Source organism: Ochotona princeps, chromosome 5, assembly GCF_030435755.1.
Source record: "Ochotona princeps isolate mOchPri1 chromosome 5, mOchPri1.hap1, whole genome shotgun sequence".
Taxonomy (NCBI): domain Eukaryota; kingdom Metazoa; phylum Chordata; class Mammalia; order Lagomorpha; family Ochotonidae; genus Ochotona; species Ochotona princeps.
Window position 1 is genome coordinate 97465386 of NC_080836.1, and position 576716 is coordinate 98042101.

Genomic DNA, 576716 nt, shown 5'->3' on the forward strand with positions numbered 1-576716 from the left:
GAATACTTATGTAAATTATAAATATACACAATGATTTAAGTATTATAAAGTAAAATTGCCATTGAATGAATGGTTGCCTTTGGGGAAAGATGAGAAATGGAATTGGGAGAAGTTAGAAAGAAAAAATAAAAACTCTAATAAGGTATGGAATTAACAAGAATTGTTTTATCATTAAAAATGTAAAAATGTTTATATTCAGAAAGATTTCAGCCTCTGTTGTTATAGATGAGTTTTGAATGTTAAGAATGAAAGCTGAACATTTTCATCAGTAGAGCTACATTTGTTTTCATTTATCTGTGTAGTTAGTGATTCACTAATTAACTAACATATGTCCCACATTCCTTTCCATTGTATTTACTCATAAAATTCAAGAAGGAAGAAAAATGTACAAAATAGCTGAAGGAAATTAGAGCATAAAGATAATAGAATGTGCATTTACCCAACAGTGCTTTCAGAACACAGAAATGCAATCATGGGTTTCACAGCGTCTACCAATCACTGATGTCTTACCCACTGAAAACTTCATGCATTTTAGTTAACTATTTAGCTCTCCCAAACTTCTGTGCATTTCTGCTATTAGTTTGAAAAATTATACTTTCTGAGAAACAATCAAGGGTTACCTATGGGATTCAAGAATTAGGCCAATTAGAAAGTCAACCTGACTTTTGACCTGCCTATGAGGCAGCAGTGGGTGGGCCTGGATTGAGCCAGAGTCCTTGGGCCTGCCGGTGTAGTTGGTGCTGGGTCTGTGAGTCCTGACGGGCAGGGGGACTGGCAGGACCCATGTCGCCTAGCCCAGGTCCTTGGACTCACCTATGCAGTAGGTGCCAATTCTGTGAGCCCTGAGCATGGGGGACTCTGGCGGGGCCTGGGTCAGGTGACCCGGGGCAACAGTGATATCAGGGGAAACTCACTGGCCACTAGTGGAATGCCTGCGGGGACTTGTGTGAGGGCTGGCAGGGGTTCTAGGGGATGGCACAGGTGGGGTGTGCAGGAACCTAGGGTCTCCTGTTCAGGATCGGTGGTCTGAACATGCAGTGCATGTGTCAGAACTGGATCTCCTCAATGCAAAAGATGGAGCAGTGTACGGCAGGCTCAGATACACAGGTAGGATATGGAAGCCCATTGGAGCCTGTAGAAGACATCTCGTACTATAGCAGACTAAGGAAGACAAAACAAATTGGACAACTACTTCAGCGAAACAATGACAGCAAATATCTGGACGAATGGTGACTCTAAGGTGGATTATGTCAGCCAATGGATTTGGAAGGGTTTCCGCATCCTTGGATCAGCAACATCGAAAGCATTTCAAAACTATCAAAACCACTCGGGCTGAAGCCTTAAAGCATGCACCACGTTAGGAACCCTGCGCCGATATTAGGTGTTCAGTCCCCGCTCTTGGGCACTGGGGCAGTTGGGAGGCTGCGAGTATGGTTTCTCCCCTTGCTTCCCTCCTCCCCCGAGACACAGCAAGAAGAAATAGAAAATTCATAAATAAAAAGAAAACAAAAAACAAAAAAACCAACCTGAGAATTTTCGGAGTATCTGCTCCCTGATGCAGTTCTAGTACAAGGAAACAAGAGACTTGGAGGAGCTGACACTTGTCCTCGCTTCCAAGTGCTGATTGTTGTCTGTAGCCAATGTTGTGAACCCCTTTTCTACACCCACCTCTGTCCTCTGTTTCCTGCTAAAGGTGACATGGGACACAGTGAATGCTTCAATTACTTGAGTCCCTGCAATCCACCTGGAATATTTAGATTCAGGTTTAGTTTCCCAGTATTTGAGGAACGAAGCAAATGGTGCAAGCTCTGTCTCTTTGCTCCTCAAATTATATATATATATATATATATATATATATATATATATATATATAAAATTATATATATATATATATACATACACATACACTATACATATATAGGTTTATCTCTTTGTTTATAGAAACGGAGAGAGAGAGTAGGAGAGAGATAGTATCTGCTAGCTCACTCATCAAATGGCTGCAAAGTCTGGGGTTGTGCTTGAGCAAAGCCAGAAACATGAAGCTTCTTCACATGTGTACAAGGACTCAAGTACTTGGTTCCTCTATTGCATTCCCAGGTGCATTACCATGGAGCTGGATCAGACGTGGAGCAACTGAGGCTCATATTAGACACCCGTATCAGATGCTGACACATAGCTGTCAGCTTCACCCGCTCTGCTGCAGTGCTGGCCTTTGGTTCTTCATTTTCAAAAATACGTATTTGTTGGAGCCAGTGTTGTGGTACAGGCAAGTCAAGCTGCCTCCTGCAATGCCAGGGTTGCATATTAGCGACCATGTGATTCCAATCCAGTTCCAACCCAGCTCCCTGATAAGGTGCCTGGGAATGCAACGGAAGATGGCCAGGTGCATCCACATGGGAGATGTGGAAAGAAGCTCCTAGCTCCAGAACAGCCCAGCTATGCTGATTGAGGTCTTTTGGGAATGAACCAGCAGGCGGCTGGAAGAATCTCTCTCTCTCTCTCTCTTTCTGTAACTCTGTCTTTCAAATGAACAATTACGTCTTAATAAATGAAGATTCTGTGTGACAAACTTGGCAATCCCTTCAACTAGCTGCTTAATACCATTAATATAAGGACTAATGTCTTTGAGTAAGAGGTAGGTATAACAAAGCACTGATTTTGAGCATGTTTCAACAATGCAAATCATGCTGGATTCATTGTATCTTTTCTTTCACAGCAGTGTGAGGTGTCCACTCTTCTTACCTTTTCCTTGTCCCTGTCACATTATCATGCTTTGTGCTCCCTTTCTAATAGAGTCAGAAACTTACAGGGTTCAACAGCTTTACTCATTGTTTGTCTTTGCTGAGAGTGAAGAAATGAAATATTATCTACTCAGGAAAAAGTAAGGAGACACAGAGAATACAGTAATTTCAGTTATTTGTTTCTTATGAGAATCATGAGTAGTTTCCTCATAAAGTGTATTCTCCTTGATAGCATTATTAATTTTGAAAAATATAAATGTAACTAACATAAAAACAATGAAATATAAAAGAGAAAAAGTAATTACTGTAGGCAAAAGAGTGAAACAATACAGAAAACATCCAAATGCAGTGTATTTGGAATCAAAAGTAAGAATTGAGTAGTAGATAGGGCCTGGTACGATAGCATAGTGGTTAAAGTCCTTGCCTTGCAAGTGCTAGGATCTCATATGGTCACCTATTCTAATCCTGGCGGCCCTGCTTCCCATCCAGCTCCCTGCCTGTGGCCTGGGAAAGCAGTCGAGGACGGCCTAAAACCTTGGGATCCTGCACCCATGTGGGAGACCCGGAAGGGCTCCTGGCTCCTGGCTTCAGATTGGCTCAGCTCCAGCCATTGCGGCCGCTTGGGAAGTGAACCATTGGATGGAAGATCTTCCTCTCTGTCTCTGCTCCTCTCTGTATATCCGCCTTTTCAATAAAAATAAATAAATCTTAAAAAAAAGAATTGAGTAGTAGATAAAAGTTAAAAACAGATAAAAGCTACTGAAACAAAAATAAGCATTAGAAAAGGAAAGATAAATAACTGATACTAAGACCAAGAAACTGGACTGCTGATGACATTCTTTGTTTATTGGGCCGTAAAGCATGCAGTCTGAGGGAAATGGACCAATCACAGACACTGAGACTGGGGTACGGAGGGGAGTGCGTTTAGGAAGAGTTAAGAACAGGACTGAGGGACTTGTCAGATGATTAGCAGGGGGCATTCTTGATGATGTAGAGTCAAGAAGCAATATAAGGTTTCCATCTCGTCATTGTTGGTCCTGTCTGTTAGTGAGTGAGGCTGCTTCCTGATGTGTTGGTAGTGGATGGATCAGAGTCCAGTGAAAAATGAGAAATACACACTCAAAGTCAAAGTACACAGAGATGAATAAACTGGCTAATCATCTAAATGTGAAGTCTTTGGCCAAAACTGGGAAGACAGAATCCCTGGGCAACCTAGGGAAGACAGGATATCCTTTTGTTTTGTTTAGAGTTTGAATGCATTAGAAATCACTTTCATCACCCAATTGAATCTCCTACTTAGGGTCAAATTTACATTTGTTTTCCTAGCTTTTATCTTTAACTGTTCTCTAAAGCATAAATATAATCATGTTTACCAGGAAAATGCGCATAATTTTTCCCGGCAACATAATTTACAAAATGGTAAGTCTAGCAAAATTGTAAGGATATATGCTGAAAGCGCGTCTTCTGTCTTATCTCTTGACTGTCTTTTCTATGCAATGGTGTGATGCATCCTGTAAGAGTGCCGTCGTCTGCACCCGCGATGTCAGGATACACTTCAACAGCAGATTGAAGGACTATCCTATTGTAATAATATAGGGGAGGGGTGAGGACATTCTGAGAGCCTATGGAGTTGTATAAAATAAAATAAAATAAAAATTAAATTCTTCAACTCGACTGTATTTGTAGAAAATAGGAAATGGGATATGGTAAGTACCATATTGAAGTAATGAAGAAATATAAGAAATAAAGAGATGAAAAAAGAAAAAGAAGCAGGGAGAGCAGCATGGCCTGCATGGCAGTAGTTCAGGAAGGAGATGTTTGCAGATGGCACTATGCTGAGGAACACCTTCACGTTCCTTCAAAGCACCTTCTATAGCTTTCGGCAGCTGTTGAACTCCATAAACTGCTTAAATTATGAAAGTCACGGACATTGCAACTGCTTTAATTTCTCAAAATTTGCTGCAAGTAGTTTTAAAAATAGCTTAAAAGCTTTTAGAAAAAGAAGAGTGAAATATAAAAGATTGAGAGGACCTGTTCCAGACAAGAACGGAATATCATTGCTGAGAGAGAAAGAAATTGGATGCAGATTCATCTCAAAAATCTGACACAGGGAGAGTTACCCTGGTCTTGATTTTGGGCAAATGATAGGAAGAATTCTAACTTGCTTTTAAAGACTATAGAGTACTTTTGTTTCTGGCTGAGGGGCAAGAGAAAAGACTCTTAGATGGTTTAATGAGGTCTTAGGATGGCTATCCAATGTAATGTTTCAAGAATCTCTACAGTTACTAAAAATCAGTACTGACAAGCAATTCTCTAGAGGTCCACTGTGTGAACTGAAAATGAATGGAAAGAGACATTTCTATAATAACTAAGAGCTGGGTCCTAAGATTCAATGGTAAAATTCTGTTGGGATGTAGGTCAGCAGGTCGTTGTCAGAATCCATATTTCCTTGTAACTTAAAATAAATTTCAAACAAATCTTAAATAATCAAAACCAACCTATCTAAATGGCTTTATATTTTGTTCATCAAAAACCATAGAATTAAGTTCCCCCAACTGCACATTAACCTTATAGCCCTACAGAGAGAATATTTGAAAACAGCACTATGTAATAAAATATATAGGCTGTAATCTGACAGTTACAGACACCACTTATAATTTGCTTATTACTTTCAGAAAAACAATTAGATGAAGATGTGATTACCCATATAGGAATAATAACGTGGTCTGGAAAATTGTAATGCTATTATCTCATTATACAATCTATGTCAGGCCATCTGGTGATCATATAAGCTTAGGATCACCCATGTTCCATTTATAACACCTGTCAAATAAAATTTGAGGAACACATTTGGTCCTGCCAGTCAAAGCCTTTAGAGGTAAGACACTCCCATGTTCGACTACAATGCATCTACTATATATCCTTGTGCATGAGAGTGCACATGTGGTCCCGATTCAAACGAACCATGTGACAATAGGAATAACACATCCAAAAAACACTTCCGAATGCCATTTCATCATCAGCCATCATTAATGCGTCATTTAGTAAATATGAAATGATACCCTGGTAATGTATTTGTATTCACCAAATTCTGCCTGTAAAATAACCTTTGTTTTGTACCAAAGAACCACTATCTTTCTCTTGTGGTCCGTGTTACAATCTGTTTAGTTTTCATTTTTGCTTGGCTAGGTTTATTTAAAAAAAGAACAAAAGCTGGCAACAAGTCATTTCACCACCATCCAGTGTTACGATACAAAACAACAACAAACAATCAAACAGCTAAGAAAATAGACAAATATTAAATCTGGTGTGGTAGCCTCGTGGCCAAAGTTCTCACCTTGCATGCACCAGGATCCCATGTGGGCGCCAGTTCGTACCCCAGCTGCTTCATTTCCCTTCCAGCTCCCTGCTTATGGACTGGGAAAGCAGTCCAGGATGGCCCAAAGCCCTGGAGCCCTGCACCCATATGTAAGAGACCCAGAAGAAGCTCCTGGCTCCTGGCTTTGGATTGGCTGAGCTTTGGCCATTGTGACCATTTGGGGAGTGAACCAGCAGACAGATCTTTCTCTCTGCCTCTTCTTCTCTGTGTAAATACAATTTTCCATTAAAATATATTTTTTAAATTTAAGAAGATAAATATTAACCCTGAGTTAAATTTCTCAGCAATACATGGAAAATCTAGATTTCTATACAGTCTGATTTATGATAAAATAAAATTGTCAAGGAACAAGCCATGACTACTGGAAAGAGTCCAAACTTCTTTAATCACAGTTGTTTTCCCTGAAAAAAAAAAAAAACGTGATATTTATCTGGCAATGACAATGGACATTTTAAGCAAAATTGAAAAATCACACACATATAAATTTTACGCATCTATACATATTTTAAAAGCAAAACTTGAATATTTCATAATCACTTTTGGCATGTTCTCTGTACCATTCCCCTTTGAGTTTTGGAAAATGCAAGTTTTAGACTATTGTTAAAATCTCTATCTTACTGTTTTGTTATTTGTCATTTAATATTCTTAATATATCTTAATGATTGCGATCACCAGGGTCATAATTTATTAAATGTTTTATACACATTTTAACACTAGCACCTTAGGAGTGTTCATTCAAGCAAGACAAGCAAACAGGCGACACAGCATTGGAAGCCATTAATCTCTCTCTATGCAACCCGTCTTCCTAATCTACTTTGCTCTAGGTTGAGATGAGATGTGCTTAGCAGTACTTCTTCAAATTTAATGGAATTTTTAAAAAAGCTCTACTGCTAAAATACAGTTAATAAATCTGAGGGGAGCCTAAGAATCTGAATTTTTTTGTTACTGGTTCCCAGGGTTACAGGTGTGCTGGCTTGCGGAACACATGTTGAGAAGTAAGACATCACATGATGCTGAAACTAGTGAAAGTAGCTTATTTCTGTTCCAATATTTCAAGTGTATGCCAAGACATGCCTAGTGATCTCTTACTTAACGTATCCTTAAGCAATCTGTTTGTAAGAAATACCATACACTGAAGGGGGGATCAGGTCTGCCATTTTTTCCAAGGGTCTTTCTCATTTGATTTCTCTGCGCTTATTAAATCACGAATCATCATCATCATCAACACCATGATCATTATCATTATCTATATATGGTTTATTGGGTGCTTGTTACAATTTCTGAACCAGAGCTCTTGCTTCAAATTACTTTTGTCATCTAATTCTCACAATAATTCCATGAAATAAATTAAAGTATTGCAAAGCCTAAGTCTATAATTCTAAACAATTTTGCTAATTAAAAAAATTCCATCTGCCTGAGATAAGTAGAATGTACTGATAGAAGGACTATTGTCAGGTTTTCAAACTCAGCTAAACTGGAGAAAATCCACGTGAATTCCTACTCACAAACCATATTATTTTGCTTACTTTGGACCATTATATATATTCTTTGAGCCTGATTTATGTAGAAGGGAAAATGTATATATCCTACCTTACGTTTGTAAGAACTGGACTCTACAGTTCATATTCAATATTTCATGCAAGGAGTATAATATTTTGCCTGGTGAAGAATCAAATGATAGTTACTTAGCGTTAGATTGCTGGGAGAATTAAAATATGTTCATTTCCTCTGATCATTTTCTCAAGAACATGAACAATCAATAAGAAACGTGGTTCTTTGCCAATTTCTCTCTCTCCAAGTTCTATGCTTTTGACTTTCAGGAATCGAAAGTTCTATCTTGCATGAGTTCTGACTTTGAGATGTTGAAAAGCAACACTGACATGTTGTCTTGGAACTTTCATGGGTTATGAGTATAATTTGTTTCTAAACCATTCCACTTTCAAGCTATTTTTTAAATATTCAATTAGAATTAGAATAAAAGAAATACAGTCACTACAGGTATTAAAGTGAATTAAGTGTGAAGTTACATTTTTAGGAACAAATTATGGTACTTGGATAAATGCATCAATGACTTTGAATATTAAAGTGACCCACTTGTTTAAATGTGTAATACACATCATTAACACATAGTTAAAACCTTGCTTTTTAAAATTGAAAATAGCATATTTGCACACTGGTTCCTGATGAACTTCAATGAGAAAAATGACAAAATATTATTATGGTTAAAAAATGCAACAGCTGTTTCTTCCAATTCTTAGCTCATTCATCCCAGTGTCTGAGTAGCTATGTCAAGCCAGGTCCCTTCCACAGGTATGGAAGAGAAAGATCTTGTCAAAGACATTGAGGAGTCCCTTCTTTAGTCTGACTAACAGATGTGTTTGAGGAAAATTAGAGTACAATTTTTATATTAAGACAGGTCATGTTGCACTGACAAGTAGGTTGGTTGGGAACACTAGCACTCGTTGTCATCAGCAGTATAAAATACAAGAAACTGATTTGTTGTTTTTATAAATGAAGTTCCAAGATTAGCCACCTTGCCTGACTCTTCCGTTCTTGCCTCTCAAATGAATTGCTGAATGGCTCTACAGACATGTTGAGATTGCTGGAGAGGTCTTCTCAATGCCACAGAAAGTTCATACAATGGCCTACCTGAAGGCTTGGAAGATGAGTTAATTTCTAAAGTGAAGGTCAAAAGGAGCTTCCCAGGCAGAGAACTGCATTTTACAGCAAAGTGTTGGAAGACTGTCAACACCACCTATGACGTTCATAAGCCTAGGCAAGTTCTCGGCTTTGGAAACAGGAGACACAGCTGCTAGGATGCTCCCAACGTGTGTGGATCACATATTTGAACAATTGAGTGCATTCAACAAAGGTTAATTTTTTATATTCTTACTTGTTTGATAAGAGGTAGAAGAATGGTATGTGTAAACCTATGTGGGTTAGAAAGGAAATGGTATACTAGGAGAATGGCAGGAAAAACTGGGCTACCAGATAGCCAAGGACATGTGGAGGTGGTGAGGCTAAGCCAGGAAAGATGATGCTTCCAATGGCCTCCTGATATTGCTATCAAAGTCTCAAAAAACCTTTCAGGCCACAAGTCAAAGTTTTTAATCTGTCTCTTATATGCATAAAAATAGAGGTAGTGGGATTAAAAAAAGATTTATTTGCTTCTATTTGAAAGGGAGAGTTGCACACAGAGAAGGAGAGACAGAAAGATTTCCCATCCAGTAGTTCACTCCTCAAATGGCTGCAGAGGATGGACTGAGCTGATCCAAAGGCAGAAACAAGAGATCTGCTCTCCCAGGTGAGTCTCCCAGGTCGACTACAGGGCCCAAGGACTTGGGCCCTTCTTCACTGCCTCCCCTGGCCATAATCAGGAAGCCGGGTTGGAAGTGAAGCCCATAGCAGATGCTGGTGCTGCATGTCGAGGCTTAGCACGCTGTGCCATGGTATCGTCCCTAGCAATTTTGATTGCAGATTTTTCTAAACAAAACAATGAGTGCACTTTCCCCCTATTCATCATTTAGTCATTTATGATTCAAGTTCATCATTACTTCATGTTCTTAGAATGCTTACTTGAAAGTCTCTGTTGCCCTAAAACAGACATTCATTGGTATGTCTTCTGGAGTTCATTATTCATGCTCTATCTTTAGGTAGAAACAACATGAATTTTGATGGAAATTATCTGTCCCTAGTTACAGAGAATACACTCCAATACAGAGACTTCATCCTTGGCACCAGAGAAATTGGAGAAAAGCAGGCATGCTCACAAAACCAAAACACAGCCACCACAGTGGGTGCGGAAGAAGTTTCAGAAGTACAGGATCTAAGTTAGTCAACTAGAATGACTGTCTGCCCCCACACATAACCTGCCCAAGGAGACTTGCTTGGCTACTTGACTTATGCTTGGGATAATGTTGGCATAAATATAAAAAGGGTCCAACTTGACTAGGACTTGAGGATGAGGCCAATAAATGCAACAATTTGAAACCTTGGTGATATCATCATTTGAGTTCTGAAATCCAACCACTCCTCCAAACTACCTCCAGAGCATTAGAGTCTTATGATGCAGTGAGTTGATTAATTTCCTTGTTTTGGTATTTGTGATGGCTTCTTTGGCTTTTAAAACAGAGAATAATGACATCCATTCACATGCAAATACTCCTCTCTTATTCTTTAGAGTCCAAAGTAGAGAACAGAGTTAAAATAATTTAGAGAAATGCTAGATGGAATACAGTGTTTCCAAATATTTCACAAATTAGTCATATGTGATACTTAGCCAATTCAGTCCTCAATGGTAAGATTCTGATTTAGTTGGTTTGGGGCAGGCTCTGGCTATAGGTTCCTATAAAATCCTCTGGGTAATTCCACAGTGAAGTCAGTTTCAGCACAATTGATTTAAAGAGTTGGCTAAAGAATAAGCAATGGTTAGAGATAAGGAATACGTAGTGCTTACTCACTGCATTCAAGAGGCCACAGGAGGCATGCAGGACATTCATAAATCCACAACAAATATTTTCCTAATGGCCTATTGTGTTTCACTGCAGTTCGTGGCACAAAGAACATGCAGCAGGCAGTATTAACAGGAGGGGGAGCCAGAGTCCAAAGGTCAAACCCGATAATCCACAGGATAAATTGGCTTGCTCTGTTCGACCTTTCACAGGGGCATGTAACATAACAGCTCCACGCTGCTAGAAGAAATTTTGGGGAATCAGCTGAAACCTTTTATGACTTCTAAATACTCAGCACTTTTATTCAAAGTGCTAATCGATAAATTCTTCCAATTCTCAAGCGAGGGCTCTGGAAACATAGACTTTGGTAACTACTGGAAAAGTGCTTAGAAATGAACTTTTAAGGAAATGTTATTGTTTAGAATGCATATGCCTTTTAATGTGATGTGAAAAACAGAATGGTTTCCTGGATCCAAGTAAGGCTCTTCTGTGATGCACACTTAATCACTATATGTATAAATGCCCAGAGGAAAAATAAGTTGTAGATTAGCATAATATATAAAAACAAATAACTGTTACCTTGCTCTCAGCTATTTGAATGTGCAGCAGTTACAGAAGGAAATTTTCTTACCCAGAACAATTTTGAAAAATTTGCCTTTCTAAAATGTCAGGTCTAAGTAACATAACATGTAACTTTCTGTGCTATATTTCCTCAATGGGGTCAACTAAGTTACATGTTACTATAAATATGTTGGGTAATTGTGCTACAATTATAGTGCCAGTTACAGGAAAAATGTAGGTACAAATTAGAGTCAGCATTTCTGTGATTTTAGCTTTTTGTAATTCACCAAGACACACAATGATGTTCAAATCAGAAATTCAGTCACTATGCAAAAAGGCAATACACGTGTCTGCGTGGAGGTAAATTTAGTCCATGTTTGATTTAAAGAGCAGAAGGTATTATTTCTATTTAATATTTTTGAGATTTTATTTTTATTTGAAAGGCAATTATATAAAGAAGAAGAAGAAGAAGGAGGAGGAGGAGGAGGAGGAGGAGGAAGAATCTTCCATCTACTAGTTCACTGCCATAATAGCCACCATGGCTGAAACTGAGCAGATTGGAAATCAGGAGCCAGGAGTTTCTCCCAGGTCTCCTGCATGGGTGTAGGCGCGCCAGCACCTGGACCATCCTCTGCTGCTTTCCCAGGCCATGGACAAGGAGCTGCATCAGAAGTGGAGCAACTGAGACATAAACTAGTCCAGTGCTACATCACCAGCCCCTCATCTCTCCCTTTCTCTCTTTCTCTCTCAAACAATATCTTTCCACATGAAAACCAAACTAAGGTAGTTAGAGATTTCCTGGTTTACCGTTTTCACACTTCAGGATAGTCATGCTTTGGATACGGTGAATTCTAATACTGTTTTTGGCTTTTTTTTCCCCACTGAAGCCAGGTATTATAGTAGCTCTTCATCAGTAGAAATCTGTCTCTTACAGAGCTTGCTGTTTCAATCATATAATAATACCCATACTAGCCATTTTTTAGTATTTATGGTTAGCAACAGGGCAGTATGTTTCCTCCTATTTCTTTTCTTTCTGACAAGTTCTTATTCTTTCCTGGCATAATGGTTAATCTCCAATTATTACCATACGATATGTATTTAGTCTTTAGAACTTCATTAAATGCCTTTATTTATTGAATCATCTAGCATTTATTTATATTCCTGATTCTTCAATCTTATGATACTTAGATTTTATGATTATATATGGCTGTAAAATCTCTTGCTGTTTCATGTGATTTCCTATTAGACAAGTGAATTTTTTTCTTAAAAGTGGAGAATTTTCCCAATGAAACTGTTGAACATGTGTAGACAATGGGACCCTGGACTATCTGACATTGTCTGTACCAAGAATGTCGGGGTACACTTAAATAAGAGACTGAGAGAATTATGATTCTTTATGGAGAGCTATACCAGTGTAGTAAATGGGGAAAATGTGTTGGGGGGGTGGGAGTTTTGGGGGAATCCCAGCCTATACAAAATTGTACTACATAATTCAAAATTCAAAATAAAGATATATTTTTGAAAAAGTAGAGATTTTACGTTTATTAACCATAAGTTATGAAATTCCTCAACTTTGTAGGTCCTTAATCATAATTTCGTTGAGTAACTGGACTTGTAATCATATGAGCAAAAAAGAAACTGTGAAAGTTTTCACATCCACTGAATATATTGCTAAATATGTGAATCTCACTGGAGAAATATATGGTTTTATTGATTTGTTTTATTATAAGAATTCATTCATTCAGTCATAACTCAATCCAAATGATTTCCATTTTTCAAATACAATCTTCTGTATAAAAATTGGGTGGGTGACTTTTGTGGTGTAGCTGGCGAAGTTGCTGCCACCAATACTGACATACCATGTGGGTGCTAGTTCATGTAATAGCTACTTTACTTTCCAACCAGTTTCCTGCTAATGGCCTGGGAAAGCCACAGAAAATGGATTCCTGCCACCCGTATGGGAAACCCAGAAGAAGGTCCTGTGTCCTGGCTTCAATTCGGCCCAATTTACTGCAGTCATCTAGGCATTAAACTGGATGATGTAAGATCTGTCTCTTCTTTCTCTCTGACTCCTCCTTCTGTGTGTCATTCTTTCAAATAAGTAAATAAAACCATCTGTAAAAACATTGGCCTGCTGTGATAGGCTATGAAGATTCTTTAGGTATGAAAGCTGGAAAACAAGCTAGTCTGTTGCAAGTGGATTGACTACTATATTAATAATACAGTGTTAATTCATTAATTATAAATGCAGAGCCATTTGCTGGTGAAAACAAAACAGGACATTAAGGGCAAATAAAGAAGTCATTGATGATGCAATGTCTTGGACAGAAACTGTATTTGCCTAATGCTGTAACTGTAATAGCACCCAGCATTTGGTGATGAGTTGTGGTTCCAGGCAATGAGTGGATTGCTTTATCTTTGTTTGCTTTACAACTGAAGTATGTTTGCAATATTAAAAGGCACATACACACAGTACAACAAAAACTTTGCCTCCAGGATACCATCTGGCAGGGGCCTTGTACCTGACAGCCAAACAAAGCCCACAGCTACAGACTCAGTGTTGGGCTTTGGCTGAGAATTTGAGCTGACGTCAGTTTTACTTTTGAGCCAGGATTGAATTCAATGAGAGCTTCTCAGCTGGCACTTTAGAAGAGTGAATTAAACTAAGCCCTAGTTCCCTCATCACGGAGTGCACCCGCCAAATTATTTTGTGAATGCTCTTGACATTTTAATTGGAGGAGCTAAGTGGGCTTTTTTAAAACTTCAGGACAGGTAAACAAAACACATATTGTTTCCTTGGTAAGACATGGAGTGGCTTAACAGTTTGCCAAAAGAGCAGTGGGGTGGCAAAGAAAGCCAATGATAAAATAGTTCAATAAGAAAATAGTGTTAATCATTTAGAATTGTAGACATCATGGTTGCCATTTGTGTTTATTTTTAGATGGATTCAAAGTTATGTTAGGAACCAAAGGAGAATTTTCGTTACCAAATTTAGAATAGTGACAGGTTTATAGACTTTTCACAAATGGCACTGAATAAAATATCATAATAAATTATTTTCAACAGGCTATCTTCATAGATTTATAAATCATTTTAATTAAGTTCTGCTTTTTGTTCATTTGAGAAAAAGAAAGATGGAAAGAAAGAGAGAACTGTCATCTGTGATGTTCACAACGGACGAGTCTGGCTTAAGCAGGAGATGAGAACTTAAACCAGGCCTCACTGGGGCGAAGAGGCGGGGGCCAAATTACTTGAGCTATAATCTTCTACCTCCGAGGGTGTGCAGTAGCTGAAAGCCAAATTTGGGTTTGTTGGTGGGACCCAAATCCAAATATTCCAATATGGGTGCAGCCTTCAAATTGGTGCCAACTGCTAGGACGGACATCTCCATAAATCGCTTTCAGGTGCATGGGTAAGTGATCAATAATTTTTTCAGATGTTTTATACTAACAGATGTGTTGGGCCTGGCCTGGTAGACTAGCGTCTACCTCTTGCCTTGCATGCGCCGGGATCCCAGATGCGTGCCAGTTTGTATCCTGGCACCCTGCTTCCCATCCACTTCCCTGCTTGTGGCCTGGGAAAACAGTCAGGGATGGCCCAAAGTTCTGGCACCCTGCACCTGCACAGGAGACCTGGGGGATTCTCCTGGCTTCTGGTTTCAGATTAGCTTAGCTCTGGCCATTGAGGTCGCTTGGGGAGTGAATCAGCAGATGGATGATCTTCCTCACTGTCCCTTCTCTCTGTGTATCTGACTTTCCAATAAAAATAAATAAATCTTTAAGAAAATATATACCTTTAAGTTAAGGAAAGAAAGATAAGCATGTATATTTGACATTTTTTATGATTCTTAAAAACATTAAATTTCATTAAAATATTTACTTATTAACCACCCTAATTGCTCTCATTTCTAATATTTATTTTACTGTTCTCCAGGTAAGTTTACATCTATCTTTAAAATTCCTGTTGTGAAAGAAAATTAGATTTTTTGAAAAACTATGTGCTGAAAATACACATTTTTAACATAAAAAGTATAGTCAATATACGTTTTTATGTATTGAAATTAAATGAGAACCATAAAATTACATGCGCCATTAAAACACTTCTTTGGTTTAAAATTCATTCGACATCATGTAGTCCTTTCTTAAAATTTAACCAGCGTTTTTAGAACAGACTTGCCTACAAAGGTATTCTCTGTGAAAACTTCATATTGTATTATGGCTAAGAGGAGTTTTGGGACTGGAAATATGTTAAAGAGAGTGAAAGATGACACTAAAATTTGTGAGATGACATTTGCTACTCATACAGTTTGTCAAGTTTGAATGTTTTCCCCTAAAAAGAGCATTATTGTCATAATATGAGAGAAAATTCTTGGCTGTTAGCAGTGGTTTTTGTTTATTTCACAGGTATACCTCCTTCCTGGAACACGCTCTTAATGTTTTAAAGAAGTATTTGTTTTTCACTCAGTTTGGAAGATACTACTCACACTCACACATACACAACACAAGATGGAGAGACAGAGACTGAAATTGTCCCCCTGTTGGTTCAGTCCTTCAATAACTTCAACAGCCAGGTCTGCTCTATGAGGAAGCCATGTGTAGGGATTTTACTCCAGATTTCTCAGCACTAGCAGGGACTCAAGTACTTGTTGCCTCCTGGAGTGTGAGTGTGGACAAGCTGAAATTAGAAGTAGACTCAGGGGGCCTGGCATGATGGCTCAGTGACTAAATCCTATCCTTGCACAAGTGCCAGGATCAGCTATGGGCCCAGTTGGTGTCAGAGCTGCTCTAATTCTCTTCTAGCTCCCCGCCTGTGGACTAGGAAAGCAGTGGAGCATTTCCCAAAGCCTTGGGGCCCTCTACCCATGTGGGGGAGCCAGAAAGACCTCATGGTTTTTGACTTTGGATCAGCTTAGCTCTGGACGTTAAAACCATTTGGGGGAGTGAACAATCAGATGGAGGATCTTTCTGCCTGTCTCTCTTTAATTTTGCTTTTCCAATAAAAATAAGTAAAGCTTCAGGAGGAAAAAAAAAACAGGCCCCCTTTTCATGGTTTTCCTGTTAGCTTTGCTACTGAAAAAGAAGTAAGATTGGCTAATGCTATGGCCTTGACCTGTAGCCTTGGAATCTCATATAGGCATTGGTTCAAGCCCTCTGAACCAGCAGGATGAAAGTGTCTTTCTCTGTGTCTTTGTAAGTCTGCCTTTCAAATAAATATGTCAATAAATCTTTTTTTAAATAAAGAATTTTTAAAAAGAAGGATAATTGGTATCTTGTATTCTTGGGTTGTGGGTTGGATATGAGAACCATTAGCTCCATAGGCTAGTTAGACTTTCACTAAATTAAATTAAGTGGAAATTGAGCACTTGGAATTGGTTAGACCAAACAAGACACATTTTTAATTCAGCAGTTCATATAGTGAACACATTCATCTTCTTAAAAAGTTATATCTGAAATTGTTAAATAGTTTAGGGTCATCCTATCGTCCACTTAAAACTCAAAACATGCTTGCCCTATATATTTTTATCTTAAATTTCTTAGTAGAGGAGTATAAAATATTACTTCTGGTTAAGTAGTAAGCTCAGCGATACTTAAAGATGGACTAGGTTAATGTAAAATCTCATAGAAGATTAAGATACAATATCTGTGTAGATATACAATTATGTGACTCTACTGATTCAAGCAAATATGAACATGGACTGTTATAGTTCTGTAGCAAAAACATAGCACATTCATTTCAGAGTTTTAAAAAATAACATTTTGTCATGCAAATAGTTTTTCAATTTCTTGATCATGAACTGTTATCAACATGAATAGGACATAGAGTGCTCAAATATTTCGTAAAACACTATTCTGAACATGTCTCAAATTGTGTTTCTGGATGACAGTAACATTTGTCTCAAGAACTCAGTAAATCTGAGTTTCCTTCGAATGTGTCTGGACTGAGTCCAGTCATTGAAGGCCAGAAGAAATAGAGAAATGTTAGTTACAAATGATTCTCTCCCTGTGTAACTGTCCTTGACCTGGGACACATCGTTGGCCTTTGGTCTCTAATTCAGTCTGGAAGTGTTACATTTAATGTCTTAGTTTCCCGTCTTGTCAAATGCAGACCTTGATTTTTATCAGCTTCCATATGGGCATGAGTCAGCACCTCAAAATGAGTCTCGCTGGCTCCGTCTGTTGGTTCTGCCTCTCTGAAGAGGCAGATTTCAGTACTGAGAGTGATACAAGAGGAATAAGACCTGAGGATGTTAGCTGAGATATCTGTAGATATTCTTGGAAGAAATTGATATTATATCCAGAGCTAGAAACTGCACTGGTAGTCTAAAATGTGGCCTGGAAGCTGAGATATGTAAAATATCTATATTGGATACTTCTAACAACTTACTTCTAAGAAGAAGCAGGGTAGCTACATATAAGCCTTTAGAACATATTTTTAATAAAAGTGGATGAATATGTGAGAACAAGAGGTTAACCTGATGCTGCTGGACAAAGGTAAAAGCAAGGGCAGAAAAAAAGACGTGCTCCAAAATTTAGAATTTCCATCTCAAATACTGTGAAAGTATCTGTATATCACCAAGGAGGTCATTATCTCCACTAGCTGCAGGGTTGAGACTGCTGAAGATGAAAGAGAGAATATCATTCCAAAAGTGGTCCAGTTACAGTCTAAGTTGAATTCTCAGCTTTGCAGGGTGTAAAAAAAACATGGTGGTAACAGAGGACATTGTTTTGAAAAGAATGGATATCTGAAAGCTGGAACTGGGACTTTTGGAAAAACACTGATGGAAATGGGAGTCATGAGCTCATCAAGTGTGATGATCTTTGCTAGTAGAAACAACTTCATCATCCACCTTGGATAGTGACCTCTTCTTCACAGTTTAATATGCTCTTCTAGGAGGACTAATCTTAATGCTATCTGTGGAAGTGTAATGGCTTCTGTTGAGACAGCTTAAATTACATGAGACCGTGCTACACAACCCACGCTTCCAACTCACACTCTCAGTCATTGGCTTCTGCTCTTCTACGAGACGCATGCGTCAGCAGAGCCCTGAAAGGTAAAGGAAGGCATGACCCATAAGATGTTCTACACTTGGAAATAACTGCTTGAGATTTTAATTTTTGCAGAGTGGAACCTGTGAAATGGGTTTTGGAAAACACAGAGTATGAGGTAAATGGTGAAGGAATATGAGCTAAAGGCTGAATTTCTTGATCTGTACTCATAAAGCATAAAATCTGTAATTAACATTTTCAGTTTAGGAACGTTAGAAAGGATTCTAAAAATGTATTTAGTACGATGGCTGAAGCATGGACCAAAAGATGGCTCCGAGTCATAAAGTCAGGAATGCCAGTTCTGACTCAGTAGAGTTTAGAGGCAGAGATTGGAAAGGGTCAAGATACTGGAGTCTACATTGAGTTTATCATGTAAGAACCAGCCATGCCCTCTGGAGGGGTACAGAAGATGTACAAATACTTTGTCTAGAAGAAGAAAATTTGTGAAAGCAACTGTGATCTCTCTTCTCTAGGCCACACCTTACAGTGGGAACAGCAGTTACTGAATTGAGAAATCTAAACGAATGAGAATTCTTGGCTCCTGACAGGTCAAGCAATAAAAGATGACATTCAGTCACCAAAGGCAAATGGGACTGGATACTGGCATGAGCAAATACAAAAGCTTCAGATGCAGTACTCACCAAGTCTTTCTCAGGTCTGCATATGATGTTGAACAGTTGATCATGGCATTCCTACAAATGAAATCATTAGGATCTGGCAGAACAACCCAAATATCCCATGTGTGTGGCAGGTTCCCAAACAATTGAGCCATTACTCTAACCTCCTTAGATGTGTTTTCGAAGGAAGCCAGAATCAGAAAGTGGAGGGAGGAATTAAATCCAGGCAGTGTCATGTGGGATGCAGGTTTTCACTGGTAAACTCATCACCTGCTCCAGAGAACTGAATTATGGCTTGAGACTTAAAGTTGATACGCCTGGGCATGGTGTGAGAGCCCAGCGGTAGTGGCTAAATCATTGTCTTGCATGCACTGGGATCCCATATGGGTGCTGGTTCATGTCTCTGCTGCTCCACTTCCCATCCAGCTCCATGCTTGCGGCCTGGAAAGCAGTAGAGGATGGCCCAAGGCCATGGGACCGAGAAACACATGGGAGACCCAGAAGAAGCTCCTGCCTTTGGATCGACTCAGATCTGACTGTTGCAACCATTTGGGGAGTGAAACAGACTATGGAAGATCTTTTTCTTTGCCACTTCTCTCTGTATATCTACCTTTCCAAGAAAAACACATAAAATTTAAAACAAAAGTGGATATGCCTAACATGGAACAGAAAAGATGCATTATCTGACCTGCCAGCAGAAAGAATACTATTTCTAACACATCTTACTGACAAGCCTGAAGAAAAAAGGCATTTGATGGTCAATAGCTTCATACCACATACCCAAAATACTGTGTTAATTTGCTCAAGCAATACAACATCTATTACAGCAATTGCAGTTGGGGTCTCCACTTGATTAAATGTATGCCAATCCACTGCTACAGGGTGAATGCTGTGCCATCTGCCAGTTCATATGCTGAAAACCTAACACTGATTGTGATGATAGTTAATATTTTGAAAGGAAAGTATCTTTTCAAAATGTGAAGAGGCTAGTAACTGCCATTATAGGACTCATGCTGTTATTAAAAGGAAAAAGAAGAGACTGAAGATCTTTCTCTCTGCATTCACACACCAAGGAAAGGTTGTGCAAACAAGAGGGACTTTTCTAAGAACCCAACTCCAATATCAGGCTGATCTTGGACTTTCAGTTCGGGGACCTCTGATGGGGCAGGTGTTCGGCCTAACAATCATCATTAGGGATTTCCATATTCCACATTAAGTGTTAGAGTGCTGCATTCAAGCTTCCAGATCAGCTCCCCATTCCAGACCTGAATAACATACCTAATGAGTACTCCTGGTGCGAGTTATCTGATTCAGGCTTAAACTGACATGGTAGGTTTTACTGTTTCTCAGGCTCTCAGAACTGGACCAAGGCTTACATCATTGGCTGTCCTAGGTCTCCAGCTTTGAGAATACAGACTTTGAGAGATCTGAATCCCATCCATATGAGCCAAGTTCAAAGGATAAGTCTTTGTATCAATGTATATGTCTTGGGTATATGTATATGTGTGTAATCTGTTGTAGATACATAGATAGTAGATTATATGTACACACAGAATATACAATTGAGTATATGACAGAATATATGAAAACACATCTCAAGATCAGGGAAAAAACACTGTGAACACAAAATGTGTTTACATTCCAAACCATAGTTTTTATTGCTTAAAAGAATTATACTGGGCCTCCACGGTGGCCCAGTGGCTAAAGTCCTCACTTTGAATGAGCCGGAATCCCATATGGGTGCCAGTTCTAATCCTGGCAGCCCTGCTTCTCATCCAACTCCTTGCTGGTGGCCTGAAAAAGCCCTCAAGGATGTCCCAAAGCCTTGGCAACCTGCACCTGCACGGGAGACCTGGAGGAAGTTCCTGGCTCTTGGCTTCAGATCGGCACAGCACCGGCCGTTGTGGTCACTTGAGGAGTCAGTCACTGGTCAGAAGAGCTTTCTCTCTGTCTCCCCTCTATATCTGACTTTCCATTAAAAATAAAATAAATCTTAAAAAAGAATTGAACTATAAAAACATGTTTAATATTCCATAATTATTAATTATTTAAATGTAACTGTTATTAAGGGTTAAAGGACAATAGTGCTCCAGTTCATGAGTTTCTCACATTGTCCAGCGATGAGCAGCAGGAAGCTAATTTAGGCAAACTCAAGGCTCACAAATAGACCAGGAAACTGCCAAGGCCACCAGTCTACACAGATTTTCTCTTTAATGTCTCTCATTTGTATGCTGCATCAACTGAAAAATGGCTATTGCATAAAAGCATCTAATGACTTATGATTACTGATTGTATAAAATGTACTCTCCAGTATTTCTGCATAGAGAAGGTCTGATATAATAGTATAATCATTCTCTTAATAGTATCTGTGGAAGTTAACTAATAACCAGAATTCTATGAGTTCAGCTTTGCTTTAATTTTTTTTTACTCATTTTATACATCACTAGCACATAAAAATCAGATATGTGGAAAACATCAGAATCCTAGGGTTATGAAAACATATTTTTGCATTACTTCATTTGTTGTTAACTATAACATTTATCTTGCCTCACTTGTCTAGAATGAGATAGAGATTTTTCAGGCATGTGTGTGACTTATTAAATAAAGTAGCTGTATATTAACCATTCAGAGTATATATTCATATTTCAATCTTAATATTATCTGTTGATCTCAAAAAGAGCAAGACCTCGAAAAGTGTCTTTAAAAATAACAATGATGAATTCTGCATCAGATTTTATTACTACTTGGTAGTTGCTAATTAGTTCTTATGGGTTTATGTAAATCTCATTAAATTTACAATTATATAGTCAGACATGCACAAAATGTACAATTACATAATCAGAAATGCACAAATGATTGAATATATATTTAATAATTCTATATGTATTATGGCATCATGGTAGCTTATATTATACTAACATTTTAATGAGATTTAACATGAAATTGCAGACTCCAATTTCCTGTGTTACTAGAGATAAAGCTATGCATCTCCATTGATCTAACTACTTATTAAAAGAAGCCTAATCAGAATTTTTTATGACTCAATATGTCTTTATTTTTTTATGTTATCTTCCACTCAGTGTTTCCATTAAAACTGTTGTGTACCTTATGCATGGGAGACAGAGTTGAGAAGCAGAGCAGAAATGCAGATTGTTGCAAGTAAGGAAGATATCTGCACATTTTCAAGGTCAGTGATGTAAGTTGGTAGTATCTATCAACCAAGTCTCCAGGGTGCGGCCAGTGGGACTTGATACATATCTGGTATTCACGATATGTCTATCACAGATGATTTCTAGTGATAAACACTGCATCACCAAGTGAAAGGTTAGGAAGAAAAAGAGACAACTGGTGTTCTCAAACCAGGATTATCCCCTTATCCACAGCTTCAATATGAAATTTTAGTGGTTTTCTTTAGATTTCATGACAAACTTTGCAAATAAAGAAATCATGTAAGTATTTTAAACATTGCATAGCTTGTTTGAAAGATACATACTTTCTAAGAAACTGATAAGTAAGAGACACGGATTTGACAACATTTATCCTGGAGAAATAAACGTAATGATGGCTAAGCATGTGTGCATTAAATCCTTCAGTGAACTGCTGCTTAAAGTGACAAACATGGACATATTCCGACTCTTCAATAAAGGTAGGTAGGACATATTTTTTAAAATCAATCAATCAGGGTCCAGCACGGTAACCTAGTGGCTAAAGTCCTTGCCTTGCACATTCCAAGATCAACATGGGCACTGGTTCTAATCCCGGCATCCCTGCTTCCCATCCAGCTCCATGCTTGTGGCCTGGGAAAGCAGTTACAGACTGCCTAAAACCTTTGTACACTGTACCCACGTGGGAGATCCAGACGAATCACCTATAACATCACCAGTAAAATGATAATAATAAACAAATCTTTAAGAATCAATCAATCAATCAACCAATCAAGGTTGGCATTTTGGTGCTGCAGGTTAAGGCACTGCCTGTGCTGCCAGCATCGCATGTGAGTGCCAGTTCATGCTCCAGCTGTCCTATTTCTTTGCTAATGTACTTAGGAAAACAACAGAAAATGATTAAAACAATTGAGCCTCTCTAAGACCTGGGTGTAACTCCTGTCTTTAACTGGTTCCAGCCTTGGCTTTTGCAGCCATCTGTGGAATAAACCGGTGATGGAACCTCTTTCTCTCCGTAAATCCACTATTCAGTTAAATAAATAAATAAACAAATATGGTTAAAAACAATCCATTAATCATTAGAACAGCAGAAAAACTGAGCAGGAGATAAGACTTTCGGGCCCACTAACATCCTGAGAAGCCGTTCTCCCTGGGCCACCATCTCACCCTCCACGCTTGCACATATTGGCAAACAGCATACTGTTTACATCCTGAGAAGTCTGACACTTCTGTGAGCAGCCAATTTCAGCTTGTTGTGAAATTTACCATTTGTCGGTTGTCCATTTGTCTCTCATTAGGTGGCCAGGAAAATTATGCCTTCAAATGAGCAACTCAGGAATTGCCAAACGTTTCTTAGTTAGAGACCACCAATGGGGAAGATCTGCAGCAGGCTCCTGCCCAGACAAGAAGGAATCAGAGCCCTTACGAATCAAGAAACACTTCTGAAACCCCAGTGTCTCTCCTTTTTATTTCAGGAGACACCTCATCTTCTGGATGTCTCCTGGAAATGCTTTCCCCTTTCTTCTTTTCATGCTCACTTCTTAAGTTCACACAAAAAAGGTGATTCTGTGCCTCCAACCATATTCTGACTTCTTAATGTTACATTAAGCTGAGGAAAGGAAGGACCAGACTTGGTCAGTAACAATAGACGGTTTAAACTGAGATGGTCTTAAGCTGGCAGCTAGAACTGGGTCAAGGTTATGAAATTGGAAGCCACACCTTCCCAGCTATGTAATCCTTTCTGCCCACGTCAAGTGACACCTATTAACAAACTGGGTACTGAGTGGTGTCCTATACCACTCTGCTTTCAAGCTTCTTAAGAAGCCCATGTTGAGGAGGGGCTTACCGTCTTTGTCACATGCCTCAATGTGTATGTGTGTGCTTCAGTATTCTTTGTCTCTCGCTCCTGCTCTTAGCTGGTGGTATACTTGTTTGCTCTCTTGCTCTATGTGGATGGATCCCGAGGACAAAAAATAGCAATCTGTCTGCCTTACTCTGTCCCTTCTTGAATCACTCTCCAGGAATGAAGCCCATGTATGCTTAATTTCGTTACTTTTTGAATAACCTTACCATTTTTCTTAAGCTTTTGAAGTAAGAAGGAAGAAGCTAGAAAATAAACATTCAGCCCAAATCTAAACCACAACACAATGACCGCAATGACGAAGGCTGTTGTGAAACTAAAGATAGGTGTCAGGAACACAATTGAGAGCACCAGTGTAAGTTACAGGAATTTAATTGCTGGGCACTCATTTCTGTCTCCCTGGACCTGTGTTAGGAGGCTGAAATTAAAAAAGGAAGTAATGTGATAAACATGGGTATTTCCAATACAAGATGGACGTATCATGGATGGATTTTTAACTGCTATGCTGTCCACCCATGATTGTTTATTCAGAAAAAAAGAGTTATGTCTTAGCTTTTCTTTTGTAGACAGAAATTATGTGTCATTAAGTAAGAAAAGCAAGCTTTTAAAAAAATACTTTGTGAATAATATCTTCTAGCCAAAAAAGGTGACCTAAAAAATAAATGGTGGAGCAAGGACACAGCCAGGCATTCTAGCTCCTCAGCCATTAAATCTTCCAGACTGTAAACAGCCAATTATTTCTGGGACTCTTGTCTGCATTTCAAAAGAACAGTCTAACTCATGCCTTGTGTTATTCCCCACCCCTCTGCCTGCATTTCATTCCAACAACCAACACCCCAGAGAGGAAAAACTCTCCAAGTTGAACTGTCCATGAAAACCTACCTCAGATCTGTCCACACTTCCAACCCCTACTAACTCTCCCAGAGCACTAAGCTATCCAAGACCCAGTCAGGTGAATGGTGGGCCATTGCTGCCTCTTCTCTCTGTCTGCATACCAGCAGTTGGCCCACCTTCTGCAAATTTATATTCCTTAGCAAAATTGTTTCGGAAGTGAATTCCTACCCTGTCTCCTCTCTGTTCTGTGCTTTTTAAAAAAAAAATACAAAGTAAATTAGTTCTTTCAACTATTTTTCACTTAACTGACATACCAATTTGATCTACACTTTCCTTTACATCTAATAGGCAAAATTCATATGATTGTTCCCTGAAAGTTGATTTTTATCTATATAGTTCTTTTCTTGCCATTAAACAGTTTTATTTGTTGCCACACTCTTTTATGTCACTTGCTTTTGTTTCTATGGTTATTAAATTTAATGAAATGCCATATAAATTGCTTATAAACAAATATGATAAAGAAATTGGCTTTTATTGCTTCCAGGGAAGGTAAATTAAAAATGTTGGGAAGAAAGCAGATGCAATGTCTAAAAATAAGCATTTATACTCAGCAAAACAATTAGAAAAGAGCTAGGAAGAAGTTACTGTCGCGAGTTGATCAAGTCTATTGCAAAAAATGAGTTGGAAGTAGACTCTTAGAATCTCTGGAGTGTTGATTCACTTGCTAGCACCCACTGGTACACTGTCCTATTCCACTGCATGTGGAAGAGGTAGCAGCCCTGACCAGCCATGGTCAGGGTTTTTTAAATAACAGTCATTCAATCAACTGAGAGAACATTGGAATACGGTAAGAATCATGCAATCAACTACAATGGTGCAGATCACCAATACCTAATCAGTTTAAACATCATGCCATGCACTCTGAACTATCCAATCAGTAAGAGCTGCACTGCACCTATTAGCAACCAAGTAATAGTCGCATCCCACATGGTTGGAAAAGCAGGACCAAGCAAACAGACCCTTCCAATTCTATTTACAAAAAGCAGTTTGGTCAATCAGCTCACTGCTTACTGACTGAGCTGTAAAAGAAAAGATCTCATCCTGGAATGAGATAAGCACTCTCATTTCTACATCACCTCCCAAGGACCTAAGGTTATGGCAAAGGTCAGGTTGTGCTAACGTCCCAGGAGTATCCTGGAAGACCTAGCCTTACTGTTACCTACTGTCTGGACTGTCACAACTACAAAAACATCAAATTGCTTAAGAAACAACTTCAAAATGTCCATTCTCTTTAAATAATCCCTAATAGAAAGTTTTGATGTGATTTATATTGTAACATCAGCTTGCTCATCTACGAAAGAAAACAAATATTTTAATTCATATGATTTAATTCATAATATATTCAAATTATGTTTGTATTAGGCTTATGCACTTCATTTATCAAGCAGTTGCCAATTCTGGTTAATAAGGTAACCTTTGGTCATGCGTTTTTGTTCTACGTGTATTCAAAATACCCATAAAAGAATGAATGTATGTCAGCTACACCAATCAGTTAACACTGGGGTCTGTTGTTGGGAAACAAAGAAAAAGAAAGGGTGAGATACAATGCTAATGCTACTGATACTGTAAATGATGTGTGCCTAGTTTGGAAAATTCAGGAACTTCTCAAGGAAAGATGATTTGGAATGGCAGATTTTAACCCAGGTACCAAAGGAGCTCCCATACAATTGATGCTGAATCCTATTGTTAAGAGGTCTCCACCTGGTTGACATCCTGCGTTTCCTCCTAGGTGCTGGATGAAGCCTCATCAGAAAACAAAATAAAACAAAACACACACACACACACACACACACACACACACACACACACACACACACAATGACTGCATAATGCTCAGTTGAAAAGATTCATTGTATATCATGCACCTCACCCTGAAACTATCCCTCTATCTTTTGAAGCCCCCTTTCACTGGCTTGATGGGAAAGAAAGAATTTTGGACTAAGAAATATCTCGTTTTTCAAAGGTGCCAGCTTTTGAAATAAGCTCTTTTCTCATTTAAAAATAAGTTTTAGATATGGTAGACCCCAGTATTCCATCACTATACATTTCCATAAATGAGAAGCCATGAAACAAGGTCAACAACTGGTATGAATTAGAACGATAGCCACAACAACAACAGCAACAACAACAACAACAGATCAAACATAGCAATGCATATTTCAACATGTTTTTACATCTTGGTATGCTAGTCTGCATTATATAATTCATCTATGAGAATATATGTATATGCTTCTTAACCTATATATCTATTTGTTCTTTTATTTTGCATAACTGTTGCCTTACATCAGAGACAATATATGATGTTTGTAATTTTGGGACTTGTTAGTTTTACTGAGCGTAATGGTTTCCAGTTGGGATTATTTCGTTGCAAATAGTACACTTTCATTCTTTTTAACGTCTGTGTAATAGTAAATGGAGTAGATGTACCACGGTTTCTTTATTCACTCCTGTTTCAATTGTTGTTTCCGTGTTTTCACCATTGTGCATTGTGCTGCTGTAAACATTGGGCTGCATGTGGCTTTCTCACTTCATTTGAATATATTCCCAGAAGTGGGACAATTGGATCATGTCTGGTGACTGATCACTTTTCATTTGTCCAAGCACTCTTCCTACTCTTCCTTCTATGGTGGTATATTATACTTTACTCCCACCTGCAGTGACGTACAGTACCTTACCACATGCACAACAGCAGGTGTCAGATTTCTGAATGTAGGACTATCTCACTGGAGTTAGGCATAACCCCATTGTGGTTATTATTGGCATTTCCCTAATAACTAGTGAGCCTGAGAAGTTGTTCATATTCTATTAATCATTTGAATTTATTCTGAAAAAGGCCTGCTCATTTCCTTCACCGATTTATTCACAGGGTGTTTTGTTTGAGTTTCTGAAGCTCTTTGTAGATCCTGGCCATTAAATTGCTTTTCTTTTTTTTATAGCGTGAAAAGGTTTGTTCTCATTTTGTTGGTTGCCTCTTTGTTGTGTTGATCATTTCCTTTGCTGTACACAGCTTCTTAGTTTGATGGAGTCCTAATTTTTTATTTTGGATTTGACTGCCCGTGCCTTTGGTGACTTTTCTAAGAAGTGTTTACCAAGGGCTATAACTTGTGGAGTGCTTTCTATGTTTTCCTCTAATTGTTTGATGTTATCTATGTGCAGATTTGGGTCCTTGAATGACTTAGAGTTGATATTTGTATAAGGTGAGAGGCAGAGATACTGTTCCTTACTTTAGTAATGATATCCAATTGTCCCAACAGCATTTGTTAAAGAGACCATCACTTATCCTTGGCTTATTTTCAGCTCTCTTGACAAAGATTAGTTGACTCTACATGTGTGGGCTCACTTTTGGGGTTTCTATTCTTTTCCACAGATATTCTCTGTTTCTCTACCAGTGCCAGACTATTTTAATTACCACTACCCTGAAGCATGTCTGGAAATCTGGAATTGTGATTCATCCTATCTATTTTCATTCTTTAAGATAGGTTTGGCTACTCATGGTCTCGTGTATTTCACAAGAATTTTTGCATATTTTTTTTAAACTCTGAGAATGACGTTGGCACTTTTGATTAGGACTGCATTGAACTGGTGTATTATTTTTGGTATTATAAATATTTTGATGATGTTGATTCCACTGATTCCAGAAGAATGGCAGCTTTTCATCATCTTTTAATAGCTTCTATTTCTTTTTTAAAACTGTTTTGTAATTTTCATATTAGAGGTTTCTCACTTCTTTTATTTGGTTTATTGCAAAGAATTTAATCTTCTTTTCCACTATTTTGAACCAGATTTTTCTTACCAGTTTGTTTTCGACCATGGAGTTGTTTGTGTATGCAGTGGCAATTGATTTATCTTCACTGATTTTGTGTTTGCTACCTTGCCACTCTGAGTTCCAAGAGTCTCTTTATTGAGTCTTTTGGCTCTCACATGTATATAATCATGTCATCTGTCATGTATTGTTGGAATCTGTTGGCTAGTATTTTGTTGGGGAGTTTTGTGTTTTGACTAGGTTGTGGATGGTTAGTTGTCAGTTTTAATCCATATTGGTCTCAGAAGATACATAATATGATTTCAGTGGTTTTTTAAAAATTTTCTGATGCTTGTTTTGTAGTCTACAGTGTGATCAATCCTGGAGAAGGTTCTGTGTGCATAGGATGAAAGGTTCTATAGTTGTCAAATAAGTCCATTTGTTCTACTAACTGTGTCAACTCTGTTGCTACCTTGTTGAGTTTCTGTATCATAGATCAGTCCATTGAACTACGAGGGTTATTATAATCCCCCATTATTATTGTACTGGAGTCTGTACCTCTCTTTAAATTCGCTAATATGTGTTTTATGTAGCTAGGTGCACTGGCTTTTGCTGGGTGTTCATTTATCATTGTTGCTTCTTCTTATTGATAGAATCCCTTAATCATTATGTGGTGTCTTCTTCATCTGTTCTAATGCTTTTCATGTTGAAGTCTATATTATCTGATATTAGAATGGCTACATCAGCTCATTTTTCCTTTTCATTAGCTTGGAATATCCTTTCCATCCTTTCACTTTCAGTTTCTGTATGTCTTTGTCAGAGGGATGTGTTTCTTGTAGATGGCATATAAATAGTTCTTATTTATTGAATCATTGCTCCTGTTTATTGATTTTCACATGAGGTGTCTTCTAGTTCTGAAGTTTGCTTCTGACTCACTCATTCTACTATTGAAATTTTCATTGCATTTTATTTTCTTTATTGTATTCTTCATTATAAATAATTCAGTTTGATTCTGTTTCAGTGCACCTATTTCCTGTGTGATGTCTTCCTTTGGAAATTAGCATATCCTTTGATCCTTGGTATTGGAGGCATTGCAAACATTTTTTGTGGTGTCTGTGTCTTTTCTTTTGCCCTTGGACATTGCAATTCAGATCAGCAGATTTTTCTCCTTAGCACCAGTTTTTAAGCTTTGTCATCCACAAGGCCACAGATGCACTTTTCTGATCCTGCTCAGGGCCTGGTTCTTCTGTGTCACACACACCCTCTAGTGAGTTTCAGTCTTCAGCCCACATGCTGCAGTCTTGCCATAGGGCCCACAGTTGGCGCACCTGGGTTTTCTCTCTCTCTCATGTGATCCCATGTCATGGCTGCACCACTGTTTGCTTAGCCTTTCTTTTGCTCATAGCTCCAGCAGCACCCAGGAAAGGAAAGGCACTTACTGTGCCTTTAAAATGAATCAAAGGGCTGTCAGTGGTTCCTTTTCCCACTGGTGGCACGAGGATTCTTTTTTTTTTTTCTTTTCTCTTCTTGCTGGAACTTGTTAGTCTATATGTCTGGGGGCAATCCAAGCATATTTGGGATGGACTCATGGCATGTCAAGTCGATATTATTTTCTTGACTGGACTAGTGAAATGTGTTGTGCTTGAAGTGGATTCTCCCCAGGCTCAGTATATATTCCTCTCCATTATTCCCGTGTACTTTTATTCCCCAGGCATCTTGCCACAGTCCAAAATGTCACTTGTGGCACTGTTGGGGACTAAGATATGAACCCCATCCCCAAACTGCTAGGTCTTTATTTTGACTCATGATTTGATTTAAAAACAGTGGGACCCACAATTCTATGGCTTTGTTGACCTGCTGTGTTCCTGGATCTGCCTCATCCACCAATACCCATATGGGATGCCAGTGTATGCAAGGCCATGTTAGCCGCTAGGAAAGCACGATGGGCCCAGTATTCATAATTCCTATTGCTTTGCCATAATGCTGTGAAGGTTTTTAGATAACAAACTTGTCACCAATGAACCATCACTATCGTTATTGAAACTTTCAAAAATCCTGACTAAGATCAAGAAAAACACGCTGATGAAATAAGGCCTTGTGAAATACGTTGATATTGCTGGTAGTACAGATTGTACATTTTATGGTAGTTGTTGAAGTTTTAGGCAGCTCGGATACGAAGAATTGGGGTTTTAAAATTGACACTCTGACAAAATATTTTTTGTGCAAATATAAAAATTCAGCAAATTATCTCAACCAATGAACCAGAAAGTCTGATCTCAGAAAGAATGTATCAGAGTGATGATTAAGAAAGAGTAATCTGGGAAATCTGCTGTTGACTTGAAGAGGTGAACTATGAAACCATGGAGGTGCTCAGCTTGGAGACATACAATAAGCCAAAGGAAAATCTATTCAAGCTCTATCCTTGGAAAATGATATGTAAACATAAGATTATGTGAATATTCACCATGGAAGGAAAAAGATCAATAAACCTTAGTGATTGGATGGATGTAGGAAATAAAGGAAAATGGTAAGATGACAGTGGCATCTTGAGGCCAGGAAACTGAGAAAAGGAAACCACTGGCTGCAAACAAAATACCGTGATTACAATGGGATGGTATTTTGATGATGGGATTATATTCAGAGTTGAGTTTCAGAATCATTTTAAAAAATGCAAGTGAACATGAATGATCAGCATTTTAAATGCTGGCACTAATTTAATAGGTGTGGTTTGGAGGCAAAGATGTGAAATATGCAATACACATGCTACAACAGAGTCACTGAAGGAGGGAGCAGCTCACATGAAGAGATGTGGATAAGGTTAGCATGAAGTCATGACTTTGTTCATAGGCAAGGAAGTGAACTGTGGGCCAGGAAAGGAATAAGAAATATTTTCGTTGTTTTCATTTGGGAATCAATACAGAGCAGAGTGTTGTGCAGTAGCAGCCTAAGGTGTTTCTTGGGATGCCCAATTTCCACTTCGGAGTGTGGTTTGTGTCCTGGCTACTCATTTCCCATTGAATTTCCTGCTAATGCATCTTGGGAGACAGCAGAGAGCTGCTCCAATGGCTGGGTCCTTGCCACCCACATGAAAGACCCAGATTGAATTGCTGGATCTTGATTATAGCCTGGTTCAGTCCTGGCTGTCATAGGCATTTAGGGAATAAAGCAGAGAGGGCAAATCTCTGAGTTTTTCTCTTTCTCTTTATCTCTTTCTCCCCTCTCTGTGTTTCTGTTATTATGCCGTTCATGCGAATGGAAATAATTTTAAAAAATGAGTTTCAACTTTTAGATCATAAATGAAAGATTAACATTTTCAAATATTATGAATTCCTGCTTGTTTCAGCCTGAAGATAAGCCTTAGGATCACAGACAGGGCTGTATTGAATCACACATGGAGGCCTAGACTGGGGTACCACCTGGTCCACCCAGTTTTATCTATTGACTTCCTCAGCTACATCAATTAGCTAGTTGGCCTTGTGATTGATATTGAATACAGAATTTCTTTCAGACTGGGGATAACCAGAACTTCAAATGAAGTTAAAGAAAAAAAAACTAAATATTGCTTCTCTTGGAATTTACATAAGAACCAATGTAACTTCAGATAAAAATCCAGAGTCTAGGAAACAAAGAATATGATTTAATTTTTATATTGTCAGTGGTGCTTGCTAAACAGCCACATGTAGCACAATATGTTTATTTCTTCTTATTCTGGCCCTTTTTTCCCTACAGAAATTTTATTATGTTTTTACATATGCCTTTTTACAACCTACATTTTTGGTCATTTTGGGAAAGATGAAAGCAAAATCATGAAACACATGCAATTTCTAGGACATACTCAGCTAAAGAATCATACAACACATTTTAAAATATCCTTTATATACTTCTAATGGACTGAAAGAAAGATGAATTGTTCAGCAGTGGTGCTTTGGAAACAATTCATCTGTTCTCTCTATGTCTAATTCATGTGTAAAAGCTCAGTAAGAGAGCTGTTTGGGAAAACGATGAAGGAGGAAGGAAAATCACAATATTCCACATGCACAGGCTAGAGTTCAAGTACAACAAAGAAGTGCTTCTTCAGGCAGAGCGGTATGGGAACAACCCTATGTTTCATTTGCAATTTGAGTAATTGAATGCAGCTGGCTAATTTAAAAGGTTGTGTCTCATTAAATAAAGTGTACTAAGTATTAACTGAATCAGATTCCTGAAAAAGTCAGCTTGCAAAGCCCTTTCTCTTTTAGGGTGACTAAGTCAAATGCATAAATTGGATTTTGTAACTAATCGAATACCATCAATGGAAATAATGCAAGGATGCTGATCATTCCCATTATTTGAAAAAGAGGTCACAGAAAGTAATTCATTTATTATCATTCTTAATAAGATATAATCAACGTGTGATAGGATTCGCCAATGCTTGGCAGCATGTTCACAGAGTTGCACTGATTTTAAAGCACTCTTTAAAACCTGTGACTGTGCACCCGCCTGCAAAAATACTACACACACAAACAGCAAATATTCTCCACATAAAGTCTTCAAATTTCATCTTGGTGTTCACTCTTGAAAAGCACACACAAAATGAAAGAAAGCAAGATAGATCCTTAAATGTGCTCTGAACTGAAGTGCATGTGTCAATATTGAATATGTGATTATGCCTTTTATTCCAAGATTTTCTTTCATTGTGATCTCCCCAGAATTGTTGACTTTTCTAAACAAGTTGCTGTATTAGTTGATGACATCACGGATGACGCAAAACTTCGGCACCTTTGTAGTATCCCACAGCACAGGTTCCCAAGAAAGCTTACTGCCTGCCTCACAGTACATCCCTGAAAACCCAGGCTGGGAGATGTGCAAACCGTTTTACTTTGTAGATGCCATGGGGATCAAAGGAGAGTAGAAGGCAAACTTTTTTTTTTTTCCTTTGAGGTCAGTTTTCAGTTTTCAGTTTTCAGCTGCTGTAAATTTGTCATGGATCACGATAGGAAAAGGAAAGAAGAAAATACGCATGCAATGAGGAAAATAGGCAAAGCCCATTCATCTACTTATTACTAATCTTTCCTGGGTCATATGTTTTAGGTAACAAGAGAAATCTGTGGAAAGCGTTGATGTGTTAATATAAGTGAATCTGGACTTCTACTCAAAATCAAAACAGACATTCAAACAAAGCTTGTTTTGTGCCTAGCTCTTGAAAATTGTTATCTCCTTTACAGTGCGTGATCACTTTGCTCCTTGGTGTAATTCTGCATAAGAATAATTAAGGCCTGGCTAAGCACTATAATTACCCAAAAAAGATGAACCAATAATATGTCTGCAAATTGCATAAGACAGATGACTAATGGAACTTAACAGATAAGAAGTAATAATCCCTCCTTATTCTTATTACTGCTCTTGCCTGGACAGAAATCCACTTCATTTGCATGCTCTACTCTCTTGGAATTATCAGCAGTGGTTGAAAGTCAGCTTCACATAAACCTTGTTGCTTAGATTTCTTTTCAACTAAAGCAACACTGTGCATTTAATTTGCACAGTAGCTTAATTTTTGAGATCTGGGATTCGAATATGGATACGTAAAACTCAAAATGAATAACATACAATATAGAATAAGCATATGAATTTCATGTTTTTTACTCCTTTTTTTAAAAAGAAATAAACTATCCCTCCAATTTCTTCAGCACAGTTTTAAGGGAAAACTCCAAGCCAATGTCCTTATGCAGAAATTGAACATTTCCAGTTACTTGGATAAACATTCGAGGTTTCATCTTTATAGACTTGAATTAACTTTGACAGAATGAACCAGTGAATGCATAATCTCAACACTAACCCTAAGAATGAAGTAACCAGTACAACATTAACAATTCCAAGTCAACCCAGTACCTGTACAACATATTCCATCACAATTTCATTTTCACAATTCTGTCATCAGTTATTTCTAATTATCTGGTTACCCAATGTCACCCTTTCCTGATAGACCTGTGACAATGCCAATGTTCAATTCACAGCGGCCAAGTCCAGTCCTCATGGAAAGTAAACGTTTTTGAAGAAGCGATCCTTGTCCAGGGTGTGCTCATTACCTAAATCGTTCTGAATGATCAATAAATGTTGACAGGAGCAGGTTGTAAGCCTCAGGGAAATGGTGAACACCTGTCAGGAAAATGGATGGTGGTCGTATATGTAATCAGTTTACATTACACGTGGTTTAACTGAAGATCCATTTTTTCATTGAACAAACGTACATGCATAATTTAGTATATGCACGGCGTAGTGCTTGGCAATATTATTTCAAAGTCTTGTTCACTAATTTTTAGGCTTTTTGTTCTTGAGTAAAGTAATCAGACACGTTTTCACAAATAGTGGTTAATGTCTCAATCCTTTTTTAAAATATTCTTTAAGGTCAACAAGTCATTTTCAGACCATATGCATTTAGACAGCTGCTGTTATAAAAACAAGAAAATCATACTCTGGCTTTAACTTTAATTAATGGAAACATTGCTCATCATTAGCTCTAATATGCCAATTTTTTTTTATTCTAAGACAGGAAAGTTTAGACATGTTTTCTTTCTTAGAAAAAAGATTTGTTTTACTCTTTTAGTTGAAGGATAGAATCACAGAGAAAAGGACAGACACAGAGCTATATCCTGCCTCCGCTGGTTCACTTCCCAAATGACTGCTAACAGTCTGAGCCAATGCAATCTGAAGCCAGATGCCAGGAGCTTTCTCCAGTTTCCCATGCAGGTGCAGGGACCCAATCATGAGACACATCTTCTTTGCTTTCCCAGACCAAAAGCAGGGAACTGGATTGGTATCAGAGCTTCAAACTTATTGTTTCTGCAGTGTGAAAGCATTCAAAATCCTTAATTTTTTTTTACAATTCAGACCATACAATACATTATTATTGTCTATGACAATGAAAGTGATTTCAGAGTCTTGAGAAAGAGAGAAAGAAAAAATGAAGAAAGTGGGTTAGGGCTGGCACGGTGGTTCAACTGGCAAATCCTCTGCCTGCTAGTCCTTGTAGCCTATATTGTAGCCCATTCATATCCTAAGTAGCAGAGGATGGCTCAACGTTCTGGGCCCTTGTACTCATGTAGAAGACCTGGAGGAGACTCCTGATACCTGACTTTGGATCAGCTCAGCTGCATCCATTGCGGCTATTTGGTGAGTGAACAGGTGGGTGGGACATTTCCTCTCTCTCTCTGTTTCTCGTTCTCTCTGTAAATATGCCACTCAAATAAAAATGAGTAAATCTTAAAATATAAAAAGAGTATAATTAATAGGCACTAAAATACAGTGGGTGGGGGTGAGAGGTCCTATGATCTATTCAGTGGGGTCTTTTTAGACATTTCTTTGCTACTCATAAAGCCAATCAGATCTTAACTTTCTTACTAGTTGTAAAATCACTAACTTTTCAAATGGGTTTTAATCATGCATGGGGAAAAAACTCTGCGTTTTAAGCTAACTAATAGAGTCATATTCCTAACTCTGTTCTCAAGAAACCAAAAGTATTAAAAAATAAAAAAGGAGCATGTTGCTATTCCACTGCTTCTAAAATTCTGACTCAGTCTCTCAGTCTAGAGCCAGCAATAAAACGGAAGGGTAACTTGTTCCAATTCTTCTTAATTCGGCTATATTCAGCTCTCAGTTTTGCCTTTTGGTATTTGGGGCTTTTACATCGTCTCTCTTCAATTTGTAATTATTTAAAAATACCACCTGATTTTGATATTATTATAGCAACACTTAGACTTTTTGTTTAACATCATTACTAACGGTCTGAAAGAAACATGCCAATTGAAATTTCTATTGATGCAACGTTGGGTGGGTTTGAATTCACAAATGAGAGTGAAAAGCAAACATGAAACGATCTTAAGAGGTTGCAACAGGGAGAAAAAGCCTCCTACTGGAAGCAGGCACACAAATACTTGTGGGAAAATCGAGCAAAAGCACAGTTGTGTGTGTAAAGATGGAGAATAATTTTCTGACTCAAAAAACTACCATTTACTTTAAAGACAGAGTTACAGACAGGAAGAGAGAGAGGGGAGGAAAAGGAGAGGAGGAGGAGGAGGAGGAGAGAGAGAGAGAGAGAGAGAGAGAGAGAGAGAGAGAGAGAGAGAGAGTATTCCTGCTGGGTCACTCCCCTGATATTCACAACTGCCAGACGGGGCAGACTGAGATGAATCTGCGTCTCCCACATGGATGCAAGTGACCAAGCATGTGAGCCATCCTCCACTGCTTTGCCAGCCCAAGAGCAGGAAGCTGGATCAGAAGTGGATTCAAACTGGCTCTTCAGTGTGATACTGATAGCACAGGCAGCAGCTTACTCTACAACGCAGCACTGGCCCTGTGACTATGTGAGGTGCTGTGTCTCTGTATCAAGACATTAATTTCTGCAATGTAGTAATTTTTCTGTTGATGTGGAAATTTTCATAGAACATACAATAGATTCTAGGATATGTTAGTGTCTGAAGTCAGTAGAGAAAAAATGAGATGAACCCTGGTTTATATACCGGAAAAAGTTTTCATTTAAAGAATTATACAATTTTCACAAGGGCACTGGAAGAGCTATCAATAGTTAATCTGAACAGATAATTACTAAGGTTAAGTATACCCACAGATTGAAATTGCACATTTGCTTGTTTTACTTCTCCATTTACCCAACAGTCTATTTAGATAAAAGCAGTTTTGTTTTTTTAAAGATCTAATTAAAATCCACCATCACTGTAGATGAATCTTCCTCTTCCAACTTGCTTCTGAGCTTTCCTAAATTGTAAATTAGTTCACGTTGATTTGAAGTCTAGGGAACAGAAAGGAATTTTGTGAGGTATTTATACTATAAGATACATTATGTCTTTTTTCAAAAAACACACCCTTTACTTTGTGCCAGAAAGCAATCCTCTGTCACTTACCATTGAAGGCTTTTGGACTGCTTGAAATGCTCCAATAAGAAGGTGGCAGAAAGAGATGTAGAACTGCTTTAATCCACACTTACACACTCACATACATTTATCATGCAAACATAGCGGGCACTGAGTGGGTGCAGACTGCCTCTGGGAGAACCTATGGAAGTGCACCTTTAGGCTGGGCCAGCAAAAGTAATATGTGAACACTGTCCATGAGCAAACCAAGGCAGGGAAGAGAGAAGGGCTCAGCTACGAACACACTTCAAAACAGGAAGGACTGGATTCTTCCCTATGAGGAAGAGATAAACAACAAACAGTTTTCAGATGTCTCGAAGCTGAGAAGACATGGAAGAAACATGAATTAAGCCAATACAGTGGGTCGTGCAAGAAGCTGAGATCTTCACATCGCACTGAGTGGGAGGGCTGGAGTGGGAATGAGAGAACACAGTAACTGGATATTCAGTTTGTAGGTTATCCAGCAGCAAAATAGCTCATGTGTCATAGAGCAGGAAGACAGTTGTTAAATGAAGTAGGAAACAAGAGCTTTGTATCTGCAAAGTTTCTTTTTCCTTATCTCCCAGGTTATAGCACGTCACCATTTTGCCATTGTTTTAAATTATATGGCTTTTTAAAATCTTTTTTATTATCATTTTTATTGGAAAGGCAGATCTGCAGAGAGACGGAGAGACAGACCGATCTTCTGTCTGCTGGTTCACTCCCAAAATGTATGCAAGGACAGGAGCTGAGCAGAACCAATCTGAAGCCAGGAGCCAGGAGCTTCTTATGGGTCTCCCACGCGAGTGCAGGGCCCCAAGGCTTTGGGTCATCCTGTACTGGTTTCCAAGGCCACAAGCAGGAAGCTGGATGGGAAGTGATGTGGCTAGGACACAAACCAGCACACATATGTGATCTTGGTATGTGCAAGGCGAGGACTTCTGCCACTGGGCTATCACCGGGCCCTCTGACAGAGTGATCAAAGATGTGAATACTGGGATATGAGGCTGAATTAAATGACTTTCCAGGTGTTCATTCTGGTTGCCAATTCAGTTACAGAACATTATGTAACTATCCTTTCACGATAGAGCATGAACAACGCTGGGGAAGGCATGGGGAAGTCTCCCCAAACTCACCCTATAATCCTGTCCTTGCTTTTCACTCCTTCACACATCCAAAGAGGGAGCTGTCACTGCACACTAGCAATCAATGGACAATGGCATATTTGGAGCAGAAATTGTCCAGTGTTGACTATGTTTTTTCTTTTAATTTTTCCCATTTTTTCCCTTTCTTTCAGGAGTAAATCATAGAATGAAAGATAACTACTGTGAAACATCGAGTACAGGCCTCTTTGTCTCCTATTAGTTTTTATTTTAAAGATTTATTGTATTTGTATTTGAAAGGCAGATATACAGAGAGGAGAGACAGAGAAGAAGATTTTCCATTGGTTGATTTACTCCCCAAACAGCCGCAACAGCGGAGCTGAGCCGATCCAAAGCCAGGAACTTATGCTAGGTCTCCCACGGGGAAGCAGGATTCCAAGGCTTTAGGCCATCCTTGACTGCTTTTTTAGGCAACAAGCAGGGTGCTGGATGGGAAACGGGGCCACCAGTATTAGAACTGGTGCCCATATAGGATTCTGGTGGCATGCTCAAGGCGAGGAATTTAGCCACTAGGCTACCATGCACGGCTTGTATCCTAAGAATTAGACCATTTATTCAGTCATTCAACATTTGCCACTTGCCAAGTACCAGACACTGTCATGGATCCTAGAAATACAAGCTCAACTCTAAAACCAGAACTTTAGGATAAAAGAAAATTACTAAAGTGAACGATTTTTTTAAGGGGGACGCATAATATGAGAGCACTTGGTTGATGTCTGAAAGTAAGACACTCTAAACAGATACAAGAGCAACAATCAAAAGTAGAATGAGATTCAAAACATTGAAGACCAGTGTTGTTATAACACATATGTCGTGGGAAGCAATTGACAGTCTATAATGGTGTCTTCCAATATATTCCAGATCTTACAGTAAAACACCAAAACATCTTAAAATATGTCTTGGCTCCTTTTTTTCCTACAAAGCTAATTGATCATATGCCTAGCTAACATACCATAGAAAGTATTAACCTAATAACAGTACACATGATTTCATAATATATTCCTTAAGGAGAGTATTTAGACCCTGATTATACTTTATGTTTTAAATAGCACCAAGATCTTTTCAGATGCTGCTTTCAATTAAGCCTTTACTTTTACTTTCTCTTGAAGTTTGGTGGTATATTTATAATAGCTATTTTCAGGAGCTGTTAACAATTTTCACTTTGTGGGTTTAAAGGAAATCTAAACTTTACTAATAAAATAAAAGATTTTTGCAAACATCACCTAACCAAACTCCTTCTTACGTCTTACAGCAGAGATGGCAAATCATTGAGTTTGTTAATTCTGTGTGTATCTCTAGATTTTTAGTAACATAAGCTCCCAGGAGATTGATGGTTTGATAGTAATAATATTTCACCGGAAGAAAGAAAGGTTTTGGTATGGCTTTTTAAATATTTATTATTTTCATTGGAAAGGCAGATTTCAGAGAGAAAGAAAGACAGAGAAAGATCTTTCATCCTTTGGTTCACTGCCCCAAATGGCCACAATGGCCCAAGCTGAGCTAATCTGAAGCTACAAGCCACCAGCTTCTTCCTGGTCTCCCATATGGGTGTAGGGTTCCAAAGCCATTCTCCATTGCTTTTCCAGGCTACAAGCAGGAGGGGGAAGCAGCTGGGATTTGAACTGGTCACCTTATTGCATACTAACAGTTGGAGGTGGAGGATTAGCCAATTGAGCCATTGCATCAACACCCCTAATATAAAAATCTTAACTTACTTGTGACTGTACGGCTTTCTTCCAAATATAACATAAGAAAAAAATCACTCATCTGAATATAGTTTGAAATGGTATCCCAATAGAAATCTTTGTAACAGCCTTCATTAAATTAAGCCTCCACCTGCATTAGTGCATACATTCCATATGGGCACCATTTCATGTCCCATTGCTCCATTTCTTTTCCAACTCTTTCCTAATGCACATAAGAGAGTGTAGGACGGCCTGAGTGCTTAGGTACCTGTAAGCATGAGGTAGACCCAGGTGCATCATGGATTCCTCTGCTGAAACTTCAGTCTGGTCCTGCCCTGGAAATCTCGCTCCCTATCCCTTAACTGGCTTTTCAGTAAATAAGTAAATCTTGAGAGAGAGAAAGAATCTGATAGGAAGACCACTCGGCTAAGTTAATTCTTCCACACAGGTTTGTCATATGTGGTGGATAGAAAACTACTATTAAACAATGGATACATATTCTAAAATACTTGGCAGTTATATAAATGGAGAAACAAGTGTCAGAGTGTTGATTTATCATGGTCACCTAGTCAGTAAGAGGTTCAGATTACCATTAGTCACAACTGAGGTTCCATATCCTGTACTCCTAGAATAGAATCCTTTTTCTAATCTAGCTGTTCTTTTTTAAAATTTTAGAATGAGAAAAAAAATGTAAGTTGATTTATTTAAAAACTGGAGTATGGACAAGGTAAGTTAAAGGATCTATTGAAGAAAGAATTCATGGCATTGACTTCTTGAGGTTAGACTTTGAGAAACTAGAAGTCTTGCCAGCTCTAAAGGATTTTTCTTTGCCTATTCATCTCCTCTCCTCTGCCTTTCTTTCATGCAGTTCTAGCAAAAGCAGATGACAGTGGCTTGCATAGCCTCTTCATTGTGCTGTCCTTCACAAAGACATTTATTTTCATTCTTCTCTTCAAACAATAAAAGGTTTTACATCTCTTTACAGAATTCAGATGAGCTAGAACCAATAGGATAGCTACTTTTGAGGCATTTTTTTTAATCTTTACAATTCTGGCATGTTGGTTAATAGCTTATCATAATGAACCTTTATATAATAACTTTAAGAGCATTCTCCACATCAATTAATTCTGTCATAATTATTTAGCTTTACTTTTTAAAATATTAAAGCATGGGGTAAGAAAATATTTTAAACAAACAGATCAAAAACGCTTTAAAGTCACATGTCATATCTGAGAAATAGTATTGATTTTCAGATTTGCTAATACATTTATTGAATATTCACTAGTTATTATATAGTATGAGACAAATTATATTATATGAGACAAGTTACTTTTGTTTTCTGGGGTCATGATTCTCAGAAACATGTCACCAAACAACCATAATTGCTATGCAATATTAATGGTGATATTATATCAGATTGCTAATGTATGCATATCCATGGTTTTGTGCATTTAGGCTTTCTAAATATTGTGCTTTGACAGAAAAATTATCAACAGGGCTTTATTGGAGATCTTAGAACTTTGTTATTTTAGGGCACAAGAATCAACTATTTCTCCAATTTCCAGGTAGACTTAATTAAAGATTTTATCATCATTAGGGCAGAGCTAAAAAGGCTAAAAAGGCTAAAATAGGAAGACTGCTGTCTTATTAAATGTGGGTGAGAAAAGCACAGAGAGAAACACACTGAAATTGTTATACAAATATCAGTAAGGGCTAAATCTTTGCTGACAGGACTGGTATTGAAAATACACTAATTTTAATGTGCCACACTGATTAGAGGAATCATTTGTCCTAGGAATATGAAAAGTGCTAAATTCATAACATTTCACAAAATTCACTTTACAGTGGAAAACCTCCTTCAAGAACATCCCATCTAATCTCTTCATTTTTTTTTTTAAATCAGAGAAGTGATCTGCAGTGAATAAAAATGGATTGCTTATGATAATACAGACACTTGGGGACAAATCCAGAAATACAACCTGTTCACCCTCAGCCCAATATTCTCTAAACTACAAACATTGCATCATTTATAGCCTGTCAAGGGCAATTCTGAATTCTTCGCAGAAGTTTTGAATCTCTGGATTCATTGTCAGAGTCTAAAATAATGTGTGAAATCAAAGTTGAGCCAAATATTCCATAATAAAGCAACTGAAATTATTTTGGAATGCCATTCAGTGAAGCCAAGTTTGAAAGGGGTTTTAAGACTGTCTCATTCCAAGATATTTTTAGATTGGAATAAAATCCTGAAACAACTTGTTCTTGTTAAAGCAAATGATACTAATCTTCCAAGAAAGCAATTTAGATAGTTAAGTTGATTCTGCAAGAACGTGTGACAAGCCCCGATTGTGCCTTTCTTCTTGACCCATGGAATTACCTTTACTCTCTCCTCCTCCCTTAGAAATACTAGCTTGGTGCCTTGTCTTCGTCAGTATAGATGTGGCATTTTGGCTGCTTCCAAGTTTTTGCAATTATTGATTGTGCTGCTGTGAACATAGGGGTGCATGTTGGTTTCTCGTGTAACAGGTGTTTTGGATATATTCCTAGGAGTGCTATTGCTGGATCGTATGGTATGCTGATTTCCAGTTGTTTGAGTGTTCTCCATACTGATTGCCATAGAGACTGCACCAGCCTGCATTTTCACCAGCAGTGGAGAAGGGTTCCCTTTCATAATCTACATCACTCCTTTGTATAATTTGCATGATTTTATCCAACACTTATATTTTCAGTATAATTATTTTTTATGTCCTTGGGTATAATTTAAATATACTATTTACATTTCTGGAGTAGTGCTTTATTTGACAGAAGCATAATTTTTAAAGTCAATGATTTCTTTTTCTTTGATATTCACAGTATTTCTTACGAGAAATTTTGATGAAATAAAGATCAGCCCCAAGGAACATTTACTGTAAGGTGTTAATGTAGTGTTAATATAGTTAATCGTTAAAAGCATTGGTGTTAAATTCTTTAATACTAGACATTTAGTAACTCAATGAAACAAAACATAAACAAATTAAGCCCTTTTGCAAAGAAACTGTAAGAGTTGAAGAAGACACCACATTTGCCCAACACCAAAGTACTAGTAAACCACAGAATCTGAATTTAAAATGCCAAGATCAAATAATCTTGTTTCTGTTTGTATAATACTGTGCGTATGGACTGGAAAAGCAGTGGAGAATGGCATAAATCTTTGGGAATTCTGAACCCATGTTGGAGACACAGAACAAGCTCCTGGCTCCAGGCTTCAGATTGGCTCGGTTTCCAGCTGTTATGGTCATTTGGGAAGTAAATCAGCAGATGGGAAATATTTCTCTCTCTCTGTCTTTCTCTCTGTCTCCTTCCATGTGTAAATCTGCCTTTAAATAAATAAAGCTTTTTAAAAAACAATTTAGTTCTCTGCTTTAAAGACTCTTCTTGGATTTTTCTTTTTTGTTTATTTGTTGTTTTGGATTCTAGATGCTGATCAATTTCTGCCTAGATGCCAAATCCATCCTTTGTGTGTTTTTCACATTAAAAATGTTTATTTGAAAGAGGGAGAAAGCAGGGAGAAACAGCAAGAGTGCTCCAGTCACTAATTCACTACTGGAAAACTTACAAGGACCAGCACCAGACAGAAACCTGAGCAGGATGCTTGGAACTCATTCAGATCTTCCAAGAGATGTGTCAGGAGTCCAGTGACTTGAGACATCATCTGCCTCCTAGCACGTACATGAGCAGGAACCTGGCTCAAAAACAGAGTAGCCAGAACAGACACCAAAATCTAATATGGATACTGATGTCCCCAAATGGCTACTGCACTGCTTTGTCAAATGCCTGCATGGCGTTTAAAAGCTTTAAATGCCAAAGTACTAATTACACAGTCACCAGAATTTTGAAATTCATAAAATTGTTCCTAAAACTGGGCTATATACTGTTAAAATCCAAGATAAAGCAGTAGGAAATAATTTGCCTATTTCAGCTAGTGTTTGTAAGAGTTTATTTACTCATAAACAATGCCCCCAGACTGAGGGAAATTGGATTTTCCTAATTTCCTCTTTGTTTCTTTCTTTCAATGTGAAAATTACACGAGTTGATTTTGTTGTCAAATTTTAACTTCTATTTTTTTAATATACTGGATAAAATGGGTCAAGAAGAAAACAAATTGCTTTCTTGATGAGTGCTAATATGTGAATAAATCCTTCAGTGTGGTGTCTGTGTCCTGTGTCCCTCTTGAGGTTACTGACACTGGTCTAGCATTCAGGAAGAACAGGCTTAGTTTGGGCATGGGAACTTTCACTCCAGGGTCACCTGCAGTCACATTCTATGGTAATGGAATGAAAATGTAGGCAAAATTCCTAATATGGCAGCAAGGGAATGCCACTACTCAGCAGAACGCCACCTCAGGTCAGCCAGATAGCATCTCACTCCACTATGACTGTCACCAAGCACATACAAGGTAAGTGTTGGCAGAGTTGAGTGAAAGGAGACCCCCGTACACTGTGGATGGGAAAGCAAATCAGCAAAACCCTAACAAGAAACAAAGTGGCAGTCTCTCTCAAAACTAAAAATAAAGCTGATATAGGATCCAGCAACGCGACTCCTGGTTCCTGAACGCATCCTGTCCAAGTAATGGCTATTGGAGCCATCTAGGGAGTAAAGAAGCAGATGGAAGTTTTCTGTCTTCATATTCTCTCCGTAAGTCTATATTGCAAGTAAATAAAAACAATTTAAAGGTAAAAATTGGATCTCAATAAGAAGTTGAACCTGGTGATTCTCTAAACAAAGTCACTTCTTAGCTTTGTACCATTTTCAAAGCTATAATCATTTTAAATTGCACTGACCTTTGCATTACAACATAGCACCTATATTTAGATGAATGTAACATTCTAGAAAAAATAGACTGCTTTCTGTTACACACACATATGTGCACATGCACACACATACACAATAATACCTTTATCACTTAGCTTGATTGAGGCTCCTATTTTTGGCATGCATAAATGTTAATAACATACCACAGTCATGGTTAGTGTAAAGTATTATCAACTTTTTAGCTAGGCTTAATTGACTCCATTAAAGAACACGAGTGAATACTACATGAAATGTTACATGTTCTCCAGTTTTGATAAAATTACATAATACACAGGAAAGAGAGAAGAGAAGAATTTTCAGTTCTGCTGTACCATCGGGAGTGCCACACTTACACTGCTGGAACACTGTCCTAGCAAAGCAGGCTAGGAGACTCACACATAGGCTTGGGTGTCAGATGGTTAAGTGCGTAGGGCCTCAGGCCAGCACGCAGGCATGGCCTGGGAACTTGCACAAGTGCTTGGGTCCTAGGAGGTTGGAGGGGTAGTGTCCAAGACCAAGATGCTGGTGTGATGCTACTGCACTGTAGCTCCCACTGGTGATTACAGGAGTGAGGGCTGGGTATGAGCCAGGCTAGGAAAGGCTGTCTCACTTGTCATCAGGTGTGTGGGTTGGCTTGTAGGTGTGAGGGACAGGGATGGGGGCAGGCTGGGCAGGACTAGGTTGCCGCACCCACCAGTGAGAATTGGGACTAGGGGTGTGCTGTGTAGACCACACTACAGTAACCAATGGGAAAGAAGAAAATCTGGGATAGGCCATGCCAGGCTGGATTGGAGCAACCACTGGCATGCACAAGATCTGAGACAGGAAGCAGGCCTGGTAGGGGAGTTAAGGAAACGCTCCTCCTGGGCTGCAGTTTCTGGCTGGGATTGAGAGTGACCCTGGCTAAACATGGCTGCTGCATCCCTTGGCGTGTGTGGGGGGGGTGGATCTTGGGATATGTCAGATTGGGTTAGGCTCTAGCCCCCACTCACTCTTACAGAGAGGGTGTAGAACAGTCTGGGCTAGGTTGTAGCCCCCACTGGTCCACATGAGAACTTGGTTGGAGGTGGCCCAGGCAGGGGTGAGCTGTTTTATCCACCAGTGAGAGCAGGGACACAGGTGGGCTGGTCTGGGAGGGGCACAGTGCCAGATAGTGAATATCAAGTCTGAGGGTAGACCAAGTCAGGCTAAGCCCAACACACCCACTGGTGTGCATGAGAATCGTGAGTGGAATCTGGTCTGATATGGGAACCTGGGGAACTTCTCTGTTAAGATGAAGCCCCAGGTGGTAAGCACAAGAACCAAGTCTCTGGGTAGTATAAGCCGGGTTGGGCTACAGTATCTGTCAGCATATGTGTGGGTCAGGTCTGAGCACAGGCTGTGCTGAGCAAGTATGTAACACATGCTGGCAGGTGAGAGAGCCAGGATAGGGTACAAGCCAGGTTGGGTATGAAATGCAATATCCACCCGTTCACATTATGGCCTGGATTGGTGGCCAGACAGGCTGGGTCAGGCTGTAGTAGGAACGGGATCGGTCCCAGTAGGGAAACTGAACACTCCTCTCTTGTGCTACAGCTCCTGCTGGTGAGCATAAGGACCAGAGTTGAGGCTGGAATAAATTAGACAAGGCAGCAGCAACCTTTGGCATACATGTGGGCTAATTCATGGGGTGGGTTGGGCTGAGCTAAGCTGCAACACCCATAGGTGTACACAAGAGCCCAATTAGAAAATGGCATGGACTGGGCTAGTCTGCTGCATGTATTGGCATTCACAAGAATGGGGCTGTGGGCATGCCTGGTGAGGGATTTGGGGGATTACCACAGCTAGGCTGCAGTTCCACTGGTGTGTAATAGCCAGATCTGTGTCATGCTGGGTTGGGCTGGGCTGCAGAACTCATATGTTTGCATAGGACATGGAGCTGGGGACAGAACTGATCAGGCAACTAAATTACCAGTGTGTGCATAGCTCTGTGTAGTTGATGAACTAAGCTGGACCCTGGACTTGCTGGCATATGCAAAAATCAGCTCTGAGGTCATCGCAGATGAGGTTTCAGGGGATCTCCCCAACAGGACAACTGAACTCAAAACTTTGGCCGCAGGGAGAATCGTAAGATCTGTGGTGCAACCTTGAACTGCACATGTTGGTTCGGGGCCTCCTTGATTGTTCATGGCTGCTCAGTGGACAGTTTACCAAGGTGCATATAGAGGATGTGAAAGCCAGCTCATCTGGACCTGCACAGGATGGTGAGTGCCTTGTCCGAAGGTGGAGAACAGATCAAGTTGGACAACTATCCTGGCTGAGCTTTGGCAGTGAGTGTCTGGGTAAGTGGATGCACTAGAGTGAGCTCTGCCAGAAAATGGACCTTAGAAGGATTTCTTTCAAGCTTGGAGTAACAAAACTATAGCAGTGTCTCAGAATTATCAAAGTCACTCAATCAATATCCTTGGAATATTCTTCTCTACTTTGGGGTTTATAAGATATCATCAAGTAGACTTCCCCCTTCTCCATGTACTGATGTAGTTTAGCAACTAGGAGCAATCCCCTTCCTTTCCCTCCCTCTCTCCTTCCTTAAATACAGGAGAAAAGGAAAGAAAAGAAAAATTGGAATTATTTGTCCCAACCCCCTTACCCCACACACCAACCCTTCCAACCCTTTTCAGTGGGCCACATGGGCGTGCATCCTTGTCAGTGATGTAAATATCATCAAACATTTTCAAAAAATAATTTTCATTATTGCATTTTTCTTTCAGAGAGGAAAATTTGATCAATTCTTTTGCTGTGAACTCCATAGTGGATAGTCAATACACATAGCAAAGCAGAGAGTCACAAAGAAGCAGTATTGGAGCCCTGACACATGCGCCTGAGTCTACACTAGTGTTATTATAAGACTGCAGGGAGCCATGAGGCATCTGTAAAGTGATTGTTCATTGAAGCCAGGAGGTTAGTCCCGACAGAAGGTATGAAATCCCTGAGTAAGTGACAAAGGGTGACTCTACCCATAAAGCATGATGTTAGAATATTACTACTTGTCCTGGCTCACTATGGCCCTAATTCCCATGGGAAAATACATATTGGGTCATATATTACCTACTCTGATGGTGACTTGTGTTACAGGATAAAAAAATAAAATAGATCTTAGAAAAATAAAATCTTCACAGTGGAAAGTAAGCATGTCTCTTTTTTCTGGTGTTATATTTATCTTATATGAGTAGGGACTTTTTTTCTGCCAAGAGCCATTTGGGTATTCGTAATGGCACTTACAGGCCATGCAAAATTATCATCGTAAAAATTAGTTTGGTATAAATGATTGGATTTTTAAGATACATTTTCAATCATTACTGAATTGTTGAATTTTTCAGTCCCACTTAGAGTCGCCTGGTGGGTGCAACTGAAATGATTTTGTGGGCCTTGCAATCCTCCCTCCCCTGACTGGCCATTTAACAAGTCTACTCTTTACTTCAGAGGATGATGGTTTCTGTTGTCTTCAAACACTGCCCAACATGCAAGCGTGTTTGAATACGAGCAGGAAGAGAAGGATGTAGGCGTTCCACCCATACTGTGTACAGAGATTCAGGAGATCCACAGGGGATTGTCTTCCAACATGATGTGATGAGTCCCAGGGTTGTTTAAGCTAATTAAGTTTTATATATTTTGCTGCTGGCAATAGGAAATCATTTGCACTGTTACACTCAGGAGTAAGTCATATAACTCAGCATTGTGGGTATGCTGTACTCTCAAATGCTTAGTTCAGATTTGTAATCCTGCATCTTACTCTGTAAAACAGAAAGACTTATCTGTATATGTTACTCTTGAAGAGAAAAAGCAAATGTTTTCTTGTCCTATGAAAGCAGTCATCAATGTATCTTATCCACCAACCTTACATTGGCTGATGGCTACAGTATAGCATTTATCTTTTCAAATCAACTTTAGGGACATGGAGAAAAAGTGGAAAGAAGGGTCTTTTTCCTCATTCCTCGACGGTGTCTCTTTAAACTTCAGAGACTAAGGATCAGTGATGAAAATGAAACATTCAAGAGAGAATGAGAGATTCATGTTTTTTTAATTTAATTACTGAAATAAGAGTTTGTCTCCTAACCAAAAAGTTGGTAATCTGTAAAAGTGCTTATATTCATGAAGTTGCCTCTTCAGACTGCTTTTTCTTTTAAATGATCTGATATAGACGTCTTATAGTTCTGTAAGAAATGAACCAAAACTTTGAACATTCTAATTATTGCATAAATATCAAATTGCAAACATAGATTTTCAAGAGATCATAGTTATAAATCAGTGTCAAATGATTTTTTTAATTCGTACAAAGTCAGTGTTATTCTTACAAATTAGGACCGTGACAGAAACTGGAACAGTAGGCCTGCTCAGGTCTCAGCCAGGCCCCAGTGGAAGCAGGTGTTGGGGTGGCTCCTGTCTGGGCCAGGGAGAGGCCGTGGGGGTGGCGGGAGTAGGGAGGTTCTCACTGCAGCCGATTCCTGAGTCAGAAAACCCTGTGCTCAACAGGGCGAGGGCAAGGGCGGTGCAGCCCCCAGCCTCCGTCCACCCAGGATTGGCCAAGGCCCCAGGGCCCTAGCCCAGCGGGACCTTGCTCTTCTCTGACCCTGGTTGTAGCCATGGTCTGCCCTGCCCTGGAGCCTTGACGGGTAAGCTCATGAGTCCGTGCAGGGGTGCACGGGAGGGAGGCTGCCAGAAAAGGGGGCTGCCGTGGAACTGGTCCTAGGGGCAGCTGAGGGGCAGCCGAGGCCCAAGCAAGGGCCTCTCCCAGTGATGACCTCGAGAAGGCACGGGCAGGGGCAGCTGCTGGGCGCCCTGGGAAGAAAAGCAGCCCACTCCCCCATCTGCAGGTGTCACAGCTGGGTCATCGAGCCTCGGAGGCCTGGGCATGGCCCTCTGGGGGTCCCCTGGGTATCCTTGTCTGCAGCGTGGGGCTCAGAGGGACGGCCAGTGCAGCACCTGATCCAGCTCATACTTCTCACAGAAGCGGCTGGTGAAGGCAGGCAGGTGAGGTGCTCAATCCAGGGCCAGTGGATGGGGTAGATGTAGAGCCACAGGACCAGCGAAGAGAAGAGGCCGGCAAAGACCAGCAGCGACACCAGGATGAGCTCCGCTTGCGGTACTTGTCGCTCGTGCCGAAGGTGATGTAGGGCAGGAAGGCGAAGGCCAGCAGCAGGCCGCTGAGGAAGCCGAAGATGTGCGCGATGTTGTCCACCCAGGGCAGAGACCACACATGAACAGGAACAGCACGATGGCCGAGAGGTTGAGGAAGGCCTTCCATGGCCGCTCCAGCAGCTGCCAGCTTTGGAAGAGCTTCACGAAGAGGCAGGCCAGCAGGCCAAACTGCGAGCCGGCAGGGCCCACCTCTGCCCGCCGGGAGGAAGATGGCACTGGTGAGGTTGCCCGTGATGCCACTGAGGATGAAGATGATGGAGATGCGTGCCAGCCAGCCAACTTCTCCAGGTCACGCAGGATGGTCATTTGGAAGACCACAGACACCAGGCAGTGCACCACGCCAGCATGCAGGAACAGTGAGAGCCAGAGACAGTAGAGCTGTTCAGGGACCTCGGGGTTCAGGAAGGGCAGCAGCCCGCACACCTTGTCCAGGGAGTGCACCTGGGAGCGGAGTGTCGACTCCTCGTGGAAGTAGCCGTGCATGAACTCCCAGTATTCCCGGGTGGTGATCTCACAGCTGCCCTTGGTGCCGATGCAGCAGGGGCGGCCCTTGATCTCACAGTCCATGTGCGGGAAGCTGCTGTGGTTGCTCCGGGTCTGCTCTGTGCAGATCGGCCACTTGGTGATGTCATCAGGCCAGATGTGGGCACCACTGGAGGCTGGTTCCTCACAGGTCCTGGAGTCCTGCTGGCACACAGCGCCCGATGTCTGCTTCTGGCCCGGGTCAGACTCTTCCAGGGCGGACCCTGCATCTTCTGGCCACTTGATACAAGTGGCTAAGGTCTCCGAGCAGTCCTTCCGCAGGGTCTGGATGCAGCTGGAGTGGTCATTCTGGACACAGCAGCCGGAGTCTTGCTCCAGGTCGCGCTCTCGCCGCACCAGCTGCTCGATCTGCTGGTCCTTCCCGATGCAGGGCGAGAACTTGGCGCCCAGGTGGATGAGGTCAATTGAGATGGGGCCGATCCAGAAATTCTCCCGCTCTCGTACACACCCTTGTTCCGCAGCACCAACTGGGTGGTGGCATGCTGGGCGAAGCCCACGGGCGCAATGCTGTACGTGCAGATCACCAGCAGCGTGATGATGATGTGGACGAAGGCCAGCCAGTAGGTGAAGTAGGGCCGGTGGCTGTCGAAGCTCTCCAGTTGCCGTTGCACTGTGCTGCTGATGCTGCGGCCGTAGCTGCGATTCAGCCAGTTGTCCACCACGCCCAGCCCATAGTGCCGCTTCTTGGCGGTCGAATGCAAAGTGTTTCACCGTGGAGGCGATACCCCGGCCACGCTTGGTCCCGGGAGCTGAGGTTCGGCAGGAGTCCCTCAGTGGGATCTGCACCCTCTCTGGGGACACTGGTGAGACCGAGTGTGGGATGGCGCGGAAGTAGTTGGCAGAGAGTGGTGGAGATTTGAAGACATCATCAGGCATGGAGTTCATTTCTTCCTTACTAAAAAACGAGGGATCAAAGGTGTCTGCCCCATCCACGGCGTCCTCCTCCAGGGAGCTGGGGTATGCAAAGCTGTGCTTGACCACCCGGCACCGCTGGCCGGCAGCTTCCGGCACCGAGGGCCCTTTGAGGAGCGCGGAGGCAGCCTGGAAGTTCATGTGGGCCATGGACATCCTCTTGCGGAGGGATAGTTGGGAGAGGCCGGGCGGACGCTGGTGAAGGAGGAGAGGGACAGCATGCCCGGGGTGAGCGGTGGGTGCGGGACGTGTGGCCGGTCCACCTCATCTGGTGGCCAAACATTTTATAAAAACTATAGCTACATTATTCAAAACTGTTCCTTTCTGTCATTTACGAACAAAAGGAGCTTATGAATTTGTTACTGAAAATGGGTTACTTACTTTTAAGGAATATGAACCGTTAAATCTGATGAAAATGTGATTTTTTTTAATGATGGTTACACCTACGTCTCATGAAAACAGCATGCATCATTTGAATAACAAAAACCTATGCATGCATGTGATGTTTTAGCAAGAAGAGTGGCTTGTACTTGACTACATATAAATTGAGGTGGGGAAAAGAGATTTAATATATATATTTTTTAAAGATTTATTTATTTTTATTGCAAAGTCAGATATACAGAGAGGAGGAGAGACAGAGAAGAAGATCTTCCATTGGTTGATTCACTCCCCAAGTGAGCGCAACTGCCGGTGCTGTGCCGATCCGGAGTCAGGAGCCAGGAGCCAGGAGCCAGGAACTTCCTCCTGGTCTCCCACACGGGTACAGGTTCCCAAGGCTTTGGGCCATCCTCGACTGCTTTCCCAGAACACAGGCAGGGAGCAGGATGGGCAGTGGAGCTGCCGGGATTAGAACCAGTGCCCATATGGGATCCCGGCGCGTGCAAGGCGAGGACTTTAGCCACTAGGGTACGCCGCCGGGCCCAAGAGATTTAATATTTGAGCTATTTTTCCAAATTTGCACAAAATTGTCAAACACCTCTAAGTCAAAGCCATGTGGGGAAACAAACTTTTAGCTTGTTTCTATCCATTCCCTCAACTAATATTTTCTCTTGAAGAACACAACATTCTGTTTCCTGCAGTAAGAAAAATAAAGTTTCCCGTACACATAGAACTTATGTTGTGTAGATAAACATCCAACAGTTCAAATTTTAGCTGTCAATCACATTTATTCTTTTGATGCACTCACTCAAAAGAAAAAAACAACACCAGTGACTTCATAGTGAAACATGGTAGCAGTAACTTGAAACAGAAGATACTGATTTCTGTTTTCTTCCCTGTACCTCTTCAACTATCTGAGGTACAAAACAATTGAGAACATAAATATTGGAATCTCTACTGCATAATTTTACATCCTCTCTCATACATCGTAAAATGTATTCTCTTCTTGACATTACCAGATTCACATCAACTTGCAAGGGGTGACAGTGATTTTTTTTTTTTTTATTCTTTGCTTGGCAATGAGTAAATGACTCTCCTCTGTGTTAACCCAGATGAAACCCTGTTTGAATTTCTTGCCTGAGATGGAGAAGATCAAAGTTTAAACTTGGATGTCTCTAAGCAAAGAGCTTAGCATGCATACCTCATAGAGAATTCTGCTCCAGCCTTTGGGAAGTAGAAAAAGCGATATAGAAGTGGCCTGGGTGAGGCTCAAGAATGCAGAGTCTCTCCTCTGCTTTCTGAGGTCATTTTGCCTCCCTATGTGCTAGGAATTGGATTATAGACATCATTTGAGGATATGTTATTTTTTTATCATTTTTTCAAAGAGGTTGATGAGGAAGACCCATCCCTGGAGACTTTGAGATAGGTTACATTAAAAAAAAAAGTTCAAATTGCTGCAGTCTAGCTCTATGAGAATACTGTGCAGAGGTTAGAAGTTAAATGCAAGAGACAAGATGCAGCACCAAGACCTGAACATCTAGACCATTAGACGGAACAGAACAGAACCAGGAGGGTGAGGACTCCAGTCATAGAGATGCAGAAACGCTAGAAGGAACCACCTTTTGAGCCCTCTCCCTGCTGATGTGCTGAGAACCATGGGAGCGGGTGGTCTGGTCCCTCTTGTACCTGCTGGGTAGCTGTCCTCTGTAAGTTTTTGTGAAACTAGAAGTGGGGTAATAAAAATAAGAAAATGTCTACCTGTGTGAAGAAATTCTAACAATATTTTGTTTCTGATTAGACACAAGAAAGTTTGTGAGAGTTATCTTCAAGAAACCATACACAAATGAAACATCAAGCATTTAGTTTTCTTTTTCATTACACTGTCACAATGGAAGGTGTTGTTTCAGAAGAATGGACTTGAACAGATTGATCCAGTCCCATGATGAGCAGCTGTTGGGACCTATTTAGTTTGCCTGTGTCATTCATTGCAGTGTATGAAGGCAAGATATACCAAGCATTTACTGTTGAAGTCTTCGTTTGCCTTATGTCTTTTCACTGTCCAAAGGTCAATATGAGTCATGTGACCAATTCAAGTCAGTGGTTGCAGAAGAACTCCACTTCAAAGGGACAGTTTGGACTGAATATTTCCTAAGCAATAGTCCAATTTACGAACAGTAGAGACCACTGGAATCGAGAAAAACATTTAATTATTAATTAAAATTATTTTTATTTTACTTATTTTATGATTTGTGACATGTTTACACTCAATGTTTTGTGTATTCTGTGTAATAATATTAACAACAAATTACTAAACTATTTTCCATTTTGTAGCTTGATGTCCTTCAGTTTTAGCCTTTTGGTGGAAGAGGATGCTCTTGTTTGCTACAGATGCATTGAGGTGCTGTTCTAGCTTAATTAGTAAGAATGTAGATGTCAACGGGTAATAGGAAAAAAGGCTAATGAAAATGCTGAGAAACATCTAAAGCACTATTGATCAATTTATTAATGTGTGTGTGCGTGTGTGTGTATGATTTTAGAGGCACATTGGTACTCCGAAATTTGCCAAAGTTGCAACAGTTTCAGCATTATATTGATATTCAAATAATTTCAAAAGTGAATTGGAAATATAATTTTTTAAGGCTTTATGCTAAATAGCCATCAGTCTTAACATGTAGCTTTTTTTATTTGATGACTGTTTCTTTACTGTTTTATTTTAAAATACCCTAATATACTAAAAATGGGAAGGATTAGAATGATTAAAAAAATCAGGTAAGAACTTCTTGCTACTCTGGTTTTACTGGCTTAGAAATGGTCAGGGATTTCTTCATACACAAGTTTGATGAAGCATTTCAGTCAAGTCTAGTGTCTTGAACCTCTGATGAAGGGGTCATTGGTATGTAAAACTCTCAGTCATTTACCTTTCCTGGATCACGTCCCAGAATTAGTCAGGATACAGCATGCAAGGTTCAGCTAACCTGTTCTTTGGTTCAAGTGTTGGAGGAAGGGAAACTGAGCACTTGAAACAGTTTCCAAACTTCATCTGTCCTGGGAACATTGTAACTTCTTGCTATCAGGCCACAAAACAAAGTAAAAATATTTTAAATATGGCTCACCATTTTCTTAGTAAAAATAAATGTTGTTAAAATGATGAAGTTTGGATTTCTATTCTATTTTTTTTCACTAAAATACCGATGGGATGTTTGCAATCTAATTTCCGATCTGTAGAACTAAGAGCACTTGTAACTGTTCTTCAAGTTGAAGTCGAAGCAGATGCATGAAAAATATTTCATGCAGGACTTTGCATATTTTAAATGCTCAATATATTGTAACTGTTATTGCTATAAGACCATTTTCCCATTACTTTGGTAATACATCTCACTCCAAAGTCTGATCCATTAGCATTCCAATTGTAAAATGAGGCACGTGGGGATTTTGATGGGCAAGGCTTGTGAAATGCATCATTAAGCATTTTTATGGTATGTTTGAATTGTCACAGAGCCAATATTACCCTGGAGTAGAGGCAATCTTCCTATCCCCTTGAAAAAGATGTTGGCTTACATGTGAGTTTCAACTCTAGCCTGCCGACAACATTCTCCTTTGATAGAATTTATAGCTGAAGTCATGGGTTTCCTTTGAAATCATGAGCTGGCTTCTTTTCAAAACTCTTAATTGAAGCTTCTCATGTTGGAAACTTAACTATTAGATCTAAACCTTCTGGAAGCTACTTGCAATCCTGGTCTGTAAGGTATGAACCAGGGGCAATTTGGATTAACAGGAAAGTCCTTACCTCGGACCTGTATCTGTCCCCAATCTCCCGAAAGGGAAATTTGATGAGAAAGGTTGTTCTGTGAATTTTCTTTCAGAGAAAACTAGATTGATAAAAATGGATTAAGAAACTGTTAATAGAAGTGAAATTGCAAAGTCCCCTATCACTTTAGCAAGATTACTTAAAAAAACCATAAAAGACTGAATTTGTATAAAGCTTGTTTTTGTCTGTTGTTATTTGTTGTCTTTCCAGCATTTTTACACTATCCACAATTCTTACCTTCACATGAAAACTCTAACAGGGATTCTGTAACACTCTTGGAATTCATTTACCAAGCACTATGGCTTTAGTGTCAATGCTAGGCATTGGGGAAAACACTTGTTTATAGGTGCATTCTCAGAAAAAAAATTACCAATAATTTGATTACCTCCATTTCTCTTTAGCCAGATTTCCGGATGTGCTTCAAAACTCCCTAACCCTGTGCTGTCCAGGCAGGTGATGATCTTCACAGTTTTGCTCCTTTGTGAACATCACCACTCTGCATGAGGTAGCATTGTATCAACATGACCACACCTGGACACCTCCTTATCACCCAAGCTTGTCCTCCAGCTCTACAGATCCTGACTCTTTGTGTGACTCCCCATTTGACTTTGTATTATTTGGTACACTCCAGAGACTCTCCCATGACAAAACATTTCTGATAACAACATAAACATCATTCCTTTTATTTGTTCTCTCAGCATTTTATGTTTCTACTCACTTGAGATGCCAGCTATATTCTCAGCAATGAACACAACTTTAGTGTCCATCAATGGTTTTATGTACGATTGAGTAAATTGAAGCATGAAATTAAAGTCATGTAAAATATAAACACATTCCTTTACTACCTAAATGATTTGAGTAGGTGGTGGATGAGGACGAAAACTTTGAGTTTCCTGATTCAAATGCCTGTTTTCTCCTGTTCAAGATAAAGCTTTAGTCAAATTACTATATGTAAAAATATGATTCTCCCATCTTTAAAATCAGGATAATTAATGTCTCTGACCTACTGAAGTAAAGCTTATATTGAGTTCATCACGAACCCTCTACCAGGATGCTGGGACACATTTATGGGCAGGATATTGGAATTTTCCAGAAATGCAGGCATCACACAATGCCACAGCACTACATTGTCTGTGATGATGTTTTTCTTTATGGAACTGGACTTTGGTGGGGGGGGGGATAGAAAGCAAAACTTCATGGAAAAGTCTGTGAGAAACAGAAAAGGAGGTTGGCAGTGACTGAACTGGTTTTCAATTTTTAAAAAATTGCTGAATGTTCAATATTTATACCTGTGTAATTGTAGATATTTCAGAATGAAATAAATATTTTGTTCAATATTTACATATCATAATTTAAAATTCGTAGATGCCATTTTTTTCAAATAGTTAAGTGCCCTGAAAATCTACCAAGATGAGGAGAGCGCCACTGCCTGATAACCATGGAGACTTTTACTCAACAGAGCGGCTTGTGTGACAGCTCGGTGTATCTTGTTATATTTTAACAATAGTATAATGGAGTATTAACTTGTGGGTCATGCTTACTGTATATTTTTTTCATTGTGTTTCATTCTTTTCCTAGCATGTATCACATGCTGTTTTGTTTATTACTACAGGAATATTTTACATGGCAGAGGGAAACTTTTATACAAAGGACTTTAGAAAATGTCTTGAGGGTTGAGAATTTCGTTAATTCTTACAGAGAAAAGATATGGAAAATTGAAGTTTGCTTTGAGAAAATAATGTTGAGGGAGATGTAGTCCACCATTAGCAACGGTAGAAATTCGCAGTCTTTGAGTACTAAAGGTCTTTAAGCCTTCTTGTTCCTAAGAGCTCAGGGTGATAATTATTCTAAGCCTATTAAAGACTAAGTAATGTATCCTGAGTTAAGCATAACTGATGATTAATGGGCACAGAGGACAGAAAGCATGAGTGATTAAGGGTGTCACTATAATGGTCATGTTCTCTGTGCACCCTCTACTCCTTTAATTTCATATAGGATGGTTTACAAGTATTTAGCAAAGTAACTACTCTAGTTGTGGAATCCATTTTTTTATTTTAGGTACCTAGATAAATTCTTCATATGCACTGTGTTATTTAATGTGAAGGAAACTTTGGACTAACCCAAAAGTTCTAGTGGAAGTCTAGGAAAGAGTCCCATTTTCCAAGCTTTGTCATGCGCTCAACTCTGAGTCGATCGCAGTCTCAGAGTTACCAGGAAAATGAAACCTGTGAACTGGCTGGATCTGGACAACCTCCCCTCCTCTGCAGCAGGTCAATAGCAATCGCAAACATACTCCATGAACTGACAGGGAGGAAAGACTAGTTTTCAAAAGGTCAAGCTACTAGTTACAAAGAAAGAACAATCACCTAATATAAATACCTCCATTTTTCTTTTTAATGAAAGAAGACCTTGAGATGTTTCACTAACTTTGGAGGTTAGCATGATAAGTTAACTTTTCTAGAACCATCTAGTTCGATATACAAAGTATTTCTGTGGATTTCCCACTGTTGTTCACATGTATGACATTTATGCTTTTTCACTCTCACACAATAAAAAGGGGTGCTAGTAACGCGTCAGATCAAACATCCTTAACAGTTGCTTAGACTCTGCACAGGAAACAAATCTACATCAGTTCCATACAGCTACCAGGAAGGAGGATAAAATGTCTTTAGGCACCAGGTAGATGTTTACCTGTGTATGGTTCCGGATGCCCTTTTGGCTGCACTGGCTTGAAGTACTCACAATAACTCCTCTGCGTGGTAACAAACTCCATAAGGATTCAGTTGCCATGCAACTGCATGGTACTCCTCCATAATACTTCTCCATAATACTTCCTTTACTATGATTACAGAGTGAGGAGCTTTTATAGTAATAATACCTTATACTTGTGCCAGGCCTTTTACATAAGAAGATCCCACAGGGTGAATAGAAACGCTCTTTATGTAAGCCTTTTCATGGAGCACTAAAAATATGCATGATTCCAATTTAATTATGTGGCAGCCATCCTCTCCCAGTTAAAATATACAATGGATGTCTTGGCAGGAAGTGATACAAAGGATTATTCATCAAATTTAAAATATGAAAGATATTTAGGTGGCTCAAATAGAAGCATTTTCATTACAGAATATCTCAAGCCTCATATTACAGACCTCTTCTGCTGAGAAGTATTTATGGGGTGGCTCTGAATTGGGTACCTAGAATAGCATTGCCTGTTTGAGCTTTGTGTGCAGTGAGGAGCAGCTGAAAAGTGGATTGGGTCAGGCTCTACTGAGTGACTCATCGGCCTCTAGATCTTGAATAAATGCTTAGAATGAGACAATGTGGCTGTGCTGTACTATTTAGCTTTGGATGGAGAAAATTATGATTCCAATGCCCTACTTTCCATCCAGTGAGAAGTTACCTTGCTAGTAAGGTCTAGCACATTGTTTTACTTGTTTGTCTGTTTGTTTTGTTTTTTAAAGATTTATTTATTTTTATTGCAAAGTCAGATATATAGATAGAGGAGGTGAGACAGAGAAAAATATCTTTCATCCAATGATTCCCTCCCCAAGTGACCTCAGTGACCGGTGCTGCGCCAATTTGAAGCCAGGAGCTCTTTCGGGTCTCCCACACGGGTGCAGGATTCCAAGGTTTTAGGCTGACCTCAACTGCTTTCCCAGGCCACAAGCAGGGAGCTGGATGGGAAGTGGGGATGCCGGGATTAGAACAGGCACCCACATGGGATCCTGGCGCATTCAAGGAGAGGACTTTAGCGGCTAGACCACACATTGTTTTTAATCCCTTCAGCAGAAGTTTTCAGAGATTCAAGTGTATTATGAACAGTATCCTTCTGATTGTGAACAAGCAAGCTGTTGAATTTCCCGGTAAACAGATTTCTTAACATTTCAAATAAAGCTATCATAATATAATGGACATAAGATGAAATGAGAGTTTGGTTATAATTTTAATTAGCCAGATAAATATGAAAAAATATTAAAATGAAGCTTTATTTCCAGTAACAGTTTTTAAAAGGGTATGTATTGAATTGCCATCTTCTTTTGAAATTCCCTTGGTTTTGCTCATTTTCTGCTCCTGCTCCAATTATATCCATGTATCAGTGCTTAAATTACTGCATCTTCAATGTCATAATTATTAAAATCAGTTTTCTCTAATGTTCATACTGCCCTTCTTTGAATAGAGTTCTTACACTTATCATGAACACATGCTACATTGGTAACACCATGCTTTCTGTCTTGCCAATAGGTTTGGCGAGACAGATGGGTTAGAATAGAGCAGTAGTGATTTATGTCTCTTTCATGTCATATTCCTACAGGGAAATGATGTATAATGTGTGTCCTCTCTGCTTTTGCTCATGGAACATCAAATATGAACAGTTTCATTGATGAAGACTAAGACAGAAGACCTGAGAGCTGTCTGCCAGCTGTATCTGCTGTAACAGGGAGAAATCTCGTTCTTATTTGAAGCAGATCAAACCAAGATCACCCAAAAATGAAGAGAATAAAAGGCAGATGAGCTCTGTGTAACGTGAGTGCTTTATGTCATTCAAGTCCAGTTCTAGCTGTCTGGTGTATCTCAATCATCCCAGCCTACCACGGAATTCTTAAAATAACTTTTCCTCTCCTGTTTCACAAACAGTTTAAGTTTGAGTTCCTGTCACGATCAGGAATTATGAGTCATAATTCAAGACAGATCTGATAGCAAAAATAGGTGGCCCTATGCATGCATTCCTATAGAATTTTCTGTTAGCATCCAAACTCTCTACATTAAAAATTGAAAAAATGCCAGAATTCCGGTGGGACTTGACTGACTCATTGAAAACAAAATGAATTCATTGTCCGTAAAGAAGTTTAGGAGGATGTGCGTGTGTGTGTGTGTGTGTGTGTGTGTGTGTGTGTGTGTGTGAATGTGTGTGTGTGTGAATGTGTGTGTGTTCCAATCAATCATGAATTTATTTAAAAAATAGAAGAAAGAAAGAAGGAAGGAGCAAAGAGGATACGGAATGCAGGCAGGACAGAGGGAGTTGGGGATTATGACCGTACATACACCTAGATCCAGTACTGTGGAATTTCTTTACCTTTTATAAAATTTAAAAAGCTATTACAGATAAAGACTGACTCTTCTTGTGACTCTTGTTTTTAATGGGGACAAAGAAAGTTACAAAAGAATTCTTGATATTGTATCAGAAAGCAGAGATATAAAGGAGCAAGAATTAAAAATATATTTTCTCTCATGTAAATCACATATGCTTTTCCAGGGAATAACTCGATTCATGATTTCCAGGTGAGTGCACCTAGGAACATGCTGAGCCCCAAATCCTTCTTGTTAAACGAATATCTGGGTGTCTGATTTCACCTGTTCTGTGCCTGCGCATCTTTCTTCGCATGGTGCTTGGGAGGCAGAGGTAGAAAGCACGAATTCGGAAGTGAGAATATTCAGTCATAATCACAGATCTATCATTGAAGGGCCGTACAATTGTTTTTCAGATCTCTTGTTTTTTTAATAAAATCAAAATAGGAAAATATTTTGTGCATAACTTACATTCTATAGTTTAATGTGCTGTGACTTTCTTATAACAGCATTCCTGAGATGTTGATGTGATTATTTCTATTTCATGTTCAAGGAATAGAAACACAAATGTTCTGAAAGGATTCATTTAAACATCAGCATGATCTCTAGATCTGCACAAGAAGGAATGAAAGCTGCAAATATAAATACTGTAAAACAGCCCTCTTCCTGCTTCCACATCCTTTCCCCTCTCCAGGAAGCAATCTGTCCAGTGAATGTCCAGGTGGGACTCATCTATACAACTTTGTGAATCTTTATTGTTTATTCTGCACAACGATCAGTTAATTTTTCACTTGATAGCCATAGAAACTATCAGGAGGAGGAGGTGGTGGAGGGAAAGAATTTGTCATCCTGCATTAATCGTCTATTTGTTGCTATAACAAGCTACGGACTGAAGGAATTGTCTTATTCTGTCCCACACTTTTGCAGGTCCACATCTAAGATCAGCTTGGCTTATTGGTTTGGCTAGCTGGGGAGGAGAGAGATCTTGATGGGAATGGCTGGAGAATCACAAGTCCAATTTGGTTTTAATGATTAACACTTTTGCAAAAATTACCTTCAAATATATGTCCAGTGACCTCCAGACTTCCAATTACACCCACCCTCCAAAGCAGTTTAATTGGATCTACTTTCCACCTCTCGGTACTAATGGCTTGTGTCTTGGAGATTAAATTGCCATGTGAATTGAGGAAGCATGTCAGATTTGGAGTGTATCATGTCTCCAGGCAATGGAGTTTTCTTTTTTATTATTATTATTACTTTATATGTAATCCTCAGAGAGAAAGGACCGAATTGAAAGAGAGAGAGATCTCCCGTCTGCTGGTAAATTTCTCAGTTGCTCCCCCAAGGCCAAATACAAGAGCCATGGACTTACTGCAGGTCTCCAGCTGGGTGACAAGACATCAGTAGTGTACTAGCTGAATATCCATTGATTATAGACCCTTCACCAGGAACCCATTGGGGTTGGGTATTTATGTTTTCGTTTTTCCCCCACTTTCAAACCCAGCAAAAGTAATTTGCTTACCTTTCTTTTTTTAAAAAAAGATTTATTTTATTTTTATTGGAAAGGCGGAAATCTGGAGAGCAGAGACACAGAGGAAGATCTTCCGTCTGATGATTCACTCCCCAAGCGGCCACAAGGGCTGGAGCTGAGCCAATCCAAAGCCAGGAGCCTCTTCCAGGTCTCCCCCACGGGTGCAGGGTGCCAAAGCTTTGGACCGTCCTCAACTGCTTTCCCAGGCCATAAGCAGGGAGCTGGATGGGAAGTGGGGCTGCCGGGATTAGAACCGGTGCCCATATGGGATCCTGGCACGTGCAAGGCAAGGACCTTAACCACTAAGCCATCACGCTGGGCCCAATTTCCTTACCTTTCATGACTGTGTATGGTTGGCCTGATTCTCTTTAATTTTCTCCAGATTTAGTGCAAGTCTCTTAAATTTCAGATCAAATGTGATCTAAACTTGAAAAGTAGTTGCTTTGCTTTCATCTTTGTCTTTTTACTAAAGATAGTATATTTCATGTCCCAAGGGATGGCTTTCTCTGTATACTTTGATTGTTTGGCATTCTGTTCCATATTCATTTACTTCACAGAGATAGGATGAAACATAAACTTTGAAGAAATGTTCAAAAATATAGTTTTCCTAGCTACAAATTATTAATCTGTATTGCTTTAATGTTTCATTTCCATCATTTTTGCTAGTAAACAGTCTAGGTACTTACATGCATTGGGCAGAATAATTAGGGGATCATAATGACAAGTTTTGCTTTAAACAGGCCAGTGACCTGTTTAAAGTTAGAAAAATTATTAAAATTGTTTATAACCTAAAAGTTAACATTCCCTGGAATATGAACATATATTCCTTGGAATGGGTGTTCAGTCATTTTCTCATAAAGACAGAGCATAAATGAAGGAAAGAACAGAATTTTAGAACCTATGTTCATATGGGAAAATCATTTATGGAAGGGACATTTTTCAGGGCTTACACTAACATGGAAATAGTATTAGGGTTGCCCACCCATGGGGTCTAAGCCTCCTTCGTGGCTTTCTTTACTGAGATCCCTAATATCTGCAATCAAAATTGAGCTTTATTCATTGGTCACAAGTAATGTTAGGACAGAAGGGATTAAGAAAGAGCTGAAATGCTCTCCGGAACATGTATGACTGCCAGTTACATTAACAGTATATATATCAAGGACTTCACTTGGACTAAAATCTTTTTGAATACTTTACATATAAATTGGAGAAGAAAATCAAATTCCCGGCTCTCTTACAATTTTATTCCAAAATATAAACAACTGATATTTAAATATATTAATACAATTTATAATAAAATGGCTGCAAGTGCTGGGATCGCATATGGGTGCTGGTTTGTGTCCTGGCTTCACCACTACTGATCCAATTTCCTACTTACAGCTTGGGGAAAGCAGTGGAAGACTGTCCAATTTTGGATCCCTGCACTCCTATGGGAGACCTGGAAGAAGTTCTTGGCTGCTCGTTTCAGATCGGCTCAGCTCCAATTTTTACAATCAATGAGGAGTGAGCCAGCAGATGGAAGATTATTGTCTCTGTCTCTCCTTCTTTGTGTAAACCTAACATTAAAAAAAATTAATGAGGATTACTATTTGAAAACCCACAAAGAAGTGGATTGTTCAAGATTTCCTAGCCAGCCAAAAACTAAAGCCAAGATGTAACTGCTAGCAGATCCAGCTGTATGACTAACTGAAATGTAGGATGCTGACCAGGTGTGGACATTCAGGAGAGAAATTGGGAGGAACATCAAGAACAGCTACACAAATATTCAATAGAGGAAGGTGCAAATGCAAAACTAAAATAGCATTGTTTTAATTATTTATTTTATCATTTTATGATACAAGCTCTGGGATTTCCTTCCCCTCTTTCCAAAATACCCATCCCCTATCCAGTGATGTTCCCTATATTATTGCAATAATATGGTCTTCCCTAATCAATCGTTAGTCCGCCATTTTGCTATTTAAATATATCCTGACATTGAAGATATGGACAATGGCAGATGTCCAGTGTCTCTTTGGTGGAGTTGTGAGGAGTCAGGTGGTGAAAGCAGACACCCGGCTAGGGGTGGAGCAAGCAGTTTGCAATAAGAAATGCAAGGATTTCTTGGGGTTCAGCTAACACTGCTTGAATCCCAACAAAATTCTCATTGCCACTTCTCTGCACAATTTCGTTTTACTGCCAAACTACACTTAAAATGCTGTGCTCCATTCTTCATTTCCTGGAAAAAAGAAAAGAGTTTAACAAGATGTGAATGAAAATTAAGCCTTGCATACTAGAGTGGTAACTTGTCCTAGACAGCCAAAAAGGTAGCTCCTCTTAACTCTACTAGTTACCTTTCTGTCATTCAATTTCTGATCTGTTTAATGAATGAGTTAGACTGCATTATCCCCAATATGGGATTTCTACCTTTAAGTTGACCTCAGAAAAATGCCAGCTACTTAGAATAGCTGAATTAAATGCTTTCGAAGAGTTCATTAAGTTTATTTCATAGTCAAGTTAGAGTTAAAAGATCAGGGCATGGAGAAATGGTCATCATGACTTTATTATTTTGGTGGTCTTCATTTCCAGACTCTCTTCATCAGACTTAACATTTTGTGATATAGCTCCACTTGGATTAACTAGACAAGAAAAAACAAATAGCCCTGAATAAAGTTTATTGTAGGCTTTGGATTTCATTTGTTTCTTTCATTGGTCTCCCTGATTACTGATGGAATTTGCAGCACCAATAAATCTATGTGTGTAAGACTGTAGTGTCTCCATTCAAGTGTACAATATGCAAAATTTCATGTAGTAGAGGCTGAATAAAAAGTGGAAAGCTTTTGTCACAGTATCCAATAATAAAGTCACAGAAAACCCATCTGCTCCCCAACCTTAACAATATATTGTACTAAACTGTGTTTCAAATATTTTAACTGTAATCAGGTGCTCTTCCTACCTGCAACTCTGTCCTGCCCTTATTAATATTCCTCCAAATGCTGTCGGATGTACAAATTCATGCTTACTTTTGAATTTTTGTTTCTTTTTGCAGATGCTGTGAAATTAGGAATGCACTGTTAACATTTCCATTCCATAGATCCTCTGGGCCCAGGTTCTCATTCTAAAAATAAGCGAAAAAAAAAATCCCATATATTTCAATGGTTTTCCTTCTGTGGAGAGTTTTGCAAAGATGAAGCTTTATCTTTTTTCCTAAATATCATATAAATTTAAAAGAAAGCTAAGCAACACTTTAATATATGTTTTTCAAAACAGAAAGATGCCACCATCCATTTGTAAACATACTTATGCTGTTTTTAATACCGCACTTTTTCTTCAGCATAATCTTAGACAAAACACATAAGATCTGTTAGCCTGAAGATTCTAGTCTGTAAAATGAGGAGAATTAGTGTTTCCCAAAATCAGCATGATGACATCACAGGAAAAGAGGTTCTCTGCTGTGCCAGCATCCCGGTAGGACTGGTTTGCGTCCTGTCTGCTGCACTTCCAACCCAGCTGCCTGATAATGGCCTGAGATAAGCAGTGGAAGATGGTTCAAATGTTTGAGTCCTTGGTTCTCACATAAGAGATCCAGCTGAAATGCCCGGCTCCTGGCTTCAGACAGGCCTAGCCCTGGCCTTCGTGGACATCTTGGGAGTAACCAGCACACCGAGGAACTCTGTCTCTTTCTCTGTGTCCTCTCTTCTTTCATTTTTGTTCTCTAATGCTGTCTTTCAAATAAATGAGTAAGTATTTTTTTAAAAGATTTATTTATTTTATTACAAAGTCAGATATACAGAGAGGAGGAGAGACAGAGAGGAAGATCTTCCGTCCGATGATTCACTCCCCAAGTGATTGCAACAGCCAGTGCGCGCCGGTCCGAAGCTGGGAACCAGGAACCTCTTCCGAGTCTCCCACGCATGGGTGCAGTGTCCCAATGCATTGGGCCGTCCTCAACTGCTTTCCCAGGCCACAAGCAGGGAGCTGGATGGGAAGTGGAGCTGTTGGGATTAGAACCTGCACCCATATGGGATTCTGGGTCCTTCAAGGCAAGGACTTTAGCCGCTAGGCCACGCCGCCGGGCCCTGAATAAGTATTTTTTAAAATAGAGTGTCTTTTTCATCGTGTATATGAGGTGACTGGATGAGCTAATGTAAGTAGGTAGGGCGCATAACAAACACCATGTATAAGCATGTGCCTAGAATCACTGTTGTTTTTATGAACAATAGGCTTCCACATGAATATTATTACATATATGCATACATTATAATATTTTTCCTAAGTGATTCAATTATTTAACAAATTTTAGTTCATTATTTGCTATATGAAATCTTTATGCTAAGATGCAAAGACTATCAGGCACACGCAAGTCAGTTTTTCTCGGAGATTTCCAGCCTCTTATGGAGAAACTGTTGAAGGTAAAGCAGTAATAAAAATAAATTCAAACCTTTCAAAGAAGTGGGCATTGAGCCTCAGCCCACCCTGACAGGCAGTAGTGTTGATGCAGATGATGGAATCCCTGCTACCCACTTAGTAGATTTAATTCTGTTTCCTGTTTCTGGCTTCCATCCTTCTGCCAGCCCAGTCCTAGTCACTGCAGGTGTTGGAGTGATGAGCCAGCAGATGGGAGTGTGCTCTCCTTTCCCTGTCTCCGTCTATCTTTACGTCTCTTGAATAAACAGAAATAAAAGCAAACTTTGAAAACACCAATGAAATGTAGTCAATACCCATGCAGGTGATGAAGGTATCAAGTTATGATAAATATTTGGAAAGACAAAAAACAGACTGATTTAGTGACAGAGTTGCTTTTCTTTTTTACATCAGGATATCAGGAAAAACATACGGAGAGATAAAGCAAAGAGAACAAGGCCTGGCCTGAGATCTGCGCACTCCAACGTTCAAAATTTAGACAGAGCAGACAGTTAGCAAAGCAGAACAGGGAAGAAAAGTCACTGAAATAGCAAGAAAATGTTGTAGAGGATAAGACAAAATAGCGCTTGAAGTGGACTAACAGAAGAGGTGTCTAAATTTGATAACATGAACAAGCACATGGCATGGCAAAACTATGTTTACTACTGATTATCTTCCAAATATCACTTCCTGGTACTAATACTACTTTTAGTACTAAAATTAGATAAAGTTCAATGACAGTTCTTAAGTGATAGATGCACTTAAAATATAACACACACTCAAATCTGAAACTACAGGCTTTTATACCAAATAATTCAGTTTTAGTAAACATGTGAGTTTGTGTAATAATTTTCTCTTTTATTTTTCAGATTGATATGTGAAAGCACAGTGCAGTTTTTCCTAGGTTGGGCTGGTGGCGGGTGCAGTGGGTAGTGACTCAGTGGCATCATTATTTCCTGGAGGTACAGTCATTTCCCTCCTTGTATGTAGGACCCACATTCACATAACTGAATATAAACCTGTATCACACTTTTAATAAATCCATTATATTTCAGTTTTCAGCGTCCTATCACTGGGCATGCTATTTTTAGAACAAACATCTCAGTCCCAAGATCATACTAAAACGTCTTATAGTAAATTAATGATTTCATATACAAATATTTTTTTAAAAAGGTACATTTTTAAATACAGGGGTCACCACACACATATAGATTTTAAATTTACATCAATTAAGATAAAATAGAATTTAAAATGTGTTTCTTCAGTTGGACTAACCACAGTAATCATATGTAGCTGTTCAGTATTGTATTTCACAGTGAAAATACACACCATTCCCATCATCACAGGAATGCATTTTATGGTTCTTCTCACATATGAAGATCTACCCCGATTACTTAGCCATATAGTAAAACACAAATCTTAACTGAGTGAGCAATATGGACTGTACACCTATGTCCCTGAATACTCAGATGTTGAAATCCTAACGTTCAGCAGGCAGTTGTTTGGAGATGGAGTCTTTAAGGAGTAATTAAGTCTCAAGGATGGACGTCGATTTATGCCTGGCTGAAAAGTGATACAAGAGCTTTCCTTTCTCCACTAACAGATCCCTGCCAAGTGAGCAAACCAGGAAGAACTCTTTCAGAGCTTCGACCTCTAGAGTGTGAGAACTCAGTTTATGTTGTTTGAAGATCCAGATAAATGGCATCTCCTTACGGTGCCCTGACCTGATTCAGACAAAATGCATCGGGCAGAGGAACCGAAGCTTCTGCATATTTAGCAAATCCTACGATGATGCTGATAGTACAGTTTTTGGACTAGACTTAGAATTTCAAATATTTAGATTTGTTTTTATGCAAAGACTGTAAAGATCCTTTACATTTATAAGCATACGTGTTTCTGATTCTTGATTTTCATTGCATATTGATAAGCGATGGCATATTTGTCAAGCACTAAATACCTTTATATGATTTTCTTAAGCTGTCTGACTTTTTCTACTGGTTCACAGCGAAGTCTTGTGATATACCACAATAAAATCAATGTGGTATTCCATGGTATTTTCATATTTAGCTAAAAACATGTTTTTTTTTTCCAGGAGCATGTCAATTCCCACCAAGCATAGATCTTTTATAAACTGGAATTATATTCACTCTAGTTAATTTAGTAAGAAGTAAGCAAGTAAAGAGTAATTATTTGTAAAATGGACTGCATCTAGTCTGCTAGAAGAGATTTTTTTTTCACTTTTACTTTTCCATAGTTTTGTTTATACCTCTGTTATGGACCGCATACTTGTGTCCCTCTGAAATTCACACATCAGAACCCTAACTTCCCCGTGATATTTGGGAGCGGAACTTTACAGAAGGAACTCAGTTGAGATGAGGTCAAAATATGGGTCCCTCCTGATGAAAATGCTGTGCTTCTGAGGAGAGGGGACACGGCTCTTTCTCACGCCCTTCCCTTCCTCCACCTTTACCTGGACAGGGCACCTACAGAAGGAACCATCTTCCAGATGGAAGAGGGACCTTGTTAGGAGCCAAATCCACAAGCACTTTGATCTCAGACAAACTGAAGTCAAAATAATTCATTCAGATAAAGAAAATAATTAGTTGGCATGGAGATATTTGATTCAGCTGAACTACCATATCCTTTTAAGCAATATGTTATTATTATAATATTTTAAGGTTTATTTATTAGAGCTGATATGTTTTTGTAGCAGGTTAATCCTCCCCCTGCAAGCTCTAGCATCCCATATGGGTTCTAGTTTGTTTCTGGGCTGCTCACTTCTAATCAAATTCCTTGCTTATAAACTTGGAAAAGTGGTGGAGGACGGCCCAAGGTCTTGTGCCCCTGTATCTACATGGGAGAACCAGAAGAAACTTCGGGCTTATCATTTTAAATCAGCTCAGCTCTGTCCATTGCAGCTATTAATGAAGTAATTAATGGGTAGAAAACCTCTCTCTCTCCTGCTTTCTCTGCTAACTTTGTCTTTCAAATAAAAATGTATGTCATGTGTAAAAAATATTTCTTCATTAATTTGAATGGCAGAGCAACACAGAGAGTGGAAAGCACAAAGAGAACTCTTCCATCCACTTTTTTTCTCAGCTTCTTCCTAGTGCCAGATCTGGTTCATGCCAAAGCTAAGCACTTGAAACACAATCTGTGTCTCTCACATGAGTGGCAGGAGCCCCCGTACTTGGCCATCTTCCACAACCTCCCCAGGCATCTTAACAGAAAGCCGAACTAGAAACAGGATCTTCAACACTCAAGCCAGCACACTTAACATGTGATGCTGGTGCCACACAATGAGGCTTAACTTACTGCTTTCCATTAGCAATATTTTAATTATTTTTGAGCACATAGAGGGACATATTTATGGTAATAGAAAATCCTCACTAGAAAATTTGTTTGTTAGAGCAAAGGAGGAGTCTGGGCCAATTTATGTTTTTCTTTCCATGGGTGTGTTCTTCCATTTACTTCCAGTTTGAAGTTATAGAGTTTTGGGTGTATTATTAGACCATAAGTATGTTTTTCTTTATTTTTAATTAATGCTTCCTCTGGATTTTAAATATTCCATACTGTCATTTGCTTCTCTGTGATATTAAGTAACATGCTGACATCAATGCTATTATAGGCAAAAATCAAGAGTGTATGATTGTCACTCCACAAAAACTTTCATTCGAGGCTGTTATGAGAATGGTTAAAAACCCTGATTGGGTTGGAAGGAGACTAACCTTTTCCTTAGTGAAATAATTTCATTATAACAAAGGGGTCACTTCCCTAAACTAAATGTGGAAAGAATATATAAAGTGTATGATCAGAGAAAAACCTGGAAAGGCTTGCTATAAATGATGATGCGTCTTCAGAGAAAATATTGTATTTTAAAAAATCCTATAAAATTTAGATGAGTGGATGGTGTATTTAATTTTCACTTTTCTCATTTATATTTCTTTTTTTTACAAAAAACACTCCCTACCATCTTGCTGATTTTTGAATTACAAGTGTTTTTGGAGGCTGACTCACCTTATTTCTGAGCTCATGGAAGGGAACAGTTTAAAAAAAATACAACATAAAGAGGCAAGTGCCACTCTAACTTAGAACATTCATAGTAAGTGCTGGGTTAGTTCAATGATTTTGTGTTGACGTAAAATACATTTATGAGTTAAGTCAGGATATTCAAGAAACAGAGCAACATATAGCTGTAACTGAAATTTCTGGATCTTTGCGTTGCCTTATTCATTATAATGTGGATTTTCATCTTAAGTTTTAAAAATAATTTTAATCTGGCAACTATTGAAATGAGGGCAAGCTAATGTCTAAAGTTATTTGAAAGAGAAAGTTCTTTTCAATTCAAAACAGTAAAATGAGAACTAAAGAAATTTTTCTGGAACCTGTCTAGGCACCAATCTCCAAAGATATGATAAGCTTCATACTAAATGTTTCTAGAGAAGAAATTATTCTATAAACGGGCAGTTGCAGAATGAGAAGGAAGGACTGAAAAGACAGTTTCTTACACCGATGGTGCCCAATCTTTGTATCAGGAAAAGAGAGAAAAGAAAACATGTTAAAAGAAAATAAGGGAAAGGAAAGAAAGCTACAGAAATAGAACGAGGGACATGATGTGCAGATGGAGAGTAATGTATGTTTCCTGAAGTTGAAATATTTAAAGAATCTCCCACCATTTACAGATATAATCATTTTTATTCATTTGGAATAATTTTTTACTGTGGTTCTATGGTTAATACTGTGCTTTCTTACATGTGGCAACTATGCCAGTCTTTTCCCACATTGTTTGGATTACTCAGGTACATAAAATGAACGTAACTAACAGGCAATTTTTATGGCCAAAGATAAGGCCTGTTAGGTACACAGTGACTTTGGATCTTAGTTCTAATGACACAATGAGTTTAGGGCTGGAAGCAACTCTGTTTATCTATCTGGGGTTGTTTTCTCAGATGTAAATAAAGGGGTTCATATGCTAGAGGTAGTCAAGTTCTCTACTGTACAAAATACAGCACACACGGCTGGCCCCACTCCCATTAAAAATTCATTGTGTAGTGGTTGTTGTTAGATTGTAGGTGGAAATTGAGTCACTTTTCTGAAATTCATTGAGGTCATAGGATATTTCCAAGACAGAGAGAGAAAGAGAGAAAGAATAGAAGAGAACAGAGGGGAAGGGAGGAGGGGAGAGGAGAGGAAAGCAGAGGAGAGGAGAGGAGAGGAGAGGAGAGGAGAGGAGAGGGGAGGGAAGGGGAGGGGAGGGGAGGAGAGGAGAGGGGAGGAGAGGAGAGGGGAGGGGAGCAGAGGAGAGGAGAGGAGAGGAGAGGAGAGGAGAGGAGAGGGGAGGAGAGGAGAGGGGAGGGGAGGAGAGGAGAGGAGAGGAGAGGAGAGGAGAGGAGAGGGGAGGGGAGGGGAGGAGAGGAAAGGGGAGGAGAGGAGAGGAGAGGGGAGGGGAGGGGAGGAGGGGAGAAAGGAGAAAAATTCAGGTAGGGAGAAGAAAGGGATGTAGTTTATCCTCTTTCCAAGTTATGTTTCCCTTCCTTCTTTTCCTCCATCTAATTTTTCAGAATATCAAATAATAACAAACCTAGGATCTGCTCCAATCACAAAGCAGATGCACAAAGCCCTGTAAAAAAGTAATGAGCTCCAGTAGTACAATTTCAAGCATGTGAAACTAGAAAATCTTGTATTAATGTACTGTGCTAATTTTATTCCCTCCAGGTACTTACAAGTTAAAGAAATAAATTTTATAAACCATAGATTTTGCTAGGCATTCTATAATTAGGAAGGTGAACTTAAATTTATTATTTTTAAGGTCTATTGATACATGAAAATTTATTTTATATTCAGCAGACATTATTCTAGGAAATTCATAATGAATCTAGATGTTTAGGATAACCCTTGGGAAAGTCAGCTGGCACATGTAGGTCACTTACAATATAAGAGTAATTCGGAAGGAGCATAATGGGAAAAATCTATAGGTCACTGGTAAATTACCTGAGTATTTTTTCCTTCTCAAATTGGTATTTTGAAATTAAGAAACAACATATTCCTTACTGATGTTTTTACCATAATATATTAAAATATCTAGTTCTTACTCTGATGAGAAAAGTTTGGATTAAAAACTAACAAACTGATCAACACATATAAGAACATGCTAAAACACATGCATTTACACCTGAATATAAAGGTAGTTTATAAGTTTGAGAAATAAATGTATTTGGTAAAAAAAGTGTTTTGAATATTCTGATTTGTATGCATGTATGATTCTGATATGCATTTTTCGAAGATTCACTGGAAGACCCTCAATCCATTTCTTCACATATATGTAGAACACACACTCACATGAAAGTTGTGCTAAATAATGTCATGTATATGTATTGATTCAATAGAAATTAAGGAGAGCATGAAGAAAGTCTTTGCAAAATATAAGAAACACCATGTTTTAAATAATCTTAGCAGCCAGGGTATAGGAGAAGTCACGTGCAGTATTTATTTTATAGCTTATTTTAGCTTAAAAAAGGCATACTGCGAGTGAGGCCTTTGTTCCTCATACGTGTATGCTGGGCATGTTCTTTCCAAGTGGGCCAGTTTTGTTCTCATGCCATGGGAGCAGGTGGCATGAAGCTGTTTTGATGAGGTTAAAAGGCTCCTCCCCTCTCTCCCCAAGCAGCAGCCCCGAAATACGTCAGCAGTGATTGTGTGCATGGCTCGGCTGTGCAGGGAGAGTGGAGGCAAAACTGATAGCAAATGAGGGTATCAAACTGAGATCTGGATGTTCTGTTTAAGTTGCCGCTCCTTCTCATTAGCCCCACCAGGGGTGAAGAGCTTGTAAATGAAACATCCTCTTTAAAAAGAGCATTTGTTTTTGGATGGATTTTAAATTTTCCTCTTCATGGAGCCTGAATGAGTACTATAGTGGATATAAACGAAGGGGGGTTCATTATGCTTTTTTTATTATTTACTAATCAGACTTCTGCTCAATCAGATAAAAGAGAGAGGTTCTGTTGCCTAGAAGTCAGACCGTTAATGAGGACTGGAGCCCCCCGGGGGCTGAAATCCAAAGTAGAACGATGCTGCTTTCTGGTTTCTTGCCATTTCTTCAGTTGCTTCTTCTCCCTCTTCCAATGGGCCTAGGGAGTGGGAACTATCCAAGGTGCTAGAAGGCTGACAGCTTTGCCTTTCGGTGCAGACGGAGTGCAGAGGCAGTGGAGAAAGATTACTGCTTATTTCAAAAGGTAGGTTCTTTGTTTCAGAATCCCTGATTAATCAGCAGCAGCATCAACAGACTAAGGCATCTGGAGAGGAGAGAAGCAGGAAGGGAGGGAGCCTGGGCAGGGAGGGGGGAGGGAGCGGAGAGAGAGAGAGAGAATGGCAAGGAGAGAGAGAGGGGGAGAGCAAGCAAGAACCGAGCTGGTTGTCACGGGGGAGGGACGATGCCACAAGCCAGGCTGCTCTAAGCTTTCTGCATGTAAGTGGCAATGAGAAAAAGCATCTTTTTGGCTGAAAGGAGACCTTTAGAGACGATGTTTCTAATTTTTTGTTTCCATTTATTTTTGCCTTCACAGAAGATAATCAAATGAGGTACCTTAGCCAGCCTGGTGACTGCTTTTGGGCTTGTAATCATCTGTGTAGCAAAGAAATGGGTAAAATCATTCAATTTCTTGTCTGCTAGACCTGGAAGGAAAGGAACTGTGTGTTCATCCCCACCCATTAGCTATGCCCTCCTTTCTGCGAATGCCAATTTAAAGAAGCAAGCACCTGTCTTCTGCCACTACATCCTCCTAGCAAACTTTAAAGGCCATTTTCTCTGGTAGAAAGAACACCGAGAATCCTTCAGCATCGAGTGATGAAGAATCTGGGAGTGGGCACTTTTCTCATCCAGATACAATGCACTTTATTTGAAGAAAAACTGAGCTGAACTACAAGTCTATTTCTTATGGTGCTGGATTACTCCTAACGAACTGCCCTGAGATCAACCTTGACAGAGGGCTTTGACAGACTCAAGTCACCATCTGATTGTTGCACTTAGCTCTCCCTGGGGACTTACATTTTGGTATGTATCTCCTTTTTCAGATTCTCTAAGCATGCTACTTGAATCCAGCACTAAATAGATCAAGCAGTCTGGTTATGAAATGGAATGAATTTTAGTTAAGGATACTTAATGCTGAAGTTCACATGTCTTATTAGGTGATGCTGAAATGAAACCATAGAGAAGGTATCCAACGTCTTAGTAAGCTTCAGGCTATTTTTACTCCCTTATCCACTTAGTTACATTACCACGGAAATGGTTAAACTAGATTTTCATTAGTAAAATAAGGCATGTTGAATTATTAAAAGCATTGAAAATATTTTTCAAGGGTACTAATCGGCATTCAAGTTGTGCATGCTTGCTGTTTTTCCACTATTTCATACCATAGATGTTTTACAGGTCTCTCAGCACATTGTGTCAGCAGTAACTGTTCAGTTCTGCATTAGCAAAGACACACTCCACAACACATCCAAAAGTGTAAGCCATGTTCCTAAGCTAAAATTTCTTTTCCCCAACTAATTAGAGATCATGCTCCTTGTATCAGTATCATTTTATTAGTCCCATTACAATAAAATTTTTCCTTATAACTTTAGGCAGACTTATTTTACTTGGGACACGGGCTTGATTTGTTGTGCTTTTTCTATTCAAATCTTTCCAAGTATCTAGAAATGTTTTAACTATAGGAAATGTAAGTATTTCCTGCTTGGGAGACCCGTGATTTGAAATGATACCATTCATTCTCATGAGTAAATGCTGAAGTTATTTTGTTAACAGAGAATTTATGTTTTTTCCCTGTATGTGATAACAGCAATATGTAAGGAAATTCAATTGAAATTATATGATATAGCTAAGGTCATTTCTAACATGAAAAAATTATAACTAAACTAATGAGAAGCAGCAAATAAAAAGCAAGAGAAAAATTAAATTCTGATTTTCACATTTCAGATAATATTACAATTTATTTTGTATATTTCTTAGTGAAGTACACAAATTAAGAAGAAAACATGAGCCACAAATGTGGAAATTATTTTGTGCTTCTGTGGAAAGTATAACATATGTTAGCCAACCAATTAAAGGGGGGCTGCAAGGGACTCTGTGAAGGACATTTACAATTCAGAAAATTAGTGAGTAGACCTGAAGAAATAACTTCCTAAGTGACCACACATAAGTCTTAAAACTTGAAGCACCTGTAAAGTTTAGAGGGCAAAAGCATGTAAAAATTCTACAGACAAGGTTGGCTATTGTTTCAAATAAATAAAAATAAATCATGGACTTGCAGACTAATTAGATATTTTCTATTGAGGCTCCAGTTAACAATTTGCTAAATGGAGTACATCTGTGGTTTAGATACGGCTCTGTGTCTAGATCCATTTCATTCAAGGCCCTAAGAAGCAGCTTGGTCACTAGTAATTTGTGTGATTTTCTGGTATGAATAGAAAGTCCACTCTCTTTGGATCATGGGCAAAGAGAACATGACAAGTCAAAAGTTGGGTGGGGTGCATTTGGTTTACGGTGCTAGTGCACCAGCGTGATCTATACCCACTTTATACATTTGAAGCAGGGAGGTGGTGCAGAAAAGCTTACTGCCAAGAGATCTGTTGCCAAAGAAAAATGCAATCAGTGTCTTTGTAGTCACTTGAGCAAGCTTTCCTGGTTATAACTTCCACATTTCCCTTTTTGGGCAGAACAGCTGCATTTTCATGACATTGAAACTGAGAAAATGAGCATGTCCATTTGTGAGACTGGGGTTCAATTTTGAGCAGAATCAATGTGAAACTATACAACTAGCCATTGACAGTCTGCAAGATCTTTATCTGAAAAGCCAGTTTGATAAAATTTACCTTATAATCAGCTAGTCCATTCTGATGATTCAATCCTATATGAAGTCATTGGCTTTTAAATATTAATTTACACGCACATTTTACCCATATATGAAGTTTGATTATTTAAATATGTATATATATATACGTAAGTATAATATTTTTAAGGTCAGCCTGTATACATGCGAATTTGTAAATAAATCTTCTCCCACTGCACAACAATAAAAGTAGCTAAAAGTGCGTTGGAAACTTTTATTGGATCAATACTATTGGGCAAAATAGAACATGTAACCTTTAGAATGGCTAGAGAAATCAAATTTTAATAATTCAACTTCTAGTAAATTCTTTATGGCATTGAAGCATTTTGCACTTTGGCAATTCTCAGTAATATGTTAAACGTGGGGTCTTGAAACCTTTACATCTTTAAATGTAAATTAAAGATACCATGTTTTATCGCTCTGCTTGCCTGTAATAATCATAATAGTATAATGAAATAAACTTTATATTATTATAGTTTAAACAACATAATGTGAAATAATTGTGATCTAACATTTAGGAAGCATGTTATGGAACTTCAGGCATCAAAGAACAATGATCCTGTCATACCAAAATGCTTTCTACCTCTGTTCATCAGTCTATCTGGCAAATATCCAGATTCATGGATCGACCAAAATTTTTTATCTTGGAAAGCAAAGTTTCAGATAGAGAATAGCACCATTTCGGAAATTCTAGGTGAATAGCTTAAGAAGCGGCAAATGAACTGGTGCCAAAGGAGCTAGTGGGCTAATCCAATTATTAGTGTTATTGGAACTCTGCTGTTGGTAAACAGACCTAAATAGACTGATGAAGGGTGCTGCTTGACACTTCCACATATACATATACCCAACCAGTCCTGGCCAAACTAAAGTGGTTGATATCACAGCTCCTGAAATTAAACGCATGACAATATTCATTATGACTCTTACGAGGAGCTCTGAAACATGTAAGACTAGCACATTCAAATATCAGTGACTCCTTTTGAACTTCTGTTCAACAATCGTCATCACATCATAGGGAACTCAGTGGTGACACTAATTGGTGCTGCATTAAATAGCCCTTAGTAAACTGAGTACTGATACCTAGGTTTACAAACGGAGTAATCCAAATTATTTTACATACAACTGTTTTTGAAAATACTCCCCAATTTTGTTTTTTCTTTCTTTCTTTTCTTTTTTTTTCTTTTTAGCTTTAGTACTAAGGGTGAAACAATGTATTAACTTCCTGTGATCCCTAGTTGGAAGAAATCGCTGTAAGAAAAAAATTGGAAAGTAGTTATATCCCTTTTAATGTTTCCATGAATTTCATTTGAATATATTTAATTTACATTCCATGTTGGTATGTATGTATTAAATAAATTTATTTCAGTGAAAACAATTGTGAAGAAAAGCAGTGTTACTCAGATCTAGGTTCAGTAGGGTGGCTTTGCACAAAAGAAATTATGAAATGCTTTGCTCCATAAAAATATAAATGATTAGTGCTTTGAATGTTTATACAGTAGATTTCAACAGCTTAAACTGTACATCTGAGTCTAGTGAGCTTTCAAACATAGGAAAATGTCATGATTTTAACAAAGTAATCTTTGTGAAGGGCGTGGTCAACTTGTTATAAGCAGCAAAGTGTGAATAAGTAAGGTGAAACCGAACAATTTGAAGTCCAATTTTACTTAAACCAATATCTGCATCTTTATTGGAATGACCAATATTCTATGTAGGGTAATTTAGATATTTAACGAAAAGAATTTCTTGTGAATGCAGAATAAAGGATTGGAGGAAGACCATACTGTGAGGATGTGATGGTACCTGTGTGTTGTGGAGACACTCTAACCTTGGACATTTTATGCTTTTTTTCAAAAGCATAAATATGAAATATACACAAATTCCAACACACACACACATCTTGCCCCATTTGAGTTAATACTATATATTCCCAAGACATGCTTGCATTTTATTTTTTTTTAAATGGCAATTTTCAGCCAATGCTCTGGAAGAGTAAGTAGTTGGGAGCTCAAATGTAAATTTGTTTTGATTAAAACCAATTATAGACAACACAGGTTCAATTTAGGTGCTTGACTGGAAAAACAAAGTTCCTCTTACACCTTGCTTATTGCTTTATCTCAAGTATCTTACGTACTATATATGGAAAAGTCTAGTAAGGTGGACTGCCATCTTTATTGTGATATACGTAGAAATAAAAATGCTACCGGGAGAGAGGCGCTTCTTTGCTTCTGAACAAGCCGTCTTCTCAAGTACTGAGTTAGGTAGTCAGGACAGCTGTTACACAATTCTTCTATGTAGAATTGCTACGACAGCGCAAGAAATGTGTTTGATTTAATGTACAATATTCAAAATGCAGTTTAATGGTGTTAGGGGATACCTTATGCTGCATGTGTCTTGGCTATAAATGGGAATTACTCTAACAGGTTTCTGATCATACCCAATTGGGGGTTATCAGGGTATCAAAGCATTACCAGGTACACTGAGGCAAATAACCTGAGATTTCCTTTTGTTTCCTGAGTCTACAAATCTATTCCTTTATAATTTTTTTTGTTGTTGTTGAGCCTAAAGGAACATTTTTATTGGGTTTCTTGTGAATGAATTTTCCAGAAAGTGGGATGGGTTTAATGTGTGGCTTCATTCAGGAGCTCCCAAGTTTGTCTCTCTTTCTCTCTCTCTCTCTCTCTCTCTCTCTCTCTCTCTCTCTCTCTACCTGTCTCTACCCCTCTCTCTCTCATCTTAGCTCTAGTTTCTACTCCTTTCTTATTTTCTTATGCTGCATCTTCAGGCTGTTTCATTTCACTTGGTATTTTGCTACCATTCTCCCACCAGATGTTGCGTAATGGTCCATCCTTGGCCTAATGAGATATTCCGTAAGGACGGGGCCTTGGGAATGACCCGCCTCGGTGGTAGCACCACTCCAGCAGGGTCGGTGCTCACCATGGGAGGAGAGGAGAGGAAAGTGGCCACACACAGTGAGTAGGCCTGCAGTTTAGAGGACACTGCAGTGCAATTCTTACAGCAGATTCTGGAATTTTAATCTAGAAATGTATGTAATTCATCTAAGCTTTTCAGTGGAACCACAGAGGGTATTTATAACACTCCCTGAATCTAATTTTAACCTTTTATATTTGTCCTTTGGGCTGTATATTTTATGTACATATTTTCTTTTGAATTCTTTTTATTTTTATTTGGGTTCTTAATTTTTTAATTTTTATTTTCCATCATTCAGTTTTTAATGTATAGGACTTTCCTCCTTCCTTCCCTCCCTCTCCCTCCTCCCCTTCCCATTGTCCACTGTATTATAAAATAATACTGTCCTTCGGCTGTGGTCTTGACTCCAGCTTTCTGCGCTTTACACATGTCATGGCTTTGTGAGGTATAAGCAATGGTAGAGAGTCTAATACCTTGTTGTCAAGGTCTATTTAAGAGTTTTATTGGGGGTGTAGAGATGCATGCTACATCTTTTTGTTTCCTGGAACTCTTGTCTCCATTAATTTATAATTCAATTGCCTCATACGCTGTCCTGGCTTGGAAAGGTTAAGCCTTGAGTTCTACATGTGAACAATGAAGAAGTGGCCCGTTCAAAGCTATGTGATTGATGAGGAAAGGTATTAACTAGTATGTTGGCCACAATGTGTATATATATGACAAATATTTTAATTTCACTAGTCTGCTCATCTAGAGTAAAATATGTTTTATATTAAATAAAACTATGTTTCAACATAAAATTTTGCTTGTCAAGGCATAAATATTGCTCAGAGCTTAGCAGTGTAAAAAAAAAATTAAAAGTAGCCATGTTGAGTTCAATGGCTAAATCCTCCCCTTGCAAGCACTGGCATCTCATATGGGCACCAGTTCATATCTCAGCTGCTCCACCTCTGTTCCAGCTGCCTGCTTATGGCCTAGGAAATCAATGAAAGACGGCCCAAATTCTTGGGATCCTGCTTCCATGTGGGAGACCTGGATGAAACTCCTGGCTCCTGGCTTCGGATAAGCTCACCCCCTGGGTGTTGTGGTCCTCTGGGGAGTGAACCAGCAGATGGAAGATATCTCTGCCTCTCTATTTCTCTGTAAATCTTTCCAATAAAAGTAAATACGTCTTTTAAAAAATAATAATGTTGGTGATTAGTAATTAGAGCTAAATTTATGGAATATTTATATCCATTTTCTAATTGAACCTTTATCATGTGTCTATTCTAATCACCGTAAATAAAAAATATGGGTATTGAGAGCTTGTTTAGAGCTTGGCGCAGTGGCCTAGTGGCTAACTTCCTCAGTCTTGCATGTGCTGGGATCTCATATGAGCGCTGCTTCTATTCCTGGAAGCCCTGCTTCATATCCAGTTCCCTGCTTGTGGTTTGGTAAAACGGCCGAGGACGGCCCAAAAACTCAGGACCCTGAACCCATGTGGGAGACCAAAAAGAAACTTCCGGCTTCTGGCTTTGGATCAGCCTAATTCTTGCTGTTGAAGCCACTTGCAGAATGAATCAGCAGACAGAAGTTCATTATCTCTGTCTCTCCTCCTCTCTATATATCTGGTTTTTCAGTAAAAAATAAATAAATGTTTAATATATACATGGGTACTGAAACTGGACTAGCAGGAAGGAAAGTGATATGGCTACACATCGGTAGGTTACAAGTCCGTTTGTCAAGGTTGAAAAGTTTCCATGTTGGGGAGGATCTCCTTGCGGAGCCTATTAGGATGCTGATTGGGAGAGTCCAGATGTCCCAGTTTGGGTTTGTTCCCGATCTGCTCTGCTTCTGATCCGAACCTCTGCTAAGGCAGCAGGTGTTCATTGAGTGCTGGAGTTCCTGCCACCCTGTGGGAGATCCAGATGAAATTCATGACTTGCTCCTCGCCTGGTTGGAGAAGAAAACAGCACACAGAAGATCATTCTTTGTCACGCCTCCTTGTTCACCCTCAAAAATACAAAAGTGAAAAATGCATGATAAAGAGTTATGTCTTCCTGAATCAGTGCTCTAGTCACACATTTATTTATTATACTTCTATGCCATAACATGAACATCTAGAGGGACACAGTTCTGCCTCCATTAATGCCTGTTTCCCACCCATTGTTCAACAAGCAGTTTAATATATGGGTCATCATGGAATCACATGCTTTACAGTTAGGCGACATGAAAATGTGCACAGGGATTCCTTTGATTCTCATTACTGTGAGGATTTACGAGATTATGGTTAACCTAGATTAGGTTATGTTTGATTTTCATTTCCGTTAAAAATATTATGATTTATCACAAAAGATACATTCTGTATTACTATTGTTTCATATTTTACCAGAGCAAAAAAAAAATAATTTAAACTTCAGTCAATTTGAAATATAGCTAAGGAGGATAATTAATTTTCTAGGATAAACATTTAATCTTGTCAGTATTTGGACTCTGTAAAACTGTTCAAGAATCTTTGGTGTCATTTGGGTTGGAGGAAAACATACAGGAAAAATTTTAAAAAGTCTGTCAGTGATAATGCCTAAGTGGGTAAGACAGAGTTTTACTGGAGGGTAGAGTGGGAGTGATCCTCCTTCAGCCAGAGGCATTATCTCTGGATTCCTTGTGATACTGGCTTGGCTTGTCTAGCTTCCAAGAATGAATTGTCATAAAGTTATGCGATCTTTTTTTTTTTTTATCCAGCCCCACCTATTGCTGAACTCCTTGGTGAAAGCGAAGTTCCCATGGTATTAAGGCTTTAGCTTTTTGAGAATCATTTACCTGTATTTCCCCCCAAATTGTCATCATTTGTAGTTATAATTTCCTCTTTCTCTGCATGCCCATCACTGAAGCATCAATCTGATGGACTGATGTTAAAATACAATTCAATTACATTATTGGTTGGAATGAAAAGATCTTTTTTTACAATAATCTATTATTCTGAAAACCAAACAAAGTACAATATAACTCAGTGAAACAAAAATTGTGAGTGAACAAACAATGGAATCCAGCCTCATTTGAAGCGGGATCTTAGGCTGAGGAAGACATCTTTAAATTAAGCATCAGCTTCAAATGTGGGTTGACTGACTGGCAGCTGAAATATTAATAGACTGATTAGAAACGAAATTTCTATAGCTACAATCCAGGTTATGAATCATTATTATGCTTGTTAAAGAAGGTGGAATAAAAATGATTTATAACTAAAAACTGAAAAGACTCACGTTAAACTGTTGGGCTGATATTTTCAAAATGCATTTCTATAGCTTTTGAGGAAGGCAAAAGCTATAAAATAATTATAAACTTATAAATAGCATTCCTTTTCTTTGCTAAACTGCTTTTGCTTTTCAGTCTTAAATCTGGTTCAATTACAGCAGTGTCCTTTATTTCAGTGAATATGCATAGAGGCCTGTTAATCTTACTAAACAAGAAGAGTCAAATACTCTATGCAAATAACTTGGATTTGATTCTATTTCTTGTTTGATTAAAGCAAAAATTATCTTTTAGTTACATTGATTCTTCATTAGTTAAGGAATTTCTACGTCAAGGCTGGCTAATATCCATTGGCTTCTTACGCATCTATCCATCCATTCATTCATCTCTCCATTCAAAACAATTTAATAATACTGCAGCCCATCTTCCTTCCATATTTCATTATGATACTATAAGTTCACATCATAATAGACTTCCTACTTTTGAATGTTACTTTAAATTCTTTGGAGTCCTCACCTCTCCTGATAGCCACATTAGCAATAGGCATAAGTTATTATCACCATCATTTACATATGACAGTAATATGTACTGATTTAAATCCCTATGCTGTTTTGCCATTTTAACTTGATTTGTGTTTGTTAGTGATCTTTATGTGGGTAATGTGTTTAAACTTTCATGAAATATCAGTTATCACTGCTTGAGTTACAAGACTGATCAATACTATTGTTATTGTGGTGGTCAGTGATCTATAGTAGTTGAGTTGTGATATAAGCCATTATAGAAGATCTTATAGAAAATAATAAAGGATTTGGGTGTCATCTCTCTCAACAATGTAAACATCACCCAAAATAAAATTTAAAAAAATAATAAGTGATCAAAAGGAAATGATTTCCTAGATAGTTGTATTAGAAATATGTCTTTTTTGGAAATTTATTTATTTTATTATTTGATGATAAAGTTCCATAGGCGCTGGGATTCTACCCTCTCCAAATCGTCTCTTCACACCCTCCCCACTGATTTCCCCTATATTATTACAACAGTATAGTCTTTATATTCATGAAGTCCACCATTCTGTTATCTATGTTGATCCTGACAGTGCTGGTATGGAAATGGGAGAGTCCAGCATTCTATTGTCAAGATATGTTTAACAGTTTCATTGAGAGTTCATCTTTGATTTGGAAGTAGAGATGCATACTGTATTGTATCTTCACATCTTTATATGATAGTCTCTGTTGCACAGTTACTAAATATCCCATTAAATGCAAAGCCATAAAACAAAATCAACAACAGGAAGAAAAATAATAAGTTTACAACAGCATGAGGTTTAATAACATGCTACTGAATGACCAATGTGTCACTGAAGAAATGAAAAAGAAAATCAAAACCTTCTTGAAGAAAATACTACTCTGACTTTTGCATCATCAAAGAAATTAATATGCAAAAAACTTTTTGAATAAATAAAATGAAAACAAAAATAGCAAAACCTATGAGAAGTAGCAAAAACAGCAGTGAAAAGATATTTATAGCATCACGTGATTATGAAAAAATGGAAACCTTTCAAATGAATGCTCTAATCACCCAAAAATAAAGGGAATTGAAACTAAAAAACTACAAATTGCAACAAGAGTCATTTGTTTAAAAAGAAGGTGAGCGAAACAAACTTTTAGCCAGACTAGCAAAGTAAAGCAAGAGAGAAAAACCAAGTAAAATTAGAGATGGAAAAGAAAACAGCCTAAGAAACTAGTAAGGTGACCTCCTCTTGCAGAACGGATCCGTTGATCATTATGTGATATCCATTTTCATCTCTTTTAATATTTTTCCATGTCAAAGTCTGTATTATCTGATGTAAGAATGACTATACCAAGTCATCTTTCTTTTCTATTAGCTTGGGATGTCTTTCTCATCCTTTTAACTTTCAGTTTCCACATGTCTTTGTTCGTGAGATGGATCTCCTGTAGGCAACAGATAGATGGGCTTTGATTTTTTTGATTCAGTCTGCTAATCTGTGATGGTTGATTGATGAGTTTAAGCCATTTACATTCAGGGTTGTAATTTGGTCCTGCCATTTTAACAATGGGTTGTTCATTGCTTGATTTAGTATTCTGTTGTCATTTTATAGAAAGTTCTTTAGTTTTGCATTTAGTTTTGCTAAGTGCTATTCCTTTTCTCTGTAAATAAAGCATGTTTCAGTATCATTTGTACGGCAGGTCTGGAAAAGGCAAATTCTTTGAGCTTTTCTTTGCTGTGGAAGAATTTTCTTGCTTTTTCAAACACAAAGGAAAGCTTTGCTGGGTTAATTTTTCTGGCCTGGCAATATTTTCCTTTCATAATCTTGAATATGTCACTCCATTCTCTTCCAGCCTATAGTTACCTCTGAAGGGTCAGCAACGAATCTGATTCAGATTTCTCAATATGCTAATTTATATTTTATGTGTATATTTAAGAATTGTTGCCCTGTGTTCAACAGAAGAGAGCTTGATAATCATGTGTCGTGGTAAAGATCACTTTTGCTCAACACCATAGGGAGTTCTGTGCCTCTCCGATAAGTTGTTCCCCAATTTTTTCTCCAAATTGGCAAAGTTTTCTTTATTATTTCATTGAACACTTTTAACACTTTCTGTGCCTTCCAGAACTCTCTTAACTCTTATTTTTTTAAAAGATTTATTTATTTATTTATTTATTTATTTATTTATTTATTTATTTTTTAAAGATTTATTTATTTTATTACAAAGTCAGATATACAGAGAGGAGGAGAGACAGAGAGGAAGATCTTCCATCCGATGTTTCACTCCCCAAGTGAGCCGCAACAGCCGGTGCACGCCGATCCGAAGCCAGGAACCAGGAACCTCCTCCAGGTCTCCCACACGGGTGCAGTATCCCCAATGCATTGGGCCGTCCTCGACTGCTTTCCCAGGCCACAAGCAGGGAGTTGAATGGGAAGTGGAGCTGCTGGGATTAGAACCGGCGCCCATTTGGGATCCTGGGGCTTTCAAGGCGAGGATTTTAGCTGCTAGGCCACGCCGCAGGGCCTGTTAACTCTTATTTTTAAGCTTCAATAGTGTCCCTTAATTCTCTAAATTTGCTCTTGGTCATTGATATTCTGATTAGCAGATTCTTCTCCTTAGGGCTGGTTTCTAAGCTGTGCTGTCAAATAGTCTTTAGGTTGATTTTACTGATTGTATTCAGTACCTGGTTCTTCATTTGCAGTAAGTTGTGCCACTCCCTCCAGTGAATTCAGTCCAGGGCTCTCCATAGCCCTTACTCCCTGGCTCACCATTTTCTACCCCCTGTGATCTGGTGTTATGACCAGAGTTGTCTGTGCAGCCTTTCTCCCACCCCCAGTTTGAGCAGTGCCCAGGATCTGGGAGACTCCGGCTGGCCTAAACCACTGGATGATCAGTGGTGCTGGTTTTGGCAGAACCTGCTAGCTGTTAGTCTGAAGGCCACCCAGACATAGGATGCCATGTCGGTATTATTTTCCCTGTAAGACTGATGTAACGTACTGAGCTGTGAGTTGTCTCCTTTCTCAGTGCCTGTGCAACTTGCTGCTATTTCTCCAGCCCAGCCCTTTGCCCAGCCTTTTCCTCAGTACACAGAATGGTGCCCAGTGTGGTGCTGGCAGAGGTCTGAGCCTGCTGGCCTTTAAGTATGGAATTCACCCAGATGTATTATGAGTGGAACCTACAGGATACCAAGTAGACACTGTTTTCCCTGTGGGACCACTGTAGTGCATTGAGCCAAACGTGAGTTCTCTAGCAGCTTAGCATGTGTGGAGTTCTCTGTTGTTCCTGCAGCACCCCTCTCACAGAATTGTCCTCAGCACACAAAATGGTGACCAATATGGCACTCCTGCAGTTTTGGTCATGCTGGTCGTTAGGTCTGGGTGCTACCTGGACCTATCTCGGGTGGAACTTGTAGGTTATTTTGTTAATACTGCTTTCCTCGTGAGACTCCTGGTTTAGTGTACACAGAGCTCACTGCTATTCCTGAAGCCCCATAACTTTTTAGTCAACACACAAAATGGTGCTGCTGTTAACTGGTGGGGGTCTGAGCTGTGAAATCTACTCTGTTCCTGCACCTGCCTGCTTTTGCTCTGCCACTCTGCTTCTGCTCATGGTTGAATCAAGCAAATCAGTAGAATGGACATTTCTATGCCTGGGTTCACCTCCTGAGCTCCTGGTGAATTCTCCTTTTCACCTGGCCAATCTGGTGGGCTCTGATCGCAAATTTCTGACCACTGCTTATGTATCTGATAACTGCAACGCTGTTCTGCTGTCTCTGCTGCTTCCCTGTGTCCACAGATGTCCAGGTGTCTCTCTGCCATTGACCTGTCCTCTTTTCTAGGAATGGAGTCTCTGCTTCATTTTGGCTAATGATTGTCTGTGTAAACATGCTCTGAACCCTATCCTGCCATTTTATTTCTCCTTGTCCAGATGTATGCCTTTCTTTCACTATGGTCATATTTTTTATGGATAGTACAGTTTCATAAAACTAGTTATATGTTTTTATTTGAAATTAAACAGAAGAATGTTATACAAGATGATACATGGATAATGCTTGTATGGATATATTCACTTGTATAAACATGCCATTTTTGAAACAAAAACATCATTCTAATGAGAAAAATCAGATTTTTACCTTCACATGAAATGTTTACTAATTAAATTTTGGCCCTTGCCTTACTAACATTATTGCTTTTAAGGAACATTCGTTACCCAGGTTAATACACATTTAATATTCACCTAAAACACCTTAACTGTTTGTAGTTACTAATGAGATACTTTGTACAAGTGGATTCTACCATATTCATTGTTGATATGAGTTTACAAAACATTAGATGTGATAGATAGCATCTTCCTTTTATCCACACGTAATATGTTTCTGTTTTACAGGAAATACTCCTTTCTGCATGATATCCTCCAAGATGCTGAGTTCTAATCCCGAGGAAGACCCTCTGGACACATTTCTCCAGTATATTGAGGACATGGGGATGAAGGTGTACGATGGCTTGGTTATCCAGAATGCATCAGACATTGCGCGAGAGAATGATCGTTTGAGAAATGAAACCAATTTGGCTTATTTGAAAGAGAAGAATGAGAAGCGTCGAAGGCAAGAAGAAGCAATAAAACGGTAAATATAAATAAAAGGATTCTGATTTGTGAAGACTGAGGGCAATATGTGAGAGATGTTCACAGCAGGAGTGTGGGGGAGACTATGACGTTGTCACCTATTCTACAAGGGGCAAGTCAACGTTAAATCAGATTTGATGAGATGATGCGCAGTTGTTGTACAAAAACACCAGCCATCCTGCTGACAGGAAGCTGGCCTTCACAAAAATCCATTTACTTGACAAACGTTATTTACTGTTCTCTGTGCATAGAAAGATGTGGATGGACTAGAGAAAAATTAAATTTCCTCTAAATAAAAGTTCCTGCTCAACTTCCACATTTTAATAGGAAAATTTTGAGGACAAGGCCTACATTTAGTGACCATGGTATATAGTTTCTAGCCTTAAGCTATAGTTCATGTCCTTTTATAACTCATTCGATTTCTTTGAGTGGAAAGACGAGTAGAAATCTGTTTGTGTTCTAGGTGAATCATTCACTTCTGTGACATTTCTTATGTTGTATCCAGTATCTCAGGCTTATTACTTACATGGTACAGAGTCTACTCTTAGAAAAGAAAGGGCAAAATATCACCGCTTTTAAAATAGAGGGTAGGCTTCTTAGCGAATTGACACTGAAAGTAATTACACATGCTTAAGTTTTTGGAAAGAATGCTGCTGTTCGCAAGCAATAAAGGTAAACACGAGTTCTGTTTGATAGTCCTCTTTCTTCAATGGATTGATTAGTAAGATATTTTGGTGGCCCATTAGTGGATTTCTCATTTAATATGCTATCAGTATTTTATGTACTTTCTGTCAACAGGATGACACTAAGAAGAGGAAATATTAGTCTAACATGCCCTTTTCCTACACATAAAGAAATTGAATAACATAATGTAATTTTCTAATTAGTTAACAGAAGAGAGAAATTTGGAGACAAAAAATGAGAAGGAAATGTTGGAGGTGATTGCGAGTGTCCACTCTTCATCATATGCTACTAAAAGGATGATACCTTTTTTTGCTAATATAAAAATGTTGGCAATGATACACAATTCCTAAACATTTTAAAGTTAATGTGTTTATTCTTAGTGTCAGCATTTTTGCCATCAGTTATTCTGTTTTTTTTTAATTACTGAATGATATTAATTGATCTCACAAATTCCTTTCTATAGTATAACAAATGTCTTAGGACATTTTTTTTTCTTGTGAAATGTTGCTGTTGGACTTCTGTGGGTGTGTAATAATTTTACTATATTTTATATTTTATATTTACTATATTTTATATTTTACTATATTTTATAACATTTAGTTTTCTAAAACTCAAAGTAAAATGATTCATGTGAAGTCACTTCATATCTGATATTTACAATTTCTCAATCTTGGCACTAAAATCAGCAGTTGATTCTTTTCTGTGTGCATTTGAATAGGCTGAGACTAACCATTGCCTTTGAACATGGTATCGTTCTTGATATGACCAATATGATGTTCTTGCTATGGAAACATAGCAAAAAGTAAAAAAGTAAAAAAGTAAAAAAGTAAAAGACGCAAATTGAAGCAAAGTATGGAGTGGAACATTCTTGAGATTAAAAAGAAATAAAAATATACAGAGTGGAATTGGTGTCAATGTTGATTTGATATTTTGACATTTTCTTCCTTTAAGAAGGAAGAAATTAGCATATTAAAATTCAGATATGAATGATTATTATCAGAGAATATTAGTGCTCTAGGAGAGGAAAGTTGTAAAAATACCCCTGAGTAGGTGTGTAGGGAGGAACAATGCATTTTGAATGGAGCACAAGAAGATTCAGTGATCAGATAGGAAGGGATGCCGTGGTGGATGGCTTAGTGACTGAGGTGTGATTAAAGTTCCCTCTTGGCTCTCTATGGCCAGTAGCATAAGCTTTAATCAGGAAATAAATTGGGGGAAGGGGTAACATTTATGGGAAATGCGCAGCACCTGGAAATAACTAAAGAAAAAAGAACAGAAGGGCAGATTTTCTGAGAAATTCTCTGAGTCTATTTCTCCACAGGTTAAGTAGAATTAGAGCTGCTGATTGAAATGAAGAGCTAGTGCCCGAGTTAGGACAAACTCCAGCTAGAGAACCATTTACTGAGAAGGAAAATCAAGGTGGAAGTCTGTCCTATGCCTTGGAAAATCAAGCAGGTCAAAGGGGAATTATTCATACCAGTGCACCCCCTGGCCTCACATGCAGGGAGAGCCTCATTATTAAAGGTATATTCAAATGTTAGTATAAAAATGAATAGGGATACATATAGGAGGTAGTCATCTGTAAAATAGACCCCAAACTTGGGTGAGGCCAATCCTATCCCCAACACCATCTTTATTATTGTTATTATTACTATTATTATTATCCTTTTTCCCCCGTGTAAGCAATTGAAAGACGTGGTATGCTTCTCATTATCTATAAGCCTTTTCATTCTTTATTACTCTTTCTCTCCAAAATCTTTATTTGGGAATCCTAATTTCACGTGTAAATATCTTTAGATGGGAAAGAACCCAAGCAGGGGCTTCTCCACTGTTGTTATCTCTAACTTTCTCTCCCAAAGGTTATCTTGATGCGCAGTGTGAGAACAGACACATCTCTGGTTATTATTTGGGGTTGGAGGTTGAAGACAGAAAAGCAAAAGAAGTTAAGCATATGCTGAGTTCGTGGGGGTGGGGGGAGTAAAATTTCTTACATAATCTGTGACAAAGCTGTTACTGATTATGGATGACCCAGACTGATATACATTTTAATGACCAAGTTCAAGTTTGTTCCGTTCATATGAGAACCAGTATCATGGAAATATGGAAATTTAAGAATAATAATCATATTTTATTCTTCCCTTAAAGAGCATTTCTGGAATTGCTCCAGCTTACAGAGTCATAGTCAGACATATATTTTTAGTATTTGGGAAATGGCCATGGCAAATTCCACTCTCAGACATTTTGGGATTCCAGGGATGAAAGCAAATGCAGATTACCCACATCTAAATTTAACACACACTTTAGTTATTTTTATTGTGCAACTTAATGTCAAGTAGAGAAAATTCAGCAAGGCATTACTGAACATTGTTTGATCAATTAATATTACTTAATGAGTCTGCTGAATGTCTTTTAAAATAAGAAATGTGATTTAATATATAGATTATAAATATTGAAAGTCTAAAGACAGGCATGCTTGACCTTGAAAAGGCATTGATGATAATTCCCTGTGAAATGTGTCACTTGCAATTTCTGGAATGTGCAGACTGCCAGAGATTGCTTAAAAAATGGAAATAGGATTTTAAATGATTGGCCTTCTGGATCACATATGTCCCGAAATGCCTTTTGTGCTGAAGCTGGGAAGCTTAATGCACTGAGCTCTCAGAACCAGAATGTCCCATCACTTTTTCAATGTTCTAAGTTACTGTTAACTGTCACGATTAACATCTCTATAGTTTCACATCCATGTTTTAATGGCATTTTACTAAAAAGACTTCTTGGATAAAAATATGGCAAATAAACAAAAATAATGTCATGAGTGTTGCTTCTCAACAGCGTCAAATAATATCTGGTGAGAAAAGAGAGTGAAAGATTTAAAGGAGGAAAAATTAATGGAGAATGAAAAAATCTTTCAGTCGTTCATCTTTTCTGCTACTTTAAATTCTAATGGTTTTGTGCAGGCACTGTTAAATGAGATTTACTATTTGTTAAGGGAGACTGTAAGAAAATAAGCACACAAAATCCATGGCTTCAAACCAGACCATTCACTAGACATGAGCTACAAGACCCTAGTTTTTCACATCAGTACTAAATGTAAGAAGTGCATATGGCAAGCTAATGAATCACCAACACAGTTCAGAGACCAGCTAAGTGATCGTGGAAAAATGGAAGCTGGCTACAAACAACTTACATGGCAGAACTTGTGTGAACCTGGGTACCTAAGGCATTCTGTGGAGACGCACTAGTTACGGGCACCAGCCTGTGTAGGTGATGCAATAAAGACATTCCTAAGCAGAACAGAGCACAGATGATCATTCATAAACTCAAGTGCACATCTATGTTCTAGGATTCCTCTCAAATGCATTTTTCCTTCTGAATTGTGGAATACCTGCACAGTCTCATTTTGGAATTAGCCACAATATTTTGAAAATATAAGGACTATTAAATTAAAAGCACTGATTATATGCATACACACAATCTTTCAAAGCACAATTTCTGATGTTAGGGTTTTTTTTTCATTAAAGCAAATGCTGTATTGGTAAACTTTCCCCAAACCTTATGAGTCTAGAAGACAGTTCCTGACTTTGGCAAAGTGGCCCTGGCGCAGAGGGCTACTTAGGCTGATTAGGAGCAGCTCTACTCCCAGTGGATGTCCTCAAGGGATCTATATGAGCTTATATTTCCTCTTTCAAAGTGACAGTTAGAAACGGAATTAGATTACTTGTAGCTCCTTTTAAAACATTCAGGCAGCTGCTTATTAGTATGTGCACTTGAATGTTGTTTGTATTTGAGAGTTTCAGAATTTCTGTGGCTAAAAGAGAACCAAGAGACCGCTGAAGTCCATCCATTGGACCACAGAGGAAAATAAAGTAAAAATGAAATAAGAAATGATTGTTTTCCTTTGCTAGCACATTACTACTGAAAAAGCAAAGTTGTTATGGCCCTGAAGTTTGAAATTGGTTGGTATTTTAAATGTTCGCTCTACCTGAAGGCATAATTATACAGATCACGCTTATTAGAGAAATGTTAATAGTAACATAAATTCTACTTGGATGGCAGTAGCTTGTGGAAGGATGATTTGTGGCAGAAGACTTTCTGGAAGTAGTGAATACACGTCAAAGTACATTTCAGTAAATGATATATCCACTCAGTGCAGCATCAACTGGTCACAAATATCTGACCTCATTGGGTCTGTTTTAATTGGAGGCATGTATGAAAGTGGGAGTTGAAGCACCATTGCACAAATGAAGTGAGGACAGCTAAAGGAACACATATTCAGAAACACAGCCAGCAACTTTCAGAGATACTCTACAGTTAGATGGGGTACTTAGAAATATTCTACAGGTAGTGTAGAAATGCTCTACAGTTACCCATTACTGCAATGATTAGAGTAGCATAGAAAAAAATTAAAATGCACAAAAAACCTTCACCCATACCTCAATCTAAAGTTAAACTCAAATCCGCAGCGTGTCAGGGTCTTGCTGGAATGAATCAGCTGATCTGATCTGATGTGAATTTCTGACCTAATTTTTCTTAGGACTTAGTGCTCAGGCAGGGAAAACAAGGTTAATGTGTTGGTAAGGGGTGAGATTAAACAGCAGACAGTGTCTTAATAACACTCTCTGATTTCAGCTTCCTCTTGTGTTTGTGACTAACTCGAATCACTTTTCTACTAATCATTCCAGAGAACTGCAAACTGCTTTGCTTGTTTTTCTGTTCACATCATGCATCCATATTTTTATTCTGAAAGCAAAAGAAGATGTTCAGACATGGGGGTGATTTGGGTTATTATGCTAAATGCATAGGGAGGATTTTTTCTTCATAGAACCCCAGACTTAGAAAATTCAGTAGATTATCTTGTCTGTCCCTCTGGGTGTTACTGTTTTAACCAGAAACCATATTTACAGAGTTGATTCTAAAGGAATTAACTTAGTGAAGATTATCTCTCTCTCATATGTATGTATATGTATATGATAATGGAATGTATACATTTAAAGATACCCTGTGTACAGGTCCATTTGATATTTATTTGGGTAGCCTTCTAGTTTCAGAAAGGGTAATTGTTTTGAGATGGTTAATGCACAATTCATCAATTTAACATTTACATCGTATTTATATTTGCCATGGAGAAGAGTGCAGATCTTTCATTTAGTCACATACCAAGAGAAATCAGAAATAACATAAGGAGGGCCTTCGATGGCTCTTCCTCAAGAATATTCTCTCTTTTTCAAAACTTATTCACCTTTTGATTGTTTTGGTTTTAATTATCACATAGCCCAGCTCTGACTTAGTATTTGCAGAAGCTCAGTAGTCTGTATCTGGAATAAACAGACAGATGTTGGCAAGAGGAGGGGATTTTCAGAGCAGAACCCAACGCATGTAGGTCAGACAGCATGAAAATTAGGCTCTTCTATAGCCGACGAAACCGCAGCAAAGACTGAACCTTCCAAACATCCAACCCCATGGAAAACTAAATGATTGAAAAGAAACCTATTGGAAAACTTAAGGTAATCTTAATTTTAATTGTGGTACTAAATATGTAAAAGTAGTTATAGATTCATTGGCAATAGTTTTTTTGTAGTGTATATCTCATACTATTTGGGTTACTGGGAGATATTCTCAATCTGTTAGCCAAAGATGGCCTTTGTAAACGTTCAAAAAACAGGGAAGGAAAAGAAATTACTGTGGAGCAAATGTTTAAGTCAGGGGACATTTTTACTACTAAAAATTCAATATTTCCTAGAGAGAGATGCCTACTGTAAAAAATGAAACTGCAAGAATACAGTTTGAGAATAGCAATAGAATTGCTCTGAGGCTCCTGCCCAACCTCAAGGTAGCCTGAAGAAAATATCTTCATTATAAATGTATGGGCTACCGTGAAATTAACTTTAATCATAAATTGATGTAAGACAAATAAGGACATCGAAAGATGAATTTCTGCTCAAATGCATGCCTAAGGTTAAAAGTTATTCTCAGTAATGTTGGTTATCCGGAAATACACCAAAGAAAATGTATGTTAATACTGGAAGGTGAATATAACCAGCCTGCCAGGAAACAGAAAGAAAATGTAATTTTTGTAAAGAAAAGTACATTTAGTAAGAAGCACAGGAAAGTTTTTTTTAAAAGTCCTACATTTAAAATCTTTTGTTTCAATTAGTGAATTGCATTTTAGTCCAATTTGGAACTGAAAATATCACTAGTAGATCCTTTGCTTAGTCTTCAAGTGGGACAGGACAGGGGCTGTTGTGGTGTTTTGAGAGCAACGGTAAAATATCATTTCTGTGCTTTCAAAGGTGGCCATTTTGATTGCTATTCAGAATGAAAAGGATAGAGATGAGGAAATCAACAAGGAACAAATTAAAACTAGGTGCACATGAAATGGTGGGCTGAACTAGACAGAACAAGTGCTAGCTGTGGAATTCAACACACATTTGAAAGGTAGAGGTGTCAGAATGGTGTGAAAAACCGGATGTGGGATGTGAGAGCAAGAAGAAAGGATGACATTGTAAGAAATTAGAACAGGGAAAGCAGCAGATGAATATTCAATGAAAAATGTATTAGATACATTAAGTTTGAGATGACTTTTTAACTTGAAATGATTTATTGGTATTCATCTAAATTTTGTGTCTCAGTCTTCTGAATGTATATAATATAGACTTTGGAAATGCTTTTGTAAAACTCTTAGCCACGCACACATGTTTTTGTTTTGACAAAGTGTTTCCTTTTGTTATAATAATAACTGAAGATGGGATTTACATTCTCCTCAATCTGTAAATGCCCAGGACACCATTGTTCACTAAGGGCACATGATGGTACAGAAGAGTTCTACAGTGTGTTCACCCGGCGTAACTGCAGCTTTCCACCCAGTGAATATCAAATGGAGAGTAAGCAGCTATTTAACCAGAACAGATGAACTACTGCCTGGAGGTCTCTGCCTCGTGCAGTTAGCAGAGTTAGTGATCTTGATTCTTAGAATTATGTTATCCACATATTCAACTGCTTTACAGTACAGGGTAGAGATTTAAAAAAAAAATCCATTCCTATAAAGCAAGAAACAATACAAAAGGCCTACAAAAATACTTAACATTTAGGAAAAGACAAAGGTCAGATAATGGATAAATTCTATGATTTTAGATGTTGGTAATACTTAAGTGGCATTTTTGTAATGGCAAGGATAGAGATAACCAACTTAATTGTTGCACAGTTAACATCTTCCCTATTGTTCCCTGATTCAGTAAACCTCTAGATTGATCCCCGTACTGAAGGTAACCTGAGGTGGGACTGCATGTGAGTTAAGGGTAGTGTCGGTCTGTAGTGGGAACTTTCTTGTACCAAGAAGATGAGGACAGATTCTTCCACTGTCCAGATTAGTGAGATTTATAAAAAAGCTCCCTATTTCTTGCAGGCAAGTTTATTCATTCTTAAATTGGGAATAATAGAATGCTCAGGTTGTTAGAAAAAATGAAGCGTATAGAGTGACTAGTGAAACAATCAACATATCCTAGCTGCTCAGAGATATTAACTGCCATGGTATTAGTAGTACTGTGATTAATGTATTGTTACCATTACTATCTTTATAATTATCCTCATCTTTATCAATTGATGGAACTACATTAATAATGATGTGTACATAGAATCCAATGGAAGGATTCTATCCGTGTCAAGTGTAGAAAAAAGTACAGAAAAGAGTGATTGTTTCTGAGCATGTGACCACAGAGTATATACCCAGTCACTTGCTGTGAATATTTTTGTCATTTTGTTTCACCTTCTCAATATGCATATGTTTTGTTCTGCCTTCTAAAATAGTTAAACTTCCTTGCAGAGAATTTTGGCATATAAATAGAATCAAAAGCATGCCATAATTGTTCACTTTAGGTCTGAATTACTAACCTGGTTTCCAAGACTAGAGATGCTGTCTCTTGTGCATAGTAGGTTTTGTAACATTTGTCAGATCAGTTTGTGAGTTCAGTGCATTGCTGATGACCTTCCAAGAGAGTAGTAAACATGTTGACTTGGGATATGATACTTTAAATGTAGTCTACTGATGAATTTCCAGCTGTTTAAAGGGAATCACCATGAATGTGTTCTGTTCTGGATGATATTATACATTTTTAATCTTATATTGGAAACATATCTTTTCTGTGAAATTTTTATGACATTTAGGCTAAGGCTAAAGGAAGAAAAAAAGTAATGAATCATGGAAATAAAATAATTGCATTATATGTATCTGTGAGAGCTTAAATCTAAGGTGATTTCCCCCAAATGTGTTGTAGTTTGATTTCTTTTTTGCAGAACGATGTGTTTTCAGCATTGCTGTGTATAAACTTTAACAGACTTTAGCTTTATACTGGTATGAGGATGCCGGGAGAACCTAGCTCAGAGAGTATCTGCCTTCCCTTTTAAAAAGTAAATGAGAGAAGGGAAGCAGGGAAGGAGGGAGGGAGGGAAGGAGAGGTAGAGAGAGGGAGAGAGACAGACAGACACACAGAGAGAGAAAGACAGAGACACAATGCATGGCTAAATCAGCCATGGCTGAATCAGGCTAAGACTGGGAGCTGGGTCTTTCCCACTTGGTTGTCAGGAGCATTAGTGGAGCCATCACCACTTCCTTCCAGGGTCCAGCTGAACACTGGGAACCAGCTATCCCAGTATCGGGTGCAGACCTTCGAACTGGCCTCTTAACTGGTGGGCCAGACTGTTGGCCCTACACCTGCCTTTTGTGCAGAAGAAGAGCTCTCCATCTTTCCTTCTTCTTGATGTAATAATTAGAACCCTGACACATCCAACTCTTCCACAAAATGCATGGATATTGTATGCAGAATGCTGAGCTTTTAGGACTATTTGTGGAGAAATTCTTAATCTCTTAGGCTGAGCCTATTGCCAGATTTCTCAAAATTTCACATATTATCTTATGCCTGTTCTGATACACAATTGAAGCAGCATTTGTGGGGAGGCAGGTCACAAAGCAGGATTGGAAATCACTGGTGTTTTCTGGGTCATTTGAAAGAGAATACTGACTTTTCAGCATTTAATGTTATTTTAATTAGGAAAGCTATTTTATATGATTTTTAAAATATCAACAATAATGGAAGAATTTAAAAGAAAGACACTGAAAAGTATCAATATGAGCAGAGCACAGAGAAGACTCCTCTCAGGACAAGGTGATGGATTTCCTTGTAAGACTCACATGCCAGCTTTGGCATTTTGTGGTAAGAAATGTTTGTTGAGGGTGCAAAGAGAATTTGAAACAATTCATCCTAATGGTTCATTTACAGTGTTCTAGGAAAAATCAATGTGAATCATTTTCTTTTGTCTGTTGGCCTCTGTGTGATGAAGGAATGTGTTAAGAGATGTGTAGTATTAGGCACTTTCCCTGGTGGTAACTGAGCCCTGTTTGAAGCCTGCAGTCCTTAAGAACTGTCAATCAATTCAATAAAAATAGTGTATTTGATTTAGAAAAAAAAATCCCATAACTTTTTATAATCTCATTAGAAATTAGTTCTTTCAGGTGTCAAAAAAGATTCTTGGGAATATCTCTTTTTCCTTTTTTCATACAAACCTATTTCATTTCTTCTTAATACCAGGATTTTTTCTGGGATCCTATTTTTCGTAACATAATGCAACTATAATAATTTTGAATTTTTTTGTGTTTGATTCCGTTGACCCAATGTGATTATAAAAGCCTAGATTCTTTACACAAAAATATAGAGAAACATTTCAAAACATGGTCCATATTTCAACAGATTAAATGGGATAAAAAGAGATGGGGGAAGGGTAGAGAAAATTACTGCCCAGTAAAAGCCTTTTTAGCAAATCATACTGAATCTCATTAATAAAGAATACATCCACTAAAGCTGTACAATCAATCTGCCATGTGCATTAGTGATGTCTAGTTCAATTCAGGTAGATAAATTATTCTCTGAGTGTCAGTCGGCTGCCACTCAAATGACAATACCAATAATATGTGCCATGCTGAATTCCCACTGACTCATGACAATTTTTTTGCCATGTTGGACTGGGATAAACAGGTATAGGAGAGGAATGATGTTTGTCTAAATGAACAAAATCAACAACAGGGGACAAAAGAGAGAAAGGAAGAGAGAAACAGAAAATGAGAGAAAAGATTATGTCACTAAACAGATAAGCAATTGACAAGGATGCCATGGGCTATGAGGATTAATACAATTAAACACCATGGTTAAAATTGTCAGTTAATAATGCAAACAGAAAAGCGGAGGCAATGCGGAGCTGTGGAAGTCAGATGAGAGCATCACTGAGTGTAGAGATACCTGCAATAGGGATAAGTAGAGGAGAATAAAGGGGAAGGGGAAGCAAGGTAACTACATCCCTGAATATTTTAATTATAGCTTTCAGTCTGTTTTCTAACCATGGACAATTCTATTTAATGATAGGAACCATGACTAATATCCTTCCCAACGACTAGCTGCCAGAAGCACTCATTATAAGCAGATAGTTCTTAAAGACACAGTGGAATAATCCTTTGTGGAGACTCTGTTTTGAGTTGACATCACATGATTTTTCTAAGGAAGTTGATCAGTTTCACATATGACCTGAAAAGAAAAGCCCCTGCTTTTGAAAACACAGTTGAATGGAAAACATGCTATCACTTCTCACAAGATTAAAACCTCCAAGGAGATATTGTGCACGTAAGAGAGCATTTTGAAATGAGGTGGAAACATTAAGCCTGTGCAGTTATATGATTGCATTAAAGCAGAAGAATCAAAGATTAGGAAGGTATTGGGTTTCAGAAGGACTGCTGCTTGTGGGTTTGTCATTAATGCAGGGACCCTATCTGTGCAAACCTTTCTGTTGCATTACATTCCATGTAACTTAGAACTGGAAAAAGAAGTCGGCTTAATGGTATCAACACAATTGCCTTCAGCAAAACCCTCTCTCTTTAATTTAACACAATTGGCAATCTTGATCTGAGACAGGCTATGATTTAGTTAACATGAAAACAGGATGACCTTTGTCGCCCCGTAATAGAATGAGAAGTCCCAAACAGGTTTGAGACTATGTATGAACTACTGAAGTTCTGGTAACCTCGGAACAGAACGGAATGGTCTCAGTGAACATGTACAGGAATATTAGACAGATATTAGACTGAAAAGTACACACGTTTGTTTTAATTGATTTCCTTTTATATTACATGCATGTTATGTTGCTTCAATCACACATATAAAGTTGTTTTAGTAAGTTTGAAATGATCAAGCAGATACAGCAAACTAACTCCCTGTGTCAACTAGTAGCCATGCTGATTGCTGCTGAAGATGCAACATACCCCATCATATGATAAGTGTTGTGTAGACTACAATTACCAGTCTAAATTCCTGAGCAATTAATTTGATTAATAAAATCTTTATCCTTTTATTCCATGAATCTTGAAGGTATTACCAATGATCAAAGTGTATGATCTTATTACACAATTATTTGAGGTGAAGATTTAGAGATATTTTAATTCTTATTATGGATAACACAATCCCTAAGATATTTGATGAAATGCAGTATCATGCGTTTCATATCAAGCCTGAATATTTCAAGGTCAGTTTTTGTATCATTTTATTTATGTTAGTTTCTCAATATGGAAAGAGTTCTCCAATCCCTTCAAGTTCACTAAGATTGACTAACATTGAACTAGATAGTGTTATTTTGCATTAAAAATGTTAACAAGAGGAAACTAATTAAAATGAAAATGTTATCAAATTTGTTTTCTTCTCTGATATCAGTACTTTCTTTGAACTTTTTCTGTGAATGTTACCTATTTTCAATTTATATGATCATATCCTAATTTTAATTTCTGGGAAAAGCTAATAACAATATGTGTAACAGAGAACACCACTTAAACATGCTATTATCAGTCTTTGGTTTTATGTGGCTAATGAATTAGCGTGTTAATTTTTTAGATTTTGAATATGGGTTTTTGAAATTGGCATCATAGTTCTATCCTATTATTTCATCAAACTCTTATATTTAAATACCTGCAATACCACAAATGCTCTAATGGGGATTGAAATAGCCTATATTTATCTATATAAAACACATATGTCAAAAGTCAAAGTTTTAAAATTCTCTGAAATGATAATTGTTCTTTTCTGTATGTTATACATATTTTATTGCCTTCTGTGGTTCTGATTAACTTAAGATTATTGAACCAAAGCTTTAAGCATAAACAAATTTTATGGAAAAGGAAAACAAAAGCAGTTATTAAAAGAAATCCTTGCAATTTTGTGAAGAGAAAGTAAATGAGTCTATCATAATAAAAAATGTATGTTCAAGTTAGCACTTCTTGAACATTACAATAACTTTGCTTTTCTGAAAGTTGAACTTGGAGCAAACATGATGACAGGAATTGGCTTTGAAAAATATGGAGCTTTGACAAAAAAAGAAAGAAAAGGCAACATTCTGGGTGCCAGACAAACTCGTGATCATAGCATGGCCGTGTTCTATCGCACCACTGAGTCAATGAGGCATATCTCTAACACGGCTTCAAGATGAGTGACCAGAAGCATTCCAACAAAAGAAGTAACCATCTGCCAGTCTGATTTGTTTCAGTGCATCAGCCTGCCATATCACAATGTCTATTTTTAATTTTGCTTTGCGAGTGTTTGCACACGTGCCTGTGTGTGTGTGCACGCACACATGGGAGTGTTTGATCCATTGATGTTTTGATGGATTACACACAGCACATTTTGCACTGGAATTTAGCCAACAAGTAAGGGCACTTTGGTTATTAAATTGAGGTTTCATGTTAGATACCATTAAGCAAATTATTTAGTGTACTCCTCCTTGGAAGGCAAGGGCACAGTATGGTATTTTATAACTGGTTAATTTCATTCTGCAGTTAAATTCTTGACACACTCTTAGAGTAAAAAACAAAGCAGGGTAACATAAGAGGACTTTCTATTACCAAATTTCTGTTTGAATGTAGACTTTCTAAGAGATCTACTTAGTATATTAAGATTATACAGTTTTTGCTCATTGATGAGGTAGAGTCTAACTATTTCATAATCAACACAGAAATAAATGTGTTTTTAGGTTTAATTTCAGACTCGATCCAAGTGGCAGGTGTTTATTATAAGATATTTTAAAGGACATGTAATGAAAATTTCAAGAGGCAACTTTTTAGCGTAATAAAACCGAATGATTTGATATGCAATGTCTGTCTGTCTATCTATCTATCTATTATTTGCAGTTTTATGACCAGATTGTGAGAATGCAAAGTTGTATGCATATGGTGGGGGATGCATGTGTATGTATGAGAGAGAGAAAGAGACAGAGGGGGGGGAGGGGGAGGGATCATAGTGTAAGCTCAACTTTACATTTGTAGTAGTAGGGAACATCCAAATAATGAAAAAAACTATTTGCCAGGAATACATTATATCTTAAAATTTATTTATTTTTTAATTGGAAAGTCAAATTTATAGAGAGAAGAAGAGGCAGAGAGAAAGATCTTTCATCTGCTGGTTCACTCCTCAAGTGGCCACAACAGCAGGAGCTGAGCTGATCTGAAGTCAGGAGCCAGGAGCTTCTCTGGGTCTCTCAAGTGTGTGTGCATCGTTCTAAGGCTTTGGGCCATCCTCTATTGCTTTTCCAGCCAACATACTTGGAACTAGATAGGAGGTGGACTAGCCGGGACACAAACCGGCATCCATATGGGATCCAGTCACATGGAAGCTATCATGCAGGGCACAGCAATACCTTCTTAAACGCCAGAATCTAAAGAATATCATGATTTCTTCTGGAAAACCAGTTGCATGATATGCTCTTGCTCTGATCTTTTTGCTATCTATCTATTTAAAGTTTTCCTGTCATGCTGTGGCTTAAAGTATGATCCCAAGAGATAAACTTCCAAACCAAAAGTAGCTCTAACTCCTTCTTGTGCAATTATGGACAAGTAATATCTTAGGCTCTTTGGGCTACAGATTTCTCCACGATAACAGAGATGATAACAGTACCTTCAGTTTAGTATGTTAATAAATAAATAACATCTAATACACAGAGGGTTGATAGCAGAGTTTATAGTCAGTGGGTGTTGATTTATATCCAGTGTATAGGCACTACTGATGCAAAGGCTTGGCTGTCTTATTCCTCTTCCCTTTGTACCTGGCATAATGACCACTCAGTAAGGACATGTGAAGATCTTCTCCATGACTTAGCAGAAAGCAGTTGATCTGGTTGCCTGCGAGAACTGCTTATTCAGTCCTCACATGTGAAAAGGCTGTGCTTGCTATAATGAATGCCATAATCCCCAAATTACAAAACTTTTGTTTGACTAGCATATTGGCTCATTTCTATAATGCAAATGAGTAGAGAACATATGTGTATAGCCATAACAGTCTTTTCTACCTTACGCTGAGTGATTTTATAAGATCCATTCTTGACGGTGTTTAGAAAGTAATACTTGTTGTTGAAAATGGAAGCATAAATGGCAAAAAGATTAATGGGCTGGCAATAAACTGTGCATTTAAAACTGTCCTTGGATTTGGATTAATATACACTGTCAGTCAAGCAGGAACAGTGGGTTTTCTGTGGCCACACACCAATTCATTGGTAAATTTATAGAGAAGGAAGATCTGTCCTGGAATTATTGACCTATTATATCCAGGTTACTTTAGGTTCTTGCTGGGCATAGAAATCAGGTGGGCAATCATATGTGATATTTTCAGGGAAAGAAATGTAACACCTAGGAACCTACCAAAGACTTTTGAACCTAAGAAAAACCACATCTTGTCATAAATGCTTCTGCATATGACTCCAAAATGGCTGGATTTATGTTGGGAGATATACCCCTGTCACCCTGATAGTCACCATCCAGGATATTAACTTCAGAAACTGCTCAGGAAAGGATTATTTTAGCGAGTTATTAAACGAGATACAGCAAAATGCATCAGTTTAGTCAGATTTATTTATCCTCACATGGTTATCTTAGTATATTCACCTGTCAAAGTAACGATAGTCGTTGCTCACTCTGCAGATGGTGGTATTGCTCGAGACTCTCCTCTCTGGTCAAGGGAAATGTGTGGTTTTGTAGAAGTTCAGTCTTGGCTCACCCCTGCTTACTGGATGCCTTTTGTCACTTATGCCACAGACAGATCATTGCATTTCCTTCAGGACTCGGTTCAGTTACTCTCTGAAACATTGTGTGCTCCTGGCAGGTATTATTGCCTGCTTTGTTTTATTAGCTTCCGTAGGATGCAGTCCTTCCGCTATCTTACGTAATGATTTCCTTCCATATCTAATATCTGAAACTAAGCCAAATAGTACCCAGATCCCTGTGCAGAATCCCATTTTAAAAAAGTGTCTAACGAACTAGATCATTCTTAAAGTGATTCAACTGTTTGCTACTCTCTTAAATGGCCAGAGGAAAATTACATTAAGAGAAACCAAAGAGAAGGCCTGTCCTTCCCACCACACTCTCCTTTCTGCTTCGGGTCTTTGTAATGTCCAACAGCCTAACCTTTATAGATTGACTCTGGTGGGCTGTAAGAGAAGCTTCAGGAAAACGCCTATGCTGTGTACATGATCCCAGGGTCCTAGACTGACAGCAGAAGGCGTTTCTCTTCTTTGGGAGGTAAAGAATGAATGATGTTTAAATTTAAAATTTTTACTTTTGTGTCAGTCTAAGTTGATATTGCTTTCTTCTTAACTGGCATATTGTGCGTACTTCTTGATAAAGGAATCAAGTTGAAGCCTGCAAAGATAACCTTAAACTTGGGTTGCAGCATCCTATGGCAATTCCTTAAGAAGATTCTCCCTCTAGCTGTATTTGCTCACTGGAGTGAGTATATTCTAATTGACAAATCATGAAATTTTCCAGTGCAACTCTAACTTTGTCTTATAGGGTGAAATTACGCTCACTGATACCTCAATGAATGTTCATGGCAGAGTTCCATCTAACTTTATTTACAGAAACAAGTGACAGGTTAATTAGGTTAATGGATCCTACTTTTCTGATCCATGTTAGTGTATTTATTGGCTTGGTGGCCTAATTGTCACCACCTAGGGCAATTCTTTAGAAGAGATTTCACCATATTGTACTGTAACTTTTCTGCTTTTATCAATGACCAATTGTACAATGGAATGTCAAGGCCTCATCAGGAGAAATTTTAAAATGTTAAGACTGTTCAAAAACATGCATGATGTGAGAAAAAAATGTAAGAAACTGTAGAGATCATTGTAGCAGCTGGTATTGATTTGGTGTGATTCCTTATATGTCATGTTCATTTAATTCAGTCAATTTCAGAAAATTTCACCATTGGTTCTATTTAGGACGCTAAGATTAAAAACTTTGACAATATCACATAGTGCGTGCCAGAGCTATGACACGGTTCAGGCGTATCTGGTCACAAAAGAGTTCGAAAAAGTAAACAAGAGTAACATAAAGTGCTAAAAAATAACTAAATATTTTGCTGTTGGGATTAAGGGAAGAGTAGTGAATTAAATATAACTGAGCACAAAGACAACCTGAGCAGGATCCAAAGTAACAATCTGAAGGCCAGCTTCACCTGTCCCAAAACGACATGGTAGAGCTGAGAGCTCGTTACAAACATTCAAGAAATCAACACCCCAAATTCACAAGTTCGTCTTCAGGGCACATTTCCTGTTGAATCTGTCCTTGTTCTACACAATGTTCATCCAGCTGTAGCTTCTTACAGTGCATTTGATACTTTGCGTGTCCGAATTTTGAGGAACAAAGAAAAAGAGCTTTCTTTGGAAATTAATAGTACACCGGTAACTGAATGTTCTACTATAAAATAAGCCTTAATATAGCAAACAAGGAGAACGTGAACCTGTGGTTAGCATATTTTCTAATTGTCTGCTTCAACATAGATTGCATGTGAGTAAAAATAGCAAATGGAAGAGCATATTTGTTCCTAGAATCCAGAGTGAATCCTTGTGTGTAAGTGCGGAAGAGTCCACTAAGCTCCACAAAGTTTCTTTTGTAGTGATTTTCTTTTGGTGCTGATTTGAAATCTGGTGCGTCTTTGAGAGAGCAAGGTGTCAGGAAAAAAGGAATCAGTTGTAAAGTATGTAGTTTCCGTGGCAATGTCTGCATCACATGGTGCATAAACTAGCCCGGAGTCTAAGAGCTTCCTGTGCTCTTGAGCAGGTAGACACACAGCTTCTAGTCATGTGACTTTGCCTGCAGTCAGCAGATGTGGCCGATGAATTGTGGGTTATCATGACTCCTGAAATGTTCTGCCATCTTTAGATCTAGCTGCTCACTCCACACCCCTCCCACCCTCTCCCCATCTCACTCCCTCCATTTGTTCCTTTCTTATTTGTCCTCGTTTGATAGAATCTCCATGCTATCTCTGCATCTGATAAAAATATTTGGCAATATTCAGGAACTTATTAACATCTCCATCAATGACTCGTAATACAAATGACCCGAAACTTTTTTAAAAACACGAAAAATAAAAAGAAAAAACATATTATAAATGGTTGATAAATGTGGGAATTATTTAGATTCCTTCTTCTATTTAACAAGGAGATTATTTACTTAGGCTCCATTATAATAACATCAAACTTATTTTTAAATGGAAACGACTTGTTGATTTATCACATATTCACTTTGCTAGATGTTCTAGCTAAAAATTTCTGTTATCATGGTTAATATCGCTGACTTCCTTGCATGCTGGCGATGTATCTGCCACTGTGCAAATGACATTGGATAGTAGCAGGTATGAATTAACCCACACAGTGCCACACCATGAATCAGTTACTATCAGAATTTCCACTGTAAAATACACAATATTAATAAGCAACAACATAAAGATATTTAGATCCAAGAATTAAGGCCCTAACCAAAATGCTGCTCTTTCTGTGTGTGTGAAAACCAAAGACAAGATAAATGATGCACAAAAAAGAAATAAAAAAATAGAAACAGATTGTTAGGCTTTATAATGTTTGCTGATTCTACCTCTTGAAAATGGTGTCCCTGTAACTTGTAAATGAAAATTCAAATTCAGACCTGTTTTGTGATCAGCTTGAATTAAGCATACCACAGCTACATGAGCTCCATATGCTGCTCTGAGTGAAGACCAATATACATCATCAACAATCGGTGGAATCTTGACATGCTTTCACAATTGGTTTAATTAACAAAATTTAATTTTTTAAGTTCCTTTCTGGGTCTCTGCTTCTCTAGATTAGCTTCAAGAACATAACGTAGGCAGATTTTAAAAACAGGCAACTCCCAAAATTCTCTGCAGAGAAAATAGTGATTCTTGTAATTTGAGATAAAGATTTATTTTTTTCTCGATCATTATTTTTACTTTTTGATTATTTTTACATAGTTGATTAGGGTGCAAAGGGTCAAGGGCTACAGAAAGGTGGGTAATATCACCATTTCCTCCTTCTCTTTTTTTCCTTCCTATATCTGTGGGGAGAGAAGCCACACCCAGCCTCCCAAACGCCTCTGCATCCTGGGATGGAGGACGGCCACCACACCATCACCACACACCACCACAGGGTCCAGAGTGCCCTGAAGGTCCTGCTCAAGAGGTTTAAATGGTTCAACAGTATTAAATACCTGCTGATCTCGCTACTCCAAGCACGATGAAATCACTCCAGAATCCACAGGTTGACATACTCCACCTTAGAGTTTCTGTTTGCCCAGATATTCTCTGCCAACACTTGGCTGAGGTAGTTGACTAATTTGTTCTGTCCTACATCCTGTGCTGTGGTAACAGGTATCCTCTGTAGACTTCAATGTACTGCCATGTCCTCCATGTACACCTGGATATGCTGTCCACTGCTCCAAGCCACTGAGGAGAACCAGCTCTGACATATGCACTCCAAGCCAGATCATGGAACCTGCAATTCTCTCCATGGTTGGGTTCTGAGTCCAGCAATTCAGTTTGGGGGATCCCCAAAGAAGCTTCATCTGAGGTGATTCCAGACTTAATTCTTATGTGTGCTTGCCAATACAGGGTCTGACACAGTCCATCGCCTCAATCAGCTTATACACACGCTGGTGGTTGCACTTGCTGGGTCACATTTAATCTTCAAAGTCAGTCCATTTTCTGTTTCCACCGTCAGATTCCAATGCTCTTTCCCAAGTAACCGCATTAGTGTGCAAAAGCTTTACTTAACAGCTAATGAACAATTGCCGCCTTTTTAACCCTCTCTTCTTTCACCTGCTCTCTTACTCTCTTCCTCTAAAATAAGCTTCATTGTAACCACTTTGGAAATGTCCCAACACAAAATGCCACTGGCACTTTCCAGGAACTCATGTGAAAATGCTTCTAGGCATTCAAAAACCCACGTACAAGAAAAGCTGTGTGGCAACTACTGAGAAAATGGAAATGTCGAGGAGCCAAACATAGGAGAAATTTACCGAAAGTCCCTATGAGTAAAATAATCACATTTATATTAAATGTGATAAAATGATCTTTTAATATGTATATGACATATTTTTGTGGACACAAAATGTATATTCATAAATATATTTATTTGACATAATGAGAAAAAGAGAATTCTCCCATACCTTTGCAAATTTTGCCACCCAGTTACCCACAGCAGCCAGAGTTGGGACAGGTCAAAACCTTGAACCTGCAACTTAACCTAAGTGTTTCACTCTCATACCTAAATCTGGAATGATCTGTTGACTGCCTGGGTGTGCATCAGCAGGAAGCTGGATTTGGGGGGAGAGCTGGGACTAGGAACCAGGTACTCTAAGAGAAAGACACATATATTCTGCTGGGCCTTTTGATTGCTAGGCCAAACAACCCTGGCCATATAAGTTATAATGATGACTGCATAGGACAGTCATTAATTATGCATGTATTCTTATACTCTGCTACATATATGTGTTCATGTTTTAACAGTAAAAGCAACATAAGTAAATAATCTTTATATTTGAAAATCATCTTATGAAGGGACTTAAAACATTTTTTAAAAACAGGATTAAAAGATAAATTTTGTTCTGAAACATAGCAATTTTGAAATCTTTACTTAGGTGTTTCATATTATTCAACTCTCCATGAACATTTTAAAAGGTTGTGTGTATGTGTGCACTTGTGCAAGCACCAAGTATATTATCTTCCACATCTTAGAGAACTGCAGCTATATCTGACTGAGATCTGTAACTTACAAAATACTTTGCAATGTGCCTGTTCAATTTTTGTAATGAAGGATGAGCTATCTTGAACCTCTTTGGGTAACATGATCTTTTCTTACCGTTTCCTCAGTAACAGCATTGCAGAGCTTGCATGACATCTCTTTCTTGCTTTGCATCCAATTAATGTGTTCTTTTCCCTGCAAATTTCCTGTTGTGAAGATAGTTTTCTATCTCATAATGCCCTTTTGCATTTGAGCCATTACAAAGTGGCAACAGAGTCAGATTCCTTTATAATAAAGTAAGTCCAAAGGTTTTACATGTCCCTTTTGATCATAAACTGTGAGCCATGCCAAAACAGCTCACTACCCTGGATTGCAAAGAAAGAAAGTGAGAGATAACTGAGTAAACAAATGGACATAGAGTATCATGAAGGCTCTATCGTAGCTGCTTTTGAAGCTAGACATTATATGTACAGCACTTAAGGCATATAATCTTTTCAAGTGCTAAAAGTATATTTGAAATAAAAAACTAATTACCAATATGCCAGCCAAAATATCAATAAAAGAGTATTTAAAGAGCATTTAATAGCATATCCATGATGAATCGTTACATAAACTCCTTTATTTAATAGTGTGTTCATTTTAAAAGCATTGCTTTTGAAAATATTTCTGTTGAATGTCTTCTACTCTTCCAAAATTCTAGACTATATATTTGTCAAAAACTTAAAGTCTATAATAACTGGAAAATAAAGACATGTATAGGCAAATATTCTCAAAAGGAAATTTTAAAAATATTTTAAGATCTGGCAGCAAAATACTATATTAAGTGAGGTAAATGTTCACATTTTAGTTTGATTCGAAAAGTTTCATAACTAAGTGATTTAATGGTCTTCAAATGTTTTCTAATTATTCTAAAGAAACAAAGCAAAAACTAAACATGGAAATTAAAGCGATACAATATCAGCTATTCCATTAAGTTATATTTGCAAAGATGAGTGTTTCTGGGATGTGGAGCTAACTATGAATAGTCTCAGTGGGACGAATGTGCATCCCTATACTCATCAAACTGCAAGCCAGAATGTGTTAATAATAGAGATATGCTGTCTCACAAGGGCCTGCAAGCTTCTGTTAAGTAAGAAAGAAGACTTTGTGTGACTAAGGAAGAGAACAGCTTTTGATTTTACCTTCAGAAGAGTTTGGGCAGGAAATTCCAGTAGTATCTTTACTGGTATAAATGATGAGACAGAAAGACCAACTGCTACCTGGCCTGGATGTTGTAGGGGTGGGGATGAAGGCTATCTAAGTATTCTTGGGAACAGTAGGATCCATGGGGCATCTGTGAGCAAATAACGAACTTCGCATCAGCCTTCCCACAACTAAATTGAGAAAGGAGACCACTCTTTCATACAATTCTAACACAAATAATAAATGGAATAGGAAGTGACTATTCTAAAATTCAGAAGTTTGACACTTGTGTAATTAAAAAAAAAGAAATAATAAACATTTGGTTATACATGGGAGAGGCAATTATTTCATTTTGAAACCTTTCCTACATTGAACCAATGTCGATAATCCATTTGTGCCAGCACCACTGATGGTCACTGGACTGTATATCATGGATTTGAAGATGTAGCATTACACTAGCTACTGTTTCCTGACAATGCATTTGCTTCATGAATTTTCTCCTCTGAACACTGGTCATTGTGTTAATTTATACTGGAGAAAAATACAGTGCTGTCATTTTGGATGGAACATACTTATAAACAACAATATAGCTAAATGTAACAGCATAATTCCTATTTTTGAATAAATTGCACCATTATAACTACACACACTTGTGTACACATATATAAAGCACACATGGTCTGAAGAAACAGATATGGGTATGATTATAAAGCAACCTCAGGTCTTCTGTTGGTCAGACAATGATGCAGAGTTGATCCTTCATTGAGAACAATGCTATTGTTCTTGAGTTATTGTGCAACGAGTGTTCTCTGGGACAAGGCTAAGAAAACATTACTTATCTCATGATGCAATTCATCCTGTATTTCGACCTGTGACTTCTTTTCATGGTCTTTTTTAGAAGTGATCTTTTGTGTTTTGTTTTTGGGATAACATTTCTTCTTTGAATGTACATCCCAGAAAGTTGCTATCTACACACAAAAGTTCTGTAAATAACTACATGTTGAAGAGGCATAACACCAAAACATTGATAAATAAAGGATTTTGTTTTATTCACAATCCAGGGTAGGAAAGATCAGGTAGGAAGGAAAAGTGACTCATGTGGGGAGGTCAAAGATATAGATGCGCTGGGAGTCAGTTGCGCCTGTGTTTTGAATACAAGTGAGCATGAACTCTAATCCAGATTCTGTTGACCCAAATGCCATTTAAACATTCATCACAACCTTTAGAAGAAGAAGTCAAAAATGAATTACATGGGCTTAATTCTTACATTTGGCTTAGTTGGTCAAAACTCAAATTGCAAATTTTAGGCCTGTAGCTATGTATTCTTGATTAATTTTCGTTTAGAAGAATAAACTATTTATCATTCCCAATTTTAAAATGTTTATTATTTTTGTTCTGTATTTGCTCATTTGCAAAAGGAAAGTACCGATATTATTTTCCTAATGGGATAGTCACAAGGGTTAATTAAAGTGATATACGGAATGTGTTAGATACTAAGTACTATTAAATTTAAGATGTAACTATTTAGGGATCATCTAATATGCCAGGCATATATGTGGTGGACTGTTTACACGGCTTCTTGTCTCGGGTCTCAGTCTCATGTTGACAAATCCTACAGACAGCAGTAAGTGCAAGTGCTCAGAGCACATCACTTCCCTGTTGTTTCCTGTGCTTTCCTTTTGTCTATGAAACAAAGAAGGAGCAATCCATTGGTCAACATACAAAATGGGTTCATTTTCCAAGGCTGTTAGCAGAAAGTCCACAACACAATTGGGATAATAGGCAGCAAAATACTTACTCACTTTTCTGGAGGCTAGAAGTTCGAGATGAATGTGCTGGCAGTGTTGGCTTCTTCAGAAGTTTGCAACGTGTGTGAGAGTGAGCTGAGACATGACCCAGAAAAACCAACAGAGTAGATGTGTTGTGCCCAAAGATTAGAAGTTAGAATAATCTTTCTATTCGATGTCTACCTTCTAAAACAAGCAGCTGTACCTTTGATGGTTTGCTGTGTCAGACACTGGGCTTATTATACATCCTCTTCCAAGATTGGTAAAAATGACTTCCTAGCAATAATAAATGTTCCTTACATTTCTGGGGGATTCAGTATATTGCAATTGTAAAGAAGATTCTTGCTTTCTCATTATAAATGAGAAGAGATGGTATTAACCGTCAACTATCATTATTCTCATTCTGGCAGATGTGTGTGTCAGCATGTGCTAAATAGCATCCAGGCTCCTCAGTGTACAAGTGAAAGCCATCACATCTGGCTACACCGCCTGGGAACGTTTGAGTGACTTTCTCTGATCTTGGAGTACAAAACTTAGAGATCACAATTACTGCATTTTCCACTTTCTACTCATTGAATAGAATAAATATCACATGCACTTTAATTCTTTTAAGTCCTTTCTGAACAAAGGACACTCTATACTGCACTAAATCAATTCAAACCAAGTCTGAAAGTCCAAGTGAGGGCTTTTCTCACCTCAAACTTGAATTATAAAGCTTATAAATGAATCAGATATCATCTTTTTTTTAGTTGGCGAGGTGAGGTTTGAGAAAAATAAGGAACATACCTAACACCAAACAACTGGCAAAGTACAGAAATCTACCAATCTCAGCCTTGATCCCAGAGTCTGTGTACCGCCTTAGTTCACTTTCTCAAAACAACGTATGAATGATGATGTCCATTCAAATCGTCATAGGCTAACTGATGGCAAGGATCCAGCAGCTCTCTACTGATATTGATTTTACCCTTTTTTATTTTTGCTCTTGGTCTCTGAACTGAGGCCTAAATATTATAGTTGTAACCTGATAGCCTTTTGGTTATTTCCTGTGACAAATCCAGACCCTGAGTAAGCTTTATAATGATAAATCTCTTATCTTACTGTCCATGGAACCGTTTCTATGTCCAGCTTACTACTTAGTGCCTAAGAAATATGTCTGAAGTTCTACTTGCTGACTCTGCCTGTGTAACTGTATTAGATATAATGAGTTTTGCCTGAAAAAGTCTCACATCATGTAATGTTGCATAAACTTGAGAAAACATACAGGGTTTTCGCGGTGGCTTAAAGAGACCACCACAAAACAAAAGTTCCATAGATTTATCAAAGACAGACACGCTTTCAGTTCTTCATAATATACTACCTCTGCTATGACATTTCAAGGGCAGTCACATCTACTTAGCTCAGGAATGGGGATTTAAAGGTTCTATTGTACAAACACTGTAAAACCACTGATGGATATCTGATGCTTTTATTTAGGACTTGATAATGAGTGAATTTCCAAAGATAAAAATATCAAGGTATTTCAGCAGATAACAACTTATAAAATCTTTTCTCTATTTCCCAGTAAAAGCATTAAAAAATTAAAAGCATATTTTAAATGTCAATAGAAATCTTAGGGTAAAACCCGGCAATCTAAGTGATTTATTTATTGTTCTGTTCATTTCTCCTGGACATATTGAGAGAATACTGATCTTGTGTCTGTGCACTAAGAATCAACTACAAGATGCACAGGCTTTGAATACACATAGGTTGTACATCTAATCGAACATTTGAGATTCCAATAAGCTTTCTTGTGGGAAATAATTTGTAAATTAAAGCCCATAGGGTAAGATTTAAGAAAAGATTTAAGAAAAGAAGATTCTAGGCCAAAGAGATGCACTTGTTTAAAGCCACTCAGCACAGTGTTTTAAGAAACTCAAAGAAGTTCCATCCAACTGAAACAGAATGCACTGTGTGTGAGATGTGCTGGAGGAGAAAGTGACAAGTGCATTTCTGTGTGCATCTGAGTGAGCTGGTGTAGGTGTTGGGAGACAGAGAGATGGCAATGGATAGTTTGAATGGATTGACATTTCTGATCCAAAGGAAGCAGCAGCAGCATCAAGACTGTCAACACATTGTCCTACTGATATGGGGATTTTTCCCAGCATCACAGTTCTTGGGCAGGCAGGCAGAAATCCAGACACACATGAGTTAGGTTTCTGGTAGGTAAGCTTCAAGGGTGTATGGGGGGGGGGGTAGAAGTAGGAAATACAGAAAAGAATATATCTGAAGAAGCATATCATGGCATGTAAAAGTAGAATTAAGCCAAAAGGGTCTTATATTTAGGGAAGAAGGCTAAATTTCAGAGTTTCGTAGGTTTAAAATACAAAGAAATAGAAAACACAGAATAGTTTCTGGATTTATTTTTCTGATGATAAGGTCTAGGTCACTGCCATGGAGATATACCAGTGGAGTTAAATAAAAGTACATATTGTAAAAAAAAAAGATACGTAAGTTGTAAACATACACCAAGAAGATTAGAGATAACAATGTCGTGTGAGTAGGTATTCATTGGACCTAGTTAAGATAGGTCCAGAACTTAACACTTTCCTTAATAAAGGTGTTTGGAGATGGAGTATTTAAAAGGTGTGTAGGGTATGATGAGGTTATCTAAGTGGTTTCCTCAGGATTATTTTAATTCTGGTGGCTTCAAAGGAAGATGTGTGGAGACACATCTGTTACAAGGTGACACTATGTTCTGCCTTTAGCCTTTGCCGGTGGTAAGACCATCACCAGATAGAGCTTCTCAGCATTCTCTCCCATATTGTTGCCATCATTTTACGTTAAACAGCAGTTCATTAGAGTTTAGTTTTTCCAGCCTTAGCAATGCTTTTGTTTTCTCCCACAACAGACATTTTAATGGATATAAAGTGGTGTTTCATTGTTAATGTCATTTACATTTACTTTTAAAAAGCTCCTTTTAAAAATTTTATTAATGTAAAAGGAATAGATTGCATACATTTTGCCAAGAATAATTTTGATAACAACATATTTCTCTCCTTCCACTATTGTGAAGGTTTTTATAAATGTATTAATCAGCTATTTCTTACTTTCCTTGTTTATTTAATCTTTTCCCATGTTAAATGTTTTATTGGTTCTGAGTTTTGGGTTTTCTTATATACTTAAATTCCCAATATTAGTTTCTATAAAGTATAATTTGGAAATGTATTTTCAATCAAATTGGCTGTTAATTCTGTTAAGTGTGTTTTGACATATAAAAGGTTTAAATCAAAGAAAATTATAGGTCCAGAATGTGGCTAAGTGTGAAGTGGAGTGGGATCGTCCTAACCCATGTGCAATGTTTTCCACCAAAGGGAAGAGTGAACACGCAAAAGTTAAACAGATGATGAAAATCTAGGGATAACTATTTTCCCATGATGCTGGCAAATGAAATGCCTAGGAGTAGCATTGTGCAGGCAGGGAGATGCTAGCTTTACTCTCTTGAAGCCTGTCACAGTGGATAAATGAATTGATTCCAGCTGAATGAGAATTTGAGTTTGATGAGAGAATGACTGAGATTAATTAATTAATATGCAAGTTAAGACCTGTAGGATTGGAGTAAATTAGCCGTTGTATACATAAGCATTTACGCACTTAGACTTTCTGATATCATAATTGTGTTCTGTGCAAGGACTATAGCATTGAAAGCTTCTGAAGTTCATAGTGTGTCTTTGACTAGGTACATGCTGCCCAGGCATTGAGCTCTACAATTCAGTTAGTCTCTCTATAAAGTTGGCACCAGACACCGCTCTGCTTTCTAAAATTCTTATCCATTCTGCCAATCTCATACATATAATTAAGAAAATGATAGAATAGCTTCCTTTGACATCTTAAAACAAGTTTAATAATGAATTAAAAATAACAAAAATCGGGTTGAACATTTTATGTAAGCCATAAAGATCATAGTTTCAGCCAATTATGCAAGGATGCTAGAGTCTAATGCTCTGATGTCCCAGCCCCGCTGTGCTGGTGACCAGTGAAGTAGTCTTGGACAAGTTCTCCAACATGTCTGAGTGTCAGTTCTGTTATCTCTGAACTGGAAATACTAACAATACTATGCAAAATGATCTCAGTGCCTAGCACATAGCAATCACTTCCTCAGTGTTCACCATTGCTGCTATCATATTCGTCCTCCCCAGCATAACCGTCATCATCATTATCAATGACAATACAGTCATCACTGCTATCTCTTGAGGCCTCTTGTGGTATTCTCAAATTCTTGGGACAATGAGGATCAGGCTGTTTTCGAGGCTTTAGCTATATCAGAATTCAATCAGAGTGGTGAAGTGTTCTAAATGGTAAATGTCGGTAAGTCCTGACTTTAAATTGACTGGACTAATCTACATTTGTTCCCAAGCACAGGAGTGGAGCAGGGAGAACTGGTTAGCTGCATTAGAATAAAAATAAATCAGCCAAAATTATAAATAAATTAAATAATAAAATAAATTAGAAAAAAAAAATCAAACTTTCAGTGTTCACTTAACTAAAAGGCGCATGTTTTATTCCAGAAGTAGTTCTACCCCACTGCATAAGCACATCTACAGTACCCATGTGTAAGGGAAACTATCAGGGCCAACATTTTAGTACAGTGGATTAAGCCATTGCTTGCAACTCTGGCATCTCATAGGCCAGAATGTTGGTTTGCGTCCTGGTTGCTCAGCTTTAGATTGAACTTTCTGATAATGCCTCTGGAGAAGAGGTGGAAGATGGCTCAAACATGCAGCAGCCCTGCATGGAGTGTCTGGTTCTAGGCTTTGGCTTCGTCCAGCCCTAGCCAGTGTGGACATTTGAAGAGTGAACAAGTGACTTTTACTGACCCTTGAAAAATCCATGGAATAAGCAATTGCACCTACCAGTGTATGCATAGGCTGACGTGGGTGACATTCTGAGCCAGACCCCAAACTGGCAAGGACACACAAGAGTCAGGTCTGGGAACACTTCTGATGAGGTCTCTTGGGGGATCCTCCTAACTGAACTCCTGGACTCAGAACTCCAACCATGGGGAGAACCATGGCATCTATGATCTTACCATAGAGTGCATATGTCAAAACTGGGCCTTTTCAGTGGCTTAGACAAAGCAGCAGATATCATGAGGCCTGCAGAGGGCATTGGTACCACAGCAGAAGAAGAAGGGCAAAACAAGGTAGCCAACTAGCCCAGCCAAGTGTTGACAGCAAATATCTGGGCACATGAAGACTCTAAGGTGGATTATGTCAGCCAATGAACATTGGAAGGATTTCCTAATCTTTGGAGCAGCAAGCTCTGCAGTATTTCAGAACCATCAAACTATTGAAAGCCACTTGAGAAAAACCATTGGAGCATGCTCCACACCAGGGACCCTGGGAAGACATCAGGTGGTCATTCTCCATTCCCAGGTTCTGAGGCAGTTGGGAGTCTGGGTGTGGCTTCTCCCCTTATTTTTCCCCTTCACACAGATAAAGGAAGAAGGAAAAAGAAAATATGGAAGCAATGGTCTCACCCAACCTTACCCAAACCCTCGGTCCTTCCCATCATAATCAACTATATAAACATCATCAAAAATTAAAATAAAAAAGAAAAGTAAAGAAGCGAAAATCTGGGAAAGAGTGTAAATCTCGCACTGGGCCGTACCCATAACCAAGACAGATCTGCAAGCTGAACAGTCTCTGATATGGCAGCACCTGGTGAGTTCTTGCTGGCCCTTAGAGAGTGAACAAGTGAACTGAAGACCTTTTCTCTGTGTCACTCTGCCTTTCAAATAAGCAAATAAATCTCTCTTTTTTTTTTTTAAATGGGAGAGGGACAAATCCTAAGTTGTGTGGCTGCTTTTATCTTTGTTGAACATTTAATAGATAAAAAGGAATTCTTATACATCTGAGTGTCTGTAAGTCACATTTTTCAAGCCAAGTTATTTAATTCCAGTTGCTATTTGAAATATAGTGACCATATGTTTAGGACACACTGATTCATCAGAAGATAGGTAAGTTTGTCTCTTATAGTGGTTATAATTTGTGCTACAGAATTGATATATGGATGTTCTGTTTGATTTTTTAGGATTTTTTTTATCTTGAAGGGGCTTATTATATTTTATTCACTGGCTCATAGGAATTCAGTTAGCCTGAACCCATCGCAGAGGTATGAAACCATACCGTATGTGTACAGACACTTTAGGATGGGACCCTGGAAGGGAGACTATTCCATCCTCAAAAGCCTATGTCATATCAGTGTCCCTGGAGTTGTGGTAAGGAAGGGTTTGACTTGCAGCTACATTTGTCAGTAGCTGAATGTCTTTTGCAATCATTCGGTGGCAATGTGGATATCCCTGTGGCACATAAATGAGAGGAACTGAAGGAAGAGATTCTTGCTCTGAGCTGTGGGGAACCTGAGAATATGACCATATTACCTTTTGAGAATATACCTTAACAGCTAGAAGTTTTCTTGTATGAATCACCTTCTGGATGTCTATATAATCATTAACAATTTTTAGCTTTGAAATCTATGGTAATAATCCATATGAGTTCCAACGCATGTATTTGATATTGGCAGCAGTTGTTTGTTTTGTTTTTAGATTAGAATCTAAGTAGTTGTTGATGTAACTTGGTAGAGTGTGAGATCCCTGTCTGAAGAATCCCTTTTTGCTCCCAGTTTACTCTGGGCATCTATATATTTGCATGTAAATGAATTGTTCCTGCCAAGTGAGTTGGATCAGGATCATTAATTTATTTGAGTGTACTTAAGTCAATATCTTTCTGGAAAAGCTAATGCATCCCGTACTCTGTTTAGCATCTTTCACAAGGAGTGGGCCCACAGCTGAAAAGTAATTCCTATGGAAACAGTTGAATTGTTCAAGGAGACCAGACATAGCTTTCCAGCAGCTGCCACACATAGTTCCACAATGCTACATTCTAAGAGTTGCATAGAAAAAATCATTGGCTTTCCTTAGACATGGCAATTTAGAATGTAGTTTTATATTTTATTATAGGTATGAATGTAATTTAAAATACTAAACACTTTAAATATTTCATTTACTAATAACACATTACATTCCAATGTAAACAGCACAGTGAGTACATACATGCTGTACATATTACGGGCATAAGCAGGAACCCAGGATCAAAAAATTAAGCTTAACCTAATCAAAGGCATAGAAGGTACTTAGAAAGCATGACGAATGGAGTTGGAGGTATTTGAGGATTTCTGAGATCTATACACCTGGAAATGGACTGCTAAACACTCTAGGTCAAAAAATGATGATGAAGGGGCCAGCAACATGACATAATAGGCTAAGCCTCTGGAGTATCCCATGTGGGTGCCAGTTCAGGTCCTGGCTGCTTCACTTCTAACACCTTGCTTATGCCCTGAAAAAGTCATGGTGGATGGCTCAACTCCTTGGACCCCTGAACTCATGCAAGAGATCTGAAGTAAATCCCTGGTGCCTGGTTTTGTATTGGCTCAGCTCTGGTCATTGTAGTCAATTGAAGAGGAACCAGCAGATGGAAGATTTCTCTTTCTTCTGTAACTCTGTCTTTTCTCTCTGTGAAGCTCTGCTTTTCAAATTAAAATAAATCTTTCAAAAAGGAGGACAATGCATTAAATGAAGGTGAGAATCCAAAGGGCGAAAGTGTTGTAAAACATTGGAGTAAGTAATTATAAAAATAAAGGAACCAGGAATTCAACAAGAACAAAAAGGGCAAGCTAGAGCAAACGGAGTTGAATATCAATATCAGATGATATCATGGCTGAGAAGTTCATGAGAAAGACAGTGTCACATACCTACAGAACCTCTATCATCAAATCTTAAATGATGAAATCTTGCTAAGGCCAAGAATGAGCACACGGGGACTCAGAAACCATAAAAACAGGGGCCAGCTGACTCAATGAAGGGAGTGCATACCCAAGCCAGGGATTCTAAGCAAGGAGACAGAGTGGCAAGCATGACCAGAGAGGACACAGCAAATTAAGGGCTGTGGAAACCTAAATAATCTAAATTGCTTATGTTAGCTTTTTGGTCCATAACTGAATATCTACAGTTTGAAGAGGTGTAGTTCCTAAAGGAGAAGAGATAATGTTTCACTAAATGTGCTCTGTGGGATGCTCATCTGTCATGGGTGTTTACCATATTGAAGACTTGATTACATATGCTTCGGGAATGATGCAAACACCGGTCCACTTTCGATGTTCATCATAGACATTCTCATAGGAGAAGCTCTGGGAAGCTGCGCAGTAGACAAATCTCTCACTGTTATCCTGTGTTCCTAGCATTTCACAAACCTAACTGACAGAGCTCCTGTTGATCCGTAAATATCCCAACACCAGTGTCTGGAAAAGTCCTTGGAGGCAGAAACTCTGCATTTGAACCCTGCATCTGTGCTGACTCCAAATTTGCTATTAGTCTTCTAGAATTTAGGTTCTTGGCCTGCAAAATGGAAGTAATTACTAGTTTGCCAGATTTGAAGTAAGGCTTAGATAACAAAATGATAACACCTACCAAGGTACTCAGCTGTGGATTCCCTCCCCCCTTTCTATTTACTCCTAAAACATGAAGCAGAGACATCTCAGAGGTAGAAAAAGAAAGGACAATGAAGTGATACAAGTGGAGAATGTTTTATGTGTCAATACAGTTTCCTTGAGAAAAGTCCATAGGAATGCTACAGAAAATGTTGATTCTAGTTCATGTGTGGTCACATGAAAAACATACGAAAAATACTACATTTAAGTTAAATATAGGATTAGTTTAGTATAAACAACCATAAAATAAAGAGAAATATCTGTTAATCACCAAATGTGCTGTTCTTCACTAGAAGATCGTATGTGGAGACTTAAGGAAAGGCCTTGATTTCTCTTTCTCCTTGGATTGATGATTGGGCCTTAGATACACAGTCACACCTCCAAAATACTTTGATAAAGTTAGTAATGTGTGTAATAGTTCTATATGTTGCCTGTTCAGACTTAAAAGCAAAAGCCACTGACCGTAGGCCAAGATAAACTAAAAACCTTCTGTAGATGGCAAATTGCCATTCAAGTATATGGTCTGATGGCATAGCAAGAGGGCAATCTTTATTTATACTCAAATGAGCTCAATGGGCATTTCCTTACGAAATAAGTTAGATGCACAGACAACTTGGAATTTTAAGAAAGAAACTGTGTATATTCTAATAGCAGCCAACCACGAAGAAGGACTGACTGTGCAAGTTTTTGATTCCCAGACACATTTGTTTCCTCTCCTCACTGTGCCATTGGCATTTCTTATAAAATGCAACGTGTGTGGGCCAACATTTCCAATACTAACATGACCAGAATCAATGCAAGTTAAATTCCATGCACTGGAGACCAAACTCACCCTACGCTCAGCACTGCCTTCTCTTAGCACCGCTCTATCTGCTCCCCAACTCCCACCGTGGAAATATAAAATTGTTATACCGGCTGGCATGCTTTTGAAGGGTAAAGTCTTTCCATGAGGGTTCACATAAAACTTATTTCTGAGATATTTGATTTATTGGCTTTACACAAACACACACACAGGACATGAGGATAGAAATATAGCAGTAAAAATTATGAGAGTTAATATGTACTATGTTAACTTACTAGGAGAAAATTTCTTCAAGGATGGCATTTCTTATTTTATACTGAAGGAACTCAGTAATTTCACTGTGGTGAAAGAAGTGCTTTTCTGTATTTCCTTAGCCTATTGTACTGAAACTATATTACTTTTCCTCCCATTTATTACCAATATGTAGTATCATGTTCAAACAACATGGGACCTCAGTTACTCAACTTTTCTCTATATGCTTAGGTTCTTAATAATGTATGCGCAGCTTGCTAAAAGAGGATGCTGTCTGTTTTCTTCACTGATCAGTGTTTGTCATAAAGCTGGGTAAAGATGGAAAATCTGTTAAGACTTTCCCTTTCCTTCTATTACCAGCACAAAGCACAGGAGCTGAAAATAATCACTCCGTATTCCGTATTTCTGGACTAGCTATGAGTTGTGTTTATTAGTGTTTTAATTATGTACATATGACTGATCATCCGAGAGTATTGTGTCTCGGAAAAATAATTCATCAAAATGTGTCACTGAACTTTCTGTGCTAAAAACTAAAACATATTTTAATTACTTATAGTAACAGGAGATGTCTACCTACTCTGACATGAAAATGTTGATTTACTTCCTGAATACAGTATCCATAAAATATTACTTTTACCAAATTGTTAAAGTACATCAAGATTTTGGTATTCAGTGGCTTAAAGAATATTAAAGATTGTATCAATTGAATATAAAAATGGCTCTATGTTGCTGCTTCAGGAGATGCTTAATTTGAGATTGAACTTATCAGGAGTCAACAAGATCTTACAGTTACAGAATAACAAAGTTTTCAGAGTGCTGTCTGTAAGACAATACCTTTTCTCTTACTGACCACTTTTTAACACTGCATGTGTGTGTATAAAGTATATGTAATTAATTTATTGAGTCATATATGTTGACATTCACATTAACTAAATTCTGATGTGATTTATGTAACCTGTGATACCTTTTAAAATGGCACTTAAACATAGTGCTTAGGACAAAAGCTGAGTAGGTTAATTTGTTTCCTGAGTAATATAAGAATGAATTACAGTAAGAGTTTTCTATAAATTGTTACAAAACTAAATGATAAAGGATTTTGAGAAGTATGTGAAGATATAAGCATAAAGTCAAACTAGCAATATGGTATTTTTCCATATAGTTTTTGATAAAAGAAAACATCTGTTATGTTTATTTACTTACTAGTAAAGACATCCAATCCTGTATTGGAATCTAACCCCTTTGTGTCTAAACATTCTCATCTATAAGCTACTGTGATCACATAGTTAAATATGTTCAAAATGTATGGACCTTGAGAGCCACTAAATGAGTATTAGATTGTATCATGATTCATTCTGATATTTGTCAGTTAAACCCATTATGTTCTGTTGAATCCATAGTATCAAAACAAATAACACTATTTTGTGTAAATAATTTCATTGGGTAAACAGAGATGTGAAAAGACAACTACATTGTGAATGAAATGAAAAATCGAAAAATGCAGTTATGTAGAAGCAGAAAGAAAGGAAATTCTAAGGGAAGATGGACCAGTAAGGAAAAACACACTAGTGCGGTCTCCAGACCTAGCTGCAACTTGTTGTGGTTGGTTACTCATTTTAAAATCCAATTCCGTAATATTGATTTTTTTTTAAGTATAGAATTCAAAGCAATTGAAGTTTCCCTGTTTAGTGATAAAACAGTCCACTTACAACAGCAGTGTGGTTAAAAGGACTATAAGGAATACTGCTGCAGCTCTTAGACTTGGCTAATAAGGAGGCAACAAGTCTGTAGGGATTCAAAGTTCATTTTGCACATAAACAGTAAAAGCAAGCCCCACATGTACTGAGTCAGCTCCCCACATCGTGAATCCCACAGGCCTGATCAACAAGAGAGACCTCAGGAAGGACAATGCAGTTCCCTCTCCATCAAGAAGTCAAGTAGTCTTAGAGATGTATAGGGCATCCTGAATTACAGCTTAAGAAGGGATGGGAGGATTAAAGTTGATGAACAAATGTTTATGGTGGCTTCTTACCAGACAGCTTACACCTTGTCTCATGATCGCAACAATTTTAGAGTCTTCTGCCAACAGGGTAGCAAGGCACCCAACCAGACTTGCCCAGGGAGCCTAAGCAGAAACACAAAAAATCAGGAGTATCTGCTTATGGAATCACTCACCTCCAGATAGGCTGCTTCTGGTCTTTTATTTCCTTAGCATATATTCAGCTTGTTTCAAGTAGCAGTGCAACATGGAGTTTCATGGGGAATTCTTGTCGTTTGCTTTTATCCCATATATATATATATATATATATATATATATATATATATATATATATATATATATAGAGAGAGAGAGAGAGAGAGAGAGAGAGAGAATACAATATAGAATAAAATATTGCATACGTATATGTGTGTACTTATTAAATTTCTAACTCTTAAAACATCTCAAAACATTTGATACTATCAACGTCTGACTCTATTCTGCCTGCCAGTATGAAGATTACATGAACAATGATTATCATTTAAGTTGCAGACTCCAAACCTGCTGTAGCATAGTAACACTAAAAAGCAGTGAGAGTAGCAGCAAGAAACCATAAGCAATAACACCGTTAAGAGCACTCCAAACTGAGAGTTGGGATCCCAAGTTGGTTTGTCATTTCTGTAAATCAGCACATAATGGTTAACATAATCACACAAAGTGATCACATGAAAGAGGTTGGAAGCTCAATTATAATAAATCTATGATACGTAGAGCAGTAACACTAGAAGAAACTTGAAAACAGCCAGGGAGTGGTAAAAGCAATGTCGTCTACATTTTGCTGCGTCATTTATGATTAACTCAATCTTAACAGTTTGCAGTTATGGCTTTCTGACCAAGAGATTATAGAACAGTCTCACCACAGTGAGACCACTTGCATACACTTCTCCTATCAATTTTTGTGAATGTTCTTGAAATGCATTTGTCTCATATTTTGTTTTACGAAGAACTCAGTTGGGATTCCATCTGAAGTGGAATTTAGGAAGACTACATTTCAAATGGAAAAGCAAATGAACCTGGGAAACAGTCCCAGTTTGTTGCCACTTGAGATGAGCCTTTTAAGCGCTGCTGGCATAACACAGGTCTATGCTATGACTGGGAAGAGACAGAACCCATTCTATGCAAGCAGAGCAAGAAAAGCGTTTTCATAGAAACAGAGAATAAGAACAATTGGCCCAATAACACTGGAATTTTATCAGTTAACCTAATGTAATTAATTTTCTCAATTAACCTCCTCTTTTTGGCTGCAGAGCTGTTATTGTTTTAAGTAATCACTACAGAGAAGAATGTGATGTGACTGTGATCATTTTGCTTCACATATGAAATATACAAGAAAAAAATATTTCAGGTGAAATGTTAAAGGAACGGTGACAGATTACTTAAGCAGATACCTCTCTTTTAATGAAATAGCTCAATTAATATGCTCCTTCCTTACCTGTCAACATACCACTAAGAGAACCGACTCTCTGGAAAGCTCACCCTTGAAGCTTCAAATTTCAGACTTTGAAGATACCATGACTGTTAGCAAGCTCTAACTGGTGATAAACTGTCATCTTTGTCATGCTCCAGAGTCACAATTAGCCAGCAGAGACTTAATGAGCAAGTTCTAAGTCTAGGCTGTTAATTTTCAAATTGATTTTCAAACTGTGAGCTTGGTTCCCATTGATTGCCACGTGCTAGAGGTGTGTCAGCATCTACATTCACTCTCACAAGTGCAGAGGATACCTGTGTATTAGATGAAGAATGTCTGTGCAAACTGCATTGTGAATACTCTATGGATAGCCAGAAGTGTGCCTGATTATTGTAATACCTTATTGTAACTTGTTGGATTCAACATAATAGATATTTTGAATAATTATGATAACAGTTAAACAAATGCATATTTTTTGAGTATTGACAATGTGGTAGTCGCTTGGCCATAAAATAATAAAATGGAAGAGTATAATGGTTATATGTATAGGTGTCTAAGGTTGTATTGTATTTTTAATTATGCACTCACTGGCTGTTATCTATCATTAACCTAAGTTTCTCAACTGTATTAGTAATAGTACTGACCATGCAAAGTCATTTTGAGGCTCAAATAAAACAATGCATTTTCTATACATTGTGACTTTAATAAGCTATTTACATATGAACCACTCCTGAAATGCTATATGTATGAGGCAAGCACTGTAAAACTACACTATTTATGTGACAGTATGAACTTCAATTCATGATCCAGAAAAAAACACAGCAGAAATTATGGGATTATTAAATGTGCGTCACAAATGCAAAGTAACATTAGTTGAGTTTCCTGTGACGTTGTCCTTTTGAAATGCGTTTTTCTATCTTACATCAAGCACTTTCAATATTTTCTTAATTCACCTTAACTAGACTAGATAACATAGCACCTAGTATTTATTGAATGCTATCCAAAGTGTAGCCTGAGAAATGAGAGGAATATCATATATGACCTTGCACTTTATCTTAAGAACAACTTTATTTTGAAAAAAAAAACATGATTTGAACATTCACTATAATAAAAAATATGGCATTAGAAGAACGTGGGATGAACAACCTGAGTGTAGGGTTGGTGAGTGCAGAGGAGCCAGCACTCTCAAAGCCTGGGATGGCGGGGGGGGGGGGGGTGGTCTTCACACTAGACATGTAACTTCAGTAGAAAATTCTCATTTGGAAAGAAAAGATAGATTCAAGAATTTCTAAAGTTACTGAATACTGAGAGAGAAGTACATGAGACATAATTTTGTTTCTGAGGAACCTAGCCTGGCTTTTAGCAGTAATAACTAACCCAACCCTACAGGTCTGGGTGAAATTTTTTAGTTCAATGTAATGAAAAACACAGCAAGCAAACTGGCTTCAGGGTCAAACAATGACAGTTGAAGAGCCCAGAAAAGATAGTGTAAATTTAAATTCAAGACATTTGCGGAAGCCACAAGTCTCAGGCCCATATTTCTGCTGCGTCACTAGACGACTGGACGACTGTGTGTCTCTGGCCGGTCTCTCTCACTAAAATATATGTTCAAGAATGTATTTTTACTTGAAAGCATAACAGCAAGAAAATGAGAGAGAGAGAGAGAGAGAGAGAGAGAGAGAGAGAGAGAGTGTCTGCCTGCAGCTCCATCAAGGTCAGCCTTCCATGGAGTGTAATTGAAGGCGGAGGAATGAGGATTTGAACAGGCATGATGGAATTAACTGTAGGCGTGGCAAATGACAGACTTAACCTACTACATTACACACACCTGCCTCTTTGATATCCTTATAATAATGTGCCTCGGTTTGCTCAACTCTAAATGTAATACAATTTTCAAGACTCAATAAATCAGTGTACTCATTTGTGTGTCATGCTTCCAAATGGGTCTGCCATGTAATAAACACACTCAAGTGTTAATTTCTTTACATCTGTGAAAATTTCTCCATCTGTTAGGATTTTCCCTGGTTTGGGGTCATTAAACAACTGTGTGACTTCCGGTCACAGCTCTTGTCATGCTTAAACTTCTTACTGTGGCCAGAAACTGATCAGGCCTGAATGCTGTTTAAGGGAGTGCTCTTGGAATCAATGAGAAAACACCACTTAGAACGGTGGAGGGAGCTCTCCAAAAAGCACAACCAATATGCTATGATTATTTTTAAGTTTGTTAAATGCAGGGTAGCAAAAACAATAAATTATTCTTTCAGACCATGGGGGAAATACAAAAATAAATGCACTAATTTTAAAAGGAAGGTGGGAGGGCCCCGAGCGGTAGCCTAATGGCTAAGGTTTTCACCTTGCATGCAGTGGAATTCCATATGGGCTCTGATTCATAACCCAGTAGATCTGCTTCTCATCCAGCTCCCTGCTTGTGACCTGGAAAAGCAATCAAGGACAGCCCAAAGTCTTGGGACCCTGTACTTATGTGGGAGACCCAGAATAGGCTCTGGGCTCCTGGCTTCAGATTGGCTCAGTTCTGACTTGTGGCTGCTTGACGAGTCAATCAGTGGATGAAATTCCTCTCTCTCTCTCTCTCTCTCTCTCTCTCTCTCTCTCTCTCTCCCCTCTTCCACGTGTATCTGAATTTCTAATGAAAAAAAATGTAAAGGAATGTGGGACCCAAACTGTGGAAGAAGTAGGTATTTAGCAGTGGAAGGAAAGGGGAAACATTTAGAAAAACTGGTACAGATGTCCCAGCCACAGCTTCCAGCTCGTTGTGAGTTCCCCTCATCATGTGTTCATGTCCACTGCCAGTAACAAATGCTTTTATTTGATTCTAAGTGCACTTGATCACTCATTATTTTATTTTGTTTCCTTTAATTATCATTTAGGAACATAAATGCACCTTTTGACACAGAATTATTTGTTGTGGTTGAAGCAAACCAGGGAAGTTTTGACACACCGTGATTATTTCAGTTTGGGAAAATGCTGAGAACACCCGAAACAGTGACTAAGATGCTAGAAATTATTGCTCTGCAGCAAATTGTACCAATGCATTTACCAGAGCTGGAAGATAATATATTCTTTATACAAACGATTACTGCAATTGTATTTCAGAGCTACAGGCAGACAACTTTAGAGTTGATTGGATTGGATTGCAAAACTCATACTAACTTTGTTGCTCGTTTATCTAGTTCAAAATTTCTTCCATGTAAGAAATAAAATGGAAAATAGGTTAAATGGTATTTTGAACTTCAGAAACCTGTGATGAGATGTGCTATCAATAATGCAGAATTAGTTCATTTATGCATCCTTTTCATAAATGTTTTTTGAATTCCTTCTAATCCATGTGTGCTTATATTGTATTGATTTAATTTTTGATAACTGTTATGTAGGTAGCATGAATGTCTCTATTCTTCCTCCCCACTGCAAACTATCATTATCGAATACTAAATGACTTGAAACAGGCAAAATATAAAGTGTTGACTTATAAGTCTAGTTTTATGCCACTTAACCCTAAATATCAGAAAGCATTATTCCTGTTGAGCAAAAGATACAAAAACCATTTTCCCCCTGCTCTGTTTGAAATGCCTTAAAGCTCCACAATTCAAGGGACTAACATTCAATTCTTACACTCAATTTTGGCCTGGCCTGAAGTAAGTCCATTAACTTCTGAATCTCTGTTTAACATGGAAAACACATTACAGTGCTCTGTTCACTGGTTCATTACGGATTTTGACTTGTTTCCTTCCCCAAGTCTTTGCTAAAAAACAATAAAATCTACTGGGATAGATTTTGATTTGATAGAGAATGAGATAGAAATACTTTATAGAGTGAGCACTCAGTTTCTTCTTTAGGCTCAGTATTTAGAGGAAATTTACTTATTGGCACTGAGTTTATCCTATGTGTTTTGTTTTTTTTTTTTTTAATCCATTTTATTGTATTGTTGTTGACAATCTTTACATAGTTAACTATAGTTGAAGGAAAAACAAGAAAAAGAAAAAAAAAAAGGTTCAGGGGGATATGGAGGTGGGCAATGCTATTATGTCCATATTGTTTCCATCATGTATCTGAGGTAAAGGGGGATATTGAGGGAGAAGCCCCACCTGGTTTCCCGCCCACCCCAAGTCCCGGATGTGGGGCATGCTCTGAGATATGTGCTCAAGTGGAGTTAATAGTTCTCCAGTTATGAGTCACTGCCAGTTTCGCTCGATGAGGTGGTCCACTGATTGATATGGTCCATCATGAAGTCTCCATTTGTCCCATATTTCGCTGCCAACATGTAGCTGAGATGAATGATTGTCCTATTCTGTCTTCTGTCTTTTCTTGGTTAGAATTCTGAGTCCAGCAGTTCAAGTGGGGAGATCTCCAATGATACTTTGAGGTATTCCCAGATTAGTTTCTTGTGTGTTCTAGCAAGCACAGGGCCCGGCACAGTCCATCACCCTGATCAGCTGGTGGTTGCAATTGCTGGGTTGTTTCTGTTTTCAGTCCCGAGTTGCACTGGAACCAATGGGTGTTGCAGTATCCTATGTGTTTCAAAGGTTCAGTAACAAAATCCTTGCTTCAATGGTATTCCGAAATACCTGTATTTGAAATAATCAACCACTATAAATTTTTTTTCAGGTATCTTTCAATTCGATCAGTTTACTGACCTTGGTAGTGAAAGAGGCAAACCATCTAACTTTATAGTTCCGTCAAATATTGACTTTCAAACAGGTGAATTCTAGGTGCAATTTGGAGTATAAGATTTCTTCTTACTGACTGAAAATAAAATCACTAGTTGGTGGTACAAATGTTTGTTTATTATTATGTAATTAAAACTACGATTATTAAAGCTGTTAATTTCATGTACCAAAGCATGAATGTGAGCCTTTCGAACAGATAAATCAACAAGGAAGCATACTGACAGTTAATATAAATGTTTATATTAAATAAAAGACTGCTCTATCAATGCCTTTCCAACTTTAATTTGCTCAAAAAATTGGCTGAGGATATTATAAAATATTCAGGTTTTGAGTCAGTGCTGTTGATCCTAAGATCCTGTGATTTCTTTCTTTCTTTCTTTTTTTTTAAGATTTATTTACTTATGAGTCCAGCACAATGGCTCAATTGGCTACTCCTTTCCCTGCAAGTGCCAGGATCCATTGAGGTCGTTGGTTCATGTCCTGGCTGGTCTATTTCCCATCCAACTCCCTGCTTATGGCCTGGGAAAGCAATAAAGAATAGCCCAAAACCATGGGATCCTGCAACCATGTGGGAGACCCAGAAGAGGCTCCTGGCTTCTGACTTTGGATCAGCCCACTCCTACCATTGCAGCCAATTGGGGAGTGAACAACAAATGGAAACTCTATCTCTCTGTCTCTCCTTTTTTGTAAATCTGCCTTTCCAATCAAGATAAATTAAAAAAAAAACTTAAAAAAGATTTATTTACTTATTTGAAAGTTGCAGAAGGAGAGATAGAGAACTCTTCCATCCCTAGATGGCTGTAGCAGCTAGGGCCGGACCAGCCCAGGCCCATGAATTTCACAGGGATGTCTAATGTGGGGGACAGGGATTCAAACGCTTGCACCATCTTCTGCTGATTAGCAGAGCTACATCAAAAGTGCAGCAAGCATGATTTAACTCAATTCTCATAGAGCAATGCTGGTTTTTGAGGGTGGTACTTTACCTACTGTGCCACAATGCCAGCTCCATATTCTTTCATTTCTTGTAAGTTTCTTGGTAAGACCTATCCTGAGAAATATGAAATCTCATTGAAACAATAAATGTTTATGAAATTAATACAAATACATAATAAAAACCAGAATGAGACAGTTGAAAGCTTTATGAAATTATTCGATCTTTATAACAAAAAAAAAAACCCCAAGGATTAATGTTTTGTGCTGTAATTAAAACTTTAAGTTCCTTGTTTTTAGTAATAAATCTCAATAATCATTTCTGACAAATTATATCCTAGAGTCTGACTCAATTTCTTTCTTTGAATAAATATTTATGTATTTGAAAGGCAGAATTACAGAGATACAAAGGGAGAGGCAAAGAGCTTTTGTAACCACTGGTTCATTTCCCAAAGACTACAATGCCTGGGAGTAGGCCTATGCAAAGCCAGGAGCTAAGAAGGCCATCTGGGTCTCCCACGCGGGTGCAAGGGAAAGAGTATTTGGCCCATCCTGCACTGCTTTCCCAGGCATGTTAGCAGGGAGTTGGATCAAGTGGAGCAGCTAGAACTCTAACTGGTATGCATATGGGATACCAGTGCTATGGCCACCCCATTCAATTTCCACAGTGACACTGGTTTCAACTTTAGTCTGACCAGCAGAATACAAATTGCTTAAATGTTTCTCTGTCCTCTCCGAATGTGCCATGTTGCACAGCGAAGGCGAACTAGTATTACAAGTGGAATTATTTGTTTATAACACATTTCCTTAGAGAGGTCAAAGTAGTCCAACGAGTCCTCAGTGGAGACAAAGGGAAAAATGCCAGCAAGAAGTCCCTCCCAGCTTCGGAGTTGGGCAAAGGTACAGTTGGGGGAAGGGAGTGGGGAAGAAGCTCTAGAATTTGGAAAAGGCAATAAAACAGATTTCCCACTAGTGCATCCAGAAAGTGCTACTGACTTCTTAATTTCTAAACTCCAGAACAATAAGGAGATAAGTATCTGTTGTTTTAAGTCCTTAAGTTTATGGTCACTTGTAGCAGCAACAGAAAATACACATTTTCCTTGGCTTAATTATTTTCAGCCTTGGCTACTCAGTTGCTGTTCAGAATGGGCATCATTGAGCGCTATCCTCAACTGCATCCATGTTGTTAACTGTCCACCCTAAGTTGGACAGCATTGACGCCAAGTATTCTGAAAAAGTAATGGCATAGTCCTACAAATAGCCCATTTGATGTTTCCTCATAATTCATCATATGCTTTTATCAGCAATGCTCCAGATAGACAATAGCCAATGATTCACTCTGAAACAGAAGTGCCAATGTCTATTATTTTATCCACAAGGCAAGGGTATGTAAAGGCAGAACAGAGACAGTATGTCTTCCGAAAACATTCCACTATTTATGTATTTTCAATTGACACACTGCAAGAAAATTGCAACATAAACATAAATTTTAAGGGACAGCCCAGCAGACATGATTGTTCCTCCTGAAGTCTCTGATTGTAGCTTAAGAACTGACAGTTGTTCTACAGACTGTATCCTGTGTCTTGCATCCTTATTCTGACACTGAAAACATAGCTTTGGCCTGGATCTCTGTGTCTGCCCTTGCCTCCCATCCCTTCCTTCCTTTCTTTATTCACTCCATGTGCATTCATCAAATCTTAATCCTGTATAAATCACTCATTCAATATTACTCCAGAGTAAATGCCATGTATGTCTTTGTTTTTCCTAAACTGCCATTGACATGTTGATTTTGTTAGACTCTACTCAGTTCTGAAATTATACTTCATATATAGATTAAGTGCAAGGATTAGCATTCTTTTTAAAATACTCTCATGTTTATTGATAGAAGGGAAAGTTACAAAGTGAAATATAGAAAGCTAGTGACAAAATAAATCACCTTCAGTTCACTCCACTTTTAAATATAGATTTATTTTGATGTAATTGAGAGAGAGAGAAGTGAGACAGAAACAGAAACACAGAGAGTCAAACAGAAGTTTCATAGGCTGGCACATTCCTCAACTATTCACAACAGAGAGTAGTCACCAAAATCCTAAAACCTAAATCACAGTCAGGGTCTTCCAAACGGATGGACAGACCGAGACATCTGAGCCATCATCTGCTGCCCCCGCATGAGCGTTAGCAAGAGCTGGGATCAGAAGCCAGCCTAGACTGCGAGTCTGTCCCGGTGATGTTGGGTGTAAGCCTTCCTATCAGAGTTTACATATCAGAGCCCAAAGTCTACCCCTCCATCACCTGAAATCCTGTTGTGATTATGTTTGAGAATCAGACAAGGAAACAAACACTCCAGCACCAGACTACAGGGACGGATTATGTACATGCGATGACTTCAAGGAGAATGGCTAAAACTTATGTAATTAAAACTAAGACAAGGATCAGAGGAACATCTTAACCTCTGACTCATACAAGATGAGCTCTCGTCAGTTTCCACCAGGCTGAATCTTTTTTGCTAATAACAATTATGATGGAGCGGATGACTCAATTATGCCATATGCCATTTTATTGGCCCCAAGAGTGTATTTGTGTGCACGCAGAGATAAATGTAATTCAGTATTATGTTAATCAAGACCAAAGGTCATGTGGAAGGCAGGTAGGAAATATAGTGCCTAATGAAACATTTGCTTTTCTTTATCAAGCAAAGAAAAAAGGTTTTAATGCAAAAATCAGTCTATTGTGTCAATTGCACTCGCACAAGATGTCTTCCAGAGCAAAAGTGTTTGATCAGGCTGGCATAATGTAGAAGAATTTCTAACAGCTCTTCCTGCCAACTAATTGGTTGGACTTCATTTCTCTGTTTTCTTTAGTTACTCGATTAAGTGTTACAACTGAATTAGTGTCCACTTCTCCTCAAGAAAAAAAAAAGCACAGCTCAATACACAGTGTACAAGAAGTCCACTAAAGAGTCAGACATTATAGGTAAAATTCACTTGCACTTCCGATGACATTATTCTTATATCTTTCATCTTTTTATTTAGATAGAAGATCACTTAAAACCTTTCATTTTTCATTTTAATAGAAAATGAAAAACACTTGGATTTATCTGGCATTAAACAAGAATAATGCCGCTTTTTCCTCGGAACTTGGATTCATCCTAAATAATTCCCGCAGGACCCCCAGCTTCCACCAGGGCAGCAGCAGGCTGATCTCTGCTTCATTTCATTTTGTACACATCTGTGTTCAAGTTTCTGAGAATTGGGTACTCAGACGAGATCGGGCGCGTTCAGGGTGGTATGGCCGTAGACGAGAATTGGGTACTCAATGAACTACAGCAACTAAATTTGGCTAAACTTTGTTAACTCTGAAATCAAACAGAGAGCAAGCCAAGCTGAAGCCCAAAGCCTAGAACACAATATTTTTTGATTTATTATAAACACAAGCACCTAACTCCTCCCTCCAATTTTACTAAAGAAATTCTGTGCTCCTTTTAAAGTAATTCTCCCTTTATGTTGAAACTTAAATCTGTTTCCTCTTTTTTGGTAGGTTAATACTAAGGCTGCTAGACTGTTGTCCCTTTCTCAAGTGTAATTAATTATGAATTCCAGTATGTGATTTTTTAAAATTGATTTTCTCTATTCCACTCACAGTTTTATATTTTGCTTCCTCCATATTTTTTTTCCAAAAGAGAAATCTCAGAGTTATCAGTTTTTCAGTACGTGAATAGAACAAATAGAGGAAGACGTTGAGATACTGAAAGTTCCTTAGGGTTCTACTGTATGATAATCCACTTTCCTTTAACTTTCAATTCACTTTATAGCATAGACTTGTTACTCCACTAAATAGTTTAACAAGTAGAATATAGAAAAACCAAAGTTACACAGGAGTATCCACAAAGGCTTTAAAAATCATTCGAATTTCAAGATGTCAGTTTCACTCACATAGATTACAACTTTTGGTACCTTTTATATTACTGCACAAATCAAAGAAAGCATGTAATATTTGTCTTGGGGTCTGGCTCATATCACTGAGCATAATAATCTTCAGGTGCATTATTTTGTGTAGGAACACAGAAAATTTCACTCTTTTTACAGCTGTGTAATGTTGCATCACATATGTATATCCAGTTTTTGCATATTCGGTTTTGGATATTTCTTTGTCCAGTTTATTCAGGCATCAGTTGATAACATTTGGGCTGATTCCATATCTTCATAGCTAAATAGGTAGGCAGGTAGGTAGACATATGAAGAGATGATTTATTTATTTGAAGTAAAGATTATCGTAAGAGAGGGGGACATATACAGAGTTTTTCAGTCTCTTGGTTTACCCTCCAGAGGGTGAGACTGGCTCGGGCTGGGTCTGGTGGAAGCTGGGATGCAGACGTCTGAACTTATGTAAACTTGAGTATATACAAAACTCTTTTATATGCTTATTTAATTATCTTTGAATAATTTCCAAATAGTTGGATAGCTGGTTCATATGGTGGATCCATTTTCAGCTTTCTGGGGACTACCCTTTATTTTTTGTATAATAATTGCGTTAGATTATATTGTCACCTTCTCACCAACAGCAGACTAGTTTACATTTTTCTATTTTCACCAGCGTTTATTAATTTTAAAAAATCGGTTGACTGTTCTTCTAACACAGGTGAGGTGAAACTTCATGGTTTTAACTTGTCTTTCTCTGTGAGCTGGTTAGCCTAAGTAGCTTTGCATGTTGGACATTTAAATTATATCCTTTAAAAAAATGCTCCTTAATGTCATTTGTATGTTGTTCTTAATTTGATCGTTTTATTATTGTTGAATTTCTTCAGCTCTTTATTCATTCTGGATCTTAATCTTTCAGTGAACACATGCTTTGCAAGTGTTTTCTGCTCTTCCTTCAGTTGCCTCTTGCTTTCTTGAGTGTTTCCTTTGCTGTGAAGCTTCTTAGTTTAATGTAATCCATTTTCCTACTTTAGGTTTCTTTGCCTATGCTTCTGGGGTCTTAGTCAAGAAATACTTGATTATGCTGATGTCTTGTCGTGTTTCCCCTATGTTTTCCTCTATTAATTTGATGCTTTCTGTACTACGGTACAAAAACTTGATCCATGGTGAACTTACTTCAGTACAGGGTATAAGTTAGGGATCTTGTTTCATACTTATGTGTGAAGATAACTATGAATCAATTTTTCCTGTTGTTTCCAGTATGACGAAGTTCAGGTTGGCTCAAAGGAGGGCTGGCAACACATGAGACGAAGAAACAAACTCAAGAAGTTGTTCTCAGACCAGAATTATCAGGGGGCATTCTGCCCATTCAAGACTGGAGTCAGAAATGTGGTAATACCAGGAATCTATTATCAGCACTGATATAAGTGATCGAGCATCAATAACATGAAGTTTCATGAAAAATACATTCCTGTGATGGGGAAGTTTAAGTACAGTGAAACAAAGAACAGACGTAGGAGCCTTATCATTTATAAGAATATATTTTTAACACAGGTGTAATACATTACTGAAAAGCTAGAAACTGAAGTAACAACCACCATGTTGGGGGGTCCTTAGGGGGACATGTTATTGTTAACTAACCATTCACTAGGGCCCGCCAGATACTCACTGGAGCCCACCAACTTTCTTATCTGCTTCATTGCACGTGTTAATCTGACTGCTGCCATTGCTAACAGGAAGGCTTGACTGGCCACCTTTGAAGCTCACTCAAACATGTCTCAGCTAAATGTAGGTGGTGTGGTGGTCCCTGAGAGAGACAGCCCATCTTTATGTCAACCCAACATTTCCCCAAACCACCTGTTGACGTAACCATCCTTTCTCCAGATAGTGATCTTGTTTATCAGATGAGTTGGTTGTAGATGCAGGGATTCGTTCCAGGGATTTTTTTAACCTGTTACCTTGGTCCACATGTTTGCTTCTGTGCCAGTATCATGATGATTTGCATATCACTGTCTTGCAATCTTTCATCAGGAAGTCTCTGTTTTGTTTGTAATTGTTTTATTGGTATTTCTTTGCACTGATACAGGTACTAAGAGCACATTTCTAGGTGCTACCTGATTGAAGCTGAGGCGGGTTTACTCTGATTGGTCCAATTGGAAGGAATGCATATTTCATTTTTTTTCTTATTTTCTTAGTGCAGTAATATTGTCAGAGGGAGAAGATACTCTTCAATGCTAGACCATTACTTTGGAATTTTAAACAAAACATTAAGGAAAAAAGGATAAGTGCATTGCTCCTGTGCGGTTGATTTATTGTGTTTAAACATAAGTGACCACAATCTTTTCTAGTGACTGGAAGAGCGATCAGTTTACCCATGTATAATTGGTAGTGCTCTTTGTCAAAGAGTCTTGGTTATCATTTGCAATCTGGCGCATGGAGGCTGAGTATGGACACTACTGAGTATGGACACCAGTGGTTCTGCTAAAAGCTAAATTGTGGCTCACATGAAATAAATGCCAGAATACCTCATCTATTCATTATCTGTGCTCAGTATCTAACTGCGTTATCTAATATTCTGGTCCAGAGACACCTGGGCCAAAACTAAGGAATTGGGAACGGATAAAATCATCTTCTTGTAAGAAGCAGTCCTGGCATTGCTGCCCAGACTGCTGCACAATGGGAACATGCATCTTTTCCCATTGTGTATTCTGTCCCCACAAAGTAGCCTTTGACCCCCTACACAGAAATCAGACATACTTTATCGACAGTAGAATTAAATTAAAAAAGAAAGATGATGAGAGTAGAACATTGAGAACAAGCGAGAAAAAACTGTACCTGAAATAAAATCAGGAAGAAGAGGGCAGAGAAATATGGGCGAAAAATTGGTCTATGTGCTTATAAGGACGGACGTCCCAGCCACTCCACCATTCAGTGTTGGAACACCAGTGTCTGTCTTGGCTTTGCTTTTAACATCTCCCTTATTTTTATTTGGGTATCCATAATACTGAATCATATAATTCCAAAGGTCCTTGTATCCATCTGGGATGTCTCTGAAATCATATTACTCTGCACCTACTCCAGAGAAAACCATTCATTGACAAAAGCAAGGAATCAGGCTGGATTAGGTACATCAGGGCAGACTGCCTTTTGGAATGTATGCAATGCAGGTTTAAGTCCCCATAGGAGCCCTGGGTACTCCACTTATAATGCAAATTCCTGCCACTGCAGTGGATGGTGATCCGTAATAGGGTCACTGTCACAGGTGGGAGAGACAAGTGAAATAGTTCAGCATGCTTCCATCTTTGCTGTAGGCATTTGCAGAATGAATCAAAGATTGGGGACTTAAATATTTTCAAATATAGTACTGTTTTTATCTTAGCAAAGATAATAATTTGTATGTTTTGCTTTAGTACTTACTTGAGTGAAATAATATTTTCATTTGCCACTATAATGTAATTATTGTTAGTATTTCAAGAAAGATATTGTTTGCAAGTTTGAATTCATAATTTTCCTTATTGTTATTTCCCCTGAAATCTATATGTATGTAATTTAAAAAATAATACCTATTAAACAAACTTGTACATCTAAATATGATATAATAAATTTAGTTTATATATGCATTTAATTCCCTAAATTGATCATTCTACATATATTTGTATCAAGATTTCTAAAACATACATGACAGTGATTATTACTCAGTTTAAGAGAGAAAAAAGTCTGATATTTAAATTTAAAAAAGGAAGACTAGAATTTTTAGCAATGAAACAAAATACGCATTTATCACTATTTTGTCAGTTTTTACGCTTGCTGTATGATCTCTTCTGGCCCCTCACTTGCTCCTGTCAGCGTTCTGCCAAGACCTCAGTTCACCTTTAATTTATATCTTGATAAGTTTCACCCATTTTCTGACCAAAGCCACCCACCCAGACGGGAAGACTCCAGCATCCAATTTTTCCATGCCAGTGAATGGTTTTATAACTCAAATGATGTTATATATGGGTCAGAGGAGAAACATGCCTGCTATTCATCTTATTGATCTTATTAGATCATGTGCTTCCAGGGCAGCTCTGAAGAGATGTGATTCTATGTTGAAATCCCTAACTTCGCAAATGTGAATGAGCTGAATCTAAGCATAATCACAATTTCAGACATATTGGGGATTTTCAGGAATTCTGAGGCTAGTCAGGTCATATCATCACTTAGAGCTTTCTGGAGTATCGTCAGATGGCAATTTGAAAGTAGGACCAATTAGACTGTAAACCCTTAGGATATTTAGAAAGATTGGGTTTAAATCATTTAATGCAGATGAATTAGTGAGTTTTATACTTATAAATGGTGATGATGAAGTGATTATCTTGAACTAGGATATTCAGACCAAGTAATGTATTGTGACCAGCCAAGTAACATAACAATGAAGCAGGCCAGGCGAGAAATGAGTGGATGGAGCCTGGTGAACTATAGAGAAATGTCCCAATTAATTCAGCCTCTTTGCTCTGAAAGACAGATAAAGGTAAGTGAATCATGCCTTAGCATGAGGATTCCAGCCAAGCATTGCTACGAGCAGACTTGGAGCTGTATTTCCCCAAGCCCAGGCTTCAATCACAGGGAGGAAACCTTGGGCATCCCTGCTGTCAGTGCTGTGATGTGGAATAAAGATAAATCTGGTTTAATCTTTGGTATTTGAAACTATTTTTGCAACAGATTAGCAGCCAACAAATTCTCAGAAATAACTTGGTTGAATAATTGAATAGGTCATCAGTCAATCATTCATGTGTTTTCACATATTGGCAACATTGATATATCTTTTTTTAAATTTTTTGAGAGAGGGAGAGAGAGAGAGAGAGATTCCATCTGCTGCCCATCTGCTGATTTGCTCCTCAAATGTCCATAGTGTCCAGGGTCAAGGCCATGAGGCAATAACACAATCAGTTCTCCCACATGGATGTCTGGAGCCCAAACACTGAAAACATCTCCGCTCCCACGGCCATTTTCTGCAGGAGGTTGGATTCTTGAGCTGAAGTCAGGAATCCATCCCAGGCACTCTGACACAGGATGCACGTATCTCAACTGTTGCTAGGAAAAATTAGAAGAAATGACTGTTTCCGATGTGTGTTTGATGAACACTTTATCTTTTTCAATAGCTTGGCCCATGTTTCAAATTTCTTCCTGCTTCTAGAAATGCGTCCGGCTTTGTTCAGCAACACTTCGGGGCAGAAGATGTCCTCCACATTTTTTTCTAGCATGTGAGAAACAGGAACAAGGACCAGCACTATTTTGTTGTCAGAGAATATTGAAGTGTGCATTTCGGACAAATTAGACCATATGCACAAAATATCTTTTATTAAAGAATTTGTTGTCCCTTTTACACCACATCATCTGACATTTCCTCTGTGTATCACCTTAGAAAATCCCTCTCCGAGTTCTTATCAGAAGCCTCAGAAATTCCCGGGGGATGAAAAGCAGCAACAACAGTGATGCTGCCATTGTCTGTTTGCTTAGCGCTGCTAGTGTAACGCACTTAAGGAGTTCTAGAAGACTGTCCAAAAGAGAAGCTAGATCCATCCTGGTGGCTCACTGCACTGACTGGAACTTGGAATTCCAAGAGCACTTATACTGATAGATCTAAGTTGTAACAAGGAACAAACCTGCCAATGACTCCTTGAATGCTACAGCAGACAGGAGAGATTGGAGAAAAAAGAGGGGCAAACTGGCTCTTCAGAGACAATGCCCACACAGATATGCTGTCTAAAAAGGAAAGGCTTGTCCTTCCAGCTGTTGGGCCTGCAGTCAGCAGAAAGACACCAACATTCAAGGTTAAGTAAACCAGTCATCTAAAAACTAAATGTGGGCAATCCTGACAGCCACTGTAGCTGCCGGACTGCCTATAGCATCGGTCAAGGCTGTTGACTAGCTCCTGAGCGATGATGGCTGCTGGTGCACCAGCATTTCGCTGGATCTCTCCTTCTGTACACTGTTGCTTCCTCTCTACTTCTTTCAAGGGTGGTGGCCTTAACAAATACACTGCCCTCTCCTGTAACTCCATGTTGTGGCTTGGCTTTGTGACTTAACATAATGAATCCTTGAAGACAGGCAGAACAGAAAGTGTACGGCAGAAGGTGTAAAGAAGTAGCTAAGCAGTTTCTGCGCTGAAATAAAATGGCCCCTGAGAGACCAGGAGAGGTACACAAATGATGAAACAAATTCATTGAGTTGTGAGTTTGAAAGGGTGCCACCTTCCTTAACTGGGCAGCACATGAGGTGTGAAGGGGCCTGGCCATGCTTAGCTCCAACCTAGGTTTCTAAAATCACTTGTTGCAAAATCTTCTAGAATAAGAGAATGACTATTGTAATGTGAAATTTCTGTTTCTGAGCAGGCTAAGAGAGATTAATATTAATTTTCTGTCCTCGAACAAACAATATTTTTTTCCATCCCATTGGTGACCTGAGGGATGGATGCTGGGACCATGATTGATGAGGCACAGAGAAGCAAAGGGGAAAGATATCACTGAGTGAGTATGCAGCAAGGAGCCAGGCAGCCTGGCTTCCACCTGCAAAATAGGAATTTCTTTTTGCTGCTTGTTCTTTGCAACGCTATATTATGGCTATATATGTACAACAAGGGGAGTATCTAGATATTTCTGTTGGATTATTGGTAAAAGTTAATATTTCAATTTCACCCTTGTACAGTGTACACATTTCAGAGTCAGATAAATAGTATTATGAAAAATGCCATTGTAAGTAAATCGAAGAGTTGATCAGAGAAAAAAAAAATCGAATTCTCTTTAATTCCTCAGAAAATCCCGAGTAAGGGGTTCTGAAGGATGACTAGTCTTTGGAACTAATTCTTCATCAATGGAGGAGAAGGTGCCTCCTTCCCTGATCTCTAGGATTGTTATATAAAAGTTGGCGTTACATGCTCATGAACCTGATTGTTAGGCAGACATGCCATTGGTGCATCTTGTCAACCTCTGAGATCCTACATTTCTGTTGGAGGTACTTGTCCGAGGGCAGAATCATGAAAGGTTTTATACAATTGGGTTATTTCCTAGGTCTATGTACATTCCAGCACAACTGAGTCTTGAGGAAATTGTTGAAACGTGTGTGTGGCGTCCCTTGAATGAATCTCAGTGGAGTAGGGCTGAATGCGTAAGGATTCTTCTTTTCCACAGTCACTTCTGCCCTTCACAGGGTTCTTGTTAAGTCCTCTGTTCCCCAACATTCATCTATTTCTTATGCACAGAGTAACAACCCTCTTAAGAAGCAATCAGCAGGCTTATTAAGGCTCACCTACAATTTAAGGCACCATGTTGTTTGTTAATTTACATCGCAAATGTGGGTCTGGTGGTCTCACTCAGCCACTTTTAATTGCCTGTGTGCTTTCTGATGGGTGAGGTGTTTGTATTCTTTGTGTGCTGCCATACAGCACCAACTAATAAAATAGCACATATACGGTATTCTCTGAACATTTCAGTTTCCCCAGATATTGTCCTTTGAAATGCTTACGTCGTATTTTATGCTCACGTGACCAACACTGTTTTTCTGTCTGGAGTCCACAAAATCTTGTGTCTATTGTTTTATTTTGCTTATTGTTTATAGGTAGTATGAGTGTTCATTAAATTTTCTACACATTTTATCTTCTGAGTAAATAAAATTAGCATTCGGGATCTGCTTAGGGAACAAAAGCTCCATTAAGTGAAAACATTAAGAGAAGCATAAAAATATTTTCATGTTCATATTTCAAGCATTCTTTGTCATATTTAAGGTTCCAGCTGTTGTTTTTAAGAATTTCCAGTTTAAATTTCCCTTCATCACTATGTAGCAAAATGGGAAGATACCTGTTCATATATATATATATATACACACATATGTGTGTATATATAAACATATAAATATAAATTGATATTTTATATATATATATAAGTAAAAAAGTAAAGATACTTACCAATCTTAAGATATTTTTTATATGAGACCTGAACTATTGTGCTCAGTCAGATATCTGAAGCTGTTTATAACTGGGAGGATTCATTTTTGATATAAACAAACCTTAACCACCTGTTCTATGTGGCTGTGCTGTAATTTCAGTTACGCCGCTCATATATAACAAAGCCTTCCACTTTGTAAAACACCTCTGAATACACTCCTGAAGTCTCACTGACTTCCAGTCAGAATTTTCTGAAAAGCAATTAGTCAAACATTTATCAGATTCCTATCCATGTGGGAATTCCATGCTTACTTTAATTCTGCATCATAAAACGGAGTGAAAACTATGTACTGCACATTTTCTTAATGGAGCAGTCATTTCAACTAAGAAAGAAGCAGTGATATATTAAAAAAAAAACCCTGAATCGTGTGCTGTAACTTAATTAATATAATTGTCCACTCGACAAATCCTGAGCTTTGCTGTGTGCCAACCACTTTTCCCAACCAGCGCCCGCACCCCGAGACTGAGGAATGAACAAAACAGCACTAATAATAATGCCGAAAGGAATCATCCAGACTTCCAAAGGAATGATTATTGAATGTGCCTCACAGAATGAAATTCTGATTCTCCAATCCCCAGATGTCCATATTTCAACTAGATGTGTGAATTCTAGCTTTTAACTCAGAATTTCTTTGCCAGTTGTGTATGTAGCACTTCAAGATTCTGACGATAGTTGGCCAAGCTAAGAGACTAAAGCATTAACAGCTAATATCTAACAGGCCTGTTTTACACTTAGCCCGATGAAAGCTACCGCACCTTAGGTATTAGGCCTAATGTAAATGGCAAGGGATTGCCTTGCACCTTCCCATTTAGAAACTATGTACAGTGTAAAAATGGAGTATATTTTCCTAATGGAAATTTTGTGCCTAACGTAATAGAGCTGACCCTTTCCTCTTGTCCTCTCTTCCTCACTGAATTAAAAGCCAGCACACATATGCCCATCCCCCCTCCACCAATTTCTAAAGGTAAAAGTAAAATCTCATTAGCTTTCACTCTGACTTGTTCAGTCACACAATTTTTTTATTATTAATTACGTTGCATTATGTGACACAGTTTCATAGGCTCTGGGATTCCCCCAACCCATCTGTGCCCTCCCCCGATGGTGGATTCCTCCACCTTGATGCAGTATTACAGTTCAAATTAAGTCAAGATTCTTTCTTTGCAAACATATACCAAGCATAGAGTCCAGCATCTTATTGTCCAGATAGATTCAACAGTTTCTTGGGGAGAGCATCTCTGGTCTGAAGGTAGAGCTGGCAGAATATCATCCAGATCAATTGGAAGCCCCAGCACAACAACAATAATTTACAACATTATGGAATTAATTGACATGGTATTGAGTAATCAATATGTTAAACAATGCAAGTTCTTAACCACATCCTGTGACTACTTCACTGACATTTCATTTTTTGTTTATACACAGAACCAGGTGCTATACACCTTAAAGTGCCTGTAGGGTACTATTCAGCTGTCTCGTGTCTATTTTCATTTTAATATTTAGCAGTTTATTGTGTTGAAGTATAATTTTGCTGAACTTGGCAGATTTTAGGGTAGTCTAAACTGGTTTATAACTCTAACAAGGCATTTGTCAACAGTTGAGGAGCAGAACAGTTTTAGGAGGGGTGTGCAGAGAAATCTTCAATGCCTTAGTGGGGAGTAACTAATCTTTGTGTCCTACCTAGTAATGTATTTGGGATCCATGCTGACCATTTCCTGTTTGGTTTTAAGCTTTCCTTGTATTTCTCTGTCAGTCACACAATTTAAAACACCAGATTCAGGTCAGAAGTGCAGTCCAGCATATATCGTCCAGGTTATTTTGAGTTTCTGTTGGTTTTTCTAACATTTGAGCCACACTTAAGAAAAAGAATACCCAGCATTCTCATGAGCAAAAAACAATTGTCCATAAACGTATCATGGGTGGCTGGGAAAGGTTTCTTGCAGAGAAACCTTTTCCAACAGAATGCAAGATATTGTACTTTCTGCTCACTTAGTGTCTAAAATATTAATATCCAATTCCTACTTTAAAACTATGGGTGAAAAAACAAATGCTAAAACAGAGCACATGTGATAGCATTGGTCTGTAAAAATCATCAAATAAGGCATGTGTAATGAACTTTACATGAAGCATGATCTGTTTTCAGATGACAATGTCAAAAAGATACTGAATTTTCTTTTGGGAAAAAATTACATGGGAATGGCAATGGCCGAGCAGTAGAAATATCTTCCATCCACTGGTTCACTCCACAAATGACCACAAAAGTCACGTTTGGATTGTGTCGAAGCCAGTAGCAAGTAATTCCTTTCCAAGGTCACACATAAGTGGCCGGGGCCAAAGAACCTAGTGTATCTGTTAGTGCCTTCCAAGGATTATTAGCATGAAACTGGACCTGGAGCAAAAAAACGGGCTGAACAGATGTTTAGGCTCCGATTTGTGTGCCTTCCTACAAACATGAGAGGAAGTGTGGGAAACAGAACAGTTCGTAACATTTTAACATTTGCCTATGTAGAGAACCTGTCCCTTTTGTGACCCTAATCATTGGATGTTACTACAGAGAAAAGATTAAAAGGGAAAAAGCCTAGGAAGTGGAAAAATACTTAATCAGAAAGATTTTCATCTTCTATAGGCAAGATAATATTGTGTTTTAAAAACTTTTTTAAAGTGATTTTGCTACTGCCATTTGAGATGGCTCACTGAACTAGTTATACAGTAGTATGTTAATAGAAACATCATGGGTGGCTATTTCATCTGTTCCCCTGCATGGCTACATACATTATATTTAAGAAAATCTGTATAGTGAAATATTATGGCATTCAAGGTCTTGATAAGGTGCTTTACATAAGCATTTTCTTATTTAATCTCCACAAGGCTTCTTTACACAGAAGAAAACAAGTTGGAAAGGAGGTGAATTGCTCACAAACATGAACAGCGAATGATTTGTCTTTTGGTTTAATTTTTGCTTTCAAAATTATATTCAATTATCTGTGACAGCTACAATGCATCATTGGACTGCTGAAAATTCTGCATAGCAACTGTTAATATAGACGTATAGACTCTAATGAAGAGATAGTTGAATTGAGTGCTTAATACCCTGCACTGGATACGTATTTCATTTTAATTTTCCTATCGTATTTTGAAGGAGATACAATATCAACCTTGCATTATTGATGGAGTAGGAAAGCACTAAGGAGATTCAATGACTTACCTGAAGTCCCATGTCTATAAAGAGATGCAGGTGGGATTTGAACCCACACAGCCTATCTAAGGAATTGAATTCCTAAGACTCTTAGTGACTCCCCCACAAAAGGGAAACCACTTAGCGGGCCTGACGTGATGGCCTAGCGGCTAAAGTCCTCGCCTTGAACTAGTCAGGATCCCACATGGGCACTGGTTCTACTCCCGGCAGCTCCACTTCCCATCCAGCTCCTGCTTGTGGCCTGGGAAAGCAGTCGAGGACTGCCCAAAGCCTTGGAACCCTGCACCCTGCGTGGGAGACCCGAAGTGCCTGGATTCTGGCTTCGGATCAGTGCAGCACCGGCCGTTGTGGTCACTTGGGGGGTAAATCATCAGATGGAAGATCTTCCTCTCTGTCTCTCCTCCTTTCTGTATATCTGACTTTGCATAAAAATAAATAAATTTTAACAACAACAACAACAAACTACTTAGCATCCAATCTGATGTTCATACTCTGAGACTCACATATGTCAAATCAGTTGTTCAAAACCCTATTTGCTTTTGAAAAATATTTTTATTTTAAGATGATCATATGTTTGCCTATACATGCTCAAATGACAGCAAATAAGTCTACATTTAGAGTGGAAAATATGTAAAAGCTAACTAGAGGAGACATTTACTACTGTGATCCCACGGATTCTAGAAGAAAATTGTGATTGACTATTAGGGAATCACAGTCTGTCTGTTATAGTCTAAGAACATTTGGAATAGAGACAAAAGGCATTCAAAATTAAATAAATCCAAAACGCATTCTTTTATTTCAAAATGTTATCATACTGATGGTTCCACTTATGATATGAATAACCACAAAAGAATCAGAATATCAAGATACTTTCAGTAGAAGCGACTTAAAAATACTAGAACTTCATTTTTTGTAATGTTTATATTTATTTTTCTAATATAAATTTAAGCTCATACATTTTTCAATATCAATATCAATTTCAATATCAATATCAATTCTCCAGAAAGAAATTACGTGAAATGCATGCTTCCTTGCAAGCCATGTATAGATATGACATTAATCCTTTGACTATCAAAATGTCACTTATGAGAACAGCCCTGTGGTGCAGTAGGCTAATCCTCTGTCTGAAGCACTGGCAACCAGTATAAGTGCTTATTCACTTTCCACCTAATTCCCTGTTATGGCCTGGGAAAGCAGGGAAGATAGCTCAAATTCTTGGGTTCCTGCACCCCCATGGAAGACCCGGAATAAGCTCCCAGCTCTTGGTTTTAGATTCACCCATTTCCAGTCATTGAGTTCTCCTGGGGAGTGAATCGGTGGATGGAAGCCCTGTCTCTGTCTCTCCTTCTTTCTGTACATCTGCCTTTCAAATAAATCTTTATATTTTAACAGATTTTATTTTACTTTCAATGCTCTTTACACAGTTGAAAGGGGTGCATGCCCATGTGCGTCTCCAATTAAGATGGGGGTCAAGGTACAGAGAAAAGTGGGTGTGACAAAAATTTCAGTTCTTTTTTTTTTCCTCCCCTGTCCAAAGTCGGGGAAGGAAAAGGGACACATCCTTTGCTGTCAAATAAATCTTCAAACAAAATCACTTGTTCTGAGGATGATGTTTTGCAGATGTAAGCAGACATGTGAGAGTCTGTACTACCGTAGAGCAGTTCTCCTCCAAGCATCTGTAATCCTTTGCATGATGTGCCAGCTCCAGATAGATCAGTACAGCTCTCTACTAAAAGAATCTCTTCCTATGTTTTTCTGCATATTTGATTTAGACTTGCTCGTATTAGACATTTTTGAAAATACAGCAGAATCTAGACAAAAACACAAAAAGAAAAGAAAAATCCGTAACAGAAGTACCCATTTAAAATAGATCTGATTTTTATATTTAATACAATTTCAAGAAATTTGAAATCAATGCATAATTTGCTCATAATGTGTATTTTCTATGAACTTCTTGAAGATTCCATGTATGCATGAATTTAAAAAAATCATAAGGAAATAAATGTCTTTTAATTTCATTTTCCACTAATTTTTTGAAGAATACGTGTGTGTGTGTGTGTGTGTGTGTGTTGTCAGTTGTCTCCTCCATCTGCTCAAACAGAATGGTATATAATCAAGAAATACTCTGCACAAAACATGGAATTGGGACAAGTTAGGACACTGAGATGATGGGACTGCCTCAAAGGATGAGTATAAATAATCAGGATAGAATAAGATAATCACACTTTCAAAATCAAAGTTTGTCAATCCCAGTATTTAACAAAAAAAAAAAAAAAAAGAAAGAAAGAAAGAAATTCAACTTAGGAGTTTAACTTCCAGGGGGTTCAAATGGACCTTTCCCAAATTGGAGGCAAAATAAATGTGGTACAGAGATGGTTAGTCGTAAACAAGGACTAGCTGGTGGGCACCGTTGCCCACACTAGGGAAAAATGCAGGCACAGCCTGGAACCTGATGTGTGGAAGCACAGTGTGAGAGCTGAACAACAGTGCAGGGAACTTGGGAGATGAAGGAATAATGCAGGGCCTGGAGTGGTAGCCTAGCGGCTAAAGTCCTAACCTTGTATAGGCCAGGATCCCATATGGGCACCGGTTCCAATATGGGTGGTCCTGCTTCTGATCCAGCTCCCTGTTTTGGGCCCTGGGAAAGCAGTGGAGGATGGTCCAAAGCCTTGGGACCCAGCACCCATGTGGGAGATCCAGAAGAGGTTCCGGGGTCGTGGCTTTGGATTGGTTCAACTCCAAACATTGCAGCTGCTTGGGGAGTGAATCAACAGACAGAAGATCTTCCTTTCTGTCTCTCCTCCTCTCTGTGTATCTGACTTTCCAATAAAAATAAAATAAATCTAAAAAACAAAAAAAAGAAAGAAAGAAAGAAAGAAAGAAAGAAAGAAAGAAAGAAAGAAAGAAAGAAAGAAAGAAAGAAAGAAAGAATGCAGACACAGCCTGAGTCCTAACTGCAGAGGCACAGCCCGAGAGCTGAACAGGGACCTTGGGGCACAGCAGAGAGGCAGGGACTGTGTGACAAGGAGTCAGACTCTTACTGTTACCATGAGCATCAATAATCACCATCATCAGAAAATAAAATAACAGAATACAACTTTGTTTATGGATGCTATTATTTTGGAAGTTGAACTGATCCCTATGTAGAACTCACACACTGCCCAGTTTAGGGGAATTTAGGATGGATAATTCTACAAACTTTTGAGAAGTCTAACACATGCGAATTTCTTTCTCTGTTATGATCTTAACATGAATCTTTCAGAATCAAATCCAACAAGTAATAGTCGTTAGCCTTAAGGTGGAGCTATTTAAGTATGATCATCCTTTTCTTACATAATTTATACATTTTTTAACACTGCATTTGGCTTTCTTCTTTTCTTTCTTAATTATTTTGCATTATGTGACAGTTTCATAGGCTCTGGGGTTCCCCCCAACTCCTCCCCATGCCCCTCCCCCACGGTGGACCGCCCCACCCCGTTGCAGCAGTACAGTTCAAATTCAATCAAGATTCTTCCCTTGCAAACAGATGCTAAGCACATAGTCCAGCTGCTCATTGTCCAGATGGAATGTACAGCTTCTTGGGGAGACTATTTAGCTGCGATCAACCCCTAGTGGTTTTAATATTTCTCTAGTTATTAACAACGTGACTTTAAGTATTTTTTGAGAAGTGATCTGTTCTTTTTTCTAACATTTTATTATTATTGCTATCATTTTATGATATAGTTCCATAGGCTCCTGGCATTACCCTTATCCCCTCCCCAATTCCCTCTCCCCCCAACAAGTTCCTCTATATCATTACTAAAATATAGTTCTTCATACACAGTCATATGTCCATCATTGTGGGCATGGACAATGGCAGAGAGTCCAGCATCCTATTGTGAAGATATAGCACACAGTTTCATTGCAAGTCCATCTTTGTCTGGAAGTAGAAATGCATACTATATTGTATCCTCACATCTGGATGTTAGTCTCCATTTCACAGCTACTGTACATCCCCTTAAATGAGAAGTCATAATACAACATCAACAATAAAAAGAAAAATAGAAATTTACAATGCCATGAAATTAAATGACATGTTACTAGATATGACAGTCTCCATTACACAGCTACTATACATCCCCTTAAATGAAAGCCACAAAACAAAATCATCATCAGGGAGAAAAGAGAAATTAACAATACCATGAAGTTAAAGAACATGCTACTAAATGACTAACGTGTAGCTGAAGAAATGAAAATCAAGAACCTTCCTGAAGAAAATGATGCTGCTGTATGATCTATGAGTCATTGAATGATTTAATCAGAAGAAAATGTTCTGAAGAGATGAAACTAACAGGAAACAACAAAACCCATGCAACATAGTTTCTGCTGATTTTTGTTGGTGAAGTATGTCTCTTCTAGACAATAAATACATGTCGTTTTGTTTTTTATCCAGTCTACTAATCTATGACATTTGGTTGAGCTTAAGCTATTTGCATTCAGAGTTAATATGTATGGATGGTACTTTGGTCCTGTCATTTTAGGAATGGGTTGTTCATTGGTTTAGGCTTCTGTTGTCATTTTACTGGGATGTTCTTTCCATTTGCCTTTGGTTTCATTGGGTGCTATTTCTCTTCTCTGTGAAGAGAACATCTTGAAGTATCATTTTTAGGGCATGTTTGGAAGAGGCAAATTCTTTTAACTTTTCTTTACTGTGGAAGAATTTTATTTCATTGTCAAAGACAAAAGAAAGATTTGCTGGATATGTTATTCTAGGCCGACAATTTTTTTTCTTTTAGAATCTGGAATATGTCACTCCATTATTTTAGCCTGTAGTTTCCTGTGAGAGATCTCCTGTGAGTTTAATTGGCATTCCTTTATGTATCAATTGATTTTTTTCACGTGCACCTTTCGGGATCTTTTCCTTAAGTTTAATTGAAGAGAGCTTGATGATCATGTGTCTTGGTGAAGATCACTTTTGATCAAGCCTGTTGTAAGTTCAGTGCCCCTCCTGGATCTTGTTTCCCAATTCTTTCTCTAGATTAGGGAAATTTTCCTTTATTATCTCATTAAATACATTTGCAAACTCAGCTTCTCTTTCTGCACCTTCTGGGACTCCCATAACTCTTATATTTGGCCTCTTACTAGTGTCTTTCAATTCTTGAATACTTTTTTTGGCCTGATCTAGCTCTGCTTCAAGCTTTTTGTTTGTCATCCCCCTGATGACAAGACATATCTTCCAATTCTGAGATTCTTTCTTCTGCTTGCTTCATTCTATTTTGGAGACTCTCCATTGTACTTTTAATTTGCTCTACTGTGGTCTTAATTTCTGATATATCAGCCTTGATTTGCTTTATTGCTGCCTTAAATTCTTTGAACTCTTGTATGTGTTTCTCATTGTTGATCAGAAGCTTTAAAATGAGTTTTATGGATTCTCTGTCCCCCATTTTCTCGATGTCTTCCTCAGTTAACTCTAAGATTGGCATAGGATTTTGCTCCTTTGCAAGGGAGTTTTTGGTAATATTCATTGTGCCTTTGTCTCTTCTTTTGCTCTTGGTCATTGTACTTCTGGCTAGCAGAGTCTTCTCCTTGGAGCAGGATTCTAAGCTGTGTCACCCACATGTGTACAAAGTGATTTTACTTATTGCCATTGGTACACAACTCTTTGCTTGCAGCCACTTGTGGCACAACCTCCAGCAAGTTCCAGGTCTGGGTTCTTATGTTAGATTTCCACAGTGGTCTCCACAGCCCCAGCTCCTGGCTCACCACTCTCCACCATGCTGAGGCTGCACCATTGTCTCTGCAACCTTTCTCCCACTTTCAGTTGGAGCAGGTCCCAGGATTAGAGAGACAGCAAGTGTCCTATATATTTAGGTTGTTGCTGCTGACACTGATCTTGTCGGAACCTGTTGGATGTTAGGTCTGGATGCCACACGGACCTATTTTGACCCGTACAATGCCACAGTCGGTATTATTTTCCTGTGGGACCAGTGCAATCCACGGAACTCAGTGAGATCTCGTGAGATCAGCACATGCGCAGTTCACTGTTGTCCCCTGCAGTCCTAAAGCTATTGCCACAGTGTACAAAATGGTACCTGACGTACCACCACTAGAATTCTTGATCTGTTGGCCATCAGGTCTGAGTGCTACCCAGACCTGTCTTGGGTGGAATCTGTAGAATGCCACATCGCTGCAATTCACTGAGTCAGAAATGAGCTCACTCCCAGCTCAGCGTATGCTCAGTCCTTTCCCTTGCCTTTGCCTACTTACTCAAAATGGCGCCCAATTCAGTTCTAGGGGGCTGACCGGGTTGTGAAACCCATGCTGTTCTCACACTGCCCATCTGTGATCTGCTGCTCTGTCTCTGCTCCTGGTCAAATCAAATGGACCAGCAGGATGGATAGTTCTTTGTCTGGCTTTATCTCCCAAGCTCGCAGTGAAAGTTCCTTCCTACCTGGTTGCTGGTGGAGTTCTGGCTGCTGGTGGAGTTCAGATTGCCGTGCTGGAGTATCAGTCACTGCAACACCACACTGCTGTGCCCGCTGCTTTCCTGTGTCTGTCAGTCTTCACATACCCCTCTGCTGTTGTTCTGTCCTGTCTTATTTTCTGGAATGTGTCCTCTCTGCTTCATCCTGACTAAATATTTTTTCGCCCATTAAAACATGTCCTTACCCTATTCTGCCATCTTGATTCTCCGAGAAGTGATCTGTTCTTAATGAATGATAAAGTTTGATGCATAATAGTGTCACTGAACCTACGTTCAGGAGGCCAGGTCATTGACAGAAAAAGCAATAAAAGATAATACTGAAAGATGTAAGAAAGGATTGATTAAACCCTGACCTAGGAACTATTTTTCAAGCAAATTTACAGGAAATTTTTGAATATTCACTCTGTCATCTTTATAAGCAATATTTTGTGCAAATAAAGTGTGGAAAGAATGGATGATGATTTTTCGTGGACAGTTCTACGATGATTTTCAGAATAGTGAGTGAAAGGAGTACAGAAGTTGGACTCATGAACTTAAGATGTTAGTTAGGGAACCCAGTCATTCATTATAAAGAAATTAGAGATCAGACATCTGGGTGGCAACATGTTTTCAAATTGTTAACAGCAGATGCGATCGGTATTGAGGGAGAGATAGGTGCACATGTGACAAAAAGAGCAGTGAGAAAGAAGAATAAATGAGAGAGGAATTAAAGAGTATGGATTCCAGCAGGTCATTTCTCTTTACTCTCTCTTCAGAGAAAGAATTCAGTGAAATGAATCCTTTGTTGCCAAATCTCTCTCTTTTTCTCGTAAAATCAGGTCGGTTATTAATTTAAAATGCAAGTTGTCCTGGATTAATATTATACCTCGGTGAATTTGATTCTACCCACGTGATCTACTTATAACTGAATCTCAGTTAACCTGCCTGATAAAAAAAATCTAGATATTCTCAACTATCCCAGATGACCCTTTGTAATAATTAAAATCCCCACGACTATATACATATCAAAAGTCCCTTAGCATAAAGGTATAGAGTTCCAAATATTCAACTTTCCATAGTCACTTGTAGTTCAGCCAAAATAATAAGCTCTAATAGCTTTTTTGAGTCTGTTCCAATGCAGTTTGAAAATGCTCCGAATTCCAGAGTGTGTAGGTTTTGCTTCCTTTCTGTAATCTCCTAGCAATAATCAAAGGTGTTTGCTTATGCAGTCACCTTGCAGGTCTTGTAGCATAATCAGCATTTTCTTAAGGGAAAATTTCAGAAGATTCAAAGGTTAAATTTAGCTACATTATTAAGATATAAAAAGTATCTCATTTTTTTAACAGAAGATGAAATTTCCTTCAGTTTCTCCCAATGCTGCCCAGTCTGTTTTCTACAAAATATTTTTGTAATGCGAAACACAGTCCCATCTCCATGTTCCAGTGTTCAATTTCCAGTCAATCCCAAAGGTGAACATATATTAAGAAATTCTAGTTTTTTAACTTGCTATATAACTTTGGGAAAAGTTAAAGAAATCAAAGTGTTACTCTCCAAAGAAGTCAAAGTGCTCTAAAGATGTGAACTCCTAACCTAGACTTGTTTTTGATAGACATTTTAGCTTTGTAAAAAATAACTGTTCAAATGGTATGTTCCTGCTAAATTATAGCTAAGCTAACAATTTAATTAATGATCAAGTTAATCATTTAATTTAGTAAAATTAAATATATATTTAATTACGTAACTACAGAGAGCAGAAGAGACCTAGAGAGATCTCCACGCACAGCTTCACTCCCAGGAGGCTGCATGGTATTTGGGCCATCATCTGTTGCTTTCTCAGGCACATTAACTGGGAGCTGGGTCAGCAACAAAGCCACTAGGATTCTCACTGCACCACAATACCTGATCCTATAGCATTGATATATATACACAGTAGATACAATGGAGAGTAAGTGGAAATAATAATGAGAACTAAACACTAGTAAAAATTAGCTACATTGTGGGAATATAGTGAGGATATAGATGAATCCCAAGTAGACAAATTTGAAGAATATTTCTTAGACAAAAGGGCATTTGAACTTTCTCTTGATGGAATGTATGTGTTTAGAGATGGAATAAGTAAGGGAAAGAATGTGATCTGAAAGTCTTAGTATACTTGAAATGATGACTATTTTTTGCTTTTTTTCTTTAAAAATTTCTTTCAGAAATATTTTTCAGATAAAATACCATTTCATGGGGTAGTTGTTTGGTGTGGTTTGGTGTGGTGGTGAAGTTATTGCTTGTTATGTCTTGTAATAAAATTGAATGACTTGGGTCTGGTCACATCCCCTCAGCTGCTGATTCCAGCATCTCAGGGAAACAGCAGGTGAGAGCTGAAAGAGGTGAGTCCCTGCCCCGCCCCCCATATGGGAGACCTCAGTGGAATTCTGGGCATTCAGCTTCAGCCTGACTCAGCTCTCGCAGTCTCAAATATTTGTGGAGTGAACCATCAGGTGGAAGAACCATCTCTCTCTCTTCTCTCTTCCTTTCTGTCTCTCTCAATTTCATTCAAATAACAATGAAAATAACATAAGGCAAAGAAAATCACTTGGTTTGTGATGCATCACCTCTAAAGAAACAATCAGGATTCCAACGTATCTCTTTCAATGTTGTCTTTATTGAAATTTTATTACTAATGAAACCCTCTTCCTCAAATAGAAAAAATATTACCACAATTTAAAATTTTTTCCTCCCCATCAGTTATTGTGATTCATGCAAGAAACATACTACTGTTTAGGAAGTAGAACAATAATATTGTCTTAAGCCTGGTGACTCAGTATATTTGGCTGCACTCATAAAATTGGGAGGCTTGAATTTCGTCCTTTGCTTCTAAGCTTCAAAGGTAAATTGGAATTAAAAAGTATCTGATCTGACAATAAATGACCTAAATGATAGGATGGATTTAAAAACACAATGCAGATTCACACTAAGTTATAGTGCCAGATGCAGGTTAATTTTTCAACCTTTGCTGATTGATTTTAATTTAATCATGGTTATTTGATACCTCTCTCCCTTAAACAATGACATGAACCAATGTCTCTCAAATAAAAAATCATTACATATTTTAAGTATTTGAAGGCATATATCTGAAATAGATATGGTTAGTGACATTTGGGGTCTTGATAGATCTTCGGTATGCATAGTAGTCGCCTTTAGGCATTTATTTATCCTGCATTCGATACATATTTTGATGGGCAAATGTTCTAAGAATTGAAATTAGGAGTAAAATTCAGAGCCTGGGAAGTTTTGGAGGGAAGAGTGACATCACTAATACCAGTATCAATAACAGCAAATACACACATAAGTTAACATACAATGGTGATGTGATTGATTGATAAAAACAACAATGATATATGCACTTAAAGAGACTGCAGACAAAGCAGAAATGAAGCAGTGATATCACCTTAAAGGAAACCTCTGATCCAATGCCACCATTCTTGCTGCTTCACTGTCATCATCGCTTTTCTTCCTGTTGCCAGCTCTCTCTTCCTGGATCCTAGCAGTTCTGTGCTCCAGTCTCTTAGCTGGAGTCCCCAGAGGCCCTTTCCCTAGCCAGCCAACCTGGAGCAAACAACTTTAGTAAACAAATGTGCAGTCTTCCTGCAAATGGGAAGAACAATAGAGTGGCAGAAATGGAAGAAATGGTACATACAGGAAAGATGAAGCCCATGGACCCTGTCTTTCAGGGATTCTATGGACTGTTCAGGACATCTTCAGACAGCTGGTAAATATTTTATCCCTTTATTGAGAAGAGTCCAGTGCTTTCCTAGCAAATGCATTGCTATTCACCTGGGTGGATTTTCTGAACTGGTAACTTACATGTATGTGATGAGTCAAGTGAAAAATCTGCTATTTATTTCAGATTTCTCAAAGGCTATGTCATAGTGTGGTGCCTAAACATACTGAGTCTTGCACTTAAATGTGTGTGTATGAATTACACACAAAAGGTATACAAGCTCTTTCAAATAATACCATAGAAACTGTAACATACTTAAGAAATAGCCTCTATCTAAATATTTGACTTAGTGATTAAATTGTTTCCTCATTTTTATTTTAGCATGAAGAATTGAAATGATTTTGCTTATATTTCAGTCCACAAAATAATTTATAAGGTAACAGTTTGACAATATGATTGCTGATTAAAGGAAAACTTACAGCTGTTTCTCTAATTAAAAATGTGAAATAACTTATGAAAAGTGTACTTTAAGTCATTTTCAAATAGCATCAGGGATTGTAAACATTCATTTACTTAAAGAATTAGACAAATGGTCAACTCATTTCTAAAACTTTGAAAATTTTAAGTAACTTGATGTAAATACAATTCTCAAATGAAAGAATTCATGGTTTCCAAGCTACATTTTGGAGTTTTGGTTTAGAAGTGTTATTTTCATCCATTACCAGAGTAAATGATCATAAAATATTTAGACATCAGGTTTAAAATTCAGCACATTTATGTACAGATATTCTACTTTATATGAAAGGCATTTGCTAATTACATTTTATAAGAAGCGAACAACAATTACGTGCATTTTTCTACTTGTTCTTTTATCTTTACTACGTAAGTAGAACACATTTAATGGAACTATAGAAGCAATGCTATGCTAGCACGTATGTTTTAGTTTAATGTAGAGTAAGGCTAGGGACATAGCCCTTCTCTAGGGCATCACCGCTTGTATCCGTGACTTCAAGGTTGTGGTTGGGAGACAGTCTGTTTTACGTAAATTTGCCCTTGGTGTTGAGACTATTCCTCACCCTATAAAATCTCATTTAATATTCTCTTTAACCCTCAGATATGCATATGGTAAGTTTTTTTCTATCACAGATAAGGGGTTAAGGATCATAAATTAATGGACCTAGAAAAGTTAGTAGCTCAAATATTCTATGGCCTAAAGTACCTGGAATCCAGGCATTCTGGTGAGATGCTACTTAATTCTGCTCTACAGAATGCCATGTGCTTACTGTTGCCTGGCTTAATGTTAAATGTCTTTCACTCAGACAACAAAGATTATAATTCTCTCTAAAGTCAATCTGTGCTCTGAAACTCTATTTGCTAATCGGACTGAGCATGTGCTTTTAACTAAAATTTGGTTAGACTGTTTTAGTGTGTCTAATGTGTTTTCCCTCCTGAGTCGGAGCAGCATTACCTGGGAGGGCTGCGGTTGAAAGTTCTTGGATTTCACCATAAATTTAGCAAACTCAAAGCCCTTTGGGTAGAAGCTATCACTGTGGGTTGCAACAAGCTCTCAGGGTGATTTTGAAGCCTTTTGAAGCATTTGATGATCAGTGTGGTCTAGTCATGGACATACTAGTGTATTTAAAAAAAAAAAAAACAAACAAAAACAACTTTCTGTTTGACTCTAAATCAATTTAATAGCTTCTTTCCTGTCCATGCTAGTGTTTGTTTTACCAAGCATTTTTGGAGAGAGAAGTAGGATTAGATATCTCCATGATTTGCATACTGCCTTTTGACTCCGGTATTGTATGTTTCAGAGGATTGAACACAATAGTGTAGAGGAGTTAGGAACTTCTTCTGTGATTGGCCTGTGAGTTCCTTGGGTATTTATTGGTCTAGGAAATGCAGAGACAGCGCATTGCATCTCAGTGGCATCTTGTTGAATCCCATAGTCCCATAATCAGGGCAATACTGGAAGGAAAATTTGAATATTTTCCAAATCACTCCAATGAGCAAATGGCTTGAATCAAAAATCAGAACAAGACATCGCTTAAAAATTTCAGAGGCCCTGGGGCCTGGCAGGATTGCCTAGTGGTTAACTCCTCACCCTGCATGCACCAGGGTTCCATATGGGTGCTGGTTCATATCCCAGCTGCTCTACCTCCTGTCCAGCTCCCTGATTGTGGTCTTGGAAAGCAGTGGAGGATGGCCCAAGTCCTTGGGTCCCTGCACCCATGTGGAAGCTCCTGGCTTCAGATCAGATAGGCTCAGGTCCAGCTGTTGCCGCCACTTGGGGAGTGAGGCATCAGTCAGATGTTTCTCCTGTATCTCCTTTTTTCTGTAAATCTGACTTTCCAATAGAAAGAAAAACAATCTTTTTTTTTTTTAGAAAAACAAAAAGCTTAAATCTTTCTTTTTTCAGAAGCCCTTGGTTCAAGACTTCTCCAAGATGATATTATTGACATTTTGGACTGGTTAATCCTTTGTTGAGGCTATTGTGCTGATGTGTTTCAGAATGTGGGCCAGCACCCATGACCTTTCCATACTCAGTGCCAGTAACTGCCTGTATCTCTCACATGTGGCAATCAAAGCTGCTTCGGGGATTGTCAAACGTTTTCAGGCTGGGCAGTCCTGACCTCTTTTAAGTTGAGAATAAGTGCGCGAGAACATCACCTTTGTCAATCCCATTTTCACAGGACTGTATTGGGACTGTGCATCGGCCTGGGTGGGGGAGCCCTTGCCTTCTGTACATCCTTGTCATAGCTTCTGTTTTAGGACCAAAGTGAAAAGACAAAAGAGAATCCAAATAGACTGTGTTGTTCTACTTGGAAAACAGACCAGAAGGAAGCAGGAGACAGCCATTCTAAGAGGGCATTCAGCACTCCTCTGCTGCTGGAAACAGACTATTAAAAAAAAAAAAAGATATCCAATGGTGGGAGCTAAGGGAGTAGATGAGCTGAAAAGAAAGCTGCCAGCTATTAGTGTTTCTGTAGGAGGTAAATGTTCCAAGCTTGAATGCCGCGGAGAATTCTCTGAAGGCCTGTGCAAACACCCCACGCGAGGAGCAGGCAGGCGCAGGCACTGAGCCTTGGCTGCTGCTGAGCCAGCTTATGGTATTAGGGAGACATGATCTCTGCTTCCAAATGCCACTGATTTTCTCCACTGAGGCATTTGCTTTTCCTAAATAAGCTTTGAAATAACCTCTGGGTTTATTTCCAGGTACAATTCATCCTCAGTCAAAACAATCATGGCTATTTTAAACCACCAAAGAAACCCATAGGCTCCCACTTGGGAGATGAACTGGGCAGAAACTTTGCTCTTGTTCAGGCTCTGTATAGAGAATTCTCCGGCCTGGCTTCCTCGCTTCTCTTCCTTCCCAGTTCTGCCTCCCCAGGCCCTCCTGTGTGGGGAGATCATGTCCTGGTAGTGGATAGTGCTCCTACTGCCTTCATGGCTGAGGTGCAGCTGCTCCTTAGAGTTTCCTACATTTGGAAACTTTAATGGGAAAGACCGCACACTCAGTGGAAACAGCCAACAGTGTGGGAAACGAACAACGGCAAAATCAGACGAAGCCACAAAATTGGATGCTGCTGCTGCTGGGCTTGTTTCTAACCCCTAGGACATTCAGGGAAATTAGATAATTGGCCTCACTTTCCCCTCACTCTGGGAAGGAGAACACTGGTATAGTCTGCCTAGCACTGAGTATCACTTCAACCCTGGCATGGCCATGGGAAGGAAGTAAAGGGAACAGTAATTCCTATACAAGGGTCAGTGGGAGACAATGGCTTCAGGCTGATGGTCATCCTGAAAAGCTTGTCTTGATCTCTGCTTGACCCTGGAGCTTCCTTTCTGCTTTTTCATAGTTAACTCCCTGTCTAATAGACCCCAATAATGGATTCTGATTTAGCTTAGTTAAATCACTTTCACCCATACAACATGGGCATAGCATTTCTTGTCGCATCTGTTTGTTCATAGGTATTGAGAGACACGTTAGCAGTCACTGTTCACTCTCTCCCGTTCTTCCTCACACCCTCCAGCCACCTTACTCTCTCATAGGAATAATTGCCAAGCTGGAGGAACTTCTTAATTTTCCTGGTTTTAAGCAACTCCTCTCCTATCTTTCCCTGGATACCACGAACTATCTGTTCAAAAATTGGGTGAAGTTTAGGTAACATTCCCAAGGTGCTAGGTATGAGAGAATGAATGGCCTCACTTGGGACCAGAAAAGAGAATCCAGACTCAGCTCTTACCAGGTTCACTTTGTACTCCCATAAAGCTCGCTCTAATTTAATCCACTGCCCATTAGTGGTCACATCAAAAGTTAAGTATTTCTGCTTCTTTGACTTTCTGTTCCATTGAAAAAAAAAGGAATGACAGCGAAAGCTCTGAACTGTTTTCGCACAGAGATTGACAATGTGCAGCACGGGCCCAAAGAAAGTGCAAGTGCCATGTAGTGTGACTGTCTTTGGCCTTTACAATATAATAAACAGATTTTGCTTGTTTAAAATAAAATGTAGAACTGCTCATTTTGAAAACCAATCACACATATGCAATAGGATTGTGAGCTCTTCTATAGGATTTGATTTCTTATACTTTCAAAATGGTTAGACTGACTGTTTCTTTTCAGGGAATAATTTTTTGGGGGGAGGCGTAGAGGATACAGATTTTAGATAGTTTCCGTGTGTATACAGACTCAGGTGAGACAGTTGACATGAAATAAATTTGATTACAGTGCTTGCTGAATGTGAGTTTCTCTGTAATATCGAAACCAGAACTTCCCTCAAAGGACAAACTATCTCAGAATTATTTGACCATAGGGAAGTGAGCCATCCAGGAGAGGAAAGCAGTGCTCACCAGTAGAGCTATGCTAAGAATCCAGGGGGACGAATTTCTACAGCTTCAATTAAAGTGCATTTTGGTAACTGATGCCTTCAACTCTCAGCTGCAATTAAGATCTGCCCGCTCAGTGGCTCATTTATTTGAGTTCACAGTACTGCGTTTTCTCAGATACGTTCCTACGATTTAGAATTCCCCTTTTCAAAGATATTTGAGAAGCTGGTAATTAATCATAAATAAGGCAACAGATTCCTGGTTTCCTTTCCTACTAAAAGTACAATAATAAATTTCTATTCATAGAGATAAAAGAAGTAGCAGTTTTGCTATGCTGCTAAGTGATCAGCTACTCCTCAGCAATACGGAGCATGCGGGTCATGCAACCAGGATCCTGGTGCATTAGCAAATAGAGTCTTAGCATTTCAAGAACAGGGGGTTGAACTCAGACTATGCAAGAGTTTTCAATTCTGGCTGCTCTGATAGAAGGCCCTAGAGAACCATGCAGCATCTGCCCTCTAGAATCCTGATGCAGTCCAAAAATAGTTCCTTCAGTGTAGATCCCAGCTCCTCTGGTTTTGAAATGCCCAGGTGGATTTACTGTGTAGTGAGGTTGAAGAACCACTGAACTGAAAATCTGTTTGCCAAAAGATGCTCAAAGCTTTGTGAAACAGTATAACAGTTTGAGAAACACTGAAAACTGGGAAATTTTCTTGTATTCACAACATTCATGTATAACTTAGCTTTTAAAAATGACTTCACTATGAAAATTCTTGTACATCCATCTCACCTACTAAAGGAAGTTGAATTTGTTTGTGACACCAAACTGAGTGCTCTAAGATTTGGGGGAAGTTTCTCAGATTCTTTTTCCTTTCTGTTCGTTTTTATTCTGTATTATTCAGCAAGCAGTGGCACCCCAAAGCATTCCTTTGACCACTCAACAGAGCAACAAATGAGACCATAATCATTATCCTTCTAAGAAAAATTTCAGACATCTTCTCAGTGGGTGCTTTGAAACTCCAAGCTAAAATGCACGGTACTAAGTAAAGTCTGCCTTCCAGGAAAACTGGAGATGTTCCTTGTAGATGAAAATATATCTGCTTAAATTCCATTCCAAAAGTAGCTCTGGCTGTTGTACTACAAAGTGTCCTGAAGGAAGGAAGTTCTAAGGAAGGGATGTTGCTGGGAAGGATTAGGTCATCTCAATACTTCTGCTAAAAGGGATCTGTGATGGGCTAACTCTAAAAAGAATCCCAGAGGTATGAGTCTTCATGAAACAGAAGTAACTAATAATGTGAACTGAAACCCAAATGTGCCATTGTCTTTTCTCAAGTATGGAGTTGCCAATGTCCTAAACTTTTCTGGTACTGACATAACCTTGGATTTATCTGGGTACTTGTGCAATGAGTCCCATGATGAGCGACTGTTTACAAATACTACTTCCCAAATTCCCCCTTCTGAATGGAAAAATTACATTCCTGGCTGTTGCTAAAAGATTATTAATTTGATTTCTTATTTAAACGAAACTTCTTTATGGGCTTCATATTTCAATCACCATATTCAGTATTGAGGACATTATATAGAATTTATTTCCTTTTAGCTTAATTATATGAGCAATAAATATATATTTTGCCAAGAGCCAAACTTTGAGCAACTTGCTCTTTTTTATTTATTTATTTTTTTGACACCAGGTTATGTTTTTTTTTTTTAAGATTTATTTATTTTATTTTCATTACAAAGTCAGATATACTGAGAGGAGGAGAGACAGAGAGGAAGTGGAGCTGCCGGGATCAGAACCAGCAGCCATATGGGATCAAGGCAAGGACTTTAGCCACTAGGCCACGCTGCCGAGCCCCAGAGCAACTTGCTCTTTAAGAGAGCTGAATTCCTTAGTCTAATTGTGATGAAAGGCAACACCTCACTGGTATTCAGACCCACAGCTGCTTCCTTAGATCCTTGGACCTAATCGTCCTTTATTATGCACAAATCGTATAAACTTTTAAAAAATAATTATTTATTTGGGAGGCAGAATTAGAGAGGGAGAGATGGAGGAAATGAGAAATTTTTCATCTGCTGTTTCTGTTTCCTCTGACTGAAATGGTTAACCATCATTTGATCTGGGCCAGGTCAAAGTCAGGTACCAGCAGCTTTCCTGGGCATCCCCAATAGGTAGAGGCGTGTAAATGATTGGGTCATTTCTACTGAATTCCCAGGTACAATAACATGGAATGAATCAGAAGTGGAGCAGCCAGGGCTTAAACCGATGTCCATATGGAAGGCTAACATTCCACTAGGCAGGTTAACCTGTTAGACTACATACCTGGTCCACAAATCACCTTTTCTGTTGAACATTATCATTTTACTCTATGTGGAAATGTTTTCTCCTTTTTATTATGGATTTTATATCATAGTTTAAATTTCCGAATTTTCAGTCTTCATAAATACAGTTTTCATCAAATGAATTTACGTAGTTTCAGTAACAATTATTTGCACCATGCATATTGCAAAACTGCTCCAAATGGCTTCTCTCTGGCAAGTTGGAGTAGGATACTTTAATATGTTGCTAATGACATACCAAGTCATAAGACAGGCTGTTAGCCTTGACTTTTAGCAGTAGACATTTCTAGGTTGGTCATCATGTCAAAAATGCACAACCCGTCTCCAAAATCATTGATTTTTTATGATATTTCCAGTAAAGCATCAAGTATTTTCCAGGCTATAAAAGCTCATGGCTTAACCATTTACCGTCTTGATTTCCATTATTCATTGGCCGCACGTTCTTTGGTTGTTACAGACTGGAACAGCTATTCCTATTCTATTCTATTCCTATTCTATTCTATTCTATCAGGCATAGACAAGAAGGTGGTGGTATGGACCAGAAGAGTATGACCTGGGTGAGTAGGTCAATGGTGGAGACAAGACTCAAAGACTAGATCAGGAAAAGCTCAATGTGTTGCTCTCAGTGTAAGTTGCTCCAGAGCCCATGGGATGGGATGTGACTGGGAGAGCAAATTGCTCACACACCCAAGTGTCTGGATGACTGTTCTTTTCCTTGATGACTGCTGGAAGAAACTGTCGTGACTCCAAAGTCATCAGTGTCTGAACCAGACCATCTTGTCGAGGACTATATTTTCATTCTAAGACTCTCTGTTTAGAGTTGAATCTTTTTTCTTTGGAAAGATTTTTATACACCCTGTTATACATTGTGCTCAAACTTTGGGAAAAGACAGACTTGGTTCAGATGGTTCTTCACTTGCAAGATGTAAGAACTTGCATGTTTTTTTAAGACATGTTACAACTCATATTCCTTTTTTGCACAACAGAGATAACCATGGCTGAGTCAGAGGGTTGTCTGGAAACTATTTGTGTATAGGATAGTACCTTCAATATAGATCATTCTATTTTATCACTATCATTATTAAGATTAATTTAACCTCTGCACTGTGCTAACTCATTAAATAAAATATCTTGGGTCATTAATCCTCAGTTGAAATGTAAGCAATGCTATGCATTAGTAAGAGGCACATGATACTAGAAGGAGAGCTGTTTATTTAGAGATGAGTCTGTTACTTCTTTGATAAAATGGCTACAATCCCGTTATGCTCTGTAAGTATGAGGGTGTTGTGGCAAGCACTCCCATGAGTAGAAAGTGTGTTTTGTAAACATGTAAAAGGCTCTGAAACTTCTGCTGTTACCCTACATAGTTGCTTAGTACACAGTAGACTTGTAAAATAATGTATTTCCTGACAATTAAAATAATTTTTAAAAAGTGTGTTTAAAATGTGTTCTCAAGCACATATTAAGTCATTGTTCTCTATTTCAGCAAGAAGCAAAAACAGTCAATAATTATGATCTAGGAGGGGAACGTGCTGAGAGTCAGTTTGACCTAGCATGTTCAGTGTGATTAACAGTAAAATGGAGAGATTTTACATAAATCTGTGGATTTTTATATTTTCCTAAAATAACTGAGAATTATTTTTTCTGAGGGAAGATTTACTAGAAATCTTTCGGCGTATCTCCCATGACTGCACTTATTTGGGTCACCAGGCCCCCTCAACTGGATTAACACATTAGCTTCCCAATATTACTTCCTCTGTTTCCCCCAGCTCATTATTAACTTGGAACTTAGTTTAGACAATGTCATTATTTTTTCTCAAAAGCAGTGAAACGTTTCACAGGTCACTTTACAAGGAAAAAGGAAAAATAAAACAATTGTGACATTTGTTAATTTTAGTGATTGATATATTTATATTTTAGTGATTGATACATACATATATAGTGGCTGATTTCAGGGTACCAAATTAAAATCACATTGGAAGTGAGAGGTTGTGCACAGCAGCTATAAGAAACCACTGTGATCCAGCACATAATTAGAAAATTCTCCCATGACTTCCCGAGTCAAGGTCAAGTTCTTACAATGATCAGCTATTGAACACACATTGCCAGTTGATTCTTTCAGCTCAGCTCCAACTTTACTCTTATTGCTCATTTTATCTTCCTTATTATTCATTTAATTTGTAAAATTGAGATGTGTCTGCAGCAACACATCACAGAAAATATATGACAGCATCCAGCACTCTTAAAAGACACACTTCATACATCCAAGTTGGCCAGAATTACAGCAGTTCCCCTAATGTGAAGAAATGTGACACACACATCAGTCTTTCCCTGAGGTAGAAAAATTACTCAATGACTGTGTCTCCCCACAAAGCTGGATGTGAACCAACACTTCTGTCACCTGATTTACTAGGAATAGCCCCCATATCTCAGCAGGACAATGGGAAGCACTTCATTGCTGGACTTTGAAAAAAGACTTAAAAAGACAAGAATGAATCAGGGCGCTGATGCATTTAGTCACATCAAATACCACCCATTGTCAGATTTAGCCACAAGAGCTTTGCTCTGAGGTGACCACTAACTCTGCTGGACTCATCTTTCTGTCAAATTTGGGATTATTTCCAGAGTTGGCTTTCTGGTTTTTGAAGGAAGTTGCAAAATATAAACATAAAAAAAAATTCTATGGCTACCAACCAGGAAATGCAATCACGGAGAATGCAGCAGAGTTTACACTGAAGTAATTTACAAATAGGCTTTCACGAGGTGTTTGTCATCTCAAGGTATGGTTTCATGTCTTTGTTCTTAACTTGATGATATGACCTAGAAGCAAGTTATTTATTGTTACTGTTGATGCTTTAGGGATGAAGGTGAGTTGGGAAGAAGGGGTGGAATAGGTTCATGAATGCTGTAAGAGCTTATGTGTACAAATCAGCTACATTTTAACATCCCTCTCTATAAGTGTCTCATTTGCTTTTATGTCACAAGAATGTTCAGTATAATACTTGAAGAATCAATGCAATTTGTTCATTATCCAATTATATATTAAAAGTAGCATTAACCACAAACAACATAACTTTATGCAAATGTTGAATTTGGGGAAAAATCCTTCAAATATTCTAATTCTCCATTAGGCTGAATGAAATTTATAACACTCATGCAACTTCTTCATTTTGTAAAATGTATATGTTTTTACTTTAACAACTTAACAAGATAAGTGAGTTATTCTGCTCACACTGCCTTCTAAGTGCTCAGGGCTGTGCTTGGACTGACATTAGTTAAAAGAAGGATAATTAATAGTACTTATCATTTCTTCTCTCAAGAATTTTCATTTTAATAGTTGAAAAAACATTAAAATTATGAGATGAATTGGGGTTAAAGCGTATTCATTTGTACTTCTCACAAAGCAGAGGCATTTAGAGGACAGTGCGTGAGGATGACCTGACTGGATTCTAAACTGCAGGATTTCAATAAAGGAAGGGGATACTTACATTGTTTTGGTCACTCATCCTCCCTGTTTCAGGAAAGTTCCCCATGCATTTCTGTTTTCCATCACTCTTTTTTCTTCTATGTAGCACTGATCTTTTTTTTAAAAAAAAATATGTATTGAGGCCTCCACTGTGGTGCAATAGGCTCAGTCTCCACCAGCAATGCCTGGGTCCCATATCGTACTGATTTCAGTCCCAGCTGCTCCACTTCTGGTCCAGCTGTTTGATAATATACCTGCTAACACAGCAGAGGACGGCTGGATTGCTCGGGCTCTTGTACCTACATAAGAGAGCGTTGTGAACCCCTTGGCTCCTAATGATGGCCTGGTGCAGACCTGACCATGTCAGCTAGTTGAAGGTGGAAGATTGTCTCTCTGTTTTGCTCTCACTTGCATTTGTTACTGTAACTCTGCCTTTAAAATAAATAAAATAGATCTTTAAAATGTATTTACTTATTTATTTGAAAGGCAGGAGGAGGAGAAAAAGAGAAGAGAAAATCTGCTGGCTCAATAGCAAAAGGCCAAAAAATTCACACTGGTTTACCATATGTGTGGCAGAAACTCAAATATTTGCCCCAACTCCCATTGCCTTTCTAGACACTGGGGAGGAACAGGATCAGGAATAAGAGACATTCTACTATAATATGCTAGTTTTGCAAGAACTGGCCTAATCTCCTACAACTCAACACTGGCTCCAGTAACACTCATCTTACTGGCTCTACTGCTAATCCTCACATTGTGGAAGAAAAATACCTTGCTTTCTGATGAATAACTGAGATGTAGCACACTATTCCAAACAGTTAAGTATTTAGTAATTCTACACAGTGAAGTCTACAATAATTACAGGTTCAATTAATTGATTAGGTGTTTGACAACTAAATACATGCGTTTTTTGTGGAATTTATCATCAGAGAAGGATTCTTGGTGATGATGGTAGCAGAAAATAAGATTGAATGTGTATAGTGTTGCCTAATTATCAAATGTTTTAAAAACAAATGTTATCCTTGGTTTTTGAACAAGGAAATGCTTCTTTTAAATAGATCTATCATAGACCGATCTAGTAATGCTATAGCAGGTTGAGGTGATTGAAAGTTGTAGGTCAGAACTAGTTTGTGGCTGAGGTCACCTGTGCAAATGATGATATCAGTCTTACCCCCTACCACCCTGAGTTGAATGACCTTGACCTATGTATCAGACACATCATATTAATACTTCAGTGGAAGGACAATGGTGTTGAGATGTATGCCAGTAACTGATAGTGTATTGATCATAACATTCAAGGTACGTACAGAAAGACAAGATGTACAACCTTTGAAAAACAAAAATGAGATTGCAGAGTCACTGGATTGGAGGTTCCAAAGCAGTGTCAAGGGACATTTGATGTTAAATGGGTGAAAGAGGCAAGCTGGAACTAAAAATATTCCTAGTTAATGACAAAGAAGTTTAAAATTGAGACGATGGAAGAATGGAGTTTATGTGGGTGGGTTGAATGGGAAAAGGATATCTTTGAGAAGAAGGTTTCAGGAAGTTGTGCGGACAGGGGATGTGTGTATTTTTAATGCTGCATCTTCCGTATTACTACTTGCAAGCTTACAACTTGCAATCTGTATCATACTTTTTAAGAACTAAATAACGTGAGGCAAAAAAAAAAAAATCTCTTTTGGTGATTCCTTTCTGGATCCAAATCCTTTGTTTTCCAGATGTTTAAAATCCTAAACAGAAAACTAGAACAGATGTGAACAAACAAGATATAAATAAAACAAAAAGAAAACTACAAACAAGTTTGCTAAAGATTCATTGAGTTAATTATCTTCCTTAAGTTAAACCATGCTTCAGTAAGAAACTCCCAATTTCAATAAGACTTGCATGAAATCATTCCCTTGATTCCCTTAGATGTATACTTGGAACTTTTATTTTAATGAGGTCATTTTTAAATTTAAATTCACTCTCCATTAAACTATAAACTCTGATGGTATATCCTCTCTTGTACAAGACTGGTCCATTGTGTTGTCCTGGAAATAAAAAATAAATATATGATACAAGTTATAATGAAACTACGATACTAAATCCTTTATAATGAAGAAATTACTTCTTTTTATTTTAACATGCACTGTGGACATTAAAAACATTGCTAACATATTGTGATAATAACTTTAACTTGCTTTAAAGATGTGCGGGAGAGGATGAGGTTTGATTAAAGGCAACTTTTAATTCCAAAACCTGAAACTGCATAGGGCTACAGCATGAAATGGATAACCCAAGTGCTTGCATTGACACAGAGCATTCGATTCAATTACCTTTTCTGAAAGAAACCAATCAGGGAAAGTGCATTGTTCCCGTAAAGCTATTCCAGAAAAGCAGGGAGTCGGGCTCCTGGCCCCTGTGCAGGCAGTCTATGACATCTATATTTCAGTCTATCACGTTATTACATTTGGGCACATTAAACAGATGTGCAACCTGTTGCGCATGAAGACGGCACATTGGCTACTCCATTTAGAGTAACTAATGCAACCACGAATAGCATCTCCAGGGACTCACATTTAAATGCCACTCTGATTAAATGGATGAGGACTGGAAGCTTAGTATTGGGGTGTTTTTTTAAAATGAATTTCAAAGATGCCATGTCTCAGCTTTATCAGTTTAACAAAGTAGTGTGTTCAATGGAAAGATCTATGAATACTTTTTGCTATTCAAGAGGAAGTGCCCATGAATAAATGTAGTTTTGGTTTTATACTCATTTGAATCCCACAAGTATCTCAAGGGATCATGGGGTAAGATATTACCACCCCATTTGAGAAATGAATGTAGAGAAATTCAAGGTGAAGAGGACGACATGAGGGTCTCTCACTGGAGGGCAACCATGTTCTTAGTGAAATTATTTAATAGTCTGGTACATGAAACAATAATAGAGGAACCATTCGAAGATGATAGTTTCTAATGCTGTGTCATAGTGGCCTGGGCTGTGAAAGTGATGAGGTACATTATAACTGATACGAAACCTTCAGGAGACAAGTTATAATGAATTGTTCAGAAGACCATGGTATTTACTTCTCTAGCGAATCGTTTGCTGCTCAAATTCAGGACATCATTTCCCATGTTATCATCATCAGAAAAACAGATTCTCATTCCAAGGCTGATTTATAAAGTGCCTGAACATTTGAGCGCAAACAAGTGGCTCTCATGTGTGCATAATTACAGCCTCAAAGTGTAAGTGTATGCTTAGGTGACAGAGAAGCCGTTAGGCTGGAAGTCAGAGTAGGGTAGCTGTCATTCAAGATGTTTTGCAAAGTTAAGGGAGTGGGAGATCTAATCCAGGCATTTGTTAGATGAGGGTGCTTGTAGAGACTGCTGCAGTGTTATCTCAGGCACTTAAACTGTCTGCAGAACCATAAGACAGGTGTACGTACAGTGTCCATTTGGAGGTGAAGAAAGTTAAGCCCAAAGAATGATTGTGTTTGAACTCACAGAACTAGTTCGTAATGGAACTAAAATACTAAATCTAGTTTTTCACACTGGTCATCGGAGTATCTTTTATTTTAAATTTATCCCTTTTAACTTTTATTTTATTTGGGATTCTCCCCAAACTCCCACCCCTCAACTGATTTTCTCCACATTGCTACTATAGTTTAGTCCTTCATAAGGAGTCATGATTCCTTCAGTCTCTTAATTTAAGTGTGCCCTGATATTGCTGGTACAGACAGTGCATTGGAGTATATTAAGACAGCATTTGAATGTATCATGTTTTGGCAGGAAAACAGTCATTGTTTAATCACATTGTCATGGCAAGTTTTCATGGTAGTTTGAGAATGAGCCAAAACAACTGTAAAGGCAAAAGTTTCTGAAAATACCCCATGATTTTTCAGGAGTTTTAGCCATCCCTCCATTCTGTATACTTGCTAGTTGCTGAAAATAACTGCTAGACTGTGACATCAACAGTGCGCACAGACCAATGAATGAGATCGGCTCACGGACGACAATGGTAGAGTGTGAAGAAAGAGGAACTCATGGAGAAAAGCACCGAATTCACCTATCCCAGGAGAGAGGCAGGGACTTCAGCCTGGAAACCCACTAGGCACTGAGCTCAAAGTGCAATCTAATAAAAAGAATATGCTTAGGCAGAAGTGGCTTAAAATGGGTGAATGTATTCAGACAGACAATGATCTGGCTGCTGATTGAGGTTACAATTAACCTGTTAATGTATCTTCAGGGCTCCTAACTTTGGCATATGGTCAGACTTGAGTTTTAGATATATCTCTTCATCAACAATCAGGAACAATTTTGAGGTAGAAGAATGCTACACAGAGGATGCTTAAGGTCAAGTAAGGAAAATGTTGCAGATGAAACTTGGCTTGGCATCCAAATCATCAAAGACCATGAAGTAAAGGTTTGGACTTTTAGCCCAGAGAAATGATAAAAAGCTATCAAAGGGATTTAACTCAGAGAGTAATGTGAAAAAAATCTGCATTTAGAAGGATAAATCTGTCAGTGCTGTTGAGAAAGATCAGCTAAGAGGCGTTGCATTAATTTAGCCAAGGAAAGAGGAGCCCCTCACCCAAAGCAGGGTGGTAGAGATGGAGAGGAGAGGATTAAGCCGTGCCTTGCATTCGGACTAATAACTCATAGAGAGGCGCAGGAGTATGCACATGTTTCCTTCCTCCATCACAAATTGAAAACATGACAACTGAGGGGAAAATGTAAGCAGAGAAGAATACCGTTAACACTAATATTGTCCATGTCAGGGTTAATAAACCAGTGACTTCCTCATTAATTTCTCCCCAACATTCATACATATACTTCCATTGTGGAAATTTGTTTCTTCTTTAAGCTAATGATTGCCCCAAATATTATAAATGCAAGACAGAGTTTGGCAATATTCTATTGAAATATGCCTGTAACTCCTTAAAACCCTGACTGTCAGCACAAACCCCTTTCTCTGTACTTCTCTTACTAATGCTCATCATCCGCTGAAAAGCCACTTCCTTCTTGGGACTTCCCAAGCCTGCAGCAGTGGTTAGAGTTTGAGGACTTGTTCTTCCGTTGCACCTCCCTGGTACTTCCTCTGGAAGAACATATGATCACAGTTATGACTCTGAAATCATGTGGTTCAGTTGTCCGGGATGCCCTGTGGACTCACTTCACTGTTTTATTTGCTCCGTAACAAGAGGAGGTGTTTGATATTTTCTGGATAAATTCTTGCTAAATGAATCATATTCATTCACTGTTTCATATGCCTTCAAAATTATACCCTTGGAAAGCTAAATCGTTATGACATTTTCAATAGATATTACTTTATCCACTTTTGTTCAGAAAGTTTGAGGCCATTATATGCAAACATTATGTATTTCCAGTTTCTAATTCTAGAGTGAAAAACTTAGCCACAAAATGGTTAGCTAAACTCATTTCTAAAAATTTGGCATATTCGCAAATCATATTCAAAGCTTATGTCTCTTTTGAAGACACAAATAAAATACATTTTCCAGAAGTTTCCCTGTTTTGAATGAATTTTTGGAAAAGATCTCCCCAAACATGAAAATTTCCAAACCATTTTCTAAACTGAATTTGAATATCACGATGTGAGCTATTTTTCATTTAACTTTCTCGTTCAATCTGTGACACTTTAAGGAGTGAGGAAATTTCATTTGTGTAAAGAAACAAGGATCTTTAATTTTAGATTCCAAAGTACCATAGATAATAGCATATGTTAATCTTAAAGGTACTTGTCATGTTTTAATTCTCTCAACAATGTTCCATAGATTTTTAAATTATGTCTCTTAAGGATATTCCATAGATTTTGTTCTGGTACTAATAAGCATCGTATTTCAGACCTATCTCTTTAGAAATTCAGAAATGAATAAAAGAAACTTTGATGGAGGGCATGTGTGTGTGTGTGTGTGTGTGTGTGTGTGTGTGTATAACCGACCTCTTCCTGTAACCTCCTCACTTTGTGTAACTATGATTATTACATTAATGGGAGGCCATTGTAGCTTAAATTCACAGAAGTAAGCACTTTGAAATAAATAAGGGTGTGTTTGTGTTTTTACAATAGATCCCTTAAATACACTTCAGCCTACACCAAACTCTTAAACTTTCATGAAGTTTTATAGTGACACCCATAAAATTCATCCAACTCTCCATTACAATTCTCTATTACACCCAACTGAAAATTATGACAGAAAGGAAATATTATTGATTTTTGTTCCTTTCCCTTCTTATTTGGATTTGGAAGTATACTGCCTGATATTACTGTCGAAGCCCTTGGCCTAAATAAGCAAAATGCTTTTATATTGTTATAATATGCTTTCTTTCATGATGCTATAGGGTACCAAGATTATTTAAATGCTTATTTTACAGTTGGAAAGAAAAAGGTAAAAATTTACATTGATTTATAGTGCTATTTAGGAAAATAAATGGAAGGCAAACCAATGCGTATTTAGCCTCTTGTCTCTGTCCATTCAAGACGCTAAGGTGAAACACATGCAGTGTGAGCTGTTTACAAACAACAGGCTTCTAGTTTACACAGTTCTAGAATCTGAGAAGCCCATGATCGAGGCAGCTTTGGTGTCTGGTGAGGGCCTGAAACCTGTTTCCCAAGCAGTTGTCTTCTTGCTATGTCGTTGCATAGAAGGGATGCACGTGAGTTCTCTGAAATCTGCCTGGTTAGGATTCTAATCCCATTAAGGAAAGGTCTTCCCGCATGACCTAATCACTTCCCAGATGCCCTATGCAATATAGTATTATATGGGTATTTAGAGCTCAATAGAGAAATTTTTACCCAGCATACACATGTTATGTTATAGCACCTCTGCTTACATCAGCCACCTTGCTAACTGATTTTAAAATGTGTTATCTCACGTTAGCATATCATCGTTTTGAGAAGTATTTCACTCAATATAAACATAATTGAGTCTCAAAAGCATACATTCCCTACCTGAAATGGTTGGTTACATATCTCTTATTTTTCTAGTATATTACATTATGGATGGAGTTAAAATCTAGAAAGATTTTACATTTAATGTTTAAAATATTAATTCTAACATCTGAATTTAAAATGATTCTCTTCTTCCTGTGACAGTTATTTCTCTGCCTTTTTTAATGTTATTTTTAAGCAGGGGTTCACAATAGCAGTTAATAAAATTGTGCGTAAAATTTCAGTTTTAACATGTGACCTTGGGTATCCAGGAAGCATCAATAAACAGCCAAACGCAGGAAATTGATGTCTGAAAAACTCTAGCAGAGTGAAGATATTAGAAGCACAGAAGTAGAAAATAGATATTATTGAGGATATGAAGTGGTAATAATGAATGTCTGAGCCTCAGGCAAGAAATCTAGGAATTATGGCTTTGAATGAGCAAGTGGGACTCAGGGAAGACATAAAGGATAATGGAGAATGAACGATTTGGAAGGAAATATGAACACAGTTTAATTTTATTGGAGTCAATGTTCCACGTCAAAGTATATCATCTGATTAAAAGGAATATATGGGTGAATATATAGGCAGTTAATTTTTTCCCAGTAAAGGTATGAAATAAGAAGGGTATTTCAAGCAGTAAATACATATAATGTGTTCATGTCCTGCTTCGTATGGCATTCCCCCTTTCCTTGAACCCAATGGCTTTTTCTGATGTAAGCTACTCCATGGCTCTTGTGCAGTAACTGCCATCTGCAGAGCTTCTTCCATCATGTCAGAAAACCAAGATATCTAGAAAGTACTGGCATTACTGTATCTGTAGGCTTAATAAGTTATAGCTCTTCCACCACGCTGCCAGACTTGTTCCCACTAATTCCCCTATGTAGTAGAAAGAGGGACAGAGTGATTACTTCCTTTAGCCAGTGCAGCAGCTCTCACATAGTGCCCAGGTTTCACTCTGAATAAACTGACTAGTGACATTTGGCAGACCCTAGCATAGCTATGGCGGTTGGGGGCTTCACGTTTATTTGACCAGGACTGAGCAATACGCGAAATTTGGAGGAACACAGGTGGTTTCCCCACAGGGATGCCCATTGCCAGGAAAAAGAGAAACAATCTCTGGGAAGCAAAAGCAGTAAATTTCCACTTTGTTTCTTCATTTTTCTTGGATAAATGTAATAGCGATTGCAGTGCTGAGCCAGAAGACAGAGTATCTGCTACTCTGAAGCTCCAAGTGAGTGAATGGGAACAACCACTATTATTAATCAAGCCTCAAGGGGGTTGTAGTGATTAGGGAAACATGAATTATGTGACAGGTCCCATGTGCCAAAAGATTGGGCAGATATAATTAATAATGCACTTCTTTTAATAGTCTGTTTTGGATTAAAGTTGGTTTTGTCAAAATGGGGAAATGTTTAACACCCAGGTCTCCTGGCCTTTTCTGTGCCAGTTTTCATGTGCCTAGATCAGTTGTGCTATGAATGATATGTAGAAATGGCCAATATTCTGGGACTGACATCTTTTCTCTGGTGGGCAGACTTGAAGGGTTCTCAGTATACAACAAAGGCATGACTTTTCACCCTATGAATTTAGCAGCTGTCATCAAACATAAAATTTTAAAATTGTACTTTCTATGGCAAAATCAAACATTGGTTTGCTTCCACTGATTCCTAGTGAAATGTCTAATGTGAAAGTCCCAGCAAGGAACAGATGACAGCAATTAACTTAATCACAGGCATTCTCTCTCTATTTTTATTGGAAAATCAGATATGCAAAGAGGTGGAGAGACAGAGAGGAAGATCTTCCATCCACTGATTCATTCCCCAAGTGATCTGCGATGGCCAGAGCTGAACTGATCCAAAGCCAGGAGTCTCTTCATGGTTTCCCACACAGGTTCAGGGTCCCAGGGCTTTGGGCCATCCTCGACTGCTTTCTCAGGCCACAATCAGGGAGCTGGATGGGAAGCAGAGCCATTGGGACACGAACTGATGCCCATATGGGATCCCAGTGTGTGCAACGGAAGCCATTAGACTACCGTGCAAGGCTTTTTTTTCTCTCTCTTATATGGCTGTGACTTGCAATTCTCTTGTAGATGCCTTTTCTCTAGAACCACATAAATACAGCATGAGAAATACAAAGAAAAGATCTCAAGCTGTTCAGAAGTTTGCAAAGGTAGAAATATACTGGAGTATAAATCACAAACAGAGACGGGGTTTGGGATCTATCACCACAGAACCAATGCAGAAAACAAATGTTCAGGCAAGCATGGAATGGATTTTTTTTCCAGTGATTTTCACAGAAGATTCCACTACATAATATTGGCATTTTTCACTTCAAAATAGCCCAAAGAAACAATGCCCTGTCATTTTTAAAGATATTGTCCTACCTCAGAAGCTCACTGTTCTCACTGATTATGTTCCCACCTTGGAAGATATTCTTGGATTGAGACACTCATCATTTATGCTGTTGAACTGTCTAGATGGCAGTAAGATAAACAGCAATCTCTGTTGATCAGAAATGTGTAATGCTGTGCTTTGACCTTCTCTGCCAGTGCTTTTCAACAAGTGTTTTGAACAAATGAAGTGTTTATGCGAGTAAAGAGCAAGAGGGTTACATTTGCTTAGGTCCTAGATTCACTAGAAGTTTTACTGGTTGAATTTTATTTCTGTGAATAACTTCAGATTACATTGCATTTTATGCCATGTTAACAGATATGGCTTTTCATAACAATGATAATGTTGACAATGCAATCCAATAGAGCAGCAGTTAAAGGCAACAATTTTAAAGCTGGGCCCAGCATGGTCGCCTAGCAGCTAAAATCCTTGCCTTGAATGCACTGGGATCCCATATGAGTGCCAGTTTTAATCCCAGTGGCCGCGCTTCCCATCCAGCTCCCTGCTTGTGGTCTGGGAAAGCAGTCCAGGATGGCCCAAAGCCTTGGGACCCTGCACCCATGTGGGAGACTCAGAAGAGCTCCTGGCTCCTGGCTTCGGATACGCTCAACTCCAGCATTGGGGAGTGAATCATCAGATGGAAGATCTTCCTCTCTGTCTCTCCTCCTCTCTGTATATATATCTGATTTTGCAATAAAAAAAAAAAATAAAAGAATTTTCAAGCTAAAATCATTGATCATATATATATTAAATTGTGCACAAGTGTCTTTTACGTAGCACCTCAGTTAATTTGCTAGCAATGTGGTGAGAACAATAGCAATAAATTTTAGTTTAATGTAGTTCTTATGCATTTGAAAGAAATAAAGAGCAACAAAGGAAATGACAGAGAGTGGCAGCTCCCATCCACTGGCTTATTCTCTAAAGAGCTGTTAGTGACTAAGGTTGAGCCAAGGCGAAGCCCGGAATCAGAAACCCAGTACAGACATCCTCTGAGAGTGGTGAAGATCCAACTCCTTGAGCCCTCCCTTTGGGCATCATGTTGAAGCTGGAAACAGGAGCAGAGCTGGAAGTTGAGCCCAGGTATTCTAGTATAGGTTACGGGCATCCTAACCGGCACCTTAACAACTGCACCAAATGCCTTTCCAAGAGAACAATAACACTGCTGGCAGACACAAAAATGTTCCTAGGAAATCAGCAGCAGGTGTTATTAAGCTACTAGCTGATAGATTTAGTAATAGGAACTGTAACTCCTTGGTTCTAGGGCCCACACATTCGTACTTGTCTTTTGTTCAATAACTTGTTTGGGAAAGAAGGCTATAAATATTTAACAATTCTTCTAATTTTTCCCTTGATTTAAACAACATTTTACTTTTCTTTTTGAATATTGCCAAGTTGTACAAACCCCTAAATATAGCTACTGGGAAATGGGGACAGGAGAGGGATCATGGCCTGAATGGCTGCACCAGCAGGAGCTGTGCTAGCCAGAGGCCAGGGGTCTGCAGCTTCCTTTTAGGCTTCCTCTGGGTGCAGGGCCCCAAGCACTTGGACCTCTGCTACTTTCCCAGGCCTTTAGTAGGGAGTAGGATCAAAAGAGCTAAAATTGGAACAGGCACACCATGAGACGCCAGCGTCACAGGTGGAGCCTTAACCTACTGCGCCATGGCACCAGTCCCTAAGCAATACTTTATTGTGTTTTATAACAAAAAAACTAACCAAGAGGCAACTAGATGTTGTAATATTGCCTTCATCTTATGAAAGAAGCAGACTTGTCTAAATTCAGGATTATGAAACCTGTTTTTATTTTTATAACATGCAATGTGTCAAGCTTAATCTGTCTTGATTTTTGCAGTCTTGTTACAAAAAGATTTTTTTTCTTCAGCCCACATAACATTCACTTTAACCCAAGTGTTTCTATAGTATAGTTGGTCATAAAGTACTAAGAATTATCTAAATTGCTCAGGCAGAAGCAGAGGAATGACCATTTTTATAGGATTGCCTCATTTCTGAGGTCCTGATTCATTCATTGTCCACTTGAAGGGCAGAAATGGAGAATGAGTTCCTATTTGCTAGTTCACTTCCAAATGCTTGCGACAGTTGAGAACTTAACACAGATCTTCCAAATTGCAGGTGGGAACCCAGCTATGTGAGCCATCAAGACTCTCTCCTAGAATCCACTGTAGTGGGAATCTAGAATTAAGAGCTGGAGCTGGGAGTCAAATCCTGGTGATCCGAAGAAGATCAACAAGCACTGTAACCATCAGGCCAAATGCTCATGCCTTCTCTTTGTTTTAGGTTTTCTCTTCTTCCCTTCTTTACTTTCTGGACAGCGCATCTAAATGGAACCTTCAGAGGCAATGGATGGTTTAGCCCATGATCTCCTTGTGTCAGGAAAATACCTTAACAGGGACTAGAGTGAAAAATGAATGGAAAAAAACGGAAAAAAATGGAAAGGAAGAACATCTGGTGAATAGCCACTCCAGTTAAAACAAGCAAGAAATAAACACTTGATGTGATGAAACATTAGTGAGGTGCAGCCTTGGGTTACTGCAGGATAATCTCACAAGTTCTAGGGCACCGGACAGTTTTGCAGCTGTAATGTTTTGCATGGTATATGTATCTTCTCATTTTTTTTTACTACTTTTGTGTGCTCATTAATGACTCTGTTGCTATTAATGTATCTGTAAGGGACTCAGGATCAGTGGCGTGAGAAATATCTGGATATAGTTTTAAAAACAGAAACTCCAGGGTTGCACCTACAGAGATCTGATTTAGTGATTGCTCAGAGTGTGGGGTCCCAAAATCTGCCCGTTCGAAAGACTCTACAGGCTCCATGAGCGAGTTCAGGAGCTAGTTGTATGCTGCTTGATACAATCCTTGATTTGCTTTGTGCTAATCATCTTTCCTGGCCCTCGATGTGCCTCTTTTATTTTTTTTTTATTCTTTGAATTCTTTTAAAGTTTTTTCTATTCATTTCATTTTTAGCATCCTTTCCTCACCCTGTGTCCTGTTCAAACTGAATCCATACCTGTAGCTGTCTGAAAGCACATGTTGAATTTCTCTTAGAACAGAATTTATATGTACGTGCAGATGCACCTACGTGAGCAAAATCAGGGAAAGATAGATGAAATTGCTTCAGCCTGACAAAAGATAAACCTGAAACGAGACTGCAGAGATAATGTTCTAACTGGGGAAAGGTGCATATCTCATTTAGGTCAGAGGAAACAGAAATTGCTGATACAATAATTTCCAGTGATTCTTTCATAAAAGCTTGTATATATTACTACATGCTTGAATTTCTCCAGGTGGCTGTTACTGGGAGGAAGATGATAGTTTCAATGAATTCTTAAAAGATCCTTTCGTTCAGTAATGTGACAAGACAAATTGGAAAATTATTTGGAAATGAAACATAATTTAAGGAAAACTTGCGTAGACTCCAACAGCTCATCTGTGAGACAGCACAAGACCACAGTCATCACAAATCCAGCATCTCCTGTAGTTCACCACCTACGTTTTTCCTTATTGATCTCCCCCTTTCTGAGTAGGGTTCTAGTTTATATCCTGGTGGATGTTCTTGGGGAAGAGACCTAAAATACAGTGAATGAAAATATTTCGCCGATTTTACGTTTACCTATGCAATGTGAAATTTCAGTGTAGCTATCACTTTGATGTCATTCATTCTCCTGGATATTCACTGCTGAATTGGTCACTGGACTAGGGCATCCCTAGTCTCGGAATACCCATGGAAATTACTCATACATAGTTGTGATTGAGTGGCAAACTCTCCTTGGAATGAAACGCTAGAAACCGAGTTTAGTGTTCATGCAGAATCCTCTCTGACTATCCACAGTGGACATGTAATAGTAATAGGACCCCAGGTGGAAACAGGCAAAATCTCATTTCTGATTATTGTTCCTACTGGAAGGTTAAACTGACTTTAATTGTAATAATTATATGAAAGATGCAGTGAAGAGAATTGCTAATCACAACTCAACTTCCTTCATGTTATGAAGGCCAATCCAGGTAAAATTAAGATTTTAAAAAAGACCCCTAAGTAAATATACATCTCTGGAAAGCTAAACTCAACAAGCTACAAGAATTCATGTACTCAAAGGTTCTTTTTACCTTTCATAGTTAAGAAAGTCAGTCATTTATTCTATAATGATGCCTAAGTTTTCCGTTTAATTTATTGGTGAATGAACTTCATTTGCTAGAAAATTCTAGTAAAATCTCCCTCTTTAGGATTCTACATTTCAGGATCAGCTCTGTGGTCCAGCGAGTAAAGCTGCAACCCGGGACAGCAGCAGCCCATGTGGGTGCTGGTTTGTGTCCTGGTGGTATCACTTTCAGTCCAGCTGCCTGTAAATGGCCTGGGAAAAGCAGCATCAAGTGGGCCAAATGCTTGTTTCCCTGTGGCTCATGTGGGAGATTCAGATGATCACCTGCCTCCTGCTTCTCTCTCTCTCTCTCTCTCTCTCTCTCTCTCTCTCACACACACACACACACACACACACTTTCAAATGAAAGAATCCTTGTTTAAAGTTCACATCCTTATTCATATTGATTTTCTCTGTAAAATAATTATCTGCATTTCATAGCAAAAGAATTTCCTCCTACGTGACTAACTCAACTGCAAAGAGAGAGGGACTTCTGATAGTTGTAATTTGGGTTCCAAATTTTCCACTTAAAGAACCTGAAATTTGGAAACCTTCTGTACTTAAATGTGCATGAAATGTTTAGAAGTATCTCAAGTGACATTGAAACCTTATCTCCCCTTATTTTTGTTCAGTTCAATTGTTAGTAGAACAAAACTCCTAACAAATCTCCCCTCCCTCCGACACAAACACTTGGCCTCTTAAAACACACACACACACACACACACACACACACACACACACAACCTTCAATACAGCATATGAGTCATTGTCCTAGAATCCTTGTGTTACTTTCTAAGCTACCGATAAGAAAGGCTCAAAAGTAGAGACAAGTGATTGAAGATAAAAGTTCCTTTCCAGTAGTAGGCGTATCTGAACACCAAGACAGCTGGAACTAAATGTAGAGACTTCTGATTATAATCAAATTGCACCTACTTTACTTCCATAACTTAGAAAAGAGAATGTTTTGATGCTATCTGAAAGTGTTCTGAAAATGGATGTGTCCCGTTACCCATCTGAAGTAAATGCGTACCATTTCAGCACTATCAGTGTGTGCCAATCTGTGGCTTTGAATGTACCACATCTGTCTTCATGGGTTTTGGTCTACTTTGTTTTACAGCATAGGTGGAGAAGTAGGGCGAGGCCACGAAGGAAGTTACGTGGGCAAACATTTCCGCATGGGCTTCATGACAATGCCTGCTCCTCAGGACAGACTTCCCCACCCTTGCCCCAGTGGTTTTTCCGTGAGATCGCAGTCCCTTCACTCAGTCGGCGGAACAGAGGAGGACAGCAGCTGTGGCTCCCGAAGACAACCCCCACCTAAACCCAAGCGGGACCCCAGCACCAAACTGAGCACCTCCTCGGAGAGGGTCAACAGCACGACCACCAGTAAGAGCGGGAAGCCCCTGGAAAGATCTGAAGGTAAAACTCACCGGGTCCACCGCACTGGACCCATTTCAGAACACATGCTGAGGCAGTACATTCCCAGGCTACTGCCTTCTTCACTAATCACATAGTTCTGTAGAGGTAACAAAAGCAAAAAACAAAGGGAAAGTTCGTTCATTCGTGTGTTGTGAAGTGACTCACAGAATAACATAATTCATTTGTGTCATCAGAAAGGAAAAGCAATACATGAGTTTTCTTCCTTAAAGCTTCAAGTCAGTAAACGATTCTGCTTCGAAATTATCTAATTTTCATATTATATTGTTTTTATTAGCACCATTTGTATAATTAAAGGAAGGATTATGTGATTATCAAGGAACATTTTAGTTCAGTAAATTATAAAAAAAAGAAAACACCCTGTAATTTTATCTTTTAGGAATAATCATTTTTGGTATTCCAGTTTATTTATGTCTAATGAATACAAAATTGTATATGCAGATGTATGCTTGTTTCTATACTATATATTTTATTTATCTCTTTATTTCTCCAATTTCTCTTCATCTGTATTTTTTTCAGCTATGAAATGCACAAATTAAATCTATCCTAATATCCTTGCTTGTCTATGAATATGAATTAGGTCACACTAACAACACATACTTTTGCCTGCTCTTTAGCCCTTACTGAAATAAATAAGGTCTTCAATTTCCTGTGCTTTTCCCGAGAACCCCTTGGTGGGAGAGTGCTCTGAAGTGTGCTAGGACAAAACACTCCTGCTGAGTTTTGCTTGCTCTAACCAAACCACAAGGACAGGAGGACTTCAACGGAAGTCCTTTCCCACAGTCCTGGAAGCTATGGTCCTGGCTCAGTTGCTGCTCAGTGTGTTCTGCACACGGCCCTTTTCTGTAGGTTAAATCTGCTGGCGTCTCCTGGTGTCCTCACTTGGTGGCGAGATTAAAGTAAAGGGAGGAAGAGGGAGTGAGAGAGCGAGCACAAGCTCTCTTCTTTCCAAAGCACAAATCCCGTTAACGAGGGCTCCAGTCTTAGGAAGTTACCAGTCCGCTCTAACATCCCAGCTCCAAATACCATCACACTGCACATTGGAGTTAAATGTACATTTCAGTTGGAGAGGAGGGGCAGAGATATTAAATCTAGTGCTCATTCCCATTCAGTTTTATGAACCAGTTGTATGTGACACCTCAAGGTTCCCAACGATACCTATGGCCAATTTGAAAGCTGTGTTTTTTCCAATCAAGTCTGTAGTCTTCGTCCTGCTAGTTGTCCAGCCTCCTCTACAGCAAGCTTCCTTGAACGCCCCAGGTGCCATGCGGTACACTTTGTTTTCCTCGGCTGGGGCAAGTTGTCTCTCTGCTGGGCTCCACAATGTGAACAAAGCTCCCTTACTTTCCAACCTAATTTTTCCAGATAGACTGGATAGAGTGATGATAGGAACTCCACCCAGATTTCCCCAGTGGGTGTTAGAATTGGAGTACTTAAGCCAACATCTCATGTTTCCCAGGTGTGCTACAGAGACCTGAACGGGAAGCCAGGGCTGCAGCCAGCACTTTGATGTGGGATGTGGTATTCCAAGCAGCAACTTAAACCTACTGCCCCACAACACATGCCCCTGGAGTGAACATTTGTATGTGTGTGCTTGCATCTATGCTTCTACGACTTCCTTTGCTCCTAGTCTATATTAGACATTTGGGTTTTTTGTCATGATTTAATTATTTCTTTGTCTTTTACCTGATAAAACACTATTTCTTTTGAAACAATTTTAGTTCACTTGTTGACACATGAAAGGCCCCAAAGGGCTTACCTTCTGTATATGTTAATGTGGTCCTCATGTTTCTAGCTTTGTCACATCCAGTTGATCACATGGCCAGTAACATTTATGGAAAGATACTTACAGTGCAAATATAAGGAAATTATGGATTCTGTCACACAGGACAAATTGAGTGGCAATTCATTGTCTTAAAACTGAACAGATGACTAGTCACCTGGGATCCTGCCGGTAGCTAGTTCCTTATGTGGGGAGGTGCCTAATTCTTTCTCAAGCCCTTCTACCATCTAGGGTTGTAGGGTTCCCAATGACTGCTTTTCAGACAGAGTACAGCTATATGAACTGCTAGATTAAGATTACGGGAAAGTGACTAATTTACAAAAGCAGTTATTTAAGTTAGTCTTAGATAAATATCTAATGGGTGGTGAGGCATTTGTATTGTGTCCAAGTACAAGATTTCTTCTCAAAAATGAACTCTTGGGATAGATTGAGAATTGCTCAGTTGTGATCTGTCAGTCTGTGAGGTTACTATGTTGATTGGATAAGTTAACGAAATGCAGCTGAGAAATAATAGATTGTATGGAAAAGCTGCATACAGTCAAACCTCTAACAATTTATGATCTCAATAATGGGAGAGAATCAGCCAGTTTAGAGATGGAGGAAAATCTTGAGTTCCGATACATGCAGGAATATGTGTGCACTCAAAGGCAAAATTATATAAATATGCAGATTGTTCTTATTATGACTCCTCAGTAATTTATAAGCATGAATGAACTGGAGTTCATTGAAGAATGTATGTTTTTCTTTACAATTTTTTTAGCTGTCAACATTATAACAAAGATACTAAGTGGCTTTTATAAATCTTAGGCTGTCTCTTCTTTTTATCTTAAATGTCAGCAAAATCAAAATATTGATGCAATGGCATTACAGTGATTTCCATGGTAACCAGCTCCTGTTTGACTCAGGGATTATGACTTCTCTGTGAATAAAAGTAAAAAGAACCGGACTTGGAGCAAAACAGCTTTTTAGAGTAGAGAAAAGTATTAATACACAAAATAATCCCATACTGAGAAAAGTGTAATTCACTATTTTAAATTTGCTATTTGGTCACATTAAAAGCATGCACTTACTACTGTATTTTAGGATCTTGCATAATAATAATAACACCTTTAACAATTTATGCAGTAGGGAATCTAAACTAACAATCACTATATTGTAAATATTTTAATTGCTCCTCTCTGTTACCTCCGCGTCGTACTTGCTTATTTGGAGGAAAGATTATGTCAAATCAAGGGAGTTACCTAGGAAGAATAAGAGGCCCTACTAAGTTGACCCAAACGTGACTCAGCAGAAGCACAGCTCATATCAATAAGTCCCATTCCTTGAGTGAACACACATCCCATCTCCCAGTAAGTCTTGTTAAAGATACTCTGTGGTGAGGCAGGAGACTGTAATATTATATGATTTGAGTAAGATATTGCTCCTAAACTCATGCAGCGCATTAAATCTTGGTGTCACGACTTTATGACACTAAGAAGGAAGAATGTCCATCCAATTATAGCGTCTAGGAAATGAGCCAACTTTAAAGTCCCTAGGTCACTGGGAACATGGACCTCAGAAGCAGTTCTTGCAAAGGGTTTGGTTACAAAGCCTTGATTTGCTCCTGCTTCTGCTTCCTGGCTCTGTCATTCTTCTGCATGTGTTGCTCCATTCCCACCCTGTAGCCTCAATAGATGCTGAGACCACAAGGAAGTCCTATTTTAGGCTTTTGGACCTCCAAAATCATGATTTAAAATAGATGTTTTTTGAGATTTATTTATGTATTTTACTTGAAGGAGTTTCAGAAAGAGAGAAAGAGAGGCTCACAAAAAGATCTTCGATCTGCTGGTACACTCCAGAAACAGTGTCTAGAACTGGGAACATCCAAATTTCAGAGCCTGGAGCTGCTTTCTTGTCTCAAACATAAGTGCAAGGGTCCAATGATTTGGACTATCCACTGCTGCTTTCCAGGCTACTAACAGGGAACTGGATGAGAAGTGGAGCAGCCAGCAGTAGGACCATGCCAATAAGGGATGCTGGCACCACAAGCCAAAGATTTGCCTGCTAATTCGGTGTTGAGCCCCCAAAGGAGCCATCATAATGACTTGTATATCTGAGGTACTTTGTTACATTCATAAAAAGCTAACCAGCAGAGACAACAGGCAAAGACTGGCTTTAGTGAAGTGCTCTGGCAAGTTTGTTTCCTACTGTTAAAGTGAGTATAAATATTTCAAAGCTGCTTATTCCCTGCCTGCCTCACAGTCTTATGAAACTCAGTAAGCTAAAGTCAATGAAAGTTCAAGGTAAAAAAAAAAATGCTAGACATAGGAAGGTCACATGTGTTGAATGTGAGATTGTTTCTTATTAATACACCTAGATAACATGAAATTTTGGTTGGGGACAGTGTATACATTAAAACAAAGTAGGGAGTAAGACAAGTGACACATGTCCATTCCATATATAGAGGCTTATAACTTTTACACATGGCTACTATTAAATATATCTTGACAACAGAATGCTGAAATTTCTACCATTGTCTATACCTACAATGTCATGGTATACTTAAGTAGCAGAATGATGGATGTGTGACTGTTGCTATCTTATAATATGGGGGGAGGGGAATGGAGGGAGGGGAGTGGGGAAGGTTAAAGAGGAAATCCCTGAGGCTATGGAAGTGCAATATAATAAATGAAATTTTTTAAAAAGGTAAAAGATAACACATTCTGAAAAGGATTTAGAGAAAAAGGAACTCTGATACCCTCGGTAAGAATGAGAATCATTGTAGTCATTACTGAAAATAATATAAACTTCTTAAAATTAAAAAAAATGAGTTACAATATGATATTGTAAGCTGAGTATCATTCATATACCCAAAGGAAATTATATTACTATTACTACGTCAAAGAGATATTTCCCTCCCATATTCATTACAGCACTGCACAAATAGTAAAGAATCAACTTAATGGCCCAGCGGGACACCTAGCGACTGAATCCTTACCTTGCATGTGTCGGGATTCTATATGGGTGCTGGTTCCATCAGGGCTGCTCCCCTTCCCGTCCAGCTCACTGCTTCTGACCTGGAGAAGTAGCAGAGGATGGCCCAAAGCCTTGGGCACCTGCGCAGGAGACCCAGCTATTTTATAACATTTTGATATTTACTATAATGAGAAATACAGGTTTTCATAAACTTCAAACACTGCAACATTGTAGTCCTCAGAAAAACTAAGTCATCTTAGATTTCATGTGTTCTGAACTCTTTGTTCATTTCCGATGTAAAAATGACAATCTAGTTTCGTGACTCTATGCAAAACAGTTAGGAGCCATTTTGAATTCGAATAGTTGTTCTGTTTCTTATTGTATCTTAGCAATATTTTGTGCAGTCATATCTTTGAATCAAACATTGTGATACCAGTTCAAACACAAAATATTTGGAATTATCATTGTCCTTATATCTTGGAAGGTGATTGAGCCAGAAGGAAAACCAAGTTCATTGTGAGGTCACTTCCTTCAAAACAAAAACAAAATAAAAATCTTTATTCAGTTTTTATCCAAAAGTGATTTAGTCTCCAATCATGTTGTTTTCCGGTATCCGTTTATTTAGCCAAACTTCTGAGCATCTAACCTGTGATTCTGGGAATTCACTTGTGAACAGAACACAATGGTACTATGCTTCATCTTTTTAACAATCAATTTTGCTCTTAACTCTCTAAGTCACGTCTCTAAGTCACCTCTTCTACCGTATCCAGGTCACCGAGCAAGAAATAATGTAAAGGATTGATTTCTAGATACCAGATACTCTGACATGACAACCATGGGAGATTCTTCCATGCAATTAGTTGCTTAGGGAAGAAACAGTGTATTTATTTCTTTTTCTTACAAAGTACATGCATTGCTCTTTGACTGTGTTTAGGGCTGACTATTTAAAGATTCCTGAATCTGATCTGAAGCAATGCAATCTTTCAAAACAACTGGGGTAAGCTGAGGAAAGATGGGGTGGGGGAGAAGTAAGTTGATTCTGTTTATTATCCTAGGGAACTCACAGCCATGTTGGATCAGAATCCAGCCTGGAACATGCCTGTATCAGTCAAGTCTAGCCACCTACACAGTTCTCCTTTCTCAAGTTCTGGACCAGATCTCTGACCCTTAGAGTAGTCCTTAGGTGTTTCAAAAAGCTATTCTTTTTACAACTGAGCATCATATAATGGAAAAATAAGACTAGTGAGGCAGATTGTGGCTTCATATCAGTGCTGTGGACTTCTAGCACTCCTTATCTCCCTTTCAGCCTCAATTTCCTTGCCTAGAACATGGGGACAACAATACTGACCTTATGTCATTGACAAAATTCTAAAACAGCACCTACAATTTCCCACGACTTGCTGTAAGCTCCCTGTTCTCCTGGTGGAGTCCTTGGGCCGGACACACTATTGTTAGCTTACAAATAGAAGGGGTCATATGGAAAGTCATGTGGGTATCCTCCAAGACTTGGGACTTTCAGCAAGATAATAGGGACAAGTTCTGCATTTGCAACAAACCATATTCTGCCATCAATGTGTTGGGCAAGGCAGCAAAATGCAAGAGTCGGTGTGTGGTTCAGTGTCTGGTGACCATCCAGTGCTCAAGCACACTTGTTTCTCTTCCTTCCTCAGCGCTGGATTTTATTCTGAGACAGATTACACTTTCCAAGATTCCCTGGCCCAAAGTGGAGAATAAAGGAGATGATGGAGCCTTAGAAAATAGGTTTGTTTGGTGCTTTTCTTGAAAGGGTATTTTCCTTTGACGACAGTTTCCATCTCTTCCAAGGGCACAATCATGGCTTTTCTGGTGGCTGTTTGACCGACTTGACATGACCTCAGCTTTCATTCTCTCTCCTTCTAATGCGTGGTACTTAGCCCTCGCAGCATGCTTCCAAGGAGAGCTTAGCCCTGTTCAGCACTGTAGGAGTAAATACAACAAGAGGAGAGTAAGCTCTTGCAATCATGGTTTCTGCACTGGGCAGTTTTCTCTGGTGCATCTTTGTTTATTTTATGAGAGGAGATCGGGTGGCTATCACAGGAGGCTCACATTCTTGGATTTGCTCACACAAGGTTAATGTAATGAGAAGCTGCTCAGCTTCCTGGAGTAAAATCCATCTGTCACACCGATGCTGCTCAGATGCAGAGGGAGTTGTTTATCCACCGTGTGTGAGCTTTGCTTTCATGTGCCCCCAGCTCATGAATGAAATAGCTTGCAGCAATTGCTTTTTCTCAGGCTTTGGCATGGATGCTCTCTAGTTCCAAGACTTGACTTCTTACTTGTATTTATTATTGTTATTATTGTTGTTGTTGTTGTTTTACAATGTGGTTCCATAGGCTTGACTTTTTACTTGTATTTATTGTTGTTGTTGTTTTACAATGTGGTACCATAGGCTCTGAGGTTTCCCCACCCCAAATCTCCTCTCGTATTATTGCAGTAGTATAGTACTTCATAAACAGTCACATGTCCATCATTCTGCTACTTAAGTGTAAACTTGCATTGTAGGTATGGACAATTTTGATACTCTCACCCTGTGTCCTACCAAAGGTCTAATATTGACCTAATTTGTCTCAGTTCTTAAATAAGAAATTTCCAATCTGTTCTTGCACAGGTGGTATTTCTTATAGAAAATCAAGCTGGAAAGTTCTGATTGCTCACTTTTGCGTGAAGACTGGGTTGCCAGATGGGGCTGGAGTCTTATCTGAGTCTCTGCATCCTTTCCTAGGCTCCAGTGGTTGCTGAGTTTGTTCCCTTACAATTACAGGATGAACAGGACCTTCCCTCTTCAGGGGCAGCAGGAGGGTCTCTCAGTGATTTCCATCCTTCAGGGAAAGTGTAGATCTTAAAGGCACAACTCCACGGAACGAGACTACACAAAGTGATCTCCCTGTTGGTTAACCCAGGATCAATTGCAATGGGATCTTCATCACAGCTGGAAAATTCCTTCACTTTCTGTCGTAGTCTATAATTTATTTGTCAGGTTCACAGTCCTGCCGACATTCAGGGAGAATTACACAGGTTGTAATCCAGGAGGGGAGGAAGTTTGTGAACCACCTTAGATTCTGATGAATGACAGTGAGACAAAAGAGACTAGACTAATAGGCTTGTCTAAATTTCTGGTTAGATCCAAAAAATGTCGATGTGTGGAGACTTAGCAGTACAGGAGAAGAGATAAGCTACAATTTCATATTATCATAGGAATGTAACAAGGTGATCTAAATCACTAGTGTATGAAGCAGACAAAATAAAACACCCCACCCTATGGATCTCCGCTTTCCTTTTCCTGTGTAGTAGAAGCCATTACTTCTGCAAAGTGACTGGACTGTTTCATGGGTTAAAAGTGGGGAAATATAATTTCCTTTGTTTTTTAAAAGATTTTTTATTATGTATTTTTGTTGAAAGAATTGTGGAGAGAAATAGAGTCAGAGACAAAAATCTCCCAGCCCTTGGTTCACTCCCCAAGTGGCTTCAATGACCAGCAGCTTCTGCCTCTGTTCCTTGCATGTAAAATTCCCTTTTTCTGACAGCGTTTCTCCAGATGATTCTCTGTGGCAAATTCCCTCCCCTCCTTCCAAGTCCCTGACCAACTGCTACCTTCTTTGTAATACTTTGTGTAGGCATACTTTTTTTGTGTGATTCAGCTATGCTTTCCAAGAACTTCCATCATATCTGACATTAAATTTTGTTTTACATATTTGCCTCCTTGTTTATGTCCTAACAAATCTAAACATTCCTTGAAGACACGAACCTTACCCTTTTGTCTTTATCGCTTCAGTGTCTAGTCTAAAGCCTAGCAGACCATGCGGACTGGGAGTGTTCTGAAGCATGAGAGTGATCATAAATAAGTCTTCCAGGAGAGTGACTGTTTCCAAGGGTTAATGCGCTTTCCAGCTTTAACGTAGGAAGCAGTTCAGGCACTGAGAGCTTGCAGGGACAGCTCTCAGTGAATCATGATCCTCAGAGAACAAGCGTGTGGTTCCTCCATCTATCATTGCAGTTCCAGCTTTGTTTCTAACACAGGAACCATTCCAAATAACTTAAAATAGGAGACTGCTTTGCTCACTTTTAGGTTTGTAAAAGCAGGTATTTCTTCTGGTGTTCTGCGTTTCCAAATCTTGAGAGCCATGCAAATTAATTGCGGCTATCCTGTGTTGTTGGCATTTTGCAAATTTTAGTTTATATAAATGAGATTAATCAAAAAACTTTCAGCTTGTGACCTTCAGGTAAGGTTAAAATAATAAACTTTTCAGTTAGTATGGCACGACATTGCTTTTACTTAAATGACAATTGGTTGCTAATTTGAATTGTTCCTTTGCTTCTCTAGTTCAGGGTTTCAGTTGGCCATTTCTGTGATAATCTTAGATACCTGGTGTGTTCATGGTTTGACATTCTGTAAGCATCCTGCTTTTCAGCAGTTCTTTGCTTCACCTTAGAGAAAACTGTGTAAAGCCATTTTTGAAGCAGAGTGGCTGTGTGTGAGCATAAATTTTCACATTAATTGACCTCAACAAAGCACGCACTTATTGAGGAAAGAGGGCTTTGCGTTTATTGCTCTATGTCTGCACAGAGAGGTTTTACAGTATGATTTGCTTTCTGTGATTTTTTTTCATTAAGTAGAAGTGCAATGATTTAAGACTAGCTCTTTCTTCATTTATTCTTGCTGTTAATATGTATTAAATTAAGCAAACTACATGGAGCAGAACATGCAAACACACCAGCCTTTGGAAACTTCTTCTTTCTGACAATCTCCTCTTACCAAAATAGCTGGAAACTAAGAATACACAAAAACTTAGGGAATTCAAACTCTTTCTTTGTGCATTAAGACTTGTGAATTCTAGTTTTCTCTGCTTATTAAATTTATATACATATTTTTCCATACGTGAGTTATTTTCTGGTCTTTTACATCATACCAGATTTTAGGCAATGAATATGCATATAAAAAGGATGAGAATACAAAATCTAATACGACACACAATTTGATGAATTTACGTACTTACTCACAAAGCACCATCCATTCAGAATATCTTTGTTGCCATACACAGTGCATTTCCTTCAGGGTCTGTTGTGCTGCCTGATGATGTCATTATTCAACTAATTTGCACTGGGCATACAGTACCTGACACACACTGCTCAACGTGACGGATAAACAGGAAAGACTCATCCTCTCCTTTGAAAGTCACTGAGACATTACAACCCAGAAATACTTACAGGTGTGACCACAATGAGGTAGAATTGATTCTTTGGAAGAAAGGTATGAGAGATGGTGTGAATAGAGATGAAGGGTACCCACACCACGCCAAGGAACTGTTTTTTCAAAGGCAGTGTCCTCAACTCCTGCAAATGAGGATGCCATGCATTCTAAGAACAGGTCTTATGAAAATTCCAGAAAAGAAAAACTATATTGCTACTGAATGAGAATACTCTTCAGAAAATCAAACTGAATTTTATCCTTGCAGCAGCCAGTAACCAAAGTACTAGCATCCACAGCCAATCTTTGCAGAAGTTAAGATTTGTCAAAAATCCTATATATTCTTAAACCTCCTTGAGTTTCAAAGGGCTGGCTTATTTTTAAAAAGTAAACCAAGAATACACAGAGATGAAATTCAAATTAATGCTACTTCTGTATATTTGGAAAAAGACTTAACTCTCTTATGCAATATAGTGGCAACAGAAAGGAACATTAGGGCTTTTCTGTTTTTATATATCCCAACTTATTTTTTCCCCTGATACTGTCTGAGTAATTTAGCTGTGATAATTTATATGTTCTATAAGCTTTGGAACAGAAAGGAAAGTGTGTGCTCCATCCATGTACCACCAGATCAAGAATGTCAGAGCCATGTAGATTTGTTTCTTAACTGGAGTATTCTCAGATTTGTAACCAAAAGACAAATTTCACTGTTTATGGAAATATTTTCTTAGAAATTCTGCTTGACATGAATATCTACTAGAGTAGATGTGCAATTGTCATCTTTGAAAAATTAACTGAAGGGGGAGATCTTATTTCTAATGAAATGGTTAAACAAATGTGGGGGCATTGGAAGAAAATTCTTACATGATGAGTGAGGAAAAGATTGTGTCTCAAGGGCTTCAGTAATTTATAATCTAGGACAAGTGGAAGAATTAACATCTCCTTCAATCAACAGAAGAAATGGCAGTACTGGCTGACTTTACTGAAAACAGGGTAAATTATCCTGATACAGGCCCCAAGATATTAATTTTCTAGATAGCTCTTTTTGAACCCTGTGAATGTTTCATCAACAAATATTTATTGAGCATGTACTGCCTGTCTATAAAGCGTAATTACTTGTAAAGAGGATTGCATGGCACGGTTTCAGCTTATAAAAGCAAAAGAGGAGGCAATTAACCTGGGGACTAAGATGTCTGTGTCTGCATCAGAGTTCTTGGGTCAGCTCCAGCTGTGGTTCCAGACTCTAGTTCCTGCTAATACACATCCTGGAGTCAGCCGTGATGGCTTAAATAGTTGGTATTTTCCTATCCACCCAGGAGACCAAGGCAACATTCTCAACTCTCAGTGTCTATCACTGTCTAGTCCTGGCCATTGCGGACATTCGGAGTAAAGAAACAGACAAGTGCACTCTCTCTCTCTCTCTCTCTCTCTCTCTCTCTCTCTCTCTCTCAAGTAAATAAACAAATAAAGTATCTGAAACATATATTTTAAAAAATGAAAATAAAAAATCGGCAAAGAATACAGGTCTAGAATATGTAAGGAGCAGTTGCTAACACTAAGGCTTATACAGAGTAACCCCCAGCCCAGGAATCAGCCCCCAGCCCTTACTGTGAGGGCACAGCTGTGGATGATTCAGTGCAGAACATTAGAGCTATGCACACAAGACTTCCTGGAAAACCATGCTTTAAAAATCTGTCCCCATTGTTGCTCACCAGAAACTCGATTATGAGATCTACCAGGCCCAGCAGGAACCTGATGCCTTTTGAGTGTTTCAGGACCTCAAATATCAGAGTTGTACCTGAGAGCACCATCTAGGCTTGCAGTAGTTTAGCCAGTAAAGTGCTAGAGCCTGGAAGGAAATGCTTTGCTTATATTATATCAGGCCTGCTAACCCAGAAAAAAAGTACTGAAAACATCAAGATCTTTTGCCCAAGCAAGACAAATAGGTGGGCTTGACACTGTGAAGCAATCCATTAGCAATGTACAGACAGTAAAGGTTGAAGGGATTTCTTGTAGTAGAGCATTCTACATGGATATTCTGTACAGTCAGGGAAGTTGGTGTTGGGGGAATATAATGGATGAAAACGCCAAAACTAGAAAATGAGAATATAGAAGAATGAGGTAGGTTCTGTCGGCTGTACCTTATAAACTGTCCTTGGGCTTTGAATTCTACTCATTGCAGTGAGGGAGCTATTGCAGTGGTTTGATCAGATGAGTAGCTCAGCCTATTTGAAAAGCATCAACCATTCTCCTGACTAGAGAACAGGCTCATAGCAATCAAGGAAAGCAGTCAGGAGGCTACTGCAATAATACAGATAAAGAAGTTAATATAAAGTTTAGTCAAGCCAAGCTAGGCCTGGAAAATGTATGCTGCATGGCTTTTGGGGTGTTTTGCAAACTGGTCATATTCTAGAAAAATGTAAATACTCCATCTTTGTCAGTTTTCATTTGTTATTACAATTCACAGTAAAAATTGTGACTTGTAGCACAGGCACATTTCTCACAGGATGATTACTTAGAACACCACTCACTAACTTCAGAGACAAGGTATTGTCTTTGAAATTACACTATGAAAAACAAGAATTTGAAGAATGACATTTCTGGGATACATAAAGAAAATACAACTATAAAGGAAAGTATAAATACAGAGAAAAAGGTGATGCCAGGTTACTGCAGACAGCCATGATGAATGACTGTGCATGTCTCCTCGGTCAAATTGACCTGGTGAATAAAATGGGTGGCTCTGTCGAGGAACCCCTCACATGGGTTTCGGTAGATGTTTATTTTGAATGCCTTATAGACCTTCCAGGACAGTCTCTTCTCACACCAAAAATACAGTTGTTGCTTAGACCAGTAGAAGAGCAAGCAGGTAGAATATCATCCCAGTCAATTAAGAGTCCCAATATAACATCAACAGCAATTTGCAACATTATGGAATTCACATGGTTTTGAGTAACCAGTATGTTAAAAAAAAAAAAAAGCAATTTCTTAACCACAACCTCTGATTAGCTCATTGACATTTCAATTTTAGTTTATATACAGGACCGGCTGCTATATACCTTAAAATGGCTATAAGGTACCATTCAGCTGTCTCGTGTCTATTTCATTTTAGTATTTAGCCATTTGTTGTGTTGAAGTATAATTTTGCTGATCTTGGCAGATTTTCTACCAGCTCTAACTTCGGACCAGAGATGGTCTCCCCAAGAAACTGTTCAACCCATCTGGACAATAAGTAGCTGGACTCTATGCTTGGTATACGTTTGCAAGGAAAGAATCTTGATTGAATTTGAACTGTAATACTGCATCAAGGTGGAGGAATCCACCAGGGGGGAGGGGTATGGGGAGGGGTGGGGGGATTCCCAGAGCCTACGAAACTGTCACATAATGCAAAATAATTAATAAAAAAAAAGAGCAAGCAAATTTACCAGATGTAGGGGAAACATCTCTTTTCTTTTGAAGCAATTGTTTGTAATCCCTGCTTTCTTACAACAGATCAGGAAAGACCGAGATAGAACATATATAAAGATGATATCGGGGTATTAATAAACACTTCTGCGAGAATAAAGACCTCTGTCTAGATAGAGACTAGTTCAGTGTTTTCTGTTGATTACGTTTGTATTGTTTCCTTGCAGTCTGAAAGATTGTAAACAACTCATGAATTTCAGCTGAAAAATCTCTAGATGCTTTAACGGTGTGAGAGCTTTTACAGCAGATATATAAACGCAAAAGATTCTATTTAACTTTATATTTTTCCAAACACATATCTGATTTAGATCTTACCTAAGGTCAAGATCTACACCCAGCAGCCTTTTCAGCCACCAGGTTTTCTTCTTCCTGCTCACCCAGGGTCATGTGACACAGCATGGAACACAACTCTGTGTGTTAATTCCTGTTCCCACAACCCTGAAAAAATAGATACCCTTCTTTCTCTTGCTATTACTCACAGCACCATCTTTACTGAAATAGCTTACTCATCCCTCGTCCCTGAGCTCCAGAGATATCCTTGTTCCTGCCACAAAATATTCTCCAGTAAACACTGATCCAGATGATCCAACATTGTACTTTTCCAGAAATAAACATTCTTCTGTAAGTGTCTTTTCCACAGCATCTCACCACGCTTGGCCTTGCTGCCTTTTCTGTGTGATGCTGTTCTGCCCTGAAAGGTCTCATTCTCTTTTTATAGCATACTATTTCTTTTTAATGATGACAATGTTTAGATAGCTGATCGGGGTGGAAAGAAATGAAGGTTAGGGGAAGCGGATGTGATCAAGCACGGTTTCCAAATTTTCTATTTCTTCTTCCTGTATCTGGGGGAAGTGGGAACATAAGCGGAGAAACCTCCTAACTTCCCTAATAACCAGTGATTGGAAATGGCTACCTGATATCAACCCAGGGTCGCTGATTTGGGGGGTTCTCCGAGCGATCTGCCCAAGTGGTTCTCTTCATTTTGAAATGCTGTTGATCTAACTGATCCAAGTGTGAGAAACTCCTTTCAATTTCCATTGTTGACTTAGTTGGACTTAGAGGCTCCTTTCACCCAGATATTTTCTGTTGTCATTTGGCTAGGGTAGTTGTCCAGGTTGTTCTGTCCTCCTTCCTTTGCTATGGTACAAGATGTCCTCCACAGAACCCAGTGGGCTGCAATATCTTCTGGGCCAGCTATCCACTGCTCCGTCTTTTCCATTGAGGAGGCCCAGCTCTGACACATGAACTCCACCAATTCCGGACATGACACCCCACTGCCCCCACCTGTGCCATTGCCAGACCCCTGCAAGCCCGCACACAAAGTCTCTACAAGTGTGCCCCTGGGCAAGCCAGTGAGGTCCCCCCAGTGCCAGTGGCATCTTGCTATCAGCCAGGGTCCCTGCAGGGACCCTACCCTCGGGGCTTATGGATCTGGAACCCAATGCGCAAGAAGGCCCAAAAGACCAGGGCCAGGAGACCCAGGTCCCAATGGACCCTCCACCCTCAGGACTCATGGATCTGGGTACCCACCACTCAGGTGGACTCAAGGACCTAGGCCACGTGACACAGGCCTTGCTCGACTCCCTGCTCGAGGAGCTCATGGACCCTGCACTCACTGAGAAGCAGGCCCAGGGACCCAGGCCTGGCTGCCTAAGACCCTCCGGAACCCCAACCCCAGGCTCACACACCTGACATCCACCATGCCAGTGGGCCCAAGGACCCAGGCCCTTCTAAGTACTCTACCCCTGGGATCACAGACCCAGCAGTCACTGCGCCAGACTGGCATGACTCACCTCATCTCAGCATCCCTAATGTGAACTGGCTGATATTGCAGCCCAACTCAGCCCATTCTGAACCCATCCTGGTTCTCAGATCTGCTAGTGGATGTTATGAACTGGCCCAGACTATCCTGCACCCAGACCTGACCCACATGTGAGCCAGCGGGTACTATAACCTGGCCTGGTTTGGGCTGCTCCTTGTCTGGGTTCTTGTGTTTACTTGCAGGAACTGAATCCTGAGAAAGGAGTTCCCCTAGCTCTTCTATCAGATTTCCTCCTAGTCGCAATTCTTACACACACTTGTGGGTTCTTAGACAATGGTCACTTAGTCCAGCTCTTGTCCTGACAGGAATAGCATCCTTGCCTAAATGGTCCATGCTCATTCTGGTTCTTATTGTTCAGTGTTACAGCCAAGCCACACCTGGTCCATGCCCAGACAGGTCACATGATTCAACGGGAGCTGAGGTCTACCCCAACTCATTCATGCTCACCCTGCCTCTCACGAGTACTAGAGGGTGCTGGGGTCTAGCCAAATATGACATTCCCCAGACCTAGTCCACACATGTGCTGAGGAAGCCATGCCCAGCCAGGACCACTGTCTCCATTCTGAACCTTGCACTCACCAGTGGGAACCTCAACCCAGTTAGGGCACCCTCTTAGCTCCCCAACAGGCCTGTTCCCAGCCACAGCTCTTGTGTAGGCCAGCGGAGATTGCAGTTCCACAGGAGTTAATCTCTCACTGGTGGGTACTGTGATTTCGCCCTGCCAGCTAGGCCACCAACTCTAGCTTTAGTGTGTGCCAGTGAATGGCGTTCAGTGGTGATTGATGCTAACTACCCCAGTTCATTTCTGCCACGTGTGCTGGTGCTTCAGTCTAACCCTTAAAGGTCCTCTCATTCCTGCCTCCAAACCACTTGGTCTCAGCCCCCTTGCTTACTTACAAGTACAGTGGCCTTCTTGATGGCATTCCCTCTGCAGTCTTTCTTCACCTGTGTGTGAACTCCCGGTCCCCGCATGAACCCACCCCCAAGCCTCTGCCTGGCTGCACCTTCGCTGGGGCTCAGCTACCTGGCCAGCTTCACTGCACTGCTGGGTTAAGCATACTCAAGGTGCTCCCCTCAAGTCTCTTCTGGGCTTCCCCTCCTCCGGGGCTGCACTGCTCTGCCAGCCTCGCTGCACCAGTGGCCTAAGCGCATTATTTTCTATAAACGTATTTTGAACCTTACCTTAATTTGTTTGTAAATAAAATTGTGGAGAGTAATATTAAATATATCGTATTGACAAGTTACTTAATAATAGTTAATTCTGCAAATGCTTTTTCACTACCACCTAGCATCTTAATCGGCTGCTTAGTAACTGCTTATTTCACCAGAGTATTTTTTTAATTGGGGAGACATTATTTGCAATTCTCTATAAGCTTGTTGGCACTTCCTTCTCTAAAGGCATGGTGAAAGCCAAATTTTACTGCTATATTTCAAATATGAAAGACACTTGTTTTCTGGTATTTCTCACACTGCCGGAGACCATCACACATGCAAAGCTGAAGCCTTCTTGATTATTCATCATCCAATACATCCCAAGCCAAATACAGTGCATGGCATGTGCATATACTTCTCATGCTAGAGTTGTCAATCATTGCAAGTACTTTAAAATGTCTATGAATTAAGTAATATGTCCTTGCATTCAATTATGTATTATCCATAAGTCCTCAGAGAAAAGATTTACTGTGGATGTCAAGCTTTCTGAAATTTAAAAATCATGCTGGATAGGGGAAAAACAGGAACAACAAAACCTAAGTAATGTGACTATTGTGGACATCTCCTGCTTAAATATTGAGGCAAAATTACTTGAAGGTGTTTGAAGGGAAGTGAATACAGCAGGAGAACCAGCAACTTGACAAGATAAGTGTCTATACTAGGAAATGCTTCTGTAAACATTTATGCCAAATCTAAAAGCATTGAATCCTAAGGGATAATTTTGAATGAAATTGTTTGGCAGCCTGGAAGTAAAAACCCCAAAGAGTAACAGAATGGTTGCTCTAGTGAGGGTAAATTTGTCAGGACTCCTTTATTTCAGTTTTACTCATTCTCAGGCATGTTACTCAAATCTTATCTTTGTATTTATGGATATAGTTATCTTACCTCAAACATAGCATTTAGCATTATCCATTTACATTTCTGTTTCCAACTCTGAACAAGAAACTTCTAGAGAAAAAAAAACATTTTAACCGTTTATGTTTTCTGATGTTAAAAGTATTCAGATAATGTTTTTGGTTGGAAGAATAAGTAAAAGAGATAAGCATAATTCCTCTGATTCCAGACTTAGTAAATGACTGTATTACAGGTCATTGCCAAGACCAGAAAGATTAGTTAAAAAAATTTGTTTTCAGTTGATAATTTTGAGATTCATGTTGTATATTTAAATGGATTTAGAAATTAAACAGTTGAATACAATTCTCTGGGAGGCTCAGATAAAGATAGAACTATCTATTTGTTTGTCTTTACAATAAAGATAATGTTCAACCATTGAGTTAGGTGACATCTCATTGGGAAATAATATTGAAGACTCAAAAATCTAAAACAAAGTATGTGAAAGACTTAATCAAGAGAAGAGTAACTAACAAAAGAAATGCAGTAAAATTAGCCAATAAGTTAGGGAGGACCCATGAAATGCTTTAGAAACAAAGCAAAAGGAGGATATTAAGGTACAGTGATCAACACTAATACATCGTTGAGAGTGTGACTTGGTTGAGGATAGAGAGTTAAATCCATTGGATCTGGAAATGTGGAATACACTGATGATCAAAAATAATTTTGGAAATGGTCAGGAGGAAGCAAATTGCAGAGGTATTGAACAGAAAATGAACTATATACAAGTAGAGACAGGGAAAATGCAATTTTCTGGGAAGGTTGGCTATTTACAGAAGTAGATAAGATGGATGAAAGCTGGAAACAAATAAGGGGACAGGATAATGTATAGTACATATATTCATGTGAATCATGGGAGGGATATAGCAACATGGTAGAAAGATGCTAGAAAGGATCCCCAGAGGAAAAATTTCTGAAGGTGTCAGTAGAAGCAACCCAAGGAGGAAAGACCCTGACAGATTCCCAAAGGATGAGGAATAAAAGAATCACAGTCTTTGGTGGCATTCAACAATTTTCCTCTGTCTAGACGAGAAATAAGGTATACGTTATCAATAGTTTCTCAAGTTGGTAATGGGAATCAGACATTTTCTCCAGTGCTATGCAAGTTGTCTACTGCTACTTAATCAATCATGACACAACTGTGTGAAAAAGTAGTAATTTATTATTCCTCAATATTTTTATATGCCTGGATTCAACTGGGTAGTCCATCTCCATACAAGTGCTGTAACTTTCAGCTAAGAACGTGCCTGGAATATGAGTTGTTTAATCTCTGCCGTCTCTCTTCACACGGCATTGCGTGGAAGCCAGTAGCAAGCATTTCTAAGAGGACACATTAATATCCAAGATTCTCTCTCACTCCCTGCTAAGTCCCGTTGACCAAGGCAGAGACACATGGTCAAAGTCAGATTCAACATGGAAGAGGCTGTACAATGACATGTGCTGCAGGAGGGGAGATTCACTTGGACATAGTATAGCTATCTGTTCATCACACACGTTCCTAGTGATCCTGCACTAGTCTATTTTCTTACACAAAAGAGTGTTACTTATTTTTTTTTCTTTAATATTCATTTATTCATTAATTACATTGCATTACATGACTGGGATTCCCCCCCCTTAACCCCAAACCCTTCCCCCATCATGAATTCCTTCACCTTGATGCATAACCACAGCTCAAGTTCCGTTGAGATTCCCTAATTAAAAGTTTACACCATACAGAGTCCAGCATCCCACTTGTCCAGTTCAAGTTCAACGGCCTCTTAGGGAGGCCCTCTCAGGTTTGTAGGCAGAGCCAGCAGAGCGTCACCTCGATCAATTAGAAGCTCCAACATATCATCAGCAACAGTCCAGGTATGATGAGGCTGGTGCAGAGTCCACTGATTGACATAGTCCGTCTTAGGGTTTCCCCTTGTCCAGTTTTCCGCTGGAAGCATAAAGCTGAGGTGGTTGATTCATCTACTCCATTTTCCATCTTTTTTTGATTAATGCTTTGATTCCTCCATTTTGTTCAGGGGAATCCCCCTAAAAAAAACTTTGAGTTTTTTTTTTTCCCAGCCCAGGCTCCTACATGTACTACTAGTAAGCACAGTGCCCGCCACCGTCCATCACTCCGATCAGCTGATGGTTTTAACCCCTGGGTTGGTTCTCTTCTGAGCCCCGACCTCTATTGGAACCAATGAGTATCGCATCTCTCCCCGGCTCTGCCCATCACACTCTCGTCCCTCACCTAAACCAGTGGGAGGAGTGCTGGTCGGGTGTTGCATTCCCTGCTAGCACAGGCCATTTCACCTTGGCATTTTGTGTTTTGTACTGTTTTTTTTTTTTTTTTTTTTTTTTTATCACAACCAAACCCGGCCAGGCCCCCACACAGTTTCAGCACTTGGGCTTGCCAGTGGATGACGTGAACCGACTCAGCCTGGTCTGCCCCAACCCGAGCCAAGTGTATTCCAGTGGGTCACATTCCAAAGCCTCTTCTGGGTTATTTACCTCCATGCTTCTTGCGTTTATTTGTAGAGTCAGTGTCCTGTCAGAGGATCTGTTCAGGTTCCTCCCTCCGACTCCTTCATGGTGTCGGGCTTCACGCATACCAGCAGATCCTTCGGCCAGCTCCGCTCTTCAATCCGTTCTGGTTCCTGCTGTTGAGAGTTTCAGCCCAGCCACGGCTCGTCCATACCCACGCATATCTCATATATGGCTCAGATGGGGTTGAGGCCTAGCCGAGCCCGTCCAACGTCTATCCTGGTCCTCCGGAGCACCAAACTGTGCTGTGGTCTAATCCGGCATGGTACGTCAAAGCCGAATTGATATTTGTGCCAAGGGATTACAACTGTGACCCGACCAGAACTCAGCCTCCCTCCAGTTCCTGTGCCCCTTAGTGGTAGGCTCCACGCAGCCAAGGCCTCCACCACGCTCTCCAACCAGGCCTGTTGCCAGCCAGTGTTAACTATGCCAGAGGTTGCTCTGGTCAGCCCAGAGCGTCCTATAGACTGTCATGCCTCCTGCATAGACTCCACCGGCCCTTCTAAACCGTCCAATGGGGTCAGAGTGTCAGGGGATTGGTCCACGTATGCCTTACACATTCTAGCCCCGAGTATGGTTCTTGAATGCCAGTCAGTGTCATAGTAATGCCTTCTGTGACCCCTCTGCTGATCCCTCATCCTATCAGGTAATGGGGCATCCTGCTGGAAAAGCCCGGAATTTTGCCTTTTAAGTGAGCTGATGTTGGCGATCGGCACTATAAAGTGACTACAGGTTCTTCAGAGGAAGATTAAATGCCTTTGAAAAGCTTAAGGACTAATACATATTCTCAGAGTACTGTGGGTTCAGCACGGAGCGTCTCATGCAGCATATCAGAGAAACCAAATTCCAGAACTTCCTGGCCGGGCGGCCAGCAGGCGAAGCCTGGTGCCAAATGGCGCACTGGCCGCCCGAGAGCCTCGCACCCCATGTACCTGCGCAGGTGGTGGAAAGCTTGGCTGTGTTAGGCTGGAATCGTGGCAGGGACCCTCGCACCCGGGCCGGCCAAGCTGCTTGGGCCCCCGCCTGGATCGTGCTAGCTAGCTCCTCCCCTACTCCAGCCCCTGGCATGGCGGCTCAGAGGCGTTCCCAACCCGCTTCTCAGGGTCCTGGGACAACCTTCCCGCCCCAAAAGGAGGCCATCAGACCAGGACCCCGGCAAATCTAGGGTCCCTGCCACGATTCCAGCCTAACACAGCCAAGCTTTCCACCACCTGCGCAGGTACATGGGGTGCGAGGCTCTCGGGCAGCTTTCCGATTTGCCGGGGTCCTGGTCTGAAGAGTGTTACTTATAAAATGTTAGAAGGAAACAAATGCAAAAGAACAAGACCGCCGAGGTAACTGAAAGACGTAACAATATTCTGGTGTAGTGCTGGCTGTCTGCTCATTCAGGAAGAATATATCCATAATAGATAATAGCATTGGTCTTCTTTCATTATAATTTTCTGTGATATTCCTCAGCCATTCCCCAAGTCATACAGGAAGCTGGCCAAATGGTGAGGTCATTTATAAATGTCAAATTCTGGGAGAATATGGATAGCAGAAAAGGGACAATGTGTGTGTCTCTATCCTTTTGTCTTTTGAAGACCTTCTTATTCTTCTCCATTAAAAATGGATCAGGTCGGGCCCGGCGGCGTGGCCTAGCGGCTAAAGTCCTCGCCTCGAAAGCCCCGGGATCCCATATGGGCGCAGGTTCTAATCCCGGCAGCTCCACTTCCCATCCAGCTCCCTGCTTGTGGCCTGGGAAGGCAGTTGAGGACGGCCCAATGCATTGGGACACTGCACCCGCGTGGGAGACCTGGAAGAGGTTCCAGGTTGCCCGTTGTGGCTCACTTGGGGAGTGAATCATCGGACGGATGGAAGATCTTCCTCTCTGTCTCTCCTCCTCTGTGTATATCTGGCTGTAATAAAATGAATAAATCTTTAAAAAAAAAAAAGAAAAATGGATCAGGTCACCATAATAAATTGAGGTGTTAATTATGACTAATCAAAAAATTAGGGAGTTGAGGGTTGATAAACATCCTAGGTAGGTGAGACTAAACACTGAGAATTACATATAAGGAATACATTCAACTGTGAAAAAGACGAGAAAAGCAACAAGAAGCTGCACAAGGAATCCAAATGTAGAAAGTGTATGAGTGAGCATTTGTGCTTCCCCACCTCTACAGTTCATATGCTCAAATCCTAACCCTCACTATTATGATGTCATGGCATGAGCCTTTGGAGTCTTAATTTGGTCATGAGGGTGGGGTTTTCACCAATCCAGTCAGTACTCTTAGGAGATCAAACATCTCTTTCTGTTGTCTATCATATGTGCATACCAGAAGAGAATGGCCTGCAAACCAGAAAGATGGCCTTCCCAAGATTGCAACCAAGTTCAATTCAAATTTCTGATCTCAGTTTCAAATTTCTGAGCTCCAGAGCTGTGAGAGATAAGTTTTCGTTCGTTCATACTGCTTACACGCTATCCACAACACTTTGTTTTAGTTACTGGAACAATTTCTGGATGTAGATGGAAGACACTGTTAACATTCAGAAACTGGGAGGAAGGGCCCATGCAGGCATGAGAAGCTGTGAGGCAGGAACTCTGCCAATCTGCTGCTGCCCTGGGCTGTGGTGACATCAGATTAAGGATAGCTGGAGAAGAAGCTGGGAATGGAACCAGATGGGAAGCTTCAATGGTATGACAGAGGAAGAAAGGCCAGCACAGTCAAGATAAGAAACTGACTTCATATACATTCGTGATTAAATGACCTTGAAGAAAAATCACACAATTGCTTTTCACTTTTCATGTTCATGAACATGATTTTTTGTGAGTTATAAGTATGTATTTCTTCCACTGTTTGCTTCTGGCAAAAAAAAAAGTGAATCAATTTCTATCAAGATGAAAAAAAAAAAAGACAAGAAGGGCTTCCTAAAATGAAAATACATATACACTTAGTTACCTCGTAAGAATCTGATCCCTGCCATTACTAATGGACATAATAAATAACTGGACGCATATTTTAAAGCAGACAATTTCTTTAATCTCCCCAATAGTCTTATTATAAACTATTTGTATTATGGGAAAATTTTCCCATGGAAAACATCCATAAAATTGTCATCAGAAAACACTTATCTAGATAAAAACCAACGCACAAATTATGAGAATTTTGAGCAGTTTTTGTGACAGAAAAAAAAAATCACAGCTTTCAAGATCCTGTAGCAACATACAGAAACTTGCAAGCACTTCACAGCTTTCCTTCACGATTTTTATCGTTTTATACAAAATATACTAATGTTTTAAGATAATTTTTACATATCATTTGTAGATTGCAATAATCCTGTCCCTAGTTTATCCCGAAAGGAATTATGTTTTGATCAGCCTTCAGAAGGGTGCATGTGTAGCCAAATGGCATGTATGCTAAAATAGAAAACATGCATCATGTTTCCAATGTTTGAAAACCACTCTGACTGGTGAACACGAGAAGCAGAACTTGTGACAGGCATGGCGAGACAGAGAGTGGCACCTGCCAGCACGTGTGTGGGCTGTAGAGAAAGTGCTGCATGGGTTGAACTAGGATTCAATGCCCACTGACATGTATGAGAGCTGAATGGGATGTTGGACAGACTGGACCAATGTACTGTACATACTGGCTAGCAAGGGAACCAGGACACAGGGTGGGCCTGATGAGGGTTATTGCAGGTCACTCTCTCTAGACTACAACTCCCACTGGTTTGCGTGGTGGCTGCGTGTGTGGTGGGCAGGATTGAGCTGGACTACAAGTCTGAGTAGAAGACAGAGTTGGAGACAACTGACTCAGGAATTGCAATTAACAGTGTGTGTGTAGGCCGATTTGGGTGACAGACTGTGCTGGACCCTATAGTGGCATATACACACAAGACTCAGGTCTGGGATCACCTCAGATCAAGTTTCTTTTGGAATATTTCCAAGGGAAACACTGGACTCAGAATTCCTACCATGGAGAAAATTGCAGGTTCCATGGTTTGAACATGGAATGCAGGTGTCAGAGCTGGGCCTCCTCAGTGGCTTAGACAGAGCAATGGACAGCATATCCAGGTAAACATGGAGAATATGGCAGTACATTGGAGTCTGCAGAGAACACCTGGTACCATATCAGAGGATGGAGGATAAAACAAATTGATCAATTCCCCCAGACAAGTGTTGGCAGTGAATACCTGGGCAAATGGAGACTCTAAGTTGAACTATGTCAGCCAGTGGATTCTGGAGAGATTTCTTCATGATTGGGGTGGCAAGATCAGCAGCAACACAGAACTGTTGAACTATCAAAACCACTTGAGCAGGATCCTTGGAGCATGCCCCGCAGGGACCTGGGGTGGGTGGGAGCTGGGTGTGGTTTTCACCTTATCTCTCCCTTCCTCTCAGATACAAGAAAGAAAAAAGAGAATGTGAAAACAATAGTTTCATCCACTTTCCTCTAGCCCTTGACCCTTCACACTCTAATCAAGAATGTAAAAATTATCATAAATAAAATTTATGCAATTAAAAAATGGAAATAGATGGGCTCAATGACTAATAAAATGTGTAGAACACGGACTTCAATTACAAAAAAAAAATACACACATTTTGAACAGCTAAGATGGATTTTTGCTTAATTTCCTTTTCCTTCTCTTTTTCAAATTCTATATAGAATAACGCAGGTTCAAATTTGAAGTAGTGAATAAGCAACTGTATTTCCTTTTCCAAAGCTAATCTTTTTACAGTTGTCATAACAACCAAAGATCCTACGTTGCTAATTCTCTTAGGTGCAGTCTCAGGTTAATAGTAACACATTTGATCTTTAGGAATCACTTAGACCCCCATGCATCTATCCAGTTAGCAAAAGGAACAGATTTGAATTGCAGGCCAGCAGATGATGCAGTGAACTTCTGGAGGCCGTGGAACCATGCCCAGCTCGAACCACAGGGGAGCACAGCTTCACAAATCTGTTTAAGCCTGATAAGCTCCTCTCTTCTACCTGAACTTACTATTAATAGCCATCAAACCCACTTAGAGCTGATAGGTGGACAATGGGATATCTGGAATTTCCAGAATCACCTTGGGAGCTGATCTGTGATATAAACAAGAAAGGGTAGTTGTTCTGCTCCTCTCCCTTCCCATTTCCATCACCTAGGCAGAGATCAATTAAACATTAAAACGCACTCCCAAAATGCACAGACAAAGCAAGTTGCCATATTCAACAACCCTTACTCTGATCTTTGTTTCCATCAGTATTTAACACCTGCTATCATACCATATAAACTGCCTAATTATTATGATGGCTTAATGTCTGAATCCTACTGGTATACAAACTCCGGTAAGGCAGAGGTCTTTTCATTAATGGAGTATCATCAGTTCTAAAACCTATATATCTACTAAATTTGTTTATAAAAATAAATTTAGCAATTTGCATTAATGTTAGTTATTATTAGTATTAGCCATTAATTAATTAGTTAATAATTAATTAAAATTGAAATCTTGAGCCCAGCACAATGAAAAACTGAGATTCCCTATGGGTGCTGGTTTGTATCCCAATTGCTTCACTTCCCATCCGACTCCCTGTTTATGGCCTGGGAAAGCAATACAGGGTGGCCAAAAGCCTTGGGACACTGCACCCATTTGGGAGACTGGGAAGAAGCTCCTGGCTCCTGGCATTGGATTGGCTCAGCTCTTGCTGTTGCAGCCACTTGAGGAGTGAACTAACAGATGGAAGATCTTCCTGCCTGTCTCACCTTCTCTCTGTACACCTGATCTGATTTTCCTATAAAATATAAATCTTTAGAAAAATGTTTGAAATTTAGCTTTTAAAAAAGTGACCATTGTATTTTGAGAGATTTTTCTTTTAAATAGGAATCTTATGATTCTGAAATAATCCTGTGCACAGACTTTAATAATTATGACATAAATATAATTTGTTTCACATTAAGTATATTGTATGGCCTGTAACTAGCTGCTACAAACTAAATTTTGTGGTTTACAAAATAAAAATTTTATTCTACACATTTCATTCTAACTACTCTACATATAATAGTCAAACAATAGATGTTTTGAGTCTGTGATGCCAAGCAGCTTTTATTATTATGGCTCTGGCATTCATAATGCTCTTGAGTCATCAATAGTCTGTTCACTGAAAACAAAGAGGAGTTTTGATCACATTAGCCTTGAATGACACACATCACTTCTGACCTCATTTCATTCTGCAGGATTTTGATGGGTTCCACTTGGATGCAAAAGGCTGGGCAGTTTGTGGCTGGCAGCTACTTCCTAGGAACACTATAATAGGAAAAATGAATTTGAAACACTGGTTACCCATCTCTGCCGTAGTTCATAATCAAACTTTTTGATGGTATCCATCTCCACTGACTGACTTGGTTAAGTGAGGTGAGGTGCAACAGTAGTAGCAACAGTAATAACAGGGTAGAGCAACCGAGAGGATAGAATGGTTGACAACACTGTGCTTTGCTGTGCTCATCTTCAGACCATTGGTCCACACCAAATCTACCCCAAATGGGACAAAGGCTAAACACCAACATTACATTTCTAATGACTGAGCGAACAAAAAAAATCCTCTTCTCAGGTAGACTGGATTGGTTCTGTACTAACTGTATTGGCTGAAGCAAGTCACAGGCCCAAATGCAACAAAAATCAACTGGGAGAAACAGTGATCCGCATGAGAAGTATGGTATGATGAGAGGTGAGTGCATGGTGACAGATTATGTCACCTTCTCCCGAAGGAGTACTCAAGAACAGAGTAAACCACAGAGATGGGGTCCACCACTGCATGCCAATTAACCTTACCTGGGAACAGAGGATCCTCTGAAATGACATTAAAAATCACCAGGAAACAGAAACAATTTTGAAATATCAGTTCCTAAAACCAACTTCTTGTTTGCTTTTTTTTTTTTTTAGTGCACTTCCACAACCTGGAAAGGACAGTTACCCCTCTAGTACACAGTGTTCCCAAGTGTTATCATCTTAAATATGACCTTGCCTTCTAGTATTCTCAGACTAGTTCCAGTGTTCCAAGAACCAAAAGAATTCTCTTTCCTGAATTTTGGTTAGTGTTACTATCTGTATGATGAATGTCAACTAACACGCTTTCTTCTTTCCAATTGTCTCATAGCCACTTATTATCTTCAAGACTTTTTAAAGTTCTGAACTTTGAACACCTTATTTGCTGTGTTATACATCCATTTGTCCTTCCACCCATCCATCCTCTCAACAGTTCTTTAATTCTAGCATTCTATGTGGCAAGCATTTCTTTAGAAAATAAGGGTGTAGCATAAATAATAGGATCTTTTTAGAGCAAATAGGTAGTTAGGCCAACACATCAATATCATTTCAGACAGTGTTAATATTGGGAATGTGTGAAACTGAGAAAACACAAACACATGGGAGAAAGAAACACTAGGAAGCAGATGGCCATAGAGAACCTTTGTCAATATTTGAACTGGAAACAAAATGATGAAAACAAAACCGTAACATATTTATAATTCAATGTGTACTTCCAATTTAGAATTGCCATACCAAAAGGATTTGCTAAGCTCTGTTTTCCTTTTTATTTCTTTTTATACATTTGTCATGTTTAAGTTGTCAGCTAAGTACAAAAAAGAAGACAAAGTACAATAGGTGAGCCTGCCAGGATCTACAATGTGTCCAGTCATTTTAAAATTAGGTGCGATCATAGTGTCTGAGGGGCCTTTTTCTTTGAACAAGCCACAACTGAGTACGAAAATGTTGCCTAATGCATTAAAGTACTAGTTTAAGAGATTCCGGATAAAATTCTCAGAAATCTCAAAAAAAAAAAAAAAATATATATATATATACACACACACACACACACATACACACACATATATACATATATTTTCCCCCCTGGGTTTTACTGCCCCAGCTCTCCCGCTTTGAGTATAGACTGATTTAATTCCATTGGTCCACTCTGCAATCGGATGGTCAGAATACGGAGGGTGTCCTGGCTTGGACTACCAACGTTTAAATCAGTTTGAATTTCAGTTAAGAGCTAGTGGTGAAGGTAATAAAGTGAATACTTGAAATTCTCACTCGTGATTTCCTTCCAGCCATGCATTTCTGCTGGCTTACAACAACTCAGCTTCAATAGTAGATAACTCTATCTCCCATAAGTGCCACTGAATGTCAGTACAACGGAGCGCCCGGTCAGCACGGCGGTAATCATTTTGGAAATTACAGGGGAGACTCCATTTCCATGGGTTTTCCGGCTTGTGCAGGTCACATATACTCCTTGGTTTATTATTTCCTTCCTCCGTAAAGTCCAGCACTGGCTGGTAGAACTGCCATGTCAGATTTCCGCTGTTTCTTTCTCTGACAACTGACTGGGAACAGATTCTATGAAATACGCGTGTGAGTTGTTTTGATTCAGCTGGGTGATCTCTCCTACTCAATATCCATACCTTAATCACTCCTGCAAAGTGAGTTGCAGATTTAAGAATATTCTGATCTTTGGGCTGCTATGATTCTGTCCACCACAGCTTTTCTTTAAATGCACAGCCAGAGCATCACCAGACAGTCTTTTTTTTTTTTTTAAAGATTTATTTATATTTATTGGAAAGGCAAATATACAGAGAGGAGGAGAGACAGAGAGAAAGATCCTCCGTCTGATGGTTCACTCCCCAAGCGACCGCAACATCTGGAGTTGAGCCAATCCGAAGCCAGGAGCCAGGAGCTTCTTCCAGGTCTCCCACGCGGGTGCAAGGTACCAAAGCTTTGGGAGGTCCTGGACTGCTTTCCCAGGCCACTAGCAGGGAGCTGGATGGGAAGAGAGGCTGGCGGAATTAGAACTGGTGCCCATATGGGATCCCGGGTGTGCAAGGCAAGGACTTTAACCACTATGCTGAGCCCCACAGTTATTTTTAAATGAGACTAACTTGATCCCTGGGAAACAGGAAGATCAACAACTCTCTGACACCACTAAGTTTCCAGTCATGAAACTCAGTACCCCTGGGAACTGAGTACCCGTGGTGACACATCACCGTACAGCTCTAGATGGTTCGATTTGGGGAACTGGAATTTGAGTCATCCCTTGAGTATGCTTTATGCCAACCTAAAGCGGGAGAAGCTGAAGTTGGCTTTCTCTCTGTTTATGTTTTAGTGTCATCCCCTTCTGTCCTTTTGATGGATTCCAAATTGCTCCTGGGAGAAAATTCTGGTGATAATTCTCCTTCGAGAAGCTCTTGCTCTGGGACTGATTTGGGCTTTGTCTTTGACTGTGTGCTTCTCTAATCACAATCCTGACTTTCTGAAATATGAGAGTCAGTAGGGAAAAGGCCTGCCAACTCTGTGGCTCATTCATCACGGAGAGGAAGCTTTGAAGAAAGGTCTTAAATGAAGCTCTTAAACAAATGCCAAAAACAAAAAAGGTTTAAAAACAGCCAGGTCTGTGGATTAAGGAAGCTTCCCATTGTCTGACCTCAGTTAGAAAAAACAGAGCTATTTCTAAGGATTGCTTTGAAGAGGACTGAAGTGGCTTATAGGCTATGATAGTTAACTGTCTCCTAAGCTTAACCTCTTTACCATCAAGGATCTGATGGCCTTTTCCATCTCCTTCTGGAGAGGGACTTTCAAACAATTGACACAGGGCCTAATGTTCAGAGCCTATGATTTGATTTAAATTTGTACTTACTGGCAATGAGGAAGAGACATTTATTGAAAAATAATTGTAAAATGTAAATAATGTTAACCTTTCCAAAGAAGCATGCAAACATAAAATGCAAAGATTTGGATTGCAGTGAAAGGGGATTCCCCATAATTTTTTTCGTTATTATTCCGATGAAGAGTTTCTTTGGAAATATTAATTTTTTCCTTTTATGTGAAAGGCACAGAGACAAAGACAGGGGGAGGTCTTGATATGCTAACAACCTCTACCCTGCACGATGCCAGAAATGGTCCAGGCCCATTTAGGAACTCAGGACTCCTCTTGGGCCTGTCTTGGTGGTTAGCATCCAAGCTTTTGAGCCATTATCTGCTGCTTCCCAAAGTGTGCATCAACAGGAATATATAAATAAAGCAGAGGATCCTCAGCTGGAACCAGGAACTCCCACTGCCATTCGGGCCTTCCATGAAAAAAAAATAAGACATTTTGCGCCTTTATCAAGAACCAAGTTTTACCCAAAAGTGTTTTGCCCCATTGAGAATATATGATATGAATTCAAGGGGCATACCTTGTTTTATCTTGCCTTTGATTTTATAATACTAAAATGACTTACTTGAAATATGAAACTTCATTATGACATGCAAATACATTGTACATTTGAAATAAAAAGATAAAATGATAGTAAGTTATTTACCTCCCCACCTCCACCAACTGAGAGAAAAAATAATACTCAGTGTCAATCAAGGTACTTCTCTACATACTGAAATATGCCAGAGCACTTCAGAAAGTTCATGGCAAAATAAAAGCAACAAGAAAGATTACTTCATTACAAAACTGAAATCGACACATAGGTTTTTACACAACTTGCTTTTTCCCTGAAATTTTAAAAAGGCCCTGTGATACATTTGTAAGTGATGCCTGCATTTCCTCATCAAAGCGCATAGATACATTATAACAGCTTAATTTTATTGAGATAGACATTATTAAATGGTGGTATCTTAGAATTTACACTACACCTGATCTTAGTCAAAAGGCCAAAAAGTGATTGTTTCTTAGAATCTATGTAAAAAATACTTTTTTTTCAGATATTTTTCTTTTCTCATTTTGAGATTTACAACACCATGATGTAACTTTTCTGACCTATTTTGTTCTTTCATATATGACTGAATAGTTTCTTGGATCCAGGCTTCCAATTGCAATATTCTAGGCAAAAGCAGTGCCTTTTTAAGGAATTTGCTACACAATACTAAATTGCCCCTGCAGGTAAGCGCAAGAAGCATGATAGGAAACAGCCCAGAATAGGCCATGGAAAGTTTCCCACTGGCACACATCCGGCATGGGTCAGGGGCAGACCAGGTTGAATCAGTTCATGTCATCCACTGGCAAATCCGAACACCAGAACAGAGTGTGGGTTGAGCCGGGTTTGGTCGCGACAAAACCAGTATACATTATGGAATGCCAGGGCGAGGTTGCCTGTACTGGATTTCACTGCAGCACCCAACCAGCACACGTGAGATCCAGGAAGGGAGGGGCAGAGCTGGCAGGGGGATTAAGGGGCTGGTTCCCTCGCCGGACAGCTACTCCCACTGGAGAGCGTGAGCTGGGATGGGGGCAGACCAGACTAAGCAAGGCTGCAACACCTGTGCGCTGCATGTGGACTAAATCAGGGAAAAGCCAGGCTGGGATAATTATTCCTGCGGGTGCAAGCATAAATTAGAGTGGGTGAGGGATGTTTGGGCTTAGCCTCAGCATCAACTGGCAAAAGCTGGCACTGGGGACTAATTCTGTCAAGTCAAATCACGGAACCACCTAAAGAGTGCATAAACCGTGACTGAGAGAGACCTGGGAGGGAAAAAGTGGGTTCCCCCTTCTTGGGTCACTACTCCCGCGGGAGGGCATGAAAACTAGGATGGGGGCTGGGGTGGCTAGACAGAGAGGCACTCAACAACATCTGTGAGGGCTGGATGGTTGAGTTGGTTAGATGGAACTAAGCTTTAATACCCATTGATGAGTACAAGAGCCAAATGGGATGGGGGACAGACTGGTCTACTGCTACACATACTGGCAAATCAGGGTAGGGGGCGGGCCTGGTGGGGGTTATTGTGGGTCGTTCCAACTAGGCTGCAGCTCCCACTGGTTGATGTAAGGGCCGAATATGTGCTGGGCAGAACCAGACTGGACTGCAACACCCATTGGTTCCAGTGGAAGCTGGGACTGAAACTAGAACCAACCCAGCAATTGAAACCACCAGCTGATTGGGGTGATGGACTGTGCCGGGACCTGTGCTTGCTAGAACATACAAGAATCTGATCTTGGAATACCTCAAAGTTTCTTTGGAGATCTACCCAATTGAACTGCTGGACTCAGAACTCTAACCAAGAAAAGATAGAAGACAGAACAGGTCAATCATTCATCTCAGCTATATGTTGGCAGCGAAATATGGGGCAAACGGAGACTTTATGATGGACCATATCAATCAGTGGACGACCTCATCAAGCGAAACTGGCAGCGATTCAGAACTGAAGAACTATTAAAACCACTTGAACAAATATCTCAGAGCATGCGCCACATCCGGGACTTGGGGTGGGCAGGAAACCAGGTAGGGCTTCTCCCTCAATATCCCCCTTTACCTCAGATACATGATGGAAACAATATGGACATAATAGTATTACCCACTTCCCTATACCCCCTGAACCTTTTTTTTTAACCGTAATTAACTATGTAAAGATTGTCAAAAACAATACAATAAAATAAATTTTAAAAAATACTAAATTGCTCACTAAAATACCACATTTTCTTCAAAATGCTGTAATCATAGCAAAATGTGGATGGGTAGTGAGTTATTGAGTGGTATGTCTCCTACCAATAAAATACCACATTTGCATCAAGATGATTGTGCATATATTTGGAGTATGTAATTGTTCAATTGGCACAGAAACTCCCTTTAGCAAGCAAGAACTGGAATATTAGCGATGTATTCAGAATTTCACATGTATAACTTGGCTCAGCAAACTACAGGGTTTTTTGTGGACAAAGAAGCAGGGGAAATGGTTTTAATCCAAATTGCTATTTGTTTCATCCATTCTAATGTCTTCTTATTTTTTGTTGTTCTAAAACCATCCACACATTCCAACTCAGCTTCTCTCGATTTGCTGTAGGGAATTCAGAGATGGTGCAGAGGAGGTAACAACGCACATTCCCCAGACTGCTTTCATGACTTTTCATGAATTTATGTCTCAAGAATTACACAGTGAGCAATTAGTAGAGGGAATTCTGTACTTGCAGGCCTAGCACATACAGCCTTCCCTAAAAACAAGTCCCCAACTTCATGGAATTTATGCTTCAGGGTACAGAGAGGCAGTTCAGCAAGAAACTATAAACATACAGTAATAGGATGCAGTGGCTGAAGAACTCCATGAGGGCAAGTGAATGAGTGGAAGAGAGGAGAATAGACAGAGGAAGAACATTACGGACAAAGTGGGCAGGGAAAATCACCAGTGTGTAAGTGACGATTGAGCAGAACTGCACAGAGTAATGAACTGAGTTGTGCACGTATCTGGAAGAAGAATATTCCAACAGAAGGACATTCAAATGCCATGAGACAAGACATGGGAGCTGGGAATAGTAAGGAGGCCAGTGTGGCTGGAGTGGAGTGAACCATAGGGACTCCGCATGCATCATATTTGGAATCATTTGTACTTACCCATTTTATACATATTTAAAAACTCCTGCACTTATATTCAAACAAGAGATGAAGACAGGCAGAGTTTTCCTGAAATAAGCATTCCTGGAGGGAAGGCTCCGACAAGCAGATAAGCAATCATGGCTCATTGTGATGGTGCTGTTATAGAGAAACAGAAAAAGTCAGCTGGAACACAGAGGACTAGCAATTTGCTGAGTTGGTTAGCAGTATAGAAAACAGTGTGAATTTTAACGATACAGTTTTTCTGGGTCCAGTGTTGTAAAGCAGTGAGTGAAGCTTCCATTGGTGACCTTGGAATCCCATATCAGAGTGCCAGTCCAAGTCCTGGCATTCTGTTTCTGAACCAGTTTCCTGCTGATACCCCTGTAAACACCGGAGAGAATGACTCAAACATTTGTCCCTGCCCACGCATGTGAGAGACCTACATGGAGTTTCTGGACTCTTGTGGCCTACCCCAAGCTGACTGTTACAGTTATTTGGAGAACAAGGCAGCAGCTAGATCTCACTCTTTCTGGGTCTGTTTCTTCCTCATTTTTCCTGTCACTTCGCTTTCCAAATAAATGAATAAATGCTTTCAAAAATGCACATTGTCTTTTAGCACCCTGAATCATTCTGTTGTCTCATGCATGCTGTTATCCAGACATGAAATCTTAAATCACCAGCTCACCCCATCAATCGGATCCTCAAACTAGAGGCCACAGCTTTTCATCTGTTTCTTTCAATGCACAGCAGTGGGCTTATGATGCCAAATATATCACACCACAACACGCAGACCTGACTTCCTGTCTTTTGAAAATTTCTAGACCTAGCAGGAATTCAGTAAAAGGATTAGTATGCTAACAAAAGCTCACCAGAAATCTGCAAACCTGAGTGGGGCAGGCAGGAGAGAGCTAGTGTGGCAATTTGGATCCCGGTGTTTCTCCCACTTGTTATGTTGCTGTGAGTTTCACTTGGTGGTAAACAGTTAGACATTATATGTGTTTGGTTTCCACTTTAAATGGGAAATTCACTGGAGGGAAGAACAGTCTCCATAGTGGCTTTGTGTGGGTGGATGACAAATGATACATGAAAGAGGAAAACAGTTCTTCCCATTGGAATTTGTTTGTAGAAATACAGAGGAAAATTCTAGAAATTCAGGACATGTGCTGAAATGAGAATGGCTTCCTGTTCACCCTCAGGGTATTTAGCATATGTGCTGAATGTCTCAATTACCTCCAGACTCCAACAATTTTGGTTACTGTCTCTAAGTCATTTGTTGGGCTGTGCATATGGAAAGTTCTTGTTTTCAGGGCTAAACACCCTGTTCCTTAAGGTGATTGCAGGAGAATTTTAGGGCATGCGTTTGAATACTAAAATTCTGCATCTCCAAGGTAACGCCAGCACTCCTATTTACTGAGAATAGCCAATCTTGTAGATTCAGGGCTTTGTGCTCTTTGAAAAGCATTGCAGGGGCACATTTGACTGAGAACATTCAGGAAATGGAACCTTGTGTACTTGTTCCATATAGTTTGTACCTGCTGCACAGCTCAGGACAGCAGCAAAAATCTGGTTCTTGCTAGGATTAACTTCCTCTCATACTGGATCTCTCATGAACATTTCCAGCAGACACCCCTGGGTAGTTGCTTGTGCCTGAACCACTAGCTTAGTATGGGTTATATGTGAACTGCATGTTCCTCTTGTTTTGATTTTGGTGATACTTTGTAGCTTCTCACACTACAATTCCTTCTTACGATATGGATAAGATGTGTTGGTCATGAGACAACTCTATTCAACTCACTTTTTGAAAATATTTCACAAAAGTTAATTCATCAATGGCATTAAGAGTGAATGAACACTGAAATAAAAACATCAAAACACATGGAATACAGCCAAAAAACAAAAACAATATGGATCGGATTATTGAAGTTACACTTTCCATGCTGGCTTCCTTATATAAGAGAGAACATATGGTATTTGTTCTTTTGTGATTGACTAATTTCACTGAACATAATGGTCTCTAGTTGGGACCACTTAGTTGTAAATAGCATAATTTCATTCTTCTTAATAGCTGAATAGTACTCCATGGAGTACATATACCACAGTTTCTTTAACGACTCTTCTTTGGGTGCACATCTAGATTGTTTACATGTCTTTGCTATTGTAGATTTTGCTGCTGCAAATATAGGATTACAGATCCCCTTCTCATATGCAGATTTCATTTCTATTGGGTATATTCTTGGGAGTGGGATAGCTGGGTCATATGGCAGGTTTATGTGCAATTTCCCAAGCACTCTCCAATATTGATTTCCACAGTGGTAGTATTAGCCTACACTCCCACCAGAGTGAAGGAGGGTGTCTTTCTCCCCACATCCATGTCAGCAGGTGTTGTTAGTAGAGTTCTGAATGTAGGCCAGTCTCACTGGAGTTAGGTGGTACCTCAATGATTTTGTATTTCAGTTTTGTTTATTCCAAATAATTTCTTTTCTGTTGTTGAATTCATCACTGGCTCATGAATTACATGGTGGCATCATTTTTCCCCAGACTTTGTGTTTCCTTTTTGTCATGCATGTGTTGGTTACTCAGTGGTGCATTTTTTCATGGAGCTGTAATTTGTTGTTGTTGTCGTTGTGGCTGCTCTAACTCATATCAGCTATTGACCTTGTTTCATGGCTTCTCAGTTATGGAAATGTATAGTGATGGAGTACTAGGGTCTATCATATACAACTGGGGGGGGAGGTACAATGGAACATGCATCCCTGATACCAGAAGAAAGATGGATTCTCAATGAAACTGTTAGACATGTGTAGACAATGGGATGCTGGACTGTCTGACATTGTCTGTACCAACAACGTTGGAGTTCACTTAAATAAGAGACTGATAGAATTATGATTCCTTATGAAGGACTACACCATTGTAACAAAATGGAGAAAATCTGTTGGGGGGCTGGAGCTTGGGGGCGGAATCCCAGCCTATAGGAAATTATGCCACATAATTCAAAATTCAAAATTAAAACATATTTTAAAAAGAATGAATGAACACTGAAGTTCACATCTTGTTGCAATTTTGCAGAAATTCTAGTTTTACTCAAAAGTAGTCACTGAGCTAGGAACTGGCAGTCCAGAGGTGCAGAAGATGCCAGTCACCTAAGGATGAAGGAGAAAGAACAGTCAGTGCTGTGATAAACCCACATATACAGGGCTTGGCAAGAAAAAGGGGAGTGTTCCATGAAAAATTCTTAGGCTGATTTTCCAGGGAAGATATCCCAAAGGGGTCAATTAAACCAAGACCTAAGGAGTAGAGAAGATGGACTATAAGAATATAGAAAAGTGCTGGAAACAAATTTGAAAAAAGAATCCTGAATAGCAGATCCAATTTTTGATTCAAAAACTGGCTCCAAGGAATTATCAAAGGTACTATTACTCTGAAAAGTAACTGGAGAAAGAGCTGGAAACTAGGTCACAGAAACATCTTTATTCCAATAATTATGACAAGATGTTGCCATGTTTTGTAAGGGTGTATCTGAAATGGGTTCATGACAAAGTCAGAGTTACTTAATTTTGATCATTGCAACATTGTATAAAGGACCTATGTATACAAACGATCAGATATATATTGCCATGCAGGTCATAGATAGATATGTAGATTGACATAAATGTTTAAACACATGCATAAATTCAAATTTGAGTTTGAAAATATACTTTGAGATTAACCTTAGAGCCATTTCTCTAAATGCTGATTTTTATTTCTCAAATGGTCTATGACGTGAAGCTCAGTTTTTAGGCTAATACTGCAACCTGATGTTGATCATATACATGACTTCTAGGTGAGAAGAAATTTACATGAATAATCTGAGTACAATAAACAGAGTCATATAGATTGGTGAACCATAAAGTCTTTCTCCTTACTTACGTTTTAAAGTTGGAGTTCTAGTCCTCCTTCATGACTTTGCCATAAAGAAAAGAAACTGTCTAAAATTAAGTCAAAATATGAATCTGGCTTATGCAAAGTATGAGTAATAAAAGATTAAATTCACAAAAAGCCCTGTTGCCAAACCCAGGTCAGAGCAGGCTGAGATATCTCAAGAAATTACTTGATACGATCCATGACTGACCTGTCCTAAGCCTTCTCTTAAATTCCTGTGAGTTAAACAGAACACCACACAATATGAAACATAGAAAAGCAAACCTGATCTGAGATCTTGGGTTCCAAGTTAAGTCCTACAAGACCTACACTTAACCCATACCTAATGTTGCCTCAGTGTGCGCTGTTTTCAATAATATGCAAAAACTGAGAGCAAAAAAACCAAAGCAAATTAAAACAGTGTTCAGTCCCGGTGATCAATGAATCTTTGAACTCCATCAAGCTACCTGGTCCTCAATGAAACAGTTTTTATCATCTGAATATATGTATAGAGACAACTTATATCAAAGACTTACAGGGCAGAATGATAGTATTTGCAATGCTAAATTACAATTGTTCCAAAACAAAATAGAATGCTCTCCATTTTTCAACCAAACATTTTTGAGTAGGTAGGGTACGCAGAAGAGTCATAGGGTATTTGTAATATCTAAATTTGAATTATGTAAATATAAATAAATCTAAGTTTTAACCGGATGAATATTGTAGAAAACTTTGTGAATAGCATCAGAAAGAGCTACATCATTTTTGGGGTGGAGGGGAGAATATTCTCTCTCTTTTAGTACAATGAAGTCACAGTTTTTCTAAAACTAAAAGCAGCAAAGAGATAACTCCATGTGTCATTTTGGTTGTGTATATGACCTGGCAAAACTAAAACAGTGTGAACAAAAACGTTTAATCTAGTCTAATTTCTGCATTACCACAGATGGGACAATCTCCCAATGTTTCATAGGGAATGTACAGTTAATAAGTGTTTAATCACATTTAATCATGAGTTTTTAAAAGTATTTTCTGTGTTATGATTTCAGTTGAATTTTTCAGCTAAAACTCATCCAGCATTTATCCAGTATAAGCAGATAAGAACCTAAAAATGCCAATATTGAAATGGTAGAATGATAACAACAACAATGTTCTGCTGCCTGTATATATTTTTTTAAGGAAAATTACGTTTTCTAAAGATTAATTCACTTCTGTTATGTGGATATCCACTGTATAAAAAACTAATACAGGAGGGCTCGGCAGCGTGGCCTGGTGGCTAAGGTCCTCGCCTTGATCCCATATGGCCACTGGTTCTAATCCCGGCAGCTCCACTTCCTCTCGATCTCTCCTCCTCTCAGTATATCTGACTTTGTAATAAAAAAAAAAATAAAAAAAAAATAAATAGATTTTAAAAATTTATTTAAAAAAAAACTAATACAGAAGAAAGCTAACGTATTGACTTTATGATTTAAGGAGCATAGAATCTCTGTTTATTTCTATAACCATTCATTTTCAGTATTCCCAGCACTGTTATGTCCCTTGGTATCAGCACTGCTGGATTTTATACCTCTGTTCTGAATACCTGTGAACTATTATGAAGAAATGCACTCTCATTAGATATCTTCCTCTGCAGTTAAATTTTTATACACATGGTGATAATTGAGAGTTAATTCTACTACTTATCTAATCTGATCATTTATATCAGTTCTACTTTTAAGCCCTTTCCCTTTTCCAGAAATCCACCTTAAATATAGTGTCTTTTAACTCTTCACAACATTCTGTGAATGTGGATCTCTAATTCAATTAATACTTGGGTTCAGTGAGACTTAGTAAGGTTAGAGTTCACTATTCTGAGACTGCACAATTATTAAATTGGTATTTGAATTCATGCTAGCATTAAAATTTTGGTTAAAATTCCTTAACTATATATTTCTAAAATAAATGTATCTACTGTCTACCACCTCTACAAAGTGGTCTTTTTTTTTAAGCTTTGTTTATTTTTATTGGAAAGTCAGATATATATAGAGGAGGAGGGACAGAGAGGAAAATCTTCCATCTGATGATTCACTCCCCAAGTGACTGCAATGGCTTGAGCTGAGCCAATCAGAAGCCAGGAGCCAGGAGCCAGGAGCTTCTCTGGGTCTCCCACGGGGGTGCAGGGTACCAAAGCTATGGGCCGTCCTTGACTGATTTCCCAGGCCACAAACAGGGAGCTGGATGGGAAGTGGAGCTGCTGGGATTAGAACCAGTGCCCATATGGGATCCCAGGGCGTGCACGGCGAGGACTTAACCACTACGCTATCGTGCTGGGTCCTACAAACTAGTCTTGAGATTGACTCACAGCCAGGTTTTGACATTTATATAAAAATAATTCAATTTCTCTCTAACTGAATTTTAGCACCTGTAAAGTGGCGCTTAGAGCAGTAACTACCTCAAAGAGATACAGTAAGGGTTACATGAAACAGTCTGCCAAAAGCACATAGTCTTATACCAGTAAAGAACTTGTTAAATGGTAGCTATTACTAATATACTTCTTACTGCTGTTATTACCGCCGTTACTGAAGTTACAACTTCATTAGAGATATTATTCCATGATGCAACTTCCAAGAGATTGAATGAAATCTTTGACATCTCTATAATTCCATGCGGTTTCCTCTTTGATCTCAGATTTTTACAAAAATCACAAACATTTCTATCTTTATATTGCAACCAGCATAGATTTACAGAAGGTAATCCCCAGTAGATTGTATCTGTGGGGCTACAGGGATTCGACTGTTACTAAACTGACTGCCCAGGGACAGGAGAAATATTCTGAACACTAATCCGATTTTTCTCCCAACTTATTTTTCCCTTAACATAATACCCTCCTGGGTGAAATAAAAACTGAGTTTCTATTTGGTGTTGAGCGTCACACGTTTTTCCATCGCACCTATACACTGTCATTACTTTTTCCCTCAAGGCTTAGGAAGTCAACTTCTTCGACAACATTCTTTCACTACAGGTATAGATCCTGTAAGGGACAGCTGCTGTGAATTTATCGAGATAACTTGTCTATGGCTTCACAATATTCAAGCAATGTGAGAAGATTTACAACCAGTACTTGAGCAACTCGGATAATCTTAAGTTATATAGTCTTTACTGCTTTAAGCAAAGTCAACCAGAGAGTTCTTGGTTTGGGGAACCTACAGTAACTTGTGAGTGTATTGTTTCAACTCTTGCCTCTGTTCCATTTACTTTCCTATATAAATCTGATGTCTAAGATGAGTCACTCTCGAAAGGAGAGATGCATTTTTATTTATAAAACTGAAAAAAAAATGGAGGTAAGAAACAAGAAACTATAAAGGGATGATAAAGGAAATTGAAAGGTTACATTATTGCATATTCATAGTTTATTGTCCATTGGACAGTCATTTCTAGTCCTCATTGAGTGCCTTTTGGGAGCAATTTTCTATGTGAAGTTTGTAGGGATTTCTAAAAGGGGTTGATTTCACTTTTGGACAGCTCATGGACTTTAGAGGGAGGTTAGGCATGGAAGGACAGGAGAGGTTTATTTTGATAAGCTGTCAGAGATGGTTGGAAAATGTTTCAATAGAGGTGCAACATGTACATATTCAGGAAATATGGGAAGAACATTAGTTTGATTTGATCACAGTAAAGGGTTTGTGAAAAAATACGAGATTAGTAAACTTTGTGTTACTACAATGAAATATCTGAGATAAGCACCTCAACAAACAGAAAGGTTTATTTAGCTAGTAGTTGTGGGACCTTGAGATTCCCAAACTGGGAAACCCATTGCTTCTGGTGGCTGTGTGTATTGGAATGTGCAGTCATATCACGAGCCAGGGAGTAGACAATAGACACATATTCAGCTATTTTGTGGGAATTTGTAGCAACCTTCCTTTTGAGAATTATCTTCCACTGACAAGTCCTGGATAAACCAAGGACTCACCACTAGGCTCAACCTCATGAAGGCTAGTGCACCTCTGAATAGTTCCATTCTAGGGAGAAAGCCTTTAGCATAGGGGCCTTTGGATAATAGTCAATGCAAAAAACAAATGCCTTGGGGAAGAAGGACGGAGCGGAGATTTAGTTATATTGGATATTTGATTTCAGAGAAATAACAATCATACCAGTATTGGCACTCATCACTTTATATTATCTTTATACTGCAGAAGCATCTAAGAAAAGCATCACTTTCTCACAGGAAGAATGGAAAGTGTGAGAAAGAATGGGGACATTTTTTTTTTAAAGATTTATTCATTTTATTACAGCCAGATATATACAGAGGAGAGACAGAGAGGAAGATCTTCCGTCCGATGATTCACTCCCCAAGTGAGCCGCAACGGGCCGATGCGCGCCGATCCGAAGCCGGGAACCAGGAACCTCTTCCGGGTCTCCCACGCAGGTGCAGTGTCCCAATGCATTGGGCCGTCCTGGACTGCTTTCCCAGGCCACAAGCAGGGAGCTGGATGGGAAGTGGAGCTGCCGGGATTAGAACCGGCGCCCATATGGGATCCCGGGGCTTTCAAGGCGAGGACTCCAGCCGCCAGGCCACGCCGCCAGGCCCGAATGGGGACATTTTAATTTCATAATTTGCACATTGGTAATATTGCTGCAAGTGGTCCTACTGTATTATATGACCTCTGTCAGGAAGCTCAAATGCTATGTAACCAGTTTCTCATCAGAGAATAGGTGTCGTAGCAATCAAGCTCAAAAGAGAGGCATGTATGAAACCAGAATTGCATTGCTTGTTCTTTTACTAAAATGACTTTATCTTCTTTTCGTTTCAATGAGAGAGGTGCAGAGGATGATCCCTCTTTCTCTCATCTTCTATTAAGCCCCAAATGCCCACAGTAGCAGTGACTGAAATCAGCAAAAGCAAGAAGCCTCCCGTGCGGATGGCAATACCTGCCTCCTCCCGGGGTTTGGATTAACGGAAAGCTGCAATCAGAAACAAAACCTTGGACAGAAGCAGAGCTGGGTCTCAAGCCCTGACACTTGGATGTAAGATGCAAGCATTACAAACAGCATCTTAATCATTTCACCAAATGTGTGCACCCTCTTGCTGATTTCTAATGAGTAACATATGCATAATACTTTGCAAATCAAAATTATTAAAAGAGCTTTTCTTGACTCTGAAGTTAGAAAAAGAATGACTCATAAAAATTACATATGTAGCAGCTTCAGGCTCTACAAGCATGCTGGGCCAATTTCCATCAACAGAGCTGTAAGAGGGGGCAGGATCCCCTGGGGACTCCTGTGGGGGGCACTAAGCTGTGAGTCTCCTTTTACCACACTATGGATGGCTAACTCTACTCTGGTGATTTTCTTTGATTTGTGTAACACTTTAGCCTTTATTTCAACCCAATATATATACGTATTTTTTTTTTAACAGAAAGTATGTAATCTCTTTTTATATCTCTTGTCTGAATCATCCTGTGCTGCATTTATAATACTCAGACAGGCTATGACTTCCTTAATTTCTATATTCTGGAAGGATACATTCTGTACTCCATTTCCACGAAAATGGTAATAACTTCTTTTTATGAGATAGCCACATTACAGGAAATTAATTTTCAACGTATTTTCAGTTACATTTGTTATTTAACGAACTAACCCTAAATGCCATAGCTTAAAAGAAGAACTTATTATTTCTCATTTTTCTGTGAGTTGACCTGTGCTTTAAAGGTGGATCTTTGTTCTATATGACTAGACTGAATTGGAAAGACAAAGGAAAGCCTCACTGGCTTAGCGAGGCCACCTTTCATGCCCACGTGGGTTATTCATCTCACTAAGTTGACTTGACTTTCAAGATAGGGAAAATGAAAGCTGTCTTCTTAAGTTCAAGATTCAAAATGGTTCTTTTCTCACACCGTACTGGTCACGGCAAATCACAATACCAGCTGAGATTCAGGAAGAGGAAATACGTTCTCCCTATTGAAACATGGAAAGCCGAGAAGGAGATGGAATTGAGGGTTTCATAATTCAAAGATCATTGATCACAGTTTGCCTTGCCTTCTGGTCACAATATTTCAATAGCCAAAATATTTTCTGTCTTGCCCAGAGAGTGACTGTATCACATTACAACTGAAGACCAGAACTTCATCATCTCAATTATGCTCAGATTTAGTGTTTTTGTGTAGTTTCTTACACAGAGCTCTGTAGTTGCAATATTTTATGTGCAAGGGCTTTGAACAAAGTACAATTTATTTGCACTTCATAACGCAATCTACATGGTGGGCCAGGAACAAGAAAACTGCAGCTTGTAGTCTTATTCAAACTAGTAGAGACTGGAGGCGGGGATGGAGGAATACACTCTTACAAGTTACTGACCCATAACCATTTAGAAGTCCAGTTAGACATACATGGTCTACTAACGTTTCACTCTGGGAGTAGAAATCATGAACTGATTAGGGCTTCATTCTGCTCTCTGATTTTGGTTCTCTGTGGATCTTGATTTTTGCTCTGTGGGGGTCTTAAATCTGCTTTTCAAGTCAATTCTGGGTATATGGTATGAGGGTGAAGGCACCCTAGGGATGCCACATCCAAATCAGGGAGAATTCTTCATGGGAAGTTCTGAACTGCAGTCGCACTTTTTGAGAAGTGAGCTGTCCCTTCCTTCGTCCCTATCCCGTGCGGTCCTTTATCACACACAACAGAAACAAATCAACTCACATGTTGACATTCTTCCAGAAATGCCTTTACTTAGGTTGCATTTCATGGGTCACATTTCATATTCTCCATAATAACACAGACAGCAGTATTCTTCCACTTCATAAACCAGCTCTCTCTTTTCAGTCACTTACAGAAAATTCCTCACCAACAACTCAGTCCGCTCCCCTCTCCCGCCTTCTGCGCACTGCTGTTGTTACCTGGGCTGCCACAAAATCTCAAAGCTGATGCACAAGTTTTAGATTTTATTTACAAGAGCACACATTTCTTATATCTGTCTCAGGTCTACAAAATTTCATAATGAACTACTTCAAAATTTAGAACACTGAATAAAAAGAACAGTGATGAGATTTGCTTACTATTCTGTGGGTCAGGAATTGAACTAACACAGCGGGGATAGTTTGCCGCGTACCCGGAATGTCTTCCATGCCATCTAGATGGCTCAATGAACTACAGAGACAAGTGGGAAAGCTGTCCTGCCCTCTTATGACTGAGGTTTTATTTTCTGTCCTGATTCTGTTTCATGGTTCTTTTTGCAATGACCGTCTTGGTATTTCACACAACATGATGATGTGGGTGGTCAGACCTTGGTGGCTGACTTGCTTAGTGAGAGAATACCTGAAAGAGTCAAGGGAAGGAGTTGTAGACTCCAGCTCACATTGGATCGAAGTGTATATGCTCATAAAGAGAAAGGACTAGAAAAGTCTTTGCTGGAGAAGGCCGAGATTTTCAATTTTAGGATTTTTCAAACATTCCTTGTCACAGCCAATGAGAAATACATGTAATCCAGGAAATTTCCATGTACTCGTTAATAGTTTTTTTTATTGTCCATACTTTATCTGATGGATTTGTGATTCAAATAGGTTTACACAGCTTATGTTCTAAAGTTCCAAAGGCCCTGGGATTTACCTTATCCCCTCCCCAATTGCCTCCCCCCCACTGAGTTTCCCTATATCATTACTATAGCATAGTTCTTCATACACAGTCATGTGTCCATCAGTGCGGGCATGGACAATGGCAGAGAGTCCAGTATCCTATTGTCAAGATATAATAAACAGTTTCATTTGGGAGTCCATCTTTGTATGGAAGTAGAGATGCATACTGCATTGTATCCTCACATCTGGATATGACAGTCTCCATTACACAGTTACTATACATCCCCTTAAATGAAAAGCCACAATACGAAATCAACCCAGGAAAAAAAGAGAGAAACTAACAATACCATGAACTCAAATAACATGGTACTGAATGACAAATGTGTTGCTGAAGAAATGAAAAAGAAAATCAAGAATCTTCTTAAGGAAAATGGTGCTTCTATATGATCTACGAGTCATTGAAAATTTAATGAGAAGAAAGTGTTTTTAAGAGGTGAAACTAACAAAAAAAAATCAAAATCCGTTAGATATAGTTTCCACTGATCTTTCTTAGTGAACTGTATCTCCTGTAGGCAACAAATAGATGAGTTTTGTTTTTTAATCCAGTCTACTAATCTATGATGTTTGATTGATGAGTTTAAGCCATTTACATTCAAGGTTATTATGAATGGTTGATAATTTGATCCTGTCATTTTAGCAATGTGTTGTTCATGATTTAGTCTTCCATTGTTATTTTACTGGGATACTTTTTGCATTTGCCTTTGGTTTTAGTGGTTGCTATTCCTTTTCTCTGTCAAGAGAACATCTTTAAGTATTCTTTGTAGGGAGGGTTTGGAAGAGACAAATTCTTCTAACTTTTCTTGACTGTGGAAGAATTTTATTTCATTTTCAAAGATAAAAGAAAATTTTGCTGGGTACATTATCCTGAGCCAACAATTTTTTTGTTTTTAGAATCTAGAATATGTCACTCCATTCTCTTCTGGCCTGTAGAATTTCCTGTGAGAGGTCTCTTGTGATTATAATTGGCATTCCTTTATACGTCACTTGATTTTTTTTCAGGTGCACATTTAAGGATCTTTTCCTTATGTTCAATCAAAGAGAGCTTGATTACCAAGTGTTGTGGTGAAGATCGCTTTTAGTCAACCCTGTTGGGAGTTCTGTGACCCTCCTAAATGTTGTTTCCCAATTCGATCTCCAGATTAAGGAAATTTTCCTTTATCATTTCATTAACTACATTTGTAAACCCAGCATCTCTTTCTGCACCTTCTGGGATTCCCATAACTCTTTTATATTTGGTCTTTCAATAGTGTCTTTCAATTCTTGAATACTTTTTTTGGCCTGATCCAGCTTTGCTTCCAGCTTTTGGTTTGTTTCCCCCTGGTGATGCGAAATATTTTCTAATTTTGAAATTCTTTCTTCTGCCTCCGTCATTCTATTTTGGAGGCTCTCCATTGTACTTTAAATTTGCTCCACTGTATTCTTCATTTCTGATGTATCAGCTTTCATTTGATTAATTTCCAGTGTGACATATTCCTTAAATTCCTTGAACACCTGCTTTACGTGCTTCTCATTGTTGATAAAAAGTTTTATAACAAGTGCTTTGAATTCTGTGTCCCCAATTTTCTCAATGTCTTCCTCAGTTAACTCTGAGGTTGACAATGGGTTTTGCTCCTTTGCAGGGGAGTCTTCAGTAATATTCATTATGCCTTTGCTCTTGGTCATTGTACTTCTGGCTATCAGATTCTTTTCATTGGGGCAGCTTTCTAAGCTGTGTCACTCATACGTCTGCTGTTAGATTTTACTTATTGCAGTTGGCACATGGCTCTTTGTGTGCAGTCACTTGTGCCACTCCCTCCAGCGAGTTCCAGGTCTGGGTTTTATGTCAGATTTCCACCATGTTCTCTGTAGCCTCCACTCCTGGTTCACCATTCTCCGCCTCTTGTGATAATCGTACTGAGGTTGCATCATTGTCTGTACACCCTTTCTCCCACTTCCAGTTGAAGCAGGTCTCAGGATGAGGGAGACACCAGGTGTCCTATGTAGCTGGGTTGTTGGTGGTGCTGATCTTGCAGGAACCTGTTGGCTATTAGGTTTGAAAGCCACAAGGACCAAGTTTTACCCAATGCCATAGTCTGTATTATTTTCCTGTGGGATCAGTGCAGTGCACTGAGCTGAGTGAGTTCTTGCCCAGCTCAGTGCATGTGCAGCTCACTGTTGTCCCTGCTGTCTTAACTGCTTTGCCACACTGTACGAAATGGCATCTGATGTGACACTACTAGAGTTCTCAATCTACTGGCCATTAGGTCTGAGGGCTACTTGGACCTATCTTGGGTGGAACCTGTAGGATGCCACATTGTTGTAATTCGCTAAGCCAGAAATGAGTTCATTCTCAGCTCAGTGCATGTGCTGTACTGTCAATAGCCCTTACCTCCTTAAACAAAATGGCACCCAATACTGCTCTAGGGGCAGATTGGGTTGTGAAATCCACCCAGATCCCACACTGCTCATCTGGGACCTGTTGCTGTGTCTCTGCTCCTGGTTAAACTGAACAGACCAGCAGGACTGGCAGTTCTTTCTCCGGGTTCACCACCTGAACTCCCGATAGACGTCCCTTCCCGCCTGGTTACTGGTATAGTTCTGGCTGCCAGTGTAATTCAGATTGCTACTCACTGAATGCTGCTGGGGTATCAGTCACTACAACACCGTACCATTGTGTCCACTGCTTTCTTGTGTCTGTCATTCTCCAGGTACCTTTCTGCTATTGTTCTGTCCTCTCCTATTTCCTGGAATGTGCCCTCTTTGGATCACACTGGCTAATATTTCTCTGTCTGTTTAAATGTGTCCTTACCCTATTCTGCCATCTTAAACAAACAAAAAACACCATGACTTTATGAATAGTATTAAGTGGCTTGTGACTTTTGTAAAGATCAAAATATGCCTCAAAGCCACAGGGTTGTGATTTATGAAAAGAGTTAACTATGGTTCAATTCTGCTGACAGTGGAAAATGTGCCCATCCCCTCCAGAACAAACCAATTTCACAATCACAGTGAACTCACATCTCCCAGATTGAGCTATGTATTTAAATACGTCTCAAGTATATCTCAGTAACAAGGCATATTGAGCTATGGTCTACTAGCACAGAATGAGTGAAGACCTTTAAAATACTATTTTCTGTTACACAGAGTAAAGATGAATTGAAAGTTTCCCCACTCTCACTTCTTTCCTTTGTTTCAAAAAGATGTCGAAGGCTGAATTTAAGTTAGGAATTAAAAAAAAAATTGATTGATACAGAATCTCTATTTGTTTATCACTAACATAAGGGACTTCAGAATGTTTGTGGAAAAGAATTTCCCAAGTTTATTTTGAGGTAAAAAACATATCTATAACTATGAGAAGTCTTCAAAATGTTCATTCAAATGTGTATTAAAAAACTGCATGAATTTCAAAGTGCTTTGTATTAAATATTTTTTTATTAATTCATTAATTACATTCTATTATGTGACACAGTTTCATAGGTGTTTGGATTCTCCCCACCCCTCCCCAAACCCTCCCACCATGGTGGATTCCTCCACCTTGTTGCATAATCATAGTTCAAGTTCAGTTGAGAATCCCCCATTGCAAGCATATACCAAACATAGAGTCCAGAATCTTATTGTCCAGTCAAGTTCAACGTCTTCTTAGGTATACCCTCTCTGGTCTGAAAACAGAGCCAGCAGAGTATCATCCCAGTCAATTAAAAGCTCCAACATACCATCAGCGAAAATTTCCATCATTATGGAATTAATTGACATAGTAATGAGTAACCAATATGTTAAGAGTAAATGCAAGTTCTTAACCACCTTCTGTGACCACCTCATTGACATTTCAATTTTAGTTTATACACAACATATAACATACATAACATAACATGTTATACATCACATCATATCATCTTAAATTAAGGCAAACATGTGGTATTTAACCTTTTGGGATTGGCTCATTTCCCTTAGCATTATGGTTAAATATTAAATATTTAATATTAAATATTTTTTAAACATTTGTTTTTTTATTGGAAAGGCAGGTTTACAGAGAAAGGGAGAGACAGAGAGAAAGATCTTTCATCCTCTGGTTCACTATCCAACTGGCTATAACTGCCTGACCTGAGACAATCCGAAGCCAGGAATTTCTTCTGGGTCTCCCACACAAATACAGGGTCCCAAGGTTTTGGACTGTCCTCGGCTGCTTTCCCAGGCCACAGGCAGGACCCTGGATGGGAAGTGCAATAACCAGGACAGAAAACAGCACCCATAAGGGATCTTCATGCTTGCAAGGCAAAGATTTAGCCATGGAGCCATCGGCCTGGCCAATCAAGATATTAATTCCATTTTCTTTTGAATTTTGTAAAGTACCCTCATCTGTGAATTTAGGTCATTTTCAGGAGACTTTCAATTCTGGGACTCTATGGCCACAGGGTTCTTAGGAGCACAAATCCTGACCTGTGTTGTGTGTGTATAAATAGATAGATAGATAGGTATAGATAAAGATATAGATATAGATACAGATATAGATATAGATATACTTCCGAGCCAAGAGCACTAACAGATACTCAAGCATAGTTAGCTTTACCTTATACTTTTTTTTAGATTAACAAAAATAAACTCCTGAAGAATAGATTGACAGGGACAGGATGAATTTCCAAAATTCACTTTGAAAGACAGATTATCTGGACATGTGTGGAAACTCTGCGTAAGCTTTGTGCTCAACTAATTCACTTCAGGAATATCACTTTCTGCTTAGTGCTACTCTCATTAAACTCTTCTAAGTATTAAAATTTGTGTTTTGGAGCTGAGTAGGAATTAGTGCTTCTGTCTTTGGGCTTATTAGAAACCATTTAAAATTTATTTAAGAGTGATAAAAACTATCTTTTTATTATGGTTGAATTTGGCTAAATGTTGAAATTTGTAATGTAATTTTTATTGTTTTTTATTAGCAGCATTATAGCACCTCTCTGTAATTCATGACTACTTTAAGTACCTTATAAAGAAATGCCATTTTAAAATAAAACTTTCTTTAATTTTAATTCCCTACAGTGAGGCTAACTTTAGAATAAATTGTAGGGCAATGCTGCTCAAAGCTCCATATTTTTCATCATGTAGATAAATGTTTTCAAAAGCATATAAAACAGTTGAAGGACGTTTTCATTGCCCCATAAACTATTTACTCAATGCTAAGGTAACAGTAGGTGATACATGGCGAATGGACAGAAAAAATCAGTGTAATAGAAAAGAAATTGTTCTTCCTCTGATTCTCCAGAGAGAACTATGGGATAGCAAGAAGCTTTGAAATGAAAAATCAAACCCTGGTTGTAGGAAAGCTTTCTCCCCATTCCCCCCAGTACTGAAGAAGTGGATGTAACATCTGTAATTTACATAACACTGTATTATCTAACAATCCTCATACCCTCATTTCACATTTGAATTAACACCAAGGAGAAGGCTCAGGAAAAGATGCTTGTATTGCATGGAGCTGCCTACACTATGCTCTCTTCAGCAGACAAGGGAAGAGGGACACACTGGCCTACATGGTCAGGGACTTCCTGGGCAAAGCTGCTGGAGAGTGACTTCAGCTAATGGACTCATAGAAAGATGTGGAACAGGGAGCTCGTTAGTCTGCCAACTCTAAGAACAGAAAACAGCCAGAGTCAGAGTTCAGAGCTAAGTTATCTGGTGCAGGTTGGAGGCTGGAGAGTCAGATCAAGAACGTGAAAGACAGGAAGTGAGGTATAGAGCTGATTGCTTGCAGATACATGGAATCAGCACAAGGTAGTGGGAGTTTAAAAGGCTGGGAAAGGGTTCCATTGATGCCTAAAACTGTGTAATTATTTAAAGTGCACCAGTGCCAAAAGACAAGATTAAAGCAGTAGCTCATTACTTAGTTGTAAAAGGCATTCACAAAGGGCTCAATAAATATGTGCTTCTCTTAGTGTGAACTCTTGTAATAAAGTGTGAGACTAACTTAAAGTATACAAATTCATTTTTCTGGAGTGGGTGTTGAAGCCTGCAATCAAGACACCCAACATCCTGAGTTCAATTCTTGATTCTGAATCCTCATTCTGACATCTTGCCAGTGTGGACCCCAAAAGGCAGAGGTTAGGTCTCGAGTAATCAGGTTCCTTTCCACCCGTGTAGGTGGTCTGGGTTTGGTTACTCACTTCCGGCTTCAGGGCAGCCCAGCCTTGGTGATTGTGGACATTTAGGGAACAGAGTTTCCAGTCTACCTATTTGCCTGTCTCCTGGTGTCTCCTTTTTTTTTTTTTTGTCTCTATATAAATGAATATATTTTTGAGAAATAAATGCATTTTCTCAGTCCTTGAGGCTGGAAATCCAAGACCAAGATGCAAGCAAGGTTCATTTCTGGTGAAAAATCTCTACATGGAATGTAGACTGACATCTCTTTTCTCAAAAATGGGAAAGAAAAGGAATGAGAGGGAGTGACTTCTTGCAATCGCACCATGGCTACCTCATGACCTCGTGCAAATCTAGTTATCTTCCAAAGTCCCCAACACCATCATAGTAGGCTTTAGGACCACAATATATGAATATTTTGGGTGGTTAGATGGACACAACTCACTTAATGCAACTGTAAACTTTGATCATCTCACAGTCACTATAAGAATCATACATCTTGTTCTTATCAAATAATACCTATACTTGATTCTGTCTTGAAACTTTCAGTGTTAATGGACTGTGTAAATTCCTTTATAATGAATGCTTTATTCTTTCTTAATTCTATGTGTGATCATTTCCAGAATATAAACTCTGCCTTCATATAAAAGAGAGGTCTTCAAAAAAAGATCTTGCATATTATATTATATTTACATAATATATGTCATATAATAAATATGACAAAATAATAAGATAATACTCAAGTATTTTCTTGTATGAAAAAAAAAAACCTTGTTCTGGCCAAAGGCATTTGACTAGAGGGAGTAAGATGCACTGGTTACTCACATCTATTCTGAGTTTCCCTAAGTTCTTCTTGAAACTTACCCAGAATTCCCTAGGTTATGCTCTTCTAAAACCCTGATGTGTCCGTGAACATATTTCATAAATTCACTGCAAGACAATATTTGATATCGTAAAAGATCTTATGAACAAAACCAGGCAAATACACCACAATCCACAATTGTGGAAACCTGAAGCTTAAATAGTCTAGCCTTCTTAATTTTCACATCAATTTCCCCTGTAATATCAGAATCATCTATACAGAAGCTAGTTATCTGAAGTCAGGCGGAGATTAAGTAAGCCTGGCAGGCTGGGACAATTTTATCCTAAAGTAAGCAGAGTGTGTAATAACTCTGTAAGTAAAAAAGTGAGCTCTCTTTGGTCTTTTGGTGGTGATTTGCAGTGACTTTTCTGCTATTCCCTCCTCCCCCGAGTTTCTTTCAAACTTAGTTCCTGCAAGTTAATTTTTATTAAAAAAATATTTTATCTGACATGTTTCATCTCAACGTGTCTATTTAAAAGTTCTAAGACTAAAAGATGAATAGTCTCCCGGTGTAAGGGTTTTTATCAGCGTTGGATTATTAATATGGGAAAGAAGATAAGAACCATAATCACTATATCATCGATGTTTTTTCTGACATGTGCAATGTTGGAGTCTGGCAGCTCTTTCCTCCAAGGCTCAAAGTTGAAATACACCTGCCTACTTCCAGCAGAGCAACTGTGTGCACTGAAGTTTTCGTATTATATTTATCGATGCTACCATATTTTATTTTATTCCCTTTTAGTGCCCACCAAACCAAGACCTCACAGCGACGAATATTCAAAGAAGATTCCTCCCCCGAAGCCCAAAAGGAACCCCAACACTCAGCTGAGCACATCCTTCGACGAAACATACATCAGGAAGCACGGGCCACGGAGGACGTCGCTGCCACGGGACGCCTCCCTCTCCCAGGTGAGCACTCCCTCCGGAGAGCCCGAGGAGGAGCCAGTGTACATCGAGATGGTGGGCAACATCCTCAGAGACTTCCGCAAGGAGGACGACGACCAGAGCGAGGCCGTCTACGAGGAGATGAAGTACCCCATTTTTGACGACCTGGGCCAAGATTCCAAGTGCGACTTCGACCATCACAGTTGTTCGTCGCAGTGTGCTACACCCACGGTGCCTGATTTGGACTTCGCCAAGTCCTCAGTGCCATGCACGCCCAAGGGTTTGCTCTGCGACATCCCCCCGCCCTTCCCCAACCTGCTGTCGCACAGGCCCCCGCTGCTGGTGTTCCCTCCGGCCCCCGCGCACTGCTCCCCCAACTCGGATGAGTCCCCCCTCACGCCCCTGGAGGTCACCAAGCTCCCGGTGTTGGAAAACGTGTCTTACCTGAAACAACAGGCAGGGGCATCCCCTTCCTCCCTGCCACCGCACCCCTCGGGCCACCCGAAACAGGACAAAGATGCGGGCACAGCCCTCGGACCAACTTCTGTGCTCTCCTCATCCCCTCCGCCCCCGTCAACGCTCTACCGAACGCAGTCTCCCCACGGCTACCCTAAAAGTCACTCCGCCTCGCCCTCGCCGGTGAGCATGGGCAGGTCCCTGACCCCCCTCAGCCTCAAGCGGCCGCCGCCCTACGACGCTGTGCATTCTGGCAGCCTCTCCAGGAGCTCGCCCTCAGTGCCTCATTCGACCCCCAGGCCGGTGTCACAGGACGGCGCCAAGATGGTGAGTGCGGCCATGAGCGCGCACGGGGCGGCTGCTGGAGGTTCCCGCTCGCGAACCCCCACGAGCCCTCTGGAGGAGCTCACCAGCCTCTTCACCTCGGGACGCAGCCTGCTGAGGAAGTCGTCCAGCGGCCGACGCTCCAAGGAGCCCGCAGAGAGTAAGTGCCCGCGCGTTGGGGTGGGCCACAGGGCAGCCAGGAACCCAGGCACTTTTTGCCTTTGGGGTTAGCACATCCAAGTGCAAATTCTGTTGCTTTGCCATGTTCCACTAACTAGTGCAGTCTGAATGAGAACCGCGCGAACCGGGAAAACTAGGTATGGCATACTGCACAGTTCTGAAGACAGAGCATCTCATTAAAAATAAGGAACTATACTATAGTAATAATATAAGGGAACTCAGTGGCGCGGGGAAGGGATTTGGGAGAGGGTAAGGGAAATAGCAGGACCTATGGAACCATACCATAAAAGGATAATAATAATACTAATAATTTTTAAAAACAATAACAAACACAAAAGATTGAATTTCAAAAAACAAAAATGTTAGCTCATCAAATCCCAGAACACATCAGAAGGATCATTCACCCAGATCAAGTGTGCATGCAGGATGGGTCAACATGCAAATGCATACAGGTGATAATTCACATGAACAAATCAAAAAATAAGACTACATAATTACCCCACCCCAATAAATGCAGAGAAAACATTTGGTGCAACATCATTTCATGATAAAAACCTTAAGTAAACTGGGTATAGAAGAATCATTCTTCAACATGATCAAGGCAGTTTAAGACTACTCCACAGCCAGCATCACATTGAACAAGGAAAGTCGGGGGCGTCTCCACCAAGATCCACAGCCAAGCAGGGACGCCCACTTTCATCACCGTTGTTCAATAGAGTTCTGTAAGTTTTAGTCAGCCATTACACAAGAAAGAGACCTCAAAGGGATACAAACTGGAAAAGAGGAAGTCAAATTACTTATGTTTGCAGATTACATGAGCCTATGTATAGGGAAACCAAAAGACGACACTAAGATACTGGTAAAGTTACAGGATATAAAACCAATACACAAAAGCAACAGCCTTTGTAATATACAAATAATGTCATGGCTGAGACAGAACCTGTATGTATCTTCAGTTCCCGGTATGCTAGTCTTCATTATACAGTTCTTCTGTGAGAATATATGTAAATACATGTTTACCTATGTATCTATTTGTAACTTGAATAGAACTTAGTGCTTGTTAAAAGCATAAAAATGATTCTCTACACCATTCTTAACATTTCTGTAAGTTTCCCTTTCAAAATTCATCATCATTCACATGTTATTTTATGGTATTCTTTTTAAAATATTTTATTTAGTTTTATTGGACAGACAGATGTACAGAAATAAGGAGAGTGAGAGAAACATCTTCCCTCTCTTGGTTCACTCCCCAAGTGGCCACAACTGGGGAAGCTGAGCTGATCCAAAGGCACGAGCCAGGAGCTTCTTCCAGGTCTCCCACACAGGTGCAGGGTCCCAAGGCATTGAGCCATCCACCATAACTTTCCTAGCACATTAAGCAGGGAGCTGGATGGGATGGAACAGTAGGAACATGGACTGGCACCCATATGGGATCTCAGTGCATGCAAAGTGAGGACTTTAGCCACTAGGCCACTGCGCCAGGCCTATGTGATATTCGTTACAGATCCATCTACATAAAACTAATTGAAAAAAATCACATGATATTGAATATTATGCTTACCATTGATACCAAAGCCTTAGACATTTTTCTGTCTGAATGGTTGGCCCTCTTGTTAAAGTCAATTCAATTCACTAGGATTTGTTCTGGTCAAAAGATATTTGAACTCATTTTAACTATGTCCATTTCGTTGATTTCACTACTTTTCCTAATTTGCAAATTGTTAGCACCTATGGTCATAATTAATGACTTATGTCTCAAAGGACCCACCGACGATTTTGTTGTTTGTTCATGCTCGGAGTGAGGAACAAGCACTCCTCCATAACTTTTGATGATGAAGGCAATGGCATTCTTAGATCATTCACTGTCACTGATTCATTCTGTTTTTTTCCTTCCTTCACACAGATTTATGTACACTTTAGCTCTGAAGCCATTCTTCTCAAAATATTTTGTTTACACAAACAAAATGGAATAATGTTTAATATATTAGCAAGCCTAGAGTTACATAGATACAGACAATTGTTTTTTAATGTAAATTTACTTATTTAAAAAATTTTGTTACATAGATGAGGGGATTGCAGATGTACTCAGATTTGTGGGCGAGATGAAGAGGGATGGGACAAGACTGCACCTTCCCACCTGTGCCCTCCAGGGCTAGAGTGGGAGAGATGCTGTGCCGCTCGTTGCAGCTGAATCACATCAGTGCCAAGGGACACAGACAGTGCCCTGATTCTGCTCCAGGGACCCAGATGTGGGGAGAATGTCCTGAGGATGGTGCATGAGTAGTTTCAGTTGTTCTGAGATGGTGTTGGCCTCCATATGCCACATGTAAGATACCACTGCCCATACTTCAGTGTCTATTTTGGTATGCCCATAGCCTTAGATGATTGGTGGAGAAAATAATTGGACTATGTATTGTTTATCCTGCTCTTTTGGTATGGTACTCAGGTCCTCTGTTGAATCCGAGAGGTTTGCTCTCCTGTCTTTCATGTGCATTCCAGTATGTTGTCGTTCTTCATGTGGAGTCAGCAACAGGGGTGGAACAGTCTAGCTTCCTGCTGGTGCACACCTGCGGGAAAGCAACAAGTGATGGCTCAAATCTTTGATCCCTGCCATTCAGGTGAGACTCTTAGAAGGAGTTCTGGACTCCTGCATTTGGCCTGAGTGCTTGGAGTATTTGAGGAATGAAGCTGTAGATGGGTGATCTCCCTTGCCAGCTCTCTCTCATGTCACCATGTCTTTCAAATAATTGAAAGTAAACTATTAAGTGTTAACAATTGATGGGAAATATTTAACAAAATGTTTTAATTGGAAAATACTTAATGGTTAGTGAGAAGTTAATAGAGGTTTCATTGTGGAATTGGTAATGTGATTGAATTTCCTCCCCACCTATTAGTAATTTAGAGGATCCTTAACAGCCCCAACTAACAGCCATGCTAATTAGTACATGTAAAAGAAATGATTAGCTAATGAAGTTGAAGAAAAGTCAATGTGCTGTATTCTGAGTCCAAGTGTGTATTTCAGACTTCTCTGTGGGATTGCAAAGCGAGCTTTCTGAAACAAAGCTTGTGAATGGAAAATGGATCCAGGGCTCTCGGTAGTTTTTAGTGAGGAAAGATTGAATTTCTTGGCTTGTGCTATTAACCATGGATCAATTCTTCAGAGAAAAGTCATGCCCTGAATTGCATTAACCTTGATACTTTACATAAATGTGAGTGGGGGGAAAAACACAAATCAAACAAATAAATAATCAAATTGCTATTTACTCTGGACTCCAGAGAAAAATGGGAAGACATATGTGCTTCTATAATCATAGGGATGTTCAGAATCTCTATGTAAAGCTGAAAGTGGAGCAGAATTGTTAACTGAGAGTAACTGCTCATTGCCGTCACACTCTGATCCTTCACTCTCCTTTATTCTTACCAAGCAGGATTTTGTGGACATCTGCCAATATTTTAGACATAGAATAATAGACGAGAAATAGTAAAAGTGAGTGCTCCTGACCAATTTTGCCTAACTTTCGAGAAATTTTATATTTCAAATTAATACTGTCATCTCTAAATTTCAAACCTTTTTTGCTTTACTAGAAAAGCCAGATTTAATAATATTCTGTTATTGAACTCTTAAAGGAAGCATTTTTTCTGATTATTAATAAATTTTGAAGTTTTTAGTCATAATTAAATAAGAACATTTAATAGCCTCTGGGCTACAAATACAATCTTTCCTTTGCTTAGTTTTATTAATTCTTTTTCCAAAATCTGCCAAAAATGTTGAAAATTTTTCAGTTCACAAGAGAAAGTAGGCCAAGTACAAGAAAGTGTTTTTTTCAGAGAACTTTGGAAACTCAAATGATAATACTCTCTTCTAACTATCATTTTGTTTTCCTCCAATTTATTCTTATTTTATACATCTGTTATGACTTTGAACCTTTAGAATACCTAAGTAATGAATGGAACATTTTGTTTGAATTTATCAGGTGCTATGCATCATGGAAAAAAATGTCTAAAACCAAAAAAATAGTTTTGCTTCTCCTGTCTTTGTGCAATGTGTGTGGCACAGCAGAACAAATGCAACTGGGTGGTTAGAAAGAACAGAAATTATGTTTGACTTACAGTCCTGGAGCCTAGAGCTGAAGGTGGCAAGGTGTAATGGCAGGTGAAACAACCGAGATGTCTGAGCTTGCTCTTCTAACATATACAGTCTCAAAATAAGTAACGCACTTCTACATGAACATGAATACATGAAGTAGGACAGAAGCCTCAAGGCAACCACCTCTTGTGAGGCTGTTCTCCCAATGATGTTGAATTGGGAACTAAAGTTCCAACATGTTGATTTTTCAGATATGCCTTTACACCATAACATTCCAAATAACATAAGTATTTTAAAAGAAGAGCTTAGCCTATATGTAATGTAAATGATGGAAAAATGCAAAGCCCAGTGAAAAATATAATGAAGTCTTACAACATATTTGAAAGAGAGAATAAGATGACGAAGCTGTAAGTAAAATAAAAATGCAACTTTTAAGACAAAAAGAAGCACAACGCAGCAAAGGGAAGGGACTAGTGAAGACATGAAGACAGAAACAGGTGCAGAAGAAGTGCGCATACAGGATCCCTGGGATGTGTACGCAAGTGTGATGCCAACACAGGAAGCCCACAGAAAGATGCACCCAGAGAGGAAGGATCAGAGCAGGGAAGAAAAATACCCAGGTCCATTAACCTGTTTTATAATGGTTATCTGTTTTCTATCTGAAAGGCAGATTTACACACACACAGATCTCCCATCTACTGATTTCTTCCCCCAAAAGACCACAACAGAGCTTAAGCAATCAGGAGTCAGAAGCTTCTTCCAGATCTCACAAGCAGATGCAGGGGCCCTCGGACTTGATCCATCCTCCATCTGCCTTGCTAGGTCAAAAGCATGGAGCCGGATCCAGAAGTGGGGCAGGTGAGACAGGAACTGACTCCCATGGGATGAAGGCATTGGCAGGATTAACCTCTTGAGCCATTACGCTGGCCCATATCACTATTGTTAGAAGAAAAATGGGGAGTTACTATTACCAAAAATCTTATATCTTATTCAGTAATCACCAGCGTTAGTATGGATGTAATTTTTTCCTTCAAAATATTGCACTTAGTATTTTAGATGTCATGTTATATATATTTTTTTACAATTAGGGATATAAATAAGACCCATGGCCTGATGAAATGAAATCAAGAAATAGATGTAAGCCTTATTTTTTAGTTGACTTTCTTTCCAAAAACCCTATATGACAGCTACACCCCAATCACACATGCAAATAAACAAAACCAAACCAAAAAATGTTAGGATTTCCAAACATTTTCCACATCCACAGACCTCTCCTGTGAGTCCCATGAGTTGAACAATGCCTGACATATTAAACCTTAATTGTCGAGCAATGTCTCCAGTGTATTAATTTTCAGATGGGATTTTTGTTAAATTAAAAAAAACACATTTTAAATTCAGAGAAGACTATTGATTTTTGAAAAAAAAAACTATTTAAATGGTCTTCATTTTAAGAAAGTCAGAAAGGTCTATTGACATATCCTAACAAACTTCACCAGTTGGAGTCATGGTTGTGCCCATTATGCTCTAATGCAGACCTGCCCACAAGATGCCACTAATAGGTGGTATCATGCCGGGTTGGTGCTAAGCATTTTTCCAGGTCAATTGTAACAGCAGTGACACCATAGGAATAGCTTATGCTCTGCTGTGATGTCCTCAAGGGCTTTTGGGGCCAAGAACCTGAATAGCCTTTTATGGCTATGTCCTTTAAATTCGCTTCAATTCTTGTGCATGTTTCTTCTGTTTTTCCTGCCTGCAGCCTTTCTCTCAAGTAGTTTGATTGATGTTTTTATGCCCTCTTTTTCTCCTCCCTCTCCTCACTGTCCATTTTACTCTTTTTCCTTGTTCTAATATCACATCATTAACCATGGGCCAGAAAACCAGGTTCCTTAGTGCATCTTTAGGTGATTTTAAAGTAGAAAGTGTGTGACCTTTATGACTCAGATTGCATGCCTTTAATTCCAAAATTAACTTTGACCCACCTGCTAAGTCTTGAATAGAGCCCTTAGGTTCATATTAAGAAATCAGCCATGTCAACTTCCCAGAAGCTAAACTGCCTTGAAAAACATGTAATTAATGTTAGTTTATTTTTGGAAAATCTGCACAGTTTGTTTAGCCTACTTTAAACTCTTTTTTTTTTTTTTTTTGTAAAAACTTAGCAGGAAAAATAGCTAAGAACTTTATCCCCCACCCCACCCTTTTTTCCTGAGAAAGCAGGTGCTAACTGTGAGTGGGTAGGGCAAAAAACAGGTGTTGAGAAGTTAGGGAAGGGTGGGGAGAACACCAGCAGTTCTGGGTTCCTCATTTACAGCAGGAATGGGTGAAGACTCAGCCTGTGACCGCTGTCCCGCATGCGTGCTGACGGTGGGCAGGACTCCTCCATGCAGGCTGACTCAGTGCTGCCTGGGCTACAGGTTAGGTCTGTAACTCTTTCGAATGTGGGGTCCTAGAAAGGTGTTTGGGAGTTGAGCTAGAATCAGAACACATGAAGATATCTCAGAAGATATGAAGAATACTCCAGAAGGTCCGGCAGGGCTAAGCCTTGCTCGTTTCATTTAACTCAGCAGTAAAGAAAATGATCCTTTCATATCTTCTGGAGTCCTTTCTGCAGCTTGTTACTTGCCACCCTGTGATCCCCTCTTATAAATCCATGTGATGGCCTCATACTGGATTCTGCCCTAGTAAGGCTCTTCAGTCATCTTGAAAGGGAAATGAGTTTCTCAAATCTGTGTCTTGGAAATAAGCTCAGGTTCTAGGGAAGTTCTTCAGAAGTTCAAAGCATGACAGGCGAAAGATCAAGAAAATTTAGGTTGAGTGACTTAACTCCCTCTGCATGATACATGGGTGCTTCAGAAAGCTTTGGGAGAAAATGGAATTAAAAGATGAATGTGTTTGTTGCAAAAGTTTTCCTGTCCTTACAAACTCATCATTAGTTGGAAGCTTGTGAGAAGGGTAGTCAGATTCTTCTGAAGGTATCATTGGAGAAAGCAATTTGATCGTTACAGATTATTCCAGAGACTTTCATATGGGGGTGTGCAGTGAACAATCTGTGAACAAAGTTTATCTGTAATCTTAGCACCTCTAAGTCATTCCGAGGTTGTAGTACTTCCCTTATCAGACTTCCTCAGCCCTAAACACTGCAATGAGAGCTGTGTCACATAGGAAATGGTCCTGCCAGTCAGAGGGTCAAGGGATTTGAGGCTTGGGTTGATGGCAGTGCACTCGCTGGGAAGCCTCTGTAAATGAGTCCAGGCCATCTGAGGGGTGGAAAAGGTCAGATTTTGGAAGGGCCAGGATTCGGAACAGGGATGTACTGTTTAACAGACACCCAGTCACAACATCTAGTCGATGTTGGAGGTTAGAAGGACCACTGCCCCTAGAAAGGATGGAACTCGAGGAAAAGGAATCTTTCTTGTGAGGAAAAGTTGGAAGTCTTTTTTTTGTGTGTGGAAAAGGTGGGAGAATGGAATGAGTGTACTAGGAGAGCCATGAGGAGGTCGGAACTGACCAAGGAGCTCAAGAATTGCGGCTGACTATTAATGGATGAATGAAGTGTTGAGGTTCCTAGAGAATGCTTCTGTCTCATCATTGGAGCCTAGAGTTGGAGGTATCAAAGAAACCAGTAGTGAAAACTTGAGGCTAGAAGGGAACAGGTGACTCTCTCCTTAAGAACACCCTATTGCAGTAGTAGCAGTTACGTACTCTTGGGCCAGTTACTCTACATTCGGCACTTCTTAAGAGTTATACAAGTATGGCAACCTCCAAACTATGCTGAGGTAGGTAGCATTTACATTGCCATATAAAGATGGAAGAAGCTGAGGTACAGCTTACCCAGTCCCGCAGGTGGTAAACCAAAGATCTGAATCTGGGTTATTTGGCATCAGAATTTTTTGCCTTAACGATGCTTTCAGCTCACCTTCTTCCCTTGTGTGAATTTCATAATCATTTACCAGTTACCATCAAAACTCTACTGACTCCTTATCTCGTCATTCCCAGAGATAAATGCTTAGTAAGAGAAAGCCAAATCTGGACACCAATGACATGGACTGCCCAACAGTTGCCGTCAGTGTAAAAATGGGTCGGAAATTGGGCCCGGCGGCGTGGCCTAGCGGCTAAAGTCCTCTCCTTGAAAGCCCTGGGATCCCATATGGACGCCGGTTCTAATCCCGGCAGCTGCACTTCCCATCCAGCTCCCTGCTTGTGGCCTGGGAAAGCAGTCAAGGACGGCCCAAAGCTTTGGGACCCTGCACCCGCGTGGGAGACCTGGAAGAGGTTCCTGTTCCCCGGCATTGGATCGGCGTGTACCAGCCGTTGCGGCTCACTTGGGGAGTGGGTCGTCGGACGGAGGATCTTCCTCTCTGTCTCTCCTCTTCTCTGTATATCCGGCTTTCCAATAAAAAATGAATAAATCTTTAAAAAAAAAAAGAAAGAAAGTGTGAGTGTGTACTGCAGTGCCTCTAAGCACAGCCTAACGATCCATAGGCAAGCTTTTTGGTCTGTCAGGCTTTCAATAGTACTAACTAGTTGATTCTACCTCTAGGGAGATAAGATTTTTTGTCTTGACTCTGTGCATCTTGGCCATTTGGTTATGCCTTGGCTTGATGGTTCTTGGCTACTCCTGAAGGACAAAATGTTGATTAATCAAAACTGGAACCAACCCTCAAAGGCAATGAGGGTCCTGGCAACACCACCCCAGAAAAAGGACTCACAGAGAACAAACAAAATTCTGACAGAACCTTATACAAATACTGTCTTGCAACAGCTGTCTCTAGATTTGGGTCAGTGTGTCATTGATGAACTGTACGTTTTATTTTCAAAAGTTAAGGAAAAATGAAATTCTTCAGGAATGAATTTTTTTAGTAATTTTTAAAGATAAGTACATTTTTTATTCAGGATGATGATGATATTAAGTAGAGTATGTAAAACTCCTTGATTTTCAAAATGAATGCTGTTCTTCAGTTAATTGGGACCATGGCATTATCTGTTCTTCTCATTCAGTTTCTCCCAGAATTGCAATGGAGAATCAGTGAACAAGACATAATTTCATAAATAACTGCTCACCTTTCTGGGGCTGGCTGCAGCTGAATTTGATTGATGTAGGCAGACATGCTTACCCTGTGTCTGTATTCTCTGGCTGCTGAACGTTTAAGTGCAATTTCTTGTCAGCAATTCAATCGGTAAATCTCTCCATTAAGGAGGATCTTCCCTGCTTTAGATTTACAAAGTGCAGAAGCATTTTCAATTCAGAATGAAGCTGTAACAGTGTATTTTAAAGCCAGGATTCTCTCAGACTTACTTAATTTCACTGCATGCTTAATGTACAAATACTGATTTTTTTGGCAACTTATTGACATGAAACAGAGAATTTATTAATTTTAGTTAATAATTTCACTGATATTTTTACATTGATAAGTAACTCAATACTGGATTTAAGTAATGGGATTCCTGCTGGCTGCATTATACTTCACTGTGTGTGTCCTACTTTTCTGAGCCTGATAGAGACTTGCAATACAAGCTTGATGACACAAAAGGTGATATCCATCTTGGCTCAACTTTTAACAAACTTTGAGGTCCTAAAGAAGGTGATTCAAGTGACTTAGTTTTCTCAATTTTCAAATGAAAATTTATCATTTTTTTTTGCTATGCTATTGTCTTGAACCAATTCAGAAATGGCATTTGACTTATTCTACTATGAAGGCATTTTGTTCATCTCTTTTAAAAGCAAAGAGTCAGGGCAGGTAAGACTTGTAATCTTTTTGCCATTTTGCTTCCTCTATCAGTTGGTCCAATGCAATTTTTCCTAAAGTTGACCCATGATAAATATTTATTGAACTTGTTAAATTAATAGGCCTAGTGAGTAGAGATGGCTATTGAACTCAAATGGGGGAAAAGACATATGAAAAATGTTTGACCATTAAATGACCATTCTATGACTTAGAAAATTTCACATAAAAATCAATATAGTCAGCAAAAAAGGAGCTGTCCTCATTGCTGAATTGCTGCTACTCTTAAGTAGTATGCTTAAAATAATCGTCATCCTAGTCCTGGCAGATTTATTGGGGTGAGGGGAAGTTTATAAAGAATGTGGCCACTGAGCATTTAAATGTGGGTCATTCTGTGGATGTCAGGCCATCATCAGTTTCTGTATAAATGTGTAAGCTGTGAAATTGACTCCTTTTAGCTCTTTGGAAATAAAGACACACATGCTTTTAATGAAACTAAGAAATGTTTTAAATAAGGGATTTAATTTGCTTAATATTATGCATTGTTGAACTCAAATAGTTAAGAGAATTAAATGCATTCAAGGAAATCATTTAACCTCTTTGGAAGAAAACACTGTGTAAATCCAGGGACCTTTTAGTGACTGGTGGTCCTGAATGTGTGTATTGCCCCCTAAAAAATAATATCATTTATACAACATGTGAAAGTTTTTCTTCATTTAAAAAAAGCAGTTTTCAGATTTCAGTGGATGGATGACAATTCCAAGTTTCATAACGTGTCTGTAGGGTACATGATGTTTCTTAGTTGAAGCAATCTCGTTGCTCTTAGTTGGTGGGCACTGGGTTAATTAAATGCTCCATTCCTGGTAGAATAAGAGATCAACTAGAGAATCTGGGCTATTGCTATTCCCAAATGAAAGCAGTAAAGATAATACAGAGACCTTAGCCATGCAGGAAGGAGTGCAGCTAATGTGGACTTTGAAGCAGCATATACCATCTACTTAGAGACAAAAGCAAAATCTAGAGATCTGTAATCTCCTTCTGATAATTAATGATAGAGGATAACCTTTCCCGTACATCTTTCACTACTCATGCTCTTGTGGCATTCAGTAAAACAGTGTCTGCCCCCCGCCTTACTCCCACTATTTTTGTTATCTTTTCTTTTAATGGGGGCTGATAGAATTAATGTCAGAAAGAATAAAGATAGGAAAACTTTAGCTAGAAGGGATCACAAAGAGACTGGGTCATCCATGTATTGTTCAGATGTAAATTTATCCACAATACTTTGTGTGGGTAATTCTATTCTTTATGTATATGTTTTGTCCCATAGCACAATTAAGAACTCTGGGTTTCTAAGACACAGACACATGGAAAGGATCTTGCTGTTAGCAGTCTCCAGTAGAAGAATGGAAGAGCTTGACCATTTCTCTATATAAATTATGATCAAAGTTGCCTCTGTGTCTACAGAGAGTACTATTCTTTTGGCTGATTAATGATTAATCATTCAGGACTGAATGATGACAAGGAAGATGTGTTAAAATGATCTGAAATGGTCTAGGGGAGACTTCAAATGTAAGAAATCAGAACATATTGCTTCATAGTGTTCCGTTTTCAATTGATCAGTGATGTCACTTGTTACCTACAAAATTTATTTGGCACTGAAACCTATATATGTGCATAGATTTTCAGTCATTGAAAATGAAATGCAGGTGTCATTGAGGTATCAGGAAAAAAAGCATTCAACACTCATTCTTGAAGTTACCTTTGCTTTCATGATCACAACACTAATGTGAATGTCCGGTGTGTGCTGCCCCATTACCCATTCTCTAAATCATCCTTGAGTTTAAAAACCCTTACATCACTCAGGGCTTCTTAATTGCTCAATGGTTCTGGCCTCTTCTCTACCTTGTCCCTCTTAAACCTGACATTGTTGTGGACCTCAGGTCTAGGCCTTTCTGTCGATACTTACAATATGGCATCTTCGTTAGTAGTCTCTTTGAACTCAAAACCTACTAATTGATTTATTGAGGACACTGCTTCTCTCTCTCTCTCTCTCTCTCTCTCTCTCCCTCTCTCTCTCCCTCTCTCTCTCTCTGTCTATATATATGTACATATATATATACATATATTTTTATATATACACATATATATACATATATTTGTACATATACATATATTTATATATGTGTACATATATATACATACATACATATATTTGTGCATATTTTACATATATATGTACATATATATACATATATATGTGTGTGTGTATATATATATACATATATATAAAATTTCCAGACAAGAATTAACCCAATATGTACTGGGCTTCTTTATGTAGAAGTGAGCATGCTTTCAGGCACAAAATGCATGCTCAATCTATATTTGCTGAGTGATCAAATGCCTGAGCCAATGGATGTGCATCCAACCTCTCCAATCAAATGATGAGCTTCTTGGAGCAAGGTCATATATTGTATTTGGCCCTTATTCCCATGGTTGCTAGGATTGTATTTTGTGTTATTACAATTCATTTATTTGGGGTGAACTAATTGTTCCAAAACCAACATTTTAAATAGCAAAGTTTAATAAAATTTCCATGACGATAAAGGACTAATAATAATATATTTTGCAGAAGATGCCAAGCTTCATAGGTAGTTAAGATATTTGGAAACCAATACCTCCAGAAAATAATCGGCAATTCAGGCTTAGGTGATTCTATGTAACAGTTCAGCCACTAATTGGCAGAAGCAGAAAACACTTAGCAAATGAAATATAAGCAATCACTCACAGTATAATCTAAATGTTGTATAGAAGAGAAGAAGAATAGTTCTGGAAGCTATAACAAGAAATCATCTTGTATTAAGCCGGTTTCATGGTACTGAGCACAGCCTATTGATTGTTTAATTTCTAGAAAAGGAAAATAAGTATCAACAGAAATAAAATGTATCTTTATCTCCATAACTATGTTTCTTAAAACTTCTTTGATGAACCGGGTTTAAAACACAACCTAATTGTACTGAAGATGAAATGATGACTCATTTAAGACAAAATTGTGCAAAAAAACATAAATGTTGAATTTCCAAGAGTCAAAACATGAATTTGTTATCTAACATCTATCCTTTCAAGTGAAGCTAAACTTTCTGAATCTCATTTTTGTTTTTTCATATTTGCTTCATAGCATTGCTGTGAAAATTAGAAGAAAATCAGGTACAGAAAATACCTTATAAATATTATTGTTATATATCTATAAGGTATAATTGCCTGACCTTTAGATGCATGCAAAAAATATTTTCTCAAAATTGGAGTAAGATCATAAATGAATTAAGTGTTCAGAAAGTTCATATTGTGGTTTGTGCAGCTTTCTCTTCAGTCAGGCTTGAGTAAAGGATCCAACATCTTAAGTAAATCATCCTGGTTCCTCATTCCAAGGATATACAGTATTGGATAGATTGTGAGCCGTCCCTGGTACCCCAGGAGGCAGACTGTCTTAAGCTTACTGCATGATGGTGGTTAAACCTTGAAGATGGAAGGCCAGGGCACCCACAGGGGTCCAGTACTCTGACCCAATAAAAAGAATAAAAAGCAATATTGAGACCCAAGAGGAAATTACATTATGCACATGGCTGAACAATAGGATAAGATGATCAAAAAGGATGATTCATTAGCCTAAGAAAATTGCAGTATGGCTTGGTTATTGATATATTTTTAAATGTAATCAATATTTTTATTCTTTGGTTATGACTCATCTTAAAAAAAAAATAGAACCTATGCTTTTTAAAAAGGTTAAAGTATTACCTAAATAATTAGTTAGAAACCAAGAAGATTCAAAACACATAATATCAAAACCACTTAGTATGTAGATGGCAAACTGAAAAAAAACATGATTTATGAAGCATTTTTAAGTACATTCAAATAGATTCTTATTTCCTTTTAAAGTGATTACTTAAGAGGGTAGAAAAAGAATAAGGTGAGAATTTTTAAAAGTGAGCATCAAAAAAATAGTAACCTGTACTTCTTAGATCTTACTTAAAACATGTACAAAGTCACCAAGTCACGGAACAAACATTAACTTCCTAAATATGGATTAGCTGGCACAGAGAAGGTAAGCTACCAACAGTGACCAAGGGTGAAAAGGGCAAAACCGGTAGTGGGGCTTAGAAGGGCTACCCTGTTGAACCACCACGCCTCCTGGAGAGCATGAGTTGGGATGGGAGCAGCCCAGGCTGGACAGGGCTACAACACCTGTTGGCCTCATGTGAGCTAGATTAGGGAAATGCCAGGCTGGGTTGACTGTTCCTCTGGTGCATGCGTAAGTCAGAGTGGGTGTAGGTTGGTTGGACTTTGCCTCAGCATCAGCTGGCAGATGCTGGCATGTGGGGGCAAATTCTGTGAAGCCAAACTGTAGATCCACCTGTAGAGTGCATGATCTGGGAGTGGGAGTGGACCGAGTAGGGAATCAGTGAGCACCTCCCTCTTGGGTTGCCACTCTGACTGGTGAGCATGAGAACCAGGACTTGTGGCAGGCATGGCTAGACAGAGAGTAGCACCATTGGCAGTGTGTGGGCTAGATAGTGGGGCTGGTTGGGTTGAGCTAGGTTTCAATGCCCATTGACATATATGAGAGCTGAATGGGATGTGGGACAGATTGGACTAGTTGGCTGTACATACTGGCAAGCATGGGAACCAGGGCAGGGGGAATTCCTGGTGGGGATTATTGAGGGTTGCTTTGACTAGGCAGCCATTCCCATTGGTGTACGTGAAGGCTGAGTGTGAGTTGGGCAGAGTTGGGCAGGGTTGGGCTGGGTTGTAACACCCATTGGTTTGTGTAGAAGACAGGGTTGGAGATAGAACTGACCCAGCAATTGCAATCACCAGCCGTATATTGGTATATACACACAAGACTCAGGTCTGGGATCACCTCAGATCAAGTTTCTTTGGGGATGCCCCCAATTGAACTGCTGGACTCAGAACCCCAACCATGGAGAAAATTGCAGGTTCCATGTTCTGACCATGGAATGCAGGTGTCGGAGCTGAGCCTCCTGAGTGTTTCAGATAAAGCAGTGGACAGCATATCCACATGGAGGATACACATGGAGGATATGGCAGTACACTAGAGTCTGCAGAGAACACCTGGTACCATATCAGAGGATGGAGAATAGAACAAATTGATCAACTCCCCCAGCCAAGTGTTGGCAGTGAATACCTGGGCAAATGGTGACTCCAAAGTGCACTATGGCAGCCAATGGATTCTGGAGAGATTTTACTGTGATCAGAGCGGCAAGATCCTAGGTAATTCAGAACTGTTGAACTACTGAAACCTCTTGAGCATGACCCTTAGGTCATGCCCCACATCAGGGACCCTGGGGCGGTGTTGGATGGCTGGACTCAGGGTGCAGAGGCATTTGGGAGGCTGGGTATGGTTTCTCTCCTTATCTTCCCCTTTCCCCCAGTTACAGGAAGGATAAAAAAGAGAATGTGAAAATGGTGATCTTACCCACCTTCCTATAGCCCTTGACCCTTATCACCCTAGTCAATTATGTAAATATCATCAAAAATAAAATAAAAATTTTAAAGCCCTAAAAAGCATGGAGCAGTGGACAGCATATCCAGTTGCATTGTACTGTATTCACCGAAATAGAGTCTATCAGAATATGTTGTGTAGATACTTAATGTTCCAAGACCTTGACTATACGAACACATGGCATATGGCAAAGCTTGCTGAGGGCCAGTGTGTTAGATACCCAAAGTGTAGGGTACAAGGTAGGAATTTGTATGTCCCTAATTATTAATAATTTGAAAGTTGTTTTTGAGTTCTTCACTGTTGAGCTCTGGGAGTTGTGTATTAATCACCTACCAAAAATATGGACCAGAAATATTTCTCCTATTTCATGGACTGGTTTTTTCAATCTGTTGTTAGTAGTATTCTTTATAAACATTTGCTTTATACACATATGCTTTTTGATTAATTTAACTATTTCTTAACTTTTTTGATGACAGTTTTGGGTTGCCATGTTCAAGAAATCAGTATCAAATCTGAAATCGTGGGCATCCTTGCTTTTCCGGGACTTGTGATCATTTTTGTTCTCACTCACATTCAAGGCTACATCTTGGGTTAATGCTTGTGTATAGTGTATAGTAAAGGTTCCACTTCATTCTTTCACATCTGAATATCCACTTTCAAAGCACAGTTTGTTGACAGTGCTGTCCTTTTCCAATGAATGATCTTGGCATCTTTAGTGAAAAACCTCTTTCCATATATTGCAAGAGTTTATGTCTGTCTTTTCTATTTTATTGTATCAGTCTGTACCATTGTTTTATTTGTTTGTCTTTAGCTACCGCAGCTTTACGAGAGTCTCTAAATTAAGGTGTTTAGGATCCCCGACTTTTTTTTTTCAAGATATCATGGTTTTTGTGGTTCATTATAAATTTTAGTATAAATTGCCTATTTCTGCAAACTCTTTGCAAAACATTGTTTTTATAGGAATTATAATCAATTGGTAAATTGTTTTGCTATACTAAAATATTAACCCTTACAATGCATGAACATGGGTTATATTTTAGTTTATTGGTATTTTTTCTAGAAATATTTTGAGGTTTCCACTATCCAAGTCATCTATTTCCATGGTTAAATATAGCCCTAAATATTTTATTTTTGTTGATGTTAGTACATAAACATTTTAGAGATTTTTAAAGATTTGCTTATTTATTTGTAGGGCAGAAGTACAAAGAGAGGAGAAGATAGCTCACACACACACACACAAACACAGTGTCAGAGACAGAGTGGGAGAGAGAGATAAATCTCCCGTTCACTAGTTTACCCCCTAACTTGCTACAAGGCTTCAGTAGGCCAGGCCGAAGCCAGGAGTCAGGAGTCTCATCTGGGTCTCCACATGAGTGCAGAGGCATGAATACTTCGCAGGTGCACTGACAGTAGTGAGTTGGATCGAACACTGTAGCTAGGGCATAAAACAGCACCCGATATGAAACATCAGCACTGTGAGCGGTGGCTTAACCCAGTCCACCACAACACTGACCCTCATTTTAAATGTTTTTCAAAAATCATGCTCCTAGTTGGAAAGCAGAGTAATAAATGGGGAGTGAGAGTTATCTTCTATCCACTGGTTCACTTGCAAATGTCTGAAAAGCAACAGCTGGACCAGATCAAAGCCATAAACTACAGCAAGACTCCTAGATGAGTAGCAGGAATAGAAGAACCTGAGCCATCATCTGGTACCTTCCAGGTACATTAACAGCTTGACTGGAACCAAAGAAGGCAGGACTCAGATCTACATTGTCGTGCAGGATGTGGGCATTTTGAGCAAATACTTGAACTATGTTATAGCAAAATTAGCCATCTGAAGAGAGCTCTGGGTTTTTTATAGGTGTTCTCTAAAAGCTCTGAGATATTAAATCGTTAAACATATTTTGACTGGATTTTTCCTGTAACTTTACTTGATATTCTTAAATAACTGCTTAAGGATGTCATCTCTTGGGGGTGGGAAATCAATTGTAGTTAATTGGGTTTTCCCAAACAGAGTGTTCCCATTCTCTTCAAAGTTATACATCTGTGCTTTCTCCCAGAAATACTGTGACATATTTCATATTTTTCAACAATGATTTCCCAATACAAATCAAAGTTGTCTGGGGAGCTAATGGAAAGTATAGTGTTCGTGTTCTGCAACCAGGATTTATCTTCTTCATAGAAGAGTTACTATTCCATATTTTCTTTTCTTTTATGATTTTTATTTACTTGGAGGATCAAAAGGCAGGCAGACAGAGATCTCCAACCCACTAGTTTGCTCCCCAATTGTCTGCCAAGGCTGGACCAAGACAAATCCAGGTGTCTAGCAGTCAGTAGAGATCCCCATAGCAGGGGTGGGGACTGTACCACCTGGGGCATCACCTCCTGCCTCCGAGGGTGCAAGTTAGTGGGAAGCAGGAATTGCAAAGCAAGCTATTGTGAACATAAGCACTCTGACCTGGATGCATACCAACCTCTGTGCCAAACGCACACTTTTCCCTTGCTCTTCTTGTAAGATTTTAATAGCTAATGACATCTTTATATTTCCCAAACATAGCTATTAGCAGCTGTGATTCCAACAATGTCAAGTTTTGCATTTGCTTTTGTAAAAATGGAATAGTCTTACTGCTGTCTGTAATGGAGAAATGATCCTTCTTAGCATTTAGTTTACTTCAGGAACATTTATGAATGTATTTTCAGAATTGCAGATTTCAGGAAGAATGGAAATGATATTTTCCTTTCCATGCATTAATATTTTTAGTGCCTAAATGTCTCTAATTGTTTTAGGAATTGAAGCAGCTTTCCAATTGTCTGTTCAAATTATTTGAGATTTAATTAAGGATGATTGCACCTGTGCATGCTTTCAGCTGCCCACACAAAGGCATCTACCAGTGGAAAAGATTGTCTTCCCTTCAAAATTAAGATGGAACTGTGGCTCTTTAAAGGATTATACACATAGAAGACTTTACTGAATGGTGTTAAGTAAAAAGTTTCCTGGCTAATTTCAGTCAAGGAATTTTTATCTCCTGATAACTGCTTTGAGCAGTTGATGTAAAACAGTTTATTATCATCCCTAAAGTGTTTTATGTTTATGAGGAGGCTAGTTGAGACAACCAAGTGAACACATCAGAATGCAACAGAATCTCACCTATCCACCCACTGGTTCTTTGCATGTGTTCTCGTATTTGTCAACTCAGTATTTCCTAATTTATGAAGTTGGGGAATAATCATAACAAAACTTGTGATCATCCTCAAACTTGCAGTGATCAGTTCTGTTCCAACTGTAATATTTTGAAAAGATAATCTAATAAATGTAGTTAACTCCCATCTAAATATGTTTCATTGCCTTAGCAGAAAAGGTAACTATTTGTTTTCATCTAAAAATAGGGAAATTTGAGTATTAATATTCAAAAATTTATGAAGTGTTGCTAAAACTTTCCATAGCATTGTAGGATAATTCTGAATCCCAGTTTTGTCTTAGGAGTAGTCAGGAACTTTTTGAAAAGGCCCTTGCTAAAGCCTCACCCTTGGTGGTCTGAGAACTCCCCAAGTGTTTCTAATAGGTAATGAGCATAAGAATGTCTAATATTAAATATGTCCTAATGCTTGTTGGCTGGATTCTAGGCTTGAATCCTCTTCAGTCCAGAAGTCTCATTTGCAGATAAGCAAATGGAGGTTCTAAAGAGGAAAGTGATCCTTCAAAGGTGGCAGAGTTGATTAGGGGCTAAGTTTGAATGGATAGCGAAGGGTTCCTAACACATTGGACAGTTCTGTCCACTGTTATGGCTGGGACTCTGTAGATCAACATACAGAGTTAACAGTTCTCTTCAGAGTTAACAAATTCTTTAAGTTTCCAAATGACTGGCTTGTACTGCGTTGTTAGTATTAATTTTATAGCATCCAAAATATCTAAGCAATTTCTGTACAAATGTGGCAAGAACGCACGACAGAAACTTCCATTTTGATCCACAAATGCATAATAATTTCCTATGCATATTAACTGCATATTCAGGATACCAAAGAACATTCTACCAGAGTCTACCAGTGTAGAGTGTTGCTTTATTTTTTTAATCATTCTGTTTCTCTGCTGTTGTTCAAAGAGTTATCTGACAGCAATATTTAGAAGTATTCATTAATTTCCACTTGGATTCCTTGCATCTAATGCATTGTCTACTTTCTCCCCATGGCGACAATCTAAGGAAGCAGAGATTGTTCATTTCTCACGTAAAGCCAACTCCACTTGAATATCTCATAAAAGGGCAACTCAAATGATAGCCATGGTTTCCTTATTCCAGTCATGCTATTGTTACTTCTCAGACTTGGCATGGTTTCTGCTGCATTTTGGCTACATGATTGTTAAAGCTGTTGGCAGAATCTAAGGATATTTTGCATATATAAAGCCACTTTCTTTTTCTGTCCCATGGGAAGCTATCATCAATTTGTTCGAGAATCCCTTCAAAACAGAACAAATTTTAAAAAAAGAAAAACACTGGCTTCAGTAAGGTGAAACTTTAATGAACTGTCATTTTTGTAAAGTACTTAGTTTTCCATAAATCCAGTTATAGCAAGAAAATATTTTATCTCCCTTAAAACTTCCAAGTTGAGTAGACATCATAAAGATGGTGTTACCAGAGACATGGACACAGAGGCAGAGGAAATAGAAAACATATCCAGTGTCACACAGATGATGGCAGAACTACATCAGGGCCAAGTTTTTCAAAGAATTAAACCTGGATGTTCATCGTGCCCATGTGTGTCCAGCATTACTGTGGCGAGGGTAGTGGAGGGGAGAACAAACCTGGAATCCAATACGTCTGAGTTGACCTCTTTTCATTAGTCATTAAGTTTATGCTAATTTACTAATCTGTTTCCTGCTTATGTGAATTTATGATCCTGCTTAGAAATGACTCCAGTGGTGGGTAGTCTGTAATTTTTTGATACATGTTGTAGAAAATGTTCAAAAGATGAATTCGTAAAATCTTCTAATCCAAACTTTGTGTCTGACAAGGAAGGTTACAGTGACAAAGCTCATTTGAAATTATGGAATTCCATAATTTTCTTATAAAATACAATTTGTAATGAATTAACTTGCGAGGCATAGAGACGAGGAAAGAGGGCCCAGAGAAAGAAAGAGAGATAACAGAGAGAGTGTGTATGTATTTGTTCATCCCTGAGTGTACAAGTGCTGCATTGGGACCGTAGCCAAAGCTGTAAGCTGAGAACCAATCTAGCTACCAATAGTGACAGGAACCCAATTCCATGCTCCCTCATCCTTGCTTCCTCCCAGGTTTGCGTTAGCTGGAAAGATGAATCAGGAACCCAAGCCAGGTATTGAACTCCAGCTGTTTCATGTAAGAATTTGGTGTCTTCGCTTCCAGGCTAAATGCCCACCTTCCTCTTGGAGACTGTTTCGTATGCATTGATTTTTTTTAATGTGTGCACAAGTGGATTTGGAGGGAGTTTAAGATGATGCTCAGCACTGTCAGGGCTCAGATGGGAACGACTGAAAGTAAACCATTGCCATGCCAGGGGCGTCAGAGAACCCTGGCACACACACTTAATGTGCTCAATTAGAGGCTGACATTTGCATTTTACATGCTGTTTTGAAGCAAAGAGGGTTGTTAAACAATAAGAACACAGCACAATCATGTTCTGTTTTTAATATGCAGAGATTTGACTCTGGGTTCAGACTAGTTGTTTAGTGAACTCTCAGTATAATCTTCTGGCATTTCCCTCACTAAGTCTTGACATCAGATTAAGACCATGCAATAAAATTGACTGATAAAATAAAACGCTTATCACTCTCACACACTTCCTCTGGGTGAAGTTTTTATACAACACTGATGATAGCACCATACCCTCTTCCTCAAAATACATGGAGATTGCAGCCTGCCGCCATCCAACACTCTCGGATTTTGTCTCTTTATAAGTTCAGATCTCTTTCTTGGTAATGTAAATCATTTGTTCATCCCCAGAAATGAGCTTCTTTTTCCATTCTTGCTCTCCACCTTCATTGAAAACATCTGCTTTGCTGCTGTGTCAGGGTAGATGCGAGGGAAAGGAGGCGGAATTGTGGCTGCGGCCGAGGGGAGTGGGAGATGATTCAGACAGGGGGTGCTTTGTGTAGAAGAAGCCCAAGTGCTTGAGGAATAGGTGGACAAAGAGGAAGCTAAGCATTCGAGAGCAATCTTGAAGCCTTTCTCCTGACTCAGGATTTGAAGGGAAGAAAACTGACCTCAGAGGAGAACAAAATCTTGAATGGGGCAGTGGTGGGGGTTGAGAGTGTCTCTGAGTCCTTTATTTCTCTGTATAATGTTATAAAAGTCCTAGAGAATTTGGAAAATAAAAAATCCAGACTCTGGCCTTTTTAGCATCATTGTGCAACTCACACTGAGGCCAAACTTTAGTTCAGAAAAAAATTAACTGCTTTGGCTTTCTCTCCCACCAGGGCCCAGCTTGCATATATGTTTGTTTTGTTTTGTTTTTGAGAGAAAGACCAGGAGCAGTTGGATAAAATGTGAGAAATTCTGGACCAATAGGTTTAGCAAAGTATGGAAAGGTGAAGGAAGGGTCTTACCCATACCAAACTATCTCTTGGGAAGGAGACAGCACCAACTGAGAACCTCAATTTGGAGTTCTTTTAGAGGAGAGAGCAGGGATTCCCACACTTATTTGAAGATCCCTGTTCTAAGTTGTGGCTGCTGTGGATTTCAGACACCTCCCAGGGAAAAAGGAAGGGAGAAACCAACTGGACACCTCAGAGCTTATGGAGGCAGGGCGGTGAAACAGCCCGACCACACTCGCCAGCCCTAAAAGGATTGGTGAACTGGCCAGGAGTTTCAGCCTAATCGTACTTGTAGTGACAGAGGCCTCCTCCCTCTATCAGGGTTGTATGCACCCGACAGGGGTAAGAGGATAAGAAATCATACTTCTTACCCAGAGAATGTGGTCATGGCTGATTCAGCAAAGAGGTTGGACCATCATACACTTCCTCATACGGTACACTATTATGTTAGGAAAGAGCTACAAAACACAGAGGAAATGAGGTACAAGCTCCTAACCAAAACACATTTATTAAAGAGAAACACACCTGGGCCAGTGCAGAGGCATGGTAGTCTAATCCTCCACCTGCAGTGCCAGCATCTCATCTGGACACCAATTTGTTTCCCAGCTCTGTGCTTATGACCTGGGAAAGCAGCAGAGGCTGATTCACATCCTTGGATTCCTGAACCAATGTGGGAGATCTAAAGGAAATTCCTAACTTATGCCCTTCAAATAAAAATGAATACAACTTTAAGAGGGGGGAAATATATTTTGCAGAGGTGGGTCATTGCCAGCGTACATATGGAGGAAGCATGTGGCAGTAGCTTAGATTAGGATTTCATGTACAGTTGATGTATTCATCTGCTTGGATGTCATAACAAACTCCCACAGCCTAGGTGGGTTAAACAGATACTTGTTTACTCTCATATCTAGAGTCCAAGTCCAAGGACTTGGCAGGCTCAGGTTCTCCCGAGGCCACTCTCCTTGGCTCACCGATGGTTTTCCTTCTTGGTGTGCCTGCATGTGGACTTTTCCCTCTGTGTTAGCATCCCTGGTGTTTTCCTCTTCTTGTAAGAGCATCAGTCCTGTGGATTATGGACACTAATATATTTATTTATGACCCCAATTAACCTTAACTCTCCCCTTAAAGGCACTATATCCAAATATAGTCACATTGGGAGTTTGTACTTTCAAATACAAAATGTAAGGAGACAGTTCATGTCATAACAGTTGGGAATAGTACATAGAAAACAAACTGTAAATAATTGAAAATGTCAGTGTGTATTAGGGTTTTTGTTGGGTTTCTCCTCTAAAAAACCAACAAAAGAATATAAGAATAAACTTAAGAGTGTGAATTCTAACTCTATCAGTAGCAGGTTCTGACATTCATTCCCCATTTTCAAAGTATGTTTCAGTGTAACTGTAGACCCCTTGGGATTGTTGTTGAACTTGGAAAAATTCACACTGGAGTGTAAGAGCAAAGAACCCTGTGGATTATATCGATATTCTGGACTTGCAAAATAACTAATTAAAGAAGTGAAGAACATTTCCGAGAACATACACGCCTGTTTACAGTTGTTAGACTAGCATTTTTAAAAAGTGACTATAGAATCATTTTGTTCAAAATGCCTTTAGCCCATTTACTGCGAAGTAATTATACTATGTAGAATTTGCCTTTAGCCTAAATCAACATCTTGATTCAGTAGGGGTTGCAGGAAGTGAGGGAGCTGGATTAGAAGCAACTTGTGAACACATGATGTAGACAGGAACAAAATAAAGGCTTCGAGTGGATTAATCCATTATTGAAAGTCTGGAAAGACAGAGTCATCCATTTTCAGATGTTGTTCCTGTCATGTCACATGAAAGACAAAGGAAAAGCTCTCAGGTTAGGCCTTCAGTGGCTTCTGAGACTTGCCACTAGTGACTTTGCAAAGTTTAACATGTACTTGTCTATCTATCTACACACAATTTTTAAATTGCTTTCCTTTGTTCTTTACAATAAGTGATCATATTCTTTTCCTTTTTTTGAGCCAATGTATTTTTACCTTGTTTTTTGAATTATTATTGTTTTTCTATATAATATGATTTTGTAGGTGTAGTGTTTCCCCTCTGCTTTCCCTTCCTCTCTTCCCTTCTGTTGGGTCTGGAATTTATCCCACCACCTTGAATAGAGGAGTTCTACATGAGACAATGCAAAAGCAAAGGAACTTTATTGCTAGTGCACTAAGGTCCAAGTCTCATCCAACTCAGTGGAGTCTTGACAAGGGCTCCGACGATGCATTTCACATAGTTCATATAGGGTTTTGGCTGCAATTCTAGGAATGGGCCATTGATTCTACGAACAGGCATTGGCAAGATTGTAATTGGTCAGTTCCTATTACCCGTGACCTTGGTGGTCGGTCTCTCTTATCTGTGCCCACCTCAGTGGTCAGCGTCTATCGCCATGACCACCTGATGACTAGGGACCTTTCAAGTCTTCTCTGATTGGTTGGCTCTGTCTAGGGTGTGTGGGGGCCCACTTTGGGAAAGTGAGTGCCTCAATTCTAGGGACTGAAACTTAGGCCTAGCCGGTCTGAGGCCTGCCCGGGGCCTGTCATGGCTTTACCTTGGTTCCCCTTGTAGCAAGCAAAGCTCTCAGTACAGAAGCCAAACTTAGCTTTATTTTCTTTATTGCTAGGCATTCATTTATTATTGAACTATTGCTTAATACTAGTCCCTAATACTATTTCTTATTACTATCATTCTAGTACTATTTACCTACTGCTTAACATACTATTCTCTTGATTCATTTATCACTCAGCACCCTTTGGTACTACTTAGCTCTTACTTTAGTTCCACAGTCTCACACTTCCATGCTACTATGTTCCTCCATATTATTACAGTAGTATAGCCCTTCAGTAATAGGCGCATGTCCAACATTCTGCTGTTTAAGTGTATCGTGGCAGTGTAGGTATAGGCAATGGTATAAAATGTAGTATCATATTATCAAGGTGTATTTAACCGTTTCATGGGAGTCATTTTATTTGGGAGTAGAGAAGCATACTGTTACATAACTTTGCTTCCTTATATACTGGTCTCCATTATATAGGTCATCAATGAATGTATATGTATATACGTGTTTACTTATATATCTACTTTTTTGTGTTTTGCATGAAGGTTGCCTTACATCACAGAGGACATATCATATTTATCCTTGTGAGATTAGCTTATTTCACTGACCATAATGGTCTCTAATTGGGACCATTTGGTTGCAAATGGTAGAATTTCATTCTTTTTAATGACTGAGTAGTTTTCTAGTAGAATAGATGTACCACAGTTTCTTTATCCGTTTCTGTTTCAACTGGTATCTAGGTTGTTTAAATGGCTTTTCTATTGCAGATTGTGCTGCTACAAATATGGGGTGCATGTCACTTTCTCATGTGTATTTCACTTCCTTTGGATATATTCCCAGGAGTGAAATAGCTGGGTCATACAGTAGATCCATTTTCAGTTGTTTGAGCACTCTCCGTGCCGACTTCCATAGTGGCTGCACTAGCCTACTTTCCCACCAACAATGGAGTAGGCTACCTTTTCGCTACATCCACAGTAGCAGGTGTAGTTAATGGAATTCTGAATGTAGACCAATCTCACTGGAATTAGATGAAACCTCAGTGTTATTTTTAATTTGTGTTTCCATAATAGCTAGGGAGCCTGAGCATTTTTTCATGTCTATTAACCATGTGGATTCATTATTTTCAAAATTGCCTGCTTATTTCCTTCACTCATTTGACCCCAATATGGTTAAATCTTTTTCAAAAGGGGATCCTCTGTCTGAACCAGTTCTGCTTCCACCCTTGATTCTTATTTTCTCCACTCCTGTTCAACAAATCTTTCTTCCACATTGTCATGTATGGTGCATAGCTTCCTCTGCCTGCAAAACTCGAGCAACTCTTCCCTATCTTTCCCTTTGACTCACCTGCTAGAATAGGTTGTTAATCTACCTTTTTCTTGCATCTAACATCTCTTGCTCTCTCTTTTATCAGAGCTTCCAGTTGGCACTAGTTCAATTGTTTTCTTCCTTAAAGTAGGAAGATGGAGCACAAATCAGGTGAAAGTTATGAGATTTTAATCTTACTCATTCCACAAGGTCGCAGTCCCTGGCACCCACAATATCAGTGCCAATGAAGTAAAGTCATGTGCGTCTTACCACTGGCTGGATATGACATCTGTCAATCTATTATCATAAATATTACATAGTAATTGCGGTTTGAATTATATAGTACTATTCAGTACACAGGAGATGTAGGTGTCCCATTTGAAAGCTGCCATGGATTTTTTTTGTGAGTATATATCACAGTGTCAGGAGATGTGCTGTACATCACCTTGACTGTCTTGACATTGTAACTGATATCCCCCCAAAGTTTATCTACAAATCTTATACAATCTTTACCTTTTCTGAAAATAAAATTGTGTCGTCTTTTGTCATTTTTGTTTTAGTCAATAAAACAATTCTTAAGAGAAATACACTAAACCAAAACCAAATTATCTTTATTAAGACTAATTATTCAGATACCCAAAGTTCAAATCCCAGTTCCCGGAATTACGCATCTCTGGCTGATTTACGATAATGAGTGACTGAACTCTAAACTCCTAACTGGCTTAGGGTTACTATAACAAATCATCATTGTGCAATGGCTTAAAAAAAAACCAAACGTTTGTTTCTCATGTTTATTCCTCCTGGTGGAGACTTGCTTCCTGGCTTGTAGACAACTGTGTTACTGGAACTGCAGAGAAGCAGCTCTGGTGGCTGTTCCTCCTCCCTTTTACATGGATGCTAATGCCATCCTGAGAGCTGCACCCTCCTCAGCTCATTCACAAGTAGAGTACCGCTCCGATGCTCCACTTTTGGGATGTACTCCTAATGCATGTGGTACTGTTGCCCTGAGGTTTCTGCCTCCCACACATCTATGTTGAGATATGGAAGCATTCTTTTCAGCAAACTGAAATTTCCTAAGCAGAAATATCTTAAATGTTCCTCTCTAAGCTTATTATCCAACAAAATCCTCAGTTGTTGCTAACAGTAAGGCATGTCAACATGCTTGCCTCGGAAGGCTGTGGAAGGAGTGGAGAGGTTCGTAATGAGGGTAGTGTGCCATCTGACACACCAGCACTTACACTGTAGCTCCAATATCCATGCAGCACATGCTATTATAATACCTTGTAGACAATCCCGACTTTTCAAAAGAAACTGAGTGATAACAACTTCCCTTTTTAAAAGACAGGGGAAAGCGTTGATGGTATGACTGATGTTTGTTTAAGTCAGGATCCATATTTGGCTGAAGTTTCCTAATCTGTCATCAGGGTAACACTGAGCCTTGAGCTGAGTAACGACTTTGGTGAAGTCCTTTATTATATCTGCCTTTTCAAGTAGATATAATCCAGTGATAACCACTCTACCAGCTTTATACACTTTGATAAAAAGTGAGACACTACAGCATCTGCATGTTTGGTTGAGAGCTTTTAAAGACCACCCAACCTGTTTTTCAAAAATCCTATGTATGATCCTACACTGTGAAGTGTTATTGTTGGAAACCATGAAACGAGAGTCACTTAGTATCAACCCGTACGCAAGTTCCCATATGTCATGGTGAGAGGTTCATTTTCAATAATGACCAGGACTCTGGTTTCTCTATGAAGTCTTTGCTAGCTTCCATTTATGTGACCTTAGGCAAGTTGTGAAAAGATTTGGAGCTGTTTCAACAACTTGAAGATGATTAGGATTCATTGCATATCCCATTCTACTAAAGTGTACAATGTCTCCTTGTGACTAAGGGGTCACTCCAGGTGCCTTCTTAGCACAAAACTTGACTTTATTTCTCATATTATTTGAATCCATGCCATCTCTAGATGCCTGAGCTATTGTTCTTTCTCTCTGTATATTTGAAGAGAAGACATGCCTTTGATGTACAAATTGACATAACTGACCCCACAATGACAGAGTTCACTCTGAAGAGAAAGAATAATAAAAAATAAAAATTGCCCTTGCTCCTCAGTGCCCTTTTCATTGTGTAGTCATAGGAGCCTTTGCTCTCCTTTCCCTGAGAGACTTGGAAAATGGAATAATAGATGTGCTGTTAGAAGACCTAGGTAAACCCGCCTGTCTGGCCGGCTGTGATCATGAGCTCCAGACACGAGGGCACGCAATTAGAGTACAGATCAGCGTGACCAGGAGAGTGAGAGTTCTAGATTTATATTCTAAAGATGTGGCCGGGAGAGAGATTCCTTTGCAGTGTATTTTCAGGAGTGTTTGTTTAAAAGGAGAAATAAACTGGAATACTGCTATGTTTTGAATATGTGCTCTGAAGGTTGGGGTTCAAATGGAATCCTATTGCAACAATGTTGATAGATGAAATCTAAAGTGGTGGTGAGGTTCTTAGAGTCATGTAAATGGTTAATGTTGTTCCCATAGGAGTTAGTTATCATGGATGTGGGTTGTTCCTTGTGCCATATCATAATGCAGCATGAAATCTCTTAGTGGATATGGGTCACCCCAACTTAAGTTTCCCAGCTTCCAGAAATTAATATATATATGTGCATATAGGTATAATTAAATATATATATTTAGAAATTAAATATATTGTTTAGAAATTTTCCAATTTTAGGTATTCTTTCGTAGCAGTAGAAAACAATCAGTAATGGAGAGCTAGTGGTTGCTGGTGCTTGAGGGAAGCTGGTTTCTGTCTAAGAGCACTGAGGCAGTTGGACATGCTAGAACTTTGAGCCAAGGTTTCCTATGAGGTGAGAATCTCATTCTCTGAAAAGACCCCAACCCAAAGGCAAGGAGACCTCAGTCAGATTTACATACCCATACCAGCTTGCCTTCACTGGACTGTTGTAATGAGTGATTTCCAAAGTTTCCTTTAGTTCTGAAATTTGGTGGCTTAATCCAATACCCATCTGAAAATGCAATTTAGTTCAATGTTTCTATTAGCACTTGAAATGTGTTGTCTTTCTGCTTAATTAATTTGCCCAGATCACATTCCATTATTTTCATTGTTCAGCAGTTGGAATAGAATGGGCTGATTTTGATCTTGATTATAGCAACGGGAGCGGAGTGATTGTGATGCATTCTTTATGTCCACAGGAAGTTTATGCTCATCAGCTGCATAAGCTCTGGGGTCTGGATTGCCAGACATAAATACAATTCATAAATGATACCTACGTGAGAGGCAGTAGCCAACGTGAACCACAAAACAAATGAAGTTCTTATCTAAATCATTTGAGTCATTTTTATGTTCATCAAACAGCTGAGTGAACTGGCAAAATAATCCTGTGAAATATTGTAAAAAAGAATAGAATTTTGAATATCCAAAAAATGCGTTGCTGTTTATACTGCCACAGAGCACTAATTTTCCTAGGAAGACTGCTTATTTCCTGGTAAATTATTAGCAAGTTGAATAGGAACTCTGTGGCTTAACAGAAACGACAATTTTGGCTGTAGTAACTAACTCATGTTTTTGAGTGACGGAGCTTATTAATTCGTTGCTCCTGCCATGACCCATGTGGTTGGAAAAACTGGAGCCATGAAAGCGATCCTGAGATGCAGCTACAGCCCAGAGTTAGAACTAAGACATTGCCTGTTCAGGGCCAGTTGAGCATGAGTTGATTCATCTCTTTGATTGTCAGGACTCTAGTAGCGATGGAGTACCAACATGAAAGATGCTGGGTCTAATCTGTCAGCTCTGTGGCCTTGTAGGAGGGACCCGTCATGATGAGCAACAGGTACAAGTGACACGTTGGCCAGTGATATGCAAACTAGGAGTGCAAGACATGATTTCCCTGTACTGGGTCATGGGATGCAGAGGGTGGACTGGCAATTACAGAGGGCTTTAAAGCAATACCATACTTACTTAAAGAATCACAGTTTGAATCCATGCCTTGTAGATGGACTTGTAATTACTTCATTCACAGCTTTTGCACAGAGGTTTGACAGTAGTACCTGGACACAGAGAGCTGCTATCCTGACCCTTCCTTTTTTTGGAATTATTTTTGTCACATGGTCCTAAGACTTTCCTGCCACATAGGAGCATCATTTTACAAATACAGACCAACATATTTAAAACAAAATCAAGGATTTTCAGTAAACACTCAGATGGATGGTAATACTACACTTTAATCATATACTGTAATTGCCAGATCTAAACTATTGCAAGAGAACAGATACTCGGGTCACTCTACATGGTAGGATTAGGGCAGCTCAAACCTACTGTTACCCATTTACTGTGCTTTCAATTTGAACACGGAAAGGGATTGGGAAATAACTAATAGGAACAAATACAATGGAGACAAGTTAAACTCACTAGATCATTTTATCTTAGGAGATTAGTGTATAAGGCTTAAAACAAGTGATATCCAGAAAACTACTCACCAACCCCATCATTCATATACAGGAAAGAGGAATCTCCACGGCTGCCATCAGCAATGCCAAGGATGACTTTCCGTCTTAATCCAAAGTACATTGGCCCTGTAGGCCTAATAGAGCTGGAAGGTAATTGTATTGGAAATTGAGGTGAAAGGAATTACAATGGAATACATGTCAGAGGGAGATTTTCTATAACACAGAAGAGGAAAATTGAAGGATGAAGTTGAAACAAAGATGGCGGGGGGAGTGTAGAGCATAAAAGAGCACTGAGTGCATCCATTTCCTGTCCGCCTCCTGGACTTTGTTGGGCTCTCCCTACCTGGGGAATACATCCTCAAGGAACCCAGTCACCGTTTTCTCTCAACGAGGACAGGATAGACACGTGCTCTTATTTAATCTTCCCATACATACAATAGCTGCAATCTGTTTAAGAACATTGACACAGACTAAATAGGAAATAGAAGAAGACTGAAATGTGAAATTTTTGCCTGCCTTTGAAGACTCTAAACCTCTTCAGTGAGAAAAATGAACCAACAGTAACAAATCCCTATGGAGACCAAAAAATCTGTTAAAATGTTTGCGGAGAGGGGAGAGCGTTGTCCATTGTGCATGATGCTTCCTCCCCAGACATTCATACGTGAAGAGCTATTGGTGTTAAATTGTATTTTTTGTCCCCAAAGTCTGAGAGACAGGGATATTTACAAATGAATATTTACCAGATTCTCAGTTGCCGGTGACTAGCTCTGGCTGACTTGAGAGCTTGCAAAGGACGCGTGGATTGGCGAGATGAAGAAGAGATAAGACGCAGACCACTATGACATGATGCTCATAATGGACAACTCAGAAAAATTGCCTTCTTGATTTATACACAAATCATCACAGCTTTTGTACAATATTCAATTCTTTCATTTTGACTTTATGGTTAACAGAATACAAAAAACAATCCTAAGGAAAACATTTTCAACTAACCATTACTCATTGAAACCTGCAGTCACCTGGCTGAAGCCAGGAACTCCACGTTTGGCAGCACATGCGGTTACATAGTGACAAGTGGTTTACTTATACTTAAAATCAATTTTTACTAAACACAAACAAACTAATATTGCTTAAAATATTAAGAGTACAGAATTAAAAGATCATAAATGAAAGGATTTTATAAAAGCATATAATAGATTCTCTGCTAAATCTTATAATCAAATATGCATTAATTACCGTCACCTTCACCTAGTGCTGATTCAGGTGTTTTTGTTCTTTTGTTAAAGGCAGTGAAAGGGATCAAGGCAACTCAGCCAATCTACAAACAGAGGGCTTTTACAAGAAACTTCCTTTTATCTTTATAAACTGTTTTCTTTCCCTAAGTATAAGTGCCAGTATAAGGTTGAGATTTTAAGCCATTGTGAGGGGGTTCATATTTGTTTCCCTTTAGGAGATGCCCTATATACTTTTTGCTTTCTGTGCTGAGAAACTAAAATGCATCATATCATGTGTTGTAACAGTTCGAGGCGCATGGCAAACAAACTCTCTGTACCTCCATGATTGCCATCTGTTCCAAGATATTATCAAGCCATTTCTTAAGGAAATCATTACCTATACTAGGGCAAACTTCAGGACAAAGGTGGGCACATAACAGGATATTTGGAAACATTGTGGGCTCAATTGTACTATTGTATACTTTTAGCTGCGTTTTTATCATAACATGATTGATCAATTTGAGGTGTCATACCAGTTACAGGAATCACTTCACATTAGCAGAAAAACAACAACACCCTCAGGAGAATTCTATGAAACATCAGAGAGGTGATTGAGTGTCCATACAATGGGGTGAGGCAGCAATGAGGTGACCAGAGACATTCTGTGGGGCCTTGCGTCCGCAGCCAGAAAATTATCCTAGCCTTGCTAACCGAGGAGTGGTGCTCATTACACACCCGTGCCATCCGACCCAACTGCATGGCTCTCCACACTCAGTGCAATTTTTTCATTGACAGAGTAAATGTGTGTGAGGATGAGTAAGACACTTGCAGAATCCAGTCCTGCTGGAGCAGATATAGCCACCAAAACCATTACAACTTGAGAGCTATGTTTTCAAGCTGGCTGAGGCTGCAGAACAGGAATGGGGAGGGACAGAAGAAAGCAGAAAGCCGAACAATGCAGACTCCAGGATGAGCTAAAGAAGCAAGTTGTAGAAAAGCTTTGAGAAGGAACTTCAGGGCAGCTGCGAAAGCATGATAGATTGGTATTCGGGAGAGAATATGTGGTCACAGAAGGATTGCTCCAGATCTCTCAATTTTATTCTACAGGACTTAAAAACTGTGAGAAGTTTAAGATGATGATGTGTGAAATGCCTTGTCTAAAAGGATATTTATATAATGCAGTAATACGTGTGCATTTATTTTCACAGCAGGCATCCAACTCAAGACCAGATTTCAATGTAAGGATGAGATCTTTTTGAGTCATACCACCATTTGTTCAATGAACAGAGGATGAGCCACTTTCTGTGCGGTTAGCATATGTGCTATAAGTAGGGACTTTCCACTTGAAGACTAAATCCTGAGACCTCATATAAAACAATATTCCATTGCAGAAGACTATTCTAATTACATAAAGTCTATGTTACTAAAATCAATATTGTTTTATGGACTTAAAAAACAAAACAAATCATTTATTTATCTTCCTTGGTGAGGCAAATTTATAAAAGAAAGAAGGAGAGAGGTCTTTCATATTCTGGCTCAGTCCCCAAGTGGTCCCAATGGCCAGAGCTGAGCTAATCCAAAGCCAGGAGCCAGGAGCTTCCTTCAGGTCTCTCAAGCGAGTACAAGGTCCCAAGGCTTTCGGCCAGCCTTCACTGCTTTCCCAGTCTATGAGCACGGAGCTGGATCAGAAGTGGAGCAGCTAGAACATGAGCTGATATCCATATGGGATACTAAAACTTACAGGTGGAAGATTAGCCAGTAGAGCCACCACGTCATTTCTTTAACAGACTTTTAAAAGATATTGAAATACATGGATGTGGACAGATACATCCTATTCCTTTAAACACATTTCCTTGAGCTTTCAGTATATGTTACTTAAATAGTTCTTAGTGTGATTGTCCACTTATGGTCTTATCTTTTTTAACGGTTATTTTGAAAATTTTCAGATTAAGTTTATTAACACATTTTGTTAGCAAGTTTTCTTTGGTCATATATATATTTATGGCATATAACCAAATATATCATTCAGAAGTGATCTATATTATATAAATTATCATGATTTTCATACAGATCTTTTAGCTGTAGCTTCTATTTAAAAGGCAACCACTCAGGTGCTCCGCCTTAGACCTGAGTAATACAATTTCTTCGACTCTTTTGTGTAAGTTTCTCTGAATATACCTGCCAAAATTCACTGAATATAACCTCTGGGATATGAAAACAAAGAACACAGAAATGGGGAAAAATGATCCTTTTTGTTTCCAAAGCTGTATTGTGCTTTTATTTAGTTGAGGCTTGAGACCTAAGTGACACTCCCCTGTCAGGTACATAGAAGTCATTTGAATGAGAACAAAGACAGGGTTGTCACGGGAGGGGCCTTGACACACAGCTCAGCCTTTCATATTTAAAACACTGTCTGAGCCAGCAAGAACAATACAGGACCTAAGGCTGAATTATAGCGCTTTTTATGTTGGTTACTTCCATCTCCGGTGGGAGAGGAGTTCATGTGTGTGCTAAGTAAAATACTGCCTCTAAACTGAGTAAGTGCTCAATGGTTGTAATGAAGGACAATAGAAAAATAAATAATAAAACAAGCATATCAAGGGTTTGTTTAAAATCTGCAAGAGAAAGGGCAGTGAAACAGATGGGTCCTTCAGCTTAGAGTAGGTGACATTTGGAATTCATGGTTACATTTTATTTGAAACTGTGAATAAACAGCTTGGGTATAGTCTGTGGTGTTCTTATCCAATGCTGATTTCACCGTGTTTGTCTCAGGGCACTGAAAGGAAGCATTTGTTAAATTGCCTTGCTATAATTATTTTGTGGCGATCTATTATTTCTAAAACATTTTGACTTTTTCTGTATCAGATTTCAATGAAACAAGAATTTAAGTTTATATGCAGGCTCATTTGAATGCTGAATTCTTTTCTGAGACTGTTATCACAGAATTATTCTCCTGATCTAAGTTCATCTCATAGAGAGTCTTTCATGAAAGGTGTTTCCACAACTGCATAGCATCTTAGAGCTAGAAAAAAGACCTGCAGTAGCATAGAAATAAATGAAGAATAAACAAACCAGAATAGGAAAACTACTTATTCAGCACTAGTGTTTGGCAGACTCATGGGAAAGCAGAAAAGTGGGAAAATTTTATAACAGGGAAAAGTCCTGCATTCTATTTGAGCTAATACAATATGTGTATGTGGTTAATGACAATCCAACTTAGTATTCAGTCACTCAGCTTAAAGGTACATTTTCCAGAAAGTAGTTGAGTTTTGGCCAGTCATTGCTTCCAGGCTTTCAGCCAATCATGCCACAACCTCTAACTTCCGTCCAAATGAGCCAAACCCAGAACTATGATTCACCTTGCTAATCTTTTTCCATCTCTAAATATTGCCTGTGCTTGGACCTCTCTGAACCTTTCATGGTTCACGGTGATGCCAAATTCACACATAATTTCTCTGCTCAAATAAACTTTGTTGAATTTAGTTTTACTAAAATTATTTTCTTTTAACAAAGGGAAGACTGTGCTTTGATAGGAGGCAGCTGGCTTGGGTAGATGTAAACCGGTCCTCTGAAAATGGTACATCCTGAGTCATTGGTTAACCATGACTATTTCAAGCGAGCTTTTAAGTCATTACAAAGTTGGATACTGGGGCAAAACTTGGGGGAAATTGCCGGTTATGAATCAAGTCTTTTTTGTTTAGGGTCAGTTATTTTGCAGGCCACACTCTTGCTGCCTGTGTTATGTGTTAAAAGATAGTGGGTCTGACTTCCTACAAGTGTGACTTGAATTTAGAAGATTGGCTGTCTGGACTTGGTACTGTAGATAATAGGTTTGTAATTTTATATGTTGTTAGGAAAGAGGCGTGAAACAGAAGGGAGATGGTGTGGAAATTCACAGCCATTTCAAATTTATTGAAGATTAATAAATTTGACGGAGGTACCTTACTGTAGATATATAAGATACAAGATAGACACAGCAAAAGACAAGAGTCCGGTCTTTCATCAGTCCAAGGGTCTTGGGGTGTTTACAAAGATGGGGAGTTCAGAGAGATGAGGAGTGGTTAGATGTGAAATAGCTTTACAAAGGCATTTCAAGCTCAGTAGGTTTCTCCTCCTCCGGGTCAGGTAGTTGGAAAAGAGTGCAGAGGGCAGAGTGGGCAGCATTGCTGGTGTAAGTTAAGGATGTCTTTAGGAATGCAGAGCAGGAGACCCTCAGGGATGGGTTCTCCACACAATCTGGGTAACATACTAGGCAAGCAACAAGAAGAGCTGGAGCTTGTGCCTTGCTCCACTCTGTCATCTGGCTATTTTTCTTTTGCTGTGATTTCTATTGATGTGTAGCCCAAACATAGAAAGACTGACAAATTCTTGTAGATTAGGGCTGAGACCAATGTTGTGGTGGTACCCTATGAAACTGTTGTCTGACAGTATCCCACATAGGTACCCATCCCTGTTTCTTGCTGCTCCACTTCCCATCCAAGTAACTGCTAATGGTGTGAAAAGAGCAGTGGAGGATGGTCCAAATATTTAGTCTCCTGCTGTGGCGGAGGCCTGCTCCGGCTGACTCAACACCTTGCAAAGGATGCATGGATCGACAAGACAAGAAGAGAAGAGATATGAGGGATATGAGGCAGAGGCAGAGGAGGCATGGACCACTGTGGCATGATGCTCATAATGTACAACTCAGAAAAGTTGCCTTCTTTATTTATAGACAAATCAACACAAGCTTTTGTACAATATTCAATTGTTTCATTTTTACTTCATTACAAAAGAATGATTACAAAATCAATCCTAAAAAACATTATTATTATTTTACTTCAGAGAAAACATTTTCAGCAAGCTATTACTCATTCAAACCTGCAGTGACCTGGCTGAAGCCAGGAGCTCCATGGTTGGCAGCACATGCAGTTACATAGTGACAAGTGGTTTACTTATATCCAAAGTCAATTTTCACTAAATGCAAGCAAATATTGCTTAAAATATTAAGAGTACAGAAATAAAAGATCATAAATGAAAGGATTTTATAAAAGCATACAACAGATTCTTTGCTAAATCTTATAATCAAATATGCATTAATTACCGTCACCTTCACCTAGTGCTGATTCAATTGTTTTTGTTCTTAGTGTTGATTTAATTGTTTTTTGTTCTTTTGTTAAAGGCAGTGAAAGGGATCAAGTCAACTCAGCCAATCTACAAACAGAGGGCTTTTACAAGAAACTTCCTTTTATCTTTATAAACTGTTTTCTTTCCCTAAATATAAATACCAATATAAGATGGAAGTTTTTATAAACTGTTTCTTTCCCTAAGTATAAGTGCCAGTATAAGGTTGAGATTTTAAGCCATTGTGAGGGGGTTCATATTTGTTTCCCTTTAGGAGATGCCCTATATACTTTTTGCTTTCTGTGCTGAGAAACTAAAATGCATCATATCATGTGATGTAACAGTTCGAGGCGCATGGAAAACAAACTCTTTGTGCCTCCATGATTGCCATCTGTTCCAAGATATTATCAAGCCATTTCTTAAGGAAATCATTACTTATATTAGGGCAAACTTCAGGACAAAGGTGGGCACATAACAGGATATTTGGAAACATTGTGGGCTCAATTGTACTATTGCATACTTTCAGCTGCGTTTTTATCATAACATGATTGATCAATTTGAGGTGTCATACCAGTTACAGGAATCACTTCACATTAGCAGGAAAACAACAACACCCTCAGGAGAATTCTATGAAACATCAGAGAGGTGACTGAGTGTCCATACAATGGGGTGAGGCAGCAATGAGGTGACCAGAGACATTCTGCGGGGCCTTGCGTCCGCAGCCAGAAACTCGTCATAGCCCTGCTAACCGAGGAGCAGTGCTCATTACACACCCATGCCATGCGACCCAACTGCATGGCTGCTGTCCAATTTGATGACATGAGTCCATAGTCTTTGGCCTGGTCCTACCCTGAACAATGAGGCCATATAAGGAATGAATCAGCAGAATGTGGGATTTCTCTGTATCTCTCTTTCTCTCTCTCTAACTCTTAATTGAAAATAAACAAATTGAAGAAAATTTATGAAGAAGTAAAATTTATTTAAACGTGTTTTTTTTTAAATTATTTATTATTTAACTTCAGTAATTACATTGTATTATGTGACACAGTTACATAGATACGTGTATTTTTAAAAATTATTTTACGGCACTTTTTAGATCAAAACATCTTGAAATGTGGAATAATTTTATATTCCAAAAGTGTAATCCAGGAAGTTCAGCAGGGCTGGTATTATCTCCTTTTTTGTCGTGAAGAAGAAACCAAATGCTGCGTCGCCTGGGTCACCAGCCAAGGCCGAGATGCCCAGGCCTTTCATATTTCAGACTCAGGCTGCTCAATATATTATAATCTGTTCTATTTCTGTTCCACAGATGTAGATAATGGGCCATCAAAGTGTGATATTTTTTATTATCACTGCGTTGAAGGGAGATAATTTAATGAAAACTTAAACCTAAATGTAAAGAAAACAACATACACATTCTTTAAATCACCTCCATTATATTTTTACTATGTCCTTTCTCAAAATTCCCTTATTGACATAAATTTTCAAATCTATTGCATTTTATAACTTGTGATGACTGGATAGTAAGATTTTTGGAAATGCTGTTAGCTCCATGCCATTTCAACACATGTATTATCACAGGATATTCTTGTCCAACGAAGCATGTTGTATTTCTATTTTTGTCCTCTATTACCTATATCAGAAAGATGTGAGAGAAGCTGGGAGGTTTACTTAACTAATTCATTGGTTACATGATACAGCAATTAAGCAGCACGTGGAGGAAAAAAGCAACCCTCAGGTTGCAATCTGAGGAATTCTGAGGTAGAGCAGTTACTAACAGAGAAAATACGAGGATGGTCGGTCGTAACCCCACAGAGGTTGTGACATGGGTGGTTCAGGCTTGAGAAGATACTTATAAGACCCTGTAGAGTGAATTCGATACATGCAAGATACAGGGCAGCAGTAAAAGTAGCTTTAGAAGACACTGTTGTTTCTGGTGGGCTGGAAGGGGAAAGGAGCCACAACCCATTTAATGCTGATTTTTTTGTATGGTACTCACCAGTGATTAAAAGGGAGCCAGGGAAGAGAAAGAGGTTGCAATTCATGAGGACCACATTAAAGAGATTAGGCATTGTTTTTTATGTAACAAGAGGCTTCTGAAAGGACTTTAGTCAGAGGTACATTATCATCAAATTTACATTTTAATCAGGTAATGTTGGCAGTATAAAGGGCATGTACCCTGGGGAATCCAGGGCAGTGCCAAGGAAATAAGTTGCAGCAATTCAAGGGAGGTGATTAGTACTTGAACCAGAGCACCTGAGCCAGATGTGGTGCAAAACAGAAGACATTCAGCTGAGTTGTTCCAAGAGGCTGTTGAGTAGATAGATCTGAAACTAAAGAGCTTGATCTGGGCTTCTCATAAAACATTTAGGAATCACTTCTGAGACCATCCAGGCCTGCTGAGGTCTTGACCATACCTTCAGGTGGGCGACACCAACATTGCCCACCCATTTTCTAACTAATTAAGAGACCACCAATGGGGAACAGCTTACCTGTAGGTTCCCCCGCCCAACAAAGAGGGGTCAGGGAAGGCTTAAAATCCCAAGACCCTTCCTCAAACCCTCCTCTTTCTAGAGGCACTCCACCTCCTGGCTTTCTCTCCGGAGGTGCTTCTCTTTCCCTCTCCCTTCCCTGCTCACCTGGTCCCTTTGCAAGTAAACTTTTCTGTCTGCAACAGATTCCCGGCTTTTTATTTCTATACTAAGCTGAGGAAAGAACCCACCAGGCATTTCTGGTAACATATTTTCCCTGGCACCTCTTTGTTGGGCTGGGAACCTACAGGTAAGCTGTTCCCCATTGGTGGCTGTTAATTAGTTAGAAAATAGGTGGGCAATGCGTGTGCCGCCCACCTGAAGGTGTGGCCAAGACCTCAGCAGGCCTGGATGGTCTGAGGATTGCTGAGTGAATCCTGGAGGTAAAGATTAGAGAAAGTCTATGCATACTGAAAAGGACAGCCGAGATATAAGGCACAAGTGGAGATGCAAAAGATATAAATAGTATAGAAGAGACACTAGACAGAGTAACACATGACGACGGACCATCCTGGAAGCCAAGGAAATTTAAGATAGAAGTAAGTACATAATCAGAGTTGGCAAATGGCTGAGAAACGTCTACCGCATTACCAACGCACAGCCAGTAGAGGAATTTAGCTAAAGCTCTTTTGAGTAGAGTGGTTGTATTGAACGGCTGTCACAGTGAATAGTGAAATGAATACAGAATGAATAATTAGAGAGTAGAATGCAGTGAGAGTCAAGACTCAATGACACAATTTTTCCAGAGATCAAACATTCTTTCCAAGAGAAATGAGCTCACATACCTCAGGAAGAAAGGTCAGGATATATGTGTGTTGCTGTTGTAGCTTAATATTGCAGTCCTCAACACAAGTCTGTTCCTAACAATATATTGAAAGCATTTTAGAAAATCAGTCTAATTTTTTTAATGGGATTGGGGAAGAATTTAACTTTTGTGTAATAGAACACCCTATTATTTTGGCTAATACACAGAATCAACAGAGGAACTGAAAATCCGAAGCCACAGCACGGAGCCATTACCAAAGCTGGACAACAAAGAGAGAGGCCACCACGGGGCGTCTTCATCCAGAGAGCCTGTCAAAGCTCAGGAATGGGATGGAACACCAGGTCCACCAGTCGTCACCAGCCGGCTGGGAAGGTGCTCTGTGAGCCCCACCTTGTTGGCTGGAAACCACAGTTCAGGTAAGGAAGGTGATGGTTTTCTCAATGGCCATTCCTCACGGCTCTAAACACCGCGTTCATGTAATTATCACTTAGAGAGCCATCACCACTTCCAGCTCTGTCTTCATTCAGAAAGAGCATTCATCACCCTTCAACAAAAGAATACAACCAAACATTGTAACACTCCAGGGCACCAGTATGCATGAAAGTGAATGGTACTTCTTAGAGCCCTAAATTTTGTAGTCCTAATAACCTGAAGAAATTCTACTAAATCAAAAAAGCAAAAATTTAAGGTTTGGGTGATTTTGACTTCTTTGCTTCCTTGTTTGAAAAATTTTAGGTGGTTGTGGAAGAGTGAACGAAACACAAAACTAGGGAGAAGTCTGTGACAAAGATGTTTCATAGGCATTCAGAGAGTGGATATTAGACATGTCTGATGTGGTTAGCCGAACTGATGGTGTCACAGTAAGTAAGGATTATTTATGGCTCTGAGACTCCAAATCTGAATACAAAGAGACATAAACAGTTAATCCAGTGTACTTTTCTATTTCACAAGTTCAAATCAAAATCTGCAATTGTGATTTTGCATGGGTACTTGGTAAATCTTATGAAACAGTAACTTTTAACAAAAGCAGTGCATGTTTGCTTTGAACTGATTAATCTAGAGAGCTGTCACTTGAAATAAAAAAAATATTTCAAGTAAAATAGGAAAGTTTCAAGTAGGAAACTTCTATCAACTTTCATGTTTCTATTTCTTAAGCGTCTCAGACACTGAAGAAAAGACCGATTCTTTGACATCCTGTTCAACTGTGTATTAGAAAACAATTTACATGAATTATACCTATGGTGTTTCTGACAGTCATGTACACGTTAAAATCAGAACAGGATGACTGATGTCTGGAGTTGGTAAAGATATTTCCTGGAATAGAATTCAGGTGGAGCAAAGCAATGCCTCCCACAGACACACTATGGAACCTAAGGCTTTGGTAGTGGAGCAACAGCATGTATCTTATTTATCACAACTTTATAGTATGTATACAAATCAGGAGGAAGGAGTCATGCTAATGTAGCAGAAGCTCCCCAACATATTCATGTATGTTTATTTTTGATTGACGCATGAAAATTATTTGAAAAATACTCAGTATACAATGTTCAAATCAGATTAAAGAAATCTGTTTCCTCAAATATTTACTACTTATTTATGGCAGACATAGTGAAAATCCCTTTTTCTATCTTGTTTACAAGGAAAATATACAATATATGATTGTTACGTGCAGGCGTCTTACTGTGCATCAGGATTCCAGTAGATTGTTACTCCTGTCTTAATGTAACTTAGTGAACATTAATCAATTCTCCTTTTTCTACCTCCTTAATATCCCCAGCCTAAACACAATTGTGCACTCAACTTCCACAAAAAAAACTATCTTGAATTACACATAAATGAAATCATGCAATACTTACGTTAAGTTTACTTAATTTACCATAATTTCATATTGATAGGAAATTTTCAAGTTTTAGAGGTATATAAGAAGATACCAGGGCATTTTTTCAAAAGTAGAAAGAATCCCAGAGAATATTTTTTATGAGACAGTTAAGTCAGTTCTCCCCACAAACAACGATATCTGTGTTCCACTGAGGCATGTGATTAGTTTAAAACTGATTAATGTTATTAAAGAATTATGTAAATGTCTGCCAGTCCTAGCCAACATATTTGGCTAATGTATGCTCCTCTCCTGCTGAAAGATACATTTTGTAAAACCTGAAGTATTACTTAGGTGTCTGTTGCGTAACACTTGCTTTCATAGTTTCTGAGAGAACAATGTTGAAAATGATATCTTTGCATTTAGATGTTCAGGGTATGGTGGGAGTAAGAGATGAAAATAGAGAATTATATTACAATGAGTATTTTAGGCAGGGAGATGTGCAGATACACAGAAAGAGGGCCATGGTCAGGATTGGCTCTGGTGCTTATAGAGGCTTGGGAGGACGCAGGAGGTGGAGCACTGCTGTCCCGGCTACGGGGCAGGGGGGGGTCACACCCTTTTCCCCCTCCTGCTCATTCTGCTCAGACCCTCAGGGTGCTGGGTGATGCACGCAGGAAAGAATTCTGTGAAGCCTGAGGATTCAAATACTGATACTTTCACAATCCCACAGATGCCATCACGACACTTCCAGAAGTAAAGTTCCATCAACTCTCTGGGCATCCAGTAGCCCAATCAAGTTGAAATGTAAGATAACACATGTTATCAAAATGTAATCTGTGAATTAGAAATGAATTACTTCTTCCTGGAAAAATATGATTTTTATAGCAACAATCATGGATCTTTTGTTGGATAAAATAATAATTAAGGAAGTAATATTCAAATTAGCATTTGAAAAAATGTCACTTGCCCAGAAGACGGAGAAGTATCCATCTTCCTTTGGAGTGAAAACAAAGTCTGCAGACTTAACAAAGGAATGTGTGTGTGTGTGTGTGTGTGTGTGTGAGAGAGAGAGAGAGAGAGAGAGAGAGAGAGAGAGAGAGAGAGAGAGAGAGAAAGAGTTTGAGTGGGGAAATGTGTCATTGGATCCATCGCTGACTAAAGAAAGTGGGATTTTCTTGAGATCTTTTTGCATTAGGTTGAGTGACTTCTGCCATATCTGGGAACAAAAGTTTTTTATCAGAGGATAAGGGAGAGATGATTTTCCATAAACTGTGAGCATTGTCAGCCACAACTGACCAATTTTTTTTCAAAGATTCATTTATTTTTATTGGAAAGACAGATTTACAGAGAAGAGAGACAGAAATATCTTCCATTCTCTGGTTCACTTCCCAAATGGTCACAACAGCTAGAGCTGAGCCAGGAGTCTCTTCTGGGTCTCTGAGTGCCAGGTCCCCGAGAGCTTTGAGCCATCCTATGTTGCTTTCCAACACTATAAGTAGAGAGCTGGATGGGAAGTGAAGCAGCCAGTACAAGAACCAGTGCCCATATAGAATGGCTGCGCTTACAGGTGGAGGATGAGCAAATGGAGCCATTGCATGGCCCCAGGTTTTGAACATTGTGTGGTGGATATTTTCTAGTCTTTAAGGTTAGGGTTAATACAATTCATTGTGGGTTGTTCAGAGATTATCTGGTGATGACAATAAGGCTTTAAATGTGGGTGACCTGAAGGACTTTCCTGATTTAGAGATAACACATGTAAGCTGTAGAGCAAATTAGCAGTGGCAGCTAGAATGATTCTGGGTATGTTGACCTGCTAGTGCCCCAAGATGGAATCCTGAGAAATGAAAACATTTCAATATGTGTAATGCAAAAATGGAAATAAGACAACTCCGGTTTACTGAATACTTAGGAAGTTATAGTATATTCGAGTCTGAATGCAAGCAGAATTTCTACAACACTTTCACTATCTGCTGTTTCAAACTCCTAGTGCATCTCTTTCCATCTATGGCTTCTCGGATCCATTCTCCTGAGGTTTTCAGCTCTGTTTGTAGAGCGGCAAATTGTCCACTGACCAGAAGAAATGGCATACGTATTTTTAGTCCCTCAATCTCCATTTTAGATTTAAAGGACATAGACGAAGATAAAAGAAAATACTTCTGTTCAGTTTTTGATCACAACTTTTGTATCCTTCTTTACAGAAAAGTCATACTTCAAGGCAAATGTAGAGTCACATTTTCATTGTGTCACAGCTCACTTCTTAGGAGAAAGTGAAACCCAAATAAACCTTACTGTGACTCAAGCCTTTAGCCTCTCCTTCTCACACATCTCAGGAAAAAATGAAAATAAGTGTTTGTTGGGTTGTGTGCTTTCATTTAGCTGAGGAGAAGGAATCCATAGTGTGTCAATTTTTGTAAGTTCTACGCACGAAGTTCGTTCATGTTTGGTGAGGTTGATCTGAGGAGCATTCACTGTGAGATCATCTGTGTCCAAGGAGGCGAAGGGCTCCCTGAATAGACGGCTTTGTCCTTGTTGTTTGGGAAAGGAAATGGATAAATCAGAACTCAGTGCTTCTCCTTCACTCTTCCCCCTTCCTCTTCCGTCCTGTCATTGTGTCACTCGGCCGTTGCACTGCTCCCTCACAACAAGAAGCACTGGGCAGTAACTGCAGCCCTCCTCCCTAAGCAACACGGGCATCCAACTCTTACACCCAGCAAGAGAGGGAAGACTGTCCAGCAACTCTCCTGTTAACTTTTTGTCATTGGCATGAATCTTCCCTCTTTCTGGAGTATGTGTCTCTGTCCCTTTGGTTGTGTGTCTCAATCTGTCTTTTTCTGCATGTGTCTTAATCTCTCTCTCTCTCATTTTCTCTCTCTCTCTCCCTCTTGCATGTGCATCCCAACTTCTAACAGTCACAGACTATTGCTTCATCACATGTAGTTCAGCCACTTGATATGCTTGTTCCTAACAACTCTTTTGAGGAATGGAGGAGCCACTGAAGTATACCAAACGTGTCAGGAGATCCCAATTCTCATTAACGTTGCCACTGGTTGCTGTGGTATTTTATTAAAGTGACTGTTGCTTAGTAAATCAGAGATACCCCAGAGAGAGATTCTTGAGGCCCATGGAGAACTGGGAGCCAAATGCTCTTGAAAATAATGGAAAAAAGGGAGGTAAGTATTCACATAAATATGATACAAACGGAAGTTGAAATTTCAATCATTGAAGCAGTAAACAAATAGTTTCCAAACATCTTGCATCCGACTCTATTATGGTTGCTGAGGGCACACACATCATGTGCCGTATAAAACGTGGTGGGAGCCACTGAAAGATCTTGTTGTGCTTTTGTATGTCCCAGAACTATTGAATATAAATTAGATTATACTTTGTTACTTTCATTATTATCTCATATTTACATTGATAATTATTTAGAAAAGGGAAAATTGGTGTGGCCTTGAAACATAATAAAGGATCTAATAGCTGATATGAAATCCTAGGCCAGGATTAAATAAAATCTTCTTAAAATCAACGTTAGTATTATATAAATAGCTTTCATTGTAGGATTTTAAAAGCAGAGATGGGGTGACAAACAGACTTCTTGCTTTGCCCTCTTAGGTTAGCCTGAATGGAGATGCATTCAAAACAGCATCACGCAATCTCTCTTTCTCTGTCTCTCTCTGTCTGTCTGTCTGTCTGTCTCTCTCTCTCTCTCTAACACACACACGCACACACACACATATTAGCAGTTCAGTCTAACCACAAACAAGAATGGAAGCCCTTGAATGAAAGCAGTAATGATCTTTTAGAAATCTGGTCTTCTATGTGTTTTACTTCCTGTGTTTCAGTTGTTTTGAGAAGTGCTACAAATTGAGACACCTGCAACAAAGACATGTACATTAGCTTGTGAGTCAGAGAGGTGCCCTCCTTCAAAATAGGTGCCCTTCTTTGCTTAGACAGGAACATAGAATGCACAAGCAAATCACTGTCTATCACCGTCACAAAGTAAAGCATTCCAATTTGTTTTGGAATTTGAAGCCATGTATTTTTCCTTTTGTTATAAGCATGGATATGAAACATAAATGGAGTAGGTCTCTACAAAAATTTATGCACACATGCATTATTTTTTACCTCCATTTTTTTGCACGAACTTTCTGGAGCACACACCGATTTCTCCACCATGAGGAAAAGCAGTTCCTAGCTGGTGAAGGTTAGAATTCATTGATGGAGAGGCAGGTGAGCTGTAGAGGGCTCCTCAAGGGATAGAAGCTACTCAGCACCGGCTGATGCTGCTGCAAGAAACGCCTGTCCAAAGCTCTTAGATTTAATTACTGTTTTGTAAAATCTCCCAATTTTTAAATAAATTTAAATAAATTTTTCAATAAATGTCAGTTAAATAATTCACAGACTCTAGGCTGCCATAAGCCTTTTCTGGTAAGCAAAACTGAGTAGTGTCATTAGGAGGAGATGAGGAGTTGCCTGTGAGGGCATGAGAGATGGAGACAAGGGAGTAGGTGCCAGTATATCTGTCTCAGGTGCTCTATTTTAGTTTTTAAAGTTGGTAAGTCACTGAGAAGACTGTGCTAGGGGAAGGAATGAGGAGGAGAGAAAGAATATAATATTTGATGATAGGGAAAAAAGGCGGGTGTCTTTTTATGAGAAGAGAAAAGGGGGTCTGGAACTTACAATAGTGCAGACCAGTGGAGCAATTCTTCATCGCCCTTGATAGAGGGGTAAAGGCTATTTCTGGGGTGAGTGAGTGGGGGAGGGCGAGTTGACAGGAGTTTATATGGTGCTACCCTTGAGGTTGGACTTCATTCATTAAGGTTCTATCCTCCACACGTGAAATTCTGTTGTTCATAGTGCTCTTATTGTTGGATAATCGGCCTCCTTGGAAAAACTATCATGAACTGAAGGTTAGAGGAACCATACTGCATACCCTGCTTTGGACTTTCTTAAGATGACCATTGTCATTTTAGATTTGATCCTATACATCCAAGTGGGCTTCTTGTATCCAAGGTCAGAAAAATTAAAATAGGCATCTGATTTTACTTAAAAGAAATCTGTCATTTTTGCATGCCACATTTGTAGGATACGTTTTATGCTAATTATGAGTAGGTATATGTATAATACAGTACTGAGCACCAAAGTTTGGAAGACCCCCAAATCTGGCTTTGAATCCTGGCTCTGATTTTTAATTTGTTTAGTCCTTTCATAAACCTGAGCTTCCTTCCTAGGGGTTGGATGATAATAGTAACTGATACGTTCGTACTGTTGAGAACTAAAGGTGAGAACGAAATGAGATCATGTGTAATCCATTAAGAATGGTGTCTGAATACAATGAATTATAGATAAATACTGGTCTTCACTGTGATTACTGATAGTTCTACAGAAATGTTTGCAGCAGAGTACAGACTGTCATGGGAAAGGAGTGATGATGAAAAGCTCTTACAAGAAATGGCATTTCACCATGGCCTGGGATTAAGCAAAACTTGGAGAACTGAGTCATGTAAGTGCAATAATGGGTGATGTGGATCATTTTCCTGGGTGTAGTGAGAGTTCTACTTGCACTATGGTTTGTAAGGCATTTGAACTTGTCACGCATGCTCCAATGACCTGGTTAAAAGTCGCTACAGAAATCTCAGATGTTAGGGTGTCAGTCAAAGGACTGCGAGGGGAGACCTTTGGAAGGAGCTCTGGCGTAACTGAGGCCATTTAATGTGAGCAGCAGAAGGCTGGGATCCAAGGGCTCAACTGCAATTGAGTCCAAGAGTACAATCTTCTAAAGGGGAATTTACCAGTTGATTGGTGAGAAACATGCTTTACTCTAGAAAATTCTAAAAGAGTACTTTACTTGATAACACTGAAGCCACTGGTTAATTTTGCTGATAAACGTACTGACAGTAATAACACAAAGGCATTGTTAATAATAACTCACATGCAAGATGAGTAGACACATCCAGAGAAGTGGAAACCAAGCAAGAAGCATAGGCTCAGATCGAATAACTGGACTTATGAAGTAATACTTATGACAGTATTTCCTGGTAAACCATAATAAATCAGGATGATCATTTTTTATTACTATTGTAGTGCAAGCAAGCCATGCTTGGCAGCAGTGCCAACAAATTAACACTTGGGTGGTGATGATTTACAGAAATCTTATCACATTGCTCTGACCCAATTTCTATCTTTCTAGAAAACATAAAGAAAATCTAACTCAGTAGGCAACTATGAGGATTGCATTTTAAAAGGCTGTGGGAATGGCTGTTACAAAGCTTGCTTGTAACAACTGGTGGAATAAATTTTATTCTGTTCACATTCTATTTTATAACAAGTTTGTGTTTTTGCCTAGGATCAAAGATGGAATATATCTTTTGGGAAGATCTAAACATTTTAAGTAAGATGTGATTTTGATTTAGTTGCATTAGGTCTAGCAGATTAGAGACCAGTCCTAGTGAGAGCCTATTCTTGTGCCTTACTGCAGTCACTCACTCCTTTTGCAGTAAAGACTTTAGGCTAAATTGATAGCCATGTTTTGATTCCTTGGTGTCGGCATTTGCAGATAAAATTTGGAGAAAGGATAAGCAACAAGCTTTTGTGATGCATTATACAATTATTAATGACTAATGTCAATTATTAATAAGGTCGCTATAAATGGATAAAGGCACATAGGTTACACCAAAATGTTATTATTTGAATATTTTTGCCTATTAATGGATAAAATATGAAGAGATTTATTGATTCTTCTGTCACATCTTTTGCGTGTGTTTATTTTCTGGCAAAAATGGACTCATGCTGTACTCTGTGCATGCAGGGGACAAGTATAAGGACATCAGGGAACTGCTAAGATTCCGAGCCCAGCAAGAAAAGCAGATACTAAAACAGCACGTTCTTTTAAGTGTTATGAATGAGATAGGCAGAGTTTCATAGTAGCCAAGAACACTCATGTAATTGACTCTCTGGCTAAAGGAAAAGGTTTTTAAACAGATTTCCTGGAGGAGGATCCTGATCAATATAAAAGAATAAGCCACTTCCTGTACCTCACTCAAGGAAGCATGGCTGAGAAACACTTCCTTCTTGACCTAATATTAAATATGTTGACACGTCTACTGCATGCTCTTTTCTTTCTTTGATTTCTTCGTGTGCCTTGACTCCTCTGGGATGCTGTGATTTCAGTAACAGGCCTAATTGTTCCCTGTCCTCTCTCATCCTTTAGCAATGTGTTTTCATGTCAGATCTATTTCCCATCCCTTGCATCTGGGTTGGCCTTATGTCTTTCGTTGAGAATGAAATGAGAGGGAATGGCTGTGAGTTATTTTTTTGTGTGTCTGAAACTGCCTGATGAACAAATCTAGGGGATGAGGTGCATCCAGAAGAAAATCAGACCTTTACCCAAAGTAAAACTCTGTAATAAAATACAACATGGGGTAGCAGAGCCACCAGTGTGACCCCAGTTGACTGCATGGTGCCCATGTCTGCTGATCCAAAATCACATGTAGGTACTATTCAACTGAAGCAGAATCACATGAGCCAAAATAGTGTCAAGTTAAGGCACCGGGCTTGGATGTGTCATTGCAGTAGATAATAAAGAGATGTTGTGTTCTGCTTGCATTTGTTTACCCACAAATAAAATTTTTGTTGTAATATCATAAAATGGGATAATGGTGGATAAGTTCAGCATTATTCTCAACTCACGAAAAGTGAAAGCCAAAAATGAAACTTACCCCCCGCCCTCCATATCTCCCGTCTCCATCACAGTCTCCATTCACAGTCTTTCGTGTAACTGTCCTGTCTTCACACGTTAGGACTGTGTGTTGTTAAGGACTGTGAGTTCTTCTTGAGAGTCATCTTTGTTATAAAACCCGTCTGGCAGAGTTCGGGCATTCACTGTAATTGGCACTTCGCTGTAGGAGGTTGACTGGCTTCCTCTTGGTTCTGCTTCAGCCCCAGCAGCTGCAGGCTTCTGTGTCTACGACCCTCCAGGCTGTCATTCTGTATGACCAGCTCATGCACCAGAAGATTCTTCTCCACATGTTCTCTCTCCGCAGTCCTAATTGGGTGCTTGGCATCTTCCTTGGGGGACATTTGCCAGCTCCTGCTGTTCAGTTCTTCTCACCATGTTCTCACTCTGGAGTTTCACTCTCGCTTTTGGAATTCTGTTAGTAAACACATAACAGAATTCTCATTTGGAGGGTAATGTCAGGCATAACCCTCTGCAGCCCCACTTTTATTTCTCTGTGGAAAACTGTGACTTCTGCCGGTTGGAATTTGGGTTCACTAGAGAAATTCTTTAATTTGTATTTGTCCAGATATTGGTAGAAGAGCTTTGAGACACAATCCAAAAAGGAGAACTAGGAGTGAGTTAACAGTTTCAAGCAGAGCCTGTCTTTATGGAGTTTGAATGTAAATAAACACAGTTTAGAATGCAAAAGGAAAATTAAAAAAAAATAGAAGATAATTACACCAAGGCAAGCAGTTAAACCACTGGAGCTGAATTTGCAGTAGGGATTGGTAATAAGCCACATTTGTTGTCCTTAACTGAACTGCCCAAGTCCAGCTCTAGCCGAGTTTGGAACTTGAGGAGGTTGCGTGGAGTAGGTGTAGAAAAGAAATGGACCACTGCGATTTCATGATCATCATGGACAAATGCAAGAAAGCTGTCCCCTTTTTTTATACAGAAGCAGTCACAAGCACTGGCACAGCCTGTTTACTTCATGGTCAAGTGGGTGCTTCCAAGGATAATTCTGCCTTTTGTTTCACCTTAAAACTCTCAATAGAAGTTTTTAATAGAAAGTGCATATCAATCACTAATACATTCTTACTACAATCCTCATTCTACAACTTAGTCTTGAATCAGTTAAAGGAGGAAATGCATCAAAAAATAATAATTGATAGCCATGTTTTGATTCCTTGGTGTCAGCATTTGCAAATGAAATTTGGAGAAAGGATAAGCAGCAAGCTTTTGTGATGCATTATACAGTTATTAATGCTTCAAAAAAGGGGGGAACCTAAAGACCAGGATGGTTAAATGGGGGCAGCAGAGACAAAGACAGCATGAATAATAAAAGGCCCTTTTGCAGTTGTCAGGAACATTAACTTCCAAGCTCACATTGATAGTAAAAAACCAACTCTGCAGCAGTAAACAATGCCTGAATTGATTGCATAATTCTTCCACAGGGTGGTCTGGTGTCCATGCAAAGGAAGGTGGAACTGCCTTCAGGTGGTTTGTAGAGACATCCGCTGGGCCCTGCCATGCAGCAGCCCTGCCTGCAATGGAACAGTTCTCCACACACCTTCGTGTCCTCCACACCCACTGCATAGAGCCCAGCACTGAACTCTTAATTTCAGCCTAGAAAAATGGCTTGAGGCTGAAAGAAAATAGATATTAGAGGGTTTGGGGTAGCTTGTGTTCAGCATGTGTATTAGCAGTGTTGTCTGCACATGTACATACGCATATGAGATGGATCTCCATTTCCAAAGGAGCAGGGAAATAGAAGTGCCTTCCCTAGTGAGAACACAAGAGATAGAAACTTTTGATGGGATCACTCACCAAGTCTGATATTGCTTCTAGCAGTTTGGTGGAAATAGTCGGAAATGTTTCTGGAAGCCTGGCTGAAGACCCATGGTTACAGAGCAGAAAACTACTGAGCATACAACCATGACTGCACATAGTGGGTTCAAGACATGAGTCAGGCTGTGTTTCATGAACTAGCTTAGGCCAGCACCACAAACGCTCCTGGGAGCTCAAGTGAAGTACTACCTGGAGCACTTGGTCTGGGAGCAGGTTAGATCATGTTGGGCTGTAATTCTTATTGGTATATATGTAAGCCAGGCCTGAAGGTGGACTAAGATAGGTCAGTTCACAGTACAGACTGGCATGAGTGAGAGAACAGGGTGCAGGCAAGACTGGATTGGCCTGCAACAGCTGCTGGTTTACATGAGGGATGGGTGAACCAGGTTGGGTTAGGCTGTTACACCTGCAATTGAGAGTTGGGACTGGGAGTAGGACAGGCTGAGCCAGGCTATAGAACCTGTAGGAAAATGCTTAGACTGGAAATGGGCCACCTCAAACTGGGCCACAGTACCTGCTAGCACACCCAAGACTCAGTTCTGGGAGTGGGCTTGGTGGTGGAACTTTGGGGACTTCGTTGCTGGGCTGCTGCTTCCACTTGTGAGTGTGAGAGCCGGGACTGAGGGCAGGGCAGGCTAACATGCAGGATAATCAGAATCAGGGTGCCCCAGTCAGGCTAGACTGCAGCACCAGCTGGTAAGTTCCAGGATTGGGGATAAGTCATGTCAGGCTGGATTGCAGTCACCACTGGCAGGCAAAAGATCTGAATCTGGGAACATGCCTGTGGGGGAACTGTGGGTAATCTCCTGCTAGGCCGTACTTATCAGTGGTGAGCACAAGAAGCAGGGTTAGAGGGTGCCAGGCGGGAAAAGGTAGCAGAATCTGTTGGCGTACATGAAGGCCAGGTCAGGGGGCAGGTCAGACTGAGCTAAGCCACAGTACCTGCTGGTGTGTGTGAGGACTGGGTCTGTGGTGGACTGCCTGGGCTGGGCCACAGCACCTGTCAGTTCATGTGAGATATGGGTCTCAAGTAAAATGAACTAGGCAGCTGCAAACACTGGTATGTGTATTGACTGGTACAAGTGACAGACCACACCTGACCCTGCACTATGGCTCACACAAGAGTCAAGTTTGAGTTCAACCCAAGTGAAATTTCTCTGGGGGAGTCCCCAAATGGACCACTGGATTCAAACCATGGCCGCAGGGAAAAATCACAGGATGTGTGATCCAGCCCTAGAGTGCATGTATCAAGACTTAACCTCCTCAGTTGCTGATGCAGCGATAGCATTGGAATAATAGAGGGGACTCAGTGGAGCGGAGGGGACTTGGGGAGAGGTAAGTGAAATCCCAGGGCCTATGGAACTGTTTCATAAAGTGATAATCACAAAAAAATGTTTTTTAAAAAGAAGAAAATACCCCTGCCACACCAAACCACACAAAGCAGTTTGGAGCTGGTGTTTGAAAGAAAAGTGAAAGTAAAAAGCTTGTTTCGTTACATATAATGTTTTCTACGTTCAAACCCACAGTTACACACACAAGCTGAAGGATAATAAGGCGTAAATTCAAAATTGTCTCTAAGCTTATGGCAATTTATATCTGACCTGAATTATGTAATTTATGTTTGTCATCTATGACGATTTGAATTAACATCTTGTCCACTCATAGCATGCCTTACCTTTAAAAAACTGGTGTATGGTCTATCTTATTTATACGTCACAGAAGTCTGCATGAATGGCCATGTTTCATGGTCGGGTTATTTGTATGACAAACTGAGACTGAAGACAAATCAACTAAACTGCCCAATGATGCTTTGCTGTGTAGTAGATTCAAATCAAGAAATTAACTTCAGGTTTAGAATCCTAATGTGATTTTCTCTTTGTGATTTAATTGGTTTTGGTTTCCTTATTTTTACCTCCATGCTCCCAAACTCACTTATCCATTCAATCATCCATTCATGTATTCATATATATATTATTCAATCTAAAATTAGCAAGCAATGCATATATACCACAGAGGAAAAGAGCTGTTAGTGGCAAGAGTTAATATGGACTTAAAGTCTGTAAAGAGAGGCACTCAGAAAAGTCACCCAGTACTTCATTATGTGTGGCATCTGAGTGGCCTGGGGAGTGAGATCTCGGGTGAATTAAGAAGAAAAGCAATAAGGTCAAGAGCATGGGGTTTGTTAGGGCCCAGTAGCACAGGACCCACAGGGAGAGAAGCTGAAAGAGGGGCAGAAAGGAAGTTGAGAACCTTAATCTCTGATTTGAGTCCATCTTTAAGATGACAGGAAGCCACTTATGGATTTAAAACTTGAGGCTTGTGGGATCCATCTGCATAATCAGCTAATTCAACATCATTTTAAACCAAGAGAAACAGGATGATAAAAATAAGTATGTGCCCCAAATAATATGTCTTAAACTTCCTAAAAAGAAATATTTTCTCTGCTACTGTTCATGAAATCTTTCCATGCCTATAACTAAGTAAAAGGCATTTATAGCTGATTGCATCATATTTATATACACAAAAAAGAATTTTGGAGTACACAGGAAAGCAGTGTTACACCTTCGTTGTTTTTGTTTTTACAGAACATTGAAACATTGCAGCAAGCATTAATCCTGGTGGGGGAGGCACTAGTTAGGAAGCTCTGATTCCATGGCACACAGCCTGGTTTCATGTCCCAACTACAGCATTAGTTCTAGCTTCCTGCTAGCACAGAAGCTGGGGAGCAGCAGGTCTCTGCCATACACACAGTGGATCTGTATTGAATTTTTTGTTCTGAGCTTCAAGCTGGCCAAAGCCGATCGTTGTGAGCATCTGTAAGTGAGCCAGCAGCTAGGAGCTCTGTCTGGTTCTCTCCCTCAAAAAAGAGAAAGAACAAATTTTCAGAATGCTGCAAGCTTAGAAAGCACTTGGTTTTCTTTTAAAGAGCTGTTGCTTCAGCACTCCTGTGGCAAAACAGCGCTCTTGCTGGGAGCAGATGTCCTGGGTCTTCAAGGAAGGGGCTTAGGATGTTGGCTGATTTTTTGTTGTTGTTTTGTTTTGAGATTACTTAGTTATCTGAGAAGCAGAATTATGGAAGGTAGGTGAGCGGGGAGTCTGTCTAATGATTTATGCTCCAAAAGGCAGCAGTGATCAGGACTGGCCCGGGTTGACACCAGGACCCAAGAACGTTATCTGAGTTTTACATGTGGGTAGGTGCCCAAGCAACTGAGCCATGCTTTGCTGCTTTTCCAGGCTTCTTAGCAGGAAGTTGGGTCACAGGCACAGCAGCCTGGGTGCACTATAAGAAGCAGCTTTCTCCACTGAGCCACAAAAATGGTTTCTTGTCAGATTTTAAACTTGATTTGGTATTTTCTAAATTTTACTATGTCACTATATTTTTATTCTCAATTCCTTTTTCTCCAGCAAGTAGGTTTGCTAAATCTGTGGCAGCATCCTGGAGTCAAGAAATTGGGTGGTATGTACCTTGCTATAAACCACATGTCTATTTCAAGTCAGTATCACTCATGCTTGATCAGATTTGCTAACACTTACTACAATATTATATAAACATGTATTGTCTGTACACATATGCATCTTTTGGCTTAAATTTGATTTCCATGAAACATATGCATGGGGCATGATACTCCATGCTCTGTGGATTCCCTGAGCCCTGATAAGGAAAAAAATACAACTTGATAATAATTGCATTTTCATTATAGAAATTCTAGAATTCTGACTTTTTTTTGCATCCTATTAGGGGAAAATCATTAACCTGTATCAACAACTTAGATGACACATAAGTGACTTCATTTCATATGCTCCTCAGAAACAAGTTAATCCTGCTAGAGAAACAACCGCGGGCTGGTTCCATGCCTGGCTGCCGTGCCTGGCCTTGATTCCCTGCCAGGGGCAGATATGCACGCACTGGGCCCTGGAGCATGAGTCGGGCTACATTGCCTCCGGTTGGCAAGCAGCTGGCTTTCCTTGGAAAGACATTGTGGATATGTTACGCCAACGGAGCTCTGAAAGAATGCCCTTTCAGTGTCCCTAGAAAACGTGTCAGAAAATGTCATAAAGGAGCAGGCTCGGACTGACTTAAACCAGTCTTGAACTAGTTCTGGAAGCTTTGTAATCTGGACTGAACCTGTATGAAATAATGTTTCTACTGCCATCTATTGCTCAAGATAAGAACTACAATCTCCGTAATTTTTTTCAAAGCGTATGCTCAATTAAAATTGATCAATACATTCTAGCATTTGTGATTGCAAATACAAGGAAGGAAAATAAATGAATAAAGCAACTGTTACGAATGTGAAGTACATAATCCATATTTTAGGCTGGTCCCAAGGCTTTGGGCCATCCCCCACTGCTTTCCCAGGCCACAAACAGGGAGCTGGATGGGAAGTAGAGCAGCTGGGACATCGGCCAGCACCTGTATGGGATCCTGGTGCTTGAAACACAAGGATTTTAGCTACTGAGCCATCGTGCCAGGCCCTCATTCTTCAGATTTAAAATAGCCTATTCAATGAATCCTTAGGAGGGATCAGTTATAATGTTGTGGAGGGTAAATACTGTGATAAAAGAAACAGACATGGCTCCTATTTGAAGGAGTAGAGAGTTCCTTAAAGGAGGTAAGGCAGGGAGGGAGGAGAGGTGCAAGGCCCAGGCAGGGTGGAGTAGTGAGACTGACTACCTTCCCTACCAAGAAGCAGAGCCCAGGCTGCAGCTGAGGCTGCCCGTGCAAGCTCTGCTGTGTCTGGACCCCTGAAAGATGAAATTTACCTTTAAGCAGCAATAAGAACTAACATTTTTGGGATCATATGATGTGTTAGTCCATGCTTTGATTATTTCGCTTGATTATCTTCCCTGATTCTTACAATAATCCTATGAACAAGACAGGACTGAGTTATGCAAATCAACTTTGGGAGCTGAAGTTGATTTCAGCCCTTCCTTTAGGACCCTAGCGTTTGATTTACTCAGTGCTGCTCTTCTTCAAAGCAAAAGCCGCTTACTGTTCCAGGAACATGAAGACACGATTCCAGACAGGAAACATGGGGGATGACTGTTATCCCTCCTGAAGTTTATTTATCTCTTTTTACAGTTTTTCTTGCAGGTAGCAAGTGAAAAAAATTTTAATTATACACCCGTCTACATTGTTAGAAAAATAAAGTACAGAACGCTGAGGAGAAAGAAGGAATGAAAACATTGACCTTAATAAAAAAAAAAAATCAAGGGTGTCTTTAGGTCATTTCAATAATTCCACACAGTTAATTTTTCAGTATCAAAGAAATCAATGAAAGAACTTTAGAGCTTACACTCTGTGGTTCCCAAGGCTGTTGAAGATTTAAAAATGTTTCCCGTCTCACAGTACTGAAGCCTGCTGTTTCCCTGTTCTGATTTTTTTTGTCTTGAGGTACGCTACTGGAAAACTTATTATGTCAGAATTTATCATTTGAGAACTGTTTGAAGACTCACAGTCCGCATAAAGCAATGGTTCTCCAATTCTTGGTTTCAGTAGAGGTTTGTTCTTAAAATCATTATGGACCTCAAGAACATTTCTTTATGTCTGCTGTCTAACAAATATTATCGTATTAGAAATTCAAATCAAAAGTTAAAATGTTATCTAGTGATTAAAATAAGCATGTTTATTTTATATGTTAACATAAACAGAAGTTTTGGAAAATATTTCCTGAAAGTATACAAAATAATATATAGGTGGAACTCGGTTCACACTTGCGATCATCTCTTCAATGTCCAGTAACAGAATATAAATTCTCATTTCTACTTGGGATTCAATCTTTTGAAAGGTATTTTAGTTAAACACATGAAGGAAGTCTACTCTTTTACATACTTATGTGAAAAATAAAGTAATATGTAGTTTTCCTTTTCCTACAGTTATGGATAACTTCCTCAAAACTCTTCTAAAAACGATCTCCCAAAATTCAATGAATAGGTATTTCAGAAGAGTTGCTTGTAATACTAGCAGCAACTTTATAAATATATACTCTGGTGCATTACAACTCGTGGGTCTGAGGTTTTTGTTTGGTTCACAGGCTCAAGATGCCAAACGCCTCATCTCACAGCTCCTGAGTTTGACTTCCTGCAAGTGCCTACTCTAAGAGACAGCGGGCGATGGCCAAGGCCTTGGATCCCCACCTTGCATGTGCTGAACGCAGATTTAGTTTTGGGTTTCCATCTTTGACTTAGTTTGGATATGGCTGTTATAGACATTTTGAGAGGAAATTAGCAGATGGAAAATCTTCCCCGCACTCAGTGTTTTTCAAATAATAGTAAAATAAAAAATCAAATATCTATTAGTGTATCTTGAATTGAAAAGTGCAGCCTCTCACCCATCATGCTTTCTAACAACACATGTAGAAAATACACTTCATTGAGTTTCATATGTCAACACATTTCACTATAAACATCAAATATCACTTTTGTTGATATCAATGATATCTTAGTAAAATTCTGTTAGGCTATCCTCAAGATTGTAGTGAGAGATACAAATGTTTCGACATTTTAACTTCTGCTTGAAAGTCACTTGTCATTTTCAAAAGTACTATCAGATGTGTTTCTTGAAATAGGAGACTCACTTCATTGGTTTTCAAATCGGTAGAACATGGTGCTACAATTTGTATGTGTTTAGGTGATGGTAGGTTTGTACACTGCTTTTGGGTGTTTAGTACATTGTCAACATCATGAATATGGCAAATAGTATCTTAGAATTTCTATGAAAATAGATGTGATTCATGCCTTAGGCCCCAAGGCTCAAACCCAAGGTCTTCCACAGAATGCCAGCATTCCGGGAAGTTCTATCAATCATTCCAGCAGTAACAGTTTTGTCATCTGATCCTTCAGATAATGCTAGGATATTACCTGATGAACACAGAACGCTGAAAGCTTCCCAAAGATTTGCAGGTCTTGGCTGCCTCCTGAGATGATAACTCTATAGAATGGAAAAAAGAAGAGAATGTGGATTTATGCCTCTGCAGCCCCCTCCCCCCCTTGGTTCCTTCTTAGAGGTCATGAGACAATTGTAGCAACGATCAGATTTCTTTTATCTTTTCAGCACCATGTTCACAATGACTGTGTCATGAGCTTATCAAGAATGTACAGAGAAATTAGATTTTTTAAAAATCCAATATTCGATTGAGTAGTTAATCAAGTATAAGATATGTGCAAAATCAACTTAATTTTTTTCAGATTTATTTATTTTACTTGCAAGTTAAGACTAGACAGAGAGAGAGAGAAAGAGAGAGTGAGCTCTTCTGTCCACTGAATCACTCCCCAACTGATCTCCCAAGCCAAAGGTGGGCTGATTCAAAACAGGGAGCCAGGAAAAGGGTCTCCCAATGGGTGCAGGAATCCAAGGACTTAAGCCATGTATGCTCCTTTCCCAGGCTGATACGGGATGCCAGCACCATAGGTGGAGGATTAACCTGAGATACCACCACACCAGCCCCACCTTAGCTTTCAACTTAGTATTAAAGGAGTTTCACCCATGTGAAAAAAAAATTGTATAAACCATTCAGTCCTCCCAAACTTCCAAAATGTATGTAATTTCTATGTAAACATTCTATCTAACCTTTAATTAACTGGAATATTCAAAAGCAAAATTGTAACAGTTCAGTTACATCTATAAATATACTGCATTTATTGTAGGATATATGGACATCTTAATATAGGCTTCAATTTGAGATGCAATATTTGATACAAAGTGTTTGAACATGAAAACTATAGTGAAACATAAGGCAGACTCAGGTGTTAGCTTTTCTCAACTACATCTTGCCCCAAAATTAGAGCTTGCAATTAGTATCCTCTGACATATTTTAACACAAAGAGGCCACTCTGTGACTTTCATGAAATCCAGACTTGGTGGAATCATGATATGTCTTTCTTATAGCAAAAGCATGAAGTATGGGGGGGTGGAGGAGATAAGGTACAGAGAGATAGGTCTGCAGAATTTGAATGAGCCTACTTAGTGTAATGTGTTTTATTTAGGAGTTGTTTGGGTAAATATGCACTAGACTCTGTGGATGTTCAAATGTAGTACTTGGAAACAAGGCCAAGGATAAAGAACTGGTAGAGCAGCTCAGCAGAGAGTCAAATCCTGTTGTCGCCAACATGGATGCCACAGCCGATGCTGTGCCTTCTCTACACAAAACCAGATGTACCTTCTGCTTCTCTCCAGCCAACGAGAAGCAAAATCCAAAGACAGGTCAAGGTGGCTGTGGATTAAGTCATTCAAAATCCAAAGAAATGTGAGGGTGGACGACAAATAAGTCATGTTGTTAGGTTTGTGCAGTGAGCAGCTACAACCCCACTGCCCCCTCTCCCCCATAATTCAAGACAAGAAACCAAAGAGGAAGGCCCAGGAGGGTCTCTCAAGTGGCAGCCACAACCGCCTTGTAAAAGAACTCTCTTACGAGACACGGGGACTACTGGGGAAGGCTGGGGCCTGTGTGGGATTATCAGCTCTCCAGGCTGAGAGGACAGAGCATATGTCATCTGAATTCTGTTGAAGTTTCACCAAACTTTCTTAGTTCCATCGTTTATGAAAATACCAGGACCAATCCATATTTGTGGGTTTGGGGAAAATTATTTGTGTCGGGGAGAATGCTGTGGGGACTGGGGAAAATTAAGTTGGGAGGTTATTTTTCTAATTTTTTGGTAAATTTGCAGAAGTGACTGTCCCATCCCCCCCCCCCGGAAAAAAAAAAAAAAGAAAAAGAAAAGAAAACGAGCATTTGGCTTTATTTTAAGAAAGCAGAATTTGTCCTCTCTAGCACCATGCGATACACTAAATACTCCTTATTAATACTTCATGACATCCTATACTTTTGCTTTCTATACAATTCCCAGTTTTCATCAAATAATTTTAGGCACAATATCTATGATTCCTGATCAAAGATAAACTTCATTTAAATATAGATAAGTAAAGTGGTGCTGTCTTTATGCCCATATGCTTAGCATCTTGTGTGGTACATTGCATGTAGTTGGCATTTGATAGGCATTTGTTAAAGGTACAAAGAATAAGCAAGCTCCTCGAGTTGTATCACCCACAAACCACATAGAAATCCTTTTCCCAAGGTCTGTTGGCTTCTTCAGTAAGTGTTGCTCAATTACCCCAGCTGTAATCCTACCAAGAGGGCCCTTTGTACCTGCCATGACATCATCAAGCACATTACTTGCTTAATATCTGTGTTACGAGATAGACTGAGCTGCAGCAGAACAACAGACAATTTTCAGTATTGCTCCCTGTCAATTTTATGGCTCACAGTAGGTATCAAATCCTGCACAGGTCTGAGAAGATAGTTACAAAATTGAGAGCAAATCAAGGTTCGTTGGCAATGTCTTACAGTGAAATGTGACCAAAGTAGTCATGGAAGAAAAGTGGGAAGCATTGATTTAGAGCATGAAGCATGAGTCATGAAACATCACACGTCATTATGTTATTTCCTTTTCCCTTCCGTGGGGTGTTGTTGCTCCAGTAATCACTGCACAGAAACCAACACTAAACGAGGCGCAAGGTACAAGGAGATAAGGGGGCACGTGTGCCTGCGGAGTTGCACGCTGTTCTCCAGGAGCTGTTCTCCCACTGACTTCCTTTGATTGTCGGTTGTTAAAGTGTTTTATCACCTCCCAGTTATTAGCAAACATTGGGAGTATTTTGTGCAGATCTAGAACTTATAACCAAACAAAAGGAGAGACCATGATCCGCTTCATCATTGCAGATGCTGCTTAGCTAACATGTCTTTCTTTCCTCTGTATTCGCAGAACCTAAAGTAAGCTGCAAACTAGGCCGATCTGCATCCACATCAGGCGTGCCTCCTCCGTCAGTTACGCCTCTCAGGCAAAGCAGTGACCTGCACCAGAGCCAGGTACCATCATCGTTAGCCAATCATGATTGACTTCCTGTGATGCCACATGCCCAGTGCGTCCCCTGTCTGTCGAGTGTGGCTCTAGGCAGCATTTGCACTTGCTTTTATTTCTCTCTGTGTGTGTGTATGGGCAGGCAGGGGCAGTTCTGGCTGTCTGTGTCTCCATCCGAAAGGCAATCTCTTTCTCCTTTGTCAATCACCTTCCTTCCGAGGTGAAACCCTGATTGCTAGTATCAGATCGTTTTTGTCTCTGGCTTCCATCATTCTGTAACATAAATGTAGTAAATTTGTATTCTATGTATTTGCTTAGCGGTTGTTTTAAAAATTCTTTCTCTCGTCCATGTTTTGTGTACTTTTATACTGTCCCTGAAAATTTATCAATATTTGATAAATTTATCTACTTTGTTTTATGTGGATTTCTTTTTAAATGTTTTGTCTACAATACTCGCACAGATGTTGTCAATGAATCTGTATATAACGTTACCCCCTTATCATGTTATGCTGTAATATTTGTGGCAGTTTTATTTAGCTTGGAGCATGGTTATGAGACACAATGAATATTGATGACCTTATGCATACTCAGATGCTTACTCATTTGGATTGAATATGGCAGCGAGTCTTTTTTAGGCCATAGAGACAAGCTGACTGACCATATCATCCAGATATTTACCAAAAACTGTAGATAAATAAGCCAAATTTAGAGAAGTGACTTTTCTCTTACACGGACAACACCAGAAATGTTCTTAGAAAGGGAATGTGTGTGTTCTTGCATGGTAAATGGACTTTCTATTATCATTTGAAGAAAAGAGGCCAGAAATAAAGGCATAAGCTAAAGTATTTAATTTTTAACAGTACGCTATGTTGCTGTGATGTGCATTGGAGGGCATGATCGTGAATGGGAAATTCTGTATGGGAAAGGGCACTACACATAAACGTCTTCTCTGTAACTCATCCAAGAGAATTCAATTCATTGACTGAATTGTGAGGATGAACTGCTGTTGCTGGGAAGTGCTATGGGTGTGAAATGGAATACTGTCATCCTGGACTGAGTTCCCTCTGCTTCCTTGCCTTAATCTTTGCCTTTGTGAAACTCTTCTGAAACAGTAAATTGCAAAACTAGCGATGATATGTCTGTGGGAACCGCCTCGTACTGATTAACAAATCACATATTCATCAATTAGTTTAAATGTCAGACTACTCTAAAAAGTATAACTAAGCAGAATAATTGCATTTTTGATAATAGAGACGTTGCACTTTATAATATTTTTATCTGGCTTAAAAATGTTCAGGCTTTGATTTATGAATCTTTCAGGTATCTGCTAATACAAGAAATGAGAAACTTATCCCAATGGTATCTGAAGTGTCACTTAGAATCCCTGTGTCTTAATTTAAAATGTTAAATGCCTTTGCAACTAAATGTACTTAAATAGTTTTTGGGTATAGAGCTGAAACAGTGGAACACTGGAGGAATAAATACTAACACAACCACAGGAAGAGAGAAAAAAAGCTTATCCAAAGATACCTAAATCTGAAAAACAGTGGATCCAAAAAGAAGAGAATTTTAGGGCCTTGGTGAAGTTTGCATTACATACAATCAATTTTCCTGAGATACAATCCTTGCTATGACAATGCCCTCAGTATCACACAAAGGTTTTGTGTATTTTGTTTTGTTTCGCCTTTTTCTGGTTGTCGTTGCAGTTGCTTAATCCCAAGAGCTTTCGACTCTCAGTGGGTCTCTAGTGAAATGTCCTGAATGAAGGACACTGTGCCTTTGCAGTATCTACTCTTTGCTCATCTGAAATGATATTCTTCACTCAAAGTATTTCAACACTAGAAAAGGCTGCTCACCCTTGTATGTTATCACCTTCCTTATCTGTTGTCAGAAAATGTGGTACAACCAAATCATAGTGTATTAGCCAGCAGGGCTCTGACCTAGAATGCTGGTTGTTAGGCATCCCTGTGGTTTATGATTAGGTGTGGCACAGATTTAATCCAAATGCTGGAAATAAAAAATAAGCATAGTCAAGTCAATGCTGTTCTGTATTTCTATGATCCGGGTAAAAATATTTATTATAGTTCCTGTTTTCCCGTAATTCCCACATCCTCAACCATGCGTCCTGAGATGTCTGTTACAACTGCGGTGGCACCTCCCTGTCCTCAGGAAAGCTAATTAAATCCATGGAATCAAAGGGTGAATATTCACATACCAACCTGAGTATACAGCACTTGGCACTAATAAACAAATCAACTCATCTGGTCACTTTATTTTATTATAAAGGTTTAGGTATTCACTTTAAAAGCAGATTGAAAGAGAGAGAGAGAGAGGGAGAGAGAGAATGAAGGAAAGAAAGGGAGAGAGAGGGAGAAAGCTTACTGGAGTAGGCTGGTCTGAAACCAAGAGCCAGGAACTTTTCTTAATTGGAAAGGCAAAATGCAGACAGTAGAAGAGACAGAGAGAAATCTGCCATCCACTGGTTCTCTCCCCAAGTGGCCACAACAGCCAGAACTGAGCTGATATGAAGCCAGGAGCCCGAAGTTTCTTCCAGGTCTTCCACATGAGTGCAGGGTCCCAAAGCCTTGGGCCATTCTCTATTGCTTTCATAATCCACAAGCAGGGAGCTGGATGGCAAGTAGAGCAGCTAGGATATGAACCGATGCCCATATGAGATCCTGGTGGATACAAGATGAGGATTTAGCCACTAGACTAGCATGCCAAGGCCAAAATCCCGAAGTCTTAACAAAATATTTATAGGTTTCTTGCTATGAATTCACAAGAAAACGAATCACTAAACCTAAAGCCAATGGCAGCAGTGGTAGTCTATGGAGGAAGAGTGTAACCACCATTCCCGCATCACAGAAACGTGTGTCTCTTTACACTACTGTTCACAGCCTGCCTTGTTTGTCATTACATGACAGGACTGGAGCTTTCTAAAAGGTATCTCGGGTAAATGTAGGGAGAAATAGTGATCGTTGCTTCAGCAGAGATGCACATAGGAGACCACAAGTGATTGACGTCCACTCTTGGAAACCTGCAGTCAGCAACGACCGACTTACCCATAGCCCGGCACCAGGACTGTGAGACCCGTCGCGGCCCACCGGCAGGGTTTGCAAATAAACAAAAGTGCAGGGAACACTTGCTTGTCGTGGCAATTGGCTCTTGCTTCGTGTCTCTACAGCACACACACGTCGTATCAGCTTGCATACTCTCATTTAACTGGGTTTTCAACACATAGAAGAAACATTGGAAGTGGGGGATAGAAGGATGAGTTATATTATTTTCTGGAACTCAGAGGAATGAACACCACATTTTGTTCTTTCTTCCCTCTTTCCTAAGTAGAGGAGAAGAGGAATGATTTGAGACATTCCCTTAGAATTTTATTGCAACACGCTACATGCTTCAGCGTTTGCACTCAGATTGTATCTGTGAGCCTTTTATTAGAAAGTTAATTCATTTATTTTTTCACTTGTAAACCTTAGAAGTTATCTACTGAACGTAGAACACCACTGCTTCCTCTTCCCCTACCTCTGGAACAGAGTAGAAAGCCATGCACTCAGAAGTAGATGAAGTGAGGACGCGTAGACACAGAGAATCAAGTGCCTGTGGTTCTCCCATCCCAGCAGAGACCATTTCCCTGCTCAGCAGCACTGCGGGGATAGCTCCAGCCACAGCTTTGTACGTGGATAGCAGCAACTGAAGCTTGCTGCACATAAAAGTCCCATGTTTCTTGAAGAATGCAGTTGTTGGAAGCTGTCTGCAATCCGAAGTACAAGTATGCTCAAACAGATGTTCCCAAGAAAATGTTGAAATTCATTGTTTTTAGAAAGAAGGAGATGAGAGCCCTACCATTTCTCTTTCTCTCTCTCTCTCTCTTTCTCTCTCTCTCTCTCTCTCTCACACACACACACACGCACACACACAGACACACACTTGTTTTTACATAGCATGCCCCTGCGTCACATCAAGGAATCACAGAGCTGATGCGAGGGTTGAAACCTCACTGTCTCCCTGATGATTGCTTGGATTTGTAAACTGCATTATCTCTGATTGCTAATGTATTTTGGGAGGAGACAAAAGCCTTTTGTACTTTCTTTTGGGCATGCATTTCAGTCTTGAACACTCACATCTGCTTGGACAGCAGCACACGGAGCCTAACCTCTGGAATCATCATGTTTTATTTCGTTGCCTGTGTGCTGTGATGTCTCTGTTCTCACTGTTTAGGAGGGGCCTCCCTCAGCCCTGTCCATTTTGTAATCCATTAATGTGGGAGGCAGAAAGAGAGAGACAAGAGCAAGAACATTCCCACTATTGGTTCACTCCCCCAAATACCCTTAGTCGTCATATCAAGCGGCAGGCATTCACTCTAGGTCTGCCCTGCAGGTGGGTGGCAGGGCTGCAGCCACTTGAACCATCACCTGTTACCTCCCTAGATGTACGTTAGTGGGAGGCCAGGATCAGAAATAGAGTTAGGACTGAAACCCAGGTCCCCTGATACACACCATGGATGCTTTATCATGGTTTATCCATGCTTTATCATGGATGCTGCCCTCTGCACAGCCCCCAAGTCCTTTCTGAATACTGATCAGCTCTCATTCTGGCTAACACCAATTTCCTTTCAAGACTGTTTCTAGAAAGTGTATTTCTTTTGAAGAAGGTTTCCAACTCCGCTTCTGCTTAGTGAGCCTGCTCCAGTGTAGGGGAGGCAGAATCGGTTGTCTTCCTGCGGGCTGCCCTCCCCCTCACGCCAGCACAGCAGCCAGTATGACTGGACAGGGAACGAATGTGCCAAGGAGCCCAGCACTGGAAAAGTGTTCAGAGTGTGTTTCTAGACATGTCCAAATGTCATGGCTGTTTTCTAGAAACGTATAAAAAAGAATGCAAATCATTTGAAATTAAGGACTTTGGTTTGGTATAGGTGAGGAATAAGGCAAAAAGTTTAAATGTTTTCCAATTCAATTTCTGGCATATCATGGAGCCCTCAAAATTGTTCCATTGCCTTACTTAGCATTTCCCTGTAAATATATTTTCTTTTGGTAGCTTTGGGTTATTTTTTTCTGAAATGATCTGATTTTTGTCCCTGTTCTTCCGTCTTTAATATTTTTAGAGTGGTGGGATGTTTTGACTTGTCTAACAGCCCTTGCAAATCTTTGCGAAGATACCTCCTCCTTCTCGGGCTCTCTGAGTTCTGGGGTTTCATTCCGCTTCTATACAGTCAGAACAATGGCACATAAAATAAGGAGAGGAGACCTAGATAAAAGCCAACAACAAAGAGAGATGGACAACACCTATGAAATGTGGACACAGGAAGGAAACATTTCATCCACTCAGTGCCACATTTATTTTCCAATCCTGCAACCTAAAAGCCTGTGTCGTCATTCAGTTTTGCTTTGAGCAGAATTAAGTAGGGAAACAAAAACAGAACCCAAGGGCAGCAGGCTAAATGGTGGAATCTCCCTCTCCTGTTCACCGCAGTCCTGAAGCTACAGGAACAAAGTGAAACAAAGCCTCCCTAGAATTCTCATCCACCGGTGACATGAAAATGGCTGATTTCCTCAAGGCTCCGTAACTCCAGTTCAGTTCTGAGTCACTTCAATGCCTTCTCCATGCTGTTGCATGTGTATTTTAAATACTTCCTGTCTGGAGGCGAAGATTCTTTGGAGGACAGGAGAACAAACTGCTATTGGGAAGTGAAGAAATACATAACACATAGTCATGGGGCGTCCACCACACGGGGAGTCACACCACTGATCTGGTGTGACAATGGGGAATCATATCTCTACCATCTGTGGTTGAATTGTTGAGTAAATAATAATAGTTATTATTATTATTTGATATTATTACTATTGCTATTATTATTATTGCGACTCTGGCATTCCAAGTCTTCCTGTGAGACCTGAATTGAGAAAACACCTCTACACTGCCTGTGCCCCTTTGCACAGTGGCTCTGACTGTGTGGGAATGGAAGTGGAGCATGAGCATCAGGGCAGTCATTACACCTGCCCTCACTTCTGAACACGCAGCCCAGTTCGCACTACCGCAGTCTCTGCAGGTGCACACCACAGGTTTTACACATGGGGCTCCTCATTCACTTGTGAAGGCATCTAAGCCAGGTTGGCATACATTTCCCGACATGTACAAACCCAAGAGTGTTTGGAAAACTCCCCTTCACCTCCACGAGCAATGTCAACATCATGTTGGAGACTTATTTTTTAACCTGTACTAACTTCCAATTGTAAAATAGGGCATTCTGTTGAAAAAGATTGTTATGAAGAAGCTGTGGTGGTCTGTATTTACCAAAGAGACTAGGTCTAAAACTCTGAAATGTGAGATCGAGTTCTTACAAGAGATAAGAATGTCAGTGGTTTACTGGGTCTGCTGCCATGTATTATTCCATGTGTGCATTAAAGTAATGCAAGAAAAACCAATAAATACATATTATCTATCATGTGCTCTCTGTAGTCCTGTCTCATGGGTTTACACAAAAGTTAGGAGAGCTTGTTTGTGGAGCTTTCCATGAACTTCAATGAATACACATTTAAAGAAGGAGTTTCATCATCTATGTAAAAAAGCTGGATCCAGCAATAAACGTGAAATATTCTGATTGTTTAACTTCCACTCTATGTAAGAAGTACAAATGGCAATATCACAGACTGCTTTTATGATCATCTGCAGTATGGGGTAGGACTTTTTGATCTATTGCTCAGCCATTGAAAGCTTATGAACTTGATTTTGTTGAAGCAGCTCCCTGACTAGTCTGTTAGTAGTGACATTACTGAATGGAATTAAACACAACACACTCATGCTTGCCTCCAATAATCTTGCCAGTAGACTAGAGGACAGGTTGTGATAAGTAGGGGGGATATTCCCTGAGAATTGTTGAACCAATCCACAAATAGGGGTGGGGTTTGCAGCCGAAGGGCTCTGTGTGGCATCTGTACATTGTGCTCAGCCCCTCAGATAGCCACTTCAGTGTTAGAGGTTAAAGCTGTCAACCCACTATGGCTACTGAAGTCTGTGCAGCCAAATTCTTTAAGAACAAGGAATGAGCAGATGTTCCTGGGGGAAGTTGGCACAATGAAAATTGTGCCCAGCTGTAGGCAGGTGCCTCTCCTGTGCTGGAGATGGAACGGGAAGCCTTGTCCCCTGGGACTTACTCTGCTACATCAACAGATGAGGTCACGTGTCTTGTCCAGACTTTGTTCTTAGGGTGTTTCAGAGTCCAGGATCTGAAATACTTGGCAGGATTGAGATGAAGTGAGAACTGGGTAAGATCCCAGGCTCCATGTGTAGGCAGCTCTATGGGCTTGAAGGCCTTGCTCAACATAGCTGCTTTCGCTGCAAGGTAGGAACCCTGTGCGGTGGCTCTTCAGTATGCATGAGGTCATGTCTGGTCATGGACAGATATCTTCTGGAAAAAGAATAGTCATCTTTTCCTCATCTTCCCTAATTCCCCTTCTTCCAAAAATTTCAACTTTCCTGTTGGGCTGGAACATTTGAAATGTGGAGTGGCTCTTCTAGATGAGAGAGATTAATGTGGAGTGGATGGCTCAGTGCGCCCGAGTGCCTGGGCCTCGCCAAGGCTGTGAGTGCAAGGGCGTGATGGGAAGGAAGAGGCGTCCTATCAGCATTGTGGCTGCCCTCCGGCTTCCCTGCACAGTGCAGCTCCACCTGTGTGTGTCCCAGCTCTAGATCTGATGGCATGCGCTGTCCCTTCCCTCACCAATGAGCATTTACTCACTGAGTCCTCACACAATATGGAATATGTGTGCAGTATTTCTAATCTAGTGGGTTTCATGTGTAGATTTGCAGCACATTAGCTTCGGGCATTTCATTTCATTTCAGAAATGTTCCTAATACGACTTTTCTATTAGAAAGGCCGTGTGAACTGTAATGAAATGTTAAGGCCTTATAAAAAGCAATTATGTGTGTGGATCAAGACAAAACGATGCAGCTATACAGGACACACTTCTGCTTACCTCAGCGTTTACATGACGCTTCCCCCAAGCCAGTTTTGTTGGTTTGTTTGTTTAAAGCCAAAAGTACAAGTCTTACAAAATTGTTGATCTTGCTGTTGAAATGAATTAAGGTTGTAAATGGGGCTGCTGACCCAGTACCAAAACGTTAGCTGGTCACATGGCGCCACCTTGTGTCTGCAATACGCATTGCAAACCATATCTCAAAACAAGTTTGAAGAGAGAAGATATACACACCATTTGGGATAAGCAATACAACGCTTGCAAAAACCCAGATAAAATTCTCTGATTCCATTTATTTTGCCTTTTTAATCACTTTGGTCTTGCATTTTTAGGCCATGTAGCTTTCACATATACTTTTTCTATACATTGAAGGAGGGGATGGCAGGACCCAGCGAAGCAGACGCAGTGATGTCTCAGTGTTCTGCGTTATTGATGAGTCGATACAGCTGCTTCCACTCACGCTTGTGGGTTTTCTGTTGTTTTAGATTATCTCCATCTACTTTTTTGCAGACTGAAAAGAAAAAGAGCAGAAAGCAAAGCTTCACTAATGAAATAGAGGTATTCCTTTATGTTCTTTGCTGGCCACCAACGTGTTTGAAATGCAGGGCTAAAGATTCCTGGTTGGGAAGAGCCAAGTTTACCTCCCGTTTGAACCGTGTGGTGTGGATTTCGGCTCAGGACTGTAGTACCCATCACTCGGAACACATCCCGCAGGAAGCCTCGGGGGGTGTGGCTTTCCCACCCAGCTTGCTGCCATCCAACCTCTGCTCTTATAGTCTGTGTTCCAAAGCACACTACCCTTTGCTTTGGATGTGTCTAACTGAAGCTGAGTTCTAAAGCAGCTCTCGTGGAGGATTTACTGTGAGCTTGGCCCATTGTTCAGGATCTTGTCACATCAGTCCCACAGCATAGTAAGAAAGAAGATAAGAATGCTCCCGTTCTCCTGATGAATAAACTGACACTGGAGAGAACTTGCGTTGCTTGAGGTGCCTTCCAGCTAGTAAGTGGCTGTTTGGACATGAGGTGTAAGACAGCTGGTCATGCCTGCTCAACCCTTGCTTTATACAGAGCTGCTGCATGTCAAAGCAGAGCTTTCTCTCCGAGTTTGCCTTCATCCATCCATTATATCATCCCTCTTTGATTTCTTGAGGGAGTTGCCTTTTCCAGGTTCAAAACTTCCTAGACACATGTAAGTTGGACTAGGGCTTTCATCAAACAAGATGCTACCAAGCAGGAAGATACCCACAGCTGAGATGAGGTTAGAGTGAATTCCTGGAAGAAAAATAATGCGAGAGATGGTGTACAGGTGTGTGTGTGTGTGTGTGTGTGCACATGGGTGTGTGTGTGTTTGTACACATTCACGAGCTGGTAAGACTTAAGCACACCTTTCTCCTCATTCTGGAACACACACGTCCCACACTTGTGTGTGTAAATGCGACCTTCTAGAACACTGGTGTGGGCTTAAAGTACAACATGGGAAAGGCAAAGGATGTGCTGACCAAGACGTAGCCAGCTTGTGGGTTTTCAAAGCTGCCCTGTGAACAGACACTTTAAAGATGTAAGAAGAATTCTAATGTCACTTCAAAGCATTTCTATTCTTTTTTTAAAATTTTTGTTGGAAAGTAAGATATACAGAGAGGAGGAGAGACAGAGAGGAAGATCTCTTGTCTGCTGATTTACTCCTCAAGTGACCACAACAGCCAGAGCTGAGCCGATCCAAAGCCAGGATCCAGGAGCCTCTTCTGGGTCTCCCTCATGGGTGCAGGGTCCCAAGGCTTTGTGACGTCCTCAACTGCTTTCCTAAGCCAGAAGCAGGGAACTGGACGGGAAGGGTGGCCACTGGGATTAGAACTGGTGTTCATATGGGATCCCGGCATGTGAAAGGTGAGGACTTTAGCTGCTAGGCTACTTTGCCGGGTACCAAATCATTTGTTTTTTAGAATAAATGCTGTTTTGAGCCAGTTAGCAATCCCTGGTTGTCAGGCATTTTGACAAGGTTGGCATCTGGAATTTAGAATGCTGCTTGGTCCCAGAGAGTGACACAAGTATTTGAAGGAGCAATAGGTATGAAGGACAGTCCTATCCAACCCAATCATATTTGCATCTGAAAGAGATACAAGAACATTCCAGGAGAACCCAGCAGCCCGTTTTGCTTATCGTTCAAGTTGCAATCTAGGAACGACCCCAGTGTGAGCTGTCACGAACCAGGCTACCCCTAGAGAAGTCACACAGACCCGTCTGATGGCTGCTGGCTTCACGCCTCCTGCAATTGCCAAGGATGTTCGTTTTTCCATCCATGTGAATTAAGATAACAAATATTAAAGTGTATTTCAAGTGTGAATGACTAACTTCGATTGTTTCATTCAGTCATTCGGTGTTCAGAACGTGGAGTCTGTGGGGCATTGTGTGTGACTGAGGGAGGCTGAGCACTTCGCAGAGCGCATGCTGCCTTGGGGGAAGCTGTGGCAGCTCGGGCCAGGAAGGTGGAAGGGAGGAGACTCGGGTCACTCCAGCGACTTCAGGATGTGGGCTTCTTTAGCTTCAGTCCAAACACCCTTTGCAAGATTATCATATAATTTTGCAACAATTCAGTGCAGTTCACCCATTTCCCCAGCTGTCTCCTCTCACCCACTGGTCCACAGATTCATTCTTTTTTTTTAAGGTTTATTTTAGAATTTTTTAATTGAAAAGGCAGATACACTGGAAGAAGGAGATAGATAGAGGAAGATGTTCCATCTACTGATTCACTCCCCAAGAGGCCACAGGGCTGGAGCTGTGCTGATCCGAAGCCAGGAGCTTCTTCCGGGTCTCCCACGTGGGTGCAGGGTCCCAAGGCTTTGGGCCATCCTCGACTGCTTCCCCAGGCCACAAGCAGGGAGCTGGATGGGAAGCGGGGCCGCAGGGGTTAGAACCAGTGCCCCTATGGGATCCCAGTACGTTCAAGGCGAGGACGTTAGCCACTAGGCCACCACTCTGGGCCCAAGACATACTTGTAAGAGGAGCGTAACTTTTCTTTCCCTTTAGAACACCCTCCCTAGTTGAGGGCGACTGACAAAGCATTGCTTGTCTTTAATGTCTGGAGGCATCTATGTTCCCAGCTCTCTCAGTTTCTGTCTCTATCCTGTACTTAACCAAACAGAACCAAGAAAAACCGAAGTGGAGCATTACTGGAAGGATTAACCCTTTGTCGTGTTACTCGGAGAACACTGTGGGGAAAGTCAGTTTAAGTAAATTATTTTAAGTGAATTTTTGTCAGGTTTTTTTTTTTTAAACCTGGAGATATGCACTGGAAACTGCAGAGAGAGGGCTGGATTGCTGCTTTTTATACACGCATGTTTGCTCACAGAATTTTTTGGTCATTTCTCCCAGGACCTTCTTTTTTGAGTTAAGTAAAGGCAGTTTGTAATTACATTAGGGCTTGAGGGCTGGAGATATTTGTTTTCTACTTGGAAGCCTCTAGCTGTCTCAATGTATGAAATAAATAGCAATATGAATTAATGGTAAGTGCAGAAATTGGTGAGCATGTCCGTGTTGAGTAGTTATAACAATAAACTGCAGACGCAGGCATTCTCCGAACAGGTGTCTCCGCACAGTCGTTACCGCTGCCCGCCTCCACTTGTTTGACACATGGAACGAAGATGAGAGAAACGAGAAGAAACAAAAACATAAGCACCATCAGAGAGGAGCGCCGTGCAGTTCACATCCCAAGAGAGATCCCCATCACACTGGCTGCTAGCCATTATTTTCAAAACAATGGCAGGGTTACCAATTAAATGAGAAACCTCCACAGAAACCATCTTAGGCAGAAAATGTGGTGCTGACTGACACTGGTGTACGTGCAGACAGGATGTGACCGAGTAAGCGAGGATCCTTCCAGACCCCAAGAACAGAAGGCCTTCTCCCCATGAGTAATTCCACAAAGTTTACATAATGTGTCCCTAAACTACACCTCACTTCAGATTTTTCTTCTCCCAAAATTTCAATTCAGTTTTTTGAAGTAGAATTTTTCTCTTTTCTCTTACTTCTATAGTTCTATGTTAGCTTTCTTGATCAGGTGCCCTACATATCAGAGAGAGAATCTTCCATCTGTTGGTTCATTCCTCGGACAGCTGCAATGGCTAGGACTAAGTCAGGAGCCAGAGCGGCCACCAGGTCTCCCAGGTCACATCGATGCCCGACACCAAGCACTGTTGTCATCTTCTGAGTCTTCCCAGACTACTAGCAGGGAGCTGGAGGGTGGGGCAGCACAGACTCACAGCAGGCATATAGCGTATCGGCACTGCAGCAGGTGGCTTTACCCACTGTGACACAAGCCCCCAAATAATATCTAAAAATATTCCTACAGCCAAATGCAAATATAAATGCAAATGTTTCTCGAAACAAACAAAAAAAAGAAGATGAGGATGAAGAAGAATTTTAGTGCTAAATTCTACTGTGTTCAACTGCAAGGTGTCCCCTCCTTGCAAGATTGTCTTCTCAGCATCACTCACTGAAATGAGGGAGTTCTGAAAACAGTATTTATTTTATTTGAAAAGGAGTGTAAGGTTTGAGAGGAAAACAAACAACCAAAAGCAAAACAAAAACAAAAAACACGGCAGGAGAGAGAAAACACTTGTTTGCCAGTTCACTGCACAGATGCTTGCAATGCGCAAGCCCGAGCATAGTATACTGGAGATTCCATCCAGGTCTCCTATATGAAGTAAAAAAAAAACCAGAAAACAAAAAAAAATTATTGGAGCCAACTCTTGCTTCTGCGCTCAGAATCTGTGTTTGCGAGAAGCTGGAATTGCAAAGCAAGAAGAATCAAGACTCAAATCCAGGCACTCTGATAAGGGACAGTGTGAGAGCCCCAAGCTGCGTCTTACCTGCTCCAAGGGTGAAGGGGCGTCAGTGGGAACACACTAACCCACATTACTGATAATTTTGGTGAAAGTAGCTAAGGCTGCCAGAAGATGGCAGCAGCGTGCCTTTCTGTACCTGCTCTTAAGTAGCTGGGCCGATTTCAGTGTAGGACATTTCAACCCACCCCTATCACTGAGATGAAAGAAACGCGATGAGGAGTGTGACTCCGGTGATGGTCTGGACTGAGAGCCAGTGAATTCTTTCCTTCCCATCCATTCCACCATCTTTTACCTCCCTTCAGTTATTGGGAGCTGAGCCCAGGAAACAAGCATTGCCAATATTCACAACCGGGGGCTAACATCCTAACATTGCTTTGGAAACTTGCATGTCATATCTCTGCTGCAGCCATCTCGGATCTGGAAAAAAAAAGAGTAGTGGAATTAATGCATTGCTTTTTGGCAAGTGTACCGTTTTGTTCACTTTCCAAAGCCCCCATGCTCTAAATCCATCTGTGCAAAATTACCGCACGTGTCCCATAGCCCCAGTTAGCAAACCTTGTCTTGCAGCATCCAGCAAGTACCAAGAGTGAACATGTGCCATTCACAATTCTCAGTTCTTAGTATTAGAACTTCACCGCTGCCATTTTTCAGTCAACAATCGTTTTTCCCTTCCTGCCGTGGACTAGATAGTCTGTTAGATGCTGGATTCTACTGCTTAGCAGATGTGAAGTCATTGTGTTCAATGGAACTTGAACCGAGTAAAGAAGGCATGCGTGTGTGTACACCTATGCTTGCAATGTAGGAGACAGAGATGAAGTGTAAGTGTTGGACGTAACATTGACGGCGATAGTTATGCAAAAGGAAGACATAAGATCTGATGAACATCTTAACAAGAGAGCACAGAAAGCCTTTACAGGCAGAGGTGAGAAGACACAGCAAGGAGCAGAGTCTGAAATGCAAGTACTTAACTATTACAACATATTCCATATTGAAGTGGGAAAAATTATGAAGGAATGAACAGCAGGTGGTGTAAACTCTGGGGGTAACTGGAGCCAAAAGCAGGTTATGGTGGGTCCCTTTCATCAAGAGAGAAGCCTGTACATCTGAGAAAGCAGATTTGCCAAGGAGCAGTCTCCTGTTCACTCTGATGATGGCATCCTCAGATCATCTCACCCAGCATCTGACGACGGGCTGATCACAGAGGAAAGCCCTTTGCTGCACAAGGCAGGACACTGTTGGCTTACAGGGATCTTCAAGGCGCCGAACACCTAAGAGCCTTCATGGGTTTGTTCAACAGAGGAATTAGGGGCTAGGACAATGTGCGCACAGTTAGACACAACTTCTTTTTTGCTACTATGCCTTTCATCTCTAAAGATTTGAACACAGCCTTCCCCAAATCAAAAATGTCCTTGTAAATAATCAAGCTTAAAAAAAAATCAGTCAGCTAAATTATTAAGATTCAGTTCCCTGGTCTAATGCAAAGTACATTGCCAAGTCTTTGCAAGTGCCCCAATGCAGGGCTAGGTCAAGGGTCAGACAGCTGCTTCTCATTGTTTCTCTTTTCTTTTTTTTTTTAACTCACCTCCTGTCCCCCTGGTTTCATTAGCCTTTCAGAATTCAGAAGTGTCTTGTTTTGTTTTGTTTTCCAACATTATCCCTTGACTTTAATTGGTCTGACTGTCCCTAAGTGATGAGATTCTAGTTAACCACACTCATTAGAAAGACAGCTCGGGGCCTTCTCAGAGCGCATGAATGTGCTTTTGGTCTGATGGATCCCAGGGAATTGTGTGGGAGCATGGTTAACCTGTTTCCCTCAGATTTCTCCACTCTGAACATTCTCCTTAACTGGGATTGGGGCCATGGGGACCACCTTTGAGTCTTTCCAATGCAGGATCAATCAGTTGGTTTAACATATTGTGTCTCTTGTATTTAATTTATTTTTTACATTAAAAATATTTATTTTGGGTCCCAGCATGGTAGCCTAGTGGCTAAAGTCTTCACCTTAAATTCGCTGGGATCCCATATGGCGCTGGTTCTAATCCCGGCAGCTCTGCTACCCATCCAGCTCCCTGCTTGTGGCCTGGGGAAGCAGTCGAGGATGGCCCAAAGCCTTGGGACCCTGCACCTGCGTGGGAGACACAAAAGAGACTCTTGGCTCCTGGCTTTGTATCGGCTCAGCTCTGGCCATTACAGCCACTTGGGAAGGCAATCATCAGACGGAAGATCTTCCTCTCTGTCTCTCCAAATAAACGAATATATATATATATATATATATATATATATATGAAGAATTACAGGAAGAGAAGGGAGACCGTCCATTCATTGATTCACTCCCCAAATGACCTCAATGGCTAGGGCTGCGCCAGGCGAAAGCTAGGAGCCAGAGACTTCTTCCGGGTCTTCCACGTGCGTATACGGGCCTGATCACTTGGACCATCTGACACTACTTTCCCAGACACAATAGCAGGGAGGTGGGTGGGAAATGGAGCAGCTGACACTCCAACCAGTATCTACATGGATGCTACCATTGCAGGCAGTGGCTGCACCCGATGTGCCGCAGTGCTGAACTCTGTATTTCGCTCCTTAAAGACAAGTTCAATTGCATTTGAATGATTGCTAAATACTCCTGACCCCAGTTTTCCCCTTGGGAGGATCACAGCTTTGCAAGTCTCAATTATTCTTTTACGTTGCCATGTAGAAGTCAGAACACTAAATATGCAGACATGAGAATACTAGGCAACGAAAGTCTGGAGAATTCTCAAGTTCCCTCATTGAGTGGCTGGAGAACACACCTACCACAAATGTCCTGGCATTTTCTCCCCGCTGGAGGGCCTGAGAGGTCTTCCACAATCAAAGCGGCTGTGCTGGTTGGAACTACAAATTCTCTGGCAGGGAAGAGTTTAATGGGGCATAATGGTTACACAGGACTAAAGAAGAGAATAAATCATAATGTACCAAAAGATACTACCTCCCCCTTTTAGTTTTGCTAGTTCTAGTTTAGAGTGCACGGCCAATAATTGTAGATACACTAGAGGAAGATTAAAGACAAGGTTGAATATCAACAGCTAAGAAATATGTGAGTGATACATATGTGGCTTATAGTAGGGTTTTAGGCAAGAATGTCAATTGGTTGGTTTTTTTTGACAATATATATTGTCTATCACTAGGCACAAAGCATGTGCTACATCAGTCTGTCAAATTGATTTTATTACCATTTCCCAAGGATTCTAATCTTCTCTTTCAGGGGACACAGGAAAGTCATTATACAGTGTGGATTTTGACTCTATTATATAATATAATAGTAGATTCCAAACTAAAAGGCCTCTACACATTGGTCCTTGGCTTACTAAAAGTAAGGCATCGTGATATCTCATTTATTTAGAAATGGACAGAAATGAATGGGGCATGGGCAGTCTTTACATATTTTGTATATCCACTGATTGTGGATTGTCAAAATAAGCTCCCCAATTTCCTAAAACTGAATACCTACGTTCATAATTGCTCAAAATAAAAATAAAAGTAAAAATAAACAGGCAGGAGATGGAAAGAAGAAATTCAGGTTTATCATGTCAGTTCTGTGATGAAAACTCGTTGAGGCAGCACCAGCAAGCTCCACTTATTCTAAGATTTAAAAATCGTTGGGGCCCGGCAGCATGGCCTAACGGCTAAAGTCCTCGCCTTGAAAGCCCCGGGATCCCATATGGGCGCCGGTTCTAATCCCGGCGGCTCCACTTCCCATCCAGCTCCCTGCTTGTGGCCTGGGAAAGCAGTCGAAGACGGCCCAAAGCTTTGGGACCCTGCACCCGTGTGGGAGACTCGGAAGAGGTTCCTGGTTCCCGGCTTCGGATTGGCGCGTACCGGCCCGTTGCGGCTCACTTGGGGAGTGAATCATTGGATGGAAGATCTTCCTCTCTGTCTCTCCTCCTCTCTGTATATCCGGCTTTCCAATAACAATAAAATCTTTGAAAAAAAAATCGTTGGGAAGTGAGAAGGAGGTGATTGACAAAAATGAAAAGTTCACTAACATTGAGCAACCTGAAATCGTAAAAACCTCTTCAACTTGGTCACAGCAAAAAAAAGTACAGTTAGCCAGATTTTAAAGACACAAGTAGAATTACAGGAAAATGAAAATTTTTATTTCAATTGTGTCTAATAGCCAGGAGACATGTGAAGGTTATTAAAGGTTAATTGCATAATACTACTAATTAATGGTACTATTTTACATATACTACTATTCAAAAGTCTTTGGTTATTTGACAGAGGTGTTGATATCTCTGCAACATAGAGTTGAGATTGTTCTGAACAAAATGAAAGCACCTCCCAGTCTTTGGATAAAAACATTTGCTTTGCACATTCTGGTGTGAAGCTCTCTGCTGTTCCCAGCCCTGGATGCGGCGTTTGCCGGTGCTGCCGTGGGCAGCTGACAGGTGTCAGGACATGATGTTCCTCCTGACCAAATCCCTTTGTTGCAATTTTGCAATTTTCCCGAGGTCCCATTGCTATGATGGATGTACATGGGCACCGTGAAATAAAAGGTGTGTGTGTGTGTGTGTGTGTGTGTGAGAGAGAGAGAGAGAGAGAGAGAGAGAGAGAGAGAGAGGAGAGAGAGAGAAAGAGAGAGGAGAGAGAGAGAAAGAGATATCATCAGGTCCTTCCCTCCATTACAGGGGCAAGCCGAGCTCGAGTGGAGATCTGGAAAAAAATCAGTAAATGCGGTTGAATCAAGTTTTTCCTTCTTTCTTTCTGGTTCTTTTTTTTTTTTTTTCTTAAATCTGAAAGAAAATCTTTGGGGTGTTTTACAGGGAAAGGTTGTGGACTCCTTGTAAAGCTTCAAACCACAGTGGATTTCAGAATTGTGAGGTGATGCTAGTATGGGTCTACCCAAGATGAGGGCGAGAATTACCAGAAGAGCCTGTACTCTTTGTCACTATAATTCTGTGGGGAATTCAGAAAAGAACGTTCACAGAGTGTTAAGTATAACATGTAAATCTTTATATGGCCACAAAGTGGTGCTGTTGACTTAGTTTTATTCCATTCCTGGGCCCATTCCTTCTTCATTTTCCTGAAAAATCCTTCAATAAGCAGTCAGGCTCTCACGTTGGAAACAGCAAGCAGTAATTCTTTCCTTATTAACTGTTTTCAACAATGAGACCGTGGTTAAATTCCAACCCCCTAAAAGTTCTTAGGACCATCTACAGCCATTGGCTCATATGAACACAATCTGCATGTACCTTGTTACAAAGCATCAAGGACATGTTCTGTTTTAAGCAGTGATGGATGAAATGGTACATACATGTGGCCACTAAATTAAAGAATTGTGCAATGGTCGTGTAACCTTTTGTTAGCAAGGTCCTGATACTAATCAGCTGTTGTGAGACCTGCCAGACAGCCAGGAGGCTGAGCTGACTTGGAGAGAACCATGCAACTCTCCACTTCTCCCTGGCAGAATGAAGGGCCAAGGCAATAATTGGGCCTTTCTAGTTCTCTATTATTCTTTTGGCTTGCCTGCTGTGGCAAGGAAAGCACTCCATTTCCGACCCAGGTGGGTTGCAAAATTAAAGCTCAATTATTAGGCATATGGTAGGCAGAGAACAGCTCCAAGGGCTAAGGAATTCAGGTGATGCCATGAAATTCAGGGTCTTAATTTTTCCAGCATTCGAGTCAAGGAAAACTGAAGTAATTTGTTTTCTATTATATAGGAGAGAGAAGGAAAAATACATGAAGAGCTCATCTTTCTCTTATAAGTATTTGGGGAAAAGATGAGCAAACTGAAGAGGATACATGACTTTGAACATACATTCCATAGCAGTGTTTGGATCTGGGTGTTAAACATAACACGTCATGTTTATAAATGAAACACTTTATGAAATTAACTTCAAAAACTCAGTGTTTGAGAACTCTTTGTCATTTACATTTTACTTGGGAGTGACACAGGAAGTGACAATAAGAGATCTTCCAAGTGTTGATTCACTCACCAGATGGCCAGAACTGGACCAGGTCAAGTTGAAAGCCAGGAACTATAACCAGGTCTCCCAGGGACACAAGCATTTGAGCCACAGAGGCAGAACCTGAACTAAGTACCTGACAGGGAATGTAGCAATTTGTGTTCCAGCCATTGCAACAAATCACCTCTGTTTCCTCTCAGGAAAGAAAAATAATTCTCTTAGGGTTAAGCCACTGCTTCAGATTCCCTTATTCGCTATGGAAGTATTTGGGTTCCAGTCCAGCTATGTTCTCCATTTCATCTTTTGTTAATGTACAACTTGGGAGGCAGCATGTGATGGTCCAAGGACTGGGGTCCCTGTCAACTACATGAGATACTTCGAGAACTGGACTTCTCTCTCCCGCTTGACCCCGCCTCAGCTGCTGTGGGCTTTTGGAATGTGAACCAACAGACAGATCTCTTTCTTGTTTGAAACAAACGAAAACATTATAAACAATCAAGAGGAGCCTTCATCCAGAGGCTGTATTGGAATGTGGGAAGAGTCAACACATCAGGATTCAGTGAGGAGTCATATTTGTGTTCCTGCTCTCCCCAGGGACTGGGCCTGGGGAACATTCATTCCCTGGGTAGCAGGGTGTGATCCCCTGCACTGACTACTGCAGACACCCTACATAAACTCCCAGGGGAGCCAGGAGAACTGTCCCTGTGTGGGAGGCCGGCCCAGGATCATGTTGGATGAGAAACGGAATGTACGCTCCATTGCATGTCCAGAGTGTAATGTATTTGCGGATTCTCCTGGGAGCAGTCTGTTGGGAGAGAAATATGGGGTACACTTGGTCATGGTGCAGTGTTCAGAAGATTTACTGATGGGAAAATATAAGGGTCACCAAAGCTCAAGGAATTCAGTGATATTTCTAATAATGTCCTGCTTTTAAAGCACATTATGCATTAGCGAGCTACAGGAGAAACACCTGGGTTAATGTGTTAACTGGAGAAAGAGCATAAATTTCTCCATTTCTGTGGTAAAATAAATGATTATTTATTCCGTCTTCTAGTATCATTTGCCAAGACATGATTTTTCCCCACAACCCTTATTTATTATTTTATTGATTTTTCATACTGCATTGTTTACTAATGCTGAAAGATTTTCCATCACTGTTGAAACTTATGATAAATTAATGGCCACATCTTTGGAGGTCAAGTTCTTTTAGATCTTTGGCTAAAATTTCCTAGGAAGAAAGCAACCTTTCCTGCATTCTGTAGCATTTTCCTGGAGAGTAAAAATACAAAAACAAAACAAAGAAAAAACGTTGTTTCTCTTGAATGCTGTGTGTGTCTGAAGTGCATGAGGGCCCAGGAGAGTCACAGCCGGAAAATACAGACTTATGAAACTTATGAAAACGTATATGAAACGGTGAGATTGGATTGAAATGTGCAGATGTAGGGAATCTCTGGGTTTAATTCTGGTTCAATTATCCTCTTGCTGAGTTCCGCGGACAAATTATTTAACCTCTCTGACTCAGGAGCCGTATCTGAAAGATGGCAGCAATTAACATGAGCTGTAATTCTAGTTCTAAAGAACACAGGATAATAGCAATTTATGATAAAACGGATCGACAACATTGAATTTCTTATCACTGCTCAATTCTCAAAGGATAATGAATATGTTATTTTATTCCTATCCCTGCTATAAGAAAGATGTGAAATATGTGAATCTTGGCAAGTGTTATTCACAGAAAAATGTGGCTTAACAAGTATGGACACAATTGCAGTCGCTCTTGGAGCATGTTATCACTTATGAGGAATGCTATAGAAAAGCAAGCACTTTATTTCTGGAACAAAATGTAGAAAAATTAAAAGCACCACGTATTATTAAATCATAGACCCTGGAAAAGGAGTTAAATTCACCTTGAGATGTTTTGCACTAATTATAATATGTAAAGAAAGTGCCCTGATTTTAAAAATAATTTTGTCTTCAATGTTCATTAGAGTATTTGTTAATTGCACTGAATTAAAATGGATGTATTTGCCATTCAGTATAATCTGAAGTCATATTTAAATATTACAGGGCCCAGCACGGTAGCCTAGTGGCTAAAGTCCTGCCTTGCATGCGCCTGGATCCCATGGGTGCCAGTTCTAATCCCGGCAGCCCCGCTTCCCATCAAGCTCCCTGCTTATTGCCTGGGAAGGCAATTGAGAGCAGCCCAAAGTCTTAGGATCCTGCACCCGCATGAGGCTCCTGGCTCCTGGCTTAGGATTGGCACAGCTGGGAAATGAATCACTGGACAGAAGATCTTTCTGTCTCTCCTCCTCTCTATGTATCTGACTTTACAATAAGATTAAATAAATCTTTAAAAATAAATATCACGAACACACTGGTAATATATTTTTCATTTTTCTAAGGAAGTTGTTTGTTTCTTTGTTTAGAAGGGAGCTATTCAGAGACAAATACAAAGATCTCTCCCATCTGCTGGCTTACTCACTAGATGGCTACACTGGCCAGGCTGTAGCCAGAACACTGGAATTCTGTCCAAGGGTTGCAGGGGCCTAAGCCCTCGGTCCATGTCCTGCTGGACTCCCAAGCCATTAGCAAGCAGCAGTATTGGAAACGCAGCAGTGATCACACAAACACGCCCTTCCAGGATGCTGGTGTCACAGCTGGTGGCCTGGTCTGCTCTATTAAAACACTGTCCTCTATTTTCGTTTTCCAAATGGAGTTTGTAATGGATCGAGTAGTTTCATAAATCAATTTTAATTGTTGATTTTTCTCTTTCTATTTGAGATAATGTGTAAGAATGTAGACAGATGACAGGTTTTGGAATCGATTGATAGTAGCAGTAGTAGTAGTAAATGTTATTCCATGAGCTTCCCATATTCCATGCAGCGTATCATCTAGAAAGCTGCCAACACAGCATTTTACAGGCCATGAGTGTTCAGTGTACCCCTGGAATTTTCTCTCATTGAGCAAGTCTTTTGCACACTGAGTGGGTTCATGTTCAACCACTCACTGGGTCAGGTGCTTCAAGTCCAGTTGCAAGAAGAAGACCCCAAAGATTGTTTGCATGGTGTTTGACGAGCGGGGACTGTCTTTGTTAACTGAAGAGAGCTGAACACAAAAGCATTGCTGAAGATTACAGCGTGGTGAAGCTCTCAGTTCCCTAACAGCCCTGTCCTAAAGGAGAATGGCAAGAGAGGGTGAAACCCCGTAGTTGATTCTGGACCTCAATATCACTAAGAAGTCACTGAAACGTACATATTTGGTAGGTTCTGTTGTCTCAGATACGGCACTGTTTCTTGCACTATTCTATTGTCGATTATCTATTTTTTTAAGTTGTAGTGTTCACTTTTCCCAAGAAGTTCATTTAGTCATAGTCAAGGAGTATAGTGGTAAGCTTGTATCTTGAAAACGATATGAAATCATGATATATTGTATTGAATTCCATAATCACGTTGCAATAAGTTCGTCTGTTGCCATCTTATGAATTGGAAAGATAAAACAGCCCCGACCTCCGCTTATATCCCCTCCAGTGTGGCTGTGTTTGCTGAAAACTGGAAATGAATTACTGACTTCCAAAGACTGGAGTTTCTCTTTTGAATCTGCATCCATGCAGTCATGCCAAAGTGTGTGTGAAGATATTATCTCATTCTTTCTCATCTATGATGTTTTCACAATCAGTCGTTTGTCTACAGAGGTCTCTGAGGACTGCATGTAATAACGGGAGCATGTCATCCTACGTGGCCCCACCTGACGTTTGGCTTGTAGCATACAAAAATTAGAACACAACTTGTCCAAAGATCATAGAATTCCTCATACTTTGAGCATGTTTAGCATTTGTGACTGTGGATTAGGTAGGTCAGTAACACCACAGCTATAACAAACACAACCCAATATTTCAGTGTTTTTTCCTAAAAAAGGTTTCTTGGTCACATAGATTCCATTAAATATGTTCTTGATTAGTGTTCCAGGAATGTGGGATCTCCCCAAACTGATTTCTGAGCCTGTGGCTGAACCTGCCGCTGTCTCAAGCCAACAGGGCAGGAGGTGGGAGTTGTTTATAATTATGGTAGGCTGGACAGAGAAAGGACTGTCTCTGGATGGTTTTTATCTGTCTTTCACAAGACAGATCCACAGATCTTAGACCATGTGTAGCAGCAAGGGAATATGTCTATAATCAGTCATTGTAGGCATGGTTGCAGACATCATGGTGGCAGTGCTGATACAGAAATGGAGGGGACTGCGGCAGGTGCCCACAATTATAAGCTTTGCTAACGGACTATTCGTACAGAAGCAGTGGAACTTTCAGGATTTGTGGCTATTCCTTTGGGCAAATGGTGTACCCCCTGTAACTTTCAGTTATTCAGTCTGTGTGATAAGAAGAGAATGAAGACAAGTTCCAATGTTTCTCTGGGGAATAATAGATAAACAATCTATAATATTTGCAATCTCACTGCATTCACACATGGTGTAAGACTTCATAATAGGGACATGGAGTCAGTTTATTCGAATTCAGAATATGGTTTCCATGATGTTCATGCACGTTTGCCATTCACAGAGCCTCAGTTATTCCTATATGATATGATCATGACTGTGAGTTTCATCTGCAGAGGAAATAGGGCAGCATGTGTAAGCATTAGGAAACATACCCAGCATGTGATATGTACTCGAAACGCATTCTTTACAATTTAAATTGCTTTTCAGTCCAAATCACTGTTATTACTACAGAGAAATGTTTTCTAGTCCTTACCACATTTTGGCAGTTACAAACAGCATTGAACCTGAACACTCTTTATCCTGCCAACAAAAACAGAAAAAAAGAAAAATACGCTTAGAAAAAAATATATTGATTTTGATGAATATCTTCTAAGAAAAATATGGTTATTAAAATGTAGTTTTTTTAACTTCCTTAGTATTAGAATATGACATTATAGTTATCTTTATTTTAGCTGTCATGGAGGAGACCAGAGATTCCAGGTGAAATGGTGAAAGTCATGAATGTAGGAGAGTAGGAAATATTTCTGATTGCCTGGGCTCCAGCTGTTTTCTTCTATAATCATAAATGTTGACAATATACTCACAACCTCATTCTCCTCCCTTGTACAAATTTTCGTTTTTTCCCTTTCTTTGGATTACATTTCTGAGGGATCTGTGGCAAGAACTTAGAACTGGAAAAAAAAAAAGAAAGTTTGTTATAGTATTTATGAAAGTATTGCTTTTTTATATTGCCTAGGTTACTTGGTTAGGCATTTAGAAACTGAATGCAACAGCTTTCAGAAGGGCTTCCTCATATCTTCAAAAAAAAGTGGCCATATCACATCTTTGGCATGAATTCTAACAATATTCATTGACAAAAATCATCTTTCAGGTTGAATTGGAAATGGTGTGGACTGCCATTGGCTGTATTGAGCCTAGAGTCGTGATGTGAGAGCCACAGGTGAGGGGATCAACCCTCATATGGGACAGTGGGGTTCAAATGGTTTAGCGACAGTCTGGGTTACACAGACATAATGCTATTGACAGTGAGGACCACTGCATTGCTAAATTCATGAAAAGGGTTCTATAGAAAGGTAAGAGGTCTGGCAGTAGTACTAGTACTAATCACCCCTCCCCTTAGTCTGGTCTTCCAGCATCATCCCTGCATTTACTGTGTTTTGTGTTTAGGAAGCATCCAGTCGAAGGGTGTCGTAATGGAAGTGCCATGATGGCTTGTCAAGCAAAATACTGTAGTATGGTAGGAACACAGATATTGTCCTAGAATAATTTCTGGCAAGGACATTATTTTGTAAACATTTGTTGAAATTCAACTTCTGTGCATAGCCTGTTCTTACACGCAAATGACAATGATGTTATGATACTTAGGTCAAGTGCCAAAAATGCTCCAGATTTTGGCAAGAATGCCTGCTTCACCTGTAGATTTGAGCTTTACTGGATTTTGAAGGCTGGTTGGATCATTCTAAGGCGTTCAGTTTATTGGCTTGTCACTCCAACTATTCAAAAGAACCAAGACACAGTATCCGGAGTGTGAGAAAGAGGTGTTACCAGCTGTAGAACACCCAGGCTAGGACTCCTTTCAAACTGAAGGCCAGGCTTTAGATCAGATGCCTTTTGTAGTTCACAGATTAAAGGAAGCATTGGATTTTTTCACTTTATATAATTTTGGATAGTGATGAATTCAGTTGAGGTAAATTGGAATGAGACAACTCACTCAATACAAAACTACTTTTTCTGAAAACAGTTGGAGAAGATTACTCTTATAGTCATCAATTTGTTTATTAACTCATTCATTTATGAACATTTAATTTTTACTTGCACCATGTTATCAGCCAAGGATACTCTTCCTACACTGTTGTAATGCCAATGATCACCAACAGAGGTTCTGTCTTCACTGAACCCACAATCCGCCGAGAGAGGAGAAACTTCTATTTTTATAAGACCGCTTCATTTTAAGTAGTTGTCAAATTATTACATTCAATCTTCTTAAAATGCAGGTTTTTATTATTTTTATTTTGTAGGTAAAATCATAAAGGTTAAGTAACATTCCAGATTTTGCCCCTAATAAGCATTAATACCAGATCATCTTATCCATTTATCCATCTTACATTGTCTTTTAAGAAAATTTTAAAAATCACATACACATACGCATACACACACAGAATAGGTGATATTAAAGAGTGATGCATCATAGGGTAACAGAAAGGTGGCATTGTTTTTAGTTGTCACGGTTTAGGAGAGTAATTGCATCAACTTTTGTTCCTGAAATTGACTTGCAGTGTAAGCCTTGCCTAAAAGACAACACAACAAAACTGAAGGATCAGTTAAATGTTTTTCTCATTTTACAGATAGAGAAAATGAGCAGTGGAAGTTAACTTGAAACATTTTTCTCCATAGCTGTATGACTGGGAGGCTTAAGAATTTGTGATTTTGTATCTTTCTCATGACTAAATTTTGCACAGTTGATACCAGTAAGCACAGATAGGTAAAAGTATATTGTAAGTGACAAAATACACACATGTGTTACTTTTCTGTATTTGCCTATTAGTTGATAAGAGATTTTAAATAAAGGGAGAGATTCACATCTAGAGAAAGGATCAGAGCAGAAGTGCACTCGTACTTTCGGATTAATAAAACAACTCTGACATCAAGGCGTTTGCTCCTTCTATCAGTCCATCTGTATCTCAGAATGTAGACATGGGAAATAAATACTGCAATTCCAGAACACGGGTCAGGTGTAGACTTGCCTAGTTATTCTTTCATAAAACACGTGCTCTTGAGTCAGCCTTCCTAGTAAATGTGAGAATTACAAAAGGGATAATTAGAGGAGAGCAGAGTTAAAAGGAGTACAGGCCAAAAATGTATGAAAAAATCTATAGCTGTATTTCAGGTGTCTATTATTTCTATATACAGTCAGAGTATAAAAGCTAAGAAACCTTGTATTTAATCTTCATTTCATAATCATGTTAACAAGAAAGAAAGAAAAATATTCTATGACATCATTAAAGTGAGATTGGAAGGCCAGTATCTCAATCAGGATTAAGGAACTTAAAAGCTTCTACTTTTCTTTCTGATCACACATGGTGTTATCTGTTTAGTTTCCTCCTTCTGATTTTCACATGAAGAGAAAAAGATCAGTTTTTCACAGAAATTACTATAGCATTGGCTCACCCCTATTTCTTCAGAAATATAAATCTTTTTACCACAGATACATGAAACAAATTATGCTTATTTTGATTAACAAAGATTTGTTTTTCTCCTGTGGGATGACCGCTTGACATATTTGTGATTTGATAACTAATTAATATAGCAATTTGATCAATATGCTGACAGCTACAGAAAATATAAACCTCCTATAATTAAGCTATGCTCATTAAAATGGTTTATTGAAGGCTTCTGTTGTTGCCCATATTATGTAAAATTGAGTCTTTCCACCTACATGCAGTTGGTGAAAAAAAAAAAAAGAAATATCATTCACTGCAATTGGGAGAAAGTTCTCAAAATAAGCTTTAATTTCTGGCTGACTCATTACAGCGATGCATCACAAGTAAACACACAACTAACTAACCATGGTAACATCATAAAAATAAAGAACTATTTTAGCATTTAATCTGCTATCTAGACAATAAAAATGAAACCATCACTTTCATTTCTTTAGTGCTATTATTCTTTATTGCTTGTAATATGGACTATTGAATCTGTAGCAAAAATGCTCAAATAATTTTTCAATATTAACTGCCAGAATTGACTTCAAATGTAGGTTTCATGATTCTTGGTTTATCAAATGGGCCAAACTCGACACGGCAGATATTCCAAACTCAATAGTAAATTCCAGTTCAAAGGCACAAGTCTGGTCTCAAAATAGAAGCAAAATTGTTGCGAGATCACCTCCAACATGAAGCAGCTGGGGGTGGGAGAGCCATGATCCAAATGAAACTGAGCTGTCGAGGAAACCATTCATTGGTGGATTGAGCTTTGGAATTACAGATGAGCGTGTCAGAGAACATTTTGAGAAATTTTGTGGTAATGTGAGACCCCACAAACAAAATGTTCCAGGGGCTTTGGTTTTTTGATTTACTCTTGTGTTGAGGAGGTGGATGTTGCATTTTAAGCTTGACCACATGAATTGATGGGCATGTTGTAGAACCAAACAGAGCCTGGAACCCATCTAACAGTGAAGATATTTGTGACTGGTACTGAAACACATACAGAGGAATATAATTTGAGAGACTACTCTGAGATGTTTGGCAAGACTGAAACCAAAGAAGTTATGAAAGCCAGGCATAGCGGGAAAAAGTGATTTGCTTTTCTAACTTTTGATGATCATGATACAGTTGAAAAATTGCTGTTCAGAAATACCAGTCTATGAAAGGGCGTAGTGGTGAAGTGAAAAAGGTTCTAAGAGGCCCTGGAGCTAGATCTGGCAACTTTATGGGCTATGATGTTATCATTGGTGGAAGAGGAGGCATTGGTGTTGATGTGGTGGTCATGGAGGCAGTGGTGTTGGTGGCAACCAGGCTGCGCTAACCATGGTGGTCCTGTTTAGTGTAGCAGAGGAAACTGTAGAGTGTGGTAGGCCAGCCTAGGTAAACCAAGTGGACGAGGAGGACATGATGATTAGAGTGAGGGAGGAAACTTTGGAAGTAACATTGGTGGTGATGGAAATCTATGATTTTAGAAATCACAGTGAATAACAATAATGAAATTAGTGACCCAAGAAAAGGGGTAGCCGCTGTGGTGGTAGTTATGAATTTGGGGGTGGAAGTGGTAGTTAAGATAGAAGAAGGTTCTAAGGCGAGCAGAAATGGATGCATTTCTTGGCAGGAGAGCGCGAGTTGTTGTCACAAAAGCTATAGGCTGCTTTGAGACAGTTGTCCCAAATGTAGTAGAGGAACTTTAGGAGTCTGTCACAGCAGGAACTGTACAGGGACTCTTTGTTGTTTAGGACCGTCACAGCCAAAGCTTGCCAGAGTTGTAGCTATGGATTAATGCAACATATAGTGTCAAGTAGAAGGGTATTCCTGAGGTGTTCTATCTGTTTTAACTTTGTTTCATTTTCTTTTCATTGCCTCAGGCATACTGCCCTTTACACTGTGGTAGTGGTACCAGAATTTAAAAATTAAGGAATTTTAAATTTTTCAATATTGTGTTTTTCAGCTTCTGCACATTTAAATATAGAAACATTAATACAATGCAGTTTTTAGAGTGTTTCCTTGTGGGTTAACTACTAAAAAACATAATTGTTAATTACTATTTTGTATAAATTTTGCTAAAGTTGACTGTAAAGAAACACCTACTGACTTGCAGGTATAGGGGAATATATTCTCCCCAGGTTCAAGTTACAATAGTAATGGGCACTACCATATGTAGAGAATAGATATTTGTATGTTTGCAGTTAATGTTTTAGATAAATGTGATTAGATATTTAAATTAGCATGCTTATGAATTTAATAGTGCTAAGACTACGTCCAAGTGAAAGGTCTGACAATTTTCTATTTGTTTTGTGCATTTTTTCTTTTTTTAAAGATTTATTCATTTTATTACAAAGTCAGATATACAGAGAGGAGGAGAGACAGATAGGAACATCTTCCGTACAATGCTTCACTCCCCAAGTGAGCGCAACGGTTGGTGCTGTGCCAATCCGATGCCGGGAACCAGGAACCTCCTCCAGGTCTCCCACATGGGTGCAGAGTCCCAAGGCATTGGGCCATCCTCAACTGCTTTCCCAGGCCACTAGCAGGGAGCTGGATGGGAAGTGGAGCTGCCGGGATTAGAACTGGTGCCCATAAGGGATCCCGGGGCATTCAAGGCGAGGACTTTAGCCGCTAGGCCACGGCACTGGGCGCCGGACCTGCATTTTTTTTTTTTTCAAAATATAATCATGTGGTTTCAGTGTGCTAGGTTTTCTGAGCCCAAATTGTGTTTAAAATGTATCAACTCAACACTACACTTTGGTCACATTTGAACCGTGGCTACGGTTTTGGGGTATCAACAATGCCTATGGTCCTGCTTAAATTCAGAAAAGGGACAGTGGCTGTTTTCTCAGTCCACTTTACAAATATCACTTTTTTTATTAATTTTTCTTTAAAATTTTTTTTTTATTTTGAATTTTAAACCATCTCTTTAAAAACCATCCATAAACACTTCAAACTACAGGGCCACTCAGCCTATATGTTTGAACATGTGAGGTGGGTACCAGTATCCTTTAGTTTGAAAAGCACAGAAGTTCCATGAATCCATTGCCCTTGATTTACTTTTCTATTGGTTATGAGATTAAAATACACGTACTATTGAACTTTCAACTGGATGACATTCTTTCCTTTCTTTTCCCTATACATTTTTTTTTCTGGATGAAAACAAGCAAAATAATTTAGGTACACTCGTCCAAAGTAACCTTTTGCTGCAGAAATGCAGCATAGTTGGTTAGTACAAGCATCTCTATTGGGAGCCCCGAATGGAAATTTGAGTAGTCTTGATTTCCCAAATATACTCTTACATCTTTGGTATATTTCAACTTAAGTCATGTTGGTGTCCACTCTCTGTTTGGAAAAGCTTTAGATAATGAGATCCGTGTAAAAACCAGTGTCCACTGTTTTGCACCAGCTGGTGCTTACAGTTTCGCTCAAGCCCTGAGTATGTGCTGTTCCTCTTTCCTTTGGCAGTTGAAAGTTGAATTCAAGATATTTTTTTTTGCTTACTTACTTTTACTTAGCAACAACAACAAGCAGTGAAATGGGGAATGAGGTGCAACATTTGAGTGTGATTTCTTCTTGCTCTAATCCCATGCCTCTGTGCATTAATAACTGTATACATGCAATGCCAGGATGGAAAATCATTCTTCTCAAAAATTTGGTTTTCCAGAAACACACACAAACCAGTAAATGTAACACTAACATTCCATTTGTTAGTGGGCATGTATCAATGAGCAGTGGACAAAAATAAGACTCATATTTGAACATTAGAAAATGGTTAATCCTTAATACCTTCTGGTGTGGCTGTACAAAAGGAGACTGTCAATGTTCATAAACTTGGGTGATTAGTTAAAATAATGCTTAGAAAACATTTGATTAAAATTAAATTAACAAAAATATTGCAAATTCATGCTGACTAAAAGTCTTGATCTATGGTTTTATCCCTTTTCATAGCATGACATTATCATTTCTAGTCGCCAGTGACATGGTTCTGATGACATATAATTTGAGGTTCAATTGGTGATGAGCATCTTAAAGAATATGTTGGAAATGGAGTAATGATAGGGAAACAGAAATTTGATACAACAACCATTTTTATGGTAAGGATAAGTGGAAATTCAATGAGCTTTATTACACTTAATTTGTCCATTGAAATAGTTTTTCCACTTGGTAGTTTTTTAGCATACTATTTTTTGACTTTACAAGATTATATTGCTCATAATAAAATGGCTGTTATTGTTTTATTAATTGATTATATTTTAGTTTACATACTATTTCAGATATTAGTATTTTCTTTTTCTCCAAAGGGCCAGACTGTAGATAGGTTAGGCTATGTAAGCCATGTGTTCTCGGTCCTGTGTACTTAACTTTAGTTTGTAGGCCATAAGTAAACAAACGAGGATATTTGTGTTTTTTAAAATATACTTACATGCATGACCATTTGAATAGGAGGGAGAAAGACACAAAAAGAGACAGAGAGGGCTTTTCCGCTCACTGGCTCACTTCCTAAATGCCCATAGTAGCCAGGATTGGAGTAGGTCCTATGCCATGAGTCAGGAACTCAATTCAATTCTTCCAGAAGAGTAACATAAATCCAATCCCTTGAGCCACAGTTGCTGTTTCCAGGATGTGCAGTATCAGAAATCTGGAGTCAGGAGCTGGAGCTAGGTATCAAATCTCAATACTATGATGTAGGACGTGGTTATGACTTGTAGACTAAATGCCTGTCCATACATTTCAAGTAATTCCCAAGCGTCATGAAAAATTACTCTTTTGAATTTATCATCTGTTTAAAAATGTAAAATAAACAAAAACACATCAGAGATTCTTGCTCCTGTGTTGTGCACAGACAGGCACTGGGTTCTGTCTGACTATTGGACTGCAGTCTGTGAACCCTGCCCATTGTCTTCCAGGTATATGTGAAAGGCCATGCTACTTGCATGTTTAGTTTTTCTTATGTTGAAATAGTAAATAAAGAAAAGTTTGGTGACTAAAATGGAGAGTCAGAACATTCTCCATGAGAGCATTAATATCCCAGAATGGTCTAATGACTCCACACACAGCAGAGACCAAGTACAAGTGGTTCACCGACTGCCCTAACTCCCCAGATCATGTCCTTCCTGTGCCTTCTTTCTTGTGGCCTTACCACTGTTGTCTGTATCCGTGAGTATCTTGCTGGGAACAAGGAGAAGACTAAGAAATTTTTAATAACTCCAACAACATCTACATTCAGGGTATTTATCATGCAGGAAACAATCATTTCTCATAAAATAGGCCAGACTGACTTGAGAAATTACACAGAAAGAGTAAAAGGAATATGGAGCAATGAAACTGACAACATCTCAGAACTAGCAGAACCACTCAGGCAACACCCTCAGAGCACTCTTCCCCACACCGAGGTTTCTGAGGTGTCGTCTGCGGGTCTTCCCCCATTTCCAGGTGCCGATATAATTTGACAGCCAAGAGCCACCCCTTCTGCTTGTCTCCCTCTCCCTCCCTCAGACACCAGAGAAAAGAAAAAATATAAACTTGAAACAATTATCCCACCCACCTTTCTCCAAACCTCAGCCTTTTCCTCCCTAACTAGAGGCCTTCATGTGTATGCATCCCTCTCAGAATGCAAATAGTATTAAAAATATAATTTTTAAAAGTAAATACTGTGTTTTACTGTATTACATGTCAGTAGGGCCTGATTATTTAATAGGTGCTTCTGTTTGACCTTCTTTAAATGGGAAAATTGTGTTTACAAGATGCTTTCTAGCTAGCATAGCAAGTAAAAGGGAATCACAGCAAAGAAAGAAAGAAAAGAAAGTGTAACAGGAATAATAGATTGATCCAGCCCTTCGGTATCATGTGAAAACCAGGGTTGGTTATTGTGTCTATAAGCATGAAAACGCAAATATTAATGGGATTTCAAGGCCAAAATTACATTCAGTCTCCTAAGTTTTGAATAAATTAGCAGTTTTCCATGCTAACTAATTAGACTCCAGATTGAAAATCAGTAGAAGTATGCATGTGTATATCAGGTTTATTTTGATATCATTGTTAATATTAAAAACTCAAAAGGCTTATGTCAGCACCTTTGCTTTTCAAGATTTATGTATTTTTGGAAAATGAAACATTTTAAGCAATTATTATGGAGATTTATTGTTTGCTACATTGCTACTCCTTTGCTCTTTGGAGAAAACACACAAGTCTTTTACTAAAGAAGGTGATGGTTGAAGTAAGGGTTCTTTTCATTTAGAGTACTGAAGATTTGTAGCAGTATTATTAGAATACATTGCTAGAATGTATGGCAGCAACCCTTTGAAAATCTGTAGTTCATTGCTGCCTACACCATATGGATTATGAAGTATGTGCCAATGTATGTAATATGTATAATCTGTATAAATCATGTACAACAAACATAAAACGCACACATAAAGAGTCATGTAAAATACACATATGACACAGATATGAATAATCTATTGATATTTATAAGAAGTTCCAAGGAATACACTAATTTTTTTATTAAAACAAAACAAAACACAAAAGCAACTTGGGCCTGGTGCGGTAGCCTACCGGCTAAAGCTCTCGCCTTGCATGCACTGGGATCTCATATGGGCGCCGGTTCTAATCCCAGCAGCCCCCTTCCCATCCAGCTTCCTGCTTGTGGCCTGGGAAAGCAGTCGAGGATAGCCTGAAGCCTTGGGACCCTGCACCTGTGTGGGAGACCTGGAAGAAGCTCCTGGCTTTGGATGGGCTCAGCTCCAGCTGTTGCAGTTACCTTGGGAGTGAATCATCCGACGGAACATCTTCTGTGTCTCTCCTCCTCTCTCTATATATCTGACTTTTCAAGGAAAATAAAATAAATGTTAAAAAAAACTCAAAAAACCACAAGCAATTTATTTATTTGAAAGACAGAGCCTCAGGGAGAAGGGAGATGCATGGAGAGATGTCTTACCTGCTGGTTCAGTCTCAGACAGCCACAGTCACTGGGGCTGAGCCAGGTGAAAACCAGGACCAGGAACTCGAACCACTGTTTTTCCAGTCACGTCATCAAGAAAGTGAATCAGAACTGGAGCAGCCAGGCCTTGGACTGGCTCTCAAAAGGGATGTCATAGTTTTAAGCAGCAGCTTAACTCCCTAACCTACAAAAAGAGCCTCCACAGCTTGTCAGTGTCACAGCTATCAGCATCCCAACCCAGTGATTCACCACAGTTCTATGAAGTTGCTTTCTTTTAAAGAATGAAAGTACAACTGTGGTTTGAAAAGTATATGGTTGTTTTCTTTGCTTAATATCTATAAATTATATATGCATACACACACACACACACACACATATATATATATATATAATTTTAGGATAGTTTTAGAGTTACAAAAATGTTACAAGATGTGCATAGAAGATACCTGTAAATCCAAACAACATTGTTTTCCCTATTGTTAATATCTCACATTGATGTGGTTCACTTGTCACAACTAGTTCTTCTGTATCAATTGATTATTAATAGTCAAACTCCACACATCACTTTGATTAACTTATTTTTCTTTTCATAGAACCAAGTAAATGAATTCCAGGTATTAAGTCTCCTTAGACTGTGACACTTATTTTTTAAGTTTTCTTTTTTTTTTTTTTTTAATTTGAAAGGTGGACTTAGAGGGAGGGAGGGAGAGAGGGAGGGAAGAAGAGGGATGAGTAGGGATAGGGAGAGAAAGCTCTTCTATCAGCTGGATTGCTCCTCTGATGATCACAATGGCTGAAGCTGTGCAAGTCCAAGGCTGGGAGCCTGGAGTTTCTTACAAGTCTCCCACGCGGGTGCAGGAGCCCAGGTACTTGGGTAGTCTTCCACTGTTTTTACAGGTACTGGGTAGAGTGGAGGAGCTGGAGCCAGGTCTCACATACCCGCCCCCATGAGATGCCTGTATAACACACAACATGCGACAGCTTAAGTTGCTAGGTCATAGTCCCATCCTTAACTGTGACATTTTTGTATGACCATGGCAGTTTTGAGAAATTCTGGTCTGTGTTTGGTAGAGTGTTCCTCAGTTCTGGCTTATCTGGTGTTTTACTCATGTGATTGCAGTGGAATTATGACAGTGGGGGAAAGACAGGGCTGCAGCTCTCACCGCACCCTCCCAAGAATTCATAGTGTTGGTGTGACTGGTCACTCTCCATCATTTGACGAAGGGGCTGTTTGACAGATATCCTGTTTGTTTGAGCTACTGTAACAAATTTTCCTCAGTTGGGTAGTTTATGAACGGCGGAAAGTTAGCTCTCATATTTCCTGAGGGGCTAGGAAGTCAACCAGCATGATTAGCTCTGGTCAGACCCTTTTGCCCTCCTGTAAGTTGTACATGGCTTACTTCCTGCTATGTCCTCACATACCAGGAGAGTTGAATCCACCACCCCCTGCCACCTTTTTTGGCCTGTTCTATAAAGACACTAGTTTGGCTTACAAGGACTCTATGCCCTCATGGTCTAATCACCTCCAACTCTTTTAGTATCACCTGGATGTTGAGATTTCATCATGGGCATTTGAGCCATACCCATGTTTAAATCACAACTCTACTGCACTGGGAAGCTGCCCATGCGCCCTTCTTTCAGTACTGTGCTCCTTGGAAGGAAGGCTTTGGGGGGAGACTGTCTTAACGGGTAGAGGTGTATGTTTCGTTTTCTTGATGGAAAACTTCAGTTGATTTTATGACCTGAATTTGTTATTCTAAAACATTGCCTGTCCTGTTGAATGTTGTTATAAAAATCTTGTCTAAGAGATGTGTGTTCATAGTAGTTGTCTTGCTGTTGTCTTCCAATGAAACTTTCTCTATGCTGATTTTTCTTTTTCTTGCTGGTATGTATAATAAATATATTTGGATTAAATATAAAATAAGGCTACTTAATGAAATAAATAAACTGGAAAAGTTTATTTGTGGGGCTTGATTTCAAGTTAGTTCTACCAGTCAGTTCCCAAAATGTTATATCCACTTCAGAGAAATTAAACAATTATAGTAGTATTTCTAACATATTTCACATAATTGCTAGCCACACTACTTGTTAAGCCAAAGTAATGAATAAAATCTCTGGCTCAATTTGAGGAATTGAAAAAACAATACAGTCAAACATGTTTTTAAAAGCAAAAATGGAAGACTTATTTTCACACAAATGAATCATGTTTTAACTTTATTGACCCGTATCTGAACCTAAAAAGAAATCTGTGATATATTTTAAATGAGAAAAAATTATGGTATATTTTACTTAAAATTTTCTAGTCTACACTCTTTATATTTGTTCACATATATTAAAAATACTTTTATTTTAAATTGGAAGCTTTCCAACATCCTATATTTGAATGATCTTTTATTATTCAGCTCTTTTCTGATGGAATTTCGTGTATTGGGCAGTGTTTTCTGATTGACTTGTATCTGGTACCCAGAATATGAGCAATATGCCTTGTAGAATCAGTCTGAGAAAAAAGGGATTTTTTTTCTCCTGTTGACATTTTTGAATTTTTTTATCAATCAATTGTACATATGATTTTTTTTCATAACAAAAAGCTTTTTATTTTATTTTGAATTTTTGTAAGCACAAAATTTGCAAATAATAGATTCGTCCTTTTTAAAAAATGTTTTGCCGATACAGATCCCTAGGCTCAACGGTTGGCCATTCCTCCCTCCCCCATCCCATGTGCTCCACCTATAGTGTAACACTACTTTAGTCCTTCAACAACACTCATAAGTCCATCATTCTTCTATTTAAGTGTATCCTGACACCGTCGATACAGAAAATGTTACAAAGACTAGCATTCTCTCTCTCTCCCCTCCCCTCCACTCCCCTCTCCTCCCCTCCACTCCCCTCCCCTCCCCTCCCTCACTACCCTCCCCTTCTTTCCTCTCTTCTCCTCTGCCCTTGTCTTCTTCCACTTTCTAATAGTTAACAAACACTGTTATATCGTGGTGGCTTCTACTCAGAAAAGTTTTACTGAGAGCCTGACATTTTGTTGAGATCCATGTTGAGATCATTAAGATGAGTGGGGTTTGGGGCCTCGGCTCTGGGAATTCTGTATTATGAATTACATCATGACAGTTTAGAGTCACTCAATAACTTTTACTTATGTTTCCACAAAACTAGAGATACTGTACTGTATTTTTATTATATAGAAATCATACTCTAAATTATTGTAAATTTGTTGAAATTTTTGTAAATCATTCTTGGAATTTCCTGCTGGGACATGAAGATGTTCATTAAATTAAATCAACAAACATATAGGATTTTTTTAAAAGGTGAATATTCATGGATAAGATCCTGGGCCACGTAGGCATTATAAGATGCCAAAAGTCATAAAACACATTCTGTTCCTTCAGGACACTCTGTATTAAGTATGAACATAAAAGAATTTATGAAGAGTTATCTTCTGGGATCAAATCCTAGATTTAAGTTTTCCCATTTAATTATTTTTTAAGCAATTTTAATCACTCCTAAAGCCAAAATACATTTGACTGTTTGAATAGGACTTGAAGATATCAGTCATGGTAGTGACTCTTGTAACTTACAAATGAAACACATAGACAATGCTGTAGCAGAAAAATATATCAAATCGGAGTTATGAAAAAAGCCTCACTTTCAGTCTGACTGGCAGGATTTAAAACAACATTGATAGACGTCGCCGTGAATGTCTGGTACGGTATGGAAAATGACTTAGCATTTCACAAGATTCAGTTACTAAAGTTTAGGCATAGTTTCACTGTTCTTAAAATGAGCTGACCTTCATTATGCCTGGTAAACCACACACCAACTTTGGAAAATGAAGATTTATAAAGTGATTCAGACAAACTGAAAGTTGAGTTACCAACAGAAATTCGACAGATATAGTGTTTGAATCCACGTTTTCTCAGTCTGGGTCATGACCACTTTCTGTACAATTAGTAATCATGAATATTTGCCTTTTTCACATCAAAATCCAGTCGCCTGGCTTTTCACAGAAGATGTAGCTCTTTGGAGGTTTACTTCCCTTATCTGTACCATCAGGATAATGTACTAAATTCCCTTATTACTTCTTTCCAATTCTGTAGATGTCTGAAGAAAGCTGTGTAGTGTAATCGTTAAAAGCACCAGTGCTGGAAATGAAGTCTTGAGGTTAAATTCTGACTTCTCCATTGACTGTTGCTCATTGACAATTGTCTCTTAGGGCCAATTGCCAAAACTCTTGATGCTTTTTATCTTATTCATCATTATGAATTAATCAATAGTAATTACTTTAGGCAATCATCATTGTGAGGAACAAATGAATTAAACCATGCAGAGCATCTAGAATGAGATTTAATATGAGAGAGCCTTAGATAAGTAGGTAAGTATTTGTTCTGATTAATGTCCTAAAATTGTAGCAGTAAGTTCAGTGAGTATTTATTTATTTATTTATTTATTTTTGATCTTTCAAGCCACAGAGCACAGCAATTACTTGGAAACTTCCCGTTTTGACTGAGCTCATGTCCCAATCTCATGCCTATCCTTGTACAACTTATGCTATATGTTAGTCGTGCTTCAGTAGTTTTTGGTAGACATGGTATTACGTATACCCAGGACAACTGTTTACTTGTCCAACAGTATATATATTTGTTTCAATATATAATCCACACTAAATGCATTCCTTGTAACACCCTGACCTAATGAATTTGTTTCTCTACATTTCCAGAACTAATTAGGACCTATGTTAATGTGATGATGGAGGTAATTGACTCTAACTTAGATGTATTTTAAAACATCAGTAACTACAGCAAAATATTAATTGTAGAAAATTATTTAGGCAATTATAATCCAAGCATATTGAATGCATAGCAGAAATCACTTTGATAGCAGAAGTTATTTAAATGCTAATTTTGGTACATGATATTTATAAGAACACTCAAATGTTTTTAAAGGTTTATTTATTTGAGAAGCCAAGTGACTGAGACAAAGGGAGAGATAGAAAGAGATCTCCTGTCTACCAGTTCACTTCCCAAATGTCCGCAACAGCCAGGGTAGGGCCAGGACTTAGCCGAGATCCAAGAAATGCCTCTAGTTCTACACATATGGCATGACCTGCACACCTGCGCCGTCACTCACTGGCTCCAGTGCATGCTAGCAGGGAGCTAGACAAGGAGTAGAGTATCCAAAATTCAGATAAACGTTCCAATTAGGGAAGCTGATGTTTTAATTGGCAATTTTACTCACTGTGCCACATGATGACCCCACAATCTCAGGTGTTAAAAACTGCTTCGAAGTGAATATTTTAATTAACATTTAAAATTCATATCACACTCATATTACACATCACTGAAAGTAATCTCAGTGATTGAATTTGGATTGGGACTGATAACACAATGGAACCAACCTAAAAGCAAGAGGGAAATATTGGGAAAATTACATGAAAAAATAAAATGAAAAGCTTTTCTTTTTTTTTTTTTTTTTTTTTTTTCATATCACTTTCTTTTTTTTTTTTTTTTAACTTCAGTAATTACATTGTATTATGTGACACAGTTACATAGATACTTGGGTTCTCCCCACCCCTCCCCAAACCCTCCCACCATGGTGGATTCCTCCACCTTATTGCATAACCACAGCTCAAGTTCAGTTGAGATTTCCCCATTGCAAGCGTATACCAAACATAGAGTCCAGCATCTTATTGTCCCGTCAAGTTCAACGGTTTCTTAGGTATACCCTCTCTGGTCTGATGACAGAGCCAGCAGAGTATCATCCCAGTCAATTGAAAGCTCCAACATACCATCAGCAAAAATTTACATCATTATGGAATTAATTGACATAGTAATGAGTAACCAATATGTTAAAAGTAAATGCGGGTTCCCAGCCACCAACTGTGACCACCTCACCTATACTTCAATTTTAGTTTATACACAACATATAACATTCAAAACATAACATGTTATACATAACATCATATCATCTTAAATTAAGGCAAACATGTGGTATTTAACCTTTTGGGATTGGCTCATTTCCCTTAGCATTATGGTTTCCAGTTTGGCCCATTTGGCCACAAAGAACTGCATTTTGTTTTTTTTAATAGCTGAGTAGTATTCCATGGAGTAGATGAACCATAGCTTTCTTATCCAATCCTCTTTTGATGGGCATTTTGGTTGTTTCCATTTTGGTTGTTTTCAAATTGTAGCATTTTGAGCATATTGAAAAATATTCCTGCCCAAAATATTATTCAGTAGTTTAAGTTCAAATTTTATTTAATAGGTTTCTGTTTTTTTTAGACTGTGCTATATAAGAATTATTGTGTATCCTAATTCTTTTTAAGAGTTTTGAAAGGAAGTGTAGAAATGACTGAACACTAAACAGTGTTTTTCTAAACAGTGCTAGAACAGTGCAAAAGCTGCTTTCACTCCATTTCTTTGTTCTGTATTCATTCTTTCCTTTTTGCTAGGTGGCATGCATGCAGTGGTTTCATGGAGACCATACAATGCTTGAGATGATTGAGAAAAAGCGTTGCTTGTGCAAGGAAATAAAGGCTAGACAGAAAACGGAAAAGGGCCTTTGCAAACAGGATAGCATGCCTATTCTACCCAGCTGGAAGAAGAACACCGGTGCAAAGAAATACAGTCCTCCACCCTATTCTAAGCAACAGACGGTGTTCTGGGATACAGCAATATGAGGGTGCACAGGAGGATGGGAGCTTCACGGTACTTCAAATGAAGAGGGAGGTTGGTTTGATCATGTGATGTTAATTGTTGCATATCTTCTCTTGAATGTCATGGGAAGCTGGGCCTGATTGTTGCAAGCTCAAGATAGAAAAAGTCGTCCTTGCAATGAAGGCAAACTTATCTCGGATTATTTTGAATCCAGAAGATATTAAAATGTAAATATTTTACTAGTTTATGGGTAACACCTGAAATGATACACAGTCATCATATATGGATTACAGAAATATCAAGAGTTTACTATATGATATAATTTCGCTATTAACTGGTTTGTTATCTTTTTTATATGTAATCCCTTGATATCTTTTATGATTATTTTTTGCATTTAAAATCTTTTTTCCATTTGTCTGCATTTGGTTTCTGTATAAGAGCTAATGGCTTTCTCAGTCATGTTTAATCACATCATATATGATCTGGTGCTAGTAATGTAAGAAGTTGAACATCATATTTATTGAAAGCATTTGTTGCTGTTTAAGTTTTTAAATATTTGAAAGGACATTATGTGATATTAATGTGGAAATCTATATTATATTGACGCCAACAGTTTTGCTACATTGGATTTATAAGAACTCTTTTTTAGAATTCTTTTGTTTATACTAAGCAATGGCTAGTCAAGATGAAGAGAAAGTTGTTAGGATACATTTGGACTTCCCTCAAGAAAAAATTTCACTCAGTAATGATGTGACACCTGCCCTTGCAACATCGATCTGATTGGAGGAGACCAGGGTTCACTGTGACAATAGACAGAATAAGGAAGGAAAAGCTAAGAAGCGTGAATGCTTCCCAAAATGTGAGAGCAGTGGTCTTGTTGTCACCACAATCACTACTTTAAAGTATTTTCACAGTGGTTTTTCCCCTGAGAAAATAAATTTTTGCCCAGACCAGCTTATCTTACCTTAATATTTTGCCCACTAAATATCAATTTATCTCAAAATTTAAGTCCCTTAATGGGTTACTATTTCTCAATAATTTTTTTTCAATCAGTTATCACCCTAACGTTTGGATCACAATTGTCCTTGCATGATCATCACACCCATTCTCACTGATTATGACACCATGACCAAAGAATTATCACCACTTATTTATTTTATTTGTTTGAAGGAAGAAACAGGAAATACAGGGGGTTGGGAATGGGGTGGATTCAATTTTACGTGGCAATTAAATTTAAGTGAAATAAATATATATATCTTTTTAGAGTAACCTGTTAGTTGAATATAAATATTGCCACGGATAAATAAAAAAATACTATCACATATATTTTGTATATTTAAATTACTATTTATGCTTCCTAAAATTGACAGTACATGGTTCTTCATAAACAATCAATTTAGGATTATATTTCTGAGAGAAAAAAGTGTGTGTTTGTAGATATTGTCGTAGTGGGTTTCTTTGCAAGGTTACTGACAGCGACAGGAAAGTGCTGCTCAAGAGAACCAAATGTAACAGGAGATAGGGAATTTCTAATGTGTCTTGCTAAACCCAATAATGTTTTAGTAGTTGCAGTTGTTCTGAAATGCTTTTAAAATGTCATAGAATAATTTTTTAATGTTTTATAATCAATGTATATTTTGATGTCCAATTTAAATTCTAACAAAAGAGGAAAAAGGTGAGTGGGAGCCTGTGTGTGTGTGTGTGTATGTGTGTGTGAATGCATACCGATAGAACAGGTGATGCTTCCTGAAGTTACAGGGCTTGCTGGAGATGATTGGAAAAACAGGAAACCATGGGGAGACGTCTAGTAGCTTCATATTTTTGCTGCTGTGTGTCACCAGCCATACCTGAGGCTATGTTTCCAACTCAACAATCAGCGAAGGACAAATTTAAGAGTGATGAAAATGTGCTTGGATGAAAAAATCAAAACTGAAATACAACGTGCTGTGACCCAGGTTGCTGTCCTTAAGCTGTGACCACATATACCCATGCTGGTCAATTGGACACAAGACATCAACCCCAGCATTTTTATGCACTAGGTACCTAGAGATTCAGGGTTAGTATGGTAGCTATCATCCCTCTCTTAAAATTTATTTTTTAATGACAGCTTTGTGTGGAAAACTGTGTCTGTTTTTCAAATGCTGACCATTTCCACATGTCTCTGCATTAGGCAGAATACTGATTTTTAATGCTGGCCAATGTCTAGAAGGAAACAAGTATGCTAAGTTATTTTGGACTGAGTCTTTCTCATTTGATCTGCTGGACATACTTCACTGCCAGGTTCTGTGTATTCCTTTTTCAGTTGCATTATTTTCTGAGAAACGAATTTGTTCAAAAATTTTTAGACAATGACTTCCATTTATTCTTCCAAAATTTTCCCTTAAAAGGAATTAATACAAATGTCTAAGAAAGTGGCTCTGTTGAGATTTGTCTCAGAACTTGTTTTTTTGGTGCCTATACAATTGTCTTCTGTGACAATACCCATTCAAACACCAATGTCCTCTTTATATAGTGTGCTCCTGCATAGTACTAAAGAGGGCATTAGTATACAGGGGAATAAAGTAAGCTGTATCTCAGAGTCATTGGTCGCGATATCTCAGTGCTTGAGTCAGAAGGTAAGCTGCAGCCAGTGCACCGTGCAGTGGCAAAGCCCACCTTTCTCCAAGTGTGTAAGAACACAGCAGTAACAGCATGGTGATTAGATCCAAGGATCTTCACCTGCAAAAAAAAAAAAAAAAAAAAAAAAAAAAAAAAGGCCTTTTCTGTTAAAACAGAAAAGCTTACAGAAACAGATTTTGACTGACTGTCACCAAAATGCTTTTATGTGGAAAACACTTCTTAGCCGGGAAGAAACAAATTTCTCTTGAAATGTTTTGTTGGTTGTTTTGTTTTGTTTTGCTTTGTTTTGTTTTGTTTTCCAATCACAGAAGTTAGTATGTTCTTAGGCACAGGGACAGTCCTCTGTTGACATTTCCCCCGTAGTCACACTACCGAAGCACATCTGCCGAGATTAGTGATAGATGTGTTTAAATGAAGGCAAATATTTATGCTTATGAAATAATGAGAAATTGAAATAAATAAAGCATGAAGATAATAATGGAAACTATGAAGAATATGCTCATTTATGTATATGACAAGAGTCAGTCAATAGATCTACTTTTCAATATAGTGACAAAGTTTTTTTTTGAGTGATTCAAGGAGAATGTTTTTTGGTACTATGTTTTTTCATAGGTCTGAATCTTCTATACACATACAATTTGATTTGATTTACTTGAGGGAATTTAGTGACCATCTTAATAAAACCAGCCTAATTGGCTTATTATTTTAACAAATTAAATGAGATAAAAATGAAAATAACAAACTGCAATTTTCAGTCACTTACATGTTACGATAATTTCCTGAAGTAGAAAAATGTGTAAAATGATTTTACTTACATGTAATATGAATATAAGGCTTCTTGTGATTTAAGCAGCAAGTAATGTGAAATGAGATATAGTTTACCCTTTCAAAGAAATGGAAGTAGAATAGAAAATCAATTCACAATTCATTTTGTCCGTAACTTGTAAGGAAATTTCAGGAAAATGGTACATGTAGTATTTAAGATTGTCTCATTGCAGTGTCTCTCTTTGGAAATAGAGATAGCTAGTTGTAAAATGTGCACAGCTTGTTATTAACTTGTCATTCATTATGGAGCAACTTACATATTGGTCATCTTTTTAAAACCAAAGTTAAGAGTCATTTGGTATTAAATATTGAAAAAAAATCATCATTCCCAAATTCCAATAGCATAATTATGCTATCATTAATATTTTTAAAAATGAAGCCAGTTGTACAATTTCACACATATTTGATCTCTCTCATATATTTGTGTATGGTATTGTCTTTTCCATATCAAGTGTACAGTCAAAATATTAAACACAATAAGTCTAATGTCTAAGTCTAAAATACATTCTTTGTAAGCCTCTATATGTACATATAGGATGTGTAATTCTGTCTGTGTAACAGTGAGAGGATAACACAGGTTATCACGGTAGAATCAAACATTGTGGCTCGGGGTTTGGATGATTTAAAACCCTTTGGTATTTGGGTTAATTACATCATAGCAATCTGGAAAATGATGTCTAACTATACTTCCTTTTAAATATTAAAAATCTCTATATTAATAGGAAGCAACTCTAAAGATTGGATTTATCTTAACCAAATATTTATGAATACCCTTTGAAAATATTCAGCTGTCCCCAAATATAACTGGGTTTGCCCACCCTAAGAGCATCTCCATTTAAACATGTAAACACCCACATACAGTATACATACTGTATATAGTAAATATGAAAATGCTTAGTATGCACCTCCTTCATTTGGAATTCTTTAAGTTAACATTTATTGTGTAACAGTTTGTGTCAAGTGCACTGTGATTATTCAAACAAAGCACAGTCAAGTCATAGGTCTTGTTATCTTGCACTAAAATTGCCTTTACGTACTTAGTAATTGTATGTTTACTTTCTTGCTCTTTTAAAACAATTGAAACAAATAGCTATGAGAAAGTGATATAAAATAATATGTTTTTTTTAGTGGATAACGGCACTACATTTTTAAGAGACAGGGTTTTTAAGAAAACCATTCAACATCCATTCCAAGGTAACATGTTTACCATATCTAAAACTTTGAATGTCAGACTGCATTGTTTCATAATTCATTAGAGATGTCAGGTATGTGCCTGAAGAAATGTGCAAATAGGCATTAGATAACAGATTTCTCTACTTATGTGTTATTAGCTATTTCTATATCTATATAATTATATAAACACTGATGTTTTAATGTCTCTTAATTTTTGTACCTGATTTTTTTAGGTAACATGTAATTATAAATGTACTTTGATACTACTGAAGTAAACAGATGTTGTTTAAAAACAAATTGATTTCTTTAGTGCATTGGCAACATTTTACAATACTTTTGTGCTTATCTATTTGTGCTCCCGTGTAATTATAATAAAAGCAATAGTTTAAATTGGTTGATTTTGCTGTGACTCATCTTTATTCATCAAAGAACAAATGAGTAAGAACTCTTTGCAAGAGTATTCACAGATTTTTCAACTTCCACAGTCATCTAAGGCTTGCCCACATAATGGAAGATTGATACTGGTAAGTATTAAATACCTATTCTTTTTAGTTGTGTGAGCTCTTCCCTTTCGCACTTCCCCCACCCCACTAGCTGTCCTTCATCATCATGTGACTTCTGCTTCAAAGTGACCCACTGAAAAACAGGATGGTTGCCATGTGTCTTTCTTATCACACATACAACTTAGTCAAATGAAAAAGAGTATATCTGAAGTGAGACTAGGAACCATAGAAAAATAAGCTAGAAATCCTAGAACACTAACATGCACACACAATATTTATTCAAAGGGTACTTGATGCAGTAATTTTTCAGAAATAATTTATGAACTAGCCTGGTTTAAATGGTAAGAGTCAGTTTCTTTGATATTACTTGGGCATCTTTAATGAAATCTTTATTGAGAATCTAAGATATATATGACAAGATTCTGAAACTAGGTGCACTTACAAACGTTCATCTACAGTAACATAAAGAAGGGTTGGTATTCCTCAATGATTCCTTTCATGTTCACTTTAAAGGGAATCTGATTCATTCTTACTATTTAGTCTCACTCCTCTAGCTACTGAGTAAGCCAGTCAGCTGCATTCCCTTGACCTGAACAGGAATTAACGCATCCCTGTTCCTCCTCACCCCATCACCAAACGTGGGTTCAGCTCAGTACAGGCTCCTCTCTTCTCCCAGCCCCCATTATAACCCATTCTTCCAGACTAGTGAGCTCATAGTTTAATTAAATGTTAACACTAAGATAGTGGTGGACTGATACCACAATCGTCATCTTCCTGTTTCGATTTGAATTTGAGAGGATTTTAACATGTGCAGATGAATATCTGTCACTGGGTCAAAACATGATATGACACATCAGAAAGAAGGAAATGTTAGAAAAATATTTTTAAAATGTTTATTTATTTTATTCATTTTTTATTGGAACAGCAGATTCACAGAGATGAGGAGAGACAGAGAAAAATCTTCCATCTGCTGGTTCACTCCCCAAGTGGCTGCATCAGCCAGAGCTGAGTTGATCCGAAGCCAGGAGATAGGAGAGTCTTCTGGATCTCCCTCATGGGTGCAGGGGACCAAGAGTTTTGGCCATCCTCTGCTGCTTTCCCGGGCCATTAGCAGGGGCAGGATGGGAGGTGGAGCAGCTGGCACACAAGTTGGAACCATATGGAATGTTGTTACTTGCAAGGTGAGAATTCAGTCATTGAGCTGTCATACAGGGCCTTCCAAAATCTTGGTGTATCACCTACCCTAAATCACATCATCTAGTGCAATGATTTTCAAACATGGACAATTCTCAAGAACTTTCGAATATCCAGAGGCATCCAGGGTAAGTAAAAGGCCTCGATAATTCTAAAGAGTTCTTCAGATGAGGACGATTTACAGCTAAATCTTAAATCAGAACAATTCTTAAATTGTACTGCATAGGATTGTCTCGTCGACAAGAACCTGAATGTTTTGCTGATTCAGCGGTCTGGCATCCCAGCAAATGCTGATGGTGCTATCTGTAGACTATGTTTTCAGCAGCAACTCCTAGAAACGGACTTCTCTGTGTTGAGTTTTAGATAGCCACTGAAAGTTTAGTTCACGGCGTTAATTAGCTGGGAACTTACTGGGAATGTTAAACCTTGAGCTCCCTCCTAGATAGATTCTGGGGGCTGAAGTTCATGAGTACAGCTTAGCAAGATATGTAGGTTATTTATAATCTCAGCAAAGTTTGGCAAGCATTGGGCTGATGATCCTTCTGATAAAACTCATCTTTTCATATCACCCCTTACCAAAATTTCTTATGAAACTTCACCGAAAAGAGTTCTGGAGGAACAACATCTTGGTATATTCATTTTGAGTCAAGTCAGTTTCCTGTGATCAGTCACCTGAGGGTTTTCGAGGCCAGTGTTTCATGAAAGCAGATTTATGTTATTTTAAAACTACTCTTACTATTGCTCAGAAATTGGAGTCAAGTGCTCTTGATTGTTAATAATAATTTAAAGATTCTGTGGGACTTCAGTTGAAAATTATGTGCACTGCTTAAACATCCCTTTTCCCCTGTCCACTAGGAGTTGTCATTTGCCCTACTTCACTTTAGAAGCGTGTCTTCTATATAATATGGTAACATCTACAGAGAGGAACTTGGTTCGTTTATTGTCTTACGTTTCCTGACGTGTCCAATATTTCCTGTACGTTTATATGTGCTAACACATTTTTATGACTAATGTATGTATTCAGCAAATATTCACTCAAGTATCCATTAATCCAAGTACTATTCTAGGAAAGCATGTGTAATAGTCCATTTTGTAGTTGATTTTTATATTCCATTGAGGTTATATATTCTGCTGTTTCACAATATAAAACACATATTGTGTGAAATGTTGTGACATCTTGAGAAATTTTGTTTTCATTTTTGATTGAAAAGACTGAAGTTAGGAAATCAGTCTTGGCATTCAGGACAGAGACAGGGACCCAAGTACTTGAACCATCGCTTGTTACTACCCAGTATCCAGAACTCCAACCTGGACTTCAATATGGGTTGTTAGAGTCCCAGTTGGTGACTAAACCACTGTACCACTGGTCCATCCCAATGTATTATGCTTTGTAATTTGTCATTCAAGATGATCATACTTGTATGTGGGTGTGATTTGGGAGGTTGTATATCTATGTATATCCACCTATTTATTCATCTATATTTCACTGTGTTATAAGAGCAAAGTAAAGCAGTATGCACTAATGCATAAGATATAGCAAAGTAAGATATGTTAAAATGTGTGAAAACTTTACCAAGAATAAAAAATAAATTCAGGGAATGAAATAAAATCAATCAGGAATAATTTAAATTCATAAAATTATACAGTAACATCCCAAAGTAGATACTAATTATGAATCACAATGGTAATATCAACCATGATAATTATAAGGACTGTTATACCTTATTGCTTAATTTATAAAGACATTATTCTAGTGTTTTAAACATATGTATTTGATTTTTACCTCAATTGTATGGTAATGCTAATTTTGTAAAGATGTATTTTAGAAAACATGCCCAAGTTTATACAGACAGGAGTTACAGATCATAAATTTCAAATTAGGCTTATTAGAATATAAAATAAAAGTGATGAAACATAGGCTCTCACTTAAATTAATTTTTATCATTTTTGAAGAAAAATTTTGATCACTGTGCAATCCCATATAGCCTCAATGGAAATACTATTTTGTTTTGTAGAGCAAATGCACTTCCCTAAGCAGTATAAACTTTATAGGCACCACAATCAATGTAGGAGATGCTAGAGTCACAGGAATCTTTGATGTTAATAATTTATCAATATTCTAATTGGTTTCAATGAAGACAAACGAAGCCTGGATCATACAGCAATCTGGATTTTAAGCTGCATTTTAAAACAATGGATTTATTTTATTATTTTAGTTTGAAAGATAGGATTATAGAGAGGAGGTGAGACAGAGAAAGAGGTTTCATCTGCTGGTTCAATCCCACATGGCTGCAATGGCTGGAGCTGAGCTGATCTGAAGCCAAGAGTATGGGGCCACCTTTGGGTGCCCCATGTGGGTACATGGTTCAAAGGATTCAGGCCTTTACTTGGGACATCCTCCACTTCTTTTCCAGGGCACAAGCAGGGAACTAAATTAGAAGTGGGACAGCTAGGACATGATCTGGCAGCCATACAGCATGCTAGTGCTTGCATGCAGATTATCAGCCAATTGAGACCAAACTGATTTTGCTGATACATGTTCATTAGGGTAATTATTACCCCCTAGGAGTAAGAAAGGGGGAGACATAGAAAAAAAGAAAGAGAGAGAGAGGAAGAGATAGAGAATGTTTTGTATTAGTTCCATATATGAAGTCACATTAGGCATCTATACCTCATTGAGCTTGAGTGCTATTTCCTCACAATTGACCTTGACAGTCATAACTCACAACAATACAGAAGATTAATATTTAATTTTACTTTAATTCTTAATGTTTTTCTTATTTTAAATATAATGTAACAGATTAAAACAGATTCATGCATTACAAAAGACTTCTTCAGCACTGAGTTATACATCAACATAGTTATCAGTAATGAGAATGTTGTCATGAACAAAGCAATGATGATTCTTCTCTGAGAGCTGCCATAATTGGTGTGATGGCTCACACTGAGATTAAAGGTGATAACAGGCAGTCAGCGCACTTCACACATAAAGGCACATAACAATGGTGGTTTGGGATGTGGCAAAGTTCAGAAGAAATCAAATAGCTGAGAAGAGTTTAAAACTAGAATGTTCTACACAGGCTGTGCTGGAGGATGCTCTTTGACTACAATACTCACTGCCTGTATTAGAGATCACAACATGGATATGTTGGTACCTAGGTAATTACAGAAAGATTGTGAAGAGAAGATACAGACCACTTTACAGATCATCGGATTTTCTGATTACAAATCTCTCAAAATGCCTGAGGAGCCTTAAAGCTTTCTTGGAGACTACCATTCACGTGTTTTTGTTTTTTTTTTTCTGTTCTTAAAAAATGCTTGACATTTTTTACAACCTACAATGCTTGTTATGTTGTCTTTCATCCAAAAAGTCCCACTTGGTCACAGATACCAAATCAACACAGCATTTTACATGTAAGTTCATGGATGTCTCTGCTGTCCTCCCAACTCGACAATTCTACTTCAACAGCCTTAGATTCCAGTGGTGAAGAGAAACAAATATCCGTACTCAGATATTGCAATAGGTAACAAATGAGGCAGACATTCAGTGAAACCAAGGACAGAGGAATAATGGCAGGCAGCAATGCAAACTTTGGCAACAGACACTGAGTGTTCTGAGAACAGACACACAATAAGGGTGTCACACAGCTGTGCATTTAAGGTTGAGGTTCTCCGATTTGGAGAAAAATGTAATTCATTTCAAAGATCAGAGCTTTTTGATGGTAACATTATTTTTTCTCTCTTTTTGAAAGTTTGACCTTCTTCCAAATTAGTAGTAGGATTCCACAAAGAACAGCATTGGGGCCGAGGTCAGGGAAGTTCAAAAAAGGAAGGAAGACAGAAAATCAAGGTACAAAGATAAAAAAAAAAAAAGAAGAAAGGAAATGGTAAGGCCAGGCAAGGCTTCCATTGACCTGAATATTTTCTGTTGACTTCCCACAGTATTTTTCTTTCTACTTTATAAATGTATCATTTAGTGAACATAAAAAGGTAAAATCACATACAACCAACAAATAGTCAATCATGAGAACATCTGGATGTTTGAGGAAATATAAATCTCAGAGTCACAGTAACTTTAATGTGTTTGTGAGCCCAACTGGTCAAAAAGTACTGATGAGGTCATAGTGAGAAAGTATCCAGATCCTGTGGAATCTACGAAGTTGATAGACCAGGAATTATAAAGTGAGGATCAGTTGTGGTTTCTTAACACCAGAAAGAGAGAGGTGGGATTTAAGAGCAGTTCCTACTATTGAAAAGGATGTGCATGATCCTCCCAATTGGAAGTACACCTTCCATTAATAGAAGATAGAAAACCGGGCCCAGCAGCATGGCCTAGTGGCTAAAGTCCTCGCCTTGAAAGCCCCGGGATCCCATATGGGCGCCGGTTCTAATCCCGGCAGCTCCACTTCCCATCCAGCTCCCTGCTTGTGGCCTGGGAAAGCAGTTGAGGACGACCCAACGCATTGGGACACTGCACCTGCGTGGGAGACCTGGAAGAGTTTCGAGGTTCCCGGCTCACTTGGGGAGTGAATCATCGGATGGAAGATCTTCCTTTCTGTCTCTCCTCCTCTGTGTATATCTGGCTGTAATAAAATGAATAAATCTTTAAAAAAAATAAGAAGATAGAAAACCAAAAATGACAAAACATCCAAGGAAAATTAACAGCACATATGCAAGGGATTTAAATAAAATAGTGAAGAAAGTATTTTTAATAAATCATAGTCAAAATTCCATAATACAATCATGGAATTAAGCCCTTGAGGTGTTTTTACATGAATCTGATGAAGATGAAATTTCATGACCACACACATGCATGCCAGCATTGCTAAGTTTCTGTGAGAAACTATAGCAGTGCATCTACACGGTTAATTGGCTTGATTAAGTTCATAGAGAGTAGACTGTTGCAACTATATTTGGTTGAGAATTGTGTTTTCTTCTGCAGTTTGCCTTCCATTCAACTTCTTATTTTGAGGTTATTGAAGGCGATAGGAAATTTTTTGACCTGGCTAAGGCTTTGACTGCATGCACATTTTTGAATAGTGCAGTATTTCTGCGTGGTTGATGACGTTATAATTATTTTTTTTGATTGAAAATCATTCCTCATCACTTCTATAAACCTCAAACATCACAAAATTTAGAGTAACCTTTGATTCTGGTAGACAGTCATTGACATGCAAATGGTAGAATTTGCTTAAAACTAACACAAATGGCCAAGGAAATATTAATCAAGAAATTAGCAAAAGTAAAAATCATGAATAAGAGCTATTTTAGCTCTATTTTCTTCCTGAATCTCTTTAAATAAATGATAACAAATAACAACCAACACACAATCAAGAGATTTGAGCCACTTAACATTTTCAAAGCAATGAATCATATTTCTAGCTAACTCTTCAGTCTATAAGCTATTCTGAGGATGTCACATTCATCACCAAAAGGGTCCCATTTCCTGATAATGCTCATGTTCTTTAGACTGTGCTTGCTTTAGGAAAGGCTAGGCTTTAGTACCAACGAGCACAAGCTGGAACTGGGGGTGGGTTGGGTCAAACTAGGCTGAAGTACCCACTGGTGGATGCTAAGGAAGATGAGAAATGTCAGTCTGGATGTGGTGGGTATCGAGTGCATGAGCCCCAGGGGTTAGGGGTCAAGCCTGGCTCAGGGTCTCCTGGGCCAGGTCCTAGGGCACTCCTATATAGTGGGTGTCAGGTCTGTGAGCTCTGGGGATAGGGGGTCTGGAGGGTTCAAAGTTGTGTGACCCGGAACCTTTGGCTTCACTATGTGGTGGATCCTGGATCTGTGAGCCCCTGGAGTTGAGGGGCATGGTTGGTCCTGTGTCACATGACTGGGGGATTTGGGTGCACCTGTGTGGTGGGAGCTGGACCCATGGGCTTAGAGGTGTGAGTCTGCATGGCCTTGGGTCTCCTCACCCAGGTCCTAGGGCCCACCAACATAGTGGGTGTTGGACCCGTAAGCCCCAGGGGTTGGGGATCTAGCAGGGCCTAGGTCTCCTGGCCCAGGTCTTTAGGCTCACCTGTTCAGTGGGTGCTGGATCCATGAGCCCCAGTGGTGGCAGACTCAGAGGTGTCTGGGTTTTCTGGTCCAGGTCATCAAGCCCACCTATGTGGTGAGGGCTAGATCCATGAGCCCATGGGGTGGAAACTCTGAGTCCTGGGTTACATGGTCCAGGGCCATGGGCCTGCCTGCAAGGTGGTTGCTAGATCAGTGAGCCCCAGGGGTGGGAGGTCAGGCATGGCTATGGTCATCTGCCTCCTTGCTTGTGTAGAGGATGGATTACTGGATGTCAGACCATGGTGCACATAGAGGACATGGTAGCTCATTGGGGCCTACAGAGGACATCTGGTACCATAGCTGAGAATGGAGAACAAATCATATGGAAAACTAACCCAGCCAAACAATGACATCAAATATCTAGGCCATTGGAGACTGTAAGGTTAACGGTGTCAGTCACTGGACATTGGAAGTGATTTCTCATCCATAGATTGGTGAGATTGACAGCATTTCAAAACTATTGCATTCACTTGGGCAGAGCCTTTGGAACATGTGCTATTGTGACCCTGGTTTGATATCCGATGGCCTTTCCCCATCCTCGGGTAATGGGATGGTAGGGAGCATGAGTATGGTCTCTCTGCTTATCTCTCCCCTCACCACAGAAATGGGAAGCAGAAATAGAAAGCTTGGAAATGATCACACCCACTTCTCCCTAGCCTTGTATTCTTTCCACCCTGATCGACTATGTAAATATCATCTAGAAAAAAAAGAATGTGATTGCCTTAATATTTCTTTTTTTTTTTTTTTTAAATTTTTTAGGGATTTTTTCCTTTTTTAATTTTTTTTTTAAGATTTATTTTATTTATATTACAAAGTCAGATATACTGAGAGGAGGAGAGATAGAGAGGAAGTGGAGCCGCCAGGATTAGAACCAGCAGCCACATGGGATCAAGGCGAGGACCTTAGCCACTAGGCCACGCTGCCAAGCCCTTGCCTTAATATTTCTGAAAATTCAATAAGATTATGTGGAGACTTAAGTACACACATCCTACAAATGACTACATAAAAATATACCACTAAGATACAACTATAACTGAGAAAAATATGTGTTTATACCCTTGTGGCTTAAAAATCTGTCCTTCAGTTTAGGTAAGAAAATAGACCTAGGGCCTTTATGTGGTTTTTTCTTTGTAGGGGTGTGATGTTAAGCTTTCTCAGCAGGGAGTGAGAGGGTAGAAAGAGAGAATCTCTGTTTCGGTGTTTTATCTCCACTGACCTGACTCCAGTTGTATGATTGTCTGTAGAACATGTGTGCGCCATACAGGGATGCTCAATTTTGGAGTTTCTGTAGAATCCCATAAGGAATATTTACTGTTTGTTTCAAGACTACAAATCATAAGTGGAAATTCCACATCCAGGAAATTCTAGAAACTTCTCTGCCATCCACTTGGCCATGACTACACTTTTTAAATAAAGTCTAAATTCTCATGTGGAGGAAGAAACTGTTGTATTCCTTGTTTGTTTCTTACATGAATAACTTCCCACAGCCCAAGGATAATTATTAGTGGGTTTTTTTCGCAACTTTATATATTTGTTTTCCATCATGGCTAGTTGTTTTTATATCAAATTTTATCTGTCAAAATTACTATGTGTTTTCTCTCTTGTGATTGGTTCTTGATGATGATAAATTTTAATTCCTTTTTGCCATTAATACTACGTTCTTTATTTTTGAGAGTGTTGCTACAAACCATCAATGTCCTCAAGACACAAATGCATATTTCATAAATGTTATAGTTTGTTTTTAATATTGCTGACAGGAAAGCATTGAAACTTATATTGAACTTTTTGTGTCAAAATTAATATTGGTCAATGTAAGTTCTACTCACTGAAATAGTTTAAAATAGTTTAATTTGTGTGTTATTTATTGAGATATTCATAATACTTTACTGCTAGAATGCTTATTTGAAATTCTGCAACTACTATAGTTTATTTTTGTCTTTTCATTCTTTTTCTTTTTAAAAGATTTGTTGATTTTTATTAGAAAAGCAAATATACAGAGAGAAGGAGAGACTGAGAAAAGATCTTCCATCTTTCGGTTAACTTCCCAAGTGGGCAAAAAGACCAATACTGAGTCATTCGAAGCCAGGAGCCAGCAGCTTCTTCCAGATTTCCCATGTTAGTGCAAGGTCCCAAGACTGGACCATCCTTTGCTGCCTTCCCAGGCCACAAGCAGGGCGCTAGATTAGAAGTGATGCAGCTGGGACATGCAATATGGGATCCCAGTGGATTCAAGGTGAGGATTTAGCCACTGGGATATGGCCCTGGGCTTTAGTTTCATTATTTTGAGTAACAGTAAATAAATTTATATTTTACACTTCTGATGTTTGAAAAACTGAGCATAGAAGAGTTGGTCTTGAGGCAGAAAAATGCCTTCTCTATCTGAAATTATGATAAAAGAGGAAAGAGTAAAGACATGGAGAATGTAGTTGAGGACAAAGCATGAGATTTATATCTTTAACCATTACTTTTAATAGAAATACCCAAGGTTGTCTGCTATCAAGTAAAGGAAAACGCCTGGTTGAGAATGAGTGAGCAGATAGTGAGAGATTATGATGCAATACGATATCCCAAGTCCTCCAGAGGGCTCTGTGCAAGATGCTCTTTTATAGCATCCACAGTCCTCACATGAGAAGGGTAAGGTTGGCTGCACGAGTGACGCAATGGCTCTGCTATCATAATGACTGCAAATTGCTAGTTTCAGCCTGAAAAAAGAACAAAAACTTATCATTTTTTCCCTGCAAAATTCATTTTTGTCTTCTACATGTATGGCTGAATTATGTTTCCTGAATCAGACCTGGGTGTGGCTCTTAAAAGATTTTGAAATGGGAACAGCAATGAACATTCATGCCAGGTCTAGAACAGAGAAACTGAAGAGCTGCTCCCCGGTGGTTTCCAGCTCCATTGCCTCACGAGAGAACACTACCTCCGCTACGCAACTCAGGAAGCCACAAACCAACCATAGCACAGATGCGAACCATTCGTGTGTGTATAAACCCCTTCTGTACCATAGCATGCTTCTTTTACCTGATTCTGCCCTTCATGTTCATAGAAAGGAAAACAATCTCCTATTGTACTAACGTGCTAACTTGTCAGAATCTATTTTGGAGTGCCATTGTCGGCTGTGCAGAGGTTCATAGACTGCCTGGCTTAAACAACAGTAATTGATTTTTTAAAACTCCAGATCTTGCCAAGTGTAAGGTCAAAGTGCCAGGTAATTTAGTGGCTGGTAAGGATCCTCACTCTGGTTATTAACAGAGATAGCCTCTCTCCTATTTCTTTCTTGTGTGTCTTAAAAGTACACCAATTAATAAAAAAAAAAGTAAAACCATCACCAATTCCACCATAAAGGCCCCACTCATGTGCCCTAACTCTGGAAGGCCTAATGCTTAAACACTGTCACGCTGGGGAACAGAGATTTGGTACGTGAATTTGGTGGGGTGGAGTGGTGCAAAGCATAAAATATACATTTTCTTGCAACTGTTCTAATTTACAAGAATAAATAAAACTCACTTGGGGATTCAGAGCTTCTACAGGATGAAGCAAGATTACAAAGGAATCAAATACCTGTTTTATTTCTATTATTCTATTAAAACCAGGGTTGATTTATTTCATTATACATATAAATTGCAATAAATTATAAATTCTATAGAATTGTGTTTCTTTAGAGAAAAAGCCTGATGATAAGAATTATAGGATTATTGTTCATTCTTGTTAAATAAGTGAAAGGAAATATTTTACTACGGTTGGAACACATGTAGTTCTCAGAGTTCTGGAAGATGGTGGATCCCATGTCAAATGCATCACAACAGTAATTTCACCAGCATAATCTTCATCAGTTATTCCTGTCTGTACAGTAATGCCCTTTAAAGACAGGCTGCTTTGACCGAAAATCAGAGCCACAGTCCCAGAGGGAATGGGATCCCACTATCCTAGAGGAATCTTACATGGACACTGAGGAGGATGTATGGTCAGATCACATAGAGCAGGCTGCTCAACAGCAGCACGGCCTCCAGTGGCTCCAGACAATTCTATAATGTGTTTTTTTTTTTTTTTTTTTTTTTTTTTTTTGTTGCTCGCCTCTTTTTTTTTTATTATTATTATTATTTAACTTCATTAATTACATTGTATTATGTGATACAGTTACATAGATACTTGGGTTCTCCCACCCCTCCCCAAACCCTCCCACCATGGTGGATTCCTCCACCTTGACAATTCTATAATGTTTTATCCCTTAATTTTGATTGAGGTCCTAGTGGCTGACCTTCCCCCCACCCCAGGAGTGTTGCTGTGGTGGTGGTACCTGTGCTCTGGGAGCCACGTTAGGAGTCAACAAGAGATTCTCATCCTTATCAAACCTTAGTGTGGCAATTTTTTTCAACCCAGTGATTGTTTTTTTTTGCTTAGGGGACATAAGCTTGGTTGAGAAATGTTTACATTCTTATCCCCTTTCGCCTCTTGCTGCTCAGAGGCTTAGGAGGGGTGCAGAATTGCCTTTTAAAATGTACAGGCTTGCCACAGTTAAAACATTTGGCTCTCAATTGTTTATTAACAGCTAGAGTCTCTAAGGCAGCAATTCTGGCCTTATGTTGAATAGTACCAACATTTCCACACAATCTCAGATAATGCATTAAATTTCCCTCCTCCTTTTGAGGTTTTATAATGTTCTGGCAATCCAAATTTGCATTGCATAGGCCAACTGCCTGAGCAATAGAGTTTGTAAATCAAAGCTATGTACTTGTTTATGGCATCAAATAGCCATCTGCAAAATCCAAATAAGGTTCCTTAGGCCCTTGTAAAATTTTTGTATAATTGCCAACATGATCAGATTCCACATCAATTTTTTCCCAAGCCTTTAGATTACTTCTCAGATGTGTTGAGTAGCAGCAGGGCCCATATTAGCAGTTTGATGTGCCACATTGACCCATACACCATTGCTTGTAAGCATATAAATAGTGATCACAATTTTTCTATCCTGTTGACCAAACTGTCTGGTTTTTTTCCCTAGATTCATCATCAAGCCACATTTGCCACTGTAAAAACTGTTATTTTGACAACACCATTTTTTTGCAACAAGATAAAAATCATAGGGAATCCATTTACCCTGATCATTCCAGCTTAAAAGAAACTTGTTTTTTTTTTTTTAAAGATTTATTTATTTTTATTACAAAGTCAGATATATAGAGAGGAGGGACAGAGAGGAAGATCTTCCGTCCGATGATTCACTCCCCAGGTGACCATAACGGCCGGTGCTGTGCTGATCTGAAGCAGGGAACCAGGAACCTCTTCCAGGTCTCCCAAGCGGGTGCAGGGTCCCAAGGCTTTGGGCAGTCCTCGACTGCTTTCCCAGGCCACAAGCAGGGAGCAGGATGGGAAGTGGAGCTGCCGGGATTAGAACCGGCGCCCATATGGGATCCCGGGGCTTTCAAAGCGAGGACTTTAGCTGCTAGGTCACACCATCGGGCCCACGAGATTAAAAGAAACTTATAACAAAAAGGAGAGGTTGGTCCATAATTAGCAAAAGGCTTTTAAAAAATCAGACATCATGTTAAGATCAAATCCTGACCACATATTATTCCCTTGCTGGTTAAAGGTAACAGGAAATATTAATTTTAACTCGTGTGCCGGGGTCACCTCTACAGTGTGTGAAGGCGGAGCTGCAAAGCCTGCCTTCTGAGCCGACCACACCCCGGGGTGTTACTTTCCTCATCAGATGTAACTGTTAACTCTTGGAAAGAACTTTCTTCCCACTTCTCAGTATCACTAGATGGTAATGAGGTGATAAGGATCTGGACAGTGCAGTGCAGTGGGTTTAAGGCTTTCCATTTCAGGAGTGAGCTGCACTGGCAAGTTTACTTCCTTTTTTTTTTTTTTTTCTTTTTATGGCTTGCCAGGAAAATCTCCCTTTTTGCCTGCTCTATTTTTTCATTTAATCTCATGGAGTATTGAGGCCAAATAGGGGTATTGTATAACAACAGCCTTTCTGTTTTGCAAAATACACCCTAGGATTCTGTAAGAATAGAGTTCTGATTATCAGTTATCCTGGCACTGAACCCGTTATATCAAACAGTTTTAACGAAAAGACATACATTAAGACAGACGTAAGTGGCCACCACACTCACACAATTTAGAAATGTAATGGGCCATAATGATGACTCCTATGAACCCTGACTCAAGAAGTTTTGCTGTGTCCATACCTCCTGAGTCCAAGATGGGTACTCTAAAACAGATCAGATAGTAAGATACCTGTATATGGGTCAGGGAAAGCATAAATCCTACAAGCCAGGAAGCCAGGATTAGCAGTTAGGGCCATGTTAATCAGCACAGTGCCCAACCCCATATTACCGAGCTGGGTTTCAAACACAGGATGGCCACTGGCCTCTGACTGAGACCTCAAGTCTGACACTTTTGAGTTTTTGAATGCCTATCAAGGATGCTGAAAAGGTTTAAAATATCTGATAGAAGCAGGATCTTTTTATATGACACAATATAGATTAAATTATTTAAATAATAATAGTAGCACTATTAAAAGGCCAAATAAAAGAGTTATGGGAGTTCCAGAAGGTGCAGAAAGAGAAGCTGGGTTTACAAATGTATTTAATGAAATAATAAAGGAAAATTTCCCTGATCTGGAGAAAGAATTCGGAAACAGCATCTATGATGGGCACAGAAGTTCGAATAAGGTTGACCAAAAATGATCTTCACCATGACAAATGATAATCTAGATCTCTTAATCAAACATAAGGAAAGGATCCTTAAATATGCTTATGAAAAAAAAATCTATTGATATATAGAGGAATGGCAATTAACTTCACAGCTGACCTCTCCCAGGAAACTACAGGCCAGAAGAGAAAGGAGCAACATATTCCACATTCCTAAAGGGAAAGATTGTTGGTCCAGAATAATATACCCAGAGAAGCTTTCCTTTATCGTTGAAAATGAAATAAAATTCTTCAACAGTAAAGCAAAGTTGAAAGAATATGCCTCTTCCAAACCTGCACTACATATGATACTTAAAGATATTTTCCCAACAGAGAAAAGTCATAGCACCCACCAAAACCAAAGGTAAATGTGAAGAACATTCCAGTAAAATAACAACAGAAAACTAAATCTATGAATAACACATTGCTGAATGACAGGACCAAATTACCACCTATATTGACCATGAATGTAAATGGATTAAATTCATCAACCATTTGTCATAAATTACTAGACTGAATTAAAAGTCTATTTGTTGCTTACAGGAGACATACCTCATCAACAAAGATCAGTCGACACTATATCTCATGGATTTTTATGTTTTTGTTTTTGGTTTCATTTCTTCAAAACCCTTATTCTCATATTCTTCATTGATTCATAGATGATATAGTAGCATACTTTTCTTTGAGAAGGTTTGTAATTTTCTTTTTCATTTCTTCAGAGATGTATTAGTCATTCAGTAGCATGTTATTTAACTTCATGGCATTGTAAATTCTTTTCCTCCTGTTGTTGATTTTTTTTGTGTGTGGCTTTTTATTAACGGGATGTATAGTAATTGTGTAATGGAGACCACCATATCCAGAAACACATTGTTTAACATCATGGCAGTGTAAATTTCTGTTTTTCTTCCTGTGTTGATTTTGTGTGTGTGTGTGTGTGTGTGGCTTTTCACTTGGGTTGTGGGTGGATGTATAGTGACTGTGGAGTGGAGACTGACATGTCCAAATGTGAGGATATGGTGCAGTGTGCATCTCTACTTCCGGATTGAAGATGGACTCCCAGTGAAAGTGTTGGATGTGTCTTCATTCAATGGCATACTGAACTCTCAGCCATTGTCCATGCCTGCAGTGATAGACATATGACTTTTTATGAGAAACTATACTGTGGTAATGATATGGTGGGACCCAGTGGGGGTGAGGGAAGGTAGAGGAGGGGTATGAGAAATCCCAGGGCCTATGGAACTGTATCATAAAATGATAATGATGATAATAAAAATACAAAAAAATCAAAAATAATAAACTATTAACATAATGCCATCACTCAAATACTTCTAAAGCAAAAACTTTTGTAAATTTTAAACAATGAGATCTTAATGAGATGGAGCATACAAAGATTACCTTAATATAAAAGGCTGTAGGTAAGAATTACCACATTGGTTTAGCTCATATGCATGTAGAGTCTTCGATGTCTTATTCCAAATTTTCAACCTTTACCCGATTAATGCTGAGAAGCACCACTCAGACCAAAGCCCAAGTGATCAGAAATTGCACTGGTGGATGTTCATCTTGTCATTAAGCTGTTTAAGTATTTTGCTTCACCTGTCCCAGACTTCCAAGTCTAAGGTCCCTTCATCAGGCAACCAAGAATTATATTCTACCACGGTGTCCCAGCACTGCTGCAGCTATGCCTTTTGAACCACAGTGCTGTTCTGCTTCCAAAAGTGATGAAACAGCTTAGTGCAGGGAATATTCTTCCCCTTTCTTACCTTTTTCCCCATTCCGAATTCTTGGTTACCTCCTTCTGCAGGGATCCTCTCTTCCTTTCTTTTTTCTTCTTACTTCGGCCCCCCTGTCACGGCGCCAGTTGCAAGTTTACCTTGCAGGTTGCTGGGGAAGAGATGTGACTAAAAATAAATGGGACAGTGCTCTCTTAGGCAACTGATGCAGTTTATTTCCAGGGTTCCAGTTTATATACATTTGGTAAAGCAATGCTTCAAGCACAGTTCAGCTCAGACATCAGTTACAATTATCACATTTGATATACAACTCATGTCACGTGTATGTAAGCAGGGAGTTCCAGGAGAGCTACCAAGGCACTGGGGTTAAAGCAGCATTGGTGTGAAATACTGGTAAGGAGCACTGCTTTGATCTAGGATAATAGGCTAACTAAGCATAGATGTTTGCCATATATCAGGGAAGCATAAAAGCACATCCAAGGACTCACTGGGGGCAGGAGTGCACTCTGGGCGAGAGGGCCTCTTTTACCTCATTCCTGGAGTCTCTTTTACCTCTGCTGTCCCGTCTGCCCTGTTGGATGTATTCTGACAGTTATTACACTAGTTTAGCAATTGTTACAACTATCTCTTAATTCATTAACACGTTTTTCAAAGAGGAGGAAGCAGAATGGAGAAAACAGAAAACATTGGATTTTTTCAGATTACCTGAGGGACAAGCCCTTCAGAGCTGCTGGAGTCCTGGCCTTGACACCAGTTCCCAGGCAGAGGGAATGCGGCTTTCTTGCTCATCCTCTCAATGCCCTTTCTAGCAAATCCTTGAGGGACTGAGAGGGAAGCCTGGCATGAACACATCAGGTCTTTGGATGTCCACAACATGCAAAAGACCTGTGGTTAAGATTAGCAGCAAGTGACAATAAATGCTCTCATCTCAAGGGAAGGTTGAAATTCAAAACCACTTTATTTCAGAAACTGCAGCATGAGAACTTATCAATTCAAATCATGCTTAGTTTTGAATTAGTGTTTTTGATTGGCCAGCTTAGCCTTGGGGAATGTATAGCGTCAGTGTTTTGTAAATATCACTAACTGGAAAATACAACACAAAAGAACTATTTTCGAGTTTGAGTTTAACCCGATTTTCAGAACCTGAACAGAAACCCACACAGATACAGCCAAATAATCTTTGACAAAAAGACGAACGACAACCCAGGCAAATGGGAAGGTCTGTTCAATAAATGCTGTTGGGACAACTGGTTGATAGCTTGCAGAAACAAAAAAATAGATCCACATCTCTCACCATACACTAAGATCAGATCTAAATGGATAACAGATCTAAACCTACATCCAGAAACCTTCAAACTTTTGGAAGAAAATGTTGGAAACACACTGGAACACTTAGGGGTAGGCCCTCACTTCCTAAAAAAGACTCCAGATGCAGTAGAAATCAAGACCAAAATAAACAATTGGGACCTCATCAAACTAAGAAGCTTCTGTACAGCTAGAGAAACAATCAACAAAGTAAAAAGGCAACCCACAGAATGGGAGAAGATCTTCGCACACGACATAGGTGATAGAGGGCTGATCTCCAGAATATACAAAGAGCTACAAAACAACCAAAATGTCAAAACAAGCAACCCACTCAAGAAATGGGCACGGGAAATGGGCAGACACTTCACAAAGGAACAAACCCAAATGGCAAATAAACATATGAAAAAATGCTCAAGTTCCCTGGCAATAAGGGAAATCCAAATTAAAACATCAATGAGGTACCACCTAACGCCAGTAAGACTGGCCCACATGAATAAAAGCACCAACGACACTTGTTGGCGAGGTTGCGGGGAAAAGGGAACCCTACTCCACTGCTGGTGGGGCTGCAGGCTGGTACAGCCTCTATGGAAATCAGTATGGAGAATATTCAAACAACTCAAATTCAACATACCGTATGATCCAGCAATAGCACTCCTAGGAATATATCCAGAACACTTGTTCTATGAGAAACCAACATGCACTCCTATGTTCATAGCAGCACAATCAGTAATTGCAAAAACATGGAAACAACCAAAATGCCCATCAACAGAGGATTGGATAAGAAAGCTATGGTTCATCTACTCCATGGAATACTACTCAGCTATTAAAAAAAACAAAATGCAGTTCTTTGTGGCCAAATGGGCCAAACTGGAAACCATAATGCTAAGGGAAATGAGCCAATCCCAAAAGGTTAAATACCACATGTTTGCCTTAATTTAAGATGATATGATGTTATGTATAACATGTTATGTTTTGAATGTTATATGTTGTGTATAAACTAAAATTGAAGTATAGGTGAGGTGGTCACAGAAGGTGGCTGGGAACCCGCATTTACTTTTAACATATTGGTTACTCATTACTATGTCAATTAATTCCATAATGATGTAAATTTTTGCTGATGGTATGTTGGAGCTTTCAATTGACTGGGATGATACTCTGCTGGCTCTGTCATCAGACCAGAGAGGATATACCTAAGAAGCCGTTGAACTTGACGGGACAATAAGATGCTGGGCTCTATGTTTGGTATACGCTTGCAATGGGGAAATCTCAACTGAACTTGAGCTGTGGTTATGCAACAAGGTGGAGGAATCCACCATGGTGGGAGGGTTTGGGGAGGGGTGGGGAGAACCCAAGTATCTATGTAACTGTGTCACATAATACAATGTAATTAATGAAGTTAAATAATAAATAATTAAAAAAAAAGATAAAAAAAAAAAAGAACAAAGTACCCTGCATTTTTTACCTGAACCTTTAGCTGAACTTCCAGCAGAGGGAATACCATCTGCCAGTGACCCCACCATTCTTACAGACCAACAGTTCCAGCTGTAGCCGATATGCCCAGGATTCACTAGCTTCACACCTGATCTTGAAAGCTGAGAAGGATCTAAGAGACTGCTCCAGAAATGCAACTCTCATATCCTCCTCACACTGAAGTTTCAAACCTTGGCTTCTACAGCAGACACTGCTGTATCCATTCCAGATTAAGGGTTACTAGGAAGCCTTGTTGATGCCAGGATCCCCCAGAGCCAATGTACTTCACAAGGCACAGAGAAGCTCCCTCTAAATGTCACATCTTTGAAATTGTTGTGCCCAAACTTTAGAGTCAAATTTCCTGCTCTGTGAGATCTGAGAAAGTCGCCTTTAGTGGCTCAAGATGGATGGCCCTCTATGTCCAGGTAAGCTTTTGCAAGATCCTGGAATGCCCTGTGGAGATGTGGGCATCCTCTGGGCCCTTTGTTGTTATTACTAACATCTCTTGAGTAACCACTAATCACCATTATGTGACCTAGGGATGTTCCTTTCAGTGAGTCCCTACACTAGTCCTGCACCTGTATATTCAACCCCAGCATAACCTGTGCTCTCTCCATGGGATCAGAGTCAATTATGCTCAATGTCTTGCAGGTCTGGAGCTAAGTGGGGTTTATTCTATTACAACTATGTTGCCTCTAGTCTTGAGAACAGCTGTGTTCACCCCATAACCTGGAGAAACCCCTTTCTGAGAATAAACAACACAGCCTGTGTTAACTTTTGGGAACTAAAAAAGAGTCCACCGCATTTGACAGCTCTGAAATTGTGGCGGTTAGTGTTGTATCTCCCAGGGTCACATTAGCTCACCTGATGGTTTATAAAAATGACCCTCTCTTCCCCACCACTACTCCAGACTCATGTTTTCCAGTGCACATTACACTAGATAACTTTGTACTTGCCCAGTGAGGCCAGAGTTAAGTTACTCTCCAAGTCCTGCAGTTCTGGGGCTATGATTTTTGGTGCTATATTCACAAGAGGTACTTGAGCTCACCCTGTGGCAAACCCTCTGTGAATTATATGGCTTTGTGGTTCCAGACTCATGCCTTGTAGTGCTCAATCCCTACCATACTCTGCCCCTGCAAATATCCTAGCCCTGGGACTATGATTACGGATGTTGTAAGAATCATTGTCATTCATAACCACCCAGCAAGATGAGGGGGAAGCAGAAAACACTTCCTTTAATATATGGAACTACACAGATGTCTACTTTCATTACTACTGTTCAATGTAGTCTTGGGAGAATTAAAAAGAACAGTTAAGAAAAAATTATGGCACTCAAAAGAGGAAGTCAAAATATCCATGTCTGGGGATGAATTGATTTTATACATGGGGAAATTATTAATACTCTACCAGAAACTTCTAGAACTTAAAAATCAATTCATTACAGTTATAGGCTACAAAATCAGCAAATAGAAGTAGAATTTTATATACCAATGATGGTCTTGCTGAAAGAGAAAGTAAGAAAATCACCTCATTTACAATAACTACAAAAATATTTAAGAACAACTATCATCAAAGTGGTCAAATATCTCTACAATGAAAATTAAGCTATTGATGAAAGACGGACACCAAAAGTTGAAAGATATTCCATATTCATGGATTGAAAGAATTACTGTTTAAATGCCCATGCCACTGAAAGAAATCTGCAAACTAAATGAAATTCACATCAAACCATCATTAAAATAGCACTCTTTATAAAAATAGAGTAAGAGGCTTTTGCATTGTGATATGGTAAGTTAAACTACTTCTGTATTACTCGTATTCCATGTGCTGGTCATGTCTCAGCTGCCCAGTTTCAGTCCAGCTTCTTGCTAATGGTTTGGGCAATGCAGTAGAAAATAGCTCTAGTGTTTGGACTGCTGCCACACATGTGAGAGCCACAGATGAAGCTTCTAGATCCTATCTGGTTCATACCTGCTCATTGTGGTCATCTCAGGAATGAACCAGTGAATTTAAATTCTCTCTCTGTTTTTCTCTTGCTATACCTCTCTCTTTCTGTCTTTTCTACTTTATAACTCTCATTTTCAAATCAATCAGTCATTTTAAATTGGAAAATAACTCCTAAAATTAATATTGATCCACAAAAGACAGAGATTAACCAAAGTGATCCTAGTCAAGTAGACACAATGAATATGATGGCATCACAATATTTGACTTCAAGGTACAATATAAAGGCATAATAACTCAAACAGCATGGGAGCAGCATTAAATATTGACACACTACCCAGTAGAAAGGCATAAGCATAGAATCAAAAAACCAACTGATGTACGTGCAACTAGCTGATATTTATCACGGATGACAACAACAAACATTGAAGGAAGGGCAATCAACCACAAGTTTTTCTGGTAAAACTGGACATGCATATGCTAAACAAATGCAATACCTACTTACTTCTTACTAGATACAAAAGTCAATTCAAGATGAATCAAACACTGGAGTGTGGGATCCGAAGCTATAAAATTAGCAGAATGCAACATGAAAAACATTTCAAGACATTTTAGGCAACGATTTTCCAGTAAGTCCCTAAATTCACATGCAGCAAAAGTAAAACTAGCCAAACAGGATTACAATAAACAGAGAATCTCCTGTGTTGCAACAGATTTTACCAATAGAATGAAGGGATAATCAACACACTGTTAGAAAATATTTGCAAGGTATGGTGTTTAAAAAGGATTAATATCTAAAGTATATAAGCATGTCAATAAATTCAGCAACAAAAAAGACAATTAAAAAGTGGTAAGCAATCTGTGTAAGTACCTTTTTTCAAAGGAGGAAATACAAATGGCCAACAGATTTAAGAAAAAGTGCTTAATATTAACAACAAGACAAAATCACAGTGAGATATCACCTTACCTCACGTATAATGATAATTATCAGAAGATGAAAAATAACAGATGCTTATGAAGGTGTAGAGGAAGGGGAGATGTACTATAAAAATACTAATTGTATAAAACAGAATTCTAATTACTAGAGGCTGAAGCATGGGGATAAGGAAGATGGAGGAATACTGGATAGTGGGTGCTACATCGTAATTGGATTGAATAAGTTCCTGGTGTTACACAGTATAGTGAAGTGTCTGTAGTCCACAGCAACCTGTTATATATTTCTGAGCTAATAGAAAAGAGAAACTTCAAGCATCCAATCACAAAGTAATAATATAGAAAAAAAATTTTTAATTACCATGATTTTGCCAGTATACATTGAATACATACATACCGAAATGTCATAACACATTCATAAATTTGTAGTTATTAACAAAAAATTAAAAAAATATGTGATTTATTTTTTAAATGTCAGCATCAGAAAAAAGTATGAAATAGAGCAGCAGAGAGGCCTTTCGTTGATTGGTTCACTACCTAGATACAGTAAAGCCAGGCTGAGCCAGGGTAGGACCAGTAGTCAGTAGATTCATCTGGAGTAGTGGAGACCCAAACATGTGTGCCATCCTCATCAGCTTTGCACAGGCCGTTAGCAGGGAACCAGGGTGGAAGTGTAGCTGCCACAACTCGGATCAATACTCATATGCCATGCATGCATTGCAGTTGACCCCTTTGCCTGCTGGCTCGCTAATAACATTGTAATGCTTTGATAAATAAGGAAACATGAAATTTAACAAAACATTTTCCTAAAAATCCTAGGAAAGTAATTAAATACAAGATAATTTTGGTGCAAATTTTTGAAATCTGTGATACACGACATCAATCAATGCCCCCGTGCTGCTGGCTGCAACAGTCGCTCCCGCCCCCCAGTGTGCTGCCTCTGACAGCTGCCACATGGGGACACTGCCTACACTCTCCACTGTGTCTCTCTGCTTTGTCCGGAAGTCACACTGCTGTCCTCTCTGCCTCTCCCCTGTGAATGCACTTGGTCTACTTTTCCTTTGTCAGCTTTTCCTGGTCAAATGGCATGTTTTTTTCTTTTAATCAGCCATTATGCAGTAAAGTCTAGAGAGTCCTCAGGAACATGAAAATAGCTCTGTCACGTGACACAGCCAGCCCACTCCTAGGAATTTACCCAAATAAAATGAAATAAGTATATGAGGATTACTTGCTCCTCGTGTTTATTGCAGCTTAGTTCATAGTAGCTAAGAAATGGAATTGGCCCTCATGCCCACATGTCCATCAGCCAATGAATGAATAAATAAAATGTTAAAATGTTTTATATATATATATTAGGAAATACTACTAAACCATAAAAAATAAAGAAAAATATATATACACACACATACACACATCCTAGGAAATAATACTAAGCCATAAAAAGAATGAAATCCAACTGGAAACCACGTGGGAGACCTGGGAGAGGCTCCTGGCTCCTGACCTCAGATCAGCACAGCTCTGGCCATTGCCACCACTTGGGGAGTGACTCAATGGACGGAAGATCTTCTCTGTCTCTTCTCCTCTGTAAAATCTACCTGTCCAATAAAAAATAAATCTTAAAAAAGGATTAGTTCCATAAAGATTCACTAAAAATAACTAGTGTAGTGGATAAATACAGGCATTTTGATGTACCTCAGATTTATATATAGTTTTTTCAAAGACTTCCAAAATTTCCTTTAAACATTTTTGCTTAGCTTCTTCATTTATAAAATGTAAGAGCTGTTTCTTCCTTCTAGGTTTATCTGAGAGTTTAAGCTATGAAACTTGAATTTTTACATTACTTAGAGTCCCAGAGAAAAAGATGATTTCTTCTGCCATTTGGATATTTATACAGTTGTGGATGGGTCATACCAAATTATCATCTTAAACACTATCCAGTAATTAAATTTTATGTCCTATTTACAGTTGTCAAGGCAGGGGCAGACCAAGTGATTTTGCATATGGCCTTTGGGCCAGATATTTTTCACTTCTGATAGACACATTCTAAGTGCTAAAGGTGAATATTAGATTTTATTACCTTAGAAAATTTGTATATGGCAGTGTAATGGTCACTTCTAAATTCATAAAACTGGATTATGCCTCAACTTGAATGGGTGCCAACATTTAACACTAAAGTGTGTCTGGATGCATCTCTGCATGGGATTACTATTTGAACTGGTGCGATGGGAAAAGTAGTTTGTGCTTCCTAGTGGGCCCTGGAATCATCCAATCCAATCATGGACTAGGTAGAACAAAAGGTGTTTTACTGGCCTCAGGAATTGCAGTGGCATTCTCAATCCTTTTCTGCCCTGGAATTGAGCTTCACATCACTGACTGCCTAATTCTCATGTCTTTGCATGTTGGTTGAATCGTGCCAACAGCTTCCTAATTCTGCGATTTTTAGAAGCACATAGTACTTCTCACTCCCCATGTGAGTGACTGGGGACTAACATGTGATTTCAAGTATAATGACTTATATCAGGATATGTGATACACACATCTCCTATTGATTTTGCTCCTCCTCTTGACTACTGTAGTTTCGTGTGGGTTCTGTATCTACTAATAGATGGGGTTTGTACCAGTCTGAGTGGGCTGCCTTCTGGATCACACAGCCTCAGCTTCTGTGTGAGATCCCATCGTCCCTCATGGTCTATGACAGCAGCGTCTTTCCAGCCTTTGTTGCTCCCCCCAGGCATCCATCTTTCATAATCCCAGCAGATTATGTTTCCACTCGGACCAAATCCTTCTGTTCCATTAAAGTTCTATTAATTCTCAACTATGGAGAAAATTTCTACTGCTTTGCAAATCAAAGAATTATTCTCTCTTCTTCAGTTAGAATCTTGTGAACAAGGCATGATCAACTTTTGCACTTACCCAGATAATCTGTTGAGATAATCATTCCTTTTTGTAAGAATTGGGCCACATCCAACATAGACAGTAGGAACTCAGTGCATGTTTATTAAAGTAATTAATGAATAAGCAAAACAATCCAAGAATACAAAACCATAATAATTGTTTTGTTTGCTGGATTCCAGAAGTACTTAACATTTTTTCTACTTGAAAAAATGCATTTATAATCTTCTGTAGCATACAAATGCAATATGATGAGAAAACAAAAACCAATCTTTTCCCATGTATTTGGAGCGCTGATTAGAATAGGATCTATGCAGAATTTATTCTAAATGCATATTTGTTGAATGAGTTAATACATGAATAACTAAATGGATGAATGAATTAATGTGTGTTCACTCTAAGCTCATGAACTCCTATTAAACATATTTAATTAAATTAAACTGTCAGTTCTTCAATGCCTAGTAGAGCTTAAACGTCTAGAGATTCTTAAACTAGGTAAAATTTAAATGCAAATTGAGAGCCAAAATCATGTGTTTAGTGTATTACCTATTACAATTCAAGGTATAAAAACTTTTGCTCTATTTAAAGCATCAACCCACAAATGTTCATCTCCTTTTCAGGATTCATTTGCTCTTGTTAAATATTGTTACAGAGAATACCAGCTTCTGAGGAGTCGTATCAGCCTTGAGCATGGATACTCAGAGAAGAGTGAAATAGGACCGTGACAGTTACAGAACGCGTGTGATTAATGTGAGATGGCGAATGGTAATGGCTGGGGTCCAACAAAAAGAACAAGGCTGCTAGCTCAATGGAAAGCACTGTCAGCGTGCAAAGGATGAGGAAAGGCTTCCATAGACTGGTCTATAATACCAGAGTCAATCTGCAGAATTGAACAAGCTTCTGTGGAAATGAACCAGCTTCATTTTCTCAGTTTATTTTATTCCAATAAACACTTTTAATATTAAAATCATTTTGATGGTAATTCACTGAAGACATACTTTGCATTCTGGTGGAGATTGGCTGTGTTGAGTACCGTGGAGTTACTAGGCATCATGAAAAACAGCCCAATAAGCAAACTAGGTCATCTCATATCAGGCATTGGATTTATGATTCCTATTTAGTTTTGAGAAGAAACTATGAAAGTTTAATAGCCTAGAGACAGAAAATGGTGTCAAAACTTGTATTTATTCCCTGTATTTCTTCTTGGAATTTTAACAGCCTAAGACCCAGGTATAATTTTCAAGAAGGATAAACCCATCTCTCCTAAAGGAGAAGGAGTAAATTAGATCATGTTAACTAGTAGATGCAAGGATTGGGAACATGAAAAACTGAAAAAAAAAGGAATTAGAATTTGTTTCTTGTTTTCAGGTGGAGATTACAGTGAAACTAATAGCTTCATTCCTAGGTGAGATCCCGAGTTGATGTATCCTTTAAAGCAAATCCAAGACGCGATTTGACCTTACTGATTGTGTTTCTGGTTATGCAAGATAGAGCAGCTCCAGATTCTGAGTGTCTCTGGGAATCTTTAATGTGGGAATGATTTCAAAGTTATCCTTTGACAACTAAGTAGTTCGTACTTTACATTCTTTGTAAAAACTACATTTAAAATTATATTTCTGATGCTTCATTGTTTACCATTTATCGTAGAAGACATTTTGCTGCATGAAGAGGGAACCAAATTGTTCTTTCCTCTGTAATTTACCAGCATATTGCATGATGTCCTCTGATTGATTACATCATTAGTGATCATTGCGTTAAGTGGTGATCGTCTGAATTTGCACGTTAAATGTTGGACAGAAACTGTCATCAGAACACAGCATCATCAGTGATTGCTAAAATCAAGTAAAACCTTTTAAACTTTCCCGACATGCAGTAAGATACATTGTGATCTATTCAGTTATCCCTTACCTGCTTGGAAATGGCTAACCAGCAAGTGTTGTTCAGTATGTACAGGGCTTTCTTTGAAGCTTACCAGAAATGCTTCACAATTATGAATGACACGGACCCTGTACCATGCCTTAGCAAGCTAAGCCTCTAGCTGCAACATCTGCATCCCACATGAGTCCTGGCTGCTCCACTTCCCATCCGGTTCCCCACCAACGGCCCACGTGCTTTAGCGCCTGCAATCATCTGGGAGACCTGGACAAAGTTCTTGGATATTGGTGTTGGGTGAGCTGTTTTGAGAGTGAGCCAGTTGATGGAAGCTCTCTCTGTCTCTCCTTTTCTCTCTGTAACTCCCCCTTTCAAGTAAAAGTTAAAAGAAATCTTTAAAAATATATAGATAACATTAATTATTATAATGATTGAGAATAAAAATAAAATATAAAGTAGTTGCGAAACTAAGTCACGTCAAAGATGATAATTATAATTAATATGATACTGCTATTCAGAAGAGTAAGCCATAAGTAAAACCGCAATATTGTTTTCCGTGTTTTATTGAACCTTAATATTTGGTGGAATTCTATCAAGTTTTAATGTAAAATCAACTTTTTTTTTTTTTTTGCCTTTGGCATGCTATCAGTTTCTTGTTAAAATTCAGAAATCCCTGGGTGTCTGGCCCCTGCTTGGCTATTCCTAAAAGTTGATGTCCATCTTGAGATCCTGTTTCTGCCAAACTTGTTCTTCTTCAGTGTGTTTTTACCTTATGTTGTTTCAATCTCTTTTAAAGCCTTTTTTTAAACTTTCATTTTTCAGATCTGAGCTAAGAAGTTATGCCTATACCTGCTCTAAGATTTTCAGCTGGTATACAATCCCTACTTATTAACTTTCTTGTGCTTATTTACTAAATTCATATATCTGGAATAATTTTCTTCATTTATTTCTTTGAGCCGCCAACTAGAATGCAAACTCCATAGGAGCAGGGGCCCTATCCAACTTGTTTACTGCTATATTCTCAACTCTGAAGAAACCAAATCACCCTACCAGGAGCCAGAGAGAGTTGTGAATAGGGCCCCTGGGGGACATGGAGAAGTCAGGATGCTCTCGTTTCAGGGGTGAGACGGCTGTGACTGGAGAAGGAATTGCAGTGCCAGAATTAAGTTACCACCACTGGAGGATGTCAGGGTGGAATATTAAGGGTAATGCGAGTTCCTTTGCCATCGCAATCTGCGAACTACATTTAGTTTATGAAGAAATGCAGCTCTGATTAATTTATACTAAGGGAGAAAGCCTACAAGAAAACAGATGTAACGTCAGTACCAATTTATTCATTGGGCATTTTTGACTGCTCAATTGATGCTGGAGAAGATACCTGAAAGATTAATGGGAGATAACCATTTGAGAAACTAACAACTTAGCAGATGGAATAAATATATCTGCTTGTGATTATAATATATTGTAATATGTCTATACTGCCGTAGTACCAAATGTGAAATAATATTGCCTGTGGAACATCAGCTGTGTCTTGAAACGAAAGTGAAGTTTTTGAGTACTAGGCAAAGATTAGAGACAGATGACAATTCATAGCAATAATGTTCCAACAAACTGCAGAACATGGCATGGTGTTCAAACAGTAGAAGCTGGACTCATAAAGTGTCTAGCAGGGGGCAGAAAAATGGGTCTTCACGGGGCAGATACAAACTGTGATGTAAAAGTTTTTCAACCATATTAAGAAGCTTGAATTCTTTAAAACTGAACTGAGTGATAGTAGGGTTTTCATTTTTTACTTTAGTTGTTTGTATTTTGTGTTATTTTAGTCTTTTTCTTTTTCCTCCACTTCTTTGTTATGATCACTTTATATATCAGAGAGTAAGTCACACTTGTTATTGTGAACTGAGTGAACACATCTTTGTACCAAAGATTCTATGTGAGGTGTGGTGTAGACAGAGTATTCCATAGACAGGAGCATCTCCATCTTCTTTTTTCAATTTTCTTCATCTGCTCTCCAGGTTCTGAAGCCCTCATGTCCTGCTATTTAGCTATTCTCCATCTTCTGCAGAGTTCTCCCACTCCCATCTCTGTCTCCAACTCCAACATGAAATGTACTATGTTCAGAATGGCGGATTTCTTCATGGAGTGGAATTGGTAAATAAATAAGGGTTTACTGAGTGTTGAAAATTTCAGACCTCCATTACCTAGACAGTGACTGATCAAATGAAGAAAGTCTAAAAAATGTGCTGCATTATTCCATCTCTGTTTCTGCTGTGAGAAGAACATCAAGTCATTCATTCTACAATGGGGGCTGCTGTGGCTTTGCTCTCTGAGGATTCAGCTGGACATGCAGAAGTGTGCCTTTTGAGACATTTATGAGACACTGGAGTGTCTGAGTCAAAGAATGATATCGGCACATGGAAGGCAGAGTGGCAGGGACAACATGAGGATCAGGAAAGAACAAGACAATACAAAACAATTCAACAGTTTGCCCATTGCAGCAAAGCCTCTTCTGTGAAAGGAGAGCGTTGTTAGAATACCTCATGGTTCGGTGAGATTTGAATGGTACAGTTAATTTATTCATTGTCTTCATGAAATAGCGTATGATTAGACTGAACCAGATCTCATTGATTTTGGTGAAGCTCTCTATACGAAAAGAGCAGTTGGACATTACTGGTTAGAAGGAACTTCAGAAACTTGAGACAGGTGAATGGAGGGCAGCCAACTCGGAGCTGCAGCGTCAATCTGAGTGTGTAGTCCTGTTGTCTATGAAAAGGATGCTCTTGCAGTGGCCAGGGTTTGTGTGAGGTTGTGTGTGCACAGAAAAGGAAGACTTTGGGAGGAAAAGAAGAAGGTGGGCCTGACCTCACACATGAAAGCACAGAAAAGGAGGAATAGCATCAAATAAGACTGTCTGTCCGACATTTCTAGTCAGTCCATTATCGAGGCCGACCAAGATCCATTCTGTACTTCAGTGCAAGGATTACAGTAAGACTCAGATTCTTTCCTCAATCTCCAGGAACTGTGGATTATTTCCACAGAAATATTCTATTTATTTGACCTGGATTGGTATCATATTCTAACTTCAAGACACTAAGAAAATGTTTTATGTTTTGTCTGTAATAACAAAGGTTTAAGTATAACATATAGTATATGTTAAATACATATAAATGTAAGTTGTTCATACCTATCCATGAATATATGATTTTCTTAAAATAAATATATAAATTTCCTGATTAGCCTATGTGTGAGTTTTAGATAAAATTTCCTTGTGTTAATTCTCCCAACAGATAAGGAAACATTTTGTTACTTTAAAGTTCAGACTGTATGTACTAATCTTACATTAAAAAATATTTTTACTTTATTGGAAAAGCAGAGACAGAGAGATCTTCTATCTGCTAATGCACAACTCAAATGTCACAATCCCCAGGGCTTGAAGACACCAACGCCAGGACTCTGTTCCCATCCACTAATGGTGGTCACTCAAGTACTTGACCCTTCATCTCTGCCTTCCCAAGGTGTGCATTAGCAGAAAGCTACACTGAAAGTAAAGCCAGGACTTAAACTAGGCTCTCTTATATGTGATGCAGGTGTCTCAGATGACATCGTAACCACTGGTCCAAACACCTGCCTCACAAATGTAATAATCTTAATCTGCTAATTAAAAGACAAAATAACCTTAAAACACAAGCATTGCTTTGAGAGTATCCCCCAAAACTCAAGTGATTGGTTGAGATTTCTTATCAAAATTCTACTTCCTTTGGCTAAACTGCAATATTTGGGGAAGAATATCTATTGTTTTGAACAAGTGTAGCTCTTGTCAGGTCCTGCAATATTTCAAATAAAGTAATATTTAAGGTGCAAGAAAACTCAAGCTAATACCACTAATCTCAGCTAGAATGAGTGTGACATCCTGGATTTATCATGCAAGTAATATGAAATGATGAAGATAGCTTAATTAAGTTTGGTCTGTGGCTTGTGCTGACAGTACCAATGATACTCCGGTTTTTCTGTATTATTTCAATGTGGTACAAGAAAATGCTTGGATTCTTATGAGTGTGGTGTAAGAATAGCAATCTGATTCTAGAAGAAAGTTTCCTAATTCAAGAAGGGAGGAGTGCAAATTGCTTAATACATGGTGTCACACATAAATTTTGCAGAATGGTTAATCAACACTTAATTTCAAGTTCAGACAACGTGATTCAATCAAAGTTGCTGCTTTTCTTTGATGTTCTCATTGAGTTCTGTTCCTAGGTCTGGAATCTTTGTATTTGACCATAGTGAAACCATTTGTTTTTGCAATGCAATCTGCTGTTAACCTCTGTTAGAACCTTCCCAATCAGTCCCCTTCTGCTGTTCCTCCTCTGGAAGATCATTTCCCTTTTTACCCAGCAGCTACTACAGTTTCAGACATGTTCAAATTCTCATCTAGTGCTCCTGCTGTCTGCAAAGAAGAGATGCTTTGGGTCTTGATAGGGTAAAGGAAAATGGAGACTTGACTGAGTTCTATCACTTGACTTTGAATTATCTTAGTTGCACCTTTCCTATCCATTATTAAGCTGAAAGAGTGTGTTTCTTTCCCTTGCTTTGCAATCTGCCATAGATAACATAGATAACATTTCAGACATTGAGGATCTGTGTTAAGTACAAAAAGAGATGAAATTTGTCCATTACAATTTGTAAACAAATTTGCTCCTTGATTCCTGAAGTTTCCCGTTACCAGCTGCATAGGATTTGCCTCCCCGCAAAATTCTCCAGTTTGTGTAAACTCTGATGTTCTTATATTAGTGACTGACAGAGAAGAGCAGAAACTTTGACCCAACAGTGGTGCCGGAAGAGATGGGGCCGATGGGATGTCTTTGGGTTGTTGATCACATGACCTTGGAAGCTGGTTCTCATGAGAGGTTTTATAATTAGATTTAGAGTTCAACTTTGGTCCTTTCTCTACTTCCTACCCTGTTAAGTGATTGTGTGCTTGCCCTAACCATGGCCAGTCCCATTAGATGCCAGAATATGGGGACACCTGATTCTGTAACCTACAAATCTTCATGGAAGTAAATATTTCCCTCCAAAGAACCTTCTTCCAGGGGATCCCTTCACACATGGGGCCAGGTCCATGTAGAAGAATCATTTCAGTTTCCTTACTCCCTGGACACTTGACAATGGCTTGAGATACTTTTTGGTTGTCACAATAGTTGAGGGACAAGGGAGAGGCTATTACATGTGTGCATATAGTGCTATTTAGATGGTAGGGCCAGTGCAAATATATATATATATATGTGTATATATATATATATAATATACATATATAATATATATATTACAAAAACACAATGATCTGATTTTAAAAAAAGATTTATGTATTTTAGTTGGAAAGTCAGATATACAGAAAGGAAGGGAGAGAGAGAGAGAGAGAGAGAGAGAGAGAGAGAGAGAGAGAGGAAGATCTTCCATCCACTGATTCACTCCCCAAGTGGCCTCAATGACTGAAGCTGAACTGATCTGAAGCCAGGAACCTAGAATTCTTCCAGGTCTCCCATGTGGGTGCAGCATCCCAGGGCTTTGGACCATCCTCGACTGCTTTCCCAGGCCACAGGCAGGGAGGTGGAAAGGAAGCAGGGCCACTGGGATAGGAACCGGCACCCATATGGGTCCCGGGAGCTTTCTAGGTAAGGACTTTAGCCGCTAATCTATTGCACAGGATCCGGATAATCTGATTGTAGGTTAGACATCCTTATTTTACATTATTGTAGGATACAATTGAAAGTACTAGAATTCAACTCAGCATTTTACAAACGGTCTTTCCCCTGTGTGCATCTTGTGGTGTGGGAAAATACCTCTTTACTTTCTCTTACTGCTTTTCCTTTCTGAACTTCACTCTCTGTCTAAAACATTTAATGGACTGTGTAATACACAGCTGTGACTTTAAGGAGGAAGAGAAGGCAACATTGAAATCTGAAGAAAAGTCCTTAAATATTATTCACATCTCTGAACAATGGTTGTAGCCTGGGAGTTGTGTCTCGGATTTGTTATAAATGGATTTTTTACACACTTTGTTTACTTCAAAGCTTTTTTTAAAATGATCTTTTGTTGGTTATCTGTTTCAAAGTGGAAAGCAAAATAGATGGTTCGATAGATTAGATAGAGATTTCCCATCTTCTGGCTCATTTACCATATTCTCAAAATAGCTATGGATAAGCAGGTCAGAACCAAGAACTGAGAACTCAGTGTAAATGTCCCATGTGGGTTGAGCTCCCCAGTTACTGGAGCCATCTCCAACTCCCAGGATACGTATACATGTGCAGAAAGTTGGGATGAAGCGGAGATCTGGAACTTCGCTTTTGTTTTAAATTTCCAGCATATTAATGGAAATCTATCTTTGCCTTTCTGTGTCTGGCTTAGTTCACCTCACTTAGTGTCCTCCATTCTCACCCATTTTGTTGCAAATGTCAGAATTTCCCGTTTCTATGCCTGAGTAATATTCCATTGTATATATCAGCTTCTTTGTCCATTCATTCATCAATGGGTACATTGATTGATCTTATGTCTTGGTTATTGTGAAAATCACTGCCACACACAGCGAAGTGTAGACACTGCATTGACTTGCTTATTTCAATACTTCTGGAATGTCCATCGGAAATTTATGGTAAACAAAACTACAGATATTTCTTTGGTGTGAACTAATTTTGAAAGCTTTACGTACATTATTTGATACACATTTCCATTTCATTTTTAAAGATTTAATTATTTTTAATGCAAAGTCAGATATACAGAGAGGCGGAGAGACAGAAAAGATCCTTCGTCCGTTGATTCACTCCCCAAGTGACCACAACTGCTGAAGCTGAACCAACTTCAGCCAGCAGCCTGGAGTCTGTTCTGGGTCTCCCATATGTGTGCAGGGTCTGAACACTTTGGGCTGTCCTCGACTGCTTTCCCAGGTCACAAGCAGGGAGCTGGATGGGAAGTGGAGCCACCTGGATTAGAACTGGCGCCCATATAGGATCCCGGTGTGTTCAAGGCGAGGACTCTAGCCGTTAGGCTACTGCATTAGGCCCTCCATTTCATATTGTGTAACTCATATGCATATATATCACAGGTATCACTTAATTCCATCTTTCTGAACCTATACAATTGAGAGTTGTGTGGCTGGACTGTGCGGTAAGCTCCTCTTGCCTTCCTTTTCTACAGGGGTTTTTGAAAAGCTCTACTGTCCAGGGCAAAAAAAAATTTGGAGAGCAAAATTCACATCCCAGATAAAAGTATTGGCCTTGAGATAAACAGTAAAGGTCCCTCATGTCTTTCCACCTTTTGATATGTGTGACACTTTCATTGCATGCCTTTTCTTCTAATACTTTGTGACTTCATTATTTTACTCTTTGTAAAGTATGGGAGCTAAAGTTGATAATTTATAATGTGAAATCTCTGGAATAATTTCAAATTTAAGGCAGTGGAAAAATCAGAACATTTTCAGAGGCTTGTAAGAAGACAAGTAGTCCAACCACTTGCACATGCTTGCCTTGAAATGTGAACACACATACACACACATACATCACAAGTCTAACACCTACCCCATGACATGGAGTTTCAAATCAGCAGAAATCATGCCAAGTGATTCATGGCATTGGGAAAGTATGAGTCACTAAAATATAGACACTAGCTTTAAAGAGATCAAACGATGGGATTACTGCCAGAGAGGTGAGGGGGAAATTATAGCTGGGCCATCCTCATACATTACTCCAACAGCAAGATATTGACACATGTACTGACTAGATTTTATAGTCCTGAATTATCCACACCTATTATTTTGCTGCTTTGTGGAAGGAACATTTGAAGGAAAGATTATTTCTAAGCAAATAATTAAAGGAGAATAGAAGTGGAATTCATTTCTCTATCAGTATTTCCCCTAAGTATTGAAAAGTAGAAAAAACAAATGCAAAGTATTTGGGAATCTGAGTCAGGTTTTGCTGATTAGGGTTTTTAAAGATTTTCCACTAACAAGACTCCCCCAGAATGCATTATAAAGTGCGTATTCTGCTATCTCTTCCCATGGATTCTGTTTCAGCAGGCATTTTTCAAATGCACAGAGGGGTTTTCAAGTACATTGCTTGTGGTTTCAGGTTTATCAATCAGCTGTCAACTGAACCAATGCAAGGATTACTAGGCAATGGGAAAATAACTGGGTACATGGCAAGGGCTTCGCATGTATGTACTGAATGAGTCCTCTCCAATTCCTTTCCTACAAACTCCCTTTAGACTTTTCCTTGAGTACATTTGTGATAGGTTTATTTGGATCTATAACCATTTTGGAGAAACCAAAATTGTCTCCATTTGCTGTGTTTTTTGTGTTTATATAAGTTTTTGTCATTAATCACAGAAATCTCAGGTTGTACCAACCCTTTTATTTTGAAGGAATGTGATTGGGGGTATGCATTTTTATCACCCTTGAGCACAGGAAAGTTAGTAATTCTTAAAATACCATAGAGTAGCAAAAGTAAAATAAATATATGGGAAACACTGAACAAACTATAAACATTTATACTAATATCACTTTTATTATGATTCCTGGCAGCCAGTTGTAAACTGAATTACAGAATTAAGTAACAAAGCAGTAACAATGAAGTGCTTTTAATCCTATGTGCTACAAAAACATCTTCTACCCAGTGCCTATAGACTACAGTTTAAAGTGAATATAAACTCTGTATCAGGCAAGGAATTAAAGGTGCACCTTTCTTAAATCGTTTTGACTTCTAACTTCAAGAGTCAACATCACTGAGGTATGGACTGAGCCTTAGCTCAGCTTCAAATACAGAGATACTTTAGGCTGCAGTGGGATCCTTGAACTCTGAATATGGGCAGTCTGTTACAAAGAACAGACTTGTTAGGAACACATGAATTCCCAGATGGTATAGTGGCAGTGATCATGAACTAAACAGTACATTTTTTCTTGTCTTTCCTGCTGTGATACATAAACCCTGCTGTATTATAATTTCATTATTTGGAAGTTTTAAAGATTGAAGTTGATATTGTGTAATATGTAGTCTATACCTTCTCTTCTGTGCAGAGCCCCTAGCCCATGTCTACTTGTATATTACTGCACAGAGATAGACGTATGCACACAGCCTTGCAGTACCTCTGTTCCCCTTGCTGCTCATGCTGTGAAATAGCAGAGGTGTGCTTTGCCCCTCTCTTTAGCTGTGCTGTATGTGGTGAAGGATATTTCTTCAAATGTGTTTGTCATCAATTAAATGCTGAAAACGGGGAACGAGATTAGCATGGAAAATTAATTTCAAAGCCTGCTCTCTTTCAGTTTTTTTCCTTCTGATAAAAGAGGTATCAGTAACGTTGTGAAATCATTTTGTCTGCTACCTGCATGAAAAATGCAGTTGTTTCCTTTTTAAAATGTAGCACATTAATATAAAATTAAAGAAAACAAAGGGTACACTGAGGTCTAATCATACATTACACAAAAGAAAACTGATGCAGGTGAGGTGTTACCTAGACAGACAGCACACTGGTCCACCAAGATCCACATTATTCAAAGTCCAAGCATCAGTAGCACTACTCACAACAGCTTATGGGAAGAAGTAGTGTGCACTGGAGGTTATCTCTGTCAATGTAGGGTTTGCTTTTTTTTAATTTTTTTTTAAGAAAGGATTTATTTATGTTTATTGGAAAAGCAGATATACAGAGAAAGATCATCCTTTTAGTGGTTCACTCCCAAAATGGCTGCAACAGCCAGAGCTGAGTGAATCTGAAGCCAGAAGGCAGCAGCTTCCTCCAGGTCTCCCATGTGGATGCTGGGTCCCAAGACTTTGGGTCGTCTTCTGCTGTTTTCCCAGGCAAGGCAGGGTGCGGGATAGGACATGGAGCAGCCAGAATATAAACCGAAATCCATATGGGATATCAGCACCTGCATGTGGGGGTTTAGTCAAAGGAGCCAATACTCTGGCCCTGTAGCATTCATTCTTTTTTTTTTTTTTAAAGGTTTATTATTATTGGAAAGGCGGATATACAGAGAGGAGGAGAGACAGAGAGGAAGATCTTCCATCCGATGATTCACTCCCCAAGTGAGCCACAACGGGCCAGTGCATGCGCAGATCCGAAGCTGGGAACCAGGAACCTCTTCCGGGTCTCCCATGCGGGTGCAGGGTCCCAAAGCTTTGGGCAGTCCTTGACTGCTTTCCCAGGCCACAAGCAGGGAGCTGGATGGGAAGTGGAGCTGCCGGGATTAGAACCGGCGCCCATATGGGATCCTGGTGTGTTGAAGGCCAGGACTTCAGCCGCTAGGCCACGCCGCCAGGCCCTGTAGCATTCATTCTTAAGAATGAAACTCCCATGAGGAAAAGAATGCGGAGACTAACTCACAACCCTTGTATCTTTCATGGTCAGGGCATAAGCAGGTTATAGCAGTGGCCATATTAGAGTAATTATTAAAAGATAAATTCACAAGGACTTGGTATGTGGGTGTTGGGGATCACATGAATGTACGTGTTCAGGAAGACACATTAATGCAGTATACTGTCTGGATTCCTTTTCAGGAATAGAGCAATAGTATTCCAAATTCTGGGAGTGCTGCTGAAAGTGGCTACCAAGAAAAGTACTGTGCCCACCCCTCCAGATTATAAACCCTGCCGCAGGATAGCAGAAATCTGATGACAGATTGACGGCTGGATATCGGAGCCAAGCACTCTCACTTCAACTGAGGGAAATCCTGAAAGTGCCTCTGCTCATTCATGCTTCTTTTATTTTCAGGGACATTGCATCCCAAACAAATCCTTCCTGAAGCTCCTGCCTATATTCACTTGCACATCCCTGGGGAAATTGCACAGTGACAACCAAGAAGAAAGAGGGCAGAAAACCGAACAGAACTTTGTAGATCGCTGACTTTTTTTTTTAAAGATTTATTCATTTTATTACAGCCAGATATACACAGAGGAGGAGAGACAGAGAGGAAGATCTTCCATCCGATGATTCACTCCCCAAGTGAGCCTCAACGGGCCGATACTCGCCGATCCGAAGCCGGAAACCTGGAACCTCTTCCGGGTCTCCCACGCGGGTGCAGGGTTCCAATGCATTGGGCCGTCCTCGACTGCTTTCCCAGTCCACAAGCAGGGAGCTGGATGGGAAGTAGAGCTGCCGGGATTAGAACCGGCGACCCATATGGGATCCCGGGGCTTTCAAGGCCAGGACTTTAGCCGCTAGGCCACGCCGCCGGGCCCCATTGACTTATTTTTAAGACATTTTTTTTTTTTTTAACTTGAAAGAGTTACACAGAGAGAGATGGAAAGACAGGGATTTTCCATCTGCAAATGGCTACAGAGACCAGAGATGAGCACATCTAAGCAGGAGCCAGCAGCTTCTTCTTGGTCTCGATGTGGGTGTAGCGATCCGAGGACTCTTGGCCATTAGCAGGGAGCTGGATTGGAAATGGAGCAGCTGGGACTAACACCAGAAGCCATAAGGGATGCTGACGCTGCAGTTGGAAAATTAGCCTGATATGTCCCATTGCAGGTTCCAGATTGCTAACCTTTGGGATGCAAAAAAGGAAAAGAGTTTGCTTATATCACAGCATAAATCAAAGAGATTGTGTTTCAGAAAAACATCATTAAAACATGAGAGGAATTCTACCTAATAATGCTGCATTTACTTATTTAGGTGAATATATTGGCTTAGAATGAGATGACAGGATTTGATACTGGGCTGTCAAGAATCATAGTAAAAATAGGAATTAATCCTTGAAGCAAGATAAATGATTGCCAAAAGGCAGTAAAGTTTCAGATAAGCTGGAAATGTAATGTATCAGCAACAGAAGTACAGCAATGGGATTTACTCCTGGACTGCTCAGTGTTCAACATGGAGAACTGAAGAGAATAATGAATGAATGGGACACATTTGGAAGTGTTTTGGAGGTGGAGTGGCTGACGAGATCAGAACTCACAGCATAGAAACAGTCATTAAAATAAAACTGACACTCAACACACATGCAAACTGTATATAACTATTCTATATTAATCATATCAATTCTACTCATATTTTATCTCTAAAGAATGAATGCAAGTTTCCTATTTTCTTTCTGTTATGGGTTTAATTTTAATGACATTCACATGATACTGTAGTTAGATATGAGGCTATGCTACCTTTTATCACGTGTGTAAGGCAGTAAACAGCAACAAAACTTCTTTACCATCTTGTAAATATTTAACATGGGGGTAGTGATGGACTCTTCTTGAGCGGTTGGCAAACCAGAAAATTTCATAAAATATGAGGGAGCATGCTTTAACTTTACTTTCTGTTAGATGATTTCACTTTTTTTCTAGTCTGAGAGGCGTTGGAGAATGGTGATACTACTGGTTTTCCTAAAATGCCTACAGGGAGAGGACTTGCTCTAGGTTGCAGTACACAAATCTGCCTAGCAATTTTTACAGACAGAATCCTGCTAATATGCAAAGGTAGCCCTCTGGGATAATACCACTTCTCCGAGGAAGCAAATAGCAGAAAAAGAACTTGAATCCCACAGCATTTGCATGGAGGACAGTGTTATAGGGTTTCTTTTTCTGTGTCTCTTTCAATACCAGGCACAATCTTTCGTTTCCTTCTGTTTTTCTTTCTTTCTTTTTTGGGGGGAGGGGAGTGGATAGGGGAAGATAGAAAAACAGAGATAGAAAGAGACAGACAATTGTTTTTATCATTACCTGCTATTTCCCAGTCTTCATTCGCGAGAAGCTTGGGTTAGGAGCTTGAGATAGGAATTGAACCCAGATACTTTGTTTTTCCAACTATAGTCTTCTGTCAGAGTTCCTACTTGCCAATCAGTCCACCATTCTTTGAAGAAGTACTTAAAGGCAAGAATTGTTCATCTTTTGTCTTAGTGTCCCCAGAACATAGCAACAAGTTACACCTGAAGCACTGCATGGTATGTTGTATCAAAAATGTGGACTGAATGAAGGAACTCAACTAATTTTGCAATTGTTTTATGATATTGAACTAAAATGCAGAGCAGTTTCTGATGTTGATTTCACTGGAATTCTTAGTTCATTCCAGAAAGATCTCACATGTGTGTAATCCAGGGAAATTAGTGAGTTGCACCCTTCCTGCCAAGCATGTTTGTCATACTGCTCCCCAGAAGGTTATCACACATCCATTCTTCATTCCATATGGTTGGAAAGCTCCACGTAGTTCATTAGTGAGGTTGGACGTGCATCAGTTCCAGCACTTAGATCCCGAAACTGTCTCCAATTAAGAAATGACTTCTGTGTGTCTCCTACTCAAGTGCTTTGGAGTAGCAAGAAGCAAAACTACATTGTCACATGCATTTGTGCTCTCATATACACAACATGCAAAGATTAACCAAGTGCTCAGCTTATGTTTCTATATGTCCTTGACACACATAAATGCTTCCTGAACTTAAGGGCTTACCTGGGTGCAATGCTACAGCCTCCTCCAGCCTGGCTAAGGAACATTGAGATTTGTGTTGGTGCTTTATATGTGGTCCATGGCCCACAGTGTAGAGACATACTGCTGAATAACTCTGAGACCTTAGTGAGCCTTGAACCTGGGACCCTGCTCTCCCAGGAGATTCTTTGAGATTGTAGGTGTGGCTATGTTCTGCTACTCACAAAATGTTGTGAATCACTTCAGTAAAGAGTAACACATAATATCATGGCATATTACATATACAATGGTATTCACTATTAACCCTGTCACTGTGTATTACACTGGGGTGCTGGGTACCAGAAAATGCCTCTGAGAGGACTGCAAGTAATGGAGGGGCTGCTTTTTTGTGTCCGTTGCTTCCAAGTTGAACCCTCCCTGCAGCCAAACTTTTCTAGTTATATTCAGTTGATCAGCTTACTAAACTATCAAGGAACAAAGACTTCCTATAGTTTTTTTGCATAAATATTGAAGTATCTGATATGTTGTGCAGACCCCCCCAGTCTTTCTCTATACCCCCTCATCACACTGGTCCCCTTTTTTTTCTGTTTAAGCTTCATCCTCAAATCTGCTATCTTTCTCTGTTTCCCTTAGCCAGATCCCATCAGTTTCTCCCAGCACAAACTTTCACACCATTATGTAGAACCTTGGCAGCATTTTTCTTAGGTGTAATTTTCTGCAAAATTATGTGATTGTTCAATACATGCCTATACACTTTCACAGACAGGATACTTGTTCACTTCCCCTTACCTGAAGTTAAGCTAATGGTTACATTGAATTCACACGGTGTCTGTCCCTTGCTATACATAACCTTCTGCCACAATCCATCTTGTCTATTAAACCAAACACTCTCTCTTAGAATAGAATTGGAATATCACCCTTTAAGAAAATCAGTCCTGATGAAGTGATATTGCTTAAGATCAAATACAAAATATGTTAGATGGCATATACCTAAATAATTTACAAATTTGCAATTGAGCCATTAAGTGTGTGCCAGTTTTCCCAAGTGCCCAAGTCACACAGTAAATTTTCTTCATTTGCATTTACATCTACTGCACACCAGGAGCATGAAAGTATGCCATTTATACCAATATCAATACTATATTAAAAATGCCTTGTCAGTTTCATTTACAACACCAATAATGACTTTAATGATACTAATACACCCTAATATTTTCACATCAATATGCCCTGATAATGAATATCCTTTAATAAATTGCATTCAGCTTCATGATTTACTGAGTAATACAATCTCAATGACTTCATTCACAGTTAATTGTTGGATAAACATTCTCTGTAAGTCTAGTAGATGCAAAACTAGAAAAATCTAGAAAAATGTTTTGATCTTGCTCACTTACATGCCACTAAGTGCTTCGGAAGTCTACTGGGGGAAACACAACTGGCAGAAAAAGAAACAAATATTGTAAACTGCTAGACTTAAACAATCATCATAAATCCAGAAGGCAGACATTACAGTAGTAAATTCAACCAATTGGGAGGAACTTACCCCCAGTGGATTGTGAAGTTATTTTACTTCACATGAAAGAGACTATGAGTAATTAGCAGGAAAAGTGAACAAAACAGAAGCAAAAGAAAGGCTTGCTCTTGTGGAAATGGTTTTGTTTCATCTGAGTAGGTGAGGGATTTTGGGAAAGGAAAAGACCTCCCAAACATATGGTGTTTCCTTTCTGATTACATAAACTTAGAAAGAGGATTATTTGACCACACATTTAATTTCCAGTGGTAGGGAGCTCATTTATTTTCAAGTGGCAGTAGTTTCATTCTTTTGAACACTTACTGATGTGGTGAGCACTCTGCTAAGTGTCAGAGACACAGATTAACAAAAGGAATCCTTTTCTTACATGTTTTGCCATTGTGAGTAATTTGGAAATACTCATTTTGCATGCTGAAATAAATGCTAGTGCTAAGATCATAGGTGGCTTCATGTCAGAAGGAAACGAACTATTGATCGGCTTGGAGATGACTGAAAAGAAGAAATGATGCTTCAATTGAATTTTGGAGCAATCATAAGATTTTCCCCTACATTTAGGAGAATGAAAGATCAGCTGATGAACATAAAACTTCACAAATGTACACCTTAGACAAAGAAAATAGAAAATATTACCATTGTAACAAAGTGGGATATGCATGATTCTTCAGTACCGGAGTCTGCACGCAGGGCCGATTGCTGTGTATGTGTGTGCCTGTGCCAGAGGCTGCTGGATCACAGCTACATGCAGAGCATAATGCTATGTGTTGCCCACTCTGGCCACTAATCTACTTATTTCTGTTTTGGCCTTTAGGTCAAGGTCAAACATGAAATTTTGCTATTTTCAAAATAGCAATAGTAGAACATCTAATGAAGTATATGGCCTTCATCAGAGAAGAGCACTTGATTATTGTGCAGATTTCATGCACACAGTCAGCCCTCTACTTTACACAGGCATGGACACAGATTACTACAGTAGATGATTCACCAACCCCATGGGTGGGATTCACCATTACACTAGTTAAGGCAGAGATGTCATACCATGGGACTGGTAAACAAAAAAATTCAACCAAGTGAAACTATGGTGTGTGGATCTGATGCACAAGAAACAATAAGAATGGAAATGAAATACGCGTGCTTTAGGTGAAAAGAATCTTCTCTCTCTGTCTCTCTGATTGGGTCCCTGTGTTCTATTTCTGGGGATAGTTTTCCACTCTTTTTCATACTAGAGAAAAATCATCTTGGGTAGAGAAGATGCTGATGCCTGGTAGTATTTTGCCAATCCAATCCCTGGTATACTGAGGTTGCTTAACTATTTGAGAAATCACTTTCAAATCTTGACTCATGTAGAGGTGTTATTCTGAACTAAATCTCTGGGTGTGTTATCACAGGCAAGTGGATTGGGTCTCTTTTCACTGTTTATTGCATGAACATCAACACTGTTGCTGAATGTTCCTAAATGGAGTTGAATGCATAAATGTGTTTTTCCCATAGAAATAATACAAGCAAACCACCACATTGAGTTATAAAAGCATCAGAAGCCAATCAATGTGTGCTCCTTGATAGTAGAATTTCATTATGGATATGTTTATAGCAAAACAGCAATATTTATATTACCAATTCTTTACATAACTACTTTTTACTGCATAGGATTGTGGATTCTAAAATGAACACATGGAGTGGTAATTTTCAACCCTGCCATTAGACTCATTTGGTGTTGAGTTTAAAATTTATCCTTTGCCTTGATTGCATACAGCTGAGTTAGAATCTTTATGGATAGAATTGGGTATCTGAATTTTCCACACTGAGTCATGCTTTAGGCACATTGAATTTCCTGCCATTTTCCTCTTCAACACACATATCACCTCCAAAGCATCGTGTTAGTGGACTCAGAGTATTTAGGCTGTGTAGGTAGGGTTTGTATCACATAATTTGAAGACATAATTCTGTATTTTTCAGTGACTCACTGCTTTCTCCATTGTTGAGAATCTTAAATGGTATTCTGTGAATGTCACATACCATAATTTGCTTCTCCAGGACCCAGTTGATTGAGACAGATATCTAAACTGTTTATTAGAAGTGTCTAGATTGACTGTAATATAACAAGTGCTGAGAACAAAGTCACTAGCACAGAGAACCTGTAAAACGCATGTTACTTTACAGTTTTCCAAACTTTCTCACATGCTTCCATTATCCTACTTGCATGGACGGATTGAAAGTTTTGAGGCTTGAGAAAATTTTACTCATCAGATGCTTGTTTTTAGATTACACAATCCAAAGCATAAGAAGTTGTTCATGTCTGCTTGGCAATAATTTTCTTCTTGATATTGCCTAAAAGTGCATTGGTTTTTCAATGACCTCTTGATTTAATACCAACCACATCCAATTTCACTTAAAACCAAAAATTCCTGAAGATGTTGAAGGAAGATTTATTTTAAAAGATTCACATTCTAATTCATGATTTCTTAGCCATAAATGGAAAATTTTTGCCTACAATGAAAGAATAGTTTTAGGACTGATTATTATTAAACTGTGTAGCATGTACATATTTCTGACCACTTGGAAAGCGTTATGAGGGTATTTCAGTATCCAAGCCTATAAATTTTGATTAAGAATGATATATAAGGGCACAGTCATTTCCTGCGTGAATTCTTGGACGTGATGGGTTATCTGTGTCTTCTTCATCCTTTAAAGGCAAAACTTAAAAGCAAAGAGACCATAAATACCCTGCAAGCCTCAACATTACAGTGAATGAATGTACTTGTCATGGCTTTTTGTTTTAAAGTGATTTTCCAGGGCAGTTTTTAGATTTTTGTGGTTTAATAGATTGCTGTGATGTTGGATCACAGTGCAACAGGGAGTCAGGCAGAGGGGGATGGGACTCTGAAGCCTCCACAGTGTATTACACAAGAAATATGCTGTTGGGGGCACAGAGAATTCAGTTTTGCTTGAAAGAATTAACACGCCAATTTAGGAAGTGTCTTCAAGTTAAATGAGACCTCAGTTTTATCCTTTATAAGGAATGGAGTACACGAGATTAAGTAGTGAAGAGATAGGATCAAGGACTGCAGAATCATAATTTTTACTGATGTGCTTAATTATCGTCACCTCTCTCCATCCTGCAAATGCTGTTGCTGAGAAGTGAGCTCTTTAAAGTCACACTCTGAGATACTTTCTGAGTTCCAGGATCTAGGAAGCACAACTTCCACCTGGCATTTCTGAGGCCTAAATGTTTTGCCCTGGAAGAAAGAATCATTGTTCAGGATTGCTGTAACTCAAATTTGCCTTCTCATTCTTCAAAATACTTGGCAGATTTGAATGATTAGATTGATCCTTGGCCCTTTTTAGATTGTCCCTCTCACCACACTGCGATGTACTGACATTTGGCAAACTAAGGATAACAGATAATTGATTTCCTAAAGGATCTTTACATTTGATTTCTCCAACACATATACACATACAGATATTGTACCAAAGCAATCACTGGCATCCAAGGATGTGCCAAATCTTATTGAGGTAGTAGTGAAGTAGTAAAATGAATGATTTCCTTGGCCTTTGGCATACACATGGGGATAAAACTTAGAATACAATTGTCACAGGAATTACAGATGACACTAGTGAGGTGGGAAAAATTGGAAAAAGCAAGTTTTATGTTCTGCCTATAAATAATTTAGCAATATATCTAACATAATGTTTAAGGAAATGAAAGATTCTATATTGGTTTGAGAGAATCCACCAGTATTCATGTTCTTCTAGGAATCTCAGAATGTGACTTTATTTGCAAATAGGTCATTGCAGGTATGACTATTTAAGATGAGTTAATACTAGCAAGGAGTGGACCCTCAATCCTATATGTCAGACATCCTTATGAGAGGAGAAGAAGGGACAAAATTATAAATTGGGAAGATGACCATGTGACACCTGGGAGAAAGAGATAAAAGTCATAATGTTACATGTTGGGCCCGATGTGATGCCTCAACGGCTAAATCCTCACCTTGCAAGTGCCAGGAACCCCATGGGGCTCATTTGTGTCCTGAATGCTCCACTTCCCATCTATCTACCAGCTTTTGGTCTGGGAAAACAGTTAAGATAGCCCAAAGCCTTGGGACCCATACCCAGACAGGAAGAAGCTCCTAGCTTTGGATCAGCGTAGCACCAGCCTTTGTGGCCATTTAGGGTGTGAGCCAGTGGATGCAAGCTCTTTCTGTCTCTCCTCTGTAAAATCTGATCTGCCTTTCAAAAAAAATAAAAATAAGTTAAAAATGTGACAAGTCAAGGAACAATGGCTAGAACAAGAAGCTAGAAGAGCTAAAGCAGAAGCCTTTCCTGGAGTTTAGGAGGGAGCACGACCCTGTCAACCACTTGACTTTGAACTTTTAGACTGCAGAGAAGTCATAGAATAAACTTCTGCTGTCTTAAGCTAGGCAGGAGGATAGAGTTGGCCTGGGGACAAAGACCAGATTCATGGAGCTGTGCCTGGTGCCATTGCCCAGCCAACTGTCTCTGCCTCCGAGTATTGCCTCCAAGCATGCCTGCCTCCCTTCTGACCATCCATTTTCTGGTTGCATGTTGCAACTCTTGTGGGTATCTGAAATCTGTTTGAGCAGTTGCACTAGCTGCCCCTGATTTTCCTAAAGAGAGAGAGAGAACAAAGGATACACATTGTGTATACAACTACTGACAACAAAACCCAAGGAACAAAACCCTACAAGCTAAAGCTAAAATTAAAGTAGAAATACCAACGTCATCAATTTCAACTAAAAACGAATACAATAAATGTTTCCGTTGGTGGTGGTGCAGCCCCCAGCTTAGGAATCAGGCGGGCAGGACCCAAGCCAGTGTGCTCCCTGCCCCATGCAGGTTTTTACAGGTTTTTACAGCCGCTGGTCAGTCATCTCTCACCCCCATCCTGCTCCTCCTTTGCTCTTTGCTCTTCTGTTCTTTTCATAAAGGGGAAGGAAAAGAAGAGTGAAGAAGGAGCACAAAGGCACCTGAACAAATACAGGAAGCTTCTGGTGGGTTCACAGGCACAGATGGGGCTGGCCAAGCCAGAGGAAGCGGTTGAAGGTGGCTGGAAGCAGAAGGCACTGAAGTAGAACCAGAGAGACGCCGGGCCAGGGCAAGAACAAGGTCCTTTACTTGCCTCCTATGTCCAAAACCTCGCATTCCTCTCTGGCCAAGATAAAGCCCAAAATGAGCGCAGGTTTTGAAATGTAGGCATTTTCTCTCTGCTTGAAATGTTACTTTCTCTCCCTTCATGGTCTCTGGATTCTTCAGTCTGGGCAATGGGGGGCAAAGATGGGAGGAAGCAGACTACTCTCACTTGTTGCACTTTCCAATTTGCTTTGTGTTTCCTCCCAACAGCAACAGGAAAATGTGGCTGCTTTACATTAAAGCAAGAGACAGAGACAGGAAAGAGAATGAGAGAGAGAGCGAGGAAGAGAGAGAGAGAGAGAATGGACGAGTGGTTCATGAGGGTGACATACTGGAGTGGGACAGGAAGGATGGATGTCTCTGAAGAGAGGGGTTTCCTGAGCAGATTGTGGTAGGATCTGGAGAAGAACCAAGGAGGTGGCCAGCTCCCTCTTACTGATCAGCTGTGTTAGGCAACAGACCCTCTTTCTCAACATTCTTGAGTTCTTCACAGCGCCATATGTTGTGATCTGTGGGCACCAGGCACACTCCAAATTCAGAATCTGTTCCTTGGTCCTGACCAATTGATTTAGAGAATCTCCAAAGTCAACGATGATACAGAATCCCCTTTGTTAGCCTTGAGATATTAAAGGCATTTGATCCAGCAGGATAATTCGCTGTTTGAGATGCCTGCTTCCTACATTGGAGTGCTTGGTTTAAATCCTGGCTCCTCTGCTTGTGAATTAGGTTCTTATGCATCTTGTCGATGCATAAGTCATCCCTTAAGGGATGACTTGCATCCCTGTCACCCATAAGGGAATCCTGATGTAGTTCTGGGCTCCTGACTTTTGTCTGCCTTAGTCCTGTCTGTTGTGGGTATTTGAGCAATGAACCAATGGGCAGAAAATCTCCATCTCTCTGCCTTTCAAATAAAAGTAAATAAATAAACGCCAAGTGGAATTTTAATACCAGGTAGCATAGCAAGCAACCTGGTACCCTGCCGTGCTCTGGGGACACAGCCTTGACCAAACTGCAGAATGAGTAAATACTGTGAGTCATTGGTCCTCGTGACCAGACTGAAGCAGCTAGAGCGTGAAAAGGACCACGAAGAAAGGGTGAAGCTTGAGCATGCTCCACTTTCTACCTGCATAACATTTTTCTTAATTTTGGATAAAATGGAACCTTATACTTCTTCAAAATAAGTGAAAAAGTTATCACCAAGACCAAATATGCAGAATACAAATATCTTCTGAAAAGAATTCTCATTTAATAAGGTTTTCTTGATCACATAAAGCTGAAATTATACTTCTGTTAGCTATATAATGCAGGTAACTTGTTAAAATATTTGAAATGGAAATTCTAAATTACTCATGCTATACTTTAGATAACTGAGATCCTTATATGTACATGGTGTACATTTCATTTATCCAAGAAATATGTTATATAGTAATACAGAAGTTCATTAGTTTAATTATTCTTACTCTCCTATTTCCTTTAAAATCACTTTATATATAGAAAAGTTTAAGATAGTCATAAAAGAAAGTTATTTTCTTGTGTAAAATCTGTTTCAAGAAGTGAATAAATGCTAAAATGTTTCTCTAGAACAGAGAATTTTATGTACAGATATTATAAAAACTCATGATAAAATTGGAGATCCACAATAATTGCCTGTTGAGCTCATTTCTTTCTGTGTGTTTTATACCTTGTCCTTGATTATATATACAAGGATTCTATATATAAAATGTACAAAAGGATGTATGTAGAATACATGCATAATTGTATTCAATTTAAATAATAATCAATATGCTATCATTTGAATATGAACACTCTTTTACATATGGCTCAGTTAATGCACCAGTTTTTCACAGTGTAAGTTAATTAGTAATTAATTACTTTTACATGTTACCATTCTACAGTAAACTGATACTCTTATTTGTCTTACTACTTATTCTTCAGAAAACTTTGAATGTTCTTATTCAGGCAAACCATTTAGGCAGTAGATACAAGCAGACTTTTCTCATTTACTCCTCATATTGTTTATTTAATGATTTGGGATTGCTGTAAAAAATAAAACTCCAGGCTTTAGTCATGCATTGGTGTTTCTGAAATTAATGAGAATATTTCTGATAATTAAAAATTGAAGCAAATGATCACTGGGGACTATACCTTCTTCTAATAAGTCATGACTGCGGAATCTTGAAGCTAAACCAGTAAGAGAAAGTACTGAAAGGGTGTCTTGATAAAAATTAAAGTATGCTTTGTGAAGTGAGAGAAAAAGGCGTAGCTGCATTTTGTTTTTGTCAATGGTCATTATTTTAAAAAATAATAATGATAGTGCAGTCTATATAATTATTGTATGTATGTAACTGTGTACATGTGTATGTATACACATGTAAATATATAATCAATTTTCTGGTTGTATAATGATATACATTTCCTACTATAGTTTCATTTCTTTGTGAGAACTTAGCGTATTTTTTTTCCTAAGGTAAGTCCTTGGAGCCTGCACTAAACTCCTGCCATGGTTATATTGAAACAAAATCTAAAATGCGTAATAAATGATTCATGCACATTGCACATTGCAACAAGCATTGTCTTTACACCCCTAACTCTTGTCAGCTTGATGATTCTGGGCACTCATCCAAAACTCTTCTGCCCTCTATTCTCTGCGGGGTAAAAGACAAGTTCTTTGCAATATATATGTTTGCATCTTCACGTAGGAGTCTTCATAACACTGTGGTTTTGAATTAAATGTATCAGCACTTTTTTATATTTCAACCTATAGAGTTATGAAAGATGACAGTGATCAAATAAAACAATATAGCAGTTTCTTAAAGTCTATGTAATCCAATTGATCAGACAGAGTTAATTTTCTCTTACTGTAACACGTAGTTGTAGGAGTCCAGGATGACACTAAGTTTTACAGCTTTTTCATTTTTGATTAAAGTTTAAATACACATATATATGGGGTACAGTGTTATAATTCGACACATGTATACAAGGCATATTTAAAATATTTTATATTTTACATTTATCACTTCTTTGCATTGAGAACAATAAAAATGCATCATTTCACATTTGAAAAATGCATAAAACACTGTTGTACACTGTAGTCCCACACTTGAACTTGTTCCTTCCATGTGCTGTGTTTTGTTACCTCTTGCCTGGTTCTGCCTCCAGTGTTTGTAGCATTTAGGGATGACTCTTTTGATGCCTAGTTCTATTTTGATTGGCTTGAACTATTCCCTAAGATGATTTGGATGAAAAGAATATTGTTTTATTGTGATTGAGATGATTATTCCTATAATTTCTTTAAAGATTTATTTATTTTTATTGGAAAGATACACAGAGAGAAGGAGAGACAGAGAGGAAGATCTTCCATCTGATGGTTCACTCCCCAAGTGGCCACAACGGCTAGAGCTGAGCCAATCCAAAGTCAGGAACCTCTTCTTGGTCTTCCACGCAGGTGCAGGCTCCCAAGACTTTGGGCCGTTCTCGACTGCTTTCCCAGGCCACAAGCAGGGAGCTAGAGGGAAGCAGGGCCGTCGGGATTAGAATCAGCGCCTATATGGGATCCCAGTGGTAAAAGTCCCAGGGACTAAAGATACAATGACTATTCAGGTGGCATATGTAATTTTTAAGTATCCCAGAGTGTGATACATGAAGATCAGCAAGGTAACTATATATGTGTGTATCTCACAAAGCTTTTGAATAAATTAAAACCGCAAATTCTACCCTTAGCTTGAAGACAGTATTGATCTACGTTTCTAATCTTACTTATGTGTTTTTGGTATCTGCCAAAGGATACCATTTGTTCTCTTCTACAATCTGTGCAAAAATATCACTTTTGTGTTGTCAATATCTTACAAATAATGAAAGGGAAATTAGAACTTCTCCAAGGGGTTGAAGTCTCCCACACGAAGGGCTTAAGGATGGTGAGAGGATGAAAAGAAACAGCTGACCCTGTAGACATGAATCTGTGTGCTGTCCTTCCAAATACTATGAAGTAAAACAAAATAGCTGGGATGCTTTTAAAAATGATAACCCCCTTGACCAGGGATTACTCCTGTCGGAAGTCTCATGCACAGAGTCAAGCTATTTATTGATTTCTTGAGAAACCTTTTTCCAAATAAATTATTGGATCCTGAGATATTTGCGGCCTACTTAACGCTGAATGTCCATGCTAGTTATGTTATGAATTGGCCATTCTCTGTAAAGGAAGACATCCAGTAGTCCGAATCACCCTCTGAGGAAGGATAATGGAAAAGTCCAAAACGGGCAGATGGGATCTTTTGGCATGATTGTATGCTTTAATCTTGACCTACACTCCCTCTTTCTTTTAAAAATAAACCCTAAGCATTGTCTTTTGATATAATTGTAAATGATGTTTCCCTGGAAAAGAACAACCCTGTTCTGAAAGAACATGGTAAGTGGTATTGAAAGTTCTATGATTGAAGGTTGGTCAGACTCTAAGTGGTGAAGGCCAGTATTCCAGAAAACCATAACCATCATGAAAGATTTCTCTACAGCAAAGTATAACACAGAGAAAGCAGAATCTAAGATATTTCATAGAATTTAGATTTCCTTTGAAACTACTGTAGTTACACTCTTATTTTAAGAACCTGCATCTAAGTTAGTGGCATTGTAAATACTCCTAGAATTTGGGCTATTACTTTTTTTTTTTTTTTTTTTTTTTGGCTGAATTGGTAGATTCATTTGAGTGTAACTGGAAAGCTTAGAATAAGGTGATGTTAAGGCTACAACATGCTTGAACAGGGCCAACAGGGGTGTGCTCTGCTCAAATGTAATGCCTTTCTTTTCTCACAAAGAAGTGTATTCCAGAATTTGAACAGCCTATGTTTGTAGAAGACTAATGGCCTCACTGTCTGCAACTGATTTTCCAGGCCCGACCCTGAAATACAGAGTACAGAATTACACTGTTGAGGCCAGGTTCATGAATCAATCTAGACTATTTTTTTTATCCTCTTCCATGATGAGAGGAAAAGTGGCAACAATTATCTGAGTTTGAGATGTCTTCTTTTGTTCTGAAATATAATGATTAAAAATGAACCCAGATCTTTCACTTTTAAAGCAAAACTGCAACTACATTCCTTTTCCAAATAACATTATATGCTGAATACTTTTTGATGATTTAAAAAAGACACATACTATGGTAAAATTATACTTCATAATTCAAAGCTTTCATACTTTTTCAAACTTTAATGTCTTAAATTGAAAACATGCAAAAGACAGGCGCTTTAAGTTTAGCAAAATACAAAGTTCTTGATGAGTAGATTGAAGTCTTTTCCAGTCTTTCTTGTTGATGTCAGCTGACCAAAAGACATGTGCAGAGAGTTCTTAATATCATTACTAGAACCTTTATACATGCTTGCCTGTTTTCTTTTTTTCTTTGAATATTTATTAAGAATCCGTGCTGGGTCAGAGGTTCTCCTAAAAGCTGATGACATAAACACGAGTACAGCAATGTTTCTACTGCAGAGTGTTACAAAGAGTACACAGACATGAAAACATTGTTACATAGATTGTCATATATTGCATTTTTGCATAAAACACTAGGGAGCATGACTATATAAACTAATTCCAGAGAAAAAATAAGAAAGTACTTCACAGAAGAGGCACAGTGTAATCAGAGCATTGAAGAAAGTGTAGGAAATCTTAAAAAGAATGGAATTTTGGCAAATATGAAAGGTACGTAAGCTAAGGAGTTGGTATTGTGGTGTAGCAAGTCAAGCTCTCCTCTATCATTCTGACTTCCCATATGAACACTGGTTCCTGCACTGTCTACTCCACTTCTTATCCAGTTTCCTGCTCATAGCCTGGAAAAAAGCAGCAGAAGGAGTCCCAAGGACTTGAACCCTGGGAGGCGTAGCTTCTGGATCCTGGTTCCTGACTTTGGCCTGGCCCAGCTCAGACTGTTTCAGCGTTCAAATGAGAGATGGAGATCTCTCTCACCACCTACTCCCTCTCTTTCCAATTCTAACTTTTAAATAAATAAATCAATCTTTATATACATATGCTAATGATTCAGAATAAAATTCTAATACTATTTTAAAATGGTCATTTTATGTGAAAGGGGAAGCAGGAAGGAGTGCCTGAGAAAGACTGAGAGAGAGGGAAAGAGAGTGAGTGAGTCCTTCCATCTGACAGTTCACTCCCCACATGACTTTAACACCTAATTTAGGCTAGAACTTGGAGCCTGGAATGCCAACTGACCCATGTGGGTATCAGGGGCCAAAAACTTGATCCTCTACCTCCCGGGGTTCACAATAATAGCCAGCTGAATAGCGATACTCAAGACTTGAGTCAGATATTTGGTTATAGCTTATGTGCACCTGAAACAGTGGTATAAGTCACTGGGCTAAATATTTGTCCCCCAGTAAAATTTTAATCAGCATTATGAACAACTATAAGATTCTTTCAAAGAAGATCTACTTTTTTCCGAACTCTTTAAAGAGATTCTTATGCATGATAAGTCGTGTTCAAGATTTACTGCAGAAATAAGTTGTTGCAAGTCTTATGCAACTGTTATGTCCTTCAGAGAGGCAGGGGACAGAAAATTGTTTAGATCTACTGGTTAGTGTAATGCTGGCATTGGTGCTGGATCGATTTCTTAATCTTCTTTGTCTGCTAGCCATGCAAAGGGGTTCTATACAGTAACCAACCAACTTTAAGCAAATATACCTATTCCCAGAATGAGGACAGCTACCCAAAGGATTCACTTTTCTAAGTGTGTGTGTATGTATGTATGTGTGGTGTTTGAAATGTCATTGTAGCTATAAAAACAGTGATTGGTATAGTTTTGACATGTGTATCTCTGATATAGCTACTCAGAGTGTGACCTTGATGTATTTTAGAATCAAATGCTGTGTCATATAAAAATAAATTTGAATGATGCATAAAAGTTTTACTGAATCATGATATCTGATAATGGAAGCAGAGAATATGAACCAATCATTTTTTCTGATGATTGCATTTCCTACTAAATTTGACAAAGCATATTCTAAATAATGAACAAAATGATTCGATGCTCTCTTACAATTGGAGTTATTGTTTTCCATGTGGAGTAGCCTTGCTTCTACTATCAATTTCCCCAAACCTCAGTTTCTTCATCTTAATATCAAGTTCAACAGGCATTTAACTGGATGATGTTTAATTTGCTTAATTATTTATGTTGTCATCCAGATCATAAATATTTTTTCTCGAATATTTTGCAGGGTAAGTCCTATTGCCTGGGAACCACTGGTAATATGTGAAAACAATTCAGTAAATTCATGTAAAAATGGAAATAAAATGTTTATTTTAATATAATTATTTCTAGTTTTTTCAAAAATTATTGATTTGGGAAGTAGAGAAACAGAAATAGGGGCACTGCACACGCTCTCATCCACAGGTACATGGCCCGCAGTGCCCATGGTCTCTGCGGCTGGGCTGGAGCCAGAGCTGCTAGCCAGGAACTCAACCTAGGCATTCCCACAGAGGTGGCAGAACACACACAACCATAACTATCACTGCTTTCTCCCAGAGTCTGCATTAGCTGGAAGTTAAATTCAGAAGCCAACATCAGAAGTTGAACCCACGCATTTCAATGAGGGATACAGGCATCTCAATGGCCAAGCTAAATATCCACTGTCTTTGTCTAAAAGTTTTTGAGTGCTTCCAGACATTTCATGGGAAATGTATTATGAGGAAACTATGCATGAATTTCAGAAACATTTTGCACTAAAATCAGCATAACATTTAATTCCATTTTTCTCACAAAATTTTTGAAGGACTTTCCCATCTTTAACAAAACCTGTGTTTTCAGATACTCAGCTCAGTTGTCAATTGATGTAAATGTTATAGGCTGGACCAGCACTATCAAAATCCCATTCTCAGTAACTCCATGACCTTGTCTTTGAATAAGCTCTGAGAATTGGATACTTCATCCTGAAAGCTCAGTCTGGGTGGATTTACGAGCATTGCCCTTTGGTGCTTTGGGGGAACTCTCAATCTCTAAGAACCTCAGTGGATACAAGGGGCTTTAGCACTGAATTCTTCAGGGCACAGAAGTCAATTTCTTGAATTTCCTTTTAGTCTAGTGCAGACAGTTAAAATCAAAACTCCCTTTTGGGGCTTAGAATGATGAGCCTTGTGAACTCATCGTAAACTTTTAAGGAATCAAGCAGAAAATCTATTTTTAAAAAATATTTATTTCTCTTATTTGAAAATCAGATATACACAGAAAGAAAGAGACAAGGAGGAAGATCTATTCGTTGATTCACTCCCCAAGTGGTTGTAATGGTCGGAGCTAAGCTAATGCAAAGTTAGGAGCCAGGAACCTCTTTCGGGTCTCCCACCGGGATGCATGGTCACACGGTTTTGGGCTGTCCTCGACTGCTTACCATGCCATGTTGTGAGCTAAGGAGTTATTTAGCTCTCGCTAAGCTGAGCAGGAATAGGAATTGGGATTGGGGCCTAAAACACCTAGACTAATTGGGCTCAGTTGTATCCAATTTCTTGGCTCAATTAGGACTGGGGTGGGGGGAAGAGTATATTGAGGAGGGGTGAAGGAGCAATAGAAACTTTGGAGAGACTTCTACTGGTCTCCTGTCGGTGCTTCATCCCCAGACCCTCTCCCTGTCCATGTTACTGGCTCTGCTGGTCAGAGCAATGCCACAGGCAGGGGGACGAATGAGAAGCAGGGCCACCAGGATTAGAATCGGTGCTTATGTGGGATCCCAGTGCATGCAAGGCAAGGACTTCAGCCGCTAGACTACTGTTCTGGGCCCGAAAAATCTGTTTTAATAGAAGCTCTTGAAATTCTGCAGGTAACAGAAGATCGAGATGCTTTAGGATTTTTAGAAAACCTGCTGGGCATTTTTTGAGGGTTTATTATTAACTTTTTTATTGGAAAGGCAGATATATAGAGAGGAGGAGAGACACAGAGGAAGATCTTTCATCCAATGGTTCACTCCCCAAGTGGCTGCAATGGCCGGAACTGAGCCAATTGGAAGCCAGGAGCCCAGAGCCACTTATAGATCTTCCACATGGGTGCAGGGTCCCAAGGCTTTGGGCCGTCCTTGACTGCTTTCCCAGGCCACAAGCAGGGAGCTGGATGGGAAGTGGAGCTGCTGGGATTAGCACCAGTGACCATATGGGATCCTGGTACGTGCATGGTAAGGACTTTAGCTACTAGGCTACTGTGCTAGGCTCTGCTGGGCATTTTTATAAAACTTGGTAAGGATACTTAATTCCTTCTAGAGCCTATCATTTGCAGGACATTTTCAGAGACATACTGTCATAAAGAAAATTATGCAGTAAGTGTACATGGTTGGTAGATGTACAAAAATAAAAATACTTAAATAGTAGAAGAATTTTCATCTGATAATTTAATTTGTGATCCTCTTCAGGTTTCATCTGTGATTTGTATTTTATTCATTCCAATCTGAGATCTCCAGAAGCATTAAAAGGCTAAACATTGCCACTGAAGTTATGAGTTTTCAACAATTAGAGAAGAAATTATAAGATGTTTTGTTTAAGTAGGGGAGCTCAGTTCTTGATCAGGGCTCAAAACCATCTTCCCTTCTTAGTATTTTTCCTTGTGAATGAAATTCCACTCTAACCGCGTTCAGACACACAGCGTGAGGTTCCTCGAAGCTTGAGTACTCAGCCTCTAGTCCCCGCAGTTCCACACTAGTCATGAGCTGAAGTCTTAGCTCAGAGCTCCTTCATATCCGTTTTTTTTTTTTTTTTTAACAGCACTCAGCATTCCCCATCATATTCCCTCCCGTTGACTTTTGGCATGAGTATCCTCATTGATGATGTGGCTTCAGCTCTGTTTTCTATACTGTGTCCTAAGGCTGCCTCTTTAGTCACTCACTCTTTTGTACAAATATGATAAAAATTGAGAATTTGAAAGGCCAAATAGAGAGTAAGCAAATAACATATTAAAGGACAAGTATTAAGATTTAGTTGGCGTGGGCCCAGCACGATGGTGTATTGGTTAAGGTCCTCGCCTTGCACGCCCCAGGATCCCATATGGGCGCTGGTTCTAATCCCGGCAGCCCAACTTCCCATCCAGCCACCTGCCTGTGGCCTAGGAAAGCAGTCGAGGATGGACCAAAGCTTTGGGACCCTGCACCCATGTGGGAGACCCAGAAGAGGCTCCTGGCTTCGGATTGGCTCAGCTCCAGCCGTTGTGGCTGCTTGGGGAGTGAATCATCAGACGGAAGATCTGCTTCTGTGTCTCTGCTCTCTGTATTTCCACCTTTCCAATAAAAATAATATAAATCTTAAAAAAAAACCCATTTAATTAGTGAGAATATTCAAGGCCTTCACTAGGGAAGAGACTCAGAAAAGAAAAATTAAGCCTTGAACCCACTACCCAGAGCATAAATACTAGACCCTAAGTTTAATATTATCTTGGACAAGAGATTGCAGAGTAATGAAAAATTTATAAACAAAGTGTTAAAAAGCACAGCGTGTCTTGAAGACTCACATAAATTTTAGTGATCTGTAATGGAAAATTAGGAAAGACACAAATTCCAAAGAAAAATGGCACATTTCCAAAAATAAGTCATAACCTATAAATCAGAGGAGACTTTAATGTTATCCCCCAAATTGGACATTACACATCAGTAAGGAAGTAACCACTAAAGTTTAGGTGAAATATTAAAACTAACTTTTGGCCCAACGCCGTGGCCTAGCGGCTAAAGTCCTCGCCTTGAATCCACCAGGATCCCATATGGGCGCCGGTCCTAATCCCGGCAGCTCCACTTCCCATCCAGCTCCCTATTTGTGGCCTGGGAAAGCAGTCGAGGATGGTCCAAAGATTTGGGACCCTGCACCCGCGCGGGAGACTAGGAAGAGGTTCTAGGTTCCTGGCATCGGATCAGCGCAGTACCGGCCTTTGCGGTCACTTGGGTAGTGAATCATTGGACGAAAGATCTTCCTCTCTGTCTCTCCTCTCTGTATATCTGACTTTGTAATAAAAATAAATAAATCTTTAAAAAAAAGCTAACTTTTAAGCATTTCAAAATAATTTACATGAATCAAAAACAAAATTCTGAAAGCCATAGATTTGTGAAAAAATGGTGAAAACAACATTTGAAATCCATGAGCATTTTTTTAATGTAACGCACTTTCCTCAAGCTCTTTGAATATTCTCTATAGATTTGATTCCATCCTTTCTTGCAAACGAATTGGCAGACTGATGTTACGTAGATCCACCTGACTGCGAGATTCAGCCTCATCACTGACACGCAGGTGGACGTACGGATAATTTGGTCTTCACTGTTGAGACAGTTACATTTCACTGCCAATGGATATCAGAATTCTTGTTCTCAGGCCTTGGACCCCTGAGAGTTATGTCATGGACTCTACAAACTTTTGAGCTTGGGATAATTGTATTCCCTGCTTTCCTGGTCCTTCAGCTTGCAAATACAAATTCATGTGCGTCTCTACCTCCACGATTATGTAACCAATTTGCATTATATAGATTTTCTATTAGTTCTGCTTCTTTGGAGAAACTGGGCTAATGTGAGATACGATAGATAATTGATATTCATAGAATTGTTTTTTCTGAACCAAAGTAAGGTAGCAGAAATTGAAGCAAGAATGATCAGGTACAGAAAGCTATGCTCACATACAATAAATCTGAATATAAAGAAATGTTTTTCAATAGTGATTTTAAAATGGCAGAATTTCAATTAGTTCACCAACTTTAACTTTCCATTGAAACCGCTAACATGTTATTCTGACTACATCATAATGTATGTTTCAGATAACTTAGTTACTTTATTATGAAAAGGAAACTTCAAATTATACAAATTGTATAATTATATGTAGATAGTAATTTTAAGGAAATAAAATAAGAAAAATATTTTTTAAGTTAGTGATCACATCTTTCCATATATTTTTGTTTGCTTTGTTTCATTGTGAGAAAGCTAGACAGAATTATAATTCTGACCAGCTAGTGGATTTTGTCTCACCTTTTTGGTGAGAGTTAGCTGTTATTCTGCTCACCAATTTGTGCATAAAGGACACAATTTCCATCATTTTCTTAGGTTTCTCTCCAGAAGCTTCATCATGACTATTGCAATAGGATTTATTTTTATCTTTAATAACACTTCCTTTGCTCATGGGGAAAAAAGAAAAGAAAAAGCCATCCACATTATTTGCATGTCTGTGTTATGATTGTACTTAGTGCACACTCTAAACACTCTGAGGGTAACCCTGCGAGCTGACTGGGCCGGCTCTTAGCTGCCCATGAGCCCCCAGCTTGCTTTTTCTGAAGCAGATTCACATTCCACTCCTCAGGGATAAAGGACTTGACCCACAAAGGTTGTCCTCAGCTTGAGGTTACTTCATGTTCTTCAGGCCCTGAAGTTAAGGATATTCCACTTGTCCCAGGCTTTGGGCTAATCAAGCTAAGGATAATCCAGATTAAGGAGGAACATTTTTTTTTCCAGTGGTACTGGAGAGAGAATTGCATCTTTTCTTAGAGTAAAAGCTTTTCCTGAGCTTCGTATAAAAAGGAAATGTGTACCTACCACAGTAAGAGCAGTGACCAGGCATTCAACTTGAAGTTCTACTCCAGCATACAGTAAATCAGGCCTGGAGTTCCTGAGGTTTGGTAAAAGTGTATAATAGGAAATCATTATAACAAGATGGACTGGAAAAACTGTCGTGAGGGTGTTGTGTTCAGGGGTGATGGGACGGGGGGTTTTAGTTCCAGCCAAGAGTTTTGGAGTCAAGGGAGAAAGCCTGACTAACTGCTCCCTGAAGAGCAACACCCTGAGACCACTTGCACCTGTTGGGGTGACCACATGAGGGCAATGGCCACCCAGGATATACAGCCTTGGGCTTCTGTCCATCTTAGGCAAGGGGCATGCAAGAAGGTAGCAGCCCCTTGGTTTGTGTGTATGAATGACCTGTAGCAAGGGACACATAGTGCAGGGCATTCACAGTAGCTGGAGTGGTTTCCATATGGCAGGGCAGACATTCCTGAAGAGATCAGGCCTGGATGATCTATCACCAACTCTCACTTTGCCTCAGGCCAGTATGTTGTCCAGCCTAACAGCTGAGAGTGAAAATATCAAGTCTGAACAAGGATGTCCTGTCGCAAACCCTATGATCACTGGTGTGGCTTCAGAAATGTCATAGTGGCATCCGTAGCTCAGGAAGAGGCAGGATGGGCTTTGGTACTAGATACCTGATGTTAACTCATCATCACCCAGGAAGCACATGAGAGAAAAGCTCAGAGATGCATTGCAGGTTCTCATTAGGCCTTTCTCCTTCCGAAGCTTGTGCTCTTCATTAGCTGACAGTTCTGAACAGGTATTGTGATAGTTAATGTTACACTTGACTGGAATCACAGACGCCCCAATTCCTGGTGTGGCATTGTTTTATACTGGCTATGAAAGGTTTCCTGGAAGAACCGACTTGTTTTCACAATGTAAGCAGGCATTGTCCCGACTTTTGAGGGTCTAACCAGCAAGAAAAGGCAGAGGAAAAATGGATTTCTCTTTCTCAATTGGGGCATCCGATTTCTCTTGCTCTTATTTAACTGAGCTCTGGTTCTTGGGCCTTCACATTGCTACATTTGAACTAGCACCCTGGCACCCCATTTTCTCTGGTCTTCTTTGTTTGACTGGAAATTACACCCTCAGCTCTCCAGTTCTTGGGTCTTTGCGTCCAAGCTGAAGTACATGGCATTCGCTTTGGGCTGTCCAGATTACAGTAGGCACGTCGTAGAACTTTTCAGCTTCCAAAGTTGCATAAACCATTTCCTGTAGTAAATCTCTAGAGATACCGATTATCTGTCTGTCTGTCTATCTATCTATGTCATAATTGATTCTCTTTCTCTGGAGATGTTAAGCAATGTGGAAATTAATAATCCTCATTTGCATATTTAAGAAACTAAACGGTCATGGGTTTTGGAGTCATATGCTGGATCTTAACCTATCTCTTCCCTAACTTTCAGGCAACTCATGTTGAAATCAAATGTCCAGCATGATGCTATTTGGGGGCAGGGCCTTTGGAAGGTGATAGGGTATAAAATCAGCCCCCTCCCCACTTCCCCATAGAGATCTTCCTACCCCTTCAGCCATGTGAAGACACAGCAATAAAGCGTGTCCTCATTAGACACGCAATCTGCCACTTGTTGCTCTTGCACTTCCCAGCTTCCAGAACTGTGAGCAACTGAGTCAACACTGTTTTTGTTAAAGCAACCCAAGCAGGCTGAGACATTTGCGAGCAGCTAGTGATTGCCCGAAACTTAAGCCAGGGCTTTCCCTTAATAGTTCCAAATATTCCAGTTCCAACGGCTTGGACCTTTGTATTAGTAGTTTTCACTCTGGATTGTGAGTGTGTGTGTGTGTGTGTGTGTGTGTGTGAGAGAGAGAGAGAGAGAGAGAGAGAGAGAGAGAGAGAGAGTAATATGGGGGGGACAGAATGAAAAAGAAGAAAACTTTTTTTGCTTTGAGTTTTTTCTTTAAGTTTCTGAATGGTAATAACTTTGTTTTTACTGGAACAGTTCTTAGAGGATTATTCTGCTTTTCTTACATCTTAAATATTAATTAATGTTCAAAGACAGAAAGACCGCAATGCTTTCCACCATTCCAGACACAAGTCAGTCTTTCCTCATCTTGTTCTCCAGTGTGCCACACTGGCAGTGGCTGAGTGACGACCAGCTCATTTTTGTGGTTTCGGTGAGAAAACGCTTAGAGGAATCAGGAGAACTATACTGTGTTAAATTTAGGGAATCTCTTACTTCAACATTAACACGATCAACTTTTGTACAGTTTTCATTAACACAAAGCCAGATCCTACGGTTTCTCATTAAGTTAAACACACCTTTTTCCCCTTGAAGTTCTTATTATTGTTATTTTTTTAATTGGAAAATTTTGCAGCTGTGATTCGCAGTGATCCCTCCCCTCCCACTGTTGTCTCTGGATCCCAGCAGAGTGGTCCAGAGCACCTCTGAGTACTCAGCTGAGGATGGACTTACATCCTCATCAACACTAAGCGCCTGATCAATGGCAAAATGGATCATTTGGTTGTTTCCTGTTGCTTAACTCTTTCATAAAATAAGATAATGCACTTGGGGTAACATTTGTTTCTACAGGTTTGTGGTAGAGCTGAAAATCATGTTCCCGTAACTTCCTATTTTGACTGGCTAGCTTCATAGTGAAGTTAGGTTAAAAAAACTATGGAAAATTGTGGGTGGTTTCACTTCTAACACATTCCTAGAATGGGAGAAATTGTTTAATTCCGCACATTACAGAGACATGGTCTTTTTCATAGGATAACTTTTTATAAATTATGAGTCTTTTCCCCTTGCTTTTGCATGCTCTTCTATCCATTGACATGTTTGTTTTGTGCATTTGTGATGAGGGGAATAAGTTCAATAAGCAGTACAGATACTTTAAATTAACCATACATTTCTCAAAGGATTATGGGGCCAATTTATTGTTTACCCATATACAGTGAATATATTGTTGGCAGTTATTCACTTCTTCATCTCTTTATACTGGATATCAATATACTACTTTGGAATATTCAAATGTCCAATTTTTCTGTTCTCCATTTAATTATTTTCCATTGATCTTTTGGGCCTTGTGTTTGTACAACCACTTTAAACATCTTAAACTCTTGATTTCCTTAATCAAAACTTATTTTTGTTTATAATTTATTTACAAGACACCTGTAAGAACCACCCAGATTATTTTCTGTGTTATGATTTCATAATGTATTAATTACAGCAGACTTTTCTGTACAAATGAAACCCTTCGGTACGTAATTTTTACAAAAACAAATTAAAACATTTCAGCTTATTACCTTGTGCCTTTTGGTTAAGATCAAATGAAAATGTTGAAGTTTAAAATTACAGCTCTCCATCTTAACATTGATTGACATTAGGCACTTGTAATTCTTAAAATAACAATTGGCTCTTTCCCACAAAGTAGCCAGAAGGATGTGACAACATTATTAAATGGATGTCTGTAGGACATGTCCCCTTTGGCAGAAAGGACTTGATGCATTCTAGCATCAAGGACTGTATCGTTTCCTCTACAACAGAATTCTGACTTCAGATCACACATAATTGCCTGAAACAAATATGTACTCACATGTTTCTATTGCTGCTGTTTGTGGCATGTGGCTGATCCATGGTCAATGGACACAGGGATAATATTTTTAGGGGAATATTTTCCAAAAGAAGGGAAATACCTCTTCTTGCTCTTTTCTGTATCCACAGTGTGGAATGCACCTGTAATCTAGGTGGTGTGTTGGCAACTCTCTTGGAACATGAGGCAAGAGCACAAATGACAATCCCATGTGCTTAGTGGTTTCTAGGTCGTCCAAACAACAGCTATATCAAGTGGAGGGCAGTAGAGTGCCTCTCTCCATTTCTATAATGCAAAGAGAAACAGAATCTTATTTTCTTTAATCATTTTACTTTTCAAAAATTATATGAACACAAATCTAATCCTAGCTAAAATGCTTTGAATCATTGTAATACTAAATAATGATAATTATAGTAATAACTAACATTTATTTAATTTTACCATGTGTCAGATAATGTGCTAAACACTGTTCTAATTAATTTGACACAGAAATTTATAAAAGAGATAATTATTGCTTTCTATTTTACATGAGAAAATTGTGGCTCAGAAAGAAGACTGAAATAGCAGGCAGAAAATCCAAATTCAAATTCAGGTGATCTGGTTATAGAGCACATTTGTTTGTTGTTTGTTTATTGTTCTAAATTAACCTAGGTCATTAAACAAGTAAAACTCCAATAAATAAGTTTTCCACAACAGCTAGAAAAACTGAACAGTTAATCAAAGCAGATTCTGCTAGTGGGTTTGGGAACAGAAGAGAATGGGGAGGGTGAAATTATGAAGCTGGCTTGGAGTGGGGATTGGGGGAGGATCAGGGGCCTGCCCATCAGAATGGGATCTCCTGTGCCCTGCGGAAGCTGCAGTCAGATGGGGGCGGGGCAGTGTGTGGGCAGTTGTTCCTTATCATCTCCCAGTGCCAGGCACATGAGCTCACCCTAGCAGGGTGAACAAGACTGGACCGGAATGAGTTGGCCCATCTGTCTTATTTTCCATCAGCCAGGGAAGGAGGTCTGGAGGAGGCCCAGGATCTTCAGGCACAGAGCATCAGGAGTCTGGGGTTGGGGACTTACATAAGTTAGTAAGTGTGAAAGAGATATATAAATAAATGTGCCCCCCATACAACCCAGAGGCAGATCCACAGGGTTATTTTAACCCCTGGTTTCCTCCTCTTCTCCAGAGTTCAGAGTGGAGGGAAGTCCACAGTCAGAGGGACAGAGGTCTGGGGAATGGGGTGATAGTACAGGGAGAGGAGTGGTCTTCAAAATTTCCCCCAATTTTGTATCTTTAATAACACATACAATGGCTACCAGCCATACTCATAACAAAAATTATTCATGAAATATATCAAAAATAACTTTTTTCTTCCTTTTTAGTGTGAAAAACTTTGAGGATGTTGCAGTGAGGGGAGGAGGTGATTTAGCGGGAAGAAAAGGGAGCTGAAATATGGGGACCCTAGCTTCCCAACATTTTGAACCCCACATACCTCTTCCCCTTCCCCTGGGCAAATCCTGATTATGAAAAGGGCCCAGAGGTCTGTGGGACTGGGGCTGGAATGAATCTTAGAATTATGGCTTAGTGACATCATGACATATTCGGGGAAAAGGGGTGGGAAAAAAAAAACTCAGACTCTAAACCAAACAACCTCTTTTCTTCATTCCTCATCTCCAAGTCTTCCACCAACCAGGCCTTGGAAAGGAGAAGGATTTTTTGGTCTGTGAGCAATGTCATAAGGCAGTGATGAGATTATCTCTGCAGGAGTCTGTTCCCTTGGGAAAGGCCCAGTGGGCGATGAGGAATCCCAGGGCAAGGCAGGCAGTCTGGCTGTCCTGACCTCTTTGCAGGATAAACCTGGCTGCTCCCTCCCCTGGCCTAAGGAGAGATACCCCAATGGTGAGTGCCAGTGTTAGAAGGGTGAGACATAGACAAACATTAGAATGTATAGCTGAGCCAGCCCATTCTCTAGCTGTCACACGGAAGTCCATTGGGGGTTTGGCCCCCTAGCTGCCCAGGAAGCCTATGGTGTGCTGGGCTCTGGGTGCTGTCAGATGAGGGAGATTCTGTCCCATCACTTAAAATTTGTTCTGTTACACTTAGACATAGAGACTCCAGAGTAGAATCTATGGGGAGTGAGTTGGGGCTGGACACCCTGCTTTTCTGCTGCTGGTCCTTCTGCATTTCTAGCGTTCCCTGCGCAGAAATGTCTTCAGAACTTGCTGTTCTCAGGACAGAAGTCACTTCTGTGTCTCTGTGCAGGTCTCCTGTGTCAGGTGCTTTTTGGTGAGCTGGGAGTCACTGGTGATGTTCTCCTCTGGTCGGGACACTAGCAGCTGGGTGTATACTTTGCTCAGCACCCTTGTATATTGGCTGGTGAGGTCTCCATCACTGAGAGGAACTGTGCTGGCTCACTGTCCTTAGTGGCAGCCAGGGCCGATGGAGGGGTAGGCCTCAGCAGCTGAGGGGGAGGGGGTGTGGCTATCTTGTGGCTGGCACATGGGGTGACATTCTGAGACTCTGGGTGCCACTCAGTCGGTGCTCTCATCTCCTTATTGCTCATCTGCAAGAAGAGGGCCGTGTAGTTGTGCAAGCAGGAGGCTCTTGAGCCACCAGGGCACACTTTTTAGGCAGCTGCACACATGTGTCACCAAGTCAGTGCCACCACTGCAAAGCCAAAGTTAATCAGCTGGACTGTAATTTCTGACAAATGGTTTCCTCTCAATGAATCAACTATTAATTATCTATGTTAAAGATTTGGCAACTGGGTGAAGGGTAAATAAACTACCCGAACTTCAACACACAGAAAACCATGCAGCAACACTTTAAGGAGTTTCTGAAGGTGTGCTGGAAGCTTGCTAAGCGTATGATCGTGTTGACAGGTACATCAAGCTTTCAAGGTGGAGCCTACGAGAAGGTGAGAAGGTTCTTGAGAGTGCTGCCCTCTCATAGAACAGCTACAATTGCCATGGCATTGTGGCTGATTTCTGGAACACAGACCCTTCCTCCCTCCCTTCCTCCCTCCCTTCCTTTCTTGTCTTCCCATCGCTTCCTTTCTTTTTTCTCCACATCCCTTCCCTTCCCTTCCTCTCCACTCCTCTCCTTTCCTTTTCTCTATCTTTTTAAAATCTCCTGCCTCTTTCCTTTTTCTGTCTTCTCTCTTCGCTGTTCTTAGCTAAGGATACCAAAAGTTTCATCTCTGTGTCCAGGTCAATCCCATATTCCGGCATCCATCAACACAGGACCGGTTGCAACAACTGTAGGTCAGCCAGTGCTCAAGATCACATGGCAGCCCATACTCATCATCTAGCAGATAGTGAATAATCTCTTCTCATTGCTGAGAGCTTTGTTCTCATCCTACAGTGTTCTAGGAGATCTGAGATTCTGCTTTGATCATATCTATTTTGCCTTTGGATATCTCTTGAGAAAGGAGTAACCTATGCGGGGTTCGGAAAGTGCAGGAAATAATTAAGACATGACCTATTTGTTGAGCAACTCCTTTCCATGGACTGTTTGGGCTTTTAGAGAAGTTTAATAAATAGAGGAAGATTAAGCAACCTATAATGCAGCTGTAAAGCCAGGATCAACACACGTGAAATGGTAATGACTGATAAATGTAAGTATATGGAATCATTTAAAATGTTGCAGAAGTACAGAGGTTAACAAACTAAAGAGTAAGGAGGGTGTAAAAATACTATTGAAACAATAGGAATCAAACTGCCTCATAAAAAATTGGTAATGTTTGAGGAATGGAACTCTAAGAGAAGGGGTGAGTGATAAGGCAAGAGATTTTTACATCTAACTGAGCCCATGTTTTGGTAGTCCAGAAGATTCAGTTAATGTAAAATCACTTTTCACTTACTAATCTATGTTAGTTTGGATGATAGATTAGCTGCCAATTGACTTTTGAGGAACTCTTCTGTAATCTCTCTCACTGTGTTTATAAAGATTTATGTATTTATATATTTTATCTGGAAAAGCAGATTTATAGAAAAACAGAGATCTTCCATCTGCTGATTCACTCCCCAAGCAGCCACAACTGCTTGAGTTCAGCTTAGCTGAAGCCTGAGCCAGCAGCCTCTTCTGGGTCTCCCATACTGGTACAGGTTCCCAAAGCTTTGGGTCGTCCTCTACTGCTTTCCCAGGCCACAAACATGGAGCTGGATGGGAAGTGGAGCTGCTGGCACACAAACCTGTGCCCATGTGGGATCCTGGTGCACGCAAGGCAAGAATTTACAGTGAGCCATCCTGCAGGGCCCCCATAATCTCTTCCAGTGAACATTTTCATAACACAGGTACTATAGGTTTTTATCTTGTAAGTTGCCTACTTTTCCTTTGTTGCTGTTTTAGGCATTTGATGCCTTCTCGTTTTGTGACATTTATAATGTAAGTTTTGAAGTAAAATGAAATATACAGCACGTGTGATTTGTCTGCTTCACAAAACTCCATTGCATGCATTATATAGAACCCTGTATTCTTCTTTTAAAGCGATAGGGTTGAGGAATCTGGATTTTGTGGTTCTAATTTTACTCTAATTTTCCCTATGGATTTGTTATACTATGTGAGAGAAAATAGGGCCATTTGCATTATTTAAAATTTTACACTCCAAGAATGAGCTTGAAGAAGAAAGGCTTCATTGTGAAAGTGAGCTCTAAAGGTGTTTCCTTTTTACACCATTTCTTTCCACATTATACAGCAAATAGTTTACTGCTATATATCTGCTAAAGTGTGACAGAGCATAATGGGTTCTAATCATACAAAAAGATACACAGGATACTGTTAGAGTTACACAGTCATCACTATTATGAGAAATTCACAAATGTAGTTTCTGCTGTATATTCTAGGGTACAATAAAAGGATGCCTATATTGAAGAAACAAGGCCATTTGGAATTCATGCAGTCCAACCTGGAATGTAACATCTTCTACACCAAACCTTGTGACTAACACGAAGCTAAAATAACAATTATGTTGGCTTGAAATGAAAAAGAAAAAAAAAGAATAACTCTTCTCCACATTTTTGAACATGCTGAATTTTTCATGGCACTTTTTCCTTTTAAAAATGTTCATTCTCCAATTCCTTTCCCCCTCCAAAACATGTTTACTATGTGATGAGATTCGTACCCAGTTTGAGTTTCAAATTTATATAAATGAAAACAATTTGTCAGTGCTAGCTCAGCAAAACTGTTTTATCAGCATTATTTTACCTGATTGTTTTCCCGCCATGTCTGCATGTCTTCTTTCTTGTCTAGTCCATCTGGCAGTAGATTTCATGTGTGCTGGCTTTTTCATGAGGATCTGGCATGCGCACCGTTGTGATTTCCACTCCCAGCTGGATTCCTGAGAAAGCAGCCTTGCTTTGACCCTCTGAGCTCTAAATCTAGTCAAAACTTCAGAATGAAAACAGAGAGGCCTACGCAACTTTAGGTGGGAAATGTCACTTGGTTTATAACTTAGTGGCAGATCTTTTGATCCTTGTAGCACATGATTTCCAGAAATAGTGAGAACTGTCACTGTGTTGGCTCTGCAAAAAATGACCTTTTGTGACTTTTTTGGGGAAAAGCAACAAGTATATTTCAAGTCCATGACCTGTGTTCTCTCTATTATGGTAGCTATTAGCTGTAGATTTCTATTTATTTTGAATGAATAAAAACAAATAAAACCGAAAATCAGCTCCTTAATTTATGCTAGCCATATTTCCAGTGAGTACTAGAAACATACTTCTAGTGATTCATAAACTGGACAAATAAACAACTTTTTTATATACTGTAAAGTGTTCTTTTTGTGTCACTTATTTTTATTATCTTCAATAAAAATATTATTTTGCTTTATATTTGGTGTGAGTAGAACTTGTTTATTCAAAAAGAGAAAAGCAGAAGCTATTGCAATAACTCAGCAGGTTAATCCTCCACCCACAGGTGCAGAAAGATTGTATAGGTACCTGCTTGTGTTCCAGTCACTCCACTTCCAATCCTGCTCCCTGCTTATGGTCCAGGAAAGCAGTGGAAGGTGACCCAAAACCTTGGAACCCTGCACTATCATCGGAGACCCAGAAGAATCTCCTGGTTCCTGGTTTCGAATCAACTCAGCTCTGAATGTTGCATCCATTTGTAGAGTAAATCAACAAATGGAGAATCTTTTTTCTCTATCTCTCCTTCTCTTTCCAGTGAAAATAAGTAAATCTTAAAAAAGAAAAACATAAAGCAATGTGATAAATCAGATGATAATTTGGAAAACCATAAATGTTTTGGCAGGAAGAAAAGTACAAACATACAGTAAGAAAAGAAATAACTCCACCATCATGGTTTATGGTACATTTTTCCTATATATTCAGCAAGTATCTTGTGTGGAAATGCTTCAAAAGTTATACTTTCTATTCAACTGAAGAAAATAAAAAATTATAAGATTTTGCATTTTAATACTTCAGAGGAGTTTTCCTTTATATAACCATTATCTTTACATAAGCATTATTTAAGGGTAATGGTGTGTTTTAGTGTGTGAAAATACACCAGTGGGGTCAGTACTGTGGCGTTAACAGGTTGAGCTGCCACCTGCAATGTTTGCTTCCCATGTGGGTTATAATTTGAGTCTTGGCTGCTCCACTTCAGATCCAGCTACCTACTAATATTCCTAGGAAAGCAGCAGAAGATGGCTCAACTACTTGGGCCCATGAATCCATGTGGGAGATGAGGATGCAGTGCCTAGAACCTGGCCATCCAACCTGCCCAGCTTTGACAGCCTGTCCTAGCTTGGCTGTTGTGGCCATTTGAAGAGTGAACCACTGGATGGAAGCGTTCTTGTTCTAACTCTTCCTCTTTACCCTGTAATTCTGCCTTTCAAAAAATATTTTAGAAAATTGCTGACTTAGGTATTTTTAATAGCTACAATATTTTTTTGTTATTTGTTTGAGAGAGAGAAAAAAAATCTCCAAGCTATTGTCTGTTTCCTTTTCATGCTCACCTTTTTGGGTCTGAGCCAGCCTAAAGCTGAGAGCCATGAACTCAGTCAAGGTCTTCCACACAGATGTCACGGACCAAACTATTGGAGCCATCACTGCCTTGTTGCAGGCTAGGCACCATCAGGAAGCTGGGATTGGGACTGGAGCTTGGGCCGGAACCCAGGCTCTTTGATGTGGAAAGTTGAAATCACAAGTGTTCTAACCACTAGGTCAAGGGATTGCCCAAACTGTACTCACTTAATTATTGCAGGACATTTGAAAAGAATTCTGTAGACTGGGTGGTTTATAGACAACAGAACTTTATTTCTGGTCATGCTAAAGGCTGGGAAGAAAAAAACTTAAAGTGTAGGTATATTTAGGATCTGGCAAAGTCTCACTTCCTCATTAATACACCATCTTTTTTTCTGAGTGCTTACATGAGTGGAAAAGCAAAGGAAATATGCCATGTGTATTTTATAAGGGCAATAAGAGCACCCCATGGTGTTATTGCACCATCATGGAGGCCTCCATGGCTTAATTACCCACCAAAGGCTCTAGATCTTAATTTCATCATTTTGGGGATTAGGGTTGCAATGTATGATTGTGGGTGGTTGCAAGTTTTCAGTTTACGTACTATATTCCTGGTTTCTCAAAATGTATGCTCTCACATGCAAAATGACCACTTCCATCATGGCATTCTGGTTGATGAAGACAAATTTGAACTGAGAAGTGAGGGCACTTCAGTTAACAGAAAACTTTTAAACTGGGCAATAGGTAGAGGCTATAAGAATTTCAAGGTACTTGTCAGAAAATATCAACATCCATGAGAACAAATATTTAAAGACAATTCTAGTGAGGCTTCCAAAGGAAAAGGGGAGAGCAGGACAACAATCCCTAGTCAGAGAGAGACGCATTATGAATGCAGTGTTGGTGGGTAGGTGGTGATGTGGGTTGATTCAACGTATGTAATGCCAGTTTGCATTCCAACTGATCTACTTCCGCTGCATTGGGGAAAGCAGAAGAAGAGAAATACTTCTTTCCCTGCTACCCCTGTGGGAGATATGGATGAAATTCCAGAATTCTGGCTCCCAGCCGTTGTGGCCACTTGGGGAGTAAAGCAGTATTTGGAAGGTATCTGTGTCTCCGTTCTTTGTCTCTGTAACTCTTTTTCTGAAATAGATACATCATTTTTCTAAAAGAATGCTGGCAGAAATGTTGATGGCAAAGGCTATCCTGATGATGAGCCAGATGATAATTAAGAATGCAGTATTAGGAACTGAAGGAAAGGTGGTACTTTGTTTTAAAATGGCAAAGAAATCATCAGGCCTACTTCTGAAAATTTCGGTTTTTTCTTAGTTCCCGCCATGGAAGGCACAAGGAAGCAGCTTTAATCATTGAGTCTGATAGAGCAGTTAGGGAGTGAAAAAACAGATTTGGAATGTCTCTGTCTCTCTCTGCCTTTCAAAGGACATAAATACAAACAAACATTAAAGGAAAAATTGTTAGGTCAAAATGAATAGGAAATGAAAGATTGGGAAATTTTTCTACCTACCCATGTTGTAAAAATGAGAAACTGTGCAAAAGCTGACAGGAAGGTTATGATCCGGTGATCCTTGGATAAATCAAGGCATGAAACAGGTCCTACTCGGTCATCTCAGGAGAAGCGAGGTGCTGTTCTTCTAGGCTTTCTAAAGGTGAGGTGGAGATGAAGAGAGCTCAGGTTCATCCAGGGCAGACCACTGGCGGATTTTCCTCAAGTCAGGCGGTGTCTGTCAGGAACTGTGGGGCTTAGTCCTTCCCAGACAAACCTCTGTGTGTACTGAAGGATAGCCATCCATGGCAGTGGGCCTGGAGTGTAGAGCACGGACAATGAAAATTTAAAGGATGTCTTGTGTGAGAAAACACATGATGCTTTTCGTATAAATAAATACATCTATTTTCAGAAAAATTCCAGTATGTGTGAAGAATACAAGAAAATGATTAGTGCAATGGAGAGTAAGTGGAGTGGTGGAGAAAGTGGTCAGATAAATCTTTGAGTTGAATGATAAGATTTTAAGATTTAGGAAAGTACTAGAAGCTACCTTGTGGAATGATTTTATATTTATTTATGGAAAGTATATCAACAATAATTTTATCCAAATGTCATTATTCCCAGCACGTGAAAAGGAAGCAAGGAAATGAGAATAAGTTTCTTGTGAGTACCATCTTAGTTTTATTGCTTTTCCCCAAAATATATATAATAGATCATCCTGCAGAGTAGAGGTTAGAGACACAATGTTTAGTTAAACAACGTTCTCAGATCCCTCTCACTCTAAGAAATTGAGAATGTGGTTTGTGGATAAGTATGCCTTTGTGAAAAGTCAGATTTCATAAACATAGAAATAAAAGAAGTGAGAGAGAGGAAGCTTTAAAATTATACGATATATAAAAGGGCTTCCTATTTGGTTAGAAATTCAGTTTTGTCACCTGCTCCTACAATTTCTATGATTGGTAGTGCCATATTTACAGCTCTAAGATTAAAAAAAGTCTTCTCTCTAATTAGATATTTGAAAAAATTATGAATGGCCAGTGAAATAGTAGATACAGTCCAAAATTGATTTGCTTTTTGTTCATCATTCCTCTAAGGCACAGTTGGTTTCCCACTAATTGTCTCTGGCTGGACTTGGCAAGTTCATCTGTGAGAGCTTCTCTGTTGTGGTCTAGGCCAGCTTCAGCCCAGGAGAGAAAAGAAAAGGATCTCTTTCCTTGAATCAAAGATCTAAAAAAAAAAAGTCTCCAAGGAAGTTTTCCTGTAATCTTGAAGTTTGTTTTGTAAGCAAGTCCTCTTTAATCAAGGCTCCCCAGCTCTACCATGTCACTTCAAAGTACTCCACATTAGTTGTAAGTCACATTTTTGGTGCATAGGCATGGATTCAGTCTGGCAAAAGCAGCCCTCAATAGCACACACTATCATGGTGAGTTTTGTTTTTTTTTTTAAGACATTCTGACACAATGGAAAATTTCCTTGAGCACTTATAAAGAATACCTTTCAAGAAAAATTAATCTTGTTATTACATTCATTTTGAGTTCTACTTCCATTTGTATTTTTAAATTAAATTTTTTTTTTCAGTTTGAAACAGACAAACAGAGCGAGTGAGGGCACCAGAGAGAAGCTTTCTATCTGTTGGTTCACTCCTCAGATGTTCACAAAAGCTGGCCCTAAGCCAGGCCAGAGGTAGCTGGAAAATCAATCCCAGTCTCCCATATGATGGGCAGACACCCATCTGTTGGCTCCAGCACCTGCTATCTCTTAGAGTATGCAGTATCAAGAAACCTGGATCTAGAGCACGGCTGAGACTTGACCCCAAGCAGTCCAACATGAAATACTGGCAGCCCAAGCAGTGTCTTAATTTCTATGCCAATTGCTGTGCCAGAGCTCCTGGCTCATTTGAGTTCCACTTTTTAAAAGCAATAAAGGAGAGAGAAATAGACTGTGAACAAAGAAGTAAGCAAAATGAAAATCAAGGGATACCTCTCCTAAAAGAATCTGTAACTACTTGGAATGCTTTGAGAATTTTGGAATTCTGGGACTAAGGATGAGTATTATAGTATTGACTAGAAAATGAACTGATTTTATTCCTAGAGGATGAAGCATCCTACAAATCCATGTTGACTGTTCAAAGCTGGTTTTTAAAATCACAGATTTTATACAATGAAATCTCATTAATGATAATACAATATATGCTGATATATAGGTACATGTTATTCTTCGTGAACTCATTATTTAATGTTATTATAATGAATTGCACAATAGATATTCCCTACTAAAACTGAGTAACAAAATCTATAACAAAGATCTGGTCAAGTGGAAACACAGAATACTGACTGAAAATCCTGTCCAAGGATATAGATAAGAGTAAAAAAATGTAAATTCCTAAAAAAAAAACTCCGAATCAACAGAAAGCAGTGTCAGTTTTCCTGCATGATTATTATTTCCTGCACAGTTTATAAGTTTCTTTTGTGCTAAGCATGCCTTTTCTAACAAAACGGAAACCAAGAAACAATGTCAACGTAAAATTCTCTGTGAATGGAAGTTCCCAAGGAACAGAGATTCCACATGTGAACTGGAACAGGGAACAACCTGCGAATCCAGAGGGTGTGCTTGCTCTGGAAGTTCAACAATGTGAGTCCAGAGGGTGTGCTTGCTCTGGAAGTTCAACAATGTGAGTCCAGAGGGTGTGCTTGCTCTGGAAGTTCAACAACACATTCGCATCCTCAGGGGGTGAAACCACACTACTTATTCAAGTGTGCGTCATCTTGGGTCACTCGAACAGATTGCCACAAACTGTGTGGTGCCTTGAAATAATGGAAATTTAGTCTGACAGTTCCAGAAGTCAGAAGTCCAATCTGAAGTGTTGGCAGTCCTAGGCTCCCCCTGGTATCTCTCATGGACAACCCATCCAAGGCTTTGTCCAGTTTGTGATGGCTGTTGGTGTTCCTTGATTTGCAGGGGCATCTTTAATTTCTATCTCTGAAATCTTATTACATATACTCTGACTCAATCTTCATTTCTTTCTGTTTTAACTCTTCTTCAGATTCCTCTTACGGTCTTCAGATAATCCGGATTGATTCCCCTCAAGAATTTTAATTTATTTGCAGTTGTTACCCCTTTTCTCCAAATTAACACAACATTTACACATTTACAGGGTTGAGGATTAGAACATGCAGCTTCTTGTGGGTCACCATTCAGTTCATTATAGCAAGTAAGGCAAGACTGGTGCTAGAATAGCCTTCCTAAAGAAGTGTTGTCTGTGAATCAGTTGCAAGGGGTCCTGTCCTTGACGTTGACTACAAGCCCTGAAAAACATCCCAGGTAAAATGCCAACTGTGATGCTGTAACTTGGCTTAAATAGAGTCATTCACAGTTTGCTCTGCCAGTAATTCCTTAAACCACAAGATAATGAATTGCAATTCTATCAACTTTTCATGTTAGTCTTATAATCGAAGATGGGTGCTTATAAACAAAAATAAGTGATAGAGGGATGTTGGCCTTGAGGTAATCAGCACGTTGAGAGTGTAGAAACATATCCAATTTAGGAATATCACAGACTATTAGGATCTTACAAGATTTTGGATCTCTACCTGTTAGATTGCATCTATTCCTTTCAGACAGATTTCTTGTCTTTGTTGATACTAACTCAGCAGTCTCTCATGAAGTTGGAAGTGTTTGGTGTTGTGATGTACAAAGTCAAGTATGTCATATAAATAAATGAACATTTGGAACTCGCTCTCCATGTCAGAACACAGTTCAGAATAAGGCATTTCATCCAAAGAGTCTCAGCATCCGAGTTGGGTGTTAGATATCTGAGCTCAGCATCCTAGTTGGGTGTTATATCTGAGTAGGCTTACTTGGCTCACCTCCTACAGCTAAAGCCTCTTCTCCACTACAACAAAATCTTACTTTTTGTTTGCCTATAATTGTGAGAATCTCAGTGCGACAATTGTCTAAGTAATTTAGAGATATGGAGAGCAGTAAGAAATTATGGACATAGGCTTTACAGCAAAATCTTAGGACTAGGATTTTTACTTTATATTCTTTGGACATTTTGTGGTTAAACTTGAATAGTATCTCAAAAGGAGTTTGTATTTCACAAACACTTATACTTCATCAGATACGTTCTCTGAAATATATACTGGGTGACCATTGGCAATACATCTCAAGTCATGTGACATAATTAGTATCATACACGTTCCTAAGTAAGACTGGTTCACTTTTTTTTTTTTTTTTTTTTTTTATAATCTATTTTATTGTGTTGTTGACAATCTTTACATAGTTAATTACAGTTAAAGAAAGAAAAAGAAAAGAAAGAAAGAAAAAAAAAAGGTTCAGGGGGATAGGGAAGTGGGTAATACTATTATGTCCACATTGTTTCCATCTTGTATCTGAGGTAAAGGGGGATATTGAGGGGGAAGCCCCACCCAGTTTCCCGCCCACCCCGAGACTGGTTCACTTTTATCAAACACATTTATGAAAATGGTTTCCTGGGTGAGTCTTAAGAAACATTCATATTTAAGTGAATTGGATGTTTTTACAGTCCCATCTGCTGAGACACATACTGCGGTTCAGAGAAGATAAATGATTGCTCAGAGAAGGTGAAGGATTTGCCTAACTGTAAGTGGTAGAATTGGGATTGTAACTCAGGGGTCTGACACACTGTGTGTCCATCATAAGTCCTATTCAACTCTCATCTACTCAGAATATTTGAACCCTTTACTGCTGCTGTTAGGCATAGCAGCTTCTTATTTTCCTTTTATGGCAATCCTTAACATGTCTTTGCTCCTTGTCTGAACCTTAGCTATTTTAATTCTCCTCCTGTCTGGTTATCCACTGCCCTACGCATTTCCTTATGACTCTATTTGCAGGTGCCTTTCATGCCATTTTACCCTTTGTAATTAAAATAGCCTTCTCTCAGGAATATATGCCTTCCTTTCTGACGAAGGTCTGTGGCACATTTCCACAAAAGCTACATTCCTGTGCAAATATGAACATGGATGTTGGCATCATGAATAATATAGAGATAGGAATACCTGGAGCAAGATATTTTAGAAACTGTTATTTGTACTATCTCAGTTTTTGAAACACTAGATTTGGGCATTTTGAAGAACATAGAATTTACAGTCAGGAAGCCCAAATTCTAGGTCTGACTGCTTTGACTGCCGTCTCTATTTTGTGGACAAGTCCTTTAACTCTTTCAGACTCAAGCCCTCACCTATACAAAGTCAGTTTTATAGCTGGATGCAACTTTTAAAACTGCATAAGTAAACAGCAATGAAAATATCTTACATTTGCTAGAGGTGTGAGTGATTTCTCTAGATATACTTATTTCTAGCATCCCTGTGGGTTGGCAAATCCTGTCTTTGGTCATAATTTTATTTTGCACCAGAGTTCCTCTTCACTGAGGCTGACGAGCCTAAGGAAAAGCAGATCCTGGCTGGCCTCAAGGTGTCTGTGCATCTCCAGGTAATGCAGACTTCCCTCAGTCGGGGAGAAGAATCGAAATGAAATGAATACAGTGGAGGAGTGCATTCACCTGTGGATGGCACTGCTCCCGTCCTCCCTGTAATTGCTTGCTTCCCACATACACACAGATGCTCCTCAAGGGAAGAGGTCACTAAGTCTCCCACTCGGGCTAATGCTTGGCTTCCACAGGCGGTGCCTGATTCTGACTTGTCTCTTTGAAAGTTATGTCGTAGGTTATCCTGTTAATTTTGCTAATTGGTTTGTATCTGTTTTGTTTGCTTTTTAAACTACCTTTGAGACAGCCAATATATGTTTTTAAGGAAATAGAAGCAAACAATTTTTAAAGATATATGTACTTTAATTGGAGAAGAGCAGAGAGAAAGATCTTTTGCCTGCTGGTTCATTCCACACGTGGCTGCAATAGCTGGAGCTCAGCTGATCTGAAGCCAGGCGCCAGGAGCTTCTTCTGGGTCTTCCACATGGATGAAGGGTCCCAAGGCTTTTAGAAACACATACATGTTGGGCCCGGCGGCGTGGCCTAGCGGCTAACGTCCTTGCCTTGAAAGCCCCGGGATCCCATATGGGCACCGGTTCTAATCCCGGAAGCTCCACTTCCCATCCAGCTCCCTGCTTGTGGCCTGGGAAAGCAGTTGAGGACGGCCCAATGCATTGGGACACTGCACCCGCGTGGGAAACCCAGAAGAGGTTCCAGGTTCCCGGCTTCGGATCGGCGCACATCGGCCCGTTGCGGCTCACTTGGGGAGTGAATCATCGGACGGAAGATCTTCCTCTCTGTCTCTCCTCTGTGTATATCTGGCTGTAATAAAATGAATAAATCTTTAAAAAAAAAAAAAAGAAACACATACATGTTAAAACTATATTTAAGAGAATCAACATGGCTGAATAGGGTAAAGACACATTTAAACCAACAGAATCATTAGCCAGGGTGAAGTAGAGAGCACATTCCTGGAAATTGGAGAGGATAGGCCCATGGCAGAAGGACACCTGGAGACTGATGGACACAAGGAAGAAGCAGATACAATTGCGTGGTGTTGCAGTGACCGGATTCCCCAGTGTAGTCAGTGAGCAGTAACCTGAGCTCTACCAGCGGCCAGGTGGGAACAGAAATTCATCAGGAACTCAGCAGGTGAACCCATCCTGCTGATTTGTTTGATTCAAACAGGAGTAGAGACAGAGAAGTAAGCCCCAAACAGGTGGTGCAGGAATAGAGTGGATTTCACAACCAACCAGAGCCACATCAGGGGCCATTTTGTGTAGCTAGGCAAAAGCTATGGGACAGGATTGTGCATGCAGTAAACTGGGAACAAACTAATTTCTGACTCAGTACATTGCACCAAGGTGGCATCCTACAGGTTCCACTCAAAATAGGTCTGGGTAACCCCCAGACGTAATTGCCAGATCCAGAACTCAACCAGTGGCACTTCAGGCACCATTATGTACAGTATGGTAAAGACTGTGTTACTGGAGGGACAACAGTGAGCTGCACATGTGCTGAGCGAGGCGTGAACTCACTTCCAGCTCAATGCATTGCACTGGTCCCTCAGGGAAAATAATACTGACTTTAACAACCTATGGGTCAAAATAGGCCGGTGTGTCTTTCGGAACTAAGGGTCAGCAGGTTACGGCAAGATTAGCTCTATCAACAACCTAGTTATTTAGGGTAACTTGTGTCTCTTTAATCCTGGCAACTGATAAAACCTAAAGTGAAAGAAAGATTGTACAGATAATGGCGCAGTCACAGCATTGGATCATAGGAGGTGGAGAGTGGTAAGCCAGGAGGTAAGGCTTTGCAGACTGTGGTGGAAGCTTGAAACAGGAGTCCAGACCTGAAACTTGCTGGAGAGATTGGCACAAGTAACTACAAATAAATGCAATCAGTGTACCAATTGCAATTGGTAAAATAAAGAGACATGTCTTGGGCTGTCTTGCCACTTCTCCCAGTCCATTAGCAGGAAGGTGGATTAGAAATGGAGCAGCCTTCAAAAATCAGTGCCGTATGGGATGCAGGGTCATTTTCCAGTGGCTTTTCCAACTATTCTACAAGACTGCCCCCGCCAAAATATTAATGGGGTGGTTACCCACAATAAAATATGTAAGCTGTAGACTTTTGGCAGATATTAATTATCAAGGTAGTAGATTTCCTCTTAATTCCTATTTGCTGATCTTTTCCTTATCCTATAATGGCTGTCAGATTTTTTTTTTCAAGAGGTTTTTCAGCATTGGTTGATATGACTAAGTGCCTTTTTCTTTAAGCTGTTGACTTACCACATTAGTGGGGTTTTAAATGTTCTTTGAGAATAAGTGGCTCTCCCTTGTGTTGTGCAACTCTTCCTATGTGTTGTTGGATTCTATCTGCTAATATTTTGCTGAGGATATTTGCATCTATTCATTATTGGTGATTTTTTAAAGATTTTTTTTAAAGATTTTGTCATTCATGTTTTAGTTCATTAAAATAAGGAAAAACAGATATCATGTATTTCACCCGTAAAATTTTAAGCACGTGGAGATCCTTTGTATTTTTAACTTTTGAAAACCATATTTTCAGTTCACTTCATAATAACATATTTAATTCTCCACTAAATATAGAATTCATAGCTAGAAAATAATAAGTCCATCATTCCTTAGGATTAGAGGCAATTTTATTCTTTTCATCTCCACTAACGTATTTGTTTTGTTTTGCTGCTGGTGTTTGGTTTTGTTGCTGTATCTGTCTGGCTGAAGCAGTTCCCTACATGTTTTATGCTGGTACCATGGGTGGCAGTGATGCTCTCCGTTTCTAACAGAGCTAGTTGAAATAGCCTCACCTTCTTACTTGGACCGACTTATTGGAGATTGATCTTTTAGAGAATCAACTTTTGGTTTTCTATTTCTTGTTATCACATTGCTTGGTTTATCTCCTAATTTTTTTCTTGATGATTTTAGGCAAAATTCATTCCTTTTTCATTTCTGAAAGTGGATTTGATTTGAAAGCTTTCTAGTCCTTGAATATGCGTGTCATGCTCAACATGAGCACTGTTCTAGTTGCATCTCACAGATTTTGATGCATTAATTTCAAATAATATTCTCTTAAAATTTCTCAATTGTTCCACATATTGCTTAGAAGTGTTATTTGATTTGCATGTTTTAGCTATTTTTTTTTTTTTTTGGTAAAATTGACTTCCAGTTCAGTTTCATTGTGACCTGGTAATATCCTTTATACTATTTGTAAACTTCTGTATTTTAGCATGTGTTTATTATCAAGAATTCAAACTGTCACTTAATATATTCTGGTTATGAAGAAAATATATTTTAAGGTATAATTGGTGAGAAAGATAATTTTGTTTATGCCAATTATGTTAATATCATTAATAGTGTTCTGTATTTTTAATGAGATGCTGACTCTTCAGAGTGGATTTTACATGTAGGTTTAAATCATTTGAGGTTTTCTTTCTTATTTCCTTCTTTAAACCTCATGCTCTGTGTTTTGGTCCACTTGAACACATTGCTTTTCAGTTAGGTTAGCACCTGTTCTTCAAATAAGTGTTCTTTCCCCATTTAAATGCCTTTTCTGCTTTTGCAGAGTAATGATTCATTTGTGCAGGTGTGTTTTGAGGTTCTCTACGCTGAACCATTGCTCTCCTTGTTCTTTCCTAGTCTCATACTGTCTTGATTACTGTACCTTTATAGTAACTCATGGAATGTGATATTAGCTCTTCCCATTTGTTCTTCTCTTTCAATAGTCCATTTTGCTTTTCTGTATAAATATTAGGACAAGATATTTGACATTTAGAAATAAATTCTTAGGAATTTGAATGAGTATATTAAATACAGAGATCGATTTGTGAAGAGTTGACATGTTAATTTCATTAGATTCTTCCTATTCAAGTCTACAAAATATCTCTTCCAGAACAACATATTGTGAACTAAGTAACTTGATCACAGCAGAATAGTTTTTTTACTCATGACATGCTTAGGTGTCCACAATCAAGAAGCCAGCAGATTCAGTGTCTTGGGAAGGTTCCCATTCTGGTTAGTTTTAATGGTACTCTCCCTAAAAATACATACATTTTCACTGCTGTATGTCTTATTGGAGAATTAAGTCCTCTATAACTCATAATGACTCTTTCTCATAATATTAATTAATAACTTTTGTCTCATGTTTAAGTAGTTATTGTACTTTCTTCTCATAAATTCAGTATTTCCCATTGATTCACTGTTAACTTTTTGAAATATTTGTGACTAAATAGGATTCCTGAACACAATATATTATTGTTTTTTGTTTATTAGTTTTCAGAGTAATTTTTCTGTTATGATTTTGCAATGTTAACCTTGGAACTTTAAACCTTCTAAAATTTCTTTTTTTAAGATTTATTTATTTTTATTGCAAAGTCAGATATACAGAGGGGAGGAGAGACAGAGAGGAAGATCTTCCATCCAATGATTCACTCCCCAAGTGACTGCAATGGCTGGTGCTGTGCCAATCCGAAGCCAGGAGCCAGGAACTTCTTACAGGTCTCCCATGCGGGTGCACGGTTCCAAGGTTTTGGACCATCCTCAATTGCTTTCCCAGGCCACAAGCAGGGAGCTGGATGGAAGTGGAGCTGCTGGGATTAGAACCGGTGTCGATATGGATCCTGGTGTGTTCAAGGTGAGGACTTCCCTGCTAGGCCATGGCACTGGACCTCTAAACCTCTAAAATTCTAGTGAGATGAAAATCGGTTAAAGTCAACAAAAAGGTAATAATTAATTTGGTTATAAAATACATTGAAAGTATTGAAAGAATCCTTTGATCTTTTAGAATTCATATTTACTTTGATGTTTATTTTAATTCCTCTCATGGTATTTAATTTTTTGTAAATAATTTTTATTATGCTTCTAAAGATGCTTAGGGTGAAATCAAAATTACTGTTGCTTCTCAATTGTGTATACAATTAAAGGAATATACTAAAATTACCTTTTTGAGATTACATTAGAAAAGTAGATAGTATTAGAGTGGATAATTTTATTAGTTATCTGCTCTTATAGAGAACATGCCTTTAAAGACCACATATTAGTTTAATTTAATAGGCACTAGACTAGAAATAGGCTTGCAGTTAAATAGGAAACGTTTAAAATGCTCACTGTGCCACATATATCTTTGTGACAATGAATTTTATTTGAACTCTCTGAATTGCAATAATAACAGAATTGTAGCATCAACAAATTAGCTATGAACATGAGGATGTAGCATTTTGATGATATATAATTGGTTACTTAAGTTACATAATTTGTTTAATAAAATATTAAAGTTGATTACTAAGAATTTCCTCAAAAATAAGTAAATATTATAGTACACTTATCAAAAAATATAATTTAGAGGGTACCTGGCAGTTTTACCCACACTGCAGTCTACAAATTGTAAAATTATTCCTAACCCTTGATCCACAATAAAGATTAAAGTGAAAGCTTTGATTATCTTTAGGCTTTTAATGTGTTTTGGTTTTAATATTTGAAATATTGAATGTTAATAATGCTGAAAATTTCCTAGCTTTTATAGAAAAAGTGAAGAGCCCTCAGCAGTGTTAATTATGTATCTATTAACAATGGAATTAATTGATTTTATTTAAAACTTCGGAAAAGTCTGTTCCTAGCTTTCCCCACTGTTCATGTTGGTATTTCTTTGAGCTTCTTCTGTATTCTCGATATGAGTCCGTTATCAGATGCTTTGTCTGCAAATGTTTTCTCCCATTCTGTAGATTGTGTCTTCGTTTTGATAACTCTTCCCTGCGCTCAGAAGCTGCTCAGCTTGATAGCAACTCCTTCACTAGTTTTGCTTTTATCCCTTGAGCTATTATTTTTAGTGTGGAGACCTATCACATCCTTGATTAAATTTATATTAATGCATTTAAGCTATTTTGTAGCTACGGTGAGTGGGACAGATCTGGCAAGTTTTTGCCACTTAGAACATTGTTAATGTATTTGAGTGCTAGTTTTTTTATGATTTGATATTGGTTTTTTAATATATATTTTTATTATACTATTTATGTATCTGAGGTGAAGGGGGATATTGAGGGAGAATCCCCACCCAGTCTCCCACCCGCCCAAAGTCCCGGATGTGGGGCATGCTCTGAGATACTTGCTCAAGTGGTCTTAATAGTCCTCCAGTTGTGGATCGCTGCCAGTCTCACCACTCCCAGCTCGGTTAGGTCATTGAAGAATACACTGATTGCCACAGTCCATCACAGAGTCTTCATTTGCCCAGTATTTCGCTGCCCAACGTTTAGCTGAGGTGGTTGATTGACCTGTTCCGTCCTCTGTCCTCTCCTGGCCAGGGCTCTGAGTCCAGCAGTTCGATTGGGGAGATCACCAAAGAAACTTTGAGGTATTCCCAGATCAGATTCCCACATGTTCCAGCAAGCACCGGGCCGGCACGGTCCATCACCACGATCAGCTGGTGGTTGCAATCGCTGGGCTGGCTCCGCTCTCAGTCCTGACTTGCACTAGAACCAAGGGTGTTGCAGTCCAGCTTGAGTGCTAGTTTTATATCGCATAGCTTTGCTGAGTTGTTTTAACAAAATCCTATTTATGGGGATAGTTTCGCAGTGGAGTTTTGTTTCTCTCTATACGGGATTTTGCAGTGTGCAGAAAGGGACACTTCTACTTCCTCTTTTCTGATTGGTATCCCATTTTCTTGCATTCTAACTCCAACTAAAGCCTGCAGAACTATACTGAATAATAGAGCTGTAGTAGACCCTGTGTTGGTTTTGGATCTTAATGGAAATACTCCCAGGTTTCCCCTGTTCAATATGATGCTGAGTGTGGGTTTTCTCATAAATTGCCTTGATTGTGATGAAGTATGTTCTTTTTAGTCCCATCTTTTTAAAAAGTTTTATTTTTAAATCACGAAAGAATGCCATATTTTGTCGAATGCTTTCTCTGATTCCATTGAGATATTCATACAGCTATAAGCTTTCATTTTGTTGATGTTATAAATTATATTTATTGATTTGTGTATGTTGAACCATCCTTGAAACCCTGAAATACATTCTGTATGATCAGGGTGGAGAAGGTTTTGCTGTATTTAATTTGCTTGTAATTTGCTGAGGACTTTTATGTCCATGTTCACTGGAATATATATATATATATATATATATATATATATATATATATATATATATATATAATGTTTATAAGAATAAATATATATTATATAAAATTTAATATATATGTAAAATTTGAGAGAGTTTCCTTGAATAAACTGAGAAGAGTTGATATTAGTTTATCCTTAAAATTGGTAAAATTTTAAAGACCAGTGGCACAATGGATAGAAACTCTCACCTGTAATGTCAACAACCTTTACAGGTGCCATTTGATGTGCCGATGACTGCACTTCCAGTCCAGCTCCATGGTAATGGTCTGAGGGAGGGAACTGAATACATTCCAAGTATCTGAGCCCCTACACCCACAAGGGAGATGTGGATGAAGCTCCTGGCTCGTGAGTTGATCCAGATCAGGTCTTTATAGTCAGTTTAAGGATGGAAGCTCTCTCTCTCTCTTTCTCTCTCTCTCTCTCCCACTATTTCCTAACTCTGACTTTAAAGCAAGTAAATAAATATTTTAAAATAATGATGATAATACAATAACAAATTTGCTAAAATTCAGCAATGAATCATCTGGTCCTGGGTTTTTATTTGTTGGAAGGCTCTTCTTGATTTAATTCTCAGACTACTTGTATGAACTAGTGTATCCAGGTTTTCCAGGTGTCAATTTTGACAAGCTATATGTATACATAAACCTATCCATGCCTTCTAGATTTTACAATTGCTGATAGTGGTCCACAGTGGTTTTTAATGGTTGATTTTATTTCAATGTTATCAGCAGCAACATCTCCTTTACATAACTTATTTTATTACTTTGAGTTCTGTTCCTTTTTTGTTTATTTGGGACATTAGTTTATCTTTTTTTTTTCAGAAAAAACTCTTTATTTCACTGATAATTAGTGCATTTTTAAATTTGTATTTCATTTCTTGTCTGATGTCACTATTTCCTTTTATTATGTTGGATTTCATTTGTATATATCTTTCTGAGTCCTTCAGATGCATTGCTATTGATTAGATATTCTATCAAATTTTTTTTTAAATTTCTTTTCTTTATTTGAAAGTCAGAGTTACAAAGAGAGGAAGAGATGAAGGAGTAAATAAAGATCTTCCATCCCAAAGACCTCAATGTCTGAAACTGGGCCAATCCAAAACCAGCAGCCCAGAGCCCCGTCGAGGTTTCCCACATGGGTGCAGGTGTCAAGGCACTTGTAATATCCTCTGCTGCTTTCCCAGGCACATTATCAGAGAGCTGGATCCAACGTGGAACCGGTGAGGCTCAAGGAGTTGTCCACACTCTATAACAGTGCTGCAGGATGGCAGTTTTATCTGCTCCACAGCGCTGGCCTAGCCTTTCCTTTCCTTTTTTTTTTTTTTCTAATATAGGCACTTAAAGCCATAAATGTTTCTCTCCACAGAGTTTTTGCAATGTCCCATAAAATTTCAAGTGTTATTTTCATTTTGATCAATTTCCAGGACATTTTTTATTTCTCTCTTGATTTCTTTTATGATCCCCTGTTCACTCTGAAGCACACACTGTCTATGTGTTTGTATAACTTCTAAAGTTTCTTTTGTTGTTGATTTCCAGCTTCATTCCATTGTGATTAGAAAAGATACATAATATGATTTCATTTTTCATTTCTTAATACTTGTTTTATGGCCTAACACATGGTGTATTCTAGAGAATGTTCCCTAGACTGATGAAAAGAATGTGTATTCTGTAGTGGTGGAATGGGATGTTCCATAGATGTCACTTAGATCAGTTGGGTCTGGAGTATATTTTAGCTGTTTGCTTTTTGCTTGTTTTTGTTTGCTTGTTTTTGTCTAACAGGAAAGCGAGGTGTTGAAGTTTGCCAACATTATTTGATGGGACCTTCTCTGACTACGTCAAATTTCTGTGTTATGATCCACTTGTTTGATGAGCTTATAGCTGTTCCTGTTTTCTTTTAATTTCCGTTTGTGTGGAATATCTTTTTCCATTCTCTCACTCTGTGTGTACTTTTTTAATTGGTATATTTCTCAGAGGTGGAAGTTAGTTGAGTTGAGATCTGGCATTGGACTTCTATTTTGATTTATTTCAAATCAAATTATTGTAGCTTGCTTTATGTTTAGCCGGTTAATGAAACCAGAGGCAGCTATACATCAGCCATTTGTTATAATTTGGCTTGAAACTGACACTTGAAGAGGGTCATTGGAAGGGGCTTCCTCATATTGTATAATGCAATAAACCTACTATTTTCTATAGTTCTGTTGTTGTTGCCTTAAAATGGAATAATTTGAGAGGAATACCTTATAATTATAAATTTGATTCAGGTACTAGTAGGTTGACAATTTTGCTTGACTATTTTTGAAAATCCAGCATCACTGTTATATTAGTAACGATAATTTCTAACAGAGTGAACTTGTATAATGTGAAGGATGCTTTAACATTGAGCATACAATGTGAGAATTTTAGGAGTTTGCATGAAGGATTAGAAATGTGCGTAGATGATAAAATTCAGACCTTAACTCTATATATAGGCGGAGCCATTCAATGACATATCTGTCAAAAATGTATTTCTTATCATGAAGTTATTAAGAGTAAACAAGTTAAATTTAATCCATAAAATAATCAGAAACAGAAAATGCAAGCAAATGCAGCAAGTGACTAGGCTCTCACTGGTAATTTAAGATCCTGGAATTCACTTTAACTAAAATAAATTGTTGAAAGTGGCCCCATGGGTGTCCATTAGAGCTTTGTAGCAGATTTAAGGACTTGGAATAGCCTCACTCTGCACCCAGGAGGCCTACACGTCTCTTTGATCAATTATTGTACTTCCATTAAAATATTTTTACTTCACTGCAGGGGCATCTTGATCACCCTACATTCTGCCACAGTTGTCAGATCATCTGAGTCTTTTACTTTTAAAGGTTATCACTCCTCTCTGCTAATGTGTCCCGTGTTTAAGGAGTTCAGAATGCAGCTGATATAAATCTTTCTTGCTGAGCTAAGAATCAACGCCTTTCAGTGAAAGACATTCATCATCAAATGTCCTAATGAAATTCATGTGCTCTCCTAACACTTCGGTTGATAGAGTAACACAAATAGTACCTATAATGCCTCAGTCACATTGACAACCTTCTTCAGTAGGAGGAGTATAGGACAGATGAGGGAACTTCCAAAAATTTACTGAAAATGTGCACTAAGAAAAACCTGTATGTGATTTCCAAAAATTGTTTGCATAAATAAATCTGTCTTTTAATTTCACATTTCCATCACTGTTTGGAAGTATTCATGTACACATCAACTCTATATTGTATTTGCAGTATTTCTTTGTATTTTGATGTGAAGGATCTGTTTGGAAAATGACAAATAAATACATCACTGCTACTGAAAAATATTAGCAAATAGATGGGACTACAACACTAAGAAACTTCTGTAAAGCAAAGAAAAATGTCAATAAGGTGCACAGGCAATCAGCAAAGTAGGAGAAAATTTTCACACATTTCACAATGGATTGGTGACTAATATCCAGGGTTTACAAAGAGCTTCAGACACACAGTAATAGCAAAGCAAACAATCCTGTTAGGAAGTGACTGGAGTACATGAGCAGATATGTCTCAAAAGAATTTCAATTAGCTAACAGACAGATGAAAAAACGCTCATGTTCCCTAACTATCAGGGAAATGCAAATAAAAACCACATTGAGGTTATACCCACCTCCAGTGACAGTGGCCCACAGATAGAAGTCAACAAACAATAAGTGCTGATGAGGGCATGGGAAAAAGATACTCTATTCCACCGCTGCTGGGTGTGTAGACAAGTGCAACCACTGTGGAAGTCAGTGTGGAAAGGCCTCAGATGATTGAAAATTGATCTATCATATGAACCGATTACCTCACTCCTAGGAATATATCCAAAGGAAATGAAGTTAGCATGTGAGAGAGCAGTCTGAATGTAAAATTACATTACATGCAATTACATTAAATGTAAAATTATGGTATCTATAGCAGAGCAATTCACAATAGTAAAGACTTGGAAACAACCTAGATGTCCATCAGCAGATGAATTGATAAGAGAGTGTGCTACATCTACTCGATGGAATACTACTTAGCCATAAAAAAGAATGGACTTCTATAGTTCGCAACAAAACAGTCCCAATCATCCATAGTGAAATAAACCAGTCCTAAGTGGAAAAATATCACATATTCTTTCTGAGGTAAAACAGCCTTTAGGCAAATAATGAAATAAATAGATGCATATAACCAATTATGGACATATATTCTTACAAGTGAATGGTATAACAGAAATTAGCCTATTGGAATGTAAAATTACATTAGATCATGCATCTCTACTTCTGAAGAAAATAGGATTCTGAGGCCCAGCACAGTAGCCTAGTGGTTAAGGTCCTTGCCTTGCATGCTCTGGAATCCCATTTGGGTTCTGGTTCTAATTCTGCTAGCCCTGCTTCCCACACAGCTCCCTGCCTGTGGCATGGGAGGGCAGTGGAGGATGGCACAAGCCCTTGGGACCCTGCACTTGTGTTGGAATCGCTGATGCGGCTCCAGGTTCCTGGCTTTGGATTGGCTCAGTCCAGCCCTTGTGACTGCTTGGGGAGTGAACCATCAGACAGAAGATCTTCCTCTCTGTCTCTCCTCCTCTTTGTATATCTGACTTTCCAATAAAAATAAGTAAATCTTTTAAAAAATCATGTTAAAGAAATGGTCACTAAGATTTCCATTTTAAAACATGTAAACATACTACAGTTGTACAGCATGATACTAAATAGTCTATCTCTACCAATACTTAAAGCATTACAGTACAGTAAAATGGCTTTCTTCAGGTTCAACTGCCGGGTTCCTGCTTCCACTTGTGAGTGTGATAGTTGGGACTTGAGGCAGACCAAAGTGGCAGGGCTCCAAAACACATTGGCCTACATGTAAGCTGTGCTAGAAAGCAGTTGGACTATGCGACCATAGCCACTGGTGTATGTATGAGGCTTGAGTGTGCGTTAGGTGGGATTAGAGTGGGCTGCAGCATCCACTCATTTGTGTATGAGATGGGGCTAGGGACAGAAGTGATTAGGCAACTACAAATATCAGTGTGTTGGGGGAGGCTTTATGTGGGTTATAGACTTAGCCAGTGCAGGCTCAGGCTCCTGGCACAAACAGGAGCCAGACCTGGGGTTACCTCAGGCAAGGTTTCGTTGGTGGTCCCATCTCCCCCAGTTAGACCACTGGCCTCAAAATTCCAACTACAGGGAAAATCACAGAATCTGTGGTCTGATTGTGGAGTTCATGTGCCATAACTGGGCTTCCTTGATTGCTGAAGCCTGTACAGCTCAGGATGGCTCGCCTGGGCGCATGTGGGGGGCATGACAGCTCTTTGAGCTTGCAGAGAATATCCTGTACCATGGAGAGCCAAGCAAATTAAACAACTCTCCCAACCAAGCTTTGTCAACCAACAACTATGTGGGAGAGTGAGGACTTTATGGTGGTTTGTTCAGCCAATGGACCTTGGAAGGATTTCCTCAATCTTGGACCAATGAAATCAATGGCATCTTAGAACTCTCAAACCATCTAACCCTTGGAACATACTGTGCGTCGGGGACCCTAGGATGATACTGAATGGCCATCACACATCTGAGTGCTAATGCGATTAGGCTGCTGGGTGCAGCCCTCTGCTTTCTCCCCTTCTTCCAGATACAGGAAGAAAAAGATAAAATAAATTTATTATAAAAGTATGAAGGGGACACATGGACTTCTTTTCCTTTTTTGATTTTTGAGTTAACATATTTTAATTTACATTATAATGAATGGCTTAATGCTCTGTTAAGTAGAGTTCAGCAAATGAAAAGTAAAAAGATCAGCAGAGATGCAAACAATAATCAGATTAAAAGATGTTCAATTTCACTCATATGAAGTAAATTTTAAAATAGGCAAGTCACTGAAACTGCAATATAATTATATATGCAGTGTATAATTGTATAATTATATAGCATATAATACATAATCATTGTTTTTACAGCTTTAAAGCAAAATTTGAGTAATTATAATATATTCAGCAAAACTGATTCTTACGGGCATTTTTTCCCCTCTGTTTCAATTTTGTAAATTTTAGCTGACATTTGTAAGGAAGAACATGTATCACTTGTCCTTCTGTTTGGCTTATTTCCATCACCATGATGTCTTCTTATTGCAACCATTTTGGTGCAACTTTTGTACTTTGAGTCTTTTCTATAGCTAATACTCTGATATAAATATATACACAGACCATCTTCCTTATCCATTTATCTGATATTATGTATTTTAATTGACTCCATATTTTAGCTATTTTGAGCAGTGCTGCTATAAAAATGGCATTTCTGTATCTCTTTGACTGAATCTGTTCATGTCGTTCAGGTAGATATCCTGTAGTATGCTTGTTGGATCTGATGGCAAATCTAGTTCTAGTTTTTAAACAGATCTCTGCAGTGTTTTCTGCAGTGCCTATGCTGATTCTTATTCCCACCAACTGTATGTAAGTATTCTTTCCCCACATCCTAAGTAACATGTTGTTCTCTGTCTTTGGGAAATAACCATTCTGACACGGATGAAGTGGCACTTCATTGTGCTTCTGATTTGTCTTTGAATGACTACTAGTGGTGTTGGCCATATGTTACATGTTTGTTGGGCATTGGTATGCCTTTTGAGAACTATTGATGTTCATTTCTTAGCTGAGAAGGCTGTTCTGTTTCTGCAGTCTTTGAGTTCTCCATTCACATTGGCTGGAATATTTGTGAGTTTTTGGACTGTGAGGATCTAATAGTAACTAGCTGGACAGTGATTTGGTACTTAACATCATAGAGCCACTATTTAAGTCCAGACTGCATGACAGGATGATTTCCAGGGGGTAGAAGTAAACTAACTTGAGTAAACTCTTGTTATTGAGTGATTCATTAATCTTCTGCACTTATTCAGGTATGGAGTAATTTTTCTGAAACAGTTCTGACAAATGTCAGAGAAGCTTAAATAATTACTTTACAAACATGATGTATAGACTGAAAATTACGTTTGACATTTTCAGTTGTAGGTATGAAAATTATTGGAATCACAGAGACAACTGGATGTCTAGCAACTGTTGTTTATTTAACATTGTACACTCTAATCCATAAGAAGAATAGCTCCCACCCTAAAATTTTCCAAAAACGCATGGTCCCTCATGCTGAAAGCAATGTTTACTTTACAAATTCCATTCTCTTAACGGTGAGTTTTATCAATGACATTACAATGTCAATAATCTTTGGCACTGTGATATTTAGCTTAGTACAAAGATAAAATTGCCATAGCCATTTTTTCTTGATGTGTCTTTCTCATCCTCTTCCTTCACCATTGGCTACTTTCAGGTTGCACACTCTTACATAGAAAATGTAGATTGATGATCACCAAAGAAAACAGGGTCACTCTAATTCTTTCTGTAGAACTGTTCCCTGTCATGGTCAAGTTGGAGGGACCATCAGCACTCTCCTGATCTCATGATTCAAGTAAGTGTCGTATCAACAATCTGGAGGAGGTAATGGAAAGCCCCATTTCAGTCTCAGATCAAGACCAAATTAGTCCTCTGTGTTAGTAGTCTGTCACATTCTTAAATATTTGATTGGCAGATGCTGCAGTACAAGTTAAAAACATGGGTTTGAGTCCTGGATGTTTTTGCAATTCTAATCTAGCTTGAAGATAGCACCTCTAGAAGGTAACAGCGATGGCCCAAGTGCTTGGATTTCTGGCATCACGTAGGAAAACCAGAAGGAGTTCCTGGTTGCTGGCTTTGGCCTGCCTGCTCTGTCTGTGTGGTCATTTGGGAATGAAACAGTGGGTGGAAAGTTTCTTGTCTTTTTCTCCCCTTTGTGTTTCAAGTAAAATGACAAGAAATAAGGAGGAAATGAAGTTTTCTGTTAATTATTTAACTACAAAGTACAGGTACTGAGCATTAATACTTAGACTCCTTGGAGGAGCCACCTACTGCTAACAGTTTGAGAAATCTAGAATCTAGTTCAGACCCATGGATGATGAATAACATAATCTTGGCACTTAATAGTTCGTTGTCAGTGGCAAAAATAAACATGAGCATATATTTGTGTCTGCACAGCGAATTACTATTTGAATAAAATGTGAAACATGACCAACAAGCAGGATAGAAGGAAATAAAATACTCGAAATTTTACTTTGTGCTAGTCAGAACTGATAAACTGGTACGAGATTATTTATACCAAGTATTTTTAAAATGATTCAGTTGACTTATTTGAAATGCAGAGTGACATAAATAGACAGAAGTATTTGTAGACACACCAAAGAGAGGGAAAGAGGAAGGGGGAAGGGTTAGGTGGCATGGATTCAAGCACCTGCACCACCACTTGCTGTGCATAGGCAAGAAACAGAACCAGAAGCGGAGAAGCTGGGAATCAAACAGGGTGTTCTGAGATGGACTACAAGCATCTCAGAATGGGACATAAAACACTGGGGCAAAAACCCAACCTGAAAGACAGCATTGCAGCTGTAGGCATAAACCAACTGAAAAAAAATAGAAGAAAAAAACAGCACATAAGATAAAATGGAACATCAGTGTTAGTAGGTTATAAAGCTTACTTATATGTTAAAATAAGTTGTCTATGTTTTATTGGAAGGAAGTGAGTTAGTAAGCAAGGAAAAGCTCTGGAGGTCCAAGTCCAGAATTTCTAACAACGCTTTTTCCCCAAGAACAGAGAATAAAAAATGGAGAACATAAAGAAGAACCAAGTTGATGCAACTAAACTTTTAACGTTACATACTTTAAAATGTTTCCTTTTAATAATGAACAATTTGTTTTCATTTCAACATAGTATGTTTTAATCAAAACTATTTTTACAACTCTCACATAACCAGAAAGCAAAAACCTAAAACAGACTTACTAAAAATAAAAATCAAGTAACACCCATGTATATTAAACTCTGAATGTAAATGGCTTAAGCTCAATCAAACGTCATAGATTAGTAGACTGGATTAAAAAACAAAACCCATCTGTTTATTGTCAGGAGGAGATATGCTTCAACAAAGATCAGTGGAAACTATATCGCATGGGTTTTGTTGTTTTCTGTTGGTTTCATCTCTTCAAAACACTTTCTTCTGATTAAATCATTCAGTGACTCGTAGATCATGCAGTGGCATCATTTTCTTCAAGAAGGTTCTTGATTTTCATTTCTTCAGCTACACATTAGTCATTTAATTAGCATGTTATTTAACTTTTTGGTGTTGTTAATTTCCTTTTTCTTCCTGATGTTGATTTTGTTTTGTGGCTTTTCATTTAAGGGGATGTATAGCAGCTGTGTAATGGAGACTGTCATATCTAGTAACATGTCATTTAGCTTCATGGCATTGTAAATTTTTATTTTTCTTTCTGTTGTTGATTTTGTATTATGACTTTTCATTTAAGGGGATGTACAGTAGCTGTGTAATGGAGACTAACATCCAGATATGAGGATGCAGTGTGGTATGCATTTCTGTTTCCAGACAAAGATGGACTTACAATGAAACTGTTTACTGTATCTTGACAATAGGATACTGGACTGTCTGCCATTGTCCGTGCCTGCAATGATGGACATATGACTGTGGATGAAGAACTATACTTCAGTAATGATATAGAGGAACTAGGTGGGGGGGAGGGAATTGTGAAGGGGATAAGGGAATATGGAGCTGTATCACAAAATGATAGCAATAATAATAAAATGTGTATAAAAAAAGAAATCAAGTACATTATAAAAGAAACTCAACCACAAATAAAATAATAATGAAAAAGAAAGAACTAGAAAAAGCTAAGAATGGAACATCACAATTACAATAGGAAGATCTTATCTATCAATAATTATCTTATATGTCAATGGACTAAGTTCCCCAACTTAAGTACATAGAGCAATCAAGTGGATTTTTTTAAAAAGGGCCAGATTGTATGCTGTTTATAAGAAAATTCATTTCACAAACTGAAAGGGAAACAACAGGACCAGATTACCCATGTTGACGGAACCCAAGACAGAAGGATTACCCATAATTCAAAGAGATAAAATAGGCACAAAAACTAGAAAGGCCATTTGAAAACATTTGAATGTAGTAAAAGGAAAGTCTGGATTTTTATTACAGACAATGATGATTATATAGGTTATGTGAATATACTATACGCTTCTGTGTACAAAGACTATAATGCAGAATTTGGATGCTTTTGCCATAAAGAAATGTTCAATGCTTGAAAGGATAAATAATTTTGTCCTGGTTCTAATGAGTCATCACATTATTTGCACCATTTTTATATACATATTGTTTTCTTTCAAAATATAAAGATAAAACCAACACTAAATGATTAAATCACACTTTAAAAAATAGTGTAAAAAGTAACCATTCAATTTGAGTAACTGTAAAACTAGAATATGATAGAAAACATAGCCTTCAATATATCTTCTGAAACAGCCATGTCTGCTTGTGTGCCACTCCACCTATCACCAGCCCACACCACGCATCACATTGCGTCATACATACACACAGCACACATGCACATACATTTAACATATTTTATATATGCTATTTATTCTCATTTTTTTCATTTGCCTTGGATTTTATTTATTCTTTAAAAGGTGGTGGTTCACATCAATTGTTCCCAATCCTTGTGGAACAAATTTCTTTCCTTCATTCCTTCTGGAATCTTACATCCATCCAAGCAAAAGATCAAAGGACATAGGAATGGTAACATTTGAGCACAGCTGTTGCTCTTGTTTGATTCTGATAGCCTACTCAGGTGTGTGCCACATGAAAATGTCAACTTGTACATGTATGGAAATGAGAGTTTTTCAATAGGACATTCCAATAGTTACTACTCAACATTTCCTGTTATGATGACTGTAAGATATTTGAACACATTTTCCCCCAGAAATTAGAGCTTGAGAAATTATTAGAGTGTAAAAATAAAAAGATATTGTGAAGGTTGTCAAGGTCACATTTTGGATCATGAGGTTATTTAGTGATATTTTAAAAGTCAATTTTTAAAAGCCACAAGAGCATTGACATGAAGGAAGACACTAATCAGTTACCGTTCTTTATCTTTTGTTATTAACGGAGTTAGTGAACTGATTCAATAAGCAATGTTAGCCCTGAGCGTCTATAGTTAAGAGATGGCATAATATGTTGTGCTCAAGTAATGAATGACAGAGATAATTCAGTTTTGCTGTCTGTGTTTCAGTATTCATTCATTCAGAAAGAAAGATGTCAGGGGAACATATGATACACTAAGTGAAGTACATCATGAGCCATAGGGAACTTACTAAGTAATCTAAACACATGTAAAAGTATGTCCAACACATCAACTCTAAGGCCAATAATGTAGTTCTGTATGTGTAGAAACAGTCCCACTGATTTTCTGCTTACATGGGCCCTCCATTTTATGATTTTTCTTTAATTTCCCTTAAAAAAGCTTACAGTATTTCTAGTCCTCAAACACATGCTTTTTTGATGAAATGTAAATTAATGTGTACTGGTCAGTTGAGAGTAAGAGGTTGGAGGCAGTGGAAAAATGACCTGATTGCTTGGACCCCTGCTACTCTTAGGTGAGACCCAGCTGGAGTTCCTGGATCCTGGACTGAGCTGACTTAGCAATCCCCATGTCTGCCCCATTTTGGCCTACAAGGAAATAAACAGTGAAAGTAGGAGACAAACAGGAATAGTCAGTCTTCCAATGTCTGTATGACAATCAAACCTTTCATACATCATGTTTATACTAACTCCAGGAAATATTTTCTAGCATATTCTCATGCCTAAAAAAGAATAGTTATGCAAGTATAGAGCATCGACAGTTTGTTCCCCCTTCCACCGGCATTATCTATATTGTACTTCCTCCTTTTGTCTTGCCACTTTGCATTCACAATGTACACTTGCCATCACTTAGTCTGGTGAATTCCCTGTGTTGTTTTGAAAGGGGTTATAATCATTTGTAGAATCTGACATGCATGTAATTTAATGTCCAAAGATATTAGAGCTTTTCAAGATAGTTTCTACTCGTAATGGTGATGGAGGCAAGATGAGGATTTAATTTAGTTCTCACTCATCTGAACGGTGTCAGCCTTGGTACATGCATTGCAGGCTTTTCTTTGTTCTTTAATTTTTCTGTGGCTAAACATTAAGAAAAAAAAATCTTTGCCTGAAAGCTGTCCTGTTATCTTATCGTGCACCACTTGTTTGATTCAGTGACTGAAATGCTAAATTGGCGCAGTGCCTATCCAAGAGGTAGCACCCTCGCCCCAGCATATGAGTGCAGAGTGTTATGATACCAAATCTTGCAAGGCCCAGCATTGATGAGAACTGATGATCTTGTAAGGGATGAGGCACCCAGGTCAATATCTACCTTGTAAAAGCTACAATGTGTAAAGAGAGATCATCTTTATGAAAGCTGTGTGGGTGACAGCCTCTATTGTTCTCAAATCTCATTGCCTCGCATGGAGTTGGTCTTTAAGGGTCAGCGATTGAGTTTGACCTTGGTGCTTGGGTGCACGGACCTCCCAGCAATGTGGTGGCTGCTGGAGGGAACTGATCCAAGTCAGACTCAATGCTTGGGGCTCTATCCCCAGCATCCAAGCAACTGGGCAAGATAGTTCTAACTGTTGGAAAATGTGTGGGTTGATTTTGGAAGGGGGCAGACTGGGCAGGACCAAGCAAACCTTAGGTCATGGACAAGTGCAGAACCATACTACAGTGCAGGTCATGCCAGGCTAGACTGTCACACCTACTGATTTGCATGAGCCAGGAATGGGAGCAGACAGAGCAGGGCTAGGTTCAAGCACCCACCAGCAAGGGTTGTGACTGGGGGCAGGCTAGGTCAGGCCATGCTATAGCATCAAAGGCAAAGACAAAGACAGGGGAGGGATTATGCCAAACTGGGTCAGAGCAACCACTGGCATACACAAGATCTGTGGCTGGGCTCATGCTTGGTTGGAGAGCTAAAGGGACACCCTGACTGGGTTGTGGTTCCCACTGGTGAGTATAAAGGCCAGATTGCGGGGGCCACTGTCTGGTCTGAACATGGCTACGTGTCTTTCACTGCAAGTATGGAGTATGGACTAGGACTGAGGGTGCGCCAGATTGGGCTAGATTCCAGCACCCAGTGGTGCTCATGAAAGCCAGAATAGGTATATAATGGGCTGAGCTAGGTCTCTGCCCTTGCTGAGCCTTATGTGAGCTGTGTCTGGGTGTGGACCAGGCTTAGCTGGACTGTAACACCCAACAGTAAAAAACCGGAATGGGAGAAGATCAGTCAGGAAAGGCCACTGTTCCTGGTAGGACAGAAAGTAAAGTAGGTAGGCATGGCTCATGGATCCCTTGATGGGCATGCGATCTGGCACTGGGAGAAGTTCTGATGGAGGAGCTTGGGGAATTCCTTTGTTGGGACACAGTTCCTGTAAGTCAGTGCAAGAACCATGATAGGGAGTAGCCCAGACCAGGCCAGGTAATGGTACTCACTGGCATATATTTCATGCAATTTGGGAGTGAACCCACTGGCAAATCTGAGCATCAGAATGGAATATCGGTCAGGCTGGATTTGGTCACAATACAAGCCAATTCAGATGAGGGCCAGAACTGGGGGCCTAGGTTGTAACCCCGACCAGTGAAAGCTGAAATTGGAGGTGGGCTCTGCCGGGCTAAGCTACAGCACCCACTAGAAAGTGCTGAGGTAAGACGGGCTGTGGAAGATTGGGCCACAACACCCAACCAGCGCATGTGAGACCTGGTGGGAGGGGCTGAAGCTGATAGAGGGGCTGTGGAGTGCTCTCCTGCTGGACCACTACTCCCACTGGAGAGGGTGAGTTTAGGTGGGGGCAGACCAGCACCGGCAGGGGTACAATACCTGTTGACTTCATGTGAGCTGGATCAGGGAAAAGCCAGGCTGGGTTGACTGTTCCTACCAGTGCAAACTTAAGTCAGAGTGAGTTTGTAAATACTTCTTAATAGGTGCCAAGAGATGAATGCAGACTAATGGGAGACATCTTTTAGGAGTCCTTGTGAGGAACTTAAGGTTTCAACAAATCATCCTATCTCAAAGTTTTCTCCACAATTTTAAGGGTCCCATGAAAGGGATGGATATAGTTTCTTCAGAGTGGGCCTCATGTCTAGAAGTATGAATACCAGGGTGGATGTGTCTCAATCACTAGTTTGTAGTCTTATTAGTAAATATGTTAAGTAGGTAGAAAAGTTTAATGGTTCATGGGTTAAGACATGGATTTACTATCTTGTAGTACTGAAGTTTCAGAAAATGCCATGTGACTTGGTCACATTTGTAAATGAAACATATATGCTCAAAACTGTAAGTGTGCTGTGTGTGGGTTGAGCTCTTCAGGGAAGCGGCTCAAATAACATGTCAAAGTCAAAATGCCATTTGAAATTCAGGATATATGTTTCTTATTTATTTAACAATATTGATAAATTTACATATTTTCCTAATGGGAGGAATTAAAAAATAGAGGGTTAATAAGAAATACATTGAATTTATCTATTTGAGTCAGAGCTACACAGATATGGTCATGTTTGCATTTTGTCTGTGCTTAGGCACACATCCACATGTATGCCTATGTGCACTTACACACACATCAAAGATGTGGCAAGACAAGCTGTATAACCCAAATTGGTACAAATTTAGGGACCGCTGGCTTTCTAGAAGTTCTGTATCTGTTATGTGCAACTGTTTTCATGCAGTTTTTGCTACTCAGCGCTAATGGGGTCCAGTAGTCACTGAGACTCCTCTTAGTGTCTCTCTGATTGGTCAGGACTGATGACACAAACCATGAAAGCTGGTGTAACTGCCGTGGGATCAAATGTTGCTGCACAGTGAAGATGTAGTGGAAGATTCATCTTGCACATTGCCTTCCGGTCCCGATCCTCATTGTTTTTGGAACACAATTACCAAATCAGGAAATACATTCTCCTTATTCTGCCCAGAATAAAAATATCAACCATTTGCTGCCAATGTGATAAGCACTTTTATCACTGATTTGCATGTAATATTCTTAACAACCTTGAAGTACTCATTAGTATCTTCTTATATATAAGGGAGCAAAGGCTCAAAACATCTTAATCAACTACCCATTACCACTGTTGGGTAAAATGTTACATCAGAAATTGGCAAGCCTTCTCTATAGGCAACTTGACTGCAAGTATTTTAGAAACTTTATGATTTAGTTGCCATCGCAAGCCATCTTGTTGCATCGCTATGTGCAAACTGCAAACCGTAATCTGCTGTCTTAAATACAACTGCTGTCATCGCTACAACCTGAATTTCATCTACTTTTCATTATACTTAAAACCTGCTGTTAAATCTTTTATCGTCAAATCTTTATTTGATTTTGCTCTATTGTTGTAGAAGGATACTTTTTAAAAATTCCTTTTAGCTACATTAAAATGCAAAACTGACATATATTTCTTGGATTTTAAGCATATTGAACAGGTGGTGGGATGGACTTGACCTGTAGCTATAATTGGCTGGTTCCTGGGTCATAACTTATGGCCATCCGTGTAATCTCATGAGAGTGTAGCACACAGTTGCTTCTGAAGCCATGTGATTGGGAGAGCCTCTTTCTCCCTTCCCACATTGTCAGTCATTTTCAGTCTGCAAGCTGGAGGCTGATATGGAGTTGTGAAGGAGGAATCTTGTCACCTATTTGAAATCACACAGGCGTGTCCTGCAAACTGCTAGATCTTATATATTGCCTCCAAATTCCATTGACAATGTCACCTCTGTTATATTCTGCTTGCCCCTAATGTTCATGTTGTCATGAAAAAATATTCTAACAGGGATAACATTGCCCTATTCATTTTACTAACAAATGCTTTTTATTTCAAGTACACAGAGCTAGACTTGAAAGCCAAATAGTTGGTGAGCACTTTCTTCTTTTTAAAGATTATACAACATAATTGACCATAGTTAGGAACCCACACCTGTCATTTAGTGGCAGCTGAGCTCATTCATTAGGGAATCATTCTGGACCACACTCAAGCCCAGCCCCAGGCAGAAGCAAGTGAGACAGCTGCCTGGAGGAGATTCTGCATCAGCTTTAACAGGTGCCTGCGAAGCTGAATATTTCAAATATTTAAGGCAGAAATCCAGCCTAAAAGTAAGTATAAGCAAACACAAATATCTATTGGTTTCACTTCCAAGCCCATTTTATAAAAGAATGTCATTTCCTTGTGCAGTCCTATCGCTCATCTAAGAGAAGATGCCTAGAATCTTGTTTCTCACAGATGAGTTGGTATTTGGTTAGTCATTCAGTATAGTCATCAATTTTATATATCTAGTTCATTTGGCTTGTGTGAATACAAGTTCCAAAGGAAGGTAGATAATCACAGCTGACTGCTTATAACATATATAAGCATGGAAAGAGAACATTACATTGTCATTTAGTTTTGATTTCAGGTTGCTCAAATGGAATCACAGGTAGGAACTAAAGGGTGACTGGTTTGCGACATCAGCATTTGGAAGGCGTATGTGAGCACTTGTGAGAAGAGGCCATTCCAAGCAATTCTTTGTCTCCTGAATGTAATTTAAGTGGAGATATAATATTTTAAGGTGCATGGCAATCACATAAGGTGATTTATTTTCTTCATTTTCCTATAGTAAGGTAAACGTCCAAAACATGTGGGAATTATTGGCTAGCTGTCTGATTATAACAAAGCTGATGGCAGAATGTCATATGAATATAGGAAGGATTTGACTGCTATTGCTCGTCACAGCTTACTTTTGTTCATAAATGATTACTTCTGATTTTCACCATGACTTTAGCCAACACTACGAATCTCATACTTTTAGCGGAAAGGAAAAAAGACATCAGATGGGCTCATCGTTTAACTTAAGAATTCATCAAGTGTCTTTATTTTTCCAGTTGTCCAAATTTAATTTCTTTCACACATTTCTTTGGGCTCATTTGTATTTTAATAGTTTCTTGGGAGTGCTATTGTTACCATAACACTTTGGTTAACAAAAATGCGTTTACGGGCACATGCAATTGATGACATTTTAAAGATGGTAGGCAAACAATTCCTTTTTTTTTAAAAATGAAATTAAACTTCTTGAATCCTTGTCATTTGCAAGGTTCTGGGTGTGCAGTATAGAAACAAAAGAAATAATTTCTAGCTCTGATGCAGTTGCAAGACTAAGGGGAATCGTACCAACATTATAATCAATGAAACAAGGTAATATTCATGCAAAGTGGGGCCTGCACCATAGCCTAGAGGCTAAAGTCCTCGCCTTGAACACACCAGGATCCCATATGGGCGCCGGTACTAATCCCGGCAGGCTCGGTTTCCATCCAGCTCCCTGCTTGTGGCCTGGGAAAACAGTCAAGGACAATTCAAAACCTTGGGATCCTGCACTTGTGTGGGAGACCTGGAGGAAGTTCCTGGCTCCTGGCTTCGTATCGGTGCAGCATTGGATCTGGCAGCCACTTGGGGAGTGAATCAGCAGAGACAGAGAGAAAGATCTTCCACCCAATGATTCACTCCCCAGGTGGCTGCAATGGCAGGAGCTGAGCCAATCCAAAATAGGAGCCCAGAGCTTCTTCCGGGTCTCCAATGCAGGTGCAGGTCCTAAGGCTTTGAACTGTCCTCGGCTGCTTTCCTGGGCCACAAGCAGGGAGCTGGATGGGAAATGGGACCGCCGGGATTTTAACTGGCGCCCAAATGGGATCCTGGTGCATTCCAGGTGAAGGTTTTTGCCACTAAACCACAGCGCTGTGCCCAAGATCCAGATTTAAGTAAGTGTGGCAATATTTGTAGAAAGAGAAGTAGTGGGAGATCTATTCTAGTAAGATTATTCTGAATATAAGACCATCTGAACGCGTTGTGTGCATCCTAAGAATGACCAGTGATGCTGTCAAATTTCTCAATAACTGTGAGAAAGGTTGAATGCCCGTGCAGTTTTAGGCACTAATTCAGCTGACTAAAATCAAGGTTCATGGCCAAGATACAGAGCAGTGAGGGTTATATACACCAACCATGTGCCAGTCGAGTCTAGCTTCTATAAGTGGTTGGCATGAGATCTCAGACACAGTTCTTAGTCTCTGAGTGGTTCAATGACTTCTTTTTTTTTTTCAAAGAAATGATTTCTTTATGTAAAAGGTAGAGTGATGAAGACAGAATGAGAGAAAGCCAGAACTTCCATCCGCCATTCATTCTCCAGAACTTCATCTGTATCTGCGTGTAGGAGACAAGGACCCAACTACTTGACCCACATCTGCTGGCTGCTCAGGGACAATATTCAGGTTGCTGGATTAGAAGCAGCAGACAGTCAAGATCCAATTACTGCATGGGTAAAAAGCAAAAGACATGTGAAGCTGTCTTGGAGGGGAGAAGTTGAACCATTTAGCATTTTTAAATCAAGAATTTAATGGAGTAAAAATTATAATATATGGCTTTATAATTGTTGTCAAGTTAATTTGTAATTATTGAGCATAATGCAGTCAAATTTGAATGTTTAACATGTACCCAAAACTTAGAATTTTGCAGGTAGGATTCTATTTAGTTCTTGAAATATTGTGGAATACATAAAATTATTCTTGATGATACTTAGGGTTAAAATTAAGTAGCAAAGCTTTGTAAACAAAAGACTTAGTTTTTCCAACCAAGGAATCAGAAAGTATAAAGGCTGGAGAAAATAAATTTCCCAGAAGATGATAAAGAACAAGTTATAAAACTTAAAGATCAATTTACATTATTAATAAATATTATTAATAAACATGAAGATGGAGACATAAATGGAGTCTTAAAGAATATATTTGCATGCATATATATTTTGATTCTTTCATTAAAACATGATTTGATTGACATCAGCATCAAATAATTTTAGAAAAAGTGCATTTAGCCTACTAACCCTCCTAGTTCTGAAATATTAGCATTCTTTGATAAAACATCAACCTAATTATCTTAGATCAGCACTTTCCTATGTGGATTTGAATTACATTCAATGAATCAGGCTGTTAATGAAGAATTAATCTTAAGATTTACTTTTTTCTCTGGTGTGTTGATAAGTAACCCCCCCTTTTTTTTTTAATCTAAGGAAAAACATTTTGTGTGTGTGTGTGTGTGTGTGTTTTGTTTTGATTTGCTTTGTTTTGTTTTGATTTGCTTTGTTTTGTTTTCCAGGGGATACAAGCCTTTAACTATCTGCACCTAGATTCATCAGGCCTGGGAATTCCGGCTCTGGTAAAACTTTGGAGAAGAATATCAACCATTTTGGCTTTTCATCTCCCCTGTTAGGTCCAATTGCATGAGCTTTTTAAGAGACACGCTAGAGGGAATTCCAGAGAAATGTAAGAAATTTTGGAAACCATGGATTAAATAATAATGGCCTGAGGGAAGGAAGCTCACGTACCCAACCAAGAGCTTTGGTGCTGAGTATGCCTAGAGGAAAAAGTGAAAAGCCCATGCAGACTACTGTGCCATGTCTAAGCTGTGGAAATTGAGTGTTTCCCACATCTGTCTAAAGTAAAAGTGTGGGCAACAGACTGAGCATCCCAGACCCTACAAGGAGAAATAATCCAGCCGGACTGAATACCCCAGTCCCTAAAAAAGCAGGTAAACTGTCACAGCATGTTTGCCATGCCAGAGACCTCACCACTGATAGGCTGAGAATGTAGTCCTGTGTTTCGATGGGATTACCCAGAGAAAATCTCTGGATGTGAACTCAGAGACCAGGAAGTATAAGGAGAGATGTCTCCTGGGCATGTCTGAGTCACTCCAAGGAAGGCAGTCAAGAGGAGAGACACCTGCAATGACAGTAAAGGAAGCAAGTGGATTGGGTGTCTCTAGTCTGCCTTCATCCCTTATTGTGGCACTGTTAAGTGTGAGGGTTTGTATGTTTTAGAATGTTGGAGTTTGAAGAAGAAGTGGTGATCAGTGTAAGTGGAGGAAACTTTATTTTAGAGAAGAAAGAATGGGGGAGGGCAATGAGAAAGTGAGTATAGACCCTACCAGCACAGACGGCAAGGATTTAATTTTCAGAGACCACTACTTTTCATCCTAACATCTGTAATGTGGCTAGGACCAAATCCCTATATATTTACAAACCCCCGAGAAAGCAAAAAGCAAGAAAACAATAAACTTTTCATAGGTGAGAAGTGACTTAATTTTCGTATTCCCAAGACAGAAGAGAATGCAGCACAGAATGGAAAAAAAGAAATAAATATTAATTCACTTTAAAGGAACTGGCATGCCAGTTCTTTCCCCCAGATTTCAACCACTGCTCAGAGTCATTGGGACCCAGGCAGGAAAATGAGACAAACATCCCTCTGGTGCATGAAGCCAGCACTAAGCTAAGGGCAGTGCTACTCTGTGTGAGTGGAGAGGACAGGGACAAGACATCCCCATCTAAGATGATCAAAACCCTCAAGTTTCTGGCAAGGCTAGGGTGAGAAAAGAGAATTTAGTAACAGCACATTGAGACCACTTAAGTTCTCAACTACCAAAGGCATGATCATGATACAGGAGAGTTGAGGGAGAAAAATCTCTTAGGAGTTCTGAGCTAAGGTTGCAGAGTAGTCTCCCTGGAAAGTTCAGATGAGGTGGGATCCCTAATGATGACAAAATCATGCTCTTTGATTGTAAAGCACATGGAGAATTAAGGCATGCCGTTGGTGTTGAGCAGCCCCTCCAACTTTTCCTAAAAAGAAGGGTCTCACCCCATCAACAGGTTTTAGAATCTACTTTTGAATAACTGAATCAAATTCAATCCATGAAAATTTCTCACTTGGCTTCATCACTCCTTTGACATGATGGTTCGAACATATGACTTTTCCTGCTGGTAGATAATGTCACATGTAAAATAAGTAATGGAAGAAATGGAGAAAACAACTAACTGAAGCCCAATATGGAGCAGGAGTTAATAAATTAGGCGATTTTAAAACATGTCCACAATTTCTTTCATACTTATCTATGAAGAGAGCATCTGGTTTCCTGGACTGATAGAATGGAATAAATGGACATTAAGATGGTGGCTAAAGTGATTTTGGCAACCGGAGTTAGAAAAGACTTTGACATTTCTGTTACTCACTCTAAGGATGTTCACACTTGTTATTCAGAAAATGTGTTATGAAGATAAAAGTGTCAATTTCCACTGAGGTCCCAACAGACAACCCAAAACACCGAGCAGAGACATAAGGAAGAATCACTTTGAGATAATTCTCGTTGCATTTGATGTCAGATTTAAATAAAATGAAACACACTTTTTAAGAACCAGTTAAGGTCCTGGTGCCATAAAATAAGGGATAAAGTCCTCACCTTTTACATGCCGGGATCTCATATGGGCTCTAGTTCTAATCCCGGTGGCCCCACTTCCCATCCAGCTCCCTGCTTGTGGCCTGGGAAAACAGCTGCGGACAGTTCAAAACCTTGGAACCCTGTACCCATGTAGGAGACTCCAGAAGCAGCTCCTGACTCCGGATCGGCTCAGTTCCGGCTGTTGTGACCACTTGGGGAATGAACCATTAGATGGAAAATCTTCCTCTCTGTCTCTCCTCCTCTCTGTATATCTGCCTTTCCAATAAAAATAAATGAATCTTCAAAAAAAAGAAGCAGTTAGATAATTCCGATAAACAAATACTTGTATTTTATATTATATATTTTTAAATAGTTTAGATACAGTTTTAGTCCAATGAAAACAGAGTGACTGAAGTCTATAGAACAACATGAAATGATTTAAAGTACATTTTATGAATGGAATCTCAAAAGAAAAAGGAGAGACAAAATGGGACATATGGCTAAAATTTCCTAAAACTGATGCTAAGTGTCAACATGTAGATGTTAAAATTATAGCAATTTCAAAGCAGGATTGGTACAAGAATCCACACGTGTGTATGTGCTGAAAAATATTGCATGTGAAATGAAAATCAACAATAAAACAGATGAATGAGGATATAAGAATAAGAGCAAAATCCTAGACAATACGTCTCTCAGGAAAAGATAATGAAAGTGTGTTCTTAAGGATTTTAACTCTCTGTAATGAAATAAACCAATTATACAACTGCCAGAGAACAAACTGTTTTATATTTGTGCATTAGAAAAGCACTTAGCAATTATAGTGAACAAAATGTGGGCCTACTTAAAAAAGAAACAGACACAAATAAGTAGATTGTGTATCACTCATTTACATGAGAGTCTCCAATGTATACAAGATGCAAAGGAGATAAGAAATAAACAGCCTTGGCTGGATATGGGCAGGAGTGAACTTTCTAGCAAGCTGGAACCATTGTATCTTGTTTAGGGTGTTGTTTAATGAACTGTCAAACATATCAAGTTTAATACCGTATATTTTATTGAATGTAATTATACTGATTAAAAATTATATAAGATCATAGTAGGATTGCATATTGTCTGGGAATCATCAGTAGAATTTTTATAGATATAGATATATAAAGATATAGATAGATAAGATATAAATATAGACATAGATGTAGGTATAGATTTAGCTAAATGCTGGCTTTTTCAAGTGTCTCTGGGAGGAATTTGCCTTAATGAGTACTAATTCTTTCCTTGTTTAGTTTTTAAATAGTAACTATTTTTAATATGATGCTAAATGAATATTTACTTATTTTTCTAGCATCTGCTTTGGTTTCCAAACCTTAGACTCATAGATGAAGAATGTCTCTATGTTTGACATATGAATTGCCATGTGGGTAACTGACCACTGAGCATTGGACAAAAACAAGTTCTTAGTAATTTTGGAAACAACTCAAGCAATGTCAGAATTTTTGATTTCCCAACTGAATATTTGTAAGCAATGCATCTTATATTTTAATTTTGTGCTAAATGCAGCTAAGTGGTTTCATACCTAAAGTATTTGAAAGTTAAAACTTGTGTAGGATTTTTGGGAGAAACCTACATTCCGTTCCTTCCCCAAACTTCACCACTGTCAGCTCAGATTTCCGCCTGTGTTGGTTATGAATGACCACAGACAATTACACAGTAGCACAACACTGCTATGGAGACATGAGTGTAGCTGAAAGACCTCTTGAGTTAGCATGATAATAGATCCGCAGAGTTTCCACAAAGGAACTGAGGCCTGACATACCCTTACTAATTTGTAGATGTTGCTGGAGTTTCCTATAGTGACTAGAAGGTGAGAAGTCAAGGTTAGAAGGTCTTCTGACTTTAAGAAGAGAAACTATCGCTCATGAGGACTAATGTTAGAAAAGACACTGTCCAGGAAGGGTGCTCACCAAAGAGATTTCAGACTCTGTAAAATATGTCATACCAGCAGAAAAGACAGGAAAAACACAAAGATCAAATTCCACATTGTGAAGATTTACACAGCCGAAGGTTCATAGCCAAGGAGGTGCGTTCTCATGGGATTTCCAAAGTTATTCAGCGCAAAATATCCTATCACTTGATCATATCTTAGAACTATAGTGGGGTGGTGTTGGGCATAACAGGTTAGACCTTTCATACTGACATTCCATATGGATGCCAGTTTTAATCTCCTCTGCCTGCTCAACTTCTAATCCAATGTTCTGGTAATGGAACTAGGATTGGACCCAAGGATGCCCAAAGTTCTGGGTCCCCTGCACCCATGTGGGAGATTCAAATGAAGTCTCTGGCTCCTGGCTTCAGGTTGGTGCAACAAAGGCTGGAGTGGCTATTTGGAGAGTGAACCTACAGATGGAAGCTCTTTCCATCAGTTTCACTCTCTTCGTAACTCTGCCTTTCAAATAAATAATTAAACCTAGCAAATAAGAAGCTAGAGCAGCTTAACTCTTGGCTGTAATCCTCTAACCCCAGTGAGCCCCATTTCTGAAGATGCCAGAGTGGAGGAAGCCAAGGGATGCAGCTTTAGATAAGCCGCATATGCTGGCCACTCTCTTTGTTGTGCCCCAGCTTCCGAACTGCAGCTTAGCCTGAGCTAAATGCCATGAAAGAGGCACACCAGGATTGCCTTAGAAATGAATGCTTTTAAACCTTGATGATAAAATGCACCAGAAGTTATGAGTTATCAGAAAAAATGTGTTAATATTGAAAAAATAATATGAAAATTGAAAGATATATCCAAGACACTATCATGGAGTTAGGAAGAAGCAATTTTAGGAGCAAACTTTAAAAGTGAAGAAAGGATGAACATTTAGCCTAGCAGTTAATCAGTTAAAAAACACTGGTTTCCCACATTAGAAGACCTTTTGATGACTAGATTTGATACCCAGCTCTGGTTCCCGACTCTGTCCTCACATTAACACAGACAGTGATGATGGTTCCAAGTAGTCGGGTCTCTCAAACAAGGAGAATACTGAGTTCTTGGCTCGTGACATCAGCCAGGCCAGTTTCCTTGAATTACTAACATTTTGAGCAGGAATCGGTAGATAAGAGTTCTCTGTCCGTTTCCTCTTGATTGTTTGTTTCTCTACGTTTCACATAAATCGATAAAAATTGAAATACAATATTAGAGAGAAAACATTAATCCATTGTTGTATATAAATCAAGGGTAGCGATTTACTCTTACTGAATACAAAAACCCATCAAAACTATTCAAATATGTATATTAGACTGTTTAAGATTAGAAAGGTGATTTATGTGGTCTAAAGAATCTGGATGTAGGTCATAGAATACAAACCACTTGTTGGATAAGGTAATATAACATAATATATAATTAATATAACATAACATAGCACTATAACGTAACATAGTAAAATACATGACACATGGTAACTTCTTTGGCAAAACTACAACACAATGGTTCAGGTACAACTGTCTGCCGATTAAAGAAGAAATAAGATTGACTCTTGTAATAAACATTTTACTTTGTTCCTAATTTCCTTTTTCTCTCCCACCTGCTGAAAACATTTCTTGCAAACAGTGGTTGAAATTACAGCTGCTTCTAAGAATATTTAACAACGGTACCATTTCAGAGCCCAGCTGTCTTCTGGGATCTGCACTGAGAAGCGAGTGCATTCCACCCCCTTTCATTTTTTCCTTTCCTACAAAGGAAATTATCTCAAATACATCTTGTATTAAACTAGTTACTTTGTTTTAGAGTCAGTTTCCTAAGAATTGAACCTACACAGATTAAATTTTATCTATCTATTTATAATTAGAACAAGCCAATCAAAAATGTGTTAAGAAGATGTAAGAGTCTGCTTTTGCTTTTCTTGTGATGGGAACAACTTTCTCAATCAAAATCAGGAAACCAGGATGCATTAAAAATAGACATGTATTAATATATCTAAAATTGTGTATATCATTTTGGTTTTTGTTGTTATTTGCTTTTATGTTAAACATTTATTAATTTTATTAGGAAGTCAGATTTACAGAGAGGAGAGACAGAGAAAGATTTCCATCAGCTGGTTCACTCCCCAAGTGGCAGCAATGGCGGGAGCTGACCTGATCTGAAGGCAGGATCCAGGAGCTTCTTCTGGGTCTCCCACATGGGCGCAGAGTCCCAAGGCTTTAGGCCATCCTCTACTGCTTTTCCAGGCTACAAACAGAGAGCTGGAAGCGAAGTGGTTCAGCTAGGATGAGAACCAGCTCCCACATGGGATTCCAAAGTGTACAAGGCAAGGACTTTAGCCACTATACTGCCATGCTGGCCCTTTTTTGTCCTTTTCTTTAAGATACACGTTTAGTTAATTAATAAATGAACAAAATTGATTTTATATTCTAATATTTTAAGAATTTTTGAGAAGGAAATTAAATTTATAATATTAAAAAGGCTTTTACTTATTGTACCTAAATGAAATAATGCATCTGAAAACGGTATAAAATAGAAAAGGCGAAGCCTGGTGCCATGACCTAGTGGCTAAAGTCTTTGCCTTGAATGCACTGGGATCCCATACAAGCACTGGTTGTAATCCCTGAAGCCCTGCTTCCCATCCAGCTCCCTGCTTATGGACTAGGAAAGCAGTCAAAAACAGCCCAAACTCTTGGAATCCTGCACCCATGTGGGAGACCTGGATGGAATTCCTGGCTCCTGGCTTTGGATCAGCATAACAGTGGCTATTGAGGTCACTTGGGGAGTGTATCATCGGACAGAAGATTTTCCTCTCTGTCTTTCCTCTCTGTATATCTGACTTCGCAATAAAAATAAATAAATTTTTAAAAAAAATAACTGAACTAAGCAAGCCACAGACGTAAAAATTGTTAAGTCTCAGTAAAATGTAAGAAAAATCTAAACTGCAATAAAAGGAAGCTTTTAGGAAAAATGCAGCAATTTAAAGTAAGACATGGAAAATGCCTACTGATGGGAAAAATAAATTATTCGAACTTTACATGAGATTTTCCTGAAATATTTTACTAATAAGACTTAAAATAATTACTCTCTTGAAAAAGAAATCTCATTTTCAAACTTCATTTATCAGAGACTCAACACCAGAACAGAGAAACACAGGGAACTGCAGTATCAATAGCACTGACAAACAGCAAAGTGAGTCAATATGTGTATGTATGTGTTCACACGCACATGGGTGTGTAAATGCCCTGCAGCCAGGAAAATAATGTAGTATGTTTTAGTGAATAATGTAATATGTTTTAGTGAATTCCTATGGTTTGGTGTTGCCTTGCTCTGCATTTTGACTGTGGCTTTTCTTTTCTCATATCAGAAGTAGCACATTCACCATTGACAATGTTCCTTTCTCTGCTGCCTTCAGTTTCCTTTAGGGGCGAGACAATGAGTGCTTTCTAAGTCTGTCCCTTTGCGGCCTATTTCCATGACACAGGTCCCATTGACACCTGCAGACTACATAGTCTGAGCAAATATTGCATGATGACCCCCTCTCAGGCCAGGTGTGACTCCACTGAGCTTACCTCAAACTGATTCATTTGCTAAGGATGGCTACTGCCATGGAGGGCGGAACAAGTTGACAGTGCTCCTGGACAATTATCTGCACGAACCGAGGTCTAAGGTGAGCTCTATCAGCCATTGCACCTTAGAAAAATGTCCTCAACCTTGCAAAAATAAAATGAACAATATCTCAGAACTGCCTTAGAAATCACTTACACACCCTCAAAACCTGCTCCACATTGGAGATCATGGGTTGACATCAAGTGGCTGTCCCCCATCCCAAAAACCTGATGTACTTAGGGTGCTGGGAGCAGCCCTCTCCCCCTTCCCCAGCTGCCCCGACCCCAAATACAGGATGAAAACAATAAAAAAACCTGGAAACAATTCTCTCATCCACTTTCCCCATTCCTTGGCCCTTCCCAAACTAATCAATGATCCATATACATCCTTCTCAACCATGTAAACATCATCAAAACAATTATATAAAAATAAATGAATAAATAAAATTTAATTTTAAAAAAGAACTTTAAAAAAAAGAATTTCCTGCTTGGATACCTGCATGTATCTGAATAAAGGCTTTGTCCCATAGACCATCATTAAAGATTCAATATAGCAACCTAGATGCCCCTCCCTGCTGGGGTCCGTGCGGTGGGTGTGGAGGATACGAAGGTGTGAAGAGAACTATTCCATTGCAGGCAGGGCTACAAGGAATTCCTGTTGCATGACAAGGTCCAATGGATGTCTCTGCATCTACCTGAAGGCAATTCTACTTGCCTTTGCATGGACCAGACAACCCCGCTGAGATTTCTGTAATCTATTTAGCCATGTCTGCCACTGCGGAGTTGGTCTTTACTATCAATGTGAGCTTGGAAGTTGATGTTGCTAATAAAAGGGTCTTTTATAATTCATGCTGTCGCTGTCTCTGTCTCTGTCTCTGGTGCCCCCATTGACCATCCTTGATCTTTAGGTCCCTCCTTCTGTGATGCATTTCCTCCCTTAACTGATTCAAGATTAAGTTGTAGGATGAGGATTGTAGTAGGAATGTGTTTCTGATTGACATGCACTGTCTATTGAGAACTTCCTGACCACAGGGTCAGGATGGATAACATCCTGCTTTAAGGTGAAACAAACGGCAGAATTATCCTTAGAAACACCCACTTGACCGTGACGGAAAAAGTCTGTGCCAGGGCTTGTGACTGCTTCTGTATAAATAAAGCGGACAGCTATCTTTCATTGTCCATTATGATACTAAAATTGCACTGGTCCGTTTGATTTCTCTACACCTATTCCAAGCATTCTTGAGTTCTGAACTCAGCTGGAGCTGGACTCCGGCACCTCTCTTCCTGAAAGTCTGAAAGACATGCCTCCCTCTTTGCTATGGGAACTGTTAACAGTCCATTGTTTCAGTTGAATCATATGTTGTCTGTGTTGCCCTCTCTGTGTCTCTTATCAACAATGAACCCCAACTTTTCTGTAGGTCAGATTCTCCTAGACAGTGGAAAGAGGAAGGTGGCCTTAAGTCAGACAAACGCCACAAAGGTGTTTTTCCCTCCAAGTCAGTTTTCTGTGGGAGGGAATACTGTGCACACATAAGACCTATAATCTTTCTCTTCATCAGGGTAAAAATGTCTCAGGAAGAACCACACTGAAAATATTCATAACCGAACCCCAAGTTTACAGCCATTTTGAACAAAGAGAGCTCAAACTATGTAAGAAAAGTATTTTATTCATGATACATACATACTCTGGAATATTATGCAGCTAATGACAGCAATGAGTTGAAGCTACATCTGCTGAGTGTACTACTAAGCAGGTAGTGTTGGTGCGTGTGGAGGAGGGTGGTGATGGGGTGATGGAGATCAGGTAAGGAATGCATCTGGATGAGGCCAGGGAGAGAGCTGGTTGTGTGAACAATTTTCACCTGTCCTTTTCACTTGAGTATAGGCTACCGGTGAACCTAAACCACGTCTTTTCTAATACATGGCTCAGAGCCATTCCAGACCTCACATCACTCCTCTGCTCTAAGGCGTACCAGCTAAGACGGGGACTCTTTCATTAAGTGAGCAAAGAGAATGGCAAAATATGTTTATTGTTATCTTCTTATTTTTTCTTTAAAATGAAAATCAAGATCCACTACAGGGAGATTTCAAAAAGCAAAAAAGGTGTCTTATGAAAAAATTATGCATCACTTCAGAATTATACATCGAAATAAATTTCCCTTTTAATTCCATTTTTATGAATTTTTCAACTGCATTTATATGTATGCAAACATATTTATCATGTATGTAATGCATAATCACATACTCTTATTATGTGCTTGTTGAAAAGGATGGATGGTTACCTACCATGTTATTGATAGGGACTGTGAGGCGTATAAAAGAGCAAGTGATGAAAAGCCAATGATTGGAGATAAACAACCATGTGAAGACCTGTATTAAAAACGTATGTATTTCATGTTCCAGCTGTTTCACTTCCTTTCCAGCTCCCTGCCTGTGGCCTGGAAAGCAGTAGAGGATGGCTCAAAGCCTTGGGACCCTGTATCTGCTTGGGACACCAGGAGGCAACTTCTGGCTCCTTGGTTTGGATCAGCTCATCTCTGGCTGTTGTGGCCAGCTGGGGAGTAAATCAGTGGATGAAAGATCTTTCTGTCTCTGTTTCTCTCTGTAAATCTGCCTTTCCAATAAAAATAAATAAATATTTAAAAAAATGAATATACTTATACATATATTTTACTTTATAGATATATGGTAGAAATGTAAAAATATTTTTAATAATTTTAAGAACAAACAGAAAATAACAAAGGTTAGTATTTGTAAGATGAAAATGTGGGATCCAGGTTTCAGTAGGTCAAATCCTAAAGTTAAACAGTAGGAAAGAAACATATTTGCAATAAAGATGAACATAAACTCACTATCATCTCTTTATATGTGTCAAAATTTAATCCTCTAGCAGGCTTTTCTTTTTGCTTAAATTCAAAATTGAGAGAATTGATTTATTTACTACAATATGAATACCTAGGTATGATAGTCATTATTATTCTACTGCAAGTTTTAATCCAGGATGAAGATCCATTTTTAAATATTGTTTTCAAGCATAATTGCAGAACAAAATTCTAATAATCATCATTTGATCAATAACCTAGGTTTATTAGCATACTTAATTATACATGAAATTGTCATAAAAATGGCTTAACCATTTTACTGCAATTTGTAAATATGATAACTTATCTTGACATTGTCCTAAGAACACAGAAATGGGCGAGATTGAGAGGAGGGTTGGTTTTTACCTGATCCCAAGCAAATGTTTTAATAAAATCCAATCCATGAAAAGTTTTGTTTTGCATTCCAGTATCAAATCCAGCAGTTTGCATTGAGGAATCTCCAAAGAGTCACCACAGATTTCTCTATTAGTCATGCTGGCTACATTGCTCGTGTCACTGTGACCTTTGCAAAGAACATAGTGTCTTTAGAAACTTTTAGAGAAGGTTCTAGCTGAACCTCATAAAGTACATCAAGGTCCTAACCATGCTGTATGTAAAGGACAGCGATTTAGTAAAAATATTTATAATTTTTAGGATGATCCTGATTAGGTGCATGTAATAATTTGAACACATTTTTTAAAAATTAAGCCTCATGTTCATTCATTAGATTTATGGCATTATCAATGTGTTACAAATAAATACTATTATTTCAGGAACTTTTAAGTATTCTTTCAATGGTAGGCATAAGGATTTTGTGAGAAAGCAGTGTTAGCAAGAAATGACTTTCATTTTATTTCTACCTTAGTCACCAGATAGCATTCATTTCCTCTTAATACACCAAAGAAACATTAAAGGAATATCCACAAGCACAGAAATCAGCACTGGCTTATACAACTGTTTTGTGCCAGATTGTGGATACTTGGTGATAATGAATAGACCAACAGAACACAAGCCTGCTTTGAAGATGTTGACATGTTTGTATAAACTTAACATCTTACAGACACCCTACTTTTGTTCATACAAAGAATCAAGCATACATACAAAATATTATACATAGCATATTTTTGTTAAATCTCTTATCTTTTGCATCTGTACTCTAAGATTTGGATTGCAATCTCACATTTTCTAATTAAACAGTGAAGTTTCAAGCCATGGGATCACCTATAAGTTCTTTGCATTAAGGAGCATCAAAACCTGTATTAAGTGAGGCATAATTAAGACTGTTTCTATTCCTAATCACTCTACCTTCACAAACAACTTTACCATGTTTTTATTCATCACACATGGAAGTTTGACCAGGAATTGGATCTGTTCTCTTTGGAACAATGTATGGCATTTCATAAACTAATTTCCTGCGTGTGTATAAAAATTTGGTCATGAAACACTGAAGTCCTGTACAGACACCTTTCTCTCTGGCTGTCTGCTATTACATGGTGAAAATAAGACAATGAATATGTGCTTAAATTATTATGTCTTGGAACTTTCAATGATTATTTATTGAAGAATTTTGGCTTATAGATTTTTATAGTCAGTCTATCTTGAAAATACAGATGTTGTTGATTTAAGATATTAAACTTTTCCTTTTTTTAAAAAATCCATTACAGTTAGTCTGATTTAACAAAAACAAAGGCCTGGATGAGTTATTTATTCTTCATATTCACATCCATTTGCCTTGGATATAGCCTTAAGAAAATTATAAAATAGACTCCAAATTGCTTTTGGAAACATTAATTTTTAGGAACAAAATATACTTTTCAGAGATATGTTCTTAGTAAGATATGTTCTTAGTAAGCAAGAGTATTTCTGTATTCCTTAATATGCTAACTTGTGGGAAATAGTCATAAATTTAAGTGCTGATTCCAAATGGAAAATCTAAAAAAAAAAAATGTAAGGTCGCTTAAATTATTATTTACACAATTAAACTCTCACGATCTTTTGGGAAATGACTAAATTTGGTTTATTTTTTTCTGCTCAGCTAAGCACAGGAAGTAACATTTATTACAGGAAAGAGAAGTCATTATAGCTCTCAGTATGCGCTGGGAAGGCCATTAAGTTCTTTGCATGAATTATCTCAATTATGCCTCACCTCCAGCCTTTATACTGTGAATTCATATTAGTTAAGAGAGAACTAAATTGCCACGTAGTAGAGAAGTCTCATCGTTTTTGTGCTTTCAGAAACAAAGTCCTTTCCTCGTTAGCATAGAGTACAATCATTGATACTCAGAGCAGAGGAGGGTGTTTTACCTGTGTGTTCATTCAGGAGCTTAGGCTGAAGAAGCCATGATCATATATAAAACATGTAGATTTTGGTGACCCTGACAGCTAACACAGCCCACCTGTCATATGGAGAAAGCTATGGTAGAGATTTGAATGGAAAACTTGGATTGGCTAGTCTTAGCCTAACCAGTGAGAGACTCTCCATGCCGCCTTCCTTTACTGCTTGATTTTTACCTGAGGCTGAGCTCAAGTTGAATGGGACTGGTCCTTCTAAAATTGAAGACTTGAGAGAGTGTCCATTAATGTCTGCTACCAGGATCTTACATGAAGTCTGATTGTTCTCTCTGAGGCCCCATTGATGTTTCACTGTTTATCTGTGAATGTCTCTCTAGCATCCTTCTTTTCTGCATGATCCATTCCTGCTGAAGCTAGTCAGGATTTCTTTTGATTTCAAGTTGAAAATAGTAAACAAATAACTACCTTATATATGATCCAGGTATTTTTATGACATTCTTAGCCTCATCAGGAAGAAGACACTAAACTGGATCAATCTGATCATTTAATAGATAAGTGTGTAGTAAAGCTAAACTTGTCAACAATCAAATCTGTGCCAAGTGGTGTATCTGCATAGTGTTTGAAGTGACCTTTCTGTTACCCTAGCAGCCCAGTTACCTACGAGATAGAGAAGGGTTAAGCATACATTTTTAATGACTTACTCTCTATCATCTGCAATAGTATAGGATACCTACCATATATGTGTGTGTGTGTGTGTGTGTGTGTGTGTGTGTGTGTGTGTATACACATATATATTTTTGCTGGTGGAATGATTGATTCTAAAAGTTATTGAACTTTCAAAGCTTTCAGCATCATAAAGCTAGTCTGTGAAATATGATTGTGCCCACCTGTAGAAAAAGGAAGGACTTATTCGCAGAACAATATCTAAGCAGAGCTCTATCAGGCATTGTGTTCTATTTAAAAATTAATAGATATTTGTTTCCATTTCTATGAAATATTCATCTCCGTTTTTATTGCTACTATTATAACTATTACACAGTTTCAGGAAATATTTAGGTTCTACGAGACCTGTAATGTTTATCCCAGTGGCACTGAGAGGCACAAAGTGTATTATTGTGTTTTCATAAGGATACTGCAATTTGGTTTGCTTCAAAGTTGCCTCTGATGTAACATTCAGTGTTCACACTCTGATGTACACCACCATCTTCTCTTAGTCATCAAATTAACACTATAACCAGACATGGCCCACATTCTCAGTCTACATTCTAAAACGTTTAAGGTAAGTATACTTCAATGAAATAGTGTAAAAATAGAAATAAAAGAAAAATTTATTTTATTGTTGAATTTTTTTTCCAAACCCGTTCATAGTTTCTTCATAATATACAGTATGGACTTTTGACAGTTCTATAGATTTTCTAATAGGTAGAAGTCATTGGTAAATGTAAAGTAAATAAAAGGTTTGATACTATTCATCTATCAATTCATAAAATCATATTTGTTGAAGGAAACTGTTGTTGAAACTCAGGGATCTGTTCTGGCCTTAGCTTCAACTTAGGAATGTAAGATTAGAACTGCATTTCTGTATTTTCTTGACAGAACTACCTTTGTGATGCCATGGAGTGTTTTTGCTCTGGACAGGACAGCCTTCCTGTCGCTGGAGTGAAGAATATTTCTGAACCTTAGTATTTGTTGGCTAATGCATTATAGTTAGCCGTGGGACTGGGATCTCAGCAATTAGATGCCCGTAACTAGCCAAAATGTGAACATACTTTAAACTATAAATAAATAAGAAAAATCCTTCTCATGGGAGTGCGGGCTGACCCCAGCAAGACACCAGGGAATGTTATCATGGGAATACGTTCTTCTCTGGCTTCTTCCTCCCCTTACCCTTGTCTTCTTTTATTTGTCTTTCATCTTTTTTTAAAAAAAATATTTATTTTTATTTGAAAGGCAGATTCACAGAAAAGAGACAGAGAGATCTTCCATCCCCTGGCTTACTCCCCAGATGGCCACAATAGCCATAATTGACTGATCTGAAGCCAGGAGTATTTGCAGGTCTCCCAAGTGTGCCTAGGGACTCAACAACGTGAGCTATTCTCTGCTGCGTTTCCAGATGATAGGCAGAAAGATAGATAGGAAGTGGGTCAGCTGAGTCATGATGGCCCCCAAATAGGATGCCAGTGCTAGCAGGTTGAAGATTATCCTGTTGAGCCATGGTGTCTTAAATTTGTTTTTATCAGAAATCTTTCAAGCAAGAAGTGTGTCAAATTTTGCTTCAAAAATATTTTCCTTCAGAAAAATTAGGACTAAGTGTGTAAGGAGGAAGGAAGGAAATGTGGATTTGAAATGGTAATATGGGTGCCTTTTGTAATGGGGATATTCTACATTTTTCCATTTTACAAAGTTTAAATATACAAGCTTAAGAAAATGCTGATATGGCATGTGGGACACTAGAACATTTTGGTATGATTACAATTATGATTATGCAGTAATTAAATCCTCATTTTAAACCTTTGCAGTTTATATTGATGTTGTATTTACTTTTAAAGGACACGTGATTTAGGTCTCCCTATGAGTGCAGTGAGCACTCTGATCTACATAAACTTTATTGTTGTCTTTCAACCTGTAGTCATCACAAGAAAAATAGCTGAAAGGGATGAGTCGAGGATTTCTAAAGAAGTTAAGGAAGAATTGAAACAGCAAAAATGAAATCTATATTAGGATATCAAAGGGAAAAATCAGTTCCTAGTTGGAAATGGTTTTCTTATATGGTAAAATTACTCAGGTGTTACAATTTGGAAGTTTAATTTGCAAGTAAAAACCAATGTTTGCCACTTAATATTATAACTATTGTCAGAAAATAGTTACAAATATTGACAACATTAAAGCTTATCTTTCCTACATCCAGAATGGCTAAATAGGAAATATATGAGCTGATTTTGACACAGGAAGATACCAGAAACATAGAAGAGGAACTGTGTTTCCAGTGGGCAGAAAGAGAGAGCTTTCAGTCGGAAAGTCTACAAAAAGGAGACACTCCAAGAAGCAGCAAAGTCTGCACAAACTTCAGTACCTAGCTGGATTCCCTCAACTAGCTGGCAGAGACTCCCATGCCAGGGGGACACCGTCTCAGACCAATTCAGCAGCCTGTGCACCATTGGTGGTCTTGTCTGTGGGAGAACCTTGTGGTCCCCATTGGTTTTGAATCTTGTCTGAAGAACTGTTAAGTGCCAGGGTGCCCACTTAAGCCAGTCAGTGTAGTGCACATTTATTTCCTCCCATCTCCCAAATAAGAAATCCAGTGATCAATGGAGGGGAAGTACAATCTTCACAGAGTAAGGTGAGAGAAGGCTATTATGGTTCACCCACCATATGTATTTTTAGTCAGAGGGAAAAATTCTTTGTTCCTACTAACTTTAAGTCTGGCTTGGAGAAATTTTGTGAGGGCAGGGTGCCTACTTAATTCTGTGAAGGGGGGATATATTGGCCCAATGTTGTCACTCAACCAATCTGCAGAGTAGGCAGCTGGACCTGGAGTAAGCTGAAGGAGCCGGCTTTCGTAAAGGCACATTTCAAAGAATAAAACCTTAAGTGGTGGTATCAGCAAGTGTTTCACGAGATGCATTCAAAACAAGAAACATGAGCAACAAAGACAATATGTCCACCCAAAGGAACACAACAGTGGTTCAATATTAGACTGTGAAGACAAGAAGATAAGCAAATTGTCCCGTCCCCCCCCCCCGCCCGAACAGAATGATCGCATGATGGCCCAAAGAACAAAGAGAAGCAAATGCATGAATTAAAAAAAATCCATACATAATATGAATGAGAGGATCATTGAGGCAGAAAATTCACATAATCTAGAGGAAGGTATGAACATCCAAGTACAGGAAGCACATCGAACTTCTAATAGATTTGATCAAAAATAATTGTCACTGCAACACATTATAGTTAAACTTCCAAATATAAAACATTAAGAAATGATCCTAAAGTGTGCAACAAAGAAAAACTATCCTTTAAAGGAACTTTGATTAAATCAAAGGTAGATTTCTCATCAGAAACCCTACAGGCAATGAGGGTTAGGAGAAACGTAGTTTAAATTCTGAAAGAAAAAAAAAAGCAAAATAAACACACACAAAACTGTCAGCCTAAAATATTAGACCCAACAAAGATCTGATTTGTACATTATGACAAAATATAGACCTCCCAAACAAAGGCAAAATGATGGATGTCACCCCCTGGCTGGCATTATCCATGAAACTTAAATAAATGCTACACAGAGGAAGAGAGGCAGGCAGTCAGCATCATGAAAGAATGTAAAGGTAGAAATCGTTAAGTGCAGGTAGGAATTCAAAAAAAAAAATAATTGACCAATTTATAAGAAAAAAAGGTAAAACAAAATGATTACTTATTACTAATAACCTTGGATGTACATGGCCTAAATTCTTCAAATTAAAAGAGACAGGTTCACTGACTTAAAACAGAAATTCCGTCAATATGCTGCTTCTAGGAAACACCTCATCAACACACATAAAGATAGGCTCAAAGCAAGAGATGGAGAAAGATAATCAATGCTAACAGAAATAAAAATTCATGAAAGTAACTGTCTTACTAAAAACAAAACAGATTTTAAGACAGAAAAGTGCTACAAAAGACAGTCATGAACATTATGGAATGATTAAATGGTTAATTCAACTGGAACTATTACTGCTACACATCCACAGGGAACCTAGCTACTTTCAATAACCACTGATATTTGTAAGGGTAGATACAGGTTCTAAATAAATAATGGGAAACTCCAACACTCCACTTGAATCAGCTGACAGATAGTCCATGCAAAAACTTAACATAGAAGTGATAGAATCAATCCTCATTATTGGTAAAAGGACCTCACCGATAGCTACAATACATTACATTCTACAGTGTAGAATACACATTCTTTTCATATTCATATTCTCTAAATTGAACAAAGCATTGGACACAAAATAAGTCTCAATCGATTTTAAAAAATGAAATTTTACTTTGTTCTTATCACAATGGAATGAACCTGGAAATTTAACAATATAAGAAAAGACAATAGAAAGTATACAGATACACGGCAACTTAATGTTGTGCTAGGGAATTAGCAGTGGGTCATAGAACAAACCCAAGGGGAAATACATTTTTCCCGTAAATCCTAGAAACAAGGGAACATAGCAACATGGCATATAAACTTATGGAATATAGCAAAAATAAAGTTAAGAAGAAAGACTACAGTTATTAGTGTCTACGTCAAGAAATGCAAAGGTATCAAATAAATGATCTAACAATTCATCTCAAGGACCTAAAGAAACAAAACAAATTTGAAATTAATAGGAGGAGATAGTAAAAATGGAAATTTAAAACATCAGAATATGAGTAAAAAGGAGTTATTTTTCTCAAAAATAAACAAATTTATAAATAATTGGCTTAGCCAGTAAAAACAAGACACCCAAATTAATTAAATCAGAGACAAATAATGAAATATTAGATAACAAAACCATGAAAAGAATAATCAAGAACTATTAACATAGCTATTGCCAACGAATTGGATAATATGGAAGAAATGGAAAGAGTTCTAGACACATAAAATTTACCAAAATTAAGCCACGAAGACATAGAAAACCTAAGTAGACCAATGACTAAGATGCAACTTCAATGAGCAAGAAAAACCTCGGACTGGACAAGTTCCCTCCTGAATTCTACCAAAGTTTCAACAAACAAACAAACAAACAAACAAAAACCAGAAAGGGCCAGAGAACTCCAAAACTCATTGTACGGGACCACGATCATCTTAATTCAAACTGTTAAATATAAAAAAGAAAAAAAAAGATAAAAAAGATAACCGCAGACCAATATATTTCATAAACACAGATACAAGGATCATCAACAAAAAACCAGCTAACTTAAAAGTGTCTCAAAAAGATCATGCCTCAGCATCAAGAGGGATGTATCCTTGGGATGCTGGAATGCTTCAACATGCACAAATAAAGAAATGTAATCAATAAAATTAAGAAATTGAAGAATAAAAGCAGATGATGTAAATACTTTCATGATAAAAATCTTAAGTAAATTATGTATAGGGTATGTTCCTATGTATAATCAAGGAAATATATGACCAACATACAGTCATCATTGTATTAAATGGGGAAAACCTGGAAGCATTTGCCACTAAGCTAAGGAGGATATCAAGGATGCACACTCTCACTGTTACTATTCAGCATAGTTCTGGAAAGTTTAACCAGAGGCATTAGGCATGAAAAATAAATCAAAGATATGGACAGAACATCCTTGTTTGCAGATATCATAATCCCAAACATGGTGGGACCAACGGATTCTGCTAAGGAATTATTATAACTTACAAAAGTGAGGCTAGGGCCCGGCGGCCTGGCCTAGCGGCTGAAGTCCTCGCCTTGAAAACCCCGGGATCCCATATGGTCACCGGTTCTAAAACCGGCAGCTCCACTTCCCATCCAGCTCCCTGCTTGTGGACTGGGAAAGCAGTCGAGGACGGCCCAATGCTTTGGGACCCTGCACCCGCGTGGGAGACCCGAAAGAGGTTCCTGGTTCCCGGCTTCAGATCAGCGCGCATCGGCCGTTGCAGCTCTCTTGGGGAGTGAATCATTGGATGGAAGATCGTCCTCTCTGTCTCTCCTCCTCTGTGTATATCTGGCTGTAATAAAATGAATAAATCTTTTAAAAAAAAGTGAGGCAAAAGTTGAAGGATATAATATTAACACATAAAAAATAGAATAGAATCTGTACATATAGGCAAAGTCATGGCTGAGAAAGATTTTATAAGATTGGTCCCATTCATCATGGCTAAAAATTTTTAAAATTTCTTGAAGTAAACTTAATGAAGGATGTGAAAATTGCAACATATTAAGAAAGGAGTAAAAGAAGACAGCAAAAAACTGAAAGTTGGGTTGAAAGAATTAATATTAAAATGTTCATACTATCAGAAGCAATTTACAAGTTCAATATGATCTCCAAAAAAATCAAGGAATTTTTAGATGCAGAAGAAAGATCATAAATTCACATTGAAGAACTAGAGACATCGAGCAGCTAAAAATAATCTTAGAAAAACAAAAAGCAAAACAAGGAACTATAATACCAGACATCAAGGCACATCACAGGGCAATTATAATTTAAAAGTCTGATACTGACCCAAAAATAGAACTATGAACTCATTGTGGGCAGATTAGAACTCACAGAAATTAATCCACACATCTATAACCAACTAATCCTTGACAGATGAGTTGAATTATTTCGCTAGAGAAAGGACAGTCTCTTCAACAAATTATGTTGGAAAAAATGGATCTGTGAGTGCAAAGGTTCAAGAAAAGAGGCCTACCCTGCAACCTATGCAACAAAACACAGTGGATAAAGAATTTAACTCTAAGATCTGAAAACATTAAATTACTAGAGGGACGCATAGGAAAACAGCATTGAAGACATTGGCAGAGGCAAAAGTCTCTCAGATAAGCCACCAGAAGCACAGGCAATAAAATAAAAGAGGGCTGGCCTTGTGACATAGTGAGTAAAGAACCTGCCTGGTATACTGGCATTTCACAAAGACTCCTGTTTGAATGCTGGTCTCTCCACTTCGCATTCAGCTCCCTATTGATGAGTCTAAAAGCAGCAGAAGGTGACTGAAATGCTTCTCCTGCATCTGTGTGGAGACCTACAGCAGGTTTCTGGGTCCTCTAGGGTTGGATCAGATTCAGCCTGGCACAGGCCCAGTTGTTGCAGCCATCTGGGGAGAAAACCAGCTGATGGAAGATATCTATCTCTATCTATCCCTGTCCTAACTCTATCTTTCAAATAGATAAATCTCAATAGAAATCAAAAATAGATAAATGGAATTACATCAGTCTAAGATGCTTCCACACAGCAAAAGAAACACCTAACAAAATGAAGAGGCAACTTACTAAATGGAACTATAATTGCAAATTATACTATAATAACAAAATGAGTATCTGGAATGCATAAGGAACTCAAGAAACTTAAACAGCAAAACAAACCATCCTGTTAATAAATGGGCTGAAAACATGAACAACATTTCTTCAAAGGACAACATAGATGCATGAAAACATCCCAGTCATCAGGAAATGGCAAATGAATCCCCCAGTTACAAGGGCCATCATCCAAAAATCAAAACTATATTACATTTAATTAAGATGTAGAGCAAAAGACATCCAAATTGAGTGTTAGTGGGAACAGCAAACTATTACAATCATTATAGAAGACAGTACAGGCATTTCTCACAGATCTGAAAATAAATCTTTCATATGCTTCAGCCATCCCAATCCTGGGAAGTTATCCTGAAGATACGTAAACAATGCACAAAAATGTTATCTGTACTCACATTTATAGCAGATAAATTTACAGTAGCTACAATATGTATTCAAACTAAAGACCATATACTGATGGAAGGATAAAGAAAGCATGTTGGTTTTGATGAGATGGCACAATAGCTAAATTCTCACCTTGCAAGTGCCTGGATTGTGTAAGTAAACCGGTTTGTTTCCTAGCTACTTCATTTCCCATCCAGTTCCCTGCTGGTGGCCGGGAAAAGCAGCAGAAGATGACCCAAACCCTTGGAACCCAGCATCCATGTGGGAGACCTAGAAGAAGCCCCTGGCTTTGCATCAGCTTAGCATTGGCCATTGCAGCCACTTGGAGAGTGAATCATTGGATAGAAGATCTCCCTCTCTGTCTCTCCTCCTTTCTGGATATCTGACTTTCCAATAAATTAAGAAATAATAAGTCTTTAAAAAAGAATGCATTATGTCAAGAATTATTAAATGAAGATCACCACTCCAAAGTATGTTATGGTTAGGATACAATTTTTAACTTGTAATAATATTTCTTTTTTTTTTTTTTAAAGATTTATTTTATTTTTATTACAAAGTCAGATATACTGAGAGGAGGAGAGATAGAGAGGAAGTGGAGCCGCCGGGATTAGAACCAGCGACCATATGGGATCAAGGCGAGGACCTCAGCCACTAGGCCACGCTGCCAAGCCCTGTAATAATATTTCATAGATCAGTAACAATAATGACAGAAGTCCCTGAAGATAGAAAGTCAGTCTGGCTATTTTGGTTTTACTAATCCATTTAAGGTCAATGTCAAGAAAAAAATGACATTCTCAGTTTGAATCCAGTAAAAATAAATAACAAGTGGATACAATTTGTCATCTGTAGGAAAAATTTCAACAAAAATGCCACTTTGTGTATATTTGTTGCTAAGAGTGGGGACAACCAAGCCTATGTTCATGGTGAGGTGGCATTTCTCAAAGAGAAATGAAACAAAAAGACACTGCAACTTAGTCTGTCAAGTGCAGCTTGGAATTGGAGACTATGAATGAGTTTTGACCAAATGAAACTGAACATATTCAATCTGCAATACAGGTAGTTGGAGCGAAGGGGGAACCAAGGAAGGACACCAGTATTTTTCCGAATTTCTCACGGAAGCAGACACTGTTTCCTAAAGTAATATTCCTGGGTGAAAACCCACTGTCCAATCAGATGCCAGACAGCTTATTGCAACCTTTCTTTCAGTAGATTATGTCTTCTACATGGCCTGATTCTTAGCGGTAATATCTGGCTGTATGATTTGGCTGCCTCAGGAAATTAACTTATAAAAAATGGCTTGGGAAGATGTTATCTCTTATTTTCAAACTAGCCTTGATTTCAACATCAAAATCCTAATTTGTAAAATTACATCAGCCAAGCACTCTGAAACAAATCAACTAAATATATATTAAGCAGCCTTATAGTCAAGATACTCACCTAACAAGGTTGAATGATAAAAGTATCTGTCTACATGACCCAAAAGGTTCTGAATTCCAAGAGGGAGCTGCATATATACAAAGTTATCTATAGCTCAAGTTCAAAGAGGTATAGAAATCTAGGAAAGAAGTTAGTTACTTTTCAATGTTGGAAATTGTTGTCATCTTACCAGAAAAGATGAGTTGTGCGAGGAATAAGGTTTTGCGAACAGAGAACTGCCATTGGAGTTGGTGCAACAGATGATGTGCGTGGCTATATCACATGAAAAATACCAGGTTTATTTCCAGCAGGGCATATTTTTTAGTGTGGGGATTTTTTAAGACTTATGGCTAGAGAACAGAGGGGCTGGCAGACTAAAGCTCTACCTGCAGTGCCAAGATGGCATATGAGTGATAGTTAAGCTCTAGTGGTTCCAATTCTGATCCAGCTTCCAGCTAAGGTGACAGGGAAGGCAGCAGAGAATGGCCCAAGTGCTTGGGCCTTTGTACCTGTGGGAGATACAGAAGAAGCTCCAGGTTCAAGCTCTAGGTTCCTGGCTCTGGATCAGCCAAGTTCCTGGAGATCAGAAATATTTTTTTCCTTTAAGTGTTGAATGTGCTGCCTCTCAAGATGTGCATCAACAGAAAGCTCAATGGAGAGCAGAGTGAGATTCAATCTCAGGATCTCCTACAGGATTGTGGGAGTCTCAAACAGTAGCTTAACTGAGAATTTCATAATACTTGCCCTTAAGCATCTTTTTTAAAAAAACGTACACTATAATACATACATTTGTGTATGATTTGTGTTCATTATATGATAAAGAGGAGGTGTGCAAAATATCACCGTTAATTTTGTGTAGTTCACCAGCAAGAGAGGTATGATAATATCTCAAATACAAAATGAAAATAAGTGATTTACAAAAGTACTATCTAGATTCATAGAAAAGGGGAAACTGGGACTAGAAAAAGGGTATCCTGAAATTGGAAAACTGAAGTATGAACAAAAGACAGATTAGAAGACATGGCCACATTGCAAAATAGAGACTAAATTATTAATGTTACCAAGAAAGATATGGATACATAAATTTAAAAAGGTAGTTATTAAGTAACTACTTAGAATGCTATCATAGGTAGATGGGTTGAGCTCGGTATAGGAGGAGGCTTGGAAAAGACTTTGCAAGCTTGGAAATGCAAATTACATGATGTGTACTAGCTGAAGCTAAGACACTGTACGCTGATAAATGAAAATTTAATCATAGGATAGATCATTTTTTAAACATTTGTTTATGTTTATTGGAAAGGCATATTTACAGAGAGAAGGAGACACAAAGATAAATATCTTCCATCTGCTGTTTCACTCCCAAAGTGGCTGCAACAGCTGGAGCTGAACAAATCTGAAGACAGAAGCCAGGAGCATTTTCCAGGACTCTCATGCGAATTCAGGATCCCAAGGCTTTGGGCTGTCCTCCACTGCTTTCCCAGGCCACAAGCAGCGAGCTGGATGGGAAGCGGGGCAGCTAGGCTACGAACCAGGACACATACGGGATCATAACACATGCAGATTGAGGACTTAGCCACTCAACCATCAGGCAGGGCCCACATCATTTTTTTTGTTTTACTGGAATTTGACTATTTGAAAATAGTTCCAAAACATAATTAAAGTGATTAGGCTAGTGTATGCCTGAATAAGACTTACATTAGCATAATATATATTATATGTAACATATAATTAATATAATATATATAATTAACATAATATATTTAATTTTGAAAAAAATATTAATCTTCTGACAGGATGATGGAGGAGAGAGCATCCTCCACTTGTTGGTTCACTTCCCAAATGCCAGCGGTGGCTGTGGTTCAGCCAGTGCAGAGGCAGGATCCCAGAACTCCATCCTTAACTTCTTCTTCGGTTAAAACCCAAGACTTGGTCACCCTCTTCTGCCTTCCTAGACAAGTCATCATCAGCAAATTCGAACAGAATTGGAGCTGCTCTAACTTGACCTGGTGCTCTGATAGAGGACGCTGCAGTTATACCATCAGTTTAATCAGCATCTCGGTATACTGATTATGGGTAGATGTCAAGAAATATTACTGACATAGAAATATCAACTGCTTCTTAACACCTTCAGAGTTTTAATCCATTTGGTAAGGACCCCAATCCAAATTCTCTAATTTCCCCCTATCCATTTGTCTGAAATTTCCTTTGTTACTATAGCTGATAAGTGTGGAAATAATTTCTTCTCTCATTTGATAGCTACTGAATTTATCCTTTCATCATTTTTGCCAGATTAATCCCACAGATTTTCCTATTAAACATCAATTTAGCATGATGATACCCTGTGTTAATTCTCACTTTGTGTATATTTTATATATGCATGGGTATTTCTGCATAGATACATTATAATATGCAAGTATTCATATATGTTATTCATAATTGATGCCTACTTTACAGAAAACATCTCATCTTTCATTTAAAATTGTTTCAGGATGGATAATACATTTCCACCATGCTTTGTCTACTGTTCCCCATTTTATATATTGTTGGTATAGACAACAGCTCCCAAAGCATACTCAGAAAGTGAAAAAATAGGCAAACAGGTGAATGATTGTACATGCTTTAACTTTAACCAAGTGTAGACATTTTCTTGCACTAAGTAAAGTCACCGCTTAGCCTGCCCTTGGATGACTATAACCTCCATGGAGCACAAACCAAGCCATGGCTTTTCTGCTTTCAACTTGGCTTCTTACTGATGTGCTTACAAGGGCACTGAACGATGGGGCAAATGCTTGGGTTCCTGACACACACGGGGATTCCAGTCCAGCCTTTGGAGGACCAGTCCTGGACATTGCAGACATTTGAGGAATGAGCCAATGGAGAGAAGAGTCTCTTTTTGTGGTTTTTAAATAAATATATAAATACATTTAAAGCCTGACATTATAAATACCATACATTTAATGCATATTCATATATATATATATATATATATATATATATATATATATATATATATATGGGGGGGGTTATTCTAAGGGATTCGGGTCATAATCACATGGTCAGAATAATAAATCACAAGCTGCAAAATGTAGATCCAGGAAAGGCTGAAGTCCATCCAACATCCTGGAAGGCTTCATTGTAGCTGAGGAAGAGTCAAGTTTCAGTTGGAAAATAGCAGCAAAATTAAAAAAAAGAGAGAGAGAAAATGTCCTCGTTAATGTCAATAATATGGGAAGAATGTCTCTCTTACTTGCAGCAGGGTCCTTTGTTTTTAATCTGCTCAGTCCTTTAATTAACTGACTACAACTTGCTTCTGAGAGGGAGAGAAATCTGTATTAAACAATCTAACAATTCAAAGGTTAATCTTACCCATCAACGTCGCTGCAAGCACATTCGGAATTATGCTAAATCAAATGTTGGGTACTCTGAGCAATTGGTGCATTCAATAAAACATTACAAAATTCTGGTTATATAGTGCTTGTTTGAGTTCCAGGTGAAGAGAGGTGTGTTGTTTTATAATTTAAAATTGGTTCATTGACATCATGTTAGCAGAGTTTACATCTCCCATTTGTTACCAAGTTTAGCTTTTGAAAATGTGAATTCACAAATAAACACACTTACTGTCTATGTTTGTTTTCCTTTTCTATGAGTGGTTTAAAAAGGATTACAGATAAAATTTAGAAAATAAAGATCCCTTTAATTTTTCAGTTGGCGTATTACATGTGCAGGTTGAAATAATGTATGGGCAATTCAGTCAAAAATAATGGAGATATCTGGTAGAGACAATTTGTTGCAAAGGAAAATATTCCATTATTGACACACAGAACCAAGGAAAAAGAAGAAACACCCACCTCTCTGTGGTTCTGTTGAATGTTATGTATAATGTAATTTAACCAAAAAATATATTGTCCAATGAATTAGAAGTCACATCTCTGGAACACTAAAATATCTCTTCAAATTTTTGCTATCCAATCTGATTCTAATGACACGTAAGATTTAGTTTTTATTAAAATTTTATTTTAACAGAACTGTAGATTTTAATGCTGTTGAGTATAACAGACAGCAATCCCTGTACCATAAACACAGTTTTTCTAGGGATCACTTCTTACATGATTTTGGTACAACATCACAACAGAGAAATTGAGGTGATGAAACCTACTTAGTTTATTTAGAATTGTTAAATTTTTCATGCACTTGTGTGTGTGTGAGTGTGTGATTTACCACACACAGAAATTTGTGTAACTATTCTCGCAGTCAAGATAGATCACCAAAGATTCTCTTCTCACCTATACAGAAAGTTAGCCCTTCCTGTTCACTGACCTCCACTTGGAACATTTCCGCCTCATAGACTGGAATTAGGGAGACTGACATTTGAAATAACTCTGCAGGCATACATCGTGACCTCAGGGTGTACCTTTCATTGCTAACATTGTAATAATCTAAATACTACTCTAATTCATTAAATAAAGCACAACAGAAATGCCTAGATATTGCTTGTGTAAACTCTTGGTAAGGATTCTTCTCTTCCACCTTTAAGCAACATTCAGAAAGAGGTGGAGGGAAAAATACAGATTAAATAAGTCTTTGAAATGAAGCTGAAATGGCAGAAATACATCATCATGTCCGCATGACTTGAATGCAGAACGGCTGTAACTAAGCAGCAATGGGATAAGATGAAAATCATCTGCATTAATTCGTACTACTGTTGCCCTCCATTAGGGGTCCTCATTAGAATTAATTACACAATCTGGCCTCACACAACCTACCACCTCTTTCATACTGAGGAATATTCCACTGCCCTCTTGTTCTGTTCATACTCTGGGATTTCCATGTAGTGCCTTAAACTCTTCAGGCAGATTCTTGCCTCAGAAATGTACATTTTTCTTCTCTAATTGAACACATGCCTTGTTTTGTTATAAGCTAAGGCAATTCTTCACTTGCTTCAGAGGATTGCTCAGTTGTTTCTCTTTGAAACTCATCTTAAACTCATTAATTAAAATTACACAACAGCTCTCAATAACTACTCTTGGAAATCCTCTTTATGGGTAATCATTTGCCTTAATTCTAACTGAAATTTGCCTTATTACTTCTCAATATGCCTATTCCTTTCTCAGTCCTAAGAAGAGTGTCAGCTCCCTGGGTTGACCAAATGTACCATAAAATATTGACTGACTGAACGAATGAGCTCTAGTTCACACATAAGAAAACACTAGATGATGGAGCAATAAAATGCTAACAAGCTATGGGTTCGCATGCTATCTGTCAGTGTAACTCATAGAATAACTCAGTGCCTCTAATTTCTCCCCAATGTGAGACAGAATTGGAAAATTGTCACTCTGCCCACAAGAGGATATTAGCTTTCAAGCCTGATAACAACTGGTCGTTACTTTCCATTTTAGGATGACCGACCTATTCAAGTTTGGCAGCAAACTTCCTGCTTCTCACTATCAAAACTCATTGTCCAAACCTGCATTTGTGAATTTCCTTGGTTTCAGAAAAAAACTGGAATGATTGATGACCTTGCATTTAATCCATCAGCAAGTCTATCAGTGTTATCTTCTTAGTATGCTCACTTTTCTTCATCTCAGTGACTTCCCTCCCTTTCCTAGTTTTGATGACTTCCCTCCCACATTGAGTCTTGATCAATCCCTGAAATGTTCAGTTCTCAAGCCACTCTAAATGTCCTTTAATCATTTTTTCATTTCCTAGTATAAAATCATGCAATTTTTCCTGTTTAAAACTTGTCAATGGTCTTCTATAGCTTTCACATTAATAATGGATTTTAGTATGGCACTTGTACGATCTGACCCCCAACATTCTCTCAGCCTTATGCTATTCAACCTTTCCAGTCTAGCCTAACAGGACTGCTTTCATGGCCTCATTCTTATCATACCTTCTTCTATTGCATGGCCTTAGTGTGTACTGCCCCAGCTGTCATATATTTTATTTTATTCACCCTATCCTCATTCTGCCTTCTTGAGTTTCAGATGTAGCATACTCAACTCAAAATAGGGTAGATTTACCTGATTTGGGGCATCCAAATACAAAAATCAAGTACTTTTTGTTGAATAGTCATGGTTATAGTCACAATTGGTCTATTTTGGGGGTTAACTGTTTGGCTACTCACTTTGTGAGCATAGTTCTTGACACTGTGCACCTTTATCTGTCTCTTCTCTTCATGCAGGGGAGGCTTGGAAAAAATATTTAAATGAATTAGTTTTAACAGAACAGGAGCGTCAAAGCAACTTGGAGAAAACACAAAGTCTTATGATCATGATGGTAGACAAAATATCTATGGGCATAAGTAAATAACCTCAGGCAGGAAGCAGAAAGTGTTTTGGCAAAACATATTTCGGAAGTACAATTGTCATATATTACAGTAGTAAAGAGGTAAACAATGAGAACTATCAACAAATTGAAAAAAAAACTGTAAGGAGACAATTGCTTGTATACAGAGTACAATGAACAGACAATGAAGAGAGAGAAAGACACACCGGAATTTTTGTGTGATAGATTCCAAATAATCTCTTTACTACATCCTAAAAAGATGATGAGTGAGAGTAAATTTAAAATAATTAAACTCATACCCTTGTAAAATTCTTTCCCATTGAGTGTGACTGTCATTTGATAGGAAAGCAGCCAGAGTTCCTACTGTTGACATTACAGAAACAATGGCCATGTGGCTACTATGGGGAAAAATACACTACCACGTGATTGAAGATGTCTTCAGGGTAATAGGAAGCTTGGTGTCACCACTGAAAAGCATCACTCTAATCAGTATGAGGATTTATTGTTGAACCTTATGAATGTCAAAACTGGCCACACATCAAAAGTTCACATTGTTCACTTGTGTACATAATTCATTCTAAAATACACATGCATGTGGTGATTGTAGTGATTTGTTTACACAAATTGCAGCAAATGTAGTGGCTTAGTATAATACTTTCACAGTTATTTCACTGGAATCACAAGCCAGATGCACCATAATAGCTAGATTCTATGCCTAAGGGTCACACCACAAAATACCAAATACCCACTGTGTCACATGCTTCACCTGAGTTCAGAACCATTTATAAAATAAATGAATCTGTGTATGATTATTATACTTCTTACTTTTAAGGTTTAAAATTCTCATTAGATATTAACTGAAAAAATACTGTCATTGAAAACACAATCTGAGGGGATTTTATCTAAATATTATGTTGTTATTTAAACCACATAAGCCAGAGAAATGGCATCCATTGAGATATATTCCAATAGAGGTGAATTGTTTGCTTTCTAATGGCATTGGATATTTAATAAAGATGTTGAGAAAGCTAATTGGAATATTTTGCAAAGTGTCAAAATCCTTCTGGGGTAAAAGAACTAGCTCTAACAGTATCATCATTATCTGAAGACAATCAGATACATAAATCTCAATAATTGAACTGTTCTCATCTCTTTATGGTATTGGACACTAATTAGAATGTCCACTTTTTTATGGATTTACAGGATACCTGCCCAATGTCGGATACTTCACTGGTCCTTTCCCTGAGGCAATGGTTGTTTTTTTTTTTTTTTTTTACAAACTCAATGCTTTGAATACAGCTTACCAAAGGGATGTCAAGAAGGTGTCTTAGTGGCTGCTTGAACAACTGGCAGAAAAATACCAACAATCATGGCGTTTCAAGTTAATTTGTGTATTTTTAAAATCTTCTTTGACTTTAAAGAAAAACATGTAAAAGGAAACTGATTACTTAGAGTAACTGTGACTAAACGATAGAAGTAATTTAGTTTTTATTTCTTTTTAAGTGACTATTCAGGAACATAATTAAATGCAAAACGAACGTCATTGTAAAAAGAAAAAAGCATGCTAAAATATTATGGGATAATAATTTCATAGGAAGCATAGAATATTCTCTTGTCCTAGAAAAATGCATTGAAAACAAGATTGACCGTTTCATTTCTTTTAAAAAAAATTGTGGTGATTATTTATTATTATTATTTTGTGATATAATTCCATAGGCTCTGGGATTTCTCTTCCCTCTGCCCAAATCCTCCCCAACACTGATTTGCCCCATATTATTATACTAGTATAGACATTCATAAACAGTCCAAAGCTTATCATCCCACACTTTAACTTTATGGACAGTGGTAGAGAGTTCATCATGCTATTGTCAAGATCTTTTTTTTAACAGTTGCAATCTTATATTTTACAATTTTACAATCTTAGAACATACAATATTTATCCTTTGGGGATTAAATTATTTCATTGAGCATAACGGTCTCTAGTTGGGATCATTTGGTTGCAAATGGCAGAATTTCACTATTTTTAATGTCTGAGTGTTCCATGGAGCAGATGTGTCTTCTTTCTTCCCTTCCTTCATTATTTCTCCCAGAAATGTTTATGAACCCTCTAACTCTATTCCAGGATGTCATATATATGTGAATGAGAAAGACCCAGCTTACATCCTCATGTAGTCCATGTTTGGCTAGGGAAGACAATTAAAACATTAGATGTGTGATGGAACATCAGAAAAAAATAAGACGAAGCACAACTCAGTAGTAAAGGCTGTTGGCATGATGCAGATTGCTAGGTTAGATACCAAATAAAGAGCCTGCTACTACATTCCGGGGATCCAATAAACACCACTGCCACTGTTTTGGTTTTTGTCTTAATTTTATTTTTTGTAGAGCACAGGAAAGTGAGGTCACTCTTGTCCACACCAGGCAGATGTGCTGACTTTTCCACTCAGATTTGTATGCTCTCCTTTATTAGGACTAACGAGAACAAGGAATCTTGAGTACCAAATGCATGTGGTGCCAGCAGTCAGTGTGGCTTTGAGGGTTTCTCCATGACAAAGTCTGGTGGGGTGGAGGAAAACTTTAGGGAATGTTTTCATGGAATAAAGTTAAGGAAGAGGGTAGCAGAGGTAGTGATAAAAACAAATCTCACATCTTATCATGGTCAGGAGGAGTGCCTGGAGAGGGAATAAAATAGAATAAAATAGGCAGGCAATTGGAGAATGCACTGGAATATCAAGGTTAGAGAAATTGAAAGACTTCAGAGGCTAAGTTTTAACGCTTTCCACTGGAGCTCACTAGTGACAGTGGTGTCTAGTCTGTGACAATGGTCACTAGTTTCCAGACTTCCTACACATTGAGGCTTCAAAGTTGTGCACCTTTGGGCCCAGCACACTACCCCCATGCTGAAGTCCTCATCTTGCACGTGCTGGAATCCCATACAGGCACCAGTTCTTCTCCTGGTGGCTCTATTTCCCATCCATCTCCCTGCTTGTAGCCTGGGAAAGCAGTCCATGATGGCCCAAAGCCCTGGGACCCTGCATACAGGTAGAAGACCCAAAGAAGCTCCTGACTTCAGATCAGTTCTGCTCCCGCAGTTGTGGCACTTGAAGAGTAAATCAACGAATAGATTTTTCTCCTCTCTCTCTCTCTCTCTCTCTCTCTGTATATCTGACTTTCCAATAATTAAAAAAATTGTGCATACTTGAATTTATGTTATTGGAAGTATTTTCACTGTGGTGGCCAGTAGTGACCAAATGTTGAAAATTTGTTCAGCATAAAAGAGGAACTGAGCTTTAGCTACAGAAAAAAAATTGTTGGATCTCTTGTTCTAGAGTGTGTGCCTCTGATTACATTGGACAAGCTCTCATTTTGATGTTGTGTTCTTCCTAGTCTGTCTTCAGAATGGTGTGACTTTCGCCACACAGTACAGCAAACACTCAGTGACAGCATGTTTTACTTTGAGTTTTTACAGTGCCTTGCTACAGTTTAATTGTCCCCTGCATGCTCTTGAAGTGCCTATTCCTTTCATAATCATTTCTACTTTTAGGATTATTTCAGAAAACTTACCTTTCTTCTAAGAGATAATTGGGGAGCACATAATGATTGATTTTGAATAGCATTTGTTATTACTATGTAATCTCAATCAAAACAATTATATCATTTTTTAAATTATGATGGTCATTTTAGAAGCTTATTCTACTCTTTTGTATTCTTGTTACATAATTATTTTTTTTCTTAATTCTATTTTGTACTTTTACATAGCTGAAATGTTAACTCTTGTTGTATTGCTATGTAACCAAGTGGAATTCATCTCTCTTTCCTACTGTGGTGAGAAGAACCTAGCATTTGTGTGAAATTTCCGCAGTGGACTATTGTAGAAGTTTTGATTCCTATTAAGAAGAAACACGAATAATCCAAACAAGAGAAATGTAATATCAAAAATTTTCAACACTAATCCTGAAGGAGCAATGATTTGTTACATGAGGATTTTTATTTCAGACATTAGGAGTAACAATCTTCAATGTAAGTATGAGGATAGATATGATATTACAAATTGCCATTAAAATTTCTACCTTCTTTTACAGCTCTTTCAACAATATCTATTTTATAATATAAAGTTACACCATTTTCAAATCTATTACAGTATTTTATTGTCCTAGAAGATATCATCAGTAGTGTCCACCTTTTTCCTTTGAGGATGTGCCATATTTTCCATGTAGGTCCTTAGAAAAGTGCATTTATTCTTCATTTGCTCCTAGGCCTGCAGTTTTAATTTGTGTGACCTTTAGGTTATTGCTAAAAGGCTATATGAGACAAGTATTAAAGAAATGATGAATTAGATGTAGGTTATCGTGGATATGTTCTTTTTTTCTTGACAGCTCAAAGTCATGAAGACAATTTTCTGAGGTTAAAAAAAATGGGTCCATTTAAAACTAGGATTGTGTTCATCATTGGTGTCATGGTTAGCAATGGAGTGTGACGAGCGGCTGTTAACTCTGGCAACTTGTCATGTACAAGCTGTTTGTCACAATTCAAAGGGCCCACAGGCAAATTTTGCGCTGAAACAGTTGAATGATAGAGGAATAAAATCAGTTAAAAATAAGACCAGAAACCAAAAGATCTCCAGATTTCAGTCATAAAGAAGAAAGAGAGAGAGATGAGACCTCATATGAAGCTGTACATAACAAGAACAGGCTCTTGTCCACAATGATGGTTTAAGTGGTCAAATTGCTGCTTGGAATGGCTTCATGTGCTATTGGGTTACCTGTTTGTATCCCAGTTCTGCTCTCTATTTCAGCTGCCTACCAAAATGCACCTGGGGAAGTCCCTAGGGAGGCAGGGCTTATGGCATAAGTAGTTGGTCCCTGCCACCTGTGTCGGATCTCTAGATGGAGTTTTAGGCTCCTGGTTATGGCCTGAGCTAGCTCTTGTTGCTTTACATATTTGGGAAATAAACTAAGATGGAAATTTCTCCCTTTATCTCTTTCTGTCTCTCTTCTCTCTCTCTCTCTACTTTTAAAAATTATATATATATGTGTGTGTGTGTATGTATGTATACATGTATCTTTAAAGCTGAAAAATTCAGCTTCATTTAATGGGTATTCTCTACTAGTCTCCTCTCTCTGGAGGACCCAGCTTCATTTGTCGGGCATTTTCTACTACTCTTTATTAGGTGACCCCAATTCTTCCAGCTTTTGAATAGAAGTGCTACTCTAGGAAAAAAGAACTTAGAACAAATTTCTTACCTGCAATGAGTTTTTTAGGAACTATCATGTCCTTCTTCAGCTGTGTGCTTTTCTTGGATAGTTTTTGTAAGATGTTCGTCATCACAGTATCACTTCCACCAAGTCAACTTTAACATGTTCAGAATACCTATTGACAGTGCAGTTATGGGACACAATGAACACAATGAGAGAGCACAGAAGTTAAAGTAGATTTTTTGTTTTGTTTCGAGTTAATGCAAGTGGATGGCACAAGTTCTCAAGCTCTGTAATGTAGCACATCCAAGTGTGAATACCAGTTCCTCTTTCTGAAGCAGCATGGCTATAGAGAAATTATTTCAACCTGCTTTGCTGCAGCTAAATGAAGAGAGGGCACTTCTTTTTAATTTCATGAAGATTTATCACATGTTCTCAGCATTTTTAATAAAATGCAATCTTTAATATCCGTTATTCATTTGGCTGTTTTTTATTTTGACTATCATCAGCATGTTGAACTCTGTAGTTTCAAACTTAACACAATATATTTGTGTTTTATTTCCTGTAAGAAATATTTTCTGATCTCCTTCCCTTAAGCTGTGAGACCTCTTGATCTTAAGTTCTTATCTGTGAACCTGTGCTTACATTCACTGAAAGTAAAATTTAAATTTTAGTTACACATCCCTACAGTGGTCACCATGATTGCTTTGTTTCAAGAGTTTGCCATTTGTTACAGGATCTTAGGGTTCCCTTCTGTAGCTGCAAGCTACTACCTGAGAGTTGAAGTTTTCATTACAAATTCAAAACAACACATTGCTCATGGATTCACAGATAAATCAAATGATTCTTTTTTGTTTTGTTTTGTTTTGAGGTTAGTATGAGTATGGTCTTACCCTGAGTACTCACAGAATCTTGAATCAACTTCCTTAAGTGAACTGAATATGTTCCTTTCTCTGCCGTTTTTTACAGAATTGAGAATACATTTATGATAAAACATGCTTGAAGGAGATATCACACTGTAAATTCCTACTCCATTTATGAGTTACAAAGCAGAACAAAATACTTTAGCACTTATATGTCAGAAATCCATTTGGTACCCGCAATAGTGATGGTTTTAACAGCCTTGCTTACTTTCGTGTTCTGACCTTACGTTTTTAAGTATCTGGCAGAGTTTGACACAGCTTCATGATTAATAAGACTGCTCTCAAAATTGAAGCACAACTTACAAGACACATCTGGATGAGTTTTGATAATTTCTACCACCACCCGTGCACTCAAATTTTAAAAATTAGTCCACAAAAGAAAAAAAAACCAGCCAAAGTAGACCAAGCCTCTGCTAGCTAAAGTTTTAACACCTGTCAATGGTGATATATTAGAAAGATTTTCAAGACATGGTTTTGGAAACACAGAATGAAAAGCTAGAGCTGATTGGGCGCCATTTTGTGTAAGGAGGCAAAGGCAAGGGAAAGGACTGAGCATACACTGAGCTGGGAGTGAACTCATTTCTAACTCAGTGAACTACAGCAACATGGCATTCTGTAGGCTCCACCCAAGACAGGTCTGGGTAGCCCTCCGACCTGATGGCCAACAGATCAAGAACTCTAGTAGTGGTACATCAGGTGCCGTTTTGTACACTGTGGCAAACACTTTAGGACTGCAGGGGACAACAGTGAAATGCGCATGTGCTGATCTCGCGAGAACTCACTGAGTTCCATGAATTGCACTGGTCGTGCAGGAAGATAATACTGACTATGGCATCATATGGGTCAAAATAGGTACGTGTGGCACCCAGACCTAACGTCCAACAGGTTCTGACAAGATCAGAGCCACCAACAACCTAACTATATAGGACACTTGGTGTCTCTCTAATCCTGGGACCTGCTTCAACCGGAAGTGGGAGAAAGGTTGCAGAGACAACGGTGCATCCTCAGCACGGTATCACAGGAGGTGGAGAGTGGTGAGCCAGGAGCTGGGGCTGTGGAGACCACAGTGGAAATGTAACATAAGAACCCAGGTCTGGAACGCTCTGGAGGTTGTGGCACAAGTGGCTGCAAGCAAAAAGTTGTGTACCAACTGCAGCAAGTAAAATCGCATTGTAGACCTGTGAAAGACACAATTAGAAACCTGCCCCAAGGAGAAGACTCTGCTAACCAGAAGTGCAATGACCAAGAGCAAAAGAAGAGACAAAGGTACAATGAATATTACCAAAAACTCCCTTGCAAAGGAGCAAAATCCTATGGCAACTTCAGAGATAACTGAGGAAGGCATGGAGAAAATGGGGGACACAGAATTTTAAAGCTTCTGATCAACAATGAGAAACACATACAAGAGTTCAAAGAATTTAAGGAAGCTATAAAGTAAATCAAGGCTGATACATCAGAAATTAAGAACACAGTAGAGCAAATTAAAAGTACAATGGAGAGTCTCCAACATAGAATGAAGCAAGCAGAAGAAAGAATCTCAGAATTGGAAGATATTTCCCGTCATCAGAGGGAAGCAAACAAAAATCTGGAAGCAGGCTGGATCAGGCCAAAAAAAGTATTCAAGAATTGAAAGACACTATTAAGAGGCCAAATATAAGAGTTATGGGAGTTCCAGAAGGTGCAGAAAGAGAAGCTGAGTTTGCAAATATATTTAATGAACTAATAAAGGAAAATTTCCCTAATCTGGAGAAAGAATTGGAAAACAAGATCCAGGAGGGGCACAGAACTCCCAACAGGCTTGTTCATAAGTGATCTTCACCAAGACACATGATCTTCAAGTTCTCATCAATTGAACATAAGGAAAAGATCCTTAACAGTGCACGTGAAAAAAATCAATTGGCATATAAAGGAATGCCAATTAAGCTCACAGGAGATCTCTCACAGGAAACTCTACAGGCAAGAAGAGAATGGAGTGACATATTCCAGATTCTAAAAGAAAAAAAAATTGTCGGCCTCGGATAACATATCCAGCAAAGGTTTCTTTTGTCCTTGACAATGAAATAAAATTCTTCCACAGTGGGCCCGGCGGCGTGGCCTAGCGGCGAAAGTCCTCGCCTCCAATGTGCCCCGGGATCCCATATGGGCGCCGGTTCTAATCCCGGCAGCTCCACTTCCCATCCAGCTCCCTGCTTGTGGCCTGGGAAAGCAGTCGAGGATGGCCCAATGCATTGGGACCCTGCACCCGCGTAGGAGACCCGGAAGAGGTTCCTGGTTCCCGGCATCAGATCTGCACAGCACCGGCCCGTTGCGGCTCAGTTGGGGAGTGAATCATCGGAGGGAGGATCTTCCTCTCTGTCTCTCCTCTTCTCTGTATATTTGACTTTGTAATAAAAAAAATAATAAAATAAAATTCTTCCACAGTAAAGAAAAGTTAAAAGAATTTGCCTCTTCCAAACCTGCCCTACAAATGATACTTCAAGATGTTCTCTTGACAGAGAAGAGGAATAGCACCCACCAAAACCAAAGGCAAATGTGTAGAACATCCCAATAAAATGACAACAGAAGACTAAACCAATGAACAACCCATTCCTAAAATGACAGGACCAAAGTACCATCCATACATATTAAACTCTGAATGTAAATGGCTTAAGCTCAACCAAATGTCTTAGATTAGGAGACTGGATTAAAAAACAAAACAACATCTATTTATTTTATAGAAGAGACACACTTCACCCACAAAAATCAGCAGAAACTATATTACGTGGGTTTTGTTGTTTTCTGTTAGTTTCATCTCTTCAAAACACTTTCTTCTGATTAAATCATTCAATGACTCATAGATCATATAGTAACATAATTTTTTTCAAGAAGGTTCTTGATTTTCATTTCTTCAGCTACATGTTAGTCATTTAGTAGCATGCTATTTAACTACATGGTGTTGTTAGTTTCTTTTTTTTCTTCCTGTTGCTAATTTTTTTTTGTGGCTTTTCATTTAAGGGGATGTATAGTAGTTGTGTAATGGAGACTGTCATATCTAGTAACATGTCATTTAACTTCATGGCATTGTAAATTTCTATTTTTCTTTCTACTGTTGATTTTGTATTATGATACTTCATTTGAGGGGATGTACAGTAGCTGTGAAATGGAGACTAACATCCAGATGTAAGGATACAATGTAGTATGCATTTCTACTTTCAGGCAAAAATGGACTTACAATGAAATTGTTTACTATATCTTGACAATAGGATGCTGGACTCTCTGCCATTGTCCATGCCCGCAATGATGGACATATGACTGTGTATGAAGAACTATATTTTAGTAATGATATAGAGGAACTAGGTGGGGGGCAGGGGTTGGGGAAGGGGTAAGGGTAATACCAGGAGCCTATGGAATTGTATCATAACAATAACAATAACAATAATAATAATAATAATAATAATAAAATGTATATAAAAATCATAGAAAAAATAAACCAAAAGAGCCAGGAGCTTCTTCTGGGTCTCCTGTGTGGGTACAGGGACCCAAGAATTTGAGCCAGTCTCTGTTGCTTTCCCAGGCCAAAAGCAGGGAGCTGGGTTGAAAATAGAGCATACAGGAAATGAACCAGCACTTGGATGAGATGCTGAAAGTGTTGGTCGTGGCTAAGTCTGCTATGACATGGCACTGCCCCACTGCTGGATTTTTTTTTAAAGATTTATTCATTTTATTACAAAGTCAGATATACAGAGAGGAGGAGAGACAGAGAGGAAGATCCTCCCTCCGATGATTCACTCCCCAAGTGAGCCGCAACGGCCGGTGCTGTGCAGATCTGATGCCGGGAACCAGGAACCTCTTCCGGGTCTCCCACGCGGGTGCAGGGTCCCAATGCATTGGGCCATCCTCGACTGCTTTCCCAGTCCACAAGCAGGGAGCTGGATGGGAAGTGGAGCTGCCAGGATTAGAACCGGCGCCCATATGGGATCCCGGGGCACATTGGAGGCGAGGACTTTCGCCGCTAGGCCACGCCGCTGGGCCCTACTGCTGGATTTGAAGTCTCTTTCTAGCCATGCAAAGCAGAGAGTTCCATGAGGGCAGAGATCACCTCTGGATGTCCCCCCATTTCTTATAAATTTCATTTGATGAGCACATCACAAATAGTAGAATGAATGATTTTTTGTTTGTTTTCTTATAAACATATATGCTTTTGTTTATCTATGTGAAGAGCTTCCAGGAGGCATTCATTTGAATTTGCACAAACACTAATGCCTATGTGTACATCTTGAAATAATGTGTAACAGGCGCTTTCTTAATATATGTTTTCACTGAATCAGTAAGATATATCTTTGGTTTCAATAGTAGAAAACTATACAAACAAATGAGAATCAAGAAAAGATTTAGTTGTTCAGCATTGGAATGCTGAAATTAAAGCACGCAAGGGTTTATCAGTTGAATAGAGGGAGGCCATCCAGTGGTTAGTGCCTAGTGCATTAGGATTTTTTAAAAAATCACCATGAATGTGAAACGGAAGTCTTCCAGATAGCTGATTGCTGCAGCAGTTCTACGTTTCCCCCCTAGAGGGCTCACGTGGAATTTCCACGGTAGAAGACAACCTGATGCAATACTTGTACTATAGGCTTGGCTAAAACGTCATTTCAGGAACAAAAAAAGTAAACCATGTGAATTGAACTGCAATTGAGTCAAAACATTTCAGTGGTATTTTTTAACCTTCTGTAAAAATGCAAATAACAGATGGTGGGAGAGTAGGTAGACGTATGCGAAAAGCGACTTTGTGTTAGTTATTCTGAGGGCCATATCCCAAGGAGCGCTGCTTCTGCTGTGATGGGGAGTTTCCAGGTGGAACCCTTGATGTTAGCAAAGCGGTATTTAAGACAATGGTCTTCAGCCTAGATTCACAATTTTTTATTTCCCACTTCAAAAATGATTCATGCCGTTTATATCTCAGTAAGTCTGAAATTCAGAATCTTAAAACAATTCTTTAAAGCATCACATTTGTAAGAAAAGTAGCTGCTTTCTTCTGGGAGAAAATTATTCTGTGAGTTAAACCAGAAGCAGAAGTAACAGTTTTACTTGTTGACAGGAGATGAAAAATTTTGGCAATGGATAAAAACAGGAGTTAAGGGCTGTTAAGTAAGCAAAGGGAACTAGTTCCCTCATAAATATTTATAAATGTAATTTTTCTTTTACTATATTCTATAAATTAATATATATTATGTATGCAAATCTTATGATAATATTTACTCTAGAAAGGACATATGAAATGATAGCCTTAATTATTTAGAAATAATGTTCATATTCAAATGATATTATTCAAACAATTTCCAAATGTAGAATTTTGATATTAAAATATGTTTAGATGTACTGAATAGGTAAAACCAGACAAATAATATTTGTTAGAATAAGATGAATGAGTGACATAGTTCAGTGTAATCTGTTTATTTTGTAGTTCATATAATAAGCAGTTGTATATTTTTATACTAGATGTGTCTTTTTTATTTTAATTTGAACTTGACAAATATAAATGATTTTAACAGGTTAAAGTTGAACATTAATAAAACTTTCAAAATATTTGGTTCTCAAAATATGTTGCATGACTCATCATTTGGTGAAAAAAGAAAGCCTGGTGAACTCTATGTTCTATCTACTTCTTAATTTAAATTGATTTCATATAGATCACATAATAGGACCAATATATACGAAATATACCACTTTTGTACTCAGAAGTATTTTAAAAAATTGTCATTCACTTTGGAAACTTTCTGCACTGATTCTCAGCAGTCTGCTGCAATACCCTTTTCCTATGTGTTTCCTCTTTGCAGAGAGCAAAATAATCTAACATCTCTTTCCATAATTATTGGCAATGATAAATTGCTGTCCAGTTCAAACAGTACTGGTACTTTACAATGCCTGTTCTGGCTCACTCAGTTATGTCTATATCTTTTCCTACTCAAGGAAATTATAGAACTATTACTTCTATGTTCCAGCTCTCCATTTAGATTTTAAAATCATTGTGTTTAGGCACATTAATTTACTCCTAGCAACGATACTTGTCCTTCAGCAAGAGTTAGTTAAAACAAATTCAATTCTCTTTGCAAATCTACCAGCAGCAGAAAAAGCAGTGCTAATAAGATACAAATGAGGGAAGTGGGACACCCTGGAAGAGAGGAAAAGAGAGACACTGAGAGAAGTTGGTGGAGAAAAATCCAAAGAGAAAAGAGAGGTATGGAGGGAGGAGAGGAACACAGGGAGAAGCAGAAAATCAAAGAGCAGGGGAACGGTGCACTTGTTTCTCCCTCGTTCCTGAAAGTTATTATTTCAAGAATGTTTTGTCTTAGCTTTCCCTCATCTTGAACTCCCTGACTTCTTAGAAATGCCCTGGAAATCTATCTGTCTTTAGAGTCTTTGGGAACCCAGCCAGGGATCAAGTGTGGACTAGCCCAGGTTGTGTAGATCCTGAGAAGTGAGGGAAGTGGTGGGAGTAAGCCAGCTCCCCTATCCTGTGACCCTTCTGTTGCACAATCTGATATGTTAGTGATCTCACAAGCTCTTTTTCTCAGTAATAACTACTTCTCAGAACATAAGCAAAGTGCATCCTCCATGCTGTAGCTGGAATTGCTTAGATGATCATACATAAAATCTAGGGGATTCCATCTTTCCAGATACACTGATGGTTTGCATTCCAAATTAGCCATAATCTGAATGATTCACTTAGGTATCGTATTTAGCTTCCTAATCAGGGTATCTCAGTTAAAAATCTTATTATTATGTAATAATGATGCTATACATTTTATGTAAAATGTAAATATAACCTACTATTTAAATATTCTGTTAAAGTAGCTACCTAAGATCTTCATTTCAGAAAATAACATCAGCCTTGATTTATTTATAACTTTGACACATATTCATATTCAAATGGAACATATTTTAAAAAAATCATCTTTGGAATTATTTCAAGAAAATGGAAATGTTTCTTAGCCATCACTTTGCCATGTGGCAAATAGCACAGAGAAAAGCAAAAGAGAAATTAATTGTATATATATAATCTTCATCAGCAAGCATTGTACTCTGGTTCATTTTAGGTCAAAGATCAGAAACCTCGGTTTTTACAACACTAAAAGTGCATTCCCCAGAATTAAACAAATGGATTCCAATATTTAGTAAACATTGACATAGTTCATGATCTTTATTTATTTTTCAGGACATATAATTACGATTTTATTTATTTTTTTAGCTACTTACTTTTTCAGTACTTTCGTTGTGCCTAGATTAAAATGGAGAAAATATTCAAAAGTTCTAAAATGGTTTTTCAATAACATGCTTTGAAAAACTCCACATTTGCTACTAATAGCTAACTATAAATTAATAACTACTTATTTTAATCTAATGAATCACTGTACTTTGCTTCTATTTTAAAACAAAACTAAAAATAACAGATACAACTTTCAAGTTTATTAATGTTTATTAATATTGACACACATAGACTTTTTTTTACCTACAGCAACAGAAGCAGATTTTATTCATAAACTATTGTAATGTCCCATGGATGGGACATTGATGGGACGTTGAATGTAACTGACGGTGATAGCAATTCTCCCTAGCAGCATCACCCAGGATTATTGGCCAAGTTTATCCAAAACAATACAGCCAGAGTTGTACCCTTACTTCATCGCCAGGGATCCAGCTGCCTGCCTTATCAAAGCAATCGATGAATGCAGAAAAAGTAGATTCTTGCAGTTCAATATGATATTTATTATATATATATAATATATATATATATACACAAAGATATATGAATATGTCAAGTATTTGGTACAGTTTAACCAACTCAGCACAAATGAAAAGCCCCTTGTAAGAAAGGCCACAATGTCACATTGGCATGAAAATAGAATTAGAACTGAGAGGTAGAGAAAAACAAGTGTCTCCTAAGGTCAAGGGCAACGGCGGAACAGCTCTGTGGCTACCTGCTTCAAAGGATATGCTGTCTCAGGTTTACGGATAAGATGTTGGTTTCTATAAGGGAAGAGTGGTTACAGGAACAAATATCCCTGACACCCAAACAAAATAATCCCAAAAGAAATGGATGATGTAGTCCATAGTAAAAAGGGAGATAACTATCCAAGGGAAAAATGCATGACCTCATCGTTTTAGAATACACAGTGATTCATCAGCATTTTCCAGGTTTCTTTCTCCCTTGCCGGCTAACTTTGAATCTCATAGCTTAGTCCCTCACCCTCTGAACACCTCCATCTCCCCCATGTCAGTTCACTTAATTAATGGTGTCGGGGTTGGGGAAGGGCTGGGGAATGCGAGGAAAACGCACGGTGGTTTGTGGAAGTATGTCCTGGGGATTATTTAGAAGCGCTGGCTTTGCTGATGACACATTTTTCTCAAAAGCTAAATTTTAGGCCTGTTTCTTCACTCCTTTTTATTTGTCTTAGAAAAGCTGCACATTAAGTTAGTTGGAAAAGAAGTCTCTGTGATCATGAGGAAAATTTTATGGGAGTAATCTATGGGAACATATTTATAAGCAGGGGGACTCAGCTAAAAATATCATTACAAGTAGGGCAAGTCGTAATTTTCAATTGTGGTAATAGCAAAGGCCTTGCTATCAGTCCATCTCCTTCTCAAGAAAAGGCACCATCGTTTAATCAAGTAACTGTGAAACCGCCGCCTCAAAATTGCAACCAAACTGTTTGTGCAGTGTTATGTAGCTAAGGAAACCACTGTGGACATCTAGAATTACATTATTAGTTCCTTTGGAGACATGTGCTCTTCAAAGGTTTTTCAGAATCTGGCCAATGGTATGTCACACAGGAGTCAGTTTCGGCCTGGGTGGGGCCAAGGCCTATGCAGCGGGACTAGGCGGGGCAGGGCTTCAGGTTCTTGTACCTCCTCTTGTCATCTACCCAGCTCCTGTTACTCTGGGATTTTTTTTGGCTCCTGCAAGTAGGGGCAGTGTGAGTGCCAGCAAATCTCTATTCTACCACAGTCCTCAGAGGATAACGGGAAAAAGTTGCTGCCTTTCATTATATCCTAGCCAGTGATTCCCAACAAAAACAATGCACTAACACACCCATGGGAATACAGCTTCCTGGGCCTCTTCGCCTGGGAGTTCTAGGGGGTAGGTTTGAGAAATTTGTGCCTGAAGCCTATTCTTTGGGAATCAGATTTGGAATCAAATTTTGGGTATTAAATCCAGTGGAAGCGCATTAGTTGGAGTCATCTAGCAGATATAAGAGAATCACCGGAGCCCTGCTGAGTGGTGGTCTCATCAAGGCAGCAGGTACAGATGTGGTCCACTAAGGTTTGAAGCAACCAGTTAACAGGTGATCATTTGAAATGGGTGGCTGGATGTATAGTTTAACAGTTACTTACTGATGTTGTCCCCTCAGGTAACACACCTGATAGTTGCAACAAATATAGAGTGCTTGTCATGGGCATCACAATTGTACCATGAGTTGGGGGCAAGACACAGATGCGCCATGCTACGCATTCACAGCAGGTAAGGGTTAGGTTAACGTTAGTGTTGGGGTTAGGGTTAGGATCAGGGTTAGGATTCAAGCTAGGGAATAGCCAGGTGTGGCAGGCAATCCTGAATTTGCACACCTTACTCTCGCATTTCAGCATATCTCTACAAGGACTGCAAGGCTTGAAGACCTGTACCCACCCACGTTTCTGCTTGGCTCCTGGCCCTGCAGTTGCTGGCTGGGCAGATAAAGCATTCTGTTTTCACCCTGAGAGCTTTCCTTTCTGCTTATTTGCACTTCCATCATTCTGTACCCTGATGATAAACCCCATCTAATTCAGGCGAATGGCCTACGCTTTGTGCTGTCAGCACTATATAGCATTCATTTCTACAAGTGAGCCGAGTATAAATGTCCACAAGCCTCTTCTGAAATGGTTTCACAATGCAATTTGCAAACTGTTCTTTTGAAAAAGTTTTTTTATTTTGTGAGTTTGTTCGAGTTATTAGTTATCATTTTCCAATAACTAATTAGTGTAATCACCATCATATCTATCAATAACAATGCTTATTTTTTAGAAATATGATTTCAGGTACCATTGACACAGTAAAATTTACCTAGGTGATGTGCAGTTTATGGGATTTTAAGAATAGGATTTATTTTAGGGCAATTTTTGGTTCATAAGAAAATCAATCAAAAAACAGTTACCCCGTATATTTCCCCATTTGGTAACACTGTACACTTTGGTAAGAAATGTCAATAATGATGGCCACTATACATATTTGGAGACATATTGGTAGGTGGTGGAAGGTGGGAGATAAACTGACAATTATTTATTCTTTTAAATTTTTTGTAATAGTTGTAGACTTACTGGAGGTTAAAAGAATAGCACAAAGTGTCCAAGAGTATTTCATCTAGTTTTCCTCAATTAGAATTACACAATCACAATTTATATTGTAACAAGAATTAAACAGCAGAATGAAATGTACTATTATCCTAAATTATTTTATTACGTATGTGGATTTACTTAACTACCATCACGATCAACACACAGAACCATTCAATCACTCCAAGTATCTCCTTCATCCTACCCTCTTGTAGTCATACACATGGCCTTCCTTCTATTCTTTTAAGTCTGATCACCAACAACCTATTTTTTTCCCTATTAGTTTCATCATTTTTTTCTAATTTTTATTTTTAAAATTTTATTGTATTGTTGTTGACAATCTTTACATAGTTAATTGCGGTTAAAAAAAAAAGGTTCAGGGGGTATAGGGAAGTGGGTAATACTATTATGTCCATATTGTTTCCATCATGTATCTGAGATAAAGGGGGATATTGAGGGAGAAGCCCCACCCGGTTTCGCGCCCACCCCAAGTCCCGGATGTGGGGCATGCTCTGAGATATTTGCTCAAGTGGTTTTAATAGTTCTCCAGTTATGAATCTTTGCCAGTTTCGCTTGATGAGGTCGTCCACTGATTGATATGGTCCATCATAAAGTCTCCGTTTGCCCCATATTTCGCTGCCAACATATAGCTGAGATGAATGATTGACTTGTTCTGTCTTCTGTCTTTTCTTGGTTAGAGTTCTGAGTCCAGCAGTTTGATTGGGGAGATCTCCAAAGATACTTTGAGGTATTCCCAGACCAGATTCTTGTATGTTCTAGCAAGCACAGGGCCCGGCACAATCCATCACCCCGATCAGCTGGTGGTTGCAATTGTTGGGTTGGTTCTGTTTTGAGTAAGGGGCTGGTCCCCTCGCCTGACAGCTACTCCCACTGGAGAGCGTGGGCTGGGATGAGAACAGACCAGACTAAGCAATGCTGCAACACCTGTGCGCTGCATGTGGACTAGATCAGGGAAAAGCCAGGCTGGGCTGATTATTCCTGTGGGTTCAAGCATAAATTAGAGCGGGTGAGGGATGTTTGGGAGTGGCCGCAGCATCAGCTGGCAGAAGCTGGCACTGGGGACTAATTCTGTCAAGTCAAATCACAGAACCACCTAAAGAGTGCATAAACCGTGACTGAGAGAGACCTGGGAGGGAAAAAGTGGGTTCCCCCTTCCTAGTTTCATCATTTTAAGATTGTATATAAATGGGCTCAGAAGGTCATTCTTTGAGTCTTTGCTTTGTCACTCAACATAGAACCCATTAGAATCATCCAAGTTGCTGCATGCTTGTTTTTAAAATATTTATTTTTATTTGGAAGGCAAATTTATAGAGAGATGAAGAGAATGGAAAGATCATCTATCTCCTGGTTTAGTCTCTAAAGGGCTGCAAAAGCCCACCCAAATTGAGCTGATCCAAAACCAGAAACCAGGTGTCTTTTCCAGGTTTGCAATATGGGGTCGTGGGTCCCCGGATTTGGTTTAACTTCTGCTGTTTTCCCAGGCCATAGCAGGGAGCCGTATGGGAAGTGAAACAGCTGGGACATGAGGCAGCACTTGCAAGGGGTGCTGGCACTTGCAGTCAGAGGATTCACCAATTGAGCCATCGCACTGGCCCTGTAGGTGTTTTTTGTTTGTTCGTTTTATCATTACATAGTAGTCCAATTTATACTTATTTGTTGAGCTTACCTATATAGCATTTCTTTCCAACTGGTTTAAGTTTATTTATATCAACTAATGTCATGGCAATGCCAAGGAAACAAAATATAAAGTTATGGATTTTGAAGACTGAAACACATCACAGCTTAACCTTGCTGAGTGGTTCATGTAGCCGCTACAGTTAAGATGAGAGTTTGTTCTGAAATTCCTGGCATGCAGAGTAAAAAGAGAATGTGACAAATACCATAGCTGTCATTGTTAGAGAAGAGGAAAGCTGGCAATTCCCAAGTGGAGAGAACTTTTCAACTACTGTTAAATATAAAAGGAAGAACTCAGGTTTTACATGGAACATAATGATGTCACGGGTAACAGTCTCAGCACCTTATCTACAGCAGACGAAAGCATGGATATTAGCTGGCTGCTGTTCATTCTGAACATCAGTCAGAAGCCAAAAAGGTAAACTGTTAGAGATGAACTCTGTAACTTCATGAAGTCGAACCAACAAGATATATTACGACCTTGCATGTTAATACAGCATGAAACGGCTATGAAGTAGGTCCCCTTAAGTCACTATTGGCACAAGTCAGATTTTGCATAGATAAGTATATATCTGTGAATTGAGAAGAGGGTGATTTGTGTGAATATAACACATGTTCATTAATAGATGTCACTGCCTACATGTAAGTACCCTTCATGTGTTCCCATCCCTCCTCCAAACACAGAACTCTACTTCATGCGAGATTTTTCTATACTATGTTTTCCCTTGAACCGTTTTTGAAAAACGCTCTGTGCATCCCTTATTACTGTTATCCTACTGAGAGTTTTAAGGAGATTTATTTTATACTCTCAGAAATGCTTCATCGTACTTCTGCCTTTCAATGTAAAATTGCTCACCTGGATAATACTCTCACTTCATATTTTACTTCTCAGAACTCTAATTCCAAGTTATTATTATTAATATTATTATGATTACCATTATCATTTGCTTACTTGTGTAGTTTTATAAATTCATGACAACTGAAATATGTTTGCACACAAAAATTTTGCAATCCATGTGCTTTTTCATAATAATATTATTATAAACTTTTTAGAGTATCCTCTTGTAACCTTTATTTCATGCCACAAGTCTATAAATTCTATCAATACAAAAATAAATCTATGGCATGTTATCTCATGATAACTTATGTGTAAGTAGCTATTAAATATTTGTCAATTGAAAAAAAAATCACCTTTCTTCCTGACATCCATGACTTTATTTTTTGTATGTTCGTTTCCTTGAATGGAGAACATGTACTTTAAAACTTATGGAATGAGACTGTAATTCAAGGGGATGCAAGAGACCAAAAGGAAGTCCCAGGCTGTTAACATGAATGGTAAATGCTAGAAAAATTGAGGAAGTAGCAATATCTGAAGAGCTGTTTTAAAAATGCTTCACAAAGAAACTTGACCCTTGCCAGACAACTGGAAGAAAAGCGGGATGTATCCATGGACAGTAATTGGTATGAACAAAATCAAAGATTTTATGCATAAAAAGGATCTTTCCTAACCTTATAACTTAGAAAAACATCACAGAACAATTATAATATAATATTTTAAAAAATATATTTGTTGGCCTGGCGTGGTAGCTTAATGACTGAAGTCCTCACCTTGCATGTGTCAGGATCCCATATGGGCACCGGTTCTAATCCCGGCAGCTCCACTTCCCATCCAGCTCCCTGCTTGTGGCCTGGGAAAGCAAATGAGGACAGCCCAATGCTTTGGAAGCCTGCACCCGCAGGGGAGATACAGAAGAAGCTCCTGGCACCTGGTTTCAGATCAGTTCAGCTCTGACCACTGAGGCCACTGGGAGAGTGAACCAGCGGATTCAAGATCTTTCTCTTTGTCTTTCCTTCTCTCTGTAAATCTGCCTTACCAATAAAAATAAATAAATCATGTATATATATCGTCTTATTATTTTTAAGTAACTTATTAATATACTGGTTTTTCAAGGTCACAACAGATGTATAATTGCTATAACATAATTAGGATCAATTTCCTGTTAGTGTGAAAATGATACAAAGAGCACAGATTCAATGTAGTTTTTAGCTACGATTCTAAGATGTACGATACTTTCATCCCTCCCTCCTTCTTTCCTTCCTTCATTCCTTGCTTCTTCCTTCCTTTCTTCTTTCTTTTGCCTTTTCTTTCTTTGTTTTTTATATAACACATTTTTAAATTGCATCATAGTGAAAGGCTTAATTTTCCTCTTAATAATGAGGCTGGGATGTAAAAAGGAAAATGACCCTAGTTCAAAAGCAACATAGACAAGGGCTACACACAATAATTAAATGGAAAATAACAATTAATCCATATGCAGTAAATGTAAAAATAATCACTAATGATTAACACCGTAATAACATGTCAAACTTTAAAGCTTAGAAACACTGCATTTGCATCAATACTGGTATGCACAGACATTTCTTTTTCTTTTCTGATGTTGTTTTTCAAGTTGTTTTTTCTTTTTCCTTCTGTTTGAAATTTAGCTCCGGCATGTGAGGGAGAGCATGTGGCTTTTGTTCTTCCATGTCTGGTTTATTTTGCTGCACAGGATGCCTCTAGTTTTATCCATTTTGATGCAAATGGAAGCATTTATTCTTTTTTTTGTGACTGAACAACATTTCATAGCAGGTGGGTGCATGTTTTTCTTCTTTATTTATCTGATGAAGGACATCTTGGTTGATTCCATATTTTGGTTACTCTGAAAAATTCTACTATAAACATTGCAGTGTTTGTATCTCTTTTTGTCTAACATTCATTTAAAAGATTTGTCTTTACTTACTTTTTTCCACTTTTAATCTTCATAGATGAATTCATCTCAGTGATTCCTTTAGGTATAGTAATAAATTTATCACTCATTGCCCTCATTTTAATCTCTTTATTTCACATACCGGTATAGACTCCATTTCTTCCTTTTTAAGTATATTTGTAAAAATAGCATCTTGAGAGTTTATGACTCACAAAATTCATCCCTAAAACGTTCCATCTTTGCATCATCGTCAGTGATAATCTAGGTAAATGGATTTAATACACTTCCATTATTCGTGTAAATATATCTCAATTGCAGAATTTAAATATCTTACAGAACTTAATCATATCGATTTTTTTCAGTTGTCCAGAGATTCTAACTATATTTCCCTGAAATAAACAGATATTCTAGAAATACATGTGGCCAAAATAACTGATTGTCACTTCTCTCATAACTGGACCTTAGCTAGAGCTCATATTACGTTAAAGTATTTTTTTAAAGATTTATTTATTTTTATTACAAAGTCAGATATACAGAGAGGAGGAGAGACAGAGGGGAAGACCTTCCGTCCAATGATTCACTCCCCAAGTGACTGCAACGGCCAGTGCTATGCAAATCCAAAGCCAGGTGCCCTGGAACCTCTTCCAGGTCTCCCATGTGGGAGCAGGGTCCCAAGGGATTGGGCTGTCCTCAACTGCTTTCCCAGGCCACAAGCAGGGAGCTGAATGGGAAGTGGAGCTGCCAGGATTAGAACCGGCGCCCATATGGGATCCCGGGGCGTTCAAGGCTAGGACTTTAGTAGGTAGGCCACGGCGTTGGAATTATTTTTGTAAGTCTTATTCTCTCTTCTGAGCGTAGACAAAGGTACTGTCTGGCATTCTGTTAGACTTCTGAAGCAATTCAGGATAAATCTTGATCTTTTTTCTTAACTCTGTGATCTTATCAAGTTAGCGCATCATGAATTCTAACGGCAAAGCTAATTGTGTCATGCAAAAAATAGTGACAACAGAGCCACTAACTACTTTGTGTGTGTGTAATGACTGCCAAATATTGCGTAAATCCATAATAAGGAAAATACGACATCATTGATATTTTTAACTTGATTTTTTACCCACAATAAGATTTACGGAGAAGGTCTCTACTGCTATAGGTGGTGGCTTGTTTGCTTGTTCTTTTAAGTCATTTAAGAGATAAGTTGCTAACTAGACTGGCTACTGCAAATATACTTCAAAACAGTTTAGGTAAAATCAAGACAAGCTAAGTTGGGTGGATCTTATGAATTGAAGAAGTAGATCTACATACAACGAGAAATACCATTAGTGTTGAACACTTTGGAAAGAACCTGTGAAAGATGATAAACCAAAGATATTTTGCTATCTTCAAAACTGAGAATTTAATGATTTAAAGAATCTCTGCATTTGGAGAAACAATGACGCATATGGACTTACATAATGAGTGAGATGAGGAGTAAGAATGATGTATAAAAATATTGCTCATACACTTCAATTTTTAATTTATTCATTGATTTCATTTATTACCAGTTAACTCATCTGCAATCATTGCTTGAGGTTCTAAAATTTGTCAGGAGATTTCCTGCTGCAGGGATTAGGACAAGGGGTTGACCTCTCCCTCAACGAGTTTAATGGTATAAGTAAATATATCACTGCATAATATAACATGATAAATACTATGATGGATGCATGCTTCCAATGAAGAACTGTTTCAACCTGGTGCTCACATACCCACTCAGAAAGCAGAGCATAAACAATGTTTAGGTTATGAAATCTAACTTCAGATGGATTGGTAGGTATACACTCAATGTGAGGATCTCCATGTGTGACTGTTCAAATCCAGTGCCATTTGAGTAAACACTGTGACACAGCAGATAAAAACACAAATAAACGAAAAGCCACCACCTGTGACCCCGCCATCCCATGAGGGAAGGCACCATTTCAGCCACAGACAGAAGCAAAGAATAGCCAAAGCCCTCAGGGAGAACTGGAAGAAGCTCCTAGCTCCTGGTTTCTGAACCGCCTAGCCCTGGTCCTTAACACCATTTGGGAATTGAACCAATGGCTGGAGGATCTCTCTGTGTGTCTCCCTCTCTCTGTAACTCTACTTTTCAAATAAATTCATCTGTTGAATGAATAATAGTGAAGTAGTCAATCTAAAAAAGACAAATATCATATGGTACTCCTCCTCTGTGATAACTGGTGCACTGGGTACAAAACAAGATCTCTAGAAGTGAGACTGAAATTCCGGGATTTGATTACTTCTTTCTTAGCTTGTTTTGTTGTTGTTATTGTGCTTTTTTTATTATTTTCTACTTGCCATGTGTTGATATCATCACCCAATGGAGTATTAAACTTATGGGAAAATAAATAATAGTAACAACAATGAAACTAATAAGAATCTGATGCTATCAAACTTGGAAAATGCACCATGAGCTCCACTGTTGTAATTTGCGGCTTATCAAAGCTACTTCCCTTTGCAGTTGATTTCCTGCATATATACACTTATGCGAAGGTTGGTGCCAGCTCTACCCACAGAAACAGCACAGTGCTCGTGACATTATGTCTGTTATTATGAATTTGCATTCTTCTGTAAATATATTTCCAAGGGAAATGATCACTGTGTATGTCTCTCCCCTTCTCCTCCCCAGGGAAGCATCCCATCTTTATCTGCCAAATAAATCAAGCTTCTGAAATGAAAGCAGGGCACCAACCTCGACCCTTGGAGAATTCATTAAAGCAAATGCCACCTTGTTTCACCGATGACACCTCTGATATCACAGCATGTCCTTCTTTTACAAGCATCCACAGTTACACGTGTTTATCATGAATATTTTACTGACAATGATTTTACCCTTTCAATCGGAGGTTGCGACTGAAGTTAGCTGATGCCTATAGCTTCTCTGCTGTAGATCAAAGCTGTGCATTCTTCCTCGGGGTTACTGAGCTTGTGTACCCCTCAACACTGGGACCTTTTCCCACTATAGAGCATCCACTTACAGCACAATAACCTTCAAGTGATATAATTATTTTGTAAGATTCTGTAGAGGGAAGCTAGAGGGTTTCTATGCTGTCAGATTTCCATTTTATCTGTGTCCACAAAGTACATTCTCATGAGGTTATACTGCTTCCAGTGCAGTGTTTTCTGAAACCTGCTATTTTGACTTACAGAACTTCAGCTGCTCCCATGTCCAGAGGAAGGGCAGGCCAGTCCCTCCTTCACTGTGCTTCTGCTTCTGGAGACTTGGGATGAATTTACACGTGAACCAAATGCTCTCCATTTAATTTTGTTCAGTATTATCTCAGATCCTGGTTTTGATGGTATGAGTTTGGGTGTCTTCAGCTTGGAGCCTGTCTCTTACAACCGATTCCTGCTAAGAAAGACCTTTTAAAAATTGTCCTACAACCATCACTTTTTTTCAAATGCTATCCAGCTTTGTTAAATATTCTTTTCATAAACAATCATGGCATTTCAGGCAGGACATGGCAGACAGTGGTGAACAGTATACAACCACGTTCAATTCCTTCCTCAATGGACTACCAAAATCAGAAAGCCACTTCAAAGCCCAATGAAGTCTTCATTTGATGCTCTGAAAAGGGGGAGTTTAGAGTGAGGGTTGACATTTCACATTTAGCTTGTTGTTTAACAACTTGTCACAAGCTGACCCTGACTTTCAGGAGCTGAAATGAAAAATGGCAGAATGTTCAATCTGAAAACCCACAATCTAGAAAAGAAGTGTTGCTGTTTTGAGGGACACCAGCTCTTTGTGGTCTCTCTCAAGTTCAGATTGCCTGCCATGCTGGTAGGAAATTTTGGGGCATCAAGTCTCAACAGGTGTCTGGGCTTACTGGAGTTTGAAGGTGGATAGGGAGGAGGAAGAAGACATAAAACTCAGTTTAGATTTTCCATGCCACAAGGTTGTGTGCCCTGGTGGCTATGTGCCAAAGGCTGGGGATCCCTCGTGCAAGCAAGGAGAAGTTCATTCCAAACTACAAAGGACAAGGCGTTCTCCCTGCCACCCACTCAGGTTTGGACTCCTTCAGTTAGTGACCAATGTCCCTTCCCTCCAAGCAGCAATGAAGTATTCTGTGTGCCAGCAACATAGTTTTTTAAAAAAGCAAAACAAAATTCTACATTTTTATAAAACTTGATTAAAAATAGTGTTTCAAACTGTACAATCACAAGAAGCACACAGTTAGCAAAAATGTACACAATTCACTTGGCAACTCCAGCACCTTCAGCTTTCTGTGCCTGGTCTGTTTTGGCATCTCCATTTTCTGCAGGGTTATTCTTATCCTTGGCTGCATTGGCTGTTCCCTTTCTCTCTCTTTTGCAGGAACCTTTTTAGGCTTGAATTCTGGTTTTGGAGAAGCTGATTTGGCAGACAACCTGGTGGATATTCTCTGAGGTTCGGCCTTCACTTTGGCCTTTTTTTTTTTTCTTTAATATTCATTTATTCATTAATTACATTGCATTACATGACACAATTTCATAGGTACTGGGATTCCCCCCCCCTCACCCCAAACCCTTCCCCCATCATGAATTCCTTCACCTTGATGCATAACCACAGCTCAAGTTCCGTTGAGATTCCCTAATTAAAAGTTTACACCATACAGAGTCCAGCATCCCACTTGCCCAGTTCAAGTTCAACGGCCTCTTAGGGAGGCCCTCTCAGGTTTGTAGGCAGAGCCAGCAGAGCGTCACCTCGATCAATTAGAAGCTCCAACATATCATCAGCAACAGTCCAGGTATGATGAGGCTGGTGCAGAGTCCACTGATTGACATAGTCCGTCTTAGGGTTTCCCCTTGTCCAGTTTTCCTCAGCATAAAGCTGAGGTGGTTGATTCATCTACTCCATTTTCCATCTTTTTTTGATTAATGCTTTGATTCCTCCATTTTGTTCAGGGGAATCCCCCTAAAAAAAACTTTGAGGCATTCCCAGTCCAGGCTCCTACATGTACTACTAGTAAGCACAGTGCCCGCCACCGTCTATCACTCCGATCAGCTGATGGTTTTAACCCCTGGGTTGGTTCTCTTCTGAGCCCCGACCTCTATTGGAACCAATGAGTATCGCATCTCTCCCCGGCTCTGCCCATCACACTCTCGTCCCTCACCTAAACCAGTGGGAGGAGTGCTGGTCGGGTGTTGCATTCCCTGCTAGCACAGGCCATTTCACCTTGGCATTTTGTGTTTTGTACTTTTTTTTTTTTTTTTATAGCAACCAAACCCGGCCAGGCCCCCACACAGTTTCAGCACTTGGGCTTGTCAGTGGATGACGTGAACCGACTCAGCCTGGTCTGCCCCAACCCGAGCCAAGTGTATTCCAGTGGGTCACATTCCAAAGCCTCTTCTGGGTTATTTACCTCCATGCTTCTTGCGTTTATTTGTAGAGTCATTGTCCTGTCAGAGGAACTGTTCAGGTTCCTCCCTCCGACTCCTTCATGGTGTCGGGCTTCACGCATACCAGCAGGTCCTTCGGCCAGCTCCGCTCTTCAATCCGTTCTGGTTCCTGCTGTTGAGAGTTTCAGCCCAGCCACGGCTCGTCCATACCCACGCATATCTCATATATGGCTCAGATGGGGTTGAGGCCTAGCCGAGCCCGTCCAATGTCTATCCTGGTCCTCCGGAGCACCAAACTGTGCTGTGGTCTAATCCGGCATGGTGCGTCAAAGCCGAATTGATATTTGTGCCAAGGGATTACAACTGTGACCCGACCAGCCTTATCTCCTGTAGTGTCCCCTTTCAGCGTTTAGTGGTGGGCATGATGGCTGTGGTGGCGGCAGTGGTGGGATGTGGGCTCTGGGATGTACTAATGTGTGCATTTTGGTTGATCCAGGGGTCGCCTTCACCTCTTCTTCCTAACAATCAGCAATTTAATGCCAAACCCATTTACTCATAGTTTCTATAGGTCTGAACATGCACCATAGCGTGGCTTATGTCTTTATTGAATTAAAGATAAGGTGTAGGTTGGGGCTCCACCTCTTCTGAACTCAAGACTTTGACAATGCAGAATTTCCTTCACTGAACCTATGAGATGGAGATCCCAGGTTTTCTTCTCTCTGTTGCCCATAGACTGCCCTGAGCAACTTGGGGTCAAATGCAGTTTCTTGTCCTGTGGCCACCTCAGGTTTAAAATCAAGGATGACCTTCTTTCAAGGCAACCAGTGCATGCCTTTTGACTCCTTCCGAACTCTGTGCTTAAAGAACCTGTGCAAGGATCTCAGGCCCTACAGAGATGATCTTGGTTTCCTGAAGGATTCTGAAAAGTGTCAATTATATCTATAAAATCCCTGTGCAGCAGTCCCTATTGTAGTAATGACCTGGAGAGTATGTGCCAGTGATGGGAAATATTGGAGAAATTATTTAAAATGTTCTACCTATCACAGTAAGGTGTACTATGAAATAAATAAAACATAAACTTAAAGGTTGCTGTCTGCATACCCCCTGAAAACTCACGGAGAGACCCTGTGTGTGGTTCATGAGGTCATATATTCAATTTTGTTTTACAAAAACAATTCATTTTGCACACATTTACATTGGACTATCTCTGTCTCCTTCTCTCCTTTTTTGACTACTTTTCTTTTGGATAGTTAGCTTACGCGGGCTCAGTTATAGCTGTTTTCATTCTGCTTTGTGTGATATGTTTATGGGATCCCATCACTTCTGTATATTGTCTGGACACAATTTCCAGGGATACATTAGTATTCTCCATTGCTACCACTCCTGAAGTAGCACAAAATGCTTGAATAATGAATGGTATTCAAGGAACCTAATCCTGGAAATTCATGAGAAAAAAAGGAGGAAAAGAAGTCTTAAAATGTATACAACCAGAAGCTAGACTGTGCAAAAAACTCCAAAAATTCAGAGTATAACTATAATTAACTTTTATTATGTATATCTATTTGAAAACAAACATTTTAAATTCAGGAATATCATTAGTAAGACAGCATATTTAATTGAAAATGCACAATATTTTTAAAGATTAATTTTTTATTGACAAGGCAGATGTACAGAAAGGAGACAGAGAAAGATCTTCCATCTGTTGGCTCACTCCCCAATTTGGGGCAATGGCTGGGACTGAGCTGATCCGAAGCAAGGAGTCAGGGTCTCCCACACAGGTGCAGGGTCCCAAGGAGTTTAACCATCCTTGACTGCTTTCCCAGGCCATAAGCAGGGAGCTAAATGGGAAGTGGAGCAGCTGGAACATGAAGTGGCACCCATATGGGATCCCACAGCATGTGGGCAGAGGATTGCCCAGTTGAGCCACCACACCAGCTTAGCACAATTTTTTTAGTAACAGAATATTTCATAAAGTGAACAACACAGCATTTGATTTCTCATTTTAAAAGACGCTTAAGAGAATCTTATGAAAGCTTACAGATATTTGATCTGAATGTGTGTATAAGGTATATCTTTCTTGTCAAATTTTATTTAATAAAGATAATTATGAAAAATAAATAAAATATAATACAAAAGAAACTTAAATGAGCAATGATATCAGTAGAAATGACTCTCATTTTGAGAAACAAATTATAGCCAACACACATATTGATTATACCAAAAATAATAATTTAATAAGAAGAATTACACTTTCAGTGGAAGTAGATCACAGTGTCTTGACATCATTGTAGCATAGTTACTGAATGGAAGTGATTCGTATAAATAGGCATCCCCCCTTATGTAGGAGTTATATTCTCAGACTTTTGTCATAGCCCCAAATGAAAAGTAGCATCACACCCTAACTGTATTATCTATACTACAATTTCTGTAATAATAATGCATATAATTAAATTTTGCTAAGATTAACAATAATAAATAATTCTATAATAGTTGATACAATGTAAGATAAATTATATGAATGTAGTCCCCCCCCGAGACTCACATTATGTACAGTTTCTTACTGTATTGTATTTGTGCTTCTTCTTGTGATTGTATGAGAGGATGCAATGCCTACATGAGGTAGGATTACCAGACTCTGTAATACAGTCAGCTACTCTGCACCAACGTGATACACCATTCAACCAGAGGGCTATTGAGTGACTGACAGACAGGCAGCATACACACTGTGGATCTCTGAAAAGAGGAATCGTTTATGCCTAGACTGGAAGCTGCAGCATTTTGAGTGATTTCATTATGTTGCTCACAGAACAGCACACCATTTCAAGCTGTTAAATTATTTTCTTAGGATGGTCCTTTTAATTTTTTTTCAAAATGTATTTGTCAGCAACTAAAGTTGTAGAAAGAGTACCTATACATATGGAGACCATTGTAAACCCTGGAGTAAAATTTTAACTTCTTGTCAGTTTCGTAAGATTAAAGATAATACAAACAAATACAAGTTGTATAGTGCATATCAATAAAGCAAAGATTACTTGATATTTAGATACTGCGGGAATAAGCCTGAACATCTTTATCTTTACAACCTTACAACACACACATGTTGTAAACTTGCTAGAGAATCATTCAATTTTCTAATCATTGAAATTTTCATATTTATAATTCCAAATGAAAGTCAAACTTGACTGCCTCCAGGAATTACTGGATTCTCCATCTATTTTCATTATAGAAAAAGATGTTACAAATTATGTGGTGAGAATGTGATCAGAGTATACAACCAAATCATAGAAAAGCCATCTTTATGTTATTTTTATGGAACTCACTGTATGTGTGAGTTTTTCAACATCTTAAATTTAATCATTTTATGCTCTCTACTTACTCTCAAGAAATGTTCACGTTGACTCCTACATTTGTGCTAACACTATTATATTCATGATTTAAAGCCTTTCAGATTATGTGAAGTTTAGGTCTAACAACACTTGGATGATCTCCACTTACAGCCACAAACCATTGTTGCCTCAGGTTTGCGATGTTTAGCTATCAACTCAGAAACAAATAGATCCCCTTCCCCATCCTTTGGGAAATGTAAAATCCTAAATGGACCCCACCTCCTCCAGGCCTCTCTAAGCCTGCAGAAGCAAAGGGAGAAGTGAACTTTCTTCACACATACTCAAGCCATAAGTCCCCCATCACACCGAATGGAAACAACCGAATGAAGATTTTCAAAATTCTTCCTCAGCCTAATGAACACTTCATCCTTCTAGAAACTTCTTGTAATCACATTAGAGAATAATATGCTAATTGAGGTTATGGTGCTTGGTCTGTTTGTCACCCTTCCTCCCAACCGTACTGCATCTGGATTAATGATCAAAATCTTCCAGCCAAAGCTATAGATGCATTTTTGAGACATATTTGAACAGAGAGAAAGTAAACAAATTTTCCTGTTCTCATGCTGCTTCTCAGGAGGTGACATCTGAGAGGTGAATTCTACCCAACCATGCTAGTTTCATTTACCTAAATTGTTTTCAACCTTAGAAGATTCTCCCCATGTCCTGAATGCATTATTGCCTCCATATCTTTATTTTAAAATAGATTCGCTAGCAGCAGACTTCAGAGGAACGCTGCAAGTGTCTTCAGTTAATTTGGAATGTCTAGAGTCAGATTTCCCCATAAGATGCATCTTCACTACAAAGTTTTCTTCACCAATCTAGTTTTCCACATTGTGCTCCACAGCACCCCCACCCCACACACAAACACACACACACATAGATGTTCAGGTGACACACACACACACACACAAACACACACACACATAGATGTTCAGGTGCTTTTTGTTCAGTATCTTACCTCTTACAGATACCATACACACACCATAGAAGATATTAGTTCAATGTCTATGGAAGTAAGGAGGTAATTTACTGACTGCCAAAAGAACTGTATCATGAAAAATACAGAATTAATTAAAATATAAAGACTGTATTATGGATGTTACATCAACTAGCTTGATTCTCTGAGGCTCTTTCTTGGCATTCTCTTACAGGAAACATTGCATGCCCTACTAAAGGCTCTGGTGTCTGGTTGTAAGTCGTGTCAAGTAAAACTTCATTTGCTGGACCCAGTGCAGTAGCCTAGCGGCTAAAGTCCTCTCATTACATGCACCAGGATCCCATATGGGTACCGGTTCGAATCCCAATGGCTCCACATCCCATCCAGCTCCCTGCATGTGGCCTGGGAAAACACTGGAGGACGGCCCAAAGCCTTGGCACCCTGTGTCCACATGGGAGATCTGGAAGAAGTCTTTGGTTGCTGGCTTTGGATTGGCTCAGTTCCAGCCATTGTGGCAACTTGGGGAGTGAACCATAGGATGGAAGATCTTACTCTCTGTTTTTCCTCCTCTGCATATCTGTCTTTCCAATAAAAATAAATAAATCTTAAAAAAAAACCTTCATGTGCATGTGTGAAGGCCAGCACTATATTTTGACTCAGAAGTTAGGAAATATTTTCTGAGCAGGTGAGGCAGATGCTGATATCAGAGTTCATGTTAGTTATCCCTTCTACTTTTTGCAGTGAATTCCATCTTCTTAAAAGATGGGCATCAACAAAGGCAGAGTGAAGATCTAGTAGCCTGGATTTTAATATGTTTTAAGTCTTGCTCATACAACAATGCATATAGTGTGCTTTTTTCTTGAAATGATTAATTTGAATTGGGGTACACCCATAGGGAACACCGTATTTATCGTTTGCAATACTTGATTGTATACTTCATGTCAAGAATATTGAGCTCAGAAGAGGAAACACTGAAGTTAGAATTGCTTCCTTGATTGGAATCCTGTTTGCGTGGCAGCAGAGGAGCAATTTCCTGTTAATCGTGAAGGTGCACTCATGCTTAGGTTAACAAGCAAGATTTCATCAAAGATGGGGTGACAACTGCATCTTACATGCAAAACGTTGTGTGATGCCAAGATGTGGAAGACTCCATCATCCCTCTTCCTCATTGGATATTGACACTGAAAGCAGGTTCTGCAGTTCTTTACACTCAGTGTGAGAAATGTATCCACATAAATGCACTCAAGAGTAAAATACATTTTACTTCAGATGCAAGAGAGACAGGAAGATGTATGCTGGAAGGCAGAAGACTGGACAGAAAATCCATTGAACACTTCAGTTCATCACAGCATTCCTGACAACCGGGATTGCTCTTGGCTGGACTCTTTTGTTACCTTTGTAGATTGGTGCTCATGGCCATTGTGGATATGTCCCGGCAGTAGATGTCCTTCACTGTTTTGTGACATAACCGGGGAAGCATGGCCAGTTGGGTTTTTCAAGCTGCACGGTTCTCCAGCAGGGAGGATCAGTGCCAACTGACTGACTGCCATTCCTCATCTGTCCATAAGTTTCAATAAGTTGTCTGTTTTCCATATTTATTAAGTTGCATGTAAGGAAATTGCCAGGGTATTTGCTGTTGCAAAAGCAACACAATTCTAAATGTGCAAAGGTCCCTCCCCCCAAAAAATTATTCAAACAAAGAAAAAGATTTAAATACCCAGTGAAAAATTCAAAATTGCTGATTATTCCTGAAAGTCATACATGGACTGTTTTTTTCTGTTTTACTCTATCTTGATCACAATTATGAAGATCTATGAAGAATATTTTTGTTCTATCACCAAATAAAATAAAGACCTATTGACAAACAATTTACCTGGTAACCACAAGTTCAGATATAGCCAGTTCTGGGTGGAATACTTCTTACATTATAAAATGCATCTAAATATATTTCACATTTTGTTATATTTTTCCATGGAACTGTATAATTTCACAAATGAAATGTAATAAAAATTTACCTTCTATTTATTCAGAATAAGCAGTGATAGTATGAAAGCTTAAGACTGGTGAAAAACCTTAACAAGCTTATTGCTGCATTTAATAGCCTTTGTCTGTTTTCTAACAACATGTTCCTGCCTTTTGTCTTTTGTGAAGAGCATCATTATCAGTGTTTGACTGCCATGAGTGGAAATCACAACACATTTGCACTGAGATTTTCCTACGTGTCTTCGACTGTCACTTCACAGAACTGAACCTGTTACGGTATGCAGACTTCCTACTGTTCACTGAAACAACTCGCATGACCATAGCAAAATGTCCATCTCTGAAAACACTCTTCAGACAAGCACCCCATGAACTCACCGCTGCTCGAGTGTAGTCACATTGAGGATTTCTGTGAGCCTTTAAAAATTTTGTGGTTTATCACAAATAGCTAAAAATTTGCCTGCAGTGCTGTTTATCAGCACTAAATTATTTCAAGCACTCTTCCTGTTAAAGCTTTTAATGTGCTGTGCTACTGTTTATGCTAATTTACATTTATGTCTGATGTTGCTGCTAAAGTGAAACAAAACACATTCATAAAATCTGAATTTCATACAGAGGTGACTTTGTCTTCACCATTGCATTTATTCGGTCCATTCTAAATATTTCTTCTGCATTTCTATAAATCTGACATTGAGACAGGATAGCTCAGTCACTAAAATGAAACAGATAATGCTTTACACATTAAGGCAAAGTAAATTAAACCTACCACAAGTGAAAATGGTGTTTATGTGTGTGGTTTTTGTAAAACATGCAATCTGTTGTATTTGATCTCCTCTTTAGATGTGAGGGTAGCAGTACAGAAACACACTAAATGAATATGTGCTTATGCAGGCAAATAAATGATCCTTTCTCTTTTCTACCAGTTTTGCAACCCATCTCTGATTCCAGTCAAGGCCAGAAGCTCTGGGCAGAGTTCACCTACATTACTAGGCACAACCACCATACATACAATTTTCAAAAGCTTTAGTCACTGTAAAATTTGGGGAGAGAAAATAATCTGTCTTTTTAGCTGAGTCCATCAGATAGGGTGGCTTTTGTGTTCAAGTACTTCATTTTTGGATTCTTTTGAAGATTAAATAAATCGATGTTTGTAGGAATTTTAAGTACATCCTATTTTGGAAGTTAAACAAGTATCACCTAATATGCAAATTGTGTTAATTATTGAATTGAATTTTGGATCAAACACAAATTTTTGACTGATTAGGCTAACGGAAGGGGCTTGGTAAGCTAAATAACTGAACTAGTTGATGCAAATTTCCATTGCGAAAAAAGATACTGAAAATGGATTGCAATAGTTGCAATGGATTAGGTTTTCCTCCAAAATTTGTTAAAATATGACCCACTAATGTAATAATACTAAGAAATCGGGGCCTTTGGGAACTAAAATGAGCATGAGAATGGTATCTTTCTACATAAGCGATGTCATTCAATATCATACCATGAGGATGTAAGAGATCGTTAGCACATGACTCCGAAAAGAACGCTACCAGTAACCCAAGCGTGCTGGCCCCAAATCGCAAACTGAAAGCCAGTATAACAGTCATTATTAGTTTATTATAACATCCTGGACTGAGAAATTAATCATACCTTGAAATAGTCAGGTGTGAATATGTACTATTCATGAAGCAAAAAGCAAAAAGCTCATGGAATCTGATATTGACATCTTAATTTTCCAGTCTGCCACGCATCTTTGGATAATTTCTAAAATTTATTAATAAACTCATAAATCACATTTTAGAAATCATGCTAAACAGTTACCGATATGTATTATGATGGCCTGGCGTGTGGCACATGAGTAGAAAGACAAAACAATCTAGCCTTGAAATTCTAAATTGTAGTACTCATTCCAGAATGTTATGACTGAAATTCAAATTGGTTCATATAAAAATCAAACATGAATAGTGCACAAATTGTTAAGGATTGCAGAGTATTTCCGAATCAGTGATTTAGTGCAGATACAATTGTGCAACTGAAGACTGTGTGAACTCTCAAGGTCATTTGAAAAGTTTCCAATAATTATACAAAGGAAAATAAGCTTAAATGTAACTCAGTTTAATGTGAATACCTACTGCATATCTATTCTAAGAAAGACGTGAGATATTTAACAAAGCTATGGCTTTTTCCTTTTCTGTGGTAGCTACAACATAATGGCATAGTATTGTGAAGACAACTTATCTAGCAAAGATACAATAGACTAAATATAGATGATGCATTTCTTTCTTAAGTAACTTATAAAGTTTACACACCTTTGAATTTCTAACAGCCAAGCAATAGTCTTATTCAATTAATCTGAAAACAATTTTGTTTCACATTTTGCAGAAAATAACCACTCACAGAATTTATTCTTATTCTTGTGACACACTTAATGTTCCACTCTGGGAATTTACCCAACACACTGTAGGGGGGTTGGTCATTATTTCATAGCTCTTTATGTCATGTTGAAGAGATAATGTAACTTTATTATTTTAAAAAATTACATTTTTTGTTTTAAAATTATAGTTTTCTTATTTTTTGTTGTGATACAGTTTTAGGGGCCAGTATTGTGACACAGTAGTTTAAACCACTGCCTGTGTTGACAGCATCCCTGTCGGAGCACTAAGGCCTGCTTGCGCTGCTTCTATTCCGGCTCCCTGCTAATGTACCTAGGAAGGCAGCAGAAAATGAGTTAATCATTTGGGCACCTGACATTTGCAAGGGAAATTCAGATAGAATTCCTAGCTCCTGGTTTTTAGTTTAACCCAACCTCAGATTTTTTTTTTGACATTTGAGAAGTAGTTCAATGGAAGGAAGATCTCTCTCTTTCTCTTTCTTTCTTTCACTCTCTCCTTCCTTCTTTTTTTTTCTCTCTCTCCTTCAGCACCATTCAAATAAATAAACTAATATTTTTAACAAGATTTGAGCAGGCTGATTGCTTATAAACAGTTTTCTTCTAATGCCTTGTGCGTGCCAATAAGTTTCTGGAGACAACACTTTGATTCCCAGAAACCTTCAGATTCTGTGAAAGTAGTTAAAAGTCAAACCTTTTGTCTGTAGCTTCAGAAAGTTGCTTTAGATTGGGCTTTGGCAGAAGAGATGCTCTACAGAATGGTATCAATACTGCTCGGTTAGGCAATGTGGAAACTTCACTCTAAAATGGGAGTCGCCAGTGCAGTCAGTCACTCGCACATTCCTTGCTTTTAATACATAAATCCAACCCCATTTCATTTATCTGTGTGTGTGTGTATGTGTGTGTGTGTGTGTGTGTGTGTATGTTCCACGGTCCATGTTTGGTCGATCTAACCACATATCTTTCCCAGTAGCAAAAAGCAACAATCCCCTCTGAATCTCTGAGCAGCAAATGAGGCTCCTGCTGTCACCAACCCTATAAGCACTGACATCCAACTCTAGGAAATTAAGATCCACATGCTAGGAAACCCCAGAACCAAGTCAAGCGTGTACTTTTAGCGTGACACACTCCAGAAGACTAGACAATGGTGGCACTGAAAGGCATTGCTGACACTGATTACAACATAACTGCTCTTTCTAAGAAACAATCCAAAATGATGAAGTCACTTTTACAGCCCTCTGATGTAACATATTCATGGACTCTACAAATTAAACCTTTATGGAATTTACCCAGAGAAATATTTTCTTCCCTGCTTATCACAGAGGATGTTTCTGTCCCCTGCAGTCCCATTTTCCCCCACCTCTGCCACAGTGCCTTTTGATTTTTTTTATATTCATTGCATGGATAAGGCTTATTTGCCAAACTAACTAGTGAAGGACACCCTGCTCACCTGTCACCATCATTGAGTCACAACCAGACTGTGCTGTTTGTATCATCATCATGCGTGATCACAGACAGCACAGAAACAAAGCACTGGCAACATCTGCCTCTTACAGATTCCCTCTCCCAGCTGATGAACAGCATCTGTTTGAGGCATTCTGCCAATGCCAGTTCATCCCAGAGACTCCTGGTGTAATGCTTCTCTTCACTTATCTCTTTCTCTCTCTTCTCTCTCTCTCTCTCTCTCTCTCTCTCTCTCTCTCTCTCTCTCTCTCTCTCTCTCAGTTTCAGTGATTTTCCCTTCACTCTTGAAGGATAGTTTCATTTGATATAAAATCATGGTTCAGTAGTTCTTTGTTTTTTACATAAACAAGGCAATTCTTAGCCCCTACTTCAACATTTTCCTTCTTATGAAAAGATTCTGAGGGCAGGTGTTCAGCCTCGTGTTTGAGATGGTCGTCAAGACACACACATCCCAGATTGAAATTTGGACATTGGGTACCTGACTCAGTCTCCTGATTCCAGCTTCTTACTAATGCAGACACTGGAAGACTGCAAGTGATGGATAAATTATGTAGATGCTTGTCACCAGTGTAAGATACCTAAGGTGGGTTCCAGGCTCCTGGATCTGGCTTCAACCAGCACCTGTCATTCTGGGACTTTAGGATTGAGCCTACAAAAGAGAACGTTCTTTCTCTTTCTCTCTCAATCTCTCTCTCTTCCTAGCTATCATTTCTATCTTTCTATTTATCTATGAATCTGTCGCATCGCTGTCTCTGCCTTTCCAATGTGTACGTGATATTTTTTTAAGCTTGTGGAACAAAGGTGGCAATGTTTTAAGAGAGTCCTCTATTTACAGATCACAGAACATTTGATTAATAACAAAGTTACAACATGTAACTGTCACAGAGCATAAAGAGAGATCAGACAAGATCTGAGTTAGGAGAGTTGATTGTTTAATAGAAGGACATTAGCTTCCACTTCCCTTTAGACTGCGGGACAGTCAAGGACGGTGAGAGCCTTACATGGAGATTAAAGCCTGTTTCTGAATTGATTTCTCTCTGTGTGTAATACACAATGCAGTGTGAATTAACAAAGATATGTATTTTTCGAGCACCAATACACTTCCCTGCATGTAAACTGCTTAATTTGTCTCCATCATAAAAAAATAAGCTCCTCTGTATTCCACTTCACTCCAGGACTAAAAAAAAAAAAAAAAAAAAAAAAGTGTGCGTATCTGTGCTGTGTGTTGAGCTTATGGTTACATTGTGACAATCTGAAATATTAAGCCATTGTGTATAATGTTTAAGAGCAAACTGATCTGGTTCAAAGTTTGCCTCCTGCTTTGCTTTAGAACATAATCTGGATAAGCCAAGACTCAGCTGTTACTCATTCCTTGGCTTGACTTGAAAAATTATATAGATTTATTGATTTTTATTAGAAAGTCAAATATGCAGAGAGGAAGAAAGAAAGAAAGGAAGATTTTCCGTTCACTGATTCACTCCTCAAGTGGCCACAAAGTCCGATACTGTGCCAATCTGAAGCCAGGAGCCAGGACCTTCTTCCTGGTCTCCCACGCAAGTGTAGTGTCCCAAGGTCTTGGGTCGTCCTCCACTGCTTTCCCAGGCCAAAACCAGAAAGTTCAATGGGAAGCGAGGTTGCCGGGATTAGAAACAGCACCCATATGGGATCCCAACATATGCAAGGCAACGTCTTTAGCTGTTAGGCTACTGCGCTTGGGCCTGAAAAAAATTTATTAAAAATTTTTTTTTAATTTATCCTAGAAAGCAAAAATAAGATAAAGCAATGTTCTTAACTTTAAATAGGGAAACATTTTAAAAGCTTTGATCATTGCATATACAGATTTTATTTTGTTTTTGGTCCATGGTGCATTTAGCAGTAGAATTGATGATTTCTAAATAATCAACATAGCCAGAATGCACACACTCAGATGAACTCTATCTACTGTCAAGTGATTGTACTTGCATATATGTCCAAGCATGCTACTCACATGAAAAAACCTTGTGGCAAATCATTTTGTCAGAGCAGAAAGAGAGTGAAAAATACTAGAGCAATATATTGATTTCTGTGACTTGATGGCAGGTGATGGTATTTTTTAGAATATATCTATCACAGGAAGCTTGTCTGATGTGATCACATACATTGTGCACTGTGTTCTTTTGCAGGCCGTTCCTGCTTGTCTTTGTTCACAAACTTATGAATAACTCATACATTTATGTCATTATTCCAGTGATTAAGGTCAAGATCATTTTCTCCTCTTATGGAAGTGAAATATTCAGAAACCAACCAGTCATGGGTATCCACTCCACAACTGCAATTTCTGTAAATACTAATATCTTTGGTTGTGACACCTTGACTCTACTTTTTATTTAATCATTGAACTTTGCTGGTTGGTTTCACTTTAATACACTTCATTCTGACAATGACGCGTTTATTCCCAACCATTTTGTAGTGAGAACTTACTTGTATGTGTCAAATCAGTAATCACGCAACTCTATTGCTTGTTTTATATCAATGTTATAGAATTTGGAAGACTCTTGGTTAGTTTGTTTTCTCATGTTTTGCCTGTGTCTTGGAATGCAGTTTTACAAAGGTGTACCAACAACGCCTAAACAATGAGTAGATTGGCAAATAAAGAAATGGATACTGAAAACAAATCAAAATAAGTGATATATATATTTTTTATTTTAAAGGCTGATTGACAGAAAGGCAGAGGTAGAAAAACAGAGAAAGGTTTTCTGTCCACTAGTTCATTCTCCAAATAGCCTCGGTGGCCCAGGCTCAACAAAGTCCACATCAGTAGCTGGGAGCTTCAATCAGGTTTCCCCTGTGGATACAGGAACCAAGCACTTGGAGCCATCTACTGCTGCGGGAGCAGGGCAAGTCAGCCTGCAGCTGGGTCAGAAGTGGAGCAGCCAGGAACTAAATGGTACCCCAATGTGGCCACAGCTTTTCTTACTGCTTCAGAGCATTAGGCACTGATGTGCTCTTTTCTGACCCCAGCCTCTCCTGACAGCGCGACAGTCCTATGGGAAGCAGCCATGACTGATAGCTGCATGAAGTTTTCAACAAGACACCTAGATTCAAGTAAGTGCTTTAATATTCGACACTTAAAATGGAATGAAAAGCTTGTTAGAGGTGACACACTGAGTACCCCCAGTGTCAGGTTTTCCATGATTTCCCCCAAATTAAGGCAATAAGGAGGACAAAGCTGAATGAAAAAAGTGTAATTTTAGTAAACATTACATCACACCAACAACTAAAACAAGGGTTCTTTTTTCTTTTAAAATAAGAAAAACAGTTGGCTTCATTCAAGGGCTTTCAGTCCTAAAGCCATGGAAACAACCTGAGGGTTCATTCCATAGTCTGATTTTTCCTGTTTATCAACCGATTTACATTTAGGGACCTTGATTATTCCTCCTTTTCCTATTCTCTTACGTGTTCACTCAAAATAATAAGTAACACGTTTTACATGGCTGAAGTTGAAAGGCAAAATGTTTCAACAAACCTTCGCTCTCATTTCTTTTTTGGTGGTCCTAATCATGGAAAGGAGAAATCATAGTTAAATTTGCCTTTCTCCAATACATTCATTAGGATTTATGTTTAAAAAATTAAAATACTTTCCTAGATGTCACCCAAAATACAAGTTCTATTATTCTTAAAAATGCGATTTTTCCACTCAGGGAAGTTCCTTGTTCCAGTCTGTGGGGTTGTTTTATGGGGTTGTTTGTTACTGAGACAAACCAAACGGTTTAATCAATACAAATGGCTCCCAAGGTCTAGAGAGACCACAAGAAAGTGTAGCATCATTAAACTAAATTACAGGCAAGCACTTGAGGAGGCAAATAAGTATTTTGTTACCATGAGTCTTCATTTTATTTATGGGGAGGAAGATTGAAAATGTTTACACACTGCGCATGGTACCAGAGGCAAGGACTGTATGGCAATGTCCCAATCATTCGGTATAACTTGATGGCTACAGCTGCTTTAATTCAGAAGGTCAAGTGGAAAACCTGCAGGCAGATCTCTGATGGTGATCTTGGAAGGCTGAAGCTCTGTTCACGTTAGGAATCACACGACACAGTGTCCACAAGGAGGGCTATAATGAGGAAAATACGAACAGAGGAATAATGAGATCACACTAGAGACAGGAGTTCAAGTCTACACTCCACACACAGGAGCCATGGATTGAGCTGGAGAAGACAGATACTGGGGGAAATAAGAAGGAAATGACATTGAGTGCTTAGAAAAATCATGGAGAACTCAACCTCATTTTTCTTAGGAAAATTATCCCAGGAAAATTACAATGGCCAGGACTAGGGCAGGCTGAAGTCAGGAACCAGCAGGTGCATCTGATTCTCCCATCTGGGTTTTCCACTGAGGAATAAGGATCCCAAACACTTGGACTACTCTCTACTGCTTTTCCCAGGCCATCAGCAGCAAGCTAGAATAGAAGTGGAGCTCCTGGAAGACACTCAAGAACCTACATGGAATATTGTTGCTGTAGGTTGTGACTTTGTCCTCTGGGACACAGTGACCGCCCCATCACTTGTTTTATTTCATTTTCTGATTGTTATTTTTGGCTGTCCTGCCTCCAAGTCATCATTAGTGCTTGTTAATTTGTACTCTAGTGGATACATAGCAGTCCCACTTTGTAATGTTAAAGAATTATATTCCAAATCCTCAGAAAAAAGAACCACTTTGCTGAAATGGGATGATTGGATTATATGCCTGTAATTAATGAGCATGGAGAGGGATTCAGAACATCTTTGTCATCCTTCAAACACTTGTTTTTTCACAGAATCTTAGTAAGACAAGAGAACAACTGCTGTGAACTCGTTCCCAATAAATTTTCCAGTTTGCAGTTACTTGGCCTGTGTTTGTCAAGACCCTTTCTTCCAAAAGTGAGACAACCAAGCACAGACAGGTTAGATCACAGGAAAAGGAAAATACTGCTTCTAGTAGCCAAGGGAGTATCATCAACACATTCCTAGATCTAGAGCGTCAGATGAAGTCTGCAGGTCACTGCTATTCATTTGCACTTCTTATTTCCTCAGCCCTGAATCCACTCATGCTTTATTAATCATCTGCTCTTTCATCATAGACACTGATGTGCTCCATTATAACACTTACGAGAAAGTGTTCTAGAAACAAAATCCAAAAGTTAGTCATTTCCACCTGCAGCAGAAATTTGCATACAGGGAGCCTCACTTTACATTATGCTTAACTTTTAAATACCCAGGGAAGTATTACTTTCTATACCCTAGTCTACATAATAGATATATTCTTGTTGTGGCACAGTAGAAAGGATGAGGTGTTATGCAAGAACATTTTGCTCGAAATTCCCATCAAAATTATACAGAACGGAGTAAGCACTGTGAAAGGGAAAGAATTTCAAGCCGAGTTGTATTTACATCAATCTAAACTTCAGAGGCTCTTCTAAAATTGTATTATTCTGGATTATAGCTTTATAAACTTTAGAACAACTGAGCTAGGGCAGAAATTACACAATTTCAGAAAATGAATTGAATAGAAAGTAAGCATAGACATAAGTTAGTAAATTAACTTAACTAATCCATTTTCTTACATGTCCATGGTTTTCTTTACTAAGTTACACTGCATTTACAATGTTTTTTCACATCATATATTTTAAATAATTCACATGTATTAAAGCATCAAAATTTGACAGTTTGAAGGTATTCATTTTTCTTGCCAACAGTCACCTTTCCTATTCTATCTTTTCTCTTTCTTCTGAGAACCACTTCTATTCCTTCTCATCCTGAAATTGAAATATATGATGATTTTTTGGATGTGGTATCCCAGTTCACTGAGAATGAAATTTGAAATTCTCAGAATAACTTACAGAGCTTACTTACAGCATGGATCTTTGGACTAGCTGTTAATATGTCAGTAAACACATCTGCATCCTGTATCAGGGTGTCGGTGTTTAGGAATTCTGTTTTTTATTCAAGCTTCCTGCTAATACATACCCTGAGACCAACAAACAATGGTAAAATGGCTGGACCCCCTGCAACTCGTGTGAGGGACTTGGATTCATTTCTGGTTCCCAGCTTGACAATAGTTGTTGCATGTATTTAGGCAATGAGTCGAGGCAGGGAGCTCTTTATCGTCTCAAAGAAAAAAAAATGCGCTTGTGAAATCTTTTCTCAGTACCTGTCTGGCCTCATCTTCTCTCAATCCATTTGTTCTATTCCAGCCATACTAGCACATCTTTTACAATTGCTCTAACACTCACACTTTAGGGATTTTTGCATGAACTATCCATTATTTCTGGGTTATTGTTATTCCTTCAACCACATGGTCCACTCCCTTATATAACTGAGTTTTTTTTTAATTGCCTTTTCAAGAGAGATCCCTACCAACCACCCCATCCAAAACAAACAAGCCAATGGACATCGACTATCTTTTTAGCCTATTTTGTGATAGCTGCTAGCTGTGAGTTACTTCATTGTTACATTTTAGCACTCAGAGCAGTGCGGATGTGATGCTGGTGCTCACTGAACAGCAGCACCTAAGTAAATTCCTGCAGAGAATGAACACAGGCACAGGTATGCCTTATCAGAACTTTGCGTCCTTTTGACCCAATGATACTTCATACAAATGACACATATTTAAAGAAAAAAATCTCCCATTATTGGAAAACAGCAAGAGAAGTCAGCGATGAGGGCCCTGGAAAATATCAGCCCAAGCAGGAAGCCAGCAGAGATGCAGACACATGTGTTGCATGAAGCACAGTGGCCCACACAGCCAAGCCCTCCCTCTGATGAATACTTTCATTTTCTATCTATTGTTATCATCCTTTTTGCTGTTGCCATTTAGAGCTGATTTATTTTAACCCGAATTTGAAAAATGTTTTGTAGCTCTTCATGTTTCTCACAAAACCTGTTTGGCACTTGCAGTTTAATCGGCAAACTTTGAGTGTATAATGAAAGTGATTAATGAGCAATTTTAATGTGTTTTGAATGTCCCAATTCATTAGATTTAAAAATGTTTTTGCCAACTGAAAGGTGGGATCTTCTTAATGTTTTAGAATGCATCAATTCTAGTCATCTTTATAAGACTTATTTATTCATATTATTTACTATGTATTTATCGAGTTTTTTACTGCTGACTTTGAAATTTGAGTGTAACTTTCAAGTGTCATTGTCACCAATCCTATACTGACAGACTAGTTCATCTTTTCTCCAAACTTCTGATAGATTTAGAGAATCTTGGAACTGAAAGGCACTGAACAGTACACGGTACCTGCTTGTTCTAGTGACGAGGAGACTGAGATTGAGAGAAATATAACTATACTTATGGTTCATGTTATAGAAGCTTTGCCCTTCCCGTAGCTAAAGTTCAGGTTTATATATTCACCAGTAGAAATATAACTGTGAAACTAAAACTGAATAAGTAGCCTGTGGTGAGTTAAGATTTCATAGAAGATGTACCCCTTAAGTTGCTCTTGTCTTACATCTCAAATGGCGCAACAAGTGTAATATCCCCTATCAGAATCAGTTCACAGAGCCTAACATAAATTCATGAAAATATCCAATTATGAAGGTCAGGGATCATGCTGTGAAATTACTGTCATGACTCCTATTAATTTTTTTTCACTGAAATTATTTTTTATTGCAAAGTCAGATATATAGAGAGAGAGGGGGAGAGAAAGAGAGGAAGATTTCCATCCTATGATTCACTCCCCAGGTGACTGCAATGGCCAGTGCTGAACTGATCAAAAGCCAGGAGTCAGGAACTTCTTACAAGTCTCCCATGCGGGTGCAAATTCCCAAGGTTTTGGGCAATCCTCAACTGCTTCCCAGGCCACAAACAGGCAGCTGAATGGGAAGCGAGATGCCCATATGGGATTCTGTGCAGTCACGGCCAGGGCTTTAGCTGCTAGGCCACGGCATTGGGCCCTACTGAAATTATTTTAATAGTTCTTTATTTTGTAATGTACAGCATTTCTTTTTAGTTGTATTTCTCTCTCTTTTTAAAATTTCATGAAACAATCCCACAGGCTCTGGGATTTGCCCTCCCCTCTTCCAAAATCTCCTCCCCTACTGATCTCCCCTATATTATTACAATAGCATAGTCCTTCATAAACAAGTTAAGTGACATAAATGGCAGTTAATCATAATATATTTCAGGCTTGATTTATTAATGTTGTTAATATTGTGTATCGTTTAAAATATTACCAGTTTTCCACTAACATGAGGGCTCAATGACCTTTAAGCTACAGATTACATGACAGGTGCAAAGCAGCACCCCGAATCACAAATTAGCACTCATCAAGCAGGTGTATGCAATCTTGAAGGAAGCAACGACACTTTAGGTAGTTTTGTTACAAAACCTGATTTGGAAAAGCAACCAGAAATCGGGAGTTCTTAATGCACCAATTTCATGCATGGATGCAATGTCTTCTAGCATCCGAGACACTATGTGGCTCACAAACATCTTGTTGTGTCTATAGTTACGCCTTAATCCTCACAACAGCTCAAGGAGACAAGTGCAGTAACTACCTCTGTTTTAGAGTCATGGTCATTGAAAAAGGTACTAATTTTTTATAGATGTGCTAAACAGTTTTGATAAGATTAGACTTAACTACACTGAGGTTGAAACTATGGTTTGTTTTTCATTTGCTAAACACATATGTTAAATCACTACTATGTTTGGATAGTAATTCGGAGCTAGTAGACGGCAATAAAGAAGAGATAGTCTGTATGACATTGGTCTTGCTTCTAAGGCCAAAGAGACAATAAAGAAAATGGTTCCTTAGTTTTGAAGAAGTAGTTGAACAAATAATTGGAGCAAAGGGTAATAAATGGGTATTGGGAGAAGGCACATTGCGTTAAACGGATAAAGGAAAATTTCTGGAATGTGACAGAATTTTCTAGACCATGCCTTTTCCCGTACAGGGCTCTTCCTTATTGTATATGTCCCTCTTGCTGGTTCTAAAGCATCTGATAGTAAGATGCTCTATGGAAGAGATCAGCTAACAAAGAGTTGATGGGAATTTTGACCTCAAAAAGTAACTGAAAATAGGAAGTAAATTCTATGAATGCCTACACTGGGAGCAAAATCTTCCCCAGTCATACTTTCAGATGGGATTATAGCTCATGTGATACTGTGAGAACAATATGCTTATGTTCTTCATTCATAGAACTTGTGGGGAAAAAAAATCTCTTGCTTTAAAGCTGCAGGCTCTCATGGAGTTTTTCACAAAGCAATAGACAACTTATGTATTCACTGTCAAAAGGACTAACAACATGGATGGGTAATATTTCTAATGGATGTTTCATTTCAGGAAGGACTGCTGAAGAGGAAAAATGCTGAAATATTAGGTTGAGTTGGAATGGGCATAACAAAATAGTGGACAGTGTGAGATAATTTAACCTGACAGAACAATACAAGCTAAGACATCAAAAACCGAATACCGGCTATTTGAAAAGTAATAAGATAAACACAAATAGGGTTAAGATGCTTGGGTTTGGAATAAGTGTGACAAGATGCATTAGATATTTGATAGTGAGTAATCTACTTTTATTCCCTTTCTATATTGTCTAAACTTGTACCTAGCAGAATATTTCATTAAAATATCTGAACAAGAAACATACGAGCATAGAGTGATTTGCTAGACATCAGGAATCTCCGTGAGTTGTTCACATCCAGAAGTGGCAATGAAAAAGTAGGTTCATGATGGGCATCTACACCATGAAAGAAGCAGCCATCATGAAGTCCAGCCCTAACCAAAACATAAGGACATGGAAGTATAGACAACTGGGAAAGCTGTGGAGAGGAAGGATACCCAGAAACAAAACAAAGCAAAACAAAAAGCAGATTTCCAAGAAAATCAGAGGTAACCAGTTTGTGTCAAGAATGTCATATATTTACACCTGTCAATACAAATGTTTGATATTTTTCATTTACATCTATCACTAGGAAGTACCTCGACTAGAAATGTCTGATATTTTTCATTTACATCTATCACTAGGAAGTACCTCGACTAGAAATGTCTGATATTTTTCATTTACATCTATCACTAGGAAGTACCTCGACTAGAAATTTGCTCCTGTTTATCTTTCAGATGATGTCAAACTGCAGCTTCAACAGCTAAGACCTGGGCACAAGTGACACGCGGGTACATGGCTCAGCTGCCAAGGAAGGAGCTTGCAGAGAAAAGAGAAATCATACAAATCAATTTGTGACATTAATGTGTTTCCATTTGCCTCTTCTAAACATTATATTCAGTCTTGAAAGACATAAAATTAATCCTCATAAACCTGGTGGAAAGCCAGATAAATCAAAATTATGATATCTGAGATACTCAATCTTTTCAGAATAAAAATAGAGATGGAGAGCATACTGCAAAGAAATTAAAACAGACACACAGAATCACTTGGCCTTAATGCATGTGCAACGCAAGTGGACATGAAAATAAAACGTATACATAGCCACACAAAAAATGCAAGAGTCATTATGTGAAAGAGACATACTTAATGTGTGGCACGAATTGATAATAAATCTAGTTGTGTCAGTATTTAATGGAATATTGACATGTATGTGTAAGCACGCTACATTAACGTTGTAAAGTAGAAATACCTGGGCAACCTTACTAAGACAGCCACTTCTCTTTATATTCCTGTTTACAGTTTTATCATTTGTCACCCATCATTTTCTTTTTGTTTGATTACCTGAACTATTGTCCTGATATGATATTTAAATATTATCACATATAAAAGACATGTAAAAAATGATAGCAATCTAACAGTGAGAAAGCAATTGCTTGCTCTGCTTAAAACAATCCCCTCATTGATATTATGCAGAAGAGTTATCTCAAATAAATTTTGAGATTTTTCCATGTTTGAAGTTATTTTGATGAAAGAACATGAGCCATTTCAGCTTAGAATTCTTTAAGTAAAGCAGTTATTTAAATACGACATGTTTACAGAAAATTACTAAGATCATACTCAAGCTTAGTGAATTATTACAAAGTGAGTTTTAGCTCTGTGTCCAGCCAGATCAAAAAACACTGTTGCCAGCACCTCATACAGCTTCCAAATAGCCAGTACATTTCTGCTCTTCTCTAGGAGAAATGTTACTAATTTCTCAAAACATAGATTACACATACATCTGTTTTATATTTTAATTAAGTCTTTACATAAATGCTTATAATTTTAATCATATTGATGGAAATTTACAGCATCCAATCATCATAGTCAAATCTATTGATATGCCAATATTAGTTTTCATTTTACTCTCAGTTGGCACTCATGTTCATTTTGGTTTCAGACTACTAAAACCCATGCTGCTTAGAGCTGTTTAAACATTGTCATCAGAGGAAATTCACACACATGCACACACATGCACACACGTATGTATGTGTGTACACAAAACAACACAGAAAGAGGTATTTTCCTTTAAATTTTATTTACCTATTTGAGATGCAGAGAAATTAAATACCTGCGTGTGGCTTACTGTCCAAATGCTCTCAATGCCTGGAATGTGGATAGGCCAAAGCCAACAGACAGAAACTCAATGTGGTTCTCCCACATAAGCAAAAGGAACCAGGGACTGGAGCCTACAGTTACCTTCCAGGGCACTAGGGAGCAGGAAGTTGGAATGCAAAGCAAAGTCTGAATTCGTGCCAAGTCACTAAGATACAGAATACAGGCATCTTACTAAGTGGAAACCTGACCCCTTTTACAAATCCTTAGTGGAATGATTTTATGTCATAGTTGTTACTAAAATTCTTATTCTTCAACTATGTAACTGAAGCTTGGAATGGGTCACAGCTTCACTAGGGTGACAGTAATTTCGGAAACAGAATTCATGATTCAATGAACCGAATCCCCTCCATGTGCTGGAACTTCCTGTAGATGCAATAGAAATATCCCGTAAATAATACTGACCATAATCCTGATAGTCTTTTTGCTTGCTTAATAAAATATATCAGACATCAGCTGGTAAGGATTTCAAAGGAGATGGAAAAGAAGGAAAGGAAATGAAAGTTGGGAGGGGTTGTTTTAATTTTAAGGAGTGTGCTTAGAGAAGGCTTTGATGAGAAGAATGTTCTTGGATTTAAAGTCTAATAAAGGATTTGATATCAAATCTGCATTATTGTTAGTGCTCATACTACTTATTGTCATATTAAACCAACAAGCACACATTTCTTACCTCTTAGTAGAGATTTTGTGATAGTGCTGTCCGCTCTTTAAAACAAAAATGTGAGGGAAGCGTGGTTGCCTTTTGGAACTGTGTCTGTAGAATGCATAAATCTGTCCATATGATAAAAAAATGCTGCTACTCACATATACCATGCAGATCAATAAACAAAATAAAACAAACTAACCAAAACCAATGCTTCTAGACCTAGACTGGAGTTAATTGCTTCAAAACTGATCTGAGCAATCACAGAGCTATTTGCATACCTCAGTTACAAACAGTGGTGGACAAGACATAGCTAGGTTTAAAGGCCAATAAGGATTATAAAACATAAGTTTCAACATAAGATGCCATAAATTGCCTTTAAAAGTGTTTTATGCACTGTACTTAAGTTAGATGGTCATATGGGCAGTATGGTTACCTTTTTGTGTCTTGCAAAGGAATCCTGTTAATATGGTCTCATAAGGGATAATTTCACTTTTGCTTTTGATCAAGTAGCTCTTACAAAACCTAGTTCTGGCACACACACACACACACACACACACACACACACTATTAGTTTTTGCAAAAATTGGAACAAGTATAGGAATCCATAACGACATAACAGTGCATAAGATGGAACCAAGTCTGATACATTCCAGATGGAAGTTAACATTTGAAAGAAAGAACTGGCATTATTGAGTTACAAATTTTTATGACTTTTATCTCAGAAACAAAAAATCTACCCATAGGACATTTTAATTCCTGATAGGAAGTATTATAGTCTCTGGCTTGCAAAATCACCAAACATTTGGTCTACATAGCTACTTACAAGTTGCTGGGGTATTTCAAAAAGGAGAATCCCAGAGAAGAATGTTCACCTTCTTGAAAGCTTTACTAATTGAAGGCTAACCTTTCACCACTGAAACACAGGACATATTTCCAAATGCAAAATAACCACCAAGTTGAATTGTCTCCAAAAAAAGTGTTAAAAACGTGTGTTGTGGAATGCAGTAACTGTGTGACAATTTACATGGCAAAATCTAGTTACTAGGCTCTAGAAGGACTAGGAGACAAATCTAATTCAGAAAGTGTAATCAGTACACCTTTGATGAAATGGTAAAAGTGTTGGAAATATCACAAAGAGTTTTGAAAGAGTTGCAATTAAATGAGGTGTTTGGCTTAACGTTTAAGGCACTGGTAAAAATGTCCACACTCATATTGGTGTTCCTATTTTTGAGTCCCAGCTCTGGCAGTTGAATTCACCTTTAATTTAGTTTCATTATTTCAATAATCACATTGTATTATTCTTTCCCATGCAAATGCTTCAACTAAAATATCATATTGTTTAATGACATTCATAGTGGACAATTTGCCACCATTTTTAATGAAAAAATCATACAATAAATTGTGCTCTAACAAATGTTGTTCAATGAATGAAAAATAGTAAAAATAGTGATGGATATTGAGTATTGCCTTGTATCCTTTAGGTGGAGTAATAAATTGAATCTTGAAAGCATCACTTGGGGTAGGGAACTGAAGCATGAAGAGATGACTATGAGTTGGTAATATGAACTTGGGTTGCCAGAAGCTAGACCTAAGTCTTCCTTCCATCCCTGAAGTTAAGGATTAGTAAAGTAGTGCCTTAAAAGATTCTCATCTTCTGACTTCAATAATAGCTTCCTATTGTGCTGATTTTCACTACAGTGGTATTTTCTATTTCCTAATTTAAAATATGTGATGATCATGTTTTGAAGATAAATCCTATTTCATCCCAATGTTAAACTCCCTCTTGTCATTTTCATAACTTTAAATAACATTCATATTCTATTGATGCTAAAAATAATGCTCTCTCCTGAGCTCAGAGATATTTAAATGTGTCTATTTTATTGTTGCTGTTCATTTCACACTCAACATGTTGCCAAATGAACAATTGATATATTTCCACATTTTGGTCACTTGACTAGCTTTCCACAGCTTCACTCATTCTCTTAATGGTTCAGGTTCAAGATCAGAAGTCATTCTTGTTGAATTTAAATACATTTAGGCTAAGCCAGCTACCCTACCTAATGTGTGAGTTTGGACGAAAGAAATTTCTCTACAGAGTGAAATCTGCTGTAGTTTAATATGAAGAAAATTAGAACCTAGCCACAGCTTTCCCTTGCAAACAAAAGCAAGTACCTCTCCACCGGTCCAAGGTCTAAACATCACCATAAAAAGGGTAATGACCACTGCAGCCACTCAGGTTATCTCAGTATGCCACTTCCTTTTCTCTGGCTATAAATAAAACCTACATATGTGGTGGGATGGGACATTCTAATCCATCTTTTGTTTGGAATGGTGTTTGAGTCTAGAATCTTTTTTTTTTTTCTCACAAGCTATTATTTTAGCTGGTCTCAGTCTTTTTCGTCTTTCTTTTGCATAGCTTACACATCCATTTCCTTTAACCCTCATATCCAATCAACTAACAATTCTTGCTTACTTCTCTGTAAAGTATGCTTCACATTCAACCAGCTTTGAGTCTATTATTGTCCTTCCTGATAGGAACATTTCTGTCTGCAAACTACTATCCTGGTTGGTGAGAAGTTTCACCCTTTCCAAAACTTTTTCTATCTTTTAACCTAAAGTATCTTTTAAAGTGAAAATTAGTGTATTGCACGATGCTGCTTGAAGTGTTTAATTACAACTACTTCAATGTGTTTTGATATGGTATGTAAAAAAAAAAATGAATCCAAAGATCCCCTTGTTTAGGTCAGTGAATCTGGAGTCTTTTCTTTCAACTTGTTGTAGGAGACTCACCTCCAGTCTGAAGCAAGTCTCCTCCATGGGCTGCTTCTTCAGCCTGAGATTTCTTCCATCCTCCCTATTCCCGCAGTTCAGTTTTACTTGTCCAGTTGAATCTAATGTTTTTGGAATGAGCTTCAATGTTTTCCTTGGAGGTGAATTTCACTACTACATTATCATATTAAATTAAATATCCCAATTTTCTTTACAAAAGTGTGTTTCCTTCTTTCAAAGCTTGTGTGAAAATTTACTCAGAATTAGGAAAAAGAGTCAATGAAAGTTGATCCCTATGCTATGAACTTAAAATGTAACTGAAGACACAAACACGATGCCACTGTATTACAACGTGGGAAAGGCATTTGTACATTTCTCTGACTAGACAGGGAGAGGATATAACAGTTTGTGCTTTAGGGACTGAAGGAAAAGCTTCACAGTGCAACAGATAATGTAGTTGTGAACGTCAGAATGATTCTAAAGTTAGATTGGAGATAAGTTTTGATCATTGAAATAATAGCTATTTGAAAATGATGATATCTTGATTTCTTTTAAACAGTATCATTGCTTGCCTTTATTCTGAAATGAAAAGTGTATCGTTTTCTCAATGGGTGTTCAGAGAACAAAAGCGTGTGGCACGTTGTGTGAAGCCCGTGAATCTTTGTAGAGTCTTGAGACTGCTGAGCTGAAAGGGAGAGTGTGCTACTACAGAGCCTCTGCTCCCAGGCCTAATAACGTCTTATTTGTGTCTACACGTCCAACCAGAGCTCTCCACTAGCAGCTCATTGCACATATATCCACTCACAGGAAGCAATTCATTCTGCTACTAGCTATTCATAATAAACTGCCCTAGAGAAAATCAAGAGCTGTTGAAAATATTAGATATAGGTAAGTAAAACGGTTGCACATACTTTCAAAGCTGCATGGCATTTCTCATCATTCTGTGATTCTTTCTGGATTTTTTTCCTTCTAAAGTATTAGCAGCAGTTTCCTATTTTCATTGTTGACAGTATTCAGTTTGATTTAAGGAGACATGAATATTTGAATGTGATTTTAATTCTGGAATTTTTCAATCATTGTTATAAATTTAGCTATAGGTTCTAAATTCCTATGTTTTTAAAGCTCTATCTAATATCTTGACAACATTTTCAAATAAGTTTACCTTACTTCTGTCATAATTCATAGATTATAAGCAGGACCAGAACATTTTAAATATTTATGTCAAAATATGAGTTGATAAAAGCACTAAAATATATGCTATCAAAAAACTTGAATACACCTAAATTTCTGGCAAGTACAGTATGGGACAGCTAGACTTCTCTGTTCATTCAGTATGAACACCCATTTTTCAGGTTGATCATGGTTTGTGTTATGTAAATAGAGATGACAGCCAGTGCAGTATAGTGTGCAGATGTTTCATAAGGCATAGATGTTAGTAAGACTGGCAGGAGTAGCTGTCTAAAGAATAACTCCTCCATGGAAACAAGACAAACAGAAACATTTCCGAATTTAATGTTTTTGTAACACTTGGGAATAACCAAAGTTTTGTAAAAATCAAGGAAGTACTCACTTAGGAAACTGATGAATACCAGCAGGCTTTACTAGGTTGTAATTGATCTTAGTTTTATTCACCACTCCCCAAGTTAGACATAGTCTTGAAAAATCTATAATCCTGGCATTTCAGGGATAAGAAACATCATTCCCAAACAGTTGTCACTGTTTGACTTGTGTGGTGTTTCCCTGGAAAATCTTGCATAAAAGGTGTGTCTTTATTCAAATTCTCTTGAATTCATCCGGTGTTAAAGTGTCAGGGGAGTAGCTGTTTGTCTAGTGTTTTAACATCACAACTGCCTAAGGCAATGGATTAAAGTTGAAGCAAATAATACACTACTCAAGAGCTTAAAAGGGAAAGTTACAGGATCAGATACCCATAGGGATTTTGGAAAGCCTCAAATATTTCTAAGAAATCTAGAAGAATGGCTGTATGAAATCATTTTTAAAAATATAGAGTCCCCAACTGACTTTAGTTGATAACATAAATCCATATAAAGAAACAAGTATTGGTGAATATACTCAGGTAAGAAACCACAAAATCCAATGCAGAAAAATTTTGTTTGTATATCCTTTGTTTCTCAGTTAAATCTGGATAAAAATTGCATAATACAGTAACTATAAATCATTAGATAGTCACACAATATCTAAAGATACAATTTTAAACATAATAGTGCAAACGGAGAAGTTGGAGTTAAGAGAAAACCAAAGTACTTTAGACTATTGAAATTGTTTCTATCAACTCAGGTAATTTAAGTAATTTCCAGCATAACTGTTAATATATCAGAAATATGTGATGAAAGAAATTATAACAGAATACAGTTTTGGTACTGGAAAATATCTATCACAAAAAATATTGATGGAGAAACAATAGAACAAAATTTCCTCATAACAAAATGTTAGATATAAATCATACCTTTATTACATTACTTGTAAATGTGTTCAACTTGTCAATTAAGAAGCAAAGAATGAGACAATGGATAAATACACAGTAGACAAAAATAAACTGTATAAACAAAGCACGGCAGGAAGAAATTTAAAAATTTAATTTAGTTTAGCAATTGAGTAATATAATATGATATAACCAGTAAATCCAATAACAAATTGAGGGAAACTAGAAGGCGATTTGAGATGGATGAAAATAAAGGAAAATGTACTGAAAATTATGTAAAGACAATAAATTAATATTCAAAGAAAAACTAAAAGTGTGTATTAGAAAGAAAGAGAAAAATACCTAAAGAACAGCCTAAATTTTTACCTTACAAATGGAGAAAATAAAAAATAAACTAATATTTAAGGAAATAGAAAGAAAACAAATATTAAGCTGAAATAGAGAACAGAAATGCAATAGAACTAATGAATTCAAATGTTGTATTTTTGAAAATATCAGAAAATTAACAAAACCTTAGCTAGATTAGCCCGAAAGAAATGACTCAAATCACTATACAATTATACCTATGAAGCTATATTGAATCTGTTTTTGTTTGATTAATATCACAGAAACATGATACTTGATGAGATGTGTTTTGTTATAATCAAGTATTTACTATGACCCAGATAATCTACTCTTAAAATAATGCAACAACAAAATTCCATAAAGATTATTCCCTAAAAATAAAAATAAATTACTGCGCCCAGAATGATGGCTCAGCAGCTAAATCCTCATCTGACATGTGCCAGGATCCCATATCTGTGCTGATTTGTGTTCTGGCTGTTCCACTTCCCATCCAGCTTCCTGTTTGTGGCCCAGGAAAGCAGTGTAGGATGGCCCAATGCCTTGGGACCCTGTGTCCAAATGGGAGAGTTGAGGAAGGATCCTGGCTCCTGGCTTCAGATTGACTCAGCTCTAGCTGCTGTGGCCAATTGGGGAGACAATCAGCAGATGGACGATCTTTCTCTGTGTGTCTCTTTCTCTCTATAAATCTGCATTTCACATAAAAATAAATCTTTAAAAATTATTAAAAATGTATTCATAGAAAAAAAATGTATTCATAGGAGGACTTCACTACCTATATTATACAAATAAAGAAGGTTACAGTAGAATATCATGGCTAATAATTCAACAAAAACTGAATTGCTGGAGTTGGATAAATTCAGGAGAGACAAATCATAAAATTCATGTGTAAACAAATTAAAATTTAAAAAGTCTATAGCAAGGAAAAAATTGAGAAAGTAGTAGTAATACTACTGTTAGAATTGATGATATTAAAATCTCCTAAGGAGAAAAAAATTTAAAATCAAATGTTTGAAGGAAAAACAGTGTGAATTCTTCAAAACTCTTGGCAAAAATGAACAAAATGAAAAAGCAAGGAAATACTACCTAAATCACTCTATCAGGTTGATACTCTCTGATCGCCAAATTAAGTAGGAAACAAAACTACAAACTAACACAGATAAACATTTTGCACAAAATTGTAGCAAATTAAATCAAACAAATGCGAAAATCATTGTACACTATAAGAACATATTTATTTTGCATTTAACCTCAGGTTTCCCCCAGGAATTAGAACCAATCAATATTCTGTGTAATTCACATAGAGTGAAGAAAAATCATATAATCAGCTGCATAAAAATTAATTTATATGCTTGGATACATTTTCATGATTAAAAACACTAAATACATTAGAACTAAAAGAAAATCATTTTCTCCCTGAACCAACATGCTAACACTGAAATATCCCTGGCTCATATCCCACCTCATGATTAAGAATTAAAAGCTCATCCCTAGAACAAGGAAACAACAATATTTCTGTTCTCAATCCATCACTATAATGGAAACTGAAAACAAAACCAAAGATATTTCTTATGTAAGAAAAAAACAATAAAGTGTCCAGACTGGAAATTAAGAAATAAAATTCGTCTATTTAGAAATGGAATAGTTCTATTCCGATAAAAAGCTAAAGCATAAACAAAAAAAGTTCATGAATCAGTTCTTCAAGGTTGCAGGATTCAACATTGAGACATAAAGATTCATTGTGAGTGTAGAGCGTGGTATAGCCAATAAGATGGTGCTTGGGACACCAGATAACATACTGGAGTAACTGGTTTTAACTCTGACTTTTCTTCTGCTTCCAGGTTCCTGCTTATGCTCCTGGAAGGTAGCAAGGGTTGACTCATTACCGAGGACACAGAGTGAGATCAAGGCTCCTTGCTTTGTTCTGCCCCTTCTCCAGCTCTTACAAACCGGGGAGTATACTAATGGATGATGTCTCTCTATCTCACTCTCATTTTGTGTAGCTCTCTTTTTCTTATGAATCAAAAAATAAACAGGGTCCAGCATGGTGGCCTCACCTTGCATGCACCAGGATCCCATATGGGTGATGGTTCTAATCCCAGTGGCCTTGCTTTCCATCCAGCTCCCTGCTTGTGGCCTGGGAAAGCACTCAAGGGCTGCCCCACACCTTGGGACCCTGCACCCACGTGAGAGACCTGGAGGAAGTTCCTGGCTCCTGGCTCCTGGCTTTGGATCGGCTCAGCTCCAGCCTTTTCAGTCACTTGGGGAGTGAATTATTCGACAGATCTTCCTCTCTGTTTATTTGATTTTGCAATAAAAATAAATCTAAAAAAAACATTAAAAGTGCCATTATTTATACTGTCAATGATCAATGTAAAAATAAAATTAAAATGATTGAACTTATGTTATTAAACACAATGAAATATTTGGCAAATGTAAGCAAGAACTACAGAATTTGTACATTGAAACCTCAAATCATTGTTGAAAGTAATTAAAGATCAAAGAAAAAATAAAAAAGAAATGAAAAAAACTATTGATGTCCATGAATTGGAAAATATGATACTGTGTGTGACCACACTTTTTAAATTGATCTTCACATTCAAAATATCACTATTTCAAATGTAATTTGCTTTTTAAAACAAAGAGACAAGTTTATAAAATTTTGGTGGAGTGCACTGTGCCATGTATATCCAAAACGGTTTTGAAAATAAGAAAAATGTGAGGATTTTCTTGATGCCTGATTTCAAAACCTGCTACAAAGTACAGTCATCATAACAGTTTGTATAATCATAAACTTAGAATAAAGATCAATATCGTAGAAAGGAAACTCCAGAAATAAACCCATACACCTATGGTCAATCAATTTTTTGAAGTGCTCTCATGTATTGTAGGAGCTTCAAAAAGTTCATGGAAATTGAATGTCTATTTTGATTAGTTTTATTTTTTTCAAATCTGTATATGAATGTCAAATTTTTGCACTGAAATAATTTGTTTAAGATCATTTTTCCAGAATCTTTTATACTATTTCCATAACAGCATGCCACACACATGTAGCTAAAATAGCAGATATTATCTTTGTGAGGGTTAGTAATCTGTAACTAAGGTATCGGTAGATCCTTTTAAAGCATGGAAATGTACCCTTTTCCATCACTTTCTGTCTCCTTACGGATTTTGTGCAAATATGGTGTTCCTGAGCTTCTGTGATAATCACATACTATTTTCCCTGTGTCTGTCCTCACACCGCTATCACGTGAATGTAACACTGAACTAAAAACTAGCAAGTGGTGGATTTCAAGCTATGTGAATTATACCTCAATTTTTAAAAATTTCACCATTATATATTTTTCATAGTATGAGGTGTAATTACAGTATTTCCAATAACTTAAATTCCTTTGCTGAAAACATTATATTAATTCACAATAATCTCATAATGTTATGATATCATAATTCATAAATGTATTAGTTATTTTGCATTCAGAGTCAAATAGATTTTTAGTCTTAATGAGCCTGAAAAAAATCCCTTGATTTTAAGTCTCATGGAACTCAATGGTAAATACACACATGAAGATCAGAGTTTATCCTGAAAGTAACCAGCTACAAATATATTAGTTTCTTCCTACTCAAAGAGCGTTAGATTCAAATTTCAATAATTATAGTTTTCTAATTAAGGTATAAAATGCTTAACAGGAAAATTTCTTCACTGAGTCATGCACTATACAGGTGTGTGAACATAGGTTTTTCTGTAAGTACTGAAGACACAGAAGAAAACAAAACACAAAATGTTGTTAGTAAGAGTGAGACAGAAAATAATTGTACATGTATATTTGCATATGTGGATGTATATGCGTGGATATATATAAAGCAATTGAATCAGACTAAATGAGTTCTAAAACCAGATTATTTTCAGAAATATAGAAAAACTGAGAAGTAGACTTGAAAGGTACTCAGGGGCCAGTTCTGACAGTAAGCTATTCCATGCCCAGTCCAGAAGTGGCAATGTTATAAAGCAGTATAATCTGAGCAATGTCAGTAGATGTTAAACTACGTTCTCCCAACAGAAACTGTACAGATATGTGGCCACTCCCTGAATCGTAATTGAACAGAAAATCTTTCTGTCCAGCTCTCCTTCTCTCTGTAATCTGACTTTTCAATAAAAATAAAAAAATAAATCTTAAAAAAAGCAATAACCAACACAGACCAGCATATGGTAATGAGTAATATTTGTTAATAAAACTTGGCACATTTATAATTGTATCTGCCCATAGATTAAAATGTTTGAGACACATATGATTACAACAGGTGATTATGTGCCTGTCCATGCACATTATCATACTCTATCATGTGTGTCAATTAATATTTACTAATGATCGATTGTCAGATGCTACTATGTTGAGTGTTTTATGGTTTACAAACAGAGTCCCTGACCTCACTGAGTGTATTAGTAAGATTTGAAAGGGAACATAACAAATAATTTCATGGAAACAAGAATAATGAAAGATATAAAAAAAATATACAAAAGGGCAGGATATGAAAGATGATGAAAAACCATCATGGATGGTCTGGCAACACCTGCTTTCCTTTTACAAAGATGGGAATTAGGAAAGGACAAAATGAATGTGTCTACTAGAAGGATTAATGGAGTTAACATCAGTGTACGTGATCAAAGGGATTCATATGCCAATCAAGCAAATAAATGATATTTTAATGTGAAGGCAACAGGGAACCATTGATGTATGTATTTAAGCCATTGTTAAACAAGGATGTGAACACTAAGGAAGCTGTGTCCCATGACCCAGGTGTCAATACTAAAAGTCACAATGGCATTGGTTACTCAAGGCAGGAACTATTTAGAAATTAAGTGACAGGATATGCTGCCTAATTAGATATAAAGATTATGGGGATCCAGAAGAAAGCCAGAGCTGAAACAATGATGACCCTCTTAATAGAGAAACTCAAAAGATAGCATAGACTGCACAAAATTTGGCAGGATGAATATGTTTTTATGTAGGATTTCACTTCCGATACTTTCAAGTACATATTAAGAATATACAAAGCATTATGGTAAGCACATCACTAGCAACAATAAGATTTCACCCAGAAAATCCCAGGTTGAAATGGCGTGTTGGAGGGGAAGAAGGGAATAAGAGCTTCAAAGCAACATGGTAAAGGACTTACCACGTCATGTGGGGCACATTTTATATCAAGTATATCAGTCAGGCGGTAAAAGGAGTGTATGAGAAGGTGCTGTTTGTAATTAGTCTAGGCTGGAAGAGAATCGGGTGAAATATGATAAGGAGGTAGGTAAGGGGTCAAGGAGAATGTCACGTTTCAGGAATGATTGGGAATGTGGGTCAGGTGTAAGACACAGTTAATATCATACTATACAGTTCTAAATGCCATCTGCTGAAGGAGGTACTATAGTCAATGTGAATCCAAGGCAAGATTGATGACACGCAAGACTCCTGGAGGAAACTTGAAATGTAGAGTTGACTCTTAAAGTGTTATTTCGAGGCAAGAAGCTTTTGAGAATGTGGAAGGAAGAAAAAACAAGACACACAGCCTTAGCTTACAACTGTACCTCGGAGCTGGTAGCCTGTAGCCTTGCATCTAACAGTTCCTCCAGGTGATTGTCATGAAGTTAAAATGTGTCATCTAATGACATGAAAATTCAAGAAAGAAATGGTAATGGGGATATTACAATGAACAATCATGTCGGCAGCCTGAGAGAGAGAGAGAGAGAGAGAGAGAGAGAGAGAGAGAGAGAGATGGGAGAGAGAGAGAGAGAGAGAGAGACAGAGAGAGACAGAGAGAGACAGAGAGAGATGGGACTGTGTAAAAGACAGAAAAGAGACTTTCAAGATCTGGAAAGTGCTCCTTAAGGGCCAAGCTGCAAAAATGAGGAAATATGATATAATGATGAATTTTAAAAGACATTTTCAGATATTTGGGAATTTTGAAATAGAAGTTTCAATAGAATTAGAAGACAGAACTGTGAAGAATTTGTTGGCAAGAAAGCAGTTGTTGAGTGGCATGTGCAAAAGGAATCTAGAATCTTTTACGCAAGTTGTTGCTGTCCCGCAGCGAAACTAAAAAAAAAATGGGTGCACGCTCTTTAGGGTCTGGGAAAAGCCGGAACCGAAACCAGACCCCTCATGGCCAAAAGCGGCTGCATTTAAATCCTTATCTCCACTGCTCTGGTTCCCATTGGTCTAAGCTTTCCTCCCCACTTCTACAGCTTTCTCTGCCACCCTCTTGCTGCCCGTCCTTCGTTCTTTCCCCAGTCTTTCTCCTAGTCGCCCCCCCAGTCTTTCTCTTTCTCGTCCCCGTCTCTCTGTACTGCTTTTATTGCTTCCGTCTGTATCCCTCTTTTCTACTTTCTCTCCAGCACCCTTCCTCCTGCCTGTTCTTCTTCTCTCTTGTCCCTATATTTCTCCTTCCGCTGTCTGTCCATTGTCATCTTCATCCCAGTCCATCCATAACAGTCCCAGTCTTTCATCGTCGCCAGTCTTTCTCATCATCGTTGTCCGACTGTCCGTCCGTCCTGTCCTTCGTCGTCCCCTGTCGTCTGCCAGTCCGTCAGTCCGTCTGTCCGTTCGTTGTCCCCTAACGTCCATGCCTAGCTTTTACCAGCTACTTTTATATAGTTCTCCACCAATGACTTCTCCATGTGGGTCCACTTGGCGTTATGTGATAGGCCAGTAATCACAGTGAGAGCATTAGCCTATTGCTGTGACTTCCTGTTTACCTGCTGGCGAGACCAACTCTGCCTCCTGGTCCTGGGCCAGCCACCATCTTGCAACTGCCCCTACCAATCTCAGGAGTGGCTTTAGCACCCCGCTCCCCACAGTAAGTATTTGTTGGAAAGTAGAGTTACAGAGACAGAGGGAGAGAGAGAAAAAATAAAAAAACTTCTTCCATCCACTGGTTACCTTCCCCCATGGCTGCCATGACCAGAGATGAGCAAGGCTTAAGCAAGGAGCTAAAAGCCAGGAGCTTCAGCAAGGCCGCTCAGCTGGAGGTGAGGCTCAAGCACACAGCCCATCTTGTGTTAAGCACATCAGCTGGGAGGTGGTGTGAATATGGCACTTGAACCAGTATCTACATACCAAGCCAATGTTGCAGGCAATAGCTTAACTCTCTACGTCACAATGCTGTTGCCCCATGGGGTTTAAAAATCCAACTGCAGGATCAATGGGAAACAGAAATGAGAGACTATCGCTGAGCACTGAGAAAACTATTTGCTTCTAACATGGGGGAAGAGGATGAATTTCTGGCAATGGTTTAATATCTGAGAAGAGTGAGAACAATTAAGATGAATTGAACAAACACAGAAAGTATTTACTTCATGGCAATAAAGGCTAAGGTTTAAAGTATGTTTTCATGAATAACGGTCTCATGATGGGAGATATTAATTATTTTTAAAGGTCATGGGTTTTGAAGTTATGAAAACAATGAGCAGGGAGAATCAATTTTCAGATGATTTAGGATTACTATTTACAGCAATACCATTTTTTTCTAGATGGGTTATACTGGTTTGAATGGTGATAACAGCTGCAGAAGAGAAATATATTTATATATTCCAATAAAATCCTGGTATGGAGATAGTAGAGACATTGTTCATGGTACAGTATTCAGGATATAGGCTAATGCCAGCCCAGTTGTATTCAGTCCTGGGCTCCCAAGCTCCTCTGACATGATATTCCAGGGAAAGTACATCCAAGATGAAGTTGAATGCTTTTGCGTTGCTGCCCTGAGAGTCACATTGATCACCTTGGTTGACTTCTTGCTGGCTCTTCGTCAGACCCATGGTTATCAGAGTCCCCCACCCACGAACAGCATGACAGACAAGGTAGTTGTCTGATTTTCATGAAGAACAGAAATCTATATGATATAACAAAGACATTAGCAGTCAACCTTCGACGTGTCCAGATTACATAGTCATGGGAGGAGAATAAGATTTCATTGTTGAAATCTTTCAGAGCCCTCTGAGTGTGAACAATGGATCATAGAAGGATAGGAATGGAAATGTTAGAACTACTTGAAGAGCCCTGAAAGTGAACAATGATGGCAGCTGAAAGGTGAATTGAACTTGAGTGGAATTCTAGTGAAAACAGGGAGAAGGAGAAATAAATGAAGATGGGCTTTAAGCTCCTCAAAGCAGAGAGATAATTTGGCAAAAGAACTACATGGAATTTATAATTAGAAGTCTTCACACAACCTCTTTAATCTTTGTATTGTCTCAGGAATTGTGGATTTTTACTTTGAAAATGTATTAATTCTTCACCCAGCTAACCTCTGTGGTCAACTTTCATTTCGTTCAACAATTTTTTCAAGACTTATTTATTTTTATTACAAAGTCAGATATACAGAGAGGAGGAGAGACAGAGAGGAAGATCCTCTCTCCAATGATTCACTCCCCAAGTGACCGCAATGGCCAGTGCTGCACCAATCCAAAGCCAGGAGCCAGGAACTTCCTCCAGATCTCCCAAACAGGTGCAGGGTCCCAAGGTGTTGGGCGGTCCTTGAGTGATTTCCCAGGCCACAAGCAGGGAGCTGGATGGGAAGTGGAGCTGCAGGGATTAGAACCATCACCCATATGGGATCCTGGTGCGTTCAAGGTGAGGACTTTAGCTGCTAGACCACCACCTTGAGCCCTCGTTCAACAATCTTAAATAAGTGTGGTTTTATCTCCATGTTTCATTAGTACATGATATCTTCCTGTATAACCTCAAAAGAGCGAGCATTTCAAATAGTTCATGCAAGTTGAATCCTCTCTCCAGCTCTTGAAGGTTGGAGCGAACTCCAAGGGTGAGCCTCTCTAGCAGCTGGGGGTGGGAAGAGGGAAATGGAGCCTAATTCAGGCCCATCTGACAGTTGTGACTCATAATGAGAATCTGGGTCAGAATTTGCAGCTGGGGAAGCACCAGGAAAAATTGCTTTTATTATAAAAACATGTAGTTAATTACAGCTCGTAGCTGGAGTAGGGGGTGAATTGCACAGCTGGAAGGAAAAAGCAAATTAATTTGTTGACTTTTAAAGCCCCGTTACAGTGAAATAGACCCCCTTCTGTTTTACTATCAGTTTATAACTGAAGAATTTTCAAAGTAACCTTCAAGCAGGAGTAGACGGATGCAATATACCACCAAATAACTTACTTGAGGTGTTTCCTCAGGCTTGTGCCCTGTGAAAGCTTTGGGCTGTGTGTTTTTGTTGTAAACCAAGCAATACCTGGCCTGCAGTCAGGGTGGTCTTAAATAGCAGAATATCATCTCCAGAGATGATGATTCCAGTGTCAAGCAATAACCTTGAATTTAGGGCAGAGTCAATTATGAAACCTGCTCAGGAAACACAGGCATCTGAGTATCCAGGAGATCAAGACAATCAAATGTATATTGAGTCAATGTGTTACAACGGTGAGAGTTAAAGATTCCGATGCATTAGCATGTCAAACATTAGATAACTCTGATGAAATGAAAATCTGTGCAGATGTCACAATAATTAGGTTGCGTCTTTCTAGGCATAGCTTGAACAATACTTTGTCTTCAAAAGACCAGCAATACAGGTGGACCACCCAAGATGTGCATACATTAAGAACTAGTTAATAATCAAAGTCAAGGTCACCCCCAGGAAATAGTCACAAAAAGATTTGACATTCAATTTAAAGGGACTAACGTTTGGATAAACAGAGACTAAGAGTTTGAAATAAGCAAAACACTGGATAGAAGCAAACATGGTAGAAACTAGGCTTATCAATAAACAGATTTTTTTATGGCATAGCTCAGGGGAACTTGAGTCTTTCCAAAATTTATAAATCAGAGTGGGCCTTTGAAATTTATTTAATCTTCACAGAAAAACCTTGAAAGAGATACTGCTATTACTATTCATGTTTTACAGTTGCTAAAACTAAGCAGTAGTGAGATTGAGTGTCCTGAACTTGACCATAAAGCTAATAAGAGGGAAAGCAGCATGCAGAGACAATGCAGTCTGGTTCTGGAGGGCTTACTATCTTCTGCAGTCCTGTTCTGCTTACTGTTAAGAAGATAAAAGCTGTAACAACAGTCAACAATTTGGCAGACTGTTTTCAAGACTTGCTGGTGCACCTGCAATTACCATTACAATAGCATACTTGATCTAAATCGCTCTCATTCCTCCTGGTGGACAAATATTCATTGAATCTTAAAGCTGTTCATAGAAGCATAAAAGGGCATGCGCAAAATCAAAGCGATGATAGTCTTTTTTTAATGATAGTATACTTTTAGGTTAACATGTTTTTATAGTAGAGTAGTGGCAAGGACCTGAGCTGAGCAAGTAGAAATGATTAAAGTGACAAGATCGAGCGAAGAGAGCCAAATCGTCTTCATTACTGTCCTGGGGTGTGTTTGAAAACCTTCAGTTCATCATTTCCTTGAGTGATAGCACTGTAGGAAAACATTTCATTCAGAGGTGAAATGGTATTAAGTCATCACTTAGGAACTCCCCAGCTCACTTTGGATGATCATGTCCATACTGTGTCATGTTCCATGAGCGTCTCCGTCTCTGCACATATCCCCCTTCCCCGTGACAGCGTGGATACTTGGCAGGTATATGAGTCACAGTGTTGGGAAGGAAGAAGAAAGAAAGCTAAAAGCCACAATAGCTTAAATATATCTACCTAGTGATCTTCTCAATTAATAATTAGGGGAAAGGATATCTGAAATTAAAGTGCTTGAAAGGTGTGAATACATACAGATTTGCTGATTGGCAAGAAAAAAAGATCTTACATTATTTTTCTTTGCTGATGCCTAACAAAAAGAAATTTTCTACTGGAGACCTCAGCAGGAGCTTTTCTGTTTCTTTTTCCTCTTCTTTCAGTAAAATCCATTTTAGGGCACCTAGGGCCCCTTATGAAATACTCCAGAGATCATGGCTGATTTTGCGGCACTGTTGCCGCAACTGTTATTCAATGCCCATACTGTGCAGGAGACTCCCTTGATGAGTTCTTGCAGAAATCTATTTTATTTAGTTTTCGATTTACTACTTCCTTCTGCTTACCCAACCTCAGAAAAAACAGTCTGACTTCCAGAAACAGATGGGTGAAGGCTCTAAGAAAAAGCATTCCTTGGCTACATAAATTGGCTTGGCAGCCCATTGTCTTCTGCATCAACACACTGCCCACAGGCAGGTCCTTTGTGTTCATTTCCACATTTCCCAGATGTATCATAAACATGTGACCAGTAAGAAGGTAGGAGCTGAGATCTTTATATCTAGTTGAAATTGAAGTTTTACAAAATTTTTGAAAGCACCTGCACACATTTATTTGTATATATATATATATATATATATATATTCTACCTATATATTTTATATTCTTTGATATTTTACATCTGATTTGTCCTTCATTTTAGTAAGATAAATGCTACCAATAAATACAGTAATTATTTAATCTCTTTTAATTAGGCAAATAAACATCACACTCGAAATGAGAGACGCAGGTAGGGTATTTTTTTGCGTATCTAAAGGCTGAACATGAGAAAATTAAAACAAATGCAACATTTTGACAACTTACACTTTTAGAATAGGCACTTTAGAAAACGTGGTATATTCTATGCGTAGTCATGGGATCTGTGGAGTACAATATTTGTAGAAAAAGATGTGCTGACAATAAAGAAATCTTTTGGATACATACTAGCACGGATATATGAGTCAATTATGGAAATTCCACATTTTTCTTTATTTTCTCACAGGTGAGAGACTCTGTTGAAAAGATATTCAGATTAATGAACTGACCATTTGTCATTTGATACAATAAATCACAAGCCATTTGTGAAAATATTTTTAAAAATTTCTTAAAAATGTGTGATTAAAAAATAAGTTATGAGTAAGATTGTAAAATGTTTCAATTAAGACTTTGGGTGCCAGCCTTATGTTTATTCTCCATATCAGAGCATTAAGTCGTGTGAACAATTCCAAAGTATCTCAGGCCAACTTGAGGGGTATCTAGACCATTGCTCACTTGAGTCTGAAGCACGTTTCATATATCAGACTTGGAAAAGCACACATCTTAGAGGAAACCTCCATCTGACGCTTTCATTAGAATAGTGAAGTGAGTTGAGTCTGAGAATTGGACTCCATTCATCATCCAGCAAGTTTTGTCAGAGAATCATAGATGTATCTCTCGCTTCTTCTCAGAAACGGATCAGCCACAATTCCAAGATGGCTAAATAGAGAAAAGGCACACTGATTTGACCACAGGACAGTTCCAGAAAAGCAGGAGCATCCATGTCCTTTGAAGAGGTTCTTCAGTGAAAACCTGCAGTGAGAGAGATTGCATGAATCAGCAAAGACTGTACAGACACAGGAAGCTCGGAGGACACCAGCAGTGTTGCAGCTGGAGGCTTCAGGAGTGGCAGGGACCCTCCCAGAGCACCGTCCTGCCCATGGGAGGCAAGCAGATTCCACTGAAACCTGTGCTTCCCTGGTGTTCCTGTTTAGCGAAGAGATTTGGTGTATCCTCAATTGACTGATCTCAGATAGACAAGATGGAAGAGACAGAGTAGCCGCTTAATTCTCTAAACATAGTGTACCACTTCCGTCCCCGACCAGTGGCGAAAGCGTCATCCTCCCGGACTATGATGCGTGGAGGCAGAGGGGACCTGCATGCCTCAGGTAGATTTTTGTCAAGGAAAAAACCCATACTCCCATCTAAGTCTGTGTGGGAGAGTTAGCAAAAGGAAAGGAACTCACCTGATTCCAACATGGAGGGCATATAGTCCCCTACACACACACACACACTGCACACCGGTAAAGCGTCGTATCTCCATTTAAGGACAATGGAGTCTGCTGAGGCACTGCACTTCTGGCGTTTTTGTCAGAGCGAGAAACCCGCAGTCTCCACAGCCTTTGAGTTCAGGCCTAGAAGCTGGTGGAGCACATATCAAAGAATACAAACTTCAGAGGAAAGCTGGCATACAAATAGATATGTAGACCAATGAAACAGACTAGAAACCCCAGGAAGTAATGCATGAATTAACCCATGCAGTTGCAACCGACAAATCTTTAATAAATGACTAAAATTAATTCCTATTGAAAGGGCAGTCTCTTGACCAAATGGTGTTTGGAAAATTGGATCGAAGTTCTCAGAAAGATGAAAGAAGATCCCCGTCTGAAAACTTCTACAAAAATCAGTTCACACTAGATCACAGATCTAAGTCTGAACTGACACTATCAAACCTCTACACAAAGGTATCAGGGCAACTCTAAAAGATATAGGTATAGGCAAAAGCTTTATGGAAAGTCCTCAGATGCACATCCAATAAAAAAAAGTAGACAAATGGGTTACATCAAGCTAAGAAGCTACTGCACAGCAAAAGATACACTAAACAAAGTGAAGAGGAAATGGAAAGAATTTGAAAAAAATCGGAAACCTGTGCAACTGACAAAAGTTAAATATCTAGGATCTATAAAGGCATCAAGAAACTCAGTAACAACAAAGCCATTAATCCAATTAAACAATAGGCTTAGGACATAATTGAGTAATTTTCAAGGATGAAATAGTAATGTTCAACAGACAAGATGAGAAATTGCTCAAGATTACTAGTCATTGGGGAAATTCAAATAAGAATAAAAATGAAGGAGATTCCTTAGAAATCTGAAAATAGATCTACCATATGACCCAGCCATTCCATTCCAAGGAATTTAAACAAAATGAAATCAGCATGTGAGAAAATTATTTGTACATTCATATTTATTGAAGCTCAAGTTACATCAGCAAGGATATGGAATATACTCAACAGCCATCAACTGATAACTAGATAAGAAAAATGTGTTTTGTTAACACTGTAGAGTACTACTAAACCATACAACTAAACCTACTAAACCTACTACTAAACATACTACTAAACCTACTGAGCTTTGCCAGTAACAAAACCTGCAAGACGATCAAGCATTAACCAAGGAAATCTACCTTAGAATTCAAACTACGCCATTTTAAAATGGCATCCTTATTGAAACCTCCAACTCTCTCTCGTGATTAACTCTGCTTGCTAAGCAATCAAGTGGTGAGTTTGCTTCCCATGGAGATTTACCCACAAGGAGGGACATCACTGGGTAAGCCAGCATTGACACCGCATCACCACGCTTGGACTTCCACTTGAATTTCCACCACTTACAATGCTTCAGTATTTTCTTTTTTTTGATCGGCTCTTCAAATAATTTATAATCTATGAAATTACTCCAGGATTTTGCCTCACGCCTTGCTAACATTGTAAGCTTTGTTGATCATCTCTCTCTCTTTTTTCCTTGTGCATAAGTGGAAATCAGTTTAGGATGAGCTCCACTGGTTCCATCTACATTTCTACCCACACTGCTGAATTCTGGTGGAGAATGTCTGAAAGCAACTCCTGAATGAATATTTACTAAGGTCAGGGAGGCACTTGGCGGCCAAATTATAACATTCATTTTTTTGAATCTTTTCCATTGCTGTCATATCCATCCAGTTCTTCTTTCTTTTCCTTTAGTTTACCATGTGGAGTTTGGGGACACATTCAGACCTTAGCAGGGATAAAAATATAGTGATGTCACTATGTTTTGTAGTGAAACTTTAGGATTAATGCCCTTACAACTAGAGAGACAAAAGTGATATAATCTCTCTGAGTGTGTCTTTCTGTCACTGTATCTCTGTCTCTCTTATCTCTTTCTCTCACTCTCTGTGTCTCTCTTTGTTTCATTCTCTCACACATATACACACATACACACTCACACACATGTGCAAGAAGCAATAAAACAAGATTGTGGGAATCTACAAATTAGGAAACAGGCCCTCATAAGACAATGTGCTGGCACCTTGATCTTGTCTTTCCAACCTCCATAACTGTGAAAAATAAATGTTTTAATAGAACTACATTTGTCATACTTTTGTTACAGCAGTAGGATGTTTGAGATGATAGATAGATAGATAGATAGATAGATAGATAGATAGATAGATAGAGATTATAGTCCAAAAATTCGGGAGGTATTAGCCAGCATACATAAATAAGAGTAAATTCCAGGTCAAGAAATGATCTACATATTTAAAATGGGCTCCTTGGTTGGGTGTGCCTGAAAAAGCATGTGATTTTATACCTATAAAATAAATGATATCAAAACAACATAAAAATATGGCAATTCTGATCCATTCTTTTCATTTGGGTAAAATGATTGCACATGAATTAATACATTTTTAAAAAAAATCAGCTCCTATGCATTGGCATTTATTATACGTTGATGTATTCTACTCTCATTTGGATTTTGGATCACCTGTGAAGTGTCCAAATTTCCAATATGTGCAAAAGATTCTGTGAATGTAGAAACATCAGTTGTACAGTTTTATACAGTTGTCAGAAAGGTAAAGCACACTTAGAAAGGTTAAGATTATCATAACTCCAGACTGAAGAAAGTCTACATCAAAGGAATGTGTGAGTGATCTTGGGTATGCTCTGCTTGCCAACCATTCCTGACTAATCATTATGTCATATACTATTTTCAACAGGAAAGTATAAAGAAGTAGCAGTTCTTGCTATACATGATGGATGCTATTTGATGAAATCCTGACTTTGAAGCTAATTGTTTTAAAGTTATTGACAAATATTGAGCAATCTGTTCTTAGAGGGTTTTTTGTTGTTTGTTTATTTGGCATTTTCAAATGCTTTGTTTTATTTAATATTCATTAACTAATTTGTATTTATGACTATAAGCACATAATTTTGGTTTTCCTTTCAAACTGTAGACAGAAAAACTCTGGCCCACAAAGTTAGTATAGTTCAAGTTTGTGGTTCAAGTCTGATCCTGCTAACTGTGTGCCACTATACTAATTTAAGTTGTTGAATACACAGTTACTCTCTGATGTAATGCCAAAACATTATAAACATTATATTGTATAATTACATAAGGGACTTGAATATATGCTAAAACAAGAGATCATGTAGCCACTGTTCTGAGAAATGGGAAACTATAAAAAGTTATTGGGAAATTTTATTATCTGATTAAAAAAGAATTTTTAGATAATTAAGGCATAATGTGTTCCACTCTTTATAGCCACTACAACAGTGATTTTCAAAATAAATAGAATAACATAACGGTAAATAATGGTAAATAACCTTAATTATTCCATAAGTGTGCAACCTGCATTTCCATAATTAATCAGGGACATCAGAAGTCAACATAAACTAGACATGGTTCTTTTGATGAAACAAAATAGTGTAATAATGGAAAAATTTCATTGAAATAAATCATTTCATTGAATAAATCAAAAAAGGGGCATGGTTTAGGCAGACATATTACAAACACGATTTATTACCTACTCATTAAGATTTTGAAAAGGATTTTCCTGTTCTATGGAAAACACCCTGTAAAAGAATACTATGGAGTGTATTGAAAAATTTCACAGCTAACCAAAATGCCATTGTGTAGTCATGGAGCTAAATATATGAACTTAGATTATACTTAGTATCATGGGGACTATAGTATTGTAGGTATTAAATCAAATGAGAAAGCTTGTGGGAGACCAGGCAGGAGCTTTGAACTGTTGCAACCACTTGGGTGTGAATCAAAGATGGAAGTTTACACTCCATGTCTCCTTTCTGTAACTATGTGTTTCAAATAAATAACAAACAACTGAAGAATTTCTATATTTCTCCACATCTCGATGCTCCCCACCCTATTGGACCCGCATGGGCCTGCATCCCTCTCAACTACATAAACACTGGTAGAAATAAAATTAAAACTAAAAAAGATAGATATCGTAAGTAGTTATTTGGTAATAGTAACTGTACACTCATGAAAACGAGGGAATCCTCTGTCCTCTTTTTATAAATATTGATTGTAAACATCTATGTGTTAAGCCATCCTCTCCCTTCTGGAAAAATATGATTACATTTTGAGGTCATGATAAATTTTGTGTATCTCTGACTCCTGGCAAGTTAGTTTCTTCAGGACAATGTAAAGAGTTTTGTGGGTGGTAGTTACTTTAATCACAAGAGATTAATAGAAATTAAAAATCAGTGTAATGGGGCTCATTCATCATCTTACCAGCTAGGGATAAATCCTGTGGATAAATGAGAAAATACTACTTTAGCAGCTGGCACAGGAATTCCTTCAGGGAAGGAAATGTCTTATTGAAGGAAAATTCTTCATTAGCTACTTAAAAGAGAAGGTCCAAAAGAATGATTTTAAGAAAGAAGACCAAGAAAGAAAACACATCTGCTTGAAGGTAGACCAGGAAGATGAATGAGATGAGGTCTGGGGAGATCAAGCTCACAGAAAGGAAGCCAGCCATGAGACTGTTAGATTTTGTGAATAAACAATGACCTCAGGGAGTACATTGATTTTCCCAGAATAAAGACTAAAGGGCTTAAAACCAAAAATACTTAAACATTTCAGCTCAGGGTAAGCTCAGCTGTAGGGGAGAATTAGTTTTGTGGTCAAGCAAGTGGATTTTGGAGTGACTTTGCGTGAGTGCTGATACAACTTCCTATTCCCTTTTTCAGAGTTTGTGAAGTTGTGTATCACTTAGGGTACAACCAGGGGGTAGGAATCCTGACACCTGCTCCAGGCAATGCAAATACTAGTGGGTGCAGCTACTTGGTCAGATCTGCCCCCAGACCCATATCTCATGTGAACAGATGGGTGCTGGGGCCAAGTCTAGCCAGCCCACCAAAGGCCTATCTATCTTCATGCACATCAGTGGAAACCACTGACAAAATCGGGACAATCCCCAGTAAGCCCCACTAAGCCCACCACAAGAACTGGTTTTGCATATGCTGGCATGCATTGCCACCTGGACTGGTCCATCTTGCATCCCATTTGGCTGTTGGACAGTCATGGGTGCTGCAGCATAGCTCAGCCTGTCCCATCCCTAGACCTAGTCTACAGGCATGCCAACAGATGCTGTCACCTTGACCAGTCTATTTTGTCATCAGCCCTGCTCTTGTACTCCCTTGCAGCAGCTGTCGCCTAGCAGAGTAGTGTCCACAATTTTCCTCCCAAGCTCAATCCAATCCTCAGATCTTGTGCTTGCCAGAGGTACAGTAGTTCTGCCTGACACAACATGTACCTAGTCCTGGCACTTCAGAGCAGGTATTGTGGCTTAGCCAGGCCAGCTTGCACCCATTCCGTCTCTTGTACACACCAGTTGGTGCAACAGCTTACCATAGCCTGCTCTGCCCCCATTTCCTGCTCTCCTTCTCACCAGTGGAAGCAGTGACCCAGCAAGGCAGTTGCCGAAGTTCCTATCAGGCCTACTCCCAGTCTGGGTCTTGCATATGGCAGCAGGTGCTACGGTGCAGTCTGAGTTGTCCACCACCAGTCTTAGCCTTCAGAAACAGGTACTACAGCCCAGGCTTAGCCAATCTGCCTTCAGTCCCAGTTCTTGGCCATGGAAACAGCAGCCTAACCCAGCCAAACCCACTCACAGCCCGCATGTGAACTGATAGGTATTGCAATCCAATCTAGCTTGGCTTGTACCCTGTCCTGACTCTTGGTCATGCCAGTGTAGACTGTAGACTGGCCCAGCCTGGCCCACACCCAGGTCCTGCTCATACCCAAGACTTGGTTGAAACATATGTCTATAGGTGCTACAGCCAAAGTTTGCCTGGCCTGCCCCTGTGTCTCAGCTCTTGTGCTAACCAGTGGAAGTTACAGCCTACCACGAGAGTTTCTCCTCCGAGGCCCACTCCAAGTTCCCAATTTTGCATGTGTCAGTAGGTGATACAACACAGTCTGGCATGACTGGCCCCCAGTCCTGGCACTCAGCAGTAGGTATGAAGGTATAGCCTGACTGTCCCATACCTATTCTGGTGCTCACCCATGAGTGTTTCAGTCTAACCAAGTTGGCCAACCCCTGGACATGATTCTTACATTGACCAGCAAGTGCCACGGCCTAACCTGGCCTATCTTACATCCATTCTGGCTGTTGCAAGGGCCAATGGATTCTGTAACCTAGCCCAATCTGGCTTGTCCCAAAACCACCCCACACACATGCTAATGGGTGTTGCAGCCACATCCAACTCAGTCTTCCCACAGTCCAAGTTTTAACACTCCCCAGCGGCAGCTTCAACCTAACAGGTGAGTCCCCAAATGTCTCTACTAAGTCCATTCCCAACCCATATCTTGAACATCTTTGCAGATGCTTAAACCCAGCTTAGCATGGCCCACCTACAGTCTCAACTTTTCCTGGAAGATATTACAACTTGCAGTAGGTAATGGCAGCACATACCCTGCTCAGATTCTTGTGCCTGCCAGAGGGTGCCACAGCCTGGCAAGCCCAACGTATTCCCATACCAGGCCCACACAAATGCTCATGAGTGCTGCATCCTTGCAGAGCCTGTCCTATCTTAGGGTATAGCTATTGTGTTCCCCATTAGGATATATGGCCTAGCAGAGGAGTTCCCCAAGTTCCCCTGCCAGGCACAGAATCCCACAGGTGTCAGCTGGTGCCATGGCCCTGTTTGACATGGTCTGCCCTCAGTCCTGGACTTTCCCTGTGAAGGCAGGTAATGCAGCCTTGCCCAGCCTGCATTATCCAACTCTGGTGAATGTCAGGTGGGTTCTTGTCGGGTGAGTTCCTGCGGTCCAGCCTGGATTGACTTATCCCCTGGATCAGCTCTCCACACAAACTTGCCATGCTGCAATCCTTCAGTGCACCAGAGGTGAGTCTGAAGACCTTTACAGAATTTACAGAACAAAGTCTGGTTCTTTTGCATTTTGGTGGTGCTGTGGCCAAACCTTACATGGTCCAGCCCCTGCTCAGGTACACACGTGTGGATAGAGTTGCCTAGCTCAGTCAGGCATGCCCTCCAGCCACAGCTTTTGCCTGTTCCGTGAGTGGTGGGTAATGTTATTTAGCTCTGCCCAGGTCTCCCACATGTACAGGTTACTTGTTCTGACCCCGATGGACCCACTAGTCCTCCCCCCAATTCACACACACACACACAGAGCAAGTCACTCTGCCTCAGCTCCTTCCCTTACAGGTGAGTGCCGTGACTAGGTTCGCAGAAGACCCCTGCAGTCATTTCTCCTCTATGACCTCAGTGGCTGCCACTCTAATATGTCCCCAGACCGCTTTGCACAGGGAATCTGCAGTAACTTCACCTGGTGGCCAGTGTGGCATGGCATGGCCTGACATTCTCACCCTCCACCACATATCTCTAGGAAAGAAAATAGAATAGAATAGAGTAGAATAGAATAGAATAGAATAGAATAGAATAGAGTAGAGTAGAATAGAATAGAGTAGAGTAGAATAGAATAGAATAGAATAGAATAGAATAGAATAGAATAGAATAGAATATTATGCTGGCACACTTGTACAGCAACTGCCTAGATTGCATTATACCTAGGCAAGTGTTACACTGCTGAGAGAAAAGCAGCCAAGGTTCCCAGTCATTCTGGGCTTGGTTATTGCCAAATTTTTGTTAACTATTCCTAGTCATTTTAAAAATTTTTTAAGATTTATTTTTATTGGAAAGTCACATAAAAAGAGAGGGGAAAAGACAAAGAGGAAGATTTTCCATCCGTTGGTTCACTCCCCAAGCCACCGCAACAACAGGAGCTGTGCCGATCTGAAGCCAGGAGCCTCTTTCAGTTCTCCCACGTGGGTAGGGTCCCAAGGCTTTGGGCTGTCCTAGACTTCTTTCCAGGCCACAGGCAGGGAGCTGGATGGGAAGCGGGGTGGCCAGAATTAGAACCAGTGTCCATATGGGATCCTGGCATGTTCAAGCAAGGACTTTAGCTGCTAGGCTACCACACCAGGACAATCCTAGTCATTACTAAAATGAGTGTACAACTTTTTTTCTTTAATAAAAGGCCTTCAAGAATAGATAGATAGATAGATAGATAGATAGATAGATAGATAGATAGATAGATAGATAGATAAATGAGTAGCTATATAGAGCTCAAGGACAGTTGAGAAAAGCAGGAAGATCTTGAGAGGCCAAGGGAAGAAATTTGCCAGTGTGTGGACCCGTGATAGTCCACTGAGTTTGGAGCAATGAAAATTTGATGTGGTTGGAAAATGACAAGTATCAACACAGTCCTGCAGGACAAATTTGGAGACATTTGGCAGGAGCTAGTCATATGCAGTTGTGTGGACTGCACTAATGCCTATGTGCACACAGTAAAACTTTCTATGTTTTATGCTCTGCAAATTTTAAACAGAAATACGACCTAGCTAGACTTAAATCTCAGAGATTTTGTGGTAGCTGTGCTGAGCATGAATTGAGTATATGTGCCTCATGAAGAGATACAGAGATGAGAGAAAAATAAGTACCTCCATGAAGAAAGGAAGGTAGATATGGCTGGGATTGGATCGATTCCCCTAGAAAAGTGTGTGAGACGGAGGCCTGGGGCAAGTCAGACGATGTGTTAAGTGTGCGAGAGATGCTGGGGTTATGCCTGGGCTTCCCTCACTAGATGATTGGAAGATTCAATTATTGAAACAGAATATGTAAGAGGAAGAGAGAGGTTTGAGGAGAATATGAGGATTTCATTTTTTTTTGTTAAGTCCCATTATGCAGAATTTAGAGACTAGAAATTGCTAAATGGTGGTGTAGTGTTTTAGAATTAGCTGTGTAAGAAAAAATTACAGTAATTCATAACTATTCTCATTCTAAGTCCATTTTATTTTAATGCTTCAAATATTTTTACTGTATAATTTACACAAAAATTATTCTATCTCAAAATGGTAATTTTCTCTAATTGCATATTGCCAAATCAGTATAGAGTATGAACAGAAATGTGTTTGGTTAAATTTGTAAGACATTATCAACTACAATTGCTGAAGTCACTTATTGCTGGGATTTGCTGAGAGGAATCATACAGAAAGTACCCAGGATGTCTTATTTCTAATTGCTAATTTATGTATGCTTAAAAGCAGATTCAATCACAATATCAGAATACCTTTCTTTCTCTGATGTGATAAAGAAAGTCCTTCGTAGAGTTAACTTTATTCAAAGGAATATTCTCAATTTTTGGCAGATAATTTTAATCGGGAACCCAAGTGTCTCCCAAAGGAAAATTTACTCAAGTATAGATACAAAATTCATGTAAAAATAAGATTTATTAATCCACTGGAAAATGTTTCAATATGTATGCAAATGCTCAAATTTCCTGAAAACATCTTTAGATGGAATGCATAAACATCTGAAGATTATTAAATATCTAATTCCTTTCAAACGCTCCATGTATAAAAAACAATGCAGACAACGAGAAATAGGAAAATTCTGCTGACCTGAAGGGAAACATGCACACATCCACTTTTACATCTTAAAGATGTAAATAGAGAGAATCTCCTTAACCCTTAATGACACTAAATACTAGGAGCATCAACGAGTTTGTGAAGACAGTGTGAGACTATGAATATTTCAGATGACAAAATGGTTCACTCAATATATGCATTGCTGTAAAAGACAGTCTTTTGAAATATTTGTATGTATATATACATATGCACATGTATATATCTATGAAAAGAAATATCAGTATATATTAGTCATAGGAATTGCTTGAGATACAAATAGAAGCAGGCTTTAAATGTACATAAGCAAACTATCAAAGACAAAAGATAAATTGTTTTTTTATTTTGATAATTTTTACATAGTTGATTAGGGCACAAAGGGTCAAGGGCTACAGGAAAGTGGGTTAGACTATTGTTTCTGCACTAATCTGCTGTAAGGGGAGAAACAGAGGGAGAAGCCCCACCCAGCCCAGGTCCCTGATGTGAGGCATGCTCCAAGGGTCCTGCTCAATCAGTTTTGATAGTTCAACAGTTCTGAATTGCTGCCAATCTCACCAATCCAAACACTCTGAAATCTCTTCAGAATCCACTGGCTGACATAGTCTCTTCATGGTTGGGGTTTTGAGATCAGCAGTTCAGTTGCAGGGATCTCCAAAGAAACTTTGTCTGAGGTGATCTCAAACCTGATTCTTGTGTGTACTTGCCAGTACAGCATCCGGCACAGTCTGTCGCCCCAATCAGCTTATGCACATGCTGGTCATTGCAATTGCTGGCTCAGTTCTGTTTCCAGCCCTGTCTTCCACGCAAACCAACGGGTGTTGCAGTCCAGCCCGATCCTGCCCACTTCATACTCGGCCCTCACGCAAACCAGTGGGCACTGCAGCCTGGTCGGGGCGACTCTCTATAACCCCTCCACAACTGCCCCATGCCCTGGTTCCCATGCTTGCCATTATGTACTGCAGACTTATTCAGGGTATGTAAAGAAAAAGGTGTTCCTTCCGTTGGATCACTACCTAAAGCTTAGCATTGGCTGCTGTTGACAGGTCAAAACCAAGAGCCAGAAATGCCATCTGGGACTCCAGTGACGAGGGTAGGGGTCCAAGCAGTGATGTTATCACCTGCAGTTTTGCAAGCCCATTAACAGAAAGCTGGACTGGAGGCAGCACAGCCAGACCCAAACTGGCCCTTGGACAAGGCATGCTGGCATCACAGGCAGAGGCTTATGTTGCTTTGCCACAACACATCACTAGAAAGTGGGTTTTTTTATATACTGTGATTTGAAGTACTTCCATTTCTTCCACTTGATAAAATTGAGATTATGCATATACATTTCTATATTTTAAAAAAGAAAAAATATTATAGGTAAATATAATAAAATCATAGGTGTCCAGAAACCTCAGAAAGGATGCTGATATGTAACTAATATTAAATTTATACCATATAAATCTTTTTTTTTAAATCCCGAGTAAAATAGAAAATGATCAACTTGAAAAAACAGTCATGTGTTGATGATAGGAATACATCATATGATGAAGAACATAACAAATGTTTTCAAATAGTTATAACAAATATTTACCTGTGACCAACTCAATTTTCTGAGATTTCTTTTCTCACCAGCTAGTACACTTAATTAAATGTATTAATTCTCCTGAAAGGTTAAAAAAACCGCACAAATCATTTCTAGATTTAAAAATCAATGCCATAATATTTTTTAAATGACAATATTACAAGTCACAGGATTCAGAAAAGCAGGAAGTAACATCACCTTTACCAACATGCTCAATCAGGAACATAACTGCCAAATCATCTTTAAAGGACATAAAAGAATGAATATTGTGGTGAGGATTACTCTGACTTCAATTACTCTGGTTCAAATGGAATCAAGTAGGGCTTTAACTTTTAATTAACAAACCCATCCACAGGTGATCTCTAAATGCTGCTTGGAGAAATCTTACTAATGCAAAAAAACATATAGATCTAGAAACAGCATGTCCACATATTAAACCCAATGATAGCTTACAAGAAACAGTCTGTTCTGCTATTTTCTCATAGAAAACTGTATTGAAATGTGAAGGGAAGAGGAGGCAGTGCGGGCAGATAAAACGTTGCACACATAAATGAACAATGATCCAAAGACAGTGCCTTCTTGATTTAGTTCACTTAATTTTTCAGGGAAACAAAAGGGCCATCCTGCTGAGTACATTTTCAGCAGGGATGCCTGACTGGTTTATTTTCCATGTGTAGTGTGATGTGGCTTCAATTAGCAGTTGCACTTACACCACTAGTAGCAGTCATTTTAACAGCCAAGAGGAGGCTGACAGGCACTTGTAAAATATGCAGAAAATGTAGACGAGCGTGCCCTAACTTCTCCATTGCCAGCCATGCTAAAATGCCTCTCAGATCTTGCCTAACTTGATGCAGGGCAAAGTCAAGACAGAATTTCTTTTTGAAAGTCTTTAGCATTAGAGAAACAACAATACACATCAATTGCTAATATTTTAATTAAATCATTCCCAGTAGAAAGGAAGGTCAAGGAAGCAAGAGATTAATGGGGCACCTTGTCACGCAAAGCACAGGAGGAAAATAGAACAAATAAAAATCCAGAATAATGACAGTGGCTCTTCACCACATCCAAATGTGAACTGGAGACCATGTGGGATGTCAATGCTTGTAGGCAGAAGATTAAACCATTGAGCTATCATGCCAACCCTTCACCTAATTATTTAAATTTCTGCAAAAATTAATTAAATAATTTTAATAATGTACTTATATACTTAATCAAGAAACAGAGTGTGTAAGAGAAAGAAAGAGACAAAGGGAGAGAGAATGAACCCTTGGCCAAGTCAAAACCCAAGAGTCTCTGACCTGATTTCCTTCACAGATGGACGAGTCCAGGCACTTGAGCCATCTGTAGCTGCCTTCCTAGGCATATTAACAAGAACCTGGATTGAAAGCAGAGCAATATCAGCTCAAACCTGCCTTGTAACATGTGGTACCCATATCACAAGCTGCAGTTTAACTCCGAACACCACAACATTGGCCAGCGAAAGAATTCTTGCAGATTTTTTAATAAAGTAACTGTATTTAGCTTCCATTTATAAACAAACAACAAACTTGAATTACTATCTTGAATCCATGAATTAATGCTTTTTAGCTTTCTTTCATATTTAACACTGATTCATTCATTATATTTAAAGTAACTATTGAACGCCTTGTGTGTAACAGGTACTCCTCTAAATAGTTTTATGATTTAGTATTAAGAAGAGTCAAAATCTCTACCACTGTGAAAACAATGATCTAGAGCAGAAAGTATATGAATGTGGCTCATATATGTCTGTCCTATTTTCAAACATGTTATGGTCTCATGCTTATCACCATTCTCCCAGCCCTCATCTCTCATCTGTATGGTTCTGCTATCTCACTTACGTTCTAATTGCTCTCACAGCTTCTATACTTTTCTTCTAAAGTTGCAGCTTCTGAATAGAGGTGGAATAATTCTGTGGAAATCTAGCACAGATAAAGGGCTTTTCCTCCTGGAACCTCTTTCACTCACCCCTATCCTGTAAGTAGGTTTATATTTCATGGAAATAACAACAACAACAACAAAACGTTGTCACCTCTAAGCACCCACATTCAACCTCATCTCTGACCCCATACTATGGGAATCTCACTGTTCATACTGCTCTGAGCCCATGGGTCTCCTTGAAAACACCAGGCAGAAGAAAACCACTGCTCCTGGAAAGATGAACTTGCTGCTGCCGCTGCAGATAACATTTCAGCAGAAATCAATGGGCCTTGTTTCTTCACTTCATTCCTGCCCTTGCCCAAATGTGGCCTTGTGGCCTTCTCAAACACATTATACATATTATAGACACATATACATATGTATATATATATATAATATACACTTTATACATAATACACACTGTAGAAATCTGTACAAATTAAGGAAACTGAATGCTATGCTTTCAAATGAAGTAGAGCTTCACAATCAAGATGGCATAAATTAACCAGCACTACCCAACATATAGTAGCACCTTTTTCAGGTTTAGAAGTACATGGTTACTTACTGTACATGAACTTGCATCTTGCATATAGTTTTCTTTTGACATTCAGACATGCACCCTCAAATACAGAAAAAATAGCATGAACTCTATTTTATCAGACTCAGTTCTGTCACTATTTGGCTTGCTAAAGAAAATGTATCTAACAAATATCCAGTATAAAAACTCATGTTACCTATTCTAAACTAGGGTTCAAATAAATAGTACCACATTTACTTGTCTGATTTAGCTGGTAATGATAATGTCGGAAGGAAAAAAAATTAAAATGACAATGTTTATAAAACCGAGCGGATTAAACATTCAATCACATCCCTATTTCTTCAACATTTTATGTTTATAAATTATGAACTCATTCACTATTGAGGTAGAGAATGAGAGAGGGTTACGGAGAGAGAAATCTTGCTGACTGATTCACTCCCTAGAGGCTGGGGCTGGGCTGGAGAATTTCAGGTCTGCAGTGCAGGTGTTAGAAACTTGAGCTGTTTCCTTCTGCCGTTGAGGATCTGCATTAGCTGAATGCTGGAATCAGGAACCAGAAGTGGGTACCAAGCTGCTGGTGTTCACGCATGGTGTGTAAGCACCCTAACTGGCATCTAAACGCCAGAACAATTGCCTACCCATCACTGTACTTTTTGTTAGAACTTTGCAACAATATTTATGGAGCTGTCAATCCACCCATGCTCAAATAAATCAAATGCAAAAACAGGCTTCAAAGCTGAGAAGTTAGAGTCTGGCCAAGGATCCTGTACTGGGCTAAACTGGAGCCTGAATCTATTCTGTGGTGTTAACATTAGGAAAAGGTCTTCGGAGGTTCTACCACGCAGATCAATAATGTGAATTTAGTAAACAGGACAATCAGTTTAATTTCAGCCAATACTGCCACCTGAAAGTCATCTCAATATGTTCTGTGGCATTATCTGTAAAATAGTATCATATTAATAGAAATTATTGCACAAGATTATCATGAAAAATTATGAATAATACTTTACTTGCACTTGCCATAGTACCTGGCATTTAATTTTGATCAATAAAAATTAGGTAGTGTTGTTAATCTTGATTGTTTATCCCTACTTTGCCTTCTTGTTTGATTCTTTAAAAAGTGCATTGGTATTCCTCCACTGTTTATTTCTTTATTTCATTTTTAAAATTTTTATTAGTTTTGTTTGTAAAGACATTTGTATGCCCTGAAATTTTCTTTCTCGTCATTGTTTGAATTGTAATGACAGTATATGTTCCTGTTCCTGAAATTCTTGCTCGAGCAGTATTCTAGCGTGCCCATCCTTTGCTCTCAAACCTTCATGATACCCTAGGTATCACAGGGTAAGACTGAAGTTCTCTACTTAATCTTTGAAATCAACAGAACTCAAAACTCAAAACCACTCCTTGTATTGCGGCATGACAGCTCTTGTTACTGACTATCCATTTCCAAGTTTCCTGTTGGCTCATGGTAGCATCTTCGTAGCATGGTAAAACCTAATCTCTAAGATTGGTCTGCTTTCTTCAAAGCTCTGTGTGGTCAGACCCAGCTTATCCTCTAAAGCCTGTCATTTGTTTTTGTTTTTTTTTTTCCTTCTTGAGCAGCCTTTCTTAAGAAACTCCACAACATCGCCACAATATATGTTAGGTCTCATTTTTTTTCTCCATCTTCCCAGAAGATTACAAATCTTTGTGGGAGAGAGCACATTTTGTTCTCTAGTAGATTCCTTGATGCATGATCTCACACTGCATGGGTTACAGAATTGGTCAAGACTGTCTAACCTACAGCTTCCTGAGGGGCTAGTTGCCCACAAAGTGGATACTTAGCTCGTTGTCCATTCACTGTAACTCATGCTACTTGTCATTATTTATTCACACTTACAGTCTTTGGAAGACCTGGAATTAGAGCAAGAAATCCAAAGAAATTAGTAGAAGATCAGCATTGTCTCTATAGAAAATAGTTACGATTTTACCCTCAAGAAACAAACACATTTACAAGGACTATACGTGCACCTCTGGTCTTTGAGTAACATGCGCAGATTTCATGGGTTGTTTCCTCAAACAATAATGAATTTATCTCAGCTCAAGGGACACACAGGTCTGTATTTTGAAAGGGAAATGTACTAACAAAGTTGAACTGAGAACTATTAATTCTACCCAAAATATGACATCTTGAAGGCAGCAATCAATTAATCTTCTCTCCTCTTGTACACTTTTTCAGGATTAGAGATTGTAACTTGATTCAGCACCGAGATGACTATTCATGACAAACCTGCTTGAATTGACATTTAAGGAAATTGTCTTTTAATAGAGGCTTTTTATTACAGAAAAGAATAGAAAATATCACCTATTGGCCTTTTTAATATTAATAAAACAGTAAAAGGTTTTAGAAGCAATGACATCATCATGAATTTTAATTATTTCATTTGAATATACTTCTACTGTATAAATTCAAAATAGTAAAAAAACTTTTAAGACAAAAATTCATGCAGTGATATTCAATGTAAAGCTCATATTGAAATAATCTGCTTATCTATGTGTTATAGCTTTGAACCTGGGATTTAGCTGTTTCTTTGATACCTATTGTGTACAATAAATATTGCAATGCTTTTATTACATATTATAACATCAAACACATATGGCATATTATAAAAGTAGTCTTATAAGTAGATGACAAATAATTTTACAAAAAGATATACAGTGAAACGTAAGTGAAATGGGAAATAAGGTTTTGTCTTTGACTCCCTCAGATGTAGGCACTTTTACTTTACTTGTGCATGGAACCTATGCACCTTCCAGAAACATCCTTCAGCTAACAGAAGGAGCAAAGTTTTGTCAGCTATCCGTAGCTTTCAGCCATTTTGTTGCAGTAGGAAACTATTTCATAAAGATTTGCAGAAAACAGAAAAAAAAAAAACCTTCAAAATCCAAATCTCTCTACCTGCAATTCCACTATCTGTGCAACACACACATTTACACACTTATAAATGTACCATCCAGTTATGACACATGCGTTGTCCCCAAAGAAGTGACATGGCTTAAAGTAATGTGAATTTCACAAATTTAGCAGTATTTCTGGAACAGCACACAGTGCAGAGGAGCTGGCTTCTTACAACCAGCGGTAGAGAAGTGGAGCATTCTGTTAGGCACTGACCGCTTCACGTCTTCTCTTCTACACTATCATCATCATTTCATTGCTTGCTTCTTCCTCTAAGACCTGTCATCACCTCTCTTCTCTCACCCAACTTCCCAAGATCATCATCCAATACCGATTTATTACTTGCTTAAATTAAAACATGACTTAGTTTCTGAGGAGGTAGCATTCTTCTGTGATGATTATCACTGGTTCCAATTTGAAGATAATTTCTTTTTATTTGAAAATAGATTTACAGAAAAGAGAATTGAAGGAGAGGTCTTCCATTTCCCAATGGCCACAACAGCCAGAGTTGACAATCCAAAGCTAGGAGCAAAGAAATTATTTTAGGTCTCCCACATGGATGCAGGAATCCAAGGATTTGACCCATCCTCCACTGTTCTCCCAAGCTGTTAGCAGGGTGCTGGATGAAATTCAGGGCAACTATATGAGATGCTGGGAAGTGGATATGTATGCTACACCGCCATGCTGGCTTCCACTTATTCCCTTCACTCAACTGACATAGTTAATTATGATGTGTTGACATTTTCTTGCATACCCACTGCTGGAGTTCTTTGTCACTGCTTGGAAGCCCACAAATACTGCATATTCTATTTTCTATTTTACCTCCTCTATACCAGCTAATGACTGCTTCCAAAAAAAAAAAACATCACTGGCACAAGCTCCATGGAATTATCCCATTGCTCAGATATGGCACCAACCAAACTCACTTCAGAGCAACATGAAAAAATGTGTGAAATTCAGCAAACACTTCAGCTCTTCACAAATCAATACAATTGGAATCAACCGGGAGCTTTGTAGAAATTTCAAAACTCAGACCATCACAGGGTTAGTGCTTCAAAAACTATAATGTATTAAGCTCCTGAAGTGCTCTATGCATATCCACAATGAAGTAGCCAGATAGGCATTCCCATAGCCAATCTTGTTCAGCTATGATCTTCAGATACTGTGTGCTTTCGGACACCTATGTTCTCAGCAAGCAGAGACAGTAAAGTCTCTGGACAAATGGTACCTTGGTTATCCTCAATTCTGGTAGCTTTATTATTTTTCTTTATGGCACATTCATGACAACTTGAAGCTAACTTGGTTTTGCCAGTTGTGTTCACTAATTCATCCAGGAGTACCTATATTGTTGTTAGTGATATAGAATGCAGTTACTCTTGCTCTTTTTTCATTAAGGTGAAGTCAAGTTTAAATAGATAATTCCTATTTATATTGATTTTTATGTTTTATGAAGTATTGTCAAATGCCCTACCTCACTTAGTGTTAAAAATGATTGACCTTTTGAGATTGTAAGCTGTACAGATCTAATAAGAAAAGCAATCAGGGACTCAACTTCAGACGGTTTTTCAGTGCGTGGTCTATGGCACGTAGGATATGGAAATTGTCTTAGAATTTCATCCATTCAAATACCAGGTGATTAGACACTGAACAACAGCAAAAAAAAAAAAAAAACTTATAGTTTTCTAACACAAAATTCTATTCCCTGAATATTGGAATGAGTTTTAATCTAAAAATTCTTTTGTATTGTAATATAATACCATCTGGTGAAAAAACTATTGAGTGAATTAGTTAAGTATTATTACATTAAAACTGTTATAGCACTGACTTATCACGTTATTTTGTCTATATACTCCTTGAGAATTTTTGACAATTACATATTCATCTGTTTTGGTCAGACAACTCTAGACTTGTTGATTAAGTATCCCTGATTTAATATCTGACATACATGGGGATCCAAATAGTACTTTTAACTATTTAACAACCATTATTTCTAAATTGATTGTTCTATAGATCAAGAATTTCAAAGCCTAAATACAATGCTTAAATATATCCAGTTTCCTGTATTCTCAGGGGTCTTCTGTCTAGCAGGTACTGAGACCACCAAGGTGTGAGGCAACAGTGTTCTTCTTCAGCAGAAACACTGGAGACAAACCAGTGATGAAGAATGTCCATTTATTTGAGAGCAGTCACAAGCTTTTATAAGAGAAGGGGACAGGCAAAAGGGTAGTCCTGACAGTACTTCCAGCCAGCAACAACATTGTGACTGGCTAACATATATGTCTATCCTTCTGGAACCTCCAATGAAGTTGAAGGTCAGTAGGCACAGGAAACACAGGAAGCTACGTCTCAGGGCAGACTCCCTACCTCCTGAAAAGCAGAATGAATGTAATGTTTGATTTCCTAAAGTTGTTTATAAAGGAAAACCTGGCACAGTTCATTAAACGGGGAGAGAAGAGACACTTGAGTGCACCCATTGCTCTTGTGGCATGTCCACTAAACAGGCCATGGTGAGGTATCAGCCAAGCGCACAGTACTATGGCCTCTCTTATGAACTAGGCAATCTGAGATCCAGGGGTGATCTCCCACAGTTTATTTGATGTAGGATATTTAGAGATTCCACTGTTCAGAAATATACTATTGTGCACTGTGATCCAAATATTCGATAATAAAGAGGAGACAATCGAGATGGCAGAATAGGATAAGGACACATTTAAACAGACAGAGAAACATTACCCGGTGTGAAGTAGAGAAGGCACATTCCAGGAAATATGAGAGGATAGAATGACAGCAGAGGGGGATTCTGAAGAATGACAAATGCAGGAAAGCAGTGGATACAATGGTGTGATGTTGCAGTGACCAATACCCCAGTGGCATTAAGCAAGCGGTGATTTAAATTGCACTGGCAGCCAGAACTCTACCAAAAACAAGTTTGGAAGGAGCTTAGGAGGTGAACCCAAAGAACTGCCTGTCCTGCTGGTCTATTTGATTTGACCAGGAACAGAGACAGAGCAGCAGGTCCCAAAAAGGTGGTGTGGGAACATGGTAGATTGAATAGCCCCATCTGCTCCCTAGAACCAAGTAGGGTGCCATTTTGTATAAGTCGGCAATAGCTGTTGGACACTACTGCACATGTACTGAGCTGTGAGTGAACTCATTTCTGATTCAGTGAACTGCAACAACGTGACATCCTACAGGTTCCACTCAAGATGGTGTGGGTGTAGCCCTCAGATTTGATGGCCAGAAGATCAAGAACTGTAGTAGTGGCACATGACATGCCATTTAGAATGGTGTGGAAAAAGGCTTTAAGACTGCAAGGACAACAGTAAGCTGTGCATGAACTAAGCTGGATGTGAACTCAGTGAGTTCAATGCATTGCACTGGTCCCACAGGGAAAATAATACCAACTACAGCATCATACAGGTCAAAATAGGTCCATGTGGCCCTCAGACCTAACAGCCAACAGATTCCTGCAAGATCAGCACCACCAACAATCTAGTTATATAGGACACTTGTTGTCTCCCAAAACCTGGAAAATGTTCTAACAAGAAATGACAGAAAGGTAGTATAGACAATGGTGCAGCCTCAGCACGGTATCATAGGAGGACGAGAGTGATGAACTATGAACTGGTGCTACTGAGATGATGATGGATCTAACATAAGAACCCAGACCTGGAACTCGCTGGAGGGAGTGGCACAACTGATTGCAAGCAAAAAATCGTGTACCAACCACAATAAGGAAAATTGAATTGTAAATCTGTGGATGACAGAGCTTAGAAACCCACCCTAATGAGAAGAATCTAATAACTAGAAGTACAATGACCAAGAGCAAAAGAGGAGACAGAGGCACAATGAATATTACTGAAGACTCCACTGAAAAGGAGTAAAAGCCTTTGCCAACCTTAGAGTTAACCGAGAGATACATACAGAAAATGAAGGATACAGAATGCAAAATACTTGTTATAAAGCTTCTTGTCAACAACGAAAAGCACATAAAGCAGGCATTCAAGAAATTTAAGGAATCTGAATCAAAAGAAAGCTGATACATCGAAAATTAAGAATACAGTGGAGCAAATTAAAAGTACAGTGGAGAGTCCTCAAAATAGAATGAAAAAGTAGAAGATAGAATCTCAGAATTGGAAGATATTTCCTGTCACTTTAGAGAAACAAATAAAAGATGGAAGCAGAGCTGAGTTAAGCTAAAACAAAAGTATTCAAAAATTAAAAAACACTATTAAAAGGCCAAATGTAAGAGTTAAGGGAGTCCCAGAAAGTGCAGAAAGAGAAGCTGAGTTTACAAATGTACTTAATGAAATAATAAGGGAAAATTGCCCTAATCTAGAGAAAGAATTGGAAAACAACATCCAGGAGGGGCACAGAAATCCCAACAGGATTGACCAAAAATGATTTTCACCACGACACATGATAAACAATCTCTCTTCAACCGAACATAAGGAAAAAATCTTTAAATATGCACGTGAAAAAAATCAATTGACATATAAAGGAATGCCAATTAAATTCACAGCTGACTTCTCACAGGAAACTCTACAGACCAAAAGAGAATGGAGAAACATATTCCAGATTTTAAAAGGAAAAAATTGTCAGCCCAGATAACATACCCAGCAAAGCTTTCCATTGTCTTTGAAAGTAAAATAATTTTTTTCCACAGTAAAGAAAAATTAAAAGAAAATGATTCTTACAAACCTGTCCTACAAAGGATACTTAGAGATGTTCTCTTGCCAGAAAGAGGAATAACATCCACCAAAACCAAAGGCAAATATGAAGAACATCCCAGTAAAATAACAAGAGATGACTAAATCAATTAATAACCCCTTGCTAAAATGACACAATGAAATTACCACCCATTGATATTAACTCTGAATGTAAATGGCTTGAACTCATTGATCAAATGTCATAGATGAGTAGATTGCATTAAAAAAACAAAACCCATCTATTTGTTTTCCACAGAGACATATTTCACCAACAAAAATCAGTGGAAACTATATCTCATGAATTTTGATTTCTTAAATTTAGTTTCATCTCTTCAAAACACTCTCTTTCGCATTAAATTCTTCACTGACTCATATATAATATAGTAGCATCTTTTTCTCTAAGAAAGTCCTTGATTTTCTTTTTCATTTCTTCAATGGCACATTAGTCATTCAGTAGCATGTTATTTAATTTTATGGCATTTTTAATTTCTTTTTTTCTTTGTGTTGTTGATTTTGATTTTTGTGGCTTTTTACTTAGGAGATGTATAGTAACTGTAATGGAAACTATCATATCTAGGTGTGAGGATAAAATGCAGCATACATCTCTGCTTCGAGACCAAAGATGAACTCCCAAAGAAACTGTTAACCGTATCTTGACAATATGTTGCTGGATTCTTTGCCAATGTCCATGCCTGCGATGATGGACATATGACTGTTTATGAAGAACTATACCACAGTAATAATAAAGGGGAACTCAGTGTATGGGGGAGAAAAATCGGGATAAGGGAAATCCAGGGGGCCTATGGAACTGAATCATAAAATAGTATTAAAAATAAAATAAAATAAAATAAAATAAAATAAAATAAAATAAAATTATACCAGCAAAAAATAATAATAGCAGAAAGTAAAAAAAAAAAAAAGCAGAGAAAAAAACAAGTATCAATGTAGGAGTTCTATTCATTTTCATGCTATCAATAATGACTACTAAATTTAATTTTAATAAAATTAATAAAAAATAAAACAAAATAAAATGAAGAGGATTATTTCAGGGAGTCTGTGCTCCAGTGTGGTACACAGTCATGAACAAGGAGACTGTTGTAGGAGGGATGTGTTAATATAATTGGAGCAAAGGGAAAGATGCTTTTAAAAGGAAAGAGTTTTTGCCTTGAGTCTTGAAGAGAAAGAACCTACAGTGAGAAGCATTTTAGTCAGTTCATAAAATCATGAAAGTTTCTTTACTCCAGGAAAGTAGAAGGCAGGACTTGAGCTTCAAGGTAGGGCTGACAAATCCAGGTAGAAGATGAGGATCTGGAAGAGGTAGGTGAGGATTAAATCCTTAAGTCTCCCAATGTGTGACAGAAGATGGACTTTCACAGTTGAGTTTGCAGGTAGTAGCGGTATGCCTCAATCTGACAGGAATGTTTAGATTAAATTAAATTAGGGAACATTAAAGTGGAAAGAAAAAGTAGGAGACCATTGTGGTAAGAAACTGGAGAGGCCCAAGACAAGGAAATAGGAAATAAAATATAAAGGAGAATATTAATTGAAACACATATTACAAGTAAAAATAAGATTCATTCATCCCTTCCATGCAAGGTGGGCAGAAAGAAATTATGCCAGAGTGAAACCAAAGAAACATTAAATAAATATGGGAAGCAGATTTTCAGTGGTAGTTTAAAGCAGGGTTGAACACATAAAACCCAAACCACCCAGTCCCTGAGGTTGTTATTCTGAATGTCTGAGATTGTGCCAAAATTGTCATTTTCAAAGAATTTCCTTAGGTAATGCTTCCTGTGAAAATTCCACACATGAAATTCATAGGAGCAAGGCATATTATTAACATGGACTTTTTGTATTGAATGATATTTCATATTCAATTTCATGAAAGTTTGTGCATATCTATTTCCTTAAGGGAAAGATGACATCATAATTTATAATCATTGTAAATGCCGAAATCACAAAATCAAATGAGAAAAATATTCTTGAGTACTTGAATTTGTTACAAAAACCCAAGAGGCCCCAATGGTTTTTATTAAATCAGCCATTATTCTAATGCTTTCACTTGTCCTCCATCAATCCACAGACATCTGGGCAGACCATCTGCAGGCAAGATCATGGTTTAGCATAAGGAAGAAACACATTGTGTCTCAGTGAAGGAAGCAGATAAATGCACACCAGACTCTTGTTGCTTCGTTGAAACAATTCAGACTTCCTTCAGCATAGAGAGGTCCTGGAGAAAGGGAAACAGTTTGATAGACTAATCTGCCATCTGGAATTCAAGACCTAAGAATGTCATGTGTTAAATTTTAAGCAGCACAGCCTTAAGAGTATATAAAAGAAACTGCTGGCATATTTAGCTGCATAAAAATGTGTACATGTCTGTGGTGAAGGCCATATGATCAAAGGTGAAGAAGAAAAAATGGTTTTAGAAAAACATTTACACTGCACAGGAAAAATAAAGGCTCTCATTATATGTTAAAACTATTGGAAAAGATATTATTATAAGTATTGGAATCCTAAATAAACTTTTCTGTGTGCAACAGATTCCTGGCTTTTTATTTTTATTTCTATACTAAGCTGAGGAAAGAACCCACCAGGCATTTCTGGTAACATATTTTCCCTGGCGCCCAAAGTGGGGCATGAAAAAAGAAACTGAGATGGGAGCCATGTGGCCCGACTCAACCGAGAGAAGACTTCACAAGGTCTGTATGCCTTCCCTCAAGTGGGACTGCACCCGTGGAAGTGACCCTTGGCACCCCATGGCTCTGCACGAACACAGAGGACCCCTGGCCACAACCTAGCTATGGTAGAACCTCCAGAGGGATTGTATTTTTAGGGGGATGGTGTTAGGAAGGGCAGCTGTTTAGGCCTTCAGAGGTCCTAATCCCTACCCACCTCTTTGCCCTTTCTTATCACCTTCATTTTCCTTTCAGGAGCGAGGCCGTGGGTGCGTGTGTTCAGAGGAAACCTGGAGGAGTGCTGACAGTCTCTGGCAGAGGTGACACTTCTGCTTGACTAGAAACTCCCCAGGTGGATTCCGAGCGCCGACCGCCTGGAGGAAACTTTCTCCTGATACCTAGGGCAGACTGCACAAGGAACTTTTCCTTGAGGATTGCTCCACCCTCCACTGTCTCTGGGTCATTTAGACTGGTGAACTTCACAGTTGCCCCCTTGAAATGTTCTAGAAAGGTCATTGGTGGCTCATTCTCCCCTGATGAACAGTGGTGAACTGGCTATAGTTCAAAGGCTTAACTTTTGCCCTTCTTACTTCTTCCAAAATATAATAAATGAAGTGATTTTGTTCCCACTCATGTCTTTCATCCTGTGGGTCCCAGTTGGGATTCTTTGTGGGGATTGCCTCTGCTCCAATGGGGATGTTTGCCTTGTCTCTGATGCTTTTCCCCTGAGCCGCATAATAACTGTTTCCAGCCTCACAAGTCTTTTCTAGCACTCTCTATTTCTCTAAGGAGGTCAGAGTGTTGTCTAACAGTTCCCTCCAGGACCGTGTCCCATCTGCAAAGGGGATCATTGGGAGGGAGCAGGGGTCTGCTGACCAGGACCCCCAGTGACAGTCCCCAGGGACTCCTATCCAGGCTCCCACAACCTGGGTTCATACTGAGGAGTCTCGGATCTCCCTGATGGTGAGCTCTCAAAAGGTTCATTTCTTGCTAGACACAGGTGCTCGATTTTCTGCCTTCCCTTTTTCTCCTGGGCCGAGATCCATTCAAAGTAACTGTATGAGGCATCTCTGGCTGTGGGCTTGTACTAGGGGAGATCTCCACTTCTACCACTCTGTCCTTGTTATTGCAGAGACACCGGTCCCTTTATTGGGGATGAGGTATTTTAATGAAAGTCCTTGTAGACTTAGTCTGGGCCCCTGATGTGTAAGGCTATTTTCCCTCCTGGGGTAGATATTGACAACAGACTGAGGTCAGCACCGCCTGTAAACCAGATTCTGCAAAACCAACCTGGGAAGCACTGGAGGATTTAAAGCTGGTTTGCAAAAAGGCACCTGACAGATAAGTGCTTTCTATGCGCTCCCCACAGCTTGTCACCGATACCATCATTGCAGCCAGCAGAATGGGGCCCTAACTAAGAACATCATCGTGCAGGCTTATAGAATCAGGTCCATTGTGGAACAGGCGTGTCAACTTGAGGTTATCAGACAAAGGCCTAGGTCCAGCACAGCACAGGGAACAGGAGCAGATTTTTCACTCCTGGGCACAAGCTGTTCTAATGGAGACATCCCAAAGGCCTGAAAGTTCGATCGAGTGTGAGTCAAGTGTGCTGATCTCACCCTCACCTCCTTCCTCTGTGGTCTTCAGTGCACACCTGGACGCCACAGGTCAGCCACAGGTATCATGTCAGTACTCCCAGCACATGATATTTTGACGAGTGTGTCCAAGTGCAAAACAAGGATATACTTGAACTGGCGGGAGTCCCAGAGCTAGCATGGCGCAGGAAATGGGAGGCCGAACAAAGATACTTCTGTCTCTGCCACCTTAGATACTGGGATTCCTTTGAGCACCAGAACCTGCTACACCACAGCCTGCCTGCCTGCTTTGAGCTTTTGAATAGAGAGAATTAGCTTGTGGGCCCCCTTTGCATCTGTGCTGGCTCCTGCTCCCTATAGAGCATGCAACTGGCTTCTCAATTGTGTTACGTTTGTTTCCTGATTAGGGGTCTTCAGATTCCAGGTGTCCTTAAACATGCAAACTTGTATGACAACCAGACTAACTTCTGCCATGGCAATTTGGATGACCCGGACTATCTCTCTGGATCCCACATCTCTAGGGACCCCTTACCCAAACGACGCCCAATTTCAGCAGGAAGCAACCAGAAGACACCGTCGCCCTTTACCCCTACAGAAGTAGGATGTGGGATTTCAAGAGGGGGGTCTGAGACCATCCAGGCCTGCTGAGGTCTTGGCCACACCTTCAGGTGGGCAGCACAAGCACTGCCCACTCATTTTCTAACTAACTAAGAGATCACCAATGGGGAACATATTACCTGTAGGTTCCCCATCCAACAAGCAGGGGTCAGGGAAGGCATAAAATCCCAAGACCCTTCCTCAAATCTTTGGTGTCTCTCTCCCTCCTCTTTCGAGAGGCACTCCACCTCCTGGCTTCCTTTTCGGAGGTGCTTCCCCTTCCCTCCCTTGCCTGCTCACCTGGGCCCTTCGCAAATAAACTTTTCTGTCTGCTACAGATTCCCGGCTCTTTATTTCTATACTAGGCTGAGGAAAGAACACACCGGGCATTTCTGGTAACAAGGTGACTGCTTCCTTGTGCCTCCAGGAGCAGAGCAGCCTGCACCTCATACCGTGCCCAATGTCTGTCATTCTCATAGATTAATGTCCTATCGATAATGCTGGGGGTGTCCTTGTCACAACTGGATGTCCCTTACACGACAGGATCATGTTGAAACACCTTGCCCTTTGTGCCCAATTCCAGGAGCCCTTTCAGCTTTGCTCCTGAGGTTCCTCAGACTCTAGGAGTCCCCTCCCCTCCCAGAAGTGAGCCATCTAAGCATACCAAAGCCCACTGGCAGACAGTTTATCCTGCATTAATCCAAGAATAGAGAATGCAGAGAAGAAAAGGTGGGGGCTCCTTCTTTTAGTACTTGGGGCTTGGGGGTTTGGGGAAAAGAGCGAATCTGGGAGAGGGTAGTGAACTCTAGATACAAACACAGGCACGTTCTGCCTTCTGCTCCTGGCTTATCGCTCTCCATTTGATCTCAGTCCTGCTCCCCGGGAGTGCCCCTCTCTTTGTAACCAAGCCTGGTTGAGCCAGCCATTCACGCTTTTCTCTTTGATCACCTCTGAGCTGTCAGCCTGCACTGCTGTTTTCTCCCAGCCCTTGTTCCTGCCTAAAAGTGGAAGTAATTCCTCTTGAAAGACAGACCCTAGGTGTCCTGCAAAGCATCAAGTTATTTCTTCCTTCTCTCCTTCCCCACCCCCCCCAAGGCCCACCCTCCCAGCTTTACCAAATCACTCTCCCTTCCCCTTTCTTCCCTCCACCCTTTCTGCAGAAGCCCAGCTTCAGTTGAGACCCCCCTCTCCCGGGGGCCGAGGGACCCCCTGGGTCCGTGTTGTCTGAGAAGCTACCACCCAGCCAGACAGGGGAGGCCCAGCTCATTCCGCATTGCAGCGGCTGCCCTGCCAGCGCCGGCAGCCAGGCCCTGCCTTGGTCAGTGTCTGTTGCTTCCACTGGTGACTCAGAGGAAAGCCCTGCTGTTCTTTGCAGGTAGCCTTCTGCAGGTTCCCTGGCACTCCAGGTTTTCCGCCCCTCCCCGACAAGAATTTGGGATAGCCCTGCAGACTTGAGGGCTTGCATGGTGCTCTGCGGCTGCAGTAGGGGTTGGGAAGTTCTGAGCTGGACCTACTGGGCCGGGAACATTTACCAATGTGGCTGAGTGCAGATTCCACACTCCGCACGTTTTCCAGGCAGCCTTCCCACGTCTTGTTTACAACTGCAGTATGTGCCCCTCTTGCCAACGCAGCCGCCAGAGCTGTATAGTTTGTAAACATTATTCACAGAAAACATTTGCAAAGGCAAACCACTGCACGCGAAGTATAGGAACATTGAGGTTTGTCTGCAGGGTTTACCAGAAGGGCAGGGAAGGGAGCGAGAAAATGGGGGACAGTAATGCTCGGGATGAGCGGGAGTGGGCATGGGGGCTCTCTCCAAGGAATGTGACGGCACTAACATCACAGAACACACAGAATTGTGCTTAAAATCCCTTTGCCTTTTATTTATTTTTTTTCCCTGAAATTGCTCGAAAGTATGCAGCACGCACACGGGAAAAGAAAAAAAAATAGATGCTGAAGAAGGGCCGAGTGGGTGCTAGAATGACTGAATACAACGCGTTGTACTAGCTCAGAAATGTCAAACTGCAGTGGAAAGAAATACAGCATTGCAGACGGGCGTGCTGAGGCCCCAGCTAGGGAAGCAGGAACTGCTAAGTGGAAAATTCCTGCAGAAGACATGTTTCCCTTTCCAATGGGAAGAAAGAGGGTGTTGTTGAAAGCTGGCAGCGCCTTAGAAAACACAGAAAGCACAGGGAAGATGACAAAACCGACCTCACTGAACTCTGTAAAAGGAGCAAACAAAATCACGTTAGCTGTCCTGCAGCATCGTCTCGTTTTGGTGCCTGCCGTTAGAGACTGATCTAGGCTTTTAAGCAGAGAGGCTGAGAGCTCAGCTCTCCCACACCGGTCCCCGTGTTGTCTCTGACCTGGCGGACCTGCAGAACCCTGACTGCACAGGTACTCCCTCAGAGGACCGCTGTCCCTGCTTCTCATCCTGCACGCTTCAGTGGGGGTGCACCTGTTTTGCCAGGCACTTAGCGGATTCCAGTGGAGGAGCATTGTTTTGCCTGAAAGAAACTCAGATGCTAATCAGAATCACTAGCTTTTGCCGCTCTGCCGTGTTCTGTGTTAGCACATGGTGGGGTTTCCTCTTTCATTGAGAAACTAGATAAAGGACTAGAAAGAAGAGAAGGCCTGAGAGGGTATACTAGGGGTTTTCAAGAAGTTCATGGGAAAGGTATTTGAAGAAATGTGTATTATGCCTGGATTTCAAAATGTTGTTCCAAAATAAACATCTTCTTTCAATCTTTCACTTTTTAAAGTAATCTTACATTCCAACAATTGCCATCAGGAAGGCTAGAACTGTCATCTTACGTCATCGGAACATTCCCTCATGGACAAAAATAGGGGCAAATAAGAAGGCATCATTTCTATTGTTCTGCAAGTACTTTGTCAGAAGGAGAAAGGTTGTGGCTATTCTACATATCCACATACAAATGAAATTCAAGCTTCATTTGCTGTGCTGATCTGGTATCAGATCCACATCAAAGTGGCCAGGACAATCCATCTATGCTCACAGCTGTGGTCTCTGTGTGTGTGTGTGTGTGTGTGTGTGTGTGTATTAAGTGGCGCTTTTAAACCCTGTCACTATTCATATTAGGCTGTGAGTCTCATGAGTGCTGAATATGGAAACATTATATGGAAACTTGTTGGCATTTTACATTATCCTAAATGACCAAATTTATAAATAACTTCCTGTTCAGGTCAGCAGACCAAAAAGAAGTAAGCATTGCGATAGCTCCTCCAAAATTCAAATTTTCTCAGGAATACACAGCCAAAGCTATTTTTGATCTTGTGCCTTGATAGTTTACATATCAGGCAATGTTTAGTTCAAGAGAACCGGTTCATTCTCAGAGCACGAAGATAATGATAAGAGCTGCTAGAGGAAGCGATATATTTTTAGTTGTTATATATTCAATATTCAAATGTTCTATTCATGCAGGCAAGCCACTTTCATATCTTTTTATAGTTTTATTCAGATAAAACTCATATCCCATAAAATTTACTTATTTTTTAATGGTTTATTTATTTTTATTGGAGAATCAGATATATAGAGAGAAGGCAAGACAGAGAGAAAGATTGCCCATCCCTTGATTCATTCGCCAACTGATCACAATGGCGAGTGTTGAGCCGCTCCGAAGCCAGGAGCCAGCAGCTTATTCCGAATCTCCCCCATGGCTGTGTAGCCCCAAGGCTTTAGGCCATCTTCAACTGCTTTCCCAAGCCACAAGCAGGGAACCGGATGGGTATCAGGAACACTGGGATATGAAACAGTGCTCATTTTGGACCCTGGCATATGCAAGGCAAGGACTTTAGCCAGTAGGCTACCACGCTGGGTCCAGAATTTACTTATTTTATGCTATAAGATTGATAGATGTTGGTAGTATAGTCTTTGCTACCATTTCATTTTTAAACATTCCCTTCATTATAGTGATTGAAATCATTTTGCATTCTCCCCCCTCCAGGCTCACACAAACACTAATCTAGATGCTATTTCTACATGGCTTTCAGCTGTATGCATTTTATAAAATTAGAGCCCTGTGATACTCAGATGTGTGTGTACTTGTGTTATTGCCTGTGTCCTGTGCTCGAGTCTGTACATGGAGCATGCTTTTCAGTTCCTCATGTATTATTTCTTTAAACAGTCAATCATTTTCTCCTGAACGGATTTATTGAACCTTCCACTCACAACAGTGGGTGAAGTTATAGGGTGACTAATGATGTTGTACACAATCACACATTTTCCAATAGATATCCCAAAGTGGAGCTGTTGTTACATACAGTATGCTTAAATTCTTAACAAAGTAGGGTCAAACTGGTTTTCCAAAGCGACTGGATAATTTTGCCTTCTCAAGAACTGTCTGTGAGGATTCTCCTTGCTCCGGTTACACACTCCACCTGTTGGCGTGCAGGCATTCCAGTAGGTGATAAATGCCATCTCATGATCTCATTTTCTTTTTTTTTTTTTATTTTATTTTAAATTCATTAATTACATTGTATTATGTGACACAGTTTCATAGGTACTTGGGTTCTCCCCACCCCTCCCCAAACCCTCCCACCATGGTGGATTCCTCCACCTTGTTGCATAACCACAGTTCAAGTTCAGTTGAGATTCCCCCATTGCAAGCATATACCAAACATAGAGTCCAGCATCTTATTGTCTAGTCAAGTTCAACGGCTTCTTAGGTATACCCTCACTGGTCTGAAGACAGAGCCAGCAGAGTATCATCCCGATCAATTAAAAGCTCCAACATACCATCAGCAAAAATTTACATCATTATGGAATTAATTGACATAGTAATGAGTAACCAATATGGTAAAAGTAAATGCGATTTCCCAGCCACCTTCTGTGACCACCTCATTGACATTTCAATTTTGGTTTATACACAACATATAACATTCATAACATAACTTGTTATACATAACATCATATCAAATTAAGGCAAACATGTGGTATTTAACCTTTTGGGATTGGCTCATTTCCCTTAGCATTATGGTTTCCAGTTTGGCCCATTTGGCCACAAAGAACTGCATTTTGTTTTTTTTAATAGCTGAGTAGTATTCCATGGAGTAGATGAACCATAGCTTTCTTATCCAATCCTCTGCTGATGGGCATTTTGGCTGCTTCCATGTTTTTGCAATTACTGATTGTGCTGCTATGAACATAGGAGTGCATGTTGGTTTCTCATAAAACAAGTGTTCTGGATATATTCCTAGGAGTGCTATTGCTGGGTCATATGGTATGTTGTATTTGAGTTGTTTGAATGTTCTCCATACTGATTTCCATAGAGGCTGTACCAGCCTGCAGCCCCACCAACAGTGGAGTAGGGTTCCCTTTTCCCCGCAACCTCGCCAACAAGTGTTGTTGGTGCTTTTATTCATGTGGGCCAGTCTTACTGGCGTTAGGTGGTACCTCATTGATGTTTTAATTTGGATTTCCCTTATTGCCAGGGAACTTGAGCATTTTTTCATATGTTTATTTGCCATTTGGGTTTGTTCCTTTGTGAAGTGTTTGCCCATTTCCCGTGCCCATTTCTTGAGTGGCTTGTTTGTTTTGACATTTTGGTTGTTTTGTAGCTCTTTGTATATTCTGGAGATCAGCCCTCTATCACCTAAGTCGTGTGCGAAGATCTTCTCCCATTCTGTGGGTTGCCTTTTTACTTTGTTGATTGTTTCTCTAGCTGTACAGAAGCTTCTTAGTTTGATGAGGTCCCAATTGTTTATTTTGGTCTTGATTTCTACTGCATTTGGAGTCTTTTTTAGGAAGTGAGGGCCTACCCCTAAGTGTTCCAGTGTGTTTCCAACATTTTCTTCCAAAAGTTTGAAGGTTTCTGGATGTAGGTTTAAATCTTTTATCCATTTGGATTTGATCTTAGTATATGGTGAGAGATGTGGGTCTATCTTTTTGTTTCTGCAGGCTATCAACCAGTTGTCCCAACAGCATTTATTGAACAGACCTTCCCATTTGCCTGGGTTGTCGTTTGTCTTTTTGTCAAAGATTATTTGGCTGTATTTGTGTGGGTTCCCATCTGGTGTTTCTATTCTGCTCCATTGATCTTCTTCTCTATTTTTGTGCCAGTACCAGGCTGTTTTGATAACCACTGCCCTATAGTATGTCCAGAGGTCTGGGACTGTGATTCCCCCTGCTAACTTCCTGTTCTTGAGAATGGTTCTAGCTATTCGTGGTTTTTTGTGTTTCCAGATGAACCTTTGGATCATTGTTTCCAGATCTGTGAAGAATGTTTTGGGCAATTTGATTGGGATTGCGTTGAATGTATATATTGCCTTTGGCAGTATAGACATTTTAATGATATTGATTTTACCTATCCAGGAGCATGGGATGTTACTCCATCTTTTGAGGTCTTGTTCAATTTCTTTTTTAAGTAGTTTGTAGTTTTCGTCAAATAAGTCTCCTACATTTTTTGGTTAGATTTATTCCCAGATATTTCATACTTTTCTCTGTTATTTTGAATGGTATCTTGCTGGTTAGATCTTTTTCCAACTTGGGGCTGTTAGCATACACTATGGCTGTTGATTTTTGTTCATTAATTTTGTACCCTGCCACTCTACCGAACTCTCGTATAAGTTCTAGTAGTCTCTGTGTTGAGCCTTTTGGCTCTTCCATATAAAGAATCATGTCATCTGCAAATAGTGAAAGCTTGACTTCTTCATTTCCCATTTGGATTCCTTTGATTTCTTTTTCTTGTCTTATGGCCTCAGCGAGTACCTCTAGAACTATGTTGAATAGCAGCGGAGAAAGCGGACATCCCTGTCTTGTTCCAGATCTCAGTGGGAAGGGTTCCAGTTTTTCTCCATTCAGTATGATGCTGGCATTGGGTTTTTCATATATTGCTTTGATTATGTTGTGGATTTTTCCATCTATGCCTACCTTGGTTAGGGTCTTTAGCAGGAAGTTGTGCTGGATTTTGTCGAAAGCTTTTTCTGCATCTATTGATACTATCATGTGATTCTTGTTTTTCAGTTTTTGGATGTGGTGTATCACATTTATGGATTTCCGAATGTTGAACCATCCCTGCATTCCAGGGATGAATCCTACTTGATCTGGATGAATTATCTGTCTGATGTGTTTTTGAATTCTGTTGGCTAGGATTTTGTTGAGAATCTTAGCATCAATGTTCATCAAAGAGATAGGTCTGTAGTTCTCCTTCTCTGTAGGATCTCTGCCCGGTTTTGGGATTAAGGTAATGTTGGCTTCATAGAATGAGTTTGGAAGGGATGCCTCTTTTTCTATTGTTTTGAAGAGTTTGTAGAGGATTGGGGTCAGTTCTGTTCGGAATGTTTTGTAGAATTCTGGAGTGAAGCCGTCTGGGCCTGGGCTTTTCTTTGTTGGGAGGTCTTTAATCACTGATTCAATCTCTGCTTCAGTTATGGGTTTGTTCAGGTTGATTGTTGCCTCTGGGCTAAGTTTTGGCAGGTTGTGTGAGTCTAAGAACTTTTCCATTTCTTGGTGGTCTTCTGATTTGTTGGAGTACAGTGCTTTGTAGTAATTTCTGATTATGTTCTTAATGGTTGTAATGTCTGTTGTTATGTTGCCTTTTTCATCTTTGATGCTGTTAATTCTTGCTTTCTCTTGTTTTTTCTTTGTCAGTCGGGCCAGCGGGGTGTCTATTTTGTTTATCTTTTCAAAAAACCAGCTTTTTGATTTGTTGATTTTGTGTATGGTTTTTTTTATTTCTTAATGGTTGATTTCCTCCCTTGTTTTGATGATTTCTTGTTTCCTGTTGTGTGGGGGGCTCCTCTGCTGCTGCTTTTCCAATTCCTGGAGGTGTGTGGTTAGTTCCTGTATTTGGCGCCTCTCTTGGGCCTTGACATGAGCTCCAATCGCGATGAGTTTACCCCGTAGCACTGCTTTGGCAGTGTCCCACAAGTTTTGGAATGTTGTATCAGAGTTTTCATTGGTTTCCATAAATTTTTTGATCTCATCTTTAATTTCTTCCCTGACCCATTGTTCGTTCAATAGCATATTGTTCAACCTCCAAGAGTTTCTATATTTCCTTGGGCATTTTGAATTGCTGATTTCCAGTTTCATTCCGTGGTGGTCTGAGAGGGTACATGGTATGATTCCTATCTTTTTGAAGTTATTTAGATTTGCTTTGTGTCCTATCATGTGGTTGATCCTGGAGAAGGTGCCATGTACTGCTGAAAAAAATGTATAATCTGTGGTCTTAGGATAAAAAATTCTATAAATGTCAACCAAGTCCAGTTGTTCTAATGTTTGTACGAGCTCTGTTGTTTCTTTGTTGAGTTTTTGTTTTGTTGATCTGTCTATAGTTGTTAGCGGGGTGTTAAGATCGCCCACTATTATTGTGTGTGTATCTATGTCTCCCCTTAAGTCTGTAAGTAGTTGCTTCACAAAGCTAGGCACATTGGAATTAGGTGCATATATGTTCACGATTGTAATTACTTCTTGATGGATCAGTCCCTTCACCAATATATAATGTCCTTCTCTGTCCTTTTTGATGTCTGTCAGCTTGAAGTCTAGGTCATCTGAGATTAGAACAGCTACGCCAGCCTTTTTTTCTCGTCCATTGGCATGAAATGTCTTTTTCCATCCTTTCACTTTAAATTTCTTACAGGATTTTCTGGTTAGATGTGTCTCTTGTAGGCAACATATAGTTGGGTGCTGTTTGATGATCCATTCCGTTAATCTATGCCTTTTGATTGGTGAGTTTAAGCCATTTGTGTTTAGAGATAATATTGAGAGGAATTGGTTTTGGGCTGCCATGAGTGTAAGTGTGCAAGTGTGTATTTGCGACTATTAGAGTTTTTGATTGGTTGACTTTTCTTGTATGGATTTTAGTGGGGAGGTCTTCCCATTTGCCATCTTTGATTTTGGTTTGTATTTTTTCTTTCTGGGTTTAGCACCTTCCTGAGGAGATTTTCCAGAGCTGGTTTCGTGTTGATGTATTCTTCGAGTTTCTCTTTACTGTTGAAGTATTTGATTTCATTCTCAAATATAAATGAGAGCTTTGCTGGGTACATTATTCTTGGTTGGCAGTTGTTTTGTTTCAGGATTTGATAGGTTTTACCCCATTCTCTCCTTGCTTGGAGCGTTTCTTCTGATAGGTCGGCTGTGATCCTGATTTCCCTTCCCCTGAAAGTAATCTTATCCTTTTTTCTTACTTGTCTTAGAATGGTTTCCTTGTATTCACTTGAAGGTAGCTTGAGGACCACATGTCTGGGAGACGATTTGTTTGGGTCGTATCTACTGGGGGTTCTTTGTCCTTCCTGGATTTGTGCTAGATTTATATTTCCAGTATTCTAGAAGTTCTCCTGTATTATCTCATTGAGCACTCGTTGCAAGCCTGTCTCCTTTTCCACTCCTTCGGGAAGGCCTATTATTCTAATATTTGATTTTTTGAGGTTGTCTTTCATTTCCTGTATGGACCTATTGGCTTTCTCTAGATTTGTCTCCAACTGTTTGATGAGCTGCTGCCTTTCATTCTGATTGTCTTCCAATTCTGATATTCTGTCTTCTGCTGTGTTCATTCTGTTGGTTAGGCTTTCAATTTTGTTCTCTATATCGAGGATTTCCTTTTTGACTTGATTTATTTCTGCAGTGATATGGTTTTCGAATGCCTTAGACTCTTCCCAGCGCTTTTCACTCTCTCTGACGAATTTCATCATTAGCTTCTTAAAGTCCTTATCTGATAGTTCCTCTATGTCTTCATCTTGCATCTCAGATATTGGGATTAGTTTTTGGTTGTATTGGGAGGGAGTGCTTGATCTTTCCTCTGGGTCATTGCTTTTTCTGATACTTCTCCTCATTGTGTTTTTGCTTCTTGTTGTTTTGAGATTTTAGCGGTGATTCAGCTGAGCCGGCTCTGGTTTGGGGTCTCCGGCTGAGCCCAGCAGGGCTTACTGCCTGAGTCACCAGCTGCTTTCAGGGTCTGTAGATCACAGCCCCGAGTTGGGTCAGGAGGCTTTGTGGGCCAGCCCTAGTGCCAGGCCCCTTCCCCTGTGGCTCCCTCTCAAAGGCAGTGCCCTACAGATTCACTCTGCCGAGCCGCGCCTGGGCTTTGGGTCACAAGGCTAATACAGCGGGGGTCTCTGCCTCAGTGCTGAGCCGAGACTCTCCTTCAGGGCTTGAGGTTAGCACAGCAAGGGCTCCTGCTGCTCGGAGCCTAAAATCCCCAACCCCGGCCTGTGCTGGGTTAGAAATCTCCGCTGCCCCAGTGCCAAACTGCTCCACTGAGGGCTGCAACACCACAGGCAGGTCTTTCCGAGCGGGCTCCTGCTGGGAAAACCTGTCCGGCCAGTTCAGCTGAGCCCGCTCTGGTGCGGCCTCTCTAGCTGAGCTCAGCTGGGGACTCCGCCCTGAAGAAGCCACTTCCTCAGCTGCACTCTCTCAAGAATGGAAGCGGATCTCTGAGAGGCACAGAGCCCTTGAGGTGAGACGTGCCCCCACTAGTCTGCTCCTCTGCCCAGGACGTGAGGCCCTGTCGAGCGTTGCACAGCCTCTGGGGCTCTGGGCGAGTCCAGCAACAAGATCCACGGACTCTCCCGCAGCCAGTCCACAGCTTGGAGCCGATATGGGTATCTCTGAGCCCCAGTCCCACAGCGCTGCTCCTGTTCCCTCTGCACTCTCCCAGAGCCACTGAGCAGCGGGTAGGCAAGCCTCTGGGAAATCTCCCCAGCTTTTCCTCCACTTCTGCAGGGATAATGCACCCAATGATCAGTCCAGTAGCCTCCTCTGGGGGCTCCTGCCTTCCAGGGGACTGGTGCCCCTGTCGGTGTGGGCACCTATCCTTCCAGCCGCCTCTGTTTTCCCTGGGGCGGTTGAGCCTCTGCCGCCTTCCCCCTGCCTGGGATCGTGACTCACCAGGTTTCTCGCGGCGTGCTGTATTTTCTTTCCTACTTTTTGCGGCTGCTCCTTCATGCTGTGTAGATCTTCTTGCTTTAGTGAACTCCAGTGACCTTCTCGCTCTTCTCCCTACAGTTTCGCGCCTCCTGGCCTATTTCTCTGCTGGATCGGCTCCCCTCCTTCCCTACTCCACCCTACACCAGCTCTCTGCAGTCGGCCATCTTTTTCCTATGATGATCTCATTTTCTAATGATCAATGACGTTTCGCATCTTCACATGTGTTTGTTGCCTATATGTGTGTTTTCTAAGAAGAAACATATATTAAACACTCTTTACCACCACAGGTAGTATACTTTTTTAAAATTAATGACCTACATCATTCGTTTCCTATTTTAGATAGAAGTCTTTAATTACTATCTATATGACTTCAGAACATATTCTCACAGAGAGTTGTCTTGTTACTTTCTCAGTGGTATCTTTTGAAGCACCAAAGCTTTTCTTTAGCTAAATTAAATTTAGAAATTATTTGTTCTTTGAATCATTTCTGCTTTCATTCATCTAACATGCTTACAGTATTTTACGGTGTTGTTCACTGGTCAGGAAAAAGATCTGAGTACTAAAACAGTTCGGGTGCTGCAGAGTGAAGAAATTGAATTTGAAGTTGCAACTGTAAATACTACATGAATGCTTAACATGAATGTGCCTCACTTCCTACATATAGTCAATGCTTACTGGGGTCATAA

The 576716-nt window shown here is 39.0% G+C and overlaps 1 protein-coding gene and 2 pseudogenes across 1 annotated transcript; 2 read left to right on the forward strand and 1 right to left on the reverse strand.

Moving 5' to 3' along the window:
- Positions 1 to 49951: 49951 nt before the first annotated feature.
- On the reverse strand, positions 49952 to 56599 carry LOC101526770 (inactive rhomboid protein 2-like; annotated as a pseudogene).
- Positions 56600 to 87756: 31157 nt separating this feature from the next.
- On the forward strand, positions 87757 to 336047 carry NYAP2 (neuronal tyrosine-phosphorylated phosphoinositide-3-kinase adaptor 2). Its single transcript, XM_004576765.2, has 6 exons — positions 87757 to 87977; positions 180815 to 181116; positions 233525 to 234607; positions 274690 to 274899; positions 295630 to 295733; positions 335573 to 336047. Exons 1-6 carry the CDS (start codon positions 87757 to 87759, stop codon positions 335798 to 335800), a joined length of 2148 nt encoding a protein of 715 aa, XP_004576822.1. The 3' UTR covers positions 335801 to 336047.
- LOC131480273 (heterogeneous nuclear ribonucleoprotein A3-like) lies at positions 318979 to 323508 on the forward strand (annotated as a pseudogene).
- Positions 336048 to 576716: the final 240669 nt, after the last annotated feature.

Excerpts from the sequence above, each read along its gene's own strand:
- NYAP2 (XM_004576765.2), top strand. The coding sequence starts at position 87,757 with ATGATATCCTCCAAGATGCTGAGTTCTAATCCCGAGGAAGACCCTCTG. Across the intron at positions 274,900-295,629 it reads GGCTGGAAACCACAGTTCAG|AACCTAAAGTAAGCTGCAAA; the intron begins GTAAGGAAGGTG and ends CTGTATTCGCAG. Across the intron at positions 295,734-335,572 it reads GTGACCTGCACCAGAGCCAG|GTGGCATGCATGCAGTGGTT; the intron begins GTACCATCATCG and ends CCTTTTTGCTAG.